This window comes from Polypterus senegalus, chromosome 11, assembly GCF_016835505.1.
Source record: "Polypterus senegalus isolate Bchr_013 chromosome 11, ASM1683550v1, whole genome shotgun sequence".
Lineage (NCBI taxonomy): Eukaryota > Metazoa > Chordata > Cladistia > Polypteriformes > Polypteridae > Polypterus > Polypterus senegalus.
In genome coordinates this window covers 102673529-103250244 of record NC_053164.1, presented here as the reverse complement: position 1 = coordinate 103250244, position 576716 = coordinate 102673529, and the positions used below count along the sequence as shown (strand labels likewise).

At 37.1% G+C, this 576716-nt stretch overlaps 3 protein-coding genes, 4 long non-coding RNA genes and 2 pseudogenes across 22 annotated transcripts in view; 5 read left to right on the top strand and 4 right to left on the bottom strand.

The window, feature by feature from the left end:
- Positions 1-12865, top strand: part of LOC120538590 — a 28497-nt pseudogene extending 15632 nt beyond the window's left edge.
- Positions 12866-29124: 16259 nt separating this feature from the next.
- LOC120539393 lies at positions 29125-53581 on the top strand. 6 transcript variants are annotated; one of them, XM_039769405.1, is made up of 17 exons: positions 29126-29229; positions 31732-31794; positions 34513-34563; positions 37483-37545; positions 40260-40310; positions 41560-41634; positions 43179-43235; positions 44139-44195; positions 44734-44748; positions 46067-46093; positions 48302-48319; positions 48786-48809; positions 49249-49263; positions 49822-49845; positions 50169-50183; positions 50292-50315; positions 53050-53581. In XM_039769405.1, exons 1-17 carry the CDS (start codon positions 29169-29171, stop codon positions 53097-53099), a joined length of 690 nt encoding a protein of 229 aa, XP_039625339.1. In that variant the 5' UTR covers positions 29126-29168; the 3' UTR covers positions 53100-53581. The 6 variants fall into 6 exon arrangements, with proteins under 6 accessions (XP_039625342.1, XP_039625339.1, XP_039625338.1 ...); XM_039769404.1 differs by having other exon boundaries at positions 41557-41634; XM_039769408.1 differs by lacking the exon at positions 37483-37545 and having other exon boundaries at positions 29125-29229.
- A 40039-nt stretch (positions 53582-93620) lies between these two features.
- LOC120539392 lies at positions 93621-116963 on the top strand. 2 transcript variants are annotated; one of them, XM_039769402.1, is made up of 16 exons: positions 93621-93706; positions 95392-95460; positions 98265-98327; positions 100880-100930; positions 102251-102325; positions 105970-106029; positions 106597-106653; positions 107338-107352; positions 109920-109946; positions 110763-110780; positions 111028-111051; positions 111729-111743; positions 112229-112252; positions 112582-112596; positions 112704-112727; positions 116532-116963. In XM_039769402.1, the coding sequence occupies exons 1-16, from the start codon at positions 93646-93648 to the stop codon at positions 116594-116596; spliced, it is 663 nt and encodes a 220-aa protein (XP_039625336.1). In that variant the 5' UTR covers positions 93621-93645; the 3' UTR covers positions 116597-116963. The 2 variants fall into 2 exon arrangements, with proteins under 2 accessions (XP_039625336.1, XP_039625337.1); XM_039769403.1 differs by lacking the exon at positions 98265-98327.
- A 9192-nt stretch (positions 116964-126155) lies between these two features.
- LOC120539391 (peroxisome proliferator-activated receptor alpha-like) lies at positions 126156-233970 on the bottom strand. 2 transcript variants are annotated; one of them, XM_039769399.1, is made up of 7 exons: positions 233887-233970; positions 168531-168777; positions 160507-160649; positions 159400-159538; positions 147329-147528; positions 141033-141480; positions 126156-131711 (listed from the first exon to the last, which is right to left on the bottom strand). In XM_039769399.1, exons 2-7 carry the CDS (start codon positions 168736-168738, stop codon positions 131467-131469), a joined length of 1383 nt encoding a protein of 460 aa, XP_039625333.1. In that variant the 5' UTR covers positions 168739-168777; positions 233887-233970; the 3' UTR covers positions 126156-131466. The 2 variants fall into 2 exon arrangements, with proteins under 2 accessions (XP_039625333.1, XP_039625334.1); XM_039769400.1 differs by having other exon boundaries at positions 233882-233964.
- Positions 233971-242429: 8459 nt separating this feature from the next.
- Positions 242430-443966, bottom strand: LOC120539387. Of its 9 annotated transcripts, none has more exons than XR_005635600.1 (9): positions 443347-443966; positions 442536-442633; positions 403612-403701; positions 345271-345404; positions 343022-343069; positions 291853-291945; positions 291124-291169; positions 279488-279638; positions 275514-277188 (listed from the first exon to the last, which is right to left on the bottom strand). It is a non-coding gene; the product is annotated as an uncharacterized LOC120539387 (long non-coding RNA). The 9 variants fall into 9 exon arrangements; XR_005635603.1 differs by lacking the exon at positions 291124-291169 and adding an exon at positions 321286-321330 and having other exon boundaries at positions 275515-277188; positions 443347-443964; XR_005635599.1 differs by lacking the exons at positions 275514-277188; positions 291124-291169 and adding an exon at positions 242430-242718 and having other exon boundaries at positions 443347-443962.
- Positions 249298-257002, bottom strand: LOC120539389. The gene is made up of 2 exons (XR_005635605.1): positions 256743-257002; positions 249298-250163 (listed from the first exon to the last, which is right to left on the bottom strand). It is a non-coding gene; the product is annotated as an uncharacterized LOC120539389 (long non-coding RNA).
- LOC120539390 lies at positions 327484-329624 on the top strand. Its single transcript, XR_005635606.1, has 3 exons — positions 327484-327598; positions 328724-328896; positions 329309-329624. It is a non-coding gene; the product is annotated as an uncharacterized LOC120539390 (long non-coding RNA).
- A 54747-nt stretch (positions 443967-498713) lies between the features above and the next one.
- On the bottom strand, positions 498714-531645 carry LOC120538589 (annotated as a pseudogene).
- A 41188-nt stretch (positions 531646-572833) lies between these two features.
- The window catches only part of LOC120539386, a 4534-nt gene continuing 651 nt past the window's right edge, over positions 572834-576716 (top strand). Inside the window, exons 1-3 of the long non-coding RNA XR_005635595.1 lie at positions 572834-572846; positions 573536-573537; positions 576347-576716. The exon at positions 576347-576716 is cut by the window's right edge and continues 651 nt beyond it. This is a non-coding gene — a long non-coding RNA (uncharacterized LOC120539386). The remainder of the gene's footprint in view (positions 572847-573535; positions 573538-576346) is intronic.

Below are 576716 nucleotides of genomic sequence, written 5' to 3'. Positions count from 1 at the left end.
GGCAAATTCCTAGGAGGGACCGGGCTCCTCTCGTTCCTGTGACGATGTGGGTTCTGGCTCCACGCTCCCATGGCTGTTTGGGAACCCTTGAACCCAACACCGTCGATAATGAAACCGAGTGAGCCAGTCAATGGAGGCAAATTGAGCATCTGAGCAAGGGGATGGTTGAAAGTACAAAAGTGCTTTTATTAAAAATCAACAAAACAAAAGTTCATAAATAGTGCAGTTCTTCCATGTTCATTAAATAAATAATCCATAAAAAGAACGTGGAGTAAAACCAATAAATAGAAAAAAAACAATCCTTAAAAACGAGAGGTTAAAATCTTTTTAGGAAGCTGTCTTTAAAACAAAAACAAATCCGGTGCTTTTCTGTATGCGTCTCACCTGCTTATCCCGTATGGGCCAAGCAGCAGGCAAGACGCTCTCTACAGCTGCCCTCCTCAAACACACGCAAGACTGGAGACCTCCCGATCCCTGGCTTCGGTTTGGCACTCATCCCAGTCCCCGAGACTTGATTACCCCAATAGCCAGGTCGCTCATATTGGGGACACCACCACCAAGCCTCCCGACTTCCGCTGCCTTTCCGCGGCCTTCTGCGGCTCGTCGCTTTCACCTTGTCACTCCGCTACCAGATCGCCAGCGGAGCGACATCTACACAAACACCTGGGTGTCGGCCTAACACTCAGCTTCCTCGCAGCTGCCCACGAGCGCTCGATCGCGCGCTCACCACACGCTCCGCGTGTCCGTCTCTCTCCTGCACCGCTTGCTTCCACGCTCCCTGTAACCTCCGTCCTCTCCTTTCCTTTCTCTCCGATCGATTCTCTCTCTTCCCAACGCTTTTCTTCCCCCTAAAACCGACTCGCGCTTCTTTTTAAAATGACGAGGGCCACAGCAGCTGCAGCATTAGCCGAGGGACAATCATGAATGTGGGCAGTTCCTCACCTGTGCACTAGGTGAGAAACGCCCACACCCTACGGATCGTCCCACGGCCCACTATGGCCCAACGTCCCCTCACTAAGCCGCGAGCACATTGATTATTTATTTAAAAATGGCCTTTACTCAACGAGCTGTGGACCCATAACACCACAGTTCCCATTCTCTTAGTTGATGTCCCCTTTGAACGAATTGGGGTCGATATTGTAGGACTCTTAGAGCCCTCAGCCCGAAGACATAAATATATATTAGTCCTCGTGGATTATGCAACCCGATATGCGGAAGCTATTCCCTTGCGCTCAGCTACATCTAAAGCAATCGCACGGGAACTAGTGGGAGTATTTGCGCGTGTCGGTATTCCTAAAGAAGTCCTAACAGATCAAGGAACACCTTTTACCTCGGAGACGTTCAGGGAAACGGCCAAGTTACTGAAAATAAAGCACTTAAAGACCGCGGTGTATCATCCTCAAACCAACGGTCTAGTGAAGAGATTTAATCAGACTCTCAAGCAGGTGCTTCGCAAGGTGGTCAGCGGGGATGGGAGGAATTGGGATCAACTCCTCCCCCTCGTTCTCTTTGTCTATCGGGAAGTCCCACAAGCCTCTACGGGGTTCTCTACTTTTGAATTGTTATACGGATGACAACCCCTGGGTATATTGGATATTTTGAAAGAAGTTTGGGAAGGAGAGGCTCTTCCCTCTACAAATATTTTGGAATATATCACACAGTTACACGATAGATTTGGGAAAATTCAACCTACTGTATTTTAAAAAGTCATATGAAAGAGGCACAAGCAGCACAGGCCCGTTATTATGACCGTGGCACGGCACTCCGAGAATTCCATCCAGGTGATCGTGTCATGGTATTAGTTCCCACCTCCCATTCTAAATTGCTCGCCCATTGGCAAGGCCCTTATAAAATTAAGGAGAGAAAAGGACTGGTCGACTATTTGGTGAAACAACCCAATCATAGACCAAGTGAGCGGGTTTATCATGTGAACTTGCTGAAGCCGTGGAAGGAGAGGGAACCAGATCTCTCCTCCGCTCAGCCCTGCTCATTCTTTGTTCACATAGACACCCTTAATTTCTGCGAGGAATTAACTTATAGACAAAGATGGGAGCTGAAATCAGCTATCCTGTCCGTCTCAGAGGTGGTGAGTAAAAAACCCGGAAGGACCTCTCTGATTGCGCACGACATAGTAACTGAACCAGGGGTTATAGTCCAGGAGCGCCCCTATAGACTTCCTCAGGCAAAGAAAGCAGAAGTGGAGCTGGAAATCAAGCGGATGCTGGAACTAGGAGTGATTGAGGAAAGTTATAGTCCCTGGTCCAGCCCAATGGTCTTGGTTAGTAAGCCTGACGGCAGTTGGAGGTTTTGCAATGACTTCCGTCAGCTTAACCAGGTCTCCCTGTTCGATGCTTATCCCATGCCTCGCGTGGATGACCTCCTCGAGAGGCTTGGACAAGCTGAATTTTTGACCACGCTTGACATGACAAAGGGGTACTGGCAGATTCCTTTAACGGACTCCGCGAAGGTCAAGACTGCGTTTAGCAATCCTAGCGGACACTGGCAGTATCGTGTTCTTCCATTTGGGTTACACGGGGCTCCTGAGACTTTCCAGCGTCTGGTGGATAAAGTGCTCCAACCCCATAATGCGTATAGTGCTGCCTATCTGGATGACGTCGTCATCTATTCCAGCACATGGAAGGAACACGTATAGCAGGTCACTGCGGTATTGCGGACACTAGGAGAAGCCGGGCTTTGTATTAATCCCAAGAAATGTTTCTTTGGATTAAAAGAGCTAAATATTTGGGCTATCTGGTGGGTCGGGGTACCGTGAAACCACAGTGTTCAAAAATAGATGCCATTGTAAAATGGTCCCGTCCGCGAACCAAGAGGCAAGTCCAAGCCTTTCTCGGGTTGGCTGGGTACTACCGCCGGTTTGTACCTCGGTTTTCAGAGAGAGCGGCGCCCTTGACTGATCTTACAAAGAAGAGGGCTCCTAATCATGTGGTATGGACTGACAAGGCAGACACTGCATTTAGTGACTTAAAACAGGCTCTTACGTCAGCACCAATATTAAAAGCTCCTAATTTTTCTCTCCCTTTTATTTTCCAGATAGGCGCTTCGGACACAGGCCTGGGAGCCAAAGCGTCGATGGGGTTAAACACCCCGTCATGTACCTAAGCCGGAAACTGTTGGATCTGGAGGTATGCAGCGGTGGAAAGGGAAGCCCTTGCGACCAAATGGGCGATTACGCAGTTGAGGTACTACCTCTTGGGCCGAGAGTTTACTCTGGTGACGGATCATGCACCCTTACAGTGGATGGCCCTTCACAAGGAGTCGAATCCACGGGTCATTAGGTGGTTTCTTGACCTTTAACCTTACAAGTTTTCGGTAATTCATCGTAAGGTTTCTCTCAATGCCAACGCTGATGCTCCCTCTCATGCCCACGACCTCTCAGAGCAGGACGCCCGACCCGATGGGTCTGGGCTGAGGGGGGGGTCTTGTCACACACGTGCGAGTAGGAGGCAGCTAAAGGGCCTGAGTAAGTGTAATGAAACATCTGACCAGGGGGTGGCGGAGTGCGCTGACTGTCTTTCTCAGTTCCCTACAGACCTTTCCCGGGAAATCCTGCAAGGTTCCGGCGCCTCAGAAGATGTCACTTCCGAAGCCGGCACCTTTGCTGACATTGCCTCCAAAGCTGGCCCCTTTGCTGACGTCACTTCTGAAGCCGGCCCCTTTGCTGACATCACTTCTGGTTCCGGCCATTTTGATGACATCAGTTCCTCTCCAGGCCTTTAAAGCCTCCATCTTGGGCTACTATAGCAAGTTTTAGTTTGGACTCTGTGAAATGCACTTGAGAATTATGATACAACAAACCCGTTTGCAGCTGGGAAAAACAATATATGGGTGGTTGCCCCAAACCTTTATGATGTCTTTGGCGTATTATTATTACAATATGTATGTGTGTATATATGTAGATATGTATGTATATGTGTGTGTGTGTGTGTGTGTGTGTGTGTGTATATATATATATATATATAAAATATATATATATATATACAGTAATCCCTCGCTATATCGCTTCGACTTTCGGCTTCACTCTATTGCTGGATTTTAAATGTAAGCACATCTAAATATATATCACGGATTTTTCGCTGGTTCGCGGATTTCTGCGGACAATGGGTCTTTTAATTTATGCTACATGCTTCCTCAGTTTGTTTGCCCTGTTGATTTCATACAAGGGACGCTATTGGCGGATGGCTTAGAAGCTACCCAATCAGAGCATCCTCAATGCTATAAGATATGCTTCCCGTGCGGTGCTCGATTGTTTGCTTGTCTCTGCCTCTATCTCACCCTCTCTGACATTCTCTGCGCCTGACGGAGGGATGTGAGCAGAGGTGCTGTTTGCACAGAGGCTGTTTGCCTAGTGGATACGGACGCACCTCTAAGAAATGCCGCTTTATCACGGTTCTTCCAAAAGCACACTTATTGATTTTTTTGATGATTTGCTTTAATCGCTCTCTCTCTTTCTCTCTCTGACGTTCTCTGCGCCTGACGGAGGAGATGTGAGCAGAGGGGCTGTTTGCACAGAGGCTGTTTGCTTAGAAGATACTGAACACTCCTCTAAAAAATGCCGCGGCACACTTAAAAGCACAAGTATTGATTTTTTGATTGTTTGCTTTTCTTTGCGAGTGCTCTCTCTCACTCTCTCTCTGAAATTCTCTGCTCCTGAAGAGAAGAAGATCTATTTGCATTTTTTTAATTGTGAGAAAGAACTGTCATCTCTGTCTTGTCATGGAGCACAGTTTAAACTTTTGACTAAAGGGTGTTATTTCATGTCTAGAGGGCTCTAATAATGTTAACAGTGTGGGAGAGTTTATAAAGGCTTAAAATATATAAAAATAACTACACAAACATATGGTTTCTACTTCACGGATTTTCATCTATCGCGGGGGGTTCTGGAACGCAGGAGGGATTACTGTATTATATATAATATATTACAGCAACACTCATAACAGTGACAAAACAATTACATTGACAATCATGTTACGTTATTTGCAAAATGTTTCCTTTTCTTTTTCATTACTTCTTTAACACACTACTTCTCTGCTGCAAAGCGCGGGTATTTTGCTAGTTTAACATAATAACTTAATTTCTATAGTAATATCATATAGTGCAATATGATGTTATGCTTGTGGACTTCACCTGGAGAATCAATCTTTGCTTTATACAGCACCGTCAATAGCATAAACCATGGAAAGGTACTGTAAACTGCAGCCTATATTGGATGGATATTTTCAAACAAAATTTTCCAGTCTCTGTGATGTTCTTTGGGCAGATCAGGAAATACAAGCAGTGTCTCAAAACACAAAGGCACTGTAGATGTTAAATAAGTTAATACTTTATTTTCACCCAAGAGGAAATTAAAGCATTACAGAAGCTCAAGAAAAATATAACCCTATAAATAAATATAACCATAACCCTAACAAACCACAATCCCCCAAACACAAATAAGATTAAAGATTAAAACAGAACTGCTGCTGTCAGTAATAGTCATATAGGTGGTAGTAAGATCTGCCCAGTTGTAACACAGGTTTACATTTAAAGGCAATAACATCTGAATAGAGCAGGTCCAGCTAATAGTGTCCACAAATGGAATATGCTAATATAATTTTGTTTATTCCAGGGTTCATTTGATTGAAGTCATCAGGATTCTAGGGTTATAATGCTTTATCATTAGAGTGTTGGCAACAGAGTGAATAATTTCTGTTTCTGAGTTATTAATAACCATTAACCCTGATGATGTAACTTATTTTCCTAGGTGGTAACACGGACAAACTGAGTCTATTAATATCACTTTCGAAGACAGTTTACATAATAATTAAGCAATGGAAGGTGCACCAAATTATCTGGACACGTCCTACATTAGGTTTTACTTCCAAACTGTGCAGATGAGTAACAAAGAAAATCAGGAGTGCTAGTTACTCTGACATCATCAGTATTAGTTGAAAAGTAAAAAATTGTATTGTTGTGGATGTGGCAAAATGTCCATGATTCAAAAGTTGCTCTGTATGGTAAAGAAAAGTACCATCAATTCTAAAGAAGAGTCAGTTCTGAAAATAGACTCAAATATTGAAGAAAATTGCAACATGTTGTCTAATATCCAGTAAACTAAAGAGAAAATCAATTGTAATGTGAAACCCATCACAATAAAAAATAATCACTTTAAAAAAGAAAGCTAAACTACAAAAACACAATATTGACAGTAATTTTAACAATCACTTCAGAAAATTAATGGTCATTTTTTTGCCTTTAATGAAGGTGACCTACAGACTACTGAGCTGCTAGAAACAAATCAAATATCTGGGGACCCATAACTGATTCTCTGTTTATTTCTAGTGTTTTAAAAACAGAAAATCTGAAGGCACAATCAGTGTTCAAATTGACAAAACCAGTCTTTCTCTTTCTTTCTCTTAGGGAGTCTGTCCCAACTACAAGGTCTTTAGACTGCAATTTTCTGGAGACTTTTTATTAATGTGAGGTCTGGAACAGCTAAGTTGCTACTAAGAAACAAATAGTGTGAATAACATTATGCTTAGAGAAAATTCTTTCTCCCAAAGATTTTCTTCCTGTAAACCAAAAAGTACACTAATACTCTTGGATACATCTATTTATAGTAGCTTGAACACATTAACACAAACTAAAGTGTGACAAACAATTGATAGTTTATAAAAAATACTAATTTATTAAGCAACAAAACAAAAAGAAGGATTTTAATGGAAGACCACAAATTATGAAAAGAAAAAATGGAAATAAAACCCGGCTGCCTGTGTTGTCATGATTTGAGTCTTTTCATTTTTGTGCCAATTCCTTGCCTCAAAAATCATTAAACTATTATTTTGAAGATTTTTGAGACGTTACTGTTTTCCTTTTTTGAAATATGTTTTTTTAAATAGGTTTCATTTAGAATTCTATCTCCTGCAATGCCATATTTATTTAGAATGGACAGCAATGTACAGTCCTTGCAGAAAAAACTAGACGAGCTGAGAGCATCAGCGCGATTCCTCCACTAGTACCGAAAAAGCTGTCTGATGTGCTTTACTGAGACCTGGTTTAAGAATAGCGACTCAGATACATCTGGTGAAGTGGATGGATTTGATTCTGTACGGCATGACAGAAACCCAGCTTCTGATAAGCAGATGGGTGGTGGGGTCTACCATTAAATTAACAAAAGGTGGTGCAAGAATATCACTGTAAAAGACCACAACTGCATGCCAAATATTGAACTACTCACAGTCGGACTTCACCAATACTATCTACCATATCTACCACAAGAGTTTAATCAATTATTAGTGACAGTAATTTGCATACCGCTGCATTCTGATGTGGGAGCTACAGCTGAAACCATTCTTGAAACTGTTCAGAAACTTGAAACCAAATCAACTGCCTCTTTCAAACTTGTGATGGGTGATTTTATTGTATGCAATTTGGAATCAGTATTACCACATTTACAAACAGTATGTGAATATTAATACTAAGAGGAAAAAACACTAGACAAGTGTTATAGAAACGTCCCTGGCGCCTACATATCGCATCATGGAGCAGCCCTGGGTGCATCTCACCACGTCATTATTCACCTACTACCGAAGTACAAACAGAAACTGAAACACGAAAAACGAAAGATATGTAAAACACAAAACTGGTGCAAGGACAGTGTAGAGGAACTGCAGGAATGCTTCACCTGGAAGCAGTAAGGAAAAAACTGTAAAGGTGTACTCCAAAAGTAAGCCATGGATCACTAAAGAGTTTAAAGCATTAGTATTGGTAAAAACAACATTCTCATCAAGAAAATTTTACAGCTAAGGATTAACAGGTTAATTAAACAAAAAAAAAGGGGAAAAAATAAAGAGGTGGTTTGATGATAACAATCCAAAACAGGTCTGGAAGTGACTAAAAACAATCACAGGATTGGTTTCTAAAAAGAATGTGAACTTTCCAGTTGTCATAGACTAGAAGCTTTTAGCAGATGAACTTAATAAGTTTTTTACCAGATATGAAACAATTTCAGCACCCAAAATGCAGAAGTAAAAAGTATAAAAACACCAGGAATTCTGCTGTGATAGGGTTCAGTTTTTCTGAAGCGGAGAAAGGCTTGTAGCAGGCTAAAACAAACAGGGCAGTAGGGCCAGACGGCATATCAGGTCGGCTTACTGTAAAAAGTCCTTCTTTAAGCAGCTCTCTCCAGTTTTTTGTTTTTTAACTTGTCTCTGACCTGTGGTATTATACCTAAGCTCTGGAAACAATAAACCATTACCTATTTTCTAAAGTTTCCAGGCCAAGCTATGTGAATGACTACAGACCAGTGGCACTCACCTCTATTCCAATGAAATACTTTAAACTTTTGATCAAAAACTTTCTAATGACAAAGACAATGTCTTTTCAAGATAACCACCAATTTGCTTATTGTACAAACAGAAATGTTGAAAGTGCTCGGCTTGTTATCTTACGTCAAATGTACACTTTTCTTGATCAGCCTGGTTCATATGTCAGAGAGCTATTTTTGGATTTTTCTTCAGTGTTCAATACCATATAGTCTCACATACTGATTGGGAAACTGAATAGTATAAATGTAAACTCATTTATCACATTATGGATTCAGAACTTTCTTTTAAATTGTTCATAGACAGTCAAAGTACAGGACGCTTTTTCAAAAGTCATTCATTCAAACACCAGAAGTTCACAGGGGTGTGTCTTATCACCATTACTATTTACTCTGCACACAAGTGACTTGAGACAGAACAAGGACCACTGTTCCATTGTCAAACATGTTTATAACACCATGGTTATATGACACATATCTGGGGAGGATGAAAGCCACTATCTAAATCAAGAGGACTGTATGGTAAGCTGGTGTAATAATAACTGTCCCACTTAGAATGTAAAAAAGACCAAAGAAACTACATTTGATTTTAAGAGACAGAAATCTGTATGTTCACCCATTGTTGTTCTGGGGGAGGAAGTGCAAATACTGAATGAATATAAATACTTAGGAACTAACCTAGATAACAATCTTAACTGGAATACAAATACAAAAAGTCTTAATGCATGCTCAATAATCCAGGTAAGGAAATTCTAGAAAGTTGATTCAGTTCATCTGGACATTGTTTTTTTCCGATACATTTCATCACTCATCCAAGTGACTCCCTCAGTCTCAGTTGACTGCAGGTTTCTCCAACCTTATAAACAGTATCTTGGCCTAATGGCCGAACTAGCACCATTGACTAACAGTGGGCCGTGTGATCAATGATATGCAAAATGTCCATTGATCAATGGCCATGAGTACCATTCACAGAGAGTTGGGGAACGGCTGCAATCACCGTATTGTAAGATGGTAAAAGATGTACCGAATTATACCCAGGGGAAGCTACACCAAGTCTGTATGGTTCACCGAAGATACATAAACAGGATGCACCGTTAAGACCCATTGTCTGCATGATCAATTCGGTTATATATAACATCTCAAAGTTCCTGTCCGCTGTCCTCAACCCGTTGGTAGGCAGCTCAAAACACCATATTCAGAACACTTTGCATTTTTTGGAGAAGGTAAGAGATATCATTATGGAGACAGATGACACTATGGTCTCGTATGATGTTACATCTCTATTCACTTGCGTTCCAGTTATGGAAGCAGTGGAGGTGGTCCATAAGAGACTCAGAAAAAGGACTACTCTCAGCACTGACCAAGTGTGTCTGCTCTTGGAACTGCGTCTTCAATCCACATATTTCATATACAAAGACCAGTACTACAGGCAGAAACATAGGTGCGCCATGGGTTCCTCAGTTTCAAAAATTGTGACCAATCTGTATATGGAAGAAATGGAAAAGAGGGCGCTATCATCCTATCCTGGAACACCACCGAGCCATTGGTTCAGGTATGTGGACGACATCTGGGTGAAAATCAAATCTCAGGAGGTACCACAATTCACTGACCACATCAACTCAGTGGACAAACACATCCAGTTCACCAGGGAAGACATGAAACATGACAGGCTAGCTTTCTTAGAAATTACCATCAGCAATGGAGGACATTTGAAAGTTCATGTATACCGTAAACCAACGCATACGGATCAGTATTTAAGGTTTGACTCTCACCATCCGCTAGAGCACAAAATAGGTGTCATCAACTCTACAACACAGAGCAAACTCCATACCCACAGACACAGCGGCCAGGGAAGCATAAGAACATCATATCAAAAAGGGCCTGAGTAAATGTGGTTATCCCAGCTGGACTTTTGTCAAAGCAGGGAAGACACCTAAAGAAGCAATCCAGGAGAGAGGAAGGACAACCTCTGCCTAAGCGAAAACCTTTGGTGATCCCTTATGTGTCAGGAGTATCAGAACACCTGGGGCCTCATGCATAATGCCGTGCGTAGAATTCACACTATAACATGGCATAAGCACAAAAAAATGCAGATGCATAAATCTGTGCGTTTGCCAACTTCCACTTTCTTCTGCTACATAAATCCCGGGCAGCGTGAAAAGTAACACACGTGCACGTGCCTGCTGTCTAGCCCCGTCTCCTCCCAGAATTATGCCTCTTTGAATATGCAAATCAATATAAACAGCACTTAAGCTCAGCGTTCTGTGAAAAGGCAATGGCAAAAGCATGGGAAGAAATAGAAGAATTTCAGCGAATACCAAGTGGAGGCAAGGGAAAACATACTATTTGTTGATTTAAACAGTGGTATAAACAACAAAAGGATGTTGATCAAGTGACATAGAGTGTTGGAAACTCGAAAGCTCATGTTTACAAAGTCGCACAGTGCCCGAAATAAAAAAGAAGTTGTTGGATATCAAAGTCACTGTGAAAAGGCGAGTCGTAGCCCATCGTCTGAGTTTCATATGAAAACTCGTTAGGGTAAAGAGGAAAAAAATAGGCACACAGTGGGGAAAAAAGCACGAAATGTCAACTTTAATTTCAAAATTTCCACTTTAATCATGTAGTTTATTTTGTCATTAAAGTAGAACATCATAAACTTCACCTTAAAATCCTTTCATTTACTAGGTACTCAAATACCATTGTAACTAAAGTAGCACGTTAAATGCTTTGTTTTGTATTTGATCTTCTATGTGCTCCAAGTGTGTGAATCACTATGTGCTTCTGGGCTTTCTCTTCCTTCAACAAGGCACAGAATCCAGTAAATTTGTTATATTACAGCTCTCTGAATAATTAAAATACTGAGATGTATACTTGATATCATTTTCATGATGATATGAGTTAAAGCATGTTATTAAATATGGGAACACGGTGATGCAGTGATTGTTCCTGCCTCATGCAAGAAGCTTGCTTTGCCGTGTGCGACCTTCGATGAAATCATTTATTGCAGCAATACTGTCTCTTTCAAACGTACTAACCCCCAATTCCAGTCCTTCCTTTTCTATCTCTAAATACCCAATCGCCACATAATCAGCTCTGTAAAAGACATTAAACCATCTGTAAGCTTAGAATGCAGATTCTTCAAAACTTTTAAGGAACATTGAAATATCTTCATAGTACATGTATAATTATTCTATCCTTCCAGTGTCATGCCAGTCCCAGCAAGCATACAGCGTGAGGCAGGAATAATCCCTGAACAGAGCTCCAGATCCTTTCTAGCGCAGCAACACCATGTCCTCGCATGTTTAATTATTAACAATATAGATTATTTAAATGAAGTTAAAGTTTTATCTGTATAATATAATAAACATATTTTGCTGCATTTCATCTTAAAAATGATATTGTCATCATATGTAAATATGCGCTTTATAAAGTGGCTTAGGTTGTGCAATATTATAACTGTAGTGCAAGTTTACAGTGAGGTGATTGTACTAATAAGTACAAACAGTTCTACAAGGAGCACTTGAAGGACTGATTTAGTGCGTTTATAGTTCTTGGGATGAAATTGTTTCTGAACCACGAGGTCCGTACAGGAAAGGCTCTGAAGCGTCTGCAGTGTGAGAGCTGATCAAATAGGCAGCATGGCTGAGGCAGCGTGTGCTTGATGCTGTATACGATAATTCTCTTTCCGATCAACTGCTCCGAGTGGTGCAGTGAGAGTAATATGGAAAAAGATGATCCGCTGTGGCAACCCCTAACAGGTGCAGCTGAAAGAAGAAAAAGAAGGTGCAGTGAGCGTAACAATGCTAAAGGAGCTATGGTATTTAGAATAGTTTGGCCATTCCGTGGACCATTACATTATTACAGGTTAATTACAATCAGATGCATTAAACTAATAAACAATATGCGGTAAATTTGAATGTATTTATAAAGCCGCGTCAGGGATGTGGATCTAAAAAAGAAAGGGTAACCCCACAGGAACAGTAGCACTGCTTTGACGCCGGGTGCCACCAGTCTGCAAAACTGAGCGCAGAACTTGCGTATGCCAGGGTATGAGCTACTGTGGAAATGTGGTTTTATACATCGCGATTTGAACGTGGAAACAGGCTTATGCAACATTTTTGTGTTTACACACCATTTATACATGAGGCCCCAAGTCTCGGTGGCTTTCAAACCCCAAAACACAATACGGCAAAAATTGGTTCACTCCAAGGAACGGGTGCCGCGGCACAGGTAGAGTAATATAGTTTATGCAGTTAAGTGCCAAGAGGATTGCCGTGAATCATACATTGGGGAAACCAAACATCTACGGGCGAAGCAGATGGCACAGCACAGAAGAGCTACCTCGTCAGTCCAGGACTCTGCAGTCTATTTACATCTACAGGACAGTGATCACTCTTTCAGTGATGAAGATGTGCACATCCTGGACAGGGAGGAACGCTGGTTTGAGTCAAAAAGGGCAATTACGTGAAAAAGGAACGACCATCTCTGAATCGAGGAGGGGGCCTAAAGATACATCAACTGATACTGATGAAGTCACTTGGATGAGTGATAAAACGTAATGGAAAAAAACTATGTCCAAATAAACAGAATCAACTTTCTAAAACAAATACAAAAAAAACTCTCTAATAGTCTCTAAATGCAATCAGTGCTTCTAAACTCAACCTATTTAAGGTAGACAAGGACCTCATGTTGTCCTTTTATTGCAGTATGATCCAGTCTGTTATCACTTTTAGTTTTATTGCCTGGTTTAGTGCTCCAACCAACCAAAACTTAAAAAAGCTCCAGCATGCAGCCAAAATTATTGGGAATGATGTAGATGATCTGTCAAATGTGTGTCAGAGAACAATAATAAAGAAACTGGAAATCACCTCAACTGATGACAGACATCCATTACATGCAGACTTTAACTTCAGTAAATCAGGAAAGATAGTTGCTTTGAAGACCCACACAAATCACTCCGGAAATTCCTTTCTACCTAGTGCCATACAACTTTTTAATAAGGAATATTGAATAATTTGATATGTATCTGGTAACCATTTTTGTGTAAATATGTATTATTAAACTGCCTTAGCTTAACCTGTCTTGTCTCTATTTGTTTTGTTTTATTTCTTTCTGTCTTGTTATTAGATGCAACTGAGAAGGCAAATTTCATATATAAACATGACTAAATAAAGAAACCTTGAACCCTTGAAGTACTACCTGCTCTATACTGCATGCAGTAGACCCCCACCTTTTTAAATCGAGCCCACTGCTGATAGAAAAGTTTCTACCAGGCCCTCAATGATATTTCTGAAGGATACATCCATCTGACAGCGTCTAACCAACACTGTGGATTGCCAAAATCCAAGTTCTGTGAAAAGTTCTAAAGTACTTTGGTGGAGTAGTGCTGAAAGATTTATGAAGGTAACCTACAGAAACAGCCTGAACACTTTCACTGTCCAACTAAGCCATACACTTTACTCTCATTCTTGCTCTTCCATTTGTTCTTTTCATCAATATGATGATGCAGGAAGATTCTCTCTGAATGATTTACCATTATTCTGTGGCATTTAAATTACGTTGCATGAAAACTGTTAGTGCTCTGTTGTAAAAAGTGTGAGAGTTTTATTTGTGACCACGCTGTGTGAAAACAGTGCATCAAACTCAAGCTATTATCTCCTACATAAAGAGTTAAAAATTGCCAAATGATGGAGTTTAAAACAGAATTGCCAATGCTTGAGAAAATTCAGAGACCAGAAAAAATAAATTATAATTAGAAAAGAAGCAACTTTCAAGTAGAATGGATATGCTTAAAATGAAAGCCAGGATTTGATTATGTATAGTAATTTAAAAAAAAAACAACTTTAGAGTCACCAATCCTTCTGGTGCTATTGCAGCTAGAATCAGATTTTCCAGACTTTGCCACAGTTGATTGCGTTTATCCTATCTTCATGATTTCATTTGGTTTTACAACTCTTCCATCTTCTTAATGGTCTTGATTTATCATCATCCTTCATCTTCTTATTTAAAGTCTACTTTCACCAATGTTCTGTACTAGCAGGTTATTTTGGTTGTTGACAATCATTTCCAATACGAGTGAAAAATAAATTCTTTAACATTTCATAATTAAGTTTCATATTTATGTGTAGCATGCATTAAACTGCAGGCATCTACAGGTACTGTAAACTTTTTTGTAATTTTATGTTTGTTTTTTATTTTCTTCTAGTACCTTAAAAAGTTAAATTTGTTAAAGCAGCCACACAACTCTTTGTGTGAAGAAATGTTTCCTGCTCTCCAACTTAAATGCACTTCCTGTTAATTTTCACCATTATCCTTAAAGTGTGTAAAATAATGTTGCTAAATCAGCTTTGTTAATGCCTTTAAGAATTCTGAAGACCTGGATTAGGTTCCATGCAGCCTGCTTTGCTCATTCTCTTAGCCGTCACAATAGGACATGTCTTTTAGTCTCAGGGTGCACTTTGTGCACAGCTTCAAAGGCCGGTATGCCTTTTAGTGGCCTTGGCACAACAACTGCACACATTACACCGACCACTGCCTCATTGTTTCTCAATTACTTGGTGCCTTCAGAGAATTTGCTTCAGGGATAACATTCGGAATGACAAAGCATACCACCCTCTGCATCCAATGCCTATCGACAGTGGCACCTGAACGAACTTTGTATCAGTCATTGTTCCTTTCATCGTTCATTCTATTTCAGTTTATGCTGAATTAAATTGCATGGCTATCTGACAAATTTGCTTGTGAGTTTCTGATTAATTCTACCTATTCTTTCATATCTTCCTCTGATATGAAAGCTGAAGTGGAATCGTTTGTCAGTCTATAATATTTCAATAGTACCACGGAAATTCTAATATGATGATAAATGCTGAATGAATGAATGAGGCAATTTGATAGTCAAATTACTAATGAACTTAATCTTAATCAAACATTCATTATGCAAGACTAATATTTATATTTTAAACGAGAAGTGTTTAATGGTTACAAAAGACCTGTCACTTTTTGAATTAATAAACAAATTAAAAAATATGAATCATAACTTCAAATGGAAAATAAAAGAGGATGAAGTGGGAGACTGGTATTTATTTTTAGGGATAACTACAGGCTTTAATTGAATGGAAAGTGGATATAGGACCTTTAATAAAAAGAATGAATGAAAAAAATGTAAGCCCACAATTTATTGACGCGATAATACTAGGCTGCTGTACTGTGTTAGCCATTATAAATGTAGTCAAAAGTCAAGCAAAATGACACCTTTTATTGGCTAACTAAAAAGATTACAATATGCAAGCTTTCGAGGTAACTCAGGACCCTTCTCCAGGCCTTCCTCAGGCAAGATCTTGCCTGAAGAAGGGGCCTGAGTGACCTCGAAAGCTTGCATATTGTAATCTTTTTAATTAGCCAATAAAAGGTGTCATTTTGCTTGACTTTTGACGTGACAAGAAATATACTACAGTTTAAATATTATATTCTGATTTCCTGGTAAATTGGAGATTAGGCAGAATTATTTAAAAAAGGTGTACACTAAAACTGCACTACACTTAAATACTTTGCGGTTTATATTTTTTTATGTATTGATTTTTGAAGAGAAAGAGAAATTTTAAAGAAGTATGATTTGTGTTTTTCTTGATATGAAAAGATAGTTAAGATACTGTAGTAAACACTAATCAATACATTATTGTAATTTGTGCTTTAAATGCTTTCAAAAGCCTTGCAGACATACATCTGTCATAAAATGAATGAGACTGAAAAAAAATGATTGTACAGATTATTAAATGTTGGTCCCTCCATCCTCAGAGCATTCATTGAAACTGTCTTCTTTCAGGTCATAAATTATGGCTCTTTGAATGCATTCAATTGGTAATTTGTCATGCCCCACAATTCTGATTGTTTAAATTTGACATTCTCCGGAAACAAGATCAGCAATTGCATGTTTAACATCAACGCCAACTAGATGTTGTGTAATGTGATGCTGGCATAATCTGTGCAGCTGGCAAGAATCTCCATAGAAAACTTGTGGGAAGCTGCACAAAGAGATACAAATTGGCACCCGTGTCTTCTTATATAAAAGGACTGGAGTCCCGAAGGACCCTTGCTTGATATTTTCTGTGATGTACAGAAATTTGATGATCATCATTTGTAGACTTTTAATATGGTGAGCTTGCATGGTCCTCATACTGCTTTCAACCATGGCCAGGAATATAGAGATATTGTCTGCTGCAAGTTTGAATTATGTAGGTTTGAGAATGTATGTATGTGCTCTATGTATGTTTGTATGTATGTATTATAAAGCAAAGATAACAACAGCTCAAACAGTCCATCAGCATTTTGCTCTAAGGGGGTTTCGTTTCAGTATATTCACATATTGTAAAATTATTACATGATTTGATAAAATTTTTTTATTCTAATTCTAGTTTATTTTTGCAATTACAGTAATAAAAGTGATCAAATAAAAGCTATTAGGTTTATTCTCTTGTGCTTCTCTGTATTTTTTGTGTATAATTACATAAACAAATGAGGCTAACCAATTAAAAAACTTTAAATCACTACAACTTTTTAAAAAGACCTAAAAAGCATTTGTAAACCTTTTTGTTCTATTTTTTAAACATCCAAAAACACTTCAGGTTTGTATTTCTATTGTATATATTAGAACATGAGAACACTCTAGACGAGAACAGGCCATTCAGCCCAACAAAGCTCGCCAGTCCTATCCACTTATTTCCTCCAAGAAAACATCAAGTCGAGTTTTGAAAGTCCCTAACGTCTTACTGTCTACCACACTACTTGGTCACTTATTCCAAGTGTCTATCGTTCTTTGTGTAAAGAAAAACTTCCTAATGTTTGTGCGAAATTTACCCTTAACAAGTTTCCAACTGTGTCCCCGTGTTCTTGATGAACTCATTTTAAAATACAAGTCTCGATCCACTGTACTAATTCCCTTCGTAATTTTAAACACTTCAATCATGTCACCTCTTAATCTTCTTTTGCTTAAACTGTAAAGGCTCAGCTCTTTTAATCTTTCCTCATAATTCAACCCCTGTAGACCTGGAATCAGCCTAGTCGCTCTTCTCTGGACCTTTTCTAGTACTGCTATGTCCTTTTTGTGGCCTGGAGACCAAAACTGCACACAGTACTCAAGATGAGGCCTCACCAGTGCATTATAAAGGTGGAGCAGAACCTCCTTGGGCTTGTACTCCACAGATCGTGCTATATAACCTAACATTCTGTTAGCCTTCTTAATGGCTTCTGAACACTGTCGGGAAGTTGATAGCTTAGAGTCCACTATGACTCCTAAATCCTTCTCATAAGGTGTACTCTCGATTTTCCGACCGCCCATTGTGTATTCAAACCTAATATTTTTACTTCCTATGTGTAATACTTTACATTTACTGACATAAAATTTCATCTGCCACAAATCTGCCCACGCCTGTATGCTATCCAAGTCCTTCTGTAATGATATAATGGATTCCAAATTATCTGCTAATCCACCTATCTTGGTATCTTCTGAAAATGTAACCAACTTGTTACTTATATTCCTATCTAAATCATTTATATATATTAAAAATAGCAGCGGCCCTAGCACTGACACCTGTGGAACACCACTCTTAACATCGGCCAGTTCTGATGAGGTTCCTCGCACCATCACCTACTTCCTGTGTCTGAGCCAATTCTGCACCCATCTAAAAACATCACCCTGAACTCCCACTTCTTTTAACTTGATGCCAACCTCTCATGTGGCACCCTAACAAATGCCTTCTGAAAGTCCAGATAAATAATATCATAAGCTCCACTTTGATCGTATTCTTTTGTTGCCTCCTCACAAATTTCCAACATGTTAGTAAAACATGACCTCCCTCTTCTGAATTCATTCTGACTGTTCAGAATAACTCCTGTCCTTGCCAAGTGTTGCTTAATCTTATCCTTAATAATTCCTTCCATTAATTTTCCTGTGATGCATGTTAAGCTTACTGGCCTATAGTTGCTTGGATCTGCCCTGTCACCCTTTTTATATAATGGGATGATATTTGCCATTTTCTAGTCCTTTGGAATCTTTCCAGGGTGCAGTGACTTCCTAAAAATATGTGTCAAGGGTTTATATATGTACTCACTAGCCATCTTATTTCATCTTATTTAATCTGAGCAGCACTTCTCCCTCTACAATTTCCAAATCCCTCAGTATCTCCTTAGTAGTCGCGTTTACCTCTGAGAGGTTATCCACTTGCTCACTTGTAAACACCTCAGAAAAATGTAAGTTTAGGGCATCTGCTATTTCATTGTCTGTATCTTTTAATTCCCCTTTACTATTCCTGATGAACTTGACCTCCTCCTTAACTGTTCTTTTACTACTAAAATACTGAAAGAATCTCTTCTGCTATATTCCTCTCCAACTGTCTTTTAGCCTCTCTGATATCCTTCTTAATGGTTGCCCTCATGTTCTCATACGCTCTACAATTCACTTTGCAGTTATTAGTCTTATATGCCTTATACAGCAGTTTTTTCCTTTGCAACTTCTTTTTTAAATCTTTATTAATCCACCGTGGAGTTTTTTTTAGTTTCCTATTAATTCCAAATTTAGGTATGTATCTGTCCTGCATTACATGTAACACATTTTTAAACCTGTTCCACTGCTCCTCGACTGTCTCCACATTTAAAAGCTTATCCCAGTCTATCCTACTTAGACTTTATCGCATCTGCTCAAAATTAGCCCTACCAAAGTTCAACTTAACAATTTTAGTCTTTATATTATATTAAATATTATATTATATATCATAATATATGTTGCCTTCCATAGCCATCTTTAATAATATTTGTTTGTATGCAATATTGGTTTTCTCCTTTTCAGTTATAAACTCTTAAAGCTTCCCATATGCAGTACTTCTTTACATACTGCCATATAAGGGAAAAAAAGAGTTCAAGAAGCCATAGAAGCTGTTGGGGAACCAGATGATTGATTAATGAAGTCAGATATAAAAGGTCAAAATGACAAGTACACGAGAGTGCTAAAATAGAGAAAAAAAAAGAGATCCTGAGCGATTACTTCAGCTGCAGTGAGTTCAACTCCTTCTATGATCGGGTGGAATTAAAGGGCTGGTAACTGGAAAAGGCAGGACTTTGCTATGAAGAACTGGAAGTGCTTTTACTCATCTTCTGGCTGATGTCTCTCTATACTGCAGATGGAAAAGAAAGTTGTATTATAATGTTGTGTTAAGAATGTTAACAAGAGTGCCCCTCTTACCCCTCTATCACTTTTTTTCTAGCAAACTTTTACGATAAACTCCAGCTGAAAGAGTAGAGCTGTCCTACTATTTCTGGGAGCACTTTTGCTGTGGGGGTTGAATGTTGACAGAATGGTTACTGTCGTTACTCTTTTATTATAATTCCATCAATGTTCATGTATTATAATGTTATTTCACCAAACATGTAGTCTTTTTTAAAGCCAGGTGCCATGCATAGATGTCTGTAAGACCTCTTAGAGTAGGTTTATACTTTACGCTCAGATCGCCTATGCAACATGGCTGCCACGCGTTCCCAGCATTCATTTGACGCATGCCCTGAGCACGTCCTCAGAAATTAACGTAACATATGCGCGAGTTGCAGTACCAGAAAAAATTTGGGGGGCACAGTGTGATCAAGTTGGAATGTGAAGTCAGTTTCTGTTTGCTATCTACATGTAACAGAAAGCTGCTTTGTGGAGCCTACAGGATTGATATGATTGATATGCGTGCTTCAATGTTTGATGAATGGTTCAATGTGGTGAAGCAAAAAGCTGACATACAAATGCATTCATGGTGCTTTTAAATTCAAGAGTTGCATATTCCCTAATGACACGAAACATTTTAAAAGTCTAACATCTGTGTGGCTTCTTTTTTTTTTTGCACCTTCACAACAGCATCAGAATGTATGGCAGTGTATTTGAGCCACAGAGAAAAAATAAATGACACAGTGAAAAGTTTTATTTTGTGATTAAAGTGGAAATTTCAATTTTAATCTTGAAATGTCCACTTTAATTTAGTAGTTTATTTTATCATTAAAGTAGACCGTTGTAAACGTCATCTTAAAACCGACAACAACAACGACAACAACAACATTTATTTATATAGCACATTTTCATACAAAAAAATGTAGCTCAAAGTGCTTTACATAATGAAGAATAGAAGAATAAAAGACACAGTTAGAAAATAAAATAAGTCAACATTAATTAACATAGAATAAGAGTAAGGTCAGATGGCCAGGATGGACAGAAAAAAGAAAATAACTCCAGACGGCTGGAGAAATAAAATAAAATCTGCAAGGATTCCAGACCAAGAGACCGCCCAGTCCCCTCTGGGTATTCTACCTAACATAAGTGAAACAGTCCTCTTTGGATTTAGGGTTCACACGGAAGAACTTGATGATGATGGTCATGTAGACCGCAGGCCGCCACCACAAGGAAACCAGAAAAAGAAACAGAAGAGAGAGTAGGGGTCAGTACGGATTTTACAGCCACCATGAATAGTTATTATGATGAATTGAACATACAGAGTATCAGGATTAAGTTAAAGTGAACGTAATGCGTTTTCAGCAGTGTTTTAAAGTGCTCTACTGTATTTGCCTGGTGAATTCCTATTGGCAGGCTATTCCAGATTTTAGGTGCATAACAGCAGAAGGCCGCCTCACCACTTCTTTACACTCATTTGAAGATCTAAGGTTACGATTTGGAAAATAGGGTGTCAGACATTCCGATATATATGATGGAGCGAGATTATTTAAGGCTTTATAAACCATAAGCAGTATTTTAAAATCAATTCTGAATGACACAGGCAACCAGTGTAGTGACATCAAAACTGGAGAAATGTGTTCAGATTTTCGTTTCCTAGTTAGGATTCTAGCAGCTGCATTCTGCACTCATTGCAAATGATTTATGTCTTTTTTGGGTAGTCCTGAGAGGAGTGCGTTACAGTAATCTAGTCTACTGAAAACAAAAGCGTGAATTAATTTCTCAGCATCTTTCAATGATATAAGAGTTCTAACTTTTGCTATGTTTCTTAAGTGAAAAAATGCTGTCCTAGTGGTCTGATGAATATGTGATTTAAAATTCAGGTTACAGTCAAGAGTTACCCCTAAGTTTTTTACTTCCGTCTTAACTTTTAATCCTAATGCATCAAGTTTATTTCTGATAACCTCATTCAATCCATTATTGCCAATCACTAAAATTTCAGTTTTCTCTTTATTTAGTTTGAGAAAATTACTATTCATCCATTCAGAAATACCAGTAAGACATTGTGTTAGTGAATCGAGAGAGTTGGTGTCATCAGGTGCAATTGATAAGTACAGCTGTTTGTCATCAGCATAGCTGTGGTAACTCACGTTGTAACCTGAGATAATCTGACCTAACGGAAGCATATAGATTGAGAAGAGCAGCGGACCCAGAATAGAGCCTTGTGGAACACCATATAGAATATCATGTGTCTTTGAGTTGTTATTACCAAAACTAACAAAGAATTTTCTCCCTGCCAGGTAGGTAGGACACAGTTATTAATTGCTATGTGCTTCTGGAGCTTCCTCCTGAACTGACAGCAGTGGCAAGCAGCAATTGCCACAAATAACACATTTAATTTATGATATTCCAGCTCTCTGTACATTTAGAATCCATAGAGTTATACTTGATATCACATTCATGATGAAATGCATTAATGTATGTATATTGCATTTCACAAATAAATCGTTAACATCATTTAAATAATGAATACTATTAGTAATTACACATGTGGGGGCGGCATGATGGCAGCGCGGTAGCACTGCTGCCTGACAGTAGGGAATCATGTCTCTGGTGTTCCGTACTTGAAGTTTGCATGTTTACCTGGTGGTATTCCACAGTGTGCTCCAGTTTCTTTCCAAGGACATGAAGGTTTGGGGATTTGGTGATGCTAAAATGACGCTAGTGTATGTGTGTGGTTGTATTCACCTTGAGATGAACTGATGCCCCGTCCAAGAACTGTTTCTACCTCACTCACTATGCTTGCTGGAATGGGTGCATCCCTGGATTGATGGATGTAATAATTAAAAATCCTTTTCAGAGATATTGTGGCAAGGTGTCCTCAGAATTTAACACAGGGAAGCCGAACGTTTTCTCACCATGATGATATCTTGCACTGCCGCCTGGTGGAATCTTCCAGATTTAGGTAAAGTATGTGTGCAAGTATAAACAGTACAACGTAGCATCAGCTGGAAAAGGTGTTGCGTCCTTTGAAGTATAAACCCGGCCTTAAAAACTCAACTAAGGTAAGCATTACCACCCTGGGGCAAGAGGGGATGCTGTTGTTAACATTATCCTCTCCTTTTTTCCACAGCCCAGAGAAGACTCCCAATGAGGGCACATGTATCTGGTCATGACGTCCTGAGCAAGATCTGCCCCCCCTTCCAGTCATTGTGTTATAAAAAGCAGCGTCCAGAAAGGTAGAATCTCAGATCCGATCAGGACCAAAATACAACTAACTTTCTTCTTTATTTTTGTGCATTTAAACGGGATTACCGGGTGGTACCCTAACATTTGTCTCTGCTTCCGACTGCTTCCTTGCTGCCGGACACCCAGGGTACTCTTCTAATTTTTCCATTTTCGTTAACAGTAGATATGTGTTCTCGTTATGAACATTCACCTTAGAGAGAGGTTTTCAGAAATAGATTAGTTTCATAAATTGGTGAAGACTGTAAATTATAAATTAAATGCAAATAAATTTGAATGGACAACAGCAAAACCAAATGCCAACCCACATAAAACACTCATAATGATAATTTCATAATTTCACCAAGAGAAAAAGCACAAAAGAGATAGAGCTCACTAAGTGTACTAGAGGCAAGCAGAACTAAATGCATGAGCAATGGCACAAGGCAGACACCATTATTACTTAAACTATGACTTACCTGGAAAAGGTACAGAGTAGGAGGCCAAAGAATCATTGTAAACTGAAGAGTACATCAGGCGAGGTCAGGAAAACACCAGATACAGAATAAAGGAGGATCCACAGGATGAGTTATAACAAAGCACACTATAGTAAGTACAAATACAACTAATTCAAGAAGACACAGTAAGCATACACCAATGAGGAAAGATAATCAGAAAATGGGAAGAATCATATCCATCATGGCTCTCAGATACTGAAGTTCTTGGGACTGTGATTACCTGACGGATATAAAAGATTTGTGATTGCTATTGCTCTTGACGTGGTGTTATTTTGCCTCTGGCCACCACCAAACCCCCTATGTCATGTTTTAGACTCCCACTTTAGCCCTTTCACATCATTACCAATGCAAAAACAGGCTGCATTATAAATATACTGTATGTGTGTTTAAAATATCTAGTGTTACAGCAGGATCAAGTTTTTCTGTCAAAAACATGTTGTTTACACTATTGCTGCCATCTGAGACCAACCAAATATTTTGTAACTAAATATGTGTTACCTCATAAGAAAATAGTATTGCTTGTGTGTAGATAATTGTCTTGACAAAACAAAATAAAACTATCCCAATAAATTTCAACATGATTTTTTAAAACACTTCTTGTAGCCATTTGCCATTTTGTCCAGATCCTAATGATATAAACATTTAGGCTCTGTTTGGATCTATTGTGTATTTATAGACTCTCTCTATCGTACAAAAACGGTATTACACTATATTTTACTACATGTAAGTGTTGCCCACCTTGTTAGACAGTTTTTGGGTGTCCTAGTTGAGTGGATCAAGATGTCTTTGAATCCTTTTTGTATCAGATAACATACAATTAAAGTCAAGGAATGTACAAAATATATTCCCAAGACTTTTCTTCTTAACAATAGTAAATACTTTTTAATAATAGTAATTGGTAGAGAATTTTGATAAATTATTTATACTAAATACTATATCTCTTGAATTTGTTTAACACTTTAGCACAACAAACATTGTATTGATATAGACTTTTACATCTTTTTTAGTGCAAACATATTGAAAGGCCCATGACATGGGCAGAAAAGAGGGACTGGGAGATAGAGAAATGTCAAAAACAAAACCAAAGGTTGTTATCAAGAATTCAAAATTTAACATCAAAGCCAAAGCAAAACACTACAGTCAAAGTCAAAATACTGAACCTATTTGTAACTCAAAGAACTTTTGTACACACACGTAATTTGTTTTTTGCTTGTGTTCACAAACTCATAACCTGGAGTCACCCCACGTCAACAACAAAGATATAGCTAATAACAAGGCACAAAAATGGTAGACTTATAGAATTTAAAATGGTGTTGTAGGAAGATGTAAAAACATTGTAGTCAAAAGGGGTACATTTTACAGAATAGGTAGTTATACAATGCTGAATACACAACTGTTTGGCACAACAGGACATATAAAACGCTGAAATGTTGGTTAGAACATTCAAAATTATTGTTTAGACTAGCAGACCACACTTGCAGTATTATAGACATGCTTATCTGTAGATTTCCTTTTATTTCCTCAGATCAGTTAAAGATAAAACAACATTGCTAACTAATTATGACTGATGAATTGAGTGCCAATGTGTGAACCTGACTAAAGACTTAAGCTTCATTCAGCAATGATAAATTGATACAGTATAATACTGATGAAGCAATGACCAAATTTTAGCAATGATTGAACATAATTAGCAGTAATTATTAACGCCTCCTGTAAATTTACAGTAATAATGACAAGTCAAATGAAAAGGCTAGAGGCTCTCATGTGCCCCAATTTAGTTTCTGTCTTGACAGCCTTCTATATGGATTATGCATGTTTTTCCAAGGATGAGCAGACACATGGAACACAAACAGGGTGGTACCTCAGAGAACTGACCTCAGCTGCATGGGATCACTTGGCCCAAAAAGAACAAAAAAGCCAAAGTCAGAAGAAGAGTTATGACAAATTCTGCAAGAAGCCTGGAAAAAACTGGCCACAGAATTCTAAGCCTCAAATAAAGTACTGACTTGTTTTAAAACAAGATATTCCTGCTATTTTTTATTGTTTCAATATTTATTTCTGCATATTCTAATATTATACAGTATGTTCATGAGAAACACTACCTAGCCTGTCTTTACAAAAAAAATGTCAAGTGGTCTAAAACTTTCCTGTGTATTAGGGACCATGTGAAGCAATATATGAATACAATTTGTATGTAATGGAAATAATGCCAAGTCAACTGAAAATGTTACAGGCTCCCATATGCCCCAGTTCTGTTTCTGGCTTGTCAGGCTTCGACACTGGTTATGCCAATTTTCCAATGCACAGATGTGCTCTGGAGACCTTGCTTCTCTTAAACAATCCAAAGACTAACAATTAGGTTGACCAGTGACAATAAATTAGTTTATGGGTGTTTCCGAAAGTGTGTTAAAAGAGATTACCATTCCATTAACTGTGGATCTTATGTTTTCTCAGTTGGTGCTAATTATTACACATGAAAGGATATTTGACCTGATTTTGAGCCAGATACTCATCTGACAATTGCAAAAAAATGGTCTGTTTTCAGGCACGACTAAGTTATTTTCTCATATTGTCCTATAATATGAAGTAAATTGTAATTATTCTTAAACTTTTGGATTTACTCATAACCTAGTTGGAGTCACCCTGATTTCAAATTGTAAATATTCAAAAACATTCATCACTCTAGATCTTGTAGTATGTTGGACAATACACAGTTTTTTTACACGTAATGTATCTTGGTTTCAAGTGTGAAAGACTAATATCCACATATGGCCTAAATCTTGAGTGTAAACCTGTTAATGTGTGATGTACTGCACTTTTTGGAAGTAATCTAATGTGTGTGCTCAATAACCGATGAAAGACTAGAGAACAAAACAATCATGTTTAGGGTCTCTCACATTTTCAACATCGATGTTTAAAAATCTTCTAGTCACAGCTAAAGTGTGCAGTTTCATGCTAAAGTGTAAAGGTCATCCAAGGCAATTATTTTTAAAGTTACTATGTGGCTAGTATTTATTAATATGTGAAACTGCAATAAAACATTAGAGTAAATATAAATGAACACTGATTAAATAAAAAATAAGAACTTGAGATAGCTTTCAACAGCACAGGTTTATGTCCCAGATTTCTGTTGGAGGCACCCCTGCAATTTTATTTATTCATTAAATTCCACCATCAGTACACCTGGTTCAAACTGATGAGGCCGGTGGTCAGCTGAACCAGGTGTGCCACTGATACAGTTTAAGAAATAAGTTGGAATGTTGGATGATTACCAAAAACTGGGGTTTCTTGAGCAAAGGATTGGAAATGGCAAAGCTAACATACTTTGACATAAAATAGCAGCTTTTTGACAACAAAACTTTATAGTCAGAAAACAACAGCACACTGAAACAGATTTTCTAGAAGTGGTATTGAAGCTGTCATAAAGAAATTTTGAGAAACTGGGCAAGCTAAAAACAGAAAACACAATGGAAGACCTGAAAAGCTATCTGCATCTGATATAAAGTGTTTAAATGCTTCTAATGAAGTGTTTCATTAGCATCTGGCACCAAAATACAGGGTTTAAATACTTTTTGAATTATTTGATTCAAAAAGACATCAGTACTTTAATACCTGTCTGCAACTTTTTTAAGCATGGAGGTGGCTCTGCCATTGTGTAATTGGAGTGCTTTTCAGCCAGCTGTGGAGGAGAGTTGGTTAAAATTCATGGATTGATAACTGCTGAGAAATATTAAGATTTTATTCATCATGCATTACCTTTTGGAAAATTATATCTTTCAGTACAATAAGAACCACAAACACTGTTATGACCTACATGGAGTGGAAGTAAACAGATGGTACACTAAGGCTGGCAATATATTTTATGCTATGTGATGTCTGCAACTGTGAATGCTGCTGTTATGCAAGCAGTGAATCGACTATACTTGCGTGTGTAGTTTATGTAAATATGGAGGATTCCACCAGGTGGCAGTGTGAGAAATCATCACAGTGACAAAACAGAATTCGATTTCACTGCATTGTGAGTGAGTGACACAGAAGATAGTATGTGAGAACTTTAAAAGTATTGTGTCATTACAATGGGGAATATGTGACACTTGTATTGCTAATGTGAAAAACGGATTAAGAAAGGCAACATGAATATTTTTGCATGTCAGCATTTTAGTTTGAATACTATTTATCAAACATTGAAGCACGAAGATTGATCCTGTTGGAGCTGCAATGCGGCTTGCAGTCACATTTTGAAAGTAAACAATGATGCTGAGGTCATGTACCAAAACTTGAACACACATGGCACCCAAATTATTGTTGGTACTGCAACTCACGCATGCATCTCATTAATTTCTGTCAACATGCTCGGAGGACGGGTCAAAAGTATGCTGGGAACACGTGGCAGCCATGATACATGCACGTAACCATTCTGAGTGTGAAGTATAATCCGGCTGTTATTGTATTCTATGGGCCACCTCAAAGCCACTACTTCAACATAATTGAAGCTGCGTGAGTTATGGGGACAGAAAAAGAACTAAAAAGCAAAAAGTCAAAAAAGAATAATGGCAAATCCTGGAAAAAGCTTGGAAAATTTTACCACAGAATTCTAAGGGAGGTGACGTAAATTATGGTCTTGCTTTAAATAAAAAATCCTACTACTATTTATTGCATCAGTGCCCATTTCTACTCATTGTAATGTTAACAAGCAAACAAACACTTACTGTCCAGAGTAGCTTTATAAATAATTTTATTACATGGTCAGGAAGTATTGAAAAATACAGTAAATAGCAAATCTGTGAAGGTATTTGTATAAATTGTAGTTTGGACATGGCATCAGGTCTGTTCCTAGTTCAGTTTGAAGTTTTCATGGGTACATAGAACAATGAAATTTCTACTTGCATGTCTCCTCAGAACAGTAACATTAAAACAACAGTCAAATAAAAAAATATACTGTGCATATTTAGGATTCTGCAATTACTGTATGCATGCAGTTTTAAGACATTGTTTAAAACTTGGTACTTAACTGCTGGAATGCAACTGCAAAAAGAAACAAATACTACCATGTTTCTTCAGCTAATGAAAACTCAGATGAAAAACATGTAAATCAGTTATAGTTCAATACATACCTTACCGTAGTAAACTGCAGCACACCAAGCAAATACTTGTTTTGTGTTGTTCTGATATGTAAGTAAGAATTTTACTGTATAAGTTACAATGCTGCTGCTACTATTAGTACTAAAGAAAACAGTAACTGCTAAAATGGAAAAGTCAAAACCTCCTCTGTTGATTTAAACTACTTTTTTTTTTAGAATTTAAGTTCTCTAGCTGCATATGCTCAGCAAACAAGTTGTAAAAATACACTGTAGCCATTGAATCTCACTTCTCGTGCAGTTACTTCACATTATGTAACAATGAGCACTTATTCTGAACTATGTTTTTATGTTATTATCTTTATTTGTGCCATAATTTGATATTATTGTTCCCTATATATCCTTTCCCACTTACAAAGAATCGACCATGCAAGATATGTACTGAGAGCAACCTCAGATAGGAATTCAAATAAATTTCCATGACTCAGAAGATAACAGTGCTAAATATTTGCACCATCATGTAAAACTGTGAAATTTTGTTTATTAACTGATCTTATTAACAATGAATAATTTGATAACCACTAGTTCATAGCTGTTAGTAATCTTAAAATTACTTGATACTTACTATGTTAATGAATGGTTTTATTAATTATCATTTATCACTTCAGAACATATAATACTGTAATGTGTGGTCACGGTAGGAGATAATTCTTAGAATAAGGAAATCAGGATGGTGGTCTTGTACCAGAACACTTCCTCTTCTCTGCACTATAAAACTGATGGCTGTCCTCAGTATCAAGCATTGAAAGGTGACAGTGCTTGGTGAAATCATCATGAAGACCTTCATGCTGCTAGCTGTCCTTCTTTCACTTGCACTCTCAAGCCAGGCAGCAGGTAAGTCGGAAACAAACAGACAATTTAGAATAAAACATTTGGGAGTAGGTCCTTCCTGCCTGGAAAAACAGTAACAGAAAAAGGGAATGTGAGATTGGGTGCTGTACCAGTCTGTGGCGATGAAGCAGGAAATGAAATCTAAAAACAAAGCTCTCAGTTTACTCAGTCAATCTATATCCCTGTTCTCACCTATGGTCATGAGCTGTGGGAGATGACCGAAAGAATGAGTTTGCAAGTACAAGTAGCAGAAATGAGGTTTGTCGCAGGGTGGCTGGGCTGACACTCCATTATAGGGTGAGAAGCTCATAGATTTGGGATAGCCTCAGAGTAGAGTTTCTGCTCTTCTGGATTGAGAGGAGCCAGTTGAGGCTGGTTTGGGCATGTCGCAAGAAGGACCCTAAGTGGCTCCCCCCAGAGCTACTCTGGGCACCTCCCACTGGGTGGAGACCCTGCTGCAGACTCAGGACACACTGGAGGGATTATATCTTTCACCTGGCTTGAGAATGCCTGGGAATTTCCCAGGAAGAGCTGGAATATGTAGGTGAGGCATAATAGTCTGGGCTGAACTGTTTGGCCTGCTGCCACCGTCGCCCTCAACATGAAAATCAGATGGGAAGATGAGATGAGAAACGAGTATTTGGGAATATGCTCAACAGAGCCCAAAAGAAGATAATGTTTTAAAACTACTGTATGAAGATGCAGGGTAGCATTAGTTGTTTTAACAACCTGTTTTAGTTTTTCCATTCTTGTTTTTCTCTTTTTTTTATGTTAGTTTTCCTTCCATTTTTTATTTTCATTCAGCCTTTTAAGTCTTTGTTTAGGCTTCTCTTTCTTTAAATTTCAGTTTTAATCCAAACATTACATATTTAAAAAGTCTTCTGGCTTGTTTCTCCAAGTAAATTGTACCAAAGGATACTACACACAGTAAACAAATGAGTGAAATTCTTCTAGAATGAATGGTCTTACTACTTTGGCCTGGAACAGACTCTGGACCTACAAGCTCTATAGCCTTTGATTTTATATTTCAGATTCTGGGAGATGTAGTTCTCTAGAGAAGTACACCAGGGAAAGAATCAGAAAATTAAAGAATTAAAATTAAGGAGGTAATGGATTAGGAGTTTAAATAGACATTTATAATAATTTATAATTTTATCATTTTTAGACTTCAGTACCAGTACCAAAATGATTCTAAAGCAAAAAAAGATAACTCAAAAACGCCAGTCTTAGTATAGCCTCCCTCATGTGCTGCACAATTGTTAGCCAACCTGGTATGCTACACCATTGCATGCTTCCCTTTTGATAGCTGTGAAGTCCCAACTGGGTCAAAGCAATTAGAATGTGAAGTTCTGATTGTGTCGTAACATATAGTTTTCCGTAACTGCGATAAACTAATAAGGGGGGCGGGGGTGTGCCCCCATGAATTTCTGATCGTGTCGAAGTTGTAGTTTTCGGTAACTACAATAGGGAGTATTACGAGGGGAGAAATCTAACATTTACTTCCGATATCAAAAAATCCCAAAATGCTGGTACTATAAGTTTTAAATTTTGGGTTTATCAGTACTTCATCAGCACTACCATACTATGCAACCCTAACTCTGATGGTGAAAAACAGCACAGTACATAGTACTAAATATATCACAAATGTATTTATTACAAAAATCACAATAAAATCATTATTAAATAAAATGAAAAACACTGTTTTCCATTATTTTTAATTAATTTTCAAAAATGTTATACAGGTCAAATTCTGTTAGAATGAAGTGCTTAGTACTGAAAAAATTACTTTTTATTTTTTTTTTTACATTTATTTTGTTACAATGGAATTGGAACATAATGAGGTCTTTCGACATGTACAGTTGACAAAACTGACTGTGGAATGCCGATCTCGATGGCAACATCTATTTACTTCTTGCTAGCATCAATGGCAGTGAGAAGTTACAGTTTTTTCTGTCCATAACGCACAGTTAGTATTATCAGACTTAGAACTCCTTGTGGGCGTCAGGGGTCCCCCCTTCATATCTGGAGCACACAGCTTGAGTTACATAAACAGCACCACTTGATGACTGTAACATCATCGTCAATCCTAATGGATTGACTGACAGTTATACCACCCTATATATGCCCACAATGCTTCCGGTCTGCAGTAACCCTTCTCGAACTCTGCTTCGTTACAACTACAACTATAAAGTAATGCAAATCACGTAAACATGAAATCTAATTGGCTGTTCAGTGGAGCTCCTGAATTGTGATTTTTGGGCCAAATATAGAATTATGTGTATATGTGCTTGTTGTAATTAATTTTACAGATAAAACAGACTTAACTGATCTTTTAACCATTAGTTCCATAGGAAATTGGCCTGCACCAAAAAATTAATTTGTTAAAATGAGGATTTCATTAAAATGGAGTTTGTCCTAATGGAACTTGATATGCATATTACTACATGTTAAAATCACTGTATACAATGGTGTCATACATACTGCATTTCTGTTATACGGTTTCAGGTTTGAACCTTGAAAATATTGTTCAAGGGCTGAATGATCTGGCTGATAACAAAAGAGAACTTGGTGAGTAATTACTATTTTACATACCCAAGTTTGATAGAAAAACATATATTTCTTCCCCAGGTGATTGAATGTACCTAAATTACATACATGTATAAAATATGCAATAAATGAGCATTCATCACTCCTATCTGGTCAAACTGCATTGCAGCTGGATATTGTAAATGTATAATTCTAGTCATGTATACAATTTGGATGGTTCATAAAGGATATGAATTTGAAAGACAGTATAATTTACCATCCATATGTTTAAAAGAGTGTGTTCAATCAATGAGTAGTAAAAAGACAAAATGTAAAGCAGCAGTGTTAACAAATATTTGGATATTTAATATCTCACTTTCGTTTGTTTTGAGCATTTTATTGAATTTATTAAAAGCAAATAACATTCCATACAAGCAAGTCAAATTTTACAAAACTAAGCTCACATCAAATCAACCCCCACCCATGAGAAAGAGAGCTAGGCCAACAGAGTAAAGCTTTAATAGTAGGAAAAATAAGTAAATGAATACAGTACTTAAATAAATAGATAAAAAATAATTAAAATAAATAAGGTAAGAAATTCCACTTCCTCAACTTAAATACTTATTCTAAAATGTTATAAATTAAATCCTGCCAGGTTTTAAAAAAGTTTTGCACAGATCCTCTAAGAGAAAATGAGATTTTTTCCAGTTTCAAATAATATATAACATCAGTTATACACTGACTTAAAAGAGGTGGGTTAGGATTCTTTCAGTTGAGTAAGAAAAGTCTACGTGCCAATAGTGAAGTAAAGGCAATTACAGTTTGTTTGTCCTTCTCCACCTTGAGCATATCTGGATGTACACCAAACACAGATGTTAGTGGATTAGGAGAGGTTGTGACTCCAAGGCTGTCTGAAACGCATTTAAAGATTTTGGTCCAGAATGATGTTAATTTGGTGCATGCTCAAAACATATGGCCCAATGAAGCTGGGACCTGACTGCAATGTTCACAGGTTGGATCTTGCCATGGAAACATTTTGGACAAATTTAAATGAGACAGATGTGCTCGATAGACGATTTTAAGTTGAATAAGTGTATCCTTTTGCATATGGAGCGAGAGTGAATTCTGTGCATCTACTCCTTTTCTGAAATGTTGAGTGAGAGATTATTTTCCCTCTGTACTGTGGGATCTTTAAAAAGAAGGGACTTAAAATGTTTTTGTATATTACAGAAATGCTGTCTGAGTCCTCAAGATTAATCAATATTCTTTCCGGAATAGAAATATGTGGGAGGTGAGATTATTGGGCAGGTTGTGTTTAGCAAAGTTTCTAATTTGGAGGTAGTGAAAGAAAAGTTTTGCTGGGATGTCTCACTTTCTAGTGACTGGAGATAAACATCAGATTACTTTCAATCACTAAATCCTTCATTATTCATTTTTCATTAAGTAATACATAGAAAATGCATGGTATGCAGCAGTTTAAAATATGTTTGCATTTGATATACATTGTTATTAATGATAACATATAACATTTTGTCTTGTAACATAAGATGTACCTCACTAAAACTGCAGACATTCTGAAACCTGCCTTTGTAAAAACATTTCAATCAGAGATTGCCTACTATTAAATCAGTTCACTAAGCATCAGGATATAGACTTTTAAAGTAACGTGGTTGCAAAAAGACAGTATTTAAGAATACAAAATTTGTTTCATTACCACTCACTGAGTTGTATTTCAGTAGTGTATATAATAGTTTCCTTTTATGTAAATTTTCGACAAGCCATTACTCAAAGTGAAACACTCCCAGTTAACAAAATAATTTAAAAAGCAAGGAGACTAAACATGAGAGGGAAAAAGTTATCAGATTTCCGAGATCATTGATCACAAGCACAGTTATATAACATCATTATTTTGGTGCATTTCACAGCTCCTTAATAAATATATAAAGATGAATAATTTCATTTTGTCATATAAAATAGGTTACCACATTTCTGATATATCAATTTGGTTAAAGATAAAATTTAGAGAAATTAAAATGACAATCTGCCAACATAATAATATTAAAAAATATTTCTTTAATTCTGAATCTGAACTTTGGCTACTGGAATTCATTATAATGTGTTTGTCTTAAACAGTTAGGATTATTAAAATTTTTTAACTAAATTTGTGTGGTAAAGCAGTGATAGTAATAGGTGCATTTTCACATGTACAGAGTGCACTGAAATACTTAATTATATCTCCACCCAACATAAAACAGATTGCATCTCTGGTGCCATGCTAAAAAACAAACAAAGAAGAAGAAAGAAGAAGAAGTTAAGCAATTACAAATGCTACTGTTATTGCTACTATTATTTACAATAATTATAATGACTTTTACTTTCATTACAATTGAATCAAATTATAATTCACAAATAATATATCAATAAAACAATATTGCATTCATTCAGATCAAATGCCCTATTTTCTATTCACCAGTAGAGAACACGGAAAGGGAATGGTTTAATAAAAAGTAATCAGTCAAAGATAAAGAAAGAATGTTTACAGGATTGGACATAAGCTAGGACAGTGCCAGGAAATCCCTCTTCCCTAAGAAAGTATCTTATTGCAGCCCATACCTGAACTCTAATTGTAAAACAAACATGAAAACAACTGGTCTTCTCAATTTCCCGGGGTAAAGGCATTCACTGTATGCATTTTAATGCACTATTAGATTGGATTTAGAGGAATGGAAAATGTATGAATGTATTCAATTATATTTACAGAGGTGGGAAATGTTGAGGATGAATCACAGGACATGCAAGAGGGAGAGATGGGTGAGTGCATACCTCTGTTTTTATGTTAATTACCTCGCAGCTTACTGAAGTAACTTCTGTTTTTTTACATATATATATTTATAGTATTTATAGTATATAGTATATATTCATAGTGGCAACAGTGGTTTGCATTTCATACTCCCCAGTCTAGTGCTGTTTTTTACAAAGGTTCTTCTCTGAGTACTTTGCGTTTCCTCCAGGATGGAACAAAGTGAAGGTCTGAGAAATTTTGATCTGATGTGGTTCACATAACATTCTGATGGTGTTCTTATAAAAAAAAAAGAAAATGAACTGCTTTGGCTATATCTGGCATGAGAGAACACTAACGAGAATCAAGGAAACATGTTTCATATGTCTGAAGCGAAAATTGTGGGCCAGCAAGAAAAGGATTTGAGATGGCTAAGTTAGATGGCCATCTGTTGGCTCACTTTGCATCTCCTTATTGTTTTTCTCAATCAAGAGTTTTGTATCTTAAAAAGCAAGCTAATTCAAATTAAGGAAGAAGTATGCTTGATTAGTAGCAGCAATTGATTGTTAGTTAAGAAAGAGGGCTACAGCCAAAATGGCAGGTGCACTAAAGGATACCATACATACATACAGTAAATATACATATATACATATATATATATTCAATTTTTAATGTTACAACCAAGAGGGCTTTTGGCTATCTGAGACTCATGACCAAATGTTATATTTGTAAAACCAAGACTGCAGTTTGCAATTATCACTTATCTAGCTGAGGGCAGTTACTCTATAAGATGATGAAGGCTGACAAACTGTCATTGTTTAAGATTCGTTTTAAATCTCCCTGCATCAGTGGCTCCCCCCAGAGCTACTCTGGGCACCTCCCACTGGGTGGAGACCCTGCTGCAGACTCAGGACACACTGGAGGGATTATATCTTTCACCTGGCTTGAGAATGCCTGGGAATTTCCCAGGAAGAGCTGGAATATGTAGGTGAGGCATAATAGTCTGGGCTGAACTGTTTGGCCTGCTGCCACCGTCGCCCTCAACATGAAAATCAGATGGGAAGATGAGATGAGAAACGAGTATTTGGGAATATGCTCAACAGAGCCCAAAAGAAGATAATGTTTTAAAACTACTGTATGAAGATGCAGGGTAGCATTAGTTGTTTTAACAACCTGTTTTAGTTTTTCCATTCTTGTTTTTCTCTTTTTTTTATGTTAGTTTTCCTTCCATTTTTTATTTTCATTCAGCCTTTTAAGTCTTTGTTTAGGCTTCTCTTTCTTTAAATTTCAGTTTTAATCCAAACATTACATATTTAAAAAGTCTTCTGGCTTGTTTCTCCAAGTAAATTGTACCAAAGGATACTACACACAGTAAACAAATGAGTGAAATTCTTCTAGAATGAATGGTCTTACTACTTTGGCCTGGAACAGACTCTGGACCTACAAGCTCTATAGCCTTTGATTTTATATTTCAGATTCTGGGAGATGTAGTTCTCTAGAGAAGTACACCAGGGAAAGAATCAGAAAATTAAAGAATTAAAATTAAGGAGGTAATGGATTAGGAGTTTAAATAGACATTTATAATAATTTATAATTTTATCATTTTTAGACTTCAGTACCAGTACCAAAATGATTCTAAAGCAAAAAAAGATAACTCAAAAACGCCAGTCTTAGTATAGCCTCCCTCATGTGCTGCACAATTGTTAGCCAACCTGGTATGCTACACCATTGCATGCTTCCCTTTTGATAGCTGTGAAGTCCCAACTGGGTCAAAGCAATTAGAATGTGAAGTTCTGATTGTGTCGTAACATATAGTTTTCCGTAACTGCGATAAACTAATAAGGGGGGTGGGGGTGTGCCCCCATGAATTTCTGATCGTGTCGAAGTTGTAGTTTTCGGTAACTACAATAGTGAGTATTACGAGGGGAGAAATCTAACATTTACTTCCGATATCAAAAAATCCCAAAATGCTGGTACTATAAGTTTTAAATTTTGGGTTTATCAGTACTTCATCAGCACTACCATACTATGCAACCCTAACTCTGATGGTAAAAAACAGCACAGTACATAGTCCTAAATATATCACAAATGTATTTATTACAAAAATCACAATAAAATCATTATTAAATAAAATGAAAAACACTGTTTTCCATTATTTTTAATTAATTTTCAAAAATGTTATACAGGTCAAATTCTGTTAGAATGAAGTGCTTAGTACTGAAAAAATTACTTTTTATTTTTTTTTTTACATTTATTTTGTTACAATGGAATTGGAACATAATGAGGTCTTTCGACATGTACAGTTGACAAAACTGACTGTGGAATGCCGATCTCGATGGCAACATCTATTTACTTCTTGCTAGCATCAATGGCAGTGAGAAGTTACAGTTTTTTCTGTCCATAACGCACAGTTAGTATTATCAGACTTAGAACTCCTTGTGGGCGTCAGGGGTCCCCCCTTCATATCTGGAGCACACAGCGCTTGAGTTACATAAACAGCACCACTTGATGACTGTAACATCATCGTCAATCCTAATGGATTGACTGACAGTTATACCACCCTATATATGCCCACAATGCTTCCGGTCTGCAGTAACCCTTCTCGAACTCTGCTTCGTTACAACTACAACTATAAAGTAATGCAAATCACGTAAACATGAAATCTAATTGGCTGTTCAGTGGAGCTCCTGAATTGTGATTTTTGGGCCAAATATAGAATTATGTGTATATGTGCTTGTTGTAATTAATTTTACAGATAAAACAGACTTAACTGATCTTTTAACCATTAGTTCCATAGGAAATTGGCCTGCACCAAAAAATTAATTTGTTAAAATGAGGATTTCATTAAAATGGAGTTTGTCCTAATGGAACTTGATATGCATATTACTACATGTTAAAATCACTGTATACAATGGTGTCATACATACTGCATTTCTGTTATACGGTTTCAGGTTTGAACCTTGAAAATATTGTTCAAGGGCTGAATGATCTGGCTGATAACAAAAGAGAACTTGGTGAGTAATTACTATTTTACATACCCAAGTTTGATAGAAAAACATATATTTCTTCCCCAGGTGATTGAATGTACCTAAATTACATACATGTATAAAATATGCAATAAATGAGCATTCATCACTCCTATCTGGTCAAACTGCATTGCAGCTGGATATTGTAAATGTATAATTCTAGTCATGTATACAATTTGGATGGTTCATAAAGGATATGAATTTGAAAGACAGTATAATTTACCATCCATATGTTTAAAAGAGTGTGTTCAATCAATGAGTAGTAAAAAGACAAAATGTAAAGCAGCAGTGTTAACAAATATTTGGATATTTAATATCTCACTTTCGTTTGTTTTGAGCATTTTATTGAATTTATTAAAAGCAAATAACATTCCATACAAGCAAGTCAAATTTTACAAAACTAAGCTCACATCAAATCAACCCCCACCCATGAGAAAGAGAGCTAGGCCAACAGAGTAAAGCTTTAATAGTAGGAAAAATAAGTAAATGAATACAGTACTTAAATAAATAGATAAAAATAATTAAAATAAATAAGGTAAGAAATTCCACTTCCTCAACTTAAATACTTATTCTAAAATGTTATAAATTAAATCCTGCCAGGTTTTAAAAAAGTTTTGCACAGATCCTCTAAGAGAAAATGAGATTTTTCCAGTTTCAAATAATATATAACATCAGTTATACACTGACTTAAAAGAGGTGGGTTAGGATTCTTTCAGTTGAGTAAGAAAAGTCTACGTGCCAATAGTGAAGTAAAGGCAATTACAGTTTGTTTGTCCTTCTCCACCTTGAGCATATCTGGATGTACACCAAACACAGATGTTAGTGGATTAGGAGAGGTTGTGACTCCAAGGCTGTCTGAAACGCATTTAAAGATTTTGGTCCAGAATGATGTTAATTTGGTGCATGCTCAAAACATATGGCCCAATGAAGCTGGGACCTGACTGCAATGTTCACAGGTTGGATCTTGCCATGGAAACATTTTGGACAAATTTAAATGAGACAGATGTGCTCGATAGACGATTTTAAGTTGAATAAGTGTATCCTTTTGCATATGGAGCGAGAGTGAATTCTGTGCATCTACTCCTTTTCTGAAATGTTGAGTGAGAGATTATTTTCCCTCTGTACTGTGGGATCTTTAAAAAGAAGGGACTTAAAATGTTTTTGTATATTACAGAAATGCTGTCTGAGTCCTCAAGATTAATCAATATTCTTTCCGGAATAGAAATATGTGGGAGGTGAGATTATTGGGCAGGTTGTGTTTAGCAAAGTTTCTAATTTGGAGGTAGTGAAAGAAAAGTTTTGCTGGGATGTCTCACTTTCTAGTGACTGGAGATAAACATCAGATTACTTTCAATCACTTAATCCTTCATTATTCATTTTTCATTAAGTAATACATAGAAAATGCATGGTATGCAGCAGTTTAAAATATGTTTGCATTTGATATACATTGTTATTAATGATAACATATAACATTTTGTCTTGTAACATAAGATGTACCTCACTAAAACTGCAGACATTCTGAAACCTGCCTTTGTAAAACATTTCAATCAGAGATTGCCTACTATTAAATCAGTTCACTAAGCATCAGGATATAGACTTTTAAAGTAACGTGGTTGCAAAAAGACAGTATTTAAGAATACAAAATTTGTTTCATTACCACTCACTGAGTTGTATTTCAGTAGTGTATATAATAGTTTCCTTTTATGTAAATTTTCGACAAGCCATTACTCAAAGTGAAACACTCCCAGTTAACAAAATAATTTAAAAAGCAAGGAGACTAAACATGAGAGGGAAAAAGTTATCAGATTTCCGAGATCATTGATCACAAGCACAGTTATATAACATCATTATTTTGGTGCATTTCACAGCTCCTTAATAAATATATAAAGATGAATAATTTCATTTTGTCATATAAAATAGGTTACCACATTTCTGATATATCAATTTGGTTAAAGATAAAATTTAGAGAAATTAAAATGACAATCTGCCAACATAATAATATTAAAAAATATTTCTTTAATTCTGAATCTGAACTTTGGCTACTGGAATTCATTATAATGTGTTTGTCTTAAACAGTTAGGATTATTAAAATTTTTTAACTAAATTTGTGTGGTAAAGCAGTGATAGTAATAGGTGCATTTTCACATGTACAGAGTGCACTGAAATACTTAATTATATCTCCACCCAACATAAAACAGATTGCATCTCTGGTGCCATGCTAAAAAACAAACAAAGAAGAAGAAAGAAGAAGAAGTTAAGCAATTACAAATGCTACTGTTATTGCTACTATTATTTACAATAATTATAATGACTTTTACTTTCATTACAATTGAATCAAATTATAATTCACAAATAATATATCAATAAAACAATATTGCATTCATTCAGATCAAATGCCCTATTTTCTATTCACCAGTAGAGAACACGGAAAGGGAATGGTTTAATAAAAGTAATCAGTCAAAGATAAAGAAAGAATGTTTACAGGATTGGACATAAGCTAGGACAGTGCCAGGAAATCCCTCTTCCCTAAGAAAGTATCTTATTGCAGCCCATACCTGAACTCTAATTGTAAAACAAACATGAAAACAACTGGTCTTCTCAATTTCCCGGGGTAAAGGCATTCACTGTATGCATTTTAATGCACTATTAGATTGGATTTAGAGGAATGGAAAATGTATGAATGTATTCAATTATATTTACAGAGGTGGGAAATGTTGAGGATGAATCACAGGACATGCAAGAGGGAGAGATGGGTGAGTGCATACCTCTGTTTTTATGTTAATTACCTCAGCTTACTGAAGTAACTTCTGTTTTTTTACATATATATATTTATAGTATTTATAGTATATAGTATATATTCATAGTGGCAACAGTGGTTTGCATTTCATACTCCCCAGTCTAGTGCTGTTTTTTACAAAGGTTCTTCTCTGAGTACTTTGCGTTTCCTCCAGGATGGAACAAAGTGAAGGTCTGAGAAATTTTGATCTGATGTGGTTCACATAACATTCTGATGGTGTTCTTATAAAAAAAGAAAATGAACTGCTTTGGCTATATCTGGCATGAGAGAACACTAACGAGAATCAAGGAAACATGTTTCATATGTCTGAAGCGAAAATTGTGGGCCAGCAAGAAAAGGATTTGAGATGGCTAAGTTAGATGGCCATCTGTTGGCTCACTTTGCATCTCCTTATTGTTTTTCTCAATCAAGAGTTTTGTATCTTAAAAAGCAAGCTAATTCAAATTAAGGAAGAAGTATGCTTGATTAGTAGCAGCAATTGATTGTTAGTTAAGAAAGAGGGCTACAGCCAAAATGGCAGGTGCACTAAAGGATACCATACATACATACAGTAAATATACATATATACATATATATATATTCAATTTTTAATGTTACAACCAAGAGGGCTTTTGGCTATCTGAGACTCATGACCAAATGTTATATTTGTAAAACCAAGACTGCAGTTTGCAATTATCACTTATCTAGCTGAGGGCAGTTACTCTATAAGATGATGAAGGCTGACAAACTGTCATTGTTTAAGATTCGTTTTAAATCTCCCTGCATCATTTGACTAGAATGGACAGTGCTTTTGCTTCTCCTCATGATCTTCCTGGACTTAGTTAGCTACCATGCATGTCTGGCCTTCCTTCTGAAGAGTGTGTCTTGTGATTTACTTTTGATTCTCTCCTGAAAAGGGAGGAGTACTGGCTCTGAGGCATCCTAAGTTCTCAGTCTGTTTTCTTGTGGTTTCTCCAGCTTTCTTAGCATGTGTCTTTACAAGGAGATGCAGCCAGCTCTGTCTATATGATACATCCACTACAAGGAAACTATTCTGATTAATTACTAACACTTTGACACCTAACACTATTCTTAGTCTGGAAGCCACAAGAACAAGTTTTATGCTATATTACATTTTAATTTTATAAGACGCACTTTCTTTTGGCAGAACTGGTCCAAGTATTCACTTCCTGGTAGACACTTTTCTCTTGTCTTATTTGCAGCAGATGAAAGTGAATTGCAGGATGACTCCATCCAGTTAGAAGCACAAGGGGATGATCTACAGCAAAAGAGAGAGCTTGGTAAGTTCTTCACTTCAGTGATGCATGGGAGATGTACTATTGTAAGACACAATTTTAAACACAAGAGGTACCTAAGTGACTATGAAACTAGGCAGGATTCAACTTATTAATGGTCAACACTTTAACATTTACTATTATGCCAACTGATGTCTTCAGGAATAAGCTCAATGATGATGGAAGTGTGGCTTACAGAATAAAGTGATATAGACATAATAAGTTGAATGCACTTTTTTTTATTAGAAGTTTATGGACTCATGCCAATTAAGCATTTGCTTATTTACAGTTATGCATGATAGGATTTGTAGATCTTGCACTTAAAACTCCACGTTTAAATGGAATATGTTTGTCAGAGGAGCTGAAGACCTGCTCCAATGACTTTTGAGCTACTTCATAAACAACCATCTCTAAAAAAAAAATGGTAATATACACAACAGAAGTGTAAACTTAGACAAAATTTACTTCAAGCATGTTAGCTGCTAAGGAAAGTGATATGGAAGTCAGTTGAGAATAGTTTAAGTAATGTCTGATGTTATTTTGTGATTAATGCTCCACAGACACTTTTATGCTGGTAAACAATTTCATTGAGTATAAACTTCAAAATATCTTTTTATGTTTAGTCTCTAGATTTGTTTCTAATATCTTCTTCCCATTTGTTACTAAAATGAAATGTTTACGTTTTGCAAGGTTTAAGATGATATCTGCTATAGTATAATCATACATTTAGAATGGGCTTAATTTTCAAAAATAATTACAATTACCTCTTAATCGTTTCTTGGGAGTATGCATTTGTTAATGTCAGCTTCTCACTCTGCAGAAAAATACACATAAAGGTACTGGAGAATTCATTAATCAAAATAATAACACTGCAGAAATCGGGCAACTTAACCACCTCATAACCCCTGGGATATGTGCTCTTGGGTTGAGTGAAAGGACTATTTAAAAGGGGTAGCGTGTCAGCTAGAGTTCCTGAGAACATTGTGCAGGAAACTTTCAAAGTGTATATTCACAGAGAAGCTACAGTCAACAGTCACTAGAGTTTTGCAAAGTTTTTGCATAGGATTTGCTTGGAGTTGACAGATGTATCATTCTTGTCATGAGAGATTCACAAGAGTATCGATAGGTGGGAGTTCCATAAGAGGGTCCACGGGTATATAAGCTACGCCAGACAATGGTAGGAGACGTGGCCTATGCCTGTTTTAAAACTGAGCAATGACTCAGGCCTGCTCTGTTAGTTGTGAACTGACTTTGTCAGTTTTTTCATTTCTATTAAATATTTTTACAATTTATTACATTTAAATAGTGGTTTCACTTTTTGTTTTCTTTTGACAGCTTATATATTACTTTTGTTAATGACCGAGTTTACTTTGTAAATATACATGAGACACTGAAAGATTCTATTCTTTCAGTAATTACATGACTGTATATAATAGCATTTATTGTTTTAGAATTATAATTTTTAGAAAACATTTTCTAAGTTATCAGTGTCACTTGTGTGCTGTTTCAGTAAATAGTTGGGTAATTTTCTTCACATTTTTTATTGTCAGATTTTGAAGAGAATGAAAATGAAAATGAAGAGGACTTGCTTAGTCAGAGAGAGTTGGGTAAGTGGTAGTAGGACTGATATTTATCCATCTGCTTGCAATTCAAAAAAAAACCACATATATATCGTTCCTAGGAGTAAAGTAGCAATAAAAGTATGATATTTTTCCTCAAAGAGAATGGATGCTGCTCTGCATCCCAATAGATGTGAACAGCACACATACAAGTGTTTACCTCATAACCCGTATAAAAATGCTACAAACTCCATTTACTATTTTTTAAATTGCAATATCACTATAGATAAGTGGTGGTCTCAATGCCACATGGCTTTTTGACTTAGACCACGTGTCCTGCACTACACACATAAGCAAAGGCTGCAGTTCTATCAGTTCAAATCACAAACGGTTAGTATGTTATGAAGCTCTGTGGCTTCCCCAACCAAAATATAAAAAAGTAGTAATATATAAGTGATGCACAAGGGTAGAGCAGTGCTTACAACTACTACCTCTTAGCTTCCAACTAGCTCACATTCTGTTCTCATGTTCTCCTCATGTCTGTGTGGAGTTTTCTCTTGTATCCTGAAGACATGCTCATCAGGTAAACTGTTGATTAGCTTTTGTTTCCTGTCTTTCCTGGGTGTTGTGAATTCCCAGAAAATCAACATCCTACATAGTAATGGAATAAGTAGGTTCATGAAATTAATAATTTCTATTAGGATATAGTAATACGTATGATTGAACCTGAAGGATTCAAGTTCATATTTAGTTTACAAGTAAAACATGAGAGCTAAATTACAGTTGCTGTTGTAGTAATCTACAGTAAAAATAATTCTTAAACTGTTATTTCTCCTAGTAAATGGCTGGGAGTATTACATTTGCTTAAAAATTAAGTTTAAATATCTAAGATTAATAATGATGTAGTAATGTCAATATGTCATGAATTCAATAGTTTATTTATTTTACTAGGTGAGAAGTCTGTGGATTTACAAAATGAGAATACTGAAGCTAACAGCAAGCGCTGGTGTAAGTATGCAATGTTTTAACTCAAATAAAAGCCACTATCTTATATTTAAATATCAAACAAACATAAATAAAAAAGAAAACTCAGGTTCTGAAATGAACTAGTTTGATTCCATTAGTTGTTGGGCTAATGTTACTTTGTGAGTGGAGGTTCAGTACTGAATTTTCAAAACTGTAATATTTTACCATTTACAACAAAATATCCTAACCCTAGGCAAGCTTACTGTTCACAAAAACCTTTTCAGTAATTTTCTGATTTACTGCATCCAGTGACTGGGACAAAAATGTAACTATGCTACCTGAAAAATCTTTGAAAATTGTGTTTGGAAAGAAAATGTAACAATACTACATGAAAAATCTTTGATAATATTGTCATCTCACTTTTTACTGAAGCTGTCTGTCCCTTGGTTTTAAACAAGATGAGTAATATCTCTGATTCAGACAGCCATAGCAGCTAAGGCGATACAGGAAAGAGAGTGTTTGTAATTTATTGCATTTAGCCTAAGATGTTCACAAGTTGTCTTTTTTACTCTCCTTCTAGATGGATGCAGATATAGTAAGTAATGTTCACGCTTAATTTCTTATCCATTTTTAAACCATTATTTAAATGTTTACATTGGAGTTTAATTGTTAATGTTGCTGATACTTTGATTTTATTAAATAACAAATGAAATATATACATTAGTAGTGGTTTCTAACTTTCATATGTACCTTATAGTGACTTTCATTTATCTGTCTCTGTGCTTTGTGTGTAAGGCAGACCTGTATTTGATCATTTATTCTACATATAAAAATACCAGGAAATAGTTTATAAAATCCAATCAAATAACTAGTGTAATTAAAATTACAAGTTTTCATACAGCCATTTATATTCTTCCTATGGCTGTCTAATTTTTCATTAGTATACTACTGCATTCTTTTTAATCAGTCTGACAGTAATTATTTATCCATCTATTTATGTTTCGTAAATTCAAACCAACAACTTAGCAGCTGCCCTGCTTAACCTTCCTGCTCTTTGACTAACATGTATTTATGTGAAAAGCTATTCTATACTAAAGTATTTTTGAAGTACATTAACCATAAAATATTAAAGACAAAAAATGTTTCTGTATAGGATCTGTACTATTGCGAGACTTAACTTTGTATATGGACATTAGAAATTAGAAAAATAGAGGACCTTATAATTAAAGTAAGAACTTGTGTCTTTTCTATGTCAGTTGTTCTTAAAAGTTCAATGCCTTAATATAAACTTTAGTAACAGTACAGTAAATAAATTATGATTCTGTGCCACTTTCTCTGTCTATTTGCAATGCATAGCTGTAATGAATTACAAAATTTTAAAGTACGGATAGAAATCCATTCTAAAATTTGTGAAATTCAATAAGTAACTTTTTATTGTTAGAAAGATGAAGTGAAATGAACACTTAAATATAAACAAGTGAAAGCACAATTAAAACTGCATTCCCTTCTAGACTTTTAGAAAATAGAAAACTAACTAAGTAGCTAAATTAAAGAAAGAGAGGGATAGAGAGAGAGAGAGAGAGGCTGGGAGCATACAGCAGTAACTAAAACCTGAGAAAGAAATTAGTTGGAATTAAAACAGTGGGCAGTATGGCCTCCAAGAAGCCTCTAAACTGTAAGATCTTGCACATTCATATATTTCAAGCTGAGATTATAAACAAATAGTCTTCTTAATTTTTATTTTCAAATATATGAGAAGTAATAACCTAAGAATACACAACAAAAGAAAATAGTCACCATTTTACTCTATAGTGTATGTATGTCAATGTATGTAATGGCCTTTTAAAAAACACAAAAAACAATGAATCAAAGTCACATAGTATTTAACAACAATCTTGTTTATGTGTTAACAGGTCACCGATGGGTTGTATGTAAACGAGGTAAGTGTATATAAATAGGTTTGAGATTGAGACATGTTTCCCTGCTTAATTCCAGCAAACTAAGTTAACGTTACTGCATTGTTACAGCAAGGTTATGTATTGTTTCCCAGAATGTTACTCAGGAATGTTACAATAAAGTTAATATGGGAAGTTTTGTATTGGTTCCCAAAACGTTAGAAAATAACTTTTTGGGAACCATTAAAGAACATGGCACATGTAGTTTTAGGTGCTCCTGGCTGCCAGTTTTTTGGGATTATGGCTTGTGTTTTATATCATTCTATAAAGGATGAGGTCTGCAACCCTGTTAATTCATGTTAGAGAGGGTGGAGGTACAGAATTATTTTTTTTTAACAAAAGTCCTGATATACTCAAAAAAGAAACACAAAAATGCTTTACTTTTCAAAATGCAACTTTAAGTTTATTCGTCTAGTGGAAAGATTTATTTAATTATTAAAGAGCTAAGTGTTGTAATATATTCTGTAGTTATTGCAGGATATTTCCAAAAAAAAAAAAGTTCAAAATTTCAAATATGGCAATTCCATTATTTACAACATAAATGACAATAATACTGGTTAAAATGATTGCTTTATAAATATATAAAAAAAGTATGGTTTAGTATTGTACTTGAAATATTTTGTATATTTTTAAGTGCTCTATTCTCTTAAAATATGTATTAAGCTATACTATAACTAAAAGGAAACCAATATGTAACGTTCTCATTGCGACAGTTGTTTGATGGGTTATTTTTTTTCTCTTCATGATCTTTAGTAACAAAGTGTGGGTACTGAAAAAAATAAAAAAAAAAACAACTCAAAACGACATAATGCATGTAGCATCAAATTTATGAAAAAGTTCTGTATGGTCTTATAGTGAGGGAGAATCAAGTTAAAGTCAATGTATGAATTATATTTTTTGTGAGTGTGAAAACATGAATTTAGCAAAGCACCACATTGAGCTAAAAGCGATCCAGAAAAGGGGTGTCCAACTTCGATCCTTCTAAATATTTTCTTAATCAGGGATCAGTTTTGCTGATAAAAAGAGCGCAATTGTTGTGTTATGTTTGTACCTTTTGTGAAAATGTTTCTTTGATATTTGGACTTCAGGCTTCATACATTATATAGTTTATGCCTACATTTTATCATCTACTACTAGAATATAAAAAACGTTTTTTTTTTCACAATGTGTTGACACAGATTACTGTAGAAACGCAACAGACATGAAATGCGTGTGTTCCAAATAACGATCTATTATTTCCACTCTAAAACTCCACTTCACTCCCAGATACTCAATCAAGGCATGAGCTGAGAGAAGTTTGTGCACGTTCTAAATTGGTGGGGGGATGGAATAGCCAACTGCTTCTAGCTTCTCTTTATCAGCACATTTAGAAGACAAAGGACACTGGCGGAGAGGTGTGAAGGGATTTAAGAAGCAGTTTAAGGTGGGACGGAATTACGAGTTTTTTCGTAGGCTCTGGTAATTCTAGTGTTAATTGGTTCTTCCTTAATCAGTAATCAAATAATAATGAGATACAAACTGAGCCAACAGATGGCCATCTAACCTGTATCCATTATACAGTATCTGAAAACAAACAAAGGTGAAATTATTAGTAATGTTGATCTGCTCACATAAAAACATTTTATGGTGCTCTTAGAAAAAGGAAAATCAATCGTTTTGGAAATGTCTTCTGTAGAAGAATCAGAGCACCAACAAGCCATAGAGTTAAATAACATGTTTAACTCACAACAAGAATTGACTACCGGTAATCTTTAAGTAACCGTTTGGAGTGAAATTTGTTGGAGTTTGTTAGTTGGAGTTAGTTGGAGTGGGTCATCTGTTTTTTTCTGCCATTTAAGGAAAAAACAATAAATTCAGAAGACCAAACTTTAAAAAAGAAAGTAAAATGAAGGGAAAAGAAGTCAATTAACAGCAGAAATTGGTCACTGATTAATAAAGTATCCAGAAGATAAACCTTGATGTCATGATAGCCACTGGATTTGGACACCCCATGATCTAGAAGGAAAAGAAACTTTTGAGTTAATTTTAACAAGGTGGAAAAGGAGCAGCGCTAAGAAAAAACAAAATAAAAGTTTTACACTAAAATAAAGAAATATTAAACTCATTTTTGCATCACTTTGAAATGAAAGAAAAATTATTTGTAGAAATAATATGCAACATTATAAACATTATCTTTTTCATTCTTTTTTCCAGTTCTCCACTGCAGAAGACGTAAGTAAAAAACAATTTTCTTCCTTCTCAAGAAATTGTGACACCATCATAGATAACACAGACCCAGCAGAAACAATTTCTTAAGTAGAGTTATTATTCATTTTGGTGTCCTTCTGTTGGGATTTATTATCCATGGACTGTCATTAACTCCTCTGATGTGTGATTTAATCTCTGGATTTCCAGCCCCCTCCTCAGTACAGAGATTAACAGATTTTAAGGAATTTAGATCTCCTAATCCCTCAGATGCAATTGTCTCCTTAGTGCTTCTAAAAAAAGCAAATAGAGTGAGAAGTGTGTTTGATCTTATTTTGAAGGTGTGTCATATACTGTTTCAGGTCTTTGATCGCTGTAAAAAGTAACAATTTAATATCACCATTAATAATTCAATGAGTCTGAAAACTGTAAAAAAAAATTATTTAATAACTCCTATTACTCATTGCTGATTTTTTCCTTTATATTGCTGCAGGCCATTTTAAGCGATGCACTTCTAGTAAGTAGTCATATTTTTGCTTAACAAATGTATAAATATTGGTAATTCAGTAGAAATAAAAATGTATATTCTATGCTAACTAAAAGTAACATGCTAAAGGATTTACATAGGACATAAGCATGAATCATTCAAAATTTAATAATGCGGGGAGTAAAAGAGACAACAAAACCGGCCTACTAAAATTAAAGGCACATTTTTGAGTAACAAAAATATCAATACTGATTTTTTTTTTTTTATTAATTTTTATGCCTAAAACATTTTTTCTGTACCATGGTATCTCTGAAAATCTGTAACCATATACCAGTTTCTAAGACTGGTGAACAATTCACTTACTTATGTATAATGATTTTCATTATCAAAATATATCAGAGAAATATTCTCAATTTAACAAACATGTCTAATTCTTTTTATTTCTAATATTTTTCTTTTTTATCTATAGCTTCATGTGTCCACCGTGAGTATTTTCTTTGTGAAGACTTCTCATTCTTTATTTTTAATATGTGTGGAGACTAAAGAAAGGGTATAATAATTACCCAGCATACTTTATGTAATTCACCTGGTACTTGGAAGAGCCATAAAAAGTTTATAGAAAATAGGAAGATACTTATGTTCCGATATGTAGGATCTAATCTTGTGGATTGGGCTCTATGGATTATGACTTCTATTCCAAATTAATTTTTATAAACTGAAAATGCACTAAAATAAAATATGTGCTAAAAAGGAGCCACTATGCTATCATCCCCTGTTCTCACCCTACCCATTCAGTTATAACTAAAGGTTAATGCTATGCAGTGCCCATTCTGATTGTCAAATCCTTTATTAGGCTAATTATTCACAGAGTAAGACTTTACCCTTGATAGTTCTCTTGTATTCAATGGTACTTTACAGACACAATGATCAGAATAATATACTTTCATTTAGCATATTATGTTGAATGCAGTTGGCAATAAATATGCAGTAATATTTAAAATGTTTATTTTTATTATTCATAACCATTATTTTTCCTTCTCAGGTTTCCACAAAGTTTGTGTGATTCGTAAGTATTACCCCTCTATGGCTCTTTTTAAATGTAATTTAACTTAAATATTCATAAAATATTTAAATCAGTGTAATTACACTATCATATGAGACTGATCTCTGTATTTAAATAATGAAAAGGTCTTCCTAAACATTAAAAACAAGTTGAAGATCAGTGGAGAAGCAAATCAAACTGACATTGAAATCTGTGAAGATATTGGTTTTCTAGCTTTTCTATTTCCAGAAACTGGGGTAGAATGATCCACAACACAAACAAATATGACAATATGCAATTATTTAAAATTAAAACCTGTTTGATTCTTGAACATATTTTTTTTTCAGAGAGAAAATCTTGTGGTGAGTTATACATTTATTTATTTAATTTACAGATGTGTATTTTTATTATATTAAACTTATTAATTTGTTTTTTTCTGTAATTTATTTTTATCTATTCTAATTATACAGTGAGAAGAAAATACTGCCACTATTGTAAGTATCACAGAAGTACTTTATTTACCTAAATGGATTATTTTTAGTTAATTACTATAATGAAATTAAAAGAGACAGAGGTAAGAGATAGAGAGAGAGATATTATAATCTGTTTTATTCGCAAATACAAGTATTTTACTTTTGAATTATGTGTACAAAATGTTTTGTTTTAGCAAAATGAACAGGGGGACGGCACGGTGGCGCAGTGGTAGCGCTGCTGCCTCGCAGTTAGGAGACCCGGGTTCGCTTCCAGGGTCCTCCCTGCGTGGAGTTTGCATGTTCTCCCCGTGTCTGCGTGGGTTTCCTCCGGGCACTCCGGTTTCCTCCCACAATCCAAAGACATGCAGGTTAGGTGGATTGGCGATTCTAAATTGGCCCTAGTGTGTGCTTGGTGTGTTTGTGTGTGTCCTGCGGTGGGTTGGCACCCTGCCCAGGATTGGTTCCTGCCTTGTGCCCTGTGTTGGCTGGGATTGGCTCCAGCAGACCCCCGTGACCCTATTCGGATTCAGCGGGTTAGAAAATGGGTGGATGGAAAATGAACAGGTTAGCTGAATGATTCTTTAGATGAAGGTATCTTAGTTGTGCAATCAAAAAATCATTAGTGTGGTTTTAATGTTAGAAGCAGACACAGTACAGGAACCTCAGAAAAATGAAATCATGCAGGGAAATTAGAAAGTGAAAAAGTGGTTTGGAAACTGAAAGAAATATAATAATCCAAAAAAAGCACAATTCTAAGGAGGCCAAAAGGTACAAAATCAGCACCTCTGTTAAGAAAATGTATACAAGACAAAATTAGCACCTCTGTTAATAAAATAAATATACGAAAGGCACCAACTCAGGTAAAACACACAAACCAAATTATCAAAATGACAACATGTTTCACACCACACAGTTCTGGACCTGACTATACTGTATAGGTGTCAAACAATGTCTTCTTGATGAGGCAACTTACCCATTTATCCAACCCAGAAGTACTCAAAAACACAACCCTTCTCATAGTCTCTCTCCACACTCTTTGCTCTCTTTTTCCTGCCACTTGAGCCATATTCCAACTCGCCTCTCAGCCCTGGACCTTAAACTGTCTCTGCCCAAGAGGTAGTTTTGTACATTGTTCTGGGGTCACTTATGACAACCACAGATTCACTCCAACTCTACTTTGGCTTCAAAGGGACTAAGCTAGAGCTCTTTTTGGTGTCTACCAGTATCCCTGCACCCCTGAACGTCAGTTGCCTTTAAATTGCTTTTTTCCCCCCCAGGCCACCTCTCTCCTGCCTAGTCAATGACCATGAAGTTTAAGGCCATGTCACATTACTCAAATTTTCCAGTAGTTTTCAGTTGTAGCCTTCATTTACATAATCTTAGCAAAAAGGGCTGACCTCCCCATAGCTGCTAAACCTTTTTTACAGCACCAGCTCCATCAGGCAGCCATTGGCTGTCACAGAACAGTGAGCACAAATGCATTGAAAGGTTGGTACCCAGTCAGTGAAGTAGACATGCCCAGTGATTTTCAGTCATTTAAACTGACATGGTCCAGCGATGCAATCAGTAACTGAGGTAGGAAAAACTGACATACCCCACGCCTAAAAGTCACATAATGTGACATTGGCTTTAGCAGTTTGATGGCCTACTGTTAGTCTAGGCTAAGCTCACCCTTAAATGGGCAGCCTGACCCCAGGTAACCTAGCTTGCGTCACCTGTTGACTAGGGGGATCTGCCTGTCCTTACTCTGTCTGGACAGAGTGTCAGGAATCCAAAGCAACTGCTAGATTATTTGCCGTCAGTGACTTATGGCAACATGCCTTGCTGGCATCCAGGTAAGAGATTTCTTTCTCAGCTATGCCCTTGTCTATTGCCCTTCCAGAACACACCCAGCTGCTGCTTCATTACACTGGCATGACTAAGATCACTTCCAGAAGCTATTGGTCTTTCTCTCTGTTCTACCCTGCTCTTTCCTGCCTTGTGCTCTAGCCACAGGCAACCTCTTTCCGCTAAGCACTCTCAAACACTAATCTTGTGAGGCTGAATTTTCTCATTTAGTTTCAGCAGTAAGTCACATTATTTTTCACTAAAAGCAAAAGACATTAAAACAAAACATTTAATCAAATTAATTAACGTTTCGACATCTGTAGTATATTGTTTTGAACTGTTTTCAACCACAACCCTCACAACAAAATGAGAGGAGTGGAGATCATGCTAATTAGCTGAAATTGCTTAGATGAAGATCATGTGAATTCTTAGTCTGTTCCATCAGCATTTGTTGCAAGGCATTACTCAAAAGGCCAATGACTGCAGTTATAAAATTATGTAAAAATATATTTGTTGGCTATTTCATCTAATCGTATTACATTCAGTACAATCACACTAAATGGAAAAATATTTGTAGTATATTTTGCATGGCACATCTCTAAAAATATATTAGTGATACATTTTTCATTTATATTGCACTTCGTTTTTCATACTACGTTTGTAGCTATTGTATAGCAGGTCAATAGGTGGAAATGTTACTAATAAGAATACATTGAACTGAATGTGGCTACTGGATCTATTCTGCAATTCCTCATCATCAAATCAGTTTTTTAAACTGTTTTCAACCATGTGGGTTAAGATTTCTTTCTGTACTATTTGAACACTTTACTACAATTTGTTTAAGGCAATTTTAAAATGTAACAATTAATTGAAAAGATTGTTTCCATAATTTGTATTTAATGCAAACACACATTTATTTTCCTTGCAGATAAACACTGCAGAAAATGCTACTACAGCACATACAGGAAATTTATTTAAGGTGTCATGAGGCAGTATGAGCAACACATGAGGAGTTTCATCCCCTGCAACCCCATCTTTGAAGAAGATTTCATCTTTTCATCATTTTTTCTTGTTTAACTGAATATAACTCACCATTGCCATTACCATAACAGAGTATTTTTCAGAAGCACAAGTAACACCTGTATACACATATAATAGTGGAAATATTTGCTTCCATGGGCCTTATTTTTTGAATCAGCGAAAACATGCTCTTACTTAAAAATGCAAAAATGTTTAAATTAATCAGAACTCAGTCTTCATTTCTTATGGTATAATTATTATTTAGGCAATTGTTAAAATCAGTTTTTTTTCAAGCCAAATGCACTGTTTAAAGTTAATAGCAAAGTTGTCTTTTAACGTATGTAACTGTCCCTCTACGCTGTTGTGAAGTTTCCACTATTGAATGAAAAAGCTTTTGTTTAAAAGTGAAAAAAAAAATTAAAAGCCACACTAGCATCATATTTTTGTATCCATTATTTAGTAAAATGTTTGAAATTCTATCAGCCAATTAAAATGGTTTGAATCATGATGAACGACAAGCTTATGCTTCTCATAAGACTAAATATCAGAACAAGTCTATTTTGTAAATTTTACTACAGTATTGTTTTGCAATGTACTGTACATGTGGACAGTATCTGTAAGCAGGGGAAACTACAAAACATAATCGCTGAACAAGATTTTTCAACATTAATTTATCAGGTAATGAATGACACACTGCGGTGGGTTGGCACCCTGCCCGGGATTGGTTCCTGCCTTGTGCCCTGTGTTGGCTGGGATTGGCTCTAGCAGACCCCCATGACCCTGTGTTCGGATTCAGCGGGTTAGAAAATGGATGGATGGATGTTTCATTATAATCTTCAGTCACTAAAGTAGAACACTACACTGCCAACTGACATTACATGGTCACCACAACCACCAATCACCACTTTGAGTTCTCAAGGACAAGCCAGAGTTGCTGTTACAAATGTGCTAATGGCATGCTGACCATATTTCTGCATGAATATATATAGAGAGATGCAGTAATAAAAATGACATAAAACATGGTCTGACAATTTAATTGTTTTTAATGTCAAATTTATATGGGGTGAAAATTTGTTCTCGGAGTCCATGTTGACCAGTGACTGAATGGAGTAACGTAATATCAATCACAAGTCAATTAAAGGTTTCAACACAAACCTTATCTAACGAAAGAGACTGACATCAGTAAAATTACTTTGCTTTAGCACATCATACAGTAGTCTAAATCAAAAAAGCTGGCTAAGAAATATTTGTAACAAACATTTAACACTCTTTATTTAATTTCTGGGTCATAGTGTGCCAAACGGTATTCAGGGAACACCCTGCACAAGCCAAGAACCAGCCATGAAAAGGGTGGTGTCCATCAGTGGGCCCACTTATGCACACATCCAAATGAGTTAAGTTTAGAACCTCCAGTTAACCTAAACTCTTTGGTATGTAGAAGGAACACCAATGTACCCCGAGGAAATCCCCGAAGAAAACTAGGGGAGAATGAGCAAACCCTAAGTTAACTAAATTAAAAATGTTCTCACAGCTGTCAACCACAATGGTTAAGGGTGATGTTAGTGCAAATCACATTAAATATCCTGTCCAAATGAGTTAGTAAGAGGAAGCCAAAATACAGTAAAAGGTTATCATTTTTACAATCATACACTGGGCACACAAGTATGCCATCACCTCCAGTTTTGATCAGTGTGATATTGACACAAAGGCACAACAGGGACCAAATATGCCAGCCTACATTTGGATTTATGACATACTAGAATTATATGAAAGTGCATTGTTGGAGAGTTACAGTAAACCCAATAAAGAACAGGTACATATGAATGTGGAATGGCTTATTAGAATGCACAGAATCTGTAAATAAAGTTTTACAAGATTCTGTAATTCTTTGAAATTACCAAACATAAATTCAGCTGGTAGAATCCCAGGCCAGTATACTAACAGCCTTGAAATGGTCTCACACCGTAATCTTATATTTGCTACTATTGAGAAACTGAGAATACTGTCTTGGACCAATCTGAAATAAAAGAATGGGAAATAAAAATTAAAATAAAGAATAGACAAGTTCATAATAATACATTAAAAATATCTTTACAATCTTTATAACTGAGCGCACATGGAAAAAAACAGCTTGCACAGATATGCTGTAGAATGGCAAAAGAAACATCAGTTACAAACACAAGATAGGAGACGCTATCCCATAGGAAGCAAAGTAAAAAAGGATTTAGGGGTTTATGTTGACAAAACATCCTAATATTCTAGGTAATAGGCAAAATATTAGATTATATTGTAAAAAATGCTGAATGTAAATCATATTGTAATACCAATTCTACTAGTGAAACAGCATTTGGAAAGTCATGTAAAAACCTTGATTAGCTTTCATACCAATATTCTGCATACTTAAAAGGCAAAAGGCAGGGTATACACAAAAATTATTGTGAATGTAAAAGTATGTGCTCGTTCACATCAGTAAATATTCATGCTCTATTCATCATATAAATTTTCCCAATTTTCCTAATGCAAATTATGGAAGAACAGAGGGGAAAATGGGTAGAAAATGAAATCGATGTGAATATGAACTGGAGATATTACTGATTTAAGTGGAGAACTACAAACACATTCTATTTGCTGTTCTCTCCATGGGAGTCATAAATAAAAGAAAATAAACAAGAGTGGGGTCTGCTAAGTGGGGAGAGCAATAGCAATGCGCCATAATGCAGTTCCCAGACCACCACCAGTACATAGCATGAATTGACATAGGCTGTATATTCAGAACTGTGGGATATTAAGTACATTTTGCCTTGTGTCACTAAAATGCTAACACCAAAAAAAGTTTCCATAGGATGGATGTCTGAAGCTTGCCATAACTTTAACCCAATTTCCCGGAAACTTAGTGTTTTATAAATCCCGACTGTATGTTTCAGAGTATAAGTAAGTTTTATACATGAGTCCCTGGTCTACTTTGTGCAGTTCTGGTTACCATTCATTTGTGTAAAAACACATAAAAGCAGTAGAAGCTGAGCAGAGAAGAGCAACCAAGTACATCCCACGGGTAAAGGACATGCCCTACACTGGTTGCTGTCTTTGTAAAAATTTTTACAATGTTATTTCTGAGTATGTTTTCACCTTTTTTAACCTTTATATCTGTTTTTTGAAATTTATTGAATGCATATCTATTTTGTCATTTATTTTGATTCATATTTCAAGACATTAATCATTTTTCAAGACTTTCTTGACTCCATTTGTTTTTCTTTTTGGGCGCCCCAATTTATTGTGCTGACCATTATTGTAACAAGTTCAGGCAGCAGGACATGTTATGCCATTGATGTGACTGCATTAAGATCATTCCACCGGACCTCTTCATTATCCATCAATTAATTAAAAACAAAAGACTGTTTAACATTGTGTAATTCATAGTAAATTATTGTTTTATTTTGAACTATTGCAACAGTTATTATGATAATGATTCTGAGGTATGATTTGTGTTTTGAAGAAAGAGAGGACAGATATTTTTGGTACTCGAGTTAGGCTTGGCTCTTGATTACATTTTGTCTTCCACACATTGATGTGACTGTTATAAGTGTTGCTGTCTTCAAGGATTTGATTATTGTTATTTCTTTCAATCAGGTTCATATTTGGAGGATGCGTTCTGTTCAAGTTACATTTCGTGTTTGTCAACCGTTGTAAAGATAACAGGTTTCATTCATCGATTCCTTTCTTACTGCATCAATAAACAGCTCGTCTTCCTCTTTCTTTGACACATCACTCACTGCATGCGCGGGTTTTTTTTACACTGTCTTCCTTTAGCTGGACATTGACTTTTTCCACCGTGTGCTTTATTTCTGCAGTAGCTGCACTTATGAATATGCTTGTATGCATCACTCGCTTCATATTCTTTTGCTGCCTTCTCAATTGTGTAATGCGCTTTTTGTTCAGCGCTCTTTGGAGCTGCTGCTTTTTGTCCACATGAGCAGCGCGGAGTACATGCATCGAAGGTTCTCAGCAGTGCATGTGCTATCTCATGCTATGTTGCGATGTTAGCTCAGACCCAGTAATGCGTCTTCTCATTAAACTTGTATCTCGCGAATATCGTATTCGTTGTAGGCATTACAAACGCCAGCGGCAGCGTGTCTATGAACTTAATTTAAACTTAAGGTTTACACCGTGCTTTGTTTCAGCAGTAGCTGCACTTATGAATATGCTTGTATGCGTCACTCGCTTCATATTCTTTTGCTGCCTTCTCAATTGTGTAAAGCGTTTTTTGTTCAGCGCTCTTTGTAGCTTTTGTTTTTTGTCTGCGTATTGCGTTCACAGTCAGTTCACGAGAGCCGCTCGGCGGCAGAGTGTTTCTATTGGATTGCCGTGACGGACGACCTTATATGGGCAGGCACTCAATTATGTTGGAGTGTGACGATGAGGGACGCAACTCCGCCTCACACGGCGACCGAGCTGCAGGCTATGGCCGGTATATATGTACATAAGTAGGTTCCAGTTATGACCGTTACGCGTAGAATTCGAAATGAAACCTGCCTAACTTTTGTAAGTAAGCTGTAAGGAACGAGCCTGCCAAATTTCAGCCTTCTACCTACACGGGAAGTTGGAGAATTAGTGATGAGTCAGTCAGTCAGTCAGTCAGTGAGGACATTGCCTTTTATTAGTATAGATAATCATTTTCCTATAAATAGTGTAGCATACATATTCAAGGACACTGGTGCAAATTAAGTGAGGCTGCATTCAATACAGGAACTGGGCAGCAATTCTTCTTTTAAAGGAACACTGCAGTCTGGAACAAATTTCCCAATCATGGAGTTGAAGCAGAAACATGGACAGTGTTGAAAAAGTATCTGGATCGGATATTAGACCATTAAGCTATTAGCTAATGAATGATTGACACACTGAATTGTCTCCTCTTACAAGTCATTCTTTGCTTGATCTTATGTAGATCCTTAAAATTGTAGTCTTTGTATGATTCAACAAACAGAGCAAATCAAATGTAATCCAGGAAATATGATGGCTTCTTCATTCTTAGTAGTTTTTGATATCCATAGCAGTTTGTTGTATATCTGAGCACATTTGACCACATGTAACCCTACAAAGTCTAATTTGTTTGACTAGTGTGCTCACTCCGTGCTGGGCCAACCGTTCCGTGCCCTGGCCACCTTGGAAGAGGTAGGCCCGAGCACAGTTCAGCAGGATTCAGGAACAGTGTGATCGCTAAACGTGCCCGAGAACAGAAAACTAACATGATGTCAATGATACAACAAGTCAGATGCAATTCTCATTTCATTCAATACCATTTGAGTAAAATACAGGTTTTTATTCTTACCCTTTATTCCCTTAATGTGTAAATTCCCTTAACATCATTTGTCACCATGATAATCTTCTTGTATGTGCATCATGATTAACAGCAAAACGCTGAGCTCCCACACTCAATAAATCTGTAACTCCAAAACAACCACAAAATAAGTAAAATCATTTTGACATCCATTTGTCACTCCATGTTCGGATCTTGTTTTGGCTTTACGCAAAGTCACATGGTCATGATGAAAGCGTGCCTGGGCCCAGAACGTTAAGCGCGGTGTGAGTGCAGGCTAGCAGGGGAGTCAGGGGGCAATTGTGCTTGAGCATGGCACGAAACAAATGTGCCTATTGTGACTACACTGCAAAAAATGCAATTGAGTTAATGATATATTGTTCAAAAACATTTAGGTATTTTTCCCCATATTACTCTTGGTAAGTTACTCCTCAATACCCCATACACATAACATAAGCTATATTTTGGTCCTAAGACATTAGGTTTCAAATGGCAATAATGCAATAAGTCCATAATAAAATCCACATTAATAGTCACTGTTCTGATGTGTTGCCAATTTAATCTTTTGTGTGATCTGAAAGAAGTCTTTTCAACTAGGTTTAGTTTTTGCCAAATTACTGCAAAGAATGCAATTAAAAAATCCTAGGACTAAGGTTTGAATTCTGGCGTTGTTACTGTCTCATGCTGATGTGTGTTTTCTCTCGATGTTCTAATCTGAGTACAGGAGTACGTGATGAAGTCTTGTGATGGACTTGCTTTTCATTCTAAAATCATATGCTATGAACATTAGACCTGTTATTTTTTAATCCACATTGGTATATATAGGTTTTTAGGAACTAAGGTACTTACATTTTTTTTTTGTATCCAACTGGTTATTATAATAATTTTATTTTATTCAGATGTGATTTTACTTCTTATGTTCTTTTTTGTTGCTTTATTAATGGTATCATTCTGTTTTAATGCTGCACTGGTTTCATTCCTGTTTCAGTATTGCATTTGATCCGTTGGTGATGTTTTAAACATTATTTTATAGAATGGGCTATGGAGGCTCTGCATTGGAACGTTTCCAAAAAATAAAAGAAAGAGTCTGTTCTGCTACAACATACACACATTTGTATATAATAATTTCAAGTTCCTTATTAAGTGCTCATGACTCCATTTATCTACATTACGAAAAGTTTATCCACTAAATTAACTTCCAACTTTCTTACTTTTCAGTTTTTGGTTTGAATTTTCAACCTCTGCCATTCAGAAAAAATGTTTTCTCTTTAATGGAAAGATGTTCTCATTGGTGATATAGGCTCAGTAAATTGACAAATGTATCCAAAATAACTTAAAAAAATATATATTGAAAGTGTTATTGAACTCACATGAAGAATGACTAGGCTGTTTGCCAATCTTTGTAGCTAGAAAGTTTGAGTGGCATATCCCATTTCAGTCAGCTACATGTAGAATATTTATAAATGCATTCGTTCTCTCAGTAAAGAAACTGAATCATCAGTGACAGCTGTAACAATTATATCAGTCTAAGGACTTTAATAAACACGTTCACTTTGTGGGAAAAATGCTGTTACTATATATCCGTTTGATACAATTGTTTAGAATTAACACTTACAACTAACTGACCCATTGACAAATTCATAAGAAGGCAATTCAAGCAACTATGTCTAAGGCACACTATTAAAAGGCTGGAATTTATGGGTCTGGGAATTCTGTTTGGCACTAGCTACACAAACTCTGATTTGGGTGTATGCTTATAGCATAAGATATTACATGAGGCCATTAGGTACTTTTGCTGTTGGATGGGATACAGATTTCCTGGCCTTTAAATCAGCTCATCCTCATTTGGTCTAAAATAAACCCTAATAACAAAAAATCAGTGTTGGAATGTTAAGTGATAGTGATGCTTATCGACAACTCAAATAAACAAGTGGAAAAATATGAATATGCATATCATATTGTACAAAATTATTAAAGACAGTTATATAATCAGTAATAATTGTATTTCTTGTAATTATTTGCCATACATATCCATACGCAATTAGGACGGTTCTTAAATTATAATTGCATTTAGGCTGAGGACTTAGATTATAATTGCCTGAAAACACTAACTGAATATTATTTCTATAGATTTATGAACAATTAGGCTCTAACATCATTACATAACAAAATTTAGAGGCAGATTATATTTCCAGGTTGGACTTCTATCTGTATTTTCTCATTGTTTGGAGAAGATTTTGTCCTTAAAGGAGTGAAAAGGAGTATTTTGCATTTGTGCATTGTTCTATTGTCTGTTTCCTCTTGTGGCTCTAAAGTATAAAACAAGACAGCCCCTACAAACACAATTGCAGCATTTTTGTAAGTCAAAGCAAAGACAAATAAGCCTTCCCAAAAACTCAACTAGTCCTTCATTGAAAGGGGTAGATTTAACATTGATAATTTAAAAGTTCTGCTGGTTGAAAATGTCACTAAATGCAAGGCTCTGTTAGAATTTTAACTAATGACTAAAAAAAAATATTTAAAAATGTATCTGGAAATGTTGTTTTACTTAAATTTGATATTCTAGTAACATTACAGACTGCACTCTTCATGTAAATCTTTGGTCAGACAGAGCTTTGTGTAAGACCGTTTCCAACAAATTTATACCTTTTGATTTGGTGACATCTGCTGCTAATACAGTTGTTAATATTTCACTTTTCCTCTTTTGACATTAACTAGCCGAAAAGGCTTGTAATGAAAGATTTCCTTCAGACCTTCTATTCTCAGCTAACAACTTGGGACATTTAAATTTCAGCTTTCACTCCTACTCTGTTATATTATAGCTAAAGACATCTCATCTTAATTGCCTAAAATATTCTAATTTCCAGCTTTAAACATAGTTACAAACTATATGATTTGTACAACTCGTATTGTACTTGACTAATGTTCCTGGAATGAGTTCAATCTCCCTCTGTTTTAATAATAAAAATGGAGGAATATCTTGATAGGTGCTTTTTTAAATGTAAACTGAATAGCCAATTTATATTAAATCATGTAATAAATTATAACTTCTGCATCCATCAAATGGAACAAAAGCATACTGTACTCATGCCAGTCTTTTGGAGAATCAATCCCTATTTAATATAGCACTATTAATAATATTCACCATCACAAGGTTGTCAACAGCAAAAATAAAATTACAATATTGAATTGGCAAAAAAAATGACTTATGAGGCCTTATATTTTTATTGCATTGTATCAGTAAATGAAACAGATATATGGAAGTCTTGTCATTATGTTTTGCTTTTCTTTCATAAGACCATCTATAATGTATCAAAAATGGTCCAATAAGAAACCTGAATTTCACAGGCCTGAGTCAAGAGATACACTACATTGATGATGTGAAAGTTCAATGGGAGGTTCAAAGAATTCATAAAAAAACTAATAATATTACTGTATCCATGGGCAAAAATAATATTTTTTATGCTTCACAGATCTCAATTCAAATGACTGAAATCCCAGTCATTGTCTCTGTTGTTCACCTCTTCTCCCTATGTCAGCATGGGCTTCTCTTTCACTTTTCTTATTTTCCTACCACATCCCAAGGATCCTTGTGTTAAATAATTGACACTCTAAGAAGTATAACAAAGTCTCCCTAAACTGGATCAAGAGGATTCCATAAAAAATGGATGAATGTGATATTCTCTGGACAGAAAGGGAATTTTATATAATGAATCAACCACTAATCATGGAGCAGGATAATAGTGACATGTTTCATGTTGATTTAGCACAGGCAAGTAAAATTTCACTGTACTCTTTACATGTGACAATAATGAATATATAAATTTAGAAACCATGAATCTACTGGTGCTTATAAAGGAACTCCTAAATGGATTTAAAGGTACAAATCCACTACATATCAACATATCACTTTCGAGTAGTTTATAAAATCATTAAGTATGGTGCACCATGCTACGTAGATGCTGCCTAGATCACATTGTACTTACAAACTGAGCAACAAAAACACCGTTCAGGGGTGTGAACATGATGTCATCAGTGATACTTAACATGATAAAAGTTTTATTGTCTTGGGTGGGAGAAAATGTTCATGAGTTGCTCTCACAGGCAAACAAAGTTAACAATAAACACAAGCTTAATTTTTAAAGAAGAACCTCAGCTAAAACTTAAACCCGAACTTTAATATAATAGGCTTATTCAATTGTAAAAACCGAAATTAATTTGGGGTACAGTATGTGGCCTTACAGATGAAAACGAATAGTGACATTTCTCATTAGGCAGATTCTTATCTCCAAGGTGATGTACAAAAAATGTGATATATTATATCATATATGTAAATACAGTGCATCCGGAAAGTATTTACAGTGCATCACTTTTTCCACATTTTGTTATGTTACTGCCTTATTCCAAAATGGATTAATTCATTTTTTTCCTCAGAATTCTACACACAACACCCCATAATGACAACATGAAAAAAGTTTACTTGAGGTTTTTGCAAATTTATTAAAAATAAAAACTGAGAAATCACATGTACATAAGTATTCACAGCCTTTGCTCAATACTTTGTCGATGCACCTTTGGCAGCAATTACAGCCTCAAGTCTTTTGGAATATGATGCCACAAGCTTGGCACACCTATCCTTGGCCAGTTTCACCCATTCCTCTTTGCAGCACCTCTCAAGCTCCATCAGGTTGGATGGAGTCCATCAGTGCACAGCCATTTTAAGATCTCTCCATAGATGTTGAATCGGATTCAAGTCTGGGCTCTGGCTGGGCCACTCAAGGACATTCACAGAGTGGTCCTGAAGCCACTCCTTTAATATCTTGGCCATGTGTTTAGGGTTGTTGTCCTGCTGAAAGATGAACCCCAGGCTGAGGTCAAGAGCGTTCTAGAGTAGGTTTTCATCCTGATGTCTCTGTACATTGCTGCAGTCATCTTTCCCTTTATCCTGACTAGTCTCCCAGTTCCTGCCGCTGAAAAACATCCCCACAGCATGATGCTGCAATCACCATGCTTCACTGTGGGGATGGTATTGGTCTGGTGATGAGCGGTGCCTGGTTTTCTCCAAACGTGATGCCTGGCATTCACACCAAAGAGTTCAATCTTTGTCTCATCAAACCAGAGAATTTTGTTTCTCATGGTCTGAGCGTCCTTCAGGTGCCTTTTGTCAAACTCCAGGCGGGCTGCCCTGTGCCTTTTACTAAGGAGTGGCTTTCGTCTGGCCACTCTACCATACAGGCCTGATTGGTGGATTGCTGCAGAGATGGTTGTCCTTCTGGAAGGTTCTCCTCTCTCCACAGAGGACCTCTGATAGAGTGATCATCGGGTTCTTGGTCACCTCCCTGACTAAGGCCCTTTTCCCCCGATGGCTCAGTTTAGATGATAGGCCAGCTCTAGAAAGAGTCCTGGTGGTTTTGAACTTCCTCCACTACAGATGATGGAGGCCACTGTGCTCATTGAGACCTTCAAAGCAGCAAAAATTTTTCTGTAACCTTCTCCAGATTTGTGCCTCGTGACAATCCTGTCTCGGAGGTCTACAGACAATTCTTTTGACTTCATGCTTGGTTTGTGCTCTAACATGAACTGTCAACTGTTAGACCTTATATAGACTGTTGTGTGCCTTTCCAAATCATGTCCAATCAACTGAATTTACCACAGGTGGACTCCAAATAAGCTGCAGAAACATCTCAAGGATGATCAGGGGAAACAGGATGCACCTGAGCTCAATATTGAGCTTCATGGAAAAGGCTGTGAATACTTATGTACATGTGCTTTCTCAATTTTTTTATTTTTAATAAATTTGCAAAAATCTCAAGTAAACTGTTTTCACGTTGTCATTATGGGATGTTGTATGTAGAATTCTGAGGAAAAAAATGAATTTAATCCATTTTGGAATAAGGCTGTAACATAACAAAATGTGGAAAAAGTGATGCACTGTGAATACCTTCCGGATGCACTGTACATGTCGGGGTCACAGTCCGGGAAGTGTACTACACACCAAACTGTCTTCTTGACCCCTTATTAGTTCATAACTGAGGATGGACCAACAGTGAACAAGAGACAACAATCAGGTTCAAATTATCCACAGTGCAAAGTGCATATTTATTTAAATCAAAAAGTGTCCAATGTACAGTTAATATTCAACACATAAATATTCATATACAGATGTGCATTAAAGAGAATGTCATAAACAGTTAAAATTCACTCAAGTTTCTTCTGCAGTATCTCTAAAATATTCCCTTTGCATCTTCAGCCTCCAAAAAGGCATAACCCTACACTCAGTTCACAAGTGGTGACTTCTTCACTTTTTTTGCCACCTTCCCAACAAAGTGATGCCTGGTTTACCCCGCTTAATCCATAAGAGTTCTAGATCTTCAATGGCCAGGCAGACCATAGCTCATCATCCAGTGAATTTACCTGTCGCCGCTGCTCTAATTTAGCAGCATTGACACCCATTCCTCCAGGCTTGGCCGCACCTCAAAGCTCTTTCACTGGTATGGCTGGACGGGACGCAGGGAGCCCTCTCTGCTACCTCTGAATTGGTACCCGCAGAGTACAAACTGGTTCATCGGTCTCCCCGCCTCTTCAATCCCATTACAGGAGTGCTACTTCATCATGCCAAAGGAAACCATATACTGCCACAAACTGACTTCATAACCGATATCCCAAAAACTGATCTCTAAAAAACTGAAGTCCTCTTTTCATTTCCCCACTCTGTTTACTGTATGTGATACAGGTGTTTCTTCTATTACCTTCTGATGCAACCAATGAGAAGTAGTTATGCTGGTCATTCAATTCCACGTGCCTCCTTATAAACCTCCTCCTCAACCACACCATGTTAGCTCATAATTCCACCTGCACCACTTCTATTCACTATGTAATACAATTTTTGTTCCTGGCTTCCAAGAGTTATATTTCAGCTGCTTATGTCTAAAGGCTATGGAAAAATGACTACATTCAGCACAATCTTTGATTTTATGACCACAGCCCAGAAAATTTCATATTTATAATGACAAAACATAGGACTTTTTAGCTTTTCGTTCATGCGGTCTGATAAAGAACAACACTTGCATGGTAAATAGACAAAGACAGTCAAAACCACTCAAAAAGGTTCAGAAATTAGTAGGCTTTCTAGATTTGCGACTGTACTGCAAATCGCTTTCTCGAAGAAGCCCCCATATGTAGTCCCCCATCATGTTTTCGTTATACTGTCCTTGGTAACGACGTTCAAAGTCCAGTATATCCTGATGAAAGCGCTTGCCTTGCTCCTCTGAGTAAGCTCCCATGTTCTCCTTGAATTTGTTAAGATGAGTGTCAAGGATATGAACTTTGAGAAACTTTCTGCATCCCATTTTGGCGTAATTCTTTATGAGAGTCCGAACCAACTGCACTTAGTTTTCAGCCTTGTGATTACCCAGGAAGCCGTGAACCACTGCAACGAAACTGTTCCAAGCTGTTTTCTCCATCCTGTTCAGCAGCTTGGCGAATTGGTAGGATCCACCATGCAGAAGTAGCAGTTGCTTGAGTGGTCAGTCGGTCGCCGCCAAATACGCGGGATAGCAAACTTCATGGCTCTCTTTTCTCCCCTGTACCAACCTTCAAGAGTTTTCTTGCAATATTCGCATGTGAAATGAGGTGCCCAGGACTTGTCTTGATCCCCGACAGACATGCCGAAGTATGCCTTGTAGGCCTCGCACATCTTACGACATGCTTTCACGGAATACTGTCTCGCTCTTGTCTTTATAAATTGTCCACAGACGTAGCAAAATGCATCTGCTGGGTGCAAGCAACCTCTTGATGCCATCTAAATCAAATCAAAAAAATAACATAAAGCGAAATGTTGGTTCGAGTCACCTGTGCTTTTATATTTGTATGACTACTATTGGACAGTCCGAGAACGTTCTAAAAGTTCTAGATAATTCTGGAAAATTCTAGAAACTTCTGGACAATTCTAACAGTTCAAGAATATTCTAGAAGACTACTCAGTATTGAATGTGAATCGAGAATTTTCTCGAAAACAGACAAATTTCAAAATATCATTGTCCTGATCACAAAAGCAAAGTTTTTGTGGAACAACAGCTATTTTATATTTTTTTAGGCATAACGGGTTAGGAAAACACACTTTGTACCCAGGAACAAAAAAATAAATAAAAATTTGTTACATAGTGAGGGATATGCCGTAAATACTTTTCACAAATTAAATTGGCACAAATAACCTTCTTATTACAGTCCACCCATTGACAATGTAATTTGTGAATAATCTCAAAAATCTTGTCAAATATTCTTTGGAAAATGGAGTGTACCTAGTTCTTAGGTTTCTTTTAGCAAGTGTACATAATTTGTTTACACATTACAGCTACAAATGACAAACATAACTAGATAAGACAGTTACATTTAACATATTCTAAGTGGATGGTGATCACTGAAAACTCTCACCAGTGGTGTATGTGGAGATCTCATTAATTTCTGCTGCAGAGGTAAACATATTCTTTCTCAATGTGTGCCTTATTACTAAAATAGTTATTGTTGCCACCAGATATTGCTGGGTCCTTGCAGTCGGTAACATAGACTCATATCACAAAGCACTTTAGTGGACTTTGCTGTCGTTTGGTACTTATAACATTTTTAACTAAAGTATGTGGATGTATGTGCCCACCCATTCATGTCTGATCCCTTTTTATGAGTTATAACCATTATAATACAAACCAGATGCTATTGGAGTATTCCAAATCTATGGCTATAATTATTATAATTGGTCTTTACTAGTATTATTGCATAATGTTTTATAGAAAAAACATTCTACTATCTTTAACCTTCCCCAACATCACTATAGAATGGTCTATTCTCCTTTGATTTACAATTCAATATCATTGGTTGTGAATTATGCATGTCCTCATACCCTTGTGCTCCTCTCGTAATATTTTCAAATATTTTTTCTTAAACTTACTATACATGCCTTGTCCAACCCAGTGGTTTACAGATTGAGTCTTTTGGTGGCTTAGTAGACCCCTCCAAACAAATGTGTGGCTGGAACAGGAACTAAACAGTCTTTGCTATTACTGGAGCAGAAACTAAACAGTCTGATTGCCATTACAGAGTAAATGAAATGCACATATGGTGATTTTTCCATTCAGAAGAGGAACACTTCACGTCCTGCACTTGATATAGCAGTCAGTCAGGAGAGTCCTTGTATCCAACAGCTGTCATCTCATCTCATTACTTCAGTGGCATTTCACAGTCCGTTTGTGTTAAAATCCATAAAAACTTTGCTTCTGCAATGAATGTCTGCACAACCTTATCATGCCATAAGGTTTACTTAACTGGACTTACAATTGATTCTGCAATTCTCCCACTCTGGATAAGCAAGTCATTTCTTCACCAGCTATTACAAGGTATGTGCAGCAGACCAAGAGTCATTGGTACAGTACTTTGACCCTTTATTGGACACCACTTTTATTTCTTTGATAAAGCACCACCACTGAGTTGGATAGGTCTGAACCATTACTAAATTGAGTAGCCAAACTAAAATACCTGCTATACTAATTAAGAAGAGTGACAGGGTAGAGCACATACATAACATAAAACAATGCTTCATCAAATATATGTATAATACAATACAGAGCACCATTAATGGAAATCCTACACTCTCAGTTCCCAGTCTCATTTCATACATCATGAATGACAACTAGAGACAAACTAATATTGCAAGATGTTACATTTTAACCACATTAGTGAAAATGTTTCTTCAGTATTATAATGCACTAAACAAAAATACACATTTCGCATCAGTTATCCATCACATATGTCTTAAACTATAACAGGATGTTACATATTTCATTCCTCTTTGTGCATTTTTATCTATCGAGCAATACCATATAACAAACTAGCTTATCTTATCATGATACAAATCTCTTAAATTATTACACAAGCATAGTTTGAATAGTCCAATATTAAACATCTGAATCATTCCCACATAGCACATATTTTTCCTGATGTACAAATGACTTAACAGTCTACCCATCTTAGTGCATTATCACCGAGCACTAATCTTATAATATACAGTAATCCCTCGCTATATCGCGCTTTGACTTTCGCGGTTTCGCTCTATCGTGGATTTTATATGAAAGCATAACTAAATATATAATGCAGATTTTTCGCTGCTTCAGGGTTCTGCGGACAATGTGTCTTTTTACTTCCTGTACATGCTTCCTCAGTTGGTTTGCCCAGTTGATTTCATACAAGGGACGCTATTGGCGGATGACTGAGAAGCTAACCAATCAGAGCACGCAGTTAAGTTCTCCTGACTGAGAAGCTAACCAATCAGAGCACGCAGTTAAGTTCCTGCTTGCTGAATGCAGTGTTAACCAGGAAGTCTCGTCTCGCTCATTCAGCATCAACGTGTTTCGCTGTGTAAAGAGTTGTGCTCTTTTGTGTTTATCTTTGTGCATAGTCAAGCCCTTCATTATGGCTCCAAAACGATCTGCTACTGCTTTAGGGGCCGTGCCCAAGCTAAACGGAAGATGTTAACGATTGCGAAAAGGTAAACGTTTTGGATTTGTTGAAGGCTACGATTCTTTTTATTTAAAAAGTAGGAAAGGAATATAAGATCTACGGCCACAGTGTCCTTTTAACCAGGGTGCAAAACAAGTTGTAAGTGGATGTAATAAGGCAGTAATCTGGATGGAATCTGCTTTAGGGATTTGGATTAAAGACTGGCAGAAGAAGAACAACGGCAGTGCTACACTTTCGCCTGATGTGGCTCCTTTATGGGCTGTAACGCTCTCCTTTGTTGTGCAGTAAAATAAAACTCATTGTTATCGGAAAAGTCATCGTGTCATTGTTGGTAAGTAACCATAATTAATTTTCTACTTACAGTACTTAGTACATGTACGTACGTTTAGTGTCACTGTACACACACATTTACTGTATACTATTTTTGTTGCATTGTATGTATTTATTGCTGGTGGCATGTCTATCGTAATGGCTGTAACATGTGATATCGGAGACACTCAATATCTTTAAAATAATATTTAGGTTTTACTGTATATAAACAGTGTGTTTATATACATAATTTCAATGAATCTTACTTAATATCTAAGAGAATACAAAGGGATTATGGTGTATAACTCTGCGGGGAATATTTATAAACAGTGTGGGAGAGTTTATAAGGGCTTAAAATATATAAAAATAACCATAGAAACATATGGTTTCTACTTCGCGGATTTTCACCTATCGCGGGGGGGTCTGGAACGCAACCCGCGATCGAGGAGGGATTACTGTACAGTATATACACATTGTGGAAGATCAGCCTCGACACAGACAGACACAGACTCCAGATGTCGAAAAGCACACACATTTTATTCCTGGGCACACAACACAATACTCAGCCCAGTACAGCTCACAGTCCTTTAGACTTCCTTTCCTTCTGCTGCCTCTACTCCTCCCGTTGCAAGCTCTGTCCTCTTCCACCCTACTCCGGCTCCCTGAATGGAGTGAGGCGGCCCCTTTTATGGCACACCCGGATGTGCTTCAGGTGCTCCCTGATGACCTTCTAGCAGCACTTCCTGGTGGTGGTAGTGCTGCACTTTCACCCAAAAGCACTCTGGGCGTATCTGGTTCGTTTTCCGGCAGCACTTCCTGGTCTGGTGGAAGTGCCGCAGTCCACAGCTCAGGAACCATCCAGGCGCCCCCTGGTGGCGGCCACAGAACCCTGAAAGTGATGATGGCCCTGATGGAATCCAGGGAGGCTGCCTTCTTGTGTCCAGGGGAATATATTGCCCCTCTCCTGGTCGTTCCTTATTCCAGGCATCCCAGTGGGGCAAGGTCCCTGGTCGTCTGCCACAACATGTATCAAGAAAGCTTCATAAAATTAACCACTTACAGTTACAAATTAATGCATGTATTTCATTTCTACAATACATTTCATTATTACTTAAGTGTCAATAATAATCCTTTTCTATACATTAAAACATGTAAACTTTTTCTCTTACTATGTTCTATATGAATGGACCAGGCCAACAACAACATTTATTTATATAGCACATTTTCATACAAAAAAATGTAGCTCAAAGTGCTTTACAAAATGAAGAATAGAAAAATAGAAGACACAATAAAAAATAAAATAAGTCAACATTAATTAACATAGAATAAGTAAGGTCCGATGGCCAGGGTGGACAGAAAAAACAAAAAAAAAAACTCCAGAGGCTGGAGAAAAAAAATGAAATCTGTAGGGATTCCAGACCAAGAGACCGCCCAGCCCCTTCTGGGCAATCTACCTAACATAAATCAAACAGTCCTCTTTGTATTTAGGGTTTTCATGGAAGGACTTGATGATGATGGTCACGTAGACTTCTGGCTTTCAGTCCATCAATGTTGGAGCATCATGATGCTTTGAGTAGGTGGTGGTGGCGCAGGCCGCCACCACAAAGAAACCGAAAAAGAAACAGAAGAGAGAGTAGGGGTCAGTATGGATTTTAGAGCCACTATGAATAGTTATTATGATGAATTGAACATACAGAGTATCAGTATTAAGTTAAAGTGAAGTTATAAAAAGGCCATGTTAAAGTAATGTGTTTTCAGCAGTGTTTTAAAGTGCTCTACTGTATTTGCCTGGCGAATTCCTATTGGCAGGCTATTCCAGATTTTAGGTGCATAACAGCAGAAGGCCGCCTCACCACTTCTTTTAAGTTTAGCTTTTGGAATTATAAGGAGACACTCATTTGAAGATCTAAGGTTACATTTGGAATATAACGTGTCAGACATTCCGATATATAAGATGGAGCGAGATTATTTAAGGCTTTATAAACCATAAGCAGTATTTTAAAGTCAATCCTGAATGACACAGGCAACCAGTGTAGTGACATCAAAACTGGAGAAATGTGTTCGGATTTTCTTTTCCTAGTTAGGATTCTAGCAGCTGCATTCTGCACTTGTTGCAAGTGATTTATGTCTTTTTTGGGTAGTCCTGAGAGGAGTGCGTTACAGTAATCTAGTCTACTGAAAACAAAAGCGTGAATTAATTTCTCAGCATCTTTCAATGATATAAGAGGTCTAACTTTTGCTATGTTTCTTAAGTGAAAAATGCTGTCCTAGTGGTCTGATGAATATGCGATTTAAAATTCAGATTACAGTCAACAGTTACCCCTAAGTTTTTTTACTTCCGTCTTAACTTTTAATCCTAATGCATCAAGTTTATTTCTGATAACCTCATTGAATCCATTATTGCCAATTACTAAAATTTCTGTTTTCTCTTTATTTAGTTTGAGAAAATTACTATTCATCCATTCAGAAATACCAGTAAGACATTGTGTTAGTGAATCGAGAGAGTCGGAGTCATCAGGTGCTATTGATAAGTACAGCTGTGTGTCATCAGCATAGCTGTGGTAACTCACGTTGTAACCTGAGATAATCTGACCTAACGGAAGCATATAGATTGAGAAGAGCAGCCGACCCAGGATAGAGCCTTGTGGAACACCATATAGATATCATGTGTCTTTGAGATGTGATTACCACAACTAACAAAGAATTTTCTCCCTGCCAAGTAGGATTCAAACCAATTTAAGACACTGCCAGAGAGGCCCACCCATTGACTAAGGCGATTTCCAAGAATATTGTGATCAAATGTGGCACTCAGATCTAAGAGGATGAGAACAGATAAATGGCCTCTGTCTGCATTTACCCGCAAGTCATTTACTACTTTAACGAGTGCAGTTTCTGTGCTGTGATTTGTTCTGAAACCTGACTGAAATTTATCAAGAATAGCATGTTTATTGAGGTGGTCATTTAACTGCATAATGACTGCCTTCTCTAGAATTTTACTTAAGAAGGGCAGGTTAGAGATGGGTCTAAAATTTTCAAAGGCAGAGGGGTCAAGATTATTTTTCTTGAGCAGGGGTTTAACTACAGCAGTCTTAAGACAGTCTGGGAAGACCCCCGTATCTAATGACGAATTAACTATGTCAAGAATATTGTCAATTAGCACGCCTGATACTTCTTTGAAAAACCTTGTTGGTATTGGGTCAAGGACGCAGGTGGAGGGTTTCAGTTGAGAGATTATACTATGTAATTCAGGTAAATCTATCCTGGTGAAAGCATTTAATTTGTTTATAATGGAGTACCGGGGCTTTGGAGGTTCTGCAGTGTTGGGGAGATATACTATGTTATCTCTAAGATCATTAATTTTTTGATTGAAAAATACAGCAATGTTCTCACAGGTTTCACTGGAAGTATTCTGGGGGCATTCCTTTGTGTTACCTGGGTTTAACAGACGATCAATTGTAGAAAATAAGACTCAGGGATTACTAGCATTGTTATTTATAATATTAGAGAAATAGCAGCGCCTCCATTTACGCTCAGCTCTACGACATGTTCTTTTTAAATCAGACACTCTTTGGGTCTTCCATGGAATAACAATACTAGAAGATTGGTTAACTGTCTTTTCAGGTGCAACTATGTCAACAGCAGCTCTTACTTTAGAATTAAAGTTTTCCACTTTACTATTTACACTATCCTCGCTATTATAGTTAGCACTATAAACGGACTGCTTAGAATGTTTGTAAGTTTTAAAGCTGCTGATGAGTCAAAGAAGCATTTTAACAAAATGCTTCTCATGAGTGTTTTCTATCTTTATTTCTATATTAAATAGTAGAAGGAAATGGTTTGATAGATCAATATCAATGACCTGCTTTAAATCAACTTTAAGTCCTTTAGCAAGGCCAAGGGATCGTCCACATAACACCTGACTGCGGCAGATAGAGGGTCATTGTCATGTCTACTAGCAAAATACCCGCGATTCGCAGTGGAGAAGTAGTGTGTTAAAGAAGTTATGAAAAAGAAAAGGAAACATTTTAAAAATAACGTAACATGATTGTCAATGTAATTGTTTTGTCACTGTTATGAGTGTTGCTGTCATCAAGGATTTGATTACCATTATTTCTTTCAATCAGGTTTGTATTTGGAGGATATGTTGTGTTTAAGTTATATTCCATGTTTGTCAACTGTTGTAAAGATAACAGGTTTCATTCATCGAAGTGATCACTATCCAAATCGGTACTCGTGAATCTAAGATGTTTAACAGGCATTCCTGGTATTAAGTTGTGGATTTGCTTGCGAATATTTAGCGGTAACGTGTCTATGAACTTAATTTAACCTTTCCCAGTCCTGCAAAGTCAGCTCACGTGAGCCGCTTGGAGTACATGCATCGAAGCTTCTCAGCTGTGCTTGTGCTATCTTGTGCGATCTCGCGATGTCCACGGCTTTATTTAATGTTAGCTCAGACCCACACCTAAAAGTTTCTCTCGCACTTTTGCTGAGTTTGCGCCAAACACTATTCTATCCCTGACCATCTTATCTTCGTTTGCATAAGCACAGTCCTTCACCAGCAATTTTAACTCCGCTACAAAGTGCGGAAAAGTCTCGTTTATACCCTGTGTCCACTCATTAAACTTGTATCTCGCGAATATCGTATTCGTCATAGGCATGACAAACGCCAGCACCAGCCTGTCTATGAACTTAATTTAAACTTTAGGTTTACACCGTGCTTTGTTTCCGCAGTAGCTGCACTTATGAATATGCTTGTATGCGTCACTCGCTTCATATTCTTTTGCTGCCTTCTCAATTGTGTAATGCGTTTTTTGAACAGGTTTCATTCATCGAAGTGATCACTACCCAAATCGGTACTCGTGAATCTAAGATGTTTAACAGACATTCCCGGTATTAAGTTGTGGATTTGCCTGCGAATATTTAGCGGCAGCGTGTCTATGAACGTAATTTAAACTTAAGCTTTACACTTTGCTTTCCTATTGATATTTGTACAAAGGCTTGTTTAGCGTCAGAGGGTTGCCGCAGTACCTGCACTTATGAATATGCTAAGCACAGTCCTTCACCCGCGAATATTAACCTTATATGGGCAGGCACTCAATTACGTGGGAGGCGTGATGATGCAGGACGCAACTCCGCCTCACACGGCGACCGAGCTGCAGGCTATGGCCGTATATATGGATGAAAGTAGGTTCCACTCATGACCGTTACGCGTAGAATTCCGAAATGAAACCTCCTTAACTTTTGTAAGTAAGCTTTAAGGAATGAGCCTGCCAAATTTCAGCCTTCCACCTACACGGGAAGTTGGAGAATTAGTGATGAGTCAGTGAGTGAGTGAGCGAGTCAGTCAGTCAGTGAGGGCTTTTCCTTTAATTAGTATAGATATATGTCTCTCTATAACAGCGGCCTCTAATCTTTACATTCAAACAAACACACTTAGCAATTGCTTCATTCTTTCAAACATCATCAAATATTCTCATACTCAACTAAACTTCTTTTAAAATTGCATTTCATTCACAGGGATCTCTTTCAATATAAAATAAACTCACTCAAGGTTGTGTGTGTTTTTTTTTTGTTTTTTGTTTTCACAGTTCAATGCATTTACACACTCCTTGCGATTCAGGATTATATTTACTTATCAGGACAAGCAAACAGCCTCTCAGGACACAAGCTGGTTTTACCTTTGTCAAATTGGGAGCTCCAGCTCAGCTACATACAGCACTGGTCTCCAGACTAAGGAGACTCTGTGGCAAACTGTGTCAGCAACAATAAGGAAACACTTCCATGACAATTCGATTCAGTGGCAACAAAGATTGAATCCAACCATCGGGAAACCATGCAGTACAATCCCACAACAAAAAAGCATTCCCAGAAAAAGCTACGCAATCACAATGCTGTCTAGACAAGGAAAACATAAGCTTGTACCTTTACTTCCAATCGCAGGGCAAGTGCTCTAATCACTGCGCCACCATACGCTCTGCCGTAATAGTTCCCAAAATGCACAACCTCCACATACATAAAATGAGGCACATTCTGATTTTTTGCAATAAGTAGTCTCCCTTGTCTTTTATCATTAACAAAAGGACATTTTTCTTTAAACTTAATCAGGGTTTAAAGGAAAGATGTTTTGCATGTTTACAATCATTGTTTAAACCAAGTTGAGACATTTTGTTTTAAATTTAGACATAGCAAATGGATACCTTCCTAAAGTATGGGCAGTATTTACAGGAAGGCAACATAGAGACATGCTTCTCAGTGCAAGTTAAAACAAATTATTATTATTTGTTCTTTTTCCAATTTAAATCAGAGTTCTTTATATTTTAGCATTATTTGTGTTCATAATCTGCTGTTTTCTTTTTTTTTTTTAACAATTGCTTATAAAGACAGTGTTAATACAAACTTCTAGTTTAAGCAATACTTACCAGATAACTTCAATAGCTTCTTAGTTTCTGTTTGTTTTTGATTTCCTTGAGGGTGGCATATTAACATTAGTTTCATAGCACAAATCAGTGTTGGTGGTAAGGAGTGGGGGATATTTATGTATTGCATTAACCTTTTTTCCTTTAAAGCTGCAAACTGCTACAGGGATGACAGAGTATAACTTTGTACTCATGGTGGAAAATAATTACAAGAGAGAAATATGATACAAAAAGAGATATATGTATTTAACTTTCTTTAAAGGTAATATTTCACTCCCACTAATTTATTTATTCATCATCATAATCCCTCACATTCATGTCATATACTGTATGAGTAATTACCAGAGCATTGCCTGGTTATAAATACCTTCAACTGTTTTCATCATTTATCACAGACTCTGAGTTTGTTCAACCATAGTGGTCACACAGACATCAGCCCTTTTCTAAGATAACCTACTTGTGTGCCCCTCAAATACACCCACTGTCAATCTAACATGACTCACAGCTGTCATTTGTCCATCTCTGGCCATCTCTCTCAGCTGAATTGTATGGCTTTGTGAAATAATTTTCACAAATTAAACTGGCACCAATAACCTTACTAAAGCCCTTTAGAGAGATGCTTGTACTTTGAATTAAATCAGCCCTTAGCAATTCAAAAGCCTTGAGTTGAAGTCCTGTTACAGTATTCATCATTTAATTTTATTTGACCACATCTCGATGTCATATGCTATACCAGTTTGAGGATGATTATTTTTATTATTTTTTTTTTATTATCATTGATGTTGTGAGTGCTATGGTTTAATTATTACCAATATTGGAAACTCGTTTTTTTTTGCCCCAGTGCAATGTTTAATATAAGTCAGTACCTACTGTGTCATTATACAGCACAGTAAAATTTCTATTTGCATGCACAACATATTACCACTCTCAGGCAACAAGATTATTACATAGGGTAACCTTACCTTAAAACCTTTGTCCAACTTACCTTAAATACCTAAAACATATTTTTAGAACCTAAGCAGCATAACAAAAAGCTGACAAATATCTCAAATACTGAAAATATTTCTTGCTGCAATATTTTTATTAAGAGAAAAGTTTAGTACAAAAAAAGTAAAAAGTACAATTTATCAAGCACTTAGTTTCAAAGGGAAAGCAGATAGTATCTGCTGAGTGGTTCTTACCCTGACTAACCAAAAGAGTCTCATTAATTCTAGCTGCTTTTCATATCTTTATCTCATATGAAAATTAAACTGGAATGATTAAGCAACCTAAGGTTTCTCCTGGGTCATGTAAATTCTGATACAATATCAAATTCTAAATCAGTGAGGCAATTTCATAGTCAAATCACTAAAAAAACTACTCTTTGTTAAACATGTATTATACAAGGCTAATCTTTACATTTTAAATTATGTGTTTAGTCTCTGTCTAATCTTTGCCATAAAATTCACAAATATCCTCTGTGTCTTTTGCTTCTAGTGCTACAACTCTTTATCTGGAATTAAAATAACAAGAAAATTTCGTCAGAATTGTTCCTTTTTAAACTTTTTTCCCTAACTCTAATAGTTATGGTACCCTTATTATTAAAATAAATATATTTCCATGACAAACATGTTCAGAGATTTTTAAGGTAAGAAAGACAGATGTATGGCATTTATACTTACGAATCATGATATATGAGAGGTGTTGCATGTTTGTTTTCACTTGTCTGCTCATTAATTGAATATATTTATTGTCATTGCATAAGTACAATGAAATTGGATGCCATCCTATCAGTGCAAAACAGTAACAAATAAAACTACAAAAACATATAAATATGAAGATTTATAAAAGATTCTAAAAGTTGAAAAGCAAAACAAACATATTACACAATAAGACATTTTTCACATTCTGCTGGTATTTATTGCAGTTTTTTTCCCTTTAAAGTATCACCATGTGAGCATCATTTAGTGCTGTCACAGCCTTTGGATGAAAATTATTTTTTACTTTATTGTCCATGTTTTTATTATCTTGAAGCATCTGCCCAAAGTCAGCAGTTCAAACAGAGAGTGACAGGGGTGGGATGGATCTTTAATTATGCTCCAGGCCTTTTTCAGGCAGTGGGAATTATAAAGATCTTCCAAGGATGGGAGAGGCCATCCAATGATCTTCTAGGCATTGGTGATGGCTTTACTCTCTGATGCAGTGCAGTTGGTAAACCACACGCAGAAGCAATAAGTTAATATGCTCTCGGTGGAGCAATAGAAGCACATGAGCAGTTTTTAGGTGAAATGGTCTTTCCTGAGAATCCTCAGGAAATAAAGTCTGTGCTGTGCCTTCTTTACCAGCTCTGTGGTGTTAGCGCTTCAGTTCAGGTCCTCCTCTATGTGCACACCCAGGAACCAGAAGGTCGAGACCACCTCCACAAAATACCCGACAATAAAAAGGAGCTGAATATTCATTTTCTTCCTCCTAAAGTCGAAGATCAACTCCTTGGTTTTGGTGGGGTTAAGAACAAAATTGTTCTCTCTGCACCACCCAGACAACCATTCAACTTCGTCCCAATAAGCAGACTCATTCCCCCCAGAGATGAGCCCCACCACAATATTGTCATCTGCAACTTTGATTATGCTGTTGGAATGTGTGGAGGTGCAGTCACAAGTATACATGGTGAAGAGAATGTTTAAACATTTCTTACTAATGAGTAGGGAAATAAATACAACAACGGAGTAATTACTTCTCTTTTGCATAAAATAATGATTGTGAAATTGGTTGGAATAAATCCTGCAGACACATGGGTCAACTCAGAAGTAAACTTGGGAACCACTGGAACAGGCAACAGTTTGACACATCAGCATATACTGTATAACAAGACAGAAAATAAATGTATGGTGTAACATTCAAGGGCTGTTTAGGTACTATAGCCTTCAATGAATTGAGTTCAGTTAGTAGGTTTTACAACCTTCTTGGTCCAATTTAGGGTTGCAAGGCCCAAAGTTTATCTCACCAGGATTGGGTAAAAGGCTGAAGACAGGCCTGGATAGAACTCTAGTCTCACTCTCACTCACACACACCCTATATTCACACAAAGTTATAATCTGCAGGGGGCAATTAACGTAACTATTCTTTTTCTTCTTCTTCTTCTTTTGCTGCTCCTGTTAGAGGTTGCCACAGCAGATCACCTTTTTCCATATCTTCCTGTCCTCTGCATCTTGCTCTGTTACACCCATCACCTGCATGCCCTATCTCACCACATCCATAAACCTTCTCTTAGGCCTTTCTCTTTTCCTCTTGCCTGGCAACTCTACCCTTAACATCGTTTTCCCAATATACTCATCATCACTTCTCTGCACATGTCCAAACCAATGCAATCTCACCTCTCTGGCTTTGTCTCCAAACCGTCCAACCTGAGCTGACCCTCTAATATGCTCGTTCCTAATCTTATCCATCCTTGTCACACTCAATGCAAATCATAGCATCTTTAACTGTACCACCTCCAGCTCTGTCTACTATTTTTTGGTCAGTGCCACCATCTCCAACCCATATAACATAGCTGGTCTCACTACTGTCCTGTAGACCTTCCCTTTCACTCTTGCTGATACCCATCTGTCACAAATGACTCCTGCAAATTATGCCTACACTCTCTTTTTCATCTCTCTTCCACAAACCCCATTACTCTGTATTGATGATGCCAAGTATTTAAACTCATCCACCTTCGCCAACTCTACTCCCTGCATCCTCACCATTCCACTGACCTCCCTCTCATTTACACACATGTATTCTCTCTTGTGCCTACTGACCTTCATTCCTTTCCTCTCTAGAGCATATCTCCACCTCTCCAGGGTCTCCTCAACCTACACCCTACTCTCGCGACAGATAAATGTCATCAGTAAACATCCACGGGGACTCCTGTCTAATCTCGTCTCTCAACCTGTCCATCACTATATTAATAAGAAAGGGCTCAGAGTGGATCCCTGATGTAATCCCACTTCCATTGAATGCATCTGTCACTCCTACCGCAGACCTCACCACTGTTACACTTCCGTCATATATATCCTGTACTTCTCTGCTACTCGTGACTTCCTCATACAATACCACAGCTCCCCCTAGGCACCCTGTCATATGCGTTCTCCAGATCCACAAAGACACAATGCAACTACTTCTGGCCATCTCTATAGTTCTCCATCAACACCCTTAGAGCAAACATTGCATTTGTGGTGTTCTTTCCTGGCATGAAACCATACTGCTGCTCGCTAATCATCACCTGCTTTCTTAACCTAGATTCCACTACTGTTTCCCACAACTTCATGCTGTGGCTCATCAATTTTATCCTCCTGTAGTTACTACAGCTCTGCACATCCCCTTTATTCTTAAAAATCAGAACCAGTACAATTCTTCTCCACTCCTCAGGCATCCTCTCACTTTCCCAGATTACATTAAACAATCTGGTTAATAACTCAATTGCCATCTCCCCATAACACCTCCATGGTTCCACAGGTGTGTCATCTGGGTCTTTCCATTCTTCATCCTCTTCATAGCTGTCCTTACTTCCTCCTTGCTAATCCACTGTACTTCCTGATTCACTATCGCCTCATCATCTACCCTTCTCTCTCTCTCTCATCCACTTAATTCAACAGCCTCTCAAAGTACTCTTTCCATCTGCTCAACACCCTCTCCTTGTTTGTGAGTATGTTTCAATCATTATCCTTTATCACCCTAACCTGCTACACATCATTTCCCAGGTCGGTCCACTTGTCTAGCCAATTGGTACAGGTCTTTTTCTCCATCCTTAGTGTCCAACCACTCATACAACTCATCACACACCTTTTCTTTAGCCTTTGCCACCTCTCTCTTCACCTTATGCCTTGTCTCCATGTACTCCTGTCTACTTTCTGCATCTCTCCGACTATCCGAAACTTCTTCTTCGCCAGCTTTTTCTCTGTATACTCTCCTGTACTTCCCCATTCCACCACCAGGTTTCTTTTTCCTCCCTCCTCTGTCCAGATGTCACGCCAAGCACACTTCTTGCTGCCACCCTTACTACTTCTGCTATAGTTGCCCACCTGTCTGGTAACTCTTCACTGCCACCCAGTGCCTGTCTAACCTCCTCCCTGAACTCAACCTTGCAGTCTTCCTTTTTCAGCTTCCACCATTTGATCCTTGGCTCTGCGATCACTCTACTCCTCTTCTTGACCTCCAACGTCATCCTACAGATCACCATCCTATGCTGCCTAACTACACTTTCCCTGCCACCATTTTGCAGTCTTCAATCTCCTTCAGATTGACCCTCATGCATAGAATATAATCTACCTGTGTGTATCCTCCTAAACCCTTGTACATTACCCTATGTTCCTCTCTCTTCTTAATATATGTATTCACTGCAGCCATGTCCATCCTATTTGCAAAATCTACTATTATCTGACCTTCTTTATTCCTCTCCTTTACACCATACCTACCTATCACCTCCTCATCCCCTCTGTTCCCTTCACCAACATGTCCACTGAAATCTGCTCCAATCACCACTCTCTGTTCCTTGGGTACACTGTCCATCACTTCATTCAACTCACTCCAGAAATCTTCTTTCTTATTAATCACACACCCAACTCATATGCACTAACAACATTCATCATCACATCTTCAATTTCCAGCTTCATAATCAGAGTGTTTGACACTCTTTTCACCTCCAAAACACTCTTGACATACTGTTCCTTCAGAGTAACCCATACTTCATTTCTCCTCCCATCCACACCATGATAGAACAATTTGAATCCACCTCCGATGTGGCCGATCTGGCCTTACAAACCTTCCATTTAGTCTCTTGCACACACAATACATCAACCTTCCTTCTCTCCATCATATCAACTAACTTTCTCCCCTTACCAGTCATTCAAAGCTCCTATCCTCAGTTCCGCTCTCTTTAGCTTCCTCCTCTCCTCCTGCCTCCGGACACATCTCCCCCCTCTTTCGGCCAACAGTGGCCCAATTTCCGCCAGCACCCTGTTAGGTAACAGTACTGGAAGTAGACCTTGTTAACCTGGGCCATGACCAATCCAGTATGGAAATCTGTATTGTTTTCAGCGTATTGATCTGGCAAAATTGTACACCGGATGCCCTTCCTGATGTAACCCTCACCATTTATCCGAGTTTGGGACCGGAACAAAGAAACACACTGGTTTGTGCAACCCATGGCTGGGTTGGGCAATTAACATAAATAAAAAATAAAAAAAAAAAATAAAAACCTTTGCAATTATTCCTTATTTGCTTGAGCATGTCTAGCCAGTATAATTTTCATGAAATGGGACTTGTCAAGGTAGTCATATTAGGTCAAATATTAAGAACTTTATTACAGTGAGTGACCATTATGGATTGCAGGTGAATGAGGCACTATGATGTTAAATTATATGGTGACCACATTTTCAAAAGAAAAAAAAAAAGTCTTTCCAAATCAGAACACTTGTGTAGCATGTATGCCCACGCACAAAGACCATCCTCATGTAATGCCTGCTTTATCTCATCATCAACAGCGAAGGTTATGGGCACGGGCAAAAAAAAAAACACTTTCACAAATGAGCACAGATTATTCCACACACTGTTTGAAGTGAAAACAAATAAATGGTAGCAAATCTGTCTATCAGATTTTACCACTCAGTTATACACTCACCTAAAGGATTATTAGGAACACCTGTTCAATTTCTCATTAATGCAATTATCTAATCAACCAATCACATGGCAGTTGCTTCAATGCATTTAGGGGTGTGGTCCTGGTCAAGACAATCTCCTGAACTCCAAACTGAATGTCAGAATGGGAAATAAAGGTGATTTAAGTAATTTTGAGCGTGGCATGGTTGTTGGTGCCAGACGGGCCGGTCTGAGTATTTCACAATCTGCTCAGTTACTGGGATTTTCACACACAACCATTTCTAGGGTTTACAAAGAATGGTGTGAAAAGGGAAAAACATCCAGTATGCGGCAGTCCTGTGGGCGAAAATGCCTTGTTGATAATAAAGGTCAGAGGAGAATGGGCCGACTGATTCAAGCTGATAGAAGAGCAACTTTGACTGAAATAACCACTCGTTACAACCGAGGTATGCAGCAAAGCATTTGTGAAGCCACAACACGCACAACCTTGAGGCGGATGGGCTACAACAGCAGAAGACCCCACCGGGTACCACTCATCTCCACTACAAATAGGAAAAAGAGGCTACAATTTGCACAGGCTCACCAAAATTGGACAGTTGAAGACTGGAAAAATGTTACCTGGTCTGATGAGTCTCGATTTCTGTTGAGACATTCAAATAGTAGAGTCAGAATTTGGCGTAAACAGAATGAGAACATGGATCCATCATGCCTTGTTACCACTGTGCAGGCTGGTGGTGGTGGTGTAATGGTGTGGGGGATGTTTTCTTGGCACACTTTAGGCCCCTTGGTTTCCCCCATCGTTTAAATGCCACGGGCTACCTGAGCATTGTTTCTGACCATTTCCATCCCTTCATGACCACCATGTACCCATCCTCTGATGGCTACTTCCAGCAGGATAATGCACCATGTCACAAAGCTCGAATCATTTCAAATTGGTTTCTTGAACATGACAATGAGTTCACTGTACTAAAATGGCCCCCACAGTCACCAGATCTCAACCCAATAGAGCATCTTTGGGATGTGGTGGAACGGGAGCTTCGTGCCCTGGATATGCATCCCACAAATCTCCATCAACTGCAAGATGCTATCCTATCAATATGGACCAACATTTCTAAAGAATGCTTTCAGCACCTTGTTGAAACAATGCCACGTAGAATTAAGGCAGTTCTGAAGGCGAAAGGGGGTCAAACACCGTATTAGTATGGTGTTCCTAATAATCCTTTAGGTGAGTGTATTTATATTACATCTAACTGGGATCTGGGGTATGGTGGTTCCCCCTTGGAGTTTCTTACGTGCTGTTCTAAATATATTATGTGGATGTATGTTTGTTTTGTTGGAGCAATGTTTTATTAGATGAGAAGCCTGTTAAAACATTTTGATGGTCTTCAGTTACTTATTGGGATGCACAGTCTGATATAGTGAAACTAAACTATGTCCATGGACATCTGGCCACCCTACTAAATTAATGTGACAATGAACTAGTGAATCATCATAACATGTAGATAATGACAATGTAAGTTTGGTTTAATGTAAGGTAAACAGTGCTGTACTGACTAACCCCCTTGTTTTCCTTGCTTGCATTTTATACTTTTAGGTCCCATTCACACCTAAACAATTTTCTAGCAGTGCTAGATGAGAACACTCCTAAACTGCTTGTAAAGTTATTTGGCATTTTTTTGAATTTCACTATTCACTCTTAAGCATTTGAGCAGCAAACAGTTTATAAAACTCCTGCATGCAGCAGTTTTTGATCGTTTTCAGTCAAATCCTTACTCCTAGTACTCCTTACTATATATATATATAAAATGACATATACATATTAAGATTAATACAGATTAAGGTATGTAGGTAGCAATCAAGTCACAAGAATTCCACAAAAGTTCTAGGTATTTAGTTTTAATCATTAATGTTTAATCAAGTTAAAGTTTGGTACAGATGTTTTAAAAAAATATGAAAAGTGGTGGCACAGAGCTCATTCCTGCCTTGCAGCAGCAACTGAATAGAATTTGCATGTTTTTGTACATTTCTGGATTGATCAGAATTATTGAGCATGTTGAACTCATTATTATTACCCGTTTTAACACTGAATACTTCAAATGGGTCAGTCATTCTTCTAAATTAAGAAAATGTGTTTAGACCTTTGTGAACTAATAGACATAGAAACAGTTTCTTTTCGATTTCAGTCACTATGGTTAAACAGTCTCAGATTCAACCATCTCTTTCTGATTTCTGTTGCCCTCCATTCCATTCAGATTATGCTTACTTTATTCACACCTACCAAAATATTACTGGGAAGGAGTGCAATTCCACTTAATTGCAGTAATTTATATATTTGTATTTAGTGTTTATAATGTGATGGTGTCGTGTTTTATATTGTGTTGTTTAATTCTATGTACTTTGTTACTGTATGTATATACATGTAACACCAAGAGAAATTCCTAGCAACTACAGTATGGTGTCTAGCAATTTCGTTCAAATTCAAGTGAAATAAATAACATCCATTCCCTTTTCTATTTCTATTTGGAGCAGGTGTTTGGGTGAACATTGCCCATTGTGTCTCCAGATCATACTGTTCCAAAATATCTTTAGTCAATAACTATATTGAAACTAAACAAGTCGTAGTGCTGCTGCAATAATCACTGTGTATCAGTCACCCTAAACTGGGCAGAAAATGTTTTACTCATCAGCACATACAGGATTAAATGTATATGAATGCAACGTATGTTCAATTCTTTTGAGTTGACTACTACTGTGTACAATAATCCCTTCCTCACCAGCTGTTATTAACTGGTTTACTCTCTTGCATGATATTGCACCAACAGCTGGCACCAATTTTTTTGCAAAATAATTCAATGACACCCTTCCCCCCAACACACACACACACACACATTCCAGTACTTGTGTGCTTATTAACACCCATGTGTAATCTTGGAATTTTTCAGGATGCTTCATAGGTAGTCCAGAACAGCTCTCTGAACTCCCTTTGCTGCAAACAAGGGAGAACCCATTATGTGGGCACAAGATCAAAATGACACTGCCCTCCAGTACAGAGGTACCCAGAATTAAAATCATCATCATAGAAGACATTTTGGAAACATTGGAAACAGCTTCTTGTTAATGCCTGAAAAATGCTTGCAAAAAGACATTAAGAAGCTTGAAAAAATGCAAAAAAAAATTCTGGAAATATACAACACTGAAGTGTGAATGGGCCCTTAGGGAGGAGGAAGATGCATGCAGTGGTTTGTGTGTGCTGATAAGAGGACTGCAGTTCTGAGCATGCTCCAGAAGCCAGTGACAGCGACTTCATGACGTATGCAGTTTACTGGTGTTTAATCAACTTACGATAAGGATAGGTTTGTCATCAGCAGTGACTATCGTAAATGAAAAACAAAAAATATACAAAATATACAAGCTGGTGTAATCACAGTCGAGGTAAAATTGAAACAGTAAACTAATTTATAGTTGAAGTCACACAGAATGTTTCTTTTTAAGACAGATGAGTTCATAAATTTGCCAAAGCTTTTCAATGGGAGATTTAAAAATTTTAAAACTGTTTACAGCACAGTCTGTTCATGACATCTCAAATAAAACTGAACTGTCTAAACACATTTAATTGACAATTAAGTGTGCCATATTTCAACAAAACTGGTCTACAGGAGCACGAGTTGTTTCACATGGATTGACAGACAGACATGCTTTGTGCATTATATGTGAGCACACCTAAAAATGGATGAAACATATATTAGCAGGCTATACTCTTCCAAAATGTTATCACTGTATTGTTTGGATACACATGAATACAATACCATTACAATATCCCTTTAATAATTTAAACCAAGTGAAGCCATTTTGAAGGCACAATTATGACTGTTCTAAACCTGGCTATAGATTATCAGGCCATAAATAATCAGACACATGGAACAATTGGAGAAAAGATGCTAAACACACTGATTATTCCAGGGAGCACAGCCTTTCCTGGCTATGGTGGGTGCAAGGCAAGAGTCAACCCTGGATGTGGTGTCACATCCACACAAAGTCAGTTTAAAGTTGCACATAAGCTTGACACAAAAACCTTTGTAAATGGGGTTTTAAGGAGATACAAGGAAAATGTGAGACTCCACAAGGACAATGGGTGTGCAGTTCAAACCCTGAACCCAACATATCAGATCTGCATCAGCAGCACTAACTCTGCACTACTCTGCTGACATTGCAAAATTCATTTTACATTTTACATTTAATCTACCGCATACAGAAGATCATCTATATTATGCAAAGTTATAAAAAAATCATAAATTATTAATATGTGCAGCATGAATGTTATCTAAACAAATTCTTCAACACTGATACAAGTGATAAGTGAAGACAAGAAGGCCATTAAGTTCTTTACAGTGAAGTAATTGTTGATGTGTAAATTTAATTAATGGAATAAGGTTTAGGCAAATGACTGGCAGGTTATTTTTTATGCGGCCATTAGTTCCTTCTCATTTCATATGGCCAAAGGGAACTGGTAATGACCAAGTCAGTTAGAAAGTATACGACTTCCATTAACTCAGGGGGCCCCTGCATTCCCAAAACACCCCCGAGGACCGCACCAAAATTAAGAACTACATACTGTAACTGACGCAATACTATTTCAGTACACAGCAATGCCAACAACAATATTTGAATCTGTGTTGAACTTCGGGCTGGTTGCTTTCTGCATAATGTTTTCAAGTTATATCTACATGTCATTGTGCGCCTGGGAAATGTACTTCTCACTCACAATCTAAAGACTTAAGTGGATTTATGTTTGATATTATGTAAAATGAAGTTCTGTATTTTAATACATTCTTAATTATCATGCCGACGAAGTATTGTATGTTGGACATGTGAGTACACCTGACACTACCACTGAACACAGTGGTATCACTGACTATGATTACTACTACTACTGCTATTAGTACTACTGCTACTAACAGGAGTCTTTAAATCATCCCAGTGTTAGTGTATGCGAGTGACTGAATAAGCACATCCCAAAATGGCCAGAGTCCCATTTAGAGTCAACTTACTTCACATATTTCATGTCATTTTATCACAGGACAGGCTTAGGGTCCTCCAAAGTCATCCTGACCAGGAGAGGAACTCAACAGTAGATACCTGGATGGATAGATTGATCCTGAATGCAAAAAACGGTAAGTTAATTTCTGCACAAATATCTTTCTTAAAGTTTTATTAAAATTAGAAAGAAGGAATGTTAACAGATAGCCCAGTAACCCTCTGCATGGATTCTGTATTGCCTCCTTATGTCAGATGTTTTTTTTCACCAGATGCTCTGGCATTCCTCGGAGTGATGAGTGTGCTATGTAGCAGGACATGTGATTGTACCCAACAATGGCCTGATGTCTAGAGTTTGGCTCTACCCTTGTGTCTGGTGCTTCTACAACAAGCATTAAGTGGAATGAGTGTAATCAGTTTCATAAACTATGAAACTATACCCTAGTGCCAGGGTACACCAGGCAAAATATGGCACAAGGCCTAATTGGGATTTATATATATTATATATAATGCAAAATTGACTCACTCATTCAATCACTCACTCACTCACTCACTCATCAACAAAAACACTATTTCCCATTTAGTTAAAAAGCTGAAATTTGGAAGGATGGAACATCTAGGTCAGTAGATATCCATTTAGAAAAGATGTTCAGTTCTTATTGTCATGTGTACAAGTACAAGTACCATGTACAATGAAATGCTTGCTTGCATGTGCCTCTGCAGACAGGGAACATAGACAAAAAAACCCCACACACAATAAATAAATGAATATAAATAAGTAAATAAATAGAACCAGAATCCTAGGAATAAATAGAGACAGTGGCAGAAGTATATGTGCAGGTAGCAGAGGAGGTGACATAAGGTTACAGATTGTTCATGAGTCTGATTGCAGTTGGGTAGAAACTGTTCCTGAACCTGGAGGTGCTTTCCACATGGGAGGTGGGTAAAAAGTGACAGTGCAGAGTGGCTGGGGTCCCGCCCCATACGGTTCACTTTCCTAACACAGCGTGTAGTGTGGATGTCCTGGATCGCAATATCAATATTTAGGGGTAAATTCTCCCCCCCCCCCTCCATAAAAAATGAAATAAATCAAAATCTCAAAAATTATTTGATGGATTTGACTGAAACTTGGTGATAACATAGAACAAAGAAAATTGGCCAACATGTGTTTTACAATTTGGTGATAATTTTTTATGTCTATTAATATTATGCTACGTACTGTATATGCTCTGCAATGCACATAGAATGGGTTTTATGCCAATGAAGCACACAGCAAACATGACTGATAGGCCATGCGAATAGTACTTCTAGCCAATAGGGTAAACAGATAACTGAAGATGGGGGTGGTGTGATAAACAGGAAAAAAGACACAAGATTATGTGGTAAAACAGAAAGAAAAATGTTTGGTGAAGCCCAATGAAGATGCAAAACTTATTGATTAGCAATGACTGTTTTATGCTTTTGACTACTGACTCTTATCTTATATAATCATAATCTACCCCTGTTCTTGCAAGGGAGTGAAACATCGGTGTTTGACAGTGGCACTTGCTCCATGCTCTTCACATTAATATATCAGTGTAGCATAAGAGGTATCGGCACATACTGTACGTATATCCACTACTTTGCATATATTGTACATTCATATCTGCCGACATTAACGGGGGACCACATAAAAATGACGAAAGACTAAAATAAATATTGTACTTGAGTGAATGGCATAAACAGATGAAAACTGTAAATATATAATGACGACAATAGGTAAACTTGCACTGTTGCACAGTAAGAAACTATTATAAGATGCTAGTCAGTAATGCGGGGCTGGAGGTGGTGTGGACAGGGATAGCTAGTGTGTGTGAAATATGCAAATGTGGTCATCCAGGGGAGACAGCACAAACAGGCAAATACCAGACTACAAAATATGGTGAACAGCATGGAGTGGACTGTAGTTGGGAAGGAAGAGGTTGTGGAGAATGGGCCATAAAAACAGGATTGTTGTGCAGCAGGATTCTGAGGTGGAATTTTCTCCAGGAAGCAGGTGTGCTCTGAGGCCTGAGTTGGAACCGCGGAGCGGATTGCAGAAACATTCAAGCCATGATCCACAGCCAAGACACTGGAGCAGGTTGCAGAAAAGCAAGGGGCTTGCTCTGGGATCAGGACAGCGGAGCAGGGTGCAGAGGCATTTCAGGTGTGCTCCCAGCTCATAATACCAGAGTGGTTTACAGAAACATTTGCAGTGTGCTCCAAGGCTGAAATACCAAAGTATATAAGTGGTATCCTTTCTCCCCCTAATGGAAAATGACAACTTAATGAAAATAGCTCTCAGCCTATTACAGTTTTTCTAGTGTTTTGATTTATGATACATAGGCCATTTGCTAAACTTTAATAAATCTATTCATTTTCCTTTACCCCACAACTGAGGTTTAATACAATATATACTCCAATTTCACATTACTTGTACTGATTGCACGTTTAAATACTTAACAATACACTTTCTTTAAAACTGTGTTTTGCAAAGACCATCAACAAAAGCCAAGTCACCAGGAAAAGGAGGAAAAAAAGCAGGAATTAATTTAATGCAGGAATGTTTTCCTCATGTGCAACTGTATATAGCATGTTCAGCAATTAGCAGCTCCAGTGACCCAATATCATTATTACTACTTGACTGACACCTTTATCCAAAGCAACTTACAAAATATGAGATACAACTGATTGCATTTCTTTTGTTTTTTCAATTGGAGCACCGGCAAGTAAAGTGGCCTGTTCATGGTCACACAGTGTTAGCAGCGTGATTTGAACCCACAGCCTCAGAGTTTGAAGTCTTAGGTCCAATGCCTTAATCACTGCACCACACTAGCTTTGGTTAGAAAAAAACAAACATTATATAAGAAAAGCACTTAGTTAGTTACATAGTACTTCTGATTGACCTGATTAACTCATGACACTATAAATGAGGTCCACTGGCTTAAGAAATTTCCCAGGTGAATCCAGGTAACACAGCAAATCATATACAAAAAGAATTTACTGTACTTAATCAGGTATGATGAAGAGATGTCATAAATAGGTAGCAATACTACATTGTAAAGTTGGAGGCCCTGAAAGGAGTTTAGTGGGGGAACAACCCAAGGAACATATATGTCATGTACAATACAATACAATACAGTTTATTTTTGTATAGCCCAAAATCACACAGGAAGTGCCGCAATGGGCTTTAACAGGCCCTGCCTTTTGACAGCCCCCCAGCCTTGACTCTCTGAGAAGACAAGGAAAAACTCCCAATAAAAACCTTGTAGGGAAAAATGGAAGAAACCTCGGGAAAGGCAGTTCAAAGAGAGACCCCTTTCCAGGTAGGTTGGGCGTGCAGTAGGTGTCAATGTAGGTATGGTATGGAACCATCTCTTTCTTACAAGCTGCAACAAGTCAACTAAGAGTACAAGTAAAGAAGCATTAATACCCCAGTTGTAACGGTGGGTGAATTTGGGAATGAAGGAACAGGTACAGATGGTTGATCTTTTAAATACTCAGCAAGGCTTTGCAGTGCAATGAAAGAAGGGGCCGGCAAGACAGTACAGGTAATCCCTAGGTTAGGGACATCCGACCTACGACTTACGAACGGGGCAACAGCTGCAACGCATGCACCTCAGTAACTGCTGCTCGCACAGTGTAGTGTCCTTAGGGCAGCTCCCGGCAGCAAGTGTATTCACTGCCCGCCCACCACACACGGCTGCCCCGTTCGTTCTCAGTATGCGGCTGGTAATGCTGCAAGTGGTGGTTGGATGGAGGGTGATTTCAGTGCTCGCGCAGTGTAGTGTCCATCAGGCGGCAAGCGGTTTCACTGCCCGCCCACCACACACAGCTGCCCCATTCGTTCTCGGTGGGCAGCTGGTAATGCTGCAAGTGGTGACCCTGTTGTGCCTGAACAGAGGCCATTGAGGGTGAACGGGGCAGCGGGGGGTAGCATTGTAGTGTGCATTGGATGGCTCGCTATTAAATGGGGGCGATTCACTAACCCGCCTTTGGGCGCACCGTGTTCGTTCTCGGTGGGCAGACAATGCAGGCAGCATATTGTAGTGGAGGTGACTGTGAGGTGGGCTGGTGATGAATCGCCCCTCGCTGCACCCATTCATTCTCAATAGCAAGCCTGCTTGTACTGTTACGTACATAGCAGGAAGTTGTCTCTTGTCAGTACATCAGACGTGTTGACGCGTGCTTTCCTGCTGTGATAGTGTGGACAGTGCTGTGCAGAAGAGCTCATCTTAATCTTTTGCCTTCACCCTCAACAATGTCTCTGAAACACAAATCTGATGCAAGTGCTGGTGATACAGTAAAGAAGAGAAAAACCATCACCTTTGAAAATAAAGTAGCAGAAATAATAAAAAGGTCAGAGAGAGGTGAAACTCCATCATTCATTGGCAGAGCACTTGGTTACAGTCGGTCAACAATAGCATTTATTAAATTTATGTACCTGTTCCGACATACAAATTCAACTTAAGTACAAACCTACAGACCCTATCTCATACGTAACTTGGGGACTGCCAGTATAGTAATTAAAGATGGATGTAAATAGGAAGTATGACAATTTAAATGCATTCGCCTTTGACATAATCACCTTCCGACTTCTCTAACATTTATTTAGAGGACGTTGACATTTCTGGAAACATGCCTGTAACTCTGCCTCTAGAATACCCATGAGGTGCTTTTCACATTACATTGAATGTCACAAATGTTTGAAAATCTTCACCCTTTCAAGTCAGATTTTATTTTTGGAAAGAGCTGGAAATGACAAGGGACAGTTCACAAGTCAGTTACATAGAGTGGATGATCTAATCTGGCAACTGATTTCTTAGCTAGAAAGTTGCAAACACAGCATATAAGGCTTGGAATATAGACAAAATGGATGGTACACTTCAGGCATTGTCCTTCACATCTTCTCACTCATCCATGAGCCTCTTAAGACACCTGACTTTTTCATAGCATCCTCACTATACATCACTTGAAACTGTTTCACTGTTTCAGTACAACTTTGTAGCACGGGCAACACAATACAGTCATCCTGAAAATTACATTTTAAACTTAAAAAGAATACACAGACTAAAAATATAAAAGAGAAGATCTAACTCAAAATAACAAAGTAAAAGAAAGGATTAAAGTACCTCTTGTACAAGGCCAGGTGCTTATTACAGTTGGTTCAACTTTCTACGAAGTACCTAGAAAGGAGAGTTGTGTAACCAACAATTAAACATTATATATTAATTATAATCAAATGTACAAAGATTAATTTAAAATGAGGAATTAAAAATCAAAGTAAAAAAGTATTTGTTTAAATCACACTTTAGCTCATACCCATACTTACTCATAATTAAACAAATTTAGAGATGTTATGAATGGAATACTTTCTATATCGTATTTTAAAAATTCATAATGCCTTGATTACTGTTGACATTTCATCATTATTTACTGTTTTTGCACTAAGCCATTTTGTGCATGTTTCATTGTTGTGAGTTTGGCACCATGTCAAGTAAATCATGCTTAAGATGGAGGTGTACATTGTTCTGTATCCTGTGTCCAAGGTTTTGTATAATTTAGAAACAATTTATGATGGAATAATGTGATAGTTTCTTTAAGAAATGGATATGTAATTCACTCCTGACCTCTATTTTGATTTCTTTGACCTCATGCCTCATAGTAATAAATAATGTGAGAACAAGTAGTTGATAGCTGTTACCAATTCAAAAATTTAATTATACTGTAAGTTCTCTGGGGAGCGGCACAGTGGTAGCGCTGCTGCCTTGCAATAAGGAGACCTGGGTTCATGTTCTCCCCATGTCTGCGTGGGTTTCCTCCGGGTGCTCCGGTTTCCTAACACAGTCCAAAGACATGCAGGTTAGGTGCACTGGCGATCCTAAATTGTCTCTAGTGTGTGCTTGGTGTGTGGGTCTGTGTGTGCTCTTCAGTGGGCTGGCACCCTGCCTGGGGATTTGTTCCTGCCTTGCACCCTGTGTTGGCTGGGATTGGCATCAGCAGACCCCCGTGACCCTGTGTTAGGATATAGCTGGTTGGGTAATAACTGACTGACTACTCTGGGGAAAGAAAAAAAAAAAAAACAGAAAGACTCAAATGTATTATCACTTGTTCTAAGTTGTCATTAAGATTGTAATCTAAGGTCACAGCATCACTTCTTAGAATATGTAAATCAGGAAGTGGTTCCTGTAACTGAACACCAGCTTATCTTTGCAAATTCTCGACTATAAAATTGGTAGCTGAGCCCTAATTCACACACAGACCTGTGGCGCTATTTGATAATAGCATCATGAAGACGTTCGTGCTGTTGGCCATCTTCCTTTCACTGGCACTTCCAAGCCAGGCAGCAGGTCAGTCAAAACAAATAGCATATTTAGAGGGTGAAGGGTAAGAAATCTAATCAGTATGAGCCTAAACGGGGATAATGACTTAAAACTACTGCAGGGAGGCTAGGAGCATATCATAGGTCTTTCTTTATTTCTTACTTTCTAGATAGAATCTCTGAATACTTTCCTTTATTTTATTTCTTTAATATTCGCTTAAAACCAGCATTTAACCAAATTTCTCCTAGGAATTGCACTAAATGTCACTTTAGGATAAGAATGTGTCTTACAACAGAGTAGTACAGAAGAAATATTTAAGAAGCATCTTAATCCCAGCTAACTGTAGGAACTGATATTAGAGAATGAATGACATTATGATGAGGATATTTTGTACTTTTCTGATACTAACACAGAGGCTTCACCACAAAGATGATAATAATAATATTAATAATAATGATGAAGAAGGAAAACATAAGGTAGATTACTGTGCTAAGTTGCATGTAATTGTTGCCACTTCGCAACATCATAAATAATATTATAACGAATACCAACACACACATATTGAATAAGAGTAAAGCCCAATAAAGAGCATATTTATTTATCAGTCTATGCTCAGAGTATTTTTACTGCATTATGCCCTACACTTGCTGATACAGGCTCCAGCTTTCTTGCACAGATAAAGTGGATTTAGAAAATGGATGGATGGATGGATGGATGGATGGGTGATCCACAGCCTTCCTGTTAGATGAATCACCTTCCCGCTGGTATGCCGACAGAAAGTACCTCATAAAACAACAGTTTTACAGAAACTAGCCACAGCTATTTTTGTACTGCTTCTGAAGTCACTTACACTGTTCAGAATCTCAATTATCTTCTACTATAACACCCTTTATTTTCTAAGAGGCTCTATTTATCCAGTGTCCCAAAAGTCTCTGCCTGCTTTGTTTCCAGACCCACTTATCTTCATGTTAATATGCTGGCTACTACGGTACAGTTTATTGTACATCCATAACCACCTTTGTGCTAATACTGTGATATGTTCATCCAAAGTTGGGTTACTATATTTTATTGGCATGCTCATTTGCATGAATGCAGCTTGTTTTAACATCACCTCATTTGGAGTACTAGGTAAATGTATAAATCTTCTTTATTACTTATAAGTTTGGTAGAGAAATGCTTGGTTGTGACATACCCAAATCATCAATATTGCAAAGCTGCATTTTACATGCAACGTTACACTTTCATTTCATCTGAGAATGCTTGGCTTCTCCACATAGATGGAGCACTGACATTGTACACAAGATTTGTAAAGAATATTGTTCAGTTTCTGTCAGATCGATATCTTTTTACAAGCTCATTGTTTTTCAGCATTTCCAACAAATTTCGCCTTTCCCAGGATATGTGTGCAGATCTCTGCATGAACGCCTTCTTCAGGTAGTACCTAGCGAGTTAGGATAGCTCACAAGCTATCCTAAATCCTGGTGAAGTTAGGAGTAGTTTCCATAGAAAAACTGATAAAATGTTTTTATTCCTGCTCTTAAGTAATAATTCTGATGCAGAAAAAAATCAAACATCATCTGTGCTCTGAAATATAACTCAATAATAATTACTGTTTGTCTTTTATGTCTGTAAACGTTAAGAAAATATACATTACTAAAGGCAAAGATCACTTAATACCATAGTATCACACATGCTGCACTTTTGTTTCCTAGATTCAGGCTTCAATGTTAAGGACATTGTGAAAGGGCTGAATGATCTGACTGGTGAGAAAAGAGAGCTTGGTGAGTAATTACTACTTTAAATATCCCATTTTGATGAATAATATATGTTTAGATCCACCACCACCCAAGAAGAAAGCAGTGATCATCTCTCCGTAATTGAAGTATACCCCCTGTGTTTAAAGCTGACCAACTTAGAATAGAGTTGAATTCTTAAGGCCTGGCATAAATAATTTACAAAAGATTCAACAAGTATCAGAATTTTTAATGGTACCATTTCAAGTAATTTGTGAAATGACATGGGTGAAATTCTCACTAAATTTGCATTCCTATACTAAGATATACTATGAATGTTAACATAAAAATGAATTCTCCAATAGCTGTCATATAGGTTCAGAGTGCTGGGCTTCACTCCTGGGTCTGGGCAGTGATTGTGTGGACTTTACATGGTCTTACCGTGTCTGAATGGGTTTTTCCCTGAATACTCTGGCTTTTCCCACACATCTCCCAAACAGATGTATGTCAGACTAATTGTTTACCATAAACTGGCTGTGCGAGTATGCATGTGCCCTGCGATGAACTAGCGTTTCATTGAGTGTTGGCTGTCTTCTGCCATTAAAAGTTGCTATGGTATGCACTGGCCTTAAACACCCGGGTAACTTTTAACTGAACTAGTGAGCCAAGTGTTGTTAATAAGGGCCAAATGGATGAAGAGATGTATTAGATATATAAAAATGTCACTAATAATGACATTTTTAATTTTTCTTGAAATGAGAAGAAAAATAATCTGAGTATGCAAAAAGCTTTCTTTCATAATAAATGTACTTCACCACGCATCAGGGTTTACAGTAAAAGATACTATTTGTACATGTCAAATCTAATATATTACTACTCACCGAAACAGTATCTATACATATAAAATCTGTTTTTTTTTTTATCGTGTTACTTGATAAGTTGTATCCACTATGTAAAGTGCAAAAATTCCCCTTCATAAACATATTTATGGACCACCATAGTTCCAGTCCCAGCTAAGAGTAGGAATTCAGATCTGAGAACAAATGCCATTGTGATTTTAAGACACCAATTGTTGCAAATTGACCATTACGTGCATGTATTGTATTTCTCAACTACTAAATGCTGAGGCTTCACTACAAAGATAATGGTGATAATAATAAATTATTATTATCATTATTATTATTAAGAAGAAGGAAAATGTCATAACGGAGGATATTGTACTAAGCAGCAAGTAATTGTTGCCACTTTGAATGAATTACCGTATATAGTAACGAACACTGAGATGAAAAGACCAAGACACATATACAAATTGCGATATGGGCACAACGCACATTTATTTAACAATGAATACTTTAGGGATTGTTCTGCCTTGCACCCTAAGTTCGCTGTAATAGGTGGCACCTTCCTCTTGACCCGGCTCAAGATAAAGCAATTTTAGACAATGGATGGGTGGATGGCTGGATAATCCAAAGCCTTACCTTCAGCTGGATCACCTTAGCACTGTTATGCCAACAGAAAACACCTCATAAAATAACAGTTTTACTGAAGTTAGTAACAAATATTTTTGTGCAGCTTCTGAAGTCACATTCACTCTTCAGTGTCCCAATCGTCTTCCAATTTAACACCCCTATATTTTCTGTGAGGCTTTATTTATCCTGTGCCCCAGAACTCTCCAAATGACTTTTTTCCCACCCTTGCTGAATCTTCACGGTAATATGCTGTGAACTACAGTAAAGGTTTCATCCATGAGTCCCTGTGTGTTGATACAGTAATATTGCTCGTGATTCACATATGTCTGCTTATGCACATTTGGGGCAATGATTTTTATATGCAGCTTATTTTAACATTACCTCACAGGAAGTGCTAGGTAAATGTATAAATCTGTGTTCTTATCTCTTGTGTTGTAAGAGTGTTTAAAGTTTGGTGCAAAATTCAAGAAATGCTTGATTGTGACATACCTAAACAATCAATATTGCAAAGCTGCATTTTACACATAAAATTACACATTCATTTTGGCCGAGCGCACTTGGCTTACCTGCATAGATGGAGCGATTATATAATGTACAAGGTTTCAAATCAATATCTTTTTATGAGTTCATTGTTGTTCAGCATTTCCTACACATTCTGCCTTTCCCGGGATGTACTGTATGTCCTGATCTCTGTTTGAACACGATCTTCATAGAGCTCCTAGCAAGGTAGGACAGCTCACAAGTTCTTCTAAATCACTGTAATGTTAGTGGTAGTTTCCTAACTTAGAAAAACTGATAAATGCTTTTACTCCGACTACTAATAAGAGGACCAAAATTGCAGCACTCTTAAAATTTTGAGTCAGTTGGGTCTGTTTTCCTACACTGAGGTACTTGATAAACATGGGCCCTGATCTTTTGAAATCTCAAAAATGTTCAGCTTTGCCTCTTCAGAGCCTTACCTGGAAAACGCTACCCGCAGACCCTGCAACAGTGAAAGAAATCTGTCACATGGTTAACAGTTGTATCCTGCACACTTGTCCAGTTATGTTACCCTTGGTTTGTTGTTAAAATATTGGATGATTTGTTTCTGCCAACAACAGATTTCTTTTCCTGTCTCACAAGTATTCTCTGATAATGTAAACATTATATCTGAAAAAAGTTATATGGCAAATATTGTATGAAATAATTCTGATATAGAAAAACCCAATCATCATCTGTGCTCTAAAATATAGCAAAATAATGCTTGATGCTCAAAATGGAAGGAATAAGGATTACTCTCTGTATATTGTATCTGTAAATGTTAAGAAAATATACATTACTAAAGGCAAAGATCCCTTAATACTGTAGTATTATACATTCTGCACTTCTGTTTCCTTGTTTCAGGTTTGAATGTTGATGACCTTGTTCAAGGGCTAAATGGCTTGACTGATCAGAAAAGAGAGCTTGGTGAGTAATTACTATTTTAAATACCCCACTTTGACACATAATATATGTTTAAATTCCCCACCACCCAGGAAAAAAGCAGTAGTCATGTCTCCATATTTCATGTGTGCCTTATGTATTTAAAGAGGAGCAATTTAGAAAAAAGTTCCATTCTTAAGGCCTGGTATGTAGTAGCAGGGTGTTGTACCAAGTTAGCCATTTTGGATCCAATGAGAAATCAAGCAAAATGATACCTTTTATTGGCTAACTTAAACAGATTACAATATGCAAGCTTTGGAGGCATGTATCTTGCCTGAAGAAGAGTCCTTAGCTGCTCGAGGCAGCTGGTTGTATATTGTAATCTGTTCAGTTAGCCAATAAAAGGTATCATTTTGCTTGACTTCTCATTAAGGCCTATAATTAAAATTTTCAATAGATTCAACAAATATCAGAATGTTTAATGCTACCATTTAAAGTGTCTTGTAAAATTATGAAAAAGCATGGGTTGTATGGCTCAACAAGTTTTCTATACTGAGGTTATATGAATTTTAACATAAAAAGCATTCTCCAATAGCTGTCATGCAGCTCCTGAGTCCTGTGTCTGGGAAGTGATTTTCTTGAATGGTTCTCCTCTGCCACCAAATGTTATCAGGGTATGCACTGCCCTTAAAACCCCTAGGTAACCTTGAACTGAACTAGTGAACCAAGTTTTGTTGAAAAATCATAATCTTTCGTAAAGATCCCAAACTCACTGCAAACACTATTAAGACCCACTTAAAGAAGATGAAACACCAACAGTGTTAAATGCACTTTGCTCCGTTTGTATTTACGTAGCTCTTTGTCGGCACCGTCGTTATAATAACAACAAAAAAGGCACTTGTTTACTTACCGATTTGTTCTCCAGTTGCACACTGTCCTGGAAGCCGCCGCGTGTTACTGGGCTTGGAGTGGACGGACAATCGAGCGGAGACGTGTGCCTGCTGTCCGTCGCGCTTCATCCCGGTGTTGTGTGGGCAGTATGGCAGGGCAGCGCGCTTCTGCAAAAGAAGCGACAGGCGTGAGAAGGCGCGGTGAACAGAACTAATGTGATGCTGAGGAAACTGAGACTCGGCTTCGTGTGGGCGAGTGCGCGTGACAGACGTAGATATCTTCAAGGCTGGGGCGCGTGACCAGGGCGACAGGGGTTAGACTCGCGTCAGGTGATGGTTGACCCGGGATAAATGCCGGTCTATTCGTAGGCCATGGGGGTCAAGTTTAGTTCGGCAGGATTAGGGGCTGCGAAGTGATTTACAGAGAGGAAATGAACCGTTATTCCGATTTTTGCCAGGGCAAGCCACCTCTAACTCTGAACTAGCTGATATGGACAGAAAGCAGGCAAAGGATTATTATTTTTTTTAACTTACGGGCCGGTTAGGTTAGTTTTTATGGGATGTTTCTTTTTTTTAGTTTTGAGTGTGTGCCATATGGTGGACTTTTCTTTTGACCGTTTATTATACATTTTGTCATCCTCTTTAATTACTGCAGTATTTGTTGTTTGCATTTTTGATATTGCTTCTATTACACAATGTTTTCTGCAATAAATGCATATTAATACCTGTTGCGCCTACTGTGTCTCCCGCCCAATGGGCCCATGTTGTCCCATTGACTCTCTGTCATGATACTTAATGAGTTGCTACTAGAGCCTAAGGTGAGGATCCCAGGGTGTGACATTGTCTCAGAATCCAATGGCAACAGTAACTGAATGTGTAAGGAATCACTTGGACAGGAGAAAGAACAAAAAACAGCCTACGTGAAAAACACAGCTATGGTAAATCCTCCAAGAAAGGTGGAAGGATGCACCAAAAGGTTCTTTACAAATGGTAAAGTAGTGTATCAAAGTGAACTGCTTCAGTTTTGTATTCTTAGGGAATATTCTGACTCATCGTAATAAACATTTTGCACTCTTGTTATTTTTATCACAATCAGTGTTTTTTCAACTGTTCTATAGCGTTTTTGTCATGCCAATAACAGTACCTTAAGACAAAGCACGGGGTCAAAGCCAGTAAATCCAAAAAACATAAGAATCACATGTAGAAACCAGAAATCAACAAAAAAAAAAACAATGCCCAAAGCTGAAGTGACAGCCTAGGCTTCTTAAAAAATGTCTGGAGTATTACCCAGTTGCATACTTAGGTGGCTCCACCTCTTTATGCTTTACAAACTGGAGGCAGGGCAGATAAGAAAAAACACTAAATACATAGCATGAACATAAAAACAAAATTAATAAACACCATTTCAATAAAAATTATAATACAAAAAAAAAAAAAACAGAATAGCATAATATGCAAAATTATGTAAAAATAATTACAAAAAAGTAATGAACAACAAATAAAACAGTCACAGCAATAACCCTGGCTGTACAATTACAACTATAATTTTATAATTATGGATTACTGTGGATTAGAGTTTGCTGAATTTTATTACGCTGCAGTTAACCCCAGCAACTGCTTGTTAATTGCAATTAAATTAGGATATTTTAAACTAAAATTACAGTTTGAAAATTTTAAAGGCCTTTTTATATTTGATTCTGTTTGCAGAAAGTGAAAATGTAGAGGATGAGGCACAAGATGTTCAAGAAGGAGAGATTGGTAAGTGAGCATATTTCCTGTTTTTTCTTCAGTTTATTACTGTGTACTAAAGTGATGTTTATTTGTTAACACATGTAATGTAGCTTAAAAAGAATCTTGAAATTATTCAATATTGCATGCAGTGTCCCATGATGCCTGATACAAGCAAACACTTAAATCAATTAATAATACTGTGCAAAATTAAAAATGCAATACAAAGAAAGATGCTAATAATGTTGTTAATAGAATAAGGTTTGGTGATCTTTTACCTTTTAAAGAAAAAATAAGTTTTGTGAGGAGAAGTGGGCAAAAACTTCCCTAGGTTGATATTTGAGACTATTAGACAACTTAGACAATTTATAAGAATTATCTGCACAGAGTTATTAAAGTTAGGGGTATACTGTACTTTTCCATTGCAGTTAATTGTATTTCTGATTTTTTTTGTTGTTTATATGATTGCAAAGTATACTATTCATTGTTATTTTTTGAATTACATTACCCTTTAAGGAGAACTGGGTTCATTTCCCGGGACCTCCCTGCGTGGAGTTTGCATGTTCTCCCCGTGTCTGCGTGGGTTTCCTCCGGGTACTCCGGTTTCCTCCCACAGTCCAAAGACATCCAGGCTAGGTGCATTGGCGATCTTAAATCGTCCCTAGTGTGTGCTTGGTGTGTGCGTGTGTGTGTGTGCGCACCCTGCGGTGGGGTGGCACCCTGCCCGGGGTTTGTCTCCTGCCTTGCACCCTGTGTTGGCTGGAGTTGGCTCCAGCAGACCCCTGTGATCCTGTAGTTAGGATATAGCAGATTGGATAATGGATGGATATTACCCTTTATATGTCAATATTGATGAAAGGAAGATTAAATATCCATACATGCATATGTTGAAGAACACACACTTACTTTTTCACAATAGTTTATAGTGAAAATCTTTGCCACAACCAGGCTGATGTGAAGCATATATTGTAATTCACTTAGCTGCTTTTCTTCAGTCATCAGTGATTGTCTCTAAGATTCCAAAATTAAAATATACACCAATAATCTGACTGTGCCAATAACCATACATATGTAATGCATTTAGTGTGAACGAGTTAATTTTGACAGAAATGTGCAGACACATATTTTACAGTGAGTTACTTAACACAGCAACTTAAAGATACTGCTATTTTCAATCTGCACATGTGGTACTTATATTGGTCAAAAAACATGAAATACATTTACCACAGACATTATGCAGTGTTATGTTTTCAGTTATGGAGCCGCCTTGGTACATTCTTTTTTATAGGTTGTAGCAGGGTAAACATTTACTTGCTGGTAGACTATTTGTCTTTTTCTTGCTTTCTTCAGATGAAAGTGAATTTCAAGATGAATCCAATCAGATAGAAGGGCAAGAAGATGATCAGCAGCAGAAAAGAGAATTTGGTGAGTCCTCCTCTTCAATACAGTGTCTTTGCAATTTCAACAATTTCTGGCACGTGGTCTTCCACCATTGGTTCATAGCCGGACGTGACATCAGAGGGACTGGAGCTGGTGTGGCCGACTTCCATTGGCTCAGTCCCGGAAGTGATGTCAGGAGAGCCAGGTGAAATCCCCCGGGAATGGTCTACAGGCAAGGGAGAAAAAGAGTCAGTGCACTCTGCCACACCCCGGCATGCCTCCGAACTGCCTTCACTCAAGCCCTTTAGCTGCCTCCCATGCGCACGTGTGTGACAACATTTTTTCCATTTTAATAATTTATCATTTCAATGTGATTTTTTAAAATTTGCTACTTAACAAATAGACACTTTTTATCTACAGTAACTCCCCTTTGTTTCCTTAAGTTTCTCTTATCAGCTTTCCAATTTGACTCGGTACCGTCACCAATCCAGATTTAAGTCCACTGATGCCTTTACACCATTTCCCTTGCACACCACTTCTCATTCAGATTTAGAACATTAGAACACTCTAGATGAGAACAGGCCATTCAACCCAATAAAGCTCGCCAGTCCTATCCACTTATTTCTTCCAAAACAACATCAAGTCGAGTTTTGAAAGTCCCTAACATCTTACTGTCTGCCACACTACTTGGTAGCTTATTATTCTTTGTGTAAAGAAAAACTTCCTAATGTTTGTGCAAAATTTACCCTTAACAAGTTATTAATGAACTCATTTTAAAATAACAGTTTTGATCCACTGTACTAATTCCATTCATAATTTGAAACACTTCAATCATGTCACCTCTTAAACTTTTCCTTAAACTGTATAGGCTCAGCTATTTTCATCTTTCCTCATAATTCAACCCCTGTAGCCCTAGGATCAGCCTAGTCTTTCTTCTCTGGACCTTTTCCAGTGCTGCTATGTCCTTTTTGTAGCCTGGAGACCAAAACTGCACACAATACTCAAGATGAGGCCTCACCAGTGCATTATAAAGCTTAAGCATAACCTCCTTGGACTTGTACTCCACACACTGTGTTATATAACCTAACATTCTGTTTGCCTTCTTAATGGCTTCTGAACACTGTTGGGAAGTTGATAGCTTAGAGTCCACTATGACTCTTAAATCCTTCTCATAAGGTGTACTCTCGATTTTCTGACCGCCCACTGTGTATTCAAAAATAACATTTTTACTTCCTATGTGTAATACATTACATTTGTTTAACTCTGCCTTTTGTAGTGCATGTTTTCAACACTTTCCACATACTATACTTCCTACTTTACTTCTTGCCCCTCAGAGTGACTTTTTGCCTGTCTGCAGTTGCAGTACGAGTTCATACAAATTCCATCTCTCTTGGACCTCTCCTTCTTCTTACTTTCCATTATTGTATAGTAAAATATTAATCACTGCACTTCTTGCTCATGGTATACATGTTCTATTCCACAGTAGTTTATTCTTTGCTCAATGAATCAAAATAAATCAGTAAAAAAAAGGTCTTCAAAACATTCAGTTTTTGTTCAAATGTAAAAGAAATGACCAATACTGCAAATTTAAGATACACTTCATTATTTTAGACTGGGTGATGGGTGCCAAGAAATATCATCCAGTTAGCACACAGATACAGATAGTGAGAACCACTCCTGTCTCCCTGTACACTTTACTTGGGCTGTGCTAACCAAGAAAGCTACAGTAATGCCTACAATGTTGAAAGAAGGACTTCTTAAAAGGACACTTTTAAAGCCATTAAATAACCAAATGAGAAACAAACCCATTGTAGTAATTTGCAAGAAAGAAGACACTTTGGCTGTGATACTTGTTTCAAAGTTTTAATACATAGTACTCAAGCACCATGAGTGGCATTACTCATTCACTGTTTTCAAAGAACAAATTAAGTTGATATTCATATAAGAGATAAACGGTATAAAAAAATCAAACTTTCAAAAAAAGTTTTTATTTTATTTATCAAGGTATTGAATTGCATAGTACAATATCTGACGAAGGCTTTAACAAATTTCCTAAGCACCTGGTTATCATTACAATTAGAAATAGGAAAATCAGAACAATATTGCCACAGCCTTGAACAATTTGTGAGTGAGAGGACACAGAACATGGGAAATGCAGTTGTGAATGAAATCTCATCATTACAGAGAAATACCAGTGTGCTGTGAGAACTGACATCTGCACTTCTTTTTCAGCAGCATTTGAGTGCAGCACAATAAAGATAAGTGACACCAATATGTCTTATACTGCTTAAGAAACTGAACACGTTTTCGAAATCATACTCAGGTTTTAGGCAATAAAATCATTTTCTTTATGAACCGAGGACCATAAATAGTTGCTGTCATGTGAAGGTTCACAAGATGTTGCCCAGCACTGGGTGCATTTTAAACTTAACTCTCTTAATTGCTTTCACTTAAGCAATGACAGAAAGTGTGTTCAGGTTTGCTTATCTACTGATGGATGCAAAAGTATTGGTACACTCAGGTTAGTGGGTTAACATAAAAATATCCCTTAAACAATCTATTAAAACCTGTTTGTTTCATATATAAAGGAGCAGGACCTTACATGTAGTGTGTGGGCAAGAGAGGAATACAACTTGTTGTTCTGCTGACAAGATAAGGTGGGGACGGTGTTTAAAAAACATTCCCATGTAGGATTCTAATGTGATATATACAGTATATCATTCAGGTTAGCTTCTTCTACAGTTCAATCCACCCTACAATTCTCTCTCTTCCTCCTCCACTCCTCTCCAGAGGAACTTTGTCCTTCTCCACTCCTGACGGAGCAGCTTCCTTTATGTTGAAACCAAGAGCTCCTCTTGTGCCACCATATTGTACCCAGGAAGAAAATATGGGTCTTTCAGAATGTATACCTCACAGGAGAGTCTCTGCCCAACAGCACCCCTTAGTGGTCCACAATGCCCCCAACCAGGACTGCGCTTCAAAACTACATCTCCCATGAATCCCTGCGGGTGTTCAAGTAGGAGCAAAGCCAGACTAATATTGCTATGCAGTGGACTGATGGAACACATGGCTCTGGGAGGCAGTCATCTACATCCATCCATTAAATCAACCTCCTTCCCTTGGAAAGAGAAGAGGAACCATGCTGACCGGGATTAACATTTATCCATTCTGTTCCTCCAAAAGTGCTTCCTTGCCGGGTAAGGCAGCATCATCCAACTCGGTCGGGATGCCAGTCCAATCATGAGGATCAATCATATACATACATACACACAGTATGTTGTAGAATATGCATTGCTATAAAAATATAAGGAAGTGGTATTACAGCATGATTGTAAAGTAATATCATGTGCAACTGTAAAACGTTATGCTAAAATAATAAAATGTTGGATGTATTTGTTATAACAAAGAGATAACATGGAAGAAAACTGTTTCTTAAACAACTTTAATGAGTAGGTCTTTACAAAAGAATGTAAATACTTTTAATATTATAAGGGCTAATCTTTTCTTTAACACATTTGTACATAATGTATTACTATTTTAAAATCTTTTTCTGACCCTTCTTTCAATGTTTAAAACAAAACAATAGTTGAAGCAATGAATTCCAACTAAGTATCATATTTTGTTTCTGACATTGGTGTGTTATGTTCATTCATCAGATTGGTAAATTAGTATATTCATTTTATTCCTAGACCTTGAAGAAGATGATGAAAAACTAAACGAAGATGACTCACTTAGTCAGAGAGAGTTAGGTACGTAGTAGCAAGCATTTTGCCAACTATGTGCACTTAAGAAACAGCTACATCTTCATTCTACTTAAAGGAATAATACTGTAAGATGTTAATGTAAAATTAAACACTGATTCATTGGCTTTGTACAGTCTGCCCATTGTTCCCATGTCTGTGTGGGTTTTTCTTTAGGTTCTCCACATCCCATAGATGTTTATGGTTACATTATATCTCTAAATTGGCTCACTGAATGTTCATCTGTCTTTCAAAGGATACATTAACATTACTAGATGCCAGGATAGGCTTCATCATCTCCCTTATCACAATAATAGAAAAAACAATCCAAACAATGTATGCATTTTTTGTATGCAGGAACATGTTTCTGTAGCTTTATGGTTGAAGTAAACCCTTTATATAATGTTGACAGTCTGAACTGCTGCTTTAATTGTACTTATACACAAATTTGAAACGAGAGATCCAATATGCTCATCCTCCTTAAATAGCTATAAGTATTACTTTTTTGTTCAAAAACAAAACATTTAAGCTTTAGAACAAAGTGGATATTTGCATAAACTTTTTTTCTTATTCCAGGTGAGAAGGCTGCAGAATTAGAAAAAGGGAACACTGACACCAATAAAAAACGCTGGTGTAAGTGTACTACATCTGAATTCTAAAATCCTTTTGTTCAGTTCAACTGAATATTACTATTTTAAATTTAAACCCTATGATAAAAGAAAAATGTTTGCCCAGCCCTTTTTAAAATTTAGTTTATTATGTTTACCAGGGTTGCATTTAATTTAGCTATTCTTAAATATATATAGCCATACACTGGTTGGTGCTGTTTCATCACAGTTCCAAGACTCAGTCACCAGATGTGTTTGGTGTTACCCTGTAGGTTTACTAAAGTATTGGCATAGACATGTACATCATGTTAACTCTAAACTTTTCTGGGTAGTTTGTGTGAGTGTGCTAATACTGCAAAGATAAAGCCAGGCTCCTCATGATCCTAAATCAATCTTATTGGGTTAAATAAGGATGGATGAAGGAACTATTTAAACTATATTAAATGGAAAAGAAGCAAGAAAACAAGCTTAAAATAAAATAGATAGGCAGAAGTGTGTTATCCAGATCAAAAGTGAACATTCCATTCATTGTGAAGTACAGAATAATCATGTGGCTATAGCAGCCTTGACAGGGATGAACAGGACAAGTAAATTAATCAGATTTTCAGAGTATGAATATTAGAGCTGCACAGACCTGTCATAGTGTTAATATCTCATTTTATTTTGTATAGGATGCTCATGAAACATATTTGTTTTATTTTCTTTCTAGATGGATGCTACTTTGGTAAGTACTTTTCATAGTGAACTTCTTACCTAGAGTTATAACTACAATTAATTAGAATTGCAATAGGAGAGCTCCCATTACCCTATGCAGTACCAGGCACCACATTAGGTGACACAGGTAGCCCTTCTGGAACTTCAGGGCTAAATTTCTTGCAGCAATTTATCAAGCCATTTTCAATTTGTCTTGGACTACATGTCCCTCACACCCTTAAAAACGTGCACCTTCTGTGGCGCCGTCACAGAATAGCTACGTGATGTGGCTTGACAGGAAGGGTGTCAAGGCCACTGTTAGGTTAGTTGGGTATTACCCACTCCTCCAAACACTCTCACCAAAAGAATAAATTGCAAGTGAAGTGGTGACAAAAGAATGAGGACATGTAGAGGAGTGTTTCAAAATGAAAAGACAAAAGCAATCAGGCGCTCAGTACTGAAAAATGAGAAAAGAATATGAGGAAAGATTAACTAAATACATACTCCATGGCCATATTAAGTCAACGGGGAATATGTAGGGCTACTACTTAGGTGTATTTTATAGCACTTCCATTTCAAATGCAATTCTTAAAGATTTAGAGCAAGGAGGTCCAGGAAGATAAAACGGTGACTAATTTCCTTGTGCACACGTTTCACAAGTTTAGTTTTCCATTACTTTGGGCTGTTGCATTAAATGAAGGGATCTGTGTTTTTACAACCATTGTTTATGTATTTCGTTTGGCATATTGTTTATTTTTTGGTGGGGTAGGGGTCAGGGGTGAAACTTGACTAGGTCTCCACATGGGCTTTGAATGGCACTCGCCCTATGATTGGGATAACTTTTGTGTGAGTAACGTCAGGCTGAGCTCACTCTCAGCCTCGTTTTCTTATGTGCCTGAATTACTATTGTTACCATCATTTACCAATTGTTTTAGTAACTCCAGTTCTCCAGTTCTTGTAAAAAATTGACTTTTCTTCTTTAAAGTACTTTTGAATGATTTACTGCAAAAGATTGAGGTTCTCCATTTTCATAGTGGAATCAGAGCCACGGGAAACTTAACTTTGGATATGGGAGTAAAGAAAATATTAAAGCAGGGGACTTCAAAATCAGCAGTGACTCCTGCCTTGAACCGATCTTTCTGTTTAACATGATGGATATGTTTAAACTATAAGGGGAATAATTACAAAGAAAAAGAAGATTAAAATAAATGAAAAAGGAAGAAGCATATGATCCAGAGCAGGAAAAAATAGTATGTACTGTACTTCTGTAATTCACATGCAAGAGAAAATAAGTTAAAAAGCAACAAATCTATTAAAGGAATAAGGGGCTTTTCAACGGACCTGTTGGAAATGTTATTATTTGGTCTTTGCAGGTTTATTATGCAGTGCTATATTTAGTTCCTACAGTTTATAAATTATAATTTTCTTGTTCTAAGAAGGTTGAACATTTTAAAATAAGAAGAGCTCATCCTTGCTTGTCAATTTTTTTTAGAAATAAGCAAAAATTATAAAACAAAGAAGTGGTAAAAAGCTGAACTTGATGAAATTGGATAACTAGACAGGCAGCCTAATATTTAAGGCTGCAAATAAATTCTTAAAATTTAGATTACAATGACTAACCCTATCCCCAAGAAGTTCTGCCTTGCAAAAGCATATGTCATTATAATAGTATTTATTCTTAATACTGTCATTATTTTCAGATTCATTACATTTGCATTTATTTATTTACCAGATGCTTTGATCCATGGATGCTTACAAATTAGGTCATCATAATTGAATAAACATCAGTCTGGGGCACTGCTTGGGATCAATTGTTACAGGACAGGGTTACAAAATTGATCCATCACAAAAGAAGAGTTCATGATAAAATGTGAATGAGTTATAATTCCTTGGTTACAAGAACCTAAGAGAATCTTCAAATGTTTCCTAAACACACTGAGTCAGCATTTCAAATGGAGTTGGGCAGCTCATTCCACCAGCCAAGAGCTACACATGAAAGAGGTGGCATCACTGGCTGCCATTCATCAGGAGACTTAAGTAGGCAAGAAGAAGTATAGGATCTCACAAGTTTCGCTATTTACAGTATATAGGTGCTGACCATGTGCCTTAGAGGAGAAAGAGAAGAGAGGTTAGCAGCAAGGGCTGATTACAGGGTGTTGTCACACCCACTACATGATGAACCACACGGATTGAGATCCGAGTGCAGCCGTGCAACAGGTGACACCTCAACACCACACTGAAGAGTGTGAGATTTTTTACAGGGGCTGGAGTTCCAATCCTGCCACCAACCCCCAAGTTTTTTCTGCAAGTTAGAGGATCTGCTTGCAGTGCTGGATGCAGATTAACGTCATACTCAGGACAGAGCAATTGTAGGTTAAGGACATTGCTAAAGGACCCAACAGAGTAGAAATGTGTAAATTAAGACTTCAGATTTTTTTGTAAAGACACAGTAATAGAAGTTTAACATATTATTATCCTGTATGTTTTGTTGGTTTTCAATGTATGTAAATGGTTGTTAGAAAATATAAAAAAATGTAAATAATTAAATTCATAAGTTATTTAATAACTGTCGCTCCATGTCTTAAATTTCTTACCCAGGTCACCGAAGGCTTTACTGTTCACGAGGTAAGTGAATAAGTTTGACTCAAGTTGTCCTACTTTATGCCTCATCATTTCTTTATGATGTAAAGTGCATCTAGTAATCATCTGTGGAAATTGAAAAGATCTCCAAATGATGGAATCTGCGTTGCATATACCCTACTAAAAATTGCCTGTGGATTTTAGACAGAGGAACAATCCAGGTTAACTTTCGTACCAAAACACTATAAATCAATTTTAGATGACTTTGAAAATATTGCCATGATATAAAAAAAAATATCCCATTGTTTTCACAATGGCCTGGGAACACAGAGGGACTGGAAACTCTTTAGTTCCCACACTGTAACAAGTTGGAAAGGACCAACATTGGAATTTCTCAGTAAAAAAACATGATTATCATTCAAAAGAATTAAATAGGATAATAATTTGTTTTCACAACAAATAAAAGTTTGGTAGCGCTGCTGCCTTGCAGTTAGGAGACCCGCGTTCACTTCCCGAGTCCACCCTGCATGGAGTTTGCATGTTCTCCCTGTGTCTGCGTGGGTTTCCTCCCACAGTCCAAAGACATGCAGGTTAGGTGAATTGGCGATCCTAAATTGTCCCTAGTGTGTGCTTGGTGTGTGGGCGGGTGTGTGTGCGCCCTGCCCGGGGTTTGTTTTCTGCTTTGCGCCCTGTGCTGGCTGGGATTGGCTCTAGCAGACCCCTGTGATCCTGTAGTTGGGATATAGTGGGTTGGATAATGGATGGATGAAATATCCATCGTATGAATAACATACAAATTTTAAAGAGGTCTTCTGCATTAACTTTGTTGACAGTTGTTTATTCTGTTCTTCTTTTTGACAGTTCTGTATTGCAAAATCCGTAAGTATAGTTGGAATTACCCTTTTTCTTAAGGATTAAGAAGCTGCATACATAATTCTTCTTACTTGATAATAAAAATTGAAGCAAAATGTTAATATCTGCTATATAGCAGGTCTTGTTCATTGAGCAATTCTCTCTCTGCCTTATTCTTTCCAGTTTCCTAATATTTAAAAGAAACTTAAAATAACAGAACATTTATTTCAATAAATACCATAACTCTTTTTCCAAAATTTTTACATTAATGCAGGTCCTTACAGGAGATGCAGTTATGGTAAGTACTCCTCTTTTAACTACAGGAAATAAATGATAGGTATTTGGTGAAACAAAATCTTTATAACTAACAAAATATTTCATGTCCTTTGCAAAACAATTGAGGAGGAAATGAAGAAGGGCCTGCATGAATATATTGTTCAAAATACTGATATTTAGACAAAGCAATGACAAAAAGTAAAGAAGGATGACAATGAATTATTAAAGCCATTTTAGGATGTAGCAACTGTAGTAATGTTAAGTGAACAAAGCAATGTGAAATTCTTACTTTTGCACCTGACCGGGCAACATGTTACACTCTCTGGTGCCATTAGAGTGTTGAATGCATTAAAATTCATACTCCATTTCATTTAGTAGAAAACACAAGTCAGGTTAGCCAAAATGCTTCTAAATGTTTGGCTATTGATGGGACTATTTTCTTTTTTTTTCTGAATGCTGGACATAAAACATTTTTTATTGTTGTAGCACAGGAACTTTAAAGATTTGTTACACCACACAAGTCCTGCATTATGGAGATGGCAGAGCTTTCCCAACCAAAGTTTTATTTTCTAATGATTACTTAGCTTTCAATACAGAACAGCTTTTTAAAAATGTATAATAAACATGACTGATCACAAGAACAATATGATTTCCCCAGCTACTTTCTGATTCTAATATATTTCTCCTTTTTGTTTATAGCTGGCTGCTACTACCGTGAGTAAAATTTCTTTACATTTTTCCTGTTCCCCGCCGTACTCTGAAGGTCCACAATGCAGGTTTGGAGAGATAAGGAGGACATTGGGGCCTCAATGTATGTTACATCTAACCTGTAGATCAAGAGAAAAAGAAATGTTTAAAATACAATATGTTAAAATCTCCAATTTTTCCATAGCCATTCCATTACCACAATTGTCTAGCGAATAAATAGGCTCAGTAGCAGCCATATGGATATCCTGGTGGTTCTGCTACTATTCATAATCATTTCCTATGATATCTCAGAAACATCATTTAGAATTTAAAGATTTGAAGGACTGGGCATTTTTCTTTGAAATCTCTGCATCAGTTAATGACAACACAGGAAAATATATATAGTGTGTATGTGTATTATGTTGATTTTATATATTACAGTAAAGGCTAAAAGAAAGACATAATGTATGCATTAAATAAAATTCAATTCTCCTAATTATTTTCCCCATCAGGTTACTACAGACTCTGTTTGATTAGTAAGTATTACTGGATATTTGTAAATTTACAAAACAGATTATTTAATTAGTGCAATGAATGTTTCACCTTAGAGGTGACTGAAAAGAATATTTTAATTTTCCTCAAAATTCTGAAATGTAATGAGCTGTAATGTAAGATCTAACATGGAAATGTGGGCTGGAATTATGTAATCTATTATTTGCAAATGTGTTTGCATTTATAATTAATAGTACAGCATTTTTAGATGTTAGTCACTTTACTTGCAGCCACAGGAGTGCACTAGACAGACAACCTTATCAAAATAAGTTCAGTTGAATTTTTACATTTTATATTTTGTTTATTTTTCCAGGGAGGAAAATTTGTGGTGAGTTACATATTTATGTTAATAAAATTTTCTGCAAATATAGGGTTTGAATAATAACAAAAATAGTCATTTAATTTCTAATGTTGTACTTTTTTTTTACTTAATAGTGAGGAGAAGATACTGCCGCTATTGTGAGTATCTCTAAAGTTCTATTCTCAGCTTAAATGTTTTCTAATTAATTATCTTCCATTAGAAAGTAGGTAAAGAGTGAGCAGCTGCCCCAGGTGAAGGACATCATGTTCCTCAGCTATTATTCACAAGTGTTTTGGGTGATTGTGAGAGTGATCAGATATGGGGGGTATTTTTCATAAGTGGATTACTCATTTAGCCGGATGTAATTGTTGACTATTTGGCATGATCCTGGATCTGTTGGTTTTTCGAAACTCTTTCTGGATGTGTTGTCATAGCAGCACATCCAAATCCTCAAACGTGCTTGGAGCAGGTTTGTTATATGTAAACAAGGATTAGCTCACACACTTAATCAGTGTCTGTGCATGGAATTCATTCAGTCATGGCTTCGCCGTTCGTGAATGAGCAACCAATTGATATCGGTGCGCAAATTATAAGATGAATATAAGATGTAATTATGATATATTAAATAATAATTAATCTGACACATAGGAAATGAAACGCTGCGTTCAGTAAGTACAATGCACACTACTTAGCGTTTAATTTGTCGGCCACTTTTTGCCAGCTGTCTTTTCTGGTTTGGCCTGCTTTTGCAGTGTTACTTCTCGTGCATATTAAATCTTGAAATTCTTCATATCCTTCGAGTAAAAAGGTCCTGCTCCGCTTGTGTGAAAAAATGCGCCTGTTCTCTCATCATTTTGTTGCAGCCTATCAAAGACTTGCTGATCATGTTTTCTAGACCCAATATATATGGCTTTTCAATCAGCGCAGGCACGCGCATTAATCTCGGATGATTAGATCCAGTTAGACTAATCTAACACACGGCTGCGTTTGAAAAACCGACTTATCCTATGAATTTCACTGGCATTAACTCGTCCAAGAGGAGGCATATGATCTTGGATGATTTAAGCGAATTTAATCCTAAAAAATATCAAGAAAGAGGCAAAAAGGTATGGCTTAAAAGTTAATCCTCAACAAACAAGTTCCAAAACAAACAACAGAAATCAGAATCATTAAAATAGTAGCAGAAGTCTCTAAAGACCAAAATAATCAAAACGAGAACTTACCAAGCACATTCAATAAACAACATGGGACTGGTTCACCCATCAGTCTTAATAGAGGAGGGAGAAGCCCTCAATGGTGATGAACAGGTGGATCTGCCACAGGGAAACACGGGGGATAAGAAGACATTTTAAAGAAACAGTACTTAAATATTTTAAACATAACAAAAACAGTAATTCATTAAACATTAACTAAATAATAAATGAACAGAACAGTATTAACAGCTATAACCATACTAAATGATTCAAACTGATAAATGAATGAAAAAAACAAAGAAAAGGAACATAGGCATATAAAACAGGAAAGGACCTCTGACCACAACATCACAGTGGCAGTTTTCTGTGTGTTGCCTCTGACTGTGCTGGAGCTAAATATTTGGACAAGGTGGTTGATTTACCAGTCAGCCCACATTCCCATCTACAGCTAAGGTCACGTTCTGGATAGTGACCGAGACAATGATATTGACAATACAAGCAGCCAAATGACGCTCTTAGGATTACTTTTAGTGACAGGCAGAGGAGCTCAGCAGTACAGAGAGACTGCAGCTTCTCTGGATCAAGACACAAAATGTAATGTTGTACAGTTAGGATGTACCCTGTGTGCCTCCTCTGGGTGGAGTACCAGTTATGTCTCATTAGGAGAAGATCCAGAGCACACCTAAGACACACAAAAGGAAGTGTATCTCTCAGCTGGAATAGGAACAACTGTCAGTCTCCTAGGAAGAGTCAGAATGGATAGGATAGGAGGGCCTAGGCTAGTCTCGCAGGGCCAGAGGACTATAAACACTGGGGACAAATGAAAAAAGTGTATAACGAATAGCGGTGAAATCATGTGCTGCAAAGGCTACACAAACAGGGCTTCTTCCTAAAACCCCTGACCCCAATTTTTCCAGTCTGTGCATTTTATGCTGCTGCTGGGATATGAGAGAGAGAGAGAGCAAAAGATGCCAGACAATTGACTTGACACTGAGAGAAAATAAAAAGCTAAAATTGCTGTTATCCATTCAGGAGCTTAGTAGCACAAGGTAACTAAAGCTTAAAAATGACTTTGCATGTAATAATGAGCACTGAGACACTGGAGACATACAGACACACACACACACATAGACCACTACAGCTGTTAGGTTACACATGCTTCAGAAGTGCTTCTATTTGCTACAATATCTTACTATCATTTTGACTATTGCATCATTATATGACATCATAACAGCAAACAGAGTTTAGATAAGCGTTGTGGGCTATGGATATACAATGTGTTAAAACACTGAAGCTATAATTTGTCACGGTGTGTTTGCATTTCCACTTAGACTGTAATTTTACATTTCTTTAGTTATTGGTTTATACATGTAGTCAGAAGGTGGATGTTGTGCAGCCTTATCTCTGCATCTACTGGTGTAGTTAGGCAGATTTGTTGATTTGTGTGTGTTGAGCTCTGAAATCTGCATCTCCTGTGGTTCTTCGTTATCAGCTCTCTTAACGGCAGTCCTCCTGATGGACTGCGACACACTGTTTACTTCAAAGGCATATTTTGCAGTTAATTTTTTCAAGAATATGGCTGCCGGTTCTTTCATGCTTTCATTGACTCATACATTATCGTCATAACTGAACAACAGAGAGCACACACAGCACATATCGTTCATACAGTATTTACCACTTGTCCATTGTTGACTTCGAATGCCAATGCATAATCTGAGTGGACAGAAAGGTTTTGCCCTTGCAACATGAGGAATATGTTTATTTTAAATGTACACAACATATTCTCTGCACACACAACACATATATATTTAATGGGGGTCTTTTAAGGAGCTTGCTCTCTGTTGGACCAATGACTTAATGACTTGAGCATCGCCTTCACGAGACATTCAGTTTGTTTAGAAATGTGATACGCAGTGAGCCATCTAATTGTTCCCATCCAATTTTAAGTAAAATTCCCTTGAGGATGTCTCCGGATGTATTTATTATACGTCTGGCTTCAGCAAGACTAGGCCTAGTTAGACCAGCTTGACACATTGCCACTGTGATCGTCACCAATAAAATGAGATAGAAAGTAAAAGTCAAAATTACCAGCGTTAACTTGAAGGTTTATTTTTGTATTATTTATGCAAGAAAAGGTGCACTGAAGTAAAATAGCTGAATGTTTTAGAAGTGATTTTAGTTCCCAAGAATTTGGTGAACAGGATTTATACTCTAGTAAGAGATGATGATCTTTGTTTGCGAACTTGATTGTGCCATTTCCTGAGTCACGTGTGATTTATAGATTATTAATTCATGATGTACAAAATAAAACTAAAGGTGAGCAGTAGAATACAACTGAAGCTATCAAGTACTATTTTCTCAGTGTTATCACAGTGCTGCTATCTGATGTATGGCTTGGGGTGTCTATGCTGCACCTTTTTTCATTACAGCTTAGCTTTTATATGTAACTGATTAACTACTTTTGTTTGCTTTAATTTTTCCCTCTGCTATAATATGCTATAATGATTCTCAATTTTTATGTCAATCATTAAAATTGTCTGTTTAATGCAATTTATCTATTTACATAATGTGTGCAAATATTTTATCGATTAGCTTTTAATGCATTATAGCTGTAAATGTACAAGAGCTCTAAGCCTGTGCTCGTGTGAGAGCGCTATACAATAGTAAACTGAATGACGTTATAAGATTCTAAAACAGGCTCAAGAAGCAGACATTGATTTTAAGAATAAACTGTCTTAATAACCTGTGATCTCACAATTTATCTTGCAGATGGCTATTATAGATACTACCACTGCAGAAGATGCTACTACTCTACATACTGGAAATACGTTTAATGCATCACGAGACAGGGTGTGCAGAGTATGAGAGGCTTCACTCCTTATCTTTACACAGAATTTGGCATCTTCAAACTCAATGGCTTTTCCACTGCACAAGCATAAAATAGAACTAAAATTGAAATATTTATAAATGTGCTTTTTAAAGTATTTTAAATATGCTTTTCCTTAATAATTGTGCATGCATGTTGCACAATGTAAGTTTAGTCTTAACTTTTAGTGTGATTAAATGATGCTTACTGGCACCGACTGTTCAAAACAGTTGGATTGTTTTCCATCTCCGCACATCATTTAATGTTAATTACAGTGTATATAGGGTCCATTTGTGTTTTGTGAAATTGCTTCTGCTGAATGAAAAAAAAAAAAACTGTGCTTAAATGTGAAAAAATAAATAACATATTAGCATCTAACACTATTGTTCTCTTGACTTTTTGTTTACATGTCAAGCATTCCAATGTAATCAAAGCTTTTTGCATTTTAATATATTTGAGTAAAAGGACAACCAGGCATCCACATTTTTTCAATTCAAGGTCTTGAGGGCCAGTGGCATCTGTCACAAAACAGCAACCAAATGGCACCTGTCTATTACTGGGCACACTTGTGAACACTGCCAACACAACACACTCACTCACTCACAGGGGGATAACTTACATCTGCATATGAAGCTCTTTGTAGTGAAGGGCGAAACTCACACAGACATAGTGAACACATGCAGACTCCATAAGGACAGTGAACAGGTCAGCACTGAATCTTGGCTCCATTAACTCAAAGGCAGCAGGGCTAGCCACTGTGCCACCACGGCAAAACTCAAGGTAGACAAATTGTAGGTGATAAATTAACACTTTCTTGGAAATTTTATGGCTCCAGGAAAATAGTTCAGCTTATATAGAACCAGCATCTTACAGCCTTCCAAATACTGAATTTGACAGCAATTTTGTAAATTATTTTTGCAGTACCTATTAACCACTTTCATTAGGACTGTACTTGTTAGAAATATTGGGTTTAAATCTTTACAATTTCATAAATTAAAATACTGTATAAGAATACACTCTTGGAAAATATGCATTTGACTAGTGTAAAATTATGGAACCAGAAATAGTCAGGGAGAAAGCACAGCAGTGAATTTTAATTTCAGAATTACAGGTAACATTATAAGTACTTAGGAGGAACTATTTTCCAAAAAAAAAAGCCATTGTCATTAGCCTGTGGGACTGATGTCATACTAAAGAATACAAGGAGGTTCAAGAATCAGAAATTCTCCTAAATGACTGCAAAAATAAAAGAAAATTTAAGTAACAAGGTAGCACACTAAGCATCCTGACATGGAAATACAGGGCGTTCTGCTGTTTCCAGCAGCAGCATACATAGTAAAATGGCCAGTGTTGAGATAATATTAAAAAAATCTAAAGACAGAAACGCTCCTTCCATATAACACAACTTTAAGGGTTAAATTAATGCTAGAATGGTTAGTTTAGCTCCACGCATTTTGATGTGTATAAAATTGTTAATGATGTCTTTTGAGTTATATCCCAAGTGAAGAAAACATAAAAAAGGGCAAAAGGTGGTTAATAACTAAGATAACACTGTAGTCCTTGGCTCAACATACAGAGGAAAACAAAATTATGACTAAGAATTATGAAGAATACTTCAAATACAGAAAATCACAGTTCACAAAATGAAAGAGAGTTGTGATTCTAGTCTATAAATTAAAAAAAGTCTTAATATGTCACAAATAAAATGCTTATGACATAAACACACAAAAAAGGGAGAGGGGAACTACCAAAACTCCAAGCCCAATGAACAAAACCTTTAAATGCACCGGTAAAGTCTTCACATTCACAAGGGTCAGAGGCAGAAGGCTGCCACGAAGGTGAAAATTGACAAATAATACTTTGAGTTCCCCAACCTTTGGTGAGGTGTGTCACAGTGGGATTACTGTGAAGTTTAAATTATTTATTTTAATTTTTTTTTTTTATCCTTTTAATTTTTTAAGCATGTGCACTCAACTTGATGAGATGACTGTCATTTAACAGCATGCCGAGTGCACAGAATCAGATGGGCTTAGCTGCATGGATAAAAAGAAAAATTCAACAGTAAAATAATCGAATGTAAAACTAGTATGGGAATCCAAACATAAAGAGCAAAAAACAATCCAAATAAAGTCAAGAACAGCCCGCAAAACCAAAAATCTAAGCCTGAAGAAAAGAGACAGAATGCCAAAAGCCAGAATGGTCAAAAAGCAACAAACATAAAATTGAGAAGAAGGAATTCCCTAAAAGGAGCTAACCAAGAAAAGCAAAGAGTTGCTAATCCCTCAGCAAACAGGCTGAGCACAGGGAGTAAAGGACCTGCTTCCTAAGCGGTCTATTCTTTTATAAGAGCAACATGGTTTCCTTTCCCCAAATTTAGCATAGTGTGCCACCTCCAAGGGATGCTGCCAATAATGCATGGCCACACTGTGTCACGAATGGGTAACCTGAGGTCTCATCTTTTCCCATGCGCAACTCAGAGAAGACATCCAATGAGGATATATGACACTTCCGGAGAAGGCCCCACCCCTTCTGGGTGGAGCCGTATTGAAGACGGGAGTCCCCAGAAGATAGCATTATTCTTGGAGCCAAGCCTACACCAGGATGGAGCTCGTGATCTGACCTGCTCTCAGTTTGAGTTCTTTCACCCAGTGCAGTCAATATCCATTGAATGACAAACATTTTCTGTTTATGTGGTGCCATCAATCACTAGTTTATTTAAATTACAAGATTAAATGGGATTGGCTCCCCAACTATTCCCCTGGACTCTTCTAATTTCCTCAGGTGATTATGTCAGACATAAAAGACTTTAGCTCGGTTGCCTGTCCTCTGGTGTTGTAGGGGAATATTACAGATTTAATGCCAGGGTGCCACCTATGGGATTTCCTAGCGGGGTATTATTCACAGTAATAGAGCAGACCACCCATGACACCACACCTCTTGAAAAACTGATTCTGCCTTTTATAGGTCTTTCCCTGTTCTGTTACTTTCTACCACCACACGTGCTCCTGGAATCACATTGCCACAGGGGTAACACATTCCACAACACATTACATCATCATGATACTGTGGACAAAATAAAGAAATCATGGTATTATCTTTAAAAAGTACAACAATTTTCTCAATTTATATCCATCCATGCATCCATTTTCTTAACACAGATATCCAGGACACAGTTCAGGGGAACTGGAGGCTATTCCAGTTATCACAGGGCACAAGGCAAGACCACCACCTGGACAAGTTGCCAGTCCATTTTTAGGCAAACACGGGCACTCATTGCCAATTCACTTAACTTGCATGTCTCTGGATTAAAATCTACCAAGCTCCTTAAACTGCAAGTAATACAGTTGGTGTTTCAAGTCAATAATGTTCTGCACATAAATTACCTGTTAAATCTTTATAAACAGATATTACAATATTTTATAATGACAATTTGGACAAATCAAAATACCACAGATGAGTTATCATTGCCTAGCACCAGAAAATTAAAATCTTTACTTATTTACTGTCATGTCAGCATCAGGTTACTGTGTGAGTTACTGGACTTTTAAAGATGGCATGATGACAACATACACCTAGATTGTGTGAGGACAGAAGCAGTACACAGAAAAGTTTAATACAAGGTCTAAGCAATTAAGCACTACATTATTACTACAAGCTAAATTAAGCTAAGTTTGCATGGTCTGGAAAAATATAAAAAAGGTGTAAGTGGTGCAACAGTAGCTTCTCAGCAACCAAGACATTGTCAGATTAAGAAAGGACTAGCTGTGCTACCAGGTTGACACCAATGTAGTAATCAATGTAGACTTCAGTCTTAATGTCTGCAGTGCACCCATCAATGGGAATGTATTTTGTAATGCATGCAGTGATAAAATGCACTACATTTGTCATTCCAACAGATGGAGCAACACTTGTGCAGTAATAAAATGCATTGCATTTGTCATTCCAACAGATGGCGCATCACAAACATTTGCAGTAATAAATTGCACTGCACTTGTCATTCCAACAACAAATGGTGCTCATATTTTTATTACCACAAATGCTTGTGATGTGCCATCAGTTGGAATGATAGAGACATAGCAACTGGACAGACATACGGATACACGGACACTCATCCTTTGATTAAGGTGGAAGGAGTAGGGCCTTTGAGAATTTCAACACTGCTATTACAAGAGGGCTTAAGACATTTTTTTTTACAAAGTTGGTTTGTTTTTGTAAGTTGTGTATTCTGGACAGCATTTGCTGTATTCCAAAACAGGGATCATTATTACAATGCGTAAGGTAAATGTAAATTAAATCATTGGGGGTTTATAAGTTTCAGACAACAAAAAATAGGACACTATTATATTCTGTGATGGAATGCAATGTACGGGGCACAATCCATGAGAAAAATGGGAGGCATAGTCAGCCTAAAGTGGTGCCTTGTCTAATGTACCCCTGTACTAAGCATTTCACTTAGTCATATATAAAAAAAGAGAAAGAAGTCACTAAGTAAAATTTTAAAATAATTAATTAATCAGTAATTGTAATCTGAAAAAGACATGTATTTGCAGCTTTTTTATTTTAATTTCATTGCAATGAATGATACACTGAACAACTTTAACAAATTCAATCAATAACACTACCTAACCTTTTTGCATATCAGTGCATTTCCAACCCACATGGAGTTTGGGTGTCCCTCTGCCTTAACTTAGTGCGATTGTCATAGAGATGGGGAGTGGGAATTTAGCGCGATCGGTGGGGAAATACCGTACAATCACCAGAGCTTCAGTGCATTAGATGAACCAAGCACAATCGTCAATTGTTCTCCTCCTTGGTGAATCGAGCTTGATCATCAGAGTGAAGGTTAAGGTGGTGGTCCAGGATCAGCCACGATCCTCCTGTGAAGCTGCTGCAGTGAATCAAGCACAATCGTTGGAGCAGTGACGGGGGTTGCAAGGTTTCATCTGGGGTTGGCCGTGGCCCGCAGGTTAGAAACTTATTAACTTGTACGAGTGAACCCAGCTCACTCTTGGAAGACTGCATTTGGGGCAGAGTTGTGCAAAGGTGCAAGCGTATTATCAATGCGTTGTATTGTTACACCTGACAAGACTAATTTTCATAAGCCAACAATCGAAGTAAGAAACAAATGTCAGGAACAGGAAAATCTACATAAAAGTACTACACATTTTTGATTGGTTGATCTTAAAGTGCACATTGTAGACTTTAATTTAAGGTTATCTGCATACATTTTGGTCACACTAAGTAGAAATGACAACACCTTTTCTATATGATCCCCCCATTTCAGGGCACCATACTGTTTGGGACACAGCAATGGCAGGTCTATTAAAGCTGTCATATTTAGTACCTTGCTGCATATCCCTGGCATGCAATGACTGCTTGAAGTCTGCGATTCATAGACATCACCAGATGCTGAGTATCTTCTCTGGTGATGCTCTACCAAGCCATCTTTATCTACTTCTTGGTTTTTTTGGGGGTGTGCCCTTAAGTTTTCTCTTCAGCATATGGAATGTATGCTCAATTGGATTTAAATCAGGTGACTGGCTTGGCCATTCAAGAATTTTCCATTTTTTAGCTTGGAAAAACTCTTATGTTAGCAGTATGTTCAAGTTCATTATCTTATTGTAGGATGAAGCTGCGTCCAATGAGTTTGGAGGCATTTACTGGAACTTGAGCAGATGTTTTTTGTGTACCCCAGATGTGTTGTAACTGCTAACGGCACTTGCTCAATGGTCACTGAAGAGAAGTGTGCCAGTATCTGTGGTAGCCATACATGCCCCAGCCATAACACTACCACCACCACATGTGGTGGTCAGCTTTGGATCCTGGGTTGCTTTTCGCTGTCACACTTTGGCCTTGCCATCACTCTTACAGGCTCATCTTTGTCTCGTCTGTCCACAAGATCTTTATCTAGAATTCTGAACTTTTTTAAGTACTTTTTCACAAACTGTAATCTGGTCATCCTGTTTTTGTGGCTACCTATTGGTTTGCATCTTGCACTGTGGCTTCTGTATTTATGTTCATGAAGTCTGCAGTGGATAGTAGTCTCTTAACACATTCAAATCTGCCTCCTAAGAACTGATTCTGATCTGTCAGACAGTTGTTTGGGGCTTTTTCTTTACCATAGTGAGGATTCTTCTATTATCAGCAGTGGAGGTCTCTCTTGGCCTACCAATTCCTTTGCTCACCAGTGTTTTTTCTTCTTAATTATTTCTAGATGGTTGATTTAGGTAATCCTAAGGTTTTATCAATTATCTCTAATAGTTTTATTCTTGTTTTTCAGCCTTATAATGGCTTCTTTGACTTTCATTGGCACAGCTCTTGTTGTCAGGTTCACTCCAAAAGGAAGAATCAAGTCTAGGTATCTTACAGTGGTGTGAAAAACTATTTGCCCCCTTCCTGATTTCTTATTCTTTTGCATGTTTGTCACACAAAATGTTTCTGATCATCAAACACATTTAACCATTAATCAAATATAACACAAGTAAACACAAAATGCAGTTTTAAATGATGGTTTTTATTATTTAGGGAGAAAAAAAAATCCAAACCTACATGGCCCTGTGGGAAAAAATAATTGCCCCCTGAACCTAATAACTGGTTGGGCCACCCTTAGCAGCAATAACTGCAATCAAGCGTTTGCGATAACTTGCAATGAGTCTTTCACAGCGCTCTGGAGAAATTTTGGGCCACTCATCTTTGCAGAATTGTTGTAATTCAGCTTTATTTGAGGGTTTTCTAGCATGAACCGCCTTTTTAAGGTCATGCCATAGCATCTCAGTTGGATTCAGGTCAGGACTTTGACTAGGCCACTCAAGTCTTCATTTTGTTTTTCTTCAGCCATTCAGAGGTGGATTTGCTGGTGTGTTTTGGGTCATTGTCCTGTTGCAGCACCCAAGATCGCTTCAGCTTGAGTTGACAAACAGATGGCCGGACATTCTCCTTCAGGATTTTTTGGTAGACAGTAGAATTCATGGTTCCATCTATCACAGCAAGCCTTCCTGGTCCTGAAGCAGCAAAACAACCCCAGACCATCACACTACCACCACCATATTTTACTGTTGGTATGATGTTCTTTTTCTGAAATGCTGTGTTCCTTTTACGCCAGATGTAACGGGACATTTGCCTTCTAAAAAGTTCAACTTTTGTCTCATCAGTCCACAAGGTATTTTCCCAAAAGTCTTGGCAATCATTGAGATGTTTCTTAGCAAAATTGAGACGAGCCCTAATGTTCTTTTTGCTTAACAGTGGTTTGCGTCTTGGAAATCTGCCATGCAGGCCGTTTTTGCCCAGTCTCTTTCTTATGGTGGAGTTGTGAACACTGACCTTAATTGAGGCAAGTGAGGCCTGCAGTTCTTTAGACGTTGTCCTGGGGTCTTTTGTGACCTCTCGGATGAGTCGTCTCTGCGCTCTTGGGGTAATTTTGGTCGGCCGGCCACTCCTGGGAAGGTTCACCACTGTTCCATGTTTTTGCCATTTGTGGATAATGGCTCTCACTGTGGTTCGCTGGAGTCCCAAAGCTTTAGAAATGGCTTTATAACCTTTACCAGACTGATAGATCTCAATTACTTCTGTTCTCATTTGTTCCTGAATTTCTTTGGATCTTGGCATGATGTCTAGCTTTTGAGGTGCTTTTGGTCTACTTCTCTGTGTCAGGCAGCTCGTATTTAAGTGATTTCTTGATTGAAACAGGTGTGGCAGTAATCAGGCCTGGGGGTGGCTACGGAAATTGAACTCAGGTGTGATACACCACAGTTAGGTTATTTTTTAACAAGGGGGCAATTACTTTTTCACACAGGGCCATGTAGGTTTGGATTTTTTTTCTCCCTAAATAATAAAAAACATCATTTAAAAACTGCATTTTGTGTTTAGTTGTTATATTTGACTAATGGTTACATGTGTTTGATGATCAGAAACATTTTGTGTGACAAATATGCAAAAGAATAAGAAATCAGGAAGGGGGCAAATAGTTTTTCACACCACTGTATGTCTGCACTAATACAACAACAATAACATTTATTTATATAGCACATATTCATACAAATAATGTAGCTCAAAGTGCTTTACATGATGAAAAGAGAAAAAAGACAAAATAAATAATTAAAATTAGGGAACACTAACATAGAATAAAAGTAAGGTCCGATGGCCAGGGATGACAGAAAAAACAAAAACAAAAACTCCAGATGGCTGGAGAAAAAAATAAAATCTGCAGGGGTTCCAGGCCACGAGACCGCCCAGCCCCCTTTAGGCATTCTACCTAACATAAATGACCTCACAATCAGTCCTCATTCTATTCAGGGTTCTCATGGAAGAACTTGATGATGACGGTCATGTGGACTTCTGGCCTTTAATCCATCAATGTAAGGACATCATGGTGCTTTGATTAGGTGGTGATGGCGCAGATCGCCACCACAGAAAACTGGAAAAAGAACTGAAGAGAAAGTAGGGGTTAGTACGGATTTTGGAGCCACCATGAATAATAATGATAATTAATTGAATATACAGAGCATCAGGATTTAACTAAGATGAAGCTATGATAAAGCCATGTTAAAGTAATGTGTTTTCAGCAGTGTTTTAAAGTGCTCCACTGTATTAGTCTGGCAAATTCCTATTGGCAAGCTATTCCAGATTTTAGGTGCATAACAGCAGAAGGCTGCCTCACCACTTCTTTTAAGTTTAGCTCTTGGAAATTTCTAAGTAAACACTCATTTGAAGATCTAAGGTTACGGTTTGGAGTGTAAGGTGTAAGTCACTCTGAAATATAAGATGTAGCAAGATTATTTAAGGATTTGTAAACCATAAGCAGTATTTTTAAAGTCAATTCTAAATGACACAGGTAACCAGTGTAGTGACATGAAAACTGGGATGATGTGCTCGGATTTTCGTTTCCGAGTTAAGATTCTAGCAGCTGCATTCTGCAGTAGTTGCAATCGATTGATGTCTTTTTTGGGTAGTCCTGAGAGGAGTGCGTTACATAATGAAACAATAAAACACAAATATCTGTGACGCCAATTGTCCCAAATATTATTGTGCTCGGAAATTAAAGTCTGCAATATGCACATCTGAATTGTTGGATTTGTGATTTTAAACTGTGGAGCAGTTGTATGTAAACTGCATATAACACGATTACACATATATTATTATGACATACATTATATCTATCTATCTATCTATCTATCTATCTATCTATCTATCTATCTATCTATCTATATACACACACAAATCTATCAAGATCAAGCTACATTTTCTCTATAGAGTATTGTACATGTGTGATTGCTTGTGTATAAAGCTATGAATTACATGGGCATGAGCTGTTTTTTTATCTGTAACTTATTTTATTCAGCTCCCTGTTGAAATAATAACATTTTTCAACTCTATCAACAACCTTTGTCTGCTTAGTCGTATTTACTATTAGATATCTTTGCATACCTTAATTCTTCATCAATAACACAGATTCAAAAGTTGAACAAAAGGGGCACTGCTCTGTGTCTAGAATCCCAAGGTTAAGTTAAAATGAAAGAAGTTAACTCCAATAAGAAAAACAAAAAGTTTATTATAAACACATTTAATTGCATATTGTCAAAACTGTGTAAATATACATTCATTTTTCAATTCACAAACCTATTCAATCAATAGATCTGCAAAAACACAATTACAGAATGTAGTAATTTACAAGTGGTAATAAGAACAAGTTTAATGTCAGACCAACTAGAAAAGAAAAAAATAGAATACCGTTTGACACCAGGGGTTATTTTTACAGTATCTCATGGCTTTTTTTTTTTTTTAAAGTGCAAGAGAAAAAAAAAATAGATGCCCTACATCTGAAGAGACACCTGAACAACACCTAAAAAGTGTTAAATCACTCAAAAACAAAATGTGCGAAAAATCAGAAACAAATATAATTCAATTATTCCCTGATGCATACATACATCCCTTTATTTTCCATACACGCAATGGCCACAAAAATAATGAACATTGGCTAGCAGAATTAAATACCTCCCAGTGTAGAGCAAACCTCACATTTGATACTGTAAACTAATGTTGCTAAAGGAATACATCAATCACATCTCAATAATCAAAATATAGTCTGATCAAAAAGTAGATGGAAAAAGCAAACCTTAGATAATGATTGCATACAGCGCCCCTCTCATGTTCGGAGATACACAGAAAATGGTCATTTCATGCACAGATGCAGATAGGGTGCATGTAAAAATCGCAGTGAATCCACCAAATAGAACACATTTCACTGTCTAAATGGTTCTTTACTAATGGCAATTCAAATTTTAGACATGGCTTTAAAAAAAAAAAAAAAACACAACTTGACTAAATGTGTATTAAAACACATACTCTACAATTTGGGCACAATTTTTTACCTAAAGATGGCATTCAAACATGTTAAATAAAAAGCATTCATAATCTAGAACTTATTCTGTCAATAGATTAAAAAACCCCTTCTGTTGTAAGACTATCAGTTGTTCCTTGCTGTTCAGCCACATACCCTGCGGAACTGAATGACGCCTCACAAACAGAACAGTGCATACAGACAACGCTGTCAGTTCTCATGGTGCATTTTCATGAACACACTTTGTGTTACGTGCCGTGATAGCATCTTTAACACATGTCAGTTATTTGAAGGATTACAATGTCACATTGGAAAATGATTTGGGTAGTTTTACTATAAACAGTGCACTTATTTGATATAAAAATTTCAATGATACATTCATTAATTATAGTAAAACATTCAAGGAATCTTAAACAGTTTTGAAAGTAAAACAAATTAAGAACCAGCAGGATTTAAAACAGTATTAGATAAAATATTAGCAAACTAGCAAAAGCTATATTTAATAGATATAGTTTAACAATAGAATCCTGCTAATAAAGAAAGGAAAAACTAAGAAACCAACCTCTTATTGTAGTCTTTCATTTAACCTTCTCTTACAGAATGCTGAGTTTCAGTAAACAACAACCAACTCAAACATGCTTCTGCTCTCACTTAGCTTTCAGTTTTCATAAAGCACTTGGGGTCATATGGCAGACAAAGAACCCATTTCCTGGTTTTACCAAGTTTAAGTTAAATTTAGAATTTTCACAGGCTGTCCTTTTAAGTCGGAACAATACAAGCTTGTCAATGGCAAACTGAATATTTCTAAAATAATGGCCTACAAATGGGTTTGAGAATGTTATGTTACATAGTTATTTAGAGACCAGTGCATACGAAGAGAGCATTTCCCAACTGTGCATTATTTTTTGAGAGATGGCAGGCCACAAAAAAAGCCAGAAAGAACAACCGTTACCAACACTTTGTTCTCTTCAACTGTTTACTCATTTCTTATCTTAAAATTGAAAGATTAACTGCACTTATGGCATTGTCTTAATAATGTCAAATTACTTTCACTATAAATTTATACTACAGGTATAAAAACCATTTATATCTTTAAAAATCAGGAAGTTGTGTGGCCTAAATACTATATAACAGATGTCTGATATTAATAGTGTTTAACACTTTTTTCCATACCTTATCATTCATGCTGTATACTTGTATAGCCAGATATAATGTATTATATAATATAATATATTATGTGAATTTCCCCTTGGGATTAATAAAGTATCTATCTATCTATCTATCTATCTATCTATCTATAATCAGTTTATTAATCTGCAAATCAAGTGATCTTTTATTACAAGGGAATATTTAGCCTGTAATAAAACTAAGCATTATAATTAGAGTTCAAATAAATTACTAAACAGCTGATTCACTTAAAAAATTGTAAACAACAGTAAGTACTACATACAATGATTTTTTGAGCAGTACTCAAAAAGAAAAGGCAATAATCAAAATATAAATTACTAATAAGTAACTGCACTAAGTGTATCACCCATCTTTCACAGACATCAATAATTTAATTAAAATAAACACATGAATCTCTGAGTAATATTGTATATTTTACAGACACAAAATTTGTATTCATTTTGCCTGTAGATGTATTTAATGCAAAGGCTAAAATCGCAGCATATCATTTCAGACATTTTTCACCTTTAATGTTTAAATGAAAAAGAATAAAGAGATTCCTGAGGGGAAAAGAAATGCCTTTCATTCAGGAAACGCTCAGGGTGTAGTACGATATCCATTTTGTGCTTACGTGTATGGTATATATGTATGTAAACATATACTCAACATGGTGCTTAATTCATTAGAACGGTTCTAAAACATTGTAATCTATACAATATTATACTTGTATTATGCAAACCACTCCAATCTCTACCTTTAAAAATGCGTTTTGGTTTTTTTTTTTAAATCAGGTCTGTGTATTGTCCCCTCTGAAATCTAATAACTGACTGTCCTCTGTGGCTATTTTAAGCCAAAAATGGTTAAAAAGGTTTCATAATACTAAAAATCTGGCATACTCTATATATACATAGACGTATGCACAGCAGTTTCTCAGAGATCTACAAATCTGAATTATGTGAATCAGGAGTTGAGAGAAGAGTGTAAAAGAGGCCAGTGAAATTAACTGGTTTCTTCCAATGTATGTGATAATAACGAGATCACTACAGGTACTGAGATAAAGTTTTGCAAGTAAATGTAAGCAGCTGTTAAGCTGGAAAGCTTACACATTAACAAGAACAAAAAAAGGTATGAAAGAGTGAGTTAAAGAAAATAAGCAAACGCTTACAAACTAGAAAGCTACAACACTTTATCAGCAAAATGCACCTTGCCAAAAAATGTAAATTTCACCTTTCTCTCTATATATCTCTATGACAGATATACAGACAGATACTGTACATAGATATGTGGTTGTGAGTGTGCACTACATAATATGCCAGTAGACTAGAATAACATTAAGAACTGGTATTTGCCACCTGCCAACAAATAAATGTGAGAACCATACAGATATAGATGAAGATCCCCACAGCACTGTAATACCTGAACCACCAAAGACGCATGAGAGTCAGGTCCTTGTGTCTTCTCATGGCACATACATGTCTCATATGAATTAAACAAAATATCTGTCTAATACTTTAAGGGAATATAAAATAAACTTGGAAGATATATTAAGCATTATGTTTACAACAATACTAATGCACAGTTAACAAAAATGCATTGCCAGAAATATTTCTGGAACTAGGAGGCCACTCACATATAGACTTTCCTGTTAACCAGAAATGTGTGTGCACAAACACACATTAATATTCTTCAGACACTTTGATCTAGTTATTGATTTTCTTTAAAGCATTTATTTGAATGTAGTATTGTAGCATTTTGAAGCTTCCTGTGGCAGGCAGTGTACAACAAGGCAACATTAAACTTGGACAGAACAATCTACTACAATGCAGCTTTGACTCAAATGTGTACTTCTTGCTTCATTCATTGAACTCTATGTTTATTGGAAAGTGGATTAAACGAAAACCATATATTACTGCACAAGAGAATTTTGCAAATTCAATACCAATCCATTTGTTTGTAAAAACTTTACCTAAGACCTGAGAGCTCAAAAGTACTGGGAAAAAAGTAATGCTTATAAACATGCCTAAGTCAAACTTTGAAAGTTACAGTGCATATAAAACATTTGGTCATTACACAAAAAAAACAACAAAATTCAATTAGTGAGACTTTTAAATGAAATCATATGTTCAGTAAAAAAAAGTATAGGTAACTGAAAAGCTCCTGTCACAGCTATTATCACTGAAGATATTTTACCATTATTGATGAAAGCATTATTTTGAATATGTTAATAAACTACAAAAATATTTCCAAATTAATACTGATTTAACCATATTAAAAATCTCTTAATTCCATCCTTCAATAAACCCTATTTTTGCTCCATACAAAATAACCCTCTCTGGTAATACATTTGACATTGTATGATTAGATTTTTTCTTTGATATTGTTACAAAGAACCTAAAGATCTTTATAAAATATGTACAAAATGCTTTTCGCAACATAGAAAAACCAAGACATAAACAAAAAAGGCTCATGCTAAAATACTAAACCAATTCAAATATATGCTACAATTTTTTTGGAAAGTCTTACCTGGTTTTAAAATGAAAATATTTTAAAGAGACAACATGAAATTGAGGTATTCTTAAGGCAAGATATACTTTGACGTTCAGTACAAAAATATATCCTAATGCAACAAAGGGCAAAGTCATGAAATAACCATTTGGCACACATGATTCACAGTGTACTTGTCAGAAATTGTCCTGTATAGTAAAGGGTTACATGTTTTTTGAATTCGCATATCTACATATTTTCTGTCGCATGGCATGAAAAATACTGTATGGGCACAGATGCAGACATTAAATTCACAACCATGCACTTGCACATACAGTATACCGCATACATCCAAAAGCAGACAATAAAAATGTCATAAACCCAAGAAAATGTTAGTGCTGTCAAAATGAGAAGGCACAGTCCAAAATATCTGAGAAGATTATAATGTGCAAAGTTTCTAAAAATATAAACCTTTAAGCTAACTTTAACAATATACACACAAGGTATATATATTATTTTTAAGGCCCAGTCATAAATCTTCATAAATTGTTTTTTAAACAAATATTCAAAAAGTTTCAAAACCTCAGTACAGTACTATTATTAACAATGAGACAATTGCCAATGACTTTAAATTGACATTAAAATAGTGTACTGAGTACCGAGTCTTCCAATCTCAAGATTTTCTTTCTAGATAACAAACATTTAAATCTAAATAAAGCTTTTCGTTTTACTTTTTGGTCTTAGTCAGTTGACAGTTCTACAAGATGACAGTGCAGCCCTAGATTTTAAGAAAACATCTGGACACGTAAAATTGCTAGAAAATGAGCAACACACGTCTCCTATAATATACTTTAGTACATATCCCGGTAAATCTCCTGCAGCAATGGGTGCAAAGATGTATCTTCTGTTTTCTTGATTTCCTGTACAAGCTGTGCATGCTCTGTAACAAGCTGCCGTAGGTCGGCAAGTTTTTGGAGTAATTTGGGAAAAAGATAGGCAGCATCAGGATGATTTGCTTGCAGATGGAGGTTTAAAACCTGAACTATGCTCTCTTGCATCTCTTCAATTTGGCCTACATTTACCAGGCCAGGACGATCTAAAAAGTAAAAAATAAATATGAAGAAAATAAATAAAGAATAAAAGCTTATTTGCTTTAGGTCACAATAGTCTTCACAGAGAAAACTGTATGGTAAAAGGCACAAATGCTCTATGAACACAAGAAAAGATACAACAACAACAACAACAACAACATTTATTTATATAGCACATTTTCATACAAACAGTAGCTCAAAGTGCTTTACATATTAAAGAATAGAAAAATGAAAGACACAATTATAAAACAAAATAAATCAACATTAACATCGAATAAGAGTAAGGTTCAATGGCCAGGGGGGACAGAAAAACAAAAAAACTCCAGACGGCTGGAGAAAAAATAAAATCTGTAGGGATTCCAGACCACAGAGATCAAAGATCACAGAATGTACAGCCAGGCATGACAAAATGGAACTGTCATTTTAAAATTCAATTCTGAAAAACTCAGACTCCATAAATTTCTCAAGGATCTGTTACAAAAATAAAAAAAAATCCTAATAGTCACCATAAATTAAACAAAGATCTTTTAAAACAGTTTTATGAGGGTACTGTGTCTGCTGAAAACATCACACTTTAGACAAACAAAATGAACTCTGCTGTAAGAATAATTGGAAAAAAATGGATTAAAAAATAACTGTCCTAAACATCAGAAGGAATCACATCTTCTGCCAACCTTTAGCTTTCCAGAGCATGATGTACAACATCGCTTTATACCACACAACTAGAGAAAACCACTTGGACCTGTTGTCTTTTCATTAAGCATACATAGTTCATATGCCAGTCAGAATGCTACTGCCTTGACAATTTTAATACTTCAAATAAGCAAGCAAACATTTCAAACAGCTATTGTGAGCCACAATAACACTCGTTCTAAATATCATTCACTGTTTGTTACCTCAATGACGTCAAACCTGTAGCAATGAAAGCTTCTTTGGTGACACAAAGGGAATGTCTGATCTGCATTTAGAGCTCTACAAATTTGCTTACAGAATAAATAAATCTGCTGAGGTTTGATAATATTGTTCAACATGTTGAATCATCAAGCACACATGTTCAAATACTCTGTATCAACTACGAGCCTGCTTTTAACAAAATTACCACTTAAAACAAAATTCCTGTGAGTGATGGATATTTCAATTAGTCTTATTTGATATTTACAGAAAAGGCGGTGAAGCTGAAGGATACCACCACTAAGCCCCTCATGCTCAGCACAGGTTGTGTCTTATCTCTGTTCCTTACTTGTTGTACATCAACAAATGCAGATTCTTTAAGAATGATCAAGTTCACTTATGAAAACCATTCTTCTAGAGCTCATCGGAAATTAGGATGTCTATATTTAAGAGCTAGGCAGGTGGCTGGGGGGCAGACCCAGCCGGGGCGACTGGGAGGAGATCTATACGTCCCCTGGGCCACGAGTGAGCAACCGCCCTGGAGCCACGGGGAAGTAGCAGGCAGGATCAAACCTGTGGGGGCCCGTGGCTACTGCCACGGGGTGCCCAAGCCTCATAAGGCCAGGGAGATCGACACTTCTGCCACACCTGGGAAGGTGGAGGAAGGACCTTCCAGCAACACCCGGAGTGCTTCCGGGTGCTCATGCGGCACTTTTGCCACATCAGGAAGTGCCGGCTGAAGAACGTCAGCGAGCCCCTGGAGCACGTCCAGGTGACTATAAAGGGGGCTGCCTTCCTACAGTCAAGGAGCTACAGTCGGGAGCTGGAGGTGGATGAAGCTCCAGGGACAAGACGAAGAAAGGCGGCACACGGACGTTAAAAGGCCTGTGTAAGAGTGTTTGGTACTGGAAGCACTATGTGTGTGTGGGATTTGGACTTTGGAGACAAATTGTAATAAACTTGTGTGTTTCTAAGAACTTCCAGTGTCAGTCTGTTTGTGTCAGGACTGATTATATCACACACTATATAAATTGTGTCCCTTTAACGAAGGAAATTAAATGTTAATAAAACAAAAGCTAGTTAAGATCTTTAAATGAAGCAAAAGACCACTTATACTATAAAGTTTTTCGAGATGGAGAATATCTATACCAGATATCATTCTGTTTTGTCAAAAGTGTTCAACTGAAGCTAGTGCTAGTCAGAATGTCACAGCAACAATGACCCTTTTCTGCAGGTCTGTTATATCAAGTCTTGCTTTGATCACGTGGCAGTATCTCTGCAGAGATAGACAGAAGCAGTTATACAGAGTGATGTCAGTCAGTCATTGTCCAACCTGCTATATCCTAACACAGGGTCACGGGTGCAACTCTTAAAATGACAGGAGACTCTCTTTCGACTGTGGACTCAGTGTACCCTGAAACCAAAGCCGACATTATGGTAACTAATGACAAGTTAATGGGCTTTTATTTTAAAACAGTTTGAGGGGGGGGAAAAAACTAGACTTTAAAGGTATCGCTTATATATATTCAAAAACTGTACACATTTTAAACGATCAAAGAATTAAGTTTCCTGTTTGTGTTTATTTTGCTATTCTAACAGCTGTCTAAACATGCTTTGTGCAAATCACAAGTCAAGAGTCACATGGCACAGACAGTTTAAATAAGTGTACATGTGGGAAATGTGAAGGGCTGGTTTCTAAAGGGCCATGCACAAAGTGCTTGATTAACTGAAGTGTATAGTACACTTTGATAATAAAAAAGCTCACTTATACTACTAATCTTTACATATTTTTTCCACCAAAGCATTTTTTGCAGCAAATATGCTGTGTTCATCAAGTGACCTTGTTCAGCAAATACTTTTCTGTAAATTCACCTTCATGCCGGCTTAAGTAAACATTTTTGTCCTGATGCCTCATAATGTTTTACAAGGCCAGCATGACATCAGAGCTGTGGCAGCCATTTACAGAACTTTCACTCATACTGCAAGATCATTACCGACTGATTGATTGTTCATGGTTTTTTTTTTCCCCCAGTACAATGACTTAGCATTTGAGTATCTCTATGATGCTAGGAGCAGTTTTTGCGCCCAATTGGGCTACTTTGATTAGTTCCCGTGGGGAAAAACGGGCTTTCATGGGTTGCAGTTTTTGAGTCTTATCCTGAAAAAAATAAATGTGTGTTTTGGACTATTTTAAAAAGCAAAAATAACATTGCAACTGTTGCGCTAAGCTCATTTGTCAAAACGTTATGCATTTAAGTGCTGAAATTGCAAAAGAACAAATCCACTGTAAAGCCGAAGTCAGTCCCTGAACGTGGAGTGCCAAAAATATTATATGTCAGGTCATGGGCATCTAAAAATCACTGAGTGTAACAAGCAGCAAAGCAGGGCTACAGGGCAGTGCGACTGCAGATTTAAGTCAGTAGAAGAAAATAAAAGGCTTTTAAAATAATCAAACATCTCAAGGACATTACTAATTAAAATTAATTATCAATGTCAGTCAGCAAGTGGGCTATCAAAACAAAGTTGCAGGAAAATCTTCATTTTAATTGAAAAATTAAAATGGCAACATGTTGAAATACTTAGCATCTTAAGGATTTTTAGCACACAGTAATTTTTCTTAAGTAGTTAACTTTTGCATGACAGTTGAAACTGCAGCAAAAGTACGCAGTAACCAATTTGTTTTGTGTCCTGTGTATAGACTAATGAAATTCTTTCTTGCTTGCACTAAACAAAGGATAGCACAAAGGCAGCCCTGTTGTCTTCCAACAAAAGCCCAGAGTTCCTGGAGTTTCTATGTTGTCCCAATGCTAATGTGGGTTTTCTCCCACAATCCAAAAAATGTGCAGATTATTTGAAGAAGCTGTTCAAATAAATAAACACACACAATCACATACAGACTCTCTCACTGGCCACTGTATTAGGTACACCTGTTCAACTGCTTGTTAATGCAATATCTAATCAGCCAATCACACAAGAGCAATTTAATGCATTTAGGTATGTAGACATTATCAATACGACCTGCTGAAGTTCAAACTGAGCATTAGAATGGGAAAGAAAGGTCATTTAAGTGACTTTGAACATGGCATGGTTGTTGGTGCAAGACAGACTGGTCCGAGCATTTCAGAAACTGCTGATCCACTGGAAATTTCACATACAACCATCTCTAAGGTTTACAGAGAATGGTCAGAAAAAAGGGAAAATATCCAGTGAGTGGCAGTTCTCTAGACGTAAATGCCTTGTTTATTCCAGAGGTCAAAGTAGAATGGCCAGACTGGTTCGAGCTGATAGAAAGGCAACAATAATTCAAATAACCAGTCATTACAACCGAGGTAGGCAGAAGACCATCTATGAATGCACAAGTCAAACCTTGAAGCAGATGGGCTTACTGCTGCAGGAGAATACACCGGGTGCCACTCCTGTCAGCTAAGAACAGACAACTAAGGCTACAATTTGCACAGGCTCATCAAAATTGGACAATACAAGATTTGTCCCTTAGTGTTTATGCCTTTCAGACCTGTGCAGATAACAATAAGAGATATCTGTATTTCCTAGATTAATGACAGATACTATGACCACAGAGTATAAGGCAACTTGTTTGGTTTAATAAACTTTTGTAAAGAAACCCTGAACTGCTCAGTTAAAAAAGTAAGGATTATCTCAGTCTTGTACAGAACTTATGACATAATATTTCAAGAATAAACATCTAGCTCAGGGGCTCTGTAACCTTACACTTACTGAAGTTACATTTCTTTATTACATTTTCACATTTTGAAATAAAAAGATCATGGATAGCAGACTGAGAAAAAAAAAGTTGCAAAATTCCCCAATAATAATGTTTTGAAAGTTTCCTGGATGCTAGACCACAAACTTATTAAACTTTATTTGTGCAATCCTATTTTTAAAACTGACACATTAAATGTTGTTTTCATTTTACTTTTAGTTTTATAAAAGATCAGTCTCTACCAGCAATCCACAGACCTATATTGTCAAGCCCAAGTTTGAACAATTGCAAACCACTTCCTTGAAGGAATTTTAATTCATTCCCCAAAAGTGTAATGACAACAGCAGCAAATGTCGCACGTGACACGTGTACGCTTTTTTCTAGAGTGTGACTGATTATCCTGAATATTTAAACCACTTTCACTGCAGGTATTTAAAATGCAAAATAAGGATGTGATGCATCAAAGTTAAATGGTTTACTGGCTATAGGTTCATTCTAGTTATCGATAAACTGATAATTAATTAACACTAGAATTACCAGAACCTACGAAAAAACTCGTAGATCAGTCCCACCTTAAATCGCTTCCTAAAACCGTTCTCACCTCTCCACCAGCGTCTTTTGTCATCTAAATGTGCTGATGAAAGAAAAGCTGCAAGTAGCCGGCTATTCCATCCCCCACCGACTTAGAATGTGCACAAACTTCTCCCAGCTCATGCCTTGATTGATTATCTGGGAGTGAAGTGGAGTTTTAGAGTGGAAATAATAGATCATTATTTGGAATACACGCATTTCACGTGTTTTCCGTTTCTACAGTAATCCGTGTAAACACATTTTTAAAACAGAAACGTTTTTCATATTTTAGTAGTAAATGACAAAATGTAAGCATAAACTATATAATGTATGAAGCCTGAAGTCCAAATATCAAACACTTTCACAAAAGGTACAAATATAACAGAACAAGTATGCTTTTATTCAAAAATATAACTGCAGAAAAAAAGCCGCCTTAGCATGCCACATTGACACATAATTATTGCAACTGCTACAGTAGCGTAATGGTATCAGCTGCTGACTAGCAATCAAAAGATCATAAGTTTGATTCCGCACGACTCAGTTTTGAGAAATAAACTGCTCTTATTCTTACTATTTTAGAATAAAAACATACATTTGATTTCAGTGTGTAACAGCCAGTGTAATTTATGATACTTGTAAAGGTTAGTTTTTTTTTTATTCACTTTTCATTTTCTCAGTCGTGTTCAGGATCCTTCCCAAACCCATCTGACACTGCTGTTTTCAGATAAAGACGCGCTATAGCTCTGCAGCGTACTTGTGACTGCATTCTCGTACCAATGCTTGCGAACTGAAGTGCCTGTGTACACTTTTCGTGGCATTACACGTCTATTTTTTGAGCATGCCCGTGTCACTCAAACACAGGAACATATGTTGGTGTACAAGTATAACAAAACAAGTGCACTTTTATTCTAGACTATAAGTGAAGGAAAAATAAAGCAAGTTACAGTAGGCGGTTGATACGACAGCTTGCGTGGGGCAATGCTAAGAACTGCTGATTTCCGATCCGTGCTATATAAAATCATCACATTCAAATATTAACAATTCCCACACACCCTTCCTACATTTACGACATGTGTACTTGTTGCAGTGTACACATCTCTCTGTGCTATGGTTCCTATTACACTGAATGAGCACCTGACACTGTACTTTCTTCCCTATATAAATAACATTCGAGCTATAGAAAAAAAAAAAAGCTAACTTTTATAATTATCATGCATTTACACTGGCTCTTACAGACTGACTGAAACAGGGAAGGCACTGTATAATAGATATATAAAAAACAGCTAAGAGGATAGATATATAGATAGATAGGAAGGAAAGGTACTATATGATAGGCAGACAGGGAAGCTCCTATATAATAGTAAAATTACTGTTATTACTATATAGATAGACAGGGAGTTCAGGCAGGCAGAACGGCGAAGGTTAAAAATAAATAAATTTTCTCTCCAGCGGGGAATCGAACACGGATCTCTTGAGGTACAGCAAGCCTGCTGCGCTCTAAGTGACAAAATCTTACCAGTACGATGTTGTAAAACTCTTGAACCTTTTATGAAAGTGTTTATTTGATCTTTGGCCTTCAGGTTTCACACATTTTATAGTTTATGCCTACATTTTGTAACATTTATTACTAAAATATGAAAAAGTTTCTGTTTTAACATTGTGTTTACACAGATTACTGTAGAAACGGAACACACATGAAATGCGTGTGTTCCAAATAACAATCCATTATTTCCACTCTAAAACTCCACTTCACTCCCAGATAATCGAGGCATGACCTGGGAGAAGTTTGTGCACGTTCTAAGTCGGTGGGGGGGATGGAATAGCCGGCTGCTTGCAGTTTGTTTTCATCGGCACATTTACAGGACAAAGGAGGCTGGCGGAGAGGTGAGAACGGTTTTAAGAAGCGATTTAAGATAGGACGGATCTACGAGTTTTTTCGTAGACTCTGGTAATTCTAGTGTTAAAGGGGTCCACTTTAAATTCTAATGCTGGTGCATGTTTCCCTTTGCCCATTTTCTGAAGATTTAGGTTTTTTTAATTAAAAGGTAGGTAGTAGAGAGATTGAATGCAACAACTGAAAAAAAACAACTAATATGATTTAAAATCTGCTAAAGCTGTTACTTTAAAAATTTAATCAGGATGTACAGTATGTATTTACATACTGTATTTGCTATGTTTATAAACTGTCATAAATGTAATTGCAAAGTTCATTTTGCGTCCCTGTGTGAACTGAAAAAAACAGGGAAAGGCACTGGAAAGGGGATTGAAAATTCCAAAAACCTCATTGCCTGTTGTTTTTTCTTTGCAAGAAGAAACGGGAACTGCATGGACAGAACACACAACAGAGGACCATCAGATGTGCCAGGCAGCAGAAAGGTCAACAAGAAGTAATAGAACACTGGCCCCTTCAACACACATGGCTGCAAAATAGTATAAAAAGAGACCGGAGAGATAAGAAGGTAATTTACCCACTATGTTCAAGATGTTGCTCATGGTCATTTACTAAATTTAAGAAATCACAACTTTCTTAACTGAAAATGTATATAGTTCCCTTTAATATATCTTCTAGGCACCTGTTTTGTGAAAGAAAATCCTGCACCCCATCAAGCAAATACACTTTATAAAATGAAGAAGGAAAACTAAGTGGTGTAGTATGTATCCTGTATAGATTAGAAAAAGGCCATTTTATGGTGTTGTCTCCTGGCTTGCACACAGCAGTCACAGTAACTGAAAAAAATATACTTACTTATTGCAACACTACCATCTAGTGTTAACAGGTGAAATTTCAGGTACAATGTGAAGAGTATGAAAATGTTAAAAAGGAGAGAGAGAGAGAGAGGAAGGAGGTTGGGAACATGCACTGACACAGGGCATTGCTGCACCCACCACATGACAAAACCACTTCAGAAACCCAAATTAAGACACAAGCGTAGCAGTTTTTTTTTTTGTTTTTTTTTACAGAGGCTGGAGTGCCAATTCTGCCACCAACCCACGAGTTTTCCCTGCAAACTGGAGGACCTGCTTGCAGGGCTGGATGCAGATTAATGTCTTACTCTGGATGAGGCAATTACAGGTTAAGGGTCTTGCTCAAGGGCCCAACAGAGTAGAAATATGTAAATTAAGACTTTCAGATTTTCCTTTATTTATTTTTTAGTAAAGACACAGTAATAGAAGCTTAACATATTATTATTCTGTTTGTTTTGCTGGTTTTCAATTTATGCAATTTGTTTTTAGAAACACATAAAATGTAAATAATTAAATTCATACAGCAAGTTATTTAATAACTGTCATTACATGTCTTAAATTTCTTTCCAAGGTTGTCGAAGGATTTAGTTGTCCTACTTTATGCCTCATCATTTCTTTATGATATGAAGTATATCAAGTAATCATTAAGCTGGATGCAGGTTACGAAGAAAATTTTAAGCTGATCTTAATTATTGAATATTCCTGGTTTATTATTGATTCCTACCTACCCAATCCCTTTTTAAGCAAATCTGAATTGTTGAATATGTCTAGGGTGGCACGATGGCGCTGTGGTAGCGCTGCTGCCTTGTAGTAAGGAGACCTGGGTCCGCTTCCCGAGTCCTCTCTGCGTGGAGTTTGTATGTTCTCCCCGTGTCTGTGTCAGTTTCCTCCCACAGACCAAAGACATGCAGGTTAGGTGCATTGGTGATCCTACATTGTGCTTGGTGTGTGGGTGTGTGCCCGGGATTTGTTCCTGCCTTGCGCCCTGTACTGGCTGGGATTGGCTCCAGCAGACCCCCGTGACCCTGTGTTAGGATATAGCGGGTTGGAAAATGACTGACTGAACATGCCTATTTATGTTTTAACTGCTACCATGCAGGCCCCCTGTTTTTGAGAAAGCTAATGTTTAATTATAAATGACAATAATAATCACATATTAGAGGATTTTTAAAATAAACACAGGAAACAAAACATTGCCAGAAATGGAATATTTGACATAATGCACTGTTATTATGAGAAAAAAGGGGCCATATCGAAAAGATGTTATATAAATACTTTATTATGTAAGGTATATTACGGTTGCTAGATTTTTGCTTAATGACAGGCACTAAGCTAATAATTTTGCAATAACAGACATTCCAGAACATTAAAAAAATAACATTACAGTATATTAACTTACCTCCACAACAAATTATAGCAGCAACAAACAGGGAAAGGTCACTGTCGTCCAGACAAAGAGCATTAAATTTCATTGCAAATTCAAACTTTGGTTCCATCATTTCACTGAGGGGTTTTCTAAGGCTTTTTAGAAATTCCCGAGTAATGAAACCATTGCCGTATGCAACAAGCAAGCCATCCTTGTTCATACTGGAAGATAGCATTGCAAACATTGCCTCATATACTCCATATTTCAACAAAGTAACTTGGTCGTTCAAATCAAGATTCCCGAAGCCTGGAATTGACTTTGCAAATTCTGTCAGCTCAGTAACGGTCTCTACAGAAGTGCACTGGCAACAATGGAAAATCCGAACCTCTGCCTCTTTGTTCTGTATTCCATTAGCAACCATTTTTGCTACTAGTGTCTTCTCAGCAAGGCGCAATGTATCCATGTCATGAATGACAAAGGGCTGCAAATAATGTAGAATAGTTGAATTAATTAAATTGATAGTGTATAAATTACACAAAACAGGACTAATTGGAACTACAACAACATTTATTTATATAGCACATTTTCATACAAAAAAATGCAGCTCAAAGTGCTTTACAAAACGAAGAACAGAAAAATAAAAGACACAGTAAGAAAATAAAATAAGTCAACATTAATTAACATAGAATAAGAGTAAGGTCCGATGGCTAGGATGGACAGAAAAAACAAAACAAAAAAAAACTCCACGCGACTGGAGAAAAAACAGACACTAGGTGTATCAAATTCAACTTATTAATGTGGACTTAGAACTACTGTATAAGCTTTTCATAAAAAATATAGGCAGAATGTGCATATATTTGAAAAAATATATATCTTCCTACCATTTAATCTATGTAAAATTTTTGGCAAGTATGCCTTAAGAGAGTCTACAATGCCTAATGCATTATTATGTTGTGGCTGTGTTTGTATTTATAATAATTTAATATTATTACGTTATAGTGGCCAATCTCGTATCTTTAGCATTTAATTTTACATTTAACACTAGAATCCCTGAAGCTTACGACAATATTCTTAAATCTTGTGCCACCTTAAATTCCCTCACATCTCCTCATCAGCGTCTTTGTTCTGCAAATGTGTCAATTAGCACTGGCAGCAGGCTGCCTGCTCACTCATCCCTCCCACCAAAGCAGCTGAAGTCAGACACAAAATTCTCACAGCTGAAGCCTTTTTATCTGGGAGTTAGGTGTCTGGAATTGTACAGGTAAATAATATATTGTGTGGAAGACTGCCGGCTTCCGAGGCCGGTCCGCACCCCCAGGCCGACAGGAGGAGCTCTCCAGACAGCGGGATCGTGCTCCGAGGTCCAGCAGGGCCTTATGGACTCTGTGGTGTTTATACACAGCCCTGCTGGATACCTTGGGCGCCACCAGGAGTCGCTGTGGGGGACTTATGGGCTCCGTTGTGCCTTATGACCCGGGGGTACGTCACGGTCATGTGACAGGAAGGTATGGCGTGCTCCCGGGTTGAAGTAATGGACTGATTGCCCTGACCCGGAAGGAGTAGGGAACTGTGGACTCCTGGGACAGGAACACCTCCGGGTCAGGGGCTATAAAAGGACGCTGCCTCAGTCCAGACACTGAGCTGTGCTGGGTGGGAGAGGAGCAAAGTGTCTGGGCGAGGAGGAGTGGTTATTGAGTTTATTGGAGTGTGTGTATTTGAGAAGAGTGTGGAAGGTGCTTGGTGCACTGTAAGAAAATAATAAAAGGTCTTGGACTGTTACCTGGTGTCAGGAGTCGTACCTGAGGGTTCGAGGGTGCACTACTGCCCCCTACTGCCACAATTGTTATTTAGAATACATATATTTCATGTGTGTTCCATGTCTACAACGATCTAAGTAAATGTAGGATGACAGGAAATGGGAGGCAAGAAATGCTGAACACATAACTAAACTATTTTCATGTTATAGTAATAATGACAAAATGTTGACATGAAGTGTATAATGTGCCAAGACTGAAGTCCAAATATCAAACACTTTCACAAAAGGTATAACAAAACAAGTACACTTTTATTTAAGAATATATTCGAAGAATAAGAAATTGTTCAATTTACATTTTGCAGTCAATGTGTTACAAACTGAAGCCCAAATATCAGTCAATACGAAACAGACATGTCTGCTGGGCTGGTTAAGAACTGCTGTCTCATAATCAAGAGGCTGCAGGTTTGATCCTGGGTCTTTCCTGCATTTACCATTTTGAGCAGTCAGCTGCAATCATTATTACTACAAACTGGATTCCAAAAAAGTTGGGACACTTTACAATACAAATCGTGAATAAAAACTGAATGCAATGATGTGGAGGTGCCAACTTCTAATATTTTATTCAGAATAGAACATAAATCACGGAACAAAAGTTTAAACTGAGAAAATGTATCATTTTAAGGGAAAAATATGTTGATTCAGAATTTCATGGTGTCAACAAATCCCAAAAAAGTTGGGACAAGGCAATTTTCACCACTGTGTGGCATCTCCCCTTCTTCTTACAACACTTAACAGACGTCTGGGGACCGAGGAGACCAGTTTCTCAAGTTTAGAAATAGGAATGCTCTCCTATTCTTGTCTAATACAGGCCTCTAACTGTTCAATCGTCTTGGGCCTTCTTTGCTGCACCTTCCTCTTTATGATGCGCCAAATGTTCTCTATAGGTGAAAGATCTGGACTGCAGACTGGCCATTTCAGTACCCGGATCCTTCTCCTATGCAGCCATGATGTTGTGATTGATGCAGAATGTGGTCTGGCATTATCTTGTTGAAAAATGCAGGGTCTTCCCTGAAAGAGATGACGTCTGGATGGGAGCATATGTTGTTCTAGAACCTGAATATATTTTTCTGCATTGATGGTGCCTTTCCAGACATGCAAGCTGCCCATGCCACACGCACTCATGCAACCCCATACCATCAGAGATGCAGGCTTCTGAACTGAGCGTTGATAACAACTTGGGTTGTCCTTGTCCTCTTTGGTCCGGATGACATGGCGTCCCAGATTTCCAAAAGAACTTGAATCGTGACTCGTCTGACCACAGAACAGTCTTCCATTTTGCCACACTCCATTTTAAATGATCCCTGGCCCAGTGACAACGCCTGAGCTTGTGGATCTTGCTTAGAAATGGCTTCTTCTTTGCACTGTAGAGTTTCAGCTGGCAACGACGGATGGCACAGTGGATTGTGTTCACTGACAATGGTTTCTGGAAGTATTCCTGAGCCCATTCTGTGATTTCCTTTACAGTAGCATTCCTGTTTGTGGTGCAGTGTCGTTTAAGGGCCCGGAGATCACGGGCATCCAGTATGGTTTTACGGCCTTGACCCTTACGCACAGAGATTGTTCCAGATTCTCTGAATCTTCGGATGATGTTATGCACAGTTGATGATGATAGATGCAAAGTCTTTGCAATTTTCGCTGGGTAACACCTTTCTGACATTGCTCCACTATCTTTCTGCGCAACATTGTGGGAATTGGTGATCCTCTACCCATCTTGGCTTCTGAGAGAAAACTGCCACTCTGAGAAGCTCTTTTTATACCCAATCATGTTGCCAATTGACCTAATTAGTGTTTATTGGTCTTCCAGCTCTTCGTTATGCTCAAATTTACTTTTTCCAGCCTCTTATTGCTATTTGTCCCAACTTTTTTGGGATTTGTTGACACCGTGAAATTTTGAATCAACATATTTTTCCTTTAAAATGATACATTTACTCGGATTAAACATTTGATCTGTCATCTACGTTCTATTACAAATAAAATATTGACATTTGCCATCTCCACATCATTGCATTCAGTTTTTATTCACAATTTGTTTAGTGTCCCAACTTTTTTGGAATCCGGTTTGTATTATATAAATAAAAACATACATTTGATTTGAGTCTGTTACAGCCAGTTTAAATTTTTGCTACCTGTAAACAAGATATCACTGAAGGGATAAAAGCAGACACACAAATGTTTGTGAATCATGTCTTCTTGGTATCTTGTTGTTATTTGAATTTTCTTTTTACTCAGTTTTATTCTTGAATAAAAGCACACTTGTTTTGTTATACCTTTCCAAAAGTGTTTATTCTATATTCTAGTAAACACTTGAATAACATCAAATCTATCTTTTCCTCTCTCGTGCATGAACATACACATCCATGCATGAAAACGTCATTATTTGAAAAAGCTATGTCATTTGAACAGACATTCGCTGCAAGTGGAATTTCCTGTTCCACTTTATTTATGGTGCCAAGCAGAGTTGTGTTGCAGTGCAGTAGTCAATTAGCCAGTGAAAGCGACATGAAGAAGTAGAACAGACAAGATAAATTGTAGTTCTATAGGACCACACTCTTCGGATTCTTGTGAGCTGCCACGGGGAGCTGTAGGGGATCATTATAACATCTTTAAAGAGTTTCCACCTGACCCAGAAGTGCTTCTAGTGTGCAATGCTTTGGCACTGGAAGTACTCCTGGGACTGGCATAAAAGAAGCAAAGTTTCCTACGTGGGCAGACAGAGCTGGGAGGTGTGTGGATGAGGCTTTGAGGGAAATTACTGCATAACTGAATTTGGAATTCAGTTGAGGTGTATTAAAGAAGATTTGGTGTTTCAAACTAGGACTGTGTTGTGTCTGGGGACCTTGGGTGCTGCTACTCCCTATACACACATGCACGCACACACACACACACAAACACATACACATAGGTGGAATCCTGTTGTATTGAAATTCATGGAAGCATAAAAATATTTCATTATAATGGAAATTTCAGATATGGGGAAAACGTATACCATTGTGACCATGATCACTAATGATTCACCATCTCTAAGCTGTAGCCACTCAAACACAGCTCCATAGCTGCTCTGCTACATCTGGTAAACAGTTAACCAAGGCTTACCGCGTAATATGCTTGTCACATGATGTTTAGAACATTTAACAATGGACTTTGACCTACTGTTCTTTGCACTCTCCTGGTCTGCCACAGTGGTGATTCCATGCCGATTTTTCTGGTGTTCTTCTAATCTGAAGATGGGAGCTAAAGCAGGATGACTGCCCGTGTGATGGCTCCTATCTTGAGTGCTGAAGTAAAAGCTCCTATTTTGAATGAAATCTTGAAACTGTACCTGCCTTCTCTATACCATAATAAAGTACCTGTATTTTATTTTAATTAAAAATGAGATATTTTATGCAACTCTCTTTTATATAAATAAAGGAATGAATACAGAACTCTACAATATCTGCACATGACACAACTACCTATGCGGATGTTCCTTGGAGCACCGACTCGGAATTCAGCTATTAGTATCAGAATTAGAATCAGATTTATTGGCCAAGTATGCATGCAGTACAAGGAATTTAACTCCATTTTTTGGTGACTCTCCAATTATGAGTTACATAATTGACATACAAACAGCAGTTAATCACACACTCCAGACAAAAAAAATCCAGAGAATGTAACCATATAATCATTTGTGAGCATGTTGTCCTGTGGGGGAAAAAAAAAGTTCAAAAAGGCTGTGGCCTAGGTGTGAGGGGTCAGTAATGGTTTTCCTAGCACGTTTCATGACTCTGTAATAATACAGGGCCTGTAAGGAGGGCAGACTGACACCAATGATGTTTTCGGCAGACCTGACTATTCGATGTGCCATTTTTTTTCATGTTTAGTCACTGATCCGAACCACATGGACTTGTATGATCGGGGCTTGTTTGAAGCATAAGGGAACTTCATACAACACTAATGATTTGTTCAAAATACAAGACAGGCCAGTTGAACAGCACAGATTTTTAAGCAGGAGGGTGACACCCTATCCAGACCTTTTGCTTTCTTAGTGTGCTGTCCTTTGAAAAGCTGACATACATCCCCTTCAGATGCATGTTGAGTGGGAAAATGTGCGTGTGTGTATTTAAGGTGGACGTCGTATAAGTTTGTACACTGAGAGGGCTGGTATGAAGTCTTTCTAGACTTCTTTCTTGTCTTGTCTTGTCTTTTCTAGACATTTTTGATCGAAAAAATGTTTGTTATACTGAAATTTACATTTCATTAAAACAAAATCTGTTGAACACGATGTTGTATACATACATACATATATACATATACAGACACACACATTATAATAGTGATAATACATCAATATGTAATCTTGACATTGCTGCTCATAGCATTACCTCAATAATAAAAACAAACACAGCCGCACTCAATTACTTATAAAGTTTAAAATACTCATAAATCTGTAGGATTAGAAATACATGTTATAAGGTCTGTAACTACATAACTACATTCCGTGCCCATCTACCTGAAGTATTTTAAAACAACTTACCGGGGTATTTGCTTTGCCAGTTAATATAGTTCGTGCTTTAGATTTGTTCATTTTGAAGTTTTTCAGATATGCTTCATAAATCTGCTTAGCAAGGGTTTTCTGATCAGACACCTGACAATTTTCTACTTCTCTCTCACAGGTTAAAATTTCAGCCTTTAACTTAAGCTTCTCAGACTGTGGCATACGCCCAAACCGAATTGCTATAGGGAAAATAAAAACATTAAATGTTATTGAGGAAAACTTCAAAGCTGGGAAACCAGGATCAATCTCGATAGTATCAGGAACATGGCAGGAGCTAATCTCACAGAAGCCAGATGTACACTATACACGTCTGGAGACAACCATGAATGAATTGCGCATAAAACTAGGTGGGAATGACTAGATGGCTCACCAGGTGTCACATTTATAAACCAATCCAACACTTCATGAAGGTGGTGCTCAAAGTAGGGGTGGTGATTTTGAACTGGAAAGAACATTGCTCTAATTAACTTGGTCTGACAGATAGCAAGCCTTATGATTATGATAAACTGTACAGCTAAAAACTCCCCTTAAAAAGACTCCCATTACAAATATACAGTATGTATTGCAAATGCAAAGAGTACATTGTGCACATTAAAAATTAACATATCCCTCATGTTGCAAGTGAAACACCTTTCTGTCCACTCAGATTATACATTGGCATTCAAAGACAATGGACAAGTGAATGTAAATGATATGTTGCCGCAGGTGTTAGGTGCGCTCTCTATTGTTCAGTGCTACAACAATAGTGTAGAAGTTGATGTAAGCTGGAAAGAATTTGCAGCTACTTTATGGTCGTGAAATTATGAACTTCAAAATATGGATTTGAACGAAATAATTAGTCAAACCCTGTCAAAGGACTGCTATTAACAGACCCCCAGGTGATGCAGAATTCAGTACTCAAAATATCGGAATCAAATCTGCCAACGACACCAGCAGAAGAACAATACAGCTGCACAGCATCTACCTTTTGACTGCAATTGAGGCTAAACTAAAATGAGTTAGCATTACTGTCTAACTGAAAATGCAAACATGCCTTGCCAGAATACAGCCACAACATTTTAACACATAGTATATCCACAGATCACGATGCTAATCTAGACTCTGTTTGCTGTTATGGAATATAGTGGTGCAATAGTCAAAATAACAGAAAGATATCATAGCAGACAGAACCACAACTCAAATGCATGCAACCAAGTAGCTCTCTTCTGCCGTAGCTTTAATTAAAATGTACACATTAATCATTAAGTTTTAGTTACCTTCTACTACTGAGCTCCTGAGTTGATGACAGCAATTTTAGCTTCTTTTCGGTGTCGTCATTTTCTTTTTTTAAATATATACTTTGCTCTGCTCTCTTTCTGACGATGGTTTAAAATGCACGGACTGGAGCAATGGAGGGCAAGTGTTTTAAAAAAAAGCCCCAAGGGTATAGCCTTTGCAGCGCAGGATTTTGCCAATATTCACTACAAACTTTTTAATGGGTTTCCTCAGACGTGTATTCTCATTTGAGAATCACGTCTGGCCTTGCGAGAGTCAGCAAGAGAAAACCTTGAATATGATGCTAGTTCATCACAGGGTACACACAAACACTTATCCATGCACAATCACATAAGGTAAATTTACATTTATGAGCTAAGCTAACATGGATGCTTTTGGGATATGGGTAAGAAATCAAAAGAAACCTAAGATAAAACTCACAAAGTCATGGATCAAAAATCTAAGCAAATCTCCTGCATGTTCAAGGCAGTGATGGTAAGCACATTCTTTATTCTAACTTATTTAACACCAATTATACTCATCCATGAAGTAATGCCAATAATCCTTTTACAGGATCACCAAGGGAAACAGCACCATCATGCACAAGGCAAGAATTAAACTGAGAGCCAGTCCATTGCCGAACACATGCACATCCACATCCAGACTCACTCACACCAGGCCAATATAGAGCTGCCCATTAACCTAACATAATCATCTTTGGGATGTATAATGAAAAACAAAGGGTCCAAAGAAAAACTCTAGCAGAAAAATGGAAAACAAGCAAATTGTCTGCATGCAGCAATCAGGTCAGGACTCAAACTTACAACCTTGGAGCAGTGAGACGGCGGCACTAAATACTGTACCATTGAGCTACTAGACCCTATTACATACTTAATCACTATTTTTTTTTAATTTTTACATTAATTATTTTGAGACTCACCAGATACTGCCTAAGATACTAAAAATCATTAGTAATTATCACTCCTTCCTTTATATATCATCATCAACAGCATGTTCTATTACAGGCAAAAAGTTAACATCTTCAATTATTAAAAAAAAAAAAACTGTGATGCAATGTATTACAGACATATACCAGATTCCATACCAGCAAAACATCAAGCTTTATAAATCAAATGCAGTTACAATACAGTATGGAAGATGGGTAGCAAAAATAAAAGAAAGTTGGAGAACAGAAAAGCCTAAGCTTTTATATTACTAACCTAGAGAATATGAGCAGTTATTAAATAGCCTGAAAGAACTTCAGTCTGGCATTGAATATCAATCCTGAAAGGAATGTCAGAAACAGATCTAAAAAGAGTTTCAGAGAAAAGCAGAAGCATCGAAAAAGCATAATGAGCACTTGCCAAACATCTTGTGGTATCTTAGGTCACTTAAGCATCTAGTGTCAGAATATAACCTCCTTTTTTGAATTACAATTTGTGAGCAACATAAAGAAGTTTTCTGAAGTGTTGGGGCAAACGGCTCTATAAATCTGAAACAGAATTTAAATAAAGATTTAATATTACGAACTGTAGGAGGGCATCCCAGACAAGCCACCTTATGGACCCGACAGCAGCATTCTGACTCTCTATTAACCAATTTGGATTTCACGTTAGGGGAGAAATTTAATTTAATTAACTTATAAATATTGTAATGCTTCATTGCAACAATGTGAAAAATCAGTGGTGTTTCAGCACTTACTAAATGTGTTTGGCTCATCATTTCACAAAATATACTAGCTACAATGAATATATAAACAATTTGTTGAGTGTTACGTAAAGGTGCAGAAATAATTAAATATCTCTGGTGATCAAATAATCTTAAGACAGCTAATATCACTGTCTGATTTGTTACATGGTACAAACTGCATTTTATATAGAAAGTAGACTATTGAGTGTATATAACATGCTGAAAACAGACTGTTATCCAAATGTTAAATTTCATAAAATTGATATGGCAAGGTGTTTTTAGTTAAGCTGGGGATAGGAAGTTTAAAGCAAAGTTAGTGATTAAATAAATTGACTACCAAACTTTATATATGGGGCTGAAAAAAGGCAGACAACATCATCAAAATGAGAAATAAGACCAAAGGTTAAGTGAAATATTCACAAAAGAAAAACAACACTAGTGATGTGTTGCAATTTCCAAATTAAACATGAGAGCATTAAATTTTTAAATTGGTTAATCTATAGTACTTAAAAAATAACCTTCATCTGGCATTTTAATGTTTTATACTACAAAAGCCTTACTTAGGCAGAATGTAGTTGGCAACATGAAACAGCTGCAGCAGCTTGCATGTTTGGTAGCCAGCTTTGGCACTAGTACAGTACTGTCAGATTTTTTTTTAATGATCATATACAGTAGTTCCTCAGCTGTTTCACTGGTCATAGAAGCAGGGCCTTTCCTAACATATATATGCTTATTTAGGTAGTGTGTTTTATCATGACAATTTAACAACAGAAATCTTTAAACTTACTTCCAGCATTCAGGTCTCTAAGTTCACAAAACATTTGTTAAAATGACCTTCATGCACTCTATCACCTGACAGGAAAATGCTCAGCTACTTTAGGCATGATTACAATGTACTCATTAACTATTGCTATACAAACATTACCCGCTACATGCGCTTAAGTAATGGTTGATAGAGTTATAGACACCACTCACCTATGTTGGTGTACATGTTCAATGCAGACTAATGCCAAATAACAACACTGTTTAACATATACTGTCTAGTATCTCACTCCCTTAGCTGATTTCATGATCTGTAGTTACCCAATTAAAAAAAAGTTAAAAATAACAGGTATAAACAGCTATAAACTTTAATCTTATTAGAGTTAAAATATTATTATAATTTGGACCCTTCCTTTCAATTTCTCACAAAATTATTTCTTGTTGCACGATAAAAAAATGCCATGGATAGTTATCATAAAAGCTAGAAAGTATAAAAGAATAATAAAAATAGAAAAGAATGTAAGCCAAAAAGACCAAAAGAAAACAAATACCACATTGCTCCTCTGCTAATCTCTAAAAGTACGTGTAGCCTTGTCTCACAGGTCAAGTGTCTTATGCACCTTTCCACAAAAAGGTACCACACAAAGCCGTTTTATCTTACACACCTCCTGTATCTTTACAATACCTCTGTGTCTCTTACTCCTGCCAGTTTAGTGCTTGCCACCTGCTGCCCTTCTGATTCCAAGCTCACCCCTGACATGGATGGAAGGAGCTTTTATGACTTAGCTAGCACTACTTATGGGTGTGCCCCGAGAATATCTTAAGGATCAAGACTAGCATTTGAAGCCGATGGGACCACCTTCATAACACTCTACCTTGTAGCACCTTATGTCCCTGGAATCCTGGATCCTGGACTACACTTATAGGATGAAGAAACCCCCAAAATGCCTGCCCATTCTAATGTTCATCGGGAAGATATTAATATAGGACAGGGCCTACTTGCTGCCATTTTATATACTGGGGAACTCTGCTTTACTAGTTTCCCTCACATCCTTTACTTCTGACTGTTGCAGGAGTACACAATTCCAAGCTTCTCACTTTCATCTCCAGATGATAAATCGAACACTAACAGAGGGACAAACAACCCTGTTAAACACTGTGGTGAGTGTTCCCTGGCATCTTGAGAGTCCATCCAACTTTCCATTTAATGTTGTACACAAGTACAACTCACTCAATTTCAGTAACATTTATGGAGCAGCCAACATGATAATGGGACCTAGTGCACCCTGTTAGTGGCAGCCTATTTATATTAACAAGTACAAGTGTTATCAGCTCTCTGTTAGGTTGCCTTACGGCCCTCCTCCTGTCCTGAACAGCATGCTACAGACTGTAGTTCCAGTATCGACTAGATACTCCTTTACAATTTACATTTACTTCAACTTTCTCATATACAGTATAAGGAGATAAAAAGAACTATTAAGCTAAATTTGAAATCTCAAAATAGTGAAACTGTTTAACTGCCAATGGATTTATAGTAGGTTAACTTTTTAATTGTTAAACATGATAACATTAATTTATACAATTATTGCATGATTTTTACAAACCCTAAAAGGTTTTACACAAAATTTTCAATTGACGTCTAATGTATGCAAACAATAACAAAATATAAGAAAGCAATTTCTGTCACACAATCTCACAGTACATGTTGAACAGTCAATCCAATGTCATATAAAAAAAATTCTGCTGTCTTTGTGACATAAGGCAATAAAACAACTAAACTAATAACCATACATATGCGGCCTAAAGTAAATACAGCATATGAAAATGCTTGTCATCTTCATTTAATGTACCCACTAAAGACATATATTACTGTAGAATACTCCAACAGTCTCACTGGGAACTACTTCATCTGCACAATACTGTATTTTCATCTTTTAACAAGTATTCAACAATTCCAAGAGGCACAGCTAATTCTAGACTTTACTTTCAATACCACTGGATAGTAGCATTTCTTTTTCTTTTACAAATGTACACATTATTCAGACTTGAAAAGAAACAAAGGAAATTCTGATTTTCTTGTTTAAAAAAATAATATTTGTATCAGTGTTTTTTGTCACATATTTATATAAAATTGTTTTGGGATTAAATTTAATGATGCGTACACCATGTTCTTTCTGACAATTTGTTATGAAGCAAAGAAACAAGCTGTAAGACACCAATATTTGAAAGAAGAGTAAATTTGCAGAACAGTTTGGCCTAATGTTCAAAACACTGATCCTGCCTTGATAAAGAAAAAAAGATTGTGTATTTTCTTTTTACATAGTTGCCTAACCAGTCTAAACAGGAGGTGGAGAGTTATTTGAAACTAACTGATTGCATTTTTTTTCGTTAGTAAATGCTGGTACCACATACCATCTTAAAGGCCAATTTACAGAACTGGCTATCAATTTTCTGAACTCTAAATAAAAACACTTATTTTGTAAAATATCAACTTAGCATTTTCCCATTAAATATTGCTAATGGCAGGAGAAATTCTAGAGGGCCCAATGAATAAAACGGATGAAGTTAACGGCAAAGATATACTGTAACTGAGTATCTCGGAAAGCACAGTACTAATGCTGAAACTTATAGTGTAGTGGAATAAAATTAAATTACAGGATTTTTTAAAATAAAAGATCATTACTTGGCTTGCTAAAATAAATAGCCCTTACATTATGTTTAGAACATTGGCTAGTTTGAAAAAATCCATGTAACTCCTGCTTAATGTAAGCAGCACTGTTTTTAATCACCTTTTTTAATGAATTTAAGCTTAAAAGATCTTAAGAGGTTAAAGACCATGTATAACACATAAAACACAATCTATTAAAATATAGGGTGGTCGAGATCTAATTATGTAATTTTCATTATGCTATAACTGATTAAGTTTATTACATACAGAATTTATAAGAAATTCTTTTTGTTGCCGATAGATGGCACCTGCCCTGCATTCCAAAATGGCAGGGAGATGATTGTCAGTTGAACAGCGAGTGCAATGTATTCGCCTTTTCATAATTGCGTAATTAGATCTGGACCACCCTGTACAGTATAATTAATAAAACATGCATTAAAATTTATACTCAACATTTAAGTTCCAACTTACCCCATTTGGAGAGCTATGTGAATCTAAGGCCCATTATAAAATAGTTCTTTCACATATACCAAAAACAAAAAGAAGACACAATAAAAGTAGGAGGCCTAGGCCCAGCAACATTAAGAAATTCTTGTGAAGTTCTAAAAAAGCTTTGCACCGTTCCTCATTAAGAACATTGGACTCTGGTGAGTTTTAATATTAAAAATATTATATTGCTTCTTCACTAAGTAATAAAGAGTGGGATAAGATTCTTTCAATTAAGTCAAATAAGTCAACATGTAGGTAATTAATTAACTTAGTGTTTAATATCACAGCAAGTTTAATGTTATAAAAATCCTTCCAGCGTCTTAGGATCAGAAATAAATCCAACAGTATCTAACAAACAGGAAAATATTTTCCCTCAAAGTGGCTTTAACTTAGCATAATGCCAAAGCATACAACCTCATGAGGTCAGGGCTTGATAGCATCAAACATGAATTATGGTCCAAAACCTAATATATTTTTAATATTTTTAATCTTTATAGATATATACAATGTATGTTAAAATGAATGGCACAATGTTTTGCAGAAATTAATGAAAAATGCATATTATGAATGATTGAATTACATACATTGCCTAAATACTTATATTGATATGGAGAGATGTTTCCAGCAGGAAAATAGTTGATATATTCTATATTAGGTGATTATTACTGTTATTATTAATTGATTATATTCTCCCCACTGCTAGATATAATGAATTGCTGGAAGATCAGGCAAGTCTCATTGCTGAATGAGGATGTTTTTTATTGTTTAGCTAAAACAATAGAAAAAGACCTCCCTACAATAATAATATCAGGTTTTATTAAAGGCAGACACCTACAGTCAAATATTCAGTGACTGATTGATGTGGTACACAATCCTTTAATATCTGAAGTTCCTGAAGTTTGCTATCTTGGGATGAAGAAAACCTTTTCAATAATGCGGAATAAGTACAACAGAAATATGGGTTTAGCCAACATATTTGTGCTTGGATCAACTATTCATTATACACCAGCCTAGAAACCTCCATCTATGTAAAAAAATATAAATATAGAATACTTCATATTAGAATCCAAAACAAGCCTGTATCCCATTGGTAAAGCCCATTGTAAGTGCTATCAAACCATAACAAAAATCAGACTGGAAAGGAATTATAAATGAAGGATTGAATCAAAAACATTCTTTATTCTATTGACATGGTTATTTTTATTGTTGATCTAAATTCATTGCCAAATACACTATATATGTTGATTGATTGTTTTGAAACGATATTTGATGTTAAATTAAATTTGACTAAAAGTGTGCTTTTTCAGTCAATTCACTTCCACATCATATTAATTATGAGCTATTTTGTTAACCTTTTTGGAATTACACTCGCATAAAACTGAAAGATTATATATACTATATTCATAAATTCTATTTATTATATAATGAAAAGCATTAAACTATGTTGACAGGTAATCAAGTCTCCATCTATCTAGCCAGGAACATTAGAATTGTAAAATTGCTTATCATTTCACAATTGTGTCCCCACATGTATGAATAAATCCAATTTGAAAATGCTAGATTCAAATGCAATTTTATTTATCTAAAATTTAAAAATATCACATATTAAAAAGATGATGATGATGGTGCAAAGATCTAAAGCACATGGTGGCATTACCTAACAATTTATTGTAGTTTTAATACTGGGTTTAGAATATTCATACTTTGAGACCATGAACAAAGAAATTTTCCAGGTTCTTTCTACATTATCTGCTATGCTGCCTACTCATCTATATCTATTTTTAATTTATTAGCAATCTTGTTGTGCATCACATGCTTAGAATGTGGAACCAATCTTATAAACATTTTTACTTATGTAGTATGACATAATTAGCCAAAATTTGACTTTGAATTGACTATTACTATGAATTTCAGGGTAAAACTATCTTTCTTTGTGTGCACTTTCTTAGAAAATTAATCCCAACAGAACTAGTAATTCTAACTTGTATTTCTAAAATGAAATTGCCCCGCCCCCTTATTATTGTACTCATAGTACCCATTTTGAGGTTATTAACAGATTTTAATGACACACATAACTATTGTCACACTTAAAGTTACTATCATTAGACTCTTACTGAACAAGTCATATCCAGACTTAAGTATACATTTAATTAGTATGTACTCATTTTACATATAACTTCAGCTTCTAAAGAATTTGGAAAAAGTAGAAATCTGAAATTTACCCTTTACTCAATACAATCTATTAGAAAAGTATAAGTCTGTTTTTAACTTTAGTCAGAAACCGCATTATCTCATGCTGTCAATGAAACTCTAAAACCTCCCAGTGGAGGAAACATGATAGTTAAGATTTAACTGCAGCGTTTGACAACATGGACAACACTATTCTTTAATGCATACAGTACTTGAAGTGTTGGTCTCTCAAGAATTGTTCTTGCATGGCTTAGTTCATTCTTAATAAAACCTTTCACTACCTAGTGGGCCCCATTTTACTTTTCCCTGATCTTAGACTTTTATATATATTGCAACTGAACTATACTTATATCTCTATTATAAAAAATCCTGGGAGAGAAAGACTGGAGACGAGACGTGAAGATCATGGAAGACACTTAAAAGATCTGTGAGACGAAAGAGATTGGCCATGGAGTGTCTCGCTTGGACCTTAAACATTAGACTTTGTGCCAAGAGGTTGACCCAGGATGAGATTCTTACAAGACAATCCCTACTTATAACCAATATCAAATAAGACCACGGGCAGCAAAACATTCAGTCGTCTAAAGGATCTGAGCACAAAACAGATCTAGGGCTCTCAGCGCATATAAAGCGTATAAGAACAATACGTTATAAGTGAAATGTCGACAACTAAGCAAAGATGAAAGCAGCGCAGAGAAAAGAGTTGGAGAGAAAAAAGCAAAAAAGAAAAAGAATAATCTAGGTGCAAATTCAGAAAATAAGAAATTTTTACTTATGTACCACGCGCTCTCGTTTAAGACGTGCACCCTAATTTTTACAAAGAAAACCGCAAAAATCGGTTTTCCCCATGTACGACGCGCGTTGTGATTGTATAGGAAGTGTTTAGAGAGAGACAGCGCGAGAGAGAGAGAAAGAGAGAGCGAGAGAGCGTGAGCAAACAAGCAGGAGAGAGAGAGCAAGCGAGCCCAAGCAGAAGAAGTAAACATTATAGAATTACATTTCCTCATGTATGACGCGCACCTGATTTTCTAATGCTAATTTTCGGGAAAAATGTGGGCGTGGTACACGCATAAATACGGTAATTATCAACCCAGAACAAGTGGAACTGAAAAAAAGCACATCCAATCTGGCTCAGAATTAAAAGACAGAGAGTAAAAGACAAAGCAGAACTTCATAAAGACATTCACAAACGTCGGCGCTATATACATGCAGAGCAGGTTAGAGATTATGAAAGCAGTGGAATTAGGAAAATTAGAAAGTATAAAAAAAGAAAGTAAAGATCGCAGTAGCGCAAACGTAAATTATTACTCGAAAAAGGGAAAATAATCACCATGGACCAGGTGTCATTAAAAAATAAGCAGGACAAAGTGAGGTCAGAAATAAAACAGAAGAAAACAAAGTAAAATATCATAAAGAGGTTAAAAAACAAGGGGGCCAAACACATGCAGAGCATGTTAGAGATAATGAAAACTGGAATTAAAAAGACCAAGATCAAGATCCAGAATATGAAAGCAGAAAAAAAATGACAGTGTCAAAACAAAGAAAATAAACATTAAATTAGCGCAAAAAATAACGAAAAGGCGAATGGAGATCGAATATATGGACATACTGTAGGTGATATGTCAGAAATATGTAAATATTGTAAGGCTTTGAAGTTTAAGTCAGAGAATTTCAAAAACGTGGTTTACCTCACATGCATTTATTGGTTACTTTGCAAAAAAAAATTATTAAGTGCTGATGATGCAGATCGTTTTGTCTGTGCTGAAATTCCAAACAGAGAAATTATGGTACAAAGTCATTAAACACATGTCTCACTGACCTCATTTAAAAGATTCAGCATATTGGGACTCGAAAGATTCCAAATATTGTTTTTATAGAAGTTCTGAAATAAAAGTGAAACTAATGAAATAGCAACAATTCAAAGAAAAAAAAATCTTAAAAGTGTGTTTTCGGAAAATGAGCGAAGCGAGCCCCGTAGTGATTAATATAAACAAGGATTATTAATATAGGAATTGCTCAAATATTTACATAAGAGACCAACATAATACAAACAGGCTGTTCTTATCTCATTTAAAAGTTTTATGGAGTTTCTTATACAAGCTTTTGCATTTAGCATTTCACTTTTGAAACATACTGAAACATGACAGCCAGCTCACCCTTACTTGCTCAAATGCACAGCCGTGGTTGGGAAAGGACTAAACTGTTAGGCTGCAACTCGTTTCCAAATTAAGGACTGTAAATGCTAGAAACTTAACAAAGTTATTCAAGAGCGTTTTACACAGGAATAAACATGTCGCTTAAATTAGAGTTTCTAAGTAGGTCATTCAGATTACAAATATGTTTGTTTGTTCAATAATACAGGCCTGACAGTTACTATGAATTGCTACTGATCATATTTTGTTTCTCCTCTCAGAATCCCAGTGTGGCACTTGTTGTCTCTGGCAATTTTATAATTTTCTGTTCCCTCATATAGAATAACTGTAAGGATGAGCATTGTCAGCTGGTTCAACACACGTTACCTTCTTGTCTGTAATATTATGATGCCTCATTTTAAAAAAACAACCTTGAACAAATCAAAAAAATGCACTTTTAAGTAATGTTTAAAATATACTATTAAAATATATATTTACTAGTAGACTATGTAAAGGAGTAAAAAAATTCTATATGCTTCCTGAAACAAAACAGCAACAGTTAAATGAAACTAATCGTTATATAATTAAACTTTATGTAGTCATGTTATCATTATTGGCTAAATAAGTGTTAATCTGCAAAGTCGCAATAATTTACAATTGGTATTTAAGATTACTCTTCTTGTGTGGATATATGGCTACAAAGAGCACAAGAAACTTAAAGAAATAACAGTATTATAAATATATATGTGAATGGTATTAACACATATAAACTGTTCCATGATTGACGTCACTGCTTTCAGATGACATTAGATCAAGTATGCTTTTGTACTCTGTTTCTCAAACACTGTACATCTTATTTTACTTACCGTTGTGTGACATTCCTACTGAAAGGCACTTCTGAAAGCGACAATACTGGCACTTATTACGGTTTTTCTTCTGAATTTTGCACCTGTGTCCACACTTTTCATATTCCAACTTTAGACGTATTGTTCTTCTGAAGAATCCCTAAGTTTGACAATTAACAAAAATGAACAAATAAACAAATGAAATTAATTTAAGAAGTAAAAAATAAACTATATATAATGTTGCAAAAGTAACAAGCATCTAGACATAATCTACTAGTTACTAAACTTTTAATAATTTAATGATGAAAATGATAAATTGATTCAGAAAGTCTTTTTTTCCAGTTGATAAACAAGGACTTCATATAATTCAAAATACTACACAGCACTGTGACGACTTTGATATGTTAGTTTTGTTAATGTAGCTGCCTCTTTAGCAGTATTAATAATTGTAGAACAGCGCATCGTAGATACTTGTCAGTGGTTCCCTTATCAAATTTTTATTAGTGGGTGCCACTGGTTTCTGACCTTTTGGTGGTTTCCCTTCTTAGAGAGGTGGCACTGATAAATAATTAAATTAATTGTGGCAATAAGATTTTTATAGCAAAAAACAAATACATAATAAATATTAAATTAAGTTACATTCATAAAAGGCATACTTATTTTTAACTGAATATAACCTGTTATAAAAAGAAGGAAGTCATATCACTGTACAAGTTAAGTCATTGAAGGAAGGTTCAAGTTGCAGGAATTCATTTACTTTCTGGACAGAAAAAACATTTTATTACCTAAACACTCTGTAAGATATACACTTCATTTCAAAAGAACTCACAAAACATTTTACACAGAAGGTATGCCACATTTTAAGACTACAGTTCCCTGAATTTAGTTACTCAAAAATTGCTGGAGCTGTCACAGCAAGTGAATCACAGTGAGAGACTAATTACAAGATTCTTTTGAGTTTTCATCTATCACGATGTGACAGTGATTTTGGCAACCATTTAATGTAAAACTATAGCACACTTGGCTGCAGTATCCCCCCAACAAAAAGTTCACACAGTCATCAGAAATTAATTCAAACTCACTTCAAGACTGGATGCCGCAATGCAGTTATAGCACAATTTCTTTTACCTTGCAGCCTTCACATGCATGAACTCCATAGTGGTAGCCAGATGCTTTATCTCCACAAACTCTGCATTCAAGACTTAGTGATACTTCATGTCCTGCAGATCCAGAGAAGATAGATGATGGACTGGATGCTGGTGTGAGGTTATCTAATAAAAGAAATTAATAATCAGAAAGTCTCCAAAGGCATAAGACAAATCGTATTTTAACGATGAATACAAGAATATCACAAACTGATTTAGAATTTTCTCACAGTGCAACAAAAGTCATTTATAGGTGACTCATTAAAAGGAATCTTAAAAAAGCTTACTTGAATTTAATCTGGCAATTTTTAAAACCACCTATTAAAAGACAACTGCAGAAATGACATACAATTCAGAAAAATCTTTTTCTTTTAAGTGCATGGAAATGAATGCTGTAACAGGAGGCAGTAGTTTTAATGCAGCTCCCCCAGTCCAGTTTTAAGAGAAGGAGGCCATGGAATGGTCTGTTTGTTAAGAAAATAAACAATGGCAGGAGTACAAAATAAGGGGAGAGAAGAATATATAAAATAAACAGTGGTCAAAGAAAAACCAAAGAAGAATTATTTTCCATCTCAAAACACCACACAACAAATACTGCCCTCTCTCTTTCTCTCTCTCCCTCACACACCCACACAAGTCCAGTAGTTATGTTCTACTAGTCTTGCCCTTGCCTCACTTCACTCTAGGTTCATTGGGCTTCAGGCCATGAGCTAGATTTAAAACCCATCCCAAGGTCACTTAAGGTTAAGACCCAGAATCACTTCCAGTGTTAGGGTTTCAATTATAATTTAAAGTACAAAACACTCTCTAGTGACCTTGTTAAGCTTAACCTTTGTTGCATTTGCCCGAGCGCAGTATTGTGCTTTTTGTTTCTTTTTTTTTAATGGAACTAGCAGTAGCCCCCATTGTTGTCCAGGTAATTAATTTTAAGTTCTAGTCATTCTGTCTGATAGTCTGGCTTCAGTTTGTTCTGGTGTTTTATTTGCTCTGATCCACCAGATGCCACTGTCCCTAAAACACACCACAGTAAAAAGAAACACCTACACAACCTAAAATGGTCTGTTCCTGACAAAGTGAGGTATGTGTGCAAAAGTGTATTGTGATTAGACAAGGGTTGCGAAATTTTATACAAAAACAATACACACTTTAAGCTTTATATGTAAGAATGTGCATAGCAAGATAGAAACCTTTGTGGAAGTGTAATTTGTATTACAGTATGTTTATTGGATAATTTAATTAAGATCATAAGTAGACTGACAATAGACAGGAGACTCATTTGGTCAGCTATTTGCCAAGCCAAGCCAACATTTCATCTGGACTCTTAAAAAAATTGCCCAAGATTCTATCTAAACATTGCATTTTTGCTCCAAATTCTCACAACGCCATAAAAGAAGTGTTTTCTGAATTCTCCATTACATGTACTTTTCTTTGCTTTACAATGGTGTCCAAGTATGTGATCTATACTAATAAAAGGCAAAGCCCTCACTCACTCACTCACTCATCACTAATTCTCCAACTTGCCGTGTAGGTGGAAGGCTGAAATTTGGCAGGCTCATTCCTTACAGCTTACTTACAAAAGTTGGGCAGGTTTCATTTCGAAATTCTACACGTAACGGTCATAACTGGAACCTATTTTTCTCCATATACTGTAATGGACTTTAGCTCGATGGCAGTGTGACATCATCACGCCTCCCACGTAATCATGTGAACTGACTGTGAACGCAGTACGTAGAAAAGAAGGAAGAGCTCCCAAAGAGCGGTGAAGAAAAACGCTGAATACTTTATTCGCGAGATACAAGTTTAATGAGAAGACACGAGGTATAAACGAGACTTTGGATCACTTTGTAACGGAGATAAAATTGCTGTAGCGAGAAACTTTTAAGTGGTGGATCTTAGCTAACATTAAATAAAGCCGTGGACATCGCAACATCACACAAGAGAGCAGCTCACATGAACTAACTGAATGCAGTACGAGTGATCACTTCCATAAATAAAACCTGTTCAAAAAACGCATTACACAATTGACAAGGTAGGAAAAGAATATGCTCCGAGCTAAGCTCCACAGCTAATGCGGTCTTGCGGAAGCAACTTTGTCACGCTGCCACCAAATACTCACAGAAAAATCCACAAGTTAATACACACGCTGTTGCTAGAGTTTCTCCACACTCAATGTATTCCTCGCATCCCCGTTACACCTTCTGATCTCCCATTTCAATTCAGATGCCTCCAATTTCCAGTAAGGCTCTGCTTCGCGATGAGAAGTAATAAGTCTCAGGGACAGACCCTACAAAAGGTTGCCATTGATTTCAGGCAAGATTGCTTTTCTCCTGGACAACTATACATTGCATTCTCAAGAGTGAGCTCGTGCAGCTTTGTCATATTACAACCAGAGTGCTGAACTGACAACGTAATATAAAGAGAACTATAATAATCGTAATAAACGAACAATAAAACAGCGGAGAACCCGCGGATTAAATAAAAAAGCAGCTTCCTTGGCAAAGCAAGGAAAAAGGATGGCTTTATATGTTGTTCGTTTATAAAACAGCGGAGAAGCTGTGTAAAGGCTGCTTCACAAAAAACCAGTGGAGCGCCTTATATGAGCAGGCAGTCAGCTAAAGAAGGGAATCAATAAATATCTATAATCATAATAAACGAACAAAAAATAGCGTACAAGCCATGGATTAAATAAAGGAAATGGGTACCTGAACAGTAAAGTAAGTCTCGAATAGCTACACAATAACTATAACAATCGTAATAAACGAACAATAAAACAGTACAGAACCGCGAAGCAAGGAGAAACGACAGCCTTATATGGCGTTCACTTATAAAGCAGCAGAGAAGCTGTGTGAAGGCAGCTACACAAAAAAACAGCAGAGCGCCACACTCTGAATGTATTTCTCGCATCACCGTTCTACCCTCTGATCTCTCATTTCAATTCAAATGCCTCAAATTTCCAGTAAGGCTCTGCTTCGCGATGACAATTAATAAGTCTCAGGGACTGACCCTACAAAAGGTTGCCATTCATTTGAGGCAACATTGCTTTTCTTCTGGACAAATATACGTTGCATTCTCAAGAGTAAGCTCAGTGCGCAGCTTCATCATATTACAACCGGAGTGCTGAACTGACAACGTGGTATACAAAGAGATCCTTAACAGATAGTTATTGGTATATTTTCCCTCAGTTTAAAAAGGTTTTCTTTTCTTCTTAATAAAAATTTAAAAGCAGTTGTTCGTCGCTGTGAAGCGTGGGAATTATGCTATATACAGTATATATATATATGTAGATATATACATATATATATGTTTGTATGTATGTGTATATATATATGTAGATATGTATATATATGTGTACATATACAGTGGGTACGGAAAGTATTCAGACACCCTTCAATTATTCATTCTTTGTTATATTGCAGCCATTTGCTAAAATCATTTAAATTAATTTTTTTCCTCATTAATGTACACACAGCACCCCATAATGACAGACAAAAAAAAATAGTTTTTGAAATTGTTGCAGATTTATTAAAAAAGAAAAACTGAAATATCACATGGTCCAAAGTATTCAGACCCTTTGCTGTGACACTCATATATTTAACTCAGGTGCTTTTCATTTCTTCTGATCATCCTTGATCACCTTCATTTGAGTCCAGCTGTGTTTGATTATACTGATTGGACTTGATTAGGAAAGCCACACACCTGTCTATATAAGACCTTACAGCTCACAATGCATGTCAGAGCAAATGAGAATCATGAGGTCAAAGGAACTGCCTGAAGAGCTCAGAGACAGAATTGTGGCAAGGCACAGATCTGGACAAGGTTACAAAAATTTTTCTGCTGTACTTAAGGTTCCCAAGAGCACAGTGGCCTCCATAATCCTTAAATGGAAGACCAGAACCTTTCCTAGAGCTGGCCAGCCGGCCAAGCTGAGCTACCGCGGGAGAAGAGCCTTGGTGAGAGAGATAAAGAAGAACCCAAAGATCACTTTGACTGAGCTCCAGAGATGCAGTCAGGAGATGGGAGAAAGTTGTAGAAAGTCAACCATCACTGCAGCCCTCCACCAGTCAGGGCTTTATGGCCTGTCGGAAGCCTCTCCTCAGTGCAAGACACATGACAGCCCGCATGGAGTTGGTGAGATGGTGAGAAATAAGATTCTCTGGTCTGATGAGACCAAGATAGAACTTTTTGGCCTTAATTCTAAGCGGTATGTGTGGAGACAACCAGGCACTGCTCATCACTTGTCCAATACAGCCCCCACAGTGAAGCATGGCGGTGACAGCATCATGCTGTGGGGGTGTTTTTCAGCTGCTGGGACAGGATGACTGGTTGCAATCGAGGGAAAGATGAATGCGGCCATGTACAGGGATATCCTGGACAAAAACTTTCTCCAGAATGCTAAGGACCTCAGACTGGGCTGTAGGTTTACATTCCAACAAGACAATGACCCTAAGCACACAGCTAAAATAATGAAGGAGTGGCTTTACAACAACTCTGTGACTGTTCTTGAATGGCCCAGCCAGAGCCCTGACTTAAACCCAATTGAGCATCTCTGGAGAGACCTAAAAATGGCTGTCCACCAACGTTTACCATCCAACCTGACAGAACTGGAGAGGATCTGCAAGAAGGAATGGCAGAGGATCCCCAAATCCAGGTGTGAAAAACTTGTTGAATCTTTCCCAAGAAGACTCATGGCTGTATTAGCTCCAAAGGGTGCTTCTAATAAATACGGAGCAAATGGTCTGAATACTTAGGACCATGTGATATTTCAGTTTTTCTTTTTTAATAAATCTGCAACAATTTCAAAAATTTTTTTTTTGTCTGTCAATATGGGGTGCTGTGTGTACATTAATGAGGGAAAAAATTTATTTAAATGATTTTAGCAAATGGCTGCAATATAACAAAGAGTGAAAAATTGAAGGGGGTCTTAATACTTTCCGTACCCACTGTATATGTGGATATGTATATATGTATGTATATATATATATATATATATATATATATATATATGTGTGTGTGTGTATATATATGTAGATATGTATATATATGTAGATCTGTATACATATGTATATATGTGTATGTGTGTGTGTATATATGTATATTTATCTGTATGTATGTATGTATATATGTATATGTGTGTGTATGTATGTAGGTATATGTATGTGTATATATATGTTCATATGTGTATATGTATATATATATATATATAGATATGTGTATGTGTACATATGTGTATATGTAGATATGTTTATATGTATATATGTGTATGTATATATGTTTATATGTGTGTGTGTCTGTGTGTATATATATATATATATATATATATATATATATATATATATATATACACTGCTCACAAAAATTAAAGGAACACTTTAAAGAAACACATTAGATACATCAGATCTCAATATGAAGTTGGATATCTATACAAATAACGACAGGGCAATGTCTTAGGAACAAAAGGATGCCAAGTCTTTTAATGGAAATAAAAGTTTTCTGCTCACAGAGGGCTCAATTGTGTAGAAACCCTAAAATCAGAGTGAAATGAAGATGTGGCAGACTAGTCCATTTTTTCAAAAACTTAATTTCTGCTACTCAAAATGCTTTTCAGTATCTTGTGTGTCCCCCACAAGCTTGTATGCATGCTTGACAACGTCGGGGCATGCTCCTAATGAGACGACGGATGGTGTCTTGTGGCATTTCCTCCCAGATCTGTATGAGGGCATCCCTGAGCTGTTGTACAGTCTGAGGAGCAACCTGCGCGCCTAATGGACCGAAACATAATGTCCCACAGATGTTCTATTGGGTTTAAGTCAGGGGATCGTGAAGGCCATTCAATTGTTTCAATTCCTTCATCCTCCAGGTACTGCCTGCATACTCTTGCCACATGAGGCCGGCATTGTCATGCATTAGGAGGAAACCAGGACCTACTGCACCAGCGTAGGGTCTGACAATGGGTCCAAGGATTTCATCCTGATACCTAATGGCAGTCAAGATGCCGTTGTCTAGCCTGTAGAGGTCTGTGAGTCGCTCCATGGATATGCCTCCAAGATCATCACTGACCCACCACCAAACCAGTCATTCTAAACGATGTTACAGGCAGCATAATATTCTCCACGGCTTCTCCTGACCCTTTCACGTCTTTCACATATACTCAGGGTGAACCTGCTCTCATCTGTGAAAAGCACAAGACGGCAGTGGTGGACCTGCCAATTCTGGTATTCTATGGCAAATGCCAATTGAGCTCCCCGGTGCTGTGCAGTGAGCACAGGGCGCAGTAGACATTTGGGCTCTCAGGCAACCCTCATGAAGTCTGTTTCTGATTGTTTGGTCAGAGACATTCACACCAGTGACCTGCTGGAGGTCATTTTGTAGGGCTCTGGCAGTGCTCATCCTATTCCTCCTTGCCCAAAGGAGCAGATACTGGTCCTGCTGATGGGTTATGGACCTTCTATGGCCCTCTCCAGCTCTCCTAGAGTAACTGCTTGTCTCCTAGAATCTCCTCCATGCCCTTGAGACTGTGCAGGGAGACACAGCAAACCTTCTGGCAATGACACGTATTGATGTGCCATCCTGGAGAAGTTGGACTACCTGTGCAACCTCTGCAGGGTCCAGGTATCGCCTCATGCTACCAGTAGTGACACTGACTGTAGCCAAATGCAAAACTAGTGAAGAAACAGTCAGAAATGATGAGGAGGGAAAAATGTCAGTGGCCTCCACCTGTTAAACCATTCCTGTTTTGGGGGTCATCTCATTGTTGCCCCTCTAGTGCATCTGTTGTTAATTTCATTAACACCACAGCAGCTGAAACTGATTAACAACCCCTCTGCTACTTAACTGACCAGATTAATATCCCATAAGTTTCATTGACTTTATGCTATACTCTGATTAAAAAGTGTTCCTTTAATTCTTTTGAGCAGTATATATATATATATATATATATATATATATATATATATATATATATATATATATATATATATATATATGCCAGCAACACTCATAACAGTGACAAAACAATTACAATGACAATCTTGTTACGTTATTTTTAAAATGTTTCCTTTTCTTTTTCATAACTTCTTTAATACACTACTTCTCTGCTGTGAAGCGTGGGTATTTTGCTAGTTCACTATATAATTGAAGAAATTCTAATGGGTCAGATTCAACAATACATTTATGAATTCAGAAGGATTAGATTAGGTTCCCACATAGCCATCTTTGTTTAAGACTAAATAAACTGAATTCCCTTAGCTTAACTGTGTTAACTATGTTTTCCACATTAAGTCATAAAAATGGCCATAATCAAAAAAATTTATATAAACAGGTAAATACACATATTTCATTTCAAAAGCTTGTTCTCATTTAAACACACTCCCGAGTTTAATAAAAAAACAATGTTCCATTAGAGTGGGGTTAAAATGAGAATGTGTGTCTTGGTGCTTTGCAGAACCTAGTAAAACAATTTTATGTTACATTATTAGATTATAACATTTGGGTGATTTTGCACTATGAGGAGGAAAGCAAAAAGCTAGAAGATTTCAAATGTTAAGAACATACCACAAGAAAATAATGTAAAGCTGTAAAATGATCAGGTCATCTTTATCTTCATCTTCACTAATTCTTTATCTTTAGAAATAATGACATATTTAGACTCAAAGCAAAAGTGCTTAAAAGCTTTTGTGTATTTTTTGGTTTTAGGTTTTTTCAAGAGTGAGCAAAACGTATATTCAGGTAAACTCTAAACCTCAAAATGCGTGTGAGTGCGTATGACGACCACAACCCAGATCACAACATGCTGCACGTGATTTTTTTCTCAATGAGCAGTTTACTTATTCACAGAATATTAATACATTTGTTCAGTCTTTCCACATTTCAGCATTTGGCATACCACTCTATATTATTGATGGGTGGGGGAGAGGAACAACTACTGCAAGACATTGCATTGTAAACCAAAAGAGAAACAAATCTTACAAAAACTACTTCATTTATTATTAAAACACATAAAATGTATACCTAGGCCTGTTGATCCTTCAGATCCTGATCCAACTCCAGAAGACGGGTATCCAGAAATATCAAAGGTACACAAGCTATCATCTTCAATTGACTGGGAGATGTCATTGATATCTTCAATATTCTGGATGAATTCCCCACAAAGTGGACTGCCAATGTTTGTGTCTTCTAAGGGAGACAGTGGACAATACTGATTTTGTGTGTCTACCATGGTGGTGGACAAAAAACACAGCGGTGATCATTCATGAGACTGTAGATAAAGAAGACAAAAGGAAAATTAAATAATACAAAGAAAATATTAATAGGATAAAGAGTAGGCCTTTTCATTAAAATGAATATGAAGAGCAAGCCCCAGAACATGTTAAATAATCTGGTGTGATGTCTTTGGCTCAAGTGGGTGGACAGCAAAATGGGCCTATCCACCTTGCATCATTAAGCTTAAAAGCTGATTTATACTTCTACATGAAGTCTATAGTGTAACCTGACATGCACCTCCTGAAAAATGTGGCTATGTGTTACATCGGCACAGACTCCTATTACTCTGATTGGCCAGTTTTGTAACATATTTCCTGAAATAAGTTTATATTCATCTTCCACTATTCTGAAGTAAACATGGAGCAGATCGTGGAAAAGACTTGCTGAAGAAGTTATGAGAAGAAAATATTCACATTTATTTGATAACTCATCACAGTCCAAAGACATGCAGGTTGGGTGCATTGGCGATCCTAAATTGTCCCTAGTGTGTGCTTGGTGTGTGGGTGTGTGTCCTGATGTGGGCAGGTGCTCTGCCCGGGATTTGTTCCTGCCTTGCACCCTGTGCTGGCTGGGATTGGCTCCAGCAGACCCCCATGACCCTATGTTAGGATTTAGCGGGTTGGAAAATGACTGACTGACTGACAACCAAATAGCCCTCAAGCATTTGCCTGCAGTGTGGCATGACATAGAAGTATAATCTGCACCATAATAAATATTAAATATCTATGCATTGTACACATACACAGAGTGAATAAATTAATAAAATGCATATAAACTGTATACTAGTGTCATGCAGTATATCAATACAAATGCTGAACAACCCAATTTTTAAAATTATACTATACCAGCATTATGTTACATTTAGTATTGGCACCTTGTGCTTTGCTAACACCTTCACTCTTCAAAGGAGTATCTATATGTGCAAAACTCTAAATGTGACACCCTCCAACATCCCCCATATATGTGTAAATCTGTGATCTCGAAAATCTCAGAGGGCAAGCCTGATTAAGCAATTATGAGCTTTAATCCGGGCAACCTTAGAATGGCGGAGCTGGACGGCAAGCGTGTGTGCAGGCTATGTGGACCAAGCATAGGTGTGGAGAGAACAGTGGTTTAGAGCTTTACCTGTTATTTGCTTTGGTATCGTTATGGTAATAGTAGAAAGCTGCTAAAGTCAAGATTGCTACCAAAGTCAAATTTTTAGTATTGAACCAACACTACCGTATCTCTTTGTATGGAAATTTTAATTTTAAAATCTGTGACCACATTATAAGGTACACCTATCTAATGCCAGGTAGATAGTGTTCCCCTTTACCTATAGAAAGCCTAAATTACTTAAAGAATGTTTTCAAAAAGGTTCTGAAAATATTAATTAGGTATGCCATGTTTATGAAACCTGTTTTTATAAGATGCATGTTTTGTGACATGGTATTACAGTATATTCCACTGGATATAGCCACTTGAAAAAGGACCAACATTGACCATGCAGATGGTCAGCCATGATGTGCAGAAATACTATGTCATGATATTCAAACAATGCTAAACTAGTATTAAGAAACTTAATGGGTGTCAAGAAAACAATCCCAACACTAAGGATAGGTTTTGATCACCAGTCTCCAGGGTGTTGAACCTCAAAAGGTCCCTCTCATGTCACCTTACCACACCCAACAGGCACATTCGTACACTTACACATTATGAACATCACACTATGTCAAAAATAACTTAGGCACAGAGACTAAAGTAAAGAAAAAATAAAAATTTTATATTGGGTAAACTGCAATTTATTTTTGTTTACTAGTGTATCAGTATCATTAGGGTTAACAGTACACCTACAGGACACCAAGTTTCTTCTGACAGCACAGTTAACGGACATAAAGTAAACATATTTAAAAAGCCTATAACAGTTTGTGTCAAAAGGTAATATGTAACTGAACATTTTTGGGGTGGCATATTTACACTAAATAAAAGACAAAAAGAGGATCCTTTGTTCGGATTTGGAGTTGTCAGTTGCATCTTAATTGGCCTTGCTGTCTACCACATTCTTAGTTCTCATCTTTGTTGGTGTTATTGGATTCTGCAGAACTGATCTGCACATTGCTACTAGAGTGTGCCCTGCAATTGGGCTAGCGCCCTGCCTGGGGTTTGTTCCTGCCTTGCACTTTGTGCTGGCTGGGGTTGCCTCCAGCAGACTCCGTGACCCTAAGTTAGGATAGAGCAGGTTGGACAATGACAATGCAGGTAATGTGCCTCATTCGGAACTCATTAAGTACCCGCTCATTTGACGCAATGTCAAACCAGCAGTACCCAAGGATTCTCCGAAGAGACACAGTACCGAAGGTTTCCAATCTTCGTCTCAGGTCACTGGATAGCATTCACGTCTCGCAAACCATATAGCAAGACAGGAAACACCAGGACTCTAAAGACTTAGACCTTCATCCTTTTGCAAAGATATCGTGAGTGCTTCACACCCCCTTCCAGCAACCGCATGACCCCCCATGTTCTCCCAATCCGTCTAATGACTTCATAAGAAGAGTCAACAGAGACATGAATGTCACTGCCAAGGCAAGTAAACCTCTCGACAAAGTTGACACTCTATTCGCAGACAGACACACTGCTGATGACTGTGCCTAAGAGGTCATTAAAGGCCTGGATCTTGGTTTTTATGCATAACACTCATAAGCCCAGATGCTCAGACTCCTTGCTCAGTCTCTGGAGAGTCTTGATCAGAGCCTCCATTGACTCAGGAAGATCGCAGCATTGTCTGCAAAGTCAAGATAAGTGAATCTTTATTCACCAATAAATGCCCCACTCCCACTGGACCCCACGACCTTGCTCAACACCCAGTTAATGTAAACATTGAATAGAGTAGAAACAAGAACACACCCCTGACGAACCCCAGAATCAAGTGGAAAAACGCAGAGGTTCGGCTTTATATGAAAAACCAGCTTTATATGCTGTCCCAGAATTAGTTTGGCTCATTCTTCCAGTCAGATTTGCTCCTGGTTGCTCAGATTAGATGAATAATACTTTTGCACTACAATTTGCAAATAATGACAAATGTTCTTAATTAAACTGCAATCATAGCTTTGATTGGGCTATTATAAGGTATTTATCTTGTTGTCCTTTATCTACTCCAAGGTTATTTTGGCCTTGTCCTTGTGATCACAGACCTGCTGAAATATGAACTTACATGTAAGCTTCAGCTTTTTTAACAGACTAAATAGATTCTACAGCAGTATTAGATTGCATCTTCCACCATCCATTTTCCTTCTATTTTAAATAAAAATGCCCAGTACCTGTTGATGAAAACCAGCCACACATAAAATCTACCACCATCATCGCTTCATTGTAGGAGTGAGATGGAGATGTGCTACACTTGCACCACAAAGCCAAACGTTAGACTCATCTGACCACAAAACCTTTTCCCACATCACATCGGGGGTCACTCGTGATTTCTGGCAAGCTGAAGATGTGTTTTGACAGGGTTCTTTTTAAGTGAAGGCTTTTATTGTGTAACGCTCCCATACAGGCCAGTGTTATGCTGAGCTCCTGATATGGTTGATTGGAGCATCTTTACTCTGGTCTCAAATACGGAACTCTGTAGGTCCTTTAAAGTGATTATTGGACTGCCCATTGCTTCTCTCATAAGTCTCCTTATTTATGTATGTATGTATGTATGTATGTTTTGAAGAATGCCTTTACTATGCAGCATCTGGGTGGTTTAATTAAGTCATCATTTCCTGATAACTGAACTGACAATGACCACTGGGGCATACCAAAACCTGGAAACTTGCATTTGTAATTCACATTTTCATAACAGTCCCTCATATTCACAACCTGAACTGTATCCCTGTTAGGTGGCTGTCACCTGTAGAAGCTCTAAGCTTATATAACACGGGGAGTTAACAGTTAAGAAAAAAGTTATATTTCTAGCATATAAAAGTGTTACAAAAATGTAAAAAAAAAAAAAACTGTTTTAAGTGCTTTAAAATGGAAATACTACAAAATATAAAATACCAGGATAGAGTTTGCTATCGACTAAAAATAAAAGAATTAGTCAAAGGACTGAATACTTTTGTAAGGCAAATTCACTTGAAGGAAAAGTTTCATAATTTTACATTTTATTCACTTTAGCAATTATTGCATAACCTGAATGAATTTTATTACGAATCACACACTACATTTGCTATTTGTTAATGTCCTTGTTTATCCCAGGGGAGAAAAATGTCTGATTTAGATAATGCTAAAGAAGACTTCTGGCAGAATAAACACCTGACCACCACTCACCTAGTGCCTTTGCAAAAAGGAATTATACATGCAGTATCTTAAATGATTTTTAGTGTCTAGATATCATCCGAAATTTTGAACCACAAAGAAACAAAGAACAAGCGAGCAGTGATTTTAATGGTACATTTCACAATGAGAGAATACTAATACCGATTTGGCCAGATAACTCTATTCAGTCACCTGCATAAGTATGAAATAGGAGATCATGCTCAGTCTGAATAAAAATAAATTAAATGTGTACATGACACTTCTACTTTGCTCTCAGAAGAACATGGTAAAGTTGCTCCTCAAGATGCTGGATACATATTAGGAATCCATTTTTGTGATTTGCAAAAGGAACATTCAGCCTAAAACTCTGTTTTCTAATACAGAGGGCAAACATTTCAATTATATACTTATAAAAGAGCTAAAAGGAATGCTGCAGGCAGAAGTTTAAAAAAGGCTCCTTGCTTACAGATTTTAAAAGAGAAGAGTATACCTATTTCAGGCATTAGGTGCACTGAATGAAACAGCTGGACCTGACAGAAGTCTCCAGTAATACCGAGAGAAATAAAATAAGTTACTTATAAACTTTTATTAAGCATAATCCATCATTTATTTCAGGTTGATGAAAAATATAATTTCTTAAGATTTGCCAGTATGATTAAATTTTACAAGAGCCCAACAGACATATAAGCTTTATGTACATGCAGTATAAGACAAAATAAACTACTGTATATTCAAAAAAAATTAGTTGAAAACTTGTACAAAAAGTAGTATTCTAAATGAAGGTGAACACTGATGTGAGATAGGAGGTACTGTATCTGGAGTAGTAAACCAAACACAATTATAGTCAATCAGAAAATATGGGAAACCATTTTAATATTTAATATCGCCAGAAAAATTTTAAGGTTTGAATTCTAATTTTAACCAATAAAAATATAATTATAAACACAGCAGATTCAGAAAGTATTCAGACTCATTCATTTTTTTTCTCATGTTGTAGCCTTATGCTCAAATCATTTAAATTCATTTTTCCCTCATCAAGCAACACTTAATATCTTAGACTTACAAAGCAAAAACAGGATTTTAAAAATCTTTGTAAATGTATTAAAAACAAAAAAATGAAATCATACTGACATAAGTATTTAGACCCTTTACTCAGTACTTTGTTGAAACATTATGAGCAGTGATTACATCCTGGAGTTTTCTAGGGTATGATTTAACAAGTGTTGCTCACCTAGATTGGCCGATTCTGATTTTCTGCAGATCCTCTCAAGCTCTGGAAGTTCACCCTTTCTGAGGTCAAGAGCATTCTGGAGCAGGTTTTAAATTAAGGATAATTCTATACTTTACTCCAATCAGCTTTCCCTCAACCCTGTCTAGTCTCCCAGACCCTGGTACTAAAAATCAGCCTGACAGAATGGTGCTCCCATCAACATGCTTCACAGTTGAAATGGTACTGTGCAGGTGATGAGCAGTGTGTGGTTTCCTTCAGGCATGATGCTTAGAATTCAAAGCTATAAAGTTCAATCTTTTACTGAGCAGAGGCTTCCATCACACCACTTAGCTATAAAGTCCTGTTCAGCAGAGTGTTGTAGTGATGTTTGTCCTTCTGGAATTTTCTCCATCTCACACAAGTTCTCTGGAGCACAGAAAGTGTGACCATGGGGTTCTTGACTATCTCTCTTATCAAGGCCCTTCTCCCTCAGTTGTTCTATAAAGAGTTGTGGTTGTTTCAAACTTTTTTCCATTTTAAAATCATTAAGGCCAATCATGAATCTTCAGGGTGGCAGGAATGTTTTAGCCTTCTTTCCCCAGATGTGTGCTTTGATACACTCCTGTCTCTAAGCTCTGCAGGCAGTTCCTTTGACATCATGGCTTGGGCTCAGTTTTTGCTCTAACACACGCTGTCAGCTGTAAGACTTGTATAGACAAATGTGCACTTTTCCCAATCATGTCTAACCAATTGAATTTACCACAGTTAGATGCCAAAACAGAGCAGAAATATCTTAAGTTTAATAGAATGGGATGCACCTGAACCCAATTTCAGGCATCATAGGAATACTTGAATACTTACGTCAATATGACATTTCAGTTTTTTTTTTGTTATTTTTTTTTAAATAAATTTGCAAAAATCTCTAAAATCCTGTTTTTGCTATGTCAGGGAACATTGAGTGTTGCCTGAGAGAAGGGAAAATGAATTTAAATGATTTCAGTATAAGGCTACAACATAACAAAATGTAAAAAAGTGAAAAGATCTAAATACATTCTGGGTGCACTTTATCTGCAACAGAATTTTGATGACATGAAATATAATTACAAATATCTTCAAATGAAAGCTCTATACAAATTAAAAGGAAAGAAGTTTCTCTGTTAATTATAAACTAAACCAAACCTCTAAATAACATTCTGATTATGAAATACTAAAATGTAGATATCATCAGTATCTTAAAATCACACATATATTGTACATATTTAAAAATTTAAAGTTTGATTATGGAAAATGCAATGTTATAACACCTTGCCGTAAGGCTTTAAATGTTATAATAGCTTGCGTTTAAGACGGTCACTTTCCACCATTCAAAACAAAATTACTATATCTGCAAGTTAAATTCTATCTATGAAAATGTAATGACAGAGATTTTAAATTAAAATTTTAAAATGTCAAAATATTGTTGTATATCTCTAAAAAAAGGAATTAACATGTGAACATTAAAATTTCTTACACTGTGCCATAAACAAAAATGATATAACATGACTTACAAGAATTTTAAAAAGCCTTTGGTACCTTACCCCACCAAATTGTAATTTTATGGTTAGTCAACCAGTGAAGATATCTTATTAAATCTGTTTTTCAAGCTGGTTAATAAGATGAAGTGCTCAGATGAAAGAAGGATATTCCACATAGGATGAGGTCATCAGCTGAGTTCAGTAAGGATCTGTAGCAGGGCAATTCATTTTTATAATTTGTATTAATATCACAGATTCTGATCTACTTAGTAACATTAGCAACAATCAGCCATGGAGGCAGCAAAAGAAAACAGCCAAGAGAACACTACCTCTACAGCTCTTCACACGTAGGTTCTCCTGTCCACATATAATGGTCTGACTCTGATTACCACCCATAAGTGCAGCATTAACACCTCTGATATAAGACATCAGAGTGCTCAACATCACTGCTGTGGTACCAGACACCTGACCTCTCAGCAGAGGATGACTTCATCATTTTGTCAGCAGCAATATGAGCTGGCATTCCACTAATCAAATGAAAAAGAACTTGGAACAGGTGGGCCCTAGCACTGTTCAGTAGCATTCAAGGAACAGTGTGATCTCTAAATGTGCCCGAGCATGGAAAACAAACATGATGTCAATGATGCGACAAGTCAGATAGTGCAATTCTCATTTCATTTAATTTCTTTTGAATTACAAACAGGTTTTTATCCTTACCTTACACATGAACATGAATTTTAGTTGGCAAGAAAAGCTGCAAACTCCTTCCATGACATCATTTGTCACCGTAAAAATCATCTTGTACGTGCAGCATGATTAACTGCAAAATTATGTACTGCACACTCAAATCTGTAAGAGGGTGGAGCGTTATCCTGCCATAGACAACTCCAAAACAACCACAAAATAAGCAAAATCATTTTGACATGCATGCTGTCACTCCATGTTAGGATCTTGTTTTGCCTTTACATGAAGTCGCATAGTCATGACGAAAGCGTGCCCAGGCCCATAATGTTAAGCGCAGTGTGAGAGCAGGCCAGTGGGGGAGTAGGGAGAGAGGACAATCGCTCTTGGGCATGGTACAGAACAAACATGCCTAGTGTAAGTACACCGTTATTTATCTAAGTACTGTGTCAGTTTTTATCAGATCTGCTACACTGCTGACTGAAATGCACCCCCTAAACCTAACAAAGCTACCAACATGCTTCACAGCATGATACACACTGGCATTAGTTAACTTCTTGCTAACTGTTATTTTGACATTCTTGTTGCTTTGTGAATAAAAATGACCTTCTGCCACTTTCTAGTCTTTCAGAAAATACTTCAGTTGTTTCAATCAGGTTTAGGTAGCCACTTACCACAATTAAGATGCACATTAAATTCGTTAACGATTGTAATTTCAAGCATATGACTGAAACATGCTACCAAGGCCAGGTTCACACGGATGAGTAAAGTATCAGCTACAATGTTTATGTTATCATGAAGTGCCAAATAGGAATTTAACAGTATTATCAATAATATAATTTATTTTAAACTCAAAGAAATTTAATTAAACAACTAATTGTTAGCATCCTGAGTTCTAGAAGAGTATGCCATATAGTACCCTTTATCTTTTCATAGCACTAACAACAAAGATCAATTTTGTTATTTCATACCCAGGAATGAAAGCAAATTGTATTTTGCCTGTTGTTTTCTCTAGCATCTCTCAATATACATCACTGCTCTATAAGCTTGATTGCCTGATATTTTACTTTGTGATTTTCATTAACATTAAACCAGGTTCTCACAAGCACAATGCACAAATAAAACCTTACCCAGGCAAAATAATCTTTACATTATTTTAGCCTCCATAGCATCACGTTTATCCCAGGAAAAACAAGCCAAAACCACTGATCTCCAATAAATTAGCCAATGATCTAAATCAGATGAATTTCACTAAAAAGACTTTGTGATGGTAAATTGGCTAATCATAAAATCTGATCTTTTTAGCTCCCGCATTTCTGAGCTTTACAGTAATTTGGTTGTAGTGGTCCTTTACACAAGGTATTACGGTAGTGGTGCCAGCCTGTGACTCTTTTTTTTTGCAGCAAACTGCCGGCAGTGTAAAGAAAGTGGTCAAGGCTTAATGGCTTGTCTAATCAGAGAGATTAGCCTTCTTGTTAAAGAATGTGGAGTAAAAAAACTTTTTTTTTTGTCCTATAAATTACAAAGGGACAATGTTTTAGTTTGGACAACGAGATTGCTTTAAGTACACCAGCTTACATATTTAATCAGAAAAAGCAAAAGAAGATTTTGAAATTGTAAACAATAGGCATGTTAGCTTAACAGCAAAATTAATCTTTTATAAACTTGTTAAGCATGTTAGTCTTGTGCCTTCTTGATAAACAACTTATGAACATTTCATACATTTGTACTATGCTTATTAATGATTTCTGTGTGTCATACAGTATACATTTTGGTAAGAAACAAGTACTACATAATTAAAATGGCAATCTAAATATAATTACACCTCAAGAATTACAAATGTCTAGCTGATACAATGAAGGAAAACAAACACACCTTAATAAATATAGCAAATGTATATTTTAACAACAACAAATCTGGAGTGTAATTAATTATTAAAAATTATTAAAACCTATAAGTACGTGAATATCTATACTAATAAAAGGCAAAGCCCTCACTCACTCATCACTAATTCTCCAACTTCTCGTGTAGGTAGAAGGCTGAAATTTGGCAGGCGTACTCCTTACAGCTTACTTACAAAAGTCAAGGAGGTTTCATTTCGAAATTCTACACGTAACGGTCATAACGGTCGATAACGGTCGACAATGTCCGCCATGTTGATCTTTCTTATTTATGGCCCCATCTTCATGAAATTTGGTAGGTGGCTTCCCTGCGCTAACCAAAACCGATGTACATACTTATTTTCGGTGGTATACCGCCACTGTCGGCCCACATATTGAACTTTCCAACGTCACTAATTCTCCAACTTCCCGTGTAGGTAAAAGGGTAAAATTTAGCAGGCTCATTCCTTACAGCTTATTTACAAATGTTAAGCAGGTTTCATTTCAAAATTCTACACGTAACGGTCATAACGGTTGACAGCGTTCGCCATGTTTAACTTTCTTATTTATGGACCCATCTTCACGAAATTTGGTAGGTGGCTTCCCTGCGCTAACCAAAACCGATGTACGTACTTATTTCAGTGGCATGATGCCACTGTTGGCCGCCATATTGAAGTTTCCAATGTCACTAATTCTCCAACTTCCCGTGTAGGTAGAAGGCTGAAATTTGGCAGGCTCAATCCTTACAGCTTACTTACAAAAGTTAAGCAGGTTTCAATTCGAAACTCTACGCATAACAGTCATAACGGTCAACAACGTCCGCAATGTTAAACTTTCTTATTCATGGCCCCATCTTCACGAAATTTGGTAGGCGGCTTCCCTGCGCTAACCGAAACCAATGTACATACTTATTTCGGTGGTATGACGCCACTGTCAGCCGCCATATTGAACTTTCCGTCACTAATTCTCCAACTTCCCGTGTAGGTAGAAGGCTGAAATTTGTTACTTATTTCGATGGTATGATGCCACTGTTGGCCGCCATATTGAACTTTTCAACGGTCGTTGTTACTTATTTGGTACGCGGGTTCCCAACGCTAACTGAATCCTACTTACATACATATATACGTCCATAGCCTGCAGCTCGGTCACCGTGTGAGGCGGCGTTGGGTCCCCTATCCCACTATATAAGGCTGTCCATCGCTCCAGTCTCTACATTCCCTTCCTTGCTTCACCACGGCATTCACGTCTCCTGCAGATAATTACAACCTTTTTATTTAATCCATGGCTTCTCCGCTGTTTTATTGTTCATTTATTATGATTATAGTTATTGTGTAGGTATTTTAGACTTACTTTACATTGTTCAGGTACCCATTTCCTTTATCATTCCAACTGTACCCCCATTAACATGTCTATCGAGGTGATCACCATCGATCAAAGAACTGTCACTTACCGAGTGGTTCCATGCCCGGAGATGGCACCTACCTTTTCCATTGTCTTTGTTACATATTGCACGGCCATATCAGGCTCACTGATATCCAGAGGAACATTGTGTCTTATGTATTGAATGACTGGGACAGGTTCAAGGTGTGGACTGATGATGGTACAGGAGATAATTATACTACACAGGAGCACTATAAGAGTGAAATGCTTAAGCCCTTCACCTATGGATCTGCATGTGAGTTGATGGCTGCCGCTGAATTGTTCGGTTGTTGTTTTCAAATGTACCGAAATGGCCAAATATTTTACACCTTTCGACAACCGCCAATGCCTCTTAAACATCTTAGATTCACAGGTGACAATTTCAGTAGTGGACACTTTGATGTTTATGAATGTTTAAACTCTTAAAAGCTAGATGTGAAGTTATCGATGAAACCGGTTGTATACGCTTGACAAATGCCAAATGTCTCTTCAACACAAGTCCTACAAATACTGTCGTAATTGAAACAACCCATGAAACTCAAACCGATTATGACAGCAGCAATCCAAGCTGTGAGATTTGAAACAAGATTACTGTTCACATGGCCAACTGTACGTTGCATGCTCAAGAGTAAGCTCAGCGCACAGCTTGGTCATATTACAACCGGAGGGCCCAACTCACAATGTGGTATACAAAGAGATCCTTAACAAATAATTATTGGTATATTTTCCCTCAGTTTAAAAAGGTTTCATTTTCTTCTTAATAAACATTTTAAGGCAGTACTTCGCCGCTGCGAAGCACGGGTATTTTGCTAGTTTACATCTAAGCAGTGTTTAATTGCCAATATTAATTGATTGTGTTGTGATGGTTGATGCAGGGAACATTCTAACCTGACCACTGACCTGGCCCCATTACTGCTTGTTTGCTGCATCAGTGTGTATTGAAATTGTACATCCCATTTGAATAAATACCCTGAATGCATCAGTTTCACTATCTGTGTCTATGTCTGATGACCAATTTTCATCATCCTCAGCATTATTCGATTCAAGCAGTGGTTCACTTTCAGTTAATGCTAAAACTGCTTTTACGGCTTTTTGTTTGCCATTAGTTGGAGGCTTTTCCCCACTCATGAATACTACCTTTGAATTACGATAAAGAGACGTTAAACAGAAATATTAATACATTTTTGCAGAATTATGGTATTTCGTGTGCTTGATTGCAAAGGTTATTTGGGCTTAACATTATACAACCTATTATTGCATGTCACCCTAAGTCTGAGTCACACTCTGGGTTAATGGCAAAGAGGTTAATAAACCAGTATGGGAATTATGCACCCTTGCCTATAATTTCTAGTTACCTATCTGCCTGTGTTGAATAAAACATTTACAGAGACACATATAAAAATGGTTCTAGACTTCTCTGGATGAGAACTACAGTACAAAGAACTTTTTGTCTGTATAACAGTTCACATTTGCAGACAATGCACAACTATTAAACTGTATCTGCTGAAACACATTTGGCTGGTGACCTGGGGCCTCATGCATAACACCGTGCGTAGAACTCACACTATAATATGGCATAAGCACAAAAGTGAAAATGTTTGTACACACAAAAAAATCCAGATGCATAAATCTGTGCAAACGACAACTTCCACGTTCTTCCACGAATTACGCCTCTTTGAATATGCAAACAGCCCTTAACACTAGAATTGCCAGAGCCCACGAAAAAACTCGTAGATCCGTCCCACCTTAAAACGCTTCGCACCTCTCCGTCAGCTTCTTTTGTCCTTTAAATGTGTTGATAAGCAGCAAACAGCAAGCAGTCTACTATCACATCCCCCACCCCACACAGTTTTCTCAGCTCAAGTCTGTTTACCTGCATGTCAGTTGCTTAGAGTTGTATAGAGTGAGAAGTCAAGTAAAATGACACCTTTTATAAATACTATATCGTTATTTGGAACACTTGCATTTCATGTGTGTTCCGTTTCTACAGTAATCTGTGAAAACACATTCTTAAAACAGAAACTTTTCGAATTTTAGCAATAAACGTTACAAAATGTAGGCATAAACTATAGAATATGTGAAACCTGAAGTCCAAAGATCAAATACAGTCATGGCTGAAATTATCGGCACCCCTGGAATTTTCCCAGAAAATGCACTATTTCTCCCAGAAAATTGTTGCAATTACAACTGTATACAATGGTATACACATATTTGTTTCCTTTATGTGCATTGGAACAACACAAAAAACAGAGAAAAAAAGCCAAATCTGACATCATGTCACACAGAACTCCAAAAATGGGCCAGACAAAATTATTGGCATCTTTTCAAAATTATGGGTAAATCCTTTTATTTGAAGCATATGATGCTTGTTTGAACTCACCTGTGGGAAGAAACAGGTGCTGGCAATATAGCAATCACACCTGAAGCCAGTTAAAATGGAGAAAAGTTGACTCAACCTTTCTGTTGTGTGTCTGAGTGTGCCACATCAAGCATGGAGAACAGAAAGAAGAGCAGAGAATTATCTGAGGACTTGAGAACAAAAATTGTGGAAAAATATCAACAATCTTAAGGCTACAAGTCCATCTCCAGAGATCTTCATGTTCCTTTGTAAACTGTGCGCAACATAATCAAGAAGATCACAACACTTGGCACTGTAGCTAATCTCCCTAGACGTCGATGGAAGAGAAAAATTGATAAAAGACTGCAACAAAGGATAGTCCGGATGGTGGATAAACAGCCCCAATCACCTTCAAAACAAATTCAAGCTGTTCTGCAGACTCAGGGTGCAACAGTGTCAGCTCAAACTATACGTCGACATCTGAAAGAAATGAAATGCTATGGCAGGAGAGCCAGACTCCACTGCTGACATGGGAACATAAAAAAGCTAGACTGGAGTTTGCCAAAATGTACTTGAGGAAGCCAAAATCCTTCTGGGCAAACGTCTTGTGGACAGATGAGACCAAGGTACAGCTTTTTGGTAAAGCTCATCATTCTACTGTTTACGGAAAACGGAATGAGGCATACGAAGAAAAGAACACAGTACCTACAGTCAAACATGATGGAGTTTCTAAGATGTTTTGGGGATGTTTTGCTGCCTCTGGAACTGGATGCCTTGACTGTGCGCAAGGCATCATGAAATCTGAAGACTACCAAAAGATATTGGGGCGCAATGTAGGGCCCAGTGTCAGAAATCTGGGTCTGCGTCAGAGGTCATGGGTGTTCCAGCAGGACAATCACCCCAAACATACCTCTAAAAGCACCCAGAAATGGTTGAAGACAAAGCGCTGAAGAGTTCTGAAGTGGCCAGCAATGAGTCCGAATCTAAATCTGAATGAAAACTTATGGAGAGATCTCAAAATTGCTGTTGGGAGAAGGCGCCCTTCAAATCTGAGAGACCTTGAGCAGTTTGCAAAAGAAGAGTGGTCAGAAATTCCAGTTGAGAGGTGTAACAAGCATGTTGATGGTTATAAGAAGCGCATGATTTCAGTTATTTTTTCCAAAAGGCCAGCAATCAAATATTAAGTTGAGAGTGCCAATAATTTTGTCCAGCCCAGTTTTTGAGTTTTGTGTGAAATGATGTCAGATTTGTTTTTTTTCTCTGCTTTTATGTGTTGTTCCAATGCACATAAAGGAAATAAACATGTGTATACCATAATATTTGTAATTGCAACAATTTTCTGAGAGAAATGGTGTATTTTCTGGGAAAATTCCAGGGGTGCCGATAATTTCGGCCATGACTGTAAACACTTTCACAAAAGGTTCAAGAACGATACAACAGCTTCCATGGCGTATCGGTAAGATTTGCTGACTTGTAATCAAGGGGCCACCGGTTTGATCCCCACCCCCTCCTATATTTGCCATTTTCAGTACTGCACTGCTCTTTGTCGAGGATGCCAGGGGCCACGATCCGGCCGGGACGCCTTGAAGGACAGGTAGTGGGCGTGTGCCCATCTTGGATCACGTGGGAGCCGCCTTCCTGGTTGCTTTGGGGGCCACGGGTTCAGGGCATGGAAGCCCCACCCTGTAGGGGCCCGTGGTCACCGCCAGGAGGCGCCCCAATGCCTTGGGGTCTTGTGACCTCAGCACTTTCCGCCACACCAGGAAGTGCTGGGGGGAAGAATTAGACGGACACCCGGAGAGCTGCTGGGAGAACAGCCGGCACTTCCGCCACGCTGGGGCGTGGCCAAGAGGGGAATGCCGGGAACCACCTGGAGCTCGTCCGGGAGTGTATAAAAGGGGCCGTCTCCCTTCATTCAAGGCTGGAGTCGGGTGGAAGAAGGACAAGTTACGTGAGGAGAGTGGAGGCGGCCCGAAGAGAGGCATTTTGTGGCCAGGACTGTGTGTTTGGGGTTTGTGCACTAATTGAACTGGGTCTGAGTGACCATATTATTGTATATCTATACTAATAAAAGGCAAAGCCCTCACTCACTCACTCACTCACTCACTCACTCACTCACTCACTCATCACTAATTCTCCAACTTCCCGTGTAGGTAGAAGGCTGAAATTTGGCAGGCTCATTCCTTACAGCTTACTTACAAAAGTTGGGCAGGTTTCATTTTTGAAATTCTACGCGTAATGGTCATAACTGGAAGCTATTTTTCTGCATATGCTGTAATGGAGTTCAGCTGGAAAGCCATGGGGGGTGGAGTTTCATGTGACATCATCACACCTCCCACATAATCACATGAACTGACTGTCAACGCACTACGTAGAAAACCAGGAAGACCTCCAAAAGTGCTGAAGAAAACATGCATTATATAATTGAGAAGGCAGCGAAACAATAAGAAGCGGCGAGTGACATATATACATATATCATGAGTGCTGCTACTGAAACAAAGCAAGGTGTAAACCTAAACTTTAAATTAAGTTCATAGACAGGCTACGCTGGCTTTTGATATGCCCACAGGTAATGCGGATACAAGTTTAATGAGAGGACGAGGATATAAACGAGTTTTGATCACTTTGTAACTAAGTTAAAATTGTAGGTGAAGGGGTGTGCTTATGCAAATTTCGAGAGACTGTGTTTGTGGGGGATTGACAGTTAAGGCGGGTGGGGGAGTCACGTCATCATCTCCCCTCCCATTTACCTCATTTCGCTCTGAGCTGAGCTCCGCGGCTAACGCCGTCTTCCGAAGCAACTTCGTCAGACTGCCACCAAATACAGAAAAATCCACAAGTTAATACACACGCTGTCTCTAGAGTTTCTCCACACTGAATCCTCCAGGCACTACTTACAAAAGGTTACATTGACAATCGTGTTACGTTATTTTTAAAATCTTTCCTTTTCTTAGCACAAGCACAGCTGAGAAGCTTCGATGCATTTGCTCCATAACGCGTTAAAAAATAATGCATTTAATCACACTTTGCATTACAAGCAAAGGGAGCTTTTGTCAATGCATGATTTCCTGGTACACCGATTACATTGATCAGCGCATCCCGATTCATTTTACCCTCGCACCACCTTAGTTTGAGAAGAAGTATGAAAAATATGAGGTTAACACAGAAAAACAGATCACCAATTCAAGCTTTATGAATAATCGATTCGCCATCAATAATTGTTTTGGTAAAGCCATCCTCCTTCCATTTTATAATTTTTCCGCCACTAGCCATGATTAAATGAACGGTAAAAAGTAAGAGCAAAGCGAGGGTGACTTATTTAGGCAGGCATATATATGACAGCAACACTCATGACAATGTCAATCATGTTACGTTATTATTAAAATGTTTCCTTTTCTTTTCATTACTTCTTTAACACACTACTTCCCGCTGTGAGGCGGGTATTTTGATATATATATATATATATATATATATATATGAATGACCTCCAAAGAGCGCTGAGACTTTTGATATCATGAATGTGTCTGCAAAACTGGGGTCTCCTGCCCAGCAAAAGTCGAGCAGCCAGCGCGTGCATAGCTGTGCCGCCTTTGAGGCGCTGACTGCGCTTCTGCCTTAAGTCAAAGTGAGCACTTTTAATTTTTTTCATCCTCCCCCTGAGCTATAGCCCAGACAAGTGCAAACACGGGACCCCTTTTCTACACCACGGCAAACTAATATTAAGGCGATTTGCACTTTCTTTTGCACGTATACGATTATGAGGTCCTCAGCTCGGATTATGAAGACACGCACACGAGTGGAGGACTGACAGTGCCATCACAGCCGATTAATGGCAGGGACGTCTCACCAGTCTACACAAGACCCACCGCGACTGTCCCCAAAAGGCGATCATAACGTCAGCGAACACATCTCTCTATACTATATAAAAGAAAAAGGCAACTTTCCTTTCTTTACACTTTCTTTCCTTTAATCCCAAACCAAAGCCTTTCTCTCTTAACACTGCAGAGGACACAAAACTAATTTTATTTAAATGCCGGTAAGGCACATTACCAGAGGCACAAATTTGAACGTTCACATAGAAAATGTAATTTCTATACCACAGCCGTCGTGTAGCGCCTTTCAAAAGGAATCTACTACCGAGAGATGATCCATATACATTTTAGCTGCTGTTAGTTCTACTTACCTGTTGTGTTACACAGTCTTTAAAATGTAGTTTACCCGCAACCACTCCAGTAGTGCTCAATGTACCTGTACTGCTTAAAACGTTAATGTTTTCTGTTTAATAACTTATAGACTATATTTTATTATTTTTCCCTCAGTGACTAAAGCTATACACACACATATAGACACGTATAGACAAGTATATGTATGTGTATATATATGTATGTATGTGTATATATATACACACACACACACACACACACACACACACATACATACATACATACATACATACATACATACATATATATAATTTGTGTGTGTGTATGTATATATGTGTGTGTATATATGATGTAGATAGGTATGTATATATATATGTGTATATGTAGATATGTATATATATATATATATATATACAGTATATATATATATAGACTCAAACCCATTATGACAGCAGCAATCCAAGCTGTGAGAAAACACTAAAAAGGAGGCGTGTCAGATGTCGTGGTACATTTTCTGATGCAGCTAGACGAAAAAAACTTTGTGACGCTGCCCAAATACACAAAACAATTACTTTGACAATCATGTTACATTATTTTTAAAATGTTTCCTTTTCTTTTTCATAACTTCTTTAACACATGGCATGCATGCTGCAGCAGGTATTTTGCTATATATATATATCACAGCGACACTCATAACAGTGACAAAACAATTACATTGACAATCATGTTACGTTATTTTCAAAATGTTTCCTTTTCTTTCTCTTCCCTTCTTTAACACTCTACTTCTCCGCTGCGAAGCGCGGGTATTCTGCTAGTATTGTATATAATAAATACATGTGGTGGTGAAGAACAACATGTCCGCCTGTCTGATTCCGGGTTGGCTCCACATCTTATTGTTAATATTATACAGTATACACATACATTTGGTTTGTGTCTGTAACAGACCATGTACATTTATAGTAGTGTACTTGTAAAAGTTACCTTTTTTTTACTTTTATTCTCTCACGATCACGATACATACTACCGCCCTAGGGATACGACGCTGTTAGTTTTTATTTGAAACTGGGAATAACTGTACATGTGAATAGTGTTTTGACGCAATGGAACTGGACATTCTCTGATCTCTAGGGATAAAAGCTGACACACAAATGCTGGTAAATCTGCCTTCTTCGTATCACACCATCACTTAATTTTTTTTTATTTAGTTTTATTGCGTGTTCCTGCTCACGCAGAATTAGTATGCACCTTATGGTGTATGATGTCAAAAAAAAAAAAACACAGACGTAGGTATATGTGACATTTTGAAGAAATCATTTTATGACCTGAATAGTACCAATCACAAGACGTCATCACACTAATGCAATATTATTTGAAAACGAACAGCGTCAGATCCGGTGTGAATTTACACTCGCGCTGTTACTTTGAATCAGGAGAGGCAGGCAGGCAGGTGGGCAGGTAGGTGGGCGGGGTTAGAGCATGATCATAATTGACAGAATGCGTTGTATAAAAGGTGTCATTTTGCTTGACTTCTCACTCTATACAACTCTAAGCAACTGACACACAGGTAAACAGAATTGAGCTGAGAAAACTGTGCGGGGTGGGGGATGTGATAGCAGACTGATTGCTGTTTGCTGCTTATCAACATATTTAAACGACAAAAGATGCTGACGGAGCAGTGCAAAGCGTTTTAAGGTGGGACGGACCTACGAGTTTTTTCATAGGCTCTGGTAATTCTAGTGTTAAGCTCAGCGTTCTGTGAAAAGACAATGGCAAACGCATGAGAGAAAATAGAAGAATTTCACTGAATACCAAGTGGAGACAAGGAAAAACGTACTATTTGTTGGTTTAAATAGTGGTATAAACAACAAAAGGAAGTTGATCGAGTGACATAGTGTGTTGGAGAAACTTGAACGCTCACGTTCACAAAATCGCACAGGGCCGGAAATAAAAAAGAAGTTGTGACATATCAAAGTCGCCGTGAAAAGGCGAGTTGTAGCCCACTGTCTGAGTGTCATATGAAAGCTTATTAGGGTACAGAGAAAAAAAGGCACACAGTGGGGAAAAAGCACGAAATGTCAACTTTAATCTCGACATTTCCACTTTAATCACGTAGTTTATTTTGTCATTAAAGTAGATCATAAACTTCATCTTAAAATCATTTAATTTACTAGTTTCTCAAATCCCATCATAACTAAAGTAGCATGTTAAATGCTTTGTTTTGTATTTGATCTTCTATGTGCTCTATGTGTGTGAATCACTACGTGCTTCTGGGCTTTCTCTTCCTCCGACAGGACACAGAATCCATTAAATTCGTAATATTACAGCTCTCTGAATAATTAAAATACTGAGATGTATACGTGATATCATTTTCATGATGATAGGAGTTAAAACATGTTATTAAACATGGGAACACGGTGGCCCAGTGATTGTTCATGTCTCATGCAAGATGATTGCTGTGCCATGCGCGACCTTCGATGAAATAATTTATTGCAGCAGTATGGTCTCTTTCAAATGTACTAACCTCGAATTCCTGTCCTTCCTTCTCTTTCTATAAGTAACCAATCGCCACACAATCAGCTCTGTAATAGATGTTAAACCATCTGTAAGCTTAGAACGCTGATTCTTCAAGACTTTTAAGGAACATTGAAATATCTTTGTATTGCATATTTAATTATTCCATCCATCTATCCTTCCAGTGTCGCGCCAGCCACAGCAAGAATATAGCGCAAGGCAGGAACAATTCGTGAACGGAACGTGTGGTGTATATATTAATTATATATTATATATAGTAGTTGTCTGGTTAAACAGGAAATTAGTGTAAAGAATTTTTAAAGGGACAAAGAAAAAAAAAAAAGCAGAATTGGTACCGGAATCGGACAACCAGCTAACATGAAATCAGTGATCAGTATCAGCCTTAAAAAACCTGATTGGAACATCTCTAACAATTATGAAACTTACTGAATCCTATTTAGGATTGTGGAGGGCCTGAAGCCTATTCATGTCCATCTGTTAAAATTACTGTAGTTTTCAAATTAAATTTTTGATTAAAAGCTGACAAAATCAAGTGTTACTTTTATACTCACTAGCCTTGAACTTGAACTTGATATTGATATTTTTTGTCCCAACTTTTTAGTGTGTACATATTCATGCAAATCTACTTGTAGAAGGGAGTTTGATTGACAGACTTTACCTGCAAAACTGATTTTTCCAGGAATGAAATATTAGTATACTTCCTTAATTTAGTGGTCATTCATGAAATTCTCACAGTGAACACGGCATATTCATACACAATGATAACATCACCTCACACACTCATGCTTATTAAGGTAAATTCCAGGGCTCATAGGAATCCAAACACACATCTGTGGCATGTGGGATAAAAACAAAGAACCCAGCAAAATCCCAACCGTGCAACTGTAGAATACAGAAAATCCATTGAAAAACCTCTCGAGTTGTAAACCTACACCACTAAAAGCTACAACACTGTAATAGTACTATATGAAATGGTATGGACTATATTACACTTGTTACAAATTACTTCTTTGAAAGGTACTACAGATATCTTTTCTTTACTGTATACATAAACCAAATTCTGTACAAACTGTGGCCCAAACATTACAAGATATACACAAAAGCATAAAGCACACTTTGAGCTGAAGTAGTAAATCCATCCTTTTGAGCCTATACTCATAATTTAACTCAGAGAAAGTTAAAACAGTGGTTGTTAAAACTTTCTCCCAAAGCAACTCCACACTGCAGGTAACTTTATTCAAAATAAAACCTTATTGTAAGAAGTTTGTCAGTTTTCTTTTGAAGCTGGCAGAATACTTCAGTCTGTCTAAAAAATGTACAGAATGTGCAGACACTACTAAGAAAGCTCTAGGGCCAGCATTTGAAGGCCAGCCCTTGGAGATAAAGCACTGCGCAGCACTCATACTTCAAATGGACATAATTTTGTGTGTGACTTTACATGTGTTAAAAATGAACTGTAAGCTACACACTATGAGCACTATGAAAAGCCCTACTAAAAACATATTTGATAGAAACAAATTTCGGATAACATTTTGAAATACTTTGTATTTATGTACATTGAGGTTTAAAGAGCTATACTTATATGACGTGCGTATATCAACATGAGATAGAAGTGTTTCACTCACGGTTAAAATTTCACTTTCATGGATATCATGCACATATTGTTCTGCAAACAGTTTTAAGTTCACATTAAAAGTGTTTCACAACTACTACAACAACGCTGCACAGTCAGGGAAATCAGAAACTTTAAAATATTTGCAACTGCTAATCCCACTTTTTTTTTAAAGACTGCATCACCTTTGGTAGTGCATGGAAGTATACAGTGTGTGAAGCAGGGGTGTGCCACTAATTCCCAAACCCCAGACACAAATACACAAGGACAGTCCAAGATTCAACCGAAGGTTATTTTGATTTCCAAAGACAGTACCTCTCACAGTTTTCATTTCCTCAGTAGCACACAATTCAATTCAATCCAAGCCAATCCTTTTCTTTTCTCCTCCACTCATCCCTGACAAGTGCTTTCCGATTCTTCTCCTGACTCCGACTTCCTGGGCCAAGTGGAGGACTTTTGTTTAACATCTAACCCAGTAGTACTGCCGACACCCAAACAAATTGCCTCCGAGAAGCACTTCTAGGATGGGCAAGACAACACTTGTTTTGTTGCAGTCAATATCTGACAGCATTTCCTGGCGGCCCCCACAGATGCTCCCTGGGCAGACTCATGGGTCCTGAATTGACTGCTTTGCTCATATGGAGATGGATTGTAATCTGTGCATGGCTGCCTTCCGCTCCTTTTCTGAAATGTTAAGTGCATTGTGCACTGGGCTCTTTGAAAGGAAGGAACTTCAATTTTTTTTTTTAAATTATAGAGATGCTATCTGAGTCTTCAAGACTGATCAATGCTTCTTCTGGAAAAGAAACAGGTGGAAGGTGAGGAAAATTGGGCAGGTGCTGTTTAGCAAAGTTTCTAGCTTGAAAGTAGTGTAAAGGTTGTGTTAATGAGAATTTAAATTTGAAGCTTAATTGCTCGTAGGATGCAAAAATATTATCGATGTACAAGACTGTGAATGTCTCTATCCCAGACATTTTCCAAGCTTTAAATACTCTGTATGCTTGAGAGGGTGGAAAAGAGTGATTATTATGTGGAGGTGCAAAAGATAAGAGCTTCTCTCTTATAACAATAGAATTACTAAAGCCTACGAAAAAACTCATAAATCCGGCCCTCCTTAAATCCCTTCGCACCTCTCCGTCAGCGTCTTTTGTCTTGGAAATGTGCCAATCAAGACAAGCAGCAAGCACCCTACCATTCCATCCCCCAGCACACAGTTCTCCCATTTCCAGCCTTGATTATCTGGGAGTGAAGTGCTGGAGTTTTAGAATGGAAATAGATCGTTATTTGGAACACATGCATCTCATGTGTGTTCAATTTCTAAAATAATCTGTGTAAACACATCATTAAAACAGAAACGTTTTTCATATTTTAGTAATAAATGACAAAATATAGACAAACTATGTAATATGTGAAACCTGAAGTCCAAAGATCAAATAAACACTTTCACAAAAGGATCAACGATAATGCAACAGCTTCCCTGGCGCAGTGCTAAAAATTGCTGACTTATAATCAAGAGTCCCCCGGATCAATCCTGACTGCCTTGTATATTTATCATTTTGAGTAGTGAGCTGCCCCTATTTTAACATTACAGTAATCCCTCCTCGATCACGGGGGTTACGTTCCAGAACCCCCCCGCAATAGGTGAAAATCCGCCTAGTAGAAATCATATGTTTGTATGGTTATTTTTATATATTTTAAGCCCTTAGAAACTCTCCCACACTGTTTATAAATATTCTCCGCACAGTTATACAGTAAACCCTTGTTTATCGTGGTTAATCTGCTCCAGACAGATAAATGAATTTCCACGAAGTAGGATTCTTTATTTATAAATCTAATATTTTCGTAGTTAGAGCATTGAAAACCTGCTTACGACCTTCTAAATACATTTTTTAACATTATTAGAGCCCTCTAGACATGAAATAACACCCTTTAGTCAAAAGTTTAAACATGCTCCATGACAAGACAGAGATGACAGTTCTTTCTCACAATTAAAAGAATGCAAACATTCAAAGGAATGCACGTAGCAGAGAATGTCAGATAGAGAGAGTAAAGTAAACAATCAAAAATCAATAGGGCTGTTGGGCTTTTATGTATGCGAAGCACCGCGATAAAGCAGCCGCAATGAAGGGATCAATGTGAAGGTAGTCTTTTAGCATTTTTTACAGAAGCGTCCGTATCTTCTAAGCAAACAGCCTCTCTGCAAACAGCCCCTCTGCTCACACCCCCTCCGTCAGGAGCAGAGAATGTCAGAGAGAGTGAGAGAGACAGAGAAAAGCAAACAATCAAAAATCAATATGGGCTGTTAGAGCTTTTAAGTTTGCGAAGCACCGCACGGGAAGCATATCATATATCATTGAGGAGTTTTATTTAATACGTAATATGTGCTCTGATTGGGTAGCTTCTCAGCCATCGGCCAATAGCGTCCCTTGTATGAAATCAACTGGGCAAGCCAACTGAGGAAGCATGTACCTTAAAAGACCCATTGTCCGCAGAAATCCGTGAACCAGCGAAAAATCCGTGATATATATTTAGATATGCTTACATTTAAAATCCGCGATGGAGTGAAGCCGCGAAAGTCGAAGCGCGATATAGCGAGGGATCACTGTAAAACATACATTTGATTTGTAGTGAAATCCCATATATTTGTCTCTTTCATTTTTTCTCCGGTGCATCATGCATCAGAAGGCATGTATTCTGTCCCCGAAGTCCGTATTAGCAAGGCTTCTCTCCCAAGACCCAGTCCATACTGAGTGTGCGTCGCCCCACTGGTTGTAGTTAACATGGACAGATAGTTTTACTCACCAAGAAAGTCAAGGCTGAGAATCCGTATGCTTTAATATAGATTTTTGGCAAGAAGTCATACAATTACTAGGACGTGAAAACCACTGACAACTCGAAGGTAAAAGTACGATAATTTCCTTAACCTAAAATACAATATGGCGGAAAGTAAAGCAAGACTAAAGCAGCGCTAATAGCAAAAAGGGAGCTAGGGTCATACCAATATGCATTAATTAAATAGGGGGTGGGGGTAGGAATGTACCAAACAGTCTAATAAAAGTATTATCACAGACTGCTGTAGAAGCACAGCGTGTGATTATTCAGTGCGAGCACTCACATCTAAAATTATTCCCAGTTTCAAATAAAAACTAACAGCTAATAGTATGTATCGTGATTGTGACTGAGAGAATAAAATTGAAAAAAAAAAAGCTAACTTTTACAAGTACCATAAATTTACACCAGCTGTTATAAATGCAAATCAAATGAATGTTTTTATTGTATTGTAATGGTTGCTACATATTTTATGTGCTTTTTTCTGATTCTGCTGCTTGATCCCTTCGGAATAGATGTCCGAGGGAATTGCCAAACCACACCTGTGGGTCCTTTCCTAATGCGTTGTATATCGTAAGAAGGACAACCGACTTAAAAAGGGAAGGAGGTGCACAATTTATAAAGGAGAAGGATTGTTTAAGGAGGAGCTGGGAAAATGAATATGACAAGGAAGCTATCAGAAAAGCAAATAAGGATCCGAAACAAGAACGGTTCGGGCGCACGGAAAAAGAGAGTGCTGGCTAACTAGGAATGATCTTCATACTACACAGCTTTACATTGTATTTTTGATGCTGGCGTCTGCCATGGATGGATGTTAATGCCAATACACCCAAGTGAGGTGGACTTCAACATCTATATAAATAAATATAATGAGTCAGTGGAATATATTTGGCTAGTACCAGGATTTATCTGCGGACTTCCCAGGCCGGTTGGATTACAAAGCTTAAACAAAGTTAATATAAAAGGGACTGGGGAACGGGTGGGGAGTATGGGTGTCTAATTTATATTTGTGTGTGTTTTATATATATATATATATGTATATATATATATATATATATATATATGCGTGTGTGTATATGCTGTGAATATACGTGTATATGTGCTGTCTGTAAGTAGGTCATATTTCCTTTTTTTTCTCTTTCTTTCGTTCTTTCTTTCTTTCTTTCTTTCTTTCTTTCTTTCTTTTCTGTTTCGCTGTTTTCTGGGGAGTGCATTATAGAAGGGTTCCAGGGGGTAGTCATATTAATTAGTACTTGTTTAGTTGTTTCGGATTAGGGGTAGGATTGCTTAAAGAGTGTTTAAAGTTTTGTTTGGTTCATTATAATATACATTCTTGTTTGTATGAATAATTTAATTGTTTGGGTGGTTATTTCCTTTTGTAAATTCTTAAAGGACATCTCCAGTTGTGGGGATCAAATTGGGGCTAAGCTTCTGTCTGGTTCCGTTCCTAATAGAATTAGTTTTCCTAATAGTAGGAGATTTTTGTGTGTGCCGGTTTCCTCATTCTACTTTAACACTAGAATTACCAGAGCCTACGAAAAAACTCGTAATTCCGTCCCACCTTAAACTGCTTCTTAAATCCCTTCACACCTCTCCGCCAGCGTCCTTTGTTCTCTAAATGTGCTGATAAAGAGAAGCTAGGAGCAGCCGGCTATTCCATCCCCCCACCAATTTAGAACGTGCACGAACTTCTCTCAGCTCATGCCTTGATTGAGTATCTGGGAGTGAAGTGGAGTTTTAGAGTGGAAATAATAGATTGTTGTTTGGAACACACGCATTTCATGTCTGTTCCGTTTCTACAGTAATCTGTGTCAACACATTGTTAAAACAGAAACTTTTTTATATTCTTGTAGTAGATGACAAAATGTAGGCATAAACTATATAATGTATGAAGCCTGAAGTCCAAATAGCAAATAAACATTTTCACAAGAATAACACAATTGCACTTTTATTCAAACATATAACTGCAGAAACAAAAAGCCGCCTTAACATGCGACATTGACACCTGTTTACTGTAACTGACTCCGTGGCTCAATAGACTCAGCCCCCACTTGGGAATCAAGGGGTCGCGGGTTCGATCCTGCGCCCCTCCGTTTTGAGAAGTAAACTGCTCTTGTCTTACTGTTTTAGAATAAAAGCATACATTTGATTTCAGTCTGTAACAGCCGGTGCAGTTTATGATCCTTGTAAAGGTTAGCTTTTTTTTTTTTATTCACTTTTCACTCTCTCAGTCGCGTTCAGAATCAATCCATACAACCCCATCTGACACGGCTGTTTTCACTAAAGACGCGCTATAGCTCTGCAGTGTACCACGATGCATACTAACGCACAATCACCCTTCCCGGTTCTGACACACAAACGCTGGCGAAGCTGCCTTCTTCGTATCTCACCGTCACTTGCTTTTCGTTTTATTGAGTGTTCCTGCCAGTCCCCGCATGTTGCTGTATGCTTTTTCTTTTGTACTACAGGTCATGCAGAGGAAAGAATGGTAAAGACCAGTAACCGGCTATATGCAATCATCAGACACTCCCCATCTGCCCGTGTCGTTCAAGCACAGGGACATATATTGGTGTAAAAGTATAACAAAAGTGCACTTTTATTCAAGTGCACTTTTTCCATCGCCTTTTCCTGTAAGAAGCAGTGTACACACTTCTCTCTATCCAGCATACAGCAACATGCGGGGACTGGCAGGAACACTCAATAAAACTGAATAAAAACAACAACAACATTTATTTATATAGCACATTTTCATACAAACAGTAGCTCAAAGTGCTTTACATATTAAAGAATAGAAAAATGAAAGACATAATTATAAAACAAAATAAATCAACATTAACATCGAATAAGAGTAAGGTTCAATGGCCAGGGGACAGAAAAACAAAAACTCCAGGCGGCTGGAGAAAAATAAAATCTGTAGGGATTTTAAGAAAAGCGACTTTTGTAAGAAAATCAAGTGACGGTGAGATACTGAAGAAGGCAGCTTCGCCAGCGTCTGTGTGTCAGAACCGGTGGGGGCGTTAGTATGCATCGTGGTACAGCACAGAGCTATAGCGCGTCTGTATTCTGTTTCTTTTGTACTCCAGGGCACGCAGAGGAGAGAATAGTAAAGAGCAGTAAGTTCGGCGCTATATGCAATCATCAGACACTCCCCATCTGCCCGTTGTTTTGTTATACTTTTCAATACTTTTTATACTGCTCAAACTGGCATGCTCAAAAATACACGTGTAATGCCACGAAAAGTGCACACAGACACTTCATTTCAAAAACAAAACAAGTGCACTTTTATTCAAAACTACCTGTATAACCAAGAAAAAGAAAGCAAGTTACAGTAGGCGATTGATACGACATCTTGCATGGTGCAATGCTAAGAAGTGCAGATTTTCATTCCGTGCTATATAAAATCATCACATTCAAATATTAACAGTTCCCACACACCCAAGGACCGTCCTTCCTACATTTACGACACCAGTACTTGTTGCCGTGTACACACCTCTCTGTGCTATGGTTTCTATTACACTGAATGAGCACCTGACACTGTACTTTCTTCCCTGGGGAAGGTCCGCATCAGAGAATTTCCAGTTCCTGCATAAATTCACACCCGATCTGACGCTGTTCATTTTCAAATAATATTGCATTAGTGCGATTATATTTTCACATATATTGTCTCTTTCTTTCAGGTGTGTAATAGAAACCACAGCATAGAGAGAAGTGTGTACATTGCTTCTTACAGGAAAAGGCGATGGAAAAAGTGCACTTGAATAAAAGTGCACTTTTGTTATACTTTTACACCAATATATGTTCCTGTGTTTGAGCGACACGGGCAGATGGGGAGTGTCTGATGATTGCATATAGCGCCGAAGTTACTGGTCTTTACCATTCTTTCCTCTGCATGTCCTGTAGTACAAAAGAAAAGCATACAGCAACATGCGGGGACTGGCAGGAACACTCAATAAAACGAAAAGCAAGTGACGGTGAGATACGAAGAAGGCAGCTTCGCCAGCGTTTGTGTGTCAGAACCGGGGGGTGGGGGTGGTGATTGTGCGTTAGTATGCATCGTGGTACACTGCAGAGCTATAGCGCGTCTTTAGTGAAAACAGCCGTGTCAGATGGGGTTGTATGGATTGATTCTGAACGCGACTGAGAGAGTGAAAAGTGAATAAAAAAAAAAAGCTAACCTTTACAAGGATCATAAACTGCACCGGCTGTTACAGACTGAAATCAAATGTATGCTTTTATTCTAAAACAGTAAGACAAGAGCAGTTTAGTTCTCAAAACGGAGGGACGCAGGATCGAACCGCGACCCTTTGATTCCCAAGCGGGGCTGAGTCTATTGAGCCACGGAGTCAGTTACAGTAAACTGGTGTCAATGTCGCATGTTAAGGCGGCTTTTTGTTTCTGCAGTTATATGTTTGAATAAAAGTGCAATTGTGTTATTCTTGTGAAAATGTTTCTTTGCTATTTGGACTTCAGGCTTCATACATTATATAGTTTATGCCTACATTTTGTCATCTACTACTAGAATATAAAAAAGTTTCTGTTTTAACAATGTGTTGACACAGATTACTGTAGAAACGGAACAGACATGAAATGCGTGTGTTCCAAACAACGATCTATTATTTCCACTCTAAAACTCCACTTCACTCCCAGATACTCAATCAAGGCATGAGCTGAGAGAAGTTCGTGCACGTTCTAAATTGGTGGGGGGATGGAATAGCCGCTTCTCTTTATCAGCACATTTAGAAGACAAAGGGCGCTGGCGGAGAGGTGTGAAGGGATTTAAGAAGCAGTTTAAGGTGGGACGGAATTACGAGTTTTTTCGTAGGCTCTGGTAATTCTAGTGTTAAGAGGAACTCGCTACAGTATAATGTTAAAATAAGAGCAGCTAACTACTCAAAACGGTAAATATATGATGCAATCAGGATCGAACAGGGGGACTCTTCATTACAAGTCAGCAAATCTTATCACTACGCCATGGAAGCTGTTGCATCATCCTTGAACCTTTTATGAATGAGTTTATTTGATCATTGGGCTTCACATATTATATACTTAATGTCTACAATGTGTCATTTTTTACTAAGAAATGAAAACTGTTTCTGTTTTAATGATGTGTTTATACAGATAATTGTAAAAATGGAACACACATGATATGCATGTGTTCCAAATAACGATCTATTTCCATTCTAAAACTCCAGCACTTCACTCCCAGATAATCAAGGCTGAAACTGGAAAAACTTTGGGCCCATTCTGCGACAGTGGGGGGATTGAATAGTAAGCTGCATGCTGCTTGTCTTGATTGGCACATTTACAAGACAAAAGATGCTGATGGAGAGCTACAAAGGGATTTAAGGTGGGCCAGATTAACAAGTTTTTTCATAGGCTTTGGTAATTCCAGTGTTAAATATTCACTAAAGGCAAGAACATCTCATTCGCATCAACTATTCATAGTGATCCGTGATTGGCTGGATCCTTTCTAAAGAGCTGTATGGTTGGTCATCTGAAGGGATCTGAAACTGGCCAGTACTGGCAATGGGAACATCTTTATCTAGTACCACTCCTGGAAACACAACAATACTTTGAACAGGCCTTAGTCCAGTGGAGCGAACCCCACACACCAGGACCAGAAGTCCCAAACATCTGCTTAATATTGAGCAGACAGCTTCAGACGAGGAAGTCCATCAGATATCAAACTGACAGGAACAAAGCCATATATAAAATCTCAACCCAGTAAACACCAAGATGCAAAGTTGGGTAGTTGTGGCTGGACTGCGGGGGTAACTTGTAGAAACTCACTTATCTCAAATGGGTCTATTCCAGGTTGTTGGCATTCATAGGGAAAAAAACAGCAAGTGGGCCGGAAAGCCAGAAAAAGTGTTTGAAAGAATAAAAAAAAAGCTTCAGACAAGGAAGTCTATAAGATATCAAATTGACAGGTATAAGGCCATATATAAAACCGCAACAATGTAAACACCAAGATGCAAAGTGGGTTAGTTGTGGCCAGATTGCGGGGGGGTTTAACTCTCACAAAAGAAATTTTTCCAGGTTAGTGGCAGTCAAAGGGGTAAAAAACAGCAAGTGGGCCGGAAAGCCAGCAAAAGTGTTTGAAAGAATAAAAAAAAAAAAGACAAGAGAAAGGAGAAAAAAATGGGTCTTAAATATTCACTAATGGCAAGAACATGTCATTTGCATAAGACATTTGAAAGTGATCCTTGATTGGCTGCTTCATTTTTAAAGAGTTATATGATTGGACATCTAACATGAGCTGTAACTGAGCAGTACCGTCACTGATGTTGCTGTCTCACTACATTGCTAGCTAGCTTTTCCTAACTTAATGAACAGTGGGGATGTCTTTATTTAAAACCACTCCTGGAAGATCTGCAATACCAAGATCAGGCCTCAGTCCCGTGGAGCAAACCCCACATAACAGAACCAGCATTCCCAAACAACTGCTTAATATTTAGTGGACAATTTAAAAAAAAAAAAAAGCATGCGGTCACTGATTACAACCGCAAGATGGTATGGATAATATGAATAATGTTGTATCCGTGCCACAATGTTTTCCAAAATGTACTATAAAAAATTATCAAGTGACAATGAGATAGGAATTCACCAGTGTTTGTGTGTCAGCTTTTATCCATCCAGATCAGAGAATTTCTAGTTTGATTATCTCAAAACACCACTCACATCTACAGTTATTCCCAGTTTCAAATAAAAACTAACAGCGTCAGATCCCTTGGTGGGTAGTATGTATCATCATTGTGACTGAAAGAATTAAAGTGAAAAAAAATGCTAACTTTTACAAGTACAGTGGACCCTTGACTTACAAACTCAATACGTTCGCGAGGGCTGGTTGTAACTCAAGTTGGTTGTAAGTCAAGACTATTTTTCCCATATGAAAGAATGGAAATACCCATAATGCGCTCCGAACCTCCCACAGCAACACTTACTTAACCTTTTCATAATAAAAAAGGGTTGTATAATGTGCATAATTTACCATAACACCAATAATTTTTCTAACCAAAAAGTTATAAAAAGTGCCTAGCCTACCAGAAACAACAATTTCATACTGTACTCACCATTTAATTTGACATCTTTGGGCTGCAGGAAGGAGGAGGAGAATGAAACGAAAGGTGGTTATTGTTTAGAAGGAGCCTCCTTATGCAAATCTTTTCTTTGTAAAATTGTCGAGATGGTGGATTTCGACATACTGTACATATTAGCGTGATCTGTCACACAAACGCCACTCTCATATTTCCGCACAATTTCCTTCTTCGTTTCGATTGTGATCGCTGTTTCTCAAGTTAATAATGACAGTAGTCGAGCACTCAGTTCAAAGCTGGTCATGTTGTTAACTGCTATAATAATACACTCCAAAGCAAGCCAGTGCTGACTCAGCCTGATGACATCATCATGTGCCACGCCAGCCCGCTAGCCAACATCCCTTAACAATCGCTTTCTTTACCTTCATTACCTTCTCTTCCATCCTTAGCAATTATGCATCTTGCTTGCCATGGTCTTAGTGAATTATATATATAGATAAATCACTGCACTGACTGAAATTCCGTCCACAAACACATGTATCTGGGCTCCGACTGACGCTTACAAACGCTCTCGGCTGTTTGTTTACAATCGCACAAGCGGATACACGTGACCGCATTCGGGTCGTAACGCAAGATGTTGGTCGTAAATCAAAACAAAAATTTTGGTCGTAAATCAAGTTGTTCGCATGTCAGGCCGGTCGTATGTCAAGGGTCGACTGTACTATAAATTTATACTGGCTGTTACAGAAGCAAATCAAATGTATGTTTTTATTGTATAATCTTAAAATAAGAGAAGCTCACTACTCAAAATGATATACGACGCAGTCAGGATCGAACAGGGGGACTCTTCATTATAAGTCAGCAATTCTTACTACTGTGCCAGGGAAGCTGTTGCATTATCCTTGAACCTTTTGTGAAAGTGTTTATTTGATCTTTGGACTTCAAGCTTCACATATTACATAGTTTATGTCTACATTTTGTCATTTATTACTAAAATATGAAAAAGTTTCTGTTTTAACGATGTATTTATACATATTATTGCAGAAACGGAACACACATGAGATGCATGTGTTCCAAATAACGATCTATTTCCATTCTAAAACTCCAGCACTTCACTCCCAGATAACCAAGGCTGGAACTGGGAGAACTTTGTGCCTGTTCTGCGGCAGTGGGGGGATGGAAAAGTAGACTGCTTGCTGCTTGTCTTGATAGGCACATTTACAAGACAAAAGACGCTGACAGAGAGGTCTAAAGGCATTTAAGGTGGGCCGGATTTACATGTTTCTTCGTAGGCTTTGGTAATTCTAGTATTAAAGAGCTTCCTACATTGGTTCCATATTCTGAGTAAATGAAGAGCAGTTGGGTTATTAATGTGTTGACAATAGTTTGCATTTACTGGAGTATACAGCAGGTAATTTAAAGAAGTACTGCAAGGTTTAAATTCTATTTTAAACCAGGCTTGAATGTGTTCATCAATTTGCATTTAAGTCTTTATGGCCTGTATATTTGCCACCCAGTAATAAAATTGAAAGCTAGGTAGTGCCACGTCCCCTTTTGCTTTAGGTTGTTGTAGAATTGCCCTTTTGATGTTTCGAATTCCAAATAAATGAGGTTATGATCTCTTATATATATTTCTTTTCTGGTTCGTCCTGCTTCCACCTCAAAACCGGTCCCGCCCACACGCAGCCACAGTATTTCTCGATTCCTATTCGTCCTCTTCCAAACCCTTCCCCACAATGCCTGTGGCTCCTCTTCAAAACCGGTCCCGCCCCCACGCAGTCGACACGGCATTTCTCAATTCCTATTCATCCTCTTCCAAACCCTTCCCCACGCTGCTTGCAGCCTCCCATACACCTTACTATTTTCATTATACTGCCACGGTTGTTTCCTAAGCCTTTGTTATAAAATGAACGACAGCATCTTCTCTGTCGATGGGTTTCATCTACTGGTAAAACCTTCCACTGCGATATTTATAGTAAACCTTTCAAAACAAAACACAGCCTTGCCAAACACAAGAAAATTCACTGCAACGACAAATTGTTTCAGTGTCACACTTACACAAAATGTTTTACAACGCAGAACTATCTTCACAAACGCACAAAAAATCACTCTGCTGAAAAATTACCTGACTCCCACTCCAGTAACACATTCTTCCAGTGCGATTCCGGCAACAAAACTTTTTAAACGCGAACCTCACTTGCTAAACACAAGAAAAGGCATTCTTCCCAACAACTATATGAGTGCCAGAAATGCAATAAGAAGTTTACTACAGAGGATTGGCACAACAAAACTCATTTACAAGTCTTGCAATGCGACATCTGCAAAGCAACGTTTCCAAACCAACGCAGTCTCAGCAGACATACACACAATCCTCTTCCCGTTACTATAGGTACTTCTTCACCTCATTCCTGTATTCCCGTCCAAGAGTACAACATTGGGACTCCAGACCAGCAGTGCAAACACTATCATGCACTATACTGGCCTGCTGAGCATAATACATCCAATAAGTACTCGAGGGGTTTGCCATGACGGTAAAGAAGCTTTACCACCTTTGCGGTAGCCACCTGTGTCTTTACAACAGCTTCTTACACAGCAAACATCAGAAGGAAAAAATTATCGTGAACACATTCGAGAATACAACTCTTCTGTAGTGTTTGCTTCCATGGGTACACAGATAACTCAACCTCCTGGCCACGGACCATACTGTTTTAAAATACACAGGCAAATTTATCACCAAATCTCTCCACTATACGCTAACACTTCTACCTCTCCAGGACATGGAGAGTTGTATGTTTTTGACACAGCGCAAGCTACTGAAGTACGCTTACAAAATAAAGCAAACTCTGCATGCAGCGAAAATTTACTTCTCCAGCTAGATTCCATGCTCAGACTATCAACCCCTTCGCTAAATCATACAAACACATGCATGAAATTGCTCAGTCCAATCCAACAGCATCTGTACGAAAGGTTTTCAAGGAAAACCCTGGGCAGGATTTACGATGATACAATGCCCCGACATGTCACACCGATTTTGCAGCAATTTTTGTTGGAGAAGATGGCAAACCCCCTGCCAAAAAGGATATTTGCATCTATCCCAGAGGCAACTCCTGTAAACAGATTTCCACACTCAATATGAATTGCGATCCTATGGTTTACCCACTTTTATTCCCTTATGAAGACATTGGCTGGCAATAGATTTATAACATGTTCCCGATAAAAGAACCGCCAATTGAATCAGGCTTACTCCATGCCAATTTTACACGTACAGATTATCAATGAGGAATACATTTAGTATTTTGCACTCCAGCTGCAAACTATTCCAACAGTACGTCGTAGATGCGTATGTTAAAACAGAGGGCACGCGTCTTAACTATCTCAACAAGATCTGCGTGTGAAACATTACAAAGGACTATCAGACACACTGCAAGCAAAGGCTGAAAATAACAATGTATGTGTAGGCAAAATGATCATATTACCGTCCACATTTCCAGGAAGTCCAAGATACATGCAACAAAACTATCAGGATGCCATGGCCATAGTACATAAATTCGGAAAGCCTGATTTATTTATCACTTTCACATGTAATCCTACTTGGCCGGAAATTCTACATGCACTGTCGGATACCCAAAGACCAGAGCACAGACCTGATATTGTAGTACGAGTCTTTCAGATTAAGCTGCAGGAATTACTTAGAGACATTCTACAACAACATCTTTTTGGGGTTGTTATCTCTTATATTTATGTAATCAAATTTCAGAAGTGTGGCCTTCCTCGTGCCCACATGCTGTTTACTCTTCACAATAATTCTAAAATAAGAACCAAAGATGATATTGCTAAAGTGGGCTGGCGCCCTGCCCGGGGTTTGTTTCCTGCCTTGCGCCCTGTGATGGCTGGGATTGGCTCCAGCAGACCCCCGTGACCATGTAGTTAGGATATAGCGGGTTAAATAATAGATGGATGGATGGAAGATGACATTGATAAATATGTCATTGCTGAACTCCATAACCCTGACACTGACCCTAAGTTATTTGAAATTGTTACTAAATGCATGGTACATGGACCATGTGGTACAGTTACAATTATACGATTACCTGTCCATCTTCCCGAACAAAAAACTATCCTTTTTAATGAACGCCTCAAAGAAGAAACTTTAAATCAAGAAGTAACGAGAAAAACCATGCTAACAGCATGGTTTGACCTGAATAAGATGGATACTCATGCAAAATCACTCCACTATATAGACATTCCACACTATTATACTTTCAATTCCAAGGCTAGCGTGTGGAAGAGACGACTCCAAAAAAGCTTATTTAAAGCAGCATGTCAAGAATTAGGTCTCCTTAACGATGACAAGATTTGGCATGACACTCTTTATGAAGATACACAAACTAAGATGCCCATACATATGAGACAACTCTTCGCTATCATTTGTGCCTTTGGGGAACCTCTCAACGTCCTGGACCTATGGCAAAATATTCCAGTAACACTGCCCCGGTGTACCCTCTCTCGGAAATTAATGAAATACTCAAGTGCTATGGTATGACTCTTCAACAATTTCATCTCCCAGTCACCAAATTCATCATTATACTCCAACCTGTGTTGACTTCTCCACGAACAAAAAGTAGCTTCAGATTACACACAACAACTCAACGACGATCAGCAAACAGTCGTACTAACAGTACTGCAGGCAATATACAACCCACCTGTTGAGGTAGAGGAGAAGTGGCAATAGCGGTTGCTTCAACTGGAATCACAGCAACATTGCTACCTGGCTGCCGTACTGCACATTCTGTGTTCAAAATTCCTCTTCAAATCACACCAACATCAACCTGCAACGTGAAGCCAAATACCAACGATGCCAATAATATACTTGAAACGAAAATTATCATTTGGGATAAAGCACCAATTACACATTGTTATGCATTTCAAGCTGTTCACAGACTACTGCAAGATCTCACTCAGGAAAATGCACCTTTTGGTAATAAAACCATTCTTCTTGGTGGAGATTTCCGCCAAATACTGCCTGTTATATCCCGCGGTTCTCAAGCCCTCACTGTTGCCTCTTGCATCAACAAACACAGGCTGTGGAAGGAAATGAAGTTCCTAAAACTCACAAAAGAAATGAGAGTTCTCGAAAGTGAAACTCAATTTGTTCAATGGCTTCTTCAAGTTGGGGAAGGTAAAACTGGAGACACGGCAGAACTACCTTCTCAATGTTTACCACAACAACAAAACCCAGTTGCTCAACTTTATGGCGATATTAATTTCTTGACTGTGACTCCCCAAGAACTTGCTGCAAGAGCAATACTGAGCGTCACAAACGACAATTCTCTACATATTAACAACAAAGTGCTTGATTTTATACAGGGTGAAAAAGTGACCTTCAAGAGTGTAGATACAGTGGTCAGTGACGATCCTAATGATCAACTAACGTACCCACAGGAGTTTTCACACACCCTCACACCAATTGGCATGCCTCCCCATAATCTTCATCTAAAGGTGAGAGCCGTAGTTATGCTCCTCCGAAATATTATGCCATCAAAAGGTCTTTGCAAATGAAACAAGACTCATCATTACCCAAATACATAAAAATATTACTGAGTGCAAACTGATCGCTATCCAAAATTCTTAAACAATCTTCATTCCCAGAATCTCTCTCCTTCCTTCCGACACCAATCTCTCTTTTAAATTTAAACGCACACAATTTCCACACAGACTCGCTTTCTCCATGACTATCAACAAGTCCCAAGGAAAAATGTTTGCAAAGATTTGCATTAATCTACAACATCCAGTCTTCAGCCACGGTCAGTTGTATGTGGCTTTTTCTAGGGTTAGATCTTTCAACTCATTATCTGTCGTCTCCAGCAAAACACCTATTCACAACTGCTTATTTCAAGAAATATTTCTTTCTTCTTAATTTCTGAATTCCTTTCTCACCGTTTTTCATTCCTATTCTTACACCGCCATATGCTACAGCGGGCGTCGGCTAGTTGAATCTAACTTCATTAAAAAAAAAAGATTTGTTAAGTCCTGGGGCCTCATGTATAAATAAATGGTGTGTATGCACAAAAATAGGGCTGGGTATCAGCACTGATGTCCTGATTCAATTTGATTCCGATTCACAATGTCCCAATTTTCACAATTTGATAGTGATTTTATCTTGACTGAATTAGTGTCCACTGATATATTTCAAGTAGTGGCTTTTTTTTTTAGAAATTACTTAACCACGCATAGAGAACATTAATATAATGTGACAATTTTCGGTAGCACTTCATTTGAAGGGTGTCCATCCATCCATCATCCAATCCGCTATATCCTAACTACAGGGTCACGGGGGTCTGCTGGAGCCAATCCCAACCAACACAGGGAGCAAGGCAGGAAACAAACCCTGGGCAGGGTGCCAGTCCACCACAGGGTGCGCACACACACACACACACCAAGCACATGCTAGGGACAATTTAGAATCACCAAGGCACCTAACCTGCATGTCTTTGGGCTGTGGGAGGAAACGGGAGTACCCGGAGGAAACCCACGCAGACACGGGAAGAACATGCAAACTCCATGCAGGGAGGACCCGGGAAGTGAACCCAGGTCTCCTAACTGCAAGGCAACAGCGCTATCCACTGTGCCACCATACCGCCCAGGGTGTCTACATAGTGAATTCATAACATATGCAGGAGCATGGAATGACATTTAAGAAGAAATACTTTATATTTCCCCTCCTCGAACCACCACTTTAACGTGGTGGAGGGGTTTGCGTGTCCCAATGATCCTAGGAGCTCTGTTGTCCTTGGCTTTATGCCCCTGGTAGGGCCACCCAAGGCAAACTGGTCCTAGGTGAGGAATGAGACAAAGAGCAGTTCAGTAGACCTTCTATGATGAATACAAAATGTGGACAGCGTTTTCCATCGCCTGAACGCAGGTCACCAGGGCCCCTCTCTGGAGCCAGGCCTGGAGGTGGGAATCGATGGAGACCACCTGGTGGCCAGGCCTGCACCCATGGGACTCGGCCGGGCACAGCTTGAAGAGGGACAACGTGGGTCCCCCTTCCCATGGGCTCACCACCTATGGGAGGGGCCAAGGAGGTCGGGTGCAGTGTGAGTTGGGTGGTGGCCAAAGGCAGGGACCTTGGCGGTCTGATCCTCGGCTACAGAAGCTGGCACTTGGGACATGGAATGTCACCTCTCTGAAGCGGAAGGAGCCTGAGCTAGTGCGCGAGGTCGAGAGGTTCTGGCTAGATATAGTCGGGCTCACCTCGACGCACAGCTTGGACTCTGGAACCAATCTCTTTGAGAGTGGATGGACTCTCTACCACTCTGGAGTTGCCCCTGGTGAGAGGCGCCAAGCGGGTGTGGGCATACTTATTGCCCACCGACTTGGAGCCTGTACATTGGGGTTTACCCCGGTGGATGAGAGGGTAGCCTCCCTCCGCCTTCGGGTGGGGGGTCGGGTCCTAACTGTTGTTTGTGCGTATGCGCCAAACAGCAGTCTGGAGTACCCACCCTTTTTGGAGTCCCTGGAGGGGGTGCTAGAGGGCATACCTTCTGGGACTCCCTCGTACTGCTGGGAGACTTCAATGCTCACGTGGGCAATGACAGTGAGACCTGGAAGGGCGTGATTGGGAGGAATGCCCCCCGATCAGAACCCGAGCGATGTTTTGTTATTGGACTTCTGTGCTCGTCACGGATTGTCCATAATGAACACCATGTTCAAGCATAGGGGTGTTCATATGTGCACTTGGCACCAGGACACCCTAGGCCTCAGTTCGATGATCGACTTTGTGGTCGTATCGTCGGACTTGTGGCCACATGTCTTGGACACTCGGGTGAAGAGAGGGGTGGAGCTGTCATGACCAGAGCTGTAAGGTGGTCGGCGCCTGTTGTGGCGGCAATCCCCAAACCCATTGGTGGACACCAGCGGTGAGGGATGCCGTCAAGCTGAAGAAGGAGTCCTACTGGACCCTTTTGTCCTGTGGGACTCTGGAGGCATCTAATAGGTACCAAAAGGCCAAGTGGAATGCGACTTTGGTGGTTGCTGAGGCAAAAACTCAGGCATGGGAGGAGTTTGGGGAGACCATGGAGAACAACTTTCGGACAGCTTCGAGGAGATTCTGGTCCACCGTCTAGTGTCTCAGGAGGGGGAAGCAGTGCGCTGCTGACCTCGACTCAGGACGTTGTGGGTCAGTGGGGGGAGTACTTCAAAGACCTCCTCAATCCTACCAACATGCCTTCCAATGAGGAAGCAGAGCCTGGGTACTCGGAGGTGGGCTCCCCCATCTCTGGGACTGAGGTCACCGAGGTGGTCAAAAAACTCCTTGGTGGCAGGGCCCCGGGGGTGGATGAGATACGCCCGGAGATCCTCAAGGCTCTGGATGTTGTAGGACTGTCTTGGTTGACATGTCTCTGCAACATCGCATGGACATCGGGGACAGTGCCTCTGGATTGGCAGACCAGGGTGGTGGTCCCCCTAATTAAGAAGGGAGACCGGAGGGTGTGTTCCAACTACAGAGGGATCACACCCCTCAGCCACCTTTGAAAAGTCTATTTGGGGGTTCTGGAGAGGAGGGTCCGTCGAAGAGTCAAACCTCAGATTCAGGAGGAACAGTGTGATTTTCGTCCTGGTCGCGGAACAGTGGACCAGCTCTATACCCTTAGCAGAGTCCTGGAGGGTGCATGGGAGTTTGCCCAACCAGTTTACATGTGTTTTATGGACTTGGAAAAGTCATTCGACCGTGTCCCTCGGGGAATCCTGTGGGGGGTGCTCCGGGAGTATGGGGTACCGGACCCCCTGATAAGGGCTGTTCGGTCCCTGTACAACCGGTGCCAGAGTTGGTCCGCATTGCCGGCAGTAAGTCGAACCCATTTCCAGTGAGAGTTGGACTCCGCCAGGGCTGCCCTTTGTCACCGATTCTGTTCATAAATTTTATGGACAGAATTTCTAGGCGCAGCCAGAGTGTTGAGGGGGTCCGGTTTGGTGGACTCAGGACTGGGTCACTGCTTTTTGCAGATGATGTTGTCCTGTTTGCTTCATCAGGCCATGATCTTCAGCTCTCTCTGAATCGGTTCGCAGCTGAGTGTGAAGCGGCTGGGATGGGAATCAGCCCTCTCAGGGCTGGAGGCGAGATCCTGCCCCAAGTGGAGGAGTTCAAGTATCTCGGGGTCTTGTTCATGAGTGAGGGAAGAATGGAGCGTGAGATCGACAGGCATGTTTTGTATCACATGCTGCAATGAAAATTACAATTTCCCACAGGAGTTTTCCACAGTAGCAGCAGCTAGCCATGTGCTTAAAGAGAAGCAACATTTATTGGACTTGGCAATACAGAAACTTGGGATTGATGCGGTCACGCAATGGAACAGCACATTGAAAATGCTAGAAAAGGTTTTTGGAGCAACAGGAAGTCGTCTCAGAAGCCCTGAATATAGGTAACGAGATTTCTCCCAGTGTGACTGGCATGCACTGTGTTTGTCTGCAATACATCAGCCAAAGATGCACCGTTGTTTTAAATGTGCGATTGTCATGTAGAAATCTGCTGCCCTGGATGTTCAGTTGTCCAATCATCTGATTCAAGTGTCAAAAGACGCTGATTTCAGTTAAAATGGAAACACCATTTTATGAGAGGCAGTAAAGTTCTTTATTCCGTAGAAAGCCTTAACAGGCACATTATCATCATCTATTGGATCAGATGCTAAAAATGAAGATAAGCAAAACTCTACATATATAGTAATTCTGCAGGACAGAGATTCACAAAATTGATCTTGAGACTTTAAGAATCAATTTTGAATCACTAAACGAGAAACAACAATTAATTAGAAAATCAATATTTTTTTACCCTGTCCTAATGGTTAAGTCTAGTATTTGGGTCAGTTAAGGTTTTCACACTGACAAAAGAGCCTAATATGAAACATGCAATTGCAAGAAACATCATGATAAAAATAAAGTAATCCAGTAAACTAGGTCTATTTCTTCAGCCTCAGCTGACAGAAGTCCTCAAAGGCTGCTTTATAATGAATTTAATACTGACCAACTGATGCAGTGTAAGAGAAAGCTGACAACCATGATGCATCAGCTGAAACTGCTCTTCGTGTCTATCTGGGTTTTCAGTCCTCCAGATTTTTGCATGCTCTCACCCTGACTGCCCAAACTTCACGCCTGACTGAGCAGGAAAAGAAAAGGAGGATAATATCATTAAAATAAGTGGAAGTGGAGGATCCCATTACTTTTTCCCCCCTTGATTAATTAAATAAAATATTATTTTTGAGAGCTAAATACTGTCCCATTTGTTTGCATCTGAAAGTTGAATACTTTTTTGGAGAAAACAGCAAGAATGTCTATGTGTAACTCATGGCAACATACATGAATGTAACCAAAATAATTTTAAACTTGCATTTGCATATAATTAAACAATGTTTTAAATACATCAGAACCATTTTGATCTCAATTATTATTTAACATCCCTACTGCAAACACTCACCCAGAGCAAACGTCTTATTATTTACTAATGTGTGTTATGTACTGTGAACTAGAAATAAATATTGTGAGTCTTAACATGGAGAAGGCTAAAACACTTGAAATCCCTTTTCACTATGAAAAAAAAAGTTTGACGGAATTAGTTGAGGGTTTCTCAAATTAACAGTTTGGCACTTTTGATGATAGGTATAAGATTTTCAGTCAAAACAGGGAATCAACTTAAACAGCTCAAATAATCAAGTCACAATATTTAATACTGTATAATGCAAAATATTAAGAAACAAAATGCAACAGTGTCATATTATGATCCAAATATCTGTAAATTAAAAGTATTGTGCTTTTATCATTAATATGGGTGGCACCAGTGCTGAAGAAGGGAAAAAAATAAAATACTGACAAATCTGCTAGAAGATTCAATTCTTAAGTGGACAGTGACCTCATGGGGTTCTATTCATCCAGAATGCTGTCAAAGAGGCACAAAACATCAAAAAAATAAAAACAACACACAAGAGAGATCAGCAAAAGTAAGACAAAGTAAATAAAAAATGAAAACAAGCACTGTGCTCTCACTGTGGGTTTACCAAAGCTGGTTCTGAACTCCTCATTTACTTTCCCACCACTCAAATTCTTAACATTGTCTTTCTCAATTCTGATGTACTTCTCCCTCTCTATGACAACACACCGCTGAACTTTCACTCCAAATTCTCCACTTGAATAAAGAATTTCTCAATTTATACAGAGGGCAGAATCTCCAGCACCTTCCATACTATAAATGATGAGGGTTGTAATTGGTTCAGTCGCTTCGGTGGTCATCAGCACATAATCAGAACCAGAAATTATGCTATTTGTTTACTAATGCCTTCAAAGGGCAACATACTAGCAGATTCTTGTAATAATACTCCATATGTGAAGACACATACTGTATTTAACAGAAAACTATACTATCTGGTGAAAAACTATGCAGACATTTGGGAAACATGCAAACTCAACACACTTGCCAGTGACATGAGTTTCAACAAAGTTTTCAATAGCTGTAACGCATCAGTGCTGTTTACAAATTATTTTTTGTAGTTTTGCAGTTTAATGTGATAAATAATTAACTTTTCCCTGTTTTTCTTTATAGTTTGAACTTATTTTACAAGTTAATAGTTTTGATTGCTGCTATGATTAGATTTGATATGGCATCTGGCTTGTCACTAATAGTATCCACTAGAGATTAGATAAATGGATTTTAAATTTAATAATGATCTGCCACTGTCATCGCAACCCTGAGTGCTGGCTTATCTCAGCTGCCTTTTGGACACTGGGATAGACACCAATATCTGAACACCACCTAAAACTAACTATTTTTATCAAAAGCTACTAATCATCTTCTAGAACATGGAGTTAGTGAAGATGTGCATCATAATGGGCAATGTTCATAGATGAACTGTCTGCTCTTATAGATGGTTACAGTACACACAATGACTGTGGCATTTTGTGTATTAGGACACCTAGCTGAAATCAGATATACCTGACATTATTTTAATGCTAGACAAATTTCATCTTGTTTCTGCAGAAAGAGGCCCCGTGCAGTACTGAAAAAAACACAGGATGGTGGCTCTTGTCATCTATGTGAATGAGGAATGGTGTAAAAGCAGGCATATGTTAAAATTAAAATTTGTAAAATTTATAATCAAGACATAGTGCTGGGCGGTATACCCAAAATTCTATAAAATTTCACGGTATTCAACGGTATTTTTTTCCCATACATGAATGGATGTTAACCACATTTTCCACTGCAATCACTGCAGTAGATTGGCTAAGAATAACCTATTCCACTGTCATGAGAATTGTACATTGTACAAAAAAACATTTTAATATGCACACAAGTATTAATACAGGTTTGCATGGCCCCATAAAGTGGTAGTTTTCAAGGGGGTGGCACTAATAAAGAGAAGGAATCACATTACATGACATTTGCAGTCAAGATATAGAACCTTTTTATTGAACAAATTTTGCAAACAACTTAAACTAAAATGTTGACAACATATTTTCAACCATCCAAAGAGGCATTTAGACTTACTAAAATATCCAGAGGTGCCCTATCAAAAGTTGCATTACACTGAACATGTCTTAGAAAAGGAACAGTAAATATTTTTTGTAAACCAACTACACTTTCTGTTAAAGTTAACAATCTCTGTCCACTGACACGTTAAAGTGACTTTTAAACAACTTTACCATCATTAAACTGCATAATATTTAAACTAATAAATAATAACAATAAAACAAATAATAGTGTAACCTCAAGTAATAATACTATTACTTCAAGACTTCAAGCCCAGGTACATTACAAAATATTCACCAAATAAAAATAACATAAAATAAAACAAGTGCAACTTGGTGATGACATCTTTACCAACTGAACCATCATTAAGGCAAACTGCATTAATATGGACCTTACTTCAAGCTAAGCCATATACATTAATAATAAAACTGCAACTTGCATTTATAATGCTATTTGTGGTATAGCACTACGGAATCATATTAGGGAAATGGTGAAGGAAAAAAAAATACGGACACAGTGAAGAACATTTCTACTTTAATGTCGCCGTTTATGTTGAGATTAAAGTTGACATTTCCACTTTATTCTCATAGTTTATTTTGTCATTAAAGTAGAATGTTGTAAACTAAACTTCATCCTAAAATCAATGTTTAATTTACTAGATTTTCTCAAACCCAGTCATAAGTTAATGTAGCACATTACGTGCTTTGTGTTAAGTGTTCCCCAACCCAGTTGTTAATCGCTACACACTTCTTAAACTGACTTCCTCTGCACTAAGAGGAGGCGCAGATAGCACCACACAGAATACATTCACTTCATGATATTCCTGCTCTGTGAAAATTTAGAAAGCTAAGATAAATACTTGATATTATTTTCATGATGAAATGGATCAAAGCAGGTATTAAACATGAAGAAGGGGGAGGGGGTACGGTGGAGTGGCGGCAGTGCTGCTCCCTCGCAGTAAGTGGTCTCCAGGTGTATGTTTAGGGTAGAGAACTTTATGGCAGGTGTGACAAGGCTCCAAAAACTGGATGTATGAATGGGTATCGCACAGGTTGAACTTAAGTACACTATTTTGTAAATGTTGGGTTCGTGAACTGGTGGTCAGAGACACAAACACAGAATTCAATGGATGCTCTTCTGAGCGGGCTTTCTTTATTGCATACGTGCAATCTCTGTCTGACGTACCGAACCCCCAGTTCCTATCCTTCCTTTTTCTCCACATAACCAATCACCACACAATAAACGTCTTTGTGACATTAAAACTAATTATAAACTTAGGCCACGGAGTGTTCAGAACTTTAAAAAAATCTGCATTATACATGTTTAATGACATGCCATCCATTTAAGGTTGCACCCATCCCAGCAATCATTGTGCCCAAGCAGGACAGGGTGCCAGCTCATCGCAGAGTGAATATGAGCAATACATACACTAGCAGGGTAGATAGATAGATAGATAGATAGATAGATAGATAGATAGATAGATAGATAGATAGATAGATAGATAGATAGATAGATAGATAGATAGATAGATAGATAGATAGATAGATAGATAGATACTTTATTAATCCTAAGGGGAAATTCACATAATCCAGCAGTAGTATACTGATACAAAAAAAAACACAATATTAAATTAAATAGTAATAAAAATGAAAAAATGAAAATAAAAATAAAAAAGCAGACAATAACTGAGTAATGTTAGCATTTACTCCCCCGGGAGGAATTGAAGAGTCGCATAGTGTGGGGGAGGAACGATCTCCTCAGTCTGTCAGTGGAGCAGGACAGTGACAAAAGCCTGTCACTGAAGCTACTCCTCTGCCTGGAAATGACACTGTTCAGTGGATGCAGTGGATTCTTCATTATTGACAGGAGTTTGCTTAGTGCCTGTCGCTCTGCCACAGATGTTAAACTGTCCAACTTTACTCCTACAATAGAGCCTGCCTTCTTAACAAGTTTGTCCAGAGGTGAGGTATCTTTCATCTTTATGCTGCCTTCATAGCACACCACCGCGTAGAAGAGGGCACTCGCCACAACTGTCTGGTAGAACATCTGCAGCATCTTATTGCAGATGTTGAAGGATGCCAACCTTCTCAGAAAGTATAGTCGGCTCTGACCTTTCTTACATAGAGCATCAGTATTGGCAGTCCAGTCCAATTTGTCATCCAGCTGCACTCCCAGATATTTATAGGTCTACACCCTCTGCACACAGTCACCTCTGATGTTCACAGGGTCCATGAGGGGCCTGGGCCTCCTAAAATCCACCACCAGCTCCTTGGTTTTGCTGGTGTTAAGATGTAAGTGGTTTGAGTCGCACCATTTAACAAAGTCTTTGATTAGCTTCCTGTACTCCTCCTCCTGCCCACTCTTGATGCAGCCCACAATAGCTGTGTCATCAGTGAACTTTTGCATGTGACAGGACTCCGAGTCATATTGGAAGTCTGATGTATATAGATTGAACAGGACCGGAGAAAGTACAGTCCCCTGTGGCGCCCCTGTATTGCTGAACACAATGTCAGACCTGCAGTTCCCAAGACGCACATACTGAGGTCTGTCTGTAAGATAGTCCACGATCCATGCCACCAGGTGTGAGTCTACTCCCATCTCAGTCAGCTTGTCTCTAAGTAGCAGAGGTTGTATGGTGTTGAAGGCGCTAGAGAACTCCAAAAACATAATTCTTACAGCACCACTGCCTCTGTCCAAGTGGGAGAGGGATCGGTGTAGCATGTAGATGATGGCATCCTCTGCTCCCACCTTCTCCTGGTATGCAAACTGCAGAGGGTTGAGGGTGTGGCGGACCTGTGGCCTCAGGTGGTGAAGCAGTAGCCGCTCCATGGTCTTCATCAGATGTGACGTCAGAGCAACAGGCCGGAAGTCATTCAGCTCACTAGGATGTGATACCTTTGGGACAGGGGTGATACAAGATGTTTTCCAAAGCCTTGGGACTCTCCCCTGTTCCAGGCTCAGGTTGAAGATGCGCTGTAGAGGACTCCCCAGTTCCAATGCACAACATAGCATAACAAAACACCATATCCTACATGACTTTGAAAGGAAAACTGAAGCACGCCGAGTAAACCCACCAGAAAAACATGTAAATCCAAGGCAGGGAACACCCGGGACCCCTTGCTGCGAGGCAGCACTACAACCTCAAAGCCACCGGGCCCCTACATGATTAATACATGAAAATGATATCAAGTATTTATCTTAGCATTCTAAATATTCACGGAGCAGAAATATCATGAAAATAATGTACAGTGGAACCTTGGTTCACGAACGTCTCGGAACACGTACAAATCGGTTTACGACCAAAAAGTTTGCCAGATTTTTTGCATCTGTTCACGACCACAGACTTGGCATACGAACAAGCCAGTCTCCCTTTCGGTTTGTGCGCGCCAATGATTTCTGCACATGTTTAGTGCAGCGAGCAAGAGCAAGAGAGAGAGACACACACACACACACACACAGAAGCACGTGCGAGAGAGAGACACACACACACACACACAGACGTGCACGAGAGAGACACACACAGACGCTCGCAAGAGAGAGAGACACACACACACACAGGCGCGCGCACGAAAGAGAGAGACACACAGACGCGCGCTCGAGAGAGAGACACACACACACATGTTGACTTTATTCTCATCATAAGCGTTGAGATTAAAGTGGAAATGTCACACTATTACACAGTAAACAGGTACATTACACAGTATTGAAAAAAATAAAAATAAAACAAGTACAACTTGGCTTGCAGTATTATCCAGTAGTATAGAAACAGTATTCAAACATTTGAACATAATGATCCACATCCAACCTTTTAAAACCAAAGTATCTCCATACAACAGACACAGCTCCTTTTCTCGGCAAAAGTTCTTCTGTGTCATCATGTTCAACTTTATCGTCTGCTACAGCTTCAGTTTCGGAATGTTCTCTGTCCATTTTCACCGTTCAATACCTCCACTAACGCATGTACTCCATTGTATGCATGTTTAGCGGTGCAGCAGTGAAAAAAGGTCCCACCTTAAACAGTTTCCTGCTACGCCACGTTCTGAATGTTGTTTAGGCTATTTAAACCAGTGTTGTGGTATAAGTAAAATCTATATCATAACAAATATAAAAAACGGTTTTTGGTATGAACCAGTACACCGCCCAGCACTATCAAGACATAGAAATAGCTGTGGTGGGCTGGCATCCTGCCAGGGGTTTGTTCCTGCCTTGCACCCTGTGCTGGCTGGGATTGGCTCCAGCAGACCCCCGTAACCCTGTGTTAGGATATAATGGGTTGGACAATGACTGACTGACATAGAAATAGTGGTTGTTAGAATTGTCCCACATTACCTACTGAGGGAGACAAATTACACCATTCTTAGTAATGTTTATATTATTACCTCTGCAAATAGGGACTGCACAATAGATATGTTTCACTCACTTACCAGCACTCTAATGATGAACCATTCTGATACTGCTATTATAGTATGTAGGGTTTTCGACCATATGGCTCTTGAAGGAACTATCACAAAATTTAATCAGTATTTCTGTTGTTCCACCTGAGAGAACACACAAGCTGGACCTGCTCTTTCCAAATGTTAAAAATGCATTTACATGTAATCTTGTGACACCACCAAGCTTATCTGACCATAATCTAATTCCTCTTACTCCCAGATACAAGCTTGTTATAAGATGGCAGGCTGTTGCCTTCATGATAGTAAGGAAGTGGAGCCTGAAGACTGAATTGGATCCTAACAACTGCTTCCAAAAGACATACTGGGAAATGATGTGCAAGTCACATAGGAATAATATCGAAAGACTCAGTCACTGCATCAGAGACTATACTAACTTTTGCATCAACACTATTATGACTTCAAAAACAGTGTGTAGTTTTCCAAACCACCCTGGATTACTAAAGGTAAAGTCTTCTAAATGAGAAGAGCAAGAGCATTAAAAGCAGGTGACAATCAATCTCTAAAGGGTGTACAATGAATGATGAATAAAAGTATAACTCTGATGACCTGTGTTATATGTTGTGGTCTGCTGGGCCAGTTTCATCACTTCAAGAAAGACCTACTGAATCAATAAGTTGATGTAAGAAGACAGGCTCAGTTATGGGATGCACTCTTGAAATGCTGAAGCAGGGTAAAGAATAAAGACTAAACTGAGCACCATCAGGAATAACGCTACACGTCCTCTTTCTGATATACTCTCATTGTGCACCTTCACTCAAATAAGTACAATTTTCCATCTAGCTATAACATTCCATAATCTGCTTAATCAACAAATTGACAAGAATACTTGTTACTATTAACAAAATTTACTACATTGTTTTTATATACTTGTGTATAACTTCCCTGATTAAAATGTCATTTTAAAATGCACCAAGTCAATACCAGACACTTCTAGTTTTATATATTGAAATGAATACACAAAGTACTACACTGTGACTTACTTGTTTGACCAGATAACCAACAATAAACATTCATGCTGAACTAAGAATCTTTAAGCTCTAGTGAGGATGTATAAATATATTTGCTTTGGTGTGTCACGTTATGGCTGAAGGGTGCAATATCTGGTTCCACTGAACAAGTAGAATGGTTGGACATGTAAGAATTTCATTGTACCCTGCACATGTGACTATACTATTACTACTACCAAGGAAATATACTGTACACTGTAGCCTTACTTCTTCTCAGCCATTCTTCTCTTACTACAATGGTACCTATAGTAAGAAGCCACTTATTTAACTGTATGAAATACTCTAAAGAGTACATATACACAAAAAATAGGTATCTTTATTACTAGTCTTAATTGTGATACCATAAACAAGCAAGAGTTAAAATTAATGATGAAATGACACAATACACTGTCTTTCGTTAATGATTCAACCTCTGGATCAAAGTAACTGCTCAAAATTAAGGTCCACATGTTTTGATAATTAGAACCTACAGGTTGGCCTGACCCATGCATGCCCAACCCTTGCTTATGAATACAATTCTTCTCAAACAGAGAAAAATGCTAAAATATTCATATACACATTTGATATACATCATTAAAGCATTATGAAAGCCTATTACAAGGAAAGGTTTTGTAAAGTTAGTTATGAAAATATAGAATCTTCACTTGTCATTAAATAAAATGATAAACGGAAAAGGAAAAAAAAGAGTATTTTTCATTCTGTTCGCACCCAATCCCTGTCCCCAATTTAAAGCATTTAGTTCTCTCAATACCCATGTAATACAATAACAGAGACCATCAACTTTTTATCTTAAAATGTAAGATAAAAAATTGGCATAGAGCACTGATATCTGGCCAATGTTTAAACAGTTTTCCTAATCAGCAAAGGGTGTTTAAACACAGGTGGCCACTGATTTATGTACTGTACTTGCAATTTGGCTTGCAAGAAGAAAGAGGAGAACACATTTTACGTAGTAAAACCTTATGAACTTAGATTAGACTAAAGTAATAAAAGAAACTGACACCATCATGTCTCTATGAAGAGAACAGTAACACTTCAGAATGTTCAGATTACTTGCATGTTTTAAGGGATTAGGCATTTCATGTATAGATAAGTAAATTTAGTTTAAAACATATTAATGATTTGATCCTCATCTGATTACTTCAAACACACGTGCATATTTTCCTTTGCCTTACTGTAAATAAATGGATCAAAGAAGAGCCAAAGTTCTGCTATGTTATCACAAAGTCAGGCCACATGTCTGAATGCTATGCAAACTGAGTACATGTTACTTATTTACAGAAAGTAATGCAAGAATCTGTTGCAAAAGCAAAGGATACATGGATATAATGAAATGTGCTTTTAACTATGGCTTAATATACAACAAAGAACACTAAATGATCTATCCAGTAATTATATTATGAAGATGACAAGGCTAAAATACGCAAATATCAGTCTGTCTATTCTTATTAATTTTATTAAAATACACCAATGGCAACATTAAAACATTTTAATGACATATGGAAATATACCATATTATTTGGTCCTAAAAGAATCACAAAACAAAAAGGTATATTGCATTTTATAACCTTGCGCAATGAGAGAAATTCATATTTTTTTAATATCATCATTAAACATTATTTTGAACAGTTTAAATGAAGGTTTTTGTTGCCACCTAAATCAGATATTGTGGACAATAAAATATTTTGATGCCACAGTTAAGACACAGTAATCAAGATACACACTGAAATTATTTGAACAAAAAAGACAAAATTCTTCTGACATGCTATAGTAATATTAAAAAAGCACCCAGGCTGCTATAAAAGGCATATAGCACCAACTTCTTTCATGACAAATGAACAATGTTAGAGACACCACACAGAAGATCATTCACAAATACCACTGCATATTAGAAATTTTAACAACAGGACTTCCAATAATTTTATTGGCATTGTCTCTTTAACATGTACATGGCCAGGTGATAATCCAAACAATTGTTTAAAAGGGTTAAAGTTGTGCATTGTTTTCCAACAAACACTAAAAACTGGTCACTTTTATGCTGTTATATATTTTGTCACACCATACTAAAGTCTGCATGATAGTTCCTTCCAAATAAAAAAAATATATATATATATATATATATATATATATATATATATATATATATATATATATATATATACTCAATTATTTCCCAAGATTATTGCAGTCCCTTTCAGCACTTTCAACTGAACAGTCAATAAAGTAATGCCAGGCGAACAGTGAGATTTTGACCTCCAGTGTACTTTCAAGGTCTTACTGGAATCAGCACATGACCAATTTAAACAACCTTCTCCTTAGTAGTCTGCAATGCACTGATTTGGTTTTTGTATTCTGGCATATCAGGAAGTTTCTAAAGCAACCATTCAGTCTGTGTATTATTATAATGAGAAATCAGACAGACAGTAACAAAATAAAAAAAAAACACATGCACAAAAACACTATTAAGTATGCATGACATTACAGCTCACTGCAGGCATTTTGTCTAATTTTTACTCAGAATGTAATTTGAAAAATAAACAAAATAGGGTATTTTTCCTGTCTCTAGTCCATGGCCGAAAACAGAGAATCTGTAATGTCCCCATTCGTTTAGTTTTGTCTTAAACTACCTTCTTCTTCTTTTTCTTCCAGCTGCTCCTGTTAGGGGTTGCCACAGTGGCTAATTTTCTTCCATATCATCCTGTCTTCTGCATCTTGCTCTGTTACAACCATCAGGTTTTTAATGTTCACTTTCAGCACAAGACAATATACAGAAGCAATACCAAATGATCTCTAAATGCTAAAAAACACAGAAATATGTCTCACATTAAACATAAGCAGTAGATTAGTCAACTCTTGGGGCCCATTCATACCTAAGCATTTTTTTAGCATTTTAGGACTACACCGGAATGCTCCTTGACACTCTGCTTGAAACGTTACTTCCCACCATATTCAATGACACACCTAAGCATTTTAGCAACTAACGGTTTAGAAAACTTCAGCATGCAGCAGTTGGATCATTTTCGGCCGAATACTTCTTCCATTGAAATTAATGGTAACGCTCATAAAACGCTGATATAAGCAAACAAAACAGCTTTTTTTTTGCTTCAGGAAGTCAATGCTTCTTCCTTGATGAAGCAGCTTATCAACACTACAAAAGAAAAATCTTGTGCATGAGCGTGCATCATTCTTCCAGTGACAGCTATTGAGACACAGATCAAGGTACGTAGCTTGCGATCAAGTGACAAGAAATTAAGAAAATTTATAGGGTACACATTTAGTTTTATTCAGGTTACATTTAAGTACAAATGTTTTTACAAACAGGCAGAGTGGTAGTGCAGAGCTCTTCCTCATGGGATTTGCATGCTCCTGTCACGCATTTCTGGATTGATCGGTATTATTGAGAATATTGAACTGAGAATTATTACCTTTTTTAACACCAAATACTTAAAATGTGCTAGTGACATGTCTTAATCAAGAAAATATGTTTAATCCTTCATGAAGTAAATAACATTTATTTACAATCTGAACATGCAGGTGAACATTACCAGATGTGCCACCAAATCACATTATCTTCAAAATATCATTAGAAAATAACAGGATTAAAACTAAACACTTTATTAATATGTATCTGTGACTGGATTGCAAATATTACATCTTCTATGCTTGGCTATGCAACTGAGCCCTGAAAATGATTGGCACACTATGCACCACATGTGCCTCTTGCCTTACACCCAAGTGCTGGCTTCCAGTGATCCTAAACTATGCTGATTAAGTTTACCATTCAGCACATGTAGGACTAACACTAGAATCCCTGAAGCCTATGAAAAAAGTCATAATGCCGGGCCACCGAAAATTCCTTTACACCTCGTCATCATTGTCTTTGTTTTGCCATTGTTTCAATCAGCACTGGCAGCAGGCAGCGTGCTATCCCGTCCCCACCAATACAGCTGAAGTTCTCCCAGCTCAAAATGTTTGGGTGTGAGGTGTCTGGAATTGTATAGGGTAAATAATATATTGTTACTTGGAATACATACATTTTATGTGTGCTCCGTGTCAACAATGATCTATGTAACTGTAGGATGATGGGAAATGTGTGGCAATAAACACATAACTAAAACAGAAACTTTTTTCATTTTATAGTAATAATGACAAAATGCTGACGTGAAATGTATAATATGTGAATATGTGAAGACTGAAGTCCAAATATCAAATAAACACTTTCACAAAAGGTATAACAAAATAAGTGTGCTTTTCTTCAAGAATACAACCAAAGAAAAAGAAATCATTCAATTTACATGTTGCTGTCAATGAGTAAAAACCCCAGCCCAAATATAAATTGACAGGAAGTTGATATGTCTTCCTTGCTGGTGCCGAGATAAGAGCTGCTGCCTCTTAAGCAAAAGGTTGCAGGTTTGAGTCCGGGCTTTCCCTGTTTTGAATAGTACAGTAAACCCCCGCAGAGTTGCGGTTCAGAGTTCGCGACCTCAGTCATTCGCAGATTTTTCCTTAGAACCTATCTAATAATTGTTAGCGGAAACCGCAAATATCCTCCACAATTTTTATGGCTTTTTTCGTGGCAATACTTTACTGTCGAGAGAACAGGAAGCAACTGTAGAGGAAAACGCTGCTTGGGATGATGAAATTAGCCAATAGAATTTGAAACTGCAACTCCCAGCAGTCCCTGCAGTGGCTCTGATTTGTCTTCTGCTGAGGGTGCTGGGGCTATTGGAGTCAAAGGATGTCAGTGCGGCTTTTAAAAAGGGGGCCGGTGACCAAAAGCAAAAAAAAGTCTTTGTAATTTGTGTTTCAAGTTCCTGTCTGTCTGCCTTCTGTTGGGTTACCTGTACTTATTCGTTTTGTCCTAGATTGTTTCGTGGTTGGCGTCTGGATTGTCTGCTGTCTGCCGGTGTACATGAAGACTGTAAGTGGAAAGGAGCGCTCCTGAACCCGTCCACCCATCTTCACCATTTCAGGAACTAGCGGTAGGACTATCTTTACAGTCCCATTCAACTTGCGGATCTCTGGACTATATTCATCATTACATTTCATCCATTGCCATTTTTCATGAACGTTTTTCATGATTTACTGTGTGTGTTTTGTTTGTGCCTTGTTGTATTTAATGTGTAATCGCCGTAAGAGGAACAGGGGTGGTATCGTTGTTTTCATTTATTTCATTTGTTTTCATTAAATTCTTTATTTTCTGTTTGATTACCGGTTTGCTTTGTTTTTGTCTCTGTTTGTGAGTGCATGCGTGTCGGCCAAGGCTGGGTGCATCCCTGTAATCTCCACCATCAAAATAAATAAATCACCGTCTTCTTGACGTTTCGAATCTTAGTAGCACTGGACCACTACAGCATTATTCATTTCTCCTTGCTGCTGATTGACTGTGATGCATCTCCAGCTGAGTGTTCTTATGTTTTCCGTTTTGTTCCACTTAACCCTTAAACTGCCACAACTGGCTATAGTCGTTTCCCTGTGCCATTTGCAAGCACGCAGGTAATGCAACATAATCACAATAAGGAAACCATCGGCATTACTGAAGGTCAAGGAATGTAAGTGAATAGAAATAAGTCTTTAATCTTGTTTTGAACAGTTCAATTGTAGACGACTCCCTTATGTAATGAGGTAAAGAGTTCAACAGGCGAGGAGCAGCAGCTGCAAAAGCCCTGTCCCCTTTCGTTTTACACTTACTATGAGGGACAACAAGAGACAACTGACCAGAAGATCTAAGCACTCTAGATGGCTGGTGTAAAACACACAATTCGGATAAATAAGCAGGAGCAAACCCATGTAAAGATTTAAAAACTAGCAACAAGATTTTAATATCAATTCAAAAACTGACAGGCAGCCAGTGTAAAGAAGCTAATATTGGAGAAACAGAATCAGACTTTCTTGCCCCAACCAGAAAGCGAGCGGCAGCATTCTGGACCAACTGTAACCTGCGTATCAGGGATTTGCTAATCCCAGAATACAGTGAGTTGCAGTAATCAAGGTGAGAAAAGATAAAAGCATGAGTAGCTTTCTCAAGATCCCTAGAAGATAAAACAGGCTTGATCTTACCTAATAGATGAAGCTGGAAAAAGCAACTTTTGACTACAGAATTAACCTGTTTCTCAAAAGAGAGGCTACTATCAAAAATAACACCAAGATTGCGGACTTGAGGTTTGCAAAAGACAGAGAAAGAGCCGAGATGTCCAAGACCAATTTGGGCTTTAGCTGATGGACCCACTATAAGCACCCCCGTTTTATTTTGATTCAGATCACGAAAATTATTAGCCATCCAGGATCTTAGTTCAGAAAAATAGTTGTGCAGTTGATTTATTGCAGAGTTGCAGACAGGAACATAAACCTGTGTATCATCAGCGTAGCAGTGAAAAGAAATGTTACATTTCCTAAAAATAGCTTGAATAGGGTGAAGGTATATAGAGAAAAAAATAGGACCCAAAATGGATCCCTGAGGAACACCACATTTAAGAGGTGCAATAGACGAAAAAGAGGAATTTAAAGTCACTGAAAAGTGTCTACTAGTTAGAAATTACCTGAACCAGTTAAGAGCAGCCCCTTTAAGTCCAACAAGATGTTCAAGCCACAACAGCAATATCTCATGGCCGATAGTGTAAAAGGCAGCGTACAGGTCAAGGAGGACAAGGACTGCAGTGCCACCTGAGTCAATAATATTAGAGATGTTATTGAATACCATGATAACACCTAAAGCCAGAATAGTAGATCTCAAATAAATTATTGGAGTTAAGGTGATCAACCAATTGATTATAAATAATTCTTTCTAATATTTTAGCCAGAAATGGCAATTGGGAAATCGGGCAAAAATTGGCTAAAACTCCAGGATCTAATTCTGGCTTTTTTAGACAGGGATGTACCGCAGCATGTTTAACACTAGAATTACCAGAGCCTACGAAAAAACTCGTAATTCCGTCCCACCTTAAACTGCTTCTTAAATCCCTTCACACCTCTCCGCCAGCGCCCTTTGTCTTCTAAATGTGCTGATAAAGAGAAGCTAGGAGCAGCCGGCTATTCCATCCCCCCACCAATTTAGAACGTGCACGAACTTCAGCTTGATTGAGTATCTGGGAGTGAAGTGGAGTTTTAGAGTGGAAATAATAGATCGTTATTTGGAACACACGCATTTCATGTCTGTTCCGTTTCTACAGTAATCTGTGTCAACACATTGTTAAAACAGAAACGTTTTTTATATTCTAGTAGTAGATGACAAAATGTAAGCATAAACTATATAATGTATGAAGCCTGAAGTCCAAATAGCAAAGAAACATTTTCACAAGAATAACACAATTGCGCTTTTATTCAAAAATATAACTGCAGAAACAAAAAGCCGCCTTAACATGCGACATTGACACCAGTTTACTGTAACTGCCTCCGTGGTTCAATAGACTCAGCCCCCGCTTGGGAATCAAGGGGTCATGAGTTCGATTCTGCGCCCCTCCGTTTTGAGAAGTAAACTGCTCTTATTCTTACTGTTTTAGAATAAAAGTATACATTTGATTTCAGTCTGTAACAGCCGGTGCAATTTATGATCCTTGTAAAGGTTAGCTTTTTTTTTTATTATTATTCACTTTTCATTCTCTCAGTCGCGTTCAGAATCAATCCATACAACCCCATCTGACACGGCTGTTTTCACTAAAGACGCGCTATAGCTCTGCAGTGTACCACGATGCATACTAACGCCAAACACCTCCCCCCCGGGTTCTGACACACAAACGCTGGCGAAGCTGCCTTCTTCTTTCGTAGGCTCTGGTAATTAAATAAAGTGTTAAAAAATGAGGGCACAACTCCCTCACTAATAGAACCATTGATAATGGCTAGTAAAGATTGACCCAAAACATCAAAGGCTTCCACTACGAGGCTTGGTGGTACAATATCAAGAGGACTGAGAGCTGGTTTAAGGGTGTCAATAGTTCTTTTTAACTGTGAAAGTGAGACAAGATCAAATGATTCCAAGACAATACCATGATTAACAGTAGGAAGTTGGAGCCAGTAGCCAGTTGGAACAATACCACAGCAAATTTTACCAATTTTACTGACAAAGAATAAAAGAAACTGCTCACATGAAAGAACAGTGCTGTTTAATCCCATCACAGAATGAGGGTGAATGGCTGAATTAATTGAATTAAATAAGACCCTAGGATTCTTAGAATGACAGGATACTAAATCAGCCAAGAAATCTTCTTAACTGCAACCTGGAAGTTAAATAGAGAAGTCCTAATAATCTGTTTAGAAACAATCAGTCCCTCTTTATTCCAACGCCATTCCGCAGTTCGACAGACGCAGCGATCGCATAGTTTCATTTAGCCAGGGAGCAGGTCTTCCCTTATTACAACCTATCTTGAGCGGAAGCAATTGAGTCTAAAACCATTTTACAAGAAGAATTAAATTCTAAGACAGAATAATCGATACCATCATATTGGACATGCACATCAAGACTAGAGAATATGGTTTTAGAATCGGATATAATAGAAGAATTTAAAAAGCGAGGGCAGTGTGGAGCACAATTAGTAGAGACATCTACAGTAATATTCAAATCCATCATTATAGAAAAGTGATCAGTAAAAGAAACATCGCATAAATCAATATTAGTAACTGAAATATCATGTGTAAAAATGAGATCAAGGGTGAGACCGAGAGAGTGAGTTGGCGTATTAATATGCTGGATAAAATCAAATGAGTCCAATAGTAATAAAAAGTCATTAACCAAAGGTTTCGATTGACAACAAACGTGAATGTTAAAATCACCAACAATAAATACTTTGTCATGGGAGAGGGTGATATCAGCCAGGAGATCAGAGAATTCCAAAATGAAGATATCATTAATTACAGGAGGTCTATAAACCATAGCAAACAACAAAGAAGGGGAGCTGCACACTTTGAAAAGAAGCTACCCCTTGTAAGGCTCCAACACAAGAACATACTTTTAAAAACGGTGGCAATGCCACCACCACGACGAGTCAGCCGAAGAGAGTACATTCGTTGAGCAGCCATGACCACTGCCAGCCCCTTGTGAGCAGGGGGGCTGAATGCACCCCTAGAAGACACCGATGTTCCTCAAAAAACTCCTCTTAAAAAATGCTGATTGACTACTTTCACATTGCTCCCTTACTTGCTGGGCTTACTTGCAGCTGCTCTTTCATGTGATATGCTTCTTGTGTGATGCTACTCATACTTAAAAGCCTGAACAGCACCTGTACTTTTTGGCTGATTGCTTTGTTTCTCTCTCCTCCCCCAGACATCCTCTGCTCCTGTTGGGGGGTCCCGCATCCTGATGATGTTTGTCTATTGTTTAATTGAAAACTAACTGCATAATGAGCTTGTTTTACTTCTGAAAGAGACATGTTTGTTTGCAGTGTTTGAATAAAGTTTCTGTCTCTACAATCTCCTGTGTTTTTTGTGCAGTTCTGTGACCCTAGCATGACACCCTACAGCACTGCAACCTCACTGTCCCTGGGATTTCAGCCGCTGCCCTAGACTAGCCTGCAAGCATCAGCGCTTACCTCTGTGTGCTTGAGTGCAGCCAGTTCAAGCGCAGCTGGCTCGGTGATTTACAGAATTTCATCCATGACATCAGTTGCACCTTGTACATATTGTTCTAGTAGTTTTTTTAAATAGTTTTTACAGTTCATTAGCAGTGTGTAAAAGGATCAGTGTTGCAGTAACTGTGATGCTCTTTGCATGAAAAAAATGTGTTCCATTAAAATTTCACTTTTTCTTTGTGAATTATGATGTTTACTTAAAGTGCAGCAAAAAAGTATCTGGCGTCCAGGGATGCATTAACCCCCAAGTATGTGGCAGTTCTGCGGGGGGCTGGCACCCTGCCTGGGGTTTTTTTTCTGCCTTGCGCCCTGTGTTAGCTGGGATTGGCTCCAGCAGACCCCCGTGACCCTGTAGTTAGGATATAACGGGTTGGATAATGGATGGATGGACATGTGGTAGTTTAAGGGTTAAAGCCCAAGATGCCGTTGAAACGCCCTGCACCTTTTAAGGCTTCTGGCAATAAAAACATGCTTGCATGAATCACAGTACATATAGCGGTAACATCAGTATTTTACATTCTAGCACTGCGGGAGTCATAGCAGTACAGTATACAGGTTTACCTTTACATTCTTTTTTTTAACTAATGTATTAAGATGAGCTTGAAATTAAAGTGTTTTGGGGGCATATTTAGGGTTTAAACTATAAAAATAGGCATTTTTAACCACATCCAAAATTTGCGGTTTTTCACAATTCGCGAGTGCTCTAGAAACGTAACCCCCGCGAATTTTGGGAGTGTACTGTATTCAATAATGCATGTATTCCAAATAGGATTTACCTTGTACAATTCCAGACACCTCACACCCAGATAAACAGACTTGAGCTTGGAGAACTTCAGCTGCATCGGCGGATGACAGGATAGCAGGCTGCTTACTGCTTGTGCCGATTGACACATTTGCAAAAAAAAGACGCTGATGACGAGGTGTGAAGGTATTTACGGTGGCCCGGCATTACGACTTTTTTCATAGACTTCAGGGATTCTAGTGTTAAATGTGCATGAATTAAATCTATCTTCAATTCTTTTGAATTGATTACCACTGCGCACGATAATCTCTGCCTCACCAGCTGTTATTAGACAACCAGTTAACTTGTTTGCATGATGCTGAACTGACTGCAGCAGGCATTTTGTTTCGAAATAATGCAAATTTTGTTTCTCCCAATAAATCACTACTTTATCAACTCTCGTGTGTAACCCTGGAATATTTCATGGTACTGCTTGTTTCATATAGTGTCCAGAATTGTCCTCTCAACTCCCTTTGCTGCAGAACAGGGTGAACCCAAAAAGTGCAATCAAGACACTGACGACACCTGTACTTCAGTACTGTGATCGCCATGATTTAAAAGCACTGAAGTCATAGAAGACATTATGAAGGCACAACAATCACCTCACAACATGACAATACATCACAACCTACAGAATAGAAATATAACAAATCATGTAACAACTTCTTCGAAAATGCTAGAAAAATGCTTGAAAACCACCTCAAAAAAGCCATAAAATGCTTGGATTAAATGACAAACACTAGAAATATGAATCTACTCTTACACAGTGCAAGAACAGAAGCAAAACACCCTAATACATGAGTCCATGCGATTTGTTTGGGTGCCAAGAAAAGAAAAAAAGATTGTTTTCTTCCAGTTTCTTTGGAATAAGCTGAGTTTGTTCCAAAAGGACATCGCATAGTATTACCTAAAACTTTAATTTTATTAACATGTCCAACCATTTACCAAACTCACTAAATTCATGTTTAAACATATGTAAACCCAAAGTATAACCTAAATACATCAAGTGCAATGTAAGAACCAGCAATGGACAGGGCACCAGCTTATCACAGGGCACACTTGCTAACACTGGGAAACTTAAGAGTCATCCTTTCACCTAGCCAACCAAGCTTTTGGCATGTAGAATGAACACTGCAATGCGCTGAGAAAAGAAAAAAGACACAGAGACGATGTGTAAAGTTCACACAAAGAGTGGCTAGGCAGAGACTCCAACCAAGTCTACTGGAGATGTGATGCAACAGGACTAAGCATAGCTTTACAATGCCAACCTAACTTGAACTTAATTTATGCATAACTTCAACGTGTTAGCAAAAAAAAAATAAATTAATTTAAAAGCAGACTAGACATACTGTAGGTCAAACTGCTTTAAAACTTGATGAACAGGTTCTACACTTGCTTGTCAGTTGCACAATGTTTTTCGCACATTTGAAGCATTTAGCAAATATGCAAAGTATCATAATGAACGGCACTGTTATTACACCATAAACTGAAACTAATTTTGTTTTTAAAACTCTATGCTGATCTTAGCCACATCAAACATATCATTCAAGAATTTTTCCCTTTAATCTCTATGAAATCCTAGAGTCATTTTCTTGTTAGCATAGAATCCACTCCAAATCCACCTTCTTCAAATCATTTATCTCTGTACAGTAAGGGACTTACCAGCTTTGGCTCTGAAAGTAAATAACTGAATCCAATTTTCACTGCAGCACAAATTCTTGATTAATTTGAACTATTTTATCACTCTCTAAAAACTAGCATTACAAGAAACGTTTATTAAAAATAAAGACCATTTAACAAAAGGGTTCTATTGAAAATTAGTGAATGTAATGACTAGATATCAAACTTTCTTCACAAAGCAACGAGAACTGCATGAAAGCCATAATGTACAAAAAGCTTTCAGTTCTGACAAGTTATATTAGTAGGTATGTAAAATGCATGCACATTTCTTCCATTTCATCTCTTTCTTCCTATATTTTACAAGTAAGCCATGTCTTTCAATATATGAATCAAAAGTCTGAACATATTGATGTAAATACAAGGTAGAACTATAAAACATGTGCCAAAAGAAAGGAATAATTAGAACATGTAGATCAAATTATAAATTATTTATTCTATTATCAGTCCAAGAAAGGATTTATCTAGATACAAAAAGTCAGATTTAGAGTAGATAATGCCAGTTAATGTTTTTGAAAAAGAGACCATTTATTCTACATACAATATGTTTTGCCTGAAGTGCTTTCTGCAGTAACAAAGACAAAGTCCAACAGACAGGTGAAGCCAAGCTATTCAGCCAAATGGTATTTCACAATTCTAAAAACTCAAGAACAAGGTCACAGCATGAGAATAAAAAAAATGTAAAGAAGAAAATAAATAAATAAAACTGGAAATAAGAGAGGTAACCAAATGGCTGAAATTTCACAAAAAATCTAAACAATGCAGTTTTTCACTGAATAATAAATCTTTCAGTACAGCACATTGAGTATTATTACAGGTCTTTACAAACTTGATCCTGGTATAACGCAGCACCAACCATTTTTTTCCTACAACTAATTTGCTAATCAGGGGCAAAGTCCTGGTTGTAACTGGACTCCAAATGCACCGTAATGAATCCTGCTATATTGGTGTGTACTTATAATAGGTTAATCCAGGCACATCCCAACAGCTTTGTGTTTGTAAAACTAACAAAACAAACTGTATGTGTGTATTGTTTCTGAGCCTATTTTTGGTCCAACATTTTCTTCCAAATATATACTAGTAGTAGTGGTGGTAAACTAGCTGCTTTAGGACAAGAGCAGTCCCATCAGCAGAATTAAATGATCAGCTCCTGTTCAGGATGTTTTGTCATATATTACAGTTCTACCTGCTGTATCCCAGTTTTAAAAGTAACATTGTAAGTAATTTCAAGGACAATTTGAACAAGGAAGTACATTCCTAAATTGAAAGGAAAATGAATAAAGAGTGTGAAATGTGTCAACTGTGGCTGGTCACCTCTGTCAGTAAGCTTAGAAGTGGTTTTCAACATTCTAATTCTTTTTTAACAAGTGTTTATCACATATTTCACTGCTTCTGAATAAGAGCAAAAACAAAAAAAAAACAAATTAAACCAAAAATGCAGAAGCTCAGACCTGAAAGGCCACTAGTTTTCATTTTTCCTAATTCATAATTTTTAAGTTTAAGCAATACCTGTAAACATAATGCTTTCCTAATTAACTTTTCTGTTGAGGTGTTTCTCCATTCACAATAGCTGACAGTTTTAGTTTAGTCCTAAGGAATATTAATTACAATGTATATTCATGTAGTAATTTAACCATATCAGAGATGTGTTGTGTGTCTTAGGTTCCAGACTTCTGCTCATTTCTGTTCTAAAATAAATTATGATGTGAAAACAACATGATTGTGAAGAGCATTATATTTTTCTCTGGAGCACATTTGCACTATTACTTATAACACATTAATCAGCAACAAAGTGAAAAGGCCAAAGAGTCAGTTTGTCCAAATCATGCCACAAAATTATGCAAAGATGCACAAATGTTTTCTACAAATGCTAATTTTATTGAATCATTAAATTTTTATGCTACTATATAATGCAAAAATAGATTAAGGTAATTAACCAACTCAAAAACAATATAAATTAGGAAAAAAATAATAAAACTGGGCTAAATCAAAAACCTGCAAGCTTTGCAGGAGCTGTAGGGAGCCCTAAGAATGACTGTGGAGACTGGGAAACAATTCATTCCTGATGAACTTGCCTCAAATGTGACATACTAGGGGTGCCAAACAAATCCTGGAAAATTATGATGGGTGCACGTTTTCATTCTATCCACCTTCTTAATCAGAAACCACATCCTGCTCCTAAAAGCATATATATCTGTGTCTAAATTTGAATGGACTTGCTTCAAGATTCAGAATCTTTTCTTTTCTAAATAAGCAGCCAAAATATAATGAGATTCAAAGCCAATAACTACCCAGATAACACATGGTTCTCCAACTCTGAAACTGGAAGATCGCCATTTTCACCCCAACCATCCTGTTAATTAGAAGCCAGGCCTTGCCCTTAATTCTCTGGATTTCTGCTGCTCTCTTTCTGTCAAAGCAGGCAATTATAAAAGACTGATTTTGTCTTTCACGAAAGCCCCACCAAAATAAACTGTGAACTACAAAGTGTCAGTATTTCTCAGACCCTTAACTTGTATGATAAACACAAATGTGCAAATGGGATCAGGTTGTGAGCTTTCTTTGTCTCATTATTGTTAGAATGTTGGTGAGGGGGGAAAAAGCTTAAAAGTCAAATAAAACTGAGGCAGAAAAAAATATGTTCCTATTATCAGCAGTAACTAGTTACAAATTAATACAATGGTTGGAACAAAAACCTGAAGCCACCTTGGCCCTACAGGATCTGATTTTGACAGCCCCGAGATATACTATTATATTTACTCTTGGCGTGCAGCAAAAGCTCTGTTGATAATCTTGTCATAAAGGCAAAAGAGCTACAAATTTAAGTACAGTATCACAAATTCATGAGAAAGTGCATACGCTTAAATAAAACAATTGTTTGTACCATTCTCATCCAAAAGTTGCTTCTCTACCGATTTCTTAAATGCAAGATAAAATACTTTGGTAAATGAGGCGACTCGTGTTGAAAGACTTTAAGGAAGCAGCCAACTAAAAACAAATCCTGCATGTTATTTATGCGTGCACTTGCATACTACGACTATAAAACAGAAAAATATTATGCACTCTTACAAACCAATTAATCCGCAAAACAAAATTAGTCGTTTAACTACAATAATCTGCACATTGCTGACTTTAGCTAAATTAAGTTATGAAAAAGTTAATGCCGCCAAAATCTTCTCTTTACAAAACAAAAAATAATAATAATAAATAATAATAAAAACATTACGATCTAAAAGAAAACCGTTTTTTTTAATGCGGAGCCTCGGAAGAAACCAGCCCACAGAGAAAGGCCCCTAGGTCATCTGCAACAGTTTCTAGCGAACACCTCAAAAGATACCACCGCTGCCCAGTAAACGTCATGGGACATTAGTTGAGCTAGTACACAAACGAACATCTCACATACTGGACTCTCAAATGCATATTTGGGCAACAAAGTGATCCTACCGATTAACAAGCTTAAGTACACCAGTGCTGGACCAAGCAGAAGTTGACGATCTAGCACAACGTGACATTGGTCGAGACATAACTTGACGTTTGTGACACACAGAAACAAGTTGCGACAAACTCCGAGAAAAGGACAGCATGACACCGCATGGAAAAAGAGGAGACAAGTTACCTCACCTCTGCTATTCTGGTATCAAACGACTACGCTGCTACTGAAAGCTGGCAATACGACTTAGTCCGCACGTCCTTGCCAGTCCGAACAGCTGTAATCAGAATCAGTAAGTACACAGCGCGACTTTCGCTCCCCCCGCCCCTCACCACAGCAGTTCCGGAAATGACGTTGTGACTGACAGGTAGGCGATTACACACACCTCCTGACACACCTATGCCTTCAGCAAATGACAGTTCTCCGTGCCCAGCAGAAACGCCCACTTCGTCCTCTCCTACTCAATCTGATTCGTACCACTTACCGAGAGAAAGGAAAAGTGTGAAGAATGTGAATTCGTTTCTTTTAAAATCTGGGGCATCGGGCTCGTTGGCACCTTGTATTTAAATGTTTCAAGTTACATAAAAATAAGTACTTTTACAGAGCACGGCTCACTGTGCCTATATTTGTTTTTTTCTGAATTATTTACTATAATAAATCAATTTCGGGAAGAGAGTAGCCTTCCAGGAATACGAACGTATCGAGCAAATACAAAAAACTAATGTAATTGTTTTCATCCATCCATTATCCAACCCGTTTAATAGAGTTTAATTTTTGTCAAATATATAAAGCTGAATTTGTGTGTGCGTGTGTGTCTGGTATGTAAATTCACAGGGCTGCTCATATCCGTCAGATTTTGCACAGATTTCACATTTGGATAGGGGAGTTCGTTTCAGAATGTAGTTAGTGCCCCCAACTCGGCAGTGCTGGGTACCCTGGTAAAGAACTATAAAAGGAACGGAATTCTATTTGCGAATCTGACATTCCCTTATCCTAGCAGCATCACGAGCAAACTGGAACCTTGGATGCTAGACCATCACAGGGCACACTCGTATGCTACTTTCACAAACAGGTAAAATTGTCTTATTTCCGATTTTGGGCTAATATCCGATTTCTGCGTTTCACTGTTCAAAAACTGATTCAAGCATTCCAAATTCGATATGAATGTGAACAGATTACTATCCTGAATTGACCTGCATGCGCAAATTTAAATAAAACGAATACATCAGGCAACTGCGACTTAACAGACAGGCATGAATACCAGCAGGCGGCTGCGCTATTTCACAAGGTTTTAAGACTGTGAATTCCTCGGCTCGTTATGGCAAAGAAGAAAAATAGATAATAATAATAACAATAACAATAAAACACAATCATTGTTTTGCATGAAACCACTCCCTTTTCTGTACGGAAGCAAAGGCTGGTTGGGAGCGAAATGTGGACGTTGTGGTTAACGATTTCAAGAAGTCAATAATTATTTTTGGTTACTTATGACAAAGTCTGTCAGTAAGACTCCCTAGGATAAGATGCTGAGATGCTCCATTTTTTTAACGCATACCAATTTGGACATAATTGCCATCTCACTTTCAGTACTGCAGTCTATTCCAGGTTCATTTCCAAAGCAGAGTCATGCCAAAGGTCACTTAAACAGTGAAACAGAATAATGTAAATTTCAAACAGGTCAAAGTTACAGTGCATCCGGAAAGTATTCACAGCGCATCACTTTTTCCACATTTTGTTGTTACAGCCTTATTCCAAAATGGATTGAATTCATTTTTTTCCTCAGTATTCTACACACAACACCCCATAATGACAACATGAAAAAAGTTTACTTGAGATTTTTGCAAATTTATTAAAAATAAAAAAACTGAGAAAGCACATGTACATCAGTATTCACAGACTTTGCCATGAAGCTCAAAATTGAGCTCAGGTGCATCCTGTTTCCCCTGATCATCCTTGAGATGTTTCTGCAGCTTAATTGTCCACCTGTGGTAAATTCAGTTGATTGGACATTATTTGGAAAGGCACACACCTGTCTATATAAGGTCCCACAGTTGACAGTTCATGTCAGACCACAAACCAAGCATGAAGTCAAAGGAATTGTCTGTAGACTGAGACAGGATTGTCTCGAGGCACAAATCTGGGGAAGGTTACAGAAAAATTTCTGCTGCTTTGAAGGTCCCATTGAGCACAGTGGCCTCCATCATCCGTAAGTGGAAGAAGTTTGAAACCACCAGGACTTTTCCTAGAGCTGGCTGGTCATCTAAACTGAGCGATTGGGGGAAATGGGCCTTAGTCAGGGAGGTGACCAAGAACCCGATGGTCACTCTGTCAGAGCTCCAGAGGTCCTCTGTGGAGAGAGACAACCATCTCTGCAGCAATCCACCAATCAGGCCTGTATGGTAGAGTGGCCAGACAGAAGCCACTCCTTACTAAAAGGCACATGGCAGTCTGCATGGAGTTTGCCAAAAGGCACCTAAAGGACTCTCAGACCATGAGAAACACAATTCTCTGGTCTGATGAGACAAAGATTGAACTCTTTGGTGTGAATGCCAGGTGTCACGTTTGGAGGAAACCAGAAACCGCTCATCACCAGGCCAATACCATCCCTACAGTGAAGCATGATGGTGGCAGCATCATGCTGTGGGGATGTTTTTCAGCGGCAGGAACTGGGAGACTAGTCAGGATAAAGGGAAAGATGACTGCAGCAATGTACAGAGACATCCTGGATGAAAACCTGCTCCAGAGCGCCCTTGACCTCAGACTGGGGTGACGGTTCATCTTTCAGCAGGATAATGACCCTAGGCACCCAGCCAAGATATCAAAGTAGTGGCTTCAGGAAAACTCTGTGAATGTCCTTGAGTGGCCCAGCCAGAGCCCAAACTTGAATCCAATTGAACATCTCTGGAGAGATCTTAAAATGGCTGTGCACCGACGCTTCCCATCCAACCTGATGGAGCTTGAGAGGTGCTGCAAAGAGGAATGGGCAAAACTGGGCAAGGATGGGTGTGCCAAGCTTGTGGCATCATATTCAAAAAGACTTGAGGCTGTAATTGCTGCCAAAGGTGCATTGGCAAAGTATTGAGCAAAGGCTGTGAATACTGATGTACATGTGATTTCTCAGTTTTTTTATTTTTTAATAAATTTGCAAAAACCTCAAGTAAACTTTTTTTCACGTTGTCATTATGGGGTGTTGTGTGTAGAATTCTGAGGACAAAAATGCATTTAATCCATTTTGGAATAAGGCTGTAACATAACAAAATGTGGACAAAGTGATGCGTTGTGAATACTTTCTGGATGCACTGTATATATGTGACATATGCCTGTCTTGGCTGGTTAAATACCAACTGTTGCATTCTGGACCAACTGCAGCGGTTTGATAGCAGCCAGAAGCGAGTTGCTGTAATCCAGATGTGACTAGACCAAAGCCTGGACCAGAAATTGTGCTGCATACTCTGTCAGGTAAGGTCTGAGCTTGCGGATGTTGTGCAGTGTGACCCTACATAAACATGAAACAGTAGAAATGTGGTCAGAAAAAGATAGCTGCTCATCAATCACCCCCCCAAGGTGATGTACTGATTTGGAAGGTGTTAGCAACAGTGAGCCAAGATGTACAGAGATGAGGAGTTGAACAGACTGGCTGGCTGGGATCAGAAGAAGGTACTGTACGTTTTTGCCAGGTTGAGCAGTAGATGGTGGTCCTTCATCCAGTTTGAGATATCAGTAAGACATGCAGAGACTTTTAATGTACAAAGTATCATACATTTTATAAACTTTTTACAATATAGCATCATAGTTATTTGGCTCCTATATCCCTGAAGTAAAGGTTGCAAAAAAGGAATTACTAGTCCAGGTACAGTGAGATAACACACAAACTCTCACTTACACTAAGGTATTTTAATGTGACTGAGGAATCTAACATGTATGTCTTTGAGATGCGGACAAATATCTGAATACCTCAGGAAAACCCATGAAGTGAAAGTAGATGCAATAACACAGTTTCTTTGTTTTGTATCATTTAAATAATTAAGCAATATTTTTTTTACAATTCCCTTATATTATGGCTTCATTAAAGTAAAAATTTATGTTCCAAGTACAGACATAGTAATTGCTATTTTATTCAGTAATTTTATGCATTGTGTTAGGTTACCCACATTTAAGGGGTTACCATAGACATATGTAGCTAGGACAGAAGCATAACAGTGAACGTGCACAGCCAGGCCACCTTAAAAGATGTGCCCAAACTGGTAACTCTTATGGTGGACTTTTCAAGTGCCAGGATGCAGGACCGTCTTAAGAGCAAAGCAGTGCACTGTTCCCCTACCTACACAACCACTCACAGAAATTAAAATGTAAATGGTCGATAAAATTAAACATATAGTTTTTGAAATTGTACTTCCAGCAAAGACTAATCAACACAAATGTTCAAAAAATATAACATGAGCCTTGACAAACACAAAAATTTCAACATATAAATGATACTCAACTGGTCAACCATACAGATGGAGATGGCATAGTATGAAATTACTATGAATTATTTATCATTAATCAAGTGTTCAACAAAAACTTTTCTAAAATTCCTTTGCAGAGAATTGAGTTGAAGTGACGTTAACATATTCGCTTTTAAATTATGTAGTATGTAAGATCCTTACACATAGATGCAAGTGACGTTGCAGAGTTAACCGTGATACTAAATTAGAGGCGAATGCCAATGTCCACTTGTAACACAATAGCAAATATTTATTGTTTAGTATAGTATAGTATTTATTTATTGACAGCAAGTCACAACATACATAGATTAGCATAAGGCCCCTATGCTCGTGGGGCCCCCAGGCAACTGCTCAGCATGCCCATGATGTTTAAATTGCTGTCCGGGACAGTCAGCCATGTACAGTATTATTAGGGAATTCCCTGGCACAAAACTCGACTAGCACTGTGATAATGCTTTGGGGTCATTGTCCTGCTGGAACACCCATTACCTCTGACGCAGACCCAGCTTTCTGACACAGGGCCCTACATTGCACCCAAATATCTTTTTGTAGTCTTCAGATTTCTTGATGCTTTGCACACAGTCAAGGCATCCAGTGCCAGAGGCAGCAAAACATCCCCAAAACATCTTAGAACCTCCACCATGTTTGACTGTAGGTACTGCGTTGTTCTTTTCTTCGTAGGCCTCATTCCGTTTTCTGTAAACAGTAGAATGATGAGCTTTACCAAAAAGCTCTACCTTGGGCTCATCTGTCCACAAGACGTTCGTTTGCCCAGAAGGATTTTGGCTTCCTCAAGTACATTTTGGCAAACTCTAGTCTGGCTTTTTTATGTTTCTGTGTCAGCAGTGGGGTCCTCCTGGCTCTCCTGCCATAGCGTTTCATTTCGTTCAGATGTCGACGGATAGTTCAAGCTGACACTGTTGCACCTTGAGTCTGTAGAACAGCTTGAATATGTTTTGAAGTTAATTGGGGCTGTTTATCCACCATTCGGACTATCCTTTGTTGCAGTCTTTTATCAATTTTTCTCTTCTGTCCACGTCCAGAGAGATTAGCTACAGTGCCATGTGTTGTGAACTTCCTGATTATGTTGTGCACAGTGGACAAAGGAACATGAAGATCTCTGGAGATGGACTTGTAGCCTTGAGATTGTTGATATTTTTCCACAATTTTTGTTCTCAATTCCTCAGACAATTCTCTGCTCTTCTTTCTGTTCTCCATGCTTAATGTGGCACACTCAGACACACAACAGAAAGGCTGAGTCAACTTTTCTCCATTTTAACTGGCTTCAGGTGTGATTGCTATATTGCCAGCACCTGTTTCTTGCCACAGGTGAGTTTAAATGAGCATCATATGCTTGAAATAAAACGGTTTGCCCACAATTTTGAAAAGGTGCCAATAATTTTGTCCGGCCCATTTTTGGAGTTCTGTGTGACATGATGTCAGATTTGGCTTTTTTTCTCTGTTTTTTTGTGTTGTTCCAATGCACATAAAGGAAATAAACATGTGTATACCAAAACATTTGTAATTGCAACAATTTTCTGGGAGAAATGGTGCATTTTCTGAGAAAATTCCAGGGGTGCCGATAATTTCGGCCATGACTGTATATATATATATATATATTGTCACAGGCAGCTGGGGGTGGAGCCCAGCCGGGATGACCCGAGCAGAACGGAGGAGGGCTGGTGCCTCCTCCCGACGACGAGGGGGCGACCACCTTGGTTTTGTTGGTGGCCTCGGGTAAGGGGCTTGGAAGCCAAACCCTGTAGGGGCCCGTGGCCACCGGCAGGCGGCGCCCCGGTGCCTGAAGAAACCAGGAATCCAACACTTCCGCCACACCAGGAAGTGCTGGAGGGAAGAAGACAGGGGACACCTGGAAGGCTTCCGGGTGTGCAGCCGGCACTTCCGCCACACTAGGGCGTGTCTGCGTAGGAATGCCGGGAAGCAGCTGGAGCCCATCCAGGGTGTGATAAAAAGGGCCACCTCCCTTCATTCAAGAGCGGAAGCCGGGTGGAAGAGGATGGAGCTGGAGAGAGGACTGGAGGCGGCCAGAAGGAAGGCATTGAGTGACTGTGAGGCCTGGACTTTGGGGGATAGGTGCTGGAGGCACTGAGTTTGTGCACTGAACTGTTTACTGTATATAGTGTAAATAAACGTGTGTTGGGTGCAAAACGATGTCCGCCTGTCTGTGTCCGGGTCCCGTTCCACAATATATATATATATTGTCACAAAAATGAGACATAGACCGATAAAGGTTTGGGGCAGCCACCCGTGTAATATGGTATCCTGGCAGCAAAAGTCGTTTTTCTCAAAATAACCAGCACTGAAGTGCATACAACGGAGTCCAAAACAAGACTGAGGAAAAAGGGAAAAGGGGCAGGTTTTTAAAGGGGAAGGCAGGAAGTGAGGTCATAAGGATCAAGCACGTGGTCTTCAGCCATTGGCTCACAGCCGGACGTGACATCAGAGGGGCTGGAGCTGGTGTGGTCGACTTCCATTGGCTCAGTCCTGGAAGTGATGTCAGGAGAGCCAGGTGGAATCCCCTGGGAATGGTCTACAGGCAAGGGAGAAAAAGAGTCAGTGTACTCTGCCACATCCCGGCATACCTCTAAACTGCCTTCACTCAAGCCCTTTAGCTGCCCCCCATGCGCACGTGTGTGACAAGATATATACAGTATAAATATATATATATATATAGGGTGTGTGGAAAAGGAGGGTATGGTGCATCAGAAGTGGTGCGATATCACAGTGTTAGAAGCCAATATACAAAGTTTATTTAGATGGGCCAGAATGTGTTTAGGTGCACATGGATATTCCACTCATTTTGATTAAGTTTGGCATAAAATGACTATATGGATTCATAGAGGAATAGTCGGCAGGATTGAGTCATTGTTTCAGTAAAGGAGAGATTATTATCAAAGATATCACTTTGTGTTTTAATAGTCTTTGATATCTTTACTGTAGTTGTACTTAAGAAGATAACAAAGCCACAGGACAGAAGGTTTGGCTGGCTTATACATTCAGTCTGAAAAAGGTTGAACTGGAGGTGGTGTTCTGTCATTCCCGCAAAGATTGGAGATGTGGAGAGAATTAAAAGTTAAAGAGAGTATACATTGATTAATAGGAAAAGACTTTTTATATTGAAAGATGCACACTTAGAAAAAGGTAAAGAGTTTGAAAAAGAGGTCACTATGGTACAATAAATGGAAAGGTAACCCTGTTTGTGTTTTTCTTTTTTTATTTCAGCCTTTTCATTACAGCAGCATTTAATGTAACAGTCAAGTTGGGAAGCTGCAATAAACCTTGAGCCAGAGGACAAAGTACACACAGAGTTTGGAGAAACAGACGGTAATGACAGTGGGCTGAATGTATTTTTTTCTATATGCCACCATGGGATGAAAGAAAGTAATAGAAATAAGGGAAATGGAGAGAAATAGTCAGGAAGCTGGGGTGTTGTGACTGTAAGCTAAGGTAAGGCAGAGAGGGAGTGGTAGTTAATTTTACTTCTAGCTGGCTTCCACTTGTGCTTGTCAGATGTGTAATGGAGTGTGTAAGAAAGACGCTATATAGCGCCCCACCCGACACAGATTAGACACAGGAGGCACGTGTAAAATTAAATAAATTTTTATTTTCTTCAGCTGTGAGACACATCTTCTCTGTGTCCCACTAGCCCAACACAGTGCCAAGCACACAATAAACACTAATTTCTCCTCTTCTTCTCACTCCTCACTAAGCTTTGTTCTCCTTCCACCCGACTCTGGCCACTGAGTGGTGGTCGCTGGCTCCCTTTATAGTTCACCCAGAAGTGCTCCAGGTGCTTGATCCCTGATTTCCGGCTGCACTTCCGGGTGGGACGAATTGGTTGCCCACACGGGCTCAGGAGTCCCAAATACAGCGCCCCCTGGCGGTACCTGCGGGACCCAACAGGGCTGCACCCAACTCCAATTCCCAGGATGCCCTGCGGGAACCCGAGACACTGTTCCACCCCAGGGAGGTGGCCAACTAGCGTTCAGGGGGAGGTATTGCAATGTCCATGGTTGTTCCCCCTGAATATAGTGTGCAGGGGCATCCTGGCTAGGTAAGGACGCCAAGCCCCTGTCACAAGTGTCAGATTAAATAAGTGAAAAAGCGGGTGAAACCATTAGAGTAAGAACTGGTCATGCTGGTTTGATGGTTTCCCAGAAGATTTCTTGATTTGCCATCATTTGGTTTGGACTGCAGAAGGATTTAAAGTTCATTCAAGCAGTATATAAAGTATAATGTAATTGTTTAAATTAACAGTATTGTATTCAGCGAAGTATACAATTACAAAAAAGATTAAGCACAGTATAATTTCAATTTGTGTACATGGACAAACCTGTTCCACCACAGTGGGTAAATTGGAGAGACTGGAGGAGAAGGGAGTAATCTAAGGGGACTGTGATTGGTTTTCTTGTTATTTCTGGGCCAGTTCTAATTTTAGTTTTAGTGGGGAAGTGCAAAGATGGCAGTAACAAGTTGGCCAGAATGATGTCTACATCTTGTGGCAGATCCAAAGACCTGTAGAAAGAGTTTGAAAAGAGGAAAATTAGGATAGAGGCTGCATAATATTATGGAAGTTATACCAATATCTTTCCTATAATTATATTTTAGTTTTGATCCATTGGTACAATTAGTTGGAGAAAATGTTGTGAATAAAGATAAGACTAGACATAAAATTAAGATGGTAATACACATTCTCCTGAATATTTCCTCATGCTTTATTTTCTTGCTTCCATTTATGCAGGTGCAAATCTAGAATGCTGATCTAACTGGGACTAAATAGCAGGGTACACAAAGGAGGGATTATAGGGATTAAATACATTCCAAAAAATCTGCCCACTTTACCTAACTATACAATTAAGTTAAATCCTAGCTAAATTAGAGCAATGACTTGTCCACTTGTCCTTTAAAAGTAGAATCAAACACTTTATTTGATCTCCTTTTTCCCCTGCTATGATCCGGCCATACTAGTTTTCACTGAACTAATAAAAAGCTAGCTATTGGATTTTTACTCTAAGACGTTGCATAAATGCCTTTGCCCAACCAGGGTAATTTGGCAGTGAGGTGGTGTGAAATCTAAGTGGAATGAAACAGCAGTTTTTTTACATAATTCAGAGTTTATCTGATGAGGCACCCTTAATGTCAATTTTCAGATTCAACATGTTGTTTTCTCTCAGCAGAAGGCCATTTAGTGATGCAGGCTCCACATTACGTTTAAAATCTGTGCTGGATTTGAAAAGCCAGCAGTGCAGCTCAGCTGTTTGACTTCGACAATATATAATGATAAATGTCTGTGTTTACTTAGAAACTGGAGAAAATTTATTTGCCCTGGCACTAGTCCCTCATGCAAAGCCTTAATTTAATTTCTGGTAATCCTCTATTCATTTGTTGGAAATCACATTCTATCAGCCCATTTGGGGTTGGCATTTGCTATTAAATCAAAATAATGAAGTTACAAACGATGAGATCTACAGTACAACAAGCACTCTCTGGTCATCCCAAGCTTGAATTGCTGTTGGTTTATTAATCTAATAAATAGTAATACAAAAGCTCAGATCACCAGGTTTAGAAGGATATCATTTGAAAATATTGTGGTAAAGTGGATATCCCCCACAGTGAGTCTCACAGTCATACAACATGAAAAAAGAATTATAGTATATAATTATATACTCCCACACACTATGGTCTGAACACACACATGCCAGAATGACAAAAAAGGAAGAAAAAGTTTAAACGAAAGAAAAGGATGTCTAACTCTGAGTGAGGCATTACGCAGAAGTATTGCTGTTGGTATAAAGGAGCCTCATAGCGTTTGCTGACACAATTCTGATGAATAAATCGTTGGCTGAAAGTACTCCATGTTAGTGTGTCTTTGAGAGAAGATATGCAGCATTGTTCAAAATGGCACTCAGTTTTGTTTTAATTCTCTCCTTTGCTGCTATCTCCAGGAGGTCCAGAGTACATCCCATAACTGAGCTTGCCCTTTCAATTAGCCTGTTGGTTCGGTGGGTCTCTCTTGATGTGATGTTACCAGTCCAGCACACCACAGAGTAGAAAATTGCACTGGCCATCACAGAATAATAGAAGATGTGAAGGATGTCACTTCCCACATTAACAGCCTGGTCTGCACTTTTTTCCGAGACCAGTAGAACCTGTCATTAATGTGGACCACCAAGTACTTGTAGGAGTAGACCATCCCTACATCCACTGCTTGAATAGTGACCAGATATAAAGGCTCTGAAAGGCACTAACCAGTTCATTGGTTTGCTTATGTTAAGTTGCAGACATTTCTCTTTCCACCAAGAAACAAACTTCTTTACCTGACTCCTTTACTCTGACTCATCCCCTTTATCAATACACCCACTGTCATCTGACATGATGAATCAAGTGACATCACCTTTTGTTATATTTATAGTCTGAGGTGTATAGAGTGAAGAGAAATTTGTCAGAAGGGTTGGCATTTGCTATTAAATCAAAATAATGAAGTTACAAACGATGAGATCTACAGTACAACAAGCACTCTCTGGTCATCCCAAGCTTGAATTGCTGTTGGTTTATTAATCTAATAAATAGTAATACAAAAGCTCAGATCACCAGGTTTAGAAGGATATCATTTGAAAATATTGTGGTAAAGTGGATATCCCCCACAGTGAGTCTCACAGTCATACAACATGAAAAAAGATGTTCAAGGAAACATAATTCAAGATCTCCTTACATCCATTTTCCTCTTCACTTTTCACATTCACATTACTGTATATATTCAATCAAGGTCACTGGAATTATCTATATCTCTAAATCAAAAAATCTTTCATACCTTTCACTTATTTGAAACCCTTCTTCCTTCATCTGGCGTACTGGCTAACATTTTTACATTTTCAATGTCTGTTGAAACTGGATATTCTATATATTAGTAATAAAACAAATATCTTCTCAAGAAAACCTGCTATGTCTTTTTTATAGGGGCTTATTTCTCCTAATGTGATCTTTTTGTTTTCCTTTGGTTTAGATAGTGTCAGAGACCAATGGGTGTTCCTGCTAGGATCTGTCCTGTTCCCTTACCCAGTCCAGAGGCCAGGGGATATGAAGCACAGCTGGGGAGCAGTGATATTCTCCTGTCATGCTAAAACAAGGCTTCAGGAAGAGACTGTAGCAGCGGCTACTCTGGGGTTGGCATTCTAGCAACACCTGGGATGGATTGAGGAACAGGGAAGGACAGCGCAGTAGGAAACAGACTACTGTGGGCAGTACGTACCCCTTTACACGGGGTGGCAGCATCCTGTCTGGGGGACCCCAGTAAAGATACCCGCAGAGCAGCATGGAATTTGTCGTCCCCAGGGTCTGTCCTACTGGGTTCTGTGGGGCCTGCCAGGTGAAGCTGTGCAATACTGATGGTACAAGGACCATTGGGGTACTTCCAGACCTGTATGTGATTCCGGGGTTAACAGATTGAGCACCAGAAGTATTCCCAGGTCTGAAGTTAAAACCAAGCCCTCCACTTGACTTGGGGTCAGAATTGGGAAGTTAGTGGATGAGACTTCATGAGGGATGAAAGAGAAGAAACTTAATACCTATCTTATCTATAAACATCTGTGTTTGGAAGCGTGTGTGTCTGTCTGTCCAGCCAGGAAGTACAAAGCATCCTGAAAGTGCAAGGCTACAGCATGACGATCAAAGAAAGCAACTCTGTCACCAAAGTGAAACCGCCTATAAAAGAAAGACTCACTTAGCCGCTAATACACAAGCGAGGTGAGCACATTGGGAAAACGAACCCGCTTAGCTGCTGATAGACAATGGAGGCGAGTATGTCGGCAAAACGAAACCGCTGGGGAAATAGAACCTCTCTTAAAACAAAACCTCTGAGAGAGAAACTTGCTTAGCTGCTGATAGACAATGGAGGTGAGCAGGTCAGGAAAACGAAACCGCCAAAGGAAAAGAGAACCTCACTTAGCCACCAATGCACAAGTGATGCGATTCATCGATTGAAGTGCCAGAATCCATGGTTTCTAGGAGCCTGGGCTTTTTACAGCATGAGCTTACACAGCTAGTTGAATATATTGAAGTAAGGAAACTAGAAACCTTCTAATCACACTATTGAGTAAATACTTTTTATTTAACCCAGGACTGTGTTGTGAAGTTGTGTCATGGGGCTTAGGGTGCTGTGACAACCCGTAGAGGCCCCAATAGATAGATAGAATTTACTTGATTCAATGGGAAAATTTGACTTTTTACAGAAGCTCTTTAAATAAATAAATACATAAACAGATAGATAGATAATTATATACTCCCACACACTATGGTCTGAACACACACATGCCAGAATGACAAAAAAGGAAGAAAAAGTTTAAACGAAAGAAAAGGATGTCTAACTCTGAGTGAGGCATTACGCAGAAGTATTGCTGTTGGTATAAAGGAGCCTCATAGCGTTTCCTGACACAATTCTGATGAATAAATCGTTGGCTGAAAGTACTCCATGTTAGTGTGTCTTTGAGAGAAGATATGCAGCATTGTTCAAAATGGCACTCAGTTTTGTTTTAATTCTCTCCTTTGCTGCTATCTCCAGGAGGTCCAGAGTACATCCCATAACTGAGCTTGCCCTTTCAATTAGCCTGTTGGTTCGGTGGGTCTCTCTTGATGTGATGTTACCAGTCCAGCACACCACAGAGTAGAAAATTGCACTGGCCATCACAGAATAATAGAAGATGTGAAGGATGTCACTTCCCACATTAACAGCCTGGTCTGCACTTTTTTCCGAGACCAGTAGAACCTGTCATTAATGTGGACCACCAAGTACTTGTAGGAGTAGACCACCCCTACATCCACTGCTTGAATAGTGACCAGATATAAAGGCTCTGAAAGGCACTAACCAGTTCATTGGTTTGCTTATGTTAAGTTGCAGACATTTCTCTTTCCACCAAGAAACAAACTTCTTTACCTGACTCCTTTACTCTGACTCATCCCCTTTATCAATACACCCACTGTCATCTGACATGATGAATCAAGTGACATCACCTTTTGTTATATTTATAGTCTGAGGTGTATAGAGTGAAGAGAAAAGGAGGCAGAACTGTTCCTTGTAGTGCACCAGTGTCATTCTCATCAATATCAGAAACTCAGTCTTTGAGTCTTTCAAACTGCGGTCTGTTCTTACTACAACAATTTCACTTTTTTCCTTCTCTGCAACACATAACAGTTTTTAAAATTTGACTCTTGTCCCACAAAGTTTCTGGAGATACCTACATGGAAATACCTCCACTGACTCACAATTGGTGGTGGAGGAAAAACTAGGAATAAGCTGCATGTATCTCAATTTTGTACATACAAATAAATAATAATATTTTTGACACAAAAGAGAAAAATCAATAAAATAAGTTTATTCATACCAAAGAAACACCTTCCTAAATTGTTCAAAATATCTGTGTTCCATAATTACAGAGCATGAACACGTTTTTCATGAGGAAAGGATTAAATCCAGATAGCAAACTATTCTGGGTCAAATGCAGTTGACTTTAGACACTTAAGGTTTGGTTTGGTTATGGCAATGGCAAACGTATTGTGTCCCACATGTAACAAGCCACAATAAATGATTCTCATGGTATATGGATTGTAAGCCAAATGTTATGAGCCAATTATGATCCACCTGCAACCACCCACATTTAGGAATGTTCATGTTATTTGCATACTAGGCCAAATGTGACCCATAGGCAACCAAGAACATGTAGTATATTGTATGTAGCGGTACTGGACATCTTCTGATTTCAAAGGCCAGTATTGATCATCTGCCACACTTCTGTGTTTCTTGACTCCCCATCTGTGCTCCCGCAGAAGAGCTTGGAAAGCACACCTATAGAAACACCTGCCTGCTGGATGTGTACCCAGGACTTTCCTGGTACAGGATGAGCACCAGTGATATTTTGCTCTTCTTTCTGAAAATCTGGTCTAGAGTTTCTTCAGGACATTTTGTTTTGGCTGTACTCCAGCCCAAATCATGTTTCAAGTGAGATGTTATGAAGGTTGAGTTGTGGGTGTGTTCTGGTCCAAATCCTGCTTAATTTATGGTCTTATTATGGTTGAGCTATAGCTATGTTCTAGGTCAGTTGTGCTTAACACATCTCAATTGTGGCTGCGCTGTGGCCCAGTTCTGGCCTGTAGCATATCTGAGACATGGTTCAGTAATGATTGATTTGTGGCTGTGTTCTAGAAAACAGATATGGATGAGTTCATCGCTGTCATTCCAAGGCGGTATGTGGGCCAAATGAAAGTGGTGAGCATGTCTAGCACCAGGCCATTACTCTTTTGCTAGTTTCATCTCATAAGAACATAAGAAAGATCATTCAGTCCATCAAGCCCATTTGTTTCACTAATAAGCTGCCCCAGTATCACATCCACATCCACATTTTTCTTAAAGGTCGTCCAGGCTTCTGCTTCAACTACATATTAAAGAATTGCTTCCTGGCTTCAGTTCCCCTTAATTTCCACTGATGTCCTCGAGTACATGATTCACATGAACTCTATGGATTAGATACACAATCTATAACTGAAGCAAATTTATACTAAGCTAAAATGATGATTGTATTGTAGAAAGGTATAGTTATGGAGCCAGTTATTATTTTAATATTAGAAATAATCAGATCTAACCATCTAGTGATGTATGACATTTATAAAGAGGTACTGTAGTTGAAAAGCTTCCTTTGAGCCACCATAATAATAATATCATCCCATAGATTCAAGTGAACTCATAAAAGCAGTATAGCCCTCCAGTTCTGTGTTAACTTAACCTACCATGAAGGGTGACAGTGAGCAGAAAGCTATACCAGAGGTAAGGCAGTGTCATATCCTCAGTAGTACTGAATATGTAGCAGGGGACAGCAAGGCTGAGAGAGTGAGAGAAAGTCTGCTTCTGCTTCATAAAGTAGCCTCACAGTTGTCTGGCCTAAAACTAATGTTGGCTGTCTCATCCTGAAATATTATTTCTATTTTTTCCATGTGGTGGAAAAATTTCATCATAAGGTAAAAAGGGTCTGTTATTGCAACACTGAAAGTTCTAGCTTACACAATATATAAACTTTTGAGAAAATCTTTCCAATTTCAGAAATTGGCTTGAGTTAAATAATGTATATTAGGCAATACTGTATATTAAAACACAGATGTTACCATGAAGCAATATCCTATAAAGCTTATTTCCAATACTGAAATATACTAGCACAACTGTTTTTGAGACTATTATGCTTGCAATAACATACATTTGTTTTATTTTCAATGGTTACACAATATATAGTCTAAAAAAAGACTATTGTCTTCTCAGATAAGGTATTTGGCATATGTAAAGGGCAACGCATACACTGCACTTGTGCCTTGGTTTAAATACTTCTTTAAAGGGGTCCGCATAGACAATTAAAATGTGAAAGTAAACTCAGTTAGAAGCATACAGTAGGTTTCACAGTTTATCCACCACAGTAAAACAATACCAAAAAGTAAAAGGTTGAAGAAAGTTCAGTTTAACACATTTATTTTGTCCATTAAGTATGTTGGCTTTTCATGAAAATTTTTGCTCAATGCCCATCATTCATTGTTGTCTCAGTAAACTTCCATCATTGAATCAAATTCCTCCATTTCAGCATCACTGGGGCTGCCGCCTATCACAGCCACTTTAGGTATGCAAAAGAAAAAAAAACTAATCTGGCCTTCGTTTGATGGAACAGTCACTTTTATGGTGCACCTTGGATTTACTATATTTAACCAAACATGCATATCCTTGGGATGTTATGAGAACATCAGGTAAAAAGGAGGAATCCCATGCAGAATTGGGAAGAAGGTCAGTCTTCTTCAGGGTGCCAGTCCATTGCAGGGGGAGAAGGTACAACTTCCACAATATTTATTGACAAAGATTTTGTCAGTCATGTGCCGAACAAATGCACCCAATAAATATGGAGCATCTGAAGTGCAGCCAGTTGATGCCAAATTTTCTGGAGAAAAAGTTTAAAGCATGGCAGGTTGAGGCAACCAAAGTTGAGATCCATACATGAACAAGCTGAAGTTTTAAGAGCTATGATACAGAGGTGGAAAGATATTTTTTATATGAAGTCTGTAATTTATAAATAGTAATTCAGGAGTCAGACAGTTACAGGCAAAAATATCCAAACTGCAGGACGAAAGTCACAAACTAGAGATAGAAGCCATTAAAACCTCTAAATTCACAAGAATCCTATCAAAATACTAGAACATAAAGCAAGAGGGAAGCTCAAAAATAGTAGACTTTGCAGAAGCACAAAGGTACATAATGTATATCACCTGAGCTCCCACTTTTTATGTCCTCTACTCCTCCCACCATGTAATCGATATACAGGTACTGTAAAATTAGGGTTGCATAGTGAACAGCAGGCAAAAGAAAGGGCTAAGGATACAAATCTCCCCAATTCCTGACAGATGTGAGCTGAAAACTCTGGAATTTTGTGACAGTATTATCAATGATTGAACTTTATCTAAATACTAACTTATTGAAGTTCTTCTTCTTCTTCCTTAAAGAACTTGACTACTTATCAATGAATACTGGATTGAGATCATTCATTCTATCATCACCTGTGACCTAATTGATCTTTTACTTAACTAAAGCATGAATTTTAAGTCATACACCTTCGCTGCTTTTCACTGTACCATTTATGTTGTTCTTCAATATTTGCCCTGATGAAAATGGTACATTTTTCATACAGCTCCTGGTGGACCATATTGCTTTATCCAGTGTCAAAGATTTTAGGGTTCTTAGTTATAGAATGTAAGATGTGGCTAAGCTCAAACATAGTAATACAAGATAGCAATCAATATGTAAATACAACGGACCAGCACCCTGTCCAGGATTTATTCTGCCTTGTGCACTGTGCTAGCTGGGATAGGCTCCAACCCCACACTACACAAGTGGCCCTGTTGAGGTCTAAGCAGGTTAGAAAATGACTGACTGATGTAAAGTGATTGCACAAACCAAAACTAGAATTTTTATAAGCAAAATACTATTAGGTTCCCTTAACCATAACCTTGCTTATACACAAGAAAGAGGGAGCCAAAGACAAATAAGAACCGAATTGCTCAGCGGTGTGACGGCAAATCTACTGTCTGTAGGGCCACCTCATGTGACAATGCAACTTTTTGTAAAGACTTTCTTTTAGAGTTCTGAAAAGTTCAGACATGATTAAAGCATGCATACCAGCCGGAGGCATGACGACAGGACTGACAAAGCAGACAATTGCCTAGGGCCCCAAACTGGGAGTGGGTCCCTGAGGGCATCTGTTTACATACATAGGTAATTGCAACAACAGATCTGTGGGTAACAGGAAGCATAATAACGATACACTACAATGAAACAATCAGAAGGCTCCACTATCTCTGTTGCGAGAGTGTTAGTTATTTAGTAGCATTAAATCTAATCAAAGTTATTTTCATAAATCATGAAGAGGAATTATATGTCTGGAAGCAAAGATTGGATTGACTTTGCTTGTCTAGACAATTTAGTCATTTCAGGTTTGTCTCTCCAGCCGCCACTGTAGTCAGTGTGCAGCCGAAATTCAGCAGCACCAATTCAATCACAGAGTGAGCAAGAAACAGTGAGATAAGGTCTAAGAAGTCAAAATTACGTCATTTGGCAGTCCTTACTCATCCTATCACTGTTGCCTCTGCTGAGAGATGTTTTTCATCCAAAAAGATGAGTAAATCTTACTTGAGATCTACCATGTGCCTGAAGAGGCTTTCAGTCATTTAGAACATTAGAACAATCTAGACGAGAACAGGTCATTCAGCCCAACAAAGCTCGCCAGTCCTATCCACTTATTTCTTCTTAAAAAATATCAAATGAAGTTTTGAAAGTCCCTAAAGGTGTACTGTCTACCACACTACTTGGTAGCTTATTCCAAGTGTCTATCATTCTTTGTGTAAAGAGAAACTTCCTAATGTTTGTGCGAAATTTACTCTTAACAAGTTTCCAACTGTGTCCCCATGTTCTTGATGAACTCATTTTAAAATAACAGTCTTGATCCACTGTATTAATTCCCTTCATAATTTTAAACACTTCAATCATGTCACCTCTTAATCTTCTTTTTCTTAAACTATATAGGCTCAGCTCTTTTAATCTTTCCTCATAATTCAACTCCTGTAACCCTGGAATCAGCCTAGTCACTCTTCTCTTGACCTTTTCTAGTGCTGCTATGTCCTTTTTGTAGGCTGGAGACCAAAACTGCACACAATACTCCAGATGAGACCTCACCAGTGCATTAAAAAGGTTGAGCATAACCTCCTTGGCCTTGTACTCCACACATCGTGCTATATAACTCAACATTCTGTTAGCCTTCTTAATGGCTTCTGAACACTGTTGGGAAGTTGATAGCTTAGAGTCCACTATGACTACTAAATCCTTCTCATAAGGTGTACTCTCGATTTTCCGACAGCCCGTTGTGTATTCAAACCTAATATTTTTACTTCCTATGTGTAATACTTTACATTTACTGAAATTAAATTTCATCTGCCACAAATCTGCTCAAGCCTGTATGCTATCCAGGTCCTTCTGTAATGATATAATTAAATTATCTGCTAATCCACCTATCTTGGTACCATCTGCAAACTTAACCAGCTTGTTACTTATATTCCTTTCTAAATGATTTATAAATATTGAAAAGAGCAGCGGCCCTAGCACTGACCCCTGTGGAACACCACTCTTAACATCGGCCAGTTCTGATGAGGTTCCTCGCAACATCACCCTCTGCTTCCGGTGTCTGAGCCAATTCTGCACCAATCTAAAAACATCACCCTGAACTCCCACTTCCTTTAGTTTGATGCCCAACCTCTCATGTGGCACCTTATCAAATGCTTTCTGAAAGTCAAGATAAATAATATCATAAGCCCCACTTTGATCATATCCTTTTGTTGCCTCCTCATAGAATTCCAGCATGTTGGTAAAACATGGCCTCCCTCTTCAGAACCCATGCTGACTGTTCTGAAAAACTTCTTGCCAGGTGTTGCTCAATCTTATCCTTAATTATTCCTGGTTCTAATTTCAACAGAGCACAATGTTTGAAGGTCTTTCGACCTCAAGGGTACAGTGGCTGCATTTGCTAAAATGCCCGCTAGTTGCAATTCTGAAAGTTTCAGTAATACCTTTACGAGGCATTTTTGTTTTTTTTGTTTTCTTAGTTTCTATTATGTGCACTATTAATTTATTTTTCAAACATTATGATGTGCAATTTGTATTTATTTTTTATTAGCCACACTACCTGTCAAAGACAGGTAATAAACTAATCTTATATATAAACATCTACGTGTGGAAGTGTGCGTGTCTATCCAGCCCAAAAGTGAGAGGTGGAGTTGGGCTAAGGGCTTCACCTCTGAGGATACACAAACAAGGCCAATACGTCGGCAAAGCGAAACCTCTGAAGAAAGAGACACTCGCTTAGCGGCTAATACAGAAGTGAGACGAGCACATCGGCAAAATGGTATCCCTTTTATTTTTCCTCACGAGACTAAGACACAAGCGAGGTGAGCACGTCGGCAAAAGGAAGCCTCTGAAGAAAGACAGTCACTTAGCCACTAATGCACAAACAATGCAAGCATGTCGGCAACACAAAACCTCCTAGGAGAGAGATGCCCAAAGTAGGTATAAGTGCCAGTCACCTCTACATTTTAATTTTTCTTGTGACAATTTCAATAGTTTCTAGGACCCAATGCTTTTTACAATGCAGGCTTACACAGCTAGTTTAAAAATATTTGCCATCTCTTGCCCAATGTGTACATTTATTGTGTTTTATTTATAAAATGTTTTTTACAAAATTAAAGTATTTGTGTTTATAAAATTCACCTTTTTGATTTTATTAATTTAGACTTTGTGCTAAAATAATGGTAATACATTTTACCATGCTGTGATTCGATGGATGATGAGTTGGAAGAACCCATGGCATTTTTTTACTGGGGCCCCCAGAGTCCCTAGAATCGCCCCTGATACCAATAGCAACACATCATGCCTCACTGGGACTGTAACTGCCAAGCTAGAGTTTTTCTTTCTTTTTAGTTTTCTTTATATTTGTTTGTATTTATATATACTGTAGTCAAGCATGCACATCAGAGGACCATCATCCTGGTTCATCAGAGGTAATAAACTCAACCTTAAGACAAGAGAGGGCGTTGTCGCTAACAGTATCATCTATTTTCTTAGTTACACTGCTTAGAAAAATGGCCAGTGCAGTCAAAGGACTCCACCCCTTCTAGTCAGAGCCCTTTGAGAACTTGGATGCCTCAGAGATAAATGTCTCAGTTTCGACCCAAGCTTCGTAGAGGACGAAGCGCCCAATCAAGACCTGTTCTACTGATCTATTGATTCCTGGAGCCAAAAAGGCTACCATTATTTTTGTTGTTTTTCACTGTTTTGCACCATCAAGCAATTTTTTTTATAGTAACAAAATAGGATGAAAAGGGGTGACCCAGCTGGCACTGCAAAATTTGCTTGGAATCCTCTTGGTTCAGCTCCGGGAGGTACTATGTTATGGACACCAAGCATGGGCTGGCATTCTGGCCAGAATGGTTCAAGAACAATATAATTAAAGGACAGGAGGAGACCACCTTTATGGGCTATTTGCTCCCCAGATACAACATATGTCAGTCTCCCTGAGCTATCATGCCTGCATGGACACCCACAAAGCGGGTTGGGAATTGCAGATGGGTTCCAAGGGTGCTTCCAGGAGGAGCTACAGGGACAGATGGACCCTACTTCAAGTAAATTACGCCTGACCCAGAAGTGCTTCCAACGTACAGCATTGTAATGCTGGAAGTACTTCTGGGTCTTACATTAAAGGGCTCTGATGACTAAGGGGTCAGAGTTAGGAGGCGGAGAACACAGCTCACCTGGAGGAGTGAATGGAGAAGAAGAAAGAGAAGGCAAGAAGAGAATTGTGTGTGGGTGCTTCTGTAAATGATACAAAGAAGTCTTGTTGAAGGTATTTAGTAAAATAGATATTATTTGAACCTGGGACTTGGTGTTGGTGTGCTTGAGGGCAAAAGGACTCAGTAGTGCACCCTACAAGTCACACTGTACACTTCTTATGTGAATTACACCATGCTTTGCACAGATTGATGAGGAGTTTATATTGTTAGTGGTTGATCTGTTTCTATATTTACAATTCTGAATGAATTTCCAACACCCTAAGTAAATCAAAGAGGAACTTTATGAAAGAGAGTGACAGTGTATGGAAATACTGATTTTATCTTCTCTATTTAATACAGCATAGAGATATTGCTTTTATCTTAATTATTTTAAGACAGTGAAGTTTCGATCAGGGAGATTAAAAGGTTACTAAAGCCTGGCAAGAATCTTTAAGTAAAATTTCTGAAAAGAATCTAAATGCAAAAAATCATCTATGTTTTTAAAACTTTGTTACTTAAGGACAGTGTGGAGGGATGTTTGTCAGGCATGAATTTCACCTGCCTTTCACATTGCTGCCATATTCTGAGTGATACCTGCTTAAGTGGCAGTAGTTAGTAGTTACAAGAGCATAGAACGATACGTAATTAGGAGCATGAACAGGATTTCCTTTCAAAGGCTAACCAAACTGGGACAAGTTCAGGTTTTTCTGCTTTCCTCCAAAGTGTTAAAATATGTACATTGCACCACAGTAGCTGAGCTGGAATTTGCATAGTGCTATTCCCCATCATCTTCAAATCTTTATATTATGCCTTCTTAGTCTGTGGCTTGTTTGCATTCCAAATAAACATGGTTACAAATGTGTCTATATTTTTAAATAAGAATTTAAAGAAATAAATTTCTAAACTTTACAGTCTTCTTTTCTAATGGTTAACAATATGTTTTCAGCCTTAATAATTCATTAATATAGAAATGTATAGAGCAGGAAGACTGTTTTTGACTTCGATCTGTCAAGATGTAATTATCACTTTTTCCTTAGAATTCATTACTACAACCTTTAAAATTCATACTTATGCAATGTAATAATACATCTGTGTTTTAAACTTTTTGATTTTAGAATTCATGTTTCTTGATTAAAAAGGAAAATGTTGCCTTTTACAGTGATTTCTCCTACAACAATGGCACGTCTCAGTTACTTAGCCCTGCAGTAAGTGACGCTTCTGTAAATGTCCAGATGCTAAATGACATGAATGAGACTTCTCTGTCTCCTATCCCTCACTCTACTCCTATGCCTGCAACCTGCCTCCCCAGTTGACGCCAATATCAAACACTTCAGTCCCTGCCACTGAGGAGGGCACAGCAGAAACGCACAAGTTGCCCCAAGACATTCCTGTAGTTACTAATTACACTTCTCTATTAGCAAAGGAAACCAGACATCACTAGATTATTAGACAGTATTAGCTATTAAATACTACTAACTACAACTACAAGTTAGTAATTTATGTGGGCAACCTTAATATTATTACTGAGACATTAATACATAAAACATTTCTAGATTATTAGCAATGAGTATTACAAAATACATAGCGGTCATTTAATTTAGGGTGTGAAATGATCAGACTTGACACACTTAAAAAAGGTTTGGGGCACCCACCTGTATATTATCCCTGGCTGCAATTGATTGATTTTGCAACAAGTGTCTTGGTTGGAGTCCAGGCATGAACAGCTGAAGGTTTGAAAAGATGACGGTTTTAAGTGACATAGGGGAACTGGAAGTGACCTTCTTCTGGCGTTAGTCTAGGCGCCGGAACCAGAAGTGACATCATTGTGGCCACCGGAAACGGAATTGGTGTTGTCCTGACACACACACACACACACACACCCCTTCCCCCCGAAACAGGAAGTGATGTCATCAATGTTGAGTCACACAGGTTTTCCCGCGGCTGGTCTGTAGAGATAACAGGAGCAGGTTTAGTGCACCCCGCCACACCCTGGCCTGGCATTGAATTACCTTTACTTGGTCCATACAACGTCCTCCTACTCTTACGTTCGTGACAAGGGTTATACAAATTATTGATGATGATACACAAAGGAATAGCAATTACAAATTAATATTATAAAACAGAAGAAAAAATGACAAGGAAAATTTGTAGATTACAGTAAAAAACATAGATTAAGGAAGATAAAAGCAAAACAAAAATCTCAAAGCAGGGCTTTGCAAACCATACATTCAGAGCAACAGTATTCTGCTGTACTTTAAGCGAATTCTGACTTTAATCTTTCTCTGTTCTTTCTTTCCATTTTCCTCCATGCAATTCTAAAGTAGATTGTCTCCTGCTTACTTCTACACGTCTGTTAATGTCATTTCTTTTTTCCTTTTCTTTATTTCTACTTCTCCTTATCTATAATATTCAGATTTGAGATACATTTTACACAAGCATTTTTAAAGACTTCTCTGGCTCTTCAAGTGTGTCATAGCTAAATAGATCAGACAATTACAAATACCTGACATGCAGCCACTTCTTTATGCTGTAGTACACAACTTTCTTTTGAACTGTACAAAGAACTCTCTTCTCTTCAGCACTGATAGATAGATAGATAGATAGATAGATAGATAGATAGATAGATAGATAGATAGATAGATAGATAGATAGATAGATAGATAGATAGATACTTTATTAATCCCAAGGGGAAATATACATAATCCAGCAGCAGCACACTGATACAAAAAACAATATTAAATTAAAGAGTAATAAAAATGCATGTAAAAACAGACAATAACTTGAAATAATGTTAGCATTTACTCCCCCAGGTGGAATTGAAGAGTCCATTACATTACTGTGCATTACATTTTCTTTCCCCTGAAACTTTATAAAGCTAATGAAGGAGGCCATAGGATAAAGTTTTCCAGATAAGCGGCAAGCTTTTCAGTCCCTGGGTTTTCTCTAAAGGCTATTCTCAGAGATCTAGTGAAGAACTCTGACATTAACTTACTGGGGTTCTATCCAGCTATTAGACACCTAAAATTCTCAAAATTCTGGCACCAAGCATAATCCTGTACACCAGGACTGCCTTAAATTTGTCTTCATTTTGGTTTCTAGATTATTAATTGTGATGGTGGTCTTTTGTTCCAGTTGTTCAGTACAAAATGTCAGCAAACATTTCTCATCATTGAATTCCTTCCAGCCTTATTCATTTTAGACTTAATAATACCTATTCTAGGTTAATTTTTAGGCTCCATTCCCTCCTAGTCTTATAATTATGTCTCTCAGATCTTCCAGTTTCAAGGCATTCTCCCCAGTGCTCCTTTGGTGTGATGTAGCCACTTGCTAAAATGGAAAAGCAGTAAGACAGGTGCTTGTAACCCACACTTTGCCCAGGCTGGCTCAACAGCCATTCTCTAAATTGAAGGCACAGGAAGTCAGATTTGCAATACAACTAGCAGCTTGGGAACATCAGGACCTCTATTTGCTTCCCTGATGTCCACCTTCGCTTGTGATAGGCTGTAACTAGTTACTCTTTTGGCTTTAATTGTTTCTTTCTTTAGATTTTTTGAAGACTTAGTGTCTTGTATATCCTAAGAATCATCACCACAGATATTACATTTTAGAAGGTCACAGAAAAAGCATAGAAAATGAAAGAAAAACAGGATTGTCACAATAGCAGCTACCTCAAGCATCCATGCAGACAAACAGGCCAGACCAAACCTCAAATCTGTTACACCAGCTTTCAGACAAAGTCCACTTTGTTAAAGGAATAACATAAAACTTATCTTTGTGCTAACGTTTCATCTTCCACCCCATGCAAAACAGATATTGCATTTCTTGAAATGAATAAGAAGTAAACTGATATCCAAGTATGATTTTTCTTAACTTGAAGATAATTTGTACAAATCCTTTCTTTAAAGGTTATTTTTCTGTAGCAACTGAAGGGTGAATCTGAACTGAATCACTTTGTGAAGTCAAAAATCTTGTCCAATTTTTTGGCATGAGTCACCAAACAAGAAGCAAGATGACCTAAATTTTCAAAAAGCATATTTACTGGACTCAGAAAAGCTTAATAATAATCTTGTTTCTATCATCACTAAGCTGAAGAAAGTTACTAGCAACCCAATCTCTGATACCCTGTAAACAATCAAAAAGAATCTGAAAAGACTCATTAGATTTGAAACAAAAACAAACATATAGGTCATCTGCCAAAATGTAAAAAGAATATTATATTTCCTGAAGATGCTGCCAAGAATGAGAATATTCAAAAAAAAAAAAAAAAACTGACCCTAAAACAGACTCTTGAGGAACCCCAAAGGGAAGAGGCAGCAAAAGAGGAGCAAAACTCACTTAGATTGGGAACATGAGCTGATACCGCATGGTTGCACCCACCACGCGACGAACCACCTGGATTGGTGACCCCTCAGCACCATACTGGAACAGTATGAGGTTTTTCATGGTGGCTGGAGTGCCAATCCTGCCACAATCTCCCAAGTTTTCTCTGTAAATTGGAGGACGTGCTTGCAGGGCTAGATGCAGATTAACGTCATACCCAAGATAAAGCAATTGCAAGTTGAGGGCGTGCACTGTCACCAGAATCTACAGAGAAGTTATCAAAACTGTTTCAATACTACAATGAGTTTTATCCAGACTGAAATGGTTAATGTACTCCAGAAGCATCTAGAAATGGTAAGAGTTGATCATGAACAACTTTTTCCATTATTTCTAAAAGAAATGATAATTTAGAAATGGGATAAGAGTTATTAAAAACCTTATGAATGCTCTTGACCATAGATTGGACTGCTGTATGTCTGAAGCATATAGGAATAGTGCCAGAGTCTAAACAAGGAGAAAGACAAGAAGATACAACATTACTAGGAGTGGTGTTAAGTTTCTAAGCAGAGAGAGGAGAAACATTCTGTACATAGTAGGAACATGAATCCATATTAAGTGTTCATTATGTGACACCTGCATGAACGCATGCAATATGTTACTAGCAAAACTTTTTAAACTTGGGTGAAATGGCAGCATAGGTAGAATATGTGAGAAAACATCTGCACATTAACATATTGAACTAAGAAAAAGATAAGCACAACACATAGGGCTGTACTGAGTTTGTCACAGCAGATAAGTAAACCAAAAACACATAACATCATATCTACTGTGTACAATAAAATACAAAAATACAAAGTGGAAGGGGTGGCATTCTTAGTGTAAACCCCATGTCATTCCAGTCATAGAGTTGTAAAAATAAAGATTAAAATTGTTTGAAATAATGAGTTGGGCAACATAGCATGCCTTCTCCAATTGTCACTTGTGACTGATGTCATTTCAAGGAGCTGGTGAGGCCTTAAAGAATGGGGAGCTGGAGAGGTAGGGTAGAGACAGAGCTTCTGTGAGGTCACTTCTGTTCCTTAGGGTCTTTCTGTCTGAGGATAGAGCAGGAAAATGGATAAGTGGTGGTGATACACTCAGATTGTCCCAAGGTGTCCGTTTTACATTGGCCACTGTAATAGGTGCACTAGACCAGGGGTCCTCAATCACGGTCCTGGAGAGCCGCAGTGGCTGCAGGTTTTTGCTCCAACCCAGTTGCTTAATAAAAAGCACTTATTGCTAAAGTAACACATCTGCTTCACTTTAGTGATTTTGAGCCCTTATTGCTTAATTTTGTCTTAAACAGCTATTTTAATTGCTCCTTATTATCAATAACATGCAAATGACAAGAGAGAGCAGCATTTCTCCATTTAGCTTATTTACATTTACACCTGTGTGTATTTATCTGCACTATTGGGTTTAATTAAATACTTGGAAGAAAAATGAAGAGAAAAAAGTGAAGGACTGAGAATTACTCGCCCATTTTAGCCTTCAAATCATTTGCATGATAGAAAGGGAAAGAAAATCTAGGATATGAGACTGACCTGACATAGCAGAGTTAATTTAATTTCATAGCTTGTTAGTGCTTTATTGGCAAGAATTGCTTTCTAATTAAGCAACCAGGTTAGAACAAAAACCTGCAGCCACTGCGGCTCTCCGGGACTGGGATTGAGGACCCCTGCACTAGACTCATGCATCCATTTATTGTCAAACCCAGATAATCCAATTCAAGGATGCAAGATAGTAAGGCAAAATCCAGTCCTATATCACGGTGCTAATTCATCATGAATCTCATATCTGTAGGATCAGTTCAGAGTCAACCATTATCCTAATATTAGTATTTTTGGGATTTGGGAGGAAAAGGATTCCTGTAAGAAAATCCTTTGGAGACAAGCTGAGAACAAACAGACAAGGACTCCACACAGACAAGAACTGGGCTGTCATTAGTTTTAGTCTCCAACTTAGTCTGGTCTTGGTCTCTAGAGGCAGTGGCGTAGTTAGGGGGGCAGAGGGGGGTGGTCTGCCCCAGGTGGCACATTTTTGGGGGTGGCATTATTGGCCAAAAGGTTCAGTATAATTCATGTGTAAGCAGCAGGGTTTGGAAAAATATCACTCATGAATGAAAAAAGTAAAATTCTCTGATTTTTATCCACAAATGCTTCAAAAATAATTTTCAGACTGTCCTCCTGTGACAGCATCAGACACAGCAGTTGAAATTTTTGAGGCAATAACAAAAATAAACATAAACATTACACCGATAATAATTTCTAGGAAGATAACTAATTTACTATTTATAATTTCGTTTCATTATCAATCCGAATACGTTCTTGCTCTGCACAGAAACCATCCCTACCTATCACTTGTACACTACACTGGTTCTGTTTTTTCAGCATAATTATATCTCTCTATTATAATAAAAACACATTAACATTGCACAAGACAAGGAAGCAAGACAAAAGGATGGCTGCTGTACAGGCTTTTAAATGATTGACGCGCAGCGCGACATGCAGATCACGCAGTACAGCACAAGCAGCAGCTGGCTTAAAAGACAGCTGCTGTACAGGCTTTTAACTGATCGACGCGCATTGTGACATGCCGATCACGCAGCACGGCACAAACAGCAGCAGCAAGCCAGCTGATCGAGCATAGAGGAGGAAGAAAAAATGTATTTGTTTCCCATTGTATCACTGTTTAAGAGGGGGATACCAAAAAGCAACCACATCTCCTTAGCGTGCATTCAGGCCACCTCTTTACAACGCGAGAGGCAGAGACGAAAACTGGCTGGCGCGTAGTGTGCCCCGGGGAAGGAAGGGGGAATACAGCTTTATGACTGGCAAACATCAAGAAATAACAAAATAAATAAAAATGAATGAAATGAAAATAACAATCTCTTTAAATTGTATATCTGGTTAACCAAACCCGAGGGTGGGCGAGCGAAGCAAGTGGGGGGGGCGGAGCCCCTTAGTTAAACTAATAATTAGAACACGGCTTATTAGAGTCTCTACACTACTGTATATTCTTGTCTAGTTGATGCTTATAAATAATTATATGTGAAAATTGATGGCTGTTTCTCTATAGGGTGGTCCAGATCTAATTATGCAATTTCATTAAGCTATAACTTATTACGTTTATTACATAGAAAATAACCCAAAAAATCCCAGACCATCGAGAGGTGTGAGAACTGATGACATGAAGAATCGTCCTCGCGCCAAGCTGGAATCGTCCCAGCATAAATCAAAGTCACCCAGATCTGGATCTGCATAATTAGATCTGGACCACCCTGTAAATATGAATAAATCTATGCAAAATTTGTCTTAATTTTTCTCTATACATCATTTTAATTTTCTATTTAAATAGGTTAACATATTCAGATATGTTGGAGGGCAGCAAATTGAAGCACCGCCCCACCCCGAGCAGCACGAACTCTAGGTATGCCACTGCCTGGAGGTGTGAGGAGGCATTGATAACCACTATACCACCATGCTGCCCAGTATTTGTACACATTTATGCACACATTTCTGGAAAAATGGATCATTGGATCACTATTATAGTCAAGATATACCCCCACTTGTATTTACTCTATTTTTCTTTGTGCATTCCTTACACTTCCCAAAAATGTGCATGCTAGGTTACAGTGGAACCTCTAGATACGAGTTTAATTCATTCCAGCACTGAGCTTGTATAGCGAATTTCTTGTATCTAGAACAAAACTTCCCCATTGAAAATAAGGGAAATCCAGTTAATCCGTTCCGCACCCCCAAAAATATCGACATAAAATCAATTTTCCTAACAAATAACACTGATAAATAAGTGTGGATACACTTTGTCTGCTGAGCGTCATGTGATCATAACAGCTGATGGTTCTTCTTTCTCGTGCGCGTCTCCCTCTCCTTATCTCTCTTGCTCCGCTCGCTCGTGTGCCTCTCTCTCTCCTTATCTCCTTTGCTCGCTCGCTCGCCTCTCTCTCTCTCCTCTTGAGGGTAGAAAAGCCAAGCAAAATGACACCTTTTATTGGCTAACTAAAAAGATTACAATATGCAAGCTTTTGAGGCAACTCAGGCCCCTTCCTCAGGCAAGATGTAATCAAAGCTTGCTTATTGTAATCTTTTTAGTTAGCCAATAAAAGGTATCATTTTGCTTGGCTTTTCTCTACATTCATAATGGCTAACACGGTACTCCTCTTGAGGGCAATCGTCACCTATTCTCCGTCTGCATGTCCGCAATATTTTTGGATACGCTTATATGGCAAACTGCTACAGCGAAACAATGAAATCACAAGCGCACAAACGTGTAGATCCTCACGCTACGGGAGAACAAGGAACACTGAGTTAGCTGATGGGCTGGCAGCGTCAGCTTGGGTGAATCCCCGAGTTGAGGCGGATTGGGAAACGTGTCACGCATAACCACAGCCTTCACTCGTGGCTTGTTACGCGAGCCAATGCTCGTATTTAGATCCGAATTTTTCGCTCATACTTTCCTCTTATCTTGAATTTCTCATATACAGAGGTGATCGTATCTAGAGGTTCCACTGTATTTTGCAATTGTAAATTGATCAGAAATACAAAGTGCCTTACATGTCATATTATAATCTTAAATTACAGAATAAATACAGAGCAGCTTTTTCATATTGTCATGTTCTTAAATATGTTTAAAGGCAGAAATAAAAACAGAGAACCAAGCCTAGTCATATAATGTAAAGTGAAAATTTCCAAAATGAACGTTGACTGTCCCAGTTAATTTCTTTTGTTATTTTTCCATTTTTATTCCAATTCATTTTTTCAATTTTTCCTAGGTTTTGATATTTTCTTATGATTTTCAACTATTACTCTTCCTGGTTGGTACCCACTCATCTTATTACTTTGAAATATCTTTTTCAGTAGCACGGCCAGCAGCTCTCACTCTACATGTGTTGGTTTAACACCTTTCTATAGCAGATTTAACAACAAGTCATGTAAAAAATATTTATCATAATAAATTATGGTTGTTTTTACCGTTTTCTTAATTGCATTTTCCATTGTCAAGGTTGGTTTACAATTTCTAATTTTTTTCTTTTTTTTTTTGTTATAATACAAGAGCTACCACTATTGGAAGAAAATGATCAGTTTTTGGATTTTTCAAACTTTTTAGAATATTTTTCCAGCTGTGTCCTTTGTGCTTCAGCTGCAAAGTTCAAAGGTTTTCTTTTCTGCTAATAAGTCTTTATTAAAGAGGAACATAGCTTTATTTCAAATATAAAGTGAACTAAAAGAAGGCAGGGCAGGGAAAATTGTCTTCCTTTTTAAAAAGTATGTATCACATGTGCATTTGTGTCTGGGAATTATAGTTGCAATCATATGCTTCTTGATGTATATTGCAAGATATGGTATATATTTTACAGACGTTTATCTTCTGCTTTCAGCATGTAGATGCCATTAATGTAGCGTCTTTGTGAGTGACAGATTCAGGAAAAGTATGCACTAACATCTAATGCTCATACTTACTTGGTACAGATAACAGAAACCCACCAAGTGGTACTGCTTTGCAACAACTGCTTTGCAACAATAAATGCTTAGAAATATCCAAAAGTAAAAGTAATTTATTATTATTATTATTATTATTATTATTATTATTGACTAATATTAATCTTTTATTCTCAAATCTGAACTTTCTGAGTATACAGCAAAAATGCCACTTTTTATATTAACTCATAGGAAATTGCAACTGCTCAGAGGTTGACCCTTTGGTGGCTCAATAGATTCTTAATTATGTTTCATTTAATGATAAACTTTGTCACTGATGTGTCTCCTAAAAATCCTTAAAGAAATAGCTTTAGGCAGAAAGGAGACAGGAGATACAACTGAGGTAAAAGGAGTTATATCAGAAGTTCAGTGTTCAGAACTCATTATCAACTGCCAGAGAGTGTTCAGAAGCCATGAAGAAGGCAAACATAATGTTAGGTTATATAGCACAATGTGTAGAATACATGTCCAAGGAGTTTATGCTCAAGCTTTATAATGCACTGGTGAGGCCTCATCTGGAGTACTGTGTGCAGTTTTGGTCTCCAGGCTTCAAAAGGATATAGCAGCGCTAAACAAGTTCCAGAGAAGAGCGAATAGGCTGATTCCAAGGGATGAATTATGAAGAAACATAAGAAAGATTTTCAGTTTAAGCAAAAGAAGATTAAGAGGTGACATGATTGAAGTGTTTAAAATTATGAAGGGAATTAGTACAGTGGATCAAGCCATACTGTAGTTGGAAGCATTTTAAGGATAAATTTCACACAAACATTAGGAAGTTTTTCTTTACACTGGGAACCATAGCCACTTCAAATAAGCTACTAAATAGTGTTGTAGACAGTAAGACTTTAGGGCCTTTCAAAACTAGGCTTGATGTTATTTTAGAAGAATTAAGTGGACAGGACTGGCAATCATTGTTGGGCTGAATGGCCTGTTCTTGTCTGGATTGTTGAAATGAGTCAAAGTTGAGAATTTGGTTTGAAAAGCATGTTATTCTGGTCTTATTTTAATCTTTCCAGACTTTATATTTTTTTACTTATGCCTTTATCCTGGGTAACTTACAGCATTTTAGACATGCATAGTTGTATTTCTTTTGTTTTTTCCAGTTGGGGCACCGGTAGGTGAAGTGATTTGTGGTCACCCAGAATTGGTAGCAGGATTTGAACCCACAGATCCTCAGGGTCTGATGTCTAAAGTCTTACCAACTATACCACACTGTCTGACTTTTCTTTTATCCTGAGTATGATCTAATTGGAGCACAGCAAAATTAATTAGACCAACTAATAGTATTATTCAGAAGGAGGAACTACACTTTGTAATCATAAAGTGTTTTATTACCACAAACAACTGTGCATACATTTCACCATATATTACTGAGCACAAAAAAAAAATGTTAAGACACTACTTGGAAAATTTGAGCCTATTGTGTGACTTTGCTGAAACTCAGGAGGGGACACATTGGGAGGGGTTTTTTTTTCTCAGGAGAAAAATCTGAGAAGCATGAGACAAAATAAAGTCTCCATTTTATATCTTCTGATCTCATTGTTTTTCTATGAGTAACCAAAAAGATTTTTAAGAGATCACTTTTTGGATTCTTCATTCCTGTGGGAATGTCAAAATGATAATAGGCACTGCCGTGTATAATGGCCAGATTCGGCTAACAACTATGTTGTTCTAATGGACCGAAATGCCACAAATCTGTATTTAAGAATTTAACATAAAAACGAGTTCATAAAATTTACACTGTAAAGTTTACATTTTTTTGCATATCTATTACTATTAACAGCACATGGAGTTGTCCATTTTATTAAAAAATTCAAATTGAATGAATATTTATGTGAATATTTTATATGGCATGTATAATAAATATTACAATCTAACTTAGTGCTCACACACATGCAGGGAGAACTGCAAACTCAATATGGTCGGAGAAGCTGAGAGTTACTATAGTCATTTGCCAAACCCTCATTCTTTCTTTTTTTTAAGCTTTAAATTAACAGCAGAAAATAGAAAAGCAAAGAAAAATATCCATCCATTTCCTGATTCCTCTTAACATAATTCACGTGGCAAGGAGCAGAGACTATGATAGCAGCTTTTTTGTGTAGTAGAACGTAATCCTGGATGAAGTCCTATTCTATTGCAGGGAAACAAAAAAAATACAAAAGGACGTTTAAACTGCCTTTCCTTTAGCAGCAAATACCTAAGATAGCATTCAGTGATGAGCGGAGTTAGATAGCAGGTGGACATGTTCAAGCCTCTCAGTTAACCAAAGCATTGGATGAGAGACGCTGATAACATATTATTCATACTGCATAGTTGAGTTCGTTCTCAAGACATTGTTTAGTTTTTAATGTTTTATTTTTTTGAATGGCAAGGTTTTACATTTTTTGTTTCACATTTATAGTTGTAATTTTTCTCAATGCCTAGCTCAGTTGGATGGACGTAAGTATTTGAATCCTCTTGTTTAAATGTTACTTTCTATTATATACATTTTCCACATGATCGCGAACTGTGTTAAGTAGGTTTGCTATTTGATGGATGGTTGGAAGTAACATTCATGTATTTGAAATAGCCTTGCATTCCTTCTAGTTCCTTTTTTCGACCTTACATTCATTTCTCCCCAAGATCTTGACCTGCCTAATGGGCTCAGATGATAGATGCATATGCTGGATGAAAGAGGATAAAGTAGAAATTCTGAGAGAATTTTTCAGCTCCCCTGCTAGCAGCCATACCTAATAACTAAAATGGTATATTTGATTTGTTGGCTAGTGTACAGTTGTTAGTATTTCTGGTCTCACAGTTTGAGAAGACTAAGTTCAAATACTTTTCTCTAGGTGAAGTGCACTCATTCCTTTTTTGTCTGTGGTAGTTCTTCCCTGGAGACTCTTGTTTTCTTTTGCCTCACAAAGATATACATATTATGTGAAACTCAACTCTAAATTGATCTGGTTTTGCAGCATGCCTGAGTGTGCTTTGCAATGGATCGGTGCTCTGTGTTTCCTGTTTTGTGCCAAATGCTGTGTAGATAAAGACCAGCAACCTACAGCTGTAAAACTGGATGAAAATGGCTATGACATAATACAAATTGTATGAAGTTGACAGGACTTAAATTATTGGAAATATACTGTAGACATGCACTTTACATTATGTCACCTCTTGGTTAGAAGTGGTAGCTCTGAGGCTAGGGATCTGCATTGGCAATCGGAAGGTTGCCGGTTCGAATCCTGTAAATGCCAGAAGTAACTCTACATCGTTGGGCCCTTGAGCAAGGCCCTTAAGCCTAAAATTGCTTCATCTTGAGTATGACGTTAATCTGCATCCAGCCCTGCAAGCAGAGCCTACAACTTAGTGGGAAAACTTGGGGGTTGGTGGCAGGACTGGAACTCCAGCCACCATGGTGCTGAGGGGTCATCCACTGCACTCAGGTCCCAATCCAGGTGGTTTGTTGTGTGGTGGGTATGGCAACGCTCTCAGAACATGCTTCCAATCGCTCTCTTTCGGTTAGAACTACAGTATATCTACTGTGACAACATTAGACAAGTTTAGTTTTAGCCGCTGCTTAGTCTTTTTTGTATATGTTGTTAGAAAGGTGCTGTATTGCGCCCAGCCCGACACAGATATGACATGGAAGGCACATATAAAAGTGCAAAAGAAACTTTTATTTTTCTTCAGCTGGAGGGCACATCTTCCCTGTAATCCCCCCAGCCACAACACAGTCCCAAACACAAGTACTAAACACCAAAACACTCATCACTTCTTCTACAACCACTCCTCCACAAGCTTTGTCCTCCTCCTCCCAACTCTGGCCGCTGAGTGGTGGTCGCTGGCTCTCTTTTATTGGGTACCCGGAAGTGCTCCAGGTGTTTGATTGCCGACATCCAGCTGCACTTCCGGGTAAGGCGAAACCAGTGTCCAAAAGGGGCCAGCCGCTCTTGTTACATTATCCCATAGCGGCACCAGCAGAACCCCACAGAGCTGCACAGAACTTCAACCCCCATGAAGCCCTGGGGGAGTCCGAGGCACCGCTGCAACCCAGGGAGGCTGTAATCTAGCGTCCAGGGGTTGATACTGGACTTCCCACCCTTGTCCCCCTGGCAGATGTGGTGAAGGGGTGTCCCGGCCAAGCAGGGCCCCCGGCCATCCATCACAATGTCTACAATAAATCTCCATGAACACTATTTTAGGATATAACTGAAAAGGCATAGTGTCAGAGTGAAAAATATGTGTATTGTTACACTCAGGAGCATTGTATATCTCTTATGGGGGAATGAACCATTTGGAAGAGCACTGTTGCCCTTTCAAGGTCTTATAAAATATTTTAAATAAGCAATTGTTGCTGTAAATGATGTAGCTGTCCTGAACTTATCCTTGAAAGAGTGCTGTAAGATTACCATTTAACAAAGGCACTTTATAATGACTTTTGTGTATCTGCTTTAAAGTTTGCTGGAGCTCCTCTGGAATGTATCCTCTGACCTTGAGTCTAAGCACCATGACTATATCCCATTATTAAGGGTTAGATCATCCTATTTTACCTTTTAAGAACATATGCTTACCTAAGATTTGAATGTCATCAGCTATATGCCAGAGATTTTCTTGTATTTTGCCACACATGTATGCATGGGAGGCAGTTTAAGGGCCCTGGTGATGATAATTACCCACCAAACCAGGAGTTGGCATTGTGTTCCAATGCCTTTTCTCTTCCTCCCTCTGGAGAATAGGAGATTGATGGCCGTTGCACCACTGACATTACTTCCGATGTCTGCTCTCCTGCACCCGCCCCTTCCTGCCTGGGACCCATGTGACCAGAAGCTTGGCTATTTTGAAACAGTTCTGTTTTGAGCTTTCTTCTTAAAAGATACATCTACAACTTGCTGCATATTTGTTTGTGCTTAACTTTTGTATTTATACTGGGTCAACAAGGTTGGTGCCTCAACTCTTTGACGTTGCTTTGTTTCCTCTTTACAATATTCATATCTAAAATTATCTATCTACTGTATATACCTAGAAAGGTTAGCATACATGTGATTGCAGTGCAGGACTAACCCTTGCACAATGTGCTCCTTAGACATCTTTGTTAAATTAATTTCTTATATTCTTGTTGGAAAGCCTTTGTATACTAGTACTAAATTGAACTGGGGATCAAGAAGGAAAATTTGGGATTGAGATTTTTTGCATCCCTGATATGTCCAAATTTTTAAGTGTTTTTGTGTCTTTTCTATTATAATATATGTCTTTTTTGAAGTAAATGTTCTACTCGATTTATATTTTGGAGTATTTTTATATTTCTAAGATGAAGAAAGGATATAATAATGCAAGTGTGAGAAAAAAAGAAAAGATTGCAGTCAAAAATACTGTTTTATTTTATGTATGAAAATGTTTGGCATTTCTTCAAAGTACATGGCCCTAGAACAAAGCCTTTTCCGTTGGGCCCTTAAGCAAGGCCCTTAACCTGAAAATTGCTTCAGGGGGGCTGACCCTGCACTCTGACCTCCATAGGTCATGCGAAAAGACAGTTTCCCCTTGAGGATTAATAAATTACAGTATATAAAATCAAATCAAAAGCATTGCAGTTTTAATCAACTTCTGTAATCTCTCATTGAGAGAACAAACTCAGTTAATTGCTAGATTTTACTTGTCACATATGGCAAGTGAAATTATTGTCCTTAACCTGTCACTTGTGTCTCACATTAGGAAAACAGAACATTGTGCAGGGCAGCACCTAAGTGAATGGAGTGGTGCTGTGGCCTTGCATATATACCGTCCTAGGTTAGAATCCCACACCCAGATGTTGTACATATTTAGTCTGCATGCGTGTGCTCCACATTCCTGCATGTATTTTCTTCCAGTTTGGCGGGATTCCCTCCTCCTTACATCCCCTAAGACATGCAGGTCAGGTTAATCCCTGACTCTAAGATGGCCTAAGTGTGAGATGAGTTGTTGTTGCCCCGTCTATGGCTCGTTCCTGAATTGTATGGGTATTATCAGGATAAACTTTGTGACTTTGTCCTTCTGTAGCCCTGAATTGGCTTAGGAAGGGTTAGAGAATTCTAGAGAATGTCTATATTACACAGCATTCTGAGTGGTTTATTATACTTTTTTTCAGCTGTTAATATAATATTTAATCTGTTCAAGTCTACTATTTAGTTATTTCTCTGCTGCTTCCTTAAATACTGTTTATAAGCAATTTAGTCTACAGTTTAAGACAATAGTAGATAAGATACATTGATAAAAGAATCAACGGAGATATGAATCTCTGCACTAGGTGTTCAGTGACCAAACCTGTCTCTACGTTTTGACGTGCTGAACTGTGACTGTCAGACAAGGGAAACAGGAGACGTTGTTCCATGAAGCATTTGTTAAATAAGCTGGTGTCCCAGTTTAACTTTTGCTGAATTTATGGAGCAAGAGGTATGTTTGTGTTAACAGGGTGGAATAAATAAGTGAATAGTTTAGTGATATTTTCTTCAAATTGTTGATGAGAGAGATGAGTCATTTGTATACAGAGGTTTGCACATCCAAGATTCTTCCATAAGCCAGTCAGGAACATGGCAGAAAGTGTTGCCATTATTTTTTGTCCAAGTGACTTACAGGATGTATACTGATTGTATAAAGATAATTCTGGATTTTGGCACAAAACTGTGACTTTACTGAAATTATCAATCACACATTGATGTATAAGAATAAAGAGTTATATCCATTAAATTATGTACAGTTATTTATTTTTATTGCTCTCAGAATATTATTAGGGGCAAGACAGTCGCACAGTGGTTAGCACAGCTGCCTCATAACTAGACCAGGTTGGAGCTGAACATTGGAACTGCGATACATTCTTGATGAAGTTATTTTATAAAATGATGCTTTCTCATTTAATGCGAGCAGTAGATGAGCTATTTACAAATGTATCCACACATGTTAATAGGTTATTCCTTTTAAAACTATTTTTGTCCAATAAAATATTTAAAAAGTCCATTTATTCCCTTTCATTGTGATTCATGGCAGGCATGTTCAAGTTGTTGTGTGACCAAGAAGTAAATGTCACTGCATAATTTTCTCACTGAAGCAAAGGACTGGGATATAAAAAATGGAGTGTTGTTACAGTTGAGATTGTTTAGTACTTTAGTGGTGTTACATTTGGCCTGTCAGTTATGCCAACAGAGCATAAGACTATATGTCATGGAGACAGTGTACTTTACAGTGCAAATGTATGCAATATATTACTGTCAGTTTGAGAAATTTGTTAGAAATTTTTTTACATATGACAACTTGTACTGTTTTCCCATACTTTGCCCTCACCCTGTCTACAATAAATCATAAATTGGGAAAATCTTTTTTTTTTTTGGATTTGTGTTCCTCTTTTAAGTTTTACATAGTGAGCATTAACATAGATAAATTTGAAAACATAATCTTCTTTTCAAAAGTTTTCCATCCACACTAGTGTTTTCAGATTGTTTTCAAAACGTTTACCTGAAATGTAAAAATTCCATAAATCTTTTACACTGGGCATGAATGGTTTCTCAGCTTTGAGAGCAGTGTGTTTATGAAGCAAACCAGAAGTATATCAAAATGCTGAAATGAATAAATGAAACAGATTTCTTTGTGTGGGCAGAAGGTAAAGTGCAATTGCTTTTAAAGGTCACAAACAAGTATAAGGTGGAAAAACCCTTGGAAAATATAGACTGGGGGTCCAGCCGAAATACATTCAGCAAAGTATCCAAGTGTTTCAAGGAGCAGTACCTGTCAGTTGATGCACAGATGATGGATGATGGGATCACTGAAGTGAAAGTCTGATATCATGACAATCACATGCCATTTCAGTGTGGATGACAGGCCAAAAAGACTTTTCCAATATGTCTGTGTTAATGTGAACTACTATATCTTAGTTTCTAGAATTATTATGAGGGATAAAAACTTTTCTAACATCCACAAATATTTGGTACTGTATGTGCTATGAATTTTATTTGTGAAAATGTACATTTTTATTGTATGTCATGTGCACTTTGACTTTGTATTTTGGAGTATGAAATGACTATGCTACAAGACATGTGATGTTATGACAGTCATGTTAGAGAAGATGGCTAGCACATTTAACTATTAACAAAACAATATGCAATTAAAGGAACATGTTTGTCATGTGTGCAAGAATTAAATATAATTTTGTTTTTTATTTATTTCTTTAAGAACAGCTTTGAAATATGACTATTATTGTTTTATGTTTATTGCATTGGCGATTCAATGGCACAGTGGCACAGTATGAGACAAGTGCTTGCAGTCTGAGTCATCCCTGCTTGTAATTTTCATGTTCTTTCCGTATCTGTGTGGGTTTTCTCTAAGCGCTCTGGTTTTTCTCCCACTGTCCACAGGGCACGCAGGTTAGGGAAAATGCCGATGCTAAATTGGCCCTAGTGTGTATTTGGTGTGTGTGTGTGTGTGTGTTTGCCCTGTGATGGACTGGTGTCTTGTCCAGAGTTTGTTCCTACCTTATGCTAGCTGGGATAGGTTCCAGGCTCCCCACCCCGACAATCCTGGGGGGCTCATGTATAAACGGTGTGTATGCACAAAAATGTTGCATACGCCTGTTTCCACGTTCACATCGTGATATATCAAAACTAAATTTGGCGTAAAGCTACGCACATTTTCACGCCAGCTCAAACCTCGGCATATGCAACTTTTCTGCACGGTTTTGCAAACTGGTGCCACCCAGCGTCAAAGTAGTGCTACTGTTCCTGGGTGGCTTCCCTTTATTTTTTATATTCATGTTCCTGACGCAGCTTTATCAAATACACTGACATTAACCTCATATCATTTTTTAGTTTAAGGCATCTGATTTTAATCAACCTGTAACCATGCAATGGTGCATGGAATAGGCAAACTATTCAAAATGCTATAGCTGCTTTAGCATTGTTACTCTCAGTGCACCACTGAGTTTTTCAACCCACTGCATCTGAGTGTGGAATCGCAACTCTACAGCAGTTACTCGGAAAGCTCTACCGCAGATTGTGTCAAGAGCAGAATTATCGGGATACTGCTTCTAGGACACGCTGTCTCAGCCATGCACACAGTCTATTTGAACTTCATTTGGCAAATGCTTCAGAGCCTTTCCTGTAGTGACCTCACGGTTCAGAAATAGCTTCATCCCAAGAGTTCTAAATGCACTCAATCAGTGCTCCTGGTAGAACTATTTGTACTTATAAGTATAATTACCTCACTGTAAACTTGCATTACAACCTGAGACACACGTTCATAATGTATATTTTTTATTGTATTATTATTATTATTATTATTATTGTTTTTGTTGTTATTTTAACATTTTATAAGGAAATAAGTTTATGGACGATTTGCACATTGAATCTCATTGTACCATACAATAACAATAAAGGAACCTAATTCATATCAATAGAAGAGAGTGCATATTTACAGATGATGATGACTGGCTTCTAAGTTGATTTAGATTTCCAAGAGCTATCTTCTTGGAGCTCTTGATATATTTTTCATATGACATGCAGTAAAGTACAGTATATATACAACAGTATAGAGATAATTTTTTTACTTCATTTAAATAATGTATACTGTTATTAAATGCATAGATATGATGGACAGCGGTAGCGATGAGCTGGTGCCCCATTCAGGGATTGTTCCTGCCTCGTGCGTATGCTTGGCATGACCCTGGATGGATAGATGGATGGAATAATTAAACATGTACTATGAATATATTTTAATGTTCCTTAAAAGTTTTGAAGAATGTGTGCTCTAAGCTTACAAATGGCTTGACATCTATTACAGAGCTGATTGTGTGTGGCAAATGGTCACTTGGAGAAAGAAAAGGAAGGACAGAACTGGAGGTTAATATGTTTCAAAGAGACAATACTGCTGCGATAAATTATTTCATCGAGGGTGGTGCACATGCAGTATGCATCTTGCAGGAGGCAGGAACAATCTCTGTACAGGGCACCATTTCATCGCTACCATTGCGCCACTGTGGCCCCGTGTTTAATACACGTTTTAATTCATGTCATCATGAGAATGATATCAAGTATACATCTTAGTATTTATATTGTTCAGAGAGCTGTAATATCATGAATGTAATGTATTCTGTGTCCTGTCGGCATAAGAGAAAACCTGTTTAATAGAGTACATAGAAGAACACACAGCATACGAAGTATTTAACATGCTACTTTAGTTATGATAAGATTTGAGAAACTAGTAAAAGATTTTAAGATGTTTATGACATTCTACTTTAATGACAAAATAAACTACGTGATTAAAGTGGAAATTTCGAGATTAAAGTTGACATTTCGAGCTTTTCCACTGTGTCCCTATTTTTTTTTCTTTTCTTTGTACATTAATAAGCCTCCAAATGACACTCAGACAGTGGGCTACGACTCGCCTTTTCATGGCAACTTTGATATCTGACAACTTCTTTTTTATTTTGGGCACTGTGCAACTTTCTTAACTTGAACTTCCAATCAACTTCCTTTTGTTGTTTGTACAACTGCTTAAACTAACAAATAATACTTTTTCCTTGCCTCCACTTAGCATTCGCTGATATTCTTCTTTTTTCCCCCATGCTGTTGCCATTGTCTTTTCTCAGAATGCTGAATTTAAGGGAATATTTATATTGATTTGCATATTCAAAGAGGTATAGTTCTGGTAGGAGTCTGGGAGGGATAGCAGGCGCGTGCATGAGCGTTACATTTCATGCAGACCGGGATTCATGTAGCAGAAGTGCGTGGAAGTTGGCTTACGCACGGTTTTCTGCATCTGAATTTTTTTGCGCATACACACATTTAGATTTTTGTCCATATGCCATGTTTTAGTGTGAATCCTACGTACAGCATTATGCACGAGGCTCCTGGTTTGGATTTTGCGACTTAGAAAATGACATTACATTTATTGCAACATTTCTCACATTGCCATTTTCTTTTCAAGGACAGTGCCATTTTGTAGTGTTATGCTATGAACACCATCATGTTGTTTATGACAGCCTTTTGTGTAAAGCTGCATGACTGGCATATACCACATCATTGGACAAACTCTATTTAGATATCATGCAATCTTTGGATTCACTTCTTTTAAAATAAATCAACGCTTTTTGGTAATAGTTATGGGCAATTAAGTGTGTAGGCATTTTGCCTTGTTTTTTTATTTAATTTTGAGTCTAACTCTTGTGGTATTGTTTTTTAAAAACTTGCCTCTTTTATTATTAACAATGTTTGTTAATTCTTCATATCTTTTCTTTGATGGATTTTCAATTAGTATGCGTCCAATTAGGGATTTTTGAGAATTCAAGTTGGCTGTTGCCACAACAATATTTCCCAGAAATACCAGTAAATGGAAGCATGTTGTAACCAGAAAGTTTGTGGTTTATATAAAAACAGTACTGGTGCACAAATCTACACATCTGTTAAAAGATTTCTAAATATTTGAATAGCTTTGTTTCTTTAGACCTTTGATTTTGCCTTGCATTTTGGACTTGACGGTTGATTGCCTAGCATTCTTTGGTATCAACCGTGGCACAAACTCCCAACTATGTTCTGATCTCTTGATCCCCTTCATAAAAGGTTCACTGTCTCATTCTGAGTCTGTACAGTCTCATCCTGGTACTCTGACCTTTTTCATGTTTCTGATTGCTCATTTCAATTATTATCCATCTCCTAGTCTTGTTTATTTTTCTTCTTCTCTGCCATCTGGCACTTGTATGTCCTAGACAAAATATAACAGAGTTTGCAAGTGGCTTGTGCTGAAGAAATCATACATTTTAGTGAAAAAAATTCTGATATTGACCTCGTTTTGTTTTTACTTCAAATTTTGTCGAGCCCCTTCAGCTCTGCTGAATAGCCTAATGATTTGTTATCAGCCTTAGCTAGATACCTTAACAGTTATAATAGTTCATAACTTAATCAGGCAAAACTCAACAACATTTCAAATTTCACTGGAAGAAACAATATTTATGCTTTGATTTGGTAGGTCTATGGTTTTCTGTGTGTTACAATCAAGATACATCCACAGTATTTACATTTTAAAGATGACTACAGTTGGTGCACTAAATAGTGGTTGTGTCTCCCAAGACAAATATTCTGAGTTTAAATCTTGCAGTAGGATGTTGTTGGTGTGGAATGTTCTTGTTCTCCCTATGTTGGTAGGGTATTTCAGCAAGGTATTCCAGTTTTTGACCTGGGCTGTCAGTGTGTGTTGAATAAAAAGGCCCTGCGATCCATGATTCTTTTCTGCCAGGATAGCTGTGACTCTGAAATTATAATAAATATGTTTAAGGATGTATGTTTGTAAGAATGGCAGTCTGAAAAGGGTAATTTTCATTAAGATTATCCACAGGTTCATAGTCGTATACTCTAGCATACTGTACAGGCAAACTCTGTCAAAATAATACACATTAAGAAGGGATGAAGTACAATAAAATTTAAAAAGTGCTGCTCCCTCAGAGTCCCACATGTGTCAGACACCAGGACTTATCCCAGGGTAAAAATAAAATGATAAGTAATTCATTCAAGAGCACATTTATATATATATATATATATATATATATATATATATATATATATATATATATATATATATATATGTGTGCTCTTGAATTAATATCAATCAATCATATATATATGATTGGTAAATATAGGATTGCCAACTAATGTAGTATACATGCCTGAAAAGTGAGATCAAACTAGAGAACATTGAGAAAATCTACAAAGAAACTAAAACAACAAGCAAAATCAACACAAACATAATCAGGCAAAGGTCTGTGATTAGATTAAATTAGATTAGATTAGGTTAGCTCACTATTGTCACATATACTGTAAGAGCATAATAAAATTTTTGTGTCACAGTTGCAGTTAGGGTCAATAAGACAATGAGAAGATAATATAAATGTAAATAAGTTCAATAAATAACAGAACCAGAAGAATAAACCTATTTATTCTGTACTGATATATACATCACACAGTTTAACAGTAGTTAAAAAAAAGCGTAACAAAATAACACATAAACCAACAGATGGGTACAGTACAGGTCAGGTAAAGTCAGGTTATGGAAATTTCAGTGACCTTTTGGCATAGGGAAAGAAATTACCCCAGAAGTGGGTAAAGTGTGTGGTGAGGCTCCTGTAGCATTTACTAGAATCCAGTACAGAAAATAGAGAATGAGCTGGATGGCTGGCTGGATCAGAGGTGAGGGGTTAAGTCCATTGATATTGGGTGTAGTATTTAGCATGAAACTGTGGAAGGTCAGCCCAAATGATTTTAAAAACAGTATGGGAAGTCATTTGGAGGAGCTTGCAATCCTGTCAAGCCACACCATGTTTCATCTGAACAATATACTTTCAATAGTATCAATATTAGTAACACTCCAAAGCTCTTTAGCTTTTTCACGGAAGGAATCCTTTGCTTAGCCTTTTTAAGGATGCAGGTGGTGCTGACAGACCACAAAAAAATGTAGTCGATGATCTGGACATCCAGGAATCTGAAGCTGTTCATTTTCTGGATGGGGAAGCCATTGATCTATTGTGGAGTGTGACAGCATGTGTTCTTGCTGAAGTCAACAATGACCTTCTTTGTTTCGTTGATTTTCTGGAAGAGGTTGTTGTCATGGCACCAAACACTTGGGTCTTTTACCTCACTCCTGTAGGCAGCCTCATTATTGTTGCTAATGAAGCCAATCATGGTGGTATAGTCTGCAAATGTGATGATGGCATTGCTTTGCAACACAGTCATAAGTGAATAGATTGTATAGCAGTGGGCTGAAGCAGCAGCCTTGCAGAACCCCAATGTTGGTGAACAGGGTGGAGAAGTTCCTGTTGCCAGTCCTCACTAAGTGGGACCTATTTGTCTGGAATTCAAACACTCAGAAACAGACGAAGCTGCTCAGACCAAGGTCTCTGAGCTTCAACACCAGGATGGTAGCTACAACTGAATTAAAAGTAGAGCTATAGACAATGAACGGCTTCCTCACATCTGTGTTTTTCCATTCCATATGTCCCAGAACATTGTGCACGGTTAAGGAGATAGCATCACCCACAGACCTGTTGTTTTGGTATCCAAACCGTTGAAAATCCAGGGTAGCAGGAACGATGTAGTTAATATGGATCATGGCCAGTTCCTCCAGACACTTCATCATTACAGAGGTTAATGCAGTGGGCAGACGGTTGTTCAGGTAGGAAGCAGCAAGTTTCTTTGGCACAAGTACAGGCTTCAGTAATGCTGATAAATGTGCCACTCTGTTAGCCAATATCTTCTTTACTTTTACATGTTGTTATGAAGTCACAAACATGCTCTGGTGATCTGCATGAGAAACTGAACATTATAAATGAATTGCACCATTTCCAGAATGGGTTCCTCCTTAAACATAGGTGCCAGGATTGGCTTCCCTCCATATTTTGAATAAGTGGGATGAATACAATAGATTAGGTTAACGTTATTACATCTTAAGTTAACCCTGTTTTTACAGATAGATGAGATAGATTATTAAAATAAAAAAAGAAAACTAACCTCATGCTTTAGTTTTATTTAGTATTTGCTAAATTATTGTCATCATACCTGAAAATATTCTTCGTATCAGTCACTAATAAGGTGGGTGCAGTGGTAGTGCTGGTGCCTCACAGTAAGCAGACCAGGGTTCATGTTCTGGGAGCTCCATGCGTGGAACTTGAATGTTATTCATGTGGGTTTCCTCTGGGTGGTCTTTCCACTATGCAAAGACATGCAGGTTAGGTATTATATATAGAAGACACACATATATATGTACTGTATATATAATAGTTAACATTTTTCAACACATGTAATATTTTCTCAAAGAAGCAGCCAATTATGAGATTGTTTCCTTCATTGCTGGAATGTCTCAATACAAAATATAAAATGTTAATTGATCATAGTAATCTAATGTTGATTAGATTGTCTACAAAATAGTCACAAGCCCTTTGCAACTCTGAATTGAATTAAATTGGTTTGCTAATATAATAGTCCATCCATCCATTATCCAACCCGCTATATCCTAACTACAGGGTCACGGGGGTCTGCTGGAACCAATTCCAGCCAACACAGGGCACAAGGCAGGAAACAAACCCTGGGCAGGGTGCCACCCCACTGCAGGGCTAATATAATAGTATTATAGTATTATACTAATATTTATAGTAAATGTAGAAGGAGTAACACATTAAAAAATAGCTTGCCTTGATGATAGAAGTATCAAAAATAAGGCAAGTGAGTTGGAGTTGTATGTAGCAGAGCATAATTATGATACTATAGCAATAACTGAAACCTGGCTGAATAACAAAGATGGGGAGTATAACATAGAGGGAGACACATTTTTAGGAAGGATCGACAGAACAGAAAAGGAGGTGGGGTTGCTGTTTATGTCAAGCAGAATTTAAAAACAAGTCCTCTTCAGTTGGACAATGAACCCCGTCTTGAGGACATGTGGCTTTGCCTGGAAAGCATTAGGGAAAGAGACCTTATTTTAGGAGTGTGTTATAGACCAGGGGTAGCCAACTCCAGTCCTGGAGGACCACTGTGGCTGCAGATTTTTATTTTAACCCTTTTCTTAATGAGTGACCTGTTTTTGCCTCTAATTAACTTCATTTGAACTAATTTTATTTGACTTACTCTTGAAGACTCAAACCCCTTAATTGTTTCTTTTTCCTTAATTAGCAGCCAAACAATAAACAGACACAAAATGAACCAAAACAACTGGTGTTCATCATACAATATCTAAAAATAAAGAAAAAGGAAGGTCTCAGGAATGTCGATCTGCTCAGGTACCCAAAACATTTTAACAGAGTTCTCAGATAAAAATCAACAATTTTGGAAAAGTCTGCTATTGCATAATGAGACCAGCAACAAGCCATGAAATTAAAGAACAGGTTTAATTAACGACAAGAATCGGTACCTCATTAAGCAACTGGTTGGAGTGAAATTGGTTGGCGTTTGAGGCCCTGAGCTAGTTGGTCTTCTGTTGGCTCCCTCACTTCATGTTTCATTTCTGTTTGGGTGCCATTTAAGAAAAGAAATTAAACAATTCAGAGAAACGATGAAGAAATTCAGGGGAACAAATCTTAAATAAACAATTCAATTAAAGTTAATTCACAGGAAGTTAATTAGCAGCACAATTAGGGCACTCATTAAAAAAAAAGGGTTAGAATGAAAACTTGCAGCCACGGTGGTCCTCCAGGACACGCAACCCCTGTTATAGACCAACCAATGCAGACAGTACTTTAACACACATCTTTTTAGTAATATTAAAAAGGCAAATTTACAGGTGAATATTGTAACTATGGGAGACTTTAATTATCCAGATATTATCTGGAATAACCTTGCAAATAGCCGAGCACACGAGTAGCAGTTTTTAGAAGTCAGCAGTGAATGTTTTTTTAACTCAGTATGTTAAAGCACCAATGTGGGGTGAAGCTTGTATGGATTTAATATTTTGTAATAATCAAGATGGAATTGAGAGTGTGGAGGTGATTGAATCATTACGGTCAAGTGACCAAAATATTATATAGTTCTCAGTGGTTTGTATGAGTGCACATGGAAAGACTAAAATTGCTGCATTTACTGTAACTTTGGTAGGGCAAATTAGGTAAAGTAGGATACACTGGGATAAGCTTTTAAGTATGGAGACAGTCAAGGAGCAGTGGAACAGGTTTAAAAATGTTTTACATGTAATGCAGGACAGGTACATACCTAAATTTGGAATTAATAGGAAATTTAAAAAAAACTCCACGGTAGGTTAATCAAGAGTTAAAAAAGAAGCTGCAAAGGAAAAAGTAGCTTTGTAAGGCATATAAGACTAATGACTCCAAAGATACTCGTAGGGCGTATGAGAACATGAGGGCAACCATTAAGAAGGATATTAGGGAGGCAGTTGGAGGGGAATATAGCAGATAAGATGAAAGACGACCCTAAGAGAATCTTTCATTATTTTAGTAGTAAAAGAACAGTCAAGGAGGAGGTGAAGTGCATCGAGAATAGTAAAGAGGAATTAAAAAATACAGACAGTGAAATAGCAGACACTCTAAACTTGCATTTTTCTGAGGTGTTTACAAGTGAGCAAGTGGATAACCTCTCAGAGGTAAACGCAACTACTAAGGAGGTACTGAGGGATTTGGAAATTGCAGAGTTGGAAGAGCTGCTCAGATTAAATGAACTGAAATCAAATAAATCACCAGGACCAGATAATATTTACACTTGAGTTCTTAAAGAGGCTAGTGAGTACATCTATAAACCCTTGACACATACAGGTATATTTAGGAAGTCACTACACACTGGGGAGATTCCGAAGGACTGGGAAATGAAATATTATCCTGTTACCAGACAGATCCAGGCAACTATAGGTCAGTAAGATTAACGTTCATCACAGGAAAATTAATGGAAAGAATTATTAAGGATAAGATTGAGCAGCACATGGCAAGTACAGGAGTTTTTCTGAATATTCAGTATGGCTTCAGAAGAGGGTGGTCATGTTTTACTAACATACTGGAATTCTATGAGGAAGCAACAAAAGGATATGATCAAAGTGGAGCTTATGATATTATTTATCTTGACTTTCAGAAAATATTTGATACTGTGCCACATGAGAGGCTGGGCATCAAACTAAAAGAAGTGGGAGTTCAGGGTAATGTTTTTAGATGGAGGCAGAATTGGCTCAGATACAGGAAGCAGATTGTGATGGTGTGAGGAACATCTTCAGAATTGGCAAGCTAGTTAAGTTTGCAGATGATACCAAGCTAGGTGGATTGGTAGATAATTTGGAAACGGTTACATCATTATAGAAGTACTTGAACAGTATACAGGCTTGGACAGATTTGTGGCAGATGAAATGTAATGTCAGTAAATGTAAAGTATTACACATAGGATGTAAAAATGTTAGGTGTGAATACACAATGGGAGTCTGAAAATCGAGAGTACACCTTAAGAGAAGGATTTAGGGGTCATAATGAACTCTACACTATCAACTTCCTGGCAGTGTTCAGAAGCCATTAAGAAGGCAAACAGAATGTTAGGTTATATAGTACAATGTGTAGAATACAAGTCCGAGGAGGTTATGCTCAAGCTTTATAATGCACTGGTGAGGCCTCATCTGGAGTACTGTGTGCTATTTTGGTCTTTAGCCTACAAAAAGGACATAGCAGCGCTAGAAAAGGTCCAGAGAAGAAAGATTTGGCTCATTTCAGGGCTACAGGGGATGAATTATGAAGAAAGATGAAAAGAGCTGAGCCTATACAGTTTAAGCAAAAGAAGATTAAGAGGTGACATGACTGAAGTGTTTGAAATTATGAAGGCAATCAGTACAGTGGTTCGAGACTGTTATTTTAAAATGAGTTCATTAAGAACAGAAGGACACAGTTGCAAATTTGATAAGGGCAAATTTCACACAAACATTATGAGTTTTTTTTTTACACAGAGAACCTTGGACACTTGGAATAAGCTAGTGTGGTAGACAGTAAGACTTTAGGGACTTTCAACACTAGACTTGATGTTTTTTAAGAAGAATTAAGTGAATAGGACTGGTGAGCTTTGATGGGTTGAATGGCCTGTTCTCATCTAGAGTGTTCTAATGTTCTATTTTGATATTATTAGCATACACACATCATTTTAATTCAACATTCCTAAATATACACTGATAAAATATATTAAACATTTCAATCATTTATAGTGTACTATGTTGCACTGGTAACATTTTTCAACACATGTAGTAGACAATGCTCATTTCCAGCATACACTTACCTATAAGACTGCTGAAACCTCATCATACTGTATATCCTATTGAACATCTCTGAGATGCAGATGTGCTACACATATGATGCTCTAGATGGAGCCCTTGCCTGCATATTAGGCACTGTGAATAAGTCTGTAATAATGATGACTAATGAACTTCTTGGAGCAGCCCTGTTGTTCTTCCTTTTATTAAGCATTCTGGATACAATGCTGGCTAAGTCACAAGATTCCCTAAGGATATTTCCTGCTTTATTGTTCAAATATGTGTAGTTCCACTAAAAACCACTCTTCCAGACCAGCATCTGCTGCAACACTTAAGAGTGTTGACTTTGTACCTCAGGCTCGGTTGTGAATATATCAACAGTGTCGTTGAAGCCAAATCTATGAATCTAGGACTGCCTGCAATGCTGAAAATAAGACTAGATTTGGCTTGTGAAGATTCCCTGGAGCCTGCATAGTGCTAAAGAAACACATCGATTTTGTTTTTCTTTTTTCACGGCAAAGTACATTAACTATTTATCTGTTTTCTAAACTATTTTCAGTTTATTGTGAATATACAAAAAGGAAATGCAGGTATTTTTGTAAATACAACATGTCATGCTGTGAACTAAAATAACATATTCCATTCATAAAAATCTTTTATCTTTTTTTGATACAGAATTTTACCAATGAATTAAAAATAAGGATGCCTGTTAATTTCATAAAATCTCAGGGCTCCACTCCCAAAAGCAGATAAGTGGACAGCACACAACCACCTTTTCCAAAAGCTAGGGAATTGCTTATTGGTGTAGGTTTTTTTTCAATGAGAAACACCACATACAGTTAACAAGGACATAAATTGAATTAAATTTGGCAGATATGTCTGGATTTAGGAAGTAATGACTCCGTTTATTAGTTTGCAATAGTACGATCTTGATAAGGGAGTCATTAAATGTTTATTTATATTTCATGATGCCAGAGACAGGCAGAGAGTTTTTGTGACACATGGAAAGCACTAAATATGAAATCATATAACGATCGATCACCTGGCAACAATTACAGAGGTCTTGACTTTTTTATAGCCTGTTTTATTGGTTTCATTTTTTTCCAACTTGGATTTTTTTCTGTCTAAAAATAAACTTGAACTAGAGTTTGCATTTAACTTTATGCTATCCTTGCCTACAATATGAATTACTACCTAAGCTTTAGGACACACTGTTTAAATTTATTAACCCCAAGCTAAACCCTCAGCTGCACAAAAGAGGACTGTTTTGGATAAAACTGTACTGAAGCTAATGTTAGGTTCTGTGATCTATCAACAAAATAAAATCACTTTCATGATCTCTTCTGGTGAAGGTTCCTGGGATAACAGGTTGTACTGGTCTAACTAGACTTCTCTTTTCACAGAAACAGCCTTTAGCCACCCCTGAGGAATTCCATGGTTCCCCAGACCATAAGAAATATGTTGTTTATCTTTTGTAGCTTGCATTTTCCTCTATTCAGCAGCTATATCACATGCACTTCAGAAGAGGTCATCCACCTGAAGCTAAGCATGTTTGGACCTGGCCAGTACCTGGATAAGAGCTCATCTAGGAAAAGCTTGGGTTGTTGCTGGAACAGGTGCTGGTGAGGCTAGCAGGGGGTACTTACCCTGTGGTCTGAATGTTTATCTAAATGCCCCAGTGCAGTGACAGGGATACTGTGCTGTAAAAATGACGCTGTTGTTCACGATGAGATGTAAAACTGAGGTCTTGACTCTATGTGGTTATAAAAGATCCCTGGGCATCCTTCGTAAAGAGTAGGGTGTATCCCGATGTCCAGTTTAAATTGCCCACCATGGCCTAGTTATTCTAACCCCCTAATCATCCCCTGTTTGTAATTGACTATCTCTCTCACCACTTTACCACCTAACAGCTAATGTGTGGTGAGTGTGCTAGCACAAAATGGCTGCCATCGCAACGTCCACTTGGATGCTACACATTAGTGGTGGTCGAAATGGCTGCAAACTCACTGAAATGCTTTAAGTTGTGGGAAAAAACGCTATGTTTATAATGTAAAGAATTATTGTTAGCAGTAGTAGTACATCTTTAGGCAAACTGCAGAAGGAAAACATCCTAAATTGTATAATATCATTTTTATTCCACTAAACAAATAATTTCAAATATGTTTTTAGATATTTAATATAAGATAGAGTGATGTTTGCCTAAAGGCAGAGTTTCTCAACCTTTAAGTATTTGCGACCCAAGTTTTCATAACAGTTTTAATCACGCCCCCCTAACATTTTTTTGAAATTTAAATGCATATTTTATTATACCTACTTAACTTTTATCAACATTTATCTAACTCTATATTTATTGTTCTAGTATCAGAATGTAGTTTACTTCGCGCCGTAGGGGGGCCCACCCCACAGGTTGAGAACCACTGCCTTAAGGTAGTTCTACTCACAAATCGTGACAACACAGAGTGGCAAAAGATTATATGTTTAGCACATGCAAGTAAGAATTTAACTGTACTCTGCACGTGAGACAGTAATAGCCCTATAAACATTGTCATACACGCGCACTTAGGAAGCAGTCCACAAGCCCTGAGGTGAGTGAAACATTGTGAGATGAAGGGTTGGTTCATGGTACTAATGCCTCTCTCTCTTTTTCATCAGATCAAAAGAAGAAAAGTAATCCAGTACACTTACCTCACACACTTCTGGGTTCACAAGGTGGCTGCCAAACGTCACTTCCTCATCCGGCTCCCACTGATGATGTCACTTCCTGTTTCCCACTGATGATGTCTCCAGCTTGATGACGTCACATTTGGTCTCCTAAAGATGACATCACTTCGGCGATATCATCACTTCTTATCTCATCTTGTTGACATCACATCCATCTTCCAGTTACAACGTCATCTCCTGCCACATCATTTCCCGCCAGCCATTTTGTTCCATTATAAAACACCATGTCTGTATTTTCTTTTGTGAATTGCTGTTTTGAGCACATTGATTGATCTTTTTTCAATTATTTCCTTACTTTGTCCATTATAAATGAATGGTCCCCAACTCTTTGCCGTTATGGAAGTCATTTTATTCTACGACAATTGGTGAAGACAGTTGGATTTTTGCTAAAGAATGACAGAACAGCAGGACCTAAATACTGTCTTGACCACCATAATGGTGGAGCTGCGCATTCTTAAGGTCCAGATGGGAGAAACTTGGACTCAGAGTCGGAAGCCCAGGCTGCGGCAGCTATCAGAACGGAGACTGCTTGGTCTCTTCCTCCTCAGTTACCTTTCCTGACTGAGGGGAATGATGTAGAAATGTATTTTTTGATTTCTGAATGCACCGTGAAACTAAATGCATGGCCGAGGTCAGAATGGGCATACCTACTGGCAACCTATCTGAAGGGAGAGGCACAAAAGGAATATTATGACTTAACCGAGGAGCACGCCGCAGATTACAATACCCTCAGGGCAGAGGTATATAAACGCTATTGTATATCTCCGGCACAGCAGGCAAAGGACTGGTGGGAGTGGCGGTTCGACCCAGAGAGGTTGATTCGCACCCAAGCCTTTGAAGTTTGGGACAAGATTGGGTGCAGGCTACGGCCAGATATCAAATCTGCCCAAAAGGTGGCTGAAATATTGGCATGCGAGACATTCGTGAACAACCTCCCCGAAAATCTTGCCCAGCAGGTCCAGAAGTAGTTATGATGTCATCAGTGGGAGCCGGATGAGGAAGTGACATTTGGTGGCCATCTTGTGAACCCGGAAGTGTGTGAGGTAAGGATACTGGATTACTTTTCTTTTGGTCTGATGAACAAGAGAGAGAGGCATTAGTACTATAAATCAACCCTTTATCTCACGACGTTTCATTCACCGCAGAGCTTGTTGACTACCTCCTAAGCACACGTGTGTGACAACATATAAAAGGAGACGCCATCTTCAAAACATATCCAAATCACTTCATTTTGCTTCTTCCAGAATGAGTCAATTAAGGTGGTTTGAGTATCCGGTGATGTTTACACCAAGAGGTGTAGTAGACATGACTCACAATGAACAGTATCAGGACTTACTGGAGGGTTTATACCAGGGGTCCAAAAGTCCGGTCCTGGAGGGCCCCAGTGGCTGCAGCTTTTCATTGTAACTCTTTTCTTAATTAGTGCACCGTTTTTGCTGCAAATTAACTTATTTTGAATTAATTTTAATTGACTTGTTTTTAAGATTTCTTCCCCTATATTACTTAATTTCTTTCCTTAAATGTCACCCAAACAGAAATGAAACGTGAAGTGAGTGAGCCAAAAGAAGACCATCTAAGTCAGGGCCTCAAACTCCAGCCAATTTCACTCCAACCTGTTGCTTCATTAGGTGCCGAGTCTTGTTGTTAATTAAACCCGTTCTTTAATTCAATGGCTTCTTGCTGCTCACATTGTGCAATAGCAAACATTTCTGAGATTGTTGATTTTCTGTTTTCTAAGAGCACTGTTAAAATGTTTTGGGGACCTGAGCAGATCAGCATTCCTGAGACCTTCACCTTTCTTTATTTTCAGACAGGAGTACCCGGCTTGCCTGGGAATCTGTAACTGGTGACTTTCCGAAATGAAAGAAACAGAATATAGAAATAGAACAAAGGCGAGTGGTATTAAACACTAAGGAGTGTCTTTGTTGAACCGTGCTGCTATCTAACGGATATTGGTGATGGTAACTACAAAGAGAAGTGACATACAACAGCTGTTGCATGTGTGGAAAATGGTGGGGGAAGGATGCTGTCTGTTTAAGGCGAGTCTCTGTTCAAACGTGTTGCCATATAATGGACATTGGTGAATGAAATACAGCACTATTAGTGTGTTTGGGATTGTGACTCGCAGAAGCGCAGGTGTGTCAGCCGGTCATGCTTACTGGGTCATTCATGTTTTACATCGATACGGCAGACGCACAGACCAAAGCTGCCGCTAGATGGCAACGCGGTGAAATTCTGTTGCAACATACAGCCACCTTAAGTACGGGGACATGTGCCGAAAGTTGTGTCAGTGAAAAGGTGCCCTGCAGTTTACCACAAACATTTTTCTGAACCAAACATATCCCATGACCTTCTCCAAGTCACAAAGGAGCCCCTTGCCCAGTGATTGGACACCCGGTGCAGATTTGTATGGCGGACAAACAAACATACACACACACATCGACTCTGCTTTATTGGGTTTGCCTGATAATTCCACAGCAAAACTTGTAGATAATGTGACCTGTTCTGTCCAACTTATTGTGTTGTCACCATGCCCTTCAACAGGACAAGTGGATGGAGAGTGATGGTAGTAATAGTAGTAGAAGTATTGTCATCTATACAAACTGCAGTGAAATTCTTACTTGCATGTCTGACCAGTATGTAACATATTGCCACCCTTTAGTGCCATAATAAATAAAGCATAGCTTTTAAATGTTTAAAATAAAGTGGCAGACCACACTCTAGGGCTAGAAGAAACCCACAAAATATACAGCAGAAAAACTAATAATGAACATCAACAGTAGGCAGCAGTAAAGTTGTTAGCTATATGCTTTTACTTACTGGCATACATTCCTGTTCTACAAAGTTAAAGATATGCAGTCCTTTACTGGACTAAAGATATATTCACAGTGAATGTACAATGTTCACTTTAAGGCATCATCTAAAAGTTTTTCTTTGCAACAGAACATTAAGAAGAAGTTTTCTCAGAGGGAGGAGAATGTCCTTAAATAGACATAGCACATGTGGAGCCAGTCAGAAAGAAATCCAAGCCAAAGAGAGCCAGGGAGCACTCCGTCCATCAAAGAGTCAACCAAACAGTCTGCCAAATCTTAACAGGAGCTCTCAAGGCAGATATAATAATAAAGAACAAAATTTATTAACCTGCTCATTGTGCATACTCAATCTAGGCTAAAGCAAAAAGTAAAATATAGGTTATACATTTTTGAAAAATCCTCAGTACCAGAATACTGCACCCCACCCCTTGATGCAAACTCAACTGAATGTCACACTGCAAAGCAGAATACAGAACTGAGACAATTATTAACTAGCTCAAAGGAAAAAAATCACTTCTCACATTAGTAATTGCATCCAAGCAACAACTGTTGTAGGCTATAAACAAAGGTTTTCCAGTACTCTCTCCAAGACAATAGCTGCTGCTCTCTGCATAAATGTGCCTGACAGAGCTAAACAACTGTTCATTTGTCTTGCTGGCTGTTGGGGTAGACAGATATTTCTTCACAGCAGTTTCAGCAAGTGGAAGCCTTTTTTAATGTCCCATTACAAAGTGGCACATGTTGCTCTTTGAAATATACTATCAGCTGTTCTCTGTACTCAGATATATGTTTATTATCGGTCACAGCTCCAACACAAGCTAATCATTTTAAAGAACTGTTCGTATTATGATGAGCAGTACAAAGACTGAATGACTTGTGAACTGTTATCACTGACATGTCAGCTGACAGGCTGTGTGAGCTTCCAAAAGATTTCATTTGAATTCCTTAGAAAGATGTATAACTCAGACACTGTAGCAGCTTTTGATCAGATGGTGGGCACCCGTGAGTCATACTTGGAATAACCACTAGAGAAGACTAACATCCAAACAAAAGGGGGTTTACTGTATTAATAAATAAAGAATATCAGGGATGATATAAAAGAGTGGAGCCACATGGGATAAATTAAGGAATAAGCTCCTTGGTCCTCATTCTAAATAAAAAAAGTCTTCCTATCTGGTACCTTAATCTCTCATGGTTCACACACTTCTTTCTCTCCTTTCTCGGTCTTTCTCCAGCACTTGCCTCCTCTGCCTCCTTTTTACTCTACCAGATGTGTCTTTGCACTCACCTCCCAACTCCTGATTGCTCTGGGAGAAACTCTTTTGCAGCTAGATTCTGGAGTACCTTTAGTTCCATGCCTGCATTCATGACAGACTCAAAAAAAGATCTGAAGCCTCTTCACTCTTTTGGGGTTCCTCCCGCAGCCCCTGCTTTCCCCCTTGGAGCAAACTACAACTCCCAGGCCATCCTGTGTGTACTGAATCTTATCAACATTACTCTGCAGCCACCTGCTTACCCGGAGGGCCAGCAACTGCTTTATTCAAGTCTTCCAACCAGTTTTTTATTATGACATCCAGTCCTGTATGGACTCCAACCAATCTCTAGTTGGTAGTGTTTGGGATCATATCCTAGACTGGATATCCAGCTCACTGCAATGTGCACATCTCCCTGCTAAGCTCTAAAGCAATGTTTCTCAACTTTTTTAGTGTTGCTACCCACTTTTTCCCACATAAGTGTTTTTGCGACCCACCGTATTGAGTGCGATCATCAAAGCAGGGGTGGGGGCGGTGGTGAATGAGAATGGTCCTCAGAATGGAGATATTCAATGGGGCCCTCTTGATGAATCAAGCACAATTTTCAGAGCAGGGTCCTCTTTTAAGAAGAGATACTGGGACAACTTGGCTATTAGCTAAACAAGAAAGCTTGATGAACTAATTGGTTACCTCTTGTTTGTCAAACTTCTTATGTTCTTATGTTCCAAAGTGCAATCTAAAAGATACATAGGGAAAGAGGTTGAGTGTGGCAGTAGAGAACCTAAAAATTCCTTGCATCCACATTCAAGTCAGAAGATATTGTCCAACCAGAGGACCTGTGATCTCTCCATTGCCCCACCTCTTTACTTGCCTTTTTCAGTCTATTCAAGTTACAAATAATGGCAAATACCCAGCCATTAAGATGGCATCTTTGTTTTTCAGTGTTTATTATTTTTTATAAATCTTTAAATTTATCTTACTCCCTTGCCAGTTCGGAGCTTTGTGTATTGTCGGCAATTGTGTGCTAGACCCTTTCCTTACTATTCAGCGATTAGGGCCTTGAGGTGTGACCTGACTGGTGCTACATATCCACTTGATTGTCTCGGCTCTTTGCTGAGCCACTAGTTTTATTTACTTTTTCTTTGGCTCCTTTTTTTGCTTTTCTTTTTTGTTACATTTTTATTTTTGAACTGATTTTGATTTTACAAATTTAATGTTCTGATTTTGATTTTTGTAGAATTTTCTTTGTTTTGGAATTTTCTTTTTGATTTTTTTTTAATTTTAGTTTTGATTCTGTTGGATTAAGTACCTTATCCACAGCAAGTCCTAATTACGGTCCAGAAATCAGAATTCTTAATACAAAGCAAAAAGTAATCAGAAAAAAAACAAAACAAATAGCACAAACACAGCAGTACTCACAGGAACTCTAATGATTCCATCTTTCAGTCCTTGTAAATAGCCTTAGGGAGCGCTCAAAAGTGGTGTTCATGGTGATCCTGTCTCTTGATGTACCTTCCACAAAGAACATGGAAAATAAATAAATTTAAAGATAAAACTAGACATAGCGGAAAATACATAACATACATATACATTAATACAAAGCATTTATTGTGAGGAAAATCAGGCAGACTCATAATGAGGGAGAAGCAAAGGTCAGAACCAAAACGACTGCAAATAATCAGCAAACAAAGCACGAGGGCAAACCAAAAGAGAAGTCATAAACAGAAGGAAGTCGAAAACTGAAAAGAAACCTAGTGCTAGACCTATCTGACAAATAAACTAACTACACTAGAAAGATTTTAGGATTGAAGTTATCCACCGAGGGATGAAGCTATGTTGCAAAGCCAAAAAAAGCACGAAATGTCAACTTTAATCTCGAAATTTCCACTTTAATCACGTAGTTTATTTTGTCATTAAAGTAGAACATCATAAACTTTATCTTAAAATCATTATATTTACTAGTTTCTCAAATCCCATCATAACTAAAGTAGCACGTTAAATGCTTTGTTTTGTATTTGATCTTCAATGTGCTCTATGTGTGTGAATCACTACGTGCTTCCGTTCTTTCTCTTTCTCCGACAGGACACACAATCCATTACATTCATGATATTACAGCTCTCTGAATAATTAAAATACTGAGATGTATATGTGATATCATTTTCATGATGATTGGAATGAAAGCATGTTATTAAACATGGGATCACGATGCCACAGTGATTGTTCATGTCTCACACAAGATGCTTCTGCACCATGTGCGACCTTCGATGAAATAATTTATTGTAGCAGTACTGTCTCTTTCAAACGTACTAACCTCCAATTCCTGTCCTTACTTTTCTTTCCCCCAATACCCAATTTCCACACAATCAGCTCTGTAATAGACGTTAAGCCATCTGTAAGCTTAAAACGACGATTCTTCAGAACTTTTAAGGAACATTGAAATATCTTCATAGTACGTGTTTAATTATTCTATCCATTCATCCTTCCAGTGTCACGCCAGCCTCAGTAAATATACAGCACGAGGCAGGAATAATACGTGAACTTGCTAGCGCTGCGACACCATGTCTTCACATGTTTAATTATTAACAATATACAGTAGATTATTTAAATGAAGTTAAAGTTTTATCTGTATAATATAATTAACATTTTGCTGCATTTCATCTTAAAAATGATATCGTCATCATATGTAAATACGTGTTTTGTAAAGTGGCGCATGTTGTGCAATGTTATAACTGTAGTGCAAGTTTACAGTGGGGTAATTGTACTTATAAGTACAAACAGTTCTACAAGGAGCAATTGGTTGAGTGCGTTTATAGTTCTTGGGATGAAACTGTTTCTGAACCGTTAGGTCCGTACAGGAAAGGCTTTGAAACATATGCACCGCTTATACATGAGGCCCCAGGTCTATTTGTGTTCATGAGAATTACTTCTGAACACTTTGAAATCACTTTAGTTTCTTTTGTCCAGCACCTCCTGACTCACAAGAACAACTCCTCTTGATATTCAACTCATCTTGACATCCAGTTTTTCAAGGCATCAAGCATGTTGGGTATTTTCCCAATTTTTGTCCCTTTAGACTAGAAAAACATTCATTTTTAGGCTGTTTTTGGATCATATTTTGTGCAGGAAATTACACCCTTATGAAAAAGAAGAAGCCAATAAGTGTCTTTAGAAAAAATGATCCAAAGGGCTTGAAGGTGTACATGCCACATTAACTGACTGCAGGGGTTCACCCCCTAATGAGATACAAGGGGTCAAATGTATTTCTTTCTCACTGGCATGTGGAGTGTCATTTTATGCTATTATGCAGCTGCAGATGACGAATATGAAAATATTTTTCAAATGTGATTTTTTCCTGGTAGCCCTAGGCCTCTCATAGACACTCCCAGATGGTTAAAAATGATACATTTCAAACACAAGCATGTTATGTATTGTTTTAGACTATTTCAACATCAGTGACTACAAATATGATGTTATTTTTGATTTTTGATCCTTCATTAGGGATCTAGCCCTCAGCAGACTTCTGTCAGTGGGTGAAAAATAACCAATTCCTGCTATAATCAAGAATATTTGGACTTTTTAATTTGAAACGTACATTTTAATATTTCAGATATTCTTGTTTTTTATGTACGTCTACCTCGTGAAGTAAATCATTACATTTCTTATGAGCTCTCTGAATTACGGCAGCCGACACTCATTCAGTATTTTTTCAGTTTGTTTTATCCCTGGTGCAAGTCTGTTTTTTGGTTTATTCTGTTTTGTTTTTGTTATGTCTTTAACACATTACTTTGTAATTGATTTTGTCTTTGTTTCTTGTTTAACGATTTGATCAATATTTTATTTATTGATAGTTTTATGTATGTATAATTATGAATGTTTTGTGCTTCTATTTTTATTACTTGTAGTTTGTGTATTGAGCCTTAAGGGGTGGGGCCCCCTGGCTCTGCAGCTGACGAACTGCCCCCACTGGTATTTAAGGAGATACAGCTGTTATCATGGCTGTTTTGGCATTGAGATTGTTTTCCTCTTCTGGGATTTATGCTTTTTTCTTGTTATTTTTCTTGTTGTTTTTAACCCCTGCATGTAAATTAAAGTTCCTTTTCTGTTTTCTGATTTCTCAGATTTGTTAACTTGTTAACTCTCCCCCATTTTTGGGCTTTTCCTTTGTGTTTTGTTCTAGCCTGCATGTGGTGAGGCCTGTTCAGTTGGTGTAGGCATTAGAAGGGAAGAATAGGTTTGGCTTTTGGTTTTTGAGGTCTGTATCCTTATTTGTGTTATCGAATCATAGAAACCTTTTTATAGAAACCTTTTTTTATAGAATTTTAAAAATCCTTTTTTTATAGGATTATAGAAACCCTTCTGTCATCTTGGCTCTATTACAGTTTTTTGTGTGTTACACTTTATAAGATATTTGCTGTTGATTTTCCTATAACTATTCTATTTTTCCTCTCACATCCCCAAAGACATTCAATTTAGACTAACTGATAACCCCAGATTTGCTCTGATGTATATGATGAACACTAGCTGTGTGGACCCGGTGGTGCTCAAACAGGCAACAACCTACTTCAACCTTTAATCAGATGCAGAATGTCTGAGATTGTTATGTTATGTTACTTTACCACCTCTTGATACGCACTGATTCTAGTACAAGGTGATCAGTGAAGCTAAGAAGAGAATATTCTTTAGCCAATTTGCTCCACATAGGTGTTGTGAGATGAACCCCTTTTTGTCTGCTTCAGTAAATTACTTAATTGCAGCAGAAAGTCTAATCCAAATAGTTTTGCTTGAAGTATTTTTTTCTGATTTAATGTTGTATTGTTACAATACAGATGTAAATGGAAACTGTAGACATTTACATGCCTTAAAAATGTCAACATTTGTATGTGGACTGACAGAAGCTGGTGCTGTTCCTGGACCCAAAATGCCAACACAGGAGTCCAAAGTAACAAGGAATTCTTTTTTATTAACAAAAGAAGGAATGATTAAAACATGGGAATGACAACGTATTACAAAAGGGGAAAAACAATAGATATCTCTGCCCTCTGGGTTCACCTAATAGTAATAACCCTTTCCTATTGTGTCACATGTGCTCTTCCTCCTTGTCTTCCAAAAATCTGTCTTTCCTTGTTCCCTCTTGCCAACTGAGACATTTTTACCACCAGCCTCTTAAATCTAAGCTCACCAGACCAAGGAAATCATGTCCTATATTTCTTCCAGGTATTTTACAGTAATCAATTCTGAGGTCCCAAATGGTGTTGGATAGGCAGAACTTCCCTTGAGACACCATGTGTTTCTGCAGGTTTTCCACACTACAGAAGACCAGATTGACTTTCCACTCAAGTACTTCTGTGAGGTTACATCAAATTGCCCTTTAGCAGGTAGGGGGAACCTCAAACACAACAATAAGAGTTCTCCTACTGAACACACGGCCTTCAGTGACCCCTTGCTGTGATGGAATCATCCCTGATGGCTGATAAGGGTATCACTGTCCAGATTAACTTCTTTACACCTACAGTTATGTGATTAGTTGAACCATTTACACAACTGCCTCTGAAAACCTATTTTGTTGTGCGTTTAGTGTTAACTAACATTGGTAAAAACCTGACCATCAAAGTGAATGTAGTGAAATTACTAAATGGTCCTATTCTCATTTTTTGTCAATCTCTTTGCTTTCAAAAAGTTTTCTTTAGGCATGCTGTGTATAGTTGTGCCATTTTTAGATAGTGCGTACTATGGAATGTTGACTTGTCACTTCAAAGAAACTATCATTTACTGCATGTATTACTACTATGTTTTGTTTCTTCAAACATAAAAATCAAAAATTGTTGATATAAGATACATTAAAGACAAAATTTGTAGTATTACTCTCACTCTAACATGAGAATTTTGATAAATTCAATATTAGTATTTCCATAAATAAAGATTAACATTTAAATGAACATTATATAATTATCTATGATGGTATGTATATGGGAGATACTTTAAACTTTTCAGCAGACAGATTTCAAGTAAGAGGCCTAAGCCTGAAAGACTCCTCATGCTGAACAGAAGTGCAGCGTATTCTGGAAAGGCTGAGAGCCACAGCAGGATTCAGAGTATTTTATGCATTTAGAAATTCAATCGGAACTTAGAATGTTTGCAACACAGAAAAGCTTTTTCATTCCTTTGAGAAAATAACCTTGAGATTTTGATAATGATTTAGTAACATTCTCTGAGTTTTGAGAAAATGTAAGTTCTCTGCTAATAGAAAAGGCATGTGTTTTTTTTTATCAAATTCTCATAGATAGATAGATAGATACTTTATTAATCCCAAGGGGAAATTCACATAATCCAGCAGCAGTATACTGATACAAAAAAAATATATATTAAATGAAATAGTAATAAAAATGAAAAAAAATAAAAATAAAAAAACAGACAATTCTGAGTAATGTTAGCATTTACTCCCCCGGGTGGAATTGAAGAGTCGCATAGTGTGGGGGAGGAACAATCTCCTCAGTCTGTCAGTGGAGCAAGACAGTGACAAAAGTCTGTCACCGAAGCTACTCCTCTGCCTGTCGATGACACTGTTAAGTGGATGCAGTGGATTCTCCATGATTAACAGGAGTTTGCTTAGTGCCCATCGCTCTGCCACAGATGTTAAACTGTCCAACTTTACTCCTACAATAGAGCCTGCCTTCTTAACAAGTTTGTCCAGGCGTGAGGCGTCTTTCATCTTTATGCTGCCTCCCCAGCACACCATCGCGTAGAAGAGGGCACTCGCGACAACCGTCTGGTAGAACATCTGCAGCATCTTATTGCAGATGTTGAAGGATGCCAACCTTCTCCGAAAGTATAGTCGGCTCTGACCTTTCTTACATAGAGCATCAGTATTGGCAGTCCAGTCCAATTTGTCATCCAGCTGCACTCCCAGATATTTATAGGTCTGCACCCTCTGCACACAGTCACCTCTGATGATCACAGGGTCCATGAGGGGCCTGGGCCTCCTAAAATCCACCACCAGCTCCTTGGTTTTGCATGTGTTAAGATGTAAGTGGTTTGAGTCGCACCATTTAACAAAGTCTTTGATTAGCTTCCTGTACTCCTCCTCCTGCCCACTCCTGATGCAGCCCACAATAGCAGTGTCATCAGTGAACTTTTGCACGTGACAGGACTCCGAGTCATATTGGAAGTCTGATGTATATAGATTGAACAGGACCGGAGAAAGTACAGTCCCCTGCGGTGCCCCTGTATTGCTGAACACAATGTCAGACCTGCAGTTCCCAAGACGCACATATTGAGGTCTGTCTGTAAGATAGTCCACGATCCATGCCACCAGGTGTGAGTCTACTCCCATCTCAGTCAGCTTGTCTCTAAGGAGCAATAAATATAGCCATTTTCAGAACAAATGGAATATTTTACTATGTGTATTTTATAGAAGTAGAGATCAGACTAATTTTTAATTTTATTTTGGCTCCCTAAACCAAAATAAGAAGATTTTTGCTTAACCACTAGAAAAGGGTAAACTCTATTGTGCTCATTGTCTGTATCATCTGTTGTCCCAAGTACACTTTATTGTGATATTAATGTCATTTCCAGTTAGGAATATTCTGTCTGAATGATCTACAGTTCTGCATGGACATTAAAGGATCAATTGAATGATTATTGCCAATCTGGTAATAACTGGGGAAATTGGGTGACTGTAGACTGCAACAGGCAGTATCCCAAAGTGATCACAGAAAGGGGCTGAAATATGTGTTTTCCCATGCTGGAACTCACAGGGAGATCTTAACTGACTTATACATCCCATTCACATCAATAATATCTACAGGTTCAGCTAATTTATTTACAACTAGCCAACCCGCGGCGTACCATACGCCGCATAATCAGGCCGGTTTTTAATAATTTTTAAGCACAGGGAGAAAATTTAACATTTGCAAAATCGGTAATGTAATAAATCAGCAAGAAAAGCAACATTGTAACAATGCGGAACGAACCAACACACAATCATCCGTGCGGCGTAGCGAGGTGGGAGGGGGGTGTGTACAAAGTGCAGGAGCATCTAAGAAGACGCATGTTTGTCGCAGATGCGAATTGCTGTATGTAGCGTGTACAACACTTTGCTATGCTGCACGCGGTCGTGCGTCGAAACCGAAAACTTCGTTTTTTAAAGACTGCTCACTTCATTGTGTTTTAACCTCAGTTGTAAAGGAATGTTTTAATGATCCCATGGGATACCCCTCCCAAACAGTTTTACACACTGCATATGGCAATTCACCTCCGCGAGAAACATGCTTCTATTAACAGTCAACATGTGGGAGGGGGGTGTGTACAAAGGGTAGGGACGAAAACAGTGGGAGCGTATGAGTCGCACTTAGTGGCAATTCCACGGTTTGCAGCCCGAATGGGGTTCAACGGCTTACCCACGCCTAGACACACGCTCAATCTCATGCATAATTATTTATTGAATGGTAAACACTTCTGGAAAGACACGGTTGTCTAAAACAGGTTAGTGTGAGAATACAACAGTAAGTGAATGAAAAGATGGAACTCTGGAGAGAGCAAAATACAACACAATAGTGAACCCGTGGCATAACAAACGCCACATAATTATTTATTGATGGTTGAACACTTCTGGAAAGACACAGGGACACCCCTCGCAAACTGTTCTACACGCCGCATACAGCAATTCACATCTGCGACAAACAAACTGTTTTACACACTGCATACAGCGAATCACATCCTCGACATGATTTTTCCTAGATGGTCCTGTCACGTCCACCCTCACACTCGAAGCATACACACTGCCTGGTCATGTGTCCGCTCGCAAGAGAAACTCACGGAGAGCCGCCCAGCAGCTGCCTGTGTGTGTGCCTCTATCTGTCTCTGGCGCGGCTTTCTCTTGCGCTGCCTCTATGTGAACCGGTCAGGCACAGAGAAGGTCAGCTGCTGACAGAGCGTCTTGACTGTTGCAGGGCCTGCATTGGTGAAGCAGGTGAGACGGTAATGAAACAGAGGCACAGGGCTTATTGGTTTTTAAAGACTGATTCCTTCATTGTGCTTTAACCTCAGTTTTAAAGGATTGTTTTAAGGATCCCATGGGATACCCCTCGCAAACCGTTTCACACGCTGCATATGGCGATTCACCTCCGCGAGAAACATGCCTCTATGAACAGTCAACGTAGCTCGGAGGTACATGACATTAACCTGACCTGCACTGCATGTGGCCTCTACGACAGGCGAACATAAATGACGCCATTTTTTCTGTGTCTTCGGGTCTGAGTTGGTGGGCGTGGCCCTGCGAGTTGTCGTCGTATCCAATGGTCTTGGAGTTGGTGGGCGTGGCTCCTTCCTGTGTGCGTCATAGGTGTCTCACTTGTTGGCGGCTTAGTGAATCCACTCCCCTTCCGGCGTGCTTTTCATGGTTGTCTTGCCTTAGTGAATTATATATATAGATACAGTAATTACAGCCATTCTGTGCATCTTTCACATCCTTGACCTCATAATATTCAGTTAGTGGCATCTCTAATTATTTTGCAAAAATTCATGCAGCACACTTTCTTGTAGCTTATCCAACGTTTAGTGGGAAATTTCATAATAACTTTGGTCAATACTCAGTTTGACTCTTTTCTACTGTATCTCTGTATTTTGTCTTTCACTTTAACTCGTTTTATTAAAAATATTGCTTTGGTTTTTCTGGATGAGTTTGTTTGCTGTGTGGTACTGGCCTTTATTGCTGGTTACTCTAGCTAGTTTTGTGTCCTCATTAGTGTAAGAGCCAATCTTAGAATGTTAAAGCTAATGTTAAACTCACATCTAATTTCAACAGAATACCAGTTTCTCATAATTACCTAGAATATGGCATAGTCTTTTACTCCCTGTAAGTTAACATGAAGTAGAACTTTCTTTGCTATATCTGTAAGACTGAGTGTTAATTAGGTTGGTTAGGAAATAGTTTTACTGCTAGTATGGACTGTTAGATAAGATTGCAGTTTGGAAAGAGGATATCAACATGCAGTTTCCTGACTGTTTTTATATGACTGTTCTTCACGTAGTATGACCAAACTTAGAGAGAAATGAAGCAGGATAAATAAACCTTAAACAGAACTTTTCTTAAGCAAAAAAAAAACTATTTTCTTTGTAATATCAATTTTTCTTTATTTTTGTGCAAAATGTTTTGCTTTGAATTTTTATGAAAATTTTTTAAAAGAAAACATTTGGCTTATGGAATTATTTGAGAATGTGTCACACTAATTCCAGAATTGTCCTATGAAGCAAATTGAAAGCCGCAGAACTTTGGTAATTTTGAACAAATGCAGCTGCAATTAGTTTGTGAGTAATAACTTGTTTTGCCCTAGTAGCATTGTCAGTGCCTCTAGCTGTGCCTTAACTGTGTGCCTCCCATTATAGATACTCTTTAATTAATATCACAATTGGCTATCATAGTCTCTAATCTGTGGTGCAAATGGTTATGCTCCTGGATAGGTGCTACTAAGAGAAAAGGTGCTACCTTGGGGACAAACGATATGGTAAGGCTTGATGGGAGAAAGTGAGAACAACAAGAACCCATAATGGTAAGTGAAGAATGCCTCTACATGCCAGCCTGGACATGCAGGAGTTTCCAGGCAGTGGCATAGAGAGTCACTGTGAGTGAAACCTTGGAACTAAAGTGAAACATTCCTAAACTTGGAAGTGATTCTGAGGATTGGAATAGAAATCAACTCAGGGTGGCCACTGAATTAATAAGTTTTCAGTCAAAAAATGAGCATGGCAGAGAGGAAAGAAGACTAAAAAGCAGATACAAAAAAAGAGATAGATAGAGTGGAAAGAGTGATAGAGGTGGAATTCATCAGGGACAGCCATTTGTATCCTATCACTGCACCAAACAGACAGGCAGTAAAACCTCTGTCCACAAGGCCCGACTAAGGCAGGATGGGTTTTGGTGTTAATTCATATTCTGTATTTTTTAATCATAATCATCCCCATTTTTAATGGTACTCGGCTTAATAAAATAATTATTTTGATAGTTTAGGCTATAGTGTAACTTATTCCCCTGAAATTCTCTTTACATCATAGTATACTGTATGTAAGTAACTAATAGTCTAGTTTAAGTTAAAAGGCAAGTGCTGCTGTGTAAAGATCTTTATATTTAGCACGAAAGGGAGATTAGTACAACCCCAACAGAATCACAGTTATGCACATCTGCTTTTTATCTGCAAATTGACAAAGTGGTTGAATGATTCAATCAAAGATTGAAGCAGATGTTAAAGAAAGTAGTGGCTTCAGCTTGTTTGCTAACTATGAATTGCCTCAATTTGCCTTTTGAACAGTTATGTGGGAAACAGCCACATGGAATCCTATATATGGTCTAGGAAGATTTTGAAGAACAACCCAAATCTCTAAAGTAGAGGAGAACATGTGGGAAGCAATATGGTGCAGTGGTTATTGCAGCTGCCCCTCAACTCTGGGGATCTCCATTCAGATCTGTGGTTAATGCACTCTGGTCTGAAAGTCCCTGCTGACCTTAAAAGAGAACCTCAGAGTGGGATTGGGAGGCATTAGTATGAAAACTGACAAACCCAACATCAAGCAATAGTTGTGTTTTTACCAAAATCATAGACGTTAGCTATCCACTTACAAAATAATACATAAACACACACATGCACACACACATATATATAGTTTTATACATATTTATAGTGCATACACTACCAGTCAAAAGTATGGGCACACCCAGATATGTTTATGATTTGATAGAAATTGATACCCTTTTTTATCAAGATAACATTAAAATTGATTTAAAAATACAGCCAAGACATTGCTAGTGCTGCATGTGGCTATTAATATTATCATTTTTAATTTATTTATTTACATATGACTGCAAAGGCCCATTTTCAATAGCCATTCCTTATGTGACCTACTGTAGTAGTCATCTCCTTTAGCTTGATCTTAATTACTCATTTTAAATACTAATTAGTTATTAGAGAAACCTTTGCAAAAGTACTGTGTCCTAAAGTTCAGTTCTGGGTTCTAAAATGGCCAAAATGAAACAGTCTTCTCCAGAAACATATTAGTCTATTGCTTTTGTTTTGTTTCTGTTTTAGAATGAAATTTATTTCTTGTGACAGACTGCCAATAAACGGAAGATATCATACACAGGTATCAATTACTGTCTCAACAGAAGAGGGCAAAATGGGCCTAACGAGGACAGAATAAGAAGGAGAAGACCAAGATGAGCAACTGTGGGAGAAGGTCATCAGCGTATGTACAGTAGTTTGAAAAGCAAACTCATTACAGGTCCTCGTTTGGCTTCTTTCTTAAATACATGACAAATGCCAATAATTCTGATTAGTGATTAACCATGAATGAAATCAACTGTTCCTGTATGATTTAATGAAGGTCTCATGATTGTGTTTTTCATAGATAGTTTATAATTTATTGTGTAGTTCGTATATAACACCATGGTCCAGAAGGACCTAACAATAGATCTATTGGATGGCATTTTTGGTAGATATAAGTCAAAAGAGCAGTAGAAAAGAATTTTAACAGCATTGGTTATATCACTGAACGCTATGAAAATGATCATTCCAAAATACTGGAAATATGGCACTACCAGGACAACAGAAAGACCAAGTCTCCCTTTAAAAAACTGACAACTGAACAAGGAAAAAAGTTCATAAATGAGGAGCTAATGGCAGTCTTAAATAGCTGTAGGAACTCTTGGCAGTAAATGGCTAATCTCTGCATTTCACAACCATTTTTCATATACTCCACAGATCTGAGAAGCAAGACATTAGGCATTTCTCACAACAAGAAACATCCAACAGCATGGAAATTTTGCCAGAAGACACATAGTGTCTTCAGCAATAATGTAAAAAAATATTTGATAAATTTATAATACCAAAATGGAATTTGTTTGGCCCCAATTCCCAAAGATATTTTTGGTGCAGACAACACAGCCCAAAGAACGTGTTACCTACTGTCAACAATGGTCGTGACAGTGAGTTGCTGTATGTCTGCTTTTTTTTTAAGCAGGGACAAGACTCTGTTCAGGATACATGGGGGAAATAAAAATGCCCAAAATAACAAAATACTTCAGCACAAAACCTGCTTCTCACTGACAGAAGGCTGAATTTAATGAAGAATTTCACCATTGAATTTGACAATCTGAAGCAGACATTACAAATTAGCCAAGAAACGATAAACATAGGAAGAGCAGTGGCTTAGGGTAATGTTTTATTTAAAAAAAACTTTAACCTCTAAGGTTCTTCTGTATTGGTGGATCGGGTAATACTGGAAATTCCTAAACTTGTAGCCTTGATTTACACATACATTCTGTAATACTAACCTGTACCATACATTCAGCATAGATGACCTCAAAATACAACACAAGAATACCACAACACTGACCGAGTCTGGCTGCCTCAACAATTCCTTACCAGGGTCTAGAAGCCATTCTGCTCACAACTCGTCCCTGCTAAGGATCTGTTAATCAGTCCAGATTGTGTCCCCAGAAAGGACACCACTTCAGAATACCTTAGCAAAAGTGTACTGCTGCTGCAATGGGTACTCCTACAGAGTTTTTCCTACTCATATAGCCACCTTTGAAAGAGCTGCACAAACTAACAGAAGCCAAGGGTTTGCTTGAAAGCCTTCCCTTGGTGGGTCACAGCAGGCCATACTTGAATCGCTACTCCAGAAACAACTGAACCTGGATGATCGCAGCTTTATATTAACACTCAACAGTCACTGCTAAATGTTAGTAAACAACATGACAACTTCAGTGAGGTAATACCCAAACTTTGTTTCAATCATTACTTAGGCTTATTCGCAGAAATCACAGAAATAAATTATGAAATGAAAATAGACAACCTGAACGTTTTAATGTGGGTCTTTGTTTCAGGTGATGACTTTTTACTTTTCCATTAACAATATGTCAGTTATCAACAGAGCAAAAAACATTCATTAACAATTTGACAGATTTTCACAGAAAAGTAAGGTTTTCAGTCATTTCTTAAACACATTGAGGGAGTCAGCAGTTTGAATGGAATTCCATTGTTTAGGAGTTACATATGAAAAGAGTCTGGATTGTGAGTTGATAGCACATAGAGGCAGCATCATGTTTTTCTGCATATTTAGTCAGATAAGGTCTGATTTTGTGGATGTTATATAGAGTGAATATGCATGAACGACAGACAGTTGAAATGTGGTTAGAGAACGATAGCTGCTCATCACCACCCCAAGTTTGCGTACTGACTTGACAGGTGTTAGTGACAGTGAGACAAACTGTACAGAAATGGGGAGATGAACAAATTGGCTGGCCAGGATATCAAAAAGCTTTGTCTTTACTAGGTTGAGCTGTAGATGGTAGTCCTTCATCCTTGTATCATTAGCATAACATTAATATGAGAAACGATGAAACTGGAAGATACTGTAAGGCCCACTGAAGTGGTGCAAAGAGAGAAGAGTAGAAGGCCTAGCACCATTCCTTGGGGCACCCCTGTGCATGTCTGATGCACCCTTATCATCTTTCCTGACCAGGACACACAGAGGGATCTCCCTATGATGTACGACTCAAACCTTCTGAGGACAGTCCCGGTGATGCCAAGGTCAGAGATGGCGGCAAGAAGGATCTCATGGTAGATTGTGTCAAAGACATATTGACATGTTTGTAGCTCTAGCTAATCAATGCATGTTTACCACAGCCAGCAGAGCTGTCCCAGTACTGTGGTTCCTTTGGAGAACCAACTGATTGGGACTGAGCTTGTTCTGTACAAGGAAAGAATAGACTTGATTAGACACAGCACATTCAGTGTTTTGAAAAGAAAGGAAAGGAGAGACACAGGCCTGTAATTGATAACTTGGGATGGACTGACAGAGTTTTCAGGGCATGTTTGAACATGGCAAGAAAGCTACTTGAGCTGAATAAGATGTTAATTTTGTGTGTAAGTGCTGAATGAGTGAGGCAATGATAGCCTAAATAACATGTGAGGGGATGGGGTGACATATAGTGCGATGATAGGAGGGGAGGTTATAAACATGAAAACTGACTCCTAAGAACAGTCACCCTTTCCTGGAAAAAGGTAGCAAAAATTTAGGAGTCAAGGAGGTTGCAGAAGGAGGATGGTGGAGCACGGTTAAGAAGGGAGGTGAGAAAAGAAACTGGTGGGAGAGAGGGAGCGGAGGTAACCGCAGAAGGATAAAGTGGGGAAAGTAGAAGAGTGACAAGAGGGAAGAAGCAGAGAGAACTACATGAAAAAGTAATTAGATGTGTATAGGGGGTAACAGTGGCATTTGTGGGAGTGCAGTTGTGTGAGAGAGTTATAGAAGCCTTGTGTATTTTGTATCTTCTACTGTTGAATTCTGCTCTGTACTTGTAATATTTCTATTGCACTCATATATTGTATTGAGGATTACTTGTGCTCTGTTCTGTGTATTGTATTGTATTGACCACTTTCTTTTTGACACCCCCTGCACGCCCAACCTCCCTGAATAGGGGTCTCTCTTTGAACTGCCTTTCCGAAGGTTTCTTCCATTTTTTCCCTACAAGGGTTTCTTTAGAGTTTTTCCTTGTCTTCTTAGAGAGTAAAGGCTGGGGGCTGTTAAGAGGCAGGGCCTGTTAAAACCCATTGCGGCATGTCTTGTGTGATTTTTGGCTATACAAAAATAAATAGTATTGTATTTGTGGGGTGTGAAGCTGTGTTATGTTGAAGGAGAAAAGAAGAATGAGAAAGTTTGTATCAGTAGGACTGTCCAAGTGGATGTTCAGGTCCACCTATAGAAGTGGACTGGTGTCATCAGGAAGGGAAGAGAGAACACACCATCCAGCTCAACAAGGACGTTCAGCAAACGTGAATGACAACAATGGTAATGTTAATGGGACAGGAGAAAGTAATTGCATGACACTCAAAGGTACTGTACAAGGCAGTCCTGTGTGTCATTTAGTGTTTAAATAAAGTTTTCTAGTAAAAAAAGAAAAATAGCCTCATTTTCTACCTTCATAGACATTTTACTGAGCTGTAAAATTGTGGTTGTTCTGTTAATATAGTGCCTGTTTTGCCAATTATGATGTCTGCCTTTGGTGACCACCATCCTAAAAAGATCCAGAAAGTATTCACAGCGCATCACTTTTTCCACATTTTGTTATGTTACAGCCTTATTCCAAAATGGATTGAATTCATTTTTTTCCTCAGAATTCTACACACATCACTCCATAATGACAACGTGAAAAAAAAATTACTTGAGGTTTTTGCAAATTTATTAAAAACAAAAAAACTAAGAAATCACATGTACATAAGTATTCACAGCCTTTGTTCAATACTTTATCGATGCACCTTTGGCAGCAATTACAGCCTCAAGTCTTTTTGAATACGATGCTACAAGCTTGGCACACCTATCCTTGGCCAGTTTCGCTCATTCCTCTTTGCAGCACTTCTCAAGCTCCATCAGGTTGGATGGGAAGTGTCGGTGCACAGCCATTTTAAGATCTCTCCAGAGATATTCAATCGGATTCAAGTTTGGGCTCTGGCTGGGCCACTCAAGGACATTCACAGAGTTGTTCTGAAGCCACTCCTTTGATATCTTGGCCATGTGCTTAGGGTCGTTGTCCTGCTGAAAGATGAACCATCACCCCAGTCTGAGGTCAAGAGCGCTCTGGAGCAGGTTTTCATCCATGATGTCTCTGTACATTGCTGCAGTCATCTTTCCCTTTATCATGACTAGTCTCCCAGTTCCTGCCACTGAAAAACATCCCCACAGTATGATGCTGCCACCACCATGCTTCACTGTAGGGATGGTATTGGCCTGGTGATGAGCGGTGCCTGGTTTCCTCCAAACGTGACACCTGGCATTCACACCAAAGAGTTCAATGTTTGTCTCATTAGACCAGAGAATTTTGTTTCTCATGGTCTGAGAGTCCTTCAGGTGCCTTTTGGCAAACTCCAGGCGGGCTGCCATGTACCTTTTCCTAAGGAGTGGCTTCCGTTTGGCCACTGTACCATACAGGCCTGATTGGTGGATTGCTGCAGAAATGGTTGTCCTTCTGGAAGGTTCTCCTCTCTCCACAGAGGACCTCTGGAGCTCTGACAGAGTGACCATCGGGTTCTTGGTCACCTCCCTGACTAAGGCCCTTCTCCCCCGATCGCTCAGTTTAGATGGCTGGCCAGCTCTAGGAGGAGTCCTGGTGGTTTTGAACTTCTTCCACATACGGATGATGGAGGCCACTGTGCTCATTGGGACCTTCAAAGCAGCATAAATTTTTCTGTAACCTTCCCCAGATTTGTGCCTCAAGACAATCCTGTCTCGGAGGTCTACAGACAATTCCTTTGACTTCATGCTTGGTTTGTGCTCTTACATGAATTGTCAACTGTGGGACCTTATATAGACAGGTGTGTGCCTTTCCAAATCATGTCCAATCAACTGAATTTACCACAGGTGGACTCCAATTAAGCTGCAGAAACATCTCAGGGGAAACAGGATGCACCTGAGCTCAATTTTGAGCTTCATGGCAAAGGCTGTGAATACCTATGTACATTTGCTTTCTCAATTTTTTTATTTTTTATTTTAATAAATTTGCAAAAATCTCAAGAGTGTTGTGTGTAGAATACTGAGGAAAAAAATGAATTCAATCCATTTTGGAATAAGGCTGTAACATAACAAAATGTGGAAAAAGTGATGCTCTGTGAATACTTTCCGGATGCACTGTATGTAAGCGACAGAAACAATACTCGGTAAATTCCTCTACAGGTGGAGGTGTGAAGTTTCAAATTCTGCTTAACCTTGTTCTAGGGTTCTATTTAGAAAAACACTGACTGGGAAGCAATAAGCCAGTGGTTTTCAACCTGTGGGGTGGGCCCCCCAGGGGGGCGCAAAGTAACAAAAAGGGGGCGTGGGTGCAAAGATGTGAAAAAAAGAAAGCAAGAATCAAAAATATGAAAAAAAAAACATCTGTTGAAACCAAAACAAATTAACTTAAACTACATTCTGATACTAGAACAACAAATATAGAGTTAGAAAATGTTGATAAAAGTCAAGTAGGTATAATAAAATATGCATCTACATTTCAAAAAAATGTTAGGGGGGGCGCGATTAAAACTGTTATGAAAACCCGGGTCGCAAATACTTAAAGGTTGAGAAATGCTGCAATAAGCAATATATCACAAGACCACAGTAAGTTAAAATCTTTTCTCACACCCTGGAATGGAACATCTTTTTCTACCCACTATGGATTACTGGCTAATCCATAAATAAAGCAACAGAACCTAAATGGCAAGAGGGCAAATATCTTGGGAGAGTTGGTACATGAGAGATACATAAAGAACATATGGAGAAAAACAGGTCCTAGGCCTTGATTATTTAAGTATTTTTCCTCAATAAATATACTAATGCTGGAATCCTCTAAATGACTTTTTGTCCTTGTTATATATGAAATTCTTTTTCTATTGATACAGCATGATAAATACATTGTGCAAAGCATTTTAAGCCATTAGCAAATCAGAATGTTTCAGAACTGCATGTTCTCCTCCTCCAGCCATGGGAAGGTGATTGGTCCTCCCTTTATTGGCCCTCACTTTAAAGTTGGTCTTCACACTTCAAAAGAGAGAATGTCTGATTGTTCAATGCTTTATTAGTAAAACATACATGTTTTTTAAAGACAATAATTTCACATTTATGATGATACGCTCCAGTATTTGCTCTTATTATAGTGTCAGCATGATGGGAAATAGCAGATTGTGGAAGGAGAGGAATATTTCTTTGAAATTGTGATTGACATTACCCTTCTCGCTCATCTTTCTACTAATTGCACATACTTTTGCACATTGGACAAAGTTCATATTGGCCATTGTCAAGAATCACTGATTATGGAACAATCTTGTGATGTGCTGGTATTCCATTTAGCCTTAAGTCAATCCTTTTGTCTCTGGCCTAGTTTCTTTTCTTAGATTTTTGAGTTTATCATCTTTGCTTCATACCCTCATGTTCATGTTTTTCACGTACAGTATGCTTTGTTGAATTGAATCTTTAACCTCAAATTTGACCGTATGCTTCCATGACTTTGATTAATGACTCTTACCTTTAATGTTTCATCTTCACTATGGATTCCTGTGGCCATGGCACATTCAGATCATGTCACTATATAAGGCCATTTTACTTTTCAGCTCCTTGATGTGAACAGGTTCTGTGTCACAGAACATTGACATTGGGTTGTACTGTCTTCTTTCATTTGGACTTATTCAGATCATCAAATTCCACTCCTGTATTTACACATTACTTGATCAAAATTCATATGGTAAAACTGTTGGAATTATAGTATGGCATAGCGAGCATTTTAAAATGAATAGACAATATGTATGAACTGCAGAGTGACTCAGTGGTTATACAGTATTCCATTTTCATCTTGTTTTTCAGCCTCCTCCCACATACCACAATCTGAGTAATTTACAAATCTTTGGTGTGATGTGAGTGATTGTTGATATACTGTATGCATGAGTACCCTTCAATGGGTTGGCATCCCATCCAAGGCTGACTCCTGTTACTGGGATAGTGCCTGGCTTCCCGCCACACTGTAATGGATAAATTGATTTGAGGAAATGGACTTTTGAATAGATAGATAAATGTTTATAAAGCACAGTAATGTGAAAGCTTACATTATTATAACCTTTTTAAAAGTGAATGAAGAGACCAGTGGGTATTAATTAATGAACACTTTTAGAAAATGATATATTGTTTATTGTGTAAGAAATATGCAGTAATGATTGCATTTTCTTGCTATGTATTCTGCCTTTGATGAAAACCTGTTATAGTACAGGGCTCCAAGAAAACTCAAATGAAGACTTCAAACCCAAAACTAGGCCTGGTCTAAAAACAATGTAATTTTGACTCCAAACTCAAGAAGCAGGCTTTGCAGGACAAAAACCCTGGCCCACAATAACAAAGTCAATGATTTTTCATAATATAAATGTTTAGTAGCAAAAACATTTTACTAAAAAAAATAGTTAAAAAAATAAAAGTCAAACGCAAGAATCAAAAGAATTGTTCGTGCACTAACAAACATCAAGATAGGGAATCAGAAATGACACAAAATCAGGAACAAATGGAATCTAGGGAGCAAAGGCAAACAACAGAAGAAAAAGCTAATGCCTCAGCACTAAACCAAGCTTATCTAAGCTCTTAAATCGAGCTGAGAGCGGTTCTTAGGATAGGGGGTCCCCATATTCTCTGGTTTAATTTACAATAAACATGGAACATAACTGATAGGATATACATGCAAAGAAATAAGACAATTATTAAAAACTCAAGATACAGTAATTTAACTGAAAATAACAAGCAAGAATAAACAAAAATTAGCAAATTCAAGCAAAACTGTTGGAAACCTAAGGTCTATTAAATCACTAGTTTCTATCGCTTGTTTTTATCCAGAAACCTGGACAAGGAATGACTTCCATCACTATGTTTGCGATTCTAAATTGTTCCTAGTGTGTGCTTGGTGTGTGTGTGTGTGTGTGTGCGTGCGTCCTGCAGTGGGCTGGCGCCTTGTCTAAGGTTTGTTTCCTGCCTTGTGCCCTGTGTTGGCAGGGATTGGCTCCAGCAGACCCCTGTGACCCTGTAGTTAGGATATAGCAGGTTGGATAATGGATGGATGGATGGATGGATGTTTAAACGGTCGAGAGTAAATGACATCAGATGTTGTAGCCAGAGCATAACCAGCTGTGCTCCTGTGGTGGTGAGAACTCTTCTTAAAAAAAAAAAGCCTTCAGATTAGACAAGAATGTAGTATTATATTTTATTATAAAGTAACAAGCCTTTTCTTGGTTCATGAAGCAAGCATCTCATTATAGTGCATACATCTTTTTTATATTATCCGATCGAATCAGGCTACAATTTCTACGTTTGTGAAATCCATACTTTCTCTTCAAAGAATTATTTGTTTTTTTAAGTCCTTGAAATGATTTTGTTATCATGGCACTGATTTGTGCTTAAAATAGACCTTTTCGGCCGATGTAACGAAGAGCTTCCTGTTTAAACGGGGCTGCAAGATGTCTCTTCGGCACCTCATTTGATTTTTTCCGACAAACAAATTTTCAAAACAAACTCTATTTTACGACTAATTAGAGTCGGAGTAATAATTATGTTGACGTGGTCATTTTAGATCTGAAATCGGCTAAAATTTAAACAATGACCGTTGTTAATACCCAGCCGCCATTACTCAGTTTGTCAATAGATGTCAGAAGGACGGATGCCAAAACCGAACTGCCCAAAGATAGATTTCAACGTACCAAGCAAATGGCGATACGTTCTAAATTACTTACAGTTCCAGAGCTGTCGAAGGGTTTAAGTCAGTCGACGATATTAGTCCTGGAAAGTATGCCCCACCAAACCAATGTTCCAAAAACCCACCAAACTTACCTGCTTACTTATCTGCTCGAACCCACACCGACTTACTATACTCGGCCGTCCAGCGGCGTCACTGAAGCATTCGAACATTCTTAGCTAATCATGAAATACTGCGTCCGCGTTTGCCACATTATGTTCTGACTACAGAGGCAGAGTCCCATTGCATGGTTCTAACTTGTATTGACGCGAACACCATACATACGGGGTATTGACGTGAACACCATACATATGGATAGTATCAAATTATATATAAGAATTTTTGCTATCCTCCTCCTAATACATAAAGACTTTGCCACCCTTACCTCATAGCCAGCATTTGACTGAAACTCATTTATTTGTTTCATTTTTTAACCTGGATGGTTACACAAGCTATTCAAAACAATTAAAAAGAAGTGGTAAATGTCTCTAATTGGTTAGAAAGCCTAATTCCTAAACCATATTTTAATGATGCTTTATTATCTTTTTCATAGTTTTAGTTCAGTACTTTATAGAAATCATTATACCTACATTATGAAACATCATACATTCTAGAATTACAAAGTGGCAGAGACTGCAACCCAAGATCAAAAAAAAATGTTGGAAGAGAAATACAATAAACAAAAAGACACCAATTTTCATAATCCATAAACAGAGTTTAAATTGTAAACAATGCATGGAAATATATTCCAATGTGTCCAAAGCATAATCTGAAACATGGCTTAATTCTAAACATCAAAAGAGAAGCAGTGATAGATTCAGAAACAAAGACAGGGTAAAAAAAAATAAAACCAATTTATTTAGTAACATGGCAAACAGTTCAAATCAGGAATCTAACAGAAATTGCAAAGAGAAAATGTGCTTTGGCAGGTCAATTAAAAAACTTTGAAAAAGTGAGAAAGAATGCAGAAGGCCTTTATGTAGAGATAAAACTACAATGTCATGTAACCCTGAAAAAACGTGTGTCTGCTTAGAATGCATACCACTCTAGTGATATATGCTGGAAAGTTAATTGAGAAGGTAAAGATGGCTAGCAGCAGGTTGCATATGAAATTTGGAGCCAGAGGCAGAGCTAAAAGCTAATCGTAATACTTGCCTTGTTAAAAACGATCACATGCCATTTTAATTAGTATAGTAATAGTAATAGTACTGCGGTGGGCTGGCGCCCTGTGTTGTCTGAGATTGGCTCCAGCAGACCCCTGTGACCCTGTGGTTAGGATATAGTGGGTTGGATAATAGATGGATGGATAGTAATAGTAATGTTGCAGATAACTATTATGAAGAAAGCATTAAAAATTCTGCATACTGCTGTATTGGTGTTGCCTTTTGTCTGTTTCAGCTAATATTACACCATAAATATGCAGCAAACACAACACATACTATATACAAAATATAAAATCAATACAAAATTAATGGTTGATATACTTCAGGTAAGTCAATGTGTACCACACATCAGTGTGTTAAATCCTGACAGAACCTCACCTCTACCATTTCATAGCTTGAGAATACATTTATTACTATGGAACCTGCTGGTGCATTGTAGGTACATACTGCTACCCAAGACCATTCTTCTTCTCCTGGTCCACAGTCTTTCAAAATATCAGCATAATGAACTCTGATCCAACTCAGTGAAGACTCAGAAGTCTCTAAGTCATGTTCTGTCAGAACATTCAGTCACAGCAGGAGAATTAGGAAGATGGGGTGAACTGACAATACAAAGCCTACCCATCTAATGGATTGTTGAACTGTCCAGGGCTGGTTCTTATCTTGTCTTTTTGCAGCTCAGGGTGTACTCACATGTGCAATCTGTTCCATGCCCGAACACTTTTGTCTGCATGTAACCCACCACAAAGTAGTTTGTTTGACTAGTGTGATTGCATCATGTTGGGCCAATCATACTGTGCCCTGAGGTTCAGTAGGATTTGGGAACAGTGTGATCACTAAACATCCCCGAGCATGGAACACAGACATGACACCAATGATGTGACATCATTTCATTTGATACATTTGAGTTAAAATCACGCTTGTATTCTCACCTTACAGATTAACATGAATTGTAGTTGCCAAGAAAAGCTGCAAATTCCTCTCTTAGCATCATTTGTCTCCGTAAAAATTCTTCTCATTCGTGCAGTACGATTAACAGCAAAATGCTGTGCTGCACACTTAATAAATCTGTAAGAGGGTAGAGTGTGATCCTGTCCTATTCCAGAAAAAACACAAATTAAGCAAAATCATTTTGGCATGCATGCTGTCACTCCATGTTGGGATCTTGTTTTGGCTTTACACAAAGTCGCATGGTGATGATGAAAGAATGCTGGGCCCAGAATGTGAAAGTGCAGTATGAGTGCAGGCCAAGCAGGGAGTAAGAAGGGAGGACAATCAGACTTGGGTTTGGCACAGAACAAATGCGTCTAGTGTGAGTACACCCTAAAATAATCTTTGGTGCAGTGCACACCCTGCTATGTTTAGAGATGTTTTTTCAGCAATTGGTAATTTCTCACAGGCATTTCAAAAAGTTAGATTGTTTCATACTTTATAGAAGGAAATGCTTTAGTATGGGGGAGTTATGGGATGGTATGTGAGGGAACACACAAAAAAAAGTCAGGAGAAGAAAACATGAGCGAAGGGAGAGAGAAAGAGAGCCTGTGAAAGGGAGAACCCACTATATAGCTAAATGAGAGAAGCTGTTGCATTGGCAGTTATACCTCAAGTAGCATACAAATTCTGCTGCATTTTCATGGCAAAAAACATTTATTAACACTTTACGTTTATGGAATTGGTCTACAAATAAAATGCACCAAATTCATTCTTGCTTTGAGAGCATGCTGATGTGACCAACCAGATGTCAGTTGCAGTCGTGTTTAACTTGAATAACAGGACTTGAAATGGCTGCTAGAATAAACACAATATCATACATATCCTCAATACATAAAAGAAGGTTTTAAATTCATCCTGATTGTAGTGAATATGGCTACAGCTGTGAATCAAACTACCCATTCATTTTATTATGACCAACTTATCCAGTTTGTGATCATTTGGAGAAGAAACCTGTCCTGTTTGCTCTAGAGGCAAGGCACTCACTTAACATTGCATGTAACTGACAACTATGACAACATGAGCAAATACATTTACTTAGTGTTTCAAAATGTCCACCTTGCCCAAGCATTTATGTGGCTCAGCTTCCATACAGTGATGAGAAATATAATGCATTAATGGAAGTGCATAGACACAGAGACTCACAATTAGTGGGGCTAATAAAACAGAATACTTAAATGGGGGAAAATGGGGGAGAAAATCAGTAAACAATAAATTTCTTTCATTTGTTCTATTTATAAAATGTTATCTATGTTCAATATTATAGCTTGTCATGTTCCCCCTCCTGTCATCACTGCAAAAGACGTCTGCAGCTTATTCAAAAAGCAAAATATTGAAAAAGCTGAAGGCCCAGACCTTATTTCTCCTTCCACACTCAGGTACTGTGCAGACCAGTTGTCTACAGTATTTGCAGACATGTTCAACCAATCTCTGGATCTGTGGCACTGTTCCTGCTTACTTTGAGACCAACACCATCATTCCAGTAGCATAAAATATCAAAAGACTCAGACTTGAATGATCTCAGACCTGTAACTTTAACCTCTGTGGTAATGAAGACCTTTGAACGCCTTATTTTGAATTATCTCAAGAATATTACAAAAGACTCCCTGGACCATTTCAGCTTGCATTCAGAGCTAACCAGTCTGTGGATGAAGCAGTGAATTTAGGTCTGAGCTTTATTTACCAACACTTGGTAAGCCGGAGCAAATATAAGAATCTCATTTGTGGACTTTAGCACTGCTTTTAATGCAATCATCCCAGAACCCCTAGATAAGAATCCAACCCAGTTCAATCTGCCTAGTTTAATCTGTCATTGGATTGCAAACTTTCTTACAGATAGGAAGCCGTACGTGTGGTTGGGTACACACATGTCTGACCCATTAACCATCAGTACTGGTGCAGCCCAGGGTTGTGTCCTTTCGCAACTACTTTTCTTACTATATACAAATGACTGCACCACTGGCGATTCGTCTAGCAAACTTCTTAAATTTTCAGATGACATCACACTATTAGGCCTCATTTATGATGAATCTATATACAAACAAGAGGTGGAAAATATGACATCGTGGTGCAGCTATAATAATTTGGATCTTAACATTCAAATAACTCTCGAGATGATTAAAGATTTCAGGAAACAGACACCTGCTCACCTATCACTTGATATAAGTGGCTCAGGTGTTAGGATTACAGAGTCATTTAGGTTTCTGGGCAGTGTGCTGTCACAAAACCTATGGGACAATAACATCACATGTATTATTAAGAAAGCCCATCAGAGAATGTTCTTTATATGTCAGCTGAGGAAATTCAACATCTCTCAGGCAATATTGGTCCAATTCTACACAGCCATCATCGAGTCCAATTCTGACCTCATCTGTAACTGTCTGGTTAGGTGCTGCCTCTTTTCAGGCTAAGGCCATTCTGCAACGCATCATCAAAGCCTGTAAAAGAATCATAGGCTGTAACTTACTGCACATTGAAGTCCTATACAGGTATGAGTCCAGGGTAAAGAAGAGCATCGCAAAGATCATTGCTGATCCGACTTACCCAAGGCATCACCCATTTCGAAGACCTCCCTCCAGCAAATGCCTTAGTGCAGTGAACTCTAAAACAACACATCACTAAGTTTTTCTCAAGTGCAGTTATTCTGACTAATCATATCTGAGCTTTTACTCAGTATCTGTGTATTCTTGCACACTAGACTTCCTGGATATTTCAAACCTATTATGTGTTTATTTTTGGTATTGCACTTGTATGTTGCATAATATTTTATTATTTTATATTTTATCTTCTTATATTTATTGGGTGGCACAGTGGCACAGTGGCAGCACTGCTGCTTCGCAGTAAGGAGACCAGGGTTCGCTTCCCGGGTCCTCCCTGCGTAGAGTTTGCATGTTCTCCCCGTGTCTGCTCCGGTTTCCTCCCACAATCCAAAGACATGCAGATTAGGTGCATTGGTGATCCTAAATTGTGCTTGGTGTGTGGGTGTGTATGTCCTGCGGTGGGCTGTGGCCCTGCCCGGGGGAGCCTTGCACCCTGTGTTGTCTGGGATTAGCTCCAGCAGGCCCCCGTGACCCTGTGTTATGATATAGCGGGTTGGATAATGGATGGATGGATATTTATCTTTTGCTTTCTGTGTTGTCCTTGTATGCTGCACCAACACTATCGAGACAAAGTCCTAGCACTCATTACTGTACATGGTCAATAAAGTAAAGACTCATAATATTTCATTTGCGTGAGAAATATTGGATGTAGATAAGATGTCACTTTTAAGTGAATTAATTCTGTAAACAAGTCAGTATTGTAAAGCTAATTAGAACATCTGAACATTACAACAATTTAGACAAGAAAAGGCCAAACAGCCCAACAAAGCTCACTGTTCCTATCCACTTAATTCTTCTAAAATAACATCAAACTTAGTTTTCATAGTCCCTAAAGTCCTACTTTCTACCACAATACTTGGTAGTTTATCCCATGAGTCCATAGTTCTCAGTGTAAATAAAGACTTCTTAATGTTCGTGCGAAATTTAACCTTACAAGTTTCCAGCTGCGTCCCCATGTTCTTGATGAACTCATTTTAAAATAACAGTCTAGATCCACTGTACTAATTCCCTTAATAATTAAAAAAATTTCAATCATGTCTCTTCTTTTGCTTAAACTGAAAAGGCTCTGCTCTTTTAATCTTTCCTCATAATTCTTTCCCTGTAGCCCTGAAATCAGCCTAGTTGCTCATCTCTTGACTTTTCTTGTGCTGATATGTCCTTTTTGTAATCCAGAGATTAAATTTCCACACAGTACTCCAGATGAGGCCTCACCAGTGCATTATAAAGCTTGAGCATAACTTCCTTAGACTTGTACTCCACACATCGTGCTATATAACCTAACATTCTGTTTGCCTTCTTAATGGTCTCTGAACACTGTATGGCAGTCTAGAGTGACAAATCCACTACACTACAGATGTAGTTTATATTTTCAGATCTCCCATTGTGTATTCAAACCTAACATTTTTACTTCCTAAATGTAATACTTGACATTAACTTACAATCAATTTTTCTGCCACAAAGCTTCCCAAGGCTGTATGCTATCCAATTCCCTCTGTATTGATTCAGCGGATTCTAGATTATCTACCAATCTACATAGTTTGGTATCATCTGCACATGTAACCAGCTTGTTACTTACAGATAGATAGATAGATAGATAGATAGATAGATAGATAGATAGATAGATAGATAGATAGATAGATAGATACTTTATTAATCCCAAAGGGAAATTCACATACTCCAGCAGCAGCATACTAATAAAAAACAATATTAAATTAAAGAGTGATAAAAATGCAGGTATAACAGACACTAACTTTGTATAATGTTAACGTTAACCCCCCAGGGTGGAATTGAAGAGTCGCATAGTGTGGGGGAGGAACGATCTCCTCAGTCTGTCAGTGGAGCAGGACAGTAACAGCAGTCTGCCGCTGAAGCTGCTCCTCTGTCTGTAGATGATACTGTTCAGTGGATGCAGTGGATTCTCCATGATTGACAGGAACCTGCTCAGCGCCCGTCGCTCTGCCACGGATGTCAAACTGTCCAGCTCCATATTCCTGTCCAAATCATTTATATGTATTGAAAATAGCAGTGGCCCTAGCACTGACCTCTGAGGGACACCACTCTTAACCAGTGGAGGCTAGTCAAAGTGATTTGGGTATTGACACAGTTTTTGGGGTGACAAACTAAAGCAGCATTTATCTATTATATAGGAACTTTCACATCTTTCTAACTGGTCATTCCACATATGCACTCATGGTCCTCATCATACAGTAGTGTCAATGCACATCTTGGCCTGTCCAGTACCAGACCCATAGGACAAATCCAGGGTAAAATGAATTATACCCTTTCCACCATGTTGCCCAGTCTGATACTTGTTTTCCCATTTCTAATATGCTCCAAAACTTCAGTCTATAACATCCACAGTCCCCCTATTCTTCCCATAATGTGCCCTATAGATGTGGAAAGGAACAGGTGCACCTGCCTCCCAAATTTTATACCACACCTGCTTCTAAATTGCCCAGTTCTCTGCCAACTTGCCCAGTTCCCCATTCATCCAAAACCCAAACCATAATGTCTGCACCCCCATTTCTGTAATCTTCCAATAACGTGCTATCTGAAAGTAAAGATAAATAATATCATATGCTCCACTTTGATCATACACATTTGTTGCTTCATCATAGAATTCCAGCATGTGGGTAAAACAAGACCTCCCTCTTCTGAACCCATGCTGTCTTTTCAGTAAAATTCCTGTTCTTGCCATCTGTTGCTCAGTTTTATCCTCAATAATTCTTTCCATTAATTTACCTGTAATGCATGTTAAGCCTAATGACCTATAGTTGCTTGGATCTGCCTGGTCACCCTTTTCATATAATGGGATAAAATTTGCCATTTTCCTGTTCTTCAGAATTTTCCCAGTGTGCAGTGTGCACTTCCTAAAAATATGTGTCAAGAGTTTATAGATTTTCCCACTTACCTCCTTAAGAACTTGAGGGTAAATATTATCTGGTCCTTGAGATTTGTCTGATTTCAGCCTATTTAATCCGAGCAGTACTTCTCCCTCGACAATTTCCAAATCACTCAGTAGGGAGGTAATGGAGGACTAGCATTAATTTTGTGTGTATTTAGACAAGAGTTTAACAGGGAAGTTCCTTTTTGGACAGAAGGTTTGGTCAGCAAGCACATGAAAAGGCCTCAATAGAATGAAGTGTTTTTCAAGAGGAATGGGTTGATGGGATGTCAATTTTGCGAGATATGAGCAAAAAATACAAAACAAATAAATTGGAGCATAGAAATATCACATTTAGTTTTACCTAATAAGATATTAGTGTTTAAAAATTTAAGACCAAAAAAACTGGTGGTACTTTCAAATCCTGGATTTGATATGCCAAGAAAAAAGGTTGACATCCCTCATCTTAAAGAATACTGGCTTACCTAAAATACCTAGGGATCGATCATTTTGATGACTTTTTAGTTACCTGAAATTCACTACTTTAAACTGTACTGAAGATAAGTGTTTTGGATTTTTAAGCTAAACTACAGTAGATTAGATCCTAGTGTAAATGTTTAACCACATGACATTTAACTTATAGATGTTACTGAATTAGTTACTCCAGTTTATTTGTGGCCCTGTGTTTCAGTGCTGTTGAATCTGGCTGGTTGATTTCCTGATATTTTCCCAGGACATAAATAATGGATCTGTGTTTCATCTTTCCTATTTTTACTTTTCCACAAATATTATATTTGTTTGATGTATTGAAAAACATATTGATGTGTGCTTTCACATCTACACTTTTTTGTATTTTCGCAGTCCCTGCTCTACTCATCCTTATATGGATTTTCGTTCTTGCAACTCATGTGAAGTAAGGGGTTTTCACAAAATATGACTTACTGATACTTACTTCTGTGATAATTACAGCATAGAACTGTTTTTGTATACTTAAGCTTGTAGAAATATCATCATAAATATTTTTGTTTGCTGGTTACTTGGGATGAAGTTGAAATGGTTCCATCAAGGTTATACTGCACAATACCTGAGCTGCCAGCTGAGCTAAGGCATGATGGACTCTTTTTCTCACTTTATATATAAAATCTGTTAAAATATTTTTTGTGTCTTAGCTTTTGTTTCTTTAGTGTTAAATTTCTTTCTTGATGCATTCAATACGATTAGATAAATTCCTTATTGAACAGATATAACTAGTGGAAGAGTTTGTAAGCCTCTTTATTTTTTGGACACAGCAGATGAGTCTTTAATGTCACTAACACAGTTGTTAAACTTGTAAGCAGGACAAAGCAAAGCTCTTACTTTTAGACCTCAGCCAAGAAGAACCTAGACAGGAACAAGATGAGTGACTGTACGTCTACTCTGATAGAGTTCTAGGTACTGTAATTGTGCTTTGGAGACATACTGACGTCATCTTTGCAAACGAGAGAAGCAGTTGAGAGTTGTTGCTTTATGTGGTGTGAGAGTTAATTAAAAAATATATTTTGCTCCTATAAACTTGTGTTTTGGTTGCTTCTAAGGAGCTGTGCAGGAATTTTTAAAGCTTTTTTACCCTTTAGAAAGGTTTTTTGCTTTTTTTTTTCACCTGCACAGAAGCAAAAGCAGCAAGAAGTTTGGGGGTAATTTGGAAAAGTTACTTGTTATGCATGCTTGTTCTTCTTTTTTGTATTGTATTGCCTTGTTATTTGTATTCAAACTAGCATCGGCAAGACAGGGCAGTAAAAAGCAGTTGTAGACACTCGTGTCTCTGTAAGTAACTAGCTGATGTTGTAGCAACAAATAGTTATAAGTAAAAGGAAAAGCAATTCCTTAATAGGATAAAAAGAAAATCAGCTGCTGACTTCAAAGTGGTAAAGAGAAGGATTCAGTGGTACTTACTGTAGGTGGGCAGCCAGCATTAAGACACTGATCAGGCACAATCAGCTGTAAGAGCAGACAAGATCGTAAGAAATTAACTAGCAGCAGATATTCACTAAGCAAATTTGTTTTATATTGAACAGTTTTTAGTTGTCAGGAAAGTAGAGCTGTTAAGAGATTGACAGCGTAAGGGTTAATTAATATGAAGGTGTACAAACGGTGTGAGTGGAGAAGTAAGGAATAAGAGGAGTGCAAAGTTAGGGGAATGGACAGAAAAAAATAAAATTAACCTCATAGAAGAACAAACAGCAGGCAGTCAAGGTGAAGAAGATTACAGGAGCTTAAGGGGTCAGAAGGTATAGAATAACTGTAGCTGTTCTTTAATTTCTTTGTCTTAATTTTTTTTTTTTTAGTTTTAACATCCATCCATTTTCCAACACGTCGAATCTGAACACAGGGTCACGGGTGTCTGCTGGAGCCAACCCCAGCCAACAGAAGGCGCAAGGCAGGAACCAATCCCGGGCAGGGCGCCAACCCACTGCAGGATGCACACACCCACACACCAAGCACTAGGGACAATTTAGGATCACCAATCCACCTAACCTGCATGTCTTTGGACTGTGGGAGGAAACCCATGCAGACCCAGGGAGAACATGCAAACTCCACGCAGGGAGGACCTGGGAAGCGAACCCGGGTCTCCTAACTGCGAGGCAGCAGCACTACCACTGCACCACCGTGCCACCCTGTTTTAGCATTTAAGTTGAATTATTTAATTTTTAATAAAATATTGAAGAAAAGTATAAGGCAGTTGTATTAACTGAATTTTTTAATGAGGCCAGTGCAATGCAAGTCCTGTTGGATGTTGGATTTTTTAAATGATGGCTTGAAAGAGCCAGTCTTCTATGAGGGCTACATCTGCAGGAGATGCCAGATAATCCAGCACCTCAATCTCTGGGCTACTGAACTGGAGGAGGAGTGGGATCTCCTTCATTGTAGTAAAGAATTGGCAGACCTGGCCTAATCGTCCTTTAGAGAAATATTGTGCACCCCTAAGGTGGCATGGGGAGAGATTCTAGACTAGACAGTTACAGAGAGGTGGGTTGCACTCACGGTAACGTAAAGGGGACACACTGTTGGGGGGCATCAACCCCAGAATTGGGGTTTCAAACCATTTTCAGGTCCTTGAGGAGATGGACATTGTCTCTGAAGATGGTAGATAGGCATGAGGAGCCCCAACTGACCACCTCAAAAACAGTTCCCAGAAAGAGTCAGTGATAGCTCGGGACAAAATTATTAGGGGGATTTAAGTACAGGTTTGCTCCACAAACAGAGAGTCTTGTACGGTGTGTTGCCTTTCTGGTACACAAGTGGGAAAACTCCCTGGAAGGGTGAATAGGCTCTTGGCCAGAGTGGGGCTGGATCCAGGAGTCACTGTCAATGTTGGAACAAATGACAAACATAAGTGTGGTCTGTCAGTTCTGCAATTACAATTTAAAGAGTTCGGTGCCAGGCTGAGGAGCAGAACTGACAAGGTAAGTCTTCAAAGTTTTGCCTATGCCACGTGCTGGTCCAGGAAAGCTTAAGAAAATTAGAAGGGTTAACAAGTGGCTCAAATCTTGGTGTAGGATAGAAGGGTAAAGGTTTATGGGGCATTGGGACTCCTTTTGCAACAGATGGGACCTGTTCCATTGCAATGTGTTACACCTGAACTGGACTGACACCAATGTGTTAGGGAAGCATATGAGTAGGTTACTTGAGGATGGTTTAAACTAGGGTATGGGGGGCAGTGAGTTTTGGATAGGCCAGGTTTTGAAATGTACATGAAGGAACAAACAATAGTGTAAAAATAAAAAGGTGGTTGAACCACTAGGGTCAAATGACCATAATATAATACAGTTCTCAGTGTAAGAAGAGTGAAAGAGTGCAGATGCAAAGACCCAAACTGTTAAGTTTAATTTGGTAGAGCAAATTTTGAGCAGATGTGACAAAGTCTATGGAGGATAGACTAGGATAAGCTTTTATGTGTGGAGACAGTCGAGGAGCAGTGGAACAGGTTTAAAAATGTTTTATGTATAATGCAGGACAGGTATGTACCTAAGTTTGGAATTAGTAGAAGTGGATTAATAAAGAATTTAAAAAAAGGAAAAAGAAGAAAAAGGAAAAAAAAAAACAACTGTATATGACTTATAAGGCTAGTAACACTAACGCAAACCATAGGGCATATGAGAACATAAGGGCAACCTTTAAGAAGGACATTAGGAAGGGTAAAAGGCTGCTAAAGAGGAATATAGCGAATAAGGTGAAAGATGACTTTACTACTTTCATTATTTAGTAGCAAAAGTACAATCAAGGAGGAGGTGAAATGCATCAGGAATAGTAATGGGGAATTAAAAAATACAGACAGTGAAATAGCGGATGCACTAAACTTGCATTATTCAGAGGTTTTTACAAGTGAGGAAGTATAAAACCTCCCAGCGGTAAACAGGACTACTAAGAAGGTACTGAGGAATTTGGAAGTTGTTGAGGGGAAAGTACTGCAAAGATAAAATAGGCTAACATCAAACAAATCTACAGCACCAGATAATATTTACCCTCAAATTCTTAAGGAAGTTGACACATCATTTTAGGAAGTCACTGCACACTGAGGAAACTCAGAAGGACTAAAAAATGGCAAATATTAACCCTTTACAGGATGATCGGGCAGATCCAAGCAACTATAGGCCAGTAAGCTTAACATGCATGACAGGATAAGTAATAGAAGGAATTATTAAGGATGACACTGAAAAATGAATGGCAACAGCAGGAGTTTTACTGAAAAGTCAGCATAGGTTCAGACGAGGAAGGTCATGTTTTACCAACATGCTGGAATTCTATGAGGAAACAACAAAAGAGTATGATCAAAGTGGAGCATGTGATATTATTTGTCTGGACTTTCAGAAAGCAAACTAAAAGAAGTGGGATTTCAGGGTGTTGTTTGTTGAAGGGTACAAAATTGGCTCAGATACAGGAAGAAGAGGTTACGGTGTGAGGAACCTCATCAGAATTGTCTGATGTTAGGAGTAGTGTTTCATGGGGGCAGTGCTTGGGCTGCAACTATTTTTAATATACAGTATATAAATGATTTAAATAGGAATATAAGTAACAAGCTGGTGAAGTTTGCAAATGATACCAAGACAGGTGGATTGGCAGATAATCTGGAATCCTTTGAATCATTACAGAGGGACTTGGACAGCATACAGACTTGGGGAGATTTGATTTGTGTAACTGAACTGACATATTTTAGCCTTTTGACTAATAAAAAATGTCTTTGTTTTGGAGTCTCAATACTTTGCCAACCCATTCTTGTTTTTTTTCATTAAAACAATCATTTTTTCTTTCTATCTTATAGAGTATCAACAAGGACAAACCAGAATGAAAAAATATTCAAAGCCTAACTGTGAAAGAGGTTTTATTTCTTTTGTTTGCTTGAGTGCCAAGTATCTCACTTATAGAGATCTAAGCTCAGTGCCAGCCGCCTTATTTTAAATTGGAATCGTGTCAACAGTACGCTACATACAGCAGCAATGAGGCACTTTTGTCTAGGCTGCTGAGCAATACACAATGTCTACAGAAACAACATATCGGTACTCATATTAAATATCAGAAAGGGTAAAATGCCACAAAAATAACACATTTATGTTTTTTAATTGTACTATTTTGGATTTTTGGTTTGCAGTGATTTTGAATAATTGAATAGGGCTTTTCTATATACTTTGCAATTTTTCTGTATAGTCTGTCTTTTTTGGTTTTGCTAATTCTTCTTGTTAAATTACATGGTATTTTTTTTATTAAACGTAACTATTAAGTAAACATAACTATTTTCCAATTAATTGAGTGTGCAATTTATGACTAATCCAAATATTGATTTTGAAAGTTGTCATTTTTCTATTTCAGTGGATTTAAAGACATTCATGCAACCTTCAATACTTGGTATTGCTTTCAAGAAACCACATCAGAGCTGATTGAGTATATCGATCTGGTACTTTTCGACAGCAGTTATGGGCTCCATTTCAATGCTGAAGTGGCACTCCAAGTTCCAAAAACCATTTTCTGTTTCCAGATTTGAGTTTATCCAAACATGAATTGCTCCTGTCCTTCATAACCAGGTGTCAGCTTTTTCTTTTCTTTAAAATTACATGTAGAGTGCAAAAGAGAATTTTGGGGTGCGTTTCTGTACTATTTTGAGGAATAAAGATAATTGTAACATCAATAGAGATAGGAGGCAGTAGAGTAAGTACAAGAAGTAGCTGGAGGCAGGTAGAAAGGCGGAAAGTGTTCAGAGAGTCAATGCGCTCTGTGGGTGTTAATGTTAACTGGTTTTAGTGTTTATTAAAAAAATAACCAAAAGTCCGATCATGTGATTCCTGACTGCAAGTTACCACATTATTCCCTACCTGAATGCTTACTGAAAAACACAGACTTTGTTGCAATGGTGGGTTTTAATGGTCCTTCTATAAGCAAGGTTTTTAACATTATGACTGGAACTATTATGAGACTAAAATAAATTTTGACTACTCTTTTTCAAATGGATGGCCCTATCAAGTCAACAAAACTTCAAGATTCCCCAGGAGACACAAACCCTTATATCAGGGGTCCTCAATCACGGTCCTGGAGGTCTGCAGTGGCTGCAGGTTTTTGCTCCAACCTAGTTGCTTAATAAGAAGCACTTATTGCTCAAGTAACACTTCTGCTTCACTTTAGTTGTCTTGCCAGTGGCGTGGCTCTGGGGTGGCAAGGGGGGACATCTGTAATGCAGCATCCAGGGGGTGCCAAATTGATGTTACGAAATTTAAGAATGAAATATTTTCCATTCTTAAATGCACTAAAAAGTAAATAAAAAACATTTGCATACTCAGTCCATCACTTCATCAGTATGAGGATATCTTTTTCCTATGTTTTTTGTCTCTTTCTGATTTCGAAGCACATATTAGTTCTATATACCCAACAGACAATAATTTATCCCCTCCACTACTCTAACATGCTTGACTGCCACCCAGAAACATTTTTGATGTTATTAAACAGGTCGTGCAACTGACATGAGGCATTAGTGTATCATTTTCTAAGTTGTTGCATGCGCCATTTCTGTGTGATTTGTGTTTATGTGTTTGATAGAAAATTGATTGGGCTGTGGTGAAGTATTTTAGTAGACGGCTGTAAAAGTCTAGACGTTTCCCCATCATATTTTCATACGAATAAATTGTAAGTAATGCAGTTTTTATAAATATATAATTATTTTGCTTTATAATTTGCTATATACTTTCTTTAAAATCACTTTTAAATGTGGAAAACAAATTTTTTCTTAAAAAAACTAATGATAGATTTAGATTTTAAAGAACATGAGGCGGCCTTATCATTTTCGGGGACTTTTTATTTATTAAATTATACAAACACGTACAAACATTTGACTTTTTCATTACAATAAAATAATCAGGATCTCATGCATTCTTTCATAGTGGTATCTATTTTTTTCAATGTTTCAGACAACATAGTTTAAGGGATAGGTAATATATACATTTTTAATTATTATTTAAATATTCTTTTAGATTTTTATAAGAAAAGATGCTGCAAAATCACAAAATTACAAACTATTAAGTTTATTTAACAACCATGAGTTGGCAAAAAGAAAATATATATATAAATAAAAAATATGAATTTTTTTTCTTAAAATACTATTATTTTAAATACATTTTTTAAAATTTTCTTTACCATCCCCATTGCATTTTGGCAAACAGGAGGGGTCGCAAAATCTTCAGTTGTCCGTGGGCGCTGAAAACCCTAGCTACACCTCTGTGTCTCGCTCGTTAAAATTATAAACCCTTATTGCTTATTTTAGTCTTAAACAGCTGTATTGATTGCTCCTTATTAGCAATAAGATGCAAATGACAAAGAAGACCAGCATTTCTCCATTTAGTTTGTTACCATTTACACCTGCGTGTATTTATCATGCACTATTGGGTTTAATTAAATACTTGGAAGAAAAGTGAAGAGAAAAAAGTGAAGGACTGAGAATTACTCATTCATTTTAGCCTTCAAATCATTTGGATGATATCCTTAGAAAGGGGAAGAAACTCTAGGATCTGATAATTACCTGACATAGCAGAGTTAAAGCACTAACAAGCCTTGAAATTAAATTATTGGCAAGAATTGCTTTCTAATTAAGCAACCGGGTGAGAACAAAAACCTGCAGCCACTGCAGCCCTCCAGGACTGGGATTGACGACTCCTGCCTTAGATGAATGTCACAATCTTCTGAGTCAAGTTATTCTAACTGATTGTCACGTCAATGCAACCGTGAGGTAGGCTAAGAAGAGAAACTTTACTTTTTTTTGTGTTTATACTCCTAATAACCATTTATGTTCAGCATATTTAAATATGGAGGTATTGTTCCCAGCAAACTATCATCCACAGACTTTGTAGAAGTGCTGGAAGACTTCCAAGCTCATGTAGGTGATAATGGATTTAAATTGAGAGTGTGTTTGAGCGAGAAATATTCCTTAACCTTTACACAAGGTATGATTTGGCCATAAATAAAGCAAATATGTTTGAGGCTGAAGGACCAACTCCGGCTGTCTAGGTCTATAAATATAATGTTTTGCTTGTGTACATACAGTATTAACTTGTGGCAGAAAACCCCATGTCTTTTTTGTTGTAATTTACAACAGTTACCTTTTTTATTTAACCAACTAACTATCCAGTCATGTGCCTACTATACTGACGCTAATGTTGTTTAATACTTCTTATTAATTAGTTCACTTTTACTTTTAAAGGATTTTCACTCTTTGACTATCTTCTGTGTGCTGTCATTATTCAGGTAAAGAAGATAGAACTTTTGAGAAGAGGTTGTATTTACTAATCATGGCACTGTCTTGCTTGTTGATAAGCATGTGCAAGTAACAATTTCATTGTACTCTGTACAAGTGATAATAATGGCTCTATAAATCCTTAGGATGCATGCATTCAAGGGTCATCTCCATCTGCCATCTTCAGAACAAAATTATGCTTTCCATTATGTAAGGTTGTTAATATGGAGTATATCATTTACAGTAAGATCTTGCTCGTAATTTTCTAAAAATGTTTACCTACTGTATTTCAGGACTACATGAAAGAAATGCCTAAAATATCAGGCCAAGTATCTGTCAGTATCCTTAGCCATATTTCTTTTTACTGGTGATTATCTCAGGTTACCTGGTGAAGACATACTGTATGCAGGATACTCATTTCAGGCTCTTCCATCATTCTGCCGATTATTTAAAGCTTTGCAATCATTGTTGCCGCTTTTGTGTAGTCTTCTTGTATCTTGTCTAAGATTCCTCCTGGATTCCATTTTTATCTAGACATTTGGCTTCACCCTCTGAGGTTGATTTATGCTTTGCTCTGTTTAGTTCCTGTGTTTTAATGTCTGCAAATATTCTTTCTTTAAGATAACCAGATGCTTCCTGAACCAATACTGGATGGACACAGGGATTGGAGACTGCAGGGTTGCATCAGGGTTTTACAGTGCTATATGCAAACATGCTTACGCTATTCATGTACTCGACAACTTTAAAGACTCAAACCAAGCCAAAACAGTCTTCAAAGCCACTCATATAATAAGGTACTTCATTTTGTATACTTGAAACAACATGTTATGCACTTGCTGGAGGCGTATTGCATTGCTACAATGGTAGCTACAAAGCACTTTGGTGCTCCCTGAACGTACAATTTTTTTTTTTCAGAAATTTAAATTGCCTCTGAAGTTCCTTGTTAAATTAGCACAAATGCTTAGTCATACTGGTGGATTAAGCATGAGGATGAAAGAAGTGCCTTGATGTTGCACTTGTGCTGGTTTTAGGTCATAAATACAAAATACTTTATCTGATTGGTGTGAAATAGTCTATTTCGAACAGAACTAATATAATTAGTCATTTTTAATGTATTGAAGGATGTGCTCTTTCTGAAAATGTCATGCATACTGTCCTGTCAGTATGAATTACTGAACTGAGAAATTGGTTGTTTTTAAAATACAGGACAAATGAGGATTTCTAAGAAGAATTTGGGACCAAAATTTGGCAAGAAATAAGGGACTGTCCCAGGAAATACAGAAGTTTGGTCAACCTATCTTCCTTCTACTCTTATATTATTGCTGATTTCTGAATTGCTCATCTCCTGATTTAAAGGCTCCTTAAACAATGATTCAGATGTTTTTTGCTCTTATTCTGCCCAGACTAAATCCAGATTTGCAGAGGAACTGAAACTCAAACTGTGGTGAAAAGAAAGTGTTCCTGGTGAAGATCCTCAATTTTGTTCAAAGGATTTTCATTAAAAGATATAGAATCGTTACCAAAATTAATCTAAAATCTCAGAAACTTGCAAGTATGTGAAAATAAATGGAAGTGGAAAAAGGTCAAAGGAACCAAAAATCGCTAAACACAACTTTGAGAGTAAGTAGCTTTGATTTAATGGGAGCGATAAACAAAATGGGGGAATGCAATTGCAAAAATTAAACAAACTAAATTATATTTTGGTGAACCCTGAACCAACTTTAATCTCAGAGCAAAATTCTGAGTTTGTGTTGTAAATCCTAATATTTGCCATAGTTATTTTTATGATGTCATTGCACTACCATTTTGTGGTTTGCTTTTGCGTCATGTCTGCCTCCATTTTGTGAGTTTTGACTTTACTATGGCCATATCATTTATAGCAATACTGCTTATTGTCAGTCATGTAGTATGGAAGTCAAATAACATATTATGTTATCAAGCCCACCCTGTTTAAAATGAAACTAAACAGAAACTAATCTTTGAATGGACACTTATTTCAAACCATACTAGGGAGATTGTACTTTTTTTTACTGTGCTATTTGATTTGCCTACTGGAGCTGATTTTTGGTGATATTTAGTCTTTTCTGGCTTTGTGATCACTGCACATTTCAGACTGCAGCTTCCAGTCTCGTCTCCTAATGTTTGTCGTTGTGGTCTGTTATTTTCCAGCTCTTATAGCTCAGTTGGAGTTAGAACAGGCCTAAGAATTGAACAAATCACACTATTTGTACTTCAGTCACCAGTTCTAATCCAATACAAATTTTCAGCACCTAATAGCACACGTTGATACTGGTAGGAGCACACTTATAATGCTTTATCTTGTTCTGATAACCTCAGGTTGAGTTCCAGTGAAATGCTTTTGTTTAGTCCAATTTGACAAGACTTCTTTCAACACTTTTCTAACAAGACTCCATTTTATTTACTCATGCCTTATGAGTAATCTTTTTCAGTAATCTGTGGTATTGAAATAGAAGATCCCAGTCTCCATTATAAGTGGGAAAAGAGGAAGAGAAAGAGTGAATGGTATTAAATAGAAGCATATCGTGCAAACATACAATAAAATATAAAGAAAATAACATTTTAATTCTGGCTAATCTCTCACCAATATTAAAAGAAGGCTATCTAGTCCTTGAACTGGTTAAAGTGTTTAATATTAACCTTTTTTTCCCCAGCGCTCTGGATAACTTTAAAATCTTTCAGTCATTAATGTTACAAATTATAATGGAAATAAAGTGCAATAACATTAGTAGAAAGTTGAATAAAAATAAATGGGATCCATGAAGCTTAATTATGAGTAGATAACAGGTAAGTAGTTGTAAGGTCAGAGTACCCATTAAAAGCGTAGAATGGAATATTGTTTTTCATGTATACATTGCCAGCTGGAGCCTGATTATTTTTTGAGCCCTTTTCCATCTATTTATTAATAATTATGCACTGCCAAAAAGACTCAAAACATGTATATTTCCATGTACTGTAAATTGTAATATTTGTTATTGTTTTTTACTGTTGGTTTTTACACTGATGGCATATTTCATTAATTTTTCCCTCTTACCTTAAATAACTAAATAAATAAAGATCATAGTAACTGTGCAGTGTTTATAGAAAGTATTCACTCCATTGGAACTTCTAACACTTTATTGTTTTACAACATTAATTTGACTTATTTGACAAAGATCAACAGAAAAAGACTACAGATTACAGCATAGTGGTCTAAATGAATTACAAATGTAAAATACAAAATAATTTGAACACGTAAGAAAATCATTACTAGTGGAGCCAATTGGTTTTAAAAGTCACACAACTGGTTCAATGGCGATAACCTGTCTGTAATTAGAAATTTTAGTTGATTGTAATATAAATTCTCCTTATCTTGAAGGTCTATCTTATGATTGAGTCAGTATGGTGGCCTAACCTGCACAATGAAGACATAAGAATACTCCAAGCAACTTTGTGAAAAGGTGATTGAAAAGCAAAAGTCAGGAGATTCAGACAAAATAAAATGTCCAACTCATTGAATATCCCTTGGAGTCCAGTTAGACCAATCATTAAGAAATTGAAAGAGTATGTCATGGCTGTAAATCTGCCTAAAGCAGGACATCCACAAAAATTGAGTGATTGTGCAAGAACAAAATGTAGTGAGGGAGGTCACCACAAGACCTATGATAATTCAGAATTAGTTGCAAGCTACAGTGAGGGTGATTGGTAAGAACATACAGACAAATGTTTCCCAGGTGCTTGACAAGTCACAACTTTATAGAAGAGTGTCAAAGAGAAAAAAAAACACACATGACATATTGTGTATGGTTTGCAAGACAGCACACAAGAGACCTCAGCTGAAATAAGGTACAATCGTAATGATGACACTAAAATTGAGCTTTTTGGCCATCAAACTAAATTAAAAGCACACAATCGCCACTGTGAAGACTGGTGGTTGCAGCATCATGCTGTAGGTGTGCCTTCTCTGCAGCAAATCCTGGGATAATTGTAAAGAGCAAAATGAATGCAGCAAAATACATGGAAATCCTGGAGGAAAACCTGATGTAAACTCCAAGAAACCTGCTCCTTGGGAGAAGATTTGTTTTCTAGCTAAACAATGGCACTAGGCATAAAGCCAAAACTACACAGCAATGACTTAAATGCAACAATGTAAATATCCTGAAGTGGCAGAGTCAGAGTCCAGATTTCAATCCAATTGAGAATTTGTGGCAGGACTTGACAAAGACCTTTTACTCACAATCCCCATGCAAACTGACAGGGCTTGAGCAGTCTTGCAAAGTAAAGTGGAGAAAGATGGCAGCATCTAAATGTGCTAGCTGGAAGAGAGACCTGTGCACACAGACTGAAACTGGAATTGCTGCCAAAGGTGCATCTACTAAATAGTAACTTAAAGGGGATGAATATTTATCTGTTATTTTGTGTTTTATATTTGAAATTCATTTAGACCACTTCACAGAGATCTGTTTTCCCTTTGACATTAAATAGTCTTTTTCTGCTGTGTGTCAAAAATGGCAAATTAAACCCACTGTGATTCAAAGTTATAAAACAATTAGTTGTGAAAACAACCAAAGAGGTCAGTACTCCTAGGAACATCTGAGTACTGGGGTGTTTTCCGAACAAAGATTTTTAGTGAAGCAGTATTTAGTTGTATGAAATTAAATCAAATGTAAAAACTGGCTGTGCAAAAATGTGGGTACCCTTGTAATTTTGCTGATTTGAATGCATGTAACTGCTCAATACTGATTACTTGCAACACCAAATTGGTTGGATTAGCTCGTTAAGCCTTGAACTTCATAGACAGGTGTGTCCAATCATGAGAAAAGGTATTTAAGGTGGTCAATTGCAAGTTGTGCGTCCCTTTGACTCTCCTCTGAAGAGTGGCAGCATGGGATCCTCAAAGCAACTCTCAAAAGATCTGAAAACAAAGATTGTTCAATATCATGGTTTAGATGAAGGCTACATAACGCTATCACAGAGGTTTAAACTGTCAGTTTCAATTGTAAGGAATGTAATCAGGAAATGGAAGGCCACAGGCACAGTTGCTGTTAAACCCAGGTCTGGTAGGCCAAGAAAAATACAGGAGCAGCATATGCGCAGGATTGTGAAAATAGTTACAGACAACCCACAGATCACCTCCAAAGACCTGCAAGAACATCTTGCTGCAGATGGTGTATCTGTACATCGTTCTACAACTCAGCGCAATTTGGACAAAGAACATCTGTAAGGCAGGATGATGAGAAAGAAGCCCTTTCTGCACTCACGCCACAAACAGAGTCACTTATTGTATGCAAATGCTCATTTAGACAAGCCAGATTCAATCTGGAACAAAGTGCTGGACTGATGAGACAAAAATTGAGTTATTTGGTCATAACAAAAAGCGCTTTGCATGGTGGAAGAAGAACATGGCATTCCAAGAAAAACACCTGCTACCTACTGTCAAATTTGGTAGAGGTTCCATCATGCTGTGGGGCTGTGTGGTTAGTTCAGGAACTGGGGCCCTTGTTAAAGCCGAGGGTCGGATGAATTCAACTCAATATCAACAAATTCTTCAGGATAATGTTCAAGCATCAGTGACAAAGTTGAAGTTACGCTGGGGTTGGATATTCCAACAAGACAATGACCCAAAACACAGTTAGAAATCTACAAAGTCTTTCATACAGAGGGAGAAGTACAATGTTCTGGAATGTCCGTCACAGTCCCCTGACTTGAATATCATTGAAAATCTATGGGATGATTTGAAGCAGGCTGTCCATGCTTGGCAGCCATCAAATTTAACTGAATTGGAGAGATTTTGTATGGAAGAATGGTCAAAAATACCTCCATCCAGAATCCAGGCACTCATCAAAGGCTATAGGAGGCTTCTAGATGCTGTTATATTTGCAAAAGGAGGCTCAATTAAGTATTGATGTAATATCTCTGTTTGGGGATTTTTGTTTGGGGATTTATACAGCAGTTTATTTTTGTTATGATGCATATTGCATATTTTCTGTTAATCCAATAAACTTAATGTCACTGCTGAAATACTACTGTTTCCATAAGGCATGTCATATATTAAAAGGAAGTTGCTACTTTGAAAGCTCAGCCAATGATAAACATAAATCCAAAGAATTAAGAGGGGTTCCCAAACTTTTTCATATAACTGTAGGCACTGTATCATAACAGAATGACTCTAGCTTTAAATAGGCTATCGGATAGAATCTCAATGAATGGCACCACCATAGTTTGGGATAATTGCTCAAGCTGTAGGTTGTAGGTTAATCAGAATGTAAGTGGGTGACCTGCTGGATTAGATCCATCAAGGTGTTGAAATTTAATTTTCTTAATGAAAAGAAAGACAATCATGTTTTAGTTTTCTATTCCTCCTTTGCCAATTAGCATTAACCATATAATCATTTGAGTTATAAAATACTAATCATTCATTGTGTTTAACAATCAGTATAAAATTCGTAGCCAAACTAGTCTGGACATTGCTACATTAAATCATGGATTGCAATTTATTTTTTATTTTGAATTTTCTTTTGCGTTGTATTCACAGTTTTGAAGTTTAAAATTCAAACAATACATTTATGCAATTTTCTACATTTTGTTGAGTCTGGTTATACATTTACTTGACTTAACTTACGGGTTTTTTTAACCACTATTGTAACAGATGTAATGTTCAATTATAGAAGCGTTTATATTCATCTAATCAATTAAATACAAAATGTAAATTGCTTAATTGAGTTAGACTGTTCATAGAAAGATGGATAGATAGAATTTCATATTTGTACACATTTTAACCTGATTTAAACAATGCCTTGTTTTTTGGACTAATCATACCCTATCGTTTCAGTCCTATGTATAATAATGCTGAATACATTACTGCAATTCATCTGTGTTGGCACGATGCTACCTCTTCCTCTTCTGTCCAGCTTTTGGAGCAATGTTTGTAAACAGCTGTCATTTTCAATCCTCTCATGGGGCTGACAGGGGTGGGTCTCTTCACGACTTCGAACTTTTACCATTGGCCCTTTGTTTTACGTCCCTTACCTTATTGTTTTTTTCTTCACTCTTCATCCCTTCATGGTTATCCATTGATTTTAATCAAGCTCTATGTGGTATTATTTCAGCCCACACCAAAAGAAGTCCTAACAAAACTCACAATATTGGTGGACGTCCCATTTCATATCCATACTAGTCCTCTTCAGGTATTCATACATGATCAATTTGGAAAGTCAATGTTTCCTTCATTCAGCGACATCCCATCTAAATTTTCAATACCTTCTTCCACTTTTTTTTTAACCTAAAGCTAATATTGTTCTTAAAACAAGTTTCAGGTCTGTTTCAACAACCAGCTTTTAGTTAAAGATATCTTAGTACTGTACTCTCATCTTTGGGATACCATTAAAAAAGCCTTACGTTAATTTTGTTAAGTGGGGTTCTGATCTGCACTCGACCTCCTCTGCCTTGAACTGGGATTCAGACTTTAAACAAATCAAAAACTGCTCCAAAAATGTGGATTCATCTGTTTATTCAGTATAAAATTGTGAATTGGATGTATACAGTGGTGTGAAAAACTATTTGCCCCCTTCCTGATTTCTTATTCTTTTGCATGTTTGTCACACAAAATGTTTGTGATCATTAAACACATTTAACCATTAGTCAAATATAACACAAGTAAACACAAAATGCAGTTTTTAAATGATGGTTTTTATCATTTAGGGAGAAAAAAAATCCAAACCTACATGGCCCTGTGTGAAAAAGTAATTGCCCCCTTGTTAAAAAATGACCTAACTGTGGTGTATCACACCTGAGTTCAATTTCTGTAGCCACCCCCAGGCCTGATTACTGCCATACCTGTTTCAATCAAGAAATCACTTAAATAGGAGCTGCCTGACACAGAGAAGTACACCAAAAGCACCTCAAAAGCTAGACATCATGCGAAGATCCAAAGAAATTCAGGAACAAATGAGAACAGAAGTAATTGAGATCTATCAGTCTGGTAAAGGTTATAAAGCCATTTCTAAAGCTTTGGGACTCCAGCGAACCACAGTGAGAGCCATTATCCACAAATGGCAAAAACATGGAACAGTGGTGAACCTTCCCAGGAGTGGCCGGCCGACCAAAATTACCCCAAGAGCGCAGAGACGACTCATTCGAGAGGTCACAAAAGACCCCAGGACAACGTCTAAAGAACTGCAGGCCTCACTTGCCTCAATTAAGGTCAGTGTTCACGACTCCACCATAAGAAAGAGACTAGGCAAAAACGGCCTGCATGGCAGATTTCCAAGACGCAAACCACTGTTAAGCAAAAAGAACATTAGGGCTCGTCTCAGTTTTGCTAAGAAACATCTCAATGATTGCCAAGACTTTTGGGAAAATACCTTGTGGACTGATGAGACAAAAGTTGAACTTTTTGGAAGGCAAATGTCCCGTTACATCTGGCGTAAAAGGAACACAGCATTTCAGAAAAAGAACATCATACCAACAGTAAAATATGGTGGTGGTAGTGTGATGGTCTGGGGTTGTTTTGCTGCTTCAGGACCTGGAAGGCTTGCTGTGATAGATGGAACCATGAATTCTACTGTCTACCAAAAAATCCTGAAGGAGAATGTCTGGCCATCTGTTCGTCAACTCAAGCTGAAGCGATCTTGGGTGCTGCAATAGGACAATGACCCAAAACACACCAGCAAATCCACCTCTGAATGGCTGAAGAAAAACAAAATGAAGACTTTGGAGTGGCCTAGCCAAAGTCCTGACCGGAATCCAATTGAGATGCTATGGCATGACCTTATAAAGGCGGTTCACGCTAGAAAACCCTCAAATAAAGCTGAATTACAACAATTCTGCAAAACTGAGTGGGCCAAAATTCCTCCAGAGCGCTGTAAAAGACTCATTGCAAGTTATCGCAAACGCTTGATTGCAGTTATTGCTGCTAAGGGTGGCCCAACCAGTTATTAGGTTCAGGGGGCAATTACTTTTTCCCACAGGGCCATGTAGGTTTGGATTTTTTTCTCCCTAAATAATAAAAACCATCATTTAAAAACTGCATTTTCTGTTTACTTGTGTTATATTTGACTAATGGTTAAATGTGTTTGATGATCAGAAACATCTTGTGTGACAAACATGCAAAAGAATAAGAAATCAGGAAGGGGGCAAATAGTTTTTCACACCACTGTACATCTTCTTTAAAACAATGTTTAATGGATTTAGCCCCTGACACCATTTGTAATGTATGCTCTTTGCACTGCCTGTTTCCTTTTCTCAAATGTTTTGGTCTTCTGCTGCATCTTTGTGGACCCCTTTTCCACCTACCTTTCACTACGTTTGGATATACTTTTCTTTGTTCTTCGCTGCTTTTTTTTTACTTGTTGATTTTAAATTATACTCCTCATTCACTAATGAGAAATTGATTTTAGTGAGTGAATTAGCAGGTAAGATCCTCTTGGCATCACTGGGGAAAGCAAGACCAATGTCTCATAAATACCTGGAACTTGTTTAATAACTTGTTTCTTTTTTAGCAATTTCACCTGCTTATATTATTTTATCTTCTCCATTAACTATATTATCTTTGCAAAAATTTAAAAAAATTAAAAATTGCCTATTTTGTTTGAATTAGGATGTGTATGGTATTCTGCTAGCAAAATTTTTTTTTCAGCAGTCTCCAAATAACATTGAGGAGGGGACTGGTGGGCAACTTTGTTCTTTTTTTAATTTTACAATTTTCTTATCTGTTTTTCCTAAGTTTTTCCTCTTTAAAAATAATAAATTGTTTACCAAAAACAAAACACATAAACCTGATTAGTTAATTTGAAAAATGTACTGTAAACTGTTTCAAAAGACTTACCACCTCACTCTCTACAGCTCTTCTTTTCCCCACAATCTCTTTCACCCATTCCTTGTTAATGAAAATGTGTCAAAAAGCAGAGTTTAGGATGTCTGACAACTCTACATTAACCTTGTTTAGATGTGAATGTCAACGTGCCTTACAATAGATAGGCTTTATGCCCAGTGTGGCATTTTGAGCATATTGAGTCCAATGGTTCCAAGATAATCTTCACCTCACCACAGGCCTGAATTAATGAAGTTCAGTAAATTAAAGGATATAATGTTTAGGTATTGGGCAACAAAATGGCACAATGCTCTGCACTTACAACTTCATGATTTAAATCCTGACCTTGTTAATATATGTGTAGTTTATATATTGACCCTGTGCCTGTGATTTTTTTATTCAGATATTCTGAATTTTCTGTCACATCCCAAAACTCTAGTACATGAACGGTGGATTAACTGTCAAATACCAAATGGTCAGCCATGAGTAAGTATCAATGTACATATGAGTACATGATATTTAGGTATGTTTACTTACCTGTTACATAAAAGAAAAGTATTTATTTACTTGTATAGAGTGAGTTCTACACACATTATTGTATAAACTGTATCTAGTGTTTTCCTAGAGAGAAAAACACATAATCAGATTTGATGAATTCCTCAGAATCATTGGAATGGAAAATAAATAGACATAAGTATAATAAAAATATCAAAGCTACATGCATGATGGTGCTCCGGATCTGAGTCATGTTTTCTTTGGATTAGTATCAGTTTCACAATTTGCTTTTTGAACACTTTTGATTTGCTATTTAATAACCTCAAGGGAAAAGCTTCTTTCAATTAAAAAACAATAAGGGGCGAAAAAGAAAATTTTGAAATGTTGATATCACTTTGCAGTGGGCTGGCATCCTACCCGGGGTTTGTTTCCTGCCTTGCGTCCTGTGTTGGCTGGGATTGGCTCCAGCAGACCCCCGTGACCCTGTAGTTAGGATATAGCGGGTTGGATAATGGGTGGATGGATGGTATCACTATCAGTTTCAAGGATAAAAGATCTATCTATCTATCTATCTATCTATCTATCTATCTATCTATCTATCTCTATAACATTCATTACTTTAAAAACAACAAGACTATGACAGAGCATTTTTTATAATCTATGGGAAAGTTAACAAAAATGAAATAATGAATTATATTAACATAGTTGACTATGTATGTGGCTGAAGAACAAATCGTTTTCTGTGGAAATGTCTCCTGAAGAAGGAGAAGGATCCTTGATAATAATGAAAGAAACATTGGAGACATAAACTGGCCTGCAACCTGAATAGCTGGTACAGCACAAGTGCCCTTTCAATACTATGTCATAGACAAGAGTAAGGTCTAGTGTTTGCCCTCAAATTAAAGAATAAATTTGGTATTTTTCAAGTTTTTTCTTCACAAACATATATTTGCATTTGCCACAGCAAATTGTCTTCTAAAGTTAAGCACTTTCAATAAATTAAAAAAAATAGTTTGCCTACTCTGGTGCTTTACAATAGAGGTTAAGTGGCACAAATGAAAAGCTTAAAAATGTACTAAATATGTCTATTTTTCAAGCCAAAAAAGTTGTTGAGTATTGATCCAAAAACATGTTTGTGACAACAAAAAGGATCTGTAAAAAAATATTTTATCACATATTCCTGGTATTTTTTTTTTTCTTGCAGTAAGGATTGATTTTCCGTTTGCTCATGCAAATTGAAAACAAAAATCAAAACAAAACCAACCATGTGGCACAAAACATTTACTATTATTTGGTGCTCTTTTAAAATGTCTGAATTACATAATATCTGTGTTTTTTTGTTTTAAAATGTCACACATAAACTATTTTACAATGTATGTGTAATCACATGTCTTGAATCAATACTCAACAACTATTTTGGCTTAACAAATGGACATATATGGTAAGTTTTTAGCTTACCAAATGTAATACAATGTAAAGCACCAGTGCGGGCAAGAGAAAGATTAACTTTAGAAAACAGTTTTGCCTGGCAAATTCATATATAACATGTTTGTGAAGAAATACTGTAACTTTGACTAAAAAAGTTCCAAACTTATCCTTTAAGGAAATTAATCAGAGTGGGCTCCACATTATTCTCTGGGTTGTTTTCAATGTTGCGTACTTGGAAGTAGGTTAGCTTTCTGCAGCTCTGTATATGGGTCAGCACTGTTCTTCATCTCTTAGTTAGGTCTTCTAAATCTGGGGATCATGATGTGTTTAGTACAATTTGAGATGGGTGAGAAAGAAGCCGACAACCACAAATTAATGCAAAAATCAGCCCAAGTATGGCGCAAACATAATATTAACTGGATACTTTCTTTTACTTTAAAGTCCCTAAAAAGTAGGAATTGTCCTGTAAAGTCTGAACATTCACAATTTCATTTTTTTTATTATTGAATATATTGCAATAACCACCCAGATGATCATATTATTTTTTGGACAAATCACTTTTGAGAAAGAAATAATCCAGAGGTTTCAAGGTAATATTCACATTGGACTAGCGGTACTTGTTCCTAAGACTGGTGTTGTGTTAACATGACAGTGCCAGTTTCATTGTACTCCATACACATCGCAATAAACTTGAATTTAAGACTCTTGTCTACGCAAATATGAAGATCCTGGCAGTTGTGTGATATGTAATATGTGATATGAACTTGACCACATGATAATACCTACTTAAGCACCTCTAGTACTAGATTTGGCCTACAGATCCTGTGCAAAGTTAATTATAAGATGCTCTCTTAAAAAAAAAAAACTCTTCAGAACTGTATTCTATGTAGATTTATTTGCAGTGACATACAAACAAGTTAACAATCCAAACATCTGCAATTAACATTTATTCACAGCTCTTAATTTAGACTGATATTGGCATTAGCAAGGTACTTTTCTAGCTGCAGTGAAAGTCACTGGTTAATCTATTAACAATAAAAGTTCATTTTTATGCAGTTTGTTTTATTAATTTTAAATAAATTGACTCACTTCTTTAATATTTTCACAAACACAGAGTTAAAATGTTGGTTGTTTGTCCTTCAGGGAAGGCAGTAGGTTGTATAGTTATCTCCTTAAAGGGCAAAATCACTGCCCTGAAACCACACAACCTACTACCTCACTCTGCACGAACATCACAAATTTATACATTCCTGAAAAAAAAGTATATAACTGAAACACCAACCTGGGAAAGGATGCTTGATTTAATTTTTAACCAAATTAATATTACTTTTCAAAATAAGAAAAGACACAAGAATGGTAAATAGCAGTTCAGAGCATTGGAACTTGCCTGAGTTTGATTTATGTACATACATTTAGCTAAAATGGGCTTATTTACAATATACTGCATGACAATCTATTGCATAAAGAAAATGACAACTTCTATTATCTTTGTAAACTCTTGTACATTCTTTATTCCTTCATCTTGTGTTTAAAATTAAATATTTGTTATTTACATTAATATACCGTATATTCACGGTATAATTCTCTTTTCAAAAATCAAAATTTATTAATCCATAACAATCACATCTCGTAATTCACTAATGCATTATGCAACCATCACTTTAATTCAGTACAAAAATAATACTTCTTAGATATGGCTTGAGTGTTTGATAAAATACAATAAAAAATCGCAAATGATTGCTAAATGAAAATTAACATTGTATGAATTAGGCATGACAACACATAGGAACAAGAGAAATCTGACAAGAAGAGATTATTATTGTTACTATTGTTTTAAATGGCAGAGCCCTTTATCCATGGTGACCTACAAAACCATTCATTCAGTCATTCAAAGGCCATTGATTCCATCATGCCAGTTTGGTCTGCCAATAGTTCTTTTAGCTATACACTATATTTATAAATAGGCACATTGTATGCATGCTGTATGCCACTATTAACATGTTAGGACTCATTCAATCTCAGCTTTTTTGAGGATCCTTTCTTTCAAAAATTCAAAAGCATTACTAATTACGTTTCAAATAGAGTAGTGGCATATTTAAAGATGCTTTATGCACTTTTCCAGTCTTTGAGATTTCAAGATAAAGGCATTGTGGAATATTACAAATTCCTTGGCACAAATTTACAAACATTTGGAGCATTACTTGAGAATTCATGCATTTCCAAACACTCTGCTGCACTCACTCACTTCATGAAGTTGAAAGTGGCTGTATAATAGCAAATAAGTACAATAAATTGTCTTTTGGGGAGATGCATTGTTTTTTTACTGACCTTCACTTACAAGTTTCCTCATCTTGTCTTGGCAGAATCTGTAAAAGTATCTGCCAAAATGCTACGTTATCTTAACCTCTATTGCACAGAAAATCCACCATCTAGATGATTATGTTCAGAAAGTGATACTAGAGCAGACTTTTAGGAAATGCAGTTTTGCTTATTTTTAGAATTAGTGTCAAATACATGCAATGCATTTTTATTTCCATCTCTTAAGTATTCTTTCTCATCCAAGACATAGAAAAATGAAGGGACAGGTTAATATCTTTATGTGTACTAATCAGCACTGCAGAGGTGACCAGTACTATGTAGAAAACAGCAGATGTCTTTTGCTGAAAGGGCAAGTTAATATACATACTGTATATGAAATCTAAAAGCATTCTAAGTGGCACTATTTGGCAACTCCCCCATTACATTCAAAAGAAACAGCAAACACTCGAGAACTCATTTTGGATCACTTTGTCTTAAAAACTGATCAATAAACAAGGCACATACACACTAAACTCTGAATACTTAGAGGTTTCAAAAATATCACTGTTAGCATTTTAAGATATTTTTTCTTTATGAAGGAACATCTTCCACATGTGCTTCATATGCAGCCGGGTCTTTCTTTTAAACAGAAGAGAGCCATATTTTTTGTAAAGTTGCTCCCCCGGTGAATTTACAGCCACTTCAGGAAAGACAGTAGGTTGTATAGTTATTTAACATTAGGGTATAATCCCTGAAACTATACAACCTACTACCTCACCCCAAAGGACAGTGTAACTTCTGATGATGTATCGTAGCATCTTCCTGACATCCTAAGAAAATGTTAATAAAAAGCTACGGAACAGCAAAAAAAAGAAAATGTAATTTCTCACCCATTGTATTGTCAGCCATTTGCCCTCATTTTAATTGGTTCTTGTCATCTGTAAAATAAATAAATGTTTATGGCAGACTATTATGTAATACAATTTTATTGTACTAGTTGATAACACACTGGTTTTTTGTGCTGAGCTGGACCATGATGCTTGCTCAGTCACCAGTTGCTATCCAATAAATATCACCCCACATTCCTGGCTCCAGGAGTGGATCCTGGCATCCATGTTCTACGTAATGTACAATATAACTGAAATTATCAGCCCTCACAAGAAAAAACAGATGAAGACTGAAATGAAATTATACTTGATAGCAGAGTCCTAATAACAGTATAGACCTACATTATGATTGGGTCGATGATGACTATGTAGTCACTGTATATTAGATCGTCATTTAATTTTGCTGAATAGGGCAATCTATAATTAAAACACATAATGAACTGAAAGGTGTTTGCAACTTGAAGAAGTTCTGTGTTATTATCCAAAATCCTTTTGATTCACTGCTTACTATATGATGCATAGTGATGTAATCACATAGCCCACAAAATAGTAATTCAGACTATTCAGTAGACATTCTGACATATGTTCTTATTTTCAGAACCTGACTTAAAGTATGAATTTTGCCATGTATCTGTGATGTAATGTGTGATGCTGGTCACAGACAAATATGTGCAACTAACACAAAAATAAACACTGTTTAAATACCTACAGTGATCTATCAGCTGGTGTTTTCAGTGACATTGTTGAAATCTGACAGAGAGAATCTGTGATTTCTACCTGTTTCAGAAAAATAAAAATGATCCTTATGCAAATAAAATTAAAAGAGGACTGTCAAAATGACTATAGACTGGTGGCATTCACTCCTACTGTGAAGAAATGCTTTGAGTGTCTGCTGCGATACATTTAAAGAAATATTTCAGGTAATCTGGACCCCCTTTACTTTAAATATCATCACACAGATTACAGCTTATCATTTTACACTGTTATAGCACCAAAGCTAGTCATCAAGTTCCTAGACGCAGGACTTAGTGCAACCTTCTGCAGTTGGATTTACAGTATATGTTCCAAACTGGAAGACTCCAGCAAGTGCTTGCATACTAGCAGCATCAGTTCCTCCTTGCTGATTTTGAATACAGGCTCTACTCAAGAGAGTGTGCTAAGACCCCCTTTTGTACTCTTTGGTCACCTAAAAATGGGTAGACAAACATAGTTTTACCTCCATCCTGAAATTTGCAATAGCCTAATCACCAACAAAGTTGAGACACTGTGCAGAAAAGAGATTTGCTTTCTGATTCTCTGGTGCCAGGTTCTTCTGTAATGTGAGAAAAACTATGGAATTTGTCATAGTCTACTGGAAACAGAGGCAGATCCATGGATATTGGAGGGGATGCTGTTGAGATAGTCAGCATCTTAAACGTTCTTGGAATTGCAATCACTGTTGAACTAATTTAGACACAACACACTTTCAAGAAGGCTCACAAATACCATTACTTCCTTAGATGTCCCAGCCTAAATGTGTTCTATAATTGCACAGTGGAGCATTCTCATTAACTAGAATACATCCAGAAATGTCACAAGCTCAGCTCAGGAATGCAAAACACTAAAGAAGGCAGAGGCACAGAATATTACTGAAACACATCTGACTTCTGTTCAGGACCTATATAACATTCACTGCCTTAAATATGTAAACTATATTATTGAAGGCATTAGACATACTGCACTCTCTTTCCTGTTGAAAGGGTCATTAGCACTCATACCAATAAACTAACAGAGACTTTTTATATCCAAAGGTCATAAGGTTACTTAATAGCCACTCAGAGAGAGAGAGAGAGATACATGTATAATATGTCTAGAATATAGTTTACATATATGTTAGATTAAGTGTATTTTGTTGCATTCATTGCCTTTACAGCCTGTTGGTTGGTACTGTATTACAGTCAGGAGTGTAAGGGAAACAAGTAAAAACCTTCTTATAGTATGTACACTTGACAATTGACATGAACTTAAGTGTTGCCCTGAGTACAGAAAGAAACACATAGAACAAGTTGGCCAACATGACAACTTGCACTGGCAAGCAAATACTTTCATAGCTTGCTATTGACTGTAAATGATCTGCTATTTTTAAAGCCATGACTCAAGAGGGGACAACTGAGTTTGAAAAAAGTGAGTGGCAGAAACCATTTGAGGTTGCATCATTTGCATAACCCACTAAAAGTATCAAAAGATAAAAATTAAACATAGATGCTACTTACAGAATATTTTGAAATCTGTAGTTTAAATAGGTCTAATTGAGATGAGACAGAGTCAGTTTGCTGTTGTCACATTCAGGTTTGGCTTCTTGCTTTCTGCTCATTGTTGCCAGAATGAGCCCTGCCTCCCAATACTCCTATAATGGAAAATAAATGAGGTAATCAATCAAGAAAATATAAAGAAACTTTACTTCTTTATTTAAACATGGCCATTCTAAAGTCTGAGTACAGTAGATTACAGTTCAGTATTAATGAACAATATATAGCAAGCCCCTGATTCCCAAGATGCAAATGTTTACATAAATATTTAGCTTAGAGAAACTCCAGTAACTATTTTATAGAAACTACACATCAATCTCTACTGTATTTATCCCTGTTCCCCTCCCTTACTCTCATGATAAACCCAAAATCAGAAATGCCTCAATTCTGAAGTAAATGAGGTTGGCTTATTAACAGTTATATTAATAATACGCTGCACAGAATGCTGTATAATTTCTTTTATAAAATAATCAGTATATCCATTAATGCATCTACTTGTCAAACTTAATAAATCTAATGTGAGGGTCAATTTAAGAGTTTTTTAAGCATTTGCATTTAGAATTTTTGCTTTGTAATGTAACATTTTTGTGTTTGTGTCCTGAGTCCTCCCTGCGTGAAGTTTGCATGTTCTCCTCATGTGAGCCAGGTGGGTTGGTGATGCTAAATTGTCCCTAGTGTGTGTTTAGTGTTTGCTCTGCGATAGGAAAGAAAACCCATAGGCAGGATGTCAGTCTAATGCCCTAGGCGGGCTGGGATAGGCTCTAGAAACTGTCACCCTAGTCTGGCAGGTTAGAAAATGACATAACATTTTTCTTAAAATGTGAAATATTTACAAGGTTGAAAATCTCATGTCCTCCACAGGTTATGAAAGAATTATACTTTGATACGTGTGTGAGTTTTATCCCTTATATAAAATATATTCATTTCAATTTTTGGCATTCCACAAATGGCAAGTGTATGCACATTATAGTACAGTATATTAAAAATATGAGTGCTCAGTGACAATTATTTACTTCCACAGTATATAGCTTTTTGGGAGATTTTTCTTGTCTTCTTAGTGAGTCAAGGCTGGGGGCTGTTCAAAATCAGGGCCTGTTAAAGCCCATTGAGGCATTCCTTCTGTGATTCTGGGCTATACAAGAAATAAATTGTTGTTGTTGATATAGTTTTCATGTTAAACATAGGATCTTCAAAATCCTGGGGCTGGAAAATAAATGGATGGATTGTTGGATGTAGATATTTATGTGAGAAACCAGAATAATTTGTTATTTTTATTTCATTATCACAATTACAATACTAACTAAACATAGACCAAATACCAAGTTTAACTAAGGATTTTTTTAAAAAGAACATTAGATAAGCATCACAGTTAGGAGACCTGGGTTTGCTTCCCGGGTCCTCCCTGCGTGGAGTTTGCATGTTCTCTCCGTGTCTGCGTGGGTTTCCACCGGGTACTCCGGTTTCCTCCCACAGTCCAAAGACATGCAGATTAGGCGCATTGGCGATCCTAAATTGTCCCTAGTGTGTGCTTGGTGTGTGGGTGTGTGTGTATATGTGCCCTGTGGTGGGCTGGCGCCCTGCCCAGGGTTTGTTCCTGACTTGCACCCTGTGCTGGCTGGGATTAGCTCCAGCAGACCCTCGTGACCCTGTGTTGGGATATAGCAGGCTGGAAAATGACTGACTGACTGACATTAGATAAAGTGTCAAATGGAAACTTCAACTCTGAAATTAGCAAGAAGAAACAAAATATCAATTAGAAAATAATAAATGACTGTTAAATGAAGGAAGAATTTACAGTTTTAACCAACAATGCCTCTTTTAATGGATGTGGAATTGTACCAGAAATGTACCACTGAACATTTCACATTCTTATTTTGTTTACTAAATTAAATTTAAAAGTAAGGTATGATGATACTGGTGTTTCTCAAATGCACGCAGAAGCTGCAATCCAGGAGCCTGCTGCTATTTTATTTGTGTTAAATGACCCTAATTAGTCTGTAAATTTCCACACATCAGCAATCATCACTAATTATGGCCAGACTAAGCTCAGGTAGGCATGCTCACTTTTAAAAAGTAATGTCGGCAAAGACAGACAGAGTTGCAACAATGAATAAAAATATTACTGAAAAAAGAGAAAAGAGCTGTAGGCAGTCCACTAGGTACTTTATTCATCCTATTGTGGCTAGACTGTCAATGAGAAATCTCCAAACAAATCTAGCCATTACTATGATATAGTTTTGAAACAGCACATTCTCAAAAAAATAGGAATCTTTTGTACCTTATTAAAAAAAGGATATGAAAACAAATAAAGTATGCAGTACATACCTAGGGAAAGAGAATCAGAAAACAGTCTGAAAGGGAAATGTGTTTTTAATGGGCACAAAACATGCACATACTGTAACATTCTCAAACATGCTTGAACAGATACACATTTTATCAATTAACCAACACATGTTTCTCTGGGGAATCACATTTTCCTTGTGTCTATGTGAGATACAAGCCTCCAACTTTCCTCCCACATCCCCAAAGTCATCCTGGTTAGGTTGCCTGGCAGATCTCAATTGGGCCTTGTATGACTAAGTGTTGGAGTATGTGTGCATGACATGCAATGGCCTAGCATGTTTGTTTCTCTCCCTGTCTCCACTATCGGTCTTATAGCCTGGTAACATCAAGTATAAGAGAATTTAGCACTTAATGAACATCCTCGATTATCACACTATAGTAAAACTATCAAGCTGATGTGGGAATAATGTTGCAGCCAGTGTGATTCCTACAAGAACTGCTTTATTTAATATCTACAGTATTAGGCATGTGTGTGTACCTGCCTCACTTGATAGACACTCAAGATTTGGTATATAATCCAGTAAGTCGGATTTCAAAGGGGTTGGCAAAATTTTCATTTATGAATTAAAATGGGAGTGTGAGAACTAGAGAGTTAAAATAAAAAAGCCACAAAATGAGTTGTCTAGAAATAGAACTCAACTAAGTATAATAAAAGATAATGTTCACACTTAAAACATTCACCTTGAATTTGACAACAATGGATGCATTTTTTGTAAAGCCAGCCACGTGAACAGTTTATATTATTATTAAATAAAAATAAGTCTCAATTATCTTTCAATTTTGAAGCAAAAACTTGACTTATTTCAAAATGCTTAACAAACAATTTTGGAAAAAGAACTAACTTGTCAGGCTGTAGCAGTTGTAATAGGGTTAACACACTTCTTATTTTTCAAGAGTCACACTGCTAGATTATTTTTAATATTTAAATCCTCAAATTTTATACATACATTTGTGTGTCTCAGCTCAACATGTAGTACATTAAGCACAACATCTTAGAGATTCATGGTTAGTGGAGCTGTTAAAACAGAATACAGTACCTTTATCCCATTCTTTCTATTTTTAAAATCAAACTAACATTCATTACTATAACAACTAAAATACTGCCAAGCATGGTGAAAGCAAACAACACATATTTGGTTGGTTAATAAGCTTAGGAACATTATTTAGGCATTTTAAGATTAATCTTGTCTACCAGTAAAAATGAACCTTTGGAGGCTAAGGAGTCTTTTGTAGACTGTTTCATGATAATTGAAACAATCGTTTCACATGATTAAAGCACAATCAACACATATTTAAATGGTATGTTAGTGAATGAGATGCAGCATCCAGTTGTGAGTAGTTATTGTAGTCCAACTCAGTGGCAAATTATGGATTAGTACACAGGTATAATTACAAGTTGAGCATCCCTAATCCGAATTTGTAAAATCTGAAATGCTCCAAAATGATAAACTGAAGCTGCAATTGTTCAGTTATGACAATCCTTTATGAGTCAAGATAAGGTTGAAAGAATTGGTAGCTATGTTCATGAAAATATGAAATGTAAAATATGCATTCTACATAAACAATGTGTCACGCCCAGTCAAACGGAAGTGAAATGGTTTGCCGTTAAGTGTGTTGATAATGATTTACTTCTGTTATGCCATATAGTGATGCAAAAGTTAAAATGACAGACATCGTAGCACTTCTCAAATGCATGGAGCCAAGTAGCTGGAGTAGTCTACATGGGTGTCTACCTGCTTCTTCTGTTGCAATGCACAATACAATGTACAAATTCATTACTAAGCTTTACTTACTATGTGCTTCTGAGATCCTGAATGAATAGCAGCTTTATTAGTATTTTATTTTCTTACAGCATCAAATCTACAGTACTGCTTAGTTTCTATTGCTCTCTCCCTGAAACCCCATCAGATTGAACTACATGAACTGGAAAAATTGAGGGCATGTGATTTAAGAAGATGTAAATATTCTAAAATCCGGAAATATCCAAAATTCAATATAATGTGCTTTTGATGCCAGGCATTTCTGATTAGGGATGCTTAACCTGTAATAGCAATGTATGATCTGTTATGTGCTGCAGCTTGAAAGCAACAGAATTAGGGTTATTTTAAAGGAATTTTGAAATAATAATAATCTTAAATCGACTAGTTCAACTTAATAATACACATTTTATTTACAAAGGTAGTCTCAAAGCTGTAGGAATCTAAAAAAAGAAGGAATGATTTGGAAAACTAAAGTGTTACTAACCAGCTATTGTTTTCTCCATAGACTGATTTCACAAATGGAAATATCACAAACCTGGCAAAGTTACAAACCTCACTTGAAAAGTGTGCTGTTATTAAAATAGCTTTAAAATGTCTGTGTAAATTAAAATATTTTGAATTATTTTATTAATTTACATGGTAATGACATAATGGTGTTTGAAATTAATAAATGTTTAAAATAGTGAATACACTTAGTACGTGCACATGATTAGATAAATCAGGTAGTCCATGATGATCATATATTGTTTATAAATCTCACAATGAAATGCTCCAAAGCTAATAAAATTTCAGATATTTGTTATTACCCTGCATGGAAATTCCCTCACATGAAATTCAAAGTCTACTTTGTATATCTGTTGTAAATTAAAAGTATAGAAATTATCCATCCATTTTCTAACCCGCTGAATCCAAATACAGGGTCACGGGGGTCTGCTGGAGCCAATCCCAGCCAACACAGGGCACAAGGCAGGAACCAATCCTGGGCAGGGTGCCAACCCACCGCAGAACACACACAAACACACCCACACACTAGGGCCAATTTAGAATCGCCAATCCACCTAACCTGCATGTCTTTGGATTGTGGGAGGAAACCCACGCAGACACGGGGAGAACATGCAAACTCCACGCAGGGAGGACCCGGAAGCGAACCCGGGTCTCCTAACTGCAAGGCAGCAGCGCTACCACTGCGCCACCGTGCCGCCCTATAGAAATTATAGGAATTTTAATTTTTATTTCATATTAAGCTACACTATTGTTTATACAATAAGCAATAATTCATTAAAACATTAGGCGTACATAAGAAAAATTTAAAAGAAACAAAAACAAATTTGTAATACCTTGTTAACCACCACCCCACTTTATGATATTTTGGGGGGATGGCTGGACATATTAACAAATTCCACATTTAGTTTTACTTAATAAGTGGTCAATACTTTACAATTTAAGACTGATAAAAAGGAGGTAGTTCAAAAAAAATCCAGGGGTGGCACACCTAGAAAAAAGGTTGATAATCCCTATTGTAGACCTAACCTAAAGTGACTCCAGGAGCCGTCAATACTCTTGAAATTAGATCCTAAACAATGTATCCATTATTGTCTCAACCTAAGTTGCTGATATTTGTTTCTGGTAAATCACTGGATTCTCTGAGAAGCTAACAGAGCCATATAAACCACAGAAAAGCACTATATGTAAAATTTACAAGCTAAATAAATTAATATAGAATTGAAAATATTTCCAAGACAAAAAAGTAATCATTTTACATTGATTTTCATCACCTAATACACACACTAATAGAAAATAATCTACATGAAATGATTCCAGGCATAGATGCTAGGGAAATAAGGAATTAACAAAAAATTGTTATAAAGATGTTGTTATTAACCAGTGTGCTCTAATGGCTAATTGATGGGAGTAACTAATAAGTGTTGGGCTTAGTGAATAGAATCAAATGTATTTTTCCTTATTGGTTACATATGTAGAAAACATAATTATGTTTCAGCACATGTACATTTTTAGTTGCCTTGAGCTTAAATCATTTACTAGGCCTACTTCGTAACATGGTTATTGGTGACATCCTACTTCCAAGGACTGCTTATATAAAGTAGCTAGCTGTTCTAAAAATATTGACAAGCAAGTACATCTGCTTTGACTTTGAACTGGATAATCATGTAGTAAAACTGATAGATGCATTTTTGCATTTTAGAGATGTTATGCAGGAGTTCATAATCATAGAAATATGCCAATGCCTGCACCAGCTTTGAGAGATTAAGCAACTATGGTGAGGCTGTCAGCATAGCTGAAGACCTTGATCTGAGGAGCAGATTGATTAGTGAAACAAGAAAAGTACAAGGAGAGCACAGGAGGCAGCCAGGAGGAAGGCAAATAATATGAGTCAGCTGTAAAGTTACTTATCTTCACAGTGTGCATCTTCTTACTCAAAAAATCCATTATTAAATAATTTCAAAGTCACTATAAAGTCAATGAAAAATGCATAGATGATGGGTTTCTCCAGGTGTGTAGCATATGATAGACTACAAAATTAACTGTGCTGTCAATATTAGCTGTATAAGAAAACCAGAATTCATCCACTTATAAGGGTAGAAGTATTTTTAAGGACACTGTAGGCAAACACTCAGTGTGATGCATTTGATAATATGTCAAGTCTGATTTATCTGGCACACTATCTTCAATCTTTTTTTTATTTATTTTATTGTTATAAAAGAAACCTCATTCTGGTAACATTTTAGGCTTCCACCTGACGGGCACCATTTTCCCGGCCTTATTGTGTATGGCAATGATTTCTGTTGCTACCACATGACAACCAGCATCATGACTTGTTACATCATAAAGGCCCATTTATACTTCACGCCCAGAACATTTATACAAACGCATCATGGCTGCCACGCATTCCCAGCGTTCATTTGATGTGTCCTCTGAGCACGTCTTCAGAAATTAACGTGACGCGTGCACAAGTTGAAGTACCAGCAAAAGCTTGGGGAGGGGAGCGCACTGTGATAAAAGTAGGAATGTGATATCAGAATCTCTATCTATCTACATGTGACAGAAAGCCACTTTGAGGATCCTCCGGGATCGATGTGCGTGCGTCGATGTTTGATGAATGGTTGCAAAATGCCAAAATACAAATGCATTCATGGTGGTTTCATATTCAAGCGTCGCAAATTCAACAATGTAATGACACGATATATTTAAAAAAAAAATTCTGCACCTTCACAGCAGCATCAGAATGTATGGTAGTATACTTGAGCCACAGAGAAAAAAATTAAGGACAAAGTGAAAAAGTCTATTTTGTGATTAAAGTGGAAATTTCGACTTTAATCTCAACATGTCCACTTTAACCTTGTAGTTTGCTTTATCATTAAAGTAGACCGTTGCAAAAGTGGAATCTTCCAGATTTACGTGAAGTACACGCACAAGTATAAACAATCACCACTTGTGTAGCTGTAGCACCCACTGGAGCATGCATCGCGTGAATTATAAACCTGGCCTAAGGCATTCATTATAATAAATGGTGGTCTTTTAAGCATGATTTAATGGATACATTTTAAAGTAACACCTGGTTTTGGGTAGTGAATAATTTAGGAAAAACATTTACTGTTACCCAATACTTTTTAGATTTAATAGCAGATTTTAATTGTTCCAGTTCTGACAACTTGCCTGCCTTATTCTTTTGGATCTTCCCTCTTTTAGCCAGTCCATTAATCTAATTCTTCACACATATTTAATTTTCAAACTCATTACAGGACGGTGCAGTGGCACAACGCTAGTGCTGCTGCCTTGCAATAAGGAGACAAGAGCTCACATCCTGTGTCTGTAGGGGTTTTCTCTGGGAGTTCCTGTTTCCTCCCACAGTCCAAAGATATGCAAGTTAGGTGAACTGGCAATCCTAAATTGGCCCTAGCATGTGAGTGAGGTGTCGTGTGTGTGTTCACCTTACAATGGACTGGCGCCCAGTCCAGGGTTTGCTCTTGCCTTGCACCCTATGCTACCTGGGATAGGCTCCAGTAGACCCCCATGACCCAGTTCAGGACTAAGTGACTAAGGAAATGACTGACAAGCTCATTACACAGAGAAGTGAAAGCGGCATGCCCAAGTTTGATGAAGTATGTAGTTTTGGATGATTTCTTTCAACAGCAATTATAATAGTTTCTTCAAAACATTGAGATTTACCTGTAATGTAAGGAGGTGTTAATGATGTTTCTGAACACTAAAATCAGTTGACCAACACAACTGCAAAACATGGAAAGGGGAATGCAAATCCAGCCTGCTTTCTCTTTATTTGTTTGTTTTTATTTTATTTTTTAATATTTTGCAACTTCTCTTCATCTATGGAGAATTTTGGATGTGAAAGCAGGTGGATGGAGACATGTATCCATGCATAACACTCATTGAGCATATAGGCTAATATGGAATCACTTGTTTCACTAGTTTTTCTTTTAGCTTTCCAGATTGCACAGTTCCATTAATACTTGTATGGCTGATTTTGTCCATTATTCCCATTAATGTAGGAACGGGTAATATTTTTTCTCTGCATATATGAAATTTTAAAGAACAAAGCCTTGCTATTACTACAGAATTCATGGTTTTAATGAAAAAAAATATCTGTGTATCAAAGACTCAGTATTCTTATCAATGTATTTGCATGTTACCTATAAGCTGCTCCAAATAGTGCATTTAAAACAACCTTTAAGGACATGCACACCCCATATTTTAAGCATTTAAACCAGGCTGATTTTGGAAAATTGTTTTTTGCTCTTGTTTATACTTTTGAATAAAAATAAATATATACACTTATGAATTTCTGACATGAACTTTCTGCACACTTCATAAACTGACATAACTGACTTGTAAAAGTGATTCAAGTTTTCAATTTTTTTGCAGGGCAACTTATTCATAATTAAAAGATTTTGAAAGATATTGTTATGGTAAAAGTCCCATAATATTTTATCGTGGAATCTGGGTGATACAGGTTTATTTTACAGATATAAAGTGACAGTCACAGATAGTATTAATAGTATTCATTCTTTACAGGAATCTTACAGGTAAAAAGCAGAAATTTGGAGAAGTGTTATTTATAACATACTGAGGAATTAGCACACCATTGCTGATTCATCTCATAATGGAGGCTTTTGTCTTTTTATTTAAAAGAAAATGTAATTAAAACATAATCCCAGTGAAAAGAAAATTTTGGAAAGCCAAACTTGGAACATTTTGGTCCAGGTAAGTCTACCTAACAGAGAAGGCAGAACATCTGTTGAAATCCCTCTTGGTTTGGATCAAAAACAGAAAGTCATTTATTTTATTTGTGAGAGACTGGACATTCGATAGTACAGAGTAGGCAGTGAAGGTGGAGTAAATCAAAAACAGAGGTTCATTCATTTTATTTCTGAGAGACTGGATATTCGATAGTAGTAAGGAAGGCTTTGGAGGCCAGTAAGGCCATCTTGTGTTGCTGGAGAGCAGACAAGTATTTAGATTGCATTTTGGATCATCTATACATGTTTTTATTTAATTATCTGATTTTATGGAGCCAACATACTGAGGCTGATTCCATGGTACTGTACATCAACGTTTATTATCAATCAAGTCTTTGATACATTTAGTTCATTATTACTTTTAAAGACTCTTTAAAGTATGCCTTCTATATATTTGTATAATGAACCAGAATAATCTTTTGTTACTTTGAATTGTAATTTTGCTGGACTTTGTGAAGAGCTTATCAATGTAAGGTAATTGGTATTCATAATTAAATAATAAACAAGACACAAACCACACTAACTTTACAAGAATAATTTGATAATATGCTGCAAACCTCTGCATATTGGCCTATGATGATGGCAACAGGCATAAGGTAAGAGCACACTAATGCACATGTCCACTCTGCATTTCATGACAGCGTACTGTCCATTTCATCTGTTTTTAAGTTATATTTTTGGTTGGTAATTACATAATTAGTTTGGTCTTTGAGTACCTACTTAAAGTTGTTCTCCTGCGAAAACAGAATCACATTTGTAGCCAGTGAAAAGAAATCAACCCTATGTGGATATGCTGTGTACATTAGTGTACCCTGTGATACTGTGGTGTCCCATGTTTTGGAGAGGGCTTCACTGACAATCATTAAATCAGGTCTATATGGAATATATGGAAAACTACATATAGAAAAGAAAAATACATTTTTGTTGTGGAAAATTAGTAATTAACATTGAAAAATTCCTAACATTAATTATCTGTTGTCAATTTTTAGCATTTAATAATAAAATGAATCAGGTTCACAACTGTCTCAAAATTCAGTACAAAGCACTTATTTATCATCAAACAAAAATTTAAAAAATCATATTCAGCAGTTTTACTTAACTAAATTTTTTTTTAAAAATACAAAATATACAAACACAGTTATATTTTCAGTGAAACATTGGCATATTCAAAAGTTTATCCATGGGTCAGTGTAATTTTTCTCAACTCTGACTACATGCAGGTTTGCACCTTACTGGATTTATATATCCGGTGCAGTTCATTTTTTATGGTTGAATAGGGGGAGTTCTTTTATCAGAAACAGAAGAGCATGTTGCCGATGTGTCACATATTCCATATAAAATGACAGCATGTTCAGTGGTAAAAGTTTAAACAACTCTCTAGTAGCCCAGTACAGTTTATCATCGAGCAGCACACAGCTTTCTGTTTGGAGTATTTTTTAAGTTTTGTTCTACACTGTATTATGTCCAAGGAAATGTTAATATTCAATTTCAAGTTCAAACACTATGTGATTTTTCTTCTAAATTCAAACTGATCTATGACATGCTGACCAACTTTACAGATCTTAATGAAATCCATATGTAAGACATGAACAGTGGAAGAGGCTTAATGATCTCCAGATTGTACTTTCTATATTTTCCCAATCACTCTATGACACTCTGGTTTTTAAAGACATTTTCTAACTTGTGGGCATACACTATATGAGCTATAAAACCTTACCACAAGAAAAGTCCTCATACTAAGTGATAAAATATTTATGTACTCGTACTTTGACCCATGATGTTAGGATTGTGATGCTTACATTGCAAGAAATTTTCTAAATGCATCTTTATAAACATCTTGTTCAGACTGAATCACACATAGTAGCATGTTGTATATGTTAATTTTTCTCAATAATTTTTACATTGCCAGTGAGTGTATACTGACTGACTTCAGCATTTCTTGAACATGTTGCCACTGCTCACATTTATGATATGTCAGAATTTTTGCGGGGTAATTTAACAGGTTTTCCAGAGACCAGATAATAACTGGCAGTTGACTCTCTGATGCGTGAGCATTATTATGTACAGATACTCACTTAACATATAAAAGTTTCTCACCAGTCTTGACATATTTTCCTTGACAGACAGATTTGCACTGGTAGGAAATTATCAGGCAGCTTCAGGATCAGAGCAGTAACAGACACCAGCAAATATGATACGTCTGCTTCACATTCAAAATAAGTCAAATATTCAAATGTTACTGAACAAATAATTTATACCTTATATTACTGAAAGTTAGTTATATGTATCTACAACCACAAAATGAGGGCAATATAGTATATTAAATGTCATGTTTCAAATTGTTAGAAGAGATTATAAACATCCCATGCTCCGAGAACAAAATGGATTTCTCAAAGAGGGAACTTTCTTCATTTACTATTTTTTTTCTCTATAATCCCAATAATCCCAATTACCATCACATGTATGAGCTGTACTAGTCTATTTACTGTATGTCGCAACTAAAAATTCACATTTCAAATGTATTTTCATATGGTAATCTAGATTTATTTTCAGTTAAAATAAAATAAGGACAAAATGTGTTACTTCTTAGAATCAGTAAATTCTAATTGACTAATATACAAGATGATACACTTTAGAACTGTTATAAATGAAATTAGAGCAGTCTATTAAACACATTTGGTTTGCTAATTTGTCCCAGTGTACTAACACCCAGAATAACACAAACAAAATTAAGGTATCACTAATAGAGTGCTTATTTATAATATTTATAAATGCTTATTTATAATATATCACACAAATGATGTGTGATTTTGCCTTTTCTCACAATGGAGAAAATAAAGCATAAATAAAGTGACAATAATAGCAATACTGTTGTCACTTCTAGTGTACCTCTAAAAATGTTATCTCCTATATTGGGGACTGGGTCTTCCCTAACTCAAAGGACCACCAATACATTGTGCTTCCTCTCTTTCTTTCTCTTTATCAGTGCCAGAATCTTTCTTCTGACAATATTCCTTTTCAATACATACTGACTACTGACAACAACACCTCAGCCTATAAGTAATGTTAAACCCGATTTTGCTTTGGTGATACCAAGCATGGGGCATGACCTAGTGTCTTTATGAGTTTGTAATGTCATGGTTGGTCATCTCATTTACGAGTGAACCACATTCTCTAGTATTGTCCAAACTTTATTTGCAATAGTAGTAGTAGTACTGTCACATGTGTTTAGGGAGAGGAAAAAAAACTTTCTCCAGCAATTTCGTTTAAGTTTTTTTACTTGGTTCTGACTTATGTATGTTTGTTTCTAACTTTGAGATTAGCTTTACCCAGTTGTTTTGGTGGCCAGCCTTTGTATTTTCAATTCTGCTCAGTTTTGGCTACTCTTCTTTAAGGCTTCTTTGTACTGCTACCTCATTCAAAGTATAGCATTCCCTAAACTCTTTCCGAATCAACAATCTTTACCCTGCTTCATTTGCATATACTTGTACAAGTTGGCCAAGATATTTTGCGACCATTTGCCTAGTCTACCTGGCATTCATTTTGTCCTTGTATTAAGGTTCAGGTACCTGCTGGGTTACTTGGTCTCTAATGTCCTGGGGCAACATTACATTTCTCTCCCCAGGCTATAACTCTCTCTTCTGCAATGGAATCCCAGCCATTTATTTTATGAGTGCATCACACACAACGAACATGGAGAACTTGCTCCCCATCTTTGTTCACACACCGTCATGTTAAGTTACTTATGCCCTTATAACCACGGCAGGTATCTCTCACTCTCTATTTTCTAAAGATGGTTTGTGTGGGATTTTTCCCGCTCTTTACCATCCTGACACAGGTTCTTGCCAGTGAGACATCTATTTGATACCCCAATATACCAACTAAATACTTTTTAAAAGCCATCAGAATTCCTGTTTCAATTATATTACTCAGTAGATTCCCATAGGTTTCTTTATGTGGAAGAGCTATCTGGCTTCTATCTTGAATGCAGTTTTTCTTAATTTGCACATGTGTCCTTGGGTATGTGATTCACTTCTTAAATAAATGTATTCAGTTAAATCAACTGCAACCTTTACAACTTTTAAAGATTGGGATTTTGTCTTCAGGTAGTCTCTGTTTAAGACTCAAAATGGTTACACTGTTCAACCCATCAGAGGAAGATTTCCCTTTTGTCCAATGATATACTTGGTAGCTTTCGTGAGCTCAGAAGTACTGATGCTATATCTGTTTTAAAGAGTTGAGACTAGTTTGCACATATGATAGAACTAATGCATTATATAGTCTGAGCATGATGTACCTTAGATTATTCTCTCTCTGTGATTTAATTTTTTGCTTGGCAGATGCATTTATCCAAAGTGATTTACAAAAGACAGAAACATAATTGAGTAACAATAGACTAGGGCCTGTACTCCTTTCATAAACAGTATCCCTATTGTGATAGAATACCCATGATTTTATGTTTAGAATATATTAAGTTAATATGCATATATAAACAAATAATTATATCACATTTTCAGACTTCTCCTTGAGCTGCTTAATTGACTCAGTTGTATTCTAGTTATTCAACAAAAGTTTCTAACCTCATCAGCCCCTTAGTTTATTGTGCTTTTTTTAATTCATTGATAATCTATCTATCTGTCTGCTGTTTGTTACTCTATCATACTTTAGCACATCTGTTAGGCTCAATAAAACATACCAGGAGCTGTTCTTGACCATTTTCTACAAGTCTGTTATTGAGAGTGTTATGACCTTCTCTGTCATGCTTTGGTATGGTAATATCTCTGTGGACAAGAAACAGATAGAGAGAACGGTGTGTGCTCGTTCTAAAATCAGTGGTTATCTTCCCCACACTGGATATTTATTCCAGTATTTCAAACTGAAATGTAAAGCCATTAAGATATTTTTCTATCCTCTGTTTATTCTCTTTTTCTAATCTCTAACAAGTTAACCAAGACCATGATTATCAGATTTCACAATATCATTTACCCACAAACTCTAAAATGTAATGAACTTTACATATTAACATTCTGAGTCTTATGCAATAATCTGATGAATAAACCTAAAAGTGTTTTTGTTAAACTGGATGCTGGAAGGTTCTTGAGGAAGGTTGACTACTGTTACCCCTGTGGTGTATGTTTGCATTAATGACTTATCTGTATGAACATTGCCAAATCAGTCTTCACGCAGCCAGTGTTGTTAAGACAATAAAGTAAAGCATACATTATAAAAACATGATGAAGAAAGGAAAAATATATGAATAACAGCATATTACAGTTTCATCCATCCATCCATTTTCCTAACCTACTTATCCAGGGCAGGGCCACTGTTCAGCTGGGGCCCATCTCAGGAATGGTTGGGTGCAGGGCAGGATCAAAAAAAAAAATGCTTGTCCATCACAGTATTGCAGATTCATTAATTTAAATCTCTATTCACAAAACAATTTTAGATATTAGGATTGTATTTCCTTTCATTTTTTGTATTGGAGCATATTTATTTCATTATCCCATACTTCATTTTTACAAGACCACACAGAAAACATCAGTTTTTGAAAAATTCTAATTCTCTTTTTGTCAGAAAGCTCTCAAACTTCAAGCTCAACGGTACTTTGAAATATTCATATTTTATGAAGACTCATCCCAATGTCAAATAAGTCATGCAAGGATGACATCTACTGAGATTGAAGAAAACAATCAAAAAACAATACTGTATTTAAAATATATTGGATAAACAATGAAACTCAGTTATGGTTGTATTAGCAAAATTAGTGAAAAATCTCAAATATTCACCACTGACAAATGTAACCAGACCTACAGTTAATCCAACTCTTCCAGATTCACCTGTTATAAATTCTGTTTACTTAAACGCTTTCTTGCTGTTCTTTCTCTGCTCTTAACAAAGTAAAGATAAAGTAGATAGTAGTAGTAGTGTTATTTGCCAAATTTCATATACAATGCCCATTCGTCTTAGCACAATGGGTATCTTTAATTGTAGAATCATGGCTTATATTGTATAGCTCTTAAACTGATATGCTAAGCTTTATTCCTTTTTTACTAGACCATTGGAATTTTTTTTGTTGGCTGACCCCACCTGTGCACAGTAGGCTCAATTCAAATGTGATTCTGTTGCAAATGTCACTCACAATTTTGATTAAAGCTCCTATTGTTTACAAACACATGTAAAATGAGCCTTTGTTTTCACCAAATGAATTTTCAGGAATGCACTATTCATTTACAGTATAATGTTATCCAATCCTATTTAAATGTAGAAATATACACCTAGAGCATATGAAAAAACAAAGGTATTTCAAAGTCTATCTATCTATCTATCTATCTATCTATCTATCTATCTATCTATCTATCTATCTATCTATCTATCTATCTATCCATAGAAATGCCTTCAAGCCGCATTGAGTCAAGCCATCTCATCAGGAATGGATTTCAATCAGGACTCCATCGTGCTACATGGTGTGCACTGACTCAGCTTATCAAAATGTCAGTCAAATTAATGCTGGGGGGAGGAAACTCCAAGAACAAATACCACAAAACACACACAAATGAGTGCATCTCTAACTTATCAGCATTTAACAGTTGCTAAAACATGCATTCAGCCTGAAAGCCATGGTGGTTTAGATGCCTTGTAACAGATGGATCTGTAATAGACACTCAAGTGCCTAATTGTGTCTCTAAATTATTAATGAAACCATTACTTAATGCTCACTTAGATAAATGTAAAATGTCACAATGTGGCTTGCCTGTATCTGAGTCCAGCTTACTTTCCATAAGGCAAATAATGTGCAATAATTGCGGGCAATATTTTCTACAGTACAAACTGAAATGTAAAGACTTTAGAGTGTTTTCGTTTAGCTGCAATGTTCTTTTTTAATAACTTGCATTATTTTTTTTGTTTTTATGGGTAACTCATTTTCTTTTGTTAAACAGGTCATCTACACACAGACCTATATCATTAGCATGGACTAAAGCAGAAAACAAGATAGAGAGATTGGGAGCAACAAGCATCAAATAAATATCCTTTTGATATAGCATAATACACTTCTCTATGTCCAGGATAAGATGCCGCTGCATTAGTGAAAACTGACCAGAAAAAAGGAACAAATGTAGCCCTCCATACCAAAATATGAAGCCCTTGGCCATATAAACTGCATTTGCATTAATTTAAGCTTTTGCTTGAATCACACTAGCTCCATAAGGATAATTCATTCATATACTGTAAAAGCAATTCATAATGTTTTTTTATTATTATTTTACAATAGAGTAAATACACTATGAAATTTGCAATAGATTCCTTAGGAAATCAATAATTATCAGAATTCAATAATAATCAGATGTTAAAATTATTGCCCACATAAACATGAATGAGGTAAAAACCAAAGGTATTGTGTATAGACATAAATGTAGGGACAAATGTAGTGAATTTCCTGCTCACTTTACAGCATTTGATTCATGTCAGTGGAACACCTCAATTAGATTTATACCGAGGTGTTTTTCAATTCTTATGTAAACTTGTAAATAACTTCCAACGTAACCTATATACAACAGTGCAGAAAGAATACTGCTAGATGGCAGCACATCCTGTAAATGTACTGGATGCATTTCAAAGATAAGTGTTAGAGACACCAGAAAAGCAGAGGGAAAAGTACAACATTGGAAGAAAATAGAAGTTCCCAAAGGACTACAGAAGGCTGGCTACCTAGCCAGGCATAGGAATGCCTGGATCTTTCTCAGGAAATGAAGGATGGTTGTGGTAGAGTTAAAACATCTCCTTGCTAATGAAAGGTAATACATGGCCTCAACTCAGGAGTGGGTATATGTTCAACGTCCAGAGGATATTTATTTCTCTCTTGCCCACTGTATACTAGCACACTGTTCTTCAGTGGAAGTTTAGAGTCTGGAGCTGAGTTAGGATGAGACATCACTGCAGAATGAAGGAAAACAAAGGTTTTTTCAATGAAACAGAGAGAGTGAGAGAGATTGAGAAAATGGAATGTAATTGAAGATAGTGCTTTGTTGTTGTACTTGAGTTATCAAATCCCACTAGGGGTTCAAGTACTATATCATACTTTATAAAAAACAGTATTTAATATGTTTTGATCTCTATGGGTACAAAAAGTCACTATGAGAGAATACCCTCCTGTTGCACAGTTATCAACTTATGTATTGATTCTTCTTTTGTTTAAAAAAACACAGGCGAGAAAATGATTTACGATGCTGACTTGAGTGGCCATATTGAAAGGATTTCTAAATCTGCTAAAAAGAGGTAAACAATAAATATTGTATTGCACATTTTAAGCGCACATTATTTTTTATATAATTTATATCTTACTTATGAATACCCTGAACATTAAGCAACAATCAAGAACCTTCATTCGGGTACCTTTCTGACTTCTTTTCTAGGATTTTTCAGATTTCATTCTCTTTTCACAAAATTAACTAAACATATATCACTATCCTACAAGTATACAATGGCTTTATACTGAATTATTTCAATATTAAAAATATTGAAAACCAAAGAAATACAATCATATAACATCAGCATAAATAGCTTAACACTGTGATAAGTTTTCAAAGCATTTTATAATCATTGGGACTGGTCTCGTCCGATGCGAGAGATGGACGTCTGAAGTGGAGCTCCGCTAGCAGCGGTGTTATTTTTCATATTATTTGCTTATTATCTGAGATATCCTGTATTTATTCAACCCGAGAGGGACTGCTACAGTATATGAAAGCACATATAAACATGGCCAACAAGAAGGGGGGTTCGAAAGAATCGAAAACTAAAGCTACACCCAAGCTACGATCAACAAGCCCCAGTTCAGGATACGGCCTTTCAGAGACAGACCTGGATCAGATGGGCAAAAGCACAGACTCCTCGGGACCACAGTCCGCTACATCATCGCCGGCTGAGAGCGAAAAGGGGAGCGAAGGTGCGATCGTGAGTGCAGATTTGGATAGCTCACCGATCGGAGAAGATCACCTGAAGCTGGAAAGGGCCTTGAAGTCCGCGGCTTCAATTACGCAATCACACGAGCCGGGAGCAGCCAGGACATCGGCTACAGCAAAGTTTGCTGCTTCATCTACGGTACAAGAAAGCACAATTGAACTGTCTGAACTGAAGGTGTTGCTTGCTGAGCTCATGCAAGATATAAAGAAAAGCGAGAAGGCTAATGAGAAAGCAAGGGCAAAGGCAAGCGAAAAAATGAGACAGGAGGTGAGACAGGAGTTGAAACTGGCAAATGAATGGCTGCGACAGGAAGTCCAACAGGCAAATGAAAGGCTGTGTCAAGAGGTGCAACTTGAGCTTCGACAGGTGCTGGGTAAAATTGAAGAGCGCATTCAGGAAAACTCGGTTAAACTGAGCACGCTTACTGATCAATTGGAGGATCTCAAGGAGACATTCACGAATCGGATTGAAATGGCCGAAAATGTAGCTGCCAGTGCCGAGGAAAAAGCAGTAAATGTCAGCTCCGAATGCAAAAAACTTGGAGAAAAACTCTGAGACAGACTGGCTGCTTTGGAAGATGTGAGTAGAAGGTATAATGTCAGAATTGAAGATCTGCCTGAGAATCGAGAAAGTTCAAAACCTGTGAAATTCGCAGCTGAACTTTTTTCTAAAATAATCGGGGACGACTTTAAAGCAGAATCTGAGATAGCAGCGGCTTACCGCATACGCTGATCAAACACGTTAGACCCCGACCAAGATCTTTTATAGTTCGTTTTGAACGATTATCATTTAAGCTAGAGGTGATGGCACTCCTCAGAAACAAGGAAGATATTATATATGAAAATAACCACATTCGTATCTTCCCTGACTTCTCTCCAGCAACAGCTATTAAACGAGCAGCCTTCTACAACATTAAACAGCGGTTACGGCAAGCCAGCATCAAATACAGCCTCTTGTATCCGGTAAAACTGAAAGTGGAATGGCAGGGTCAATTGTATGTCTTCGCTAGCAAGGAAGAAGCAGAAAAGGAATTAAGAAAGCTGATTCCGGGACTATTCTGATACATAATAGTGAGTCATGGCGGCTAATGATAAAGCAAGGATTAATAATCTATTGTCTGATCTATTCGTTTTAAAATACGGGTTTTTATCAGTATATATTCTCATATATTCTCATTATTTCTTAGTATTACTAGGGCGCTATCTGTTTATGTTTTATTGTGCTTAATTATTCTTTTTTTTCCTTTTTTTTTATTCTTCTAATTATTTAATCTCTACCCTAAACGAGACTGTTCAATATCATACCCTTGGGTTATTGTTTATGCTGATGACACACAGCTGTACTTATCAGTAGCACCTGATGACACCGACTCTCTCGAATCAATAACACAATGTCTTACTGGTATTTGTGAATGGATGAATAATAATTTTCTCAAGTTAAATGAAGAGAAAACTGAAATTGTATTGATTGGCAAAAACGGATCCAGTGAGGTTATCAGAAATAAACTTGACGGATTAGGATTAGAAGTTAAGACAGAAATAAAAAACTTAGGGGTAACCGTTGACTGTAACCTGAATTTTAAATCATATATTCATCAGACCACTAGGACAGCATTTTTTCACTTAAGAAATATAGCAAAAGTTAGACCTCTTATATCATTGAAAGATGCTGAGAAATTAATTCACGCTTTTGTTTTTAGTCGATTAGATTACTGTAACGCACTGCTCTCAGGACTACCCAAAAAAGACATAAATCATTTGCAACAGGTGCAGAATGCAGCTGCTAGAATCCTAACTAGAAAAAGAAAATCCGAACACATTTCTCCTGTTTTGATGTCGCTACACTGGTTACCTGTGTCTTTCAGAATTGACTTTAAAATTCTGCTTATAGTTTACAAAGCCTTAAATAATCTCGCTCCATCTTATATATCGGAATGCCTGACACGTTATATTCCAAATCGTAATCTTAGATCATCAAATGAGTGTCTCCTTAGAATTCCAAAAGCTAAACTTAAAAGAAGTGGTGAGGCGGCCTTCTGCTGCTATGCACCTAAAATCTGGAATAGCCTGCCGATAGGAATTCGCCAGGCTAATACAGTGGAGCACTTTAAAACACTGCTGAAAACACATTACTTTAACATGGCCTTTTTATAACTTCACTTTATCTTAATCCTGATACTCTATATGTTCAATTCATCATAATAACTATTCATGGTGGCTCTAAAATCCGTACTGACCCCTACTCTCTCTTCTGTTTCTTTTTCCGGTTTCTCTGTGGTGGCAGCCTGCGCCACCACCAACCTACTCAAAGCACCATGATGCCCCAGCATTGATGGACTAAAAGCCAGAAGTCCACATGTTCATCATCATCATCATCATCATCAAACCCTTCCGTGAAAACCATAAATACAAAGAGGACTGTTTCATTTATGTTAGGTAGATTGCCCAGAGGGGACTGGGCGGTCTCATGGCCTGGAATCCCTGCAGATTTTATTTTTTCTCCAGCCGTCTGGAGTATTTTTTTGTTTTTTCTGTCCCCCCTGGCCATCGGACCTTACTCTTATTCTATGTTAATTAATGTTGACTTATTTTATTTTCTTACTGTGTCTCTTATTTTTCTATTCTTCATTATGTAAAGCACTTTGAGCTACATTTTGTTCGTATGAAAATGTACTATATAAATAAATGTTGTTGTTGTTGTTGTTGTTATTGCTATTACTGCATTACTGCATTAAGACTTGTTATGCTTATTCTGGACACATTTTTAACACCATTCCCCGGATTTATTATCTGGGTGTATCATCTTAATGCACTAAAATTGCTGAAGACTATATATATATTTTAAGTGCAAAACTCCTTTTTTTTTTTTTTTTAGAGATATCTCTATATTTTAACCCTAAAGCGCCGCTGCATTGGGGCTTGTTTTGCTTTGGACGTGCTCTGTCTCTGGGTATGTCAGAGGACTGGGACTGTGAAGTGGGTTTTAGCCTCACTTAGGGAGGCAAAAAGGGATGGTGGAGGGTTAAGGGAGGAGAGAAAGAGAGCAGGCCTGATCTATACTTAATCTATCCTCTCAATCTTTATAATTATAGCTACCAATTAAGACATCAAAAACTCAGAATCAGTGTCTCCATGATGGGACAGTTAACTTCGTAAGTTGGAATGTTAGAGGCATGAATCACAAATTAAAGAGAAAAAAAGTACTCTCTCACCTAACAGGTCTAAATGCTAAAATAGTATTTTTACAGGAAACCCACTTAATAAGCAAGGATCAGTTCCGGCTGCAAAAAGACTGGACTGGCCAAATGTTCCATTCTAGTTTTACGAAGAAAACTAGAGGTGTGGGAATTCTCATACATAGAACTGTCTCATTTGTAGCATCAGATGTAGTATTGGATACTGAAGGGAGATATGTAATGGTCATGGGAGACTTATCTAACTGTAAAATGATTTTGATAAATGTTTATGATGTTGATGATAAGGAATTTATACAAAATTTATTTGCATCCATTCCCAATCTGAACACTCATAAAGTTATAATGGCTGGGGACTTTAATTGTGTTCTAAATCCACTTTTTGATAGGACTTCCTCCACAGGGGAAGGCATCTAACACGCAAAGATAATTACAAAGTTTATAACTGATCACAACTTATCAGACCCCTGGAGGTTTTTAAACCCAAATTCAAGAACATATTCTTTCTACTCACCAGTACATCATTGCTACTCAAGGATTGATTACTTCTTTATAGACAATAACTTCTTGCCTAAGATTAAATCTTGCAAATACGATGCTATTGTTATTTCTGACCATGCACCTATGATCTTGGAGCTAAAATTACTAAGCCCCATACACTCACCCGCAGATGGCCTCAACCCGCTTCTATTAGCTGACGAGAATTGTACTGAATTTATATCCAAACAAATCAAATTCTTTCTAGAGACAAATACATCCTCCGAGATCTCTGCAGGAATACTCTGGGAAACTCTTAAGGCCTTCTTAAGAGGACAGATTATCTCATATCTTTTCCCACAGAAATAAATCCGAGCCAAGAAAGTAGCAGAGATAAAAAGTGAAATTATTAAAATAGATGAAGAACATGCCAGACTACCAAGCGAGACTCTACATAGAAGAAGGCAGGCTCTCGGAATTAAACCTCTTGACAACTAAAGAAACTGAACGACTAATCTACAAATCCAGACATCATTACTATGAACATTGGGAGAAAGCTAATAAGCTTTTAGCTCAACAAATTCACAAACAAGAAGTGCGCAACACAATCTCGGTAATCACTAACACGAACGGAGATAAAATCATCGAACACAAAAATATAATGCACACTTTCAGAGACTACTATAAATCCCTATATACTACTGAGTTTAAAGAAGACAATACACAATCTAATGCATTTCTGGATACATTACAGATACCACAAATAGACGCTTTAGTGTGGAGGAACTTGATAAACCTCTGCTTATCAGAATTACTAGATGCTATAAAGTCACTCCAAGGGGAAAGCAGCAGGCCCTGATGGCTACCTTGCAGAATTTTACAAGAAATTCTCCGCTCAGCTAGCTCCCCTCCTATTAGCAACATTTACAGAAGCCAGAGATAACCAATCTCTTCCACAAACCTTTCACCAAGCACTAATCACTGTCTTTCCAAAACAAAATAAGGACTTATTACAATGTGCATCATACAGACCAATTTCACTTCTGAATAACGACGTTAAAATACTCTCTAAAATCATAGCCAGAAGGATGGAGAAAGTGCTCCCTCGTAATATCACAAGACCGAACTGGATTTATTAGGGGCCGGCACTTATCTTCAAGTCTTCGACGCCTGTTTAATGTAATATACTCACCAAATAAATCTAACACCCCAAAAATAATATTATCATTGGATGCAGAAAACGCATTCAACATGATTGAATGGAAATACCTTTTTACTACATTGGAGAAGTTTGGGTTTGGCCCAAACATTTGTGCATGGATTAAATTACTGTATACTAACCCAGAAGCTTCAGTTTGCATCAACAACATTTGCTCAGACTACTTTAAACTAGAACGTGGCACTAGACAAGGATGCCCCTTGTCACCGCTGCTGTCTGCGATTGCCATTGAACCACTGGCAATACATTGTCGAAATACTGATCAGATAAAGGGGATTAGCAGAGAAGGACTGGAACAGAAAATCTCATTATATGCAGATGACATGGTACTGTATATATCAGACCCAGAAAATATCTTTATATAGACAACGTCTTTGCATCTTATGTACAATTACATTCCAAATTTAACATTCCAGCTACACATTTCTTTAACTATTTTCAAATCAGAAACTTGTTAAACAAAACCTTGTTAAACAAAACCTTCCAGATTTTCCTCATCTTGCACCCTCATCCATGCTGGAAAAATATTGCTCAATCTCAAGGACTTAGACTCCATCTCTACAATATACAAAATCATTTTACAATCCCTCCCTTTCAAAGATCCAAGAGGACACTGGGAAAACGATCTCTCAATTAATATATCAGAAAAGGAGTGGAAAGTAGCAATGCAGAGAATTCACTCGAGCTCCATATACGCAAAGCATACAATTATACAACTTAAAATTATATATCAAGCACATCTGTCTCGACTAAAACTCTCCAAAATGTTTCCAGGGCAAGATCCAACCTGTGAACGCTGCAACCAAGTCCCAGCCTCACTGGGTCACATGTTCTGGGCCTGCACTAAATTAACATCATTCTGGACAAAAATTTTTAATTACCTTTCAGATAGCCTTGGACTCACAATCCCTCCTAACCCATTAACAGCTGTGTTTGGTGTTCTTCCAGAGGGGCTTAAAGTGTAGAAAGACAAACAAATTGTGATTGCATTCACTACACTTTTGGCACGCAGACTTATTCTGATAAACTGGAAGAACCCAAACTCTCCTCTTTTAAGTCAGTGGGAAACCGATGTGTTACATTATTTGAAGTTGGAAAAAATCAAATACTCAGAGGATCCGTACAGACTTTTTTCAAAACATGGCAGGATCTAATCATCAATATTTTAAAATAAGTTCATAAAGCACAGAGAATTTATTAATTTAGGTATGTTTACAAGCCTTAAATTTAACGCCGTTTGGCTTGCTCTCTCTCTCAGGGGTGGGGATCGATCTGTTATTAACTTAATTTTTCTTTTGTAAAACTTGATTGCTTTGTATGGATTGTAATAAAATTAATAAAATAAAAATAAAAAAATGGAAAAAAAAAATAATAATCATTGGTGATATGTATTCACTCAGACAACTTGCAGCACTGCCAGCTTCAGTTCTAAATATTGGGAAAAGCTGATCCTTAAACACTAGTTTACTCTTGCTAGCGTGTACTTAATTTTTTAAAACAAAATAAATCATAAATCTGTTTTTTTAACTTTAATAATACTTCTCAATTATTTATTATTTGTATGTTTACAAAAATAAACAAAGACTGAGAAAGTATTTGTCCTAATGCGCAACTCCACAAAATGCATAAAACATTATTAATAATAAAATAATTGGAAAGTTAATTACATACTAATATATGCAAACAAAGTTGGAAAGAAAGTGGAATTGTTGAGCCTTAAAAAGTCATAATTTCACTAAAAAGCTTATTTCCCTCCAATATATAATATGTCAATCTTGCACAAGAGCTGGGTGACTGCACTCAGATAGCCAGAAACAAAAGTGCTTAAAAGGAAGCCAGTACAAAGTAAAATACACCTACAGGTTTGGCATTGTGGAAAATATATTAACATCTTGGATTTCTTTGAAATTCTTTTGAAGGTTATAATGAGCAGTCTGTCATCCTGTGTTAATTGCCTTTGTTTCCATCATGATAACAATGTACAGTGCAGTACTGTCCAAATAATACTTCAGAGGGTGTAGCAACACAATTTGTTACAACACTATACTTTTATATTGATAGAGGGTTTATAAGTAATCAGCAAAAGTTGGGACACTTGTAGGAATTATTTGCATTAACTTTCAAGCCTTAATTAACTTCTCTTGCTGCAGAAAATCTGTAAGTTGTTAACTCATTACTTGTTCCCTGAAAACAGCATTTTTACATACAATAGCTCTGAAAATTATATTATTTTTCAGTTTTTGGTCACCTAAATATTTTTTTAACCTCTGGTAGTTTACTACTTATCTTTGTACCATTTCAGGTTATTCACTTGACTTAAACTGCTTAAATTTCAGTAAAAACTGAAAATTATGTGGGGTGTTCTAAAACTTTTGACCAGTAGTATATATCTGAAAATTCAGTATCTACAGTGGGATGCAAAAGTTTGAGCAACCTTGTTATTTGTCATTATTCTCCTGTATAAATCGTTGGTTGTTACGATAAAAAATATCAGTTAAATATATCATATAGGAGACACACACAGTGATATTTGGAAGTTTATTGGATTTACAGAAAGTGTGCAATAATTGCAATAATAAAACAAAATCAGGCAGGTGCATAAATTTGGGCACCATTGTCATTTTATTGATTCCAAAACTTTTAGAACTAATTGTTGGAACTCAAATTGGCTTGGTAAGCTCAGTGACCCCTGACCTACATACACAGGTGAATCCTATAATGAGAAAGAGTATTTAAGGGGGTCAATTTTAAGTTTCCCTCCTCCTTTAATTTTCTCTGAAGAGTAGCAACATGGGGGTCACAAAACAACTCTCAAATGACCTGAAGACAAAGATTGTTCACCATCATGGTTTAGGGGAAGGATACAGAAAGCTGTCCCAGAGATTTAAGCTGTCTGTTTCCACAGTTAGGAACATATTGAGGAAATGGAAGACCACAGGCTCAGTTCAAGTTAAGGCTCGAAGTGGCAAACCAAGAAAGATTTCGGATAGACAGAAGTGACGAATGGTGAGAACAGTCAGAGTCAACCCACAGACCAGCACCAAAGACCTACAACATCATCTTGCAGCAGATGGAGTCTGTGCATCATTCAACCATTCGGTGCACTTTACACAAGGAGATGCTGTATGCGAGTGTGATGCAGAGGAAGCCTTTTCTCCGCCCACAGCACAAACAGAGCCGCTTGAGGTATGCTCAAGCACATTTGGACAAGCCAGCTTCATTTTGGAATAAGGTGCTGTGGACTGATGAAACTAAAATTGAGTTATTTGGGCATAACAAGGGGCGTTATGCATGGAGGAAAAAGAACACAGCATTCCAAGAAAAACAACTGCTACCTACAGTAAAATATGGTGGTGGTTCCATCATGCTGTGGGACTGTGTGGCCAGTGCAGGGACTGGGAATCTTGTCAAAGTTGAGGGACGCATGGATTCCACTCAGTATCAGCAGATTCTGGAGACCAATGTCCAGAAATCAGTGACAAAGCTGAAGATGCACCGGGGCTGGATCTTTCAACAAGACAACGACCCGAAACACTGCTCAAAATCCACTAAGGCATTCATGCAGAGGAACAAGTACAACGTTCTGGAATGGCCATCTCAGTCCCCAGACCTTAATATAATTGAAAATCTGTGGTGTGAGTTAAAGAGAGCTGTCATTGCTTGGAAGCCATCAAACCTGAATAAACTAGAGATGTTTTGTAAAGATGAATGGTCCAAAATACCTTCAACCACAATCCAGACTCTCATTGGAACCTACAGGAAGCGTTTAGAGGCTTTAATTTCTGCAAAAGGCGGATCTACTAAATATTGATTTCATTTCTTTTTTGTGGTGCCCAAATTTATGCACCTGCCTGATTTTGTTTGAACAATTATTACGCACTTTCTGTAAATCCAATAAACTTCATTTCACTTCTCAAATATCACTGTATGTGTCTCCTATATGATATATTTAACTGACATTTTTTATTGTAACAACCAACGATTTATACAGGAAAATAATGACTATTAACAAGGTTGCCCAAACTTTTGCATCCCACTGTATCTATAATAAAGTAATGTATCTTAACCAACTTATCTCAGAATATACATACTCATAACAATGTATATATATATATATATGTGTACATATATGAAGAATATATTTATATAAAGTTAAACCTAATCCACCGTATATAGAATTTATTTCTGGAGATATACATTTTATATACTGTATAAAGTTAATCTTTCAATATTTGTAAGAGCAAACTTGGTATGTATAAATTATGCATACAATTAAATCTAAGGTACATGCATTTTTAAATCAAACTTGATATACCACTCTATGCACTATTAATTGATGCATACTGTATACAAAATAAACGTTTACATATATGAGAGGGGAGCAAAAATAACAATTAACCCTCTACCACATTTCCAAATCATTTACAAGTATACACTAATATACATTATTAGTAATACAAACAGTAAAATAATGCCATCAGAAGTTTAAATATAAAGTTATAGTGCTTGAAATTATTTCTAACTTGAGAAACTTTCTGTAAGTAAATCATCATTCAAGTAAATGAAACAATGATAAATAAAATATTATTAGTAAATTCTACTGAAATGAAAAAACTACATTACTATTTCATAAATTAGGGGACCTATGCTTAGCTTAGCTATGTCACTGTAGAAGCACACTTTTCTATTTAGAGGATTAGAAACTTCACATAAGAAGAATTTAATAAAAAAAAACACATAAATTTAACAGACTTTAGCCATGATTTACTTAACCAGTGGTAGCTGCTTACATCTTGGCTGTGGGCCATATTAACTGGCCAGCCTGTGAACTATTGCATCGAAAATGGCACTTTTGTGGTTTTCAAACAGGTGATTCTATGAAAGCTGTGGTTATATGCTGAACTGCTGTTAGGGCATTTTCTTAGTGAGGTAGACCACAAACTTCATAATCTGCCTATAAAGGTGAGCAAGTCATCTGTGGCAGAAAACCATAAAAATACAATGAGAAACTTGACCTTACAAAGCATAAAAGACTAAGGTTACAGTATACTTCTGCTTGAACAAAGAACAAAATAAGCTCTTTATCAGTATAAAGCATGCTGAGGCCTGAAGCAATGGCCCACGAATTAAGAAAAAAATACTTTTCATATGAGGCGCCTCCACTATTATAACAACAAACAATTAAAAATATATGTCTAAACATATAAATGATAGAAAATATTTAAAGTCAGAAAAATATAATAAGTGCAGTACTTTTTACAAAGTGAAAGAACATGCCAAGTAAAAAAAAACGTGCTTTTAACAATGTATACGTTTAGAGGTATACATAAAGTGTGAGCATAACATTACATTTATAAAACTTTATATGCCACAATTACCTGCCTTTTTGATTTTGTTATTACACATTTAAAACTACTTCATACATATATATATTTATGCCTGTTCTTCAAATCAGAATAGATAAAGTCTGTCAAAATTGTACATGTTAGATGTAAATCATAGTAAGAAAATCCTTTTTTGAGGACTTACCCCAATAGATGATTTTTTTCAAATAATCACGAGACAGTTTGAGTGACTGTACATGAACCTGCTCTTCCCATCCGACATAACTCATGTTGCACTTGAAAAACAAAAGTCTGTGTATGCTACATTTATCATTTTTTTGTATGTTACCTTGATGGATCACTAGTATGAGCCACCATGCGACCTGTGCTTGGGGCTTAGTATGCATAAAGAATTCAGACAGTTGAGCAAATGGTTTATAAAAGGAAAAAGGGTGCCCCTGCAGGGTGAACATAACAGGTATGTATATCTATTTATATCAGAGCTCACATTAAGAAGAACTGTCACCGATAGAAGGCTGCCCAGTAACAAGCTCTGTAGATATTTTAGTGAAAGCCAGACATGGTAACCTTACTTTGACCTCTCAGCTGGTGTGTATCTTCTGGCAGTTACTCAGAAAAGACTGTCTCTGTTGGCTGCATGTTCAAAATACCATTCAAGTGCAGCTACATAGACAGGCATTGGTTTCAGGTGCTGTTTTCTGTGCTGCATCCTTCCTATGGTTTATATTGCAGTGTATACAGTCACAAGCATGATATATCTGAGAAACTTCCACATATGATTGTGGGTTTAAATAGAATAAAATGTTGCCTGGTGGTAGTGATATTATCACTGCTTTCTCACAGCTTGAGACTTGCATTTTATTCCTGATTCATTTTACTTGTGTTTTCTCCCAGCTTCTCAGTTTTCCCCTGCCTCCAAAAACATATATGTTTTGATTAATTGATTAATTCAAATTCAATCAATTTCTTCACCGAAAGATTTCTCATTTGTGATTGATGCTACTAGGACTGACTGAAACTATCCATGACCCTGCCCTTGAAAAACTGTTTTCAGAAAACTATTAAATTAATTAGTAAAAGCAATAATTTAGAAAAATACTTATTACATACTAGGTAGTTAGATTTTTACGTTTATCGGTCAGAGAATATGAAATCACTATTTACAGGAATATTTTCATTCCTGAAAGCTCAAAAAGCTTTACAATAAAGCAATAAAATTGGATATTATGGCTTTTAAATGCAAGCATTCACTTGTAGTTCATAAAAACATACCTATGAAAGAGTTACAAATAAAATAATGTAGGCAACAGAACAAGAGAAGTATACTGACTAGACTTCAACATGAGCTATACTGTACTTACAAGTAGGAGTTATTAACAGAAATCAAAAAACTTTTTGGCCACTAAAGACTTTAGCTAAACATGAGGTTTTGATATATGCCGACTCATCAATTGTTGAGCCAGCTTAATCACATTTTAGGAGAGTTTCCCGAGGCAATCCTAGTGCTCAATTAAGGAATTGTTGTCATAAAGTCTTTTTTCCCAATTTTGTATATACAGGTATTAATGGCAATGCTCCAAACAAACTAACCCCTTCTGAGTTCATTTTAACTTAAATAATGTGAAACCATTTTACAAAGTTACAGTCCATTTGAAAAGCAGCTCAATACAAATAGCAAATCTTTATTTTATTATTGACCATTTTTGTAGCAAACACAATCCCAATGTACTTTACAAGGACACAGGCATAGTAAGAGTATTTCACTATAAGGTTTTTCAACACACTTTTTATTTATCGGTAGTAATTTGTTTCAGGATTTTTAACATACATATAGGATAACTAGAGGAATCTGCCACCCTCCACTCATTTCTATATAATCTGCATCAACTTCAAAAGCCTTACAACAAGCAACAAGAGCATGTATTCCTTCCTTGTTTGAATTAAGCACTTGCAGTCACTTTTTCATTATGTTGGTTATTACCTCAGACTTTTCCCACACTTTGATCTTAAGCTACAAAGAGGATAAATTAACATTTTTGACCTGTCTATGAATATTTTTACTAATCGCTTGTCTGCTTCCAGAAATTCAGTAACAGACCACTGTTTACAACATGCACCAATGCACTGTGTACTGTGTGTTGTTTATTCTTGCAAGTAATAATTTCACTGTTCTCTTTATGTGTGGCAATATATTTGAACTTGAACTCCTTTCTGAGGGTTAACTGCCATGCGGTAGGTGATTCTTCTGTGGTGCTACAGTTGTAAATGCTAATTTCAAGTTAACCATAGCATAAGTTACAGACATTTCTTTTTAATATTGACTGAAGAATGTAAATGTTTTTGGGAAACACTTCTATAGTTCCTTAAATCAGCTTTTTACAAATGTAAAATAGTCAGGTTAGGTGAGCTGCTCTAGGACCAACAGTGGTACTAACTGATCCTGCAAAAATGTGAAGATTTAAATCCAACACCTTATCCACTACATAAATCTACTTGCATAATGCACTGCATGTACTTGAAAAGTTGCATAAAATTTCTGCTACAAATGAATCGACTCGTTTATTGTCCTTTTCAACTCTATTAATGTGGTAATAGTTGGAAATTCAAAAAGAATACATTTAAAACTCCAATAAAACTTGCCTCCAAAAGGGTTAAAAAATGTAGATAATTTTACATATATATATGAAATTGTAAATGAATTTTTGCACAGCAAAATATCAAGAAGTATTTTTAAATATGATTAATGACCAGTAACTTGGTTCAGTCAAACTGATTTTCTTGTTTAAGCACAGCATCACTTAAAACTTTAAATCCTGTGTTGACTTGAAGTGTTGATTATTCTTGTTATTGGACATCACTATGTTATATATTGTGCTAAGAAGCACGTAAACAAACTAAGCACACATATTTAGATGCATTTTTTAAAACATGCAATTAAAAGGAAAAAAAAAAGTAATTCTATTGCAGTATTATTTAACATTGAAAGTGTTGGGGTGCAAGGCTTAAGGATCGAGCCATTGTACTTCTCACTGACCTGAACTGGGAACAAGTTATGAACAAGTCCACCAGATGGCATGCTCATGCACACACCCGCACTCACTCATATCCCCTCGGGGACTAATAAAGTATCAAAAATCAAAATATACTGTAGACGCTAACATTTAGTATATCAAGCTTGATATGAAGAGGAGTTTGATTCTTCCACTTTCATGTAGGAAGAGTTAAATACTCTGGCTTCTGGTAGAAAGAGAGAATTTCAGAAGGGCTGTCCACTAAAATGTGTATTCTGACATAAATATATTAATATTTATGAACTGAGATGGCAAATAAAATTTAAGAAGGGCCCAATTACAGTATGTTGACAACAAAAACATTCAGTTGGACATGGTGTCATATAAAAGACACATATAAAAAGCATGTGCAATTCAAAAATGGTGACAGGTTGTTTATTGAAGAAAACCATTGATTTTAGGTTTAATTTTCAGTACATGCAGAAAAATTATTTTTTGAGTATTTATAATCAAAATGCCTCAATTTTAAGTTTTAAAATGTTCATTGCCATATTGAATTAATACATGTTTTCACTATGAATGCATTTTTGTGGAGAGTTACTCCCACTTTTCACTGTTCACTGCCCCAGTCTTTTATTGGTGTTATCTGTTATAGCATATGATTCATTCAAAGTTAATTAAAATGAGCCTACTGTCATATACAACATATCATATAGCACTGCTAATTAAGCCATTTTCCTATGATTACATTTGCAGAGTTGCAGTCAGCTTTCTTAACATGCAGCTAGTGTAGACAGTGCACCGAAATATGAACCATATATACATACATTTTATACTTCAGTTTTAAAGAAACTGTTTCTAATTTTTTCTTTTTGCCATGGAAAAGAGCATAGATTATCTGCCAAGGAATGCATAGTATTTGTTCCTCTCTTCCTCATAACATCAGTTCACCACAATAAAGTTTTAAAATTTGATTAAAAAGGAAATGTGGAAAGCCCACATGGGTCTAATTGTCTTCTCTCATATTGAATTAGACATATTGGTACCAAGCAGTTGAATGAAAAAAAGCAGAAATGATTACAGTGAAAATGTGTGAAGCAAACTTGCATTACTATTGCTTTCACTCCTACATATGTTTTAAAAGAACTGCAGTTGACAGACCTGCTGTTAAATCTGAATGTAATAAAAGATATCCCAGGAAAATGGAAACTAAATGTGCTCCAGGTGGTTGTCTTTTATCACTTAGTTTGAAACATAATGCCTCTTCAATACAATTTCTTCATGTTTTTATTTCTTTTATTGACTGGCAGAAAAAAATGGAGGCCAAAATTTCTATCTTTACTTTTGTCCAAATTACATTCCTAGTTCTTCAAACATTTAGTTCAAGTTCTACACATTGAATTCAACAAATGAATATACTCAATGCTAAAATCATGATCAAAAATGAAATGTTTAAATTTTAAATATTACTGTATGGTTATAAGACATGAAATTGGTATTCTTGATTTAACTTTAACTGAAGGAAGTAACCTTTTTAATTTTGTAATAAATGTTAAAGACCTTCTTTATCCATATACATTTTTAAATTAGTTGTATGAATATTTTTATTAGTTCAAAAGGATAATGAATGTACACTGTTATACCAATTTCCTGGCAAAATTTTAAATTTCCAATGGTAATATGTAATACAGGCATTTTCTTGTACTTTAACACATTTAATGAAACAATCACTGGGTATCAATTAACAATTATATCTGTAATAATTCATTTCACATTATTATACTGTAGAAATACTATACACAACTTAGTCTGCAATGAAATGGTGAGCCACAACTGACAAAAATGGAGAACTATAAATTTCCCCTCTTTTTCATTCTACCGTACCTCTCACCTGTTATAAAGCTTTATTATATGTTTTAAAACAAAGACCATTTCTACTGTAATTAAAAAAATTAAGGGTCATGTTCAAATGTTAGTACACAAGCAAGAGGCAAATGATATTTTTTTAAGACTTGTTCTATATTCTTGTAAAAATTGCAAACTGATCTAGCTATTTAGTATTGCATGACAATCACAGTGGTCAGTGTTGCTTTCTTTTGTGAAATGGATTTTCCATGTATTTACAAGCATGGTGTTATTGCTGTTCAAAATTCTGCTAATGACCAAGTGTTAGCCATGCCTCATTCTTGTACTTTTGTAAACCTGTGGCATTTCACTTCACTTACATATATTATATACAGAAAGATGCCATTGAGTTGACATGTTAATCTAACCCAACTTTACAATTGGTCAGCACTAGATTTGGGCCACGCACCTACATATTCATCATGTTTACTGGCCACAAATATAAATTCATTTATGTGTACAGAAAGGTGATCTCCTGCAACAATTGAATAATTTTCTTTAAAGTAATACTCCACCTAAAAATGATAATTTTTAAAAAAAATCTGTTATGTACACTGTATTGTCTGAAGTATTAGCTTAGTAAAAATTTGAATTTCACTTCCTCATTTAAAAGAAAGGATAACTACGTTTTTCATACAATTGGCTTTAAAGGCACCAACACGGCCCACACTGAAGAGCACCAATAATATTAAAACATCCATAAAAAACTGAAGTTACTGTTACTGTATCCAGGTGTATGATCAAAACATCCAAAACACATGCATTTTCTTGCTAAAATATTATTAAATAAACACATCTGGTAAATTAGAGTAGTGCCTAAAACTTAAGTGTGCTCAGTGTGTCACAAACCTCCAAGTGACTATGAAGATGATTAGGTGTGACTGCTTGAGTCACATGTTTGAAAATCGCCCAGACTCAGTCTTTGTAATAAAGAAAGTTCATCTTTATTGTGAAATATAAGATGAAAAAGGGTATTAAAAGACTTTTTGAAATACTTGAATGATCACAAAGCATTGCTTTGTAAATTGGGTTAAACCTGTATTTAGTATCTAGTATCCCCAAATCCTGACCATATCATATCTGGATCAGATGATGAAGCATATTGACATGGATTTATCATTTCTCAGATTGACTACTAAAGTGCTGTGCTAAATATAACTTTTAATTAGTTCATAATGCTCCTGAAGTCTTGGGCAAAACAAATACCTGTAAGTATGGTTTTTCTATAAGAGGTCATCTACACTGCCTTTCATTTAGTAACTTAAATATCTTCAAAACTCTCGGACTGACATTTTATTTAAATCTTTTTGTGTGAAAACTAAATACTATACATTTACATTACTAACACTGCAGACAGTTGCAATCTAATGCTGGTTTTCTTACTGCTCCAAAGCCATGTAATGCAAATCTCTGCAAATGCCTTTTCAACTTTGTGGATTTTACACTTTGAACATCTTATCCTATTTCTTTGTGTGACACTGTATCAGTCTTGGCATATCAAAAACATATCCATCATCTGTGGCTTTTTAATTACAATCCCTTCATCGCAAGTTTTAGTAGTTCACTTGAGGGCACTGTCACCAACATTTATAGTCAATTTGTCAATTTATCTGTTCTTAACTGTAACTTTCTCTGAAACTCTTAACATCTATAATTCTTTGAAATTTTGTGATTGTGTTTAATTACAGTGAAAAACTGCAAATATCTCAAGCATTTTTCAAATCTACACTGGTATCTACCATGTTTATTTACAGTTGTGATTTTATTTTTCTTTTCAGTCTGTATTATCATGTTAATTCTTGGTGCTCTTTTGGTGGGGAATTGTGTTAATAAAGCTATAAAAACAAAGATTACCTGATTTATAAAATAATAACATCTTTCATTTGTAAATTAAATGTTCTTGTGAACCATAACTTTAATTATCATGTTACAGGCTGCTTTCTTAACTGCAGTATCACCACTGTACAAATTCCAAACAAGTGAAAAATGACTGTAATCCAGAAGTCGGCGTTGTTAAAAGCAGTCGCTGATTGACTGATTATCACTTAATGTGCATGCTTTTTAAGATTTGTTTGAAAATATTTCTGTAAATTTTACTATGTTAGTGGAGCTTCTTTAAGATAGATTAAGGTTCATTTACCTAGATTATCAGTAGAGATGGGGGATATTTATCATGTAGTTAAATGGAATTTTGTAATTTGCAGTTGGATTTTGAATTTCAAAAATAGCATATAGATCAAATATGTTGTCATTCTCAAGAGAACATCTATATTCTGTCCAAGCATTTTTGAACCTGCTTTCTCCAAATTAACTTTTCAACATTTTAATATAGGGCGGCACGGTGGCGCAGTGGTAGCGCTGCTGCCTCGCAGTTAGGAGACCCAGTATCGCTTCCCGGGTCCTCCCGGCGTGGAGTTTGCATGTTCTCCCCGTGTCTGCGTGGGTTTCCTCCGGGTGCTCCGGTTTCCTCCCACAATCCAAAGACATGCAGGTTAGGTAGATTGGCTATTCTAAATTGGCCCTAGTGTGTGCTTCGTGTGTGGGTGTGTTTGTGTGTGTCCTGTGGTGGGTTGGCACCCTGCCCAGGATTGGTTCCTGCCTTGTGCCCTGTGTTGGCTGGGATTGGCTCCAGCAGACCCCCGTGACCCTGTATTTGGATTCAGCGGGTTGGAAAATGGATGGATGGAACATTTTAATATGCTGTAAAAGTGATTTAATGATACAAACAAACCACACCATAGGCATATGCACATTAAAGGAGAGAATTGCCACACTTTAGTTCCTGTAGTTTTGGTTGGAAAGAGTTGAATCAATTGTACAGTTCATGAAGGTGTCTGAAAAAGTATATTAATTTCTCTGCGAGCAGCACCAAAACATCTTTATTATGGAAAGAACGAATACAAAATTCAAAATAACATAATATTTCTAAATCCACTTAATTCAGTTCAGGGATGTGGGGTCCAGAGTTTATCCCTACGGAACTGAAAACAAGTGCAGAAACAGCTTCGGACAGGGTAGCAGTTCAGACGGACAATTTACTTACATACCCCACACTTAATTTAGAATCACCAATCAACCTGACAAGCACATCTTTAAAGATGTCAGATGAAAACCCTTGCAGACACAGGAAATTATGAAAAATCCACCATTGCAACTACCTGGCCTGGGATTCAAAAAATGGAATGCTGGATCCACGAGTCAACAGTGCTATCCACTACTCCACCAATTTTAAAAAATGTGCTAAAATATTTTACAATATACAACTTTTTATTTTGAAAGCTACTCTAAAACCTACGTGCTGTGAGCTGACATCTTATCTATCTCTTATCTTCTCTTCTGAGAAGCAAAATGTGATGGCAAACAGAAAATTAGTTCTTTCTTACTATTTTCTTTGTGTTAATATTTCTGAAACTAAGTCTTTTTTAGTAAACTATAATGGAATTTGTATTAATTCATTTTTTTAATGTACAATGGTACACATTGTGACGATTTGGCTAGTGTGTTTTATTTAATTTCTTTATATTTTTATTCTTTGCATTAAGATTTTAAATGTTCAGCTGGTAAGTACTTGTAGCTTCATGCATAAATATATGTGAATACATATGTGGGAGTATTTGGATTGGGGATGTAATTACAATGTAATCATAGTTGCTTTAAAATGAATCAGTCACAAAGAGCTGTTCCACTTATTGCCAATAAGAAGCCAATACAAAAATTGCTAAGAAAGGTTATTTAAAACCATGCAAAATAAAAGGAAATGTGTGGCTATTTGTTCATTCGTTTTCAGAACTCAATTTTTAGTTTGTTACATCTTTTGCCTATTTTGCATAGTAGTTAGTTCTAATCAATTCATATCTGGCAAAGCCCAAAATGCCTGTATGTCTTCAGGCTATCTTCATTTCCTTTCACCTATCAACAGTCTTGCTATCTTTTTGAAGTAATCTCCTTAACATTAAGAAGTTTTTTTTACGAAATTAAAGAATGAAGCCTGAATTCAAAAACGTGTCTATTAAATTATATAAGGGGCACCTGGTGTCTCTGCATCTAAAGTGAGTTACTCTGACCTTGAAAGTGTCTCCAAGAAATGATGTTTAAGTAGCGTTTAAAACCATCTCAAGCCAGAGACTTATTTACGTTTTGAATTGGGAGGAGAGCTGGGGACAATGGCTTACTCATGGGAGTACTGTGGCAGGCAACAGTGTACCATAGCCCTCTCAGGCTACTGTGGCCCTATTTACCACAGCACCCAAGAGTCCTTGTTCAGGATATGGCCCTGTCCCTGAAGACACACATAACTGATGGTGAGGAACTGAGAGGAGATAAAAACACAAAATAAAACATAAACATGATGATAGTAGGGAATCCGGGAAAAGCAAATAACACAAAATAAACAGAAAACATAGGGAAAATACTGATACAATCCTAACACAGGGAAAGAGAGTGATGGTAGGCAAGAGGAAGGGTGTTTTGTTGCAGCTTGGGAAGTAGACAAGCTACTCAACCTGAGAGAAAAGGACAAATATCTGTTCTGTTTATTTTCATTTATATGCGTTACAATTATACAGATAAATTAGGATTGCTATTTTGGCATTATTTTACTTTTACAACACTACATGTTGCTAGGCATGTGGTAAACATATTGCCTTACATGTGATGTCATGGGTGTCTAAACTTACTTAACTTTAGTGCTTGAGAAAATCTGTTTAGTTCATAATCTAGTTCCAACTTAACTTTGTTTAACAGTTTTGAGTTTAATGTTGCCCTGTGAACTGTAGCCTTCAATCTCTGATCACAGTGTACTAACCTCTGCTTAACTGGTTGATTCTACTGATATACCCTGAAAAAAATAAAAGCTAAAGATGCCTGAGACTCTCTTTGAAACTTTTCCATGAGGACTTGTTTATAATGTTCTTGATGGGCTCAACACTTGGCACACCTATGGCATTCTTTCTTTTATTTTACCTTTGCTGAGTGTTGTGAACTTCTTATTCCTGGTATAATATGCAGGTTTTATGTCAATGATTTTTCTTTCTTGTTGTTATGAACATTATGTGGATATCTCATAAGAAAATATTTCTGTTATTGTATAAAGATTTTAAAAATAAGTAATATTTTGTTGTTTACCAATATTTTACAAGTCATCGTAATGAAGAGTTCTCAATGTAAATTAGATTTATTTATATGCTGTATGAGTTATAACTTATATGTAATTTGTTTTCCTCAGAACATCTTTGTTTCTATATAGACCTTATTAAATGATTGTGAAACAAACAAACAGTTAGCTGTATTATAAACTGCTTTGCATCAATGCCAGATTTTTTCTAAACTTCAAGTCTACAATTTGTTCTCATTAAAATAATCTTGTTGTTAATATTTGACTGTAGTTTCATTCATTTTGCATATGATAGCAGAAAAATTTACTCTCATTAATTAATGTTATTTAGTCTTGTTTGAAATTAGATTTAAAATTTTCTATTTTTTGGTTACGATTTCAGTCTTAATTAGAATGTTTCCATAATACTTCACAGCTGCTTTTTTACCATGAAAACCATGAAAACAAGAAGAATCTGTATAAGTACAGTATATGGTGGCCTCATGGCAAATATACTGTACTAGCTGAAGCCCGCCGTAGCATACGGCGGTGTAAGAATAGGAACGGAAAACGGTGAGAAAGGAATTCAGTATAACAAAGTCTTAGGAAACCACCGTCGCAATATAACAAAAATAGCAAAGAGCGAAACCAATGCCAATGGTCGAGAGAGTACCTTCCTGTAGCAGGCTACGGAAAACATAGCTATATATAGACTAGACATTAAGCCCGTTACAATAACGGGCGCTAGAACAGTATTGCATAAACATTATTAGGAACAGTCTATATTAAATGGCAAGGGACCTTGACCTCATTCTGTTTGTTGTCTTAATTTTTTTGTTAAAAATATTTTTGCAAGAAGCCTAAAGTAAAATAATATTAAAAATAAAATAGAAACGTATATGACAATACAGTAAGTATAATTAATATTGCCTTAGTGTAAAACTTTATAACAATCTGTAATACACAATATCTGAAGAAGATATTTAGGAAAATGTTTTTATTTTTTTACCTCAGGACATTTTTCAATAAAATTTCATTATAGACAACATTTTTTATAAACACTCTTGTTCAGGACCATCTACAACGTTGACAAAAACATCTGTAAAACTTCTAACTCTTGATAATGCAACATATAACTGATAGTGGCTGAACTGGTTCTGGCAAGTAAATGCCAACTTTTTCTAAGGTTTGCCCTTGAGCTTTATTAATTGTTATGGCAAAGGCTAATGTAATTAAAAATTGTCGCCTCTTATGGTAAAGGGTAAATTAGTAGAGGATAGAGCCAAATCAATACGGGGAATATTCTGACACTCATTTTCTTTTTTACAATCGATCTATTTGCTCGCATTTTTCTTTGTCTTTCAGCCTTTCTTTTGTTGATGTTTACTTGCTGAGCTGACTGTTCTTTCAGGAGATGTTGCTTATATACGATTTGAGTGTATGTGTCTTTTGTCCTACTTGATGTGTCCTTTTTATTTGGGTGGCATGTTGTTAGTGGATAGTTAGTTAGTAAACATACACGGGGCAGTATGCATGCCGTCTCCCTAGCAATGGATTTTATGTGCGCGGCCGCGACTACCCAATCAGCACTCTTCCCAGCATTGCTGTCCTTTATTTGCTTATCATGCGCGGCCGCGGCTACGCCATTCACTGTGTGCCCAGCTTCCAGTGTGTGTGCGTCCACGGTCTCCCCAGGAATAATGTCCTTTATTTGCTTATCATGCGCGGCTACGCCATTCACTATGTGCTCAGCTTCCAGTGTATGTGCGTCCACGATGCCGGTCGTGCGTGTCGCACCGAGCCTCGCATGCGCACTTCACCAAAAGACACACACACACGGACACCTAGACGCACACAGGGGTTTTATTAAAGAGGATAGACGCTGCATTTACTGTGTTGCCCAGTTGACACGATAAGTCAGCACGTCTGCCCTATTGCGAGTGGTAAAAGTGCCATTTAAACTAATACAGGTAGATGTGGAAACCAGGTTTTCTGATGAAAAAACAATAACGTTTTAAACAGTATCATTTACATACAACAGATTTTGGTGAATCGTTTACTTGCAATTATTTATATCCATTTATACACTAAATGCGTGTGTATCTTAGAGTTGGTGGGCGGTGCTCTGTGAGTTGGCGGGCGTGGCTCTCTTTCTTGTGTGCACTCTCTGTATTGCTTGCCCTTAGTTAGAGTTTGGCAGGCGGGGCTCTGTGAGTTGGCAATCGTGGTTCTGTCTTGTGTGCGGTGTAAAGTCAACGTGGCTCATAGGTGCATGTGGACTTTTGCACGGACGAAAGCGACTGAGGCTGTGTTTGGTGAGTTGTTGCGTGCCTCGAGAGCGATGCTGGACTCGGGAGGGAGGTCACAGTTGGCGTGCGTGGCTCTGTCGTGCGTATCCCATGGTCTTAGAGTTGGTGGGCTGGGCTCTGTCTTGATTGCCCTCACTGTCTTGCGTGCCCTCAATGTCTTGCGTGCCCTTAGTGAATTATATACTGTATATAGACAATGCTATCATATACTATGGTAGTATTAGTATTTAGTTGACAAGTTACTTAAGAGCAAATCCTGACTAAGATGAAAATCTGCTCACTTTATAAAAAAATTGTCAACCCCACACAATCCAATATTGCCATTTGTACTGTATATGAACACTAAGACTACTAACTATTATGGTGTGAGAGACAGTCAGAGTGTGATTTCAATCAGATTTCACATGGTCCAATGTTTAAAAAGCCATCAAATACAGACTTAAAAATAGAAAATTAATTAAAATAATACTACCCTAATTTTCATTTGGGCATACTGTAAATAACCCAGTATGGATTTGCCTCACTATACATTTTGACTTGGGCAGCACGGTGGCGCAGTGGTAGAGCTGCTGCTTTGCTTCCCGGGTCCTCCCTGTGTAAAGTTTGCATGTCCTCCCCGTGTCTGCATGGGTTTCCTCCTGGTACTATGGTTTCCTCTCACAGTCCAAAGACATGCAGGTTAGGTGCATTGGCGATCCTAAATTGTGCTTGGTGTGTGGTTGCATGTGCCCTGCAGTGGGCTGGCGCCCTGCCCAGGGACTTGTTCCTGCCTTGTTGGCTGGGATTGGCTCCAGCAGACCCCCGTGACCCTGTGTTAGGATATAGCGGGTTGGATAATGACTGACTGACTGACATTTTGACTTTGAAGGTGCTCTCTGGATATTTATTTTCAGTACTAAACTACGGGCCATTGAATTTTATTGTGAAAACTTTGAGATCCATTTTCAAAAAAATACAAACTTAAATTCATTCTACTGAAAAACCACAGATTCTTCCTTCCCACAGATATTTCATAAGGTAAAAAAATTACTGTGACTTTTGGGTGAACTACTCCTTAAAGAGAGTGCTGGAAAATGTTTGGTAATTGTTTTTAGATGACTTTTTTTCTTTCAGTTTGAATTATAAAGCCCTGTTAGGCTGTTATACTTGTTTCTCTCTAATACACCCAGTGACAGTAAAACATCTGATTTTTCGATTTCTACATTTTTAAAAAAATACTTTGTTCTTAATTCTCTTCTTAGCATTTCATTTACTTCATCATGTAAAGCCATTGCTCTACACTGTACAAATGATATTAAAATGAATTATAATGAAAAATATCATGTATTTAGAGAAAAAACATTTAATCTTCAAAAAAATGATCAGTCAAATTATCACAAATGTTTTAAAATATAACATAATATTGCATTTTATAAGCCGCTTAACCTAATTCAAAATTGTAGAGAGCTGCAAGATGGTGGCCAGTTCTAGGTGGGAAGCCAGTCCAAACAGGACCAATGCTCACATACACCACACCCTCAATTTGGAATTCCCTATCAACTATTATACACTCATCTTTGGAATATGAAAGGAAAATTGGAATACATGGATAAAACTCACCCAGACATGGGGAGAATGTGAAAACTCAACATGGGACACTGGACACGCATGAGATTCAATACCAGAAAGTTACTGCTGTGTGAGGCAGCAGTGTTAACCACCACCTTTGTTGAAATACTAAAATACAATAAACAAACAAACAATACTTTACTCAGCAATTATTACAACTCAAAGGTCCTTTATAAGCTTTGAATTTATAAGCTTTTTTACAACTTTGATTCGATTGTTTAAATTTCTTCTTTACAGAAATTGCAGCAAAGACTGGATTACTGAATTTTTCAAAGTCACACAAAGAACTAATGGCTGCAATCCCGGCAACATCAGTCCTTTAATCCACGATCAAAAGTTGGCAAACACAATCCTTGAACCCTCTGTTGCTGCAATTTTGAGAGTGTTGAATCATTTTTGCTTTTAATCGAACTCCTTCTTTCATTAGTCGTTCTTGTTCTGTTTTTATTGTCTACTCAGAAGCAATGCAGTGTGTGGTTTTACACACAATAATTGTAGAACAACTGTAAAATTAAAAGTTGCTTTTAATATTAGAACTCTATTTCAATTTATTTATGAATGTACTTATTTTCAGAATTGGTTCTCTTAAGAGAACAATGTATACTGTACGAAAATATATGCTAAAGTGGGTAACCACTTTGTTTTTTTTTTTTTTACTTATGCGCTAATTACAAACAAACAAACAAAAAAAAAAAAAGAAAAAAACATCTTTGTGTATGTCATATGAAACAGAGAAAGCAAAACAACTAAAATGTTAAATTAGAAAATAAAGTTTTTATTGGAGATACAGTAGATGTTAAATTGAAAACAGAAATTGTTTGGAGAAAAGGTAAGGGCCAAGTTCCAGAACCCCTGCACAAGACAGAATTGCCTGCTAGTAAATGTGCAGCCACCTATTTCACCCAAAATAAAACACCAAATTGGATGGAAAAATTTTTGATCTCAGTTAGATAATGGATAATGTAACTCATAATAAATCAGACAGATGGAAGAAGTAAAGACATAAAAAGGAATGAAAAGGTATCTAGTTATCTTGGGTGCCGCCTTATTTAACACATAACATGGGATGTATCCATCTGGTTTTTTTAAAGAATCATGAACTCCCTGAGCCGTGAGCGTCAACAAGCTTATTCCCGGAAGTAGGATCCAGCTCAGAAAAGCAGCAGATCATTGCAGATGCATAATATTGTCTCACAGGAAATCTTCTAAACCTTCGGCTCATTTCATTACAGATGTGCTAAACTAAATTGTGGACAGCAAAGGACATGAGAATGGGTCAAAAAAAAGAAACTGAGGATATGGCTTTGTGATCTTGCAATAAAAAAGTTCTTATTTCCTATTTTATTGTAATGATTATGGAAAGTATATCAATTGTTAAACTATTTCACAAAAAAAGCACTGTATATCACTCCTTTTAACTCTTTACTAAATACAGATCTGAAAAAGAAGAGCATTCTTAAAATAGATTGATAAAGTCTGCAGAAACATATTTGAATAGAACACAACAAATAAATTTTAAAAGAAGAAAGGCATCTGTCTCTTAATCCCACACTTTCAGGATTTTTACATTCTCTGCATCTCCTGTTGTTGCTATTCTTTAATTCGTTCATTGCAGATGTGCAGATTTCCCTGAGTTACAGCTATTTCTCCCAGGGTGCTACTAATCTTCTGGAAATGATTCATGGTTTCTGCGTTTATTGTTGTCAACTTTGTTCTTTTGTCTTTCCAACTGCTCCAGGCTTCACTCCTCAGTCTTAATAAAATATTACATTACTGTCATTTTGCAAATGTTTGACTATAGTGAAGTAAAGGCTAAACAAAATGAGGTTCAAACACATTTACATGTAGCATAGCTAACGCTAGAACAATTACTGAAAGCATCATCTCTTAAAATAAACTATCAAATATAATAAATATATCCATGTTTCTAAATTTCCTTTATAATTGAACATGTACTGTATGAACTAAAATTTGTGGAATCTTACAGTTTTTTACAATTGGTTCGATATTTTGGGCTTTAATTATGAAATGTGCAAAAGTATTTTAAATCTTAAATGGCCTCTCTACAAACCACTCTCATTAACTGAATTGTTGTGCTGCTTTGAAATGTTATAGTATATTGCTTTAATTGAAACAGATATAAACACAACTGGTCAACACGGAAATCACTTTTGCTAATTGAGTCCAGTTTTTAACACAGCTATTTCACTTCTTATCAATTTTGTGAAGGTTATCTTTCCACTACTAAACTGTCAAGAATCCTTATATTCCTATATACCATTGGTTTAGAATGATTTGTATGTGCTCATCTTTCTAAACAACAAAGCATATCATTTTCAGGCCTTCTTAACAGAATGAAGATTTTTTTGTGGATGGGAACCTATCCTAGGAGCAGTGGGTGCAAGACACAGAATCCACTCACATACAACACCCAGACTCACACTAAGCCAGTTTAGAAATAGCAATTAACCTAAACCACGTGCATTTTCGGTGTGGGAAGAAAACCAAAGTTCTCAGACAAACCCATGTGCAAACTCAACACCACCAAGTGTAGGATTTAAACCTGACATGAGATCCATGAGAGAGGAGCTCTAAATACTGCACATCATGACATCCATTCTCAAGATATAGTTCACTAATAGACACAATATCCATCCAGCCATCTTTCGTGAACCTTATATATCATGTTCAGTAATCATGGTGACCTGGAATATTGTTTATATATCAAAGATCTTTCATTAGAATGTTGTTGTAGCCAAGACCCCAACAGCAGATTCCATTTTTACATGTACTGTGATAATATGAAACTTGTTTATGATTCTTTTCCTGATGGATTTCACAGACCCACAAGAATCTGCTTGGCTGCTAATAATGGTTAATCAGTATTTCAGCGCTGTTGCAAATGGATGATTGTGATGTTGAAATATTTACTTCTGTAAGAGCAGAGGAAGATATATCATTGCCATTAATTATTTGGTATTTGATAACTAGTTAGAAAATGTATAAAATATTATAGATTTAAATGTTATGAGATCAAATTTACTAACAAAATAATTTAGTATAAGATTCATAAAATAAATTACTAAGATACAACCATGCTGTTTTAAGTGACTGGCGAAGATATACAGTACATTTTGTGTCTGGTAAGTAAAACATTTCTTTAATATAAAATTAATTTGTAGACAAAAATTAATTAATTATTTCAGCTTGAATTTGTCATAAATTATTTTGCTGTATTATGCACATTCATTTTAATTTATTTTGCATATGCATATATGTGACCTGAAGCAGTGCACAGTTTTTCTTTACCAAATCAGCATTCAAATACAAATAGTCTTATACAAAAATCTATATTGCATATTTTGTGTATGATAAATGAGGTAAACTGTCAATTTTGCAGTTAAAAATAAAATAAGAAAGCTTTTCATATTGTCTTAAAAATACAATAATATATCTCTGAAAACTTGGTTATTCTAATGCTACTTGTTTTTTTTTTACAAAACTAATGTTCCTGCACTAGTAATTATTCTTTAATCTGATTGTTTACTTTACAAAGGCAAAATATCTGAAACCTTACCCCAAAAAAGGAGAATATGTTTCCTGTTAATGACAATACAAAAATAATTTTAATGTGGGTATACTGTAAGACAACTGAAAAAATGGGAATATTTTTAAAACATTGCCTAAATATTTTCAGTCATCCAGTACTGTTCTATAATGTAATTATTTCAGTGTGGCTAAAATTTTTATTAATGCCAAAACCTGAAAAAAATTAATTAAAATGTTCAAGGATTCATGGGAATTCATATTAATCTTTATATGTATATATTTATTATCATTAACTGCTTTCCCTTTGGTGTTTTTTTAGGTACTCTATTTAAATATAATAATAGATTATACCTTACATCATGATTCATTAATTGCTGTAAGAAATTTTGAAAGAAAGCAAAAATAAACACTGATAAAATTTTTTAAGGTTAATTCGATGTATCATAAATGAGAATGTTTCTCTGCGTGATTAGCTGGCAAGATGGAACGGTTTGTTTATCATAAAGTCTGAATTCAGCTCTCACAGTGCGTTGCTTCATAATCAAATGCATTGCACGGGCTCAAATCCAGAATTGCTGGTCTTTGAATCAGGCCTGCTGATGGAGGCCGAGGCAGTTTTTGCCTCCTTCTGCACTGTAAGCAGGTTCTGTTTCTGGACTGGTTGTTAGGGGTCTGTGTGCAGCTGTGGCCTGCCAGCGCATTCACGCCAATGGAAAAGAACAGTTTATGGCATCGACCCAAGGTCAGCTTTTTGAGATCTCAGGATCTGGGAATGCTCCAGATAACTGCAAGGCAATTTATTTGTATGCTGCTAGTGAGCAACGATTATGACTTTAAATAATAAAAGGGCAATGTTTTATTACAATTTTATCATCTTTAAGGACGTTTGCTTATTGCCACCCAGCAGACATTTTTAAGGACATTTACTTGATTATACGAGGTCTCTAGCTCACAAAATGGATGCAGTGAAAAAGAAGGAAGGAAAAGGTGGCCATTTTATGCTTACTGTGGCAGATGGTATTTTGCAGGGTGAAGATGAAATGTTCGTGGTAGCTGTAAAAAACAGAGGGTGGTTCTGTGTGACAAGGGAGTGCTTTGAAAATAAACTATTTTTTGATAGACCTTTCTAAGCAATAATGAGGAAAATGTGGGCTTGGCACCTAATTTATTGAAAAAACTTCATATTTTAGGAAATCTTTCTGTTGAGTATTTTGAACCATCGTAGAACATAAAATATTAACCATTTTTAAATTATTTTGTCTCTAATTTTGCCTAATATATCTTACTCTGTTACTCCTGTGAGAATGCAACATGCATAAAATGCTTTATACTTAGTAAAATACAGTAAAATAATTCATTGCATTTATTTTACGTATCTGCCACTTCCTAAAAAGGTTTATGTAAAGCCAGAGTTAATCCTAGCATGAATGAGTACAAGGAATAAGCAGACCCAATGTTAACTGAAATAACGTAACTTGTTATTGCACAAAATAATTAACAATTCCAGTTAAAAAATGAATAAATAAAAAGGGTTCATTCACTTCCCTGTGTAGTCTTATTTCTAATGTTTTTTAGGCTCTCTTAAAACTACCTTCATATGTATCTCCTATGTCTGTACTGCTACATTTTCCTTAATATAAAAGCTTCACATGTACTGACTTATCTCCAACTTTCATGTGGGAAATATGTAACTTTGAAAAAAAGTATTTTCCAAAGGCTAATTCCTAATAGTTGCAGTCACCTTACCTCATACATAATAAAGACAATTTGCTGGTTGAATATGAAAATATTTCATTATGACTACTGAAGATAAACATATCACTGAATCTCTTCTCAGTATCAAATGCCAATTAAAAAAACAAACATGAAATTATTTTAAATGGCTCACATAAAACATGTCACAGCGTATTGTCCCTGTAAACCTGTTCTTACCATCACTCAAGTGGAACATTAAAATGAGCTAAACAGAACATTCTTGTAGATCAACAAATTACTATTACTCTTCTTAGTACATGACATCAATGTAACTAATAACAGACTTGCACCATAGCTGTAGTCCCTTTTTGACACTAAATTTGCATCATTGTTTTATGCTTGCTTTAGACAACACAACCCTTCATGACTTAAGATCACAGATTCATGACTGGAAGCCCTCCTCTGGAGTGGAAAAATGAATGACTTTAGATCCTTCATTCTACTCAATTGTAACAATATTCCAAAATTACCTTAAGACACAACTTGTCCCCTGTATCTGATTATTTATTTGCTTCTTTAAAGAAATTGTTTAGAATGACTAAATTTGATTTTCATTTACTTTGTAATTCAGTTAAATTGATGATTGAAGAGCTACATAACAAAACCAATTAGCTATCTACTGCCTAACTTGCATGAGCCAAGTCAGCCCTAAAGGTTTAAATGGATAATTTGCAAGCTTTCATTGACCATACCCTCTTCTGATGCTGCCTATAGACATATTAAGATACTGAATGTTATGACAGGCTAGTATCGGAATTTGCTCTGGCAATGACAGTGTTAATGCACTGAACTGTTACTAAGTATAAGCCAAATGTACATTTAAAAATTAAATAAAAGAAAACTTTTTCAAATACTGATTCTGCTTTTGTACTTGGAAGTTTATTTGACCACAGTATTTCCATCACATATTTTCATTGATATGTATTTGTTTTGTTTTTAAACACATTTCCACATGACTCTTGTCGTTACTTCACAAGATAAGGTGGCCTAGAGACAAAAAGCTTTTAGTCCTACAGTTGCTGGCATTGATACAAATCTGGCATAATGCAGTTTTTGGCCAGATTATAATAATTTAATTCAAAAATGCTGGTAAAATGCAGCTTCATACATGGTACTGTTCAGATTCACACAAGTAATAACAAACACTTAAAAGTAGCAAATAAGTGATAAATCTGACAATTATCTGTGATTTGACTGGATGTTAATATTTAAAATACTAAATATAACAACATACGGTAATATTTTGTATAAAAAGAACATATTTGAAGAACACAACTGGTAGTTTCCAGGATGAATGAAACATACAGTAGCTATAATTTGTTATTTTTTAATGATATGCATAGGGAGTATTCACAGTTTTTTATTGTAACCCTGTAGTTAAGATATAGCGGGTTGGATAATGGATGGATGGATGGATGTTACATCCCATGAAGAGTAAACAATTAACACATCTTCATATCTGTATCAAATTGACCCCTTCCTACGCATTCCTTTCCTGAAGGAATTGCATAGATACAGCTTCACTTACCATTTTCAAATAGGCCAAGACAATAACTCAGTATTAAGTGATATACTGTATACCATTCACAACTATGAAAGAAAGCTTTTAATGACAATTACGGATCAGGTCTAGCTTGAAACTTCTGGAAAATACTAAGCTTAGCTAAGCCAGTAAATATTGCTGATTGAATTAATGGTAATACTGAAAACCCTCGAGGAAATTGGTTACTGACAGAATAGCCAAAAACACTCTGTACAGTAAATTCTAAAGATTGCAGTTAAGGGGATTATTAATTTTACATTTAAATTTTTTGTATTTATATATTGTGTATACAAAAAACACATTGCAGGCTATGATGAGCTGTATTATAGAAAGTAACTTACTATTGCAATGTTGAGTTAAATCATGCTGGATATCTATACTGATATGGACTGGGTAATGTTAATTGTAATGGACTGGGAAAGGATGCTACATTGTTTAGTGGAAATGTAAATTATCAACCTACAGAGGGCTGAATTCAAAGACACCCTGAAAATCAAAGTGAAAAAATGATGCGGCAGGCTATTCCATTTTACTGAAATTTCATCACAGCAACTCAAAATCGTACTCAGTAGTTTGTATGGCCCCCACATGCTTGTATACATGCCTGACAACATCGGGGCATGCTCCTAATTAGACGACGGATGGTGTCCTGGGGGATCTCCTCCCAGATCTGGACCAGGGCACCACTGAGCTCCTGTATAGTTTGAGGTTCAACCTGGTGGAGTTGGAAGGACAGAAACATAATGTCTCAGAAGTGTTCTATTGGATTTCGGTCAGGTGAGTGTGGGGGCTAGTCAATGGTATCAATTCCTTCATCCTCCAGGAACTGCCTGCCTACTCTTGTCACATGAGGCCGGGTATTGTTGTGCACCAAGAGGAACCCAGGGCCAACTTCACCAGCATAGGGTCTGACAATGGGTCCAAGGATTTCATCCCAATACCCAATGGATGTCAAGGTGCCATTGCCTAGCCTGTAGAGGTCAGTGCATTCCTCCATGGATATGCCTCCCCAGACCATCACTGACCCACCACCAAACCGGTCATGCTGAATGATGTCACAGGCGGCATAATGTTCTCCACGGTTTCTCCAGACCCTTTCACATCTGTCACATGTGCTCAGGGTGAACCTGCTCTCATCTGTGAAAAGCACAGGGCGCCAGTGGTGGACCTGCCAAATCTGGCATTCTATGGCAAATGCCAATTGAGGTCCACAGTGCCTCGCAGTGAGCACGGGGCAACTAGAGAACATTGGGTCCTCAGGCCACCTTCATGAAGTCTGTTTCTGATCGTTCGGTCAGAGACATTCACACCAGTGGCCTGCTGGTGGTCATTTTGTAGGGCTCTGGCAGTGCTCATCCTGTTCACCCTTGCCCAAAGGAGCAGATACTGTTCCTGCTGATAGGTTATGGACCTTCTATGGCTCTGTCCAGCTCTCCTAGAGTAACTGTCTGACACCTAGAATCTTCGCCATGCCCTTGAGACTGTGCTGGGAGAAAAAGCGAACCTCCTGACAATGGCACATATTGATGTGCCATCCTGGAGAAGTTGGACTACCTGTGTAACCTTTTTAGGGTCCAGGTATCAACTTATGCTACCAGTTGTGACACTGGCCGTAGCCAAATGCAAAACTGGTGATAAAACAGTGAGAAAAGATGAGGAGGGAAAAATGTCAGTGGCCTCCACCTGTTAAATCATTCCTGTTTTGGGGGTTGTCCCTCTAGTGCCCCTGTTGTAAATTTCATTAACACCAAAGAAGCTGAACTGATTAACAACCCCCTCTGCTACTTAACTGACCAGATCAATATCCCAGAAGTTTCATTGACTTGATGGTATATGCTGATTAAAAAGTGTTCCTTTACTTTTTTTGAGCAGTATATTTAGGATGACAGTCACTTCTGGGACAGTAACATGAAGTTGGTATAGATTAGAAGAGGGTATTGTCACTGACTGTACAATCTCAGTCATTCTTTTTGCCCTGACCATGAACATGGTAATAAAAGCTAAAGAAGCAAAGTGCAGAGGCCCATTAACCAAGTCTGACATGTGACACTACCCCATTCGTGCCTACATGGACGACCTCAATGTCACTACATCTTTTGAACCTGGAAGCTGATGGATACTACAAGGGCTGGAGAGGCTCATCAAATGGGAAAGGATGAGCTTTAAGCCTGCCAAGTCTAGGTCACTTGTTATGAGTTAAGGCAGGGTTTCTGACAAGTTCACTTTTCCCTGGATGGCACCACCATTCCATCCATTAAGGGGAAGCCAGTCAAAAGTTTGGGAAAACTTTTTGAACATAGCTTCAGAGATGAGGCAGTCATCCAGAATTCATTCAAGGAGTTGGAGGCCTGGCTCAGTGGAATGGACAAGTCAGGACTGCCTGGGAGATTCCAGTGCTGGATTTACCAACACGGTATTCTGCCTCGGATCCTTTGGCCATTACTGGTTTATGATGTGCCTATTACATTAGTGGAGACAATGGAGAGAAGAATCAGTGGATACCTTCGTAAGCGGCTTGGTTTACCACGTAGTCTGAGCAGTGCACCTCTATACAGAAATACCCTGCTGCACCTTCCATTTAACAGCATTATGGAAGAGTTTAAAGTCTCCGGCATTAGAGAGGTATTGCAATAATGAGACTCTAAAGACCCCAAAGACTCAAATGTTGCTAGGGAGTTAGAGACAGCAGAAGTGAGGCTGTGGCACAAGGCAATGGTGGGGGCAGGGGCTATGGGTAGGTCAGGCTTGGGCAGCTTTCAGATGCCTAAGTATACCAAGGCCCAGGGTAAAGAAAAGTATCTGCTGGTCAAGGGAGAAGTGAAAGCATCAATGGGTGGAGTAAAAACAGGCAGGATGGCAAGTAAGAGGCGGCAAGGAGCATGGATGAGATGGGAGAGTGTGATTGAACGAAGGCTCACTTGGACTGACATCTGGCGAGCAGAGCCCCAGTGCATAAAATTCCTGATCTAAACTGTATATGACGCCTTACTTAGCCAAGCAAACTGTCATTTCTGCGGAAAGTCTGACACACATTCCTGCTCTCTCTGCACTGGGTTAGGGATACTAGAACATATACTGAGCAGCTGCCTGAAGGTCCTAGGGAATGGTTGCTAGTACTGGCGTCATGACCAGGTGCTAAAGGCAGTTGCCGAGAGTGTCTCCTTAGTCATAATAAACAGCAGGCCCCACTGCCACCCTGGAAGCAGTTAACATTCATCAAGTCAGGAGAGTAGCCCAAACAACAACCAAGAGCTTTGGGGGTTCTACGCTACACTGCACGGGATTGGCAGCTAATAATAGGTCTAGGCAAGCAACTAATATTTCCGTCACATATTGCAGTAACATCATTGTGAACAGACATCGTCATTTTATCAGAGGCCTCAAAACAGCTAACCCTAATAGAACTGACAGTGCTCTAGGAAGAACACATACAGGAGAAATTTGAGAGGAAGCTTGCCAGAGATTTCCAGAAACAGGGTTGATGAGCACACTGCCATTCACTGGAAGCAGGCTGCAGAGGCTTTGCTGGCCATTCCCTGTGCAGAATTTACACCCTGTTAGGTATGAGTGGGCCATTAAGGAGGTCTGTCATCAGGACAGCAACGGAGGCAGCAGAAAGAGCCTCCAGGTTGTTTAGGATTAGGAGGGGTAATTTGTGGGTTAATGCTGCTGGGACTTAAGTTAGGGCTTAATCAACCCTAGCTGGGTGAGGGTGTATGATTTTGTGATACTAGAAACATTCAATGAACCTGGGAAACATCACTAAAGTTGGGTTCCAGTGCATCCCATAGGATGTATCATTTTTGAAATGTTTAACTTATTTTATTACATAACTATAACATAACTACCAATCTTTCCACTCACACAATTTCAGAACCCACTTATACAGAGGCAGTGCCGGTTCTAGGTGATTTTGCACCCTAGAATCTGTACTGGCAGCTTCAGGTACCAGGAAAGATCCAGCCATAGATAGGATAGCAGTTAAGAGGTAACTACTTATACCATACACCGCCTATTCCAAAAGGATGCACATTCTGGATTGACTGAAACATTGCACTCATTACTTGGATTGGTTTCTATATAATAAGTAGTTAAAAGACATTTATTGCAGTTCTTAGCTTACCCTTTAATAGAATTTTATGGAATACATAACTAATGTGCCATTTCATTTTTTTTGTTATATGAGAAAAATAGTAAATAAATAATGTGCTCCTTCCATACAACATACATTTCTGTTATATTTATAGATATCTTATATGTACCTAGTTTTTTTAAAGAGTTCATAACAATTTAGTTTGATTAACATTATTTTAAATGTCTGGTTCCCTTGCTGTCCAGAAGTGAATTGGTTGTTGTTTGCGCTGCTCACCTGCCTTGATGAATGTTAATATTAACTGTTCCCAGGGGGGCAGTGGGGCCTGGTGTTTATTATGGCTAAGGAGACACTCTCAGCAACTACCTTCAGCACCTGGTCATGGACAGAGCGACGCGTGTCAGAATGACGGAGCAGACAGAATTGGAGCGATGTGGAAGTAAACAATCAGAAAAATCGTGACGGCTAAAAAAATACATCTACGAAATGTACAAAATGTAAGTATCACAGCAGTTATGTCGCCCTGGGATAAAATTGCATGGATTCTTAAAAAGTCCGATTACTCAGTGCCTATTGTATGGTGAGCTTCAATATGTCTCAAGTATTTGGAAACTAAACATAGAAATCGACAAGACAAGCCTATTAGGTTTTTTTTTCCTCACTGCACATTGTAAAAAAATGAGAGAAAAAAACAAAAAAATGCAAGAACATTTACACGGTGGATCTTCTAAGAAAGCATCCCAAGCATCATGTCTTGTTAGATACAAAATAGCTTGAATGCCACATAAAATTGCTGAAAAAAGGTTGTTACAGTTGCTTTGTGAAAAACGCTTCAGTTAAAAAAAATGCTACAATATTCTTTATTATGCTACTCAAGCTCGACGTATAGACAGAATGTCTGAGCAGATACTTTGCCGGCAAGTCGAATGTGCCAAAAAATGCCAAGTTTACTTACTTCAAAGTCTGGCCAAACTTATATGGTTCATTACTTATAGGCGGGCATAGTTCAGAAGAAGTTCGTATTTTCCCCGCCCGATAATACCCGTGCAACTACACAAGACATTTTTAATTTTGATTAATGTCTTCAAGACGAAAGAGCATGACAGGGCGCGCTGTGTTGGGTATGTGCACGGATGGCGCCGAGTCAATGACCATTAAGGTTGTAGCTCTTATTAGCGAAGTCGCGTCATTCGTGTTTTGGGTATAGTGCAGCATTCACAGAGAAGGCCTTGCCATTAAGGACATACCAGAAGGACGTCTAGCGCTGTTCACTTTTAAATGAATACAGTATTGTTAACTTCATCAAAGAACATCCTCAGAATTCATGGATTTTTTTTTTTTCAAAAAAGAAACGTGACACTTCAATATACTGAGGTACGAATGTTCTCGCGTGCTAAAGTTTTATACCAAGGCTGTTCGAACTGAGATGCGAACTTCAGCAACCTTTCGTTGGCAATTTGTTTTACTTCTCTACCGTATAGGTTAGTTTTTGAAGTTAATCCACCTCATGCTGGCATGCACATTTTTTCGTCTTTGAACAAAATAATTCAAGCCTTCGGTGTAGCGTTGCTGTGTTCAACACGAAAATAAAAACGTGGAATGCTGTTCAAGTTGCGTAAATTTACTAAGACCACCCCAAAACATACACCCTTTGTCCCTTCAGGGGCTCCGTAAAAGTGCCAATACATGCCAGTGTTTTCCAGCACTACGTGGATTTACAGGAATGAATACTTGCTGTATGAACACGTCAAAGACCTCATGCATGGGCATCTCAAACAACTCGTTTTGCAGTTATACAGTTATTTTCCGCCATACGTAAAACTGGATGCGCGGTCTATGAGGTTCCCCTTCCTGTTCCCAAACATTTCATTTTAGCAACATTGTCTGTTACTTGATTTGTTGTGTCGTCAGTTTGAGTTTGACTACATTTTAAATCGAAAGCCACCCGTGGATTTCTGGCTACCCGTGATGGAGGAGTACCGGCCCTCATCCCTTTAACTACACGTCGCAATAATTTATTTCTGCCATACGGGCATTTCTTGCGTTGAAGTCAGTGAACATTATGTCGTCAAAGACTGAATGCTGAAAGAGATCAAAACAAGTAAAGTTATCTTCAGTTGGTCCTACCTTCGATAACCTTTGTGCTGTAAAACAATTACACCCATTCTATTGAGGTAAAAGTAATTTTTAAAACATTCTGTTTTAGATCACTAATTTTTCTAGTTTTTTATTACATTGTTCTTTGAAAGGTTATAGTTTAATATAATGCAACGATATTATAATGCACAGATTAGGTCTTTGATTAAAGTAACGTGGGTGAAAAAATATTGTAAACCGTCGATCTGAAAGTGTTGTCTGTTATGGGTTGGTCTGATGTTGGCTCATTGGCTGCTAAAAGACTTAATTCGGTATTTATAATGCAAGCTCAGGTAACCAGTGCATGGATTTTTTGTTAATGTTAGAATATTTAAAATTTTCATTTACATTTTTTACGATATACTATATGCATGAAAATTGCAACATATGTAACAAGTAAATAAATATTCGATTGAATTACACATCATTTATTGAATTCATTCCTAATTTAATTTTGTTGTAACTATTGTTGAAATAAGTAAAATAAAATTGCAGTAAAATAAAAATCTCTTTTTCATACATTTTTATATTAAGTGTGTTCTGAAAATTCCAAGTTTTTCACAGATTTTATAGTTTAATATGATCAATAAATATCAAGTAATGCAATAAATGCAACAAGTATAAAATATGGCCATTGGGAATTTTGGAAAAAAGCCTAGTTGATTGGGAGCATGCGCAAATTACAGTGTGTTGCCACACCCACCACACGGCACCAAACCACCTGGATTGAGATCCAAGTGAAGCCATGCAATGGGTGACACTTTAGCACCACACTGGAAACGTGTGAGGTTTTTTTGCAGTGGCTGGAGCGCCAATCTTGCCACCAACCCCCACGCTTTCCCTGCATGTTGGAGGATATGCTTGCAGGGCTGGGTGCAGATTAACGTCATACCCAGGACGGAGCAATGGCAGATTAAGGGCCTTGCTCAGGTTCCTGATGGACCTAGTGGTCAGATTTAAATAATAAGTGATGTCAGAAGCAATTAAGGTGTAATTTTTGAGCATTAGTTGCTATAGTTAATTTATATCATATTATATCCTGCTTAATCCTGAGCAAGGTTCCAGAAGGCTGAAGCCCATCCCAGCAAGACAGAAAGAGTACATGTGTGCCAGGCCACCGCAGGGTGAACACACACACACACACATACATGGACCAGTTTATTGTCATGAGTTTGCCTAACCTGCATGTCTTTGGACTGTAGGTAAACTGGGGACACGGAGGAACATGCAAACTCTATGCATGGAGGACTAAGGACATGAATCCTGGTCTCCCTACTTCTCAAGGTGGGAGTGGTACCACTGCACTGCCATGCCACCATGCCACCCTATTTACAGTAAGTTATATTTTTCAGAAATAGCTAGTTTTACAATGCCAACACTTAGGGTTTTGAAGTAATAGACTGAAGACATTAGATGACTTAGATTAAAGTACTCCACCCAGAAATGATTCTTTTTTATATGTTGGTTACCCATATATACTTTGTGGTAGTGGCATATAAAAATTTTTAACATTCATGTTTTCATGCAGAGCAAGAGAAAACTGTTTATGATGTAACGGAACATAATGGTGACCAGTTCATGTAGAAAAGAAAAAAATTCTCACGTAACATTCCATTATTGTTCATATGCTCAAAATGTGCAACATGTATGCATTTTTTGCTAAAATATTAATACTCATTTCCGGTAAACTCAGTGTAGAAGAAGTATAGGAAAAGCACATTCCTGCAATACAGTACGTTTGAATTGAAGATCCACCTCTCCCCCTCATTCATTGGTCAAGAATCCTGTTTTCAATTCAGATGCATTGCTTTGTCGGAATATACCTTTCCTGTTTATGTTTTTCAAGTGTTTTTTAAGTATACTGTATGTAATATTTTAGCAAAAAATAAATGCATTTTGCACTTTCTGACAATGCAAATGGATATTGGACATGTGGATTATGCAACACAAGTTACTTAAGAATTTTTTTTTTCATTGTGAGATAGAGAGCAAGGCAAACGGCATGAAATCTAAATATAGTTATTTATGGCAAAGCATAAAGATTCCTTCATTCCACACTCTTTATAAAAATAATGTGTATGGTGCTTTTGTACTTTTTTCAGTTGTTATTTATTCCAGTTACATTTAATTTTAAAGTTGCATATGTATTGAATGCCTTCTTTTGCTAAACAACTCTATTTGAGAGAAGCTCACTGAGCTTGTTTATTTCAGACAAATTAATGCCCAGTGCACAGGCTCAAGAAGTATTTAACAACAGTAACTTACAGACATTCAAAGAGGTCTCATGTTAACTGAACAAATGACAATGCAGTGACAATTTTACAAAGCTCTCATGACTGCAATACTCCAGAAAGTTGATGATTAATGCCTAGTATATGAAACATGGAAGGTTGATGCTTGATATCTGTCAACTCAAAGAAGATAAAAGAATAAAAGTTACTACACAACTTTAATGACAACTGAAATGTGAGCAGTGGAAGGAAAAATAAAAAATCAATACAATAAGTTGGATCTATATAACAATTGTTATGGGCCACCCTTTGGTTTCTTATACTGTATTTGTGGAATAGACATCAGGAGTAGGAATCTACACTTTGCTTATCCCCGTTCTGCTATTTCTGCATAACAAGCATTTATTTTGTTATGATAAATGCCCTGAATTTTAGTTTCTCACTGAAAATGTAACTATATTATTACTGTAGTGTTAGATTAAGTGTTACATAAAACTTTGCTTACCTTTAGTTGTACTTATATGCTGGTTAAGTTACAACAGCTCAGAATATGAGGTCAACAGTATTGTTCAAATCACAGCAGTATTTCAATAACCTAGTGACAAGAAGACCAGTATTAGTTCTAATACTCTGTAAATTTACAAACATTCTGTAGATTATTCATATTTTTGGAGAAGTGAACAACAGAAATATATCTCAGCAGAACCCTTCCTAAGGCAGCATTTTACCCTAAAATGTCAGTTAAACAGTTTAAAGGGTAAGAAAAAATCAGATTGTAAACAGAATGTATCCCATGCTGGATTTAGATTTCTATAATCAAAGCATTTTGCAGTGACAATGTTTACCAAGACACTCTTCATCCAGTTAATTGACATTTATGAGTTTCCAATATTCCACATAACATACACATAACTCAGTATGAACTATAAAGACATTTTTTTCATTTTCTGAACACACTCTTTGTAGAAAAGATTGTTGTAGATACAAACTCTTTCCCACCAGAAACAATCTTAAGTCAAGAACCAAAAGTGGACAAGATGCCAGTCTATTGCAGAGTATACAAAAACATATGCCTGTACTCATTCACTATTGGAGAGCTTTATTTTTACCAATTATTCTAAGAATACTAGATACTAAAATGAACCAGAGTTCACACAGAAAACACACAAATACAGTAAAAGTATGAAAAAGAGAGACATACGATAGAATGTACACCATTTGGAAACTGAACCAACACCAGAGTAATAATGCTAGCCTCTAGAAACTCAAATTATTATTAGACAAGCTACTGTAGAAAAAGTTTCCATTAAATTTTGAGAAAAAAATACTAGTCTGTATTGACAGTATAAATACAGTTTAATTCAGAACTTAATTTTATCAAGGCAGTCAGATATTTGACACAGTCCCTGCAAAGGTATTTATCATTTCAGAACTGCACCCACAAGTTTATTCTATTGAACAAATTTGTTTTGTACAGTTTGATTTATGCAGATTATAAACATCAGGGTTTCAACTCTGGCATTTTCTAGGAAGTACTGATGCCTTATAAAAAGTCTGAAGACCTCTGGGAAGGTTGAAGCATGTGCTGATTACAGTGTGTTGCTGCACCCACCACACGACAAACCACCTGGATTGGGACCCAGGTGCATCCACGCATATCCTGGAATTGAAATAATAGAACAACAATTCACATGACACTATATTTCAGAATCTTATGTTAATGCGATTCTTTTGAGTGTCGTTCAGATCTGGTTTAACTTTATGTATTGGAATTGTGGAATAAAGGTAAATCACAATACACAACAAGATAGTTATATTTTTAATCACTTAAGAATTTCTAAGCATAATAATTTCTTCATGGAGTTCATTGGGTACACCAAAATGCTGAATGGGAAGTATGTGGGCAGTTATGAAGTTTTGCATTACTTTCTTGACTTAGTATTTTAATGGTTTGAAATGATCATTTTTTGTTACACTTAAACTTAAATTCAATAAATAATAATTTTGTCTCAAGCACTCAATTTAAGCACTTTGTACTGTAATGTATTATAAAATATATTGCTTGCAATTTCAGTAACTGTTTTATTCCAAATTGTTTGATTGGGAATTTTCTACTTCTTCAGTGTCACATATTGCAGCAGAATTTAAATATGTTCATAAGATATATAAATATTTCCTGAAATTAAATTTGTCTTTTGTGCATATATTCACACACACACACACACACACACACATATTTCTGTTAAAAGGTGATTTTTAGCCAGGATTAGTGGCCAGTATTTGTCCACAAGACATACCTAGATGTTTTTGTTTTCAGATGCTTTTGCTTTTATAAGCACTGAAGGCTTTAATAAGTTGCAGCAAGATACTGCAAGACTTCAAAAGGTTATAATATATCCATTCATTCATTTTATAAACAAGGGCCTAAGTGATGTATGGCACCAAGTGCTACCTAAAGTACTTCCATAATAACCACTCTTTCTTAATCAGATTTATTGGTTTTATAAATTGAACTACAGTAATCCCTCGCTATATCACGGCTTCACTCTATCGCGGATTTTATATGTAAGAATATTTAAATATATATCACAAATTTTTCACTGGCTCGTGGATTTCTGCGGACAGTGGGTCTTTTTATTTCTGGTACATGCTTCCTCAGTTGGTTTGCCCAGTTGATTTCATACAAGGGACGCTATTGGTGGATGGCTGAGAAGCTACCCAATCAGAGCACATGGTTAAGTTCCTGGGTGCTGATTGGCTTAGCGACAGAGAGCAGCATTCGATTCCGTTTTGTGTTAACCAGGAAATCTCATCTCTCTCATTCAGCATCAACATGTTTCGCAGTGTACAGAGTTGATGTTTGAGTTCTTTTGTGTTTATCTTTGTGTGTAGTGAAGCCCTTCGTTATGTCTTCAAAACAATCTGCTCCTGCTATTGATTCTGGAGCCGTGCCCGTATCCAAGCGCCACAGTCACCTGAAGAGGCTCCTTTAGAAGAGCTGTAACGCTCTCCTTTGTTGTGCACTAACGTTTATCTCATTGTTATTGGACAAGTCATCGTGTCATTGTTGGTGAGTACCCATAACTAATTTTCTACGTACTTAGTACATGTACGTACATTTAGTGTAACTGTACACACATTTTATACAATTTGTCTTGCATTGTACGTATTTATTGCTGGTGGCCTGTCTATCGTAATGGCTGTAGCATATGTGATATCGGAGACGCTCAATATCATTAAAATAACATTTAGGTTTTATTTATATTTACATGTTGTAGATTTTTCATTTATTTTTATATTACCTAATCAATTAGAATGTGTTTAAAACTGTATTACGTATTGAATAAAACTCCTCAATGATATACGATATGTATGTTTGTGCGTATTATATAAACAGTGTGTTTACATACATAATTGTAACGAATCTTACCTAATATCTAAGAGAATGTAAAGGATTTATGCTGTATAACTGTGGGAAATGTTTATAAGAGTGTGGGGGAGTTTATAAGGGCTTAAAATATATAAAAATAACCATATAAACATGTGGTTTTTACTTTCGCGGATGGTTCTGGAACGAAATCCCCGCGATCGTCGAGGGATGACTGTAAACTGAATAAAATGCAGACCAGTTGAAAGCAACATGAACTCAACTCATATCTGATATCCCCCCTTTACCATCTATCCAGATTGCCAAAATGAGGGGATTTAAAGTGAAGTAAACTGTTTTATAGATGCTTGGGAATTCTAAATGTTTTCAGAGGTTCAGCGTGAATAATTAATTATTAAAAGCGATCCGGCGGCGTCATTCCCATGACCCGCCGGGCGGGTAACCAAAGTCTTTGGGTTCAAGGGGGAGTATGGTTACAAAGCTGAAACTTAAAGGAATTGACGGAAGGGCACCACCAGGTGTGGAGCCTTTCGCTTCATTTGACTCAACACAGGAAACCTCATCCGGCCTGGACACGGACAGGATTGACAGATTGATAGCTCTTTCTCGATTCTGTGGGTGGTGGTGCATGGCAGTTCTTAGTGGTTCTTGGTGGAGCGATTTGGCTGGTTATTTCCAAAAACGAACGAGACTCCCGCCTGCTAAATAGTTACACGACCCAACAACGGTCTGCATCCAAATTCTTAGAGGGACAAGTGGCTTTCAGCCACGTGAGATTGAGCATTAACAGGTCTGTGATACACTTGTATGTCCGGTACTGCATGCGCGCTACACTGAATGGATCAACGTGTGTCTACCCGGCGTGGGTAAGCCGTTGAACCCCATTCGTGATGGAGACCGTGGCTTCCAGTTGTTCCCCACGAACGAGAAATTCCCAGTAAGTGCGGGTCATACGCTCGCACTGATTACGTCCCTGCCCTTTGTAAAGCCCCCCATGGTCGGGTGACTTGGTGGATTATATATAATAAAAAAAGCAGCGGTGTTTGGAAAATTAACAGTCAACGTGATTCACAGGTGCAGACGAAAACGACTCAGGTAGGGAGTTGGGGGCGGGCACATAAGCGGGCAGTGCGTACTGAACGAGCGCCGTTCAACCCTGTCCTTCGCTTTGGAAGGAGAAAACACGACGGCGCTCCCTCGGTTTTCAATAACGGACAATTGTATGTTGGTTCGTTGCGTGCATTGTTGCGATGTTACTTTTCTTGGTGGTTTATTAAATTACGGATTTTTCAAATGTTTATTTTTTCCTCTGTGCTTAAAAATCATTTAAAAAGCGGCCTGATTATGTGGCGCATGCTACGCCGCGGGTTGGCTAGTTTTTATATATTTTAAGCCCTTATAAACTCTCCCACAGTCTTATAAACATTTCCCGCACAGTTATACAGCGTAAAACCTCTGTATTCTCTTAGATATTAGGTAAGATTCGTTGAAATTATGCATATAAACACACTGTTTATATACAGTAAAACTTAAATATTATAGATAAGGTATCAAGCATCTCTGATATCACATGTTACATATTATGTTACAGCCATTACGATAGACAGGCCACCAGCAATAAATACATACAATGCAAGAAAAATTGTATACAGTAAAGTGTGTGTACAGTGACACTAAACGTACGTACATGTACTAAGTACTGTATGTAGAAAATTAATTATGGTTACTCACCAACAATGACACAACGACTTGTCCGATAACGATGAGTTTAATTTTACTGCCCAACAAAGAAGAGCGTTACAGCTCTTCTAAAGGAGCCTCTTAAGGCGACTGTGTTGCACCGCCGTTGTTCTTCTTCCGGCAGTGTTCAATCGAAATCCCTAAAGCAGATTCCATCCGGACTACCGCCTTATGATATCCACTTACAACTCGTTTTGCGCCCTGGTTAAAGGACACTTAAATAAAAAGAATCATGGGCTCATTGATGCCGTAATGGCATCCTACAGTGATGTAGCTGTTCCCTTCCTTAATCATATCAAAAACTTCTACCTTTTCGGCAATCATTAGCGTCTTCCGTTGGCGCTTGGGCATGGCCCCTGAAGCAGTAGCAGGAGCAGATCGTTTTGGAGCCATAACGAAGGGCTTGATTACGAACAAAGATAAACACAAAAGAGCACAAAAGTTAACTCTTTAAACAGTGAAACATGCTGATGCTGAATGAGCGAGACGAGACTTCCTGATTAACGCAAAGCGGAATCGAATTCGCCTCTTCGTCGTTGAGCCAATCGGCACACGGGAACTTAACTGCGTACTCTGATTGGGTAGCTTCTCAGCCATCCACCAATAGCATCCCTTGTATGAAATCAATACAATCTGTATTGATACAATCTGTCAATCTGGGCAAACCAAATGAGGAAGCATGTACCAGAAGTAAAAAGACCCATTGTCCAAGCGAAAAATCTATATATATATTTAGATATGCTCACATATAAAATCCGCGATAGAGTGAAGCCACGAAAGTCGAAGCGCGATATAGCAAGGGATTACTGTACTCAATAATTAAAAATGTCTGAAAGGTAAACCAAACTTTTATTGCAGTAAGTGTTAGAATGGATCAGCATTTTGGATAATGTATACATCATGTTTTTATTTTTCTAGCTGTGTAAAATTCTTTTACATACTGCACAAACTTAAGTTAATAAAAAAATTATACTTAATATCATAATAATGATACATTTTATTTATATAGCACCTAAAGTGCATAATATGTCATTTGGTTTCATTAAAACAATTTATTGTAATTGCTTACTGTTTATTTTTAATGAGAGATATAGTTGGATTATGCTTATTGAGAAACACATGAAATTAACTTGTAAAATATTACATTTGATCAAGTAAAAGAGAACTGTATTAACTAAACCTATTAAGACCTATTTTTATTTATTTTATGAAGCATTTACTTACTTATGTTTAGTATGTAACCTTGTCTGAGATTTGTTTATTTTGTTTTTAATGGTATGCGAAGAACAGCCAGCCTGTCTGCTTTTTAAGTGTCAAAACAATTCTACCCTATTGTACCATACCAATTTAACACCAATTCAATTGATAAAGCCACATAATACCATTTTTGAAAAATGGTGAGCCGAACCTTAATTCAAATAACTTAGCTTATTTAATAAATAAAAAATTCCAAATTATATTGTCATACTATACTACCATCTATTACATTGTTGTATTAGACCTTAAAATGTGTTTCTCAGTTTATACATATTACAGCTGATTGACATCATTTATGCTTGTTCCTGCTTTGCTTCTACAACTAATAGGATTGGTGCCAACCTCTTCCACCCCTAACAAGAATAAAGCATGTTTAGAACAAGGTTTGAGTTAATGAAATTGCTACTCAGCCAGCCCTGCATTCCCTTTTCTCCACTAACTGAGCATTTTCTAAGCTAAATACAGTAAATGTAAATATCATCCATCAACCTTTAAAATTATTTCTTTAGGAATAATTAATTAATGGATTAAATTGAGAAAGCCATATATTGTAGAGACCAGCCTAAACATAATTTCTAAATATATTGACCATCAGTGATAACAAGATGCTAATTAGTAACTTGTATATTTTCATTGTCTTGCTTAAAAATAAATCCTCTCAAATTTGTAAAAACACCCTGAAAGAGGTACTGTATTTTGAAAACTCACCACTATATGATGCCAAGAAGTCATGTTGAACCACTATATCTACGTCTATATGTGCAGTTCGGTACAGTGAATCAAAAAGAAACATGAGTTCAGCAAGTCAAGTCAAGTGTCTGTTTGTTGTTATCTCATCAAGTGCAAAGTACAGGGTGGCACAAAATTATGTGCCTCCAGGACCACAGTACAAAGCAGACAACATATAATATGACCTAAACCTCCACTGTACATCCATACAACATATAACACACTTCATCATATAGTGCAATAGACAAGACACTGGGCAGTAAATCGATATGTACACATGGCAACATATAGCACAATTTAAACAACTGGTTTCTGCTCCCAGTTAATACAGTGTTCTTTAAATGCTGTATTCTTACCAGCATAATGAGTTTGAAAGGCATGACTTATTTAAATACTAAGCTGAATTCTGTTTTTTTTACACCTCGGAGTGCTACAATATAGAACATGTGCCACAAATGCAGTGCACTCCAATAATGGGTTTTTTTAGAAAGTAAATTTGTTTCTACTCACTATCCTATATATAGGGGTGGGCAAAATTAGGTTTACAGTTGTGCGTACGCGAAGCTGTCAATTTCAGCACTTACGAGATTGTATCAAAGTGCACTGTGCCATTGTGACTTTCTCTTGAGTTAATAAAGTTAATAAAGCTGTTGAGTTAATAAAACTATTGTAATAATCATAACCTGCATGTCTTTGTCCATACGAACAACTATAAATCTAATTTTGCCCACACCTGTATTTGTAGTAATGTAATAATGTTTTATTGGAACCGTTGTATAAATTCTCCCAAAAACTCAGTTGGCTACATTTAATCTGTATTTTTTGTAAATGTTTTGTAGAATGCTAGACATTACTTAAAAAGTGAACACACCAAGGAACTAAATGCACATTTAGCTAAAGAATGCAGCACTTTTGTTACCTTGTAGCTATAATGCTTTATAAAGTAGTCATGCAGAGGTATTGTGTTTCTCATTTGGTTTTGTTCCAAAAATAATATAAGTGCAGATATCAGATTAATATAGAGCAAACACCAAATGAATTACACACATGCTATGCTACTATTTCAGCTTCTGTATATTCTGATATTTAAACATATCAATATGTAAGTAATATCTAAGGTGGTGAAATGAAAATTTAAATAAAAGTAATAAGTGCAAAAGATCAATAAATTTTTTAAATGAATTTTGTTCTTATTATAAATGAATGTACTGTCAGTGTAGTCTTAGTGAGGACAACAGAGGGTATTTATTCATTTTCTGATCCTGCTTATTCCAATGCATGGTCTAAAGACTATTCCCACAGTATCTGATAAGGAAGGCAGGACTTTGTTGTTATTTTATTTTTATCTTTGCTTTAGCTGATTCTTGCTCAGTATATGAAACACACCCTGTGTCATGGTCATGAATTGGTTTTATCCTATGTCCCTGTGTAGATAACTGCATAAGGCACCATTCTGAAAAATGAATTTAAGTTGTTTAATGTGACTTTGCTCTGCCCAATATTTGTTTTTGTGCAAAAATTACTAACAAGTGAACTGGACCCTAAATGAAGTACAATCTGTTAATATGATTTTGAGATGATGACAGTTTTGAGTTGTGAGTTTCAAAAAAGTATGTAACAAGATATCAAAGGGCAAAAAAAGATTTTTTATTAGCATGAAACAAACTATAAAAACCAGCAAAAAGAAGTGAGGAACACACAGTATACCATAATATGTTCCAGTCAATATTTGTGTCTGTTCCTTTTTCCTGGCAGATTATTTTTTATAACTATTTCATTAAGAATTATTTATTAATTATTAATTGTTTTATTTACATGTGCATTATAGTAATGAGCTGGCATTTATCTAATTTACAATGTGAAGCCTGTTGTATAGCAGACAGTATGCCTTGGTTTAAATGCTTTCAGTTAGATCAGAAATGCCCAACTATACACTACCCAGAAACACTGTACAAGAAAATATAATTCTGCAGTAAATATCTTGATCTCAGTAACTCAATAACAATAACATGTGACACAATAATCTTTTAATTAAAAATCTTGCATATAGTAAACATCTTTAATTTTGCATCAGGACACCAGCTAGTTTAACTCTTTCAGGGCTGATGTTGACTTTTGTCAAAATGAGGAGTTGACGATAGTAATCAACTGTCAACTGTGACAAAACCAACCGTTATGTTTTAGTTGGAGTCTTGTTGCTAGAAAGAATGTTAGCTTTGTTGGGTTTGACCGAGATTTCCTGCACTCCCATGAGTAGCAAGGCACAAACAACGGCAAAAATGGCTGTGACACCTGGCAAAAGATCCAAGTGGATGTGTAAAGCAGAACACTCTGGGGGTGACGTTTTGCCTGTTCTCTCTGAACTAGACTATGACTTGTCAGACTCTGATTTTGATACAAGCGATCGAAGATGATTGTGAGTTTCCGGCTTCAGCTGATTGGTCCCCAGCTATTTGTGGTGCTTAACATGTTCATGTAGCTGACACACCTATGACACTGTTCGCCTGGGAGGACTGCCACCTAACAATGACAAGAGGTAGAAACCCGATTGCAATGCACTGCAACCGTGACTGCTGCTGCCCCAGCCACGCGAAAACAGCCTGGCAGCCACAGCATACAACAACAGACATTTCATGTTGATGTCTGTGTGACACCATTACTTTTCAGAAAACTATGTTTGTTGGAAAAAATATTCAGCCCTCAAAGAGTTAATTCTCTGAAAATGTACATGCTGAACGGAACCACTGATTAGTAATATCATATACTTTTAAAATTATTTCAGTAACTTCTAAGGAATAACATTGATGGCATCTATGTACTTTCTGACTTTGCTTTGTCTATTATAGGCTCATTTGGAGCTTGATACTATACTGATAACAGCTAGTAAAACCCAGTAACCAGGGCATGATTCCACACTTAATGGCACAGGCACAATTTAGAGTTGAAAGATAACTCAACATTAATGTCTTTGAATGAAGTATTGATTTGGAGTAAAAATCAACATCCAAATGGAAAGAATGTACAAGCACCATACAGGCAGTGACTAGACTAAAATCAAACCTAGAGCTTCAATGCATTAGTGCTAACTTATGTGAAAACTGTAATGCTCCAATCATTAACACAATGTAAATAAAATGTAGTTTAGTTTGAGTGATGGATTAGAGCAAGTAAAAATGCTATAGCCAATAATTCAGTCTTTATGGATAGTTCACAGAATGCTACTAACCAACTAAAAACAATATCGCAATTAATTTAATAAGAATTAATGTCTTGATCTAGTGATAAAGAAAAAAAATGCTTTAAGGATTCTAGAGTACTTTGTAATGGCAAAGTTTAAGAAACAGGATGCTAGAAGAAACAGTTATCAATTCAATGTGAAAATTACAATATCATTATTACAATGTCAAAAAAAAGCCTTACAGTACCAGCTTTTTTAAATATTGGTAGAACCAAGTGAAAGTATTTACTGCACTCATTTCTGATCACAAGTACACACATTACTTTTTAAGGCAAAATAATATTTAAGAAAAATGTGTGTAAAATCTGTATATAAAAATGGATCACAGTGGTGTTGATACAGCACAGCATCCACACATGTCAAAAAGAAAAACAGCAAAAGTCATGTCTGGAAGTGCTATGTGTTCGAGGCACAACAATTTCACAGTGTGATTGTGGGAGTTGTGCTTATTATTAAAAAAAAAACTCCAAAACATACATGCACACAGCTGCACATCACCTTTTGCCAAGCAGTATCATAAAGCAGTACCATACTCAAAAAGCAGTGGATACTGTCATTTGAAAATGTACAAATTCACTTATTACACAGATAAACAGGTTTTATCACCAGGATTTATGACCTTATCAGGTAATATTTTTACAGCCAAAGGTCTAGCAGCTTAGCAACTCTTAGTATGTCAAAAATTAAATAGAAGCTAAAACTAAGGAAGAATGAACTGAAGAAATGTTTAGTTTCATCACCACTTTAATGTACAGATGTATAGTACTGTATACATAATGAAAAATTATCCATAATCCATCTGTCCAGATTTGTTAAATAGTGGCTACCAACTCCACCATCCCAACCAACCTGTCTGTAACACTTTTCTCAGTTACAATTTAGAATCATGATTTACTTATGTATTTATTTAATTATAACAAATATCCAGTGTGAAAACACAATTGTACAGTATATATGCTTCTATTGTATTAATACATAAAGAATAAAAACGTAATTATTCTAGTAACTATTTAAATTTTTTGATTTTAAAGTGGCACCAGTGGCTTCAGTAATTTATGACAACTCTCTTAACACCTTTGTATATTGCAATTTATTCTCATTCATCTTTTCAAAATTTCACATTTTTCTAACATTGGATACAGACCATTGATGAACAGCAATAAAAAATTCCTTTTTTTATATTCTTGTTTGAACTTCGGTGTGGGGTTTACTTTGGTCGCTCCAGAATTTCTCTGTGCATTTTCAGGGACTGTAGTGTGTGTTTTTGGGTCATTGTCCTGCTGGAAATCTTCAGTTGTATTTTGCGTCTGTAGTTTTTCTATGTCTTTTTATATCCAGTTTCTATATCATTTTCACAACTGTTTGATGTTATGGTGAAGAAAATTTCATCCCCATAACATGATGCTCCAATCACCAAGCTTCAAAATAGTTCTGGTTTGTTCAGGATATGTGTTTATATTTTGAAGCTTGACTAAGGCGTAGTTTTAAGCTCAGCAAGTTCAGCTTGGTTGTATTCAAGCCTCCCATGTCTCTTGGCAATCTGCCTAATGTCTGTATTCAGACGGCACTTTCAATGCATATTATTAATTAAGACATGCTTTCTCATTTTTTATCATGGGCTTTATAGTGTTTTATAAGAATTTGTAGAAATGTTCCCACACTATCCTGGCATTTCTTTGTATAATCAACAGATCATGTGAAAAACAAAGACATCTGAATGCAATAGAGACTCAATGTCATTTGGAAATTCCACTCTGGTGGTGAAATATTGGACAAGCTCTTTGTTCTGGCACAGATAGTTCAATGTGCCAGTATCTTGTCTACGTGTGCCTTTTGGAAGTGGAAATAGCTTATGACTATGTAGACTGTATTAGCATGTCAGTGGTACTACAAAAGTATGTAGTTTCAGTGCATCTGTTTTGGGCTATTTAGTCCCTGTATTTGTAAAGCAAGAGATCATTTGAGACCATTTGAGGTGGGCATTAGACTCTTCCAAGGAATTTATCTTGTTTCATCTGCTGTTCATAAATATGATTTGCAGGATATCAAGGCACAGCCTAGATTTGGAGGTTATACAGTCCGAGAAATTGTATATTGTGTCTCTCCTGTTTGAAGATAATGTTGTCCTCAGCTTTATCAGACCATGATTGCTGTGTGCACCGTCATGGTTCATAGCTCAGTGTGATGTAATAGGGATGGGAAACAGCGTTCAAGTGTAAGGTCAGGTTCCTCTTCTAAAAAGAGTAGCTTGTTTCCTGCAGGTATCAGTTTGCGTAAGGACACAACTGATGCACCAAATGGAGATGTTCAGGTACCTTAGGGTTATGTTCATCAATGAGGTTAGAGGTGATTGTGAGACAAACCATCAGATTGTTACTGTGGCAGCACATTTGCAAATGCTGCTCTGAACTGGGCTGGTGGAGTAGGGGCTAAGTTTGCAGATAAAGCTGTTGATTTCTAAGTCTACATTCCTGCCCTCACATACGGTTGCAAGCTGTGTGGAGAGGCTGAAAAACAGAGATGAGTACAAGTGGTTGAAATTAATTGCCTGTGAAAGGTTTTTGGGAATCAATTTCTGGGTAAGAAGCTCAGCACTATGGGAGAACTACTGTTTCCCGGTATCGAGAAAAGTCAGTGGAGGTGCTTATATTATTTATTTAAGATGCCTCCTGAGTGTCCCAGGCCAGACCCACTTGTAGAAGACTGACGGGCAAATCCAGGATATGCTGAATGAATTATACCTCTCAACTGTCACAGGAGTGTCTGCTTATTGCCCAAGAAGGCCTAGAACAAGCTACTGCAAACTTTTAATTTTAAATATGCAACACTGAGAGACAAGTCAAAGACACAATAAAAGGATGGACATTATTCTAAAAAACTTGTCTGAAAATAACAGATGTATAGTTAATTGTCTGTGCTTATGTGTCTGCGTATGCTCAAAGCAGGTAAAACAGGCCACTGAGAATCAGCTGTAAGATTTAGTTAAAAAAATGAAATATTTTTTTAAGTTCCTCTTTCCGTATATTCAAGTAATGACCCACTGCAAAAATGTTCAGTTTTTGAAATTTAGATTCTAATACTATATTTTTCTTATTGATAGCTTTATAGTACTACTGTAAATTCACTATTTTATGTGTATGTGATTGTAATGCTGGAATTAATTTTCATTTTCCATGCTATCTATCTATCTATCTATCTATCTATCTATCTATCTATCTATCTATCTATCTATCTATCTATCTATCTATCCACAATTTTAAAATTTTATGGTTACAAATGGTACAATTATAAATCTTGCCATAATGTGTATTTTAATTACAGATTTATGTGAAAATCTGTTATTGTTCAATAGATACCATTGAAGAATCAAAACAAAAAATAAAGCTTTCACAACGACTAACTATAGCTCCTACACATTAATGCTAAGTACTTTTGAACTATGCTTTTCAAATTCAAATCATGCCATGGATTCGCAGTGGTGATAAAGTTAAGGATGTTCATTTTTGGTTTTAGTCTTGAGACATTTCAATGTTGCTGTCCTTTGATATTTTTACATGTTGTTTAGAACCCTTCTGAACAAAAGCCTCAACTCAACAAGGTGTTACCACCACACTTCTCTTTGTTTTTTTTTCCTTTGTAGTATATCTAGTTTTAAATTAACACCATGCATACAGTCCCTACATTTATTATTGGACAAATAGCTCAATCCTAGTCTTATTTGCTGGTGAATAAGGCAAGTATATCTATATAATGGCAATTTCTTGCACTTAAGAATTACCTCTATCTTCTGATAACTTATGCAAGCAGCCCAATTCTCTATTCAATTTTGTTTAGACTATCTGCTTACAAATGTCCCTTTTTTGCCTGTGAGTTTGCAATTAGAGCTGCAAATTCTATATATTACATATAATGCAACAGCATTTCAACATTTTTTAAAAATGAAAATATATTTGCTACTTTGTTGCCATTTTATACAAAACGTTGTAGTTTGGCAGCAATGCATACAGCAATTATATAGCTAAATTTTACATATTTTCAAAGATCAGTTTATTTTAATAAAGCTTATGTTAAGGTCTTATAAAACTAAGCTGTTGAAAGTATAAGAGGAGCAATATGCCTGGATTGGATACAGGGGATAGCTGATGAAAAGGATTGTTTTGATATTTATTGATTTTATTCAGAACAAAATGATTACATTGTTTATGATTAAGTATAATTCCAAACATATAAAAAATGTCTGGCTAATCATTGTTTTGGAAATTACTACGTAAGTCGTGATGTGATTTCAGCTTAAGTGACTGTGCATTGTGTAACAGTTGTTACACAAGAATACAAAAAAAAAATCTGTATTTCAGTTTAGGAATAGACTTGAACATAAAGAAGACACTGTGAGAATTCAACTTTTTCAAGATAATAAATTTTCTGTATTGCCTTTACACTCCAGGAAAGTCTCCAAAAAATAAAATTAGAAGTTGAGTCTTTAGTGCTAGGGTGTTGTACCATGTTAGCCATTATGGATGTAGGGAGAAGCAAAATGACACCTTCAATTGGCTAACTAAAAAGATTACAATATGCAAGATTTTGCGGCAACTCAGGCCCCTTCTTCAAGCAAGATGTAATCTTTTATTATATATTACATCTTGCCTGAAGAAGGGGCCTGAGTTGCCTCGAAATCTTGCATACAGTAATCTTTTAAGTTGAGTCTTTCTAGTTCTGTGGCTCTAATTATGCCGTGTCTTGAGTTTTTGATCAGGGCTGGAGATATTTTAATTCATGTTAAATCTCTTATGATAGAGAGAAAAAAAACACATGACAGAAGACAACATATTGTGGTGGGCTGGCGCCCTCCCTGGGGTTTGTTCCTGCCTTGCGCCCTGTGTTGGCTGGGATTGGCTCCAGCAGACCCCCGTGACCCTATATTAGGATATAACAGGTTGGAAAATAAATGACGAAGACAATGTATATATGTAATGTAATGTTGACTGGCTGAGTGACTCACTCACTCACTAACTCATCAACAAAAACACTTTCTCATTTTGTTAAAAAGCTGAAATTTGGCAAGATAGTACACCTGGGTCAGTAGGTATCTTCTAGAAAAATACATTTAGATATATTTGTCAGCATTTGCTGGTAATAATGTTGTAGCAACTGGGCCAGTCTTAGGCACCACATCTTCCACTTCAATGCAGAGAAATGGGTCTTGCAGTTCATGCACAGCACAACAGCACAAGAGAGCAAGCTGAGGTTGTAATCTTGCAAAGGAGTACAGCTGTTTCCTTATACAAATTAATGCTGCTACCGGTGCTTATTTGCATAAAGAGAAGTGGAAGGAAGAAGGCTTGGCAAAGCTTAAAGAAGACATGCTTAGCAAATTGGATCATTGGGTAGAGTCAATCCTCTCTGTTCAGTTGGCTTCTTCTTACTCTTCATGATGTGATATAAAATACATACAAAACTGAAGGGGGAGTTGTTCCCTGTGAACTGTCAAACACACTTATATTACATTTACTTCAAACAACGGGGTGGGGGACAGCAGGCCCTTGGGGGTAAAATACATGCATTGTTTTGTAGAACTAGAGTGTCCACTCGGAGTTCAAACTGTGATATGCCAGTATGCTCCAGTTTGCAAAGCAATAGCAGGGAAGTGCAAGTACATAATTTCATCCTACATAATTTCGTCCTACTGGATACAACACAGGCTGGGAGTGACAGCATACATTGGTGAGTTTAAATAGTTGTTCAGCTCAGTAAAGGGATGCCCAATGGACTGAACATAGAAAGCAGAAAATTGTGGTTTGCAGTGATAACCAGAATGTTCAAAAAAACATACATACAGGAAAAATGTTAATTCTCCTTGCAGTGACAGTGCCGGAATTCACTTAGACTTAAAGATATGAGGCAGTAAATATTAACCATTTTAACACAATATTTATTAGCAAAGTAACCATGTAGTATTTATTAATTAACTGACAGTTTATCTGATTTTCTTCTGATATCTGAACTTCATATTTTATCAATGTTATGATCCCATATATTTGTTTTTTACTTGAATACTTGCCATTTATTCATTTTTCCTCTATCTATTATACAGAATTCAACTTTAGCAGTGTTTGTTTTTAAATGTATTTAACATAATTAATATAATTTTGATATTTTTTTTAACAATATATTTGTTTATCTAGCATGTTACCATTTTGGAGCTTTTATTTTAATGTTACTGGAGTAACAAACTGGAGAATATAATGCCAACTGTGTGACAGGATAAGAGTTCAGTGCTGATGTCCCATATGTATCCAAGATTATGAATAAGTCATTAAAATGTATATGTGTTTCTTGTTTTCATTCTCCCTGAGAAGTCAAGTAAAATGACACCTTTTATTTGCTAACTAAAAAATATTACAATATGCAAGCTTTCAAGGCAACTCGGGTCCCTTCTTCAGGCAAGATTGTTTTCCTTGGCAATATGAGCATTTGACTATTTATTTTTTGTTTTCAAATTTGGGATTTGTTTTGGGCTTGATGAAAGATTGGTCTGACATTCTGGCTATTGCATTTTGCACTCTGCTTTCAACTACCGGTATTTCTCATTTCCTTGTCTTTCACATTAAATATACTGCCTCCTCTCTCAGGTTGTACACTCTTAGCAATATCTGACATTTTAAACTGTACAGAAAAGACAAAATGCTTTAGATCAAGCAATCAATTTTCTACTTACTTGAGCCTTGTAATTATTTTTCAAGTATTTAACTATATTGAATAGCAGTCTTTATTAAAGAGGCATCCAAGTCCTACACAACCAGTGAAGGTCTTTTTATATCTCACAACTATTATTGTTCTCTCTTTCAGCATCTTTGGATACAGTATTTAAGTCAGTATATCAATTATGTTAGCTAATGAATTTGTGCCTATATGGTGTTGAAGTGATAATTGTCTTTTCACCACTTTAATTTGGAAATAATGCAGGGCAACAAAATGCGGTTTATGTCTCTCACTCTTGGGTTCACTTGACAAGTATCTTTAGAATTGCTTTCGGAGTCAGAGCTTGCAAAAAATATGGATCAAAACCTCCCCCTTCAATGGTACAGATGCATCTCGGCAGAATGAATGGAGAATACTACATTATCTTGCATTTTGCTGCCTCTACTGCATTGTGAGCAAACATATAGATTCAGCAGGTAGAGCAGTGAAATGTTGAAATGGTGTTTTCTCACAACAAAACAACAAACCTGTGTTCAAATTCAACCTCACCAATATATTTTTTTTTAATTTTGAAATTTAAGTTGAACACCATTTAAACTTTTAAAGGCTTTGAACTGTTATTCTGTAGTAAATTAACATAATGTATGCTTTTCAGGTTTACTCTAAGTAAAATAAATTCTCTAATTTTGTAGAGAATGCAAACAGTGCCTTCCAAACCATTCAAGGGTACATTGAAAGACTAGCCATAAAACAGTATTGGCTCTGTAGATATTCATGGTTGATCAATCATAATCCAATGAATAGTCTTAGGAACCTGAGCTTACATCGCCTGCACTGAGCATAAGATGGACACGAGAAAGGAGAAAGCACTCCTGTGGGCTAGCTGTTAAGAGGTTTGATACAAAGCAACGCTTTGACAATTTCATAAAGAAGAGGTGGCAGTTCAGTAATTTTTGTAAATAACATCTGTAAAAACTTGTGCTCATAAGAAGATACACTTCGGAAAACGTACAAATTGAGCAGTGTTTTGCATGGCTTTTATATTTCTCTAAAAACATCTGTATTTTTTGTTTTGTTTTGTCATAGATACACTTTATTTACGAAGCACAAGATACAAACAAAACATTCTCCTTTCAAAATCCCATAAATAAAAAAAAATCTAACTTTTCAACTTTATGGTTGTGCATCAGTTAGGCTGATAGCTTATAAACTAGCTTTCAGTGATGGTGACAATTACAGTATAACTGCACCAAGACAGCCCTTAAAACCTAAACAAATAAGCTTAATTTAGGTCTCCAAAATAAATTGACTAGCCGATTACAGTTGCAGATTTAAATGAAAATGAAGTATAAAAATTTTAACATTTAATTCTTACTATTTACCGTATGATCAGCAGTTTATACTAATTAAGCAGTGTCACCATCAAGTCAGAGTGTCGTTAATCAAGTCATAGATGTCAGAAAATATTGTTGAGAAGGCTTTACATGAAGAACTGAAACTGGAAAGGTGGCTGTCCATGAGAACTTCATACTAAGTGTTTGAAAAATAAATGCTTGATTGCTGAATAAATGACAAATAAAGCATTGGTGAGTGAAAAAGGAATACATCAGTTTACAATCAAGTATAAGCAGCCTCACTGTTACTGCAGACTACATACTGAATAATATTAAGTCTCTCATTTGTAATGTTACATGGCCCTGAATGCTTTAATCCTTCATTCATCTATCCATTTCCTAATTAATCACTTTTATGTTGCATGGAACAGGAACACATTAGTAACATTGAGCACAAATCAAAAAAGCAACCAACCTTGGTGGGCGCTCAGGGCACAAGTGAGTCCTAGGGAAAAGTTTGACAAGTATTGACTGATTACTGTGCCCAAGTGCTACCCACTCTGCCACTGAACCTCAAACAACAAAAGATGCAGATGGAACGAATACCACAAGCAAAATGAAAAAATTGTCACAAACTAGCAATAAGTAAAAAAAAAATTAGCATTGCACTAATAGGGTTCCAGATCTCAGTCACACATTGACTGTGCCACAAAGCTGCAGTGAGGTATTGGCTAGTTCCATTGTTTGAAGTCTCAGCTCTGGGTGCAGAAAGAAAGTCTTTTTTGTTTCCTATGTATCTGTGCAAATGCTTTGCACTTTCTTCATCCATGAAGAAGAAACAAACATCTTGTAAACAGTAATAAATCTTTTGTTTTTATTATTTCACAGAATGCACTATGTTTTTTAATGAGTGGAGACGGCAGGGAAGGGCTCCTTTAAGGTTGGTTTTGAGTTTGGTGCTGGGCACAGGAATCAGAGTTTTTTATCTGGTGGCAGTACTGTAAGTTTTTTGTTTATATTTTTAAACATATCCAGGATGGAAATCTGGCAGTTTTCCTCAACCTATGTGGCGTGGGGACCCATTTTTACCTTTTTAAGTTCATTGGCAATCCACATGCAGCAATTGAAGAACCCTAGGGATTGAAACAACTGCAGGTGGAAGAGAGCAATTAGAGACCAGAAAAAATATTGCACAACACTGTCAAGCTGTTCGGTGAAAAAGTTGGTGGGTCGGGGGTTACTTTCAGTAACTAAAACAACATTTCTTTTCCTTCTGTGCTTGCAATCCAGCGGTGCCCATGTCAGCAACGATCTTATAGTAGGCATGCATGGATGCTGTGTGCGTAGTTACTACACCTCTGTCATGTCACATTGGCCTTGAAAAACATCATGGGGTGCTTGGCAAAAAATGTCTACCTAATGGGACACATGGTGAATTTTCAGGAAAATATTTGCCAAACAAGGTGACCTGCTAACACAACATATTCGCTGCAAAAAAAGCTTTGGAGAGTTTTGACGTTCAACACTGAATCCTAATTGTAGACGATGTTTTAAAAGAAAACAGAAAATGTATACAAACGTTCTTTGTAGATATTAATTTCTTTAGATTACCAATTTCATATTTCTCATTAAGCGGTTTCTAAAACCTAAATGTTTTGTTACTGTGGTAATAAGCAGAAGTATTTCAAACAAGTTTAAAAACATTACAACTTTTAAAAAATATATATAAACTTAATATAGTCATAACTTAACATGTCAAAACCTTTTCAAAGGCATAGCAAATGACCTAGTAGCTGTAAAATTCCATTTTTAAATGAATTGAAACCAGCAGAGTAAAGAAAGTAAATGAAGCAATCGTACCAAGAATAAATGATGCATCACAAGCGCCACCTTTTGGTCATTTTTGCTAACCACACTCAATAACATGGTTGCTTGCACATGGAATACTTTGAAAAAACTATCGCACTGCTTCTTTTCCCTGGCTGATACTGCAGCTTGGCCGTCAGTATTTTAAAACTTCCTGATATAAAAAGAAATATCTTTCTGAAGGAATCCTGTTAATGACTTTGTCAGCAATCACTGCTCCCAAGCTTTTTTTCTGGGTGCATGGCTCCACCCTAAATAAGTATTATCTTGTATATATTCACCTATTGCTTGTTCTAGTGTCTGAAAAAAAAACTTTCTTGGGACATTATTGCTGTCCCTTTATATTCAACTTTTCTTTTTGATAATTATTTATCATTAGAAAAAACTTGTCAAAATATGGATTTTTGTATATAATGAAGTTACCTTAACAACATTACAGGTGTATATTAAATACAATTCATGCCTTCTGTGTTTTATTTATTTACCCTCACTTCCCTGCTGAAGTTCTTAAGGTACTTTGAATATCTGGTGCAGCAGCAGATTTCTGCTGTGGCAACCTCTAATGGGAGCAGCTGAATGAAGAAGAAAAGGAACAAGCAGATAGAAAAAGTGGAAAATTTCCATATGTTACAGTAAGGTTTGTTTGAAAATGTTTTTTGACAATTTATCTGAGGTGAAATTAAAATGATTGTCATCTAGACAAATCTGACAATAACTTTTTAACAGGCATAAAAAATTAAAGTCAGAATTTATCAACAGGGTATCATCTGTTATAGCATCATGGTCATGTTCAATATAGTATTTCTTGAATTAATTTCTTTTTATTTTTTTCTTATGAAATTTTACAAACAACTGTTATGTATTTGTACAATTGTTGAAGTAGATGCCTTCTTGTACTGACTCAATTATATCAGGATAAAATTTTCAAATCAAAGTAAATCTTTAAATTTATATTTATTTTGTAATTTTTCATTTTTATAATATCCCAATGACTGAACAGTAAATTTGAAGAAGCATCATTTGCTTTTAGGTGCTAAGTGATCAAAATAACAGCACTTTACATCACTGATTAAAGGATCAAAAGAAAACTTTCAGTGATTTAAATTTCCAACAATTTTAAAATGAATCCCAAATGCTACAGCCACTTTAAAAACTGTAATTAACACTAGAATCCTGGAAGCCTACAAAAAAAGACGTAATCCCAGGCCACCTTAAATTCTTTTGCACCTCTTTGTCAGCGTCTTTGTTTTGCAAATGTGTCAATCAGCACAAGCAGCAAGCAGCCTGGTATCCGATCCCCCACCAAATTTAATTTCATTGAAATATACAGTATTTTAAATGATAACATTAGTAATGTACTGTAGATTAGTGTTTCTTAGGAGTACCATTGTTCCTGATTTTCCCAGAAATGGCCTCTTTTTATGTGCCTATCTGGGCATCCGGGTGGATTTTACAGTATTGTCAATTTGTTCAGGTTTGTCACACTGCGGCCCATTATTCCCAACCAGGGTTACTTTTAGTCCTAACAAACAAGATGAACACACAACATGCAATGCTGTTATTGTTTTCAAATGGTGCACACACATTGTGCAAGTCATTACAAATGCTCACCTCCAGCTGTAACACAGGCTTCAGATATGTGGTAACAGTGTTTCTCATCCTCTGGTGTTGCAACCCACTTTTTCTCATTTAAGAGTTTTTGAGAAGGTTGATGGTGCCTGTGGTAAAGTGAGGTCAGCAGCTGTTTAGTGTTTTTAATAAATAATCACTGCGTTCGCATCTTCTTGTGGTGAGGCATGGTAGTGTGGTGAGCGGTTCCTAGGTGAGATACGGGAGAGGAAGACACTTACTGCACAGGTGTAGGATTGTCTGTGACCCTAACTGATGTTGGGAGCAGTTGATTGCCCAGCTGTGCCACATCTCCATTTTAAAAGAGAAGCGCAAGCGTGAGAGAGGGGGTTCGAGAAAGAAGCAAAGACAGAAGTCAAAGGGAGAAAGAAACAGGGTAGGACGTGGAAGGAGCTGGAGTGAGTGAGCAGGCTCAAGGGAGAGAAGGCAGGCAGCTGGGAATGAGAGCCAATTGAGTGGTGCAAGAGGATGATGCACGGGGCTATAGGGCTGAAAGAGTGATCACTCTGGCTGAACAACTCAACATGGAAGAGTGGGTCGAGGGGGCTTGGGAGGAGAGCTCCAACTTGAGTTCCATGGCCGTTGAGATCCCAAGCATAGGTCCAGCGAAGGAGCCAGGTCGTAGCCATGGGACAGCAGGGACCCAGACCTTTGGAAGGTCAGTTGCGTGTGTCATTAGAGCGACTCCTCTGCAGCAAGGCCCATATGGGATCAGCAGAGGAGTCACCAGTGTGGAAGAAGGCACCGGGTTTTTTAGTAACAACAGTTTCCTGCCAGCTGATTTTAACATCGTTTTCAATTGATTTATTTATTCTGATTTAAACCTCCATGAATTATTTAATTATTGAACTATTTTCTAAGCCATTCAATGAAGACTGTCTTCATTTTCAACAGTATTCTTGGCAAAAAAGGGAAAAAAGTGTCTTAAACTAAAGTATTGTATATACAGCTATTGAATTTAATGAATAACAACAAAGCATAAAGCAGTGTACCTGTAATATATACAGCAGTAGTATGAGTATTTTATAAGTAATGCTTTTTTTTTGTATGTCTGAGATAGCACTACTGTGTTTTTTTTTTACATACAAGTTGTTATATGTGTGCTGTGTACAGTGTTCATAATTCTCATTATTTACATTTATGGTCAGTTAATAGTTCAAATTGTCATGTCTTGGAAACATATGTCATCATCTACATTAGTTCTCCTCTAGCTTTTTACAATGTATTTCATTAACAGATTAAAAAATACTTCATGCTAATTTGTACTGGGCATATGCTCAAATCACTATTAACAGACTTAGGCTGCCAAGGCAAACAAAAAAAATGACAAATAAGACAAATGGTGGTCTTGTAAAGCTAGACATGGATAGAGATATTTACACTACCAACATTCTGGAGGGAGCACTTCCAAGTCTGACATGTAGCAAATACAACTGTGAAGTGATTTGTTATATTACCTTTGTTTTCACAGCCCTTTCTTTGTCCATGCATGAAAAATGCAAAACAACGATACCTTATTGTATGGCTGACACCTGTGCATAAAATGCTCAAATGCTGAGGTGATTCCTTACATTGCTGATGCTCAAGATATAAGTTTCAAAGCTGTATCCATTAGTTGAGATACAACTGAGGAAATGGGGAGATGCAGTCATTCAATAAGGGTTGTCGCATTAAATTAGGAATAAGCCCTGATTCTACAGTTTAGAATACACAAACCCATGGCCAAAAACACAGGACGTACAGAAGATGCAGAAGGATCCTATAAAGACTGGCAATTAGAAATGAAACAATAACTAAAGTCAAATACGGGGTATGAGTTACACAGCCTGCCTAATTGCAAATAATTACCTACTGTGAAATGAGCAAGCACTCTATACTAAGTGTTGCCAAGCAACAGGAGATGTTGCTTGTCAAAAGAGGTGTGGTTATAAGGTACAACAGGAACAACAATTACAACAGTAAAAATTATAATATTTTAAAAAACCTTACTTGAAATTTAAAAAATAGTACCTTAGTCTATGACTAGTTAAAACATTCTCATCTCTCAGTATTGCCATTTCTAAAACAACATATTTTAATGCAGAGCTCTTGAGTTTACATTTTTATTGCCAATTTTTAATATATTAAAGTAAAACAAAATAAGTCCATTTTCAGTTATTTTCCTGACTGACTTTTCTTTACTCTGATATATTTAATACTCTTTAGTGTATTGTTTTTTCTCAAAAATATCCTAAGGAACAATTTAATTCATCATTTCTAGACTCCATTTTTCCATGATAGGGTCACAGTGAACCAAAGCCTTTCTTGGCAGCAGATACTGCAAGGGATTAATCAGCCCTGCAAAACTACAACAGTTTATATTATGACAGATAGGCCCACTCACTCATGCAGGCTCTTCCAGAGTCACCAATGAGCCTAATATAGCAGAGCTCAAGTGGAACAAGCCTGCTGTGGAGAAAAGACACCCTCACAGTCAGAGGTGTGATTGGTCACTTGGCTTTACTAGCTAAGATGGTTGCTTTCAACTCTCTATAGAAAGTGAGCACTCCAGTTCATGTCTCGTGTGCCCAGTAGGGATAGCACATGATGGGAATTCCACCACTCCATAGAGAATATAGACTAACATACAAGTCTTTAAGAGTTGGAAAAACTCTTAAGGTATTTCGGGAAGTCTCACACAGATACTGGAAGAATGTATAAACTCCACAAAGACAGTAACAAGGCCAATACTTAATAGAGGTCCACGATATGTGAAGCATGTTTTTATATGTAATAAACTAAGTTAAAGTCAAAGATAAATTTGATAAAGTACTAACTGCGAATATTGGGTTAAACTGTCAGCTAAAAATGTCAATTTTTTGCTCATGTTTTTATATATGAGGAGAAAAAAAATTGCGAACTGCATTAAACTAAACATACTGCATCAATATTAACCAAATGCAGGTTGTTTATTTTTTTGTGTTAACATTTCTTTATATATCCATTTTTCTCAGAATGTAGTTATCCATGCATATATTAAATATAGCTTATTATGCTGTGCATTTTACAGTAGTATTACAAAGCCATATGTAAAAGACAAAGTTATTAAAATGCAATTTTTATCTATTAGCTTTTAGTGAATAATCCCAAAAAAGTTTAGAATGAGTGAGTGAGTACAAACAGATGATTTACTTTTTATAGAGTATATATACTTCTTGGAGGTACCCTTTTATTTCGTTTTATTTATATATGAAGTATTTAGTTTTTTGTTTTGCTTTGCTTTGTTTTGTTTTTTCAGCTAAAACAGGTATAGTAGAGTTCTAATGAACTTAATTATTATAGGAGAAATAAAACTGAAATGACTTGCTATATTACCAAGCAACCAATATTGATCAAGGTTCAAAATTGTGGAAAAACATAGAGGACAAGAACTCATGTTGTAAATATTATGCTAAAAACATTCATTACTACTTGGTTAATACAACATTAGAAAACTTGCTAATCCAACACATTTTATTTCTCCAATGATTCTTTAATAATTCATAATTCCATATAACATAAAACTTTAAAATGAAATTTAATTAAATTTCAGCCACTCATGGTTATCAAAAATGAAGGCACTGTAAATTCTCATTAAAGTGTTAAAACCATGGGGTTCAAGTGGCTGTTCGGCAGAATTTTATAAAAAATAGGTAATTGGGGGTTTTTAAACGTTAAGTATAATTTAAAGAATCATTTACACCCTAAACAGTACCTCACCATTTAATTAAAATCTTGTTGACATTTTTTATTGTGTGTTTCAGAATATATTTTTGTTCATACTAGTGCCTTCAGTTTGTCTTTTGCTGTCTGGTAACCCAGTGTGTTAGTTTTAAGTATTTTAATCTTAGTCTTTTTGCTGATTTATCTACTTTATTTTTTTAGTCTAGTTAAATTTATTTTTTATTACCTGTGTTGATGGTTTATGTGAATATGTAGAATTAAGAAAAAAATTTGTTGATATTGTGGTGGGCTGGCACCCTGCCCAGGGTTTGTTTCCTGCGTTGCGCCCTGTGTTCGCTGGGATTGGCTCCAGCAGACCATCGTGACCCTGTTAGTTAGGATATAGCAGGTTGGATAATGGATGGATGGATTATTTGATATTTTGCTTTTTTACAAAACACTTCAATGGCAACCATTTTTTGAAAAATAAAAATGCTCACATTTATATTTGATCGTAGATTTTCAATATAGATTTAATAAGCTTGTATAAACATTGTTAAACAAATTTATCCTGTGTTGATTTTTCTCTGGATATTCAAGATTTCCTCCAATATCTCAAAGAAGTAATTGTTAGGTTAACTGACAACTTACATTGGCCTTGTATGAATATGTGTTGGTTTATGTGTTTGTATTTTTGTGCGGGACAGTTTGTCTTGCAGTGGTCTAGCACTCCATCAAGGTTGGTTCCTATCTTGTGCTTGATGCTGCCAACAACACTGAATTGGATTTAGCAAGTACTGTAATTGGTGCATGTATCTGGCAATGGATAGCTTAATCAATATTTAAAAATGCAAAAAAGAAAAATAGATATATTACAAACTGCTTGCATTTGTAAAACAGGTGCATTTTTAGGAAATATGTCTAGCTGGCATTATTATTTAAAATGAGTTTGTCATGATACACCATTGACTATGCCCATTATTTTATTCCCTTTTTATTTTAGTTTTAACTTGAGTAATTGTGTTTTGTTTTTATTTTTTTGCACTGGAAAATTGCACCTAAAATTTTGTTGTACAATTTCTCAGTGCTACAATGGCAATAAAGAGTTTGATTTGATTTGATTTGATTATCCATTCTTCAGTGACCTCTCCTACATTACATTTCCTTTTGGACAAACCTTTTATGTATAGCATGCTGCTGTCCTTGATTCTCACTTTTAGTTGTCTTATGATGAAATGAGGCAAGGACATGCAGACTTGCTTCTTGGCTAAACCCACTCCTCTGTCACTGAGTCCCTTGTATTCCTAAATACAAGACCTTTGCTAATTTATCCATGCAATTTGAAACTTGCTTCTATATTTCACCTAAATATTCTTTAGAACAAATCTTATTCTACCATCTATAAGACTTATCCAAGCATAATTTAAAGATGCGGTTAAAAGCATCTGATGAATAAATGTTTATGTTCTAAACAAAAGATCAGACTTGGAAAATGCAGAACAAATCTTTTAGGTTAAGGAAGAAAACTCCTGTCATCAAGCAAAGACTTTACAAACACAAAACCAGGTTTTTAATTCAGGGATTCAACAGCTGTGAGAAAAATTAACATTTTAAATGTCCAAACACATAGAAGCCCTATGGGCTGAATCCAGACCCATGGTTAAGAACAAATAATTCAACTTTTCACTCTTCCTGAGTATGACATTATTCAGCATCCAGCCCTGCAAGCAGGTCCTCCAGGTTGCAGGGACAACTTGGGGGTTGGTAGCAGGATTGGCACTCCAGCCACCATCAAGAAACTCATACTGTTCCAGTATGGTGCTGAAGTATCACCTACTGCACTTGGGTCCCAATCCAGGTGGTTTGTTGTGTAATGGGTGTGGCAATGCGCTATCAGCGCACGCTCCCGCTTTCACTTAATCATCAGTACTTCTTGCATTAAACATTTATAAGCATACTACTGATTTGGCCAACTTAAGCAGCTTGAGAATATGCAATTGGTGAAGAGTCTTACTGAAATGTAGGCATATCTTGGTATGTTCAGATATATTCAAACTGAGGCTTTAGTCAAATTTAAACTATCTTGTATTGATGAGTATATATACTTTAAGTCTAGCATAATCTCCTACTAGGTTTTTATACAGTATTTTATCACTAATTTTGACCTTGATTTTTAATTGAGTTGACATATTATTTTGAGTTTCTCCTGTTATTGGAAGATGCAAAAATAATGATCAAATTTTTTTCATTTGCTGTATTAGGCATTTTTATGCATCCATTCTAATGGGAAAAAAATAACAATTACAAACATCAGAATCTTAAATATCAGATTTTCTACCTGATATCATGTAACTAAGAATACATTTCAAGTAATTAAAATTATTTTACATCTTTCAGTAACCATAAAAACTATAATATTATCTTAAATGTTTGGATTACCAACTTTGCATTACTGTTAAATAGTGCTGAACTTTGACATAGTTAACACTTTTCTGTGTGTTTATGAAAAATGTTTAACTAATCTGTCCCGCTTTACATATAAAATTAAACCGCTTATCAATTTCTAAAGTCCATATGAAAATATTTTGCCTTACCTAAAGAGCTGTAGTACAGTGTGAACTGTCAGATTTCCTTATGGTTATCAACCTCTGATAGGTCATTCGTGTAATATTACAGGCTATTAGGTGTAAGACATTCTAAAAATGTGTATGCTTTTAAATGTACAAATACAAAAAGCTATAAAAAATATAACTAAAAATTTACCAAAAACACTTTTGTCAAATACCATGTCTAATTTTTTCAAAATTGCCAGAATATGAATACATCAATAAATCAGAAAACTGAATATTAAATGTTACTTTTACTGTACATTATCATAAACATAAAACATTTGTCTCTGTAAATAGTGCGTAAACAATAAATGAATGACAAATGTTAGTATACAGGATACATTATTTGCAAATACTTCTGTCTGAGCACAAATTGAGCATCTCAATTAAATTTTTTGAACTAGTTACACAAGAACTACTTTAAGGAATTAAGACGATAAACACAATCTTGTTTAATTTAATTAAATTTCAATTAATTTATCACTTAAATAATTCTGCTTTTGTGCCATAAGTAGTTCAGAAAAATGTTACCTTAAGATATTCTTTTTAAATATAAAAAATCTAATATAAAGTCTCTATCTGTGATTCCTTATAATTAGATTAAGAAGTTATGAAAATTAATCTGTGAAGGAATCATTTATTGCTTTCTTAAGAGAGCAACAGAAATTGATATACTGGGTAGAATGCATTTACTAATATACCAGAGGGAGCTCAGGGCTGCGGTTGACAATGCTGTGGCCTGGTCAGTCCTCAAAAAAGCACGAATGTTAAATAAATTTCTGAAGTGTCAAGATATCCCCTAAAAGTATATATATAGAAAGAGTATTACACTTTAAATGTGAATTAGACTCTGGTGACTTTGCTGAACTTCTCAGGATGTTGCCACAGTGACCCTAACCAGAAGTAAAAAATCAAAAATGAAATGAAGATATTCACTGAACATATTCAATATTATATGTTTCTTAATGGCAAAAGAGTATCATACAAATGCCTTATCTATTAGTTATTTGAAAAACAGTTAATAAAAAGAAAAAGAATATGAAATATAACAGCCAATTATTGCTCTAAAACCAAAGCTGTTATTTCAGAGAGTAGTGCAAAAGGAAGTTTATAGTGAACATTATGTCATGATTAGTAATCCACAAAGACTTCATTGTCCACCCACTAAAGAAATCTTGTAAAAGTCAGTTAAAAAAGGGAGACTGATCAAAATTAATAGTGCCGTGACCTTGTAGTGCTTCATCTCTTTATTGATATTGTAAGGATAACAAAATGCATGAAATTATTACTAGTCCTTGTATTTAACAATAGTGTAACATAAACAAAGAGCAAATAAGAATAATTAATAATTTTTTTTGTAAATATGTTGTAAATATTAACCATAATATATATGAAAGCTATTATCGTACCAGTACATTTAAATTTAGACAAGACAATAATTGAAATTGTAATGAATTAAACTTACATTTGCACGATGAGTGACATTTATTGAATGGCTGATATTTTTCAAAAGATCATTTTCAAGATAAACTGATGCTTATTTTAAACATTGTACATAAAGACCATAGAAAAAGAACTTATTATTTTGGGTAGCAATTCTTTCAGTGGGCTGTAATAAACTTAGAGTCTGATTAAAAAGTATATGGTACATTCTTTAAAAATGGTTAACACTTAAATAAGAATTTTTTATGTCAGTTTGATTGTGTATGGGTTTCAGTGTATGTGTGTGCCATCCTAACTCAAGTAAGGGTCAAAATATAAGTTTGAAAGTGGGTGAAAATATGATTCAAGATGTAAATCTTTTTTAAGATTATGATTATATTTTATTGTTGCATAGAGCAATTACCGTAAATCAAAATAACACTTTTGCAGAAGATAAGTGAGTTATAATTACACTGGCTAATGATGTAAAATACTGACGTAAACAATGACATAAAGAAAAGCATTCTTAATTTTGTGTATAAACAAAATCTGATGCTGAATATACTTCGAAATGATACATATAACATTATTCAATAAATGCAAATAATTACTAGGCAGAATTTAAACAAAGAAATTTTATAATATAAATTTACTTAGTGCTTGGCACAAAGGATCATACCCTGGAAAGATTCTCTTGGGGAGCCTAAAATTTTACATGAAAAAAGACAAAGTAGAATATCACCTGTTTGTTCAATGCAGTAAGCACCCACTTGATGCTCTATGTTCTAATCTAAAGTATATATTCACTCTTCTTTCTCCTAAATTAACACACACTGCCTTGGTTTCATTTATGCTTGATCAATAGTACATATCATTGCTCAAATAATTCATACTTTGTCATTTTCAAAGCTCGCTTAATCCTCAGAAGAGTTGCAGGGGGCAGGAGCCTAACCCAGCCTGCAGAGGGAGCACGGACAATAAGCACAAGATCCCTGGACAGGGTACCTGTCAATTGATGGATGAACACACACCACACACACTACGGCTAATTTAGCATTGCCAGTCCACCTAACCTGTATGTCTTTGAACTGTGGGAGGAAACTCGAGCACCCAGAGGAAATCTGCACAGACACAAGGAGAACATGCACCTTCCACAGAAGGAGGCTCAAGAAAATAACCCTAGTCTCCTTAGTGCGAGGTTGCTTTGCAGTCATTGTGCCACTATGCCACTCCAAATAATGCACAGATGTGCTAATTATTTTAAATAAACAATGGTATAAATTAACTTAAAAAAAACAACAGACAAGCAAATAAGATACCACATTTAAGGCATATTCTTTTTAGTTATATATTTATTATTGAAAATATTTTGGCTTATTTTGCAAAAGATGAATTTTCAAGGTATATAGTTTTCTGTTTAATAATATTACAGTAATGGGAAGTGAGGAAACTGTGATTTACTTTGTCACATCTTAAAAAAAACAGGCTTATAATAATATTATTAAAACTATTAAATAGGATTACAGATTTCATCTACTTATTTGATTATAGAAATAATATATTTACTTGTCATTTTTGTGTTTTTATTGTATCAGATAAAAAAGACTGTAGTAAGTTATTAGATTCAAGATGCTGAAAGATAACAAAATCAGAAAACATCACCGTATGCCAATATTTACAGTATATATTTTGTTGGCCAATTGACATGTACTTTTCAGCATTTTTTAATGATAAAGTTCATCTCAAAGATTTTTTCTTTCAATGATAAAGTGCATCTCAATGGTTTGTTCTTCTGATTACAGAAGCATTTGCAGTGGATGTTTAAATTAATGGAAAATCTAACATCTTCTTGAGAAATCATGATAATAATTAACATATGGTGATGAACGCATGAGGGCTAGAAGCTGGTTGTGCTCAATTTTTTTAGTTCTGTTGGGTACAAGCTGTTCAAAATATAGTTCAAGAATTGTTTGTATCTGTTAGGTCAGTCACCTAAGTAAGAATCAATTTGAAGACACTAGTTCGCAAGTCAAAGATCACATTGGTTAATCATTTGTGAGACATTTATCATAAATAGGAATGTTTTTTAATTTAATACTTGATGTTACATTGAGTCAAAGACATTTAGAAGATATTCCGCTTTTCGTAACACTTATTATTGTTGTTCTAAAGACTAAAGAAAATCTGTCTTTGCTAAATTATTTTGAAAGTAGAAATATATTATTTTTGTACCGTCACCATCCAATACAAAAGAATACTATACATCAGGTGGATTGCATGCGTCAAGAAACAACCCTGAATGGGCACCACTCCATCACAGGGCACACACACACATACACTCAGAGTCTGTACATTACATTCTCTAATTTGCTCAGTGTATGCTTTTGAGAAGAAAACCAGGATAACTAGAGAATGAACAAATGCTACACTGACAATAACTGGGCTCAACATTCAAATCATCTTTTAATTGGAGGTTATATTGCTTTTCATTCTTATTTTATTGAAACTTGTCTGGTATGAGTGAATGTGGGTGTGTAAATGAATTTGCCCTTTTATAGGCTAACTTCCAACCTAACTCTGTTTTCTGTCTTGTGCTTGGTGCTGCCTCATGTGCTCTGGTTCACTCTGGCCCTGTTATCAACAAAATAGCTTCACGAAATAGATAGACTGATTTAATAATTAAAGAAAAAAGCTTACCATATATCTAATGCCATAACACTTTTGTACTGCTGTTACATGCCACACTCCTAGAAGTATAAATATATATATATAAATTGTATTTTTCATGCTAATGGTCTGAAGGAGTGTACTTAGCATACAGCCTTTTTTTTGTAACAGAAAGAGAATGGATTTAATTCTGTTACACACATTTTCTGCTCTGAAAATGTACACTATCAACAAATACAATTTATTTATCCCCATGCTGTCCAGGTGCTATCATTGAAACTTTGGACTTTGCTATGGATGCACATTTCCATAATTCATTGTTCACCTTAAAAGTCAAAATTGTTTACTTGGTGAAAACTGTAAAAATACACATACTTTACAATAAAACACCATTTCCATTGTTGAAGTCAGAATTTATCCCATCACCATTAATATGAGGTAGGAATCAACCCTTGAAAGAGATGCCAGTCTACAGCAAGGTATACTCATGCACACATCAACTGTACAATAACTCATACATGGTATATCTTTAGTCGCCTAATAATCTAACAGGTGCATCATTGTGAGACGAAAATGTGTAAGCTTCACACAAGTAATATTTGGACTGAGAATGAAACATGGGTCGCTCAAGTTGTAATTTTTTTTTTACCCAGACACTTCTACATGTAATATAAGCTAAATGTATAATGTATATCTTTACTACTCTGTTGCACAGTGTACACCTTCAGTAATATGAAAAATATGTAATTTCATTGATAATAAATCAATCTAAAAGGCTAGAAATGAAAGAGGAATAACACAGAACAAGCAATGAAATAAGTTAAAAGCAAGGTTCTATGTGTTTCATAGAAGGGAAACAGTAGAGTCTGTCGCTTGCTTGTAAACAGGTAATAACTGTGTTATTTATTTAAATGAGAAAATCTTCAGGTAACCAACAGCAACAAACAGTTTTTGACTATTCATTGAAACCTAAATAAAGATATCTTTTTTCTTAGCACAAAATACGCAGTTCTATTACAGAACAGTCAGAATTTCCCAAAATGCGGTACCATGAACACTACTTTAATAAAAAGGATGTTGATGCCAATTTACTTAAACCTTTCTATTTTACAACATACAATAAAAAAATATAAGTATGATTTTAGAAATGTAACTAACGTGTTTGTTTTTATTATAATATGAATACAAGGTTAACACCATGAGTATTTTATCGTATAAATGAAAAATGTTGTATAGTGTATTTTTTAGACACTGTAGCGCTGTTGGCTCCAGAATGGCAGAAACGTATTAACAAAGCAAATAATGTGTCTCATTTGCTTGTCAGACGTAAATATATTTTCTCATATATTCCCAGCAATATTTTACTCAAGCACAAGTAAGCAAATAGCAACTTTCAAAATTTTATTTTTCTCATCAGTGGTAATGTCAAAATAAATATATACATATATACTGTATATATGTGTGTGTGTGTATTTGTCTAATGCTACTAAGTACTACTTAGCAGTAGAGTGTTGTACCGTTTTAACCGTGTTACAGGAGAATGTAGGGTGAAATGACACCTTTTATTGGCTAACTAAATAGATTACAAATGCAAGCTTTCGAGGCAGTTACAACTTGCCTGATAAAGGGGCCTTAGCTGCCTCGAAAGCTTGCATTTGTAATCTATTTAGTTAGCCAGTAAGTACTACTTAGTACTGCTAAGTTTGTTATGATGCAGAAGACTTTAGTTAAATGTATTAAAGAAGTAAAAACATCATTATCATTCGTGCTGCACTCATCGTTAACCCCAAAATACAAAATTTGACATTTTTACCTCCAGAAAAAGAGAGTAGAATAAATGACAAATGTAAAATCTAAATAACAAGAAACTAGTGTAAGATTCTCTTAATTTCATTAAAGGAAATCAATCAATCAATCAATCATGAATGAATGAATGAAAAGAATAATAGAAATGAAACCAACTGTGAACCAGGGGCAAACATATATTTATATTTTACAAGTATTCAAAATTAATTTGGTCACCTTTTATTTTACTTTACAAACAAAACCATTAATTCAACAAATGGGTACAACTCAATCAAGAAAGATATGTTACAATTAATTAATCAAGATCATCAATGCATAAACCTAAACAAAATTCAAAGTTAACTAAGGCCACAATACAATGGAATATTTATTTATTGCTTATTTTACAACTGTAGTTTAAAAAGATTGAAATATTACACAAAACTGTCATTTTGAAAAAGAAAGTTAAAATCTGATGACTAAAATGCCGCAGTAATAGAAGAAACAAAAGTAAAGCCGTGCATTTACAAAACAGAAAACTGTTTAATATTTAAATCAAATAAAAAGGCAACATGTAAATTATCTTTAGTAACTGTGTATTATTTTAAGTACAGAATACTATGCAATTTATTTTTGGTTCCCATCAACCCTTTACTGAAAAGCAGAGAATGGATGGATAATTTGTACAGGTTTTCCTTTTGGAAACACTTTTCACTAAAGCGTGCCTTTTTTTAAAATCACATTAATATGCAGAATTCTATGCATGCATTCTTTGTTACAGTTTTCATTTTCAATAAAACCAGCTTTCAGCAAAAATTTAAAATTTTGTTAATTGTTACATTAGTTATAAACTGAAGTAAATCAATCTATTATTTGCAAAATTTGATGCACAAGAAATACATATAAAATAAAGCTTTGATTTAGCAGATAAAGTGTCTGAGTGCAAGTGTGTTCTACACAGATGACCTGAATGACAGCATGTAGAAAAGGACTTAGCTGCCTGTCTTGGTGTGAAGCCCTGTAATGTTATGAAAAACTACTGATACAAAGTGTATAAGTAGTAAAAAAAGGTATACTTACCCTTAATTTTCTTACAACACCATTTATCATTTATATCAATGCATAATTGACTTTCAGCAAATTCAGTTTGCTTACCATGAACACTATAACTTACGGACTGTAGATAAATTAAAATACGAAGAGAAAATAAATGAAAAAATTACATAAGAAGGTGATATTGATACACTGAGCATGTTTTTACTACTGAGTATTTACATAGTAGATTATGTGTATCCAACTAAACTATGTTTCTGTCACAAAGCCTGCAAATTACCTCTTTGGCCCAACAGCTCATTTAATTGCTCCAAGACAAAGACCGACACTGCAATGCAGCTATACAGCTTTAGGCAAATAATACATAGCTTTTCTATATGTTTTTAATAATCCAGCTATAGAATTGTTTCACTGCAACCCATTCAAGTATAAAAATGCACATTTAAACTGTTATACAAGTATCCTATTACATTTGTAATGAAACGTCCTTCTAAAAAATCAGTTAAAACTTCACATTAAAAAAATGTTTTATGATGTTATCAGAATTTAACATTGTTTAGTAACTACAACTCATAATTTAATTTAGAATCGCAATTACAAAAATGGAAAATGTATTTTGATATGAAATAATTTTATTAATGCATGAGTGGATGGACATATTTGGAGATTTTGTTTCCAGTTTCTTTGTGCAGGTTTGCAACTTTTACATTTATTTGTAAAGTTATGTCACCGAAAAACCACTTACTGTTCTTAACAAGGCACCAGAGTAATACAGAAAAGCAGATTTATATTTAACTCCATATAAAAAATAATATATTCTATATATGCTGATTATGGTACTAAAAATTATAATGTTGCATAGTAATTTACAGTTCACATTCCTTACTTTAAAGAGAGCAGATTTGTATCAGCTTTAGAAAAGGACTATTACTAAAGTTATATATGCATATAAATCTATAAATTCTCTTGGTCATTATGCATAGTTCAAATATCTTAACAGAGAGAATTTCCTCCCACTCTCACAACACTAACAGAAAAAAATATTTTTACTTAAAATGTCATTAACAGCTGCACTTCATGGCTATCATGCTAATTTTATACCAGAAAAATAATATTTCAAAGTTGTTATTAATGTTTTATAAATTAACACTAGCATACAGCTCTTCTTTATTTATTTAGTTAGTGTGCAGTTTTGTTTCATTGTTGCACTTATTTATGTATTGTACATCTGTATATATACATACGGTACATAATGAAAAATTCTTTTTAATTGTAAACAAGTAAGATCCAAGTACGATAATGTAAATATTATCAGTACACATGTTTTAATGACTGTTTGGATTAAACATTTTCCTAATTTGGAAAACCCAGATTATGTCAATGAGCATTAAAGATGATTGGTTTTATTTTACTGATGAAAGTCTTCCTTATAAATTAAAAGTCTAAAAGACCATTTAGTTATGTGTTGAAAAAGCAGAGCACAAACATTTATAAAATTTTTTAAATTTGTATGTTGAGACATATATCATTTAATTGTGATTTTTAAAAATATCTTTAGATCAGAAGTGATTCAGATTTTAAGTTGATATGCTTCTGGATAAATCTCAACAAATATTCAGAGCTGAAAATGTTAATTTTACCATTCTGCTTTTAAAAATATCTAAAAAGTTTCAAGAAATTCAGAGTAAATAACATTTAATACATTTAGAAATAAAATGAATTATAATCCAATATGAATGCATGCAGAAATTTTAATAGTGCAGTAAAGCTACTTGTAAATCATGTTTTATACATTCACAAAATATTTCTATTCATTTATTTAATGTTTTAAATTGTATATAATGTTTTTGTTTTTTAATATAATGTTCAATTTTTCCTTAGCACTAGTTCTGAGTTCTTATTTCATAATCCGTCCATTCATTTAATCAGAAAGTTACACAAAGATGTAAAGAAATTTGGAATACATTTAAACACATAACATCATAAAATTGTAACAGAATAGTGTAATGTAATGAATACATTTCAAACATGCTTTTAGGTAAACAAACAAATCATGATTTTACATTAATAAATTTACTCAGTTATTTATTTTAACAAGACTACTGAAAAGAAAGAGTATACACAATTGTATTTTAATGTTAGGAAAGAAACATTTAAACTTACAGGCCTAACATTTATATATGGAGAATACACCTGATCTGATAAAATTGAACAATAGTGGGATATGAAAGCTGGGTGCGTGGAATTGTTTGTGAAAGTCATTAGTCACATGGCAGAAGAAGATGACTGCAGTGAGGTGATCACATGGCATGAAATTTGCTTTATAAAGCACATGTGTGTTTTCATTTTATACATAGAACTTCATTTGATTTATCATCTGTGAAAATCACTGTGATATTCAAAGAGATTCTTTTACTGTAGTCATAATCTTGCAGTATGTAGAGATCCACAGTGAATGCTAAGTGGAAGAAATATACTTCATATTTCTGAAATGCTCAGATCTAGGCACTTTTGTGTCTTATGATATTGTTGCTTTTAGCTGAATAACATATCTGGCACCAATGGTAATTTGTTAGTATTCAAACATGCTGTCTTTGTGAAACTAAAATACATACTCATTTAAGAAAGCTGCTGTGTTTTATTGTATTAAAGTTAAGTTACAATAATCACACTTCTATATGAAAGTTAAAATGTTAAAAATAATTAATTGTAATTATTTAAAATAAAATATATGTGTGCTTTTTATTAGAAACTTTTATGTTACATAACAAATGAATGCCCCTGTGTTATACTTTTTACATATTCCATTTTACATTAATATAATATTGTTTTTTAAAGTTTCAGTCTACCATAATTTTAAGTATCTAAATACATATTTTTAAAGATAAAGTCTGACAGAAAGTCTGTTAGTATTAAATAAATATCAATGAGCCTATCAGTATCAAACAACAGATGTAATTTATAAATTTAAAGTTACGGTGAAGTTGTCCTTCAGGTTTATGCTGTGAAATATGGTATATGAACGCTGATTTAGGAACAGAATATATACAGATATGCATGGAGAATACACACACCATACACAAACTCAACTGTTAAGTGTTATCCAAAAAAAACAAATATACATAATGCAGAAAATGTCCAAAATAGATTGCAATAATTAAAAAAAAAAAAGAAATACAAATATAGATAAACATCCTTATCTGTTTTATTAAAGAATGAAAATGTAATTAAGACAAATTCCTAGAACACAATAATTTCAAACTCACAACTATTTATCATTGTGTGTTATCTGTTAATATTTACATAGGTGCTGGTAAAATCTCATTTCCTTTTAAACAATGAAATAAATATGTATATTAAGTAAAGGATCGCCTGTTTTGAATTACTTCACAAAATATCTGACCAAATTATAACAAAACTCTTATGTGATTAGGTGTATGAAGACTGTGGTTATTGTATGTAAGACAGTAGTGTAAGATAAACACTAATTCTGTTTTTCAATATAAAATTTACCTTTAGTTTAAAATAGAATAGTATGAACTCAGACATAAAATACAAAAATTTAAATTCCTATTTATTATTATTTAGTGAATTTTATATTTGATGTGTACTTGTTCGTACGTATATACTGTAGATATGTACATAACGTATATATTAGAAATCTGTTTCAAAGTTAAGTGCAGAAACTAAATGGTTAAAGTTATTTTGATTTTAAAGTAGTACCACTTCATTTCTTTTGTTATCATCCAGTTTATTATTATCTGTATTATGATAAAATCAGAGGCTCGCAACTGTAATATAGTTATGGATAAACAATAAGCTCAACATTTAAATAAAAGCATCTAAATCACAGTTCATAACATTTCACAAAGGTCTGTAGTGTGCTTCTGTATTCTGACTTTTTTTAACTTATATAAGGGAGTAAAGTAATTCCTTGTTATACTGTACTATTTGCAAATGCATGTACTGTATATTCACAAACACTTCCAAATTCCAGCTTCCAGCATAGAAATAAAAATAAAGTTTATATATTTCACACTATTACATTAACATTTTAAATAAAGAAATGACTTCTAACATTATTTATTTTGTAAAAGAATAAGAAAAATAGAAGCGCAAGGCAACATTCTGGTTACAGGTTGAGTTTAGGCTCTGTTTTCGTAATTTTCTACAGCTTCAGAATTATACATGTGTTTTGCATTCTCTGAAAATCAGAATTTGAAACAAGCACAAAAAAGAAAACTGTGAATCCACTCCTAGACTATATGAACATTTGGAATAACTAATCAAAAATATGAAAAAAATAAGCTTAACATACAAATGTCTGCTTACCAAGAGTAGATGAGAGTTAAGACATCCACTTCCAGGTGCTAAAGTTGTGAAAATGAGGTAGAAAAAAGTGAGCGCTCCACTTCATGTGTTTCGCAATCCTGTAAAATAAGACAAGGAGACAGTCAGCTCCATTGCTTCAGAGAAGTAAAAACAGGCCTTAGACGCATTGGGCAAGTCTCTACCTAGCAACCAAAGACAGCTCCTAACTGTGAGCTCTTTCTACCATCCATACCCCTTGCTTGGCAGCACCCACAACAATAAGAAACTGAAAGGGTGGTGGAGAGACGCGTGGTAAACTGGTCTGGTAGTTAACAAGTCTTTGAATGAAGAATGTAAGAAAACAGACAAACAGCATGTCTGATGCATGTTAATAACACTGCTGGTCCGACCTCAAGTCTGGGCCTATGAATTATTCAACAGCCTAAAAAGGAACCCCGCTTTTTTTTTTCTTTTTTCAAATCAAATACCTTCACTGCTAGTCAACAGAAACTATTCAAACGGCACTGCTCTCCTTAAATTATGTTCTTCTTTTCATTTCTAGGAAATATTCATATGAGATTCAACAGGCAATGTTACCAATGTCATCACTCTCATGTGCAATGTAACATTTTTTTAAACACAATCTACATATTTTCTTTCATTGCCTTTTTATGTCTTTTGTTTAGAGTTGGCACCTGTCCCAGAAAGAGCTTGGCCGAATACCCCTTCCCCTCCCTGGACAGGGAGAAAAGGCCAGAGAAAAAGCCAAAGAAAGAAAGAGAGAGAGAAAGAAGGAAAGAAAAAAAGAAAGAAAGAAAGCAATGTCACTTACAAATTGCATGCTGTCTTTACCCGCAGATGTGCAGAGTACTCTCACAATATACAGCCATTTTTTCCTGGGGCCGCTGCAAGTACTGCCATTCTCAAAAGAAAGGAGTAAAAAAGGATAAAATAATATTTAAAAAAAAATTATATATATATATCCTGCGCCCCACTTCACTTGTGGTTTTGGGGAAGAATGAAGACCCAACTATATGGAATACTTCTAGTAAGCATACTGAAATGTTTGATGCTAAAAAATAAATAAAATTGAAACAAAAAATAAAATCTGGAACTTGCGGCTCCCTCTAAACACCAGAAAAATGGAGTTGGGTAACAAACCCCACAAACAAACAAACATCAAAATGTATCCGTAAAGATATTTTTCCTGTTGAAAATACCAAATGAGTTCAGGCTGCCATAAAGTCGTTGCAGTCACAGGGTTAAAAATCCATTTAGTAGTAAAGGGAGAAAAAAAAAGAAAAACTCTTGCTCTGGCACAAGCTGTCTGAAGGGGAGGCCCTTGCAGCAGAAATAGCAGAGGATGATTTTTCGCAGAATCAAATCTCCCCCTTGTGAGAGACTGAAGCTGACTGTTAAGCGAATGAGAGAGGGAGAGGGAGAGAGGGAGAGAGAGGGTTGGGAGAACGCTAAAGAGGAGTGTGCATGTGTGTGTCTGTGAGTGCTATGGATAGAGAGAGAGAGAGAGAGAGAGAGAGAGAGACTCAGCTGATGATGAAATGAGGGGCATGGCACAGTGTGCATGAACAAGCTGTTTTTTCATCAGGGATCTGCATAGGGAATGGTGTGAGCACTTCAGAGGAGTGACATAGGATCCACTCCTCTTATGCTGATCTGTAATGCGGCAGCACAGTCGAAACCTTCTTACTACATACCACATTACACCTATGTACAGTGAGCAAGCAAAAAGGCTGAAGGGTAGCAGACAGCCATCTGAAAGAATTTTAGTATATTCAGACTTGTGAATGAACCTTGTCTAATTAATCTTTGTTTTTTGCAGTTTTGTCGCTATGCGGAAAAAAAATAAAGAAATTGTTGTAGAATTTGGATCCCATCATGGTTTAAGGGCAAAAAGATAATAATGTGGTGGACGGCCAAGTGCAAAAAAAAAAAAAAACGTAACGGAAAGAATAATGCAGTGTCTTAATACTACTCAGCAGAGAATGCATGCTACCTAGGGTTAAATAAAAACATAAACATGCCCCATGGTCTGCAACTTTTTTTTCTTTTCTTTGCCAGTCTTGGAGTCAAGTTAAAACTGCATGGCCCTCATAGCACTCTTGGCAAATAGTCAAGAGCTGATAAGCATTTGGCGAGACAGCTCAGCTGCTTTGCCGGAAGAAAAACAGCAGCCATGTTGAGGATTTTGATTGAAAATGCACCCAAGAAAACATTGAGAGCTAAAAAAGAAGGCATGAGAGAAGCAAACAGAAAAGAAGATGCAAGGCCAGACAGATGTGCTCATTTTAATGCCTTACAATCTGAAATTACTTAAAAGATTTAGCAACACTGCCTTGCCCGGTTAGCTATATTTCTGCCCTTCCCCACCCCCCACCTCTCCCCCTGTTAACCTTGAAGCAAACTCGAGGACTTGTGCCAAAAGTCACATTGCCGGTAACTAAGTGCTTGCTATTTTAAAGCAGAATGGTTCTCAACGCCAGCCTTACACTTGCTGTTTTCACATTCTCCTCTAAAACAATGCCTCTCTGCCAACAGACATTTGTCTTTTTTTCATTACCCAATCTCCCACCCTCTTTCTGTCTCTCTCTCTCTCTGCGTTCCTCTCTCCCTTTCTTCAGATCAACATTTGGCTTTTTCCATTTGTGGCAGATTACTGTAACGCTATTGTAAAACAACTTCCTGCCTTTTTTGGCTCTAATTCCAGAAACTGCTAGGCTAAGTTAACAGCACAAAGTTGTGGTTTTTTCCCCTCTGTTGAAGGAGGCTGACAAAAAAGAAAGAAACCTTTTAAAACTTTGAACTGTTGTGGACCGTTTACCACACTGTATTCACCTCTGTGTTGACAGCACCTCAACCAGGGAAGCAAAGGGCCTTTGTGGACTGTTTGCCAATTAAAAAGGTGGGGAATTTTGTTTTTGTTTTATATAAAACTTAAATAAAATGCCAAAACAAAAGGTAAAGTGCTTCTCATTAAGGTATGATGCTGATAATCTACAATAACTGCTTTTCTCCCTGTTCTACAACCACTGTGTGCTTTTGTGTACAGCACTTAACCATGATGCATATAAAATACATGCCCTCTCATCTGGCTCTATTCCTGGAGTTCTCTTTCTTTCTTTCTTTCTTTTGCTAACTTCTGTCTTTTTCTTCTGGCCTTATAATTTTAGCCTTCATTGCCTCGTTTATTCATTTTTAATTGAAGATTTATGTGTGCATTGTCATTGGAAAATAAAGAAATCAAAGCATAATAAAACCCCCTAGTTAAAAGAAAGACAAGGTTGTTTATAAAGCTTGAAAATCTAAACTATGTCTAGGTATGTCTGCTGTGGCCTCCATTGCAGTCCCCTCAAGTCAGTGCTTTTTCTACGTCATATCTTGCCACACTTTTAAGCCAATTGAATTTCTCCTGATGTAGTCTGATGCTATATATATATATATATCTTACATATACAGTGTACATTTATGCACTTGATCAGCACTTTTAAACAAAACATATTTTTCTTCTAATGTTATACAGATAACCTTACATGGCTGTTTGCTAAATATGTGGCTGCTTTAAATCAAACAGAGAAAGCCGCATGGACAGATGCTGTTTAAATCAGTATATACAGAAGTTGCGTCTGCCTTTACATTTATGGCAGAAAGTTCATTTGAGGATAAGCCTCAGTTTCTGGGTCTTGTGCCAACTCCTTTAACAGAGTATGCGCCTATAATGTCTTACGGCTCAGTGTAAAAAAAGTAGACAAGCTTAACTTCACATTTGCCACGCCTAATTTATTTTGCTTCCAATACTAAATTAATGATAATGCAGATAACAAAAGCTGATTTTTTTTTTACTTTTTTAAAATTTTCACTACTCTTTATGATGAGCCTCTCAAGGATTATTTAAATACTCCTTCCATATATATTCTTTTTGCCTGTTGCTCTCCCTTTAAAGAAAAGAAAAAAAGCTTCTTTCTTTCTCAGGGGAGAAAATTAACATATATATTTAACACATTAAAAAGTATCTTATATAAATTTTGAATACACCTAAAGAAGCTATTTCAAGTCTAGTTTTACTCATGTGCAAGTAGAATTACTGACTTTTGTAATAACCAATACAATAATAACCTTATGCCATTACCTATTAGGTATAAAATGTTCGTATTTTACTGTTCAATTGTGTATTTATATTAATAAGTGTATGTTTGCATGTATAATATATAATATTACAGTTTTTTAATGACTATTCACAAAAAGTAGGCTTAGTGATGTATACTTGGGTTGATCAGGCACACTTTAATGAAGTTCATTATAATAAATAACTGCACATGATTTTCATGCTTATGTTTGAGACTGACCTATTACACAAATCATCAATATTCATTTGCATTTCAGTGCTGAATGATTCATTAAACGCAAAAAAATATTTACAAAGAAGGCACAACAATTATACTGTATGTATGTGCTGTACCTAGCTAGGTATTACAGTATATTTAAATTAACAAAATACTATTAAACTGCGTTGTGAAGCTCACATAGACCCACAATTATAAAATAATGTTCAATAAAATGTTTACACATAACAATAAAACATTTGTTACAAAGTAAATCTAATTCTTTTTATTGCCTTTTGGAATAAGCTTATGTCTTGCAAAACTGAGATGATTCATATTTTCATTAAAACCATGACATTTAAGCACTGCACATATTTTATTAAATAAGCAATTTTAAAGAAGCAGCTTTCTGTTACTAATTTTGTAAAATTAAAATACTGTGTCATATTTACTTTGCTAACATTGTGAACTGTATTACTAACTATAGCTTCTTAACATACTGCATATAGAATGTAGCATAGGCAAAAAGAGGGAAACTATGCAAAATATTTGTTTGATGAGAAATAATTTTTAATGCCTGAAAAAAGATGCATTACTACCATAAACATCAAAATAGTTTTTTTCAAGAATTAAACAATTATTTTGTGAAATATTTTTCTTGCTGCAGTATATATTGTAGAAAGTTTTTTTTGTCAGTTTTTTCTTTGTGTATCAGGAATTTTTGAATTGAAAAACAAAAATAAATATGAATTAAAAATGAAAATGTTTCAGATAAAGAAAAGTCTAAATAGCTAATAAACTGGATAATTTACATTATATGCTGTATTATACAAAGTATCTATCTATCTATAATTACAAACATTTCAACATATAGTACATATATAAGGAAACCTAAAAAACAATCAAATTATGTGATTAGACTGCAAGACCAGGCTTTGAGCAAAATAGTTTTTTAGGCGTTAAAAAATATGTTTGCCTATTAACAATATGTTAATGTCACTTTTCCCTGTTGAGCTTCTGTCATTCAAATGGGACATTTTCACTGGTGTGCACGTGCCTAAGTAACTTCTCAATTTCAGTGAAGTTCTTAGAGGGCAGCTTCCTATTGAGAGCTGAACAAAGGCCATGACCTGCAGGTTAAAGTGTAATACAGAGAGCATGACTCCTCTATTGAAGGCTAAAGCCCTGTTTGTTTTGCACAGGTGAAGATTACTAATACATTAACTAATAAGGATTAAGAGGTTATCCCTTTAGGGATTTGACTTAGCATGTGGCACTTCACTTCATATTAACATCTGTGACCCTACACTTTATAAAAACGGAAGAGACAAGAATGGCATTTAATAATTAAAAATAGGATTAGCTGACAAGTATAAAATAATGCATATACAGGTTGTGCACTACTTAGAAGCAACATGTAGGCAAATGTTGAAAACATTTTGTACAAGAATAAAATAATTTATAATTAAAAATGATTAATGAATCATATTTTTTATCTACCTTGATTTTTTTTATTATTATTTAAACACAATAGCAGTTATTCTTTTAGGAATAAACGATTACACATAAATCATCCTTTTTGACACACACATCTGTATTGTGTTTGGTTTGTGTATTTATTGCATTTATTTATTATTCCAAAGAACCAACAGAGAAGTCCTAAACAGTTACCTACAATGTGATTTACATTGCTAAATATACTTTCTTATATATAGGATATATTGTAGCATAGGCAAATAAATGCAAAATGGCAGTTTAAGAAGAGTGCTACAATAAACATGCAAAACCATGGATGTACTCATAAAACAGAAAATGCACACTGTACTATTTTAACATGCTAACTTTAAAAAATGTTTTGCAGCTGTTGATGTTAGTATCCCTCACTTTTTTCATTTCCTGAATCAACTTTTGCCAGAGTGCTATTTATATATACATTTTATATTTACACAGTTTATCTTGAAACAAATTTAATACACTTTTATACTTAACATTTAACCTCACGAGTAGATAATTTGAGTATTTGAGGGGTAATTTTGGACAATATCTACTATTAAGGACACTTACCACACCACCTCTGCTCTTTGATTAGGTGCTATATTTCAATGACAAAAAATCATTTAACTATTTCTTTTAGTTTTCATTTGCATGTGAATGTTAACTCTTTATTGTCTTTGCATAAGTAAAGTATTTTACAATGTCCTATGATTACTAATGTAAAAACATATATTATTTGATTTTTTTTTCCTGATGGGTTCATCTTCAATGTGTTCAAAGAAATTAAAATCCACTTTAAATATATACAACATTCTGAAAGTGATACTTTAGTGAATTTTAAAGGAAGAAGGAAATGTGTTGTACTTCCTAAACATTTAAATTTCTCATTAACATAAAATAAGGACTATGTGATACGTAATATGTAGTTTTTTTTTTTATTTTGTTAGGGTTTTTATTTTAAATAACTAATTAATTCACTTTAATCAATTTACATGAATAGCAGTTTCCGGACATTTTAAAGTAATTTCCCCTATAATAAGAAATATTACCAGAAGGTAAATGTTAAAATGAAACCATTAAAATGTATCATCATATCTATATACAATGACAGTGCAGTTTTGATGATAATATTATATTCATGTATTCATATCTAACACATAAATACATACATATACATGTATAATTTTGAGGAAGTATCAGTTTCAGAAACAAATAAATAGATGTGATTAAAGTTTATAAGTTTTTACCATTAGTAAACTGAATAACTGTTGTGTTGCTCTTGAACTAATTTATTGTTTAATAATACAGGGGTTACAATATTGCTTACATTTTTCTCAGTTCTCAGGTGCACACAATTAATAAGACATAGTTAAATTTTAATTTGGAACAGGTTTTTAAGAGCTGAATTATTTTTAACTGTAATCAAATGTAAAAGTTTATTAAACAAAGTCAAATTAAACTTGTAAGTTTTACATTGTACATATATGTGACTTTTTTATCTGTAAGGCCTTGGCTAATAAAATAATTGATTTTACATTATATTTAATAGCAATTGTATTAAGCATAATATATATATATATATATATATATATATATATATATATATATATATATATATATATATATATATATCATAGTTAATTTGGACAATCTATCTCATTGCAGTTAGCCTAGGCTTACCTGATATTTTAGAAATAGACTAGACTCTTTAAAGCAAGCATGTGTATCTTCACTACCAAAAGCCTAGGCTATTTAAAAAATATAAAAAAACATTACTTTCCTTTCCAACTAGTATGGGTCATTGCAATTAGATGGAATTGCCAATTAATCAACAATATACAATGTACATCAAAAACCTGCACATAGATCTTGACTTATGTTTGCCTGATTGCATTTTTTGTTTTGTTTTTTTTTGAAAAATGTAATATATTGGAATAGATTCAATATTGAATTTAAACAGAAGAAGAAAGTGAAAAACTTAAATATTGAATGCAAACAAAAATTTTACTGAAATAAACTTGTATTGCAAATTTTCACATCATTTTAGTTTTTAATAATCGCTAGATCAATATTAATATTATTTTTAACAATTACTTTTCAATATTAAACTGTACAATGCAAAACATTTATATTAACTTAATATAATGATTAGAGCATATTAAATGTCTGCTTATGTATTTTTCAGTGTTTTTTAGTCTTATTTAGACTTACATCAATGTAAAACTAATAATTATGTACAATTATGTCTTTAATAGCCTTTTCTTTTATTCATTATTTGCATTAGCTTTAACAATACAATATAATCACTTAATATCTTGTATAACAGGCTCTCCTTTAATTTAATTTACTCGATTCTACTGTACCGTATTCTGTAGCATTTGTACTTATAATACCATAAATGCCTTATATATATCTTATTAAACTATTGTAACTTCAATAATATTTGCAAGAAGATATTGCAAAAATAAAACACATTTGCATTAACATTTTATTTATTAATTTATTATTGCTGCTAGAGAAAAAAGGTATCATAAACCTGTTTACATTACAGATAAGCCGTATATTTTTTTAACATTTTGTTGGTTGCGATTACATTATCTCAATTATATTAATCTTATTGTATACTTATAGAAAAACCATTGGAATCTTACATTTTGGTATCAGTCTTATTCCATAAGTTATTTCTGCTGAATATTATTTTTTCTAAATTAGTATCATAATACATTTACAGACTTTAAGGCTAGTGCAAAAGCCTGTTTCTGTTTAAAAAAGAACATCTATGTACCTTTCTTTTAATTAGTTACCCTGTAGTAGTACTACATACAAAAAAATATTTTTATGACATTTTCCATACAAAATGTTGAAAGCCTTAGAAATGTTTGAACGTAAAAAATATAAGTAAAAATATAAGTATCTTTTCTTCTAATAAGTTGTTTATTTCAGAGAGACAGTTTCTAACATTTTAGTTTCTGTTCATGATGAAAACATCACTACTGTTGTTTTACACCACTCTTAAAATTATATTATTATATTATTATGGTATTATTATAGATAAATACTAGACATACATTTGTTTGACACATAATTATGTAGTGCCAGTGTATACAGATACGGATTCTAGAATATTACAGTTGCAGAACCAATCTGTTAAAGAATTTATCTTATAAATTATGGTAAAGCCATCATTTTTTAGCATGAAAGTAAATTTAACAATTTTTTAATACCAACTGAATTGGACTGTGTAGGTTTAAAAATGTTACATTAGATTACGGCTGAAATTTTTTCACTGGATATAGAATAAAATACTAAGAAATAAAAAGCCTGAACTAAGGCATTAAATATATTACTATATTTATAATATTTTTTGTCAGTAAATTTAGGTATTTTTCATTTATGTCATTATTTTAAGAAAATATATTTCTGTATACTTTAAAACTGAAAAGAAACTATGTTGTTTTGAAATCAATTGACTTCAACTTTACTTGAACGCAAAATCTGTCTTTAGGTTGGCAAATGAAAGATCAAATTTCTATGCATATTTAATTTTTTTTTATTATCAGTTAACATTAATTGGTGTACTTTTATTAGAACATTTAGAGAATTTCAGTTGAATTATGGTTTACTTACATTTTGTGATATATATATATATATTATATATACAATTAACGTATTTTCACAATGAGCTTTATTTTGGAATAAACTGCATTATAAATGTTTTGCAAGAATTAATATAAATCCGTAAAAAAACAGTCTTACATTTAAACAAAGATGAAAATTTAAAGGCACATGTTTACCTAATTAAAGATGTAGGCACCTGTAATTACTATTTTAATGAGTCTTTCAAATTACCCAGTAAATTGTTTAATGTGGTGTTTAGTGGGTAACTTATTACAGTCAAAGTTGTTAATCTGTTTTTAAAAACAAAAAGTACCTTACAATATGAAGTTAATGAAAATAAAAGAACAAAATCACACATTACTCCTACAGATAGGCACATATTGTTTCACTAAAACTTTATTTAGCATCTACAATACTTCTGCTTCATCTACTAGAATTTTTGTGAATAAGCTATTGCACACTTGAGTACTGTTGCATTGCAAAAACGTTTGACAGAACCATTATTCTTATGTACTGTAAATAATATTTCTTTCAACACAATCTTGAACAACATTAAAAAAATAAGAGAATCAATAAAATATTTTGTCAGTAATGAAAATATTAAAACTCAAATTTTCCTTTTTAAATATGTTTCAATAAGTTTAACTGCCTGTATTGTATTTTCTTTCCTTGTTAAACATGAATGAAGGTTTTTAATGTCTATTTTATTCAGATGATAAGTTGTTTAACTATTTGGCATTCGTATAGTATATGAAATAAGTAGTATGTAAAAAATTGATGCATTTTACTTGTTTGGTTTTGGAAAGCTATCGATATTACATTTTTTATGAGCAGCACTATTATACAATGGTTAGTGCCGCTGCCTCATGGACACAGATATTGGAGCTTGGAACCCCTGACCCATAACTAATTGTGTTGAGTTTGCATGTTCTTCCTGCATCTGTATATTTTGGTTCTTTGGGTATTTACTTTTTCCTCCATATTCCAAGGAAGTGTATGTTAAGTATATTGGGATTGGTCAAAATGAGTATAGGTGTGTGTATGAGTGTTTCTGTCATAATTCAATGGCTCATCCAAGGCTGGCTCAGCATACAATGCTGCAGGGACAGGCGTGTGGCCCAGAATTGATTAAGAAGGTTTGGGAATATTATGTTGCTTTTTCAGAGATGTCAATATTGTGCAATGGTTATTGCTACCTGTGCTGCATTCTCTGCATATCTGCATTGTTTTTGTTGAAGTACTTCTTCTCGTATTCCAAAAGCATGTAAGTTTGCGTGACTGGAAACTCAAAATTAGCCCAGCCTAATTGAATATATGCGAGTGCAATTTAGAATTGTTCTGTGCTTTGTGAAAAATGCTGCCAAAATAGGTTTTGGCTCCCTACAATATGATAAAAGTTGGTGTAAAAAATGGATATTTTTTTATAAGAAGGGTGCGGTATAGCAAAAATAGTTTTAAATGTTTATATTATAGATCCGTTAAAATCTTCAGACATGTTCCCCTAAACACCAAGTTAAAAAAGGATATTTTAGTAATTTAATACATCATATTTTTGGAACAATGGCATTTACTATGGTTAAAAAAAAAATCAGAATTATGGGGAAATGGTCATCATTGCCATTTTATACCTATAGCTCTAGGGACCTGAATGCAATTACTGGCCTGGTCACTGTCTGTATTAAATTGTCATGTTCTCCGTGTATTTGCATTGTTGTTCTCCACATACTGTACTAAAGTAAATGAATGTTGGGCTATTTAGGCTAACTGATGACTCAGAATTGTCAAGTGGGCATGGGTGTGTGCTTGAGTGTTCCCTGTCATGAAATGGTGTCCAGTGTTTTCCCTTCATTTTGCCTGATGTTGTCAGATATGTTTCAGCTTCCTGCAACCTTGTAATGGAAAATTAACAGTTAGAAAATGGATGAAAGCATGAGTAAAATTCAATACCAAATGTAAAGGGATACTTTACCGCCAAAATTGTAGAATTGTTACAGACACTTCCCATACTGTATTATTTGTGTCAAGATGCAAATGAATTTAAAGACCATTATTTCATCACAAAGAGAAATAAGATGCCAAAACAAAGAAAGTAATCATTTCATCCAAATTTTAAAGTAATCAATGTGTACTTGAGATTATACAGGGGGTCCTCAGGTTACAACACAGTTCCGTTCCTACAATGGTGATGTAACCCGAATTTTGGTGTAAGTCGAAACACACCCTAGCTTAAGCCACTTAGCTATACAAAATCATAATCTAGAACATAAAAACACAACTAAGCCACAGAAAAAGGAAAAGAACACAAGATACTGTAATGTACATTGTACTGTAGTAACAGAAAAAATGAGTGTAAAAAAAATCCTTACATTTATTCCCTCTCAATTTTTGAAGTTTTTATGGGAGCAAGCTTTGTAAACTTGAAGCGATGTATGTCAAGACGTTGTAATCTGAGGACCCCCTGTAAAGCAAAAATGATCGGACCTTGGTGGGTGCTTATTGATCATTGGTTGGTCATGTAGAAAAAAATATGAAGATGTTTCAAAGTAAATCACAGATGAAACTTATCTTAAAATACGTTTAGAACCAGTACTCGCAACAAACAAAAGATTACAACAGTACAAAAAAAGAAAGGCTAATAGAGGAGGAAAGCATAACCCTGTGAACATTGTAATGGGTAGTACAACTTTTTATTTATTGAGGAAGACATTGATCTTTACTTTGCCAAGTGAGGGAATCTCAGAAAGAAAAATTGAATGAAAGTTCCAGAGTGTGAAAATAATGCATAGAATTCTTTATTGACTAATCTTAGATATATTGGTAGTACTAAAAATGGAATGTTCCGATCCTGCTTAAATAGTTTAAACAATGGTGGCATCAGTTGTTCTTCACAGCAACTAAGACTAAATACATTTAGACAAAGATATAAGAAGGTAATTTATATTATATTAAGTATATTATTTCTAAAGTGATTAACATGTCAAGTGTTTCCAAGTACAAATGACATGGTTATTTTTTTTGATGACACACAAATATATAATTTATAAAAATATATGATATATCTTTTATTTTTTCAATGATGGTTTTCCTGTGGTACACCATTTCTTATTTCTACCAATGTTATATTTTTAATTTGTTATATAAATAATTAAAAAATGTACTAATTTCCTATTACTAAGCCTATAAAATCCAAATATATGTTATTTATTGAGCATCCTTTATACTAAATTGCTGTTTTGCCTAAAATGAAAATTAGTATTCTCTATTTTTAAAGCTAAGCAGTAAATATTGTACTGTAATTGCATACTGTATTTTATTGCATTTTTTGAGATAGTATTGATTTCTTCTCCAAAGTTGCCTCTTACTGCTAATATAAAGTACAGCTTCTATAACAGAAAAAAAACTGATTCAGTAGAATGAAAGTATTTAAAGATTAAAATGCACTAATTTAAGAAATCAGTATTTTTGTAATATGGTACCGCCAACTGTAGGCACCATTAGACGATTTATAAAGCAAGAAATATTAAGTGGCAATGTCACTTTTACAAACCAATCAGTACAGTAAAACTAACAGTTGGCAAAAAAATATAACAATACAAAATAAATGTTCAACTGACATAGTCAAGAGAAAGTTAGAAGTATATCTGACCAATTTTAGTAAAAAGAATTAGGAAGAAATTTAGAAACCACAAGCAATTACAATATACAAATACAAAATAGGGTATATGGCAAAGTATCAAAATAACAGTAGAGGAAAAAATGGTCATTTTTTGCAGGGAATTTAAAGCTGCCCAAATTGGTACAGTTTGCATTGTGGTATTAACATTAATTTAGAACTGTTTTTGCAAAATTCTTAATAAATATCTGTTCAAACATAATTCAATCATGACAATATATAATAGTATATTATATAAATATACATTCTAAAAAGTAACAAAGCAAAAGAAACTGTGTTTTTCAGGCACTAAGCTGTTGAATGTGACTTTTACAGAACATTACAAATCATCATTGGGAAATCACAAAGGTTCAAGGGCACTGTCATGAAAAGCACAATTTCATTTTTCAGTAGCATTTCTTGTATTGAAAAATGATCATCATGCAATAATAAATAAGTGCAATGCTACATACAGCATGTTGACTTATTCTTCAAATGAACCTTAGTGTTATTTTAATTTCTGTCTATGATAGATTATTAGGTAAAATTGAAACTCCTTCTGCTTCAGCTTTCTATTATTGATTGTGTAGGAAATGATATATATATTAAGTAGAGATGCTATGATTAAGTGAAAAATTAGACAATGTCTTAAAATTTTTTATATGTAATTTAAATCAACAAATTAATTATTTTTTGAATGTAAAAATGTATGTTGTATTTCTCTTTTTGTTTGAAATAGCCAGTCTTACACAAAAAACTTAAAGTATTCAAATGGTTTGTTTAAAATAATCTTTGCTAACTTAAAGCAGCCCAGGAAGGCCTAATACAGTAACTGAAAAAGCAGTTACTAGAATGAAATAATGTAAAGTAACGAGTGCAAGCTGACTGAGTTTTACTCCAGTCCCTATTTACATGTTGACAAAAATTTTGTTTTTGATTATTTTTGGACTTTTACAAAATAGAGCTGTTGGTGCAGCATGCAGCTCAAGTGCCCAATACCCATTAATCATCCCTCTTGTCTAGCCTTCACCTAAATCTCTGAATCTTGCAATGTGTTAAAAGAATAGCATCTGGCACTTATTCAGCATTTTAAACATATTTTTTTTATTTATGGATTCATTGATAACTATATCTTTATAAACTTTTTTTTAATTAATTAAAAATGTGTAAATGATTTATGATTTCATTTTGTTTTTGGCTGGTACCTTCATTTTGCATGGGTGGGTATAAAAGGCATTCTTTCATAGTATAAACAGCTCCTGTAAAACTTCAGAGTCACAGACTAAACAAGCGCCATGTTGTCATCCTTTCAATATAACCTCCTTATCAAGAAGGATCCAGGAAGCTTGCCAGTTTGCCATGGAAAATCTTTATATATTGCATGTGAAGGCTGCTAAATGGAAATGGCAATTTATTTATTCAAAACTGTAGATTCTGAATTTCAAAAGTAAACGGAGCACAGTTTTCATTAAATCTCTCCACTATTTTTCTCCCTCTTGTTCACCATAATCATTCGCTCGTTCTCTCTCTTGCTTCTTAATTTACTTCTGTTTGTGCCAAACAAAAACAAATTCTCTGATAAAAATGCACAGAGTCATGCGCAAATCGTCCAAAACAAAAGGATCTTTTAATCTGGCTGGACAAAAATAAGGAGGATCCTTTGTATACACTATTTGACACACATGAAAACAGATTGCATGCTTGTATCAGCATACTGATGAAGTTTGTAGGCAAATACCAACAGTTTGCCTGGAGGCTCCTTTCGATATTTAAATAAGACAGTGTGCATCATGTGATTAAATGTAAGGTAAAATTACTTGCATTATAGACATAGATGAAAGCAAGTAGTGCCATTTTAAAGAGTGTCGGAACTGGACGAGTGTTATATCACCTTGAACATCCATTCCAATCTGACATTCTGTGGGCAAAATACAAACCTTAGATAATCCAAAGAATCAATTGAACTTTGACATTCTGTAATTTCTAATATATGAAGGTAATAAAAGGAACTCATATAATTATTTTACTTTGACCGATTGAAGTCATGGCACAATGCTTAGTTGCAATAATGTGTCCTTTAGCACATGGTTGAATTGCATGATTTATATTTTTTGTTCACAAAGGTTTTATTCATTTTTTACTATCTTGACTATAGGCTGACTTTGTTAAACAACACGTGCACTTCTTGTCTTCAGATTTAAGCCTTTAAATCCTGAGATTTTAGCCACTAGCTACAGTGATCTATTGGCTTTGGAAGAGGACTTTGGTGTTCAAAATACCAGGATAAACTTAAATTTAGTTGGAAACATTTTAAATTCTTGACTTGTCTTTTTCTGTATTTTAAATTTGGCGACCAGAAATTAAAGAATGAGTCCAGTAGAGTCTCTCATTATATTGCCTGAACTATACATTTTTCTAATTACATTCTGTTTTTCTTCATGAAAATAAGCGTTGTTCTTTGTCACATTCTCCACATTCATTTCAATTATGGATTTTTAAAATAAAGTACAGAAAATAATAAAATTGCAAAACATGTACTATATCATTGATTTTAATTAGCTTGTTACAATTACTTCCATTGTTGGTATACACAGTGTGAAGTTTTCCATGAATAAAGAAGTATAGCGTCTTAGAGTGAGATTGGTTTGAAGCTTATAGAAATAATGCTTTTTTGCGACCAAAGAAGAAGAAAATTGAACATAGTCTTTTAATTCAGTAGATTAAAAACATTGTATAAGACATGGAAAAAGTGTGTATATAAGATGAGCTGCTAAAGGTGCAATAAAGTGAGATTGAATGGATCTGTAGTTAATTCACAAGCTTTACTTGTATACTGTTTACTGAATGTCTAGACAGGCCGGACAATGTGAAACAGTACTTTTATTTTTAACATTCTAGTCTGATCTTTGTTGTCTTTTGCTTCTTTGAAGTGAGCTGTTAATTCAAGCTGCAGTTAAAATAACCATGTAATTTTCCACTGAGACTGTTGATGTGGAGTTTGAATGTTTTCCTTGTATGAGTATGGGCTTCCTTCATGGACTCACACATCCCTGACATATTCTGTTTAGGGGATTGACAATTCTAAATAGTATAAGTGAGGGGAAGACTATAGATCAGTGTGTCTTACAGTTAACTGGCACCTTTTCCAAAGTTGGTCCCTGCCTTGTACCCTATGCTATTCACATATGCTCCAGACTTCTGTGACTCTGATTTGGAATGTGTGGGTTCAGTAAATGGATAGATGTGTCATCTCAACAAAAAGGAAAAATACTCCATGAGTGCCTGTGTGGTAACATAAACAGATACATGGCTATGATAGATTGTTAAATTAAAAAAAAATTGTTTGTAGATATTAATGCATTTACATATATTATAATCATACATTAAATATGAATATAAATTAATATGATCAAAAATTAAGCAATAATAAAATGTCATATCCTATTTGCAAGTGGAAACTATGTAGTTTGTGCTATTCAACAGATAACAAAAATCATTCTTAAGCACCAAGAACACATTGAAATTGTTGTAAAACACAAAATACTTTTTCACCTAAGACTGAAACTAAATTTTGTACATTGTAACATTGGTTTGCTTAGGAACATCAAAATCAACAGTTGCTTAACTGCAATTTACCTAGTTTGCTTCAAACCATCTGTAACTATGCTAGAATCAAAATGCATGAATATTGTAGCTGCCTTTAAAGGAAACATTTTACTTTTTGATGCAATTGTTCATGATGATACTTACCAGGGCTAAGTGTTAATACAATAAAAATGTGTTTATATCTGTTGCTTGGATTTTTAGTAATTGCTGTTTTTCTGCATGATTTTGATTTTTAAATTGATCGAAAGTTGCCAAATATTATGCTTAACCTTGATGTTAACAGTGTATTGAAGAGTAGCATTACATTTTTGGAAAGTGATTTTAAAATAAGTTATTTCATGCCAGTAGTAAGTTAAAGTCTTCTTTTGTTATTTTCCTTCATATTTACATGAGGCTGAACAATCCATTGTCTATTACTATCAGATTTAAAAACAGTGTATAAGATCCATATTCCTCAAATTTATGCTTTATTACTTCCTAAATTTTAAAATGTGTGATGTTTATTAAAAAACAAGCTGACACACTACTTACAAGAGCAGTGTGTTTATAAGGTGTTTTGATGTTCTATTGGTTTTTATGGGGAGCTGAGGGTTTACCTAAGTTTAGTGAAATATTTCTGTTTGTGTAAAGCAGTGTTTCTCAAATAGTGTGGCTCCATCAAGGGGGGTGCATTTGACCTCGGGGAACATGCTTTTTTATTTTTCTTTTAAATTTTTTTTAAATTTAGAATGCACTTTAAATCTTTTCTGTTACATTTAATAAAGCTATTCTTTGTTGTAAATTGGTCCATATTTCTTTCTTTTTTTATTCTCTTATACATTAATAAGGATACAGTGTTATGCAGAGGTGTACTTATAACAATTTTATAGACAAATGATACTATTTATAGTCGCGCGAGATGTTTTCTTCTTCCTAGGGGGGGGCATGACAGAAAATAATTGAGAAGCACTGGTGTAAAGAAAGCATATAAAGCCAGTTTATAGTTTAGCACATACTCTAGTGAGTGTTTTTAATAAGCTGGAATGTCAAAACAATCATTGCACAGTCATTGCATTGAAAATACTTAATACATTGTGCAGTGCAATATAAAAATAACAAATATAATTTCAGAAATGCACAATACTGAGATGGGCTATAGCATCTACATTCCTGAATTGAATAAGACATGTTTCATATTGGATAGGCATTTAAAGAAAGTACAAAGGAAAGATTTAGAAACAAATAAGTAATCAGTAAGAATAATAATCAGTAGTCACTAATAATAATAATCATCATCATCCTTATCATTATTGGAGATGAAGAGGCATTAGCATTACTAGTGAAGTTAATTTTATCATCACACCGAGTCTTTGCCTTGTGTAAATTTTCATGAAAATGAGAGAAACTACCTTTCATTGTAATATGTAGTACTATTGAATTTTGCAACTAAATGGTGTTTTGTAACTAGTGAGTTTAATGCCATTGAGACAGGCATAAAGGTGTTCAGTTCCTGTCTGGGACACGTGTTGTGGTTGACCTGATACTAAAATCTCAGAACACACAATGTGGTATGTTGTTCAAGGAGGGAATGGGTAGCCATTTTTCTTTGTATTTTCCTCAATAACAGTGGACTGTGGGACTTTCCGTGGAATCTGTAGGGTTTTGTTTTTTAGCTTTTCATTACCATATAGACTTGGCTAAAGATGTTCACAATTATTAATATTTGTAGTTTTAAGAAACTAATTAAAGACATTATTACTTGTGGGTGTAAAGTATATTGCCTTTCTTTCTTATTTTATTTCATATATGTGCTGTATTGTGGAGCAGTAGTTAGGACTCTGCTGTGGGTTGGCGCCCTGCCCGGCATTTGTTCCTGCCTTGCGCCCTGTGTTGGGATTGGTTCCGGCAGACCACCGTGACCCTGTGTTAGGATATAGCGGGTTGGATGATGGATGGATGGATGGATAGTTAGGACTGCTGCTTTACGGCTCCAGAAGACTAGGCTTTAATCCTCATTTGAGGTGTGTTTCCCGAAGCCTTCCATGCTAAATACATTGTTATCTCATATTTAAGATCACTCCTTGATTAAAGATTGTTTTCTGAAACCCTTCGTAACTAAAGGAGTACTTGATCTTGTTTGTTTTAATGAGTGCTCCAGCCCTTTCTTTATTTGACATTTTGCTTGTGACTCCATCATAGAGGTCATCCTAAATGAAACATAAATAACACACAGACACTCTTATTTGGACAATGTAATAATAATAATAATAATAAAAGGGCAATGAAACAATATAAATAAATAATTATAATGTAAGCTAAAAGGTCTCTTTGTACCATGTGGAAATTTAATGAATTAACTAATCAAATTTGCCATGTCATCAGTCACATCCTTTAAAGTCAGAAGGTGAATTTCCCTTTAGTCCTAGCAACTATAATGGCAGACATCCAGAGAATAGTGCATCTCAACCAGAGACGCCGTTTGAGACAGCACTGTCCAAGAAGCCAACTCGCTAGCCTAAATGCTGTTTTGTTCGGCATACATTAAGTCCTTGAACCATCTTAGTAATCAACAATTTATAGAAAAATGTAGGCTGCATTGTCTCTAGCAGACCGCTGTGACCCTGTAGTTAGGATATAGTGGGTTGGACCCTGTAGTTAGGATATAGCGAGTTGGATAATGGATGGATGGATATAGGCTGCACGGGGTAAAAATATGACGTGCCTTGGTCTGGGGCAGAATGAATTGGAAGGAGGAACACACCATAATTTTTTTCCTTTCTTCCATTGTACAGCTTATGAGAGCTCTCCAATTTTACACCATCGGTGGATTCCTGCAGACCGTTGGTGATGCACCTGGCCAGAGCAAGGATACTGTGTACAAATCTGTGCATGCAGTGACTAGATTACTTTTGCAACGTGCACGCATCTACATACAGTTTCCAACAGGAGGGACTGCCTTGTATGACGCTAAGATTGGTTTTCATGCCATTGCAGGTATACCAGGCATTGTATGTGCAGCAGATGGAACGCTCATTCTCATTCATTTCAATTCACACTTCCTGCCTCTTGAATCTCTTCTACACCTGTCAGAAAGGGTTCACTGTGTTAAATGTCAAGGTGATATGCAACCATTAGGGACTTCTTATAGAAAATTTGGAAAAGTGGTCTGGGAGTACACATGTTGCGTATATCTGGTCGAACTCTGGGGTGGGGTTAGATAGTAAGGGATGATGCAGTTGCTGGTGGTTGGCAACTGGGAAACAGAAGATATCTTCTTCACAATTATTTGTTAACTCCAGTGTTGAATCCCTAAACTGTGGCTGAAGAGAGGTGTAACACCGCATACCAAAGGACATGCAGTGTTACAGAGCGTGCTCTGGGCATGTGGAAGATGTACTTTCGGTGCCTGTCTTCGGGATTGTCTTAAGATTTTTACTTGAATGTTGCTGTGTTACTGTTGTGTGTGCTAAGCTGCACAACATTGTAGTGCATGCTGGCATACTACTTCAAGATGTAGTGCAGGACGACATTGAGAAGGCAGAGGAAGACAACCCTGAAATGGTGGGAGAGAGGAGGAAAGGAAACCAGGCTGGACTAGAAGCCAGAGGAATATCATAAGAAATGTGCTTACCTGAATTTTTATTAAAATGATGTTTGAAATATTTGTAGTGTGTTTTTGAAACGTCAAATACATACCTCCTATATTCATACTTTTTAAACTGTGTCTTTGTTTTTAATTTGCAGAAAATACAACACAAAATCTCTGAGGGCACAAAACAAGAAATAAAGGAAAGGCAAAATACAGTATGCACATGCGACAAGGTAAAGAAAGCGTTCAAGACCCTGGATTATTCTGATGCATGTGTATCTGCAAAGAGACAATACATATCATTGACACAGGTACAACATCCATTTAATAAATGTATGTATCACCTTCATATTTAGTTCATTTCAATAAGAATTGATGGCTGACCTTCTGAGGGTACTGAGGGGGACTGAGAGAAGGTCCTGCAGAATTGTGCCTCTGCCACTGCAAGCTGTTTGGTCAGGATGTCCAGCTTTAATTTCTTCAGCAGGGTTGCTCTAATGGTGCCTCTCCGTCTGCTGTAGCTCTTCCTTTTTCTGTTCCCTCTCCAGCTTAAGTCTCTCTTTTCCAATTAACTCCTGACCCACATGTATTAAATGGAATGCTTGCAGGAGCAACCCTCTGACTTGGCCTGATGTGAGAGGGCCCTGGAGATGGGCCAGCAGTGGAGCAAGGAGAAGTATGCACTGGAGAGTCAGATTAGGATGTGCTGGATGGAAACTCATTTCAACACACATCTACCCTCCAGATATTGCCTCAGTTACAGTTGACCCCAATATACCTAGGACATGCTCTTCCACTGTTAGGGCAGGATCTGCCTGTAACTGCCCACCACCAGTTTTAGATTGCCATCTTGTCACCTCAGCACCATTTCTTTTTGCAACACTAGCACTAGCAAAGTCGTGTAATTTTTTTCCTGGTTTCAATGCTAGACTTTCTTTGGAGACCACAGGTACTTAGCCACTCTGCAGTTTCTACCCTTTTTTTCTTCTTGGTGTTGATAAGGCTTCCACGAGACTTGAAAAATGAAACTTCTGTATTTTTCCCACCTCCTCCATGAGTTGTTTTAATTCCTCTTTGGTGAAGTGTTGCTTCCTCTTCATTTTGCTGTGTGCCATGGTTCTTTTCTGCATGTAAGCTAGGTTACATTTTGAGCCTATTTACATGTATATATATATTTGACTGCATAGGTTAAATTGATTAATTACATTAATTTGGTCTCTGTTGTTATTTTTTCTTTTTATACATGCTTTGGTTTGTTTTAATTGATGTTTTATTGTAATGGATGGTCAGGACACCCCTTCACCACATCTGCCAGGGGACAAGGGTGGGAAGCCCACTATCACCCCCTGGACGCTAGATGACAGCCTCCCTGGTTGCAGCGGTGCCTCGGACTGCCCCAGGGCTTCATGGGGGTTGGAGTTCCATGCAGCTCTGTGGGGTTCCACAGGCGCCGTCATGGAGTGCTGCAACTGGAGAGGCTGGCCCCTTTTGGACACTGGTTTTGCTTTACCCAGAAGTGCAGCCGGATGTTGGCAATCAAACACCTGGAGCACTTCCGGGTACCCAATAAAAGGGAGCCAGCAACCACCAGTCAGCGGCCAGAGTCGGAAGGAGGAGGACAAAGCTTGTGGAGGAGTGGTGGTGGAAGAGAGAAAAGTAGTGTTAGTGTGGTGCTTACTGTACTTGTGACTGTGTTGTGGCTGAAGGGATTACAGGAAAGACGTGCCCTCCAGATGAAGAAAAATAAAGCTTTCTTTGTTTTTATACGTGCCTCCGGGTCCAGTCTGTGTCGGATCAGGTGCAATATAGCTCCTTTTCTTACTATATACATATACATATATATATATATATATATATATATATACATATATATATATATATATATTTATTTATTTTAAGTTTGCTCATGCCTGATGTTACAGTATTGCATAGTGCTGGGAGGTATTCTGGTTCATACCGAAAAGCATTTTTTATTTTTGTTATAATATGGATTTTTAATATACCACAACGCCGGTTTAAATAGGCTAAACAACATTTGGAACGTGGCACAGTGGGAAACATAAGGGGGGGGGCTTTTTTCACTGCTACACTGCTAAACACGCATGCAACTGAGTACATGCGTTAGTGGAGGTATTGCGTTGTGAAAATGGATAGAGAACATTCCAAAACTGAAGCTGTAGCAGACAATAAAGTTGAACATGATGACAAAGAAGAACTTTTGCAGAAAAAAGAAGTCCTGTCTGTTTGAATACTGTTTCTATGGTACTGGATAATACTGCAAACCAAGTAGCACTTGTTTTATTCATTTTTTTTTTTCCAATACTGTGTAATGTACCTGGGTACTCTGTAATAGTGTGACGATGCCGGTCCCCTACAGACTCCCTCTTTCCCACGTGGGAGTCTGTTGAAGCAACACCGTCAATAGTTATAACCGAGATGAGCTGACAAATCTCATTGAAGCCAGGGGATGGTGGAAAGTGCTCAAGTGCTTTTATTAAAAACAGTCAAAAACAAAACCAAAAGAGTTCATTGTGCAGTGTTAAAAAAAACAGTACCCAAATAGCAAATCCATAAAACCAGTGAAACGTGGGGATAAAATCCACAATAAATAAATCTATTAAAATAGAGGTTAAAATGCAGTCTCTCTCCTCAACCGATCGCAGCCCATCACCTACTGTCTCCCTGGCTAACCCATCACTGGTGTTGCCGGCGGAGCCTATGCAGCACAAACTCCTTTCTGCTGACCCCCGTCTTGGCTGCCACCACATTGCGCAGCCAGACTGTCCAAGGTCGGCACACCTCCTGTCTTTCTTCACGCTCACTCAATTGATCCATTGGGAGGTCTTACATCACGCTCGCCCCGCTCTACACGCTTAGTCAGTGGGGCAAACCAGCCCCTACAGCGCCTCAACCTGTGCTCCCACACGGAGCCCCAGCTCATGCTGCTTTGTCCTTCCTGGTGTCTGGATCATCTCCCATGATTGCCTTTTCCCTTCTTTAACCTCTTTCTGTTCTAAGTTTTCATTGTTCCTTCCCCCTATTCTGCCTGCCCATAAATATACATCTCCGTGGGTGCAGTGCTTTAATCACACACCGCAGGAAGCCGATGAAGCAATTGAGAATGATCGCGCCTGCACATGCAGGTGTGACTCTCTTCAATTACCTCATCAACTCCCCGTGGTCTTGCAATTGCACCCATGGAGATGGACATGGCTAACTAGATTTAAAAACTGACCACATTTTATATTTGAAGCCGCGGACCTGCTATACCACAAACAGCATTATAAATGCAGGTTGCAGTTTTATTATTTATGTACAGTATATAGCTTAGCTTGAAGCAAGGTCCATATTAATGCATTTTGCAATATAATGGTTCAGTTGGTAAAGATGTCATCACAAAGTTGCACGTTTTGTTTTATTTTATTTTATTTTTATTTGGTGAATACTGTGTAATGTACCTGGGCTTAAAGCCTTTAAGTAATAGTATTATTACTGGAAGGCACTATTATTTATTTTATTGTTATAATTTATTAGTTTAAATATTATGCATTTTAATGATGGTAAAGTTGTTTAAAAAGTCACTTTGACGTGTCAGTGCACATAGATTGTTAACATTAACAGAAAGTGTAGTTGGTTTACAAAAAATATTTACTATTTATTCCTTTTCTAAGATAGATTCAGTGCAATGCAACTTTTGACAAGCACCTCTGGATATTTTACTAAGTCTAAATGCCTCCTTGGATGGTTGAAAATATGCTGTCAAAATTATAGTTTAAGTTGTTTGCAAAATTTGTTCAATAAAAAGGTTCAATATTTTGACTGCAGCTGTCATGCAATGTGATTCCTTCTTTTCATTAGTGCCACTTCCTTGAAAACTATCACTTTATGGTACCATGCAAACCTATATTAATACATGCATGCACATTAAAATGTTTTTCTGTACAATGTACAATTCTCATGACAGTGGAATTGGTTATTCTTGACCAATCTACTGCAGTAATTGCAGTGGAAAATGTGGTTGACATCCACTCATGCATGGAAAAAAATATTGTTGAATACTGTGAAACTGGTATAATTTTGAAAAATATTATACAGTAGATATAGAATTTTGGTCATACCACCCAGCACTAGTATTGCATATATGTGACCGTTGAAATAAGTGCGATTGATGTCCCTGTTATTGATGGTCTGCTTTTATCACATGGTTGCTGGGATGGAGCCCAATAAAGTAGTACTTTAAACATGTTTGTTCAACGTCGAATAACGAATAAACTCACTCATTCTTTACCTAAGTTATCCATTCTCTTGTTCGTTATTCACTGAGATTGATTGTTTTTGGGAAGTTTACTGATACCATGAAATTAATCCAGTGTGAGTGAGTGTTAAGAATATGCATGAAATAAGTGTTAATGGGAAGTACATTGCTTTGTATGACCGTGAAGCTTAGAAAACTGGATAGATGGATGAGTTAAGTTGAATCTTATTTTATACTAGCAAAATACCCGCACTTTGAAGCGGAGAAGTAGTGCGTTAAAGAAGTTATGAAAAAGCAAAGGAAACATTTTAAAAATAACGTAACGTGATTGTCAATGTAATTGTCACTCTTGTGAGTGTTGCTGTCATCAAGGATTTGATTATCATTATTTCTTTCAATCAGGTTTGTATTTGGAGGACATGTTGTGTTCAAGTTACATTCAGTGTTTGTTAACCGTTGTAAAGATAACAGGTTTCATTCATTGAAGTGTTACTCGTGAATCTAAGATGTTTAACAGGCATTCCTGGTATTAACTTGTGGATTTGCCTGCGAATATTTAGCGGCAGTGTGTCTATGACCTTGTGGATTTTTCTGTGAGTATTTAGCGACAGCGTCTCTATGAACTTGTGGATTTGCTTGTGAGTATTTAGTGACAGCATCTCTATGAACTTGTGGATTTGCCTGCAAGTATTTAGCGACAGCGTGTCTATTAAGTTGTGGATTTTTCTGCGAGTATTTGCGGCAGCGTCACGAAGTTGTTTCCGTCTAGTTGCATCAGAAAATGTACCACAACGTCTGAAACACCTCCTTTTTACTGTTTTCTCACAGCTTGGATTGCTGCTGTCATAATCGGTTTGAGTTTCATGGTTTGTTTCAATTACGTTAGTATTTGCTTCATTGATAACTTCGCATCCAGCTTTTGAGAGTTGAAACATTCATAAACATCAAAGTGTTCACTACTCAAATCGTCACCTGTGAATCTAAGATGTTCAAAAGGCATTGGCGGTTCTCCAAAGGTGTAAAATATTTGGCCATTTTGGTACACTTGAAAGTGACAACCGAACAATTCAGTGGCAGCCATCAACTCACATGCAGAAGCATAGGTGAAGGGCTTAAGCATTTCACTCTTATAGTGCTCCTGTGTAATATAATTATCTCCTGTACCGTCATCAGTCCACACCTTGAACCTGTCACAGTCATTCAATACATAAGACACAATGTTCCTTCAGATATCAAGAGTGAGCCTGATATGGCCGTGCAAAATGTAACACAGAAAATGTAGGCAGGCGGCATCTCCGGACATGGAAACCACTCGGTAAGTGACAGTTCTTTGATCGATGGTGGTCACCTCGATAGACATGTTAATGGGGATATGGTTGGAACTGTAAAAGAAATGGGTACCTGAACAATGTAAACTAAGTCTAAAATACCTACACAATAACTATAAGCGTAATAAACGAACAATAAAACAGCGGAGAAGCCGTGGATTAGATAAAAAGGCTGCAGTTATCAGTACAATAAAACAGCGGAGAAGCCGTGGATTAAATGAAAAGGCTGCAGTTATCAGCAAGAAGACATGAATACCGTGGCATAGCAAGGAAGGGAATGAAGAGACCAGAGCGATGGATGGTCTTACATGGGCAGGAAGCCAATTACGTGGGAGGCATGAGGATGGGGGACGCAATATAGGCAGGCAGCCAACTACGTGGGAGGCGTGGGGATGGGTGATGCAACGCCGCTTCAAACAGCAACCAAGCTGCAGGCTATGGATGTATATATGTACATAAGTAGGATTCAGTTATGACCATTATGCATAGAATTTCGGAATGAAACCAGCTTAACTTTTGCAAGTAAGCTATAAGGAATGAGCCTGCCAAATTTCAGCCTTCTACCTACACGGGAAGTTGGAGAATTAGTGATGAGTGAGTCAGTGAGGGCTTTGCCTTTTATTAGTATAGATTAAATTTATGAACAATCATATAATACCAAAAAGCTTAGGAACTCGCATGCTCAAAATTTGCACTGCCCAAAGGAAATTGTAGACTAATATTGCTAATGCAAATATAGCTTTCAATATTTTAGCAGAAAGAATTCAGTTAAGATGAACAAACAAAATAATTTCCTAAGCATATTTAGCTTACAGAGTATGTTACAATTATATAAACAAGATTGATCTTCCCCTCCCCAGGCGGATAATTGGGAAATGTTATTTTGATAATTTATTGCTCAAATATTTCTCAATAGAGACTATGGAAAGTTCTTAAATAATAATGAAAAGAAAATCCAGGATGTAGTATATGAATGAACATATACTACATTTTGCACATACACAGCACTCAAACAAACAAACAAACTTCTTCCACACACCTCATGTGGGGCTTCATGTATAAATGGTGCTTATGCACAAAAGTGTTGAGTATGCCCATTTCCACACTCACATTGTGATGTATAAAATCTAAACTTGGCGTAAAGCAACGCAAATTCTCACGCCAGCTCAAACCATTGTGTACGCAAGTTTTCCATTCGGTAAACGCTTCAGAGCCATTGCTGTAGGGACCTCTCGGTTCAGAAACAGTTTTGTCAAAAAAGCTATAAACGCACTCTTTCAGTCCATCAAGTGCTCTCGGTAGAACTGTTTGTACTTATAAGTACAATTGCCTCACCTGTAAACTTGAACTACAGTTGTAGTATTACACAACCTGAGCCACTTATTCTTTCATATCGTATCTTTTTATTGTTATTATTGTTATTATTATTGTTGTTGTTGTGGATGTTGTTGTTTTACCATTTTATAGGAAAATAAGTTTACGAAGGATTTGCATATTGAATCTCATTGTACCATGTAATAACAATTAAGGAGTTAAATTCAATTCAATAGAAAAGAGTGTGTACTTCCAGATGATGATGACTGGCTTCTAAGTTGATTTAGATTTGCAGGCGGTATCTTCTTGGAGCTGTTGATATCGTTTTTAAGATGAAATGCAGTAAAGTATATATATACTACATTATACAGATACATTTTTAACTTAATTTAAATAATGTATACTGTTAGTAATTAAACGTGTGGACACGGTGGACAGCGGTAGTGGTGTAATGAACTGGTGCCCCATTCAGGGAGAAATTAAACATGTACTTTGAAGATATTTCAATGTTCCTTAAAAGTTTTGATGAATCTGCATTCTAAACTTACTGATGGCTTGACATTCATTGCTGATTGTGTGGCAATTGGTTACTTGGAAAAAGAAAAGGAAGGACACAAATTGGGGGTTAGTATGTTTCAAAGAGACAGTATTGCTGCAATAAATTATTTTATCAAGGTTCACGCACGTGCAGCAAGCATCTTGCGGGAGGCAGGAACAATCTCTGAACGGGGCGCCAGCTCGTCGCTACCACTGTGTCACTGTTCCCACATTTAATACATTGACAACTTTAATTCCTGTTGTCATGAAAATTATATCAAGTACATGTCTTAGTATTTAAATTGTTCAGAAAGCTGTAATATCATGAATGTAATGTATTCTGTGTCCTGTCGGCGAACGAGAAAGCCTATTTAAGAAGCACGTAGTGATTCACACACATAGAGTACATAGAAGAACACACTGAATACGAAGCATTTGACGTGCTAGTTTAGTTATGATGGGATTTGAGAAACTAGTAAATTAAATGATTTTAAGATGAAGTTTATGACAATCTACTTTAATGACAAAATAAACTACGCGATTAAAGTGGAAATTTTGATCTTTTTTTTCCGCTGTGTCCCTGTTTATTGTATTTTCTCAGTACCCTAATACGCTTCCATATGATACTCAGATGGTGGGCTAAGACTCGCCTTTTCACGGCGACTTTTATATCTGACCAGTTATTTTTTATTTTGGGCACTGTGTGACTTTCTGAACTTAAACTTTCGAGTTTCTCTACCACGCTATGTCACTTGATTAACTGCTTAAACCAACAAATAGTACATTTTTCCTTGCCGCCACTTGGTGTTCACTGAAATTCTTTTTTCCCCCGTGCTTTTGTCATTGTCTTTTCACAGAACACTGAACTTAAGTTTGAAAAACTGACAGATCCAGGATCATGACAAATCGTCAACAATTACATCCGGCTAATCGAGTAATCCTTATACAAAAAATACTCCCAATATCCCTACAGCATACTGTATACATGGATTGATTGCCTTCAAAACCAAAAAGCCTAATTGTCTGTTTTGACAAACAACAGCCTCTTGTACCCTGCCAAAATGGAAGTGGTTATTGAAGATCAGTTTTACATTTTTTATTTACTTTATTTAATATTTTACTTCTCTTTTGGCCATTCCTTTCTTTTATTTTATATTTTACTTCTCTTTTGGACATTCCTTTCTTTTTTCAAGTTGCAGTTAAACAGCTGTTGACAGTTTGTTTAAGTTTCAGCAATTGTATTGAAATTTCTTTCATTAATTATATGCACACTTTGGCTACCACAAAGTAACAAAATATTGTCTTTTTGTTAAACTTTAATTAAGTAACCAGCCTTTTACAGCTCTGACAACCTTGGTCTATTATATTATATAGATTATATCATTAGTCTATTGATGTTGGACTGTTTCTTCATGAGATATTTCAGTTTTAACCTTCTCCACAACGCTGTTGGGAGGTTCACTTCGCTCCAGGCTCAAGACTTCTCTTGGCATGTCAGAGGACTCTGGCTGACACCAGACTACACAGTGGGCGCCTTGTAGTTTGGGGACTGACAGGTATCAGACCTGAGAGAAGTCAGACATGGAGAAACAGACACAAAAAGGTGATATTTTTCAAAAACAAAGTGGGTTTTATTTACAGGTGCACAAAATGCACAAAAAATAATGGCCCACTCAAAAACAGTGAATTCATTTACAGTGGGGCTGCCAGTCTCAAAAATGAAAAATAAAGATAATAATGTATATACACAGAATTGTAGTCTTCCTATAGGAAATAAAGAAAAAATAAACTACATGCAATGAAACCCAAAGGGTCTACAAAAGTACTTAAATAAAAATACATATATATATACAAAAAAAACCAAAAAGTGCACCTCAAACCCAAAATATAAGATACCTGTACCAAATCAATACTATAACTAGAAAATACGTATATAAAAAAAATCACAAATGTAGGGACAAGCCACTGGTTGCTATACTAAGTAAATTTGCTATGCCAACCACATTAAACACACCACAGAGTCGAAAAACCACCCCTTGAAGCAGGACGTGATTTTTATAGTTGGGGAACAAATCTTCACCCAATCCTGAAACATTCCACCTATAGCGGTTGACACAGGTGCAAAAGTTTGTTTCATTGAGATCTCGATAAAATTAGTCCATTATCTTGAGGAAACAATAAAAAAATAACAATATTGCACGTCCTCGCTCTGCTTCCGTAGTACTAACTTAACCCAAGACTACAAAATGTCAACAAAAGTTCAGAAATATTTATATGAACAAATAGTGAACTTTGTGAGCTGTAATGTTAAAGGTCTCAATCATGAATTAAAGAGAAATAATTTAGTCTCGCATTTAACAAGTCTAAATGCCAAGATGGTATTTTTACAGGAGACTCGTCTATTAAGCAAGAACCCGTTCTGGTTGCAAAGAGAGTGGTTTGGCCAATTTTTTTACTCTAGCTATACAAAAAACCCGGGGTCTGGAAATCTTAATACATAGAATTATTCCATTTGAAGTGTCAGATGCAATATATAATTCTGAAGTCGATATGTGATGGTGACGGGCAATTTATCTAATACTAATATGATTTTGATTCATATTTATGCACCTAACGTGGATGATAGAGCTTTCTTCCAAAATGTACTGTATTTGCATCTACCCCTAATGTGAACACTCACAAAATTATAATGGCTGGAAACTTTAGTTGTGTTTTAAATTCAAAACTGGATAGATCCTTAGATACAACAGCGATAATGTTTAATACTTCACGGACAATTACACAGTGTCACACACGCATGTTTAGGGGACAACCAAAAGGCCTGAATAAATGCAGTTCCACCCTGGACCAGGGGGTGGCACAGTAGGCTACTTCTCTCCCTTAATTCCTTGCAGACCATTCTTGGGAAATCCCTCCCTGTTTTTGGGGTAGCCAGTGATGTCACTTCTGGTTCCGGTCCTGATGACATCACTTCCCCTGTGAGGGTTTAAAAGCTTAAAGAAGATACTCAGTTCTGTTTTGGACTCAGTTGTATGAAAATGTCTTTGTTTTTTGACAGATTTTGCAGCCAGGAAAAATACGGGCGGCTGCCCCAAACCTTCCCAATGTCTCTTGGCTATTTTTGTGACAACAGTTTGTAACGGATCATAACTTATGAATACATGGAGGTTTTTTAAATCCTAACCTAAGAGCATACTCCCTCTTCTCACCTTTACATCATCATTACTCGTGAACTGATTACAGTGATCCTTCGCTATATCACGCTTCAACTTTCGCAGCTACACTCTATCGCGATTTTTTTCTCATACACGCTTACGTCACTACGCATGCGCTTTCTGAGAACTTTTATCTAAGCCCTACGATAGCTCCTAAACGTGCTGCTTTTTCTAAGCCTTCTGACAATAAAACTATGCAGCGAAGGAAGATTCTTACTATCCAGGAGAAGGTGAAACTCTTGGATATGATTAAAGATGGCAATACCCTACAAAAGCCTCCTCACACATATGAAAAGACAGCGCCAGCAACTGCCTATCAAGATGTTCTTCAGCCGCGCACCCAGACACCCAATGCCTACTCCTTCAGCGGAAGAAGTTAAAGACGCACCTGCTGAAGATACTGCACCACCTCTGAAGACTCTCCTGCTGAAGTCGTGCCTTCATAGGTTAGTGGTTGTGTGTAAGAACTGTGTGTGTTTGTGTGCAATTAAATGTACGGTACAATAATCTACTATATAAAAGCGTTCGGGATTGTCCTTCCGTCCCGTGAGTGCAAAGCGTAGTGGTATTCCGCTTATTACAGACTGACTACTTGCGGCTTGAGGTACGAAGCAACGCAATGTGAGCAGAGTTCTGGTGCTCTCATCGTTCCCTTGCTTTTGTGCGCGATGCGCTGGAAAAATAGACAAAATTATGTTTTTGGAAATAATTAATGTTGATGGAGTACAAATGCCTCACCGCGTAGGAAATATCAGGGGAGATGGTGCTTGCTTATTCTAATCTATAGCTTATTTAGTGCATGAAACTCCGTCTTTAGCTGTATAGATTCGGGCTGACATTGTACGACTTTGGACAGGCACTTGAGGGGATAATAAAAAACTTAGGTTTTCGGGAGATGTTATAAATGGGCACTTTGATGTTCTCATTCCCTACACTTACATGCCTGATGTACACATGGAGCGCACGAAAATTGAGGATAAAAGTCGGTCGCCTTAAAAGGCGAGTGCGCCTAGTAATATGATATTTGTAACGTCTAATATGTCTTACTTTCTCTTATTTTGTCTAATGTATGGGGTAATACGAGTGTAATGGTGACTAAAGGGTGTTATTTCATGTCTAGAGGGCTCTAGTATTGTTAAAAAATGTATTTAGAAGGTCGTAAAGAAACTAAAGACAAAAAAACACTCATACTTTTTGCCAAACATTAATTGCCATCTTTCCAAAGAAAAACAAGGATCTGCTAAAATGTGAATCATACAGACCCATCTCTTTTCTGAATAACAATACTCTCTAAAGTTTTAGCAAGAAGGATTGAGAAAGTGCTTCCTTCTGCAATATCACAAGATCAAACTGGATTTATTAATCTGCATGGAAAAAATTAAACAAGACTTGAATAGGGAGAATTAACATTGTTAAGATGACCATCCTTCCCAAGCTGCTCTTCCTGTTTCAAAAATCCCCATATATATTAACACATCATTTTTAAAGAAATTAGATTCAATCATAACTTCATTTATTGGGAATTTGAAACATCCACGCATTCCAATAGGAGACTCTACAACAACCTAAAGCAAAAGGGGCCATGGCACTACCTAACTTTAAATTTTATTGCTGGGTGGCAAATATATAAGCTTTAAAGACATGGGGCCTCATCTAGAAATGGTGCGTATGCACAGAAATTTTGCATACACCCGTTTCCACGCTCACATCGCAATGTATAAAAACTAAACTTAGCGTAAAGCCATGCATATTCTCAGGCCAGTTCAATCCATTGCATACTCAAATTTCGGTTCGGATTTACAAACTGGCAATACCCAGCATCAAAGCAGTGCTACTGTTCTTGTGTGGTTCCCTTTCTTTTTCAGATTCACATCCCTAACTCAGCTTTAGCAGATACACTGCAGTTAACTGCATATTGTTTATTAGTTTAAGGTGTCTGATTGTAATCAACCTATAAAAATGTAATGGTTCAAGGAATGGCAAAAATATTCCAAATACCATAGCTACTTTAGCATTGTTGCTCTCAGTGTGAGGATTATCAGGATACAGCATCTAGCACACTCTGCATCAGGCATGCACACAGTCTATTTGAACTGTTTGCATTAGGCAAACACTTCAGAGTGTTTCCTGTAGGGACCTCACGGTTCAGAAACAGCTTCATCCCAAGAGTTCTAAATGCACTCAATCATTCCATCAAGTGCTCCTGGTAGAATTGTTTGTACTGTAAACTTGCACTACACTGTAATATTGCACAACCTGAGCCACTTTATGAACTATTTCACTATATACACTATATGTACATGTATATTGTATTTATGCTTTCATATTGTATATTTTTTCTTGTTTTTTATCATATTATTATTATTATTACTGTTTTATCATTTAAAGGAAAATAAGTTTATGGAGGATTTGCATATTGAATTTCATTGTACCATACAATAAGAATAAAGGAATTCAATTCAGTTTAATAGAAGAGAGCATGTATTTGCAGATGATGACGACTGGCATCTATGTCGATTTAGATTTCCAAGCGCTACCTTCTTGGAGCTCCTGATATCATATTTAATGAAATGTAGTAAAATATGTATATTACATTATACAGATAAATTTTAACTTAATTTAAATAATGCATACTGTTAATAATTAAACGTGTGGGCACAGTGGCACAGCAGTAGTGATGAGCTGGTGCCCCATTCAGGGATTGTTCCTGCCTCGTGCTGTATGCTTGCTGGGACTGGCGCAACCCTGGATGGATAGATGAATGGAGTAATTAAACATGTACTACGAAGATATGTCAGTGTTTCTTAAAAGTTTTGAAGAATCAGCATTCTATGCTTACTGATGGCTTCACATTTATTACAGAGCTTGTGTGGAGATTGGTTACTTGGAGAAAGAAAAGGAAGGACAGGAATTCAGGTTTACTACTTTTGAAAGAGGCAGTACTGCTGCAGTAAATTATTTAGTCAAGTGTCGCGCACAGTGGAGCAAGCATCTTGCAGGAGGCAGAAAAAATCTATGGATGGGGTGCCAGCTCATCACTACCACTGCACCACCGTGCCCCCGTGTTTATTACATGCATTAATTCCTATCATCATGAAAGTGATATCAAGTATACATCTTAGTATTTAAATTGTTCAGAGAGCTGTAATATCATGAATATAATGTATTCTGTGTCCTGTCGGCGTAAGGGAAAGCTCGTTTGAGAAGCACGTAATGACTCACACACACAGAGCACATAAAAGAACACATATAATACGAAGCATTTAACATGCTACTTTAATTACGGTGGAATCTGAGAAACATACTAAATTAAAAAGATTTTAAGATGACATTTATGACATTCTACTTTAATGACAAATAAACTATGTGATTAAAGTGGAAATTTCAAGATTAAAGTTGACATTTCCACCTTTTTTCCACTGTGTCCCTATTTTTTTTTTCTTTTCTCTGCATCCTAACATGCTTCCATATGACACAGACTGTAGGCTATGACTCACCTTTTCATGGCGACTTTGATATCTCACCACTTCTTTCTTTATTTTGGGCATTGTGCGAGTTTCTGAACTTGAGATTTCGAGTTTCTCCACCACTCTATTTCACTTTGTTTTGTTGTTTATACCACTGCTTAAAGCAACAAATAGTATGTTTTTCTTGCCTCCACTTAGTGTTTGCTGAAATTCTTCTATTTTCCCCGCACTTTTGCCATTGTCTTCTTACAGAACTTAAGGAGCAATTTATATTGATTTGCATATTCAAAGAGGTGTAATTCTGTGAGGAAGTTGGGGCGGGGTGACAGGGCCATGCACATGTGGTACATTTCACGATCACTGGGATTGATATTGTAGAAGATCATGGAAGTTGGCGTACGCTCAGATTTATGCATCTGGATTTTTTGTGCATACGCACATTTCTGTTATTGTCCATACACCATGTTTTAGTGTGAATTCTAACCTCAGTGTTATACATGAGGCCCCTGGACATCAACACAAATTCTTATGAATATCCACAAGCCTGGTCTACAATAGAAATTAAATTTTCAGGTACTTCTCCCTCTTCTTCCTCCTTTGTGCCCCAGTTAATAAAAACTACCATCCTTACAGTAATAATCCAATTTCTTTTTATTCTCTCACAATATGAAACCAATGTAGGAAGTACTTTAAGACATAGAAACGTTTATCTGTTACACCTCTACATGACAATCATCTTTTTCCATCCTCTCAAAGATATACACTGTTTAATATCTGGGACTTGCACATAGATACTGTTTTTGTAGAGTTAGATAGCATCTCTGCAATTTATAAAAATATTTTAAAGTCCCTTCTTTTCAAAGAGGAAAAATGGGGAAAGGATCTGTCAATTACAAAGTAATATTTCAGAGAAGGAGTGGAAAGTAGCCATGCACAGAATACTCTCGAACTTCATATGTACAAAGCATTCCATCATTCAACTTAAAATCTTTTTTATTGAGCAGATTTATCTTGTTTAAAATTGTCCAAAATGTTTCCAGGGCAAGATTCCACATGTGAACGTTGCAATCTAACTCCAGCCGCACTGGTCCACATGTTCTGGGCATGCACCAAATTAACAACATTTTGGACAAAAAGTGTCACAATCACACCTAACCCATTAACAGCTGTGTTTTGTGTACTCCCAGATGGCCTTAAAGTGGAGAAAGACAAACAAACTGTAATTGCTTTTACCTCACTACTAGCACATAGACTTCCCTTACTTATCTGGAAGAATCCCACTCCACCAACTCTTAAGTCAGTGGGTAACTGATGTTTTATACTACTTGAAATTGGAAAAAATCAATTCTTACATAGAGGATCTCTTCAAAACTTTTTTTTAAAAATATGGCAGAATTTAATCAATAACATTTTTGAATAATCTTCCATTTTAGGGAAAAGGGTATCCTTCCTTTCTTGTTCCTTTTATAGAGTAGCTTCGGTTGCTGGCTTTTCTCCCTTTCTCTTGGGTAGGGGTTGACTTTTACTTTGATTTGTTTGAAGTTTGACTTGACTGTATGGAATGTTATCTGTTTGTAATTAAGATCAATAAAAAATATATTTAAAAAAAGATATTGCCATTGCAATTCATTAATTAAAAAAAGAACTTGAATAGAAACTATACAGATTCCTTTAACCAGAGGAGCAGAATACTCAAAATTGATTCACTGGTTCCAGGGATATTACATGCACAGACAATTTTAGATATGCCAACAACATAAGCCAATTTATTCTGGAAAATTTGCAAAGGGATAGATTACACTTATTTAGAAAATTTCAGGGCAGTTAAGGTCATTTCTACTATGTGAAAAATCAAAGCAGCTGTGGAAAAAAATAAAAACCCAGGTGTGCTGAGAGGAAATCATATTCTTAGAAGGAAATACATATGTGTCACTTTAATAATGTGGCGGAATTTAAATAGGAATCAGAAAATTTATTTCATAGACATTGGAATTTAATATCATGTATCATGATTTGCATCATGATTTGTAACATTTTTACACGAGATACATCAGAAATGATTAATTATTCTTCAAGGGGTTTAGACCATATCGTTCAGACACTGCACAGTTGTCTTAAACAGGGTTTATTGAAGTTTGTGTAGTTTTTAAACTACCTGAGAGGGCTACAACTTTTGTGAATTAATGCACATGCTGAGAAATCCAGAGCTTAATCTGTAATGTATGCACTTTGAGAACTTGGTGATTTTGCAATAGTTTCATTTTAGATAGTATTACAATGAATATTTTTATAAAGGATTTGGAAAAAAGTCTCTGTCAAGATTTATGTAACATATTTTGATGGCAAACAAAAGGTCTTTGTAGTCTAGTAGATCTGTATTTGTATACTAGAAAACAATTAGCAAGCATTCAATTTTAGACTGTAGTGCACCCAGGTCAATTCCTTGAAACAACTTAATATGGAAAAGTAATGATTCCCAAATAATTTATCCATGTTTACATCTTATATATATTTAGTGAAGAAAATTGAGAAAGAAAATTATATTCAGGAGTTTTGCTTCACTAGACTTCCTTATTCTAATGCTGTGTTCAGGTGGCACAGTATTAAAATAGGTGGTTAGCTGTGATAGCCAAAAAGGTGATGGATTACTGTAAACAGGGTTTAAAATGGAAGGACATATAGTTGTTATAAATTTGGGGTTACCACCTAATTTAATATGAAATTTTGATGTTCAAAAGATTAAAATAAAGGCTGTAGAGGGACTCCTAGAGCTCAATAACCACACATTATAATTAATAAATTCAGTTGCAAGATAGTCATCTGCAGGCCATAGTGCCTTGTGGGTCAAGTGTTGATGGCTTACTGGAATGTTTCACTTTTATTCTTTCTAAGCAGAATGGGTAGAGCTGAAGAAGAGTGATGCTTGTCTTCTACCCGGTGGTGTTTCTCTATTGTAATATAGCATAAAGCCCAATATTAAGGAAAATATGTTAAAATTAATAGTATACTGTAGAAGTGAACTTTAGAAGCACGTCATTTTGTCTTAGATCTACGTTTACATGGGTTTAAACATAGATGATATTTTTTTCCTGTAAAACCAGTTCTCATTCACTGCATGAGAAAAGAAATGTTTACCTGAACACTTTCAGCGACTGAAGACTCCTCTTTTCTTGCTGAACAAAGTCAGTAGTTTGCAAGATATAGCATTTTCACAGCCTTTGACTTCATTTGATGTTGAAATGTACAATGAGGTTTAATAAAGAAAATTTCAACTAAAATGCCAGTAATAATTACAATCCTAATATAATACTTTTATAAAGAAAAGATTGTGATTTAGAGGTAAGAGGTAAGTTTTTTTTGCAAACAAATCATTACATCAGAAATCCCACTGTGGTGGAAGACTACATATGGGCAACTGTGCTTTGTTTGTAGTACAGTTTATGACGTATGATAAATAATAAAAACATTGCATGGGTGGACATATCTTTCATGCTTAAAAATGATTTGGGGTGGTGGCAGATTCTTTTTTATAATGCAGCGTGAGCCTATATGTGTAGAGTGTAAATAATAGTGGAAGCAAGTTGATTGGTGAGAAACAAATATTAGTGGAGTTGTACAAAATAAATTTGCTTCATTTCAGGAACATAAAATATTTTACAAAAAAACTTCAGTTTTGTTTTAAGTCAGTTAACTTTAGTGCAAAGCAAAAGACTGGTAATTTACTGTTAACATTTCATTTACTCATTTACACACAGAATAACTACATACATCTTACTTAAATGTCTTTAGTGATTTTCTGTTTTGTCATTACAAATACGTTTATGCTATTTGTGCAACTGTCACTGAGCATCTTCCTGAACTAAAATAAGTGCTAGGAATTCATGCAGTAGGATAAACAATGAAGTGAAATGAAATATTTATTTGTAGACTACAGTATAGAATGAGACAAATACTTTTTACTCATTGCTTTTCAGGCTGTTATTGTGAAAAGTCAGAAATAATCATTTGTGATTATTTTCCTTGTCATCTCCAAGATGCATTTTGTCTTTGTTCACAAAGCAAGTGCAGCCAGTAATAAAACAATATTAAATTTAGATTTTTCCTCTTTCATTACTCTGTGATATTTTTCAGCAATATAGGTCAAATTAGAAAAGTAGCACTCGGACATCATCCACAGAATCAGAACACACAAACTCAACCACAGCAAAACCCTATCAAATACAGCTGCAAACATGACATCAGTTCATATTAAAGTATTATTCACATCAACTATTATCCAAGGATGTTCCTGTACACTATAATGTTATAAACTAATTGTAAACTGGCTATACAAGTGGCAAACAAACTATTGTATAAAACTAACTACAATAAATGATGCAATAGCAACAAATAATCATATGGCAGTTGCACATGTAAGGAGGTTGGTTCGGCATTAGGCTGGGTTTTATCTTATTTCCATTCAAAGCAACCTTAGGTCTACTTAAAGATGCAAATAGATACATGGAAAATAAATATGAATAAAGGATAATTTAAAAAAATATATAAAATTAGAATTGGCTTCATGCAGATGTAAAATCATATTATGAATAGTTTTTGGAAATTCCATTTTTAGTTTAAGGGAGAACTGCAAAAAGTCAATAGGATCTAAATTAGAAGTAAGCACAATTTTTTTAGTTAAAAGATCTACTTTAATGCTATTACAGATAAACCAAATATTTGTGATTAAACAAATCCTTGTATGCCATTGTTTAATGCATGTTATGATTTTGTTATTTTGCATATTGTTGTTATGCAGCTTCATTGTCTGAATAAAGCTTTACATGACTGTGAAGAGTATAAGTATGACAGCCCTGTGTACAGTAGTCTTGTAGACCTGGAAAAGGTTTATAGTTGTCTACCATAGAGTAAGAAGAACAGGAGAATTTGAGACTGTTGGAAGAATATCACTTGATCTGTATAATTTCAATATAAGTGTTGTATCCACATTTTTGGTTTTGGGGAAGGTTGAACCATATGATCCTACAGTTTGTGACAGCTAAATGTTGAGAAAAAATAGTTCTGGACTTTATGGTTTGCATATCTGCAGCTTACATACGATGTTGAAGGACCACAGAGAAATGTTGAAAGATATGTTTGGTATTTCTTAAGTTGCTTTTTCACAATCATTAAATACTTTCATTTTTCACTGGAAATTGAATAAAAAGTAAAGCATTTTTATACATTTAAAAAAATACTGTGCCTGTTCTTGTATCAGTGACAATGTGAGAAAAAAATCTTAAAACTTTATGCCAATACAACCACTTCGAAGCAGCAAAGGTTTCAGTTTCAAAAAACAAACCTTCTGCATGTAAACCAACGTAAAAAGAATGCATGTGTCTAAAGCTGTTTGACACAATGAAAAACATAGTCATATAGTATTATTATAGTATTAGCAATGGAAATTTCATGTATTAGTGTGTTAGAAATTGAATTGGAAATTGTACTCCTCTGCGACCTTTTTGAGTCAGAAATCAGACAGGAGGAAATCTGTCCATTACGTTCTTTATTTCTCTGGAGGGAGCACCCTATACAGCAGTCCAATAATGTACAGTGCCCTGGGCAGAGGTTGTCAGCAAGAGGTCAAAGAATAAGAGCAGGGGTCAATATTTATAATCAATTGAATTTTCATAGCAGTGCTGAATTAATGCATACACAGTTTCTGATATTTTACTCTGATTGGTTTGTTGGTTTATTTGTCTATCATATGATTGTTTCATTAGCTTACATACCCACATAACATCTGAATAAAAGTCTCATTTCTTTTATATTCTTGGACATTATTCTTTTCAGTACTTGTTGAGTTCCTTAGTGTGTGACATCTATCAAGTTCTACTGGATACATGAGTCAACCAACTTCTTGAACCATCACCCAGGACCTTGTTGTTCTTTATTGTTCATTTGACCTTTATCTATTTTATTGATATGCTTGAACAAGTCTATGACATTTATTAACCCTTTTATACTATTTCTATGGTAGATGCTATATTTTAATGTGGAATTCATACCAAAACACTTTATGTGCTATAACTATAATACCCCTAAATGACTGTGTGATCCCTAAGTCTCATTTTTCTTCCATATTGGCAAACTGAACACTTTACAAATGAGTAATGCTTATGTTGGGCAGCATGAAAATGTTGCTGCTTCACAGATCCGGTGTACTGGGTTTGAATCTTGTTCTCAGTCATTATTCATGCATGTTCTCCTTCGTGTTTTCTCCCACATTCCCAAACTCATGCAGGTTAGGTGAATTGGCAATTTCAAATTAGTGTGATTAGGTGTTCAATTGTTGTGTAATAATGAGTTTATGATGGCCTATTTGGCCTATCCTGAGACAAAGAAGTAGTCTGACAAATTTAAGAGTGAGTCTTTAATAGCTTGGCTTACCATTGTATACAGCTAACAAGGCTATTCAAATAATATAGCTGAAGCACTGTTGGATTAATATATGGTGAATTAAGTAAAACAGCAACCAGTGCTGATGCAAGGTACTACTAAGTTAAAACTACACATATACTGAACTTACTCTATGGAATCCAAATGCAGTTAAAGTCATTTGTGTTTAGATTTAAGGATCCTGCTGCCTTTGTATTACTGATTTATATGCCCACAAAAGTATCCTGTCTATGCAGTTCTGTTCACCCTGCCTCTTTTTTGTTGGTTCATACATCAACAAGAACTCTCCATCTAGTCACATCTGTTTAGAGTTCAGAAACACCTTGCCACTGAACAGTGCAATCTGGCCCTTTTTAACACACCAGGAGAAGAATTGAACTTGGCCAGTCTGGGAAGTGCATCGCTGAAGCAGTTGTGATCAAAATCACAGTTCACTGCTGTCCAGGAAAACTGTCACATTTTATGCCAAACAGTAATTTTTACTCATTTGATTTTTGTCAGTTTTTTCTGTTGTTAAAAATACATTGGAAGTGTGTATACAGGTGTAAAAAGATGATTTTTTAAAAAATTGTGTGTGTTTATGTAGGGAGGAGGGCCGATATGTCTGGATAGGCGCCTACTGTGCCCTAAGCATTCAAGTCACTCTCAGTAAAAAAGGGAATTGCAGACTAAGGAAATGAACCATGAACCATGCACTGGGGGTGTCAACAGTTGTTAATGAAAGGAGAGAACCAATGAAGCAATGAACAAAGCTGGACTTCTCTCTCAAAGCCTCACTATTTTTTTGTTTGTTTTTTCCAAAATTTAAATTAATACACTGTTGTAAAATTTTGTGCAATCTCAAGATGCCAATCAATACTCAAAACATTTTTTCCTTGAACATAGATGTATTTGGTAAGTTTAGTTTTTTTTCCCCATTTCTTCCAATGCCTCATTGACCCCATTTTAAAATCACAAAAGAGGTGTGATATTTTTAAATATGTATAGTTAATGTTCTCGTTAGAACTGAAGTTCCTCCAGAAAATTAATATATGCCATGATTGGGAAAAAGTATCCATGAATTATGAAATACTAGACTTACCTTGTATGTAGCTATGATGAGAATCAGCAGCTCAAAACTGGTGATCATGTTTTTTTTTCATAGAATTGAGTGGCTTGCCCATTGTAGGTAATTCTGTAGCAAATGAGGATAAATGGAATTGTGAGACTGACCAGTGAGTGGACTGATGCAAGAGTTGTAGTAGTGGAAGCATTGAAGTTCTTGATGTATTGGCTAGCCAACAAGCCCATTCCAACCTTTGGTGAAGAACAACTGGTAGCAACCAAAAGAGTATGTGCAAAAGAGGTATGTACCAAGAGCTGAAATTATCGATAATAAAAATGTGTGCTTTGCATAATTTTTGCATTCCTGGATCTTAATGTAATAATTCAAAAGGATAGGTAAGGGGGAAAAATATTTCAAGGGAAGTTTTCATATCTTCAAAAGAAAAGTGTTCACAGACAGATATTGTGGTTGCAAATATTTCAGGAAGCATAAAGATGATGTTGCCAAAGAAAAGCATTAAACTACACACATGTAACTGCACATTTGGCTCCTTTTGTACAATCATATATATGTCTTATATATACACCCACAGTGGACTATTGATCTGTCAACTACTACAATATTTGTAGATTAAATAATTGCTTTCTATGTGAAGTACCTAACTTAATAAAAGGTTAAGTGTCTCTGTGTGTGTCTGTGTATATGTATGTCCATCTAGTTGCTGTCTCTGTTATATGCAATTTGGTATGGGATTCGTAAAAGCATTGCTAATGTTTATGATGCACCATCTATTGTAGTGAAAAATGCAATGCAACATGCAATATAAAAATTTGTTATGGGATTCGTAGAATCATTGTTTGTGATGCACTGTTGTTAGAATGAAAAATGCAGTGCATTTTATTATTATACACATTATAAAATAAATTACAATAGATGCAGCAATGCATACATTAACACTGAATATGCTGAATTCAATGTTGATTACGTAGCACAGCTAGTGAAAAATAATCAGAAAAGCACATCCACTGCATATGACTCCATGCAGAATGATTGTATTCCCTAAACATACAAATTTGCTTGGATCCTATTTTTTTATTTGACCGTACATCATTACATATAGTAAATTTCACTTTTTTGATTAAACTGTCTTAAATCTGGTATATTTAATATATATAGATATATATACACAAGGAAATGACAAAATAAATGATAAAACTCATAAGAATAACTCGCGTGCTGATGTGTCACTTGGAAATATGACCAGTTCAAGTAAGAATTGTTTTATGAACTTGATTTTTGAATTGTTGATTATTTTCAAATAAATCAATAGTCAATTTAAATATCTTCAAGGTTCAGTATGAACACTCAGGAAAATGTTTTTGTGCTGACTTGTCAGATGTTAGGGCACTACCATTTTCACATCAGTAAAATATACTCTGGTACTCTTGGTTCTGAAATGGCTTGCTCTAGGTAGTTGAAAGAGAAGTTTTGCCACTTTATGTTTATCACTTTTCATTAGTGACACAATTAAATACATTTTTAATTATGTAGTCAATTGTTTTTTGTATTTGGTATGCATTAACATTTTGGATTTATTGATGTCATTGAATGAAACTTCAGTTTGATTAGTTTTTCAAATGGTGTACTTAATGGCAAGCCTTTTCATAAATTATAATTTACTTTTTCAGAATGAATGTGATCCTTTTTATTATTTTGACATGGTATTACCTAAAGATTGTGCCCTTTGCTGAACTGTGCCTCTGGTTGGGATTGTCTGCTTTTCAAAGGTTTGATAGATATTCTTTGATTACAGATTTTATTGTTTTCAGTAAATATTTTTGTTTTTGTATGGTTAAAGTATAGTTTTCTGATATGTATTATGTTCCTCTTATCTTATATAGCAACTGCCAAAAAATGTACCACCTGGGCACATTTTCAGCTCTTTGCTCTATTTTGTAAAATCCTAAACTGGAGCCTGTGACCTGTTGGAGTTGGTAGGGAGGTTTGAGACTGACTTTTTAAACCTGTGTACTACTTCATTGAACAGTTAAATATAGGTAGTAATCTTGAAAGTTCAGACAAGAAGTGGTGGATTGTTGAAATGACCCTCTCCAGAACAGTTAGATTGAAAAGAGCAATAAAATATTATACATATATATATGTGTATATGATGTAATTGTCAGTTCTATAATGTTCCTTTTTTATTCCTTAATGAGCTGTATTAGGCAATAATTTTGGCCTTGGGGATTAATAAAGCTCATTTTATAGTATTGCATCATATGGATGACTGTACAATAAAAGAACTAAACCGTTTACAAAAAAATAATTTAAAGCCAAATCGGATTCCACATATGCTAAAAAGAATTCTAGCCGAAAGCAGTGTTGCAGCATGTGTTGATAGTATTCTCCAGAAAGTAGATAGTACCTGTTTGTTTACAGTATAGATTTTTTGGCACAATATCAAGCTAGTCAATCAGGATCCAGTTTCAAACCACTTAATACTAACAACCTGTTAATAAATGGCTTTGTGAAAATCTCCCAGTGTCATTGAGTGATCTTATGTATGCATGCTACATATGAAAGAATAAAATGAAAAATTAACTGTAAGCTTTGGCTTCTTCTGTCAAGGAAAAGAATAGCTGGGCCTTTTGATGTGTTTAATTTTAAACATGTATTTTAGAGCAAAGTGTTTTCTAATAATCAATCGATTATCTTTTTAAATATGTGAAACAAATTATTCTTGTCATTGTTCTGTCTGATAAAGTAAAAGTAGTTGTATCAATACAGGTTTAGCACATTGTCAGAATTATTCAATACGAAAAGACAATTGAGTGTTGCTGCAGAAGGCTTCATCTTTCTGTGGTTTGAGAATGGTTGGATGAATTTAAATAAGACTCCATATTTAGTAGAAACTATAGTCATAAACTGACCTGATATTTATAAAGTTGCATTGCTTTAACTTCATTCTAATATGTTTTGCAGCATTGACTTTGATCTCTGTTTTCCTTCTTTGGAGAGCTAGAAATAGATAGCTAGAAATAGACTCTATACAGCCACTCAAATTGCATAAGCAGCATTATCACATGCATTGTACACAACCTGTTCCACATATCAAACCAACAAAAAAAGAAAAAAAAGGCACCAGATAACCTAATAAAAAGCAAACCAATAACTAAAGTCAGCAATGTTACTGGCAGCATCACAGACTGTTGGTTGAAAATTTGCAAAGTTAAAAGCAGTTTTTTTTTCACTTATGCCCCTCCTACATATGCACCTGCTAATTATAATACATTAATAAATTTAATAAAAGTGTTCAGTCCTGAACATGTTCAAGCAAAGGTATGATCAATAGTGTTAACGTTAAATAAAATTTGTTTCCTACCAGGAAATGTTTGCATAGCTTAAAAAATATTTTCAATTCACTTAAAAATGTATTCATACCATTTGTTGCCCTGCAGGTTAATGTAAAGCAGGCAGTCCAGTTGTTTCAGGAGTTGTCTGACCTTCCTTGTAGTGATAAGTTGAAATTGTTGCAAGCTTTTAACTTCAAATGACAAATCCATTTTGAAAATGTGGATGGAAATATGACTAATTGGTTTTGTTTTTAAAAATGAAAGAGTCTACAGACGACCTTAGTTCCATTGGGCAACTGGAAATCTTATGCTGCTGCTTGGCAGTGGAATTGTGGTTTTACATTACACAATATTAAAATAAAAGCTTGTAAGCAAATTTGGGAGAAGAACATGCAGTTTAAGATCGCATGAATTGATATTTATGTTAGAAAATGCAAGATTTGAAAATAAATGAAAGATTATAGTCATGTTTTTTATAATTTATAATAAATGGTGACATTGCCAAAATAATTTAAATTTGTATTTAAAATATATTTCTTTAATTAATTGTTTCAGCAGTATGACCTTGTGTTCTTCTTTTACACTAACAACACCCAATTCAGGTCATAAAAGACTCCTGGATGCACATATGACACAAAAACCAAATGGTTTACTGTCTCAATGTCCTCAGGGCCTGAATGACAGCAAACTTCCTCCAACACAAAATACACAAAACAGAATGAGTTCTTATTATGTTCATTGACAATAAAGATTACCTCTTTACTTGTTCAACATTGGTTCTTACAAAATGATGTAATTTTCTATGACTTGTCTTGTAGTCATAGTTGACAGTTGCTGATTTTTTTATTTTACGCAATTTCCAGTTATTCTTAGAATTAATGCAATTTTCTTAATATTAACCTTTTAAAATAGGTTCAGAATTCTGCTTCTAGAGTCTTGACCCAAACTAAAGCCTGTGGCACCATTAGCTCTCATTTGGGTTGTCTACACTGGATTTCTTTCAAAACTTGAATCATCCTTTCAGTCACATAATCATTCTTAAGTTAAGACCTGCTACAATTACAGACAATTTAAATTATACAACAGCAGTATCATTTATCTAAATTGTAAATATCTTTACATTATACTGTGCTGAGAAAGAGCAGTCACCCAGCCTCCATATTACAAATGTTCAACAATCATCAAACTAAGCACACAGGCATCCAACAATTATGTATCTATATACAGAAACTTTCCTAATATGTATTATTTAAGATTTTATGTAATCGATGCCTCAGGTTATCTTACACAGTACAAACCTTTTAAACAATGGCAAATAATCATTCAGCTTAGTCTCTAGACATTACTTTCTAATTCTGTTTGTGGCATGAATTAAAAGTAATACAGGGTATCAACAATGTCTGGCTCATGTACCATATAGCCAGAAAATGTAATAGCCTAATGCAGATCCATGATTTATACTTGCAAATCCTGGAACATTTATGACTAAAATTTGATTCTACATCTCAGATGTTCCTTGATGATTTTTTCACATATTTTCTTTCATTTATAGATCAAGGATGGGGCTGCTCAATCCTTATAGGTTTACAGCCATGGTGTCAATTATTTCTAGTAAATGTAGGTCTTACTGTAAATATTCGTCAGTAATGTTCTACACTCCTCTAGCCAGAGGCAAAGAATCCGCTGCAGAACACAAGAATATATATTTCCTTGAATCCTTGTTGGGTTTCATCTCTTTATGATAGAATTAGTAAAATAATTTGAATTATAATACTTAAACATTGTTACATGCCATATCATAGTCATTTGTAATTAGTCATGGGACACAACTGGGTACAGAGGATCTTGTACCACAGAAAATGTGGTGATCATTCCTATTATAGAAACAAATTGAAAAAGATTAAAACAACTGTATTCTGAATTTATGACAGAGTGAAAAGTAATTGATTTCCAGAGATTTTCTATTATTTAAGCTCTGCAAAACATTTTGAGAGCAAGAGTGAGGAGCAATTTGCTATCAAATGCAGGTATGCCGCTCTGATGTTAATTACGATCGGGTTTAATTGATTCTACTATTAGCAGCATTAAGCAAAAATAATTAAATAGTTTTATGTACACTTATGCCATGTCATAATAGTATATTATAAATACTGTATATTTAATACCTACCTACTGTAGGCTGACGTATGTTATACTGCTAAATAAAGTAAGAAGTTTATTTGTTTTATTATTTTTTAGAAAATTTATTTTGAAAGATTTTCTGTAACATAAATATTTTAAGCAAAATAGTATATTATTGTTTTCAGATAGGGCAATTAAAAGTATGTTTGCATTGAAATTAGTAACTTTGGGATTATTTGTAATTTCATTGAAAATAGTACCTTTAGGACAACTTGTTATTGCAATATACAATAAATGGCTTACAGAGGGAAATGGTCCATGTGCTTTAACAGTTATATTTAAAAAGATTTTACAAAAGCTTTTTTTTTTTTTGAGTTATAGCTCAACAGTTTTATGAACAACAGTAAACATAATATATATACAGTATATGTCCCAAGTGTTTAATATTTTACTGTGTTTATAAAATTTACAGTCATTGTCCCTCCTGTTGGAATAACTAAAGAAATTAAACCTGTCAAAGGCATGTTCATTATTTTCTTGTTTAAACAACATGGTGAATTGCAGAGTCCTACAATGAGACATTTCCTCCATTATGCTGTATTATAAATTACACTTTTTTGTAAAGATGGATGTGTGTATTGTCTAAGCATAAGCATTATTTAAAATTGCACTAATAATACACTTCAACAAAATATAAAAAAAAATGCAAAATAATTAAAGATAGAAACAGGCCCTAGAAAACAAATACAGGTTATGTTTAACATGGTTTTACGATTCCCTTGATTTTTGTTTCTGTAAGGTAAAAGGTCCCTGAATAATGTTTTCATTGTTAAAGATGTATGAAATGCTTCATTGCTCAAACAGCTTATTGATTCTCCATTTATTTGTGTTAATTCTATATATTGCACACATGTGTACTGATATTTTTTATATGACAGTATTAACGTAACACGGCATCTGATATAATATGCTTACTTACCACTGAGTACGCTATCTTTGGCTTACTTAGAAAAGATGTTAGTTTCCTCTTTTTATATCAAATACTACTGTTTGGAATGTCATTGTATGAATTTAACAAAATAAATAAAGAAGATGATAGAAGGCGACAGTAATCTTACTCAGTTCATTGAGGCTTCATTAGAAGTACAGAAGTGTTGAATGAAACATGTTAGAAATTGATATACACCTAAGGAAAAAATTATGTACAAAAATCTAGAGACATATTAGTAATGAATGTGCTTAAGGGATTAAAAAACACATTTTAAATGTGTTATGGAGAGAATATTTACATTTTTTTTGAAAACTCATAATGATGTGAAATTTACTACGATATTTATAATAGACACAATAATTACATTAGAAACATACACGATGAAAATTTAGAGGTCTATATATTTCAGCATTTTTAAAAATCTTACATCATTCATTATCCTTTTTGGAGAGAAGCTTCATAAACTACAGTTCACCTTTTTCCTGTTATGTGTTTAAAATATATATCTTAAACAGGAACCTTTTAAGCTGCCAGTAGTTTCCACTTTTACTGTACCTTGTTGCTTTAATTAACCATTTGTGGCAATTTCAGAAAAAGATTCTGTTCATGGAGGAGTTTAGTAGTAGCTATTTATGCAGCACTCAGATTCACTAAGTGGCTCAGTCTGAAGCATGATCCATGAATAGCTGAAAAGCTACTTCTCCTGTCTGCTGCACTCCCACTGGTAGCCGGAAGTCTGTTCCAGCTCTCTCCATGGTAACTGGCAGGCTCTCACACTGAGGCTGTTAGCATGCTCTTCTGACATCTCTACAACATTTCAATGAGTGTTAAGCAAATAAATGCAGATCTGCAAAATGGTGGCAATGCTGATTGTAACTGCACAGTGAAACAAGATTTTCTCACTTCTCAAAACATAATAATAATGCCCAGGGGTAAGTGATTAAAGCTATATGAAAGAACAAGTTTTGCATTTCCATAGTCCAGGACTCAACAAAAAAAGACACCAAGAAGAAGTGTGAATGGTGTTATTCTATGCTATCCCTGTAACTTGTTTTACCCTTTATTAAGAAAAACCCCAGTCTATGACACTGGAAAAAAGACTTTAGGGATATGCTCTTTAATTAATTTAATCCGAGGAATTTTGATCTATAAAATTACACAATTTGAATAAGGAATATTATAATACATTGATAGATTAATTCCATTGCCTGTACTTGATTTCTAAATCATTACCTTATGTTACATATTTTATAATAGTTAAAAGTCATAAGGTGCTTTAGAAAAAGATTACAATGTGAAGCAAAAAGATTAAGATATAATCAAATAATGTATAACATGCATAACAGTAAACAAGTAAATAAGAAATGCACTACAATCACATATGTAAGGAGTATAAAGGTCACAGCAATGCCTTGAAATCTACTGAAATGAATTATGTTTAATCCAAGGCTCTGATGCAGTACTGGGTATCCTGGGTAGGGCACATACAAAATGTTTGATGTTAATGTTGTAATTGTTAATACACTATGATACAAAAAACAATTGAGTATTTACCTTTGTTTGTTGTTTCCACATTTCATATGATATAGTTTTTTGATCAAAAATGAAAGCAGAGTTATATAAATAACCATGTGCACAAACGCATATTTCTCATCTCCACTAATGTGAAAATATTTGCTTCACTATACATCGTCTTTTCACTTGGTTCATAGGCTGTGGTTGCGGCAGCAAGATGGTGCAAACTGTCATTTTCCACATTTTATTTTTTTCAAGGAGAAAATTTTCTAGAAGTATTATTATTATAGACGTATTTGCATGTTCTTGTGTCTATGTGAAATTTTCATAGGGGCTCCAGTTTTTTTCCACATCCTAAAGATTTTAAGTTAATTTGTGATTCTAAATTGGCCCCATGTGAGTACATTTGCATTTGTGAGAGAAGGCCCTGCAGTTGAAGTCTCCTGTTCCTACGATCATGAGTGGCATTTTGTTAAGTTAAGTAAATAAACATGTGTTAACGAAAAGTGATGTTAAGCACCTTCACCATGAGAAAGGTGCTATATAAATTAATTTATTATTATTATTAAATTAACAGTTGTTCTTCTAAACACTAATTAAACATATTTGCTTAAGATGTTTACATATTTAAGTATAATTTATTTTTAGATTCTATACAATATAAGTTTTCATATAAGTGTAAAAACAAGAATATGCTGAGAAATGCAGAGATATTGAACATGCAAACTCCATACACACAGATGTGGGATTTGTAACCTGGAAACTGGGTCCATAAGGCAGCAACACTAACCACTATGCAACAATGCCTCCTATGAATTGTCATGCAAAATAATATGTTCTTTTTTACATAAAAATATGTTTAGGAATGTTGTTTGTACTGTAAGACTATATTACAAGTAATTTACAATTAATGATTATTCTATCATAGTTTATTAAAAATACATAAAAATTAGGAGAATGTAGGATGTATATTTAAAGTTATACAAAAATTGTAGCACAATTTCCTGCGAGTCAATCATGAGTCATGTTTAGTAATAAAGTATCCCCTTGTATCCTGTTATGGTAATGCATTTTTGAGAAGGCAGACCATTTCTTTGTCTGCATTTCTACTGAATCTTTAAAAGAAAGATATGAAAATGGAAAGCACAGCTTTGAAGTCCTATCATCAAATAAGATGTTCTTTCTGGGTGTGAACTCTGTTACACTGATTGATTTGTAATGTTAAAAATAAATCCATATGCTAGCTATTTGTGCAATACATTTTAATGAATAGTAGCTGAGTATTATAATTTTTCCAGTATAATTAAGAGAACAAGATCTGGCAAAAGTAAATTAATAAAACTGAGAATAAACAAGAGATGAAGTGCCAGAAAAGAAAGAACAGAACTATATATTTTAAGCAAACTTAGATGTATATTGAAGCAAAATGGTTTTGCATATAAAAAAAAATTTGTCATTTATGAACAAATAACATCCGTAATATGAATGTTCAAGTTTCCAGTCTCCCCTCCCCCTCACCTAAAACATACACAATTAAGAGTTCTGAAGGAGTTAATATTTAAAAATGATTATTCAAGTCTTAGTCTGAATAATTGCCTCACTTCCTATTCAGCATTGCCCGCTGGCAGGCAGTCGGGCCGGTTTGTCAGAGCTGCAAGCTTTGAGCTGGCACATAGTATGGTCTTCCATTTTCTCCCCAGCTGGCATGTTAAAAAAAGGTATTTCATCACGTACTATCATATATTCACAAATGGGAGACAAAAAAAAGTTCTGCATAATAAGGTGCCAGACAACCATAGAAAACAAACAAAAAAGTTTCTTGGCACGTTGAATTTTTTCAGCCAGCCTCAATTGACCTATAAACCTTTGTGACTGGAACAAATGCAAATAGCACTGACTTGCTTACACAGACCACTAAAGGGTATTCAAATGAGCTGTGATCAACAATGAGCTACTGGGCAAAGCCTCGTGAAAATCCAGTCTGGGTTTCAATGGTGCAATGTCTGAGAATGAACAGAGAATGGAAGGAGCTGTCTTCCACCAGTCTGGCAGGATAACACAATCGACTTTCAGTTGTTCTTCAAGATTCCGAGGAAGTACTATTAACAGAATGCATTCCTGTTTTTTTTTCCTCCTAAATAGGAAAGGCCATATAATCTTTTTTTCTTCTTTTGTACTTTTGTGTTTCTTAATACCATACTAAAAATATATGTTATTGTACAATAAAATTCCCAATGATATTTACAATTGGATTCTACATCATTAATTTATTACAGCCGTGGCAATAAACCTAATAAAAAAGATTAATAGGTAGAAACAGGCACCATTTTCCCAGGACAGACTGAAAAGAATTAGCACGCCATTGTTTCAATAAAGAACACACAATGCTTTGTTTAATCTCTCCATGTGTATAGTGTATAGTATTAAAGCCTATTTTCTCATTAGATATTGCCTTTCTATTTTATAATTTTATTTGAAATATTTTTTCTACCAGCTGTATGAAAATGCAGAAAATTAAGAAAACCCGCTTTAAGATATTCCAGATTGTATCTGCTCTTCAGTAGTCTAAGACAAAACTTCATCCAAAAGGAAAAACATTTTTAGTACTCTTTTGTTGCATTATGCTTTGCTTTTATGAAATCCCTGGTCCCAATATATTATTACACAAATGCCCTGAATCTCAGTATTATTAATATTTGGGCCAGTACCAATATTATTATTATATAATTGTAGATATTTTGTTTTTGGGTAGTATTGCTCTTAATTTAGACTTTACCATGCATTTTGCTACAACATATCTTAAAAGGGTCTTATGCATTTTATTATTGCCGGGTGCATAGTTTAGAGATGTTTCTTGCACAATATAATATCGATTTAACACAGTTTGTGTTCTGTTTGCGTAATGAGTAAGAAAATCATCACTGTATATTGTCTCTTTGATTAATGAATTCATCCCACAGTAAAATGTAAAACATATTTCTTTTACATTAAACCAGATACATCTAATTTTACATATACACAAAGTATTCATTTTACTTTATCTTGGGATGTTTGAAATTGACTTGTAGTAATGAACAATAATGAATATCATAGAGTTCATTTAAATTATGTATATTGTTTTTTACAAATTTAAATAATTTGTGCAGATTTTATAAGATGTACAAATTATAAGATGTCCAAATATAAAAATGTAGGATATTAAATTGTAAGATCCTCCTAGGCATTTTGATTTTATAACCCTTCATGGGCTACAGTAATTTTTTCAGCTTCTCTAAATTAACTTAGCTGTCTTTGTCACCTAACTGTCCTCATTGTTCAAACAATGTTTCCTTTCATTATAGGGGTTCTTGTCTTTTTAATTTCAGTTAAACATTTGACTAATATGGGGCTATCTTAATTAAGTAAACCAGGAGAATCATAGGATTATACTTAATGTGCAGAAAAGGACTGTTCATTGAATGAATAAGAGCATCAACTGTAGTGTAGAGGAGAAGTTACACAGTGAATACATGTAATATGTATACAGTATGTACAAAAATATACTTATCAAAGTACATAAAATACATGTTGAAATCATTCACATTTTGTACCTGAATTGCTTTGAATTTCTTACTTCTGTAACTAAATGTGAGTGTAAACGGCACCATTTTTTTCATGTGATTGTAATCAATCAGACTGCATTTTTCAGATGAAAAAGATAAAATAAATGTTAGAGTTCTTAATGGAAATATCTGTGTGGGAAAAATACATAATTCAAAAATTGTAACCTCAAAGCCAATAATAATTCAAACTAACATGAAAAATGTAATTTTCCTTTTGTTGCACTTTGGTTTATTTTGTGATTTTTTTAGGGTATGACTAAATGACATATTTATCCCTGTAATCTGTATGGTTAGCTAAACCATATGCTCCCAACATGGCATAATTTCAATTTCAAGCAATTATAAATGAAAACAGTGGATAACAGGTTTGCATAGATAGACAAGGCTTAATTCCATTTCAGAAGTATTGTAGACATTGTTTTCGATCACTTCATGAAATAAAGAGTTTAGTTTAAGGCAATAATTATTTCCTGATTAAAACACTGATTGCAATGAACATTTTCATTTGCTGTGACTTGCAATGGGTCTGTCTGTGATAAGTTTAAAACAAATAAACTTGTCAAGAGTGGATAAATTAAAAGAGTCCTACAGATATATGACTAATTCAATGTACTTTTATTCTACCACAAAACATTCCTAAACTATACCATACCCATTGTAAGAGTTTTTATTAAAGTTATGTTACTTAAGGCCTTCCCAAGTTTACATATGAAAAATTGCAAAATGTAACTTTAATTTACATGATGTACGTGCAGAAATGTAACGTTTTGAAATTTGTTATGGAAGTGCTATCAAAAGGACGTAGTTGCTGAAGAATAAATAAAATTAAAAATAAATAAATGTCATATCAGATAAATACCTGTGTATTCCTTTGGACATCCCTGCTTACAATGAAATCACTACACCTGTGTAATTCTTAAATGCTTTACTAAATGTTGTTCACCCCGGAATGTTTAGTTAGGCATCTAATGCTGTTCTTAGTAAAACTTAATGAATTATTTGATTTGAGGTGAACCTACACAATAAACAGGCAACCGTGGAAAACATAGTTTTAATTTTAAGAGGACTTTATTTTGGATGGGGTGGATTAGTAGGGACCAAAATACACAGAAAAGGGGACTCTGTTGAACAGGGGCAAAGCCTTATAAGGCCCTATTGCAAGAATAAAAGTAAAGTTATGGAAAAACTATTTAATTTATTGTTCTAAAAAGGTTGCAAGGAAGACCTCTGGGGGCAGAAAAATATATGCTGAGAGAGTACTACAGAAGTAGTTACTCCAATGCACAGAGACAAGAGAATGGCAGTGTGAACCAATGAATAATACACTAGAAGGCTGCATTAGACTGTGGTATTTTGTTTGGGATCCTGCTGTAGGCTGTAATGGACATTCTTCTAAAGGTTTAAAGATGAGCTAGTGCTCTTAACTTTAGGATCACATGGGGCTAGCTTTAAGAGGATGTACCTAGGAGTTCAAGGTGATATTCCTGACGCCAGATATGATCCTCTGATTTCTCTGGAATTATCTCATGCTGGGGTTTCAAATCTTCATCTTGTCATAAGCTTGGCTAAGTCAAAGTAGGATGTCAGATTGGTAAAGGGCTCATCTGTGAGGTGAAAAAGAAGCTCAGGTAGTTGAAAATGAATACTTTGAGTGGTACTAAGGAATAATTGGACCATCTACTTCATTAAATAGACAGGAGACTGCCTTCTAAAGAAAGGCCTAGATGGGCATAGGAGCTTTTTTCTGTTTGTTTGTCTTGTACTTCATCACTTGTTTTGCTATTACCTCCCTTGTGCACATTATTTAAAATAAAACATACCTTCACCTCTTTGACCTTCATTGTAGGTTTGAGGAATTAAGAAAAGATGTACAAATGTCAGGAGAATTTTTTTTTTATTGAAACAAATACAAATTCAGTAACATTGAAAACAGGAGAACATCAAGGATTTAAGGGATTCTGGGATCTGATGTGTAGAGAAAGACTCATTCCAAGCTATCATGATATTGTAGTCTCTTCAGTGAATTGTTAAAAACGCTGTTATTTTACCTAAATTGAGGCTAGTTGTAAAAAGTAGTTTCCCTGCATTTCTATTTGAAATGAACTTTTTTGCTAATTTGGACTATAAGAAAGCGTTCACTGTAACAGATCTGTTTTAGGTATCATTATTAGTCTACAAAATATTCTATTCATTTTTAAAGATGATAAATGTTGTGGTAGTTATAAGTTCATTTAACGCATTAGGAATTTAGAAATGTTATCATAATTGTTAGCTAGGCTATAGCTGAACCATGTAACTCTTGCATTTTTAATTACAGGAGGTATATATTTGAATTTCTTGACCTCGGTTGTTTAATCCATTGACACTTCTTCTCTTTCATCTTCATGGTTGCTTGAAAATAAACCTGCTATAAATTTTCAAAAATTATCTTGGTTAATATGCAGAGAAAACTGCAGGTGACAGCATTAAATATAAATTGTCATTAATTATTGGTGGTTAGCAGTCAGTGCAGTTTTTAAGTACAAATATTGTCTTCATATGTATACCATTCATTGGATTTACTGCATCTCTTTTAATAATGTAAATTGGATGCAAATAAACCAAGTACTGCAAGAATTAATTATTTGTTTAGGAAACCATTAGTGTCACAGAGAGGCACTGTGATGTACTTTTTAAAACTGTGACCACAGTGCCAGTAGACTGGGTGGAGTTTGCATATTCTTTCCATATTTGCATAAGTTTTTTTTCAGTGTACTCTGATCTTCCTCCCACACTCCAGCATGAAACTGTAGGGGTTAATTGGGTGAGGATAAATGAGTTTCTGTGCCCTGTGATGGGCTGCTGTCTTGTCCAGAGTTTGTTCCTCTCGTGTGCTAAATTCTGCTGTGATAAGTTTCCCTTTCTTACATTCCTGAAAATGGAAAATCAAATCCAGTGGATGAATGGCAAGGTTATTTTCTTATTGCCTTTTGCTCTATTATATGAAAAATAATTTATCATATACAAAATAATTTACTGCAGTGAAGTATCAATTTGCTGATTAATCGACGCTTCAAAGTTCTAGTTATAGTATTTGGCATTAGTTTTAATAGAATAAGTTGCAATGTGTTTTAATACTGAAGGCCATGTTTCTAATATTAATTATGTAGGTTGATGATTGCCCACTAAGTGAAAATGTGTTTTACTGAGCAGCTACTTAAAATTAAAGCCTCATGCTAACATTTTACTTTAACTAATATTAATGGTAGAAGGCATGATCCTGACCTGAATTTTAATCACAGTTTAGTTATCACCTTTGTTCAATTTGCACATTTGTCTGCATGGGTTTTATTCATGTGGCTTAGTTTCCTCTCACATTAATCATGACTCCCTGTAATTGACTCTGTGTGGGTGTGTCTTCTTATCAACTGGTGTACAGTTCACAAGTGGCTCCTGCCCTTTTGGCAGGACTACTCATCAGCTCTCTGGGTTGGAAAACACAGGTTTAGAAAACATATCACATCATAGGCCCTATAACAATTCCTCAGAACCTGTTTTGCCCAGATTTAGCCCAATGAAAATAAGTAACATTTTTGTTACAAAAGTTGACAAGGCTAATACAGTTGGTTTGCAGAACTTTGGAAGTATTATTTCAAAATAAACAATACATTTGAGGTGTATGAGTATGATTTTCTTATTCAGATAAGAAAATATACAATTTACTTCTCTATTCTATTCTTTGAATTCTTGTAGTTAAGGTACTTAAAGTGAAAAAAACAATTTTAGCTTCTTCCTTCAGACCCTGTGCCTTATATCTTATAACTAACTACAATTAGAACTTTCAGCTACAAATATGAATGGTACAGTACCTTCAGTCTCAGTATCTTAACTGGTACCTGACTGACTGTGGGACAGCAATTCCTTTCCTCTGTGGTTTATCTCTTGTTCTAGTCAACATTTTTCTTAATGTTATCAGTAAAAGGAAAACCCACGTACTGATGCATGTTTATTAGCTTGCTAGAACGTTTTCTAAAATAATCAATATTGTCATTGTAAATTGTAAACCTACTGTAAACTAAAGTATTAAAGTGTCAAACAGAAATTCATTGTCCAGAGCACAAGCTTCACGTAAAGAGTAAAGGAGTAATGTAAATAAAATAATCGCCACAATCTAAATCACACTACAGTCCTCTAACTGCGTGTTAATCCACATGATAGATACAGAAAGTATTGTTTAATTAAAAAATTGAATCTATATATGTTATGTTTCATTTTTATGGATATGTATGAATCATTTTTATGTAGTAGTATAGACAATTAATGTCACCAAACATTGATTTTTAATTACTGTGCTACATTTAAAGCAACTTGATAGGAAATTGAAACCTGTAGATTACTTACAAATAAAATAAAATAAAAATAATCTGCTTGAATATTCATTTCTTACAAATTATTATTAATATTATTATTATTATTTTTCTGCACAGCATTTTAATGTTAGTTTGTATGTTGCAGGTCTTGCAAAAAAAAACTTTTTCTTATATATAGTTTTACTTTAGGTTCTGTACTATAGTGTCATCTTGTGTTTGTCTTTTAAGTACAGAAAATATGCACGTCAATGAAAGGATAATGAAAAGAAAATGTCAAGAGCAGGGCTACCCATGCAAATGTAAAGCAGTTACTAATCATTGTAAATAGTTACATTTTCTCAAGGAAAACACCATCTTGGGAGGTCTCTTTAAAACTCTTTCATCGAGAACTTGCTATTCATCTCTAGTTGAGATGTGCTTATTGATGATGTGCTAATTAATTCAGTATTGAGTCAGGATAAGGGTATACATAACAACGAGGGTTGAATCACTGACTACAACTTTCCAAACAATTTGAACACTTACAATGGCATAAATTTACAGATTGTCGTTTACTTTCTCTCTTGTGATCATATTTTAAGTTTTGATTGGTACCTAATTATGATTTCAAAATTTTTTGGTTTCAAAGTATTACATGTTTTTAAGGCTTATGCCTAAACTTGCAGTTAACTTGTGAGTAGTGACCCAGCCCTTATGTCTTGTGTAACAAAATCAACAGCACCATCTAGTGTGAATGAATATTATTTCAGCTCATGCTACATATTATTATGTTAAATGGGAATGAATATAAAATATGAATTCCTTAAAATATTATAACTTAGGAATGGTAATATAATATTTTGTGTCTTTGGTATGTGCTACTTTAATATATATGTAATACATTTACTGTATGATTCCTTTCCAAATAGTTTGTAAAAGGCAATTCTAGATTCTTTAGTCCTGCTGCAAGCATGGACTTATCTCATGCCTGGCAATCTTTGGTAGAACATGCCTAAAAATGTTCAGACCCTTTAAAAAGTTTTTAGATTTTGCTATATTACAAATGACTTATAAACTTTTCTTCCAACTTTTAACTTATAATACAAGATCGTATACTCAGTAATAAAAATGATTAATATATAAATATGTGTTAATATCAAAACTTGCTGGTACAAAACATAATGAAACTACACATTAATACTTGTTTTGGTGACATTTACTATAATAATACCTTTAATTTCTTGTGTCTAACAGCTTTTCACATTAGTAAGGAGTGATTTTAGCCCATTCCACTCATTAAACTCAAAGTAAATATATGTTTTTGTTATATAACTAGCAAAATACCCGCGCTTTGCAGCGGAGAAGTAGTGTGTTAAAGAAGTTATGAAAAAGAAAAGGGAACATTTTTAAAATAACGTAACATGATTGTCAATGTAATTGTCATAGGCTTATTTTAGTATTGAGAGTGAATTTGATGATTGTAAAGAGTTTAATTTATGATTGTAAATATTGTGTATGTGAAATGCACATTTTTTAGGATGTAAGGATTTCTTTGTAAACGACATTTGCAGTTCTGCCCTCAGGCTGTAAAATGACTGTGCTGTCTGCTGAGCTTACTCTTGAGCATGCAACATACAGTTGGCTATGTGAGATAGCTTGTGTCAAGTCAATGCCAACCTTTTTTAGAGTCTGGCCTTGTGACTTATTTATTGTCATAGTGAAGCAATCCCTTACTGGAAATTGGAGGCTTTTGAATTGGAATGGGAGGTCAGAGGGTATGAGAGGGATGCAAGGAATAAATACAGTCTCCCCTGAGCCAGTTCCAGTGAAAATAGTTGCCTCAATGAGGTTCTTGTGCCGAGACTTGATCTGAAGCCTGGTGCTGTTACAAAGTTGTGGTGGTTGTAAGTTTCGTAGCAACATAATTGGTGCACTGACCTTTAAAAGTACTGTAGAGTATGCGGAGGTATGCCCAGAGGATTAAGAGTGTGAAGAAACTAAATGAAAACGCAGGAGTCACCAGCAAGAAGACGTGAAGCAAGGCGAACAATAACAGGCTTGAAATGGTGGAGTAAAAAAGAAAGGAGCAGTGAGAATGATGAACAGCTGAGGAAAGTAAGGAAGCGAGTGAGGAGGCACATGAGCGTGTGATGTTGTTAATGTATACAGGCAGGGAGCCAACCACGTGGTAGGTGCGCGGACAGCGGCCATGCAGAAAAAAGAAGGGGGACTAGGGGTGGCCCTTGTGCGTCTCTGCCGTGAAAGAAATCCTCTGTTAATGGAAGTAAGGAATGAAATCGCCAAAAGGAGAGGTCAGTTCCAAAAGTTCCTTACGGCATAAAGGTGAGAACCGCCAAAAAGAAGACGTTATTTTTGAAAGTTTGTTACGGGGCACGGCGCAAAATGAAACATACTTAACGTTTGTAAGTACAGTGTAAAGGATGAGCATGGGAAATTTGGGCTTTCTACGTATATTGGAAGTCGCAGAAATAGTTAGGAGGGGTTTCCCCTATTTACAGTATATATACAGGTTAGGGGGTACACCCGTTTCACCCACTTGGGTGTTGCAATAAGACATTAAACATACCTAAATTTTGTAAGTACACTACAAGCAATGAGTAAATGCTAAATTTCAGCGTCCCCCCTATATGGACAGTGGGAGAATTAGTGATGAGTCAGTGAGGGCTTTGCCTTTTATATGTATAGATGATAATAATAACAGAAGCTCACTACTCACAACGGAAAATGCGGAGAAGACCCAGGATTGAAACTACAACCTCTCGATTCAGAAACAACCATTCTTACCTCGACACCAGGCATGCAATTGGTGTTTGGTGTAAATTGAATAATTCTTGAATAAAAATGCACTTGTTTTGTTATTCCTTTTTGTGAAAGTGTTTATTCGATTTTTGGACTTCAGTCTTCATACTTAATGCATTTCATGTCAACAATTTATTAATTTTTAGTATAACATGGAAAAATTTTCTGTTTTAGTTTATGTGTTTAACATTTCTTGCCTCACATATCCTGTCATCCTACATCTACCCAGATTGTTGGAGACATGGAACACACATGAAATGTATGTATTCCAAATAATGATATATTATTTAACGTATACAATTCCGGGCACCTTACACCCAGATAAACAGACTTGAGCTGGGAGAACTTCAGCTGCGGGATGGGATAGCAGGCTGCTTGTGTTAATCGACACATCTGCAAAACAAAGATGCTAATGGAGAGGTGGAAAGGAGTTTAAGGTGGCCCGGGATTATGACTCTTTTCATAGGCTTCAGGGATTCTGATAATAATAATGTCACAAACACTAATAATTTGCATATATTAAATACTGTAGAGGTTAAGGAATTTGGGGGCAATAGATAAGATATTCCTTTAAATGTGTCCTACAATGACTTTATGTGATCAGTTGCTTATTTGACTGACACTTTTATCTAAGGCGACTTACAACATTTGAGATACAACTGATTACATTTCTTTTTCCAGTTGGAGCAGAGGAAGGTGAAGTGACTTGCTCATTGTCACACAGTGTCAATAGTGGGATTTGAACACAGGGTTTGAAGTCCAAAGCTTTAACCACTACAACATACTGCCTTCATATCTATACTAATAAAAGGCAAAGCCCTCACTGACTCACTCACTGACTGACTGATTGACTGACTGACTCATCACTAATTCTCCAACTTCCCATGTAGGTAGAAGGCTGACATTTGGCAGGCTCATTCCTTACAGCTTACTTACAAAAGTTAAGCAGGTTTCATTTCGAAATTCTACACGTAACGGTCATAACGGTCGATAACGGTCGACAACGTCCACCATGTTGAACTTTCTTATTTATGGCCCCATCTTCACGAAATTTGGTAGGCGGCTTCCCTGCGCTAACCAAAACCGATGTATGATACTTATTTCGGTGGTATGATGCCATTGTCGGCCGCCATATTGAATTTTCCACACGTCACTAATTCTCCAACTTCCCGTGTAGGTAGAAGGCTGAAATTTGGCAGGCTCATTCCTTACAGCTTACTTACAACAATTAAGCAGGTTTCATTTCGAAATTCTACGCGTAACGATCATAACGGTCAACAACGTCCGCCATATTGAACTTTCTTATTCATGGCCCTATCTTCACGAAATTTGGTAGGCGGCTTCCCTGCGCTAACCGAAACCAATGTACATACTTATTTCGGTGGTATGACGCCACTGTCAGCCGCCATATTGAACTTTCCAACGTCACTAATTCTCCAACTTCCCGTGTAGGTAGAAGGCTGAAATTTGGCAGGCTCATTCCTTACAGCTTACTTACAACAATTAAGCAGGTTTCTTTTCAAAATTGTCCGCGTAACGGTCATAACGGTCAACAACGTCCGCCATGTTGAACTTTCTTATTTACGGCCCCATCTTCACGAAATTTGGTAGGTGGCTTCCTTAGCTAACCGAAACCAATGTACGTGCTTATTTCAGTGGTATGACGCCACTGTCAGCCGCCATATTGAATTTTCCAACATCACTAATTCTCCAACTTCCCGTATAGGTAGAAGGCTAAAATTTGCAAGGCTCATTCCTTACAGCTTAAAAAGTTAAGCAGGTTTCATTTCAAAATTCTACGCGTAATGGTCATAACGGTCAACAACGTCCGCCATGTTAAACTTTCTTATTTATGGCCCCATCTTCTCGAAATTTAGTAGGCGGCTTCCCTCCACTAACTGAAACCAATGTACGTACTTATTTCGGTAGTATGATGCCACTGTCGGCCGCCATATTGAACTTTTCAACAGTCTTTGTTACTTATGGGCCCATCTTCAAGAAATTCTATCGATCAAAGAACTGTCACTTACCGAGTGGTTTCCATGCCCGGAGATACCACCTACCTTTTCCATTCTCTTTGTTACATATTGCACGGCCATATCAGGCTCACTCTTGATATCCGGAGGAACATTGTGTCTTATGTATTAAATGACTGGGACAGGTTCAAGGTGTGGACTGATGATACAGGAGATAATTATACTACACAGGAGCACTAGAAGAGTGAAATGCTTAAGCCATTCACCTATGCATCTGCATGTGAGTTGATGGCTGCCGCTGAATTGTTTGGTTGTCACTTTCAAGTGTACCAAAATGGCCAAATATTTTACACCTTTCGACAACCGCCAATGCCTCTTAAACATCTTAGATTCACAGGTGACGATTTCAGTAGTAGACACTTTGATGTTTATGAATGTTTAAACTCTCAAAAGCTGGATGTGATTTTATCGATGAAACCGGTTGTGTGCTTACAACGCTTGACAGATGCCAAATGTCACTTCAACACAACATATCCTGCAAATACTGTCGTCATTGAAACAAACCATGAAACTCAAACTGATTATGACAGCAGCAATCCAAGCTGTGAGATTTGAGACAAGATTACTGTTCACATGGCCAACTGTACGTTACATGCTCAAGAGTAAGCTCAGCGCACAGCTTGGTCATGTTACAACCGGAGGGCCGAACTGACAACATGGTATACAAAGAGATCCTTAACAAATAATTATTGCCATATTGTCCCACAGTTTAAAAAAGTTTAATTTTCTTCTTAATAAAAATTTGAATGCAGTACTTCACCGCTGCGAAGCGTGGGTATTTTGCTAGTCTTTAATAAATTGTGAATCACTTGATTGCTGATGAATTGATGATAATTAATGTTCATTGGAGCACATTTCAGAGAATATAAAGAAGATTTAGAACTAGATTTTATTTCTGTTGCTAATCACACAGGTGTAGATTCTTGGACTTCCAGCAGTTTCCAATATTTTATTATACAAACATAAGCAGCCCAATAATATAAATGAAAGGTAGTGCCATGACACCTTCTGCTTTAGATCTCTGTACAGTCACCTTTTAGATGCATAACTATTTTGAGTTCCCAAAGAAGGATTTCTCTTTACATAGGGATGCTGTAAATGACATTGTAAGGTTTCTAAACTCTTTTGGGACTCTCCCTGATGGAACGACATGCCGAAAAGCGTCCAAACGTGTGATCACTGCGTCTATGGATGACAGCCTGTCGGATGCTGGGACAACCGTAGGCTCCCACTGCTGTAGCAGCTTGCCGCAAAAACAGATCTGAAAAGATTGTGGTCACGTTATGAGCACCTGCCATTGATGGATGATGCAAGCAACATTATAACTGCAGTGAACAGTATTATTTGGCCATTAACCTGACCATGACCCTGCCTGATTGCTGTGCCTGTGTATAGGAGAGTAGTAGATCCCGCTACAATAAATAACCGTGCTGTTCCTGTTTCAAGCTGAATAAAGTTGTTTTTGCTAAAGTACCAAGACTCAGCCTCGTGTTTTGGGGTGCAAGACAGGGATTCACACATCACAACATATAGAAGCTTTGGGAGGAAAATCATATTGACTATATTAATTCACCATGCATTAGCAAGAGGGAGGGAGGACAATCTATGTTTGATGTTTGTCATTGTATTTAAATTGTGCTTAACGAAATCATTGTGTTTCTTGTAGTAATAACACCCAGGTATTTAAACAATTTGGGAAAAAGCGATCTAGCTTGGTAGTGATCAAAAAAATGAAATGAAAAAACCAAACATTTATTATGCTAACTTAGAATCTTCTTATGAAATTTAACTATAGCATTTAATTCTAATGGCATACAGTAAATGAATGTGGGTCCAAGATTTCTTCATTCTACTGTACATTCATTACTCTCAGCATAACAGGTTACTGCAAAATGCTTTTATCAAATGGCAGTGGCCCCGAGTGCCACAACTGAATGTTAGAAAAAGCACAATATAAGTAGTGATTAATGACTAGTCTATCAAACAAATAGATTTATGATGAGAGTAATTCATTACCTCTGCCATTCACATTTTCAATTAGGAAAAGCCAAATTAAACAGTTGAGTTTTTAATAGTTTTGCAAAGTGCTGAGCCATGCTAGCTATTACGATCTGCTTTATGATTTAATTTTTTAAATGTTCCTTTGTCTCTTAAATATTTTTGAACATCACTTCTGGGGTTTTTGAGATCAAATAATTTATTGGTTACATTTATGTTTTATTTCAACACATTTTTCATGAAGTTAAAAAGGAACTCCTGCTGTGCCATATTGTTTTTCTTATGGACACCACCATTTTAGTACTACAGTATTTTGTTGGTGATTGCTATGCCATTATTGTTGCAACAGTATAAAGGTCACCTCTGTACATTTCCTTGTTATCCAAGATTGTGGATTGACTCAAATTCTTTAGCATTAGTTCCTGTGCTTTAGCATAACAGTTATGAAATCTTTTTTGCCCTTGACTACAAGACTTATGTTTTCCTTAATTGGTGTATGAAATCCTTGACTTTATATTATGACTCTTGTTACACTTCCAGGAGTTTGTTTGATTGATTCTTGTCTTTTTGGTTACAATCTTTGTGTTGTTATTTTTGATATAGCAAAATAATAATAACAATAATAATAATAGTAATAATAATAATACATTTTATTTATATAGTACTTTTCCCATGCTCATGCTCTCTTGCTTACATTTCAATTCAAAACTGCTGCCACCTAGTGTAGTCAGTATATTGGCCTGGTATATCTCCAACAGTAAAGTATTCCAGATTTTTAGTGAATAAAAATAAAAGGTAGGCATGCCAGTTTTTTTATGCTTTAGTGTTGACATATTTAGCAAACCAGTGGTTCTAAGATTACAAATAGGAATATAGGGGTTCAGACACTCTAGATAAATTTGGTTTGATCTTGTGATATTGCAAAGCTAGGATCTTAAGATCGTTATTTAGTAGGTAAATTGGTGCACATTCTGTCAAGTCTTTGTTTTCATTTGGAGAGAAAGTAATTGACATGTAGCATTTTTGTAGAATTTTTTCCTCTGACTGTAATAAACCTTGGTAACAATAATTATACTTACTGCAGGGTTCCCATGCTCATGTAAATCCTGGAAAAGTTATGAAAATGTAATGTAATTTTCCAGACCTGGAAAAGTTTTGAATAATTATCAAATGACTACTAAGTTTTGGAAAGTCATGGATTTCTTTGACATCCATAGAGTAAAGCCTATATCATGTAATTTTGTAAATTAGCAAAATCCTGAAAAGAGGATTGCTTTCATTAATGTCATGAAAATTCATGTAAGCAGTGTAGTGACCTGTAATGCATCCCAAAGTGCTAGGTAAATGTGTGTTCAGTAATCTCTGCTAAACAAATGAAAAATACAAGCCAGAAATGGCTCCACAGAGATGTGACACAGGATGTGTGAAATGTAAATTATGCAGTTTGACGTGAAGAGTCACTGGAAAGGTAAACAAGTGTTAAGAATGAGAAGGCGGCTTTGTTATCACAGCAAAGGTTAGTGCAATTCCCTTATGTCATGAAGTAGCTAGGCAAACAAAGAAATCTATCTTCAACATGGATGTATAGTATGTCTACTGAAGATTTGTAGGTGCTGAAATTAATTGATTCGCACTATTCTTAATAAGTCATGCAGCAGTCTTGGACAACTATTGATAACAATGTTCACTGACAGTGAAATCCCAGCTAAATTTACATGTTGTGAAACAAAATATGCATATTTTACTACATTTGGTATTGCTCCTTATTGTAAATCATTGCTTGTCAGAGAAGTGTCTCAACAAACTGAGAAGGCCTTTCATTTTAATTAGACATTTAATCAATAAGCTCAAAAAAACATATACAAGTGAGGAATTAGAATGATGGGGAAGTGAAGACTAAGTATGTAGGCACTGAGTGTATTAACTGGAGAGAGTTTGACTTGTTATAGTTGGAGCTTTTGCATAATGTTAACAAAATATTGATCAACATAGGATCTTTTAATATTATCTGTGATGCTTTTCATGATAAATAGATATAGATTGAACAGATGGGAATTAGACCATACAATTTCCGGCCTCTACTGGATATTCAAATATAGTATTCCAAGCAGAGAGGACTTTGTTAAAATCACAGATTGGAACCCATTTATGCTGAAATTTTGTCAGTACTACTGGTTAGAAAATATGGCCATATGTGAAAGAGAATTAATGCTCTGAATAACATTGCTATTTGCTGAGAACCATTTTATAATATTTGAATTTTAATTCTAATACTGATTTTAAGCAGTATTTTTTTTTTAGTTAATAAACAAAAAATGTCATCAAATATTTGCATAACATGCACATGGCGACATAAATCATGTAGTCCATGAGGATCATATCATTCTTTATATAGCCAGTCAAATTGTAGAAGAAAAACAGGTATATCTGATGCACATTAACAAGCAAATTGTGCAGAAATTGAATGAAATAAAGCAGTAGCCATTGATGCTGATCTGATTCACAGTTAACACCTCTCAGTATTAATATTTCACTTACCATATTCAGTTTTTCAGGATGTCATAATGTAATATATGTAATATGTGAAAATAGTTTGTGTTTAGTTGTGAGAACTGTAGATCATTTTATTTACTGATTTGGTTTTTGTTTTTTTCAAAGTTTAATAAATCATATGTTTGACTTAACACTGTGCAAGTCTTTGTACAATTTATAGTTCATGGTTGTAGTCAGTACTTTTGCATACCTGAAATAACTAATAATCAAATCATTATTCCTGTAGTGGATCACGTACATATAGGTTACAACTGCTATTAATCCTTTTGTGCAAACACTTCTCTGTAACACTGAGCTCATCAACATATACAGCACTATATACATGGCAATTGTGTAAAAAATAAACAATAAAGTGCTAGTGGTTGACCATTTTAAAAGGATAACATTAAATAAATGGCTGTAGACATTTACCAGAGATTCTTCATATGTGATGTTAAAGATGTAATGAAGTCTGAAAAGTTCATCTATGGTGCTTAGAGAGATGGTTCTTGCACAAGGGATGAGCTGCTTGTCAACAACCACATCACAATTGTCGATCCTCTTCTTGGTTCATCCTACTGCAAGTAGATATGGCTGGTGACCTTCTCTGCTGCTAAGATGTTCTTTTATATGAACAGGACTATACAAGAATGACGAGTTAAATTTGCCTTTAATAAATACACAGCACTTTCAAAACAAAACAGAATTATTTAATACATTTAAACACTTCAAACAATGAATAGACATTGTATCAGGTTGAAAATAAGAAAAGTGCTACAGCTAGAATTTAACACAGTAAGTTTTATGGTTGTCAGCAATTGCAAGTTACAAGTGTTTGTACTGTAATTCATGTCATTGTTCAAAGGGAAGAAGAAAATATGCTAGAAAACAAAGACAAGTACAGACCACTGTGATATGGTTAAAATTGAGATTAAATTTACATGTCATAAATAAGAAATCAGTATCAATCAACCAAAAAAAAATTCATCCATGACTGTACAACACATTGCAAAGACATTGGTCTTGCATTAGTAAATTTACCTTATGAAAATGTACAAGCCTGTCTGCAGCATCAATTGGACTGATTTTAGCCTTCTTTCTTCCTGCAGAATGTAGTAGCAAATACAACAGCAGCAAGAAAGGAGAAATGTCACTGTCCCAGAACTGATGGAAAATGAAAAGGGGTCAATGCTCAGAAATATTAATTAGTATATAGAACAGAACGTCTTGCCTGCCATTTAAAATTTCAAACTTCCACTTACTATTTTCAGACTGTTGTTTCTCTGCTGCGTTGATACAACTTTGAAGTTCTGCTGTCAAAGTGAGAGACTTTGCTTCTTTGATGACGTTCTGCTTGAATGCTGTCTCCCACTGCTCAAGCAAATTTGTGGTTGTTTCAGTATTAAATAGCAAAATAAAGTCTTGATTTCCCTAATGAAGTTGCATAAAGCAAAACAGCACAAAGCCATCATGACTGAATCACACTGAATTCCTTAAACCTAGAATTAAATAGAAGAGAATGTTTGTACTTACCAAACCCTTAACATCTAAAACTTTTGGAAAGATTTTTAAGATGTCAGTTGAGCTTTCTGAGTTGTGAATGAGTTCTTGCTGATACATAAAGGTTTGCTTTATCGTTTGCCTAACCAGTTTCATCAGATGTGTGAAGAAGGCATGAAATGGCTTCTCCACACACATCTCCATCAAGTCATTCAGTGACCTCTATTCTTCTTAAACGACTTGGTCCACCAGTCTCATGAGACATCAAGCAAACACTTATTGGATTCTTAAGAGTTCTTCTTGGAGTTTTAAGTCGCCAGGCAATGAATCCAGTTCCCTTCTCTGGATCATAAAAATGTTCCTAAAATGAAAGGACAAACAAGGAAACAATAATATACATTTATTAAATCTCATCAGTAAATTACAACTATATAAATGCTTCAATTAACCATACCAAATAAAAATTGTCAAATACTTGCAAAACAAAAATATTAATAAATAAAATTCATGTATTTATTTTAAACAATTAATTGCAGTATTCAACTCCATAAAAGTACATGAAAGTGAATGAAGAGTGCTTACATAGCCCTTCGATGAAGATGGGTCTCTTAGAGCAGTGTAAAGAGAAACAATGCCCAAAGCATATGTCTCTCTCTGTTTACAGGTGAGTATCCTCCTCAAAATTTTATATGATTAAGAAGGATTAAGTCATTTATCCAAAACTTAAACCTTCATATCTACTGTATATGAATAGACCCAAAGAAAGCTTGAGATTGTGTGCATTTATCAATGCTCTGGTATCTAACCCATGAACCTCTGTCATATGGCTAACACGAATGTTAACAAGCTGCCATCTTGTGCTGTGCTTCAGTGTTTTAGTGGACTCATATTCTTCGAGAACATCCACACCATCAGGTTTTTATTTCAGGGCGTTTTCAACAATCTAGTTATTAAACATAAAAAAATATATAAAGAAGCGATATAATGACATCACACACAAAAGTTATCCATGAAGGCAGGTATAACCACATTTACCTGTTTTGCCTTTTCTGTAGCTGTCATTTTGATAGATAGATACTTTATTAATCCCAAGGGGAAATTCACATACTCCAGGAGCAGCATACTGATAAAGGACAATATTAAATTAAAGAGTGACAACAATGAAGGTATAAAAGACAGACAATAACTTTGTATAATGTTAACGTTTACCCCCCCAGGTGGAACTGAAGAGTCGTATAGTGTGGGGGAGGAACGATCTCCTCATTCTGTCAGTGGAGCAGAACAGTGACAGCAGTCTGTCACTGAAGCTGCTCCTCTGTCTAGAGATGATACTGTTCAGTGGATGCAGTGGATTCTCCATTATTGACAGAAGCCTACTCAGTGCCCGTCGCTATGCCACAGATGTCAAACTGTCCAGCTCTGTGCCTACAATAGAGCCTGCCTTCCTCACCAGTTTGTCCAGGCGTGAGGCATCCCTCTTCTTTATGCTGCCTCCCTAGCACACCACTGCGTAGAAGAGGGCGCTCGCCACAACTGTCTGATAGAACATCTTATTGCAGATGTTGAAGGACGCCAGCCTTCTAAGGAAGTATAGTAGGCTCTGTCCTTTCTTACACAGAGCATCAGTATTGGCAGTCCAGTCCAATTTATCATCCAGCTGCACTCCCAGGTATTTATAGGTCTGCACCCTCTGCACACAGTCACCTCTGATGATCATGGGGTCCATGAGGGGCCTGGTCCTCCTAAAATCCACCACCAGCTCCTTGGTTTTGCTGGTGTTCAGTTGTAGGTGGTTTGAGTCGCACCATTTAACAAAGTCCTTGATTAGGTTCCTATACTCCTCCTCCTGCCCACTCCTGATGCAGCCCATTATAGCAGTGTTGTCAGCGAACATTTGTACGTGGCATGACTCCGAGTTGTATTGGAAGTCCAATGTATATAGGCTGAACAGGACTAGAGAAAGTACAGTGCGCTCCTGTGTTGCTGACCACAATGTCAGACCTGCAGTTCCCGAGACGCACATACTGAGGTCTGTCTTTAAGATAGTCCATGATCCATGCTATCAGGTATGAATCTACTCCCATCTCTGTCAGCTTGTTCCTAAGGAGCAGAGGTTGGATGGTGTTGAAGGCACTAGAGAAGTCCAGAAACATAATTTTTACAGCACCACTGCCTCTGTCCAAGTGGGAGAGGGATCGGTGTAGCATATAGATGATGGCATCCTCCACTCCCACCTTCTCCTGGCATGCGAACTTGCAGAGGTTCGAGGTTGTGGCGGACCTGTGGCCTTAGGTGGTGAAGCAGCAGCCCCTCCATGGTCTTCATCACATGTGACGTCAGAGTGACAGGCTGGAAGTCGTTCAGCTCACTAAAACGTGATACCTTTGGGACTGGGGTGATGCAAGATGTTTTCGAAAGTGTCGGGACTCTCCCCTGTTCCAGGCTCAGGATGAAGATGCGCTGTAGAGGACTCCCCAGCTCCAACGCACAGGCCTTCAGCAGTTGTGGCGATACTCCATCTGGACCCGGTACTTTGCTGGCACAAAGTCTCCTCAGCTTTCTGCTTACCTGGGCTGCTGTAATTGTGGGTGGTGGGAAACTCTCTCCATGTTGGTATCAGCACTAGGATGGGTGGGAGGGTGCAGTACTCCGAGGTGAGAGTGGGTTAGGGTGGTCAAACCTGTTGAAGAAGTTGTTCATCTGGTTTGCTCTCTCCACGTCTCTCTTGATGGTGGCACCCTGCTTCAAGCTGCAGCCAGTGATGATCTTCATCACATTCAACGCTTCCTTCATGCTGTTATTCTGCAACTTCTCCAGCTTTCTCCTGTTCTGCTCCTTCGCCGCCCTGAGCTGGACTCAGAGTTCCTTCTGCATGCACTTGAGCATTTGAACTTGCAGACAGGTTCGGCTGTGTTCTCTCCAACCCTTCTACATCACTTGAGTTTGAAAGCATATCAGTGCATGTACTCGGTGTTGAGGTAGCTGCGGGTGAAAATTCTTTTTTTAAAAAGGGAAGAAGAATATTGATCAATTTTCAAATATTTTATGAAGACATTTGAACATTTCTGAAAGAAATCAAATACCTTCAGAAACATCCAGGTCAGCAAAAGGTCCTTGTGGAGGACATTTTACTGTGAAGCATATCTGTGGGTTGGCTCTGAATCAACTCTTGAAAAATATCTTCTTCCACATTAGTATCTTTCTCACCAAAGACTTGAAGTGCGTCGTTTGCTGTAAACCCAATTTTGTTTTTACTGATAATGACTGACTGACTGACAAAAACAGGAGAAATTTGATAAAATATATTATAAAATGAATTTTTCACACCAGAAGTAACATTAGCTAACGTTTAATTAAATTCAAACTTAATTTTGTTTAGAAACTCCTCAAATTTGAATCAATCTTACAATTTGATATATTTCTTCACTTAAGGCAATTCACCTACACCAGCAAAATGATCCCTAATAAAAGAACTTCGATGTTAGCTTAGAGAGAGCAGCTGTTTAACAATCTGTTAGAACAGATTAATTTTGGCTAACGCAACTTTGTTGTTGCTACATGCAATATTTAAGAACATAAATATATCTATTATGGAAGGATTTTTTGTGTCAGAATTAAATAAATAAATGTTTAGATAAATAAATCTATGAATAATTAAGTATAAGTTGTTATTTGGTGATAAAAATAACATGAAATGTATGTAAAATTGATTCATTTTAACTAAGAATGTATGTTATTTATTTATTCATGTATTCATTTATTTATTTATATATTTATTAATCTCTATAGTTATTTATTTAACCCCTTGTCACCTGAGGGCATTTTTATGCAATTTCCACTATAACACTATAATAAACCCTTATTATCCAATAAATAAAGGAAGGATAGCCATTTTTTCACTAAAACTTGACATATAACTTATCAAATGTGCTAGAAATTATGTTTTTGTCTAATTTAGGTTTTAAACACACACACACACACACACACACAGAGAGACAGAGCCTAAAGCATAAAAATGTTCCTGATTTTGTAAATGGGAAGTGTGCCCCAATGGAGACCCCTATAACTTGGTCCATGTCCTGTGCCTGTACAAAAACTGTTCAGAAGGACAGAATGTAAAATGTAATGTAACATATGCAATCTCGTGCAAGGAAGTACTGTTCACAAAATATACATCACAAACCTTGCTAATGAAAAGAATGGTATGTATAGAACAACAACAATAACATTTATTTATATAGCACATTTTCATACAAATACTGTAGCTCAAAGTCCTTTACATGATGAAGTAAGAGAAAAAAGACTAAATAAGAATTAAAATAAGGGAACACTAATTAACATAGAATAAAAGTAAGGTCCGATGGCCAGGGAGGACAGAAAAAACATATGAAGACATAGAAGACATATGAAAATGTGCTAAATTTACTTGGTGATTTGCGAGTAAAATTTAACTACAAACACTTAGTGAGACAAAGAAAAACTACATTTCAGTCATTACAGACTGTGGACTGGTGCATCTATAAGAGATAATATGTATACTGCAAACATATTTCTTCTACTGTACCTGTGAGCAGTCATTTAGGATTAGCTAAGATTAAACATGGCCTTTCTCAGGAAATACTATAAACAATAAAATATACATTTAATATTGCAGACTAGCATAACTGCTGGTAAGATAAAATCTGTGCATTGGGTCCGAAAGTGGAAAAGGTGCTTTCCTAATAGGAGAGATAGGAGAACACGTGTTTTAATTTAACTATTGTGATGCAGAGGTTGTCCTTGCTGAGTGGATATCACTAAGATTGCTCATCAGTTTGCAGTTTGCAGACATACCATTGTCACGCTTGGGTCACAGAATTGCACAGAAAACTCAGAATATTGTAGAGACAGGAACTTTATTCAAACACTTCAATCAAACATGTCTCTTTCAGAAGTAAAAATGAGCTCAATATGCAGTTAGCTCTCGATTAAAGAATAGACATAATAGGGGAGCACAACGGGAGCGGGACCCCCAACAGGAGCAGAGGATGACTGGGGAAGGGGAGAGAGAAAACAAAGCAATCAACCAAAAACTGACCGACAGGTGCTGTTCAGACTTTTAAGTATGCAGAGTACCGTGCAGAAAGCATATCGCACGACAAAGCAGCTGCAAGTAAGCCCAGCAAGTAAAGGAGCAATGTGAAAGTAGTCTGTCAGCATTTTTAGGAGGGGTATTTTGAGGATTGTCTGTGTCTTCTAGAGGTGCGTCCAGCACCCCTGCTCACACCATATAACTGTAGTTTGTATGAGGTCATCTTGACCTGTACAGAAATTTCAGAAATCTTTTGTATTTAGTTAAGATCATGCTTGTGCTACAGATATCAGTTGTACAATGTAAGCGAGACTTTTCTGCACCAAACAGTATAAAATCAAAACTGCACAATTCACCTAATGTCTACAAATACAACATGGGGAGATTGGGACAGGATCACCTCAGATAACCCTTCACTTGAACTTTTGATACTGAGCCCTGTGTGTGGCACTAGTTCAGGTGTGACAAGAGGAAAAGGAGTATATATGATTGCCAAGTGAAACTAATATTTTTTGTACCTGTACTAGCTCAGAATCTAATGAGTAGACACTTAGTTTGTGACTATTCAGCGGTGCCTTGGTTTGTGAGCATAATTTGTTCCGGATACGTGCTTGTAATCCAAAGCATTTGTATATCAAAGCGAATTTCCCCATAAGAAATCATGGAAACTCAGATGATTCATACTTCAACCCAAAAATATTCATATAAAAATGATGAATAAAAAATATAAAGTAAAAATACATAAAACAAATTAACCTGCACTTTACCTTTGAAAAGAATCGTGGCTGGTGTGAGGGAGACTAGAGAGGGGAGAGGAGGAGGAGGGTTATTGTGTAGGACGACTTTCACTATAACTAACAGAATCAGTGCTATCTGTTGGCTCACTGGAATCTTTTTCTTTTTGTTGCGACTTTAACAAGAAACCTATCCAATGACAGTTGCTTTTGCCTCCTTTTGAGGATTTGTGACATTGCATTGACGTTAAGCAGATTCATCGCTCTCCCTGCTACAGCTTTTTTTTCACTCTTTTCCACACTTTACACATCTCCCTAATTTAGTACTGTTACTAAAGAACAGTCATTAAACGTGGACACCAAATTAAAAAATGCTTTATGCACACACACTTGCTTACAATGCTATAGTAAACAGTACACACTCATACGGATGTTGACTATACGAGTGAGGCACACCAGTTTTAGGAGCCAGTTGCTTTAAAGATTTTCTTTACTAATACATATTTGTTCGTTTCTCTGGTGATTTTTGTAACTTTCTTCACAATCATGCTTTTTGTCAGTATTTCATCTTTGTTTGAATTTAACTTACAGTAGATGCTAAAGTAATTCATAAGTATGATTTATCTGCAAAGTGAAAAGCCATTTAATTCTTAATGTTATGATTTGCTCATTTTACTATGTTTTCTGTCTTGCCCTTTGTTTTCTGAAGTACTTGTCTAGTCCCTCTAGGTTTTTTTTAACTATGCAGAATCCATTTTTTTGGTTTCGTTCTGTTTCAACCATATTTTATAGCTGTTGATTTACTTTTACATTAATCCTAGCCACCTTGTTTTTATTGGGCACTGTCATTTTTGCCCTTATTTACCAGGCTGTTGATATAGATAGGAGTGCATGGAGTGTGATGCCACTTCCTTGTTGTTCAAGATTGCAGGTTCAAAACAAAACCTTGTGTGAGACTATAGAATCTAATGAATCTTTGTGTATGAATTTTTGACTGTGATTTTGGTTTAGTTTGTTGGTACAATTAATTTGCTTTTAAAAACTTTTGTTATGGACATTGACCCATATTTTGACTATTCTTCAATTCCTGATCCCTTCACTATTACTCTGCCTTTAGTTTTGCTACTGCAGAACACTTAACACCAAAACATCTGTGGAAAAAAACACTTAACAGGAAAATAATTCATCTTTGTTTAAAAATATATAATTGGTTTCAATTAAACAGAGGACCAAAACTTTATTTTTTGTTAATTAAATTTTATTGAGCTTAAAATTACACCACAACAAGCAAAACAACATTCAATCAAAAGCACAAAGATAAACATTTCATAAAATTAACTTATACAGTATGAACTAGTTCTTCATGTATAATACAACATCAAAATAAATCAAAACACAAGCAGAGGCCCACCAGGGTATTTTTAACAGTGTTAATGAATCCTTGCCAGATTCTGAAGGAGGTTAACACCATCCCATGTAAGGAAAAATGATATTTTCTAGTTTTAAAATAATATAAAGTAACACATTGCTTTACTGTTGAGTTACAAAGGCTGGGTTAGGATTCTTTCAGTTAAGCAAGGTATGTCTGCATGCACATAGTGTAGTGTAAGAGATCACAATGGATGAATGGGTGCATAATCTTATAACACAATAAGAGTGCAGGACCTTGTAATCAAAAAATGCAAGAAATTACAATCCGAAAATGTAGTATTATACAAAACCATAAATAATATAAGTATACATAAAAGGCAGAAAAATATAACTGGATGTAACAGTCAAGTAAAGTTACATAGATACTGACTAACAAAATATCAAAGATGAGATACATTAATACACAACGAACAATAATACACAAAAATGCACAAATAAATGTATGCTCAAGAATAATTTTATATAAGACATAAAAGCTTACAACTAAAAGATACACTGTCTCACCTTGACAATAATATATTTTTAATATTTTCCTTTTTTTATTGTTATATATTTACCTAAATAAGAGAAGCCCAGCAAACAACTTTTACACATGGAGTCAGAAACTGATGCCAGATAGCCCCATCATGTATAACAGGATTGACTAAATAGAGAACACGGTAGCTAACCAACTATAGTCAGGCAGTGAATTTGGTAGATAATTGTACATGGAACAATGGAAGAAATTTTATTGCATCTTCTGTTTTCCCACTGTGATAAGAATGAGTCGGAGACATCATAAAGATTTGGGGCAGCCACCCGTATAATTGAATCGGCTGCAAAAAGTAGTTTTAAATAGCACGATGTGAACTGCCTGTACTGAGGCAAGATGGCAGTTTTAAAGGCCTGAAGGGAAATGACGTCATCTATGCCGGAACTGGGAGTGGTGTCCTTGTGTCCGGTAGTGACGTCATCCTTGGGGCCAGCAACAGGCGGGATTTCCCGGAAAAGGTCTGCAAGAGACTGAGAGAGATAGTCAGTACACTCCGCCACCCCCTGGCCTGGCGTAGAATTACTAGTGTTTAGGACCTTCAGCTGGTTCCCATGCGCACGTGTGTGACACCACGTACATTAAAGAATAGTTCAAACAGTATTGCACTAGTGAAGATAGACAGCTAATTGAGGTTCAAATTAGGGTGATGTTAAAATAACAACTCAAGGAGTTGATAGTTACTGCTTTTATGCACATGCATTACATGAGCCCATTTTAAGGGCCCTACATTGGTAAATATTTTGGTGATGGAGAATGGTGTGCTACAGTTACTAATGTTTTTTCCCCTTTTGCCTTTAGAGTGGAGGAAGCAGCCATTGAGGATTTCTAGCATCAATTGTGCTCCACCTCCTAAAAGCAGCACTCCTTCTACCCAGTCCTCTGTATAGGAATGAAAACAATGAGATTAATTATGTAAAAGAGAAAACACTTTTTATGAAGGCTCAGCTGTTCTCCACTGGCATTCTTTGGTTCATCAGGCAGGGCACCGGCAACCTCAAGTTATAAAAGAAGTGAACGAGAGAAAAAGGAAAAAGAAAGGATGAGATCAGGAACAGGATGGAATGAGCTCTGTGTTCTACAGAGCAGAGACGGAGAGAGAAAAAGAGAGAGAGATCCAACTTGGAGGAGAGATCCAGATCCAATAAGCGATTTCAGGAAACAGTGAAGGCATGGTAAGGCTGGTGTGGTAGAAATGTAACATCTTATTAAAGAAACAAACATCCTCTAAGTGGACAATTCAGTAGTCAGGCAGGAGAAAAGCTGTTAATTGTATCTTTTAATTACTTCTCAGCAAAATTCCTTAAAGGGAGTATTCTTCAAAAGCAGTGTGTTACAGCATGGTCAGAGAAGCAAAGAATAGATGTTCATTTTATAAACTGTTGAATATACATACAGTGTCAATCAATGCATACATTTTACACAGGTTGGTTCATTAGTTTACACCCAAATGATTTATATAAAATAAAAGTCTATTATATTATATTCTGGTTTTTCTTATACCTTTTGAGATGAGCTATCATCCTTGACATTTCTGTGCATATAACAACTGTCCATTCTCATTTATAGGACTTCTGCTGATTTCTTAGTCATCTCTTAGTCATCCTTCAGTAAATTTTGTATATTACATCAACCTTTCTTTTGGTACATTCTTTATTTGACCATCTCAGTATTTTTCCTAAACCAGTTCTTATATTTAAGTGTGCATTTTGTTGTTCACTTGACCTTTATTTGATTTCTTGGTGTGCCTGAACAGATTTCTAAAATGTATTAAGCATTTATGCTATTTTTTTAAGATGAATGCTATGTTACCGTAATATTTTTCTTCCATACTGGCAAGAGAAGGGAGCACTTCAGAGGGAAGTGGTCAAGGTGGAACTATGTGTGACATCAAGAGGAGCTGCTACTGTTTTTGGGGATGGGGTAACAGCAGTGACCATAAGCAGGTTGCCTGGGGGTTTGACCCAATATCCTACTAGAGGCCAAAATGTATTGGAAGCTCCAGGGCAGTACTGATTATACTTTCAAATGGGACTAAGGGATCCTTTGTTTTAAACTGCTTTTATACTGCATTTATTTTAAATCTCTCTCAAAGTGACTTATGTGCTCTTGTGTTTTAATGGAATGTTATTAACTATTTATTTATTAATTTGTCCTGGACACTGTTTATGTTGTAGCACTGTGGGTGCTTTAATTTTTTATGATGGAATAAAACAATTCTCAAGGGAGAACGAAAAATGTAAGGATGGATATTAACACAAGAACAATATGATGGTGGTAAAAAGTGAAAGTCAGGGTCAAGGCTGGGAGGGTGTATCAGAAAAGAGACATGATGATAAGTGAGGAAGTATTGCTGAGGAGCAGAGTGGAGCAGGAATGGCCAATTGCTCATGGAGGTCCTATGGATGCTGATGGATGGCAATGGAAGAAGGGAGAAGGTGGTCCCCAGAAACATTGAGGAAATATGTTAAGGACAGAAAACAAAAAAGAGCTGACCATGCTTTTTGGTGTGCATCACTTATAGCTGAGCAGGACTTCTGGATGAGCAGCTGAGATGACGTTATGGAAGTTGATGCACTGAGGTTTTTGAATTTGTAATTGCCAGCTTCTGACTGTTTTATAGTCTTTAATTGTAACCCATTTTTTAATCTTTTTATTAATGGATTTTAACTTCCCAAATTTACAGTTTTTAGTCGATGATTATTTATTGACTTTTTATCTGCATTGCACTTTAATTTATATGCTGTCTTATTTAGCGTTTTTATAATAAATGCACCTGCGGTCTGCTGGCGCCCTGCCCGGGGTTTATTTCCCGCCTTGCGCCCTGTGTTTGCTGGGATTGGCTCCAGAAGACCCCCGTAACCCTGTAGTTAGGATGTAGCGGGTTGGATAATGGATGGATGGATGATAAATGCATAATGCACATTTTCTGCCACTCTTGTTGTATTTGTCCTTATTCATTCTAGTCCGCCTTGGTTAAAGACTATTTACCCAGGTTCAGAAAGAGTATGCCATCTGAAGACAACCTGAACATCACAATCTGTTATAGCTTTCTTTTTCCAGCTAAACTGAACCTACATTTTTATTCCCTGTGACCAGAAATGGCAGAACTGGAAATGGAGTGGATGTGACGCCAATCTTCTTCATTCAGACTGTGTTTCTCTATTGTTAAGTGGGAAACATAGAGTGAGTGAGTAACTGTTACAAATATCACCACACATCTATATTTGACATATGCCTCTATTATCAACTTTGACAGCATAATAAACTGGTAATCAAACTTCACATTAAATCAAAGGGAGAGACTTTTGATTGTCTAGCAGTAGAGCACTTCTCTAAAAGCAAATGGTTGTAGTACTTTGTTTCATTTTGACCACAGCAAGAATCTTTAATTCAGTACTTTGTAACCATTCTGACTTCTTAATAGCAATAGTAATAGAAGTTGTAGTTATAGTAGTACTGTTGGTTACATATTTACTCTAATCTTCACAGGAACCACTGCTACCTGCTTTCTAACTTCTCTTATGAACATCCAGTAAAAAGTATTATTTTTTCTGTTGCAAAATTTGCCATTCAAGATAATTGTCATGTGTACATAGTGCAATAAAATTCTTACTGTTACATCTCCTGAGTAAACAATAATACTGTAGCAACAAAGAAACACATACACGCACAAACATGTATATTTGCTATAACATATGTAGCGCCCTACTGGTTGGAACAGAGAGAAACGTCACTTATGCTCTTTACTACCAATCTAAGCTTGTTCGCTGACTAAATAAAGACTCCTTCATTTAAAGTCAGGGAGAATGTCACACATAACAACATCAGTAACTGTGTGACTAGTAATTGGAACATTTGCCATGAACACCATGGCTGTGCTATGCTTGTGCTAAAGCATCTAAAATGGAGTCATCAATAAGAAGACATCACCACATATAAATTAAAAACAAACCATTGTGATAAACGGCCGGTAGCTCAACCCGGCCGAGATGTCCCTGAACTGAAAGAATGGAGGAAGGCAGAATTTTCAGGACACTGCCTCCCCCAGAACGCTAGGTGGCAGCTCCCCTGGACTGTAGCTGTACCCCGGATTCCCTCAGGGCATCGTGGGACATGGAGTCCGTTTCCTCTGCCCTGTTGGGTGCCGCCAGGGGGAGCTCATAAAGGACCTGGGGACTCCTACTTTCCCTACAACCGGAAATACTTCGGAGTCAGGAGAACAGTATTTCCGGGCTGTTTAAAAACTGATGATCTGTCATTTGACCCGGAAGAAGAGGAGGAGCACTTCCGGGTCAAGGAATATAAAAAGGACTGGTTGAGACCCAGCAGAGAGAGTTCTATTATTGTATTGATTATTGATATTTGTGAATTGTGGCGATTGTGGTGCTTTGTGCACTTTATTTAACAAAATATTAAAAATCTGCTTGGTGCTTTTAAACGTGTGTCTGCTAATTTTCTAAAATGACAAAAGACCAAATCTTAAATATTCAACTTTAATTCATAACATGTGTGATGATTAGGTATGTATTCTTTTGTAATCTCTCTGTCCTTTTTCTTTTTTCAGGACATGTGTCTTTTTGACATACCTAGCCATCCATTACATCTCATGTTCCTTTCACAAACACCTGGCATCTACCTTTTGTGCCCTACTTTGTAAATATAGTTACACTTCTCTTAATTTCTGTTATGATAATGGAAGGTCAAAAAGAAATAAGAGTAAATAAAGCCCTAGACCAGACAATCTAGAACCGAGAGACATGGAGAAAGTCCCTCTATTGTATTCATGCTAAACAAAAATATGCTAAGCAAAAATAAACAGCCTATGATGCAGGCCAGAACAGAGACTAGGTCTGACAGATCTGAGGTCAGAAAGAGAATCAAAATCACAAACCCAAAACACTAAACAAAAATCAAGATCAAATAAAAAAGCAAAGGTTCTTTAACTATTTTGTTTTAAATTGGCCCAAACTGAAACAATAAAGAAGTTTTGTTGTTGAAAAAATACAAGAGATTTCAGGAGCAGTGTGTTGCCATCGTTTATAGGTGGAGAGTGATGACTCAGTACATCATGTTACCACTGTGTACAATGAGTGCACCCAGCACCTTTCTCTATGTATGTGTTAGCATCATTCCTGTTTTCTTCTTTAGGATCCATATGTGTTGCTCTTTATCCAAATATCTTTTTTGAGACATACCATTATTATCTCATTTTTATTATTTTAGATCTATCTACACTACCTTTTACATTACACTAATTAAAATTTCTTGCTCTCCCTGTCTCTATCTCTTTCTAACTCTTTGTATACTCCAGACTGGAAAACTCTAGAGCTTATCACAGCCAACCCACCTTTAGATGTTGGAATCATGGATAATAGGACATTCATTGCATCTATCAAAGGCTGAAATGCACATATACAGCTCTACAAAAAATGTTTGCTTGTAGCCCAATGATGCAGCCCTCTGTTTCTTCTTTTATGCCACATTCTTCAGTTGAACTTCTTCTGACGGTGTTGCAGATAAGCCTTTGTTAGTTATAGGGAAATGTTAGCCTTTCTTAGATTCTTGTTTTAAGTTAAGAAGACATTAGTGTTAAGGGTTATGGGAACTAGGTTAAAGATGATGAGCTGATTTATCAATTCTGAATTGTTTCCTTCCCAACCCATGTCTTCATGAATGCTTAACAAACAGTGATCATTGCGGCAGATGGTCGGGGCCCTTGCCCAGCCCAGGATGTCATCATAATGGAAAGACTGGGAGAGAGAACATGCTTAGAGCATGATCTCACCCAGAATGCTAGAGGGCAGCCCCTCTGAGTTGTTGCGACATCACAGACTCCCACAGGGTTCTTGGGAGTTGGAGTTTGGTACAGCCCTGTTGGGTCTAATGAGTGCCGCTAGGGGGTGCTGCAGGGGCTGCAGAACCCTACTTCCACTTCACCCAGAAGTATTTCTGGATCATGCTAACGGGCCACTGTAAATGCTCCTGGGTGTGGCCTAAAAGCAGCCCATTGCCACTATTCCAGGAGCCAGAGTCGGGAGGAGGAGGACAAAGCTTGCTGGAAGAGGAGTGGAGACAGAGAAAAAGAACAAAAGAAAGTGCCATTGTTGTGCTTCACCATACTTGGTGCTTGTGTACTGTGCTGTGCAGCTGGGGAACGAAGGAAAGGGTTTCCCCTAGCAAAAAATAAAATGTGTGTGTTGCTGGACTTGTGCCTGGTGCCTGTCTGTGTTGGGTTAGGAGAGTTGGTGCGCCCTTTGGTGTCCACATCATTAAAGAATAGTGTTTATGAAATAAATCACATTTTTAGTTAACAATACTATAAAAGGACCTATTTAAAATAAAAAAGATTAACAAATGAAGCCTCACTCTATGTTGTATATGGATTGTATCTGGATATGCTTTTGTGTATAAAACGAAATTCTCACAATAATAAAATGTATCATTGAATGGGTTAATGCTAGCAGTATTTGTGAGAACTTCATTCTGTTACTTTTGGAGAACAAAGAAGCAGCTGGAATGGCTGCACTTGAAATAATGTAGCTGCTTTGATCACTAAAATAAAAATCAGCTTTATGTCTTCCTAATGAATGAAGTTTGTATTGAGTTTACACAAAGTGTTGCCAAACTGGAATTAGATGGATTCTCTTTATAAGTTTCCAAAGTTGATATTGTGGTTTAAGGTCATTTTTTAAAACATCTGCTCATTTCAAATGCAGAAAAATAAACTTTTTTTATTAATCCCACTGGCATCTTTCTTTATTTTCTGATAATTTGGCAGCTGGACTGACAGGGAGCATATGTTCAGTTGGGATTATACCCTTACCAAAAGAGAAAAAAATGGGCAAGGGTATTAACCAGAGTATTAATTTGTATTTAAATGAGCACAAAAATAATGAGTAGAAACTTTGTAATATATATAGACACATTTCACTTGCACTGATTACTTTGTGATGTGGTATATTTAACAGCAAGTGGCTGTGGCTGTTTTCTTGTTTGAACTTTAAGAAAAATACTCACTTTTGTTAAACAAATGAAAGCCATGATTAAGGAATTTTAGATTCCCAAATCTCTGATTCTTGTGTTGCTGAATTAAGACATTTTGTCTGTTTAATCAAACTCCTTACCTATGTTTTGCTAATAACCACTACTACTACTAGCCAACAGCACATATTTTTATAGAAAGATATTTTAGTTGGTCACAGTGTTTCACGGAAGTCCCATTTAGGATTGGATGACTTGCACCAATTGTTTCCACTGTAAACTTCATAATGTAAATCAATTCAGCAAATGAATGAATGGAAAAGGTAGCAGGAGTTAAGAAGACCAAGTTTCATAGTATGTCTCACTCTGTACTGGAAAGCAGTAATAGTGGATGCTTTAATTTGCTGGTAGTATTTAAAATTGTATGTTATTTATTGATTAAAATAAAAATAAATAATAAAAAGTAAAGACTCCTACAAAATTATTTCAGAGTGCTACATATTCAAAAGCATTAACTTTATGTTCAGTGTTTTTAGCCAGTACAAATAAAATGTTTTAATCACTAAATGCGACAGTCAAAAAAGAGACATATATTCTTATTAATATTATAATTAAATTATTTTAATGAGCACAAAGGGATGACAAATAATGAGTTAAAAATTGTTTCATTATGTCCATAATCCAAAAAAGGTACAGCCATAGGCAGCCATCAGACAGATAGGCAAAGTTTTCAAAGAGACTAGACAAAGAAGTATAAATCCATGGACAGGCAAAACTAGAAAAATACAAGATAACAAACTAAAGTAAACAGAGGGTTTTCACAGAGGCTATAAGTCAAAGTGCAATAGCACTTCTTAAATTAGAGGCTTCCATTTTTATTACCCTTACCCATATAATAAAGTGACACCAAGATTGGTGAGATTTATGAGGAAGTACTTTATCACAAAATTGACATTGGGTGCTCCCTTCAAATGATGCCACTACAATTTTAAACAAGTTCCTGGACAATTTTTAATTGTTCATTGTAAATGACTCTGTTAATGTTTGGTTGCATAAGTGGGCACCTGATTTAAATTTTGTGTATTTGGAATATACCATGGTTTTTAAGTCACTGAAGCATACAATATGTTATTAATGCAGTAGTTTGGGATTTTATTATTAGTTGTATAATTATTGACAAAATCCTCACAGCTTTTCATTTTGTGCAGATAACTAATGTAAAGTGTGAAACCAAAAATTCAATGCCTTGTAAAGGCTATACAGTGGTGTGAAAAACTATTTGCCCCCTTCCTGATTTCTTATTGTTTTGCATGTTTGTCACACAAAATGTTTCTGATCATCAAACACATTTAACCATTGGTCAAATATAACACAAGTAAACACAAAATGCAGTTTTTAAATGATGGTTTTTATTATTTAGGGAGAAAAAAAAAATCCAAACCTACATGTGTGAAAAAGTAATTGCCCCCTGAACCTAATAACTGGTTGGGCCACCCTTAGCAGCAATAACTGCAATCAAGCGCTTATGATAACTTGCAATGAGTCTTTTACAGCGCTCTGGAGGAATTTTGGCCCACTCATCTTTGCAGAATTGTTGTAATTCAGCTTTATTTGAGGGTTTTCTAGCATGAGCCGCATTTTTAAGGTCATGCCATAGCATCTCAATTGGATTCAGGTCAGGACTTTGACTAGGCCACTCCAAACTCTTCATTTTGTTTTTCTTCAGCCATTCAGAGGTGGATTTGCTGGTGTGTTTTGGGTCATTGTCCTGTTGCAGCACTCAAGACTGCTTCAGCTTGAGTTGACGAACAGATGGCCAGACATTCTCCTTCAGGATTTTTTGGTAGACAGTAGAATTCATGGTTCCATCTATCACAGCAAGCCTTCCAGGTCCTGAAGCAGCAAAACAACCCCAGACCATCACACTACCACCACCATATTTTACTGTTGGTATGATGTTCTTTTCTGAAATGCTGTGTTCCTTTTACGCCAGATGTAACGGACATTTGCCTTTCAAAAGTTCAACTTTTGTCTCATCAGTCCACAAGGTATTTTCCCAAAAGTCTTGGCAATCATTGAGATGTTTCTTAGCAAAATTGAGACGAGCCCTAATGTTCTTTTTGCTTAACAGTGGTTTGCGTCTTGGAAATCTGCCATGCAGGCCGTTTTTGCCCAGTCTCTTTCTTATGGTGGAGTCTTGAACACTGACCTTAATTGAGGCAAGTGAGGCCTGCAGTTCTTTAGACGTTGTCCTGGGGTCTTTTGTGACCTCTCGGATGAGTCTCTCTGCGCTGTTGGGGTAATTTTGGTCGGCCGGCCACTCCTGGGAAGGTTCACCACTGTTCCATGTTTTTGCCATTTGTGGATAATGGCTCTCACTGTGGTTCGCTGGAGTCCCAAAGCTTTAGAAATGGCTTTATAACCTTTACCAGACTGATAGATCTCAGTTACTTCTGTTCTCATTTGTTCCTGAATTTCTTTGGATCTTGGCATGATGTCTAGCTTTTGAGGTGCTTTTGGTCTACTTCTCTGTGTCAGGCAGCTCCTATTTAAGTGATTTATTGATTGGAACAGGTGTGGCAGTAATCAGGCCTGGGAGTGGCTACGGAAATTGAACTCAGGTTTGATACACCACAGTTAGGTTATTTTTTAACAAGGGGGCAATTACTTTTTCACACAGGGCCATGTAGGTTTGGATTTTTTTCTCCCTAAATAATAAAAACCATCATTTAAAAACTGCATTTTGTGTTTACTTGTGTTATATTTGACTAATGGTTAAAGTGTTTGATGATCAGAAACATTTTGTGTGACAAACATACAAAAGAATAAGAAATCAGGAAGGGGGCAAATAGTTTTTCACACCACTGTAAATGTGAACATCATTAAAGAACAGAACTAACAAATGTTTAATTTTATTTTTACAAAGATGATGGTTTTAAGTTTATTATTTTTTAAGCATGTTGACAGATGCAATACAGTATAATACAATTACTACATATCATACTAATTGGTAATCTTGGGCAGTTTTCCAGTGTTAATGTGAAATTGTCCCTTGATTTCTCCAGAGTGAGAGAAATGAATCATGCTTTTTGTTTTCATGTTCTCTAGGATGAGGCCAAACACAAACACATAATGATTTTATGTCTTTAAGAACTTATATTGTGCATAATCTTCTGTTGTATTTATTCACATAAAATGTCCATGAATTTGTTTTTTTTGGGGGGAGGGAGCTGTCTTCCTTTCTCCCTGTGTAGACAATTCTGTACACCAAACGATTAGACAACCAAAAACATCTGCATCATTGAATAACAAAATAATGCTTAAAACCAGACCTGCACTGCAGACTCGATGAATTCGCAGCTCTTTTTTTAAAATCTATAGATTGACAAATCTTAATTTTTTGGTTAGGTGAAGGAATGACCGATTCCAAAAAGAAATGTTGGGACACCAACCGTGTCATCCTATTTAATCAAATGAAGTTTTAAAGCAAAGCAAGTGCAAGTTGGCACAGGAATAAAAAAAAGTTCAATAAAAAACAACAAAATGTAGCCTTCTTGAGACCCACTCAAGAGAGAGAAGGCTGAAAAAACAGCAGGTAACACTGGGGTTAGAGTCCTTGTGGACAAGGTCAACTCAAACTCCAGGATATAACAGGGAAGTTGTGTGATTGCCTCTAGGAATGGCCTCCCTTTTAATCACCGCTTAACTTGTTTCCCGGTCCAACAGTTTCTGGCTGAGATACATTCTAGGGTGTCCAGCTCTGTCAACAGCCTAGCTCAGTATGGCTCCCAGGCTCGTGTCTGAGATGTTGGTCTGGAGGAGAAAATGACAGAGAAAAGTTAGGGGAGAACAAGAAGATGGTCTGCATTGGCCCCATGCTAGTGGGTCCTTCTGGGGAGCCTCTTGAACCAGCTACTGTCAATAACGTACCTGAGGGATGAGCCAGCAAATGAGGACACTAACACAAAGCAGATGCTTAAAAATGCAAAAGTGCTTTTATTAAAATAATGTAAAGCAAATCTGTGTCCAAAAGTGCAGTGCAAAAATGTTCAATAAATAAATAATCCAATAAAAAAAGTGATGGTGGAGGTTTAAAACAATTCCAAAAATAATCCATTAAAATGCAGTTAAAACACAGCCAGGTGTCCATCCTTTAAAAATACAGTCCCTGGTGCATCACCTAAAAATGGCCAACTCCTCAACGTACCCCTAGGCAAGGTCTTGCAGCTGAAGAGACGCCTTACAATTCAGCCAGCCTATGCCCTTTCTCCTAGGCTCGGACCCTGTAGCGGTCTCTGTCTCCCTGAAGGGCAACACCCCAAGCCTCCAACTCCCGCTGCCAGGCTTGCATCCCTGTGGTCCATTACACCATCCACAGGATACCTCACTGTGCCTCCCATTACTCCTGCAGCTTTCGCTGCCTTCTTCCTGGCCCCTACAAAGTCACTCCAACTGAGCAACGCATTTGTCACTCCAGCTTCCAGGTCACTTAGCTAGAGTGGCCATCAGCTCCTAAGCGTTGGCCACACGCTCCCTTGAGGGACTTCCTCACAGCTACCTGCCTTCTCTCGCGCTCTTTCTCCTGACCACTCTCTCCCAAGCAGTGGCTCCCTTTGCTTCCTGCCTTCTCTTCCATCTTTTAACTTCATTTTCTTTCATTTACTATTCTTTTCCCCCTTTCTTACTGTGCCGGCTCCCTTTATCTGCCTCTGTGGTTGTAGCACTTTAGTCATGCACTGCAGAAACCAGATAAAGCAATTGGGACGGACCACACTAGCATGCACAGGTGTGTCTCGCCCCAATTACTCCACCTACTTCCTGCAGCTGTGTTTGCACACACACCCACATAGGTCAGACTGGCCATTTATTTATTTATTTATTTATTAGATAGATAGATAGATAGATAGATAGATAGATAGATAGATACTTAAAAAGGGCTCCTGACTATTAAGCAGTGGACCTGACATTATATCACACACTTCTCCCTTTAAGCCTCCAGTTTCATGGGAAAGCTCCATGTTTCAGCCAATCTAGTGCAACTGGTGGCTTCAGTTCGCGGCGTGGACCCACACTGCACTAAAACCAACAGTAAAAGTACTAAAACAAACCCATTCATAAAAGAAAAGCCAAGCCCCTTCTGCAAAATCAACACATTAAAATAAACAAGAATTTTAAAATGACAAAAACAGTAATAAATACATGTCTATTCAAAATCTCAGTTCTAAAATATCCTCCTCAGGCTTGAATCCATGGATTCCTTACACAGTCAGGCACCTATCCTACTTGCTCTTTCTCTTCCTGCAGTCTTCAGTCCTTACCGTCTTACCTCATTCCACTGCTGCTACCACATTTTACAAAGGCTTTTATTAAAATAAAAGTCGAAAGTAAGGTGTCCAAAAGTGTAGTGCATCAAAAAATTCCATAAATAAATAATCCTTTAAAACAGTAAAAGTCTGTGAATTTAAAATCCAGAATAAAATGAGAATAAAACCAACAACACAGTCATGAGGGTACTGTTTCATCTGACAAGGCAAGCAAACTCCTACTTTGTCCCCAAACCCCCCACCACACCCATCCCAAAAACTCTCCAATTGCTCGCTCAGCCACCGGGGACACAAGCAGCTGCTGTCCTCTCTGACCCCAGCCTTGATTGTCCTCCCATCTTTCTTCTCGTTCTCCTGGCTTACCTTGGATCCCTGGTGAGGATTCCACCATGGTCGCACCGCACTCCTCTACAAATATTCAGTGCAGTGAACCACCCCAAGAGTATCAATCATTTGCTCCAAAGACCATGCTGCCTTTCCATACTAGAAGGCTGGCTTGTCCTGCCACTCCATCCAATGCAGGTGTGACCTACAGGAGGTGCACCAGCCTCATAAAACCCAAACCCGACACAGACAGACACCAGGCACAAGTTTCAGCAAAACACAAATTTATTTAAAGTGGGAACGCTTCCCAAACCATGCTCACAAGCAGCACAGTACAATACAGGCACAAGTACAGTCCCCAGTATTGTTTCTCCTTCTCATTGGTACTATGTCTCTTTCTCTCTTTTTGCCTCCACTCCTCCTCCGACAAGCTTTGGCTCTCGCCCTCCCAACTCTGGCTCCCGGAACAAAGGCAGGCAGTTCCTTTTAAACAGCATCTCGGAGTACTTCAGGTGGTTTGTTAATGAGGTCTGTAATCACTCCCTGGTGTGGTGAGAGCCCAAAGTAGGACTTTGCAGCTTCCACAGCTCCCCCTGGCGGTACCCACTGATCTCAAAAGGGCTGCAGTGAACTGTAACTCCCAGCATGCCCTGTGGGAATGACAGAAACCCAGGGGGACTGCCCTCTAGGGCCCCTGGGGACATAATGTCCTGACCACATATCTCTTCTCCGGTTCTTCCACCATATTGCCATCCTACAAGGACCCCTGGCCACCTGTGACACTGTTTTCATTGCTCTCTTTCTGCTCTTTCTTCTTATTTTATTTTTTCCCCTTATTCCACCTTATATTCCCGTTTTCTACACTGGGGAGGTTTGCAGGTGTGATTGCATGATTACCACCATGTCAGTTATGGCAACATGTCAGCATCCTTGCTTCCAAGATTAGCCGGGTCATATTGGGTGACCATGCCCTTATCCACTTGTTTATCTGGCTAGGCTTCACCTCCAAGCGAGTTTTCTCCATTCATAGCCAGGCTCATCTTTTCATCCAGGCATGACTGATCCCTGTCAAGTTTACTTTGGGGCTAGTCAGAACCAGTGATATTTTCATAATGAAAATGAGAACTAGAACTAAAAATATTGTTTTTTGTTTTACAAGCATGAGAACTGAAATGAGGGCAAAAAATGAAACTAAAACTAAATAAAAATAAAAGTGATATGTGAATGAACTAAAACGAGAATAAAAGTTGAGTAAAAACGAAAAAAACAGTAATAGCATTTTTATTCAATCCGGTTCAGTCATGCAGAGGTGATGTTTGTAGGTCACCTTGAGCGTTCACTTACATTACGCTGTTTACTATATGGTGATCTTGTAACTTGGGCTTACTATAATCACGTGGTGCAACTTTCCTAAAGGACCATTGTTTGTTTGTTGAGCACATTTAGTTCGTCGGGTTGAAGCAGTAAGCCCGTGTGGTTGACAATTGCTAACATCACATTATAATGTGACCTTGAGAGATGCTCTGGACACAGTGGCTCCCCTTAAAACAAAAGTGATCAAAGCACATAGAAACTCTCCCTGGTTTAATGAAAACACTCGCGCTCTTAAATTAGAGTGTCGAAAACTGGAGCGCAGATGGAGAACAACAAAGCTACATGTCTTTCAAATTGCATGGACATAGAGTGTTAGTAAATATAAAAAAACCCTCTTTAAAACTCGCTCAGAATACTATTCTACATTAATATATAGCAATAATAAAAGTCCTCGGTACTGTTTAGAACAGTGGCTAAATTAACAAATGGGAATTCAGATCAACAGTGCAAAATACCAACAGATATTAGCAGTACAGACTTTATGAACTTCTTCAATGAGAAAATAAAAATATAAGATCCCAGATCTCTGCATCACAGTACAAACCAAATACTAGCTTAGCAGACCCTGTCTCACATTGCATTCAGCACTTTAATAATTTTAATCCTGTAACTGAGCAGGAAGTCTTAGCTTTCTAAAATGAAGCCCACTACTTGTTCCCTAGATCCAGTGCCAACAAAACTAGTAAAAAGTGCAATTGATGTTCTTGCAGCGCCTATTCTAAACATTATCAATAATTCATTATTGCATGGCACAGTACCTGATGCACTAAAAGTTTCAGTCATTAAACCATTACTTAAAAAGTCAGACCTAGACCCACACATACTAAATAATTATAGGCCTATTTCAAATTTACAGTTTCTCTCTAAAATACTAGAAAAAGTAGTTGCCAGTCAGCTTCAGTCACACCTTACGCATTACAATTTATTTGAGAAATTCCAGTCTGGTTTTCGCACTGGTCATAGTACAGAAACGGCACTAACACTGGTTGTAAATGACATTCTGATATCCTCTGATGAAGGAAACTCCACTGTAATTATGTTGTTAGACTTAAGTGCAGCATTTGACACCATTGACCATTCTATTTTACTGCATAGGCTAGAAAACGATGTTGGGCTTACAGGCCCTGTGCTCGCTTGGTTTAGTTCTTATTTATCAAATCGATTCCAATATGTACAGAAATGTGCTGACAGTACTCCATCATTATACACAGAAGTTCAATATGGTGTCCCGCAGGGCTCAGTACTGGGACCTTTACTGTTTTCACTTTACATGCTTCCACTGGGTTCTCTCATTAGGAAACATAATGTTAATTTTCACTCGTATGCAGATGACACCCAGTTATACCTTTCATTTAAATCAAATGAAGTTTCTCCGATGTTGTCTTTAATTAGTTGTGTTAGCAAATTAAAGGAGTGGATGAACAAGAACTACTTGTCTTTAAATACAGATAAAACAGAGATGTTAATTGTTGGAGGGAATGACGCTGATCACAATATTTTGTCATCATTTAACTCAGTTGGAATCCCAATTAATCTTTAGGAGCTCAGGTATTTTCATTAAACCAGGGAGAATTTCTATGTGCTTTGATCACTTTTGTTTTAAGGGGAGCCACTGTGTCCAGAGCATCTCTCAAGGTCACATTATAATGTGATGTTAGCTGATCTAAATTGTTTTCCACGTTTACATAGATAGATAGATAGATAGATAGATAGATACTTTATTAATCCCAAGGGGAAATTCACATAATCCAGCAGCAGTATACTGATACAAAGAAACAATATTAAATTAAATAGTAATAAAAATGAAAAAAATTAAAATAAAATTAATGTTCGTGATTTACTCCCGGGTGGAATTGAAGAGTCGCATAGTGTGGGGGAGGAACGATCTCTTCAGTCTGTCAGTGGAACAGGACAGTGACAAAAGTCTGTCACTGAAGCTACTCCTCTGCCTGGAGATGACACTGTTAAGTGGATGCAGTGGATTCTTCATGATTGACAGGAGTTTGCTTAGTGCCCGTTGCTCTGCCACAGATGTTAAACTGTCCAACTTTAATCCTACAATGGAGCCTGCCTTCTTAACAAGTTTGTCCAGGCGTGAGGCGTCTTTCATCTTTATGCTGCCACCCCAGCACACCACCGCGTAGAAGAGGGCACTCGCAACAACCGTCTGGTAGAACATCTGCAGCATCTTACTGCAGATGTTGAAGGATGCCAACCTTCTCAGAAAGTAGTTTTGATGTTAACTGATCTAAATGGTTTTCCACAATTACACTCGACTTACTCAAGGTATCTATAAATTTTGAAGCAGAATTACAGTCTAGATGTCGCACTGTCTTTGTTTTAATCTGTAAGTGCGTTGGCATGGGCAGAACTAAATCAAATGTAATTAAGAAGTGATCGGAAATAACTTAATTTAATGGAGTAATGTTTCAATTTTGAATTTCAACTTTGTAAGTTATAATTAAATCTAATGTGTGGTTATGATTATGAGTTGGACCTTTGACAATCTGACAAAATCCTACTGAATTTAACAAATAAGTAAAACATTTGCTAAAAGTGTCAGTTTCCACATCAATGTGTACATTAAAATCCCCCATCAGAACTACATGATCATAATTTATAGCCAAATCAGATAGAAGGTTGCTAAATTAAGTCATGAACAATGAATATGGCCCTGGTGGTCTGTAGACTAGCACTATAATTGTGTTGGAATCTGTTTTAATATTTAAAATGAATGCCTCAAAGGATGTAAAGTTGCCTAAATTTTTAGAAGTGATTTGCATTTTGTTACAATGAATTATTCCAAGGCCTCCTCCTTGACCAGAATCTCTAGACTTATGAAGGAACAAGTATCCTCTGGTGACACCTCAGCTAGGGGAACAGTGTCACATTTACTAAGCCAGGTTTCAGTAAGAAGACACAGATCAGATTTTGTACATAATATAATATCATTTACTAAAACAACTTTAGTGCCAAGATATCGAATGTTCAATAAACAGCATTTAATACTGCATGGTTTTTTCTGAACTGGTGATGTATTTTTTGTTTTAATTTGAAGTAAATTTCTATTACAGATGCCCCTGGTGGAGGGTCTGGTTTTATCCCTTTGGTCTAATTATACACCTTATTTTTTGGTTATCAATTAATTTAAGGTTTGTATCAACACTAAATTTACTGGATGCCCCACAACAGGGATTATGGGTAACAGCTTCAGGAAAATAACAGGTGGGATAAACAACAGACTGTGATTTAAGATCACATGACTGCGGCCTGAATGGTGCTCTAATCAGTCAACCAGGCAGTTTTGCTGCCATATTTTGGGATAATACATAAGATCCCCTCCAGTTAGCATGTCCTTTAAAGAACATATTACAAAGTTGTCCAAAACATGTTTCTTCCATCTTAAAAATGTTAGGAAATTAAGGCGCTTTCTAAATAAACAGGATTCTGAGAAATTAATTCATGCATTTATCTCTAGTAGGATTGACTACTGTAATGCGGTGTTCACTGGCTGTTCTCTATACAGCCTCCAGTTAATCCAAAATGCGGCTGCAAGAATTATTACAAGAAGAAGAAAATATGAACACATAACTCCAGTTCTTAAATCATTACACTGGCTACCGGTTAAGTTTAGGGCAGATTTCAAAATCCTCCTTTTAACATATAAATCAGTAAATGGCCATCGTCCAACTTACTTGTCTGAACTTATCATGACTTACAAACCTGAGCGTACATTAAGATCTCAAGATACTGGTCTGCTTATGATTCCAAGGATTAATAAAATAACAGTGGTAGGTTGAGCTTTTAGTTACAGGGCCCCTAAACTGTGGACTGGTCTTCCTGCTTCTATAAGAGATGCCCCTTCGGTCTCATCCTTTAAATCCCGGCTGAAGACTCACTACTTCAGTTTAGCATATCCTGATTAGAGCTACTGATTAACTGTACAGACTGCATCTCTGTTGTTAGTCATTAGCACTAAAACATAAGTAACATGATAGTAATAATTGAATTCTAACCCTCACCTATTCTGTTTCTGTTCTCGGTACTCAAATGTGGCAGTTGGTGCCACGGTTGTTTGCCTGCCTATGGTAAAGTCATCCCTGATGGAGGATCGCAGGAATCATGAGAATGAGGGTTCCTTTCATCGGATTGGCTGGCCCAGCACTGTTTCAGCCGTGGAATGGCCAAAATGGGGGAGGCAGCTTGATGGATGAGGTCTCCAGGACTCTAAAAATATCCAAATCTTATTATGTGATATCATCTACTGTTAAATTCTTCTCCGTACTTCTAAAATTTTTATTTTTATGCTGTATTGAGGATTTGTTCTGTTCTGTGTATTGTATTGTATTGACCCCCTTCTTTTGACACCCACTGCACACCCAGCCTACCTGGAAAGGGGTCTCTCTTTGAACTGCCTTTCCCAAGGTTTCTTCCATTTTTCCCTATGAGGTTTTTTTGGGAGTTATTCCTTGTCTTCTCAGAGAGTCAAGGCTGGGAGGCTGTCAAGAGGCAGGGCCCTGTTAAAGCCCATTGCGGCACTTCCTGTGTGATTTTGGGCTATACAAAAATAAACTCTATTGTATTGTATTGTATAGAAAGCGAGAAAGTAACACGTGCAAATACTTTAATTACAGTGCTGATGATAATTAAAGCAAATGAAATCAAAATGAAAAAGAGTTATGGAGTTTCAGTGTAGGACCAGCTAGATCTGTACTTAGTGGAAGATCAGCTCTTCTCTGGCACCATGACTATACTTCAGTACTGGCAGCAGAAATCATCAACATACAGTCTGCTAGCGCCAGTGACTGAGGACCTTGTCTGTACACTTGCATCACAGGCGTTCATAGAGCAAATATTTTCACTGTGTGGTTATCTGTATAACAGACATTATTGCAGCATGAACAAATCTCTCAAAATGTGTGCTTGTTTGAAACTAAACAGCAACGTGATTGCACAGACTGATTTCTTGGGTTGAAACATTTGATCTTGCTAACTATATTCATTAGGCCACTTAATCTGTTTGATCAATCATAGTCAAGCTGTTTTTAACGGCATTATGAACAATGAGTGTATTTTGTTGACTGAAACATAACTTGCATTGCAATTTGTGTAAGCCAGCATTTGTGGTCTTGCAACAGAAAAAAAATCTAAAATTGTACTAATATTATGTAAAAAGGCCAGAACTAAATAAAACAAAACAAAACTAAAATTTTAAACACAGAACTAAATAAAAATAAAAATTGTTGACTCCACTGAAAACTAGAACGAAATAAAAATTAATTTTATAAAATAAAAAATAAAAATAATATAACTGAGATATCACTGGTCACAACCTGTTAACACTGCATAAGGAGGCTTTGGTATTATGACCAGCTCCCCTTGGACAAGAAGCCAGCAGATGTTGGTAGGAGATTACTGCATCTTGCTGTGCATACAGGTTAAGTAGGCCTGTTTACTGTTATATTTTTGTGACAGGATGTAATGGCCTGCAGCAATGGAAATATTGCTGCTGAAGTGTATGGACAGGGTGTTCATTAACTCGAACCGAGCTTGTAAAGATAACCATGAGAAGTTTGTGTGTTTATCTGTCTTGAATTGCCCATCAACAATCCATTACGTCATCCTCTCAAGGACAATTTTCCAGGATTTGTCCCAGCTCCTCACAGTAGTAACGGTGAAGCAGTTGTGAGGAGTGATCCCTTTTCCAGGGAAGAAGTTCACCCTCTTTTGGACTCAACTCTAGCCTCTGTGCTCTTACTGTCCTAGTTCACCGCAGCTCCTGGCTGTGCATTGGCCTCAATTATTTCACTAAATCCTCCAAGGCTGCCCAGAATTGCCTCATTATTGAGCAGAGGTGTTCTGGGAGGGCATGGACAAAGAAAGCATCTCAACTACTGACTCAGCAGTATGTTCCCCTGGGAGCAACGAGTAAGTGAGCTTGCACCAAAGTTCAAATGCCTGAGCCTGCATTGGGCACACAGAGGTTAGCTCATAGCAGGCCAGTATTTCCCTTTAAATAGTAAGGTAGTCCACAGCAGCTGGATAGCTTGTTCTATTAAATCATTTGTTGTGACTCCTCTGTCAAAAAAGGAATGAACAAACAATGCTGGAGGATAGCTGTATGCTCAGAAATGAGAAAATGGGTTTCTGCATCATTCTGAGGGTGCATCAGAATGAGTAGCTGTGCTGGCCCTTGGCCACTTCTCAGTTGGTGCACCTTTGTGCAGCTTATTTACCTGTTCTTGCCAGCGGCTGTACGATGTCTGCCAGGTTAACTGAATCTGCCATGTTATTCGAAAATGATCCGGCTGATTATGCTGTCTTGAGGGGGTGAACTTTATTAGGGGCTCTGGACAAGCACTTCTAGTGCCTAATCATTAATGACACTTTTTCCACAAGCATGAGGAACCAGGCTAGTTTTATTTCTTGAAGATTATAGGTTTTGTGGGAGACAGCCAGGTCCCATGTCCGTCTGGGATACCCCTTCGATGTGTGTTCAGGGGGAGCAGCCCTGGACACTGGATGGCCACCCTCCTGGGTTGGAGCGGTGCCTCAGTCTCAAACAGGGCTCCATGGGAGATGGAGTTCTCCACAGCCCTGTTGGGATCTGGGGTGGATGCCAGGGGGCGCTGCCTGGGTCCCTAGCTCAGCTGGACGAATCTTCATCCCCACCCTATATAGCACCTTTGTTACAGTGGCATAAGGCAGGGTTCTGGTCCGTCTGTTGGGCTGGGACCTGTATTAAATTTCTGTAACGACCCAGCACAGCAGCATGAGGCACACACACGGCGCAGGAAGCGCGCACCCCGAGACAGAACACTGAAGCGCACACCTGCGGCAGGAAGCTTGCAACACTCCAGGGGCTCCATAATCCCGCCAGAGCCGGTATGGGGAGAAAGAAAGTCGGGATGCCTGTCCACCATGAAGGAAGAAGCCAGGTTGGGTGTGCCCCAAAGAGAGGCCAGCCGGACAGTGGATAGTCCGGTGAATGAGGTCCATGACAAGATAGGTGCCAGGCTCAGGGAGGATTGGCCCTGGGGCTGTTATACGGTGATTCCGCGGACTTACCTTGTAGATGCCGATGGCCCAGATCTGCGTTGCTGGCCTGGAGGCACTGATCGGTGGCGTGATGGCAGGGCGAACTCGACTGTGAGCGAGGTAGGTCTGGCCCCCCCCTGTTTCTGCAGGTCATCGAGCGGAGAACGAGTGCCCAGGAGATCTCCCCAACACGACTTTCCCTGGTGAGGAGGAGGCGGTGGAGGAGCAACGCCACCTCCCCGTGGCAGGTAAGGGGGTGGGGGATGTGTGTTGGCACCCCATCGACAAATAAATAGAGACGGGGACAGCGAATCTCCATCCCACTCTTGGTGAACATCCAAAGGGGCCTGCGGAAGAAGCGCAGGGCCCAGATGGCACGCGGTCTACTGGTGAGGATGAGGTGAGTCCGAGTCTACTGCCAACCAAGGAAAATGAACTGTTTCGGGCCGCACGGGATGTGGAAGGCGTCCTCCTACACCTGTAGTCCCTGTTTCAGGTTTTTCAAGCCCTGCAAGAGGCAAAAAAGAGGGGCAGGAGAAGAAGCTCGGCACACCTTTAGAGACCATCCTGCAGGATGCGGCAGTACAGGTAAGTGATGCCTGTGCCATACAAGTAAGAGGAGGGCGGAGCACAACAGTAGCATTATTGATAAGTTCTGCTTGCCAGGCCGCCCCGCCTCCTACACGAGACTCTGTCATGATGACCGACAGCGCAGCAGAGGAGAGCGCAGGAAGATAGCTGATAGACATCGGCTGCCAAACAGCCATGCCTCGACTGCCGACTATGTCTAAAGGGGTGCAGACAGTATGCAGTCCCTCTTCTTCCTATAAGGGGACCCAGACCATCGGTGTGCCCCAGAGCAGGAGGAGGACCCTGATAGAGTACATCATAAGCCTGTCTGCTTGAGGGCACTGGAGGACTAAGCTGCAGATGGTTGGAGACGCCATGAATCCTCAGCTGAGCGGACGAGGGGGCAGGGGTTTCCTGCCTGCTTCTGGTCCCGCAAGGGTCGAGCTGGAGGGAGTCGGCCTTGTTACAACTGTGGGTGCCATGGTCATGTCTGGTGGTGTTGTCCGGAATGGATGTCTGATTGGCAGGGATGTCGGTGCAGCACCTCCAGACCTTTTGCTTGTTTCTCCACAGGGCAGAGGCGTAGATCTGAAGATGCTGACTCCCTATCCTGGAGAAGACCAGTCCTTCTGGGACATGCCACTAAACCCCACGGGGCTCATCTGAGAGAGGGGCAATGTGCCCGGCCGGGACGCCCCTTCGCTGTGTATTTAGGGGGAGCAGCCCTGGACGGTCCAGTACCTCCCCCTGGACTCTGGATGGCCGCCACCCTGGGTTGGAGCGGTGCCTCAGTCTCCCCCAGGGCTCCATGGGAGATGGAGTTCTCCATAGCCCTGTTGGGATCTGTGGTAGCCGCCAGGGGGCGCTTCATGGGTCCCTGAGCCCAGCTGGACGAATCTTCAGCCCCACCCAGGAGTGCAACTGGAAACAGGTGATCAAGCACCTAGAGCACTTCTGGGTGGGCCATAACAGGAGCCAGCAACCACCACTCAGCAGCCAGAGTCAGGTGGAAAGTGACTCTGAAAATAACCTAGTGGCATAATAAAAAACAGACAAATATTTCAACTTTGAAAAAAATTTTGTGCTGTGCTGATTATTTTAATTATTTTATTAAGTGAAAATTAGAAGATATCCCGTGTTAATCTACTCTCTATATATAAAATCCTAAGCCTAAAAGTGCAACGATTTTGTGTAAAGATTTTATGTGACATTTTTATGTCATTTTTTTTTTGTCTTGCTTTAAATTGGGCTTATTTTAAAATGTACATATATTTGTTTGGTATCATTCTTTTCAGAATTTGTTGAACTTTAATGTGATGTTGTTAGATTTTCAGATTCTTATTCTGTTTTTAAATTATAAACTAAAAAATATCAAGAACTCACATCCCACGAGACGAGACATTGTGCCAAGAGATTTAACCACGCCTGGGGCCGGAAATAAAACACAAATAGTAGGGCAGCTACTGTACAAGCTTTTAAATGGTTGAAGCACCACGGCAGCAGCAGCAAGCAAGCAGCTGATCAAGCAAAGAGGAGGTAAAAAAAAACTATTTGTTTCAGATTGTATCACCATTTAAGAGTGGGTTTTGGAGGAGCGATCGCATCTCATTGGGGTGTGTTCAGCCCTCCTCTTCACAACACGAGATATGAAGTGGCTGGCGCATAACACAGGCCGGGGGGGTTGGCGAGTGAAGCAAGCAAGGGATGAACCCCATAGTATGTATATAAACATCTCTTTTTACTGAAATCATATGCAATATGTCATGACTTTCTTGCTGTTTGCTCTACGTATGGAATGACTGCCAATGAAAATGCTTTCAGGAAGGCTGCAATGACATTGTTACTGATTTTTTTCCACCTATGTCACAATGCAGATGACGAGACTATACACGAAGTCTATTGTGATGCATATTCATTAGCAAATGCAATAAAAAATACCAATGTACTCTGTACCAGCTTCCTATTACAAAATTTACAAACGCATACTTTGTATCCTTGTATTCTTTTATTTAATTTTGTATTGCACTTTGAGCTACGTTGTTTGTATGAAAATGTGCTATTTAAATAAATGTTGTTGTTGCATTGTCACCTTTCGGTTAATTTTAGGTCTTTCTAGATTGCAAATGTTTTGTTTTTCACATTAAAATCTATTAAGATGCATATTGCTATCCTGAAGCACTATAGATCATTTCTGGATTTGGTTACAGTTTAGCTTTTAATCACTGAGTCCTTTTAACTACAGCCATGCATTGGCTCTTTAATGTTTTATTCTCCACCCACCTCTTTTCTTGTGAAGGCATTTTTGACCTGATTTGAGGACGTGAAAAGAGTTAAATGTACCCAGTAAGAAGGCTGCCGAAGTTTAGTAAGAATCTGTGACACTCAATTTGTAACAAATGCATAATTTTAGTAAAGTAACTGCTTTTGCATTCTCTTAATTCTGTAAAAATTAAGATACAAGTATTACAAGAGCTCCTCCTATACTGCCCTGCTCTACATTATTTCACGTTAGCACAAAACACAAACTGTGTTGGCTTTTTTTATATTATTTTTCTTGAAGACATGATGTCTCTTTCAAATAGCTGAGTGGTTAAACACAATAGAAATAAAAAGTTTCATGCAAATAAACTATTATTTCATTTAAGCACATCATGGACCTTGTAAACCTCTATTGAAACAAAACAAAAAAAACATTAAAGACTATGGCATATTTGCTGGCCCGTTCTTTTCTGCTATAAACTAGAATATTCAGTAAAATAATAATGCATCCGAGATTAAAAGAAAAAAAAGTTACGTTGACCTTCACACTGGAAATTTCACAGCATATGTTTTAAACATGAATATTTGTCCCATTTGTATAAATAACTCCCACGTTTAGTATATTTCACAACCTTATAATTCCAAAAACTGATTTAGAAAATTAATGGAAATGTGGATAAATAGGAGTTTCAATCATAAAAACTGCATGAAACTGACTTACTCAATTTAGGTAATAACCAGGCACATGGATACAACCACTTATTACTGCTTTATTTAGAATACCAGAATAGCCATTTTGTAATAAAATGTAATTTTGAAATACTTCACTAAATCTTTAAAATTGTCCTTTTATTTTGTGGTTAAAGTGTAATATTCAGATGTGTAAAACATTTGCAGAATTACAGTACTTAATAAAATTAATGTGGTTATGTACTTGCACCCCCAAAGACAAATCAAAAAGAAAAGAAAAGCTAAATGTTAATTTTTAAATGTCTATACTTTTCTACTTGTTTCAAATACAAATACTGTATGTAGATTAGTTTATATTACTGAGTTCTTGAAAAAAGTGTAATAACTGTCAAAATAGCAATATATGAAAATATTTCCTTCCAAATGCCAGAGTGGGTCAACAAGGGTTGGAAACTACATACTTGTCATTTATGCTCCAAAAGGTTCTCTAGGGCAGTGACTCTCACACTCAATCCTGGGAATCTAAAGTGACTGCTGTTTTTCGTTTCACCCAACTGCTGTTTCTAATTGGACTCCAAGCTTAACTAAACATGCTGTGATTTCCCAGTTGATGTGCTTGGGATCAATTTAGAAACTCCAAAACTAAGTTTGATACATTTTTATTAGAATGTACCAAACATTTTTGTTTGTAACATGTTGATGATTTGTTGTTTTCAATTTTTCATTTAGTTTTTAACATTTTCATTGTATTTTTGATATCTTTTCCAGTTGTTCTGGGCTTAATTTATAAAGCTTGCCTATGCACAAAAAGATACTTGGAAACACAACTTTGGATCGGGTTGGGAATACCATAGCCAAGCCTGACGCGCTTGTCTTTAACCACTGTCAAGTGATGTGGGAGCATATACATAAAACATAACATTTTCTTACCAGCATAAAAAGGCATAATAATTTACAGCTGTGTCTAGTTTTCCCTAACAAAACAGGAGCAGTTTAATGCACTCACCAGGTTGGCTCCACACTCCTGGGTGCTTCCAGGAGCCTCTTCAACCTTTAACCATCGATAGTCATGTACTGAGCTGGCCAAATAAGAACACATATATTCAGGAAGGGGTTGATGCATAAGTGTCAGGGCTTTTTTTAAAAAAATAGTGCAGCGATTCCAAGAATCAATCGATAAATAAATAATCCACTGAAAGCAGTGACAGTTCATGAGTTAAAATCCAGAGTTAAAATCAGAGTAAAAAAAGTCATTGGGTCTTTAATGTTCATTCTCTGATCCCAGACGAGCCCAACACAACTCTCTGTCCGTCTCCCCAGTTCACCCACCCTTGCTCAGCAGGTGGAGACTCCAGCAGCTACGGTCCTCTCCACCGACCCCCGTCTTGGCTGGCCCAATCAGTGTCGGCTAGACCACTTAGGGTCGGTTGTCTTCCTGTCTTCCTTCTCACTCCCCTGGCATACCTCAGATCCCTGGGGAAGACTCCACCGCGATTGCACCCACTCTTTTAAGAATAATCAGCAGGTACAATGCACCCCTACAGTGCTGATTCTTCATTTCGTAGCGGGGCTAACAACCATGCTGCCTCTTACTCATTTGCAGGCTGGCTCATTCTGCTTCACCACTCAATACATATCTCAAGGCTCTCTGTGTCTCTCTGATCTCTTTGTGCTTTCTCTCTGGCCTGATTGGGCTCAGGTGTGATAGGCTGCCTTGTTTGAGGTGTGAATGAGACACCTGACTCATCCGTCTATGGTACCTGAAAACTTTATGTGTTCATATATATAAAACCCTGAAAAAAATTATGGAATCATTACTCTTTCAGTATGTTTATTAAACTTTGCTGCAAAAAAAACAAATCACAGGTGTGACACAAAACTATTTTATTTAACAGCAGAACACTCTAGCATTGTAAAACATACCTCAACAAATTAAATGTAATTAAAATTATTGTAATTAATGGCACATTTTTTGTTCAGACCAAGTAGAGGAAAAAATTATGGAATCATTCGACAATTCCATCACTAGGTAATTTCCGTTTCTAAAACAAATACCTGCACAAGTCTAAATAAGCCAGTTAGTCTGCAGTTAAAAGTGAGTGCTTACAGACCTAAGCGAGCTGTTGCACCTGGCTGATCGACAGGAAATATGGTCCCAACAAGATAGCTGTCAGTTGAAACAATAGAACGGATTATAAAACTCCTTCGAGAAGGTAATTCAAAACAGTGTGGCAAAAGATGCTAGTTGTTCCCAGCCTGCTGTATGTAAAATATGAAGCAAGTACAAAGAAAATGGGAAAGCTGGAAAAGGGAAACATACAGGTAGACCAAGGAAGACATCAAAGTGCCAGGATAGAAAAATCAAAGCAAGATGTTAGGAAAATAGAAAAAATACAACAAACGGGTAGATGCAGGAGTCAATGTTTATGACCAAACTGTAAATCAGCTTAAGGAAATGGGAGTTACATTCAGAAAAGCCAAATATAAACTATCATTAACACCTAAACAGAAGAAAACATGGATACAGTGGGCGAAAGAGAAGCAGTTGCAGACTGTGGATAACTTGTTGAAAGTTACAGTATATTCAGTGTAGCAGTAGGGGGCACTATCGCTCCCTTGAACCCTCAGGTACCACGCCAAACACCAGGTAAAAGTGCTACAATAATTATTTTTATAATAATTAAGTGCACCAAGCACCCTCCACTCTACACTACTCATAAATCAATCACAAATACAATAAACCAATCCTCCGACTCCCAGACGCATTTCCCTCCTACCACCCAGCTAAGCTCGCCGTCTGGGAGCTCTCACAGTCCTTTTGTATTCCCTGACCCAGAAGTGTTCCCAATCCCCAGTCCATGTGATCCTGTATCACTTCCGGGTCAGGTAAAAAGTTCTTTTCTTCACCCCGGAAGCCCGTCGCTCTTCCACTGACGAACTTCCAGGTTATAGGGCAAATAAGGCTCCCCAAGCCTCCCTAGAGCGGCTCCTGGTGGCCCTCACGGTATCCAGCAGGGCTGTCCATAAAAACTACAATGTCCATGAGGCTCTGCTTGAATTTGAAGACCTGCCATGCCGCTGGGAGGGCTCCCTTTGGCGGCCTGGGGGTATTGGCTGGGATACAAAGCCGGCCATGGACCACATCAGTAATGAATCATAAACCTGCACAAGGAAATGATGCTAGAACATTTGTTTGGTACCATTCCAATGAAACATATAAAGTTGAGTATCTGAAGAAAACAAGCAAATTTCCACACTATATGCTGATATGGGGGGGTTGCATGTCAGGTAAAGGACCGGTGAATATGGCAGTCATTACATCTACAGTAAATGCATAGGTGTGCATTGAAATTTTGAACACTTTTCTCATTCCATCAATTTAAAGTAGGTTTGGTGATGATGAAATAGTTTTTCAGAATGATAATGCATCTTGCCACAGAATGAAGAACATCAAAAACTTCCTTTAGGAAAAGGATATCATGTCAATGTCATGGCCAGCAAACAGTCCGGATCTCAGTCTGATTATAAATATATGATGGAAATCGAAAAAAAAAGGGTCCATGGCAAGACTTCATCCTGTAAAGCTGATCTGTCAACTGTTATACAAGAAATTTGGAACCGAATTGATGAAGAATATTGTTTTTCATCAGCGAAGTCCATGCCTCAAAAAATTCAAGCTGTCATAAAAGCCAGGAAAGGTGCAACAAAGTACTAATTGTAATTTTTTGGGTTAACGATTCCATCATTTTTTTCCTCATAATTGAGTGATTCCATAATTATTTTCTGTATTTGGTCTAAACAAAAACTGTGCCATTAATTACAACAATTTCATTGTGAAGGACATTTGGATTCTTAGTGTATTGATGGTAATTTGTATTAACTGGGGCACAAAGGAGTGAACAGAGAGAAGTATTATTGAAGACCAGTCTTGTGTATATTCATTGAATTGTGTCAATGTCTAGGGGCCTCATGCATAATGGCGTGTGTAGAATTCACACTAAAACATGGCGTACGGACAAAAGCGGAAATGTGCATACACACAAAAAAATCCAGATGCATAAATCTGTGCATATACCAACTTCCACATTCATCCTCTCCATAAATCCTAGTCAGCGTGAAAAGTAGTACACGTGTACACGCCTGCTGACCCACCTCGTCTCCTCCCTGAATTACACCTTGTTGAATATGTGAATCAATATAAATACCACTTAAGTTCAGCATTCTGTGAAAAGACAATGGCAAAGGCACAGAGGAAAACAGAAGAATTTCAGTGAATACCAAGTGGAGGGAAGGAAAAACATATTATTTATTGGTTTAAACAGTGGTATAAACAACAGGAAGTTGATCAAGTGACATAGAGTGTCAGAGAAACTTGAAAGCTGAAGTTCACAAAGTCGCACAGTGCCAGAAATAAAAAATAAGTTGTCAGATAACAAAGTCGCCGTGAAAAGGCGAGTCATAACCCATCATTTGAGTGTCATATGGAAGCTTATTAGGGCACGGAGAAAAGAAAAAAAAATAGGGACACAGTGGGAAAAGACGCTCAAAATTTTCACTTTAATCACGTACTTTATTTTGTAACTAGCAAAATACCCGCGCTTCGCAGCGGAGAAGTAGTGTGTTAAAGAAGTAATGAAAAAGAAAAGGAAACATTTTAAAAATAATGTAACATGATTGTCAAAGTAATTGTTTTGTGTATTTGGCGGCAGCGTCACAAAGTTGTTTTCGGTAGCTGCATCAGAAAATGTACTACAACGTCTGACACGCCTCCTTTTTACTGTTTTCTCACAGCTTGGATTGCTGCTGTCATATATATACACACACACACACACACACACACACACACACACACACACATACATACATATATATATATATATACATATATATATATATACACATATATATATATCTTCATATCTACATATCTATATACATATCTACATATACACACACTGCACATACATACCTATCTACATCATATATACACACACATACATACATACACACACACAAATTATATACATGTGTGTATGTATGTATGTATGTATGTATGTGTGTGTGTGTATGTGTGTATATATATACACATACATATACTTGTGTGTATGTTTGTATGTGTCTATATGTGTGTGTATAGGTTTGGTCACTGAGTGCAAGGGAAAAATAATAAATTATAGTCTATAAGTTATTAAACAGTAAAACATTAACGTTTTAAGAAGTACAGGTACATTGAAATTACATTTTCTATGTGAACATTCAAATTTGTGCCTCTGGTAATGTGCCTTACCGGCATTTAAAGAAAATTAGTTTTGTGTCCTCTGCAGTGTTAAGAGAGAAAGGCTTTGGTTTGGGATAAAAGGAAAAAGGTGTAAAGAAAGGAAAGTTGCCTTTTTCTTTTATATAGTATAGAAAATACCAAGGCTTGCGGAGAAGTAGTGTGTTAAAGAAGCAATGAAAAGAAAAGGAAACATTTTGAAAATAACGTAACCTGATTGTCAATGTAATTGTTTTGTCACTGTTGTGAGTGTTGAGTGTTGTTGTCATATATATATATATATATATATATATATATATATATATATATATATATATATATATTTACACACACACACATAAACATATATATATATATATATACATATCTATACATATACACATATATACATACATATATATCTACATATATACACACACATATATACACACACATACATACATACACACACATATATACACAGAAATACATATATATATATTGTCACGCACGCGCGAGTAGGAGGCCGCGGATTGATTCGATAGCACCTGGGAAACCACTCGCCAGGGAATGGTGGGTATTAACTTTCTCCCTCTGCTTCCTCATAGAAAGAAAGACCTTCCTGCACCATAGGCCTGGATTGACCGCAGTGCGATACTTCCGCCCTTCCTCCGCCATCTTGCCCTGACGCCATCCTTCCCATCCTCCCTTGCGGTCCTTCCCGACATTCCTCCACTTCCGCTCCTCCCCAATAAAATGGCGCGACGCCAGGAGTCGGCGCGCATTATGAACTGTTTTGTTTGTAATTTTGACCAGTTTTTGAGTGTGTTTACAATATACGGGGCCGGAAAACCCCAACCCTTGCTACTGTCTCCTCGGTCCTTTACAAGTGGCGTAGTCGGCAGGATAGAGAGATCCCGGAATGACGGAGGGACAGGACCTGAACACCGTGCTGCAGGAATGAACGCCCAGCTCCAGGCCCTGCAGCAAGCGCAAGCCGCTACCACCGGGAGCTGGAGGCCACGGGCCAGGTTAGTGGAAGCCCACCGGGCGAGCCCAGACCCGCCCAGGCAGCCGCCTCCTCCTATGGTACCGATGGGCCCTTCGGAGGACGTCGATGCCTACCTGGGCATGTTTGAGAGGACGGCCACCCGGAACGAGTGGCAGCGGTCCGAGTGGGCGTCCATCTTGGCGCCATACCTGAAGGGACGCCATGCGGCCTATTATGCCCTCCCTGAGGAGGAGGCCGCTAATTACGACCTCCTCAAGCCCGAAATACTGGCCCGCTACGGCATTAGCCCGGGCCAGCAGGCGGCCGAATGGCGGAACTGGGTCTTTGACCCGAAAAGCCCTTCGCGCCCAGGCGCTCGAAGTTCTGGGGCAAGATGGGCCGCTGGCTACGGCCAGAGAGCCCGGACGGGCGGAAAGTGGTCGGCGGGTGGCCTGTGAAGGCCTGGTCAATCACGATGCCCAGTTCCCTCGCCCAGCAGGTCCGGGACACGCCTATCAGAACATGTCGGGCCTCCTCGACGCCCTGGAGCGCCAGTTGGCGGTCCTCCGACTTGGGGGTTCAGAAAATCCTGCTCTCTGGAACCGGCAGGGACGGGCGGCCACCCCGAGCCCTCGACGGCTGCAGAAGCGCCAGCCAGAGCCAGAGAGAGGCCGGGTCCGCCGCTGTTTCAAGTGTGGCGAGACCGCCACCTGCTGCCAAACTGCCCCCATCACATCGCCCGAGCCTATGGACTGCAGCTGGACATCATCGGAGAGGTATTGTACCCGCCGCATCCCTTGGCGAGTCCGGTCACGGGAGTGGTGTTGCTAAATGGGCACGCCGTGGTGGCTTTGTTTGATTCCGACAGCAACATTACCATTGTTGCTCGCCGTTTGCACTTACCGCAACAGTGGTTAAAACAGCATTTGTTGGTTACCTGTGTGCATGGGGGACTAGGTCATATCGTTCCGCCACTGCTATGTTACCTGGAAGGGGGAACCAATCCAAATGACGGTCGCTGTGTTACCTGACCCCCCCTTCCCAGTGATTCTGGGACAAGACTGGTCTAAAAGAATCAGCGGTAAGCCATTCGCGCTCCCGGGCCTCGTTGGATCTTGTCATGAGGGGAAAAGGCACCCCTCCCGCGCCTCCACGCCGGCACAAGGGCAGGCCCTATGGGCGCTGGTGTCTCGGGGACCTTTCGTGGCTACGGACCTTGACCCGAAGATTCCGCCGGAGAAGGGACTAGCCAGGAACTCTTCCCGGCCCAGGCCCCAAGACCCTCTCGCGCCTGGACCATCAATTTCGGTCCACGCCGCCTCCTTTAAGAGGGAGCAGTGGAATGATGACTCCCGCGCTTTGCCCGAATGCGGTCGTTCTGCCTAACAGCTCAACAGCGGACGGATCCACACCGCGGGAACCCTTCTTTGTCCTTGAGAATGATCTGTTTTACCGATAGTGGCTACCCATGAGGGCGAGGTGCGGAAGTTGTTGCTAATTCCGCGTACCTTCCGGCGGGAGATATGCGAGTTGGCACATGCTCACCTCCTAGGCGCCCACCTCGGGGCCGAAAAAACACTGGAGAGGATTAAGCCCGCTTTTACTGGCCTGGGATCAATGAGGAGGTCCGGCGGTTCTGTCAATCCTGTCCGGAGTGCCAGACCCGCCAGATTCCTAGGAGGGACCGTGCTCCTCTAGTCCCTATTCCCCTCGTGGACATCCCCTTTGAAAGGATAGGGGTCGATTTGGTGGGACCCTGGAGCCCTCAACCCGTGGCCACAAGTATATCCTAGTCATGGTGGACTATGCCACCCGGTACCCAGAGGCGGTTCCCCGCGCCCGCTAATACTAAAAGCATCGCGGGAACTGGTTAATTTGTTTTCACGCTGGGCATACCCAAGGAGGTCCTCACGGACCAGGGTACGCCTTCACTTCGGATACGCTCAAGGAGGTAGCCAAATTACTGCAGATAAAGCACCTGAAAGCGCCAGTCTATCACCCGCAAACTGACGGGTTGGTCGAACGATTTAATCAGACGCTTAAGCAGATGCTCCGCAAGGTAGTCAGCGCTGACGGCAGGAACTGGGACCAGCTCCTCCCGCCGTGCTTTTGCCTACCGGGAGGTACCCCAGGCCTCTACAGGCTTCTCCCTTTTGAATTACTATACGGGCGACAACCCCGGGGAATCCTCGACATCCTAAAAGAAGGCTGGGAGGCCGAGGCTCTTCCCTCCTCTAACATTTTGGAGTACGAGCAACTGCGCCGACCACTCACAAAGATCAGGCCCCTCCTAAAAGAGCACGTGACTCGTGCGCAAGCAGCGCAGGCCCGTGTTACAACCGCAACTCCGCCCTCAGGGAGTTCCGCCTGGGACCGAAGTTATGGTGCTCGCCCCACCTCCCACTCGAAGCTGCTCGCCACTGGCAAGGGCCTTACGAGGTTAAGGAGAGAAAGGACTCGCCGACTATTTGGTGAAACAGCCCAATCGTCGACCGAAAGTGAGAGGATCTATCATGTCAACCTGTTAAAGCCCTGAGAGATAGAGAGGAGCTCCCAGCCCCGTAGGTCACTCTCCCTTTCGCAAGCACAACTGCCCTTAACCTCGGCGAAGAGCTGACCCCAAGCAGCGGCAGGAGTTAGCCCAAACACTCCGAGCCATCCCGAGGTAGTGAGCGAGTCACCCGGCGGACCGCTGATTGAGCACGATATAGTCACGGAGCCCGGTAATCGTCCGGGAGAGCCCTACCGACTCCGGAGGCAAAACGCCGCAGAGGTCGAACTGGAGGTGAAACGTATGTTGGACATGGACATAATTGAAGAGAGCCATAGTCCCTGGTCCAGCCCTATTGTCCTCGCCTCCAAGCCAGACGGCTCCTGGAGGTTCTGTAATGACTTTAGACGCCTGAATCAGATCTCCAAGTTCGATGCCTACCCCATGCCCCGCATTGACGACCTCCTTGAGCGGCTGGGTACGGCTCGATATCTGACTACCCTTGACATGACAAAAGGGTATTGGCAAATTCCTTTAACGGCATCCGCAAAGGAGAAAACGGCCTTTAGCACCCCTAGCGGGCACTGGCAGTACAAGGTCCTCCCATTTGGGCTGCACGGGCCCGGCGACCTTCCAACGCCTGGTAGATAGAGTGCTGAAGCCCCACCAGTCCTATAGCGCCGCCTACCTGGATGACGTTGTCATCTATTCCGCACCTGGGAGGAGCATCTACTGCAGGTCGCAGCTGTCCTCCAAACACTGGCTAAAGCCGCCTCCGCATAAACCCCGGAAGTGTTTTTGGATTAAAGGAGGCCAAATATTTAGGCTACCTCGTGGGACAAGGACAGGTGCGCCACAGAGCTCCAAAGTTAAAGACATCTTAGAATGGCCCGTCCAGTACCAAGAAACAGGTGCAGGCTTTCTTGGGGCTTGCGGGTTACTACCGCCGGTTTGTTCCCCGTTTCTCCGAAAGAGCAGCACCCTTGACTGACCTGACAAAAAGGGCGCCCCTATACGTGGTGTGGACCGACAAAGCAGAACACGCGTTCAGTGACCTAAAGAAGGCCCTAACGCCGGCACCTGTGTTACGGACGCCCGATTTTGGGCTCCGCTTATTCTCCAGACCGACGCCGGACACAGGCCTGGGTGCCGTGCTGAGCCAAAGCGCCGATGGTGTCGAGCACCCTGTGATGTACCTTAGCCGGAAACTGATGGACCGGGAGACCCGGTACGCGGCAGTGGAGAGGGAGGCCTTGGCCATTAAGTGGGCAGTGACCCACCTCCGTACTACCTGCTGGGTCGCGAATTCGCTCTGGTGACTGATCACGCTGCACTTCAGTGGATGTCCCTACACAAAGAGTCGAATCCGCTGGGTCACCAGGTGGTTCCTGGACTTACAGCCGTATAAGTTCACTGTCACTTATCGGCGGGGCACCGTTCAGGCCAATGCCGATGCCCTCTCTCGTATTCACGACCTCTCGGTTAGGTCCGCCCGACCTGACGGTCCTGGGCTAAGGGGGGGATCGTGTCGCACGCGCGAGTAGGAGGCAGGGATTGATTGATAGCACCTGGGAAACCACTCGCCGCCAGGGAATGGTGGGGTATTAACTTTCTCCCTCTGCTTCCTCATAGAAAGAAAGACCTTCCTGCACCATAGGCCTGGATTGACCGCAGTGCGATACTTCCGCCCTTCCTCCGCCATCTTGCCCTGACGTCATCCTTCCCATCCTCCCTTGCGGTCCTTCCCGACATTCCTCCACTTCCGGCTCCTCCCCAATAAAATGGCCGCGACGACCAGGAGTCGGCGCGCGATATGAACTGTTTTGTTTTAATTTTGACCAGTTTTTGAGTGTGTTTACAATATACGGGGCCGGAAAACCCCAACCCTTGCTACTGTCTCCTCGGTCCTTTACAATATACATACATACACACACACATATATAAGCATATATATACATATACATACATATCTACATATATACACACACAGCTATTTCGTATCAGTGCAATACACTGTTTGTTAAAACGGTTGACTCCCGCTCTTACGTGCAATAACAAATCAAATCCATTCAGTTGTCTTTGCTCATATGTCATTTTAGGACTGGACGCCTGGCATCTTTTTTTGGCCACAAGTTCGTTTCTGTTTGGTGTGAGGTTCTGTGTTGTGGAGATTCTCAGGATGGATTGCAGGTGCTCATCAGTGAGGCGACTCCTGTGTGCTGTTTTGTTAGTCTTTATCACTGAGAAGAGCTTCTCACACAGATATGTGCTACCAAACATGCAAAAGGTTCGAGCTGCATGTAGACGGACTTTTTTTGTTCTTCAAAGTCACCAAAGCGCCGTGCAAACTCAGTGCGCAATAACTCTAGCTTCGCAATAACTTGCAGCATCAAAAGGTAGACTTGATTAACGTGGTAAGTGTTCGCAAGGCAGCTGAAGCGCTGCATTATGGGATCTGTAGTTTATTGTGTTACCAGCGCTTCATATACCCGGGCTTTAATAACAATAATACAGTATATAAAATGATCTCGCGGGCCGGATATAATTACACGCCGGGCGGATGTGGCCCGCCCTTGAGTTTGACACATATGGACTAAATAGAACTTGAAAAGATATATTTTTTCAAATGTGATCGCAAATTCAGATAGAGTTGACGCACACTACAGCCTGCATGCCTCAATGAGTCATCCTCCCTCGCTCTTACTTTTTTACCGTTCATCTAATGAATACACTGAGTATGGCTTTACCAAAACAATCATTGATGGCGAATAAAGTATCCATTATTCGAGTATGTAGAGCGGGATATATATATATACATATATATATACCCGCGTATCGCAGCGGAGAAGTAGTGTGTTAAAAAAGGTAGAAAAAGAAAAGGGAACATTTTAAAAATAACGTAACATGACTTTCAATATACAGTATTTGTTTTGTGAGTGTTACTGAGTGTTGCTGTCATCAAGGATTTGATTATCATTATTTCTTTCAATCAGGTTCGTATTTGTAGGATGTGTTGTGTTCAAGTTACATTCCGTGTTTGTCAATCGTTGTAAAGATGACAGGTTTCATTCATCGATTCGTTTCTTACTGCATCAATAAACAGCTCGTCTTCTTCTTTATCTGAGACCTGACACACTGCATGCACAGGTTTTTTACACTGTCTTCCTTTAGCGGGACATTGACTTTTTCCACCGTGTGCTTTGTTTCCACAGTAGCTGCATTTATGAATATGCTTATCAGACGCTTCATATTTTTTGCTGCCTTTTCAATTGTGTAATTCGGTTTTGTTCAGCGCTTTTGGAACTGTTGCTTTTATCTGTGCACTGCATCAGTTCACGTGAGCCACTCGGTGTACTTGCATCGAAGGTTCCCAGCTGTGCTGGTGCCATCTCGTGCTATGTCCATAGCTTTATTTAATGTTACCTTAGTCCTGGCACTTAAAACTTTCTCTCGCAGTTTCGCTGAGTTTGTGCCAAACACCACGCTGACCATCTCATCTTCCTCTGCATAAGCACAGTCCTTAACCCGTGAATATTTAGTGGGAGTTTGCTATTGGATTGCCGCTGACGGACGGCCTTATATGGGCAAGCACTAAATTACAAGCGCCAGCGCAGCCTGTCTATAAACTTAATTTAAAGTGTAGGTTTACATCGTGCTTTGTTTCCGAAGTAGCAGAACTCATCAATATGGTTGTATATGTCACTCGCTCGCTTCTTATTGTTTCGCTGCCTTCTCAATTATATGTTTTCTTCAGCGCTTTTTTGAGGTCTTCCTGATTTTCTATGTGCTGCGTGATTACGTGGGAGGCGTGATGATGTCACACGAAACTCCGCCCCCACGGCGTTGAAGCTCATCTCCATTACAGTAAATGGAGAAAAACTGCTTCCAGTTATGACCATTACGCGTAGAATTTCGATATAAAACCTGCCCAACTTTTGTAAGGAAGCTGTAAGGAATGAACCTGCCAAATTTCAGCCTTCCACCCACACGGGAAGTTGGAGAATTAGTGATGAGTCAGTGAGTGAGTCAGTGAGTCAGTGAGTGAGTGAGTGAGTGAGTGAGTGAGTGAGTGAGTGAGTGAGTGAGTGAGTGAGGGCTTTGCCTTTTATTAGTATAGATAGATAGATGTGTTCGCTGACGATATGAGCGCCTTTTGGGGACAGTCGTGGTGGGTCTTGTGTAGACTGGTGAGACGTCCCTGCCATTAATTGGTTGGGATGGCACTGTCAGTCCTCCACTCCTGTGCGTGTCTTCATAATCCGAGCTGACGACCTCATAATCGTATGCGTGCAAAATAGAAAGTGCGAATCGCCTTAATATTAGTTCGCTGCGGTGTAGAAAAGGGGTCCCGTGCTTGCACTTGTCTGGGCTATAGCTCAGGGGGAGGATGAAAAAAATTAAAAGTGCTCACTTTGACTTAAGGCAGAAGCGCAGTCAGCGTCTCAAAGGCCGGCACAGCTATACTTGTATCCCGAATTACCCGTGGGCATGAGAAACGCCAGCGGCAGCCTGTCTATGAACTTAATTTAAAGTTTAGGTTTACACCTTGCTTTCTTTCCGAAGTAGCAGCACTCATAAATATGGTAGTATATGTCACTTGCTCGCTTCTTATTGCTTCGCTGCCTTCTCAATTATATAATGCATGTTTTATTCAGCGCTTTTTGGAGGTCTTCCTGGTTTTCTACGCACTGCATTGACAGTCAGTTCACGTGATTACGTGGGAGGCGTGATGATGTCACACGAAACTCGGCCCCCCCACGGCTTTCAAGCTCAACTTCATTACAGTAAATGGAGAAAAATACCTTCCAGTTATGACCATTACGCGTAGAATTTCGAAATGAAACCTGCACAACTTTTGTAAGTAAGCTGTAAGGAATGAGCCTGCCAAATTTCAGCCTTCTTCCCACACGGGAACTTGGAGAATTAGTGATGAGTCAGTGAGTCAGTCAGTCAGTCAGTCAGTGAGTCATTCAGTCAGTCAGTCAGTGAGGGCTTTGCCTTTTATTAGTATAGATTAAAGTAGAACATCATAAACTTCATCTTAAAATCGTTTAATAGTTTCTCAAATCTCATTGTAACTAAAGTAGCACATTAAATGCTTTGTTTTGTGTGTGTTATTCTATGTGTGTGTATCACTATGTGCTTCCTAAACGGGCTTCCTCTTCCTCCCAATACATTACATTCATGATATCACAGCTCGCTGAATAATTTAAATACTAAGATGTATACTTGATATCATTTTCATGATGATAGGAATTAAAGCATGTATTAAACATGGGGGCATGGTGGTGCATTATTAGCGATGAACTGGCGCCCTGTCTAGAGATTTTTCCTACCTCCCGCAAGATGCTTGCTGCGCCATGCGTGCCCTTCGATGAAATTATTTATTGCAGCAGTACTGCCTCTCTCAAACGTACTAACCTCCTATTCCTGTCCTTACTTTTCTTTCTCCAACTAACTAATCACCACACAATCAGCTCTATAATAGATGTAAGTAAGCTGAAAATATAGATTCTTCAAAACTTTTAAGAAACATTAAAATATCTTCTTAGTACATGTTTAATTATTCTATCCATCTGTCCATCCAGGGTCGCGCCAGCCCCAAGAAGCATACAGCGCGAGGCAGGAACAATCCCTGAACTGGGCGCCAGTTCGTCGCTACCACTGTCCACTGTGTCCTCACATGTTTAATTATTAACAATATAGATTATTTAAATGATGTTAAAATGTTATCTGTATATTGTAATAAACATAATTTGCTGCATTTCATCTTAAAAATAATATCAAGAGCTCCAAGAAGATAGCGCTTGGAATTCTAAATCAACTTAGAAGCCAGTTGTCATAATATGTAAATACATGCTTTATAAAGTGGCTCAGGTTGTGCAATATTTTAACTCTATCGCAAGTTTACCGTGAGGTAATTGTACTTATAAGTACAAACAGTTCTACCAGGAGCACTTGATGGACTGATTAAGTGCGTGTATAGTTCTTGGGATGAAACTGTTTCTGAATTGCGAGGTCCCTACAGGAAAGCCTCTGAAGCATTTGCTGTATGGGAGAAGTTCAAATACACTGTGCGCATGGCTTAGGCAGCGTGTACTTGATGCTGTATACCGATTCTCTTTCTGATCAGCTGCTGTAGAGCTGTGATTACACACTCAGATACAGTGGGATAAATATTCCGAGTGGTTTAGTGAGAGTAACAACGCTAAAGCAGCTATGTTGTTTGGTTAGTTTGGCCATTCTGTGGACCATTGTATTGTTACAGGTTAATTACAATCAGATACCTTAAACTAATAAACAATATGTGGTTAATTTCAGTGTATTTGATAAAGCCGTGTCAGGTATGTGGATCTAAAAAAAGGGAAACCACACTGGAACAATAGCACTGCATTGATTCTGGGTGCTGCCAGTTTGCAAAACCGAGTGGAGAACTTGCGTACACCAGGGATTGAGCTGGTGTGAAAATGTGTGTGGCTTTACGCCAAGTTTAGTTTTTATACATCGCGATTCCTTCAATTACCAATTGCATTATTTCGCACTTCAATTACCATTATTTTGCTCAGTTACCATTCAATTACTGTACTATTCAATTACCTTTCAATTACCATACTATCAATCACCATTATTTTGCTCTTCGATTACTAAGAGCATTACCAAGAGGATTATTTCTACTTATAACAGCCTTTTTTTCATGTACTCTCCACATCTACAGATATCACACAAACTAGTCTTTCAACCACTATTTAAAGTAACTTCCTCATCTACCTGCTTTCAACTCAGTTACCCTTCATAATCATAATTCAAACATCTGTTCTTAATTACCTGGAAGATATAAAGAGGAATGGACTTCTTGTCAAGTGCTTAATTAACAAATGCCCAGATACCAAACTGAATAAATGATATACTTGCATAGAAATAAAACAAAATACAACATTCTCAAATTTGATCAATACATTTAAGGTTTGTGGGGGTCCAAGGCCTATCTGTGTGCAGCAACAGATGTGAGACCTAGAACTAGCCCTTGGCTGGGTAAAGGTCCTTGACAGGATTTACCGATGTACACACCTACACCCAGGCTCTGCTGATTTAGGTTCTGTAGTTAACCTAGAACAAATGTATTTGGTGATACAAAAATAATTCTAGATTATCTACATATGGAGACAGAAAAAATTTGTGAACTAGTCTGACCAAAACTGGGAGTATGATTTAAATCCAGGACGCTGGATACGTGAGGCAGACCACAATACCACAGTGCCACCCCAACATGAAAATAATGAAATCAAGTGAATTTGAAAAGCATGCATGGCAAGTAGTTATTAATTGTTGGTAAACAAGATGAATATTCAAACATCATCACAAAGATTAATCAAAGTAAAAAGCAAAATTCACTCAGGTGGCTTATAAAGGAAGTATTAGAAGTTTTACAGAATAGCCTGCACTCCAAAGTCTCTGTCTTTATGTCTTAATAACTAGAATTACAAGTATATCAACATGGCCATGAACATTTGGAAACAATACTACAATTTTTACATATGAAAATTTAAAACTCACCTTAATATAAAATGTAAAAAACTCATAGTCTTGAGAATTAAATCAAACTCAGATTCTTAGAAGTTTAGCCTATTTTTTTTTTTTTTTGGTTATTCCGAGTTTAACAATTAACCAACAACCTTGTTTTTCTGGTGACACTTTTTCTTTCTAGAAATTCTGTGCAGTAAATGGATATCTCCTGAGTTGATGTGTATTACTGTTAATCATGTCCTTTTTTCTTGTTTATTGCCTTTTGAGAATTGCAATTTCCTGCTTAACACTCCTGATTTCATGGCACTAGAGCTTTTCGGTTTTTAATTTACTGAAACATCTGTTAATTATTTTCAATACTGATTATTTACCTGGAATTTGGACTGAGTGAACTCCGTCACAGATGGAGTTGCACATGTGTACATCATTTAGGAACTCTGCCTTTAAAATATACATCTCACTTTATAGTTCTTGAAATTTGTCATATATTTTAATTATCTGGAAAGTTGAAAAGTAACAAGTTTTGATTTTCTGTTTCATAATTTGTTAAGCCCCCGTTTCCTTATTTTATAGAGCGAATTGTTTTTAAAAAATTAAGGTAGATTTGAACTTGAACACTTCCATCTAAACGAGAAATGACATGTCACTGGCTACTCACTGTTGTTCAGTTGCTTTTAAAATTCTGCATTAACCCTTTGAGCAACAAGCTCAATAATGACTGCTGAAGAAATCTTGGCACTTTTGAGTGTCACTTAACTGATATTTTGCTGAAATAAAACATCCAGGGCATCCACAAGGAAACATCTGAATGGAAAAAGTGAAAACTAACAACCCATTGTGTAGTGAAACAAGTAAGCAAATATAGGTCTCTGCTGTTTTATGTAAAGTTCTCCAATTTGGATACTGGCAGGGAATAATCTTTCTCTCTCTGTCTCCCTCACCTTCCCACCTACATTTTGCAGTGGTGCAATTCTAGGGGTGGCTACACTGGACAACAACAGCATAAAAAATATATATATATATATACTGTATATACAGTGGTGTGAAAAACTATTTGCCCCCTTCCTGATTTCTTATTCTTTTGCATGTTTGTCACACAAAATGTTTCTGATCATCAAACACATTTAACCATTAGTCAAATATAACACAAGTAAACACAAAATGCAGTTTTTAAATGATGGTTTTTGTTATTTAGGGAGAAAAAAAATCCAAACCTACATGGCCCTGTGTGAAAAAGTAATTGCCCCCTTGTTAAAAAATAACCTAACTGTGTTGTATCACACCTGAGTTCAATTTCCGTAGCCACCCCCAGGCCTGATTACTGCCACACCTGTTTCAATCAAGAAATCACTTAAATAGGAGCTGCCTGACACAGAGAAGTAGACCAAAAGCACCTCAAAAGCTAGACATCATGCCAAGATCCAAAGAAATTCAGGAACAAATGAGAACAGAAATAATTGAGATCTATCAGTCTGGCAAAGGTTATAAAGCCATTTCTAAAGCTTTGGGACTCCAGCAAACCACAGTGAGAGCCATTATCCACAAATGGCAAAAACATGGAACAGTGGAGAACCTTCCCAGGAGTGGCCGGCCGACCAAAATTACCCCAAGAGCACAGAGACGACTCATCCGAGAGGTCACAAAAGACCCCAGGACAACATCTAAAGAACTGCAGGCCTCACTTGCCTCAATTAAGGTCAGTGTTCACGACTCCACCATAAGAAAGAGACTGGGCAAAACGGCCTGCATGGCAGATTTCAAGACGCAAACCACTGTTAAGCAAAAGAACATTGGGGCTCGTCTCAATTTTGCTAAGAAACATCTCAATGATTGCCAAGACTTTTGGGAAAATACCTTGTGGACTGATGAGACAAAAGTTGAACTTTTGGAAGGCAAATGTCCGTTACATCTGGCGTAAAAGGAACACAGCATTTCAGAAAAAGAACATCATACCAACAGTAAAATATGGTGATGGTAGTGTGATGGTCTGGGGTTGTTTTGCTGCTTCAGGACCTGGAAGGCTTGCTGTGATAGATGGAACCATGAATTCTACTGTCTACCAAAAAACCCTGAAGGAGAATGTCCGCCCATCTGTTCGTCAACTCAAGCTGAAGCGATCTTGGGTGCTGCAACAGGACAATGACCCAAAACACACCAGCAAATCCACCTCTGAATGGCTGAAGAAAAACAAAATGAAGACTTTGGAGTGGCCTAGTCCAAGTCCTGACCTGAATCCAATTGAGATGCTATGGCATGACCTTAAAAAGGCGGTTCATGCTAGAAAACCCTCAAATAAAGCTGAATTACAACAATTCTGCAAAGATGAGTGGGCCAAAATTCCTCCAGAGCGTTGTAAAAGACTCATTGCAAGTTATCGCAAACGCTTGATTGCAGTTATTGCTGCTAAGGGTGGCCCAACCAGTTATTAGGTTCAGGGGGCAATTACTTTTTCACACAGGGCCATGTAGGTTTTAGATTTTTTTCTCCCTAAATAATAAAAACCATCATTTAAAAATTGCATTTTGTGTTTACTTGTGTTATATTTGACTAATGGTTAAATGTGTTTGATGATCAGAAACATTTTGTGTGACAAACATGCAAAAGAATAAGAAATCAGGAAGGGGGCAAATAGTTTTTCACACCACTGTATTTTATGTATATTTTATAAGTAAGCTCTTAATGAGCTTCTGGTGATCTTCAGCCCAATGAAATAAAAGTTAGTGATATGTAATGTTATTACTAGCAAAACAGAAGCATCACTGATTTGGATATAAATACAAAACATGTGACAGAACAAGAGTCTGGCATTGCCTTACAAATAAAAACAGCACCATGGAAATGCTAAGACATAGCAGCAACCTGACTCTAACTTAAAAATAAAGGGAAACTCCTTAAGATGAACTTCATGTACAAAATCAAAATATAGGGAGTAAGTCGGCAAAAAAAAGAACAATTAATATACATGTAGTGTGAATTTGACTAACTATTGCCAGCCAAAGATTGTTCACCATGTGTAGGCACTTTTGCTGCACTTTTGTGTTTGTGCAGGTCTACAAAAGCTTGTTCCAAATCTTTCTGTAAACAAAGAACACTGGCTGCTGCTATCACAGCTTGGCACAATTACAAGGTGGTAATTTGTGCTTTTATTGCCTATGGAAGGTCATGATCTGTCCTCTCTTTGGCAAGATCTGGCATTGATTTAAATATGCCCTCTGATTTGTTGGGAAACTTTGAAAAAAGCCTTTGATTGGTTAAGAGTGGCCAGTCAGAATATGGAAATGTGAAGAAGAAGAGAATGGTATTCTCTTGGTTATTTCAACAGCTAGTGAATGGCACAACAAAAAGTCAGTTATCTGCTTTTATGAAAAATGTTTATTTCGCCAAACCAATCAACAATTAACTGGATTTGTAAAAAGGTTTTATGAATGTACCATCTTCTTGTATTGCAGGTATTATGTTGGTAGCCTTAGGGCTGGTTTATACTTCATTATTTAGAACGCTCATGCACCATGGCTGCCATGCGTTTCCAGTGTTCATTCTGAGCACGTCCTCAGAAATTAACACATTCCCTGTGGCAGTTGGAATGCCAGCAAAAAATCAGAGGGCACAGTGTGTTTAAGTTGGAATATAATGTCAGAGTCTTTGTTTATTATCAATATGTGACAGCAAGCCGCTTTGCATATCCTACAGGATAATGTGCATGCTTTGATGTTTGATGAGTGGTTCAATGTAGTGAAGCAAATCATCAGACTTAAATGCTGACATGCAAATGTATTTGTGGTGTGTTTCTTCATCTATTTCTCACATAGGCAATGCAAAGTCCATATATTCCTCATTATATTACATTTTAAAGGTCTCACATACCATCTTCTGTGGCGTCTTTTTCTTCTTTTTTGGTACTTTTGCAACAGCATCAGACTGCATTTGAACCACAGAGAAAAAAATGTTAAGGACACAGTGAAGGAAAATAAGGTCTATTTCATGATTAAAGTAGAAAGTTCAACTCTAATCTTGTAGTTTATTTTGTCATTAAAGTAGAACATTGTAAACATCATCTTAAAACTGACCCACTTGTTAATAACTATCTGCTTCTGGGGCTTCCTCCTGTGCTGACAAGAGCAGCAGGCAGTGATTGCTACACAGATAACATTAAATTTATTATATTTCAGCTATCTTCACATTTAGAATCTTTTAATGCTTGATATCACTTTAATGATGAAATGTGTTAAAACATCCATCCATCCATTTCCCAACCCGTTGAGGGTCACGGGGGTCTGCTGGAGCCAATCCCAGCCAACACAGGGCACAAGGCAGGAACCAATCCCGGGCAGTGTGCCAACCCTCTGCAGTGTGTTAAAACATGTATATTATATTTTACAGATAAATCGTTAACTTTATTTAAATGAATAATGCTGTTATTATTTACACATGTGGGGGGCAGCATGGTGGCAGAGTGGAAGAGCTGCTGCCTCACAGTAGAGAGTCACATCCCTGGTGTCCCCTGCCTATAGTTTCACTGTTTTCCAGGTGGGTTTCTGCAGTGTGCTGCTTCCATGGACATGCAGGTTTGGGGATTTGGTGACACTAAAATGATGCTAATGGGTGCTTGTATCCACCTTCTGATGAGCTGATGCCCCTTGCAGGGATCATGCCTGATGCTATTTGGAATGGGTGCATCCCATCCATGAATTGATGGATGTAATTGTAATGGGCTTGAATTCAGGGTTTTAAAGAAAATACAAAATTCCTGGAAAATTCTGCTACAGGTTATTGGTGATGGCTATCTTCAGGACATAAATATTTACCTATGTTGCAAAAAAGTCACCTGCTTTGAATAATCAGACTGCTTTGATTAGTATCTCATCCACACACAATGAGGTGATACAGAACTGCATGCTTCCTTTGAAAATGAAGAAGTTCTGGGGACATTGGTTTCTAATCAGGTACTTCTTGATAGCTGACTACAATACTATTATTGAACCAAAGTAAATGTGTTTACACTGTTGTTCTGGAGAGGAAATTGGCATGCACCATTGTTTAACTGATTGTCATGTTGATCTATGCAGAGATTGAAGCATTTATATATTTTTGGGTAAATGAGAATAAAGTAGAACAGAGAAGTATGGTCTGAGACTTTTTTCTTTTATGCTTTTCACCATATTGCTGTTGCAGTGGCTTGTAACTGGCCCAGGTTCCCTTAGGCCTGAGGCTGGTAACATAATCATTACACATTCATCCTTTTCAGAGATTCTGTAGCAAGGTGTTCTCAGAATTTAATGGATGTTTCCAGCAGTTTCACAACAAAGCGAAGCCAAACATTGTTTTCTCACGGTGATGATATCTTTGACAACTAAACATGAAATACGTGCGCAAGTATAAATAGTATGCTGCATCTCGTCACGGGAAGTATAAACCTGACCTAAGTGTTAAAGCAGAAAAGGAGAGAGAAAATATAGACGTACGTATCACTCTGGCTACCCAAGCCATTTTGATTGTCACCTCATTCCAGGTTGCTTTTCATGATTTACTGAATACTTTTCTAGCCTATTTAAAGTTTAATTAATTTCTCCATTCATCCTTTCTGTCTGTTTTGTTCTCTGTTTTGCATGTGTAATGCAAAAAATCAGGTGCATTTCTAAGCAGACTCTGATGCAGTACTCAATAATCTGTTAGTGAAAAATATTATTGCAAAGAAGACAGTCACAGAGAATGGTTACTTTTTTATGTGACAATGGTTTAAGATTGGGATAAAGGTTTATCTGTTAGGACCTCATTGACTGCATTTATAAGGTCATCAATGACTGAATCACCTATGAACTGATGATGAAGGAGAAGAAAGATTTCTGGCATTTGTTTCATAATATCTTCATTTTGTTATCTGGTATTCAAAACAGAGTCAGAAATTCCTAGGGGTGTCATAGAGCTCACAATAAAAAACTTATCTGAATTGTACTAAACTTAATATGTTTATGTTGTTTAGTTTTGTTAGCCTGAACTATAAAATTTGCACTTTTTTGGTTAGTAAAGGCAACCTGAGTATGAATCTTGCATCATTGGTCAATTAAAATGCACATACTTGCCGAGTGAAGTTTCTGAACTCGTCACTGGACCATGTCAATTTATACAACTGAAATTGCTACCTGTGTCCAATTTACCGACTGAGTGCCAAACTTTCAGCAAATTCTTGCTCGCCCCTTTTCCCTTTTTGTCACATATAATAGCATGTTGCCTGATGGAGTCCATGCTGTACAAAAGGTTAACAGATACTCCAAGTTCAGCCGCAGTCTCTGTACTTTTTTTCTGTTTCCATTCTGTTGTGGCACGTAAAACACAAGACATCAAATAGACCAGCTTCTGTTCAGTTTGTGAGCTCCAAAACATCTGTGTTGTTTATTCCTCGTCACTGCATTGTACATTATGCATTGCACTTCCGGATGAGCATTTATTGGTTGTCAGTTTTTTGCACAAATAGTCTGCCCCTACGACTAAAGACAAAATCAAACCTTATGGGGTCATGGACTAGCTGAATTGAGTCACTGGGCACATTGCTTTATGCGATTGGCTTCTCGGGAACACGTCGCCAACTTCCACAGACTCACTTAAATTGTATAAATGAAAGCTTTAACAGAAAATTGTTGAAAACGTTGTTTAATGTGACATGATCTTAATGTCTTATTTAGTTGTTTGTTGAAAATGGACATGACTGGAGATGTTTCTCCTTCAACTCATTTACTAGACAGTTATTTTAGTTCTAGAAACTCATTCACATAATTTATATAATATTTACATTTTGACTATTTAAATATATTCTTCTTTTATTTGTCATTGGTATCCTCAGATTCTTGTATGGCAGGGGAGGTTTGTGTATTTAATTTTTATTAATGTTAATGGCTGGGAAATCAACTAAATTAGTGCAAAAGAAAGGAAGTGAAATGTAGCTGATTTTTTTAATTAGCACTAGAAAAGGAAAGACTGTTTATGTTCTCTGTCTATTGGGGTTTTTAAATGAATAATTTGTCAGTTATTAATTAATACATCACTATGGGCATGGTGAAAAAAGTACAATAAAAAACTACAAAACAAAATTCTATAGTACAGCTCATTCTTTTCATACGCATTAAGTCAACATGATTAAATTAAAGTTTTTAAAAATGATTGTGTTATGGCTGATAATTAAAATTTCATGTCCATTTTTTGTTGCACACAAGAATGCATAAAAAGAAAGGACACAGAATGTGTGGAAATATGGGGCAGAGTCAATGCACCAGGACTGTACTAATTACGCTAATTAGAACAGAAGCAGACACTGTGGAGACACAGACTGAAAGAGACAAATATGTATTGTCAGTAATTGTTTACATAAGGCAGTATGTTGGTTTTGTTGAAGGCACCAGCAAAATAAGTAAACTGCCCAATCAAAAAACTTAAATGAACATATTTCTTGCTCAAGCCCTGTGTTGCAGTATTCTGTAAGTGCCTTGAGCATGGGAAAGGCGCTATATAAATAAAATCGCTATATAAATAAAATGTATTATTTAAATCTGCATACAAACTGTTGCTCCAAGCATCCAGGAACAATTTCAGATCTGCCTTCAAACAAGTATTCCTTATTTAAATCTGATTTTATTTGCAACCGCCATTCCTTTCCCCTTTCATTTTCCCCTTCAACTTTTGAGCTCAGTATGTTTGAACTAGTCTGCTCACCACCACTGCTGTGCACACTCCAAAATGCAATAAGAACTTTTTAGATGAATTTGCAGCTTTCCTGGCTGATATTACCTGCAGATATGATCGCTTCATTTGTTTGGGTGATTTTAATATCCATGTCTGCTGTCCCGCTAATCCTCTAGCAAAAGACTTTCTGGACATTATTGACTCCTTTGGTCTGTCTCAACTAGTGAACGGACCAACACATGGACAGGTTCACACACTGGACCTGGTTCTTTCTCGCGGTCTCAGAATCAGTGATTTGGACATTCTGCCTCCCAGCTTTTCTGATCACTCGCCTGTTCTGTTTAATCTGGATTTGGTCTCTGTTGAGCATGGTAAATCCACCACCACCCGTCCCTCCCGTGTCATTCCCCCCTCTGCTGCTGAAGATTTTGCAGCTGCTTTTTCACCAATCTCCACATCATGTGAATCCACGGATGCTGATGTTTTATTGCAAACTTTCCACACTTCCTGCTGTTCTGTGATGGATGTCGTAGCCCCACTCAAACGGAGACAATCCAAAGTCAAGCATGACCCATGGTTAAACGAACAAACTCGCTCCATCAGGCAAAACTGTAGGCGGCTAGAACGTAAATGGAGGAAAGATGGTCTCACTGTTACCTTCAACTGCATGAGAGACGCATGGTCCCAATACCAGAGAGCAGTCAGAGGTGCAAGGAACCGTTTTTTCGCTGACATCATCTCAAAAAACTCTGGCAATCAACGTGTCTTATACAAAACACTAAATGCTGTCCTCTCTCCAGCCGTAACTGTTTTCTCTTCTGCCTCCACTGCTCTTTGTAATCAGATCCTCACGTTTTTTCTGGATAAGGTCACGAACATTAGATCCCAGATCTCCATTTCTTCTTCTGGCCCTGTTGATTTAGCCGCTCCTGCGCACGGTTCCCTCACCAGCTTTGAACCCATTTCGCTCCCCCATCTGGAAAAAATCGTCGCCTCAATGAAGCCTTCGGCTCTCCGGACGATGTGGTGCCGTCCAGACTGCTGAAAGATGTGTTTTCTGTGATTCGATATGATGTCCTAATGATCATAACTAGTAGTCTATCCTCGGCTATAGTTCCTCGTGCTTTCAAACACGCAGTTGTACATCCATTTGTGAAAAAACCTGATCTTGACCCTGCCGTTCTTTCCAATCTTCGTCCAATCTCCAAACTACCTTTCTTGTCAAAAATACTAGAAAAGTAGTTTATGAGCAATTAACTTATCACCTACAGGACCATCAGGTAATGGATCTTTTTCAGTCAGGCTTTAGGCCCCAACACAGCACAGAAACCGCGCATTTACGTGTCCTAAATGACGCCCTTTGGCATTGGACTCAGGACTCCACGTGGTTATGGTTCTTCTCGACTTATCTGCTGCTTTCACACAATCGACCACGACATCATGATCTCCCGGCTCGAATCCTGGGCTGGTGTATCTGGCTTAGCCCTCGACTGGTTCATGTCATATTTCTGCAACAGGACTCTCAGAGTCATGCTAGACGATTTTTCATCTGAATCAGTCCCACTCCCATGTGGGGTCCCCCAGGGTTCCATTTTAGGGCCACTACTTTTTTCAATCTACATCCTGCCTTTAGGTGCAATTTTTAGAAAACATGCAATTTCATATCACCTATATGCTGACGACTGCCAAATTTATTTCTCCCTCAAGCCAACTGACTCCACCAAACCTCTCCTCGACTGCCTAGCTGACATTAAGGACTGGCTGGCTGTAAACTTCCTTCACCTGAATGATTCAAAAACCGAGGTCATTGTTTTTAGTCCCGACTGCAAACAGGCTCCACCCCTTGGCCTCGTTTCTCTTCCCATTGCAGTAACTTTGTCTGTCTCCAATCTTGGAATCAAAATGGATACGTTCCTGAAAATGGATGCTCAAGTCAACAGCACAGTAAAATCCTGCTTTTTCCATCTAAGGCAAATCACCAAACTCAAGCCTATTCTGTCTAACCACCTCCTGGAATCAGTAATCCATGCATTCATTACATCCCGGCTTGACTACTCTAATTCCTGCCTTTTTGGTATCAGTAAAGCCACTCTTTCTAGACTCCAACTGGCTCAAAATGTGGCTGCAAGGCTTCTAACTGGAAGTAGCAGAATCCAACACATTTCACCGATTTTAAAAACCCTACACTGGCTGCCGGTTAGATTCAGAATCGATTTTAAGATTCTCCTCCTAACCTATAAGGCATTAAATGGTCTAGCCCCCGCCTATTTGAGTGTCTTGCTCCATTGTCACAATCCCCCTTGTGTTGTTAGATCCGCAGATCAGCTGCTCCTAACCGTTCCCAAGGCACGTTTTAAAGCTCGTGGTAAAAGGGCTTTCTCCGTCTGTGCACCCAGGCTCTGGAACTCCCTGCCCTTAGTGGTTAGGCAAGCCGCTTCAGTCGCCACATTCAAATCTCGCCTAAAAATGCACTTCTTCACATTGGCTTTTAATTCTTAACCTGTTTCATTTTCCACTTGCCTTTTGCTATTTTCTATTTTATTTGGTCCCCTGACCTGTTTTTAGTATCTCTGTTTTAATTCTCTCTTAATGTTTGTTTTTAATATTTTGCTTTTAGTCCTGCTTGTTGTAACTGTACAGCGCTTCGGTCAGTTGTAATGCTGTGTTTTTAAGCGCTCAACAAATAAATATGGTATGGTATGGTATGGTAAGTATAAAATTGTTTCATTAACTACTGAGAACCACGATGTTTGTGACACAGCTTACAGTTAGTTATAGACTATAGGAGTAAAGTTACCTGTGGAATAACCACTAATGCCTCCTTGCCAGATGAGCTTAACACTGTCTGTGTATGTTGAGACTCAAGCAACAAATACAAGCAGCCATCAGAACCACAGCTCTGACAGATTTTAAGGTTTGCAAGCTGCTCATAGGTGAAGTGAGGTGATCTCTGATGAGCATGAATTGTACATGTGCTGACAGTATTAGAAATGGAATTAGGAGATGGGTACAGCTAAATAAACTACCTAAGGTCAAAACTGGGACAGTAAGAATAAAGTAACAGAGCCCAGAACATGGGATAAAAATTCAAGTCAATAACTAAAAAAACAAAAGTGATTCAAAATCAAATATTTACATGTAAACTGATCCAAAATATAAGTCAATGATCATGATCAAATGGGCAGCAAAAAGTTTGTAACCAGCGTTCAAACTACCATATATACTTGCGGATATGTTCTCCTCCGGATAAGTCGGGGCTTGATTGTACTGTATAATTTTCAGTATTTTATGATGTCAGTTGTATAAGTTGAATGCAGAAAACTCACGATATTGGTACAAGAGATTATTATATGCAAACGCCCACCTGAGAGAGTAACCACGGAGCACACTGCTTTTTTTTCTATGTATTGTGCCTACATGACAAGACGGTAATACCCAAACTATTCTGAAGCAACGTTTCCACTGTTTTCTGTTTTTTGTATCTTACACCCTCCTACACCTTTATCGTAAGAGCATTCCTTATCTACGATGGAGTGTTCGATCAGAAGAAAATATGAATCTGGTTTTAAATTGAATATTGTTGAAGTAGCGAAATAAATTGGTACTGCTGCTGCAACAAAATTTGATGCATCTGAGAGACTGATGTAAGATTGGAGGAGGCAAGAAGATGTAAAAAAAAATAAATTAAGTCTAGCATTTTTGAACGCCGTACAAATCGGGGTCTGATTTTATGATCGATTTTTAGGGTTTCAAGACCCGACTTATACGTGAGTATATACGGTAATAATTAAAGAAAATAATAATAAGCTTTTTAGGTTTTCTATACAAACTTGGACAAACTAGGAAATGTCCAATGGTGATCTTTATACCAATGACCCTGTGATGGCACAAAACGCACACTTCCTGTTGACCTTGGATGTCAACTGCCTAACCACAGAGACAACCAAAAGAACAAAAGCACTGATAATAAAAACAAAATGATAGTATGAGAGAAAGTAATTAGTTTTTAATATATTTTTGGTACAATGTCAACACTGCAGTTAATTAATTGAAGATTCCATCCATCCATTTCCTAACCCGCTGAATCCGAATACAGGGTCACGGGGGTCTGCTGGAGCTAATCCCAGCCAACACAGGGCACAAGGCAGGAACCAATCCTGGGCAGGGTGCCGACCCACCGCAGGACACACACAAACACACCCACACACCAGGGCCAATTTAGAATCGCCAATCCAACTAACCTGCATGTCTTTGGATTGTGGGAGGAAACCGGAGCGCCCGGAGGAAACCCACGCAGACACGGGAGAACATGCAAACTCCACGCAGGGAGGACCCGGGAAGCGAACCCGGGTCTCCTTACTGCAAGGCAGCAGCGCTACCACTGCGCCACTGTGCCGCCCCATTGAAGATTCCATTTTTTTTTATTATATATTGGTTGGAGACACAAAAATGCTTTTGACTACTACTACAATTAGATATCCAGGGCTTTTGATGATACACCTGTTATGATTTGGGTTAATTGTAAATATTTATATTGTTATTGTGAACTTTTTAAAATATTTTTGCTTTTCCATAATAGATTTTGTTTAGGTTTAGATGCCATTTATAATATTATTATATTTGTTTTAAGTTGTTTTACATTAGTTACAAAATATTCATAGTTTTTCTGATGCCATTTTGTTTTTTTTCATGGTCATTGTCATTTTGTTGATTTTTTGTATTCTGTTGCTAATTTGGTTGCCACTAGGGATGACTGGAGGTTAAGATCTTTGATGTAATCAAGTCAATAGTGCAAAGTTTATTAAGAGGCACCTCCTAGTCATATGAGATTCCAATAAGGACATTTTGTGTGTGGTTCTTTGTTTAAGCATGCCTGGTTTAGATCACTTGGCTTTGTTTGTTTTGTTTTTTTTTTTTGCTATGTTTCTGGATTAACACTTTTTTATTATTTGATTATTTGTGTTCCAATTTTTACTGCATTTCATCTTTTGTTCCCAAATCCAAACTGTCTCCTGGTATACTTAGACTGCACAATACCTCTAATATTTTAGTGCTATTTACCCACTGCTGAGTATGCAATATTTAGAGCACTTTTCCTCTATTTCTGGTAGCAGTTTGCATCACCTTACTTTATTCTGACTAGTGGTAATTTTTGACAGTCAGAGGACTTTTTAAAACTTTATTAGAAAGTCTGAGGGCATATTTTCACACCTTGGCAGTAAGATTAGATGGTGAATCACAGAGCATCATCTTGTAATAGTGCCAAGTTGTGACAGCAGCAGGCAGTGTTCCTTGTTTGCAGAAAGTGATTTCTTGGTGCATTTTTTTAAAATTTGGGAACATTTTTACATTTCTACTGAATCAATGGCTGCAAAATATTTTTCGACAGCAAAAGTGAAGGCAGTGAGGAGGAAAGAGGCTACTGCTTTGTGCTTACACATACAAAGCAGCCCATGGCTGACATTTACCCAGATTTAGACTAGATGTAAGTTGATTTTACTATTTTTATACAGACTTACTCACCGTGCTCTGCTTTTGTACATGAAGTACATTAGCAGTGGCAGGCTGTTGTTATTTGGAGTCAACCTTTTTCTACAGTGCTGCTTTTATTTGTAAGAAAGTGCCAACCTATTGTCTGCTCACATGCTCTGCTTTTGGAGCCAAATCAGTGATGATTATTTTTTGTTAAAAGTAATATCTTATTTCACTTTCATTTTGCTTTACCTGGAGCAAACCGGTAATGTCTTTTATTTTTGTGAGCTTATAATTTTTTTTCTATAATGTCTATAATTTCTAGAAATGGGCCACAGCAATGGGGAGGATGTAAGAGAAAGAGAGAGAAAGAGAGTGAAAATTTCAGCAGAGACTTGAATTTGTTTACTTGTTTCAAAACAAAAGAGGTTGTGGTTTTCACTGTTATATTCAAATAATTTCATTGTATATGTTCTGAATGTTTCATCATGTTGCAAAGGACTGTTCATAATTGGCATTGCAGAAAAGTGGAATTTGTGCTGAATTAGAGAATGTGAGACACTTAACGATAGTATAAAATATCACTATGTTACATTTATAAGTACCAAAATATGTCCGAGTGGTGATTTTTGGTAATGATGCCCTAAGGGTTAATAATTTACTTTAACATATTATAGACGTAAATATCTGTATGCACTCTGAATGATAGTCAGTGTAGAGCATTATACAAAAAATAAACTGAAATTTATTCAAATTAGACCCACCTCCTTCTTGCTGTTTCAGAGGAGGAGGAGGAGGAAGATGACATTTCCAAAGGGTGTAGGGGTTCCTTTTCATGCTCCTTGATTATATAATCAGTCAACATATCCCACCCTTGCTAGGAACAGCCCTGGCAGCCTCCCACCTTTTTCCTAAGGTGTTAAATGGATTGCCAGAACCTCTTTGAAACTGTGCAAAACTCATTCTCTATGGCCTCTTCAGACCATTCCCACCCCCATGGGTCTTTGCCTCAGCCACAATTGCAGCTGCTGTCTTTTTGGCTTGCCAGTAATTCTCTGTCAAATCTGGAGACCATCCTGCTGTACAGAAGACTTCTTTCTTCAGCTTGTCAGTTTACAGTCAAATTCTGGATCAAATCCAGGCATGCTAGGTCTTTTAACTTGTTTAGATATGGTTATATTATTTTTCTTCATAAAGTTATTTGAATTTTATTTACAAAATCCCAAGAGAAAACTTGCCAACTGAAATGAAATGCCTTGGTGTATAGCTTTTTGTGACCTTTAACTGCTTTTATTGAATGTGCTGCAGCCTGTCTTGGTGTGTTCTGTGAAAGGTGCTATGGAAGAATAATTAATTTAATAGTTTACAAATAAAACACTATGAAACAGTTCATGTGAAACAGACATTCCTAAGTGTATTGTTTTACTTGAATTTTCATTACATGTGCTTTATTTTTACTTTACGACAATTATCTGTTTTGAAGCTAAAGCTGTAACTTTTGATCTTCTACTTCATTATAAACTACACCAAAAATTGTATGATCATTTACTGTTGTTTGTTGATTGATTGCCTCTTAGGAGCAATTAGCCTGTAATGTCTGTAATTGTGCTAGCCAGGCAGTACATTTGATAATATGAAACTCTCTATAAATATTGCATAATTCAATAATTCATGATGTTGGATTTACTAAAAGTACTCATCAGAAACAATCTTACATTAATTTTTTCTCCTTGCACCAATGTTCTGGAAAGCATTGTTTAATCAGCTCAAAGATTATGTCATTACAACCACTAAGAGTTAACTGATGCAAGTCTGTTTTTCCATTCAAATTACTGAAAAATGCCAACCAGAATGGAGACATTTATAATCATTAGGCAGCATGCCAAGTTAGAGTTTCTATTTCAGATTTCTGAATAGCAGTAGCCTAAATTCTCTATTCCTAATCTCATTTCATGTGAAATACTACTCTGTAAAATCCATTTTCCTTTGCTTTCTTTAATACTTGAAGGGATATTAGAATTCATTGTGGTTTATCCCAAGAAAACAGCCTTAAAGACCGTCTTTAGTGAATACTGTCAAAAGTGTCATTAAGAAACCTGCAAGTTCATCTAAAATTGCAGGGGAAAAAAAATGGGTAACTTGCCAAAATCCTAGACACTTCATGCCAGCAACTAATTTTTCCAACATGAGTCACACTGTAACCCTGGAAAGAAAAGCATTTGCATGTCCTGAACTGAACTTTGGGAAATCAAAAAAAAAAAAAGAAAATTGTATTCTGACAATACTGGAATTTGAAAATAGATTTACAAGAATAAGGATATTTCAGTAAAGTATAGTATTATTGAACAAACATTAATCAAGGCAATTCAATTCTGAGTGAATACACATTACAGATATTTTTAATTTCAGCATCGTGCAAAGAAGGTAGACATTTAGAAATGCTAGATAGATATATAATACTCTGAATAACATTCATGAATACACATGGATTATACAATAGACCGAATGTGAAATAATTAGCAGTTACTTTCAGTGAATCTGCCCAACTAAAAAATTTGTTTAGCCATTGGAATTCAAAACCTGAGAAAAGAGAAGCCAACAACATTGTCAAACCAAATTTGAACTAGGCTAACAACAAAACCACAACATGTGGTTATGAACAAATTTGCAGTTTCGTTTAAGCTGTTACACTAATATTTATCTTGCTTGCTGCCAATGTATATATCATAATAAAGAAATATTGTCTCTAAAATTTTAAAAACGCCATTCGGTTGCCATTACTACATTTACACAGTAATGTAAGTAATTAAAATAAATATTATTGTCATTTTAAAATACTTTTATAGGCTTACTACTGTTTAAGTTCTATTTGTGATTAGTTTAACAGAAATAAAATTGTTCATTCAGGACAAGCAGAGGAAATAAACTCCAATTGTCTAATTGATTTTTCGGACCTTAAATATTTAAGTGAATACTTAAAAAACCTGAATGCAATGGCAAATGGAACAACTATGTTATTTAAAACAATATTTTTGTAAAATAAGTTCTTGACATGCTAAATGTTAATTTATTAATCCATCTACACTCCCTGGGGCTCATGCACACTCCCAGTTTCACTCATACCAGCTCCCTGCCTTCTTACATACTGTTATGCGAAGGTTGCCATCCATGTACCAGTGTGACATATCTCCCTCTCTTTCTCTTTCTTTGTCACTTTCTCTCTTTTCTGGTTTCACCATATGCCAGTCTGCTAGGTCTGTTCCCCCAAATGTTTTCTTTCAGCCAGTGATAGTAACAGACAAGGTCAATAAGCAAGTGTCAAATATGTGAGTATAATGGGACTTTTACAGGGACTGATCTAAAAATGCTACAAAGAAGAATAATTTTGATGTGGCACATTCTCATTACTGTTTTCATCTTCAACCTTTCAGCAAGAAGACCATGACCCAGAAGAAGAAATCATAACTTGGCCCTAGCCATGCCTCCTCTGGTTCCAGCAACTTATTTCCAACATGACGCAGTCTGAAGACTGGAGTTTGTGGTACGCACATCTGTGTAGCATTGTATTTTTTTATTGTTTATTTGCTCTGCTATTGATAAATAAAACAGGAAATGTTTGATACCCCAAATCTCAACTTAATACAGTACATAGAAGAATCTTGTGTCATACAAACTATTAAATATAATTTATAGAACACTGTGCCAAAATAGTATAATGCAGTAGTGTAATCCCAAAATGGAAAATGGAAAGAGAAAAGACAAAATAAAGCCAAGACCAGGAGATAAAGCCTCAAAACCATT

What these genes read in the sequence shown, in the direction of transcription:
- LOC120539391 (XM_039769399.1), bottom strand. Translation starts at nt 168,738, where the DNA reads ATGGTAGACACACAAAATCAGTATTGTCCACTGTCTCCCTTAGAAGAC. An exon ending in ATGCATGTGAAGGCTGCAAG is followed by an intron (nt 159,539 to 160,506) that starts GTAAAAGAAATT and finishes TGTCAAACTTAG; the next exon opens with GGATTCTTCAGAAGAACAAT. An exon ending in TGCTATAATTTGTTGTGGAG is followed by an intron (nt 131,712 to 141,032) that starts GTAAGTTAATAT and finishes TTTACTTTTTAG; the next exon opens with ATCGTCCTGGCCTGGTAAAT.
- LOC120539392 (XM_039769402.1), top strand. Translation starts at nt 93,646, where the DNA reads ATGAAGACGTTCGTGCTGTTGGCCATCTTCCTTTCACTGGCACTTCCA. An exon ending in TGGTGAGAAAAGAGAGCTTG is followed by an intron (nt 95,461 to 98,264) that starts GTGAGTAATTAC and finishes TCCTTGTTTCAG; the next exon opens with GTTTGAATGTTGATGACCTT. An exon ending in TGTTCAAGAAGGAGAGATTG is followed by an intron (nt 100,931 to 102,250) that starts GTAAGTGAGCAT and finishes TGCTTTCTTCAG; the next exon opens with ATGAAAGTGAATTTCAAGAT.
- LOC120539393 (XM_039769404.1), top strand. Translation starts at nt 29,169, where the DNA reads ATGAAGACCTTCATGCTGCTAGCTGTCCTTCTTTCACTTGCACTCTCA. An exon ending in ACTCTCAAGCCAGGCAGCAG is followed by an intron (nt 29,230 to 31,731) that starts GTAAGTCGGAAA and finishes ATACGGTTTCAG; the next exon opens with GTTTGAACCTTGAAAATATT. An exon ending in TGATAACAAAAGAGAACTTG is followed by an intron (nt 31,795 to 34,512) that starts GTGAGTAATTAC and finishes TTATATTTACAG; the next exon opens with AGGTGGGAAATGTTGAGGAT.